At 45.0% G+C, this 548787-nt stretch overlaps 2 protein-coding genes across 2 annotated transcripts; one reads left to right on the top strand and one right to left on the bottom strand.

Moving 5' to 3' along the window:
• The first annotated feature begins 68954 nt into the window (after positions 1 to 68954).
• Positions 68955 to 321526, top strand: LOC147669119 (NEDD4-like E3 ubiquitin-protein ligase WWP2). Its single transcript, XM_086948211.1, has 19 exons — positions 68955 to 69013; positions 83669 to 83787; positions 84712 to 84919; positions 152728 to 152817; positions 156233 to 156407; positions 201158 to 201212; positions 208043 to 208124; positions 211197 to 211325; positions 211493 to 211571; positions 213645 to 213716; positions 215239 to 215327; positions 226318 to 226477; positions 236713 to 236846; positions 237548 to 237688; positions 242212 to 242332; positions 254942 to 255046; positions 282630 to 282726; positions 314080 to 314152; positions 314762 to 321526. Exons 1-19 carry the CDS (start codon positions 68955 to 68957, stop codon positions 314859 to 314861), a joined length of 2088 nt encoding a protein of 695 aa, XP_086804337.1. The 3' UTR covers positions 314862 to 321526.
• Positions 321527 to 450206: 128680 nt separating this feature from the next.
• Positions 450207 to 492569, bottom strand: PSMD7 (proteasome 26S subunit, non-ATPase 7). The gene is made up of 7 exons (XM_086948210.1): positions 492392 to 492569; positions 477202 to 477293; positions 474635 to 474727; positions 472050 to 472147; positions 468023 to 468103; positions 451092 to 451183; positions 450207 to 450994 (listed from the first exon to the last, which is right to left on the bottom strand). The coding sequence occupies exons 1-7, from the start codon at positions 492463 to 492465 to the stop codon at positions 450550 to 450552; spliced, it is 975 nt and encodes a 324-aa protein (XP_086804336.1). The 5' UTR covers positions 492466 to 492569; the 3' UTR covers positions 450207 to 450549.
• Between the last annotated feature and the right edge of the window lie 56218 nt (positions 492570 to 548787).

Here is a 548787-nt window from a genome sequence, read left to right as displayed (position 1 = left end):
ACCCAACAATAATCCAATGACAAGGAATACCCAATTAGGGCAATTTCTTCATGTTAATCTGTGCCTGCTCGTATTCAGTGTAGGAAAGGCACGCAAACAAAGTATTTCCCAGGCAGAGGAGGGATCCACTATGTTTGGTATTGATTTGTGAAAACGGGTGTACAGGTTTGCCTTGATTAGTCCCTACACTGCGAGGACACAGCTCCAAAATGACGCTAACTGGACACATCCGTCCTGAAAGGATTCATTATTCATGTGCAGAAACGAAGGGAAAATCTTGCCCGAAAAAAAGATGGCGGCATGCTCGCGCTCTGAGGTGCGGAAGTAACGTCACCTGCGGAGAAGATAGCGAACGGAAGAGGGGCGGGAGCCGGAAAGGGATGTTTGTTTTCAATCAAGATGGCGGCTGGGTTGTATCTGGAGCATTATCTGGACAGTAAGAGAATGAGACAATTTATAAGGAGTACCGATTTCAACGAGGTGGAATGGGGCGGCAGTGACGAAAAAGGGTTCAAGAGAGAGGCGGGACGGTGTAGATTGGAAGGGGAGGTGCCAATTGAGGCAGAAGTCGGCGGGGAGGAGTAAAATGCGAGCATTTGGTGGTAAATATGGTGATGTGCGTGCTGACAGTGAAAAGCAGTAATACGATGAAAGCGTATGTCCAGTGAAGGGTGACGTGCACTTTCCCTATGTCGGAGCTTTATTCAGTTTGTTTGTTTAAAAACTATTTTATTCCAATTAATTTAAAGCGAGCCAAGATTACAACTCCTGCAATGGAGTCAGCCAGTGAAAGCTTATGTCTCAAATATATGACTTGGCTCCACTGGTATTGCTAGGCACAGAAGGAGGGCAGAGCAAGCGTCCACCATCAACAATGCTGTCAGCGTCACAGGTTTGTGTCCTTGCTGAAAAGCCATGGAGCATATAACTATTTGGTGTGACTGTATTATTCTTATCTGTACGATATAGAATGGTGACTAAGTAGTGGAGGGTGAGCAGATTTCCAATACCAACAAGCTCTCGGCATTGCTGTGGCGAGGGTGGGGGCGGGGGAGCGCATTCCTTTGAAGTCTGGGGCGGGGGAGCGGCAGCCTTTGAAGTCTGATGGGGGGGGGGGGGGGGGGTGGCAGCCTTTGAAGTCTGATCCCAAGGCACAGAAAAATGGTGGTGTGTGACCTGTCTCATATGAACTGTGTCTAATCCACAGTTTTGGTAGAGTTTTCGGACCGGTTACTGGAATCTCGCCGCAATGCTTACATATTGCTCAGCGAGACCTAAAAATGCATGTTATATTTCTCACATGATTTTTACATAATACAAATCAAACAATATATGTCATACAGTATAAATGAATAATCCATATGTTTTTCAAGAGCAGCCCAATGCATTTTGGAACTGAACCGTCCGTTCCTCAGGGGAAAACCTATGAGAGAATTTTCTGAGGTTAGTCACTGGTGTATGCATAAATGCATTCAAACACATAAGTATGATTACATTACCCAGTAAGATCTATCCTCATTCTTTTAGTAAGTTCCAGGATATGTTGGCATGCATGATGCCCTGTGAAATAACTGAGTAGTAAATATTACAAACGTATGTGTGGTGTCACCCAAAAGTGTTCCCATGCAAAAACCAAAAGATTACAAACAAAAACGGTACCTTAATTTAAACACTGCACACACGATGGCGTAATGTGCCTAAATAAACAACAACAATTAACATCATATCCGCAACGGTGCCCGTAGGTCAATTTAAGAATAAGACTCCTCCTAAATTCATAAGGACTCACCCGCTATAGTTGGTAAAGCATGATGAAAATTCAAGTCGGGTACACTTTTCTGTTCAAAAATACTGCAAACCAGAAACAAACTTTTATAAACTTTCTGTAAAATCATGCTACAATAAGTCAAGATAACCTAATCTGTCACTGTTTTACCTCAAAAATCCTTCATGCTACGGTGGACGCGTATAGTCGTAACGGTAGTTTGAAAGTATGGAATCACGGTTCCCTGCATCAAAGAAAACACAAACTTGTGTCCAAATCCCCGGATGTTACTAACGCAGGCATAGTCAAAGAGAACTTCACACTGCCCAACCTTGGCTTCTGGGAAAAATGACACGACAAAGATATTGTTTGCAACTTTGAATCCATAAGACATGTTAAAACACTTGCTAAACGTCCTCCCCCGAAGACAGTCAAAACATAAAACTGTGCATAAATGAAATGTATCCCCGTCAACCCTGGAACTTAACAAGCTGTTTCTCATTTCATGCACCTTCAGCAGGCTCCTCACTGCCGCTGTCACGTAAGGCACACCTTTGAGAGCAAATAATTAGAAGAAACTGTGGGTTTAAGATTGAAGTTATCTGTGCACTCGCAGGTCACAGATTCTCAAGAGCCTATCTCCCTTTCTCATAATGAGCACAATTGTTTGCAGATTTCAGATTAAGATGACCTACACGCCTCAAATAACAAGCGCGGCCGCGAATGAAAGTGAAAGCGCGAAAGTGAAAGCTCAAGGATGTCGAGCCGGAAAGGCGACTGCGAGCAGGCTAATGTAAATAAGCGCATGCGTGTCCCTAATTACAAACAGATGGCCCCTGCACGCGCCAGTGCTTACTCCCGCAAGGTGTATGCCGCAACATGCATGAATGAGTGTGTGGAAAAGAGCTGAACAATTTCTAAAGGTCATCTCCTAGAGCAGCGCATGCGCGCTGCCTAGGCTAGACCTAAAAATCTCACAAATCGTCATTTAGTCTCTGAACAGAACAGGAGCATATGCGGCTTGTATCTTGTGAGTGGAGCGTCGCTGGTAGCTTCCAGTCTCACATTACTAGGGAAATATCTTCTTTATTGCCTGATATAGAGCTACTAGCTGCTGAGTGAGTCAATGTTGTTGTGGTACAGGCCTCCGAGGTCATCATTTGCCTGAAGGTGTGCAAGAACGTAGAGAGTGGAGAGCAGTCCTTGAAATGGAAAATAGAGTAGTGCCGGTACTCTCCCTCTCAAAATAAACAAGCACTGGCGTTGCCAATAGGTCTCGCAGTAGGAAAGTTGGAGCTATTGGTTTTGTAAATGACAAAGCCCTTTATGTTTTTAAAATGAAAACAAAAATAAAAGGCATTGTTATTTGCAATTGTAATAGCTCAAACTCTTGTGAATGCGAGACCTATTGCATTGCAAATGCTTGTTTGTTTTTTGTTTTAATGCCTGCCGAGATGTCACATTGTGCAATTTTTCTATGTTGTTAATTATCCCCGAGCTGTCAGCTGGGCGCTTGTACAATAGATGAAAAGTATCTACTTTGACTTTCCATGCATTTTGCAAATTCTGCTGCCATTACAGGTAGAAACACTTTGGGCTTTAGAATAGTCCTAATTTTCATTTATCTCTCGCACTGTGAAATCCTATCACACTGAGAGACACTCCGATGCCAAATTAATTATTTTCCTGGTATGTGCAGTTGACTGTTGTACCAAACATATTTGAAATATGCTTTATTTTGTAAACTGGTGGCAGATCTCTCGCTGATGAAGGAACTTCACAGCGCGATTAATGCATTCTTAAATAATAAACTGAAGGGAGAGATTTGCGTACCTGTGAAAGTCTGTATGTAGTTGAATTTGAACAAACTCTCACAGCTTCCATAGGCGAAAAGAGCCTACTCTTCTGATGTGCTCTTTCTTGGCAAGCGTCATCCCTCATTAAAGTGAACATATTGTATTTGCAACAAAGCCCCCATTGATATTATTTTACCAGGGAACTAATTTGTGCATCAGAATATTCTGTTCCTTGATAAGCCACACATTTTTCGAACATTAGATAACTATTTCCATAGTGGTAGCAATGCATTTCTACCGGGTTCTGGCGCACATGAAGCCTTGCATTCTACGTCCATCCTCCGCAGAGTGTGCTGGGGGAGGGGGCCCAAACAGAGACCATTGTTTCACAAGTGTTTCTCATTTCATAATGTTAATATTAACACGTGGGTTTTCCACAGGCTCCGGGTTGTTTATTGCGCATGTGCGGTGGTGCTATGGCACGTGACCAGCAGGGAACTCTGACTATCAAGATTTTTAAAGTCCTCACACATATGCACTCGTGATAAACGGGTGATATTTAAAATAAATAACGTAACTATTCAGCTGAGCACAGCGGGTGACAGATTACCACAATTCTGTGGTTTTAGGACAAAGGAGAGTCGCGCCATTTTTTGTAAATAATCCCCCATGAGTTTTAGGCTAACAAATCCTGAATTTAAACAAAATTCATGAGTACTACATCACCTGGCTTTCCCAAATAGAGGCGTGGGCATGGTTATGTTAAGTAAACAATCACTCAAACATGGTGTCAAAAAAGCAAATGCCAGTAGGATTGAAAACGGCCGAGTATCCAATACTCTGCATTGGGATAAAGGTTGCACGCATAGGTGTGCATTCTAGTCTGAAGGTGGGTAGTTCTCATTGCTTATCCAGTGCGTCTAATCTAGAGCCTGACGGGGCATGCCACTGGCAGAGCGGTGGGATGAGAAACATCATCAGACTCTATCAGAAGGCAGGCATGAAGCAGTCTGCTGACAGTGGAGTAAGTTCACCATCGTAAGACTGCTTCCTCGAGTATTCTTTCGCAGCACTGGGCCTTTACACGGAAGAGATTTTCCATTTAAGCAAAAGCCTCTCTGGGTGGTCACAAAGAGCCGAAATGGAAATATTTCTCTTAATGCCATAGGTCGGAGGCTCTCCAGGCTGATGTGACTGGCAGCTGTATCTTGTTATGAATAGTTTCTCAGAAATTACTCATGCTACAAGTGGAATGTTTGACTCATCACGCAAACTGGAATGTGAGGATTCTCACATCTGTCTCGAAGTGTTTTCAAGAAATGTAATTTAAGCTCAAGAAACTGAAAGCCTTTGGGGGTGTGGGTAGGGGGTGAGGGCTGGTGTGGGAGAGCCTTTGAAAACCAGCGCCAAACACGACAGGCAGCACACGCTCGCCCCTTCCTACAATCCATCGATTTTTCCGGGATCCATTCTCGCCTCCGTTCCTAAACACATCCTCTTGTCAGCGGGGTGCAGTAAAACTCTTATTTTTTGAAGGGGGAAAACATGGAGTGTCCAGAAGCCCCCAAAGTGAGGCATATCGCCATGCAATGCCGATATTTAAAAAATAATCTTCCAATCGCATGCAATTGTGCAAAATATCAAGAAGAATATTGATGCTCCCCCTCAACTTTACAGAAAGGTTAATGCTCGTAAAATGCATGAAACGAACCCACCACCAAGCAGAAAAAGAACAGAGGGCGCCTTTTCCCATTAAAACAGATATGCTTGCAAGGAGAAACCCCGGTTATTATGCATAAAAACTGCAAGGACGCGGGTTGGCGAGATTGTGTCAAGAACGGGGAAAAAATATACATTACTGCAAAGCACACGCTAATTAGGCAGGAATTCGTGTATCTGCCGTGCGCCTCTTACCTCCGACCCTGTACATGTTGGCAGCCATGTCTGCTGTGCTGGGACATTTGTGGCACTGCCCCCCGGGCCTCCTTCCTCCTGCTCCAGGCTCCCTGTTTCTCTACTGCCCTCTCCGTTTCCCCTTTTCGTAGTTTTTTTCGCCTCCAGGTTACACAAAACAAGGTGGTGGGGGAGGGGGGTGAGCACTCCGGGTCTTTTGCTTTTGGGTTAAAAAAAATATGGTCGGTCGATAGCGAGGAGGAGGAGAAATGCATTTAAAGGGGCCGTTCCGAATGCAGGGTGCTTGTTTTTGGAGGAAGATGAAGACGAGCAGGAAGAAACAGCAGGGAAAATGTGGACAGAGGTGGGAGACTAGAGGTGAAAACAAGAGTGGAAGGGTTGAGGAGAGCGAAAGTGAGCAAAGCAGAAGCCATGTGACGGAGCTGGGTTGTGTTGTTGGGACAGGCTCGGCAGTGCGGCAAGGCTGGTGTGGGAGGTGCTGGTGTGGGAGGGGGAGGCTGTGATTGCGTGGAGAGAGAGGGGAGGTGCTGGTGTTGGAGGGGGGAGGTGCTGGTGTGGGAGGGGGAGGCTGTGATTGCGTGGAGAGAGAGGGGAGGTGTTGGTGTGGGAGGGGGGAGGTGCTGGTTTGGGAGGGGGAGGCTGTGATTGCGTGGAGAGAGAGGGGAGGTGCTGGTGTGGGAGGGGGGAGTTGCTGGTGTGGGAGGAGTGCTGCTAGGGGAGGAGAAGCCTGATGCCGGATGGGGGCGGGAGAGGCTGGGCTTGCATGCGATGCGCGTGCATGTACACGGGAACTGCATGAAAACCGCGGGGCTGAAAGCCCTTTGGTTTCAGGATGTTTTCGCCACTTGAATTCTCGCTCCGCTCGATGCGCTTGCGCACATCGATAGGTCGCGAGACCTAAAAACTGCTGGTACTCCGTACCGGGCAGTGCCAGCCCATTTAAAGCACCTGTGAAGAGGGTGTAAGAGCAGCTGGGTAGAGAGCAGCCATCAGTAGCAGTGCAAGTGCATTAAGTGTCACAATGGAAAGTGCAGGGCAAAATAACTGCAGAGAATATTTCGAGAACCCCATATAATAATCCCTTCCATGAGTTTATCCATTTGATTCACTGGTCTGATTCTACTGCGTTGTGGACATCTGGCAAACGCTCCAGGTTTTTTTTCACAATGACAGAGGAGAATGAAATGATGACCAAAGGTCTTGCTGGACGTAAATGGACCAAAGAAGAGATATGTTAATTCTAGAGCGGATTGCAGTACTGTGCCTTAAGGGGGGCTTGACTATGACCGCATAGACGTGTACTGTAAATATCCAGACAGTAACCATTGTCTTCACATTTTGCTAAAAAGAAATCCCCCTGAACACGGACCCCACCTCTCCCCACAGTGGAACCCCATCCGCCGCTCCCCATGCCCATAGCCTGTACAATTGCGGAGTCTGATGCGCATGCGCCCAGTATTATAAAACTCTGGCCATGAATAGCACAACACACAATATAAGGGAAACCTAGAGTCCCGAAGAAGCTCACCACGCACAGCTTTTAATTATTATTATTATTATTATTATTATTAAAAAAGATTTGGTACCGCGCACATTCACCAATTGGTTTCTTGGCGCTCAAGACCAGGCGGGAGAAGAACATTCAACACTTAATTAGTGGCATTGTTCTTCACACTTGCTGCAGCACCAATGTTATATTAATTATGTACGTAAGCCAACATTGTTGATCCGTAGTTGAAGTGCAAAGTGAAGTATGCAAGGATCGACTTTAACGCAGACGGAGCACACTGCAGTAAAATGCGCTATATAAAATGTATTATTATATTTCTCCCCCCACGGAGAAGCTCCTACCTGCAGCAGGACAGCTGGAGCCCTCACCTATGCGGTGCAGCTTGAATTCCATTAACAAACGTGGCGCCTACGGACACGAAGTGCAACAGTAGCGCCTCTATTGAATTATATGTTAGAAATAATATACGACATGTGCAAATAAGAAAACCGCATAAAGCGCTTGCACGCACTGCGGTGTGTTCACTCTGATAACACAAGGCTGTCAACCATCGGTGTACATGCAGTCTGCTCAGCTGTTCGTCCCTTTCTAGGAAGTGGCTGAGGAGGGATCGGTCTAGATCGGAGTTAAATATGATAGTGGGATTAACATATTTAAATATAGCGCTTCAAAGTCGTTGCTAAACGTTGTAAACAACAAGTTTTACTAATCCAATTTAACAGTACAAGAATAAAGGGCAGGAATAAATATTAATTTGCACAGTACTAAATGTTTTCTTTAACATGCATTGCGCAAACATGGTTTGTGTAATGAACTGTATATGTTGCTAGGGGGGGAACAAGAAATTCTGCAGGTGAATTAAAAGTAGCATTGGAACCTGCAAAGCACCATTAGCTAGGGCTAATATGCGAGTGCACACATCTGAAAAATTATCCGCAGTAAACGGCAGAACCCCATATACTAGCAAAAGGGTCCTTGCATCCATTTACAACTGGTCAAGTGGAATCTCAACGAGGAAAATAATACATGTAACTATAGAATTACAGCTGAGGCATTCTTGAAAGAGCTCCATAATGCAGATAAACTCACTCAAATGGGGGTTGAAATAGTGTGCGTGAGCCTTAGTGCGCAGTATATTTACTTCACAGCACTCAGTTGGGAAAAACGGTCTAAATACTACAGGTAACGTGCCGCCGGGAACCGAAATAAGCATGCGCTATTCCATCGCCACCGAGCCCTCTTGGCGCGTTACTAAACATCTGGGTAAACTTCTTTCCCGAATCAACGCAGGGCCTGGCTCGTCTTCAGAAACCCTGTGTGCTGTAAACTCGGGCAGGAACTCCGCCTGCCTCTCGACACAAAAACGGGAACAACAGACATGTGCTGGGTAATGGTATTGTTGCAGGGATTCTTCTTGTGCACAGAACTAGTGGCAGGAAACCAGGACCTCAGTATATTGCGGTGTACCTCAGTACCTAGAACCCCAATCCGACCAGCATTAGTGTCTCATTCATTCTCCATACAACAGCGAAGCTACCAATGATTAGACAACCTAGAACATGCGACTTAGTAAACTCTCAGGAATAATGGGAATCAAGAACACTCTTTCGCTCTAACACTCATACTAGTCCACAATGTGAGTAATCAGAGAAACGATATCGTTTCAAATGTTTACTATCTTTGGTTTGCACTGAAGCATCTGGGACGGAGCCTTTAACCACAGCACTTGAAGCCCTCATCCCTTCCTACTTCTTGCGGAACCCGCTCCGCGGGTCCCGCTGCGTGTGGGGTGACCTTACCGGCGTTCGAAGAACTTTCACCGGGAGCAACAGCAGGCGAGTGACAGGCGGGGCTGCGAGCGAGTGCAGGCGCTGCGCAGGGACTACGGTTCCCAGGAGCGCCTGCCAGACCCAATTGTGAACACCTGGGCCGCTCTCCCTGTCTGCTCCTCCCCCTCCCCAGCGTTCAAGACTCGTGTGCTGGAGGCAGCATTTGGGACACTATCTTTGGTTTGCACTGAAGCATCTGGGACGGAGCCTTTAACCACAGCACTTGAAGCCCTCATCCCTTCCTACTTCTTGCGGAACCCGCTCCGCGGGTCCCGCTGCGTGTGGGGTGACCTTACCGGCGTTCGAAGAACTTTCACCGGGAGCAACAGCAGGCGAGTGACAGGCGGGGCTGCGAGTGAGTGCAGGCGCTGCGCAGGGACTACGGTTCCCAGGAGCGCCTGCCAGACCCAATTGTGAACACCTGGGCCGCTCTCCCTGTCTGCTCCTTCCCCTCCCCTACAGTCAGATAAAGCGACACTGCTATTACCGCAGCGCGGTAGCGCCGGGAGAAGCCCGGGACAAGGGCGGGACCGTTTGAGGCCGTTCGAGGACTAAGAGGACTGGCCTGGCCCACCCCCCTTGGTTCTTCCCACCGTTATCGTGCCTGGACTTTGAGTCTAGTGAGTACCACACAGAAACCGTAACTGTCACACACCATGTGTACCCGGGGGAGTCGCAGTAAGACCGCGCTGGGTTTAACCAAGCCTAAAGGCACCTTGGACGATTTCCTTGTAAAAACAAATTTGGCAATAGATGCTGAAATCACAAAAATGCAGAAGAGGGTTTCAATCGAATTAGATGCTGCACGCAGGCTTTCCCAAACATTTGCTAACTCTAAAAAATCTTCCTTGGGAAATATTGCGTCTGCTGCATCTCCCCAACAGGTGGAACGCCCGCCTCCTTTGTTGATCCTCGCTGACGTTCATCACTCCCCCCCTCCTTCCTCCCCACCAGCATTAGACTCCTCATTTATTTTCTCCCCCATGACCGTCCAACCTAATGAGGGTGACCAACCTACCGAGCAGGGAAATTCCACCATCTTGCCGGTTATAACTGTCCCCTCCTTCTCTGTAGAAAAAAGTACAAACCCAGGTCGCCAAACCTTGAAGAAGAAAAACAATGTAAAATCTGCCTATGCTCGTAAGAAAGCCAAAGTTGCAAGGCAGCAGTTTTTCAACCATAGAAGACCTCTACCCAACGCAGGGGATCCTAAACAAACACCACCCCCAGCTATCCACCAAATAGGGGGTGATAGTAACCTCACTACTGCCCCCGCGGTAGAGAATCCTATTACCCTTGTAGATAACCCAACACTGGGAGGGCTAAACGAGACAGGGAGGGACAAGGATAAAGCGGGTGATGATGAAGACTTTCTCCAGACAGTCTGGGTCACTTTAAAACAACTATTGACACCTTTTGAACTCAGACTGTCACGTATTGAGAATCATCTACTTGAAATGGATAAAACGTTAGTATCCCTGGCCACGCTTAGCCTAAAACAGCTGGAAGTAACACATCCCCATATTAATGAGAGTCCACCTCTGGCTAGAAAGGCTGGTATCCAAGCTGCTCCAGCCTCTAACATTGGCACCAAAGCAGCTACAGCGCCTAAGGAAGTTCCTCCCGCCCCCTCAATTCTGCCTGCACCTTTACCCCCCTCGTTATCCAAACCTACTCCGATCCCCAAACCTAGGACACTTGTAAATGTCGCTGCCAACCCCCCAAAAACAGAGGAAAAACCCCCTAAAAAACATCTCCAGCCCAAACCCCCTTCTAGAGCCGACCAGAAGGCGAATAATCCCATCACTCCTCTCTTAGAGCGCACACTAAATTTATACCCGAATCACCAGAACTTTCGCGGAGGCTACATTGATCTCCCCCCTGAGGCTGGGCCCTACGTGGTTATCTTGGCAGGGGTACCTCCGCTTGCCCCTGATATTGTTGAAACCCAGTGGTCCTTAAAAAATAAAGTGATCCACTGGTTAAATACCAATAGGCAGATTCCTCACACCAACAGGAGTAGGGTACTAATGGTCAGGAGAGTCCCTTGGGTGGGCCGTACCTACAAATCGATACCAGGAGACTGTATCGTGGTGTCATTCGCAGACCCTCATACAGCCCATCTCATCACCACATGGGACCCATATGTGACCGAACAAACCATTGTCACCAAACCCCTAACCTTTTTCTACCCTCCAAAACAGCTAGCAGAGCATCCTGGGGCTTGGACCACAATCCATAACCACAGATGGAAGGGTCAGGGGCAGGGATGGCAACCCATCAATAATGGGTGGGAAGGTGCACCCACCATGAATAGGTTTGGATGCTTAGATCAGGTGGATTGACTGGGAACAGTCGATCAAACACCCCGATCAAGTGATCAAAACCACGCCATGATTGCCAGTAATAGCAATACATCGCCACCCATTGTTAAAAACTCGACCCATTTGATGGTGGTTCCACCCTCCTCTGCCCAGCACCCGCTCCCTGTGCGAGCCATACAACACCTAGACAGGGCACATCTCCAAGATCAGGTAGAGGTAATAGAGAGTGAGGGCCATACACATCAGGTAGATAGCGAACCGAAACACTCATTATTATCCTGGAATGTAGCAGGACTGGGCAATAATATCAAGCATACACCCTGGTTGGAGACCGTCCAGAAGCATGGCATACTTTGCCTGCAAGAAACTTGGCTGGTAGAAGAAAGGCACATTATGGGGTATCGAACATTCCATACACCCGCTGCTCCCGCCACCCAGGGCCGCAATAAAGGGGGTCTGTGTATATACGTCTCGAATGTGGGGGATATAAAAGTGTATAATTTCCACTCTGACCAATATTTTCAAATCCTTTCGTTTAAATGGGGCACCACACAAAAGGTCATACTGGTGAACTTCTATAACAATATGCCACTAAATGAAATGGAACCCATTTTAAATAAAATGTTAAACCGTATCCATAAAGTGAGGGATCAAAACGCGGGAGACCATACAGTTATTTGGGTGGGAGACTTTAATTGTGCAGTCTGCCCACTTTCTGAGTTAGGTTTGTGCGGCCTTGCAGATCGTGAGGAGGACGGCCCTTTTCACTTCTCACACACCAAGCTGGGGTCTCTCCTTAACAGTATTATGTTCACTTTTGACCTCACCTTCGTTAATCAGGCATGCTCTCCCCCAGTTCCCTTTGCCCCAACATACAATGGAAGAGGTTGTGAAACCACAATTGACTTTGCACTGATATCCCCCACTCCGCCCGACTTTATAACCTCTTGGGAGATAGGGGATGATCCAATGAGTGACCATTACCCTATTACCTTTGGGGTTAGGCTCCCAGTGGAGAAACCAAAGGAATCTAGCGGCCCACTGTATCCATTGGAGGTCACCTTAACAAAGATAAACGGCTATGTGCTTAAGTGGGAGAAATTGAACCCCACAATCTTCTTCCACAATTTAATATCATCCTGCTTTGCAGACATATCTGTCTGCTTAGAAGAAGATGTGGAACCTAAGGCGATTATGGCAGCTTTCGCCAACATACAGGGGTACATAAAAGGCGTTTTAACTAAGAGCAACAAAAAGAAGGGGAAACGTGCATCCGGGTGGTTTGATTCTAGGTGCACAGCTGCCTTAAAGAACTTGAAGAAAGTTTTAAACGCCTCCCCGAAAAATAGGGCCCAAATCTCTGAGGCTAGACGAGAGTACAAGAGAGAAATTAACCTCCGGAAAGCAACCATGAAAAAGGAGGCCTGGGAAGCACTGGGAGAAGCTGCCAGGAATAAGGACACCAACCTCTTCTGGAAAGTGATAAGATCAGTATACAACGCAAAACATACTGATAATTGCATAGATGTAGCAATTACAGCAGAGCTATGGGTTGAACACTACGGGAAACTCTACTCCAACAGACAGGGGAACAACATGAATCAACAAAAGGCACTTTCATCCTCGAACAATTTCATGCGAGATCATCAGCCAAGCGATCCCCCAGTTTCGCCGTATCCAATTGACTTGGTCTTTACCACCCTAGAAGTCGAAAATGCAATTAAGGAAAGTCCCTCAGGGAAAGCTCCTGGTCCGGACCACACACCAGTGGACGCCTATAAAACAAACTTGGAATTTTGGGCTCCGTTATTAACGAACGTTTTGAATATGGGAAACAAATGCGGCTTAATTAAGACCTGGTCAGATGCCATTGTGGTCCCCATCTTCAAAAAGGGAAACAGGGACGATCCGGCTTGCTACCGTCCCATATCTTTACTAGACGGCCTCATGAAAATAGCAGGAAGGATCGTCCTAAAGAGGATTCAGCACTGGGAGACAGAAAATAAGGTTATTTCGGAACTCCAATATGGATTTCGAAAGGGACTGGGTACCCAGGAGCAATGTTTAAATCTGTCCTTATTAATGTCCAAATATATTGAGGCCAAAAAAGGAGATCTTTTTGTTACATTTGTTGACCTTAGCTCAGCATTTGATTGTGTGGATCATCTGCAGCTCTGGTCAACATTGGAGCTCATTGGGGTGGATCCCACCATAGTGGTATTTATCAAAGAACTTTATAGAGATGCTGGTGCCAGGGTGAGGTTCGGGACTCAGGGCCAATGCACACAGAAATTTCCCATAAATAGAGGGGTTAGGCAAGGTTGTATACTCGCGCCCCTTCTATTTACTTTTTATATTAATTCTGTTGTAGACCATCTAACAAATTTCCAGAATGACTATCCAGCTGTCAATGGTAGGCCTGTACCCATCCTATTATACGCCGATGATGCGGCCATTATGTCTAGGACTAGGGTAGGGTTGCAGAGAGCGGTCAGAGAATTCTCGTCCTACATGGGGAAAAGAAATTTGAAAGTGAACACCTTAAAAACTTTCTCCATGCCGTGCACCCAAAAGAGCAAAAGGCCACAATGTTCGATATACCTTGACGAGCAAAGAATTGAGACCACAGACACTTTTTGTTATCTGGGTGTTGTCTTTGAGAGAAAAGGAGCCTGGAAACATGCAGTATCGGCTAGGAGGCTTGCCTTTACCCGTGCTATTGGTGCCCTGAGAACTTTTGCAGCGAAAATTGGGGGCAAACCGACTGCTGAGATGATACAGATTTACCAAGCAAAGTGTGTAGCGACAGTCACTTATGGAGCAGGCCTATGGGGCTTTGAAGACGTGTCCTCACTCCAAATTTGTGAGAATCTTTTTATTCGTTACTTATTGGGGGTGAGCAAATCTACTTCAACTTTTATCACTCACATTGAGATTGGCCTCAAATACCTTAGCGACTCTATAAAGCTGTCACCGTGTTTGCTCTGGCACAAAATTTGGACTACCAGGGAATGCCAACTTAACAGAGAACTCATCACGGATTGCATGAACTTGGATGCAGCATCGAAAATAAAATGGCTGCGACATGTCCGGTTGATGTTCGCCAAGATTGGTTGTCCTGAATACTATGATGACCCAGAGTCCCTAGAAAACCTGTCTAGGTCGTCTCTCAAAAAACTTTTAATTACCCACCTGGAAGGCGTTAGATGGGATGCAGAGAAACTCAAAAATACCACCTTGAGCTACCAAAGAATTACTCCCACTGAAGGTTTGCAATTGTACCTCAGGACCGAAACTGCACCTTATCCTCGTATGCTTCTCACCAGGCTGCGCCTAGGCACCTTTTTCCGTATGGTCACTCTCCCAAAACAAAATGACTGGACTGCCCCGAACCTAATTTGCCCATGCGAGGATCACTCATCACAAAGTAACATTCATATTATGTTCTTTTGCAATCTGTATTCTGCCCCAAGGAAATTGTACCTATTACCTCTCCTAAAACACTGGGGCATAAGAACATGCAAAGACGCTTACGATAATTACTTTTGTTAGATGAGGTGTACGCTATCTTTGTCGTTTCTCGTTTTTTAATGTCAGTGATGAAATATAGAAATTCCATGATGTAACCCTTACACGTTTTAACTTTTTCATACGTTTTTACATGAGGTCAACTGCCGTAATTTCATCATTGACTTTTATGACTTTTTTGGAAAACTGTTTTATAGAGTCTCATAAATGTTTCGTTGGGGATAATTTCTTAAACTTGTTGTATAAAATGTACTTGTATGCTTTTATGATTTTACCAAACAAATCGAATAAAGCTAAATTTGAATTTGAAAATGTTTATTTCAACTAACGTGCTCTAAGATGCATTATTCGCGCCAATACTAGCAAAAAGATGCATAAGAATAATACAATCAGCATTGTTACAATTCCATAAAGTACAAAAGGTGAAATCATAATGACAGTGGAAACAGGACTACAGCGCCTTTACCACCCTCCCCGTGCTGGGAGCTAGTATATTATAATAATGGAAGACCTCTAGGCTGTGACGGGGGACCCCATACCTCCAAGATCAGATGCAGTGAATCACATCCCAGGACAATCACAGCTCTTTGTAGTTGGAAAGGTTTTCTCCAAGTGCTTCTTCATGCCTGCAATGCCATATTAAAAGCATCCGAGTTTCAGTTTGGGGAGCTGTGCCTTCTGTTATGTCTATGTGCACGGGACTGATCAACGTGAATTAACAGCCTACATTGTTATTCGACCTTGGACACGCTGTGCAGACCTAGAGCACGCCTAGATATGTGAAAAACGGAGAGTTCTCAAGTGAAGAAGTGCAAGCGGTGTATTTACGTGAACAGAGCCATGTAGTGTTGTGTGCAAAAGCGGCAAAATTGTGGCTAATCATATATTTCACTTAAGCTAACATAGCAATGTCTGAATTTAACCCCTTATCCTCACTACAGTATGTGCACATATGACTAACCGCTGCAACTGCTAGACATAAATAAAAGGTATTGTTTGTTTTCTCCGGATCTCTAGCTGCACTAAAAGCTCCGCGGTACATAAATGCATTTTTTTTAAACAGGTAGACTGAAAATGAAAACCGTCTTCTATAATGTCGATGAAATGCATTTTTTTTTTTTTTTAGAAAATAGGACAATTTTAACTGGTGTGTGGTACACATTTTTGAAAATAGCGCTGAACCAGGGGCCTGAAATAAAGTAACCTCTTCAATTAGATGGCTGGGGAACAGGACATTTGATGTAACGCAACACCCCATATCTATCTATCTCTCTCTCTCTTTTTTTTTTCTCTCTCTCTTTCTTTCTCTCTTTCTCTCTCTTTCTCTCTCTCTCTTTCTCTCTTTCTCTCTCTTTCTCTCTCTTTCTCTCTCTTTCTCTCTTTCTCTCTGTTTCTTTCTCTCTCTCTCTCTTTCTTTCTTTCCCATTCTCTCTCGCTTTCTTTCTCTCTCTCTCTCTCTTTCTTTCTCTCTCTCTCTCTCTTTCTTTCTCTCTCTCTCTCTCTCCTTTTCTGCAACCCCCTTTCTCAGTTTGCCACTATTCTACCACATTGAAAGGCTAAGGAGCACCAGGGTGTCCTTTGCAAAATATTTTAAATGGTGCACTTTGATTGGTACACTTTCCATTCTGTGTATCAAGCAAACATGTATTCCTGAGTCAGACTGCATGACCCAGTGTGTATTAATTGTATAGCTGTTCAATCCCTGGTGGCACAGCACCTCGGCTAGTGTGCTGCATGGCTAAACATTTACAAGGTTCCAAAGGCGAGACCTATTGGCTATGCCAATGCTTTTTGCTTATGTTCTGATATTCTGGACAAGGTTATAGATCTGTATTTTGACAGCCAAATGGTTTTTTCCTTCACCATAGAAAGCACTGCAGTGTAAAACCCATGTGGTAACAGCTACATAACGGATCGTGTTTCATTACGCAGCATTAAGGCTTCCCTTTTATCACCCATTTCAAGTATTTGATGTAAGGCATGTGTCTAAACCTAAATCAGAATGTATCCAACAGTTATAGCATTCATCCTAAAGAAAACCCTCTACAGGTACCTCTACAGCATCTCAAGACAATATCTTAAAAATAAATTCTACTGGCTCATTTCTCACGGTGTCTTCCTATTCTCTGCAACAAGGAGCCTGTATTAGAACTAAACAGGAGAATGATAAAATTCGAACAGCCTTGCACACAAAAATATATAATCGAGCCTTGAGAACTTCTCGCAGACTTCTTCTACAACAAAATTGCCACCATCTACGAACACTTCGATCCACAACCAACCGACAACTTCGACAAACTCCTCAACAGCAGCGACTTCACCTCAAACCCTATAATCACTATTTGGGATCAACTAACCACGCACATCACTGCTACCATCATGAGCTCCATCTACTCTGCAGTACATAGAGACACCTGCTCCCATCACATGTTGAACCTGGGAGCATCTCCATCAGTAAGGAATTCACCACCATCCTCAACTCATCCATCACCTCTGCCTGCTTCCCAGGAGGATGGAAACATGCAGAAGTAAATACTCTGCTAAAAGTAACCTACAGCTGACCCAGAAGAACTCAAGAACTACCGGCCCATCTCCCTGCTCCCGTTCCTGGCTAAAGGCCTGGAGAAAGCAATAAACAGCCAACTCTCCAACCACCTCGCGATCAATAACCTCCTGGATCCATCCCAATCGGGATTCTGTGCTAATCACAGTACAGAAGCCGCCCAAATTGCAGCCACAGATGACATCCATTCTCTCCTAAACCATGGAGCAACCGCAGCCCTGATCCTCCTCTACCGCTCTCCAGCCTTTGACACTGTGTCACGCTACACCTCCCTACATGGGCTCCATCAGATGGGGATCCAAAGAAATGCAGTTAAATGGATCCGCCTATCGCCTTACACCTCAGGCTTAAAGAACATAATCTGCGGCATTCCCCAAGGGTCCCCACTAAGTCCAACCCTGTTCAACACATTCATGGCCCCCCCCCCGCCACAATGGTCAAATCCTAATGTATGACCATCATATCATACCCTGACAACACTCAGATCATCATCTCCCTATCCTCAAACCCCACTAACACCAAAACCAGTTTCCACAGGTGTATGACCACTGTAGCCGTCTGAATGCAAAACAAATGCCTCAAACTCGACACTGACAAAACAGAGGTACTCCTCTTCGGGACCAACACCTCTCCATGGGACGACTCCTGGTGGCCAGCGGAACTGGGCTCCTCGCCCACTCCCACATACCATGCCAGTTACCTCAGCACTATACTCGACAACAAACTCACTATAAAGAAACTGATAAATATTGTCTCCTCAGCTTGCTTCCTCACCCTCCGCTTGCTTTGGAAAATATTCAAATGGCCCACCATCAACACCAGACGGACTGTCGCCCAGGCCCTCATCACCAGATGCCTGGACTATGGAAACTCCCTCTACGTGGGCATCACCTCACAACTACAGAGTTGACTGTAAACCATCCAATCCGCTGCAGCCAGGCTCCTCCTCGACCTCCAGAGAAGAGCCCACATCCCTCCCCCCCCCTCCCCCCCAACCACCACTTCATAGTGCTCCACTGGCTCCCCGTCCAAAAAAGGTGTCAGTTAAAACTACTGACCCATGCCTACAAGGCCCTGAACAGCAAAAGACCAGCCAACTTAACCACAGACTGGAACTTCCACCAAACTGGTAGACAACTACACACCAACCTCCCTCTCCCTCACGCCCTGCTTCCATAAAAGCAGAAGCTTCGGCTGCACCTTCTCCTACCTGGCCACCAAGACCTGGAATGGACTCTTATTCCACCTCTGGACTGCACCCACCCTACAGAAGTTCAGAGACGGCCTAAAAACCTGGATGTTCGACTGACAACTCCAAGCAGCAGTCCCCAACCGTGCCTGGAAACCCTTATGGGTGATGAGCGACGCTCTTAACTTGTTGATTGATGAATGTCTCTAGGATGTTAGTAAATATCTTCCTTAGAAAACAATCAAATTATTCCCGGATAATGTAAAAAGGAAAGGCTTTTACTCTGGGTATGTGTTGGTCTTCCACATACCAGGGAGCATCAACCCAACCTTGTATGGTTACGCTCTAAACCAGTTCTACCTATTGAAACCCTCCACAGTGTGAGTTGGGCACCTATTTGTAAGCTTTCACAGTGGATAGCCTCTTTGTTTTTTTCCTAGATACTTGAATCAAGGAAGAATATTGGAAGAATCTGAAATTGACTTCAGAATATCCACAATACCAGTAAAAGTGGCTGCACGTTTGGCCTTAACCTCACTCCTTGAGTATTTACAAAGATTCTACATTGCAGCATATCTTTCTTGATTTGTCGACCTTTCTTTATTTGTAGGGAGTACATACGCGTTGCCTAGATGGACAATTCAGGAGTCATCTTCTAGGCAAACAATTTTAACCTCCATGTAATACTGGTTATGTCTGGCTGCTGGTTTCTTTTGCCTTAATAAAGGTACATATTCTTCAATAGCTCTCAGCTTTCATATGGTTTGTCAGAAAAGCTTCAAGTGAAAAACAACGCAATTTCTGTTCAGTTTCAGTTCTCTATTATTGTAGGCATTGGACTCTACCCTACTAAACAGCTCCCCTTTACTAAATTCCAACACCTGAAATTGAAGTCACAACAAACTCCACTTTGTGTGGCTGCAGAGCGCTGTTCTCTCCATAAAACTGACAAGCTATAATCCTTTTTTTTTTTACCTTTTGGCCCACATGCCTACACCGAAACACGAGGCCATATTTTTGAGCATCCTATCCTTCCTTCCAATGCTAGAGGTGTAAATTGCACATAGCATGACAGTCAAAACAATGTATGTGTTTTGAATGAAACCGTAGCGAGGAGCATGGTCTTGTACGTTTTGCCGGGTGACACCATAACTAAGGGATTGGTTGCTTGAAAGCAACAGTCCTCTTGTAGTGTCCTATCTGGGAGGAAAGAAAAATGTGGAGGCAGAAACTGTCAGATGTACTCTGCATGATCACCTTGAGAGATCAATCAGAAGATAATTGTGACTGTTTCTGACACAGAGTTCCCAGATGTATTTTTTGGCTGAGCCTCTATTTTGTCTGGGAACGAGGAAATGCTCAGCAGGGATGCTGCTTTCTTACACTAGATAGAGACTTGTGTTTGTCTTTCATCCAGTTCTCCTCATCTGACCTTCCTTCTAGGACTTCAGCAGATTTAAGCACTCAATGCATTTTTACTGGCTTTGATTTGCTGTTTTACTTTCTACTTTGCAGAATTCTTACTACATTTGAAGAACATTTTTCTGGTACATCTTGATGTTCGGCATCTTATCTAGTAACAGGGTCTACTTCTTCACCATTCCTAACCAATGCTGAACTCCAGAACCTGGTTTACATCTTGCCACCTCTGAAGACAAGATTGGATTGTGTGCCCCTAGAAAGGAATCTACCAGAGCACAATATAGGAGCAAGTGATTAAGGTTCTCCTATTGAGCCCTTGATAAAAATGAATCCTTTTCTAATACCACATAATCATTTTTTTTAATTATCTTTATTGCATTTTTTATCATTTTCATGAGACAAGCAAATCAAGCATAGGTACATGTTGCACATCCTACAAAAAATAACATTGATCGCTACGTCATTGCGTACATCTTTCCAGGTGTTACCACTTAGTAACCATAGCGCTATATGTATCTGCGTTGCAGGAGTTGGCGTGCTTTAGCACACTAGTATGGGTATATAAAACCCTAGTGTACCATCGCCTCTGTTTTAGGGGCAGGACCTGTCCATCACATGTGACTTCTCCCAGTAGTAATTAATCAGATGCAAACATGCCGGTCATTACAATGGTGCAAGGCCCATATGCAATACGATTGTAGGATAACAATAGACAATGAAGCATGGGTGATAGGAATTGAACATCACCATCTGTTGCAAGATATCTTCATTTTTTTAACAGTTGAACCACAACTAGTAATTATAAAATAAAAGCAACAGAAAAGTAGATATCCAATACATAAAGGAACATGTATCTAGCGTTGTATATGCCGTTCAAATGAGGTCATGTCGAGGGTCGTGTGCATTTACTGGAAGGGAGTTGTTTTTCCTGGCGGTTGCACGGACACTAAGGTATCTGGCATCTACAGTTGTGTCTATGGAATGTCATGAGGGGATGTGGGGTTATTTTTCTAATACCACATAATCATGCTGGGGTGTTATCTCCTGCTTGTCTTTTACAGGTATTTATTGGTTTGTTTGTTGGTTATAGCATTTCGAAGAGAAATGCTGTACCTAAGAACATTGGTCCTACATAGGGGATGGGATATTGTTGACATAAACTACAATGTGAGTGGTAGTATGAGTATGTAACAAAATGCTAATATATATTGATGAGCAGCCACGACGTCCAAATGACCACATATATAAGTCTACAGTGATATACAATCAACAGTATACATATTTACAGTGGGGGAATGCAGAATACCTTATTGATTACTCTTTACTTTGAATAGCAGGAAGAGACTCCTCAAAAATTTCAGAAGTGAGCTGTAAGAGCAGAAGTCTGGGGAAGTGTATTCCGGCCAAGGAGTCATAGGAAGAAGAATGGTCAAACTCTTGATGCAGCACATGTAGGTTTGCTTGGAGTTAGGATATTTTGATTAGCTGAACTTACTTTGCTGGTGGGAGTGTAGTATGCACTGACAGAAGTGCGTTCACTGGAATAATTGGGGTACAGATTGGAATACCACTAATAACAAATTGTAGAGATCCAGTTAACTTGATGGGGATAAGTTTAGGTGGGCATGTGTGTAGGGAAGTTGTGCAGGATTCTAGTGTCAAAGATTGATGTCCAGAGGAAGGAAGGAGTTCTGGGTGGAACTCACTATTAATATGTTGATTAATGCTTTAGCTGTGTGAAATAGAACAAATGACTGATCTCACATATGTTCAAGACTGGGTCAAGAGCTGTAGAAGTGATGAAGACGTCCATGTTCTTTATAGGTTGAATAGAAGGCCAAGGTTTCTGGCAGAGGTTAGAAAGTCAGATTGGAAATGTGTTCAGTTGGGTAAGGGTATCCGTGTGGATGAAGACTCAAAATACAATGCCTCAGTTTTTGGGGAGTTGAGCAAGAAGGGCCTTGGTGCCATCCAATGGTGTATAACATTAGGACACCACATAGATTTGTTTCAAGAAGTAAATTAATGAGAAAAGTAATTGGATGTTATCAGTGTATAAATAGTGAGATGAGCCAACTGAGGGGCTAGGATCAACAAGAAGAATGGTGAAAAGGGGATAAAAGAGAGGACGTAGGCCTTATCAAAAGTGGGATTCCAACAGGTGGATGCGGGGTTGTAAAAAGTTTCATGCTATCACAAAATATTGATAAGAGTGAGAACCACTACATGGCTGAAATGGTAATACCTAGTGTATTGGGGGAGGTAAGTAAGATAGAATAATGTACAAATATATTATTTAAAATGTTACCCACCCTCCCTATCTATTCAGAAAAAGATCCCATTTTAGGTCTGGTTTTAGCCAAGACCTTTTGAATTGACTAAACCTCTTTATTTTCTAATTACTTTTAGGGACATTCAGCCAGTGCTCTTCATTCATAGGGCTGGTATTGTGTCATTCACATTTTTCTTCCACCCACTACAGGATACAGCACGAGGCAGTGGGTCAGTCCACTTCAGCCGATGTCTAAGTTCGCTGTGAGCAATGGCATTCTGTCCTTTCACAAGGCGCACATCCACACACAAGCTTGTTCCCTTTAGTGCCAGTGGCCTCTATAGCAAGGCACTCTTTTTGAGACCAAAAGTTATATTTTTGCTATTGCTAGTGTTATTTTATTTTGATTCAAGAGGTCACAGTAGCATCCACAACAATAAGGTTTTCCAAAAACCATGACATAAGAAAACATGCATTGACAAAGCCAAACCCTGTGCTAAATTTGAGCTGGTGGTTTCTCGTACTCAGCACCAGCACATAATTGTCAACACCGGCACTTATAATAGTCTGCCACATGGTGGCACTGTTTGTCTAATTTAGAGCCGAGTACAAGAACAGTTGTTTGATAATTCAGTATACCGTAACACCTTAGCTGCGTGTAAACATCCCTCCCCAGTGCTGCGCTGTCCATTGGAACCCGTGCTGAATGGACGTCCAATGGTCGTGCGCAGCACTGGGGAGGTAGCGCTGCTGACGACCGTTGGCCGTCAGCAGCACTTAAGGGGTTAAAAATGACTAATGCCTACCTTCCCATCCATTGTTAAAACGTTGGGGTTTCAAATAGTCTGAATTTACCACATTTGGAGGAGTTTAATGCTTAGTAGTTGTGTTGCTACTGTCATTGACAGTGCTGGCAGGGACAATGAGTGGTACTTGCTGAAAAAAGCCTCCTGACAAGGCCCCTGGAACTTATTTTTTCACAAATTAAGTACTGTAGCAAACCCACATTGGCTTTGCCTTATCTATTTGTAAAACAAACTGCTAAAAGCAAAAATATTTTTTGCCTCAAAAAGTACACACTTCCATAGTAGTCCCTGGCACTTAAGGCAAATACTTTGTGTGTGTGTATATCCTCATTGTGAAATGGAAGAATGCAGTTCTCACAGTGAAGTGAGCCAGTGGCTGAAGAGAGCTGATCAATTTCTCCATGCCTAGAATGCTTCAGTGGGTGGTAAAAAAAAAGGTGAATGACAGAATAACAGACCAATGGATAATTTGAGCTGGTTGAAGGCTCCTATAAATACATTATAAATATATTTTTAGTCTTGGCTAATAGACCCTATGGGGTCCTTGAAGGACACTGTAGAAAATATGGACTGACTCAACAAGCCATTCGCAAAGGCTATACATTGAAAACGTGCTGTGGACTACCCATTTACCAATCCTGGGTACAGTCTGTTGCCCCATTCAATAATTTGCTACAATTAAATTGATGTAAGATGCTAACATTTGATCTCTAACTTATCTTCTGCTGTTACATGCATAGGCATGTTCATCTAAGACAAGAATCATTTTGGCTAACCACACAGTGTACATTGTAATTAAACCTCAGGGTGAACTCCGCTCCGTTTGCGGAGTTTGCAGTTTTTTTCGCACTCCGCGAAGCAGGCAGAGTTCTTAAAGGAGTGGAGTTGTTCCCATGCTCGTGCAAGCAAGGAAAATCCAACGGTAGATCACCTCCCAGCAAAATTTTTCAATGCAGGCGTTCGTAGATAGTCACTTCCGCTTGTGTTGAGAAACTTTCTGTTCGCGTTGAGGAAGCTGCCACTCGAGTAGAACTTCTACTCGAGCTGCAGAAAGAAGTGCACTCTTGCGCTGCACGTGGTGCCATTTGTGCTTATCTTTTGCTGTTATATGCATAGGCATGTTCATTTAAGACGAGATAAAAGAATCCTTTTGGCTAACCACACAGTGTGCATTGTAATTAGGCCTCGGGTGAACTCCGCTCCATTCGCGGAACTTTCCGCACTCTGCGAAGCACGCAGAGTTCCGAAAGGAGTGGAGTTTTTCCTTGCTCGTGCAAACAAGAAAAATCCAACGCTAGACCACCTCCCAGCAAGATATTTCAACGCAGACGGTCGTGGATGGTCACTTCCGCTTGTGTTGAGAAACCTTCTGTTCGCATTGAGGAAGCTGCCGCTCAAGTAGAACTTCTACTCGAGCGGCAGAAAGAAGTGCCCTCTTGCGCTGCCCGCGGTGCCACTCGTGCTGATTTTACAGCACGGGACAAACACCTGGTGCTAAAAATCAGTGCCAAAGACGTCACCTAATGGACTCTGTCGCTTGCGGAACTCCACGTAGTGCAGTGGAGTTTTTGGGTGACTTTGCTGAGTTCTGCATAGCGGAACTCCGCGAACTCCACCCAGGACTGATTGAAATTCAGTACTCTTTCAGCCAGGCACTCCTCATGGTGAAGCTTGCTACCCAGCCGCGGTGAAGCTTGCTAACCAGCCGCTTATGTGCTTTGACACCTTGTTAAGGGTAGAAATCCCTATATAAATGCAAGTACAATAGTCTTGTTCTAGCAGTTTGGTGTGTGTTAGAGGGTAGCTGCACTCTCCTGACTGTGTTAATTTGGTTTTGTGCATGTGGTGGAAGCTTACTCTACTGCTGTACATTTTCGGAGTTCTAGGGAAGCTTAGTACTGTTGCTGTGTGCACTCTCCCTATTGCCTTTGTGTGAGTGAAATTTGCACTGAATACTGTACCTGTTAAGCATGGCCTAAGAAAAACTTTATTAACCCCTTCCACACAGGCTCATTCCCCCGCGGAGCGGGGGGGGGGGGCGCGTGGGGCGCTGCGGTACTCGTGACGAGCCCAGCTTGTCATGCTGCACAGTGGAGCTGTGCTTATGATGAGCTGAGCTCGTCACGACTCCGCCCACTCCTATAGAACGCCCGCACAGGCGGGGAATTAGCCCCGCGTGGGCTGTCGGCAGCAGTTATGACGAGCTCAGCTTATCATGAACACAGCTCCACTGTGCCTCATGACGAGCTCAGCTCGTCATAAGCATGCAAGGGGTTAAATGTATTTGGCTAAGTCACCTCCAATTGCACCCTTCTAAATCTAAGTGGCCTGGGCCCAGCTCACCTGTACCAAAAGCTGGCCCTGGTTGACGGAAGGTTGCAGTACTGCAGCCTGGGCTATGTGTGAGGGATGGTTGTCCTGGTGGTTAATATGCGGCACCTGTGCCTTGTATGCTAGTGGTGTGGTAAAACAACTACACTACTCAAAGTCAAACTGCCAGAGATTGTTTGTCAGTTTCTGTGGTATAGGGATAATACAGAAAAGGATGCAATGCAAAGCCAATCACATACGCATTACAAAGCCCATGCAAAGTTGCAGGCCAGACCCATCGCCCAAAGGAGCTGTCATTTCCAACACTGGAACACAGGTATATCATGTATAACTTTACTGCACATTGAAGCCACCTTACTGTGGTCGAAAGCACTATTGAAACACAACTTTACAGGAAAGGACCAGCCACATGCAAATCAATCGTAACCATAAGTGCCAGCACACCCCTGGCGCAATATCGACTTCTTCCGCCATCACTTTTTGTAGCCAAGTGAGGCAATGGCCAATATGTATGTGAACGTGGCTAAACCCGAGTGGTGTCGGCAGCTTTATCACTACCAACCAAGGGCAAGCCCTTCCTGGGCCAAGGGAACTGTGCATTTTCTGAATGCCAGGGAGACAAAGTTCCACCCCCTCTCCTAAAAATCCGCCAACCGAGATTCAGAGTGAGAGAGGATGTGAATTGTGGTTCATTAATCCCACCGTTTGTCTTCCCTTTCGGGCATGTGTCTCCATAGCAGGCTCGCCAGCTGAAATCACAGCACAGTTACTTAGCAGTGACCTGTGACCTTCATTCTTCCGGACCCATCTGTGTGCCCTCGAGGCTACCACGTGCTCGCGCGCGCGGGCCTTTCTCAATCTCAAACCCGAGGCGCACGTGCCAGGCGCGCTATCAGCCACGCCAGATAAAAACTGTCCGCAGCTTGGAACATGACTCGCAGTAAATGAATTCGTGGAGAGTGATACAACGATATGTGTTTAGAGCACGAGAGAAGTGAGTGGAAATATAGATTCACGAATGATATCTCTTAGAAATCGTCGAGTTTCTGACGTCCCCGTTCGTTGCTTTGAGGTGAACGGCGTTTCCTCCATCCACCCCCAGGCACCCATTCACCACTCCTGTGACGTCGAAAGGCTGCCCTCCCGGCTTCTGCTCGGTGGAATGCAGGCAGTTTTCGGGGAAAGGGTGAAATCCAAAGCGAGGCTGCCGAAATACATTTCTCTAGCAAACCACAGATTCTTTGCGACCCATTAGCTTGAGAGATGTAATACCCCACAACAGCATTAGACCGACCGACTGCCCACACAGGCGCGCGCGCCCCTGACGCATATGTTCTGTCACAAGATAGTTTGAAAAAGATGGATTAATCAGATTCCTTTTCACCTCTACTGGTTTTATAAGATATGTGAGTGATATTTTTGTGAAACTTATAATGCCGATTAAGAAACGAGACAATGCAAATTTATTGATTCAATGCAAATATGTTGATTCGACTTCATAATACAGCCCACTTCAAATGTACTCCATTGGGCGAGGCTGTGTCCTAATGTCTAGTATAGCTCTTCAGTAAACGAATATATTTTTCTTTTATTGTGTAAATACCATATATTTTACATCGTTAACCATTTGAATCCTCTGTAGCTGTCCACAGTTAAGATGTTCAGGTGAGGCTGGTGAGCTAATTGTGCCACACTGGGTCTTGTTCATAGCCTACTGACATTTTGACATTCCTCCCCCTGAACAGGCTTTACCGGCAGACAGAGTGCTTGCACTACTGTTGAGGACTCCTTTCCTCAAGGTACTTACACAAGCTCCAAGCTGCTACTGACGTTGCAGTGGCTATAGAATTTCACTCGTACTGTATAGCGCTACTGAATAATGCATAGAATTGCCATATGGCTTCGTGTCACCAGGGCATCATGTTTCTCCTCCTGCGCTTTCTTTCCACACACCAACACATTCTGAGTGTTGTAGCCTTGTTTAATAATGGGCTACAAGAACTAGAACACCACAGAGCATTGAAGGAAAGACCAGAACGGAAAATATGGGATATGCCAAAGAATCACATAACTTACGAGTGCCAGACAAACCATCCACAAAAAGCACAATGAACTCACTACAGTGACGGTTGAGCTGTTACTCCTTAGCCTGCTAATACCAAACCCAAGGGATGCCCTACCCAAAGGTCAGGGTACCAGAACTCAGTCATAGTCAGTTTTATTGTTATTAATATACCAAGGGTACTAGAGTGCTTTATTTACTAGGTACAATTAGTGTTCATGATAAACTGTTTCTTCCTTTTCTGCTACCTCTGGCAGTTTTTCCGTTGCTATTGAAGTGTTTTTTCACATGCATGTTTTTCTGTAGCGATTGTGGTGCTGTGGTTTGTTGGACCACATGTTCCATATGTGGATTCACCCTTATTGTTACTGAAAATATAATTCTTGTGGTAGCACTCTGGTGTGTCTGACTGATATATATTTTCAGGCAGGGGGGCACTGCGATGTACACTAGTTCGTGGGGCATATGTCGACTGAGGTGTGTTGAGTTGCACTTGAATTTGTCTTTGTGTACTGTGTTGGCCACGGAGAGAAGAGATGGCAGAGAGTGTCCTTGTGCACAGTGTCCTGGGATCTCTGTGGACTTGTTGTGCAGCACAGATTGGGAGGAGCGATTAACGATTTTGCAATGTGGCTGTTGTTTTGGGACATGGTGGGAGCGATTGGGTGTTACTGGTGGAAGATGTGTTGTTGCTTTGCCCAGGAAGGGTGTTGTGCTTGCTTGAATGCATATAGTCTGGTTTGGGATTAAACCGTCATTGTTGTGGGTTGCTAAGGGATACATACTAGTATTCTCTTACCAGTAGGACAAGGGCATATTGGGCGATTTCCCTTTTAGTATTCACAAAACATTTAGACTGTAAATAAAGGAGCTGCACTCTTAAAAGCACTATTACATTATTGTACTCATTTGTGGGCAATGGAGTAGCTACAATTCATTATCCTCAAGGCTAGATGAACTACAACGCCTCCCAAACATTCCCAAAAGTGCGAAATCTCGGAATTGCTATGGATTCTGTACTTTTCATGATTGCTCAAGTTGGCAAACTGTCTAAATCAACTTTCTACTCCATAAACACACTTTGCCATAGTTTTCCACTTCATGAATTTCATCAAAAGGTCCAAGCGCAAACATCACTCATCCTCTCAAATTTGGGATATGCAAATGGACTCGCATCCCAGCATCCCACTCTCAAGCATGAGAAGGATCCAGAGAATTAAAAACATGGTCACAAGGCTACACTTTCTTGTAAAGATACAAACTTACATCTCAGCTGTTCTGATGGCTCTTCATTGGATGCCATTTGCAAGAAGATCTTCATTCAAGCAATCAAGCATTCCTCACAGGATGATAAATGGTAAAGGCTCGGTATTTCTTTGTGTAAAAACCTATGTATAAAATACTAAGGGAGCGACCCCACTAGCCAAGAGACAGGGTACCACAGATAAAGGAAAGAGAAGACTCTCTTGGAATTAATATTAATCAACAATACGCTCAAGATATTCAAACACCCACAGTAAACATCCAGACAGTTTCAAGGCTTACGTATATACTTCTCAATGAACCCAAACACCTGTTTTACCCATAAGGGGCAGGGAACTCAGAAATCCACATTAAAAATAATTCATTTATTAGTATATTTCCTATGGTGCAATTTAAAACAGAATAAAAACGTAATTCATACAGTACATCAAATAAAAAAATAACAGATAAAAAGCTTTGAGAGACAGAAAAAGTGCAAGACAATCAAAACATCAAAAGTGACATTGCTTCGATAATGAATCACTTAATAATAATAATTTCATCAGTCCACCTAACAGTTTATGCCAGTCCTGTATATCACGCCTGCCAACTCAGTGTCTGAGAATATACACCTTCTGCCGTCATTGTATCGCGTACGGATGTCACCCCACATATCCTTTGCTTCAGATCCGATCTGAAGCAAAGGATACAACGTTAAATACAGGAACGGCATAAACTATTAGGTCACGATCCACATAGATATATCACTACATCACGAATAAGGGATTACCCTGCACACCTTGGGCAACTACATTGTAACTACTAAACACAGCAAGGGTCCTACATAGATGGAAGGACAGTTAACGTATCCACACAGATTATTGTTAAAGAGAATGTGCACTTTTATAACAGCATTTTCCTGGTATCCACGAAAGGACCCAGACACGGATTTACAATCAAGTGCATTTTTTGTTGTGCTCATCCATAGGATTTTTGAATCACATCATCTATAAGGGAGACAAATATCTTTAATGTCCTGATGAAGATGGTGTTCTAATAATTCATCGCCACCGAAACGCGTCGACGCCACTTATGGTACATGGTTGCATTCAAGGAACCTCCTCATGTCCAATAACATTACAATATAATGGACTGATGAAATTATTATTATCATTATTAAGTGATTCCTTTTTGAAGCAACGCCACTTTTGATGGTTTGATTATCTTGCACTTTTTCTGTCTCTCAAAGCTTTTTATCTGTTATTTTTTAATTAGATGTACTATTTGAATTACGTTTTTATTCTGTTTTTAATTGCACTATAAGAAATATACTAATAAATGAATGATTTTTAATATGGATTTACGAGTTCCCTGCCCCTTATGTGTATTACAGTTGTTTGGGTTCATTGAGCAGTATATATGTAAGTCTTGAAACTGGATGTTGACTGTGGGCGTTTGAATATCTTGAGCTTATTGTTGATTAATATTAATTCCAAGAGTCTTCTCTTTCCTTTGTGTGTAAAAACCGCCAACCCAGAAACTTACATTCTTGCTAGCACCATAGCCTGTACTTTGAGCATACAAAAAGAAAACAGTTGTTGACACTACTTCTCTGTAAATTCTGCCAAATTATGGAATTTTCCCTAGCACAGGGAAGAGCTGTGCTGAGAGCCATTAGAATTCCGAAGGATAGGAAGGCCTAAAGAACCCATCAACCTCATCGGCGAACAATCCTGTCTTCCATATGACAGAATAGAACATGATAAAAGGGACTGTAAGCTTGAAACAGTATCCACTCCCTTGTCATCTTACTTGCTTAAAGATCCCACCACCACCCAACTGCTCAATCTAGCATTTCGCCCTTTGAGGACACCAATGATGAATCTGAGAAGTAAGGGTAAGAGCTAATCTACTCCTAAGTGGATCACCAAGGTCAATATAAATATAAAGCATCTTCCTGCATGAAATATAGTTGTTCATTCTGAATACTGTAATCTACAGTGGGTTCGGTTGGGTGAAACAATTGATTAGTAAACACAAATAAACATTTTGGAAGAAGTAGCAGTAGCTAACCTGAATGACACTCCATGTCAAAAAGAAGTCTAGTAATTATTTTAGACAGAAATGAAAGCCAAAACACACCACAAAACCAAAAGTTCGTTTTCACAAAATGTATATATTATTTATATTAGTTACCTTCGTATATGGCTGTCACATGCACAAATGGCAAAACAAACAACATAGAGAATGTGACTTTGGTGAACCATGTGACAAAAATGTGCGCACATGCTATGGAAAATAACCCAATTTCAATACACACATTTACAGTGTAGGTGCATCCCTTTTTAAATACATAAAGTTCTATAAACACCTTTTGGACTGCCTTCTTAGTAAACGGGTGAAGAGACTAGGGACATGAGCAGATCAGTGAAGCGTCGACGTTTCGACCCAGAAGGTATGTGTTTAATAAATGAACGTCACTGCGGGTCTTCCTCAGAACGGGTGTATGGAATGTAGACAGCCAAATCAAAGTGACTCCTCCAGTCCTGGATGGAGTCAGAGTTTATGTAAAAGAGAAGAATCCTGAATCATCTCTCTTGAAAGGAATGAGGTATCCTGTAACAATGGGGCGTGGGGGGCAAACTGCCCCAATCAGCTATCTTGATAGAAAAGCTGGAATTACTGAAATTTAATTGTTTGCTTGAAAAATCACAAGTAAAATTCTTAGTGTGCGCTATTGGGCAAAACGTCCCTAATTTGTTACAAAGGAGAATTCCACCGTCCGGTTGGAATCTCTGTGAGAAATCAGCAATAAATACCTGAGTTTTTTGGAAAATCAGCTTGCCTTTTTTCAATCATAAGATAACCTTTCCCTATCCTCCTATCACTTTTTTTTTACACTTTTTAATCCACCCCTGCTAAGAAGTATGCCTTATTCTCTTTTGGCTATACATGCATTCCCCCTCCTTAAAACAATAATCCTCTAATTTCTTCCCAATCCACCTGCAGATTACAAATCAATCACATGAACTAAAAGTCCACCTATTATCAGTGACATTCTATCTAATTCAGCTTAATTAATCACTTACTTTTAATTTACTTTTACTGATTGAAGCAATCCAAACTTAATTAACTTCCATCACCAAGAGCCCTCGATTTGAATATGAAATGGGTCATTTTTATGCGCAAGACTAACCCCATTAATTTCTACGCACACATTCTAGACTACTGCATGGTGTGTTTTCATCTTAAAAGCACCAGTCTAGAACAACTTTATTAATTAACTAATAACTACTAACATTTGATTTTGAACAGGGCCGGCTCTAGGGTGGTGCGACCGGTGCCACCGCACCAGGTGCTAACTTTGCATGGGTCGCCTGTTTGGTAGTTTATATTGTGTTAAAAGCACCCGCTGCAGCGTTACTGCCCTCCAGCAATTTTTAGTCAACAAAAAAAATGTCAAGCCTACTCCGGTGATTGATGCTGTTCCTGGAGAGAGAACAACGTTTTGTCTGATGAAAGTTTTGAGTGGGGGATGTTTTGATTCATCTTAACGTAGTGCAGAGGGCTAATATGCCTGCTGCACAGAATGTGTACCATGCAAATGATGGAGTGAACATAACGTAAATCTTTTGTCAGAGACTTCCTTTTGGTACTTGCAGTTTATAAGTTAAAATGCTAAATAAAAAAACAGTGAGCTATTAACTGTCATCAAAGAACTGAAATGTAGGCGTCAAGTATAGATTAGAGTGTATTGATCCCCCCCCCCCCAGATTTTCAATATCCTAATGTTGTACAAAGTGTTGATTTGGTTAGAAATCAATTCAAATTATTAAAGATAATCCCCAACCATGGTCTCACATTTTAATTTCTGAGCTTGTGCTTCTCCAGACCAAGCCCCCTAAACTATACTGCCTACCAGCATGGATGACATATAAATCCTACCACTCTGTCTCATGTAACTATTTCCTATGCATTCATTTACACACATATAAGATTGAGTAATGTGTTTGCAATGTAAAGTGTTCGGACACCCTTCCCTTTTATGAGTGACACTATAAAACTAATTAAATGCACCTGAGGGAGAGTGGTTATAAAGACTGTTAGCGGGTGGTGGAGTGTGGGAATTCATTGTGCATGTGGTCATGGGGGCGGCGCCAAAAAACATTGTGGCACTGGGCGCCACCAGTGTAGTATGCTACTTGCTGTAAGGTGTTTCAATGCCTCGTTATGGGTGGTGCACACTATATAAAGGCATTTACAATATAATAGAATTGGCTAAGCCAAGCAATAAGACCTGGTGCATTTGCTTGTTTCCTAGTTTTAGCATATATTTGAATTTTATCTTGCTGCTTTTTTGCGCTGATAAAGAATCAACATGTACAGTTGTGGTTTGTAATTTGATTTTGGGGTGAAAACTGAAGGGGCTTGTATGGTTTGTGATCGTTTATGGGAAATGTTTTCTTTTTGCCCCACAGCTACAGTGTGTTTATTCACGCTTTAATCTATGTAATGTTTAAGGTGTTTAGTTTTCTCTTCCCTCTTAATTACAGTACGAGTGAGATTGCTCGAGGAAACTATTTGAGTAGGCGATAGAGAATGTATATTCTTTGGGCTGATTCATGACCAAGGTGTTTCTGGCTGGATCAAAGTTCTTTTTTGGGACTTATCTTAGATCATACTATCACGTAGAAGTCATGGCAGTGTGTGCCATAGAACTAGGGTGCGCATGTTATTGTGATAGATGTTGTATCCTGGCGAGAGAACGCTCAGCTAATTTTGAAGGCATCTGACTCCACTGTATGTCTTCGCGCTTACATGTATTTAAATGTCTAGATGCTTTATCTTCACTGTCGGCAATGAGAGCTTAGTATGTCTTGCTATTTTGCCAGTCGATGTGAAATTCTGCAGTCGGCTGTGGAGACCAAACAGAATGTGTCTGCTCATTCCAATCTGTAGGGCTGAGGTCTTGTATGGCTGACCTGAGAGGAGTTCAGAGAGTGATAGATATATAAATAGGTTGGGGTTTGAATCAGTGTAAAAGTTTGTGGGAATAGGTGATGTACTGACTATGATATTGTTGTAGGTCCGTGATATTGGCCTCAATATAGTATAATACAAACGCCTTAAAGGGTCTCTTTCTATTTCTTGTAAGCCAATAGTCATTGCACTGCTGAGCACAGAAACACTGTAAATATCTACATGTATGCACCTGACCACATTATAGATAAGTGCTTGGATTTACTCATCGTCAGTAGAGGCACAATGGCTACAACTACTACCCACAGCCACAGTGGTAAACCGGTTGGATGTAAAGCACCCCATCCCATCACTTATTACAGTTTCGCATCGCTCTTCTGTTACTTTTGTGCATAAGTTGAATTTGAAATGTTATTGCTGTTACTGATAAAGAAATAAATATTGTGAATGTGCATAAGACATAGTCCCCAATCGGTTTCTGGGTGCCAGGTCCATCATCTGGAATACGAACCCTCACCACTTGTGGATTGAAAACATCGTTAAAAAAACTCAGTAGCATATTAAAGATCCAATTTGCCCCTCAAGGGCAGTTCTCAGTGCCTCTGTCGGGGCATTAACTTTATGCAGTCTATACGTCTATGAGAGATGGAGCAAGGCCACATGGATGACGGTGGAGGGTTATCAGAAAAGGAAACTACGAAAGAACTGCAACCTCTTCCCAATTACAAAGTACAAAGAAGGGATGATAGACCTTCAGAATTAGGGGGTGCAAAAATGTATGTTTTGTTGACTCTAACGATAAGCAAGAATGCAGATCACAAGAACCAAGAGTGCCTGCTACCTGCTTTTCAAAGAAAATACAACTAATATTTAATTAACTTTAGCTGGTGTTAAAGTAAGTTCCCTTTGAGAAATCGGTGTTCATCTTAGGATGCCCTGGAACAAATAGGCCACAGGTTATCTACAGACATGTTTCTCTGTCCATATCACCTAGTGGCTGCTGTTATATTTAGAGGTCTACTCATGCCCGTCTAGGCTTCTTCCAAAAACATTTAAGCCGTTTATAGGTCTCGCCTATTCTATCCCGCAAGGATAAATAGGCGAGATTTTAGTAAGCGGAAAAGAAAGTCTACCTAGCTGCGGATCGCATACAGTTCATGTGAGCAATGCGCGTGCACACCATTGCCAGCCACATCACACACCACCATTTGTCTGTGCCTCGGCATCAGACTTCAAAGGCTGCCGCTCCCCCGCCCCCCCGCATGCACATCGCACACCACCATTTGTCTGAGCCTTGGCATCAGACTTCAAAGGAATGCTCTTCCCCCCCCCCCCCCCCCCCCATATGCACATCGCACAAAACCATTTGTCTGAGCCTTGGCATCAGACTTTAAAGGAATGCGCTCCCCTGCCCCAGCAATGCCGAAAGCTTGTTTTTTTTCATCCATTTCGCGGGGAAGCCGTGTTTTGTTCGGCGTTCTCTGCACCTTTCTCGTTTTTTTTTCTGGACGAAAGTGAAAGCCTACTGTGCCTACCTAGCCTTGCTTCTCAAATGCTGTTGCTGTGTTGCCGTCTCTCTAGAAACACTCAGCTTGAAAACACTTGCCTTGCTAGCTGCAATGCTACATCCGCTATGCTTTGCCTCTAGACGCGTTGATCCCTCGCAGACTGTGCTGACTCTGCCCCTCCTGATTCTGAAACTGACCAACGCAGTCACCATGCAGTCTCTTCTCTCTGTCTTATGTTGTCTGCCCTGCCTCCATTTACTTCGGACCCTCACTCACCCTCACACCCTCACCCACCCTCACTCACCCTCACACCCTCTCACCCTTACCCTCCCTCACACCCTTTACCCTCACAACCCTCTCACCCTCACACTCCCACACACTCACACCCCCTCACCCTCCCTCACATCCCCTCACCCACCCCCTCGCCCTCCCCCTCTCACCCACCCTCACCCACCCTCTCACCCTCACCCACCCTCACCCACCCTCTCACCCTCACCCACCCTCACCCACCCTCTCACCCTCACCCGCCCTATCACCCTCACCCACCCTCTCTCCCTCACACACCCTCTCACCCTCACACACCCTCTCACCCTTACCCTCCCTCCCTCTCACCCCCCCTCACCCACCCTCACCCTCACATCCCTCACCCTCGCACACCAACACCCCCACACACCCTCAGACCCCCACACCCCCTCACCCACCTCCTCACACCACCTCACTCTCACACCACCTCACCCTCACACCCCCTCACCCACCCTCTCACCCTCACACACGCTCTCACCCTCATACCCCCTCTCACCCTCACACCCCCTCTCACCCTCACACCCCCTCTTACCCTCACACCCCTCACCCCCACAACCCCTCAACCCTCACCATCACACCCCCTCACTCACCCTCACACACCCTCTCACCCTCTCACCCTCACACACCCTTTCACCCTCTCAACCCCTTCACCCTCACACCCATTCACCCTCACACCCCCTCACCCACCCTCACCCTCTCACCCTCACACCCCTCACCCTCACACCCCCTCACCCTCACACCCCCTCACAACCCCACACCCTCACCATCACAACCCCACACCCTCCCCCTCACACACCCTCACCCTCATACCCCCTCACCCTCACACCCCATCACCCCCCTCACCCACCTTCACCCCTAACCCCCCTCACCCTCACACACCCCCTCACCCTCACACCCCCTCACTCACCCTCACCCCCCACACACCCTCACCCCCCACACACCCTCGCCCTCACACCCCCTCTCACCCTCACACCCCCTCACACCCTCACCCACTCACACCCACTCACACCCCCTCACTCACACACCCTCACATCCTTCACATCCTTCACCCTCACATCCCCTCACTCACACTCCCTCACCCTCACACCCCTCACCCACCCTCACCCCCACACCCCCTCGCCCTCACACACCCCCTCACCCTCACTCACACCCCCTCACCCTCACACCCCCTCACCCACCCTCACCCCCTCACACCCCCTCTCACCCTCACACACCCTCTCACCCCCTCACCCTCACACCCCCTCACCCACCCTCACTCACACACCCACACCAGCATAGCATAGCAACACATAGCATAGCATAACAAAACACCGCATAGCATAGCATAACAAAAAAAAGCATAGGATAGCAAAACATAGCATAGCATAACAAAACAAAGCATAGGATAGCAAAACAAAACAAAACATAGCATAACAAAACACAACAAAACATAGCATAACAAAACATAACATAACAAAACATAACATAGCATAACAAAGCAAAGCATAGCAGAACATAAAGCATAGCAAAACAAAACATAGCATGGTATTACAAAACATAGCATAGCATAGCAAAACACAACAAAACATAGCAGAACAAAACATAGCATTACATAAAACATAACTTAACATAAAACAAAGCATAGCATAGCAAAACATAGCATTACAAAACATAGCAAAACACAACAAAACATAGCATACATAACAAAACATAGCATTGCAAAGCATAGCAAAACATAGCATAGCATAACAAAACACAACAAAACATAGCATAGCATAAACAAACAAACCTTAGCATAGCATAAAAACATGGCATAACAAAATAGCATAGCAAAACAAAGCATAGCATAATAAAACACAATACATAGCATAGCATAACAAAACATAACATAGCATAACAAAGCATAGCATAGCAAAACACAACAAAACATAGCATAGCATAACAAAACATAGCATAGCATAACAAAACATAGCATAGCATAACAAAACAGAGCATAGGATAGCAAAACAAAACACCATAGCATAGCAAAACAAAACATAGCATAGCATAACAAAACATAGCATAACAACAAAACATAGCATAACAAAACACAACAACACATAGCAAAACAACAAAACATAGCATAGCTTAACAAAACACAACACAACATAGCATAGCAAAACAAAACATATAATAGCATAGCAAAACATAGTATACCAAACACAACAAAACGTAGCATAGCGTAGCATAACAAAACATAGCATAGCATAAAAAACATAGCATAGCATAACAAAGCATAGCATAACAAAGCATAGCATAGCAAAACATAGCATAGCATAACAAAACACAGCATAGCATAACAAATCAAAGCATAGGATAGCAAAATATAGCATAGCATAGCAAAACAAAACATAGGATAGCAAAACATAGCATAGCATACAGCATCACTCCACACCACCACAGCATCACTCAGGGGCACCACAACATCACTATGCACTACCACAGCATCACTGAACACCAAACCATCACTCGTTCGCCATCACATCACTCAGCGCCACCACAGCATCAATCTGTGCAACCATTCAACAACACCTGGTTCAAATATGTTCTCTCAATGTTTCAAGCTTTATTACAAATGTAACAAAAAGATGTTAATATTTCACTCCTGTTCTTGGATTTTAGTCACAATAAAATACACTGAACATAATCTTCAAAAAAGTTATTTACAAAACTTTAAGCTATTGCCATTATAAATTACAATAACTTTTATTTAAGTATTAATTATTGAAAAAAAATTAAAAGCCATTGTTATTTGTAATATCAATACATGTAAGTCACGTAAATACAACACAAATTGCATTACAAATGCTATAGGTGTCATTTGCGAAAGTTATAACTATTGGCATTGTAAATGACAAAGCTATTAATTTCGCTATTTTCAAAAACAAAACTTAAATAAAAAAACTGCCATTTACAATACCAATAGCTCAAACTTTCCTAAAGCAAGACCTATTGCATTGCAAATGCTTGTTTCTGGTGGTGGGATGGCTCCTCACTTCATCGTTTGATATGTTCAGTATTTTCTAAGTTTAAAAAAGTGGTAAAACCAAGGCTGAAAAAGCGTGGGGTAAGGCTGCCTGGTGTTGCTATACAGGCTAGAAAAGAAGCACACCAAGATAGATGTGCAAATATTAGAATCCATTCTCCAGGTTTCCAGTGACAGAAAATGTTGTGAAAATGTTCCCTCTATAGTCATGCCTTGCTTTGTCAGCTTGACTGAGTATAGTTTCCTAGTTGTGCATTAATGGCAATTCCTTTACTAGTGTAATGGACAATTTGTACACAGCTATGCAGAGCACTTTGTCATCTTCTTGCCACTTGCTACTGTTACTTCAGATTCTCTTTCTTTTATTATGTATTGTAGTATTCTTAGTAATGGTAATTCTGTTGGTGTCTTTTATGTAACTGTACATCACTGTGGTGAATTCTCAATAGTAGGAATGAGTCCTGTTTTCGACTTCAATGTATGGATTCAGAAAATGACATGCATGCTGCAGAGACCTGTATAACCTGCTGGCCACAGGCTCTGAAAGCAATAATACATTGACAGAGTGGAAAGCTTGACTCTGGCATTAACCACTGAGAATTCTGATGTGTAGGGTTTCGTTGCATGTTTTTTAGCTTATCTTTGGTGTTAAGTGAAGGGGCCACCTACATGCATTTGATTAGATAACAATCTGCTTTATCCAGGCTATTGACCTCCGACCAGACAGCTCGTGGAAAGACTCAAAGCCCTTTACCATACCCTTTTAGGAGAAGTAAAGGCAGAAGTGGGGTGTGTCATGTCGGCAATCTTCATTCGGCTTGAAGAAAAAAGCGATATAAGTAGAATTTATAAACAGACAATAAAATCAGCATTAAAACAATCATTTCACTACAGTTAAAATTCCTAGGGACAGAGACATATTAGTACCTCTTACACATAAGTGTGCGAGCATAAAAAACAATAAAAGTGTCCTGAGAAGAACATCAAACATTGAGTTAATTACTAGTAAAAGCTTGAAAGACTATATCACTCCAGCACCAATTCTTAAAGCATGACATAAATAAGATTAAGACCTTTAAAACTGTATAGCTTCATCTCCTATTGCGCATAGAGTAGTGGTCTCCCATGGGTTCCTTAATTTTTATAGAGTGACATAAATAGGATTTACAGAGGCACATATTAGGGAGATAGCAATTGTTGCAGGAAAAATAGGGCCAGCGTGCTAAATCACATGTTGTGCTGTTTTAAAATGGGTCTCAGAAATAACAACCTGGAGCCTTATAAAACTCAAAAAACAGTGTGAAATGTGGCATACGTTGAGGGGAGTGGTGTCACAGGGTCATTTGGTCAACATGTTTGACCAGTCATTCAGATGTGGAAAGGTAGCAATACGATACACCATATTGATCCTGAAACATATTAAAAAGTATCGAACCCCAAGTGTTCAGAATTAATGATACATAAGGTTGAAGCCCCCTCTCTGGTGTTCGCTCACAATGGGCTTTAAACCCCGTTTTGTGTCTGATGCTTGGTAGTCTCTCATGCTCAAAAAACTGTAAACACATATGTTTGAGCGCAGCCTAACTAACATCCAGGATTGATTCAGGATAATCCAGGACGCGTAGCCATTTTATCCTGTGACAAACTCTTTATGTTTTTTAACTAAGGAATTTCTAATGCCTGCTTAAGTAATAAACAATCCGCCATTACTCTCTTGTTTAGCTTCACCACTGGTTTAGTCTGTGCCATAGGAGTGAAAGTTTTCCTCTAGTGAGATATTTTGTATGTGGCAGCCCTAATTCAGAGTGGCATAAGAAGATAGAGTTGAATCTTGGGTCAGTAAATAAGAAATAAATGGCGCCCCGATCATTCCACTGGCGCGTGCATGCATTCTGGCGCATGCGCATTTCTGGAATGTTCGGCTGCCATTTTCTTTTCCTTTCTGTTTGACGGTACTGCACAGTGGTTTTTTAAATGCAGTACCACATTGCCAAAAAAAGGAGGCAAAGCCAATAAAGTCCCCAACGCAGGACCTGTTGACTTTACCATTGCTTTTTTAATTTTTATTTTTTTTCAGTCCGCACTTCCTGAGTTTGCAGGTTTTGTTGCTGTTGCTCCCCTCTTCCTTGTGTGCTGCTTCTGGCCCCTTCCATGCTCTGAGCTACTCTCCCAAACCCCAGCTCGCTTATTGCTTTCCACATCTTTTCCATGTGTCTCAACTGTTTGTTTTTAATTCCTCCATGCCGCAGGAGCTCCCCCACCCCTCTCTGCTTCATTGATGTTGGCAGAGGCATTCACTTCCTTCACCGCCCACTTTTCCGTTATTCCTCCGCCCCGCATATCCTTTGTTTTCTAATGAAATATATGTGTATAGGAAGAGTTTGGCAGCCGCATTTTGTTACCTTGACACTTTATCATACACATACTTTCGCTCAACTTGTATTTATTAGTGTCTGCCAAAATGTTTGCCGTGTTATGACATATATGTGTGCTGGCGTGGTGTTGCATAGACGTTCACACGTCATCATGCGTGGACCGCTTTAGCATCAGGGATCATATGTGTCATGGGGGAGGTAATGGGCTGACCTAAGGGCATGTAACTGGAGGCATAGCAGTTGGGACCTACACCTAGACGGACACACTAAAACATCGCCACACACCAGTGTTGGTCTGTGCTGTCAGCCATGAGAGCTGACGTCATGTTTATTATGTACTCCCTGGTCAGCGCCCGGTCCAGGGAGTTGAAGTGGCTACATTGTTGGGTACGAGCCGGGTGGCTCACTACATTCCTTCCCACCAACATGTGGTCAAACAAATAACTAAAACAATAAAGGCAACAGAACAAACTAACATAACAAAACCCACGAATGATGTTGCAGAGTCTCTTTTATCAGTTCTTCAACACACATAGTCTTTCAGCCTCTGACTAGGCTTTGAATTGTCTCTCAACCTGTATGGGTGACCCCTCCTAGGTCTGGCCTCCTCTGGTGTTATGGAGTTCCCAGCTCACAGTTGTTCCTGTTCACTGTTTTCTTCCCTTTCCTCTGCCAATTTGTCTCTGGCTTGCACCTCGGTATCATTAACCACTTCCTGCGTGTGTGGGAGGCTCCTCTGTTCTTCCACTCTTTCTGTTTTCTTCATTGGTGACATGACCTTCTTGAACCAGGATGCCTTTCTTGCTATCTGTCGTTCCCCTCTTCTTGCCTTGACCATGGTTCCTTGCACCTGGACTATTTCCCAAGGCTCTCTCTCAAAGGGCGTCGTGAATTTCCACCCGGTGTCTATCCTTCACCACCACGTAGTCTCCGCTCTGGATGGCTTTGTCTCTGGCTCTCCTTTTGTTGCTGGCCTTCTTATTGTTATATTTTCGTTTGACCTGTGCCCTCGCACTGTTCAACTTTCCAGGCACCCACTCTTCACTCACAGGCATGACATCTCGAGCCGCTCTCTGAATTAGCACGTCACTTGGGACGCATCCCGTCGTGCTGTGGGCTTTTGTTGATACGCCCTCAAGTATCTGTGCAGGCACCTCTCCAGGTCTTCTCGTTGGTCAACCCCAACCCGCAATGCTTTATTGATGGTTCGCATGAACCTCTCAACGTCGCCATTAGCCTGGGGCCATTGAGGCATTATCTTCCAGTGCCGTATGTTGTAGTGTTCTATATATTTGTGAAATTCCTGTCCTTGGAAGGGTGGTCCATTATCTGTGTGTATTTCGTCTGGCACACCCAATAAGGCGAATGTCTTCTGGCTTAATGGTTTCAAATGACGTAGAACTCACCAGCTCGACCACAGGGAACTTCGAGTAGCTGTCCACCATTACCAGTGTGTGTATCCCGTCCGGAAACTTCCAAAGTTCATGCTAATGGTCGTCCATGGCTTTCTGCTGGGCAGTTCTGTGATCACAGGTGTAACTGGGGGATCCACTCCGGTAATCAGACATGCGTGGCAGCCCCTTACATTCTCCGCCACCATTCGATCAATCCCTGGGAACCATACCTTCGATCTGATGCGAGCTTTAGTCTTCTCGATTCCTTGGTGCCCTTGGTGAGCTAGGTCTACCGTCTTCTTACACAATTTGGAGGGCACCACTATTTTCGTGTCCCGTAGGTTCACACCTTCACAACTCTCACTCAGTTCATCTCTGCACTTCCACATCCGCAAACGTGCTTCTCATTCATCGTCCGTGAGGCGGCTGGAGCCGTCTAGGAAAGTCTTCCATTGGTGGTTATGAAGAGTCTCTTTGACGGCCAGCAGGCAGGCATCTTCTCCCGTTGCCGTTACAATTTCCTCCAGTGATATGGCTTTTGGGCAGGCAGTGTTGACAATCTGCTTGATGAACGACTCGGCATCCTCATCTACCTCAGTATTGACTTCAGGATTTAGGGCCATTGGATGCCGCAACAGATAGCCCGCCAGATTATTCACTTCCGGTCTGTACTCAAAGTTATAATGCTGAATCTGCACCGCCCATCGTTCTATGCATGGTGGCCCACTCCGTGCCGTTCCTCCAAACAGTGGGACAAGTGGTTTACGGTCGGTAACCACCTCAAACTTGTGTTCACAGAGATAAATATTGAAGTGTTGACAGGCCCATCGGATGGCCAACACCTCTCTTTCAATCTTGGCAGACCGGGTTTCCACAGCTGTGAGGACTCGGCTGGCTCACTCCTCGCTACCATCCTACCGTAAGAGTACCACCCTCCGCTCCACCGGGCTGGTATTGACCACTAGCTCTGTCAGATTCCCAGGTTTGAAATACGCCACAGCCGCCCCCTTCAAGAGCGCACTTTTCATTTCCATGAATGCATTGGCTTCTGCGCTGGACCGCTGCCACTTCATATCCTTCTTCGTGAGTGCTCTCAGCAGCTCTGAGATGGTGGCCAAATGCGTGATAAAGCGGCCGCAGTAGTTCACCATCCCCAGGAAGCTTCGCACTTCAGTTGGATTTTGGGGTGTCGCCACCGCACGGATAGCTTCCACTTTCGCTGGATCCACTTGCAATCCATGTGTTGAAAACCTGTATCCGAAAAACTCGACTTCATTAGTGTAGAATGCGCATTTCTCTTTGTGCAAGGAAAGGCCTTGATCCACAAGCCTCTTCAAGGTATCTCTCAGGCGTACACAGTGTTCCTTCAGAGACTTTGAGAAGATTAGCACGTTGTGACTGAAGTTAATTACACCACTAAGACCCAACAGGACTTCCCTAATGGCATCCTGGAATACCTCCGTCGCCGGGAACCATATATCAAGTGACTTTATAATTCAATTTTATTTAGATAAATCAAGTTAACCTAATAACAACTAACTTTATCTGGTTTGTTAAATCCGATGTCAACATAACCTTTGCTCTTGGGCAAATCACAGCGTTGTAGTGATTTAGACACGCTTTGGGTTAGGGTCTATTGAGCACTTTTCGTTTTTTTTTCTAACATTGAGTGTTGGTGGCTTTGAGCTGTCTCTATATATAGAGCTTGGATACTGCTTTATTTAATAAGGTATCTTATGTTACATTAGTGTCTGTGATACAATTATGTACTGTGTTTATATATTGTTTATTTGGGTTTGCAGCCCTGAAAAAGTCGGATTGCTTGATACAGCAAGATGAAACACGTGCACACTGCATTGGCTGCTGTGGAATTTGTTTATATTGGATGAACACGTACACACTGCATTGTTTATTTTAACGTACGGACCAGAGAACTGTACCGATTGGAGAATATTATTACACAGAAGAATAGTAAACTGATGGACGTTGAGTCATATAATTGTGAATTGAGTGCTCGGGGAGGGTATTTTGAATTTATCATCTGCTTTTGCGGCTTGAGGTGGGGTTGTGAGGTAACCAACTCTTCTTCCCTTTAGAGCACCGGTAGAGATCAATATTGTTTTAGTACTTGACCCAGATATCAGTAGAGCGCCCTATTTGTTTACCTGGTTACCTAGTATTCAGTGATCTTTTAGACAGCCCAGGCCTCTGAACAGATCTGGAAACTCCGCCATGATATTTTCGGCATGTGACTGGTGAATTTGTTTCGCATACATGAACAAACCCAGATCTTCCGCCAATTGGCAGCCCAACAGAGCCCAGCACTGTCCTTGGTCACGTGGAATCGTGTGACTGCCAACGTGTTCTAGTGGGTGACCTTGACTTCTATCTCATGGAATGTGGGAGTCTCCTCCATAGGTGAAGATTTGTGCGTTCGTGCTGAGAAGAGGTGGTTTGGGGATGAGTTGCTCATATTGTTCTGCATCTAAAATATTCACTGAAGCCCCAGTGTCGATTAACGCCATGATTTTATTCTCTCCGATGCTGATTTGGCACATTGATGGTGGTCTCTTTCTCGTATTCACTCTCCCCGTGTATGATATTACTAGGCTGTCCGGTTTCAGGTTTAAACCTATAATAACCGATAAAACCCCACCGGAAGGGAAATAGCCCTCACCAGTGTAAACATATAAACACTGAAAAAAAAACCTGCATTACCAAAACTAAATGCTGTTCAAAGAAAGGGAAAGCATAGTGAAAGAGTCGTTTTTATTTTTTCCTGAATGGGCCAATCCAGTGTTACTTTGTTATATGTGGTAGCAGTAAGAAAGACTGGGCTAACATTACTCTGCTTGAGTTTTGTTGTCTAGGGTTGTCACTAAAATATTGTTTCTTCATCCTTTTTTCAGTTTTGCGGTCTTTGGTCTAAAGATACAGGGGTTAGAAGCATGTTTTAAGTGTTGTTTATTTATTTTATAAACTGTAGAGAATCAGGAAATATCTAAATCATATTTGATTTGTTGGCTATGTTTGAGTCTTTCACTGATAGGAAAAATTTAGGTTTCATAAGAATATTTCCCATTATGTACCATCACATTTACCCACCGAGAATGGATAAAAACCCTTGATACGTCAGCCCCCTTTTCTAGTGAGTCAGTATTGATAGTAGGAGGATTGCCAAACAACCCGGCTTTAAATATTCAATGCAAGGTATAGTGACCGATATATGTGAAAAGAGTGCAGTCGCAGAGCATCTGGGATACTGGTGAATACATGACACTAGACTTTTGGAAAACAGGGAATGCAGCGTCACTTGGAATGCTGCTGCAAAAGGTTCTTACCAAGTTCAACAAAGATTCGAGTGATATTGCTTGTATTTGCAGTGATTTGGCTACGTATATGAAAAAGTCGTGTGATGACCTGTCAAAATCGATACCTGAGCTGAAGTGCTTCCCGGTAAGAGATCCTTGCCATTTGTTAGATGGCAATCTGAAAGTATCTTTACCATCTTCAGAGTTAATGAAGAACGCTATTGACTTTTTAGTCCATTCTGGTGCCCTGTTTTGTTATGCTTGGGAACTAAAACACAAATATTTCTAATTGTTTGCTTTGTGTGGCATCAAAGAAAGATTCATCCCAACTGTGTCACTTAGCCAGTGGTTCTCAGTCCTAGAGGCCGTGAATGCTAGATTATCCATGTGGTAACCGTTTACAGAACTTTTGCTGAGTGATGATGCAAACTGCAAGAAATGTGAGGATCTTTGTTCACATATTGATGGCGATTTAAAAAAAAGTACACTCTACTGCATTCTTATTTTTACAGGAAAGCATGACTGCAGTAGTGGACATAATACAAAAAACTAAGGTCTGTAAACACCCTTGTCTGCCAAGTGTTCAGCATAATTTGTGTAGATGTGAAACATCTCCTTGAGAGTAAGCTGGGTGACACTTTTAGTGACTTTTGCACTGCAACACGTTTGATGTTAGAGTGTCTGCCACTCGGAAAGCAATGAAATGTTGAGTAGCAATTCAAGAACTTTTATTTTACAATGTATGAGAAATAGCCCTTCACCAATCATGGCATTGGCAGTCAATGAAGCCTCACTGTGGTACTCTGCACAAGTTATAGATCCCTTCCGTAAAGGGAAATTTTCTCCAGAGTGTCAAAAGTGCTGCCTCATTTTTGATTGCTTCAATACATCAGAGGACATATGCGCACAGTTCAACACATAGAATCACAATCTTCAGATGCACCAGTATCGGCATGGAAAGCTATGCCAGTGGCCAGAGAAAGCAAATTGTGTACTGGCTATTTTGGCTTGCCTGTTGCAAGTGCCAATTTTGAGAGGGCCTTTTCACAGATAAAAGTTGACATGAGAAGGAAAGAGCGAGCGTGCATGACGAAAGACTCACTGTAGAAGTGTTGTATGGTGTACTATGATAAGTTTTATTTGTAAAAATGCATTTGGACCTCCTATATGCTTTACGTACACTGTCTATATACCACGCAATATCAGTGCAGAAAGCAAGCAATAATAAAAGCAAAAAGTTCCATAAACACCAGAAGAACACTGTTTCTGTTGTTTTTAATGGCGCGAAAATGTGTAAACACTGATAACCACTGTTTTTTTAGATATCGAAATCACTGGATAACACTGAAAAAACCCCACCAGAATTTACCAAAAATAGAAACTGAAAACAGGAAAGACTAGATATTACCAACACGTCATCCTCTTCGTCATCTTCTATTACGTTCATCCTCTGACACATGCTCTCCACCACTTCTGTTGCCTCCGTAGCATGCACCACGTGTTTGTTGGGCCCCTGCTTTTTCTTTCTGCTGCCTCGAGCTGGCGACCGTGTCGTGCTCATGCATACCTTTGCATAGTGTCCGAACTTGCCACACCTCAAACACGGCTTGCCTTGCGCCGGACATCCCCTTGGTGGATGGCTATCCAGGCCACAGTTGCCACATCCTTTACTGCTTGCTCGTCCACTCGTGCCTTCCCGTCCTTGGCCTTCTCCTTTTCTTATGACCTTTTACTCTCTCTTCTTTGACTGCCCCTGGAAGTGACACGTGATGCCCTTCTGATCTTTGTGCTGACTCCATTTCCCCCGCTCTGGCATCCACAAACTCATGGGATCTCCCCAGTACTAAGATGTCATCTTCGAGATACCTGGCTGACGCAAAATCAGTTTGCGTAAAACAGAGGACTTGCAGCCTTGGATCAGTTGCGGCCTAATCTCGAGTTGCTTGTCAATTCCTGTAGAGGAGCTCGCTAGTTTCCTTAGGCACGCGAAAAAACTATCTACAGACTCTTATTCTTTTTGCTTTGCCTGCCTCGATTTAAAATGTTCGAAATAAGGGTTGACCTGCGGGTCAAAATAGCGATCTAAAGCTCTTACAGCTTTGTCATAATCATTTCTGTCCCCTGTGTCCGGTAGATCTAGGAATAGTTCGTACAAATCATCTCCTCCCATGTGTAAAATCGTAGAGCGTTTAACTGCGCCATCAGTTTCGCGCATAGCAATAAAATAATTTTCTAGCTGGCCAATCCATTTGCGCCATCGTGGCGCTGCCATCTCTGGATCAACCAGTTGGCTAAACGGTGGTTGTGTACTGAGGGATGTGCGTGAGCTCGAGTCTCAGGGTCCTTGATCACCACCCTCTGCCTGCACCTACAGTCTTCTGTGCACTGTGACCCGCTGTGGTTCCAAGAAGGGTGCTCCTGACTCCTCTACTTCCCACAGTGAGTCAGCTCCTCCTTCTCTTCCCTGTGTTCACACCCTAATGCTGCAGTGACGTTGTGCTGTAATCTTGCTGGATATATGTCCTCTCCTTTGTGTGTCTATATGCCCACTTGTGTGGTGTCTTTTCTTCTTTTTTTTGCGTTTTTGTTGGTTTAATATCGACTGCAACCAGCTGTATCCTTCTGTACTAATGCCAGCACTGCTCCGGTATTCACCCGGCTTCACTGCCTCGCGCATGTCCTGCGACTCCTCCTAGGGCCGCGCACTTCAGCCTCCGTCTCTTCACCGCGCGCAGACCCACTGGAGCGCACAGCGCGACACGTGTTCGGGCCCTGCTCCCTCCAGTGGGGGCCTTGCGGCAAGCCCCTGCCACCTCCTGTTCTCAGCGCGTTTGCGAGGCCGCACGCGCACTCACCGGGGCTGCCTCTTCAGCGCGCCTCGCTCCACACGCTGCGCCGCACCGCCAGTGTGCAGGTCACACGCCACCAGACTTTTATTCTTTGGCTGCTCCCCACAACCGCCTCGCCGAATGCCGTCTTCCGCGCCACCACCCAACTCACGGATGTGACTGCCGTCAACGCCGAGCCTACGTTGCGATGGCACATCGCGATGTCCTCCGCCTCGTCGCCAGTGTCATGGAGGATGTAATGGGCTAACCTAGGGGCATATAACTGGGGGCATGGCAGTTGGGGACTGCACATAGACGGACACACTAAGACATCTCCACACACCAGTCTCGGCCTGTGCCGTCAGCCACAAGTGCTGACATTACGTTTTATTATATACTCCCCGGTCCGCGCCCAGCCCAGGGAGTTGAAGTGGATACATTGTTGGGTACGAGCCGGGTGGCTCACTACATTATGTGCTCATGCCTGGGGTGACCCATGCGCCCCATCAATCTTGCTCATGATTTTCAGAATCGGCATTAATCAGCACACAAATCATTGCAAAACTAGACATTTAACAAATCTCCACTAATCTTACACAACCAACCGTACTTAACCGATCTTTTGAAATTCCATAGCTTTCTGAAAAGGGTACCCAGATTAAGAAAGCGCTACCTTTCTGATATTACAAGGCGCTGTACAAATGCTAATATTATAACGTGCATATCTATCATCTGCCCCCTCCCCCATGAAGAGAACATCCAGTCCTCACTGCCAGGCTGTGTACCCTCTGAGAGGGAGGACACCCAACCCCAGATGTGTTTGTACTGCTCGGGCCACCCACAGCCAGCGCGGACACGCATTTGGACACATCTCTCCGATTTAGACTCACTGCGTCCACTTCAGTCGTAAACACAGGGAACTTCTTTCAATGATGTTCCATACCGTCAAAGGTCCAACTCTGTCTTTCATCCTTCTGGGGTGGAGAAAAAAAAAGTCAGTTAATAGTTATATTTAGTATATGAGCCCTGAAAGATACTACAGTTGGTGGATAGATGCTGTACACATGGTTAATTTTTTTTTATTTGGAGTGTTTAGGCTTGGCATTTAAGAGTAAAGGATGATGTTGGACCTGTTTTTGTGGTGCCATGTAAGTCTCCAGTTCGGTACTGCATTCCCTGCAGACCGCTGGATTAGATTCCACCACAGCCTCCGCCATCTGTAACGTGTTTGTCGCTGGTGGTCTGCACTGCTTCTGGTTTGCACTAGGCTTCTGAACCCACGCACTGCTCACCGTTTCAGCTTTGCTTTGCTATAATTTTCTTCCACGTTTTGTTTGCTTTTTCTTTGCCTCATTCAAATCACCCAGTTCCCCAAGGCATCCGTTGATAACGCACGTAGATATTTATTCAAAATAACGAGACGGGCAGACGTGCAAAGCTGGACCAGGGCGCAGAGAGGTTACCCAAGGTCGCTGTAACCAGACGCTAATTTTAACTACCCTGTCGAGACTGCGCTGCCTGCAGAAGGAATTGGTTCTTTCGTCCAGCTCCCCTGCTTTTCTTAAATCCTTTCTTCCTCCTGCTACATTCTGGGCCTCGCCTCGCGCCCTCCTTTCCCTGCTGCCACCCTACCCCCGCCCTGCCGTTCACACCCTTTCTCACAAGAACCAGAGGAATTTTACATCTGTGCGCCCGAGACGAAGACTTTGTTTGAATACCCACCTCCCGCTGGTGACAGGCGGAGTTTGTCCGAGTAAATTACGCCATTGTCTTGGCGCTAGCTTTGGTCAGTCTTGACATCCCTCCTGATTCATGTATAGCTAGCAGCCCCCCCCCTCCAGCTGTCTCTTTACTGTTAAGAGTTGCTCACATTTCTACAATTTTCTTGCAGTCAGTGACCTTTGAACTCTCCTGTGAATGCTGGCAGTGTCTCTGCTGAACACGTAGGCCCGCAGTACTATATATTCCATTAATTGGTGGACAAAGCCTTACAAGTAGACTCAGCCCGAGCTGCTCATCCTTCTGAGGTTGGTAAATTGAGTACCATTGAATTAGATCAAAGCTTCGCAAACATTATGGAAATGTTTGCGACCCCGTCTGACTTTTAATAGACATGAGGCAGGCTTGATGTTTTTTTACTGTATTACATCAGCAGTTGTTTGTAAACGTCACACCCTTCATCATCATCAATCCCTTGCATAGGGACTGTGGCCAGGAAATTGATCATATCTAAAAGATCCCAGGGATGCTAAAGTAATTAAAAGGGAGGGAAGGCTGCGTTGCCGACCTCCCTTAGCCATTAATTTCCCCTGCTCGTTTGGCGGGAACATTTTTTAATCTTATGGGAATTGTGTCCAGTTCCAATATGGGGCACCAGCACCTATAATTGTGACTATGCACATCCCGGCCCCATTGGCGGGCTTTTTATGAACCTCAAGAACGCAGCACCCATTTGGGGACTACAAATCCCAATATGCCACGAGGAACTGCTCATTAGAAGGCAACTGATTGAATAAAGGAGTGGCTTAAAATGTTGTGAACTTTGTACCGAGTCTTTGAGGAAGGAAGTTATTTTCGAAACGCGTCGGAGAGGATGATCGAGATGTGATATTGGCTGTTCGATGTACACTGCTGCCTGTGTGCGCCCCAACCTTGAGGACAAATTGGAGTGTTATATATATATATATATAACACTCCAATTTGTCCTCAATATATATATATATTCAGGCTCCAAGTACACCGAAATCGTGGGTCACTCTTGGTGTCGGGTGCCGTAAAACGCAGCGGTGTACCGCGTTATTAAATTCCAGCTCCAGCAAACACGTTTCGGGACAGCGTCCCTTCGTCAGTGGTTGAACCACTGACGAAGGGACGCTGTCCAGAAACGAGTTTGCTTGAAAAATAAAAAACTTTGCTGCATTACCTGAGCCCGTGAGTGCTGTGTCTTTGTTCCCGGCCCGGCTGGGTATGGGTAAGGAGGACTGGAGCTGGAATATATATATATATATATATATATATATATATATATATATATATATTTATCATGTGATCAAGGCAGGGAGCTGCCGAAACGCGTCGTGAGGGTTTTGGTGGCGTCTAAAAAATAAAATCAAAGCGCCAAACTGGGTCTGCCTTGTCTTCTATGTGAATCCGGCAGGAAGTTGCAGTTGGAGCAAGCGTTTTTGAAGATATATATATATATCAAATCTTCCTCCAAAAGAACGAAGCAGGAGCCCAAGGGGAACAGGTAAGACAAGCTTTATTGGAAACAAGGCAGTCCCAGTGGCGGCAGATGCATTTCGGCATGACGCCTTCTTCAGCGCCCAACACCGGAAGCCCTCATCAGTGTAAGTTCATTCCTGCTATTTAAAGTATGTTGCTGGCGTAATCCGCTCCTCCCCCTGGCAATTAGGCACACCTGTTGTAGTCCGTTTGAGTTTCAGGACTGCAATATATATATATAACAACCTCCAGTACGCGCGGACAGCGAAGTAGGAGACGGACCACAGGATCTGGCAAAAATGATGTTATTTATTCGGGTAAAATCAGCAATGGCGTATTTCGGGCCCACGAGCCCTTGTTCACATACGGGTCACATAAACCATGTTGCATTTTTAAATGTATGAAAGTGCACGCCCCCAACCATCACATTACCGCTCATGTGACCATTGACACTGAAAAAATACTGTCTTTTTTCACATTAAAACTTTCTTCATATGGAAAACTTATGCAATAAAGAGTTTAAAATACATGAATGTATAAAAACACTACAATTACATATCATAGAGAAAATATTTTTAGAAAAAATATTTTTTTGAAATAGCAGCTCAAATGCAATGTGCCTCACTTTCCAAACATATGCCTATCCGTATAAATACAGGAAATAGAGCTCATATTAAGGATAAATCCCACAAAAATGGAGGAAACTAACCATGTCTTACATAGGTTATCAATAGCATAAAGTTCTCTTGCTAATCGAATAGACAGTATCAGATGGTAGGTATTATTTCATTAAATTGCAATTATCTAATCCTAACCAAGCAGCATTCATGGTTCTTGTGCAAAACTGTGCAAAAATAGTGCAAAACATTATATAAAGTGCAAACCGTATGATAAAAAATTGCTGTATAAATATTGTTAACAATAAAATTAACCATTGCTGGATCATATTGTTAAAATCATATAAATAACATATTTTTAGGAATTCATCATAACAGTTCTTAGTGCAAAGATCAGAGGTGAAAAAATATATAAAAAGTTTCTGTATTTTCATATATACAAGCGGCCATTGGAGTTATTCATGGTATTCCTAATAATAGGGAACCTATTTATTAAGACTAAAATATGGTCAAAAACCAAATTAACTATAGCTTCAAAACAAGATAATGTTATGTACGTAGGTAAGATGGCCAGATAAGATGCGTGGAACAATAGAATTGGGGAACAATATTCTAACTATTCTCTAACGTTAATTTATAAGAAATTGTACATGCCTTCTGTATTGTTCAACCCATTAGGCCACTTACTGTCGAATTCTAAAATCATAGTGGTTTCAAGCTGCCTCAACTGATGTTCTCTGTTGCCTCCTCTAAGGGATTTCAGAATGGATCCCACCACATAATATTTCAAACAAGCTACGTCATTATTATGGGTTCTTTAGAAATGACACGCTACCGGGTAGGCTGGATCGCTATGTAGAATAGCTCTATGATGCTGTAGAATCCTGACACGCACCTGTAGCTTTGTGCTACCAATGTAGTTTTGGCCACAGGTGCATGTCAGGACATAAACAGCAAATTCTGACTTACAATTGAAGCTGCCGGAAATGGCTATCTCTTGGGAACTGAAAGGTGTCTGATAATGAGTTTTGTTGGTTCCAAATTTACATGCTCTACAAGTAGAACATTTTCGAAACCATTGCGCTGGTTGGAGCCACATAGTGTTTTGTCTGATTTCTGGGCTGCTTTTGTCAAGAACAGATCCCATACTTTTAGCTCTTCTAAATGTAATCATTGGAGTACTAGGTAATTTAGAGCCTAAAACTACATCAGTTAACACTATGGGCCAATTTTTCTTTATAATAGTCCTGATTTTACTTTCTTCATTGCTAAATGCAGTGATTAACCGAGGACATTCTCTAATCTCGTTGTTGTCATTAGTGACTGGATTTATATCCGAAATTTCAGTGCCATTTAGCTTGGAAGGAAATAAGCTTTCTCTAGGCCGCAAATTGGCCTTAGCTATAGCTTGATTGAGAGTGGTGTCTGAATATCCAATCACCTTTAATCTTACCATCATATCTTTCAAACATATTTCAAAATCAATAGTTGAACAGCATATTCTCTTCAGTCTCAAAATCTCTCCATAAGAAATACTAGCTATGTTGTGCTTAGGATGCAGACTAGTAGCGTGTAGCGTGGTATTCTCGGCAGTCAGTTTTCTGAACAGGGTAGTCTATATACTGGCATTCTTAATGTAAATTCTCACATCTAGAAATTCTATTTCACCCTTGTTGATATGAGATGTGAAATTGAGATTGAGGGAAATAGGATTTATCTCTTCAGCAAAAAGTAAAGCTTCCTCCTCATCTTCGAACTAGATAGCTTCTGGGAGTGGTAGTCTCCGATACTAGATCATGTGACAGAGACTGAATTATTTAAAAGGGGCCAGCTGTACTCCATCGACATAGGAGGAGCCAAGAAGGTTAACATCAAGGTGTTTCCCTTTTTTCAAGTTGGTAATGGCATCTGAAGAAGACTTTTGTTGAAATGCATTATGCCACAATTTTCAGCAATAAATGAGCCTTCTGCCTTGATCCCCGTTGTGTCCTTTGTGGTGTCTCGAAAGGAGTTGCCGTTGTGGAGTATATATATATATATATATATATATATATCTATAACGTTTAATTTGAGCCATACGTTGTCATTATGAACTCCTTATGTGACACTCTACACTGTATGATTTGCTCGATTTATTATTGAAATTGAATTCGAAGTTTCTTTTTAGTTTTCAATATTGTATAGAAAGTGTAAATGCCTCTGCTCGTATTGTAGATCTGCGGGTAGTTCAGTTGGTTAAAATGTGTGTCTATAGTCTGTTTTCTAGCTCTAGACACTTGGTATTCACTTTTTTACACTATTAGTGCACCTTTTGTGTATTAAGTGCTTCCCACTCGAAGGCGCGTCATGTGATCAAGCTTGCATACAGCGAGCGAAACGCGTCAGTGGCGGGCACTGAGCCAGAGTATTCCTTGATGTATTCGGTTTTGCTGAAAATAAAAACCTGCACTGCATACTGCAATCCTGCTGTGGCATGTGTCTATTCCTTCGGAGATTACAAAGAGCCAGACTATCCCCGTGAGAGTATTTGAGCCGGGCTGGAACTTTGTTCGTGATATATGTGTGTGTGTATATATATATATATATATATCAGCAGCAGCTCTGGCCATTAGGCCACATGCATATTTTTCAATTTATGTTTGAAAATAGTGAGCATATTCTTTGCTGTAATGCACCAACAAAAACTGGAAGGTTCACCCGGAGTCTTGCTTGGGAACACTTGCAATTGTTAGTTTTAAAACTGGACTTATGACACCGTTCAGACCCTTTGCACTGGTGTGCAAACAGAACTAATCATTATCAATATTACTTACATATAGACTAGGACATTCTTGATCCATCAACAATTGGCTTGTAACCCACCAGTGGGTCCCCGACCCAAAGTTTGGGAAACACTGAGTTAGGTAATAGCATTCAACATTTGTCTGCATTGTACCAGAGCCAGTTTCTGTTAAAAAACAAACTCATATTCCTAATTTTCTCATCCTTTGATAAAGCTCTCAGCACCCTTTGATGGGCTTCCTCATGCAATACGGTTACTGTGGCTCTCTTCTTGCTCCACACATCATTTCCCCTTTTAGGTCTAGGTTGTGACAGCAGAGCTATCAAACACACCTGTTACTACCTATATAGTTCAGATGGGCTTTAGGCCCACCCCTACTTCTGTTGTCTTTCAGCTATTGGCTCGAGACATTGTCAATCTCATCTTGACTCAGCTCAGTAGAGTATTCATCTCTCACCTAATGCTATTGGCTGTTTAAATGTATTCTTCTTCCTGTACTACAGTACTTGCATTGAACTTCATGAGAAACTCATTTAGAACTTTAGTCCTTTCTGGCCACTTCTGCTGGCTCCCTCTCACTTTAATGTCCTAACACTGTATTGTGTTAGCATATTAAATCCAGACCTATTTTATTTTCCAATACTTGTTACACACTGCACAATGCAAACACTTTTATTAGTGCTCATGTAATTGTGTTCCCACCACTCTTTTTGTCAAATGTGTGGTGATAACTGAGTCCATCACAGTTAACTTTCATTATATTGCTGCTGCCGTTGGAAACAGCAGCAGCTCCTCCGCTATGGTAGAGGAGTGTCACTCTCACTGCCAATAGCGTAAAAAACAAAAGAAAACAATAATAAACTATAGTTTATTATCATTTTATTTTATTTTCCGCCAAGTCTTTGGGGCATGGCCGGGGGATGACAGGCACCAACGGGGAGTGGTATGCACTGAAGCTGTCTCCAACCCAAGCTGCATTGCCAGGTTGGAGACAGCAAGCACAGGCTCCCAGTCTCCCTGGGAACGCAAATCGTGGGCGCCTAGGCCAATCTGTAAGCTGCTGTCATGCATGAGAGCAGCTGCAGGATTGGCCGCAGGGGATTCTGGGAGTCTGAGCCTGCAGTACAGCCAAGAGGAGCAGAAGACCGGTGATGCGGTGCGCTGCAGGTAAGTTCTTTTTTGTTTCCTTTTTAGGTCTCGTCTGAGACAGTGCATGCTGTCTCTTCTTCGAGACATTTAGTAAGTGGCTTTTAAAAGTGCCACCAGAGGCTTTTGCTGGCCTACAGCTTGTGTGCTCGTGCACGTGCACAGCTGCCATCTGTGTTTTTATTGCTGTAATCGGGCTCCTCTGCTCGCCCTCCCCCCTCCCTCTTCATCAGTTTCATTTGTGTCTTCTATCGCTGTGAATGCTCCTCTGCTCGCACTCCCCCCTTCCTTCTCCCCCTCCCTCTTCGACAGTTTCATTTGTGTCTTCTATTGCTGTGAATGCTCCTGCTTCCGCCAGGCACACACACCACCAGCCGTCAGTGCACGCTTCCACCAGGCACACACACCACCAGCCGTCAGTGCACGCTTCCACCAGGCACACACACCACCAGCCGTCAGTGCACGCTTCCGCCAGGCACACGCACCACCAGCCGTCAGTGCACGCTTCCGCCAGGCACACACACCACCAGCCGTCAGTGCACGCTTCCACCAGGCACACACACCACCAGCTGTCAGTGCACGCTTCCACCAGGCACACACACCACCAGCTGTCAGTGCACGCTTCCACCAGGCACACACACCACCAGCAGTCATTGCACGCTTCCACCAGGCACACACACCACCAGCAACAGTGCACGCTTTTCCACCAGGCACACACACCACCACCCGTCTGTGCACGCTTCCACCAGGCACACACACCACCAGCTATCAGTGCACGCTTTTCCACCAGGCACAAACACCACCAGCCGTCAGCGCACACTTTTCCACCAGGCACACACACCACCAGCTATCAGTGCATGCTTTTCCACCAGGCACACACACCACCAGCCGTCGGTGCACGCTTCTCCACCAGGCACACACACCACCAGCCATCAGTGCACGCTTCCAACAGGCACACACACCACCAGCCATCTGTGCACACTTCCAACAGGCACACACACCACCAGCCGTCGGTGCACGCTTTTCCACCAGGCACACACACCACCCGCCGTCAGTGCACGCTTTTCCACCAGGCACACACACCACCCAGCTGTCAGTGCATGCTTTTCCACCAGGCACACACACCACCAGCTGTCAGTGCACGCTTCCACCAGGCACACACACCACCAGCTGTCAGTGCACCCTTCCACCAGGCACACACACCACCAGCCGTCAGTGCACGCTTTCCCACCAGGCACACACACCACCAGCCGTCAGTGCATGCTTCCACCAGGCACACACACTACCAGCCGTCAGTGCACGTTTCCACCAGGCAAACACACCACCAGCCGCCAGTTCCCGCTTCCACCAGGCACACACCACCAGCCGTCAATGCATGCTTCCACCAGGCACACACACCCTCAGCCTTCAGTGCCCGCTTTCACCAGGCACACATACCACCAGTTGTCAGTGCACGCTTCCACCAGGCACACACACCACCAGCCTTCAGTGCACAGTTTCCACCAGACACACACACCACCAGCCGTCAGTGCAAAGTTTCTCCGGGAACACACACCACCTGCCATCACTGCACGCTTTCACTGGGCACACACACCACCAGCCGTCAGTGCACGCTTTCACCAGGCACACACACCACCAGCTGTCAATGCACGCTTTCACCAGTCACACACACCACCAGCTGTCAGTGAACGCTTTTACCAGGCAAACACACCACCAGCCCGTCAGTGCAGGAGGGAAGGCTCATCTCGGAGTTTCTTGGTAAATATGTGGTTGATGCCTGGGATGGAGTGGGTCGAGTTTCTTTAAACCATGCTGAGTATGCAGGTGCAGTGCATGAACTCCTGTGTGAGCGAGTCATGCAGGTTTTTTCTGATTTGCAGAGTTCGGCGCATGGGCAGCCCCCACACCCCCGGGAACGACTGCTTCCTACAACCAGAATGGAAACAACATTCAGACAATGAAAACAAGTTCATTTGAATCAAAGAACTGTTAACAAAGCATTGGCATAGCCAAAAGGTCTCGCTTTTTGGACCCTATAAGTATTTAGTTATGCAGCAGAATATCCTTGGTACAACAACACCAACTGTTGCATGGCTAAACACTTATAAGGTCCCAAATGCGAGACCTATTGGCTATGCCAATGCTTGTTTTCATTGTCGTCGTCTCCTCCTACCTCCTGGACCTGCCACTATCCTCTGACACTGACCGCTACTGTTTGGACATGCCTGATAAGGATTAAACATCACATCATTCAAGCCTGTCCACACATCTGCAGTGCAGGCAGTGTAATGACCACATAAACAGTTTTACCCATGATCTCATGCTCTGATTTGAAAATCAACAACCTGAAATGGCAATATATATTATATCTTCAGTTACCCACTGCTTCACACAGCTTTGCTAGGGTACCAAATTTCTCATTTGAGGCAATTTTTGCCTATTCTGGCTGTGAATCCGAACTACAATGTTTATTCACCGGCACACTCATTTTCTAGCATACCAGCAAAATATTACTACCCACTGCCATTTTATTTAATTAATCTGAAAATAGTGCTCTCCAAAATTCCCATATCCTTCCTGTGAATTTCAAATCATCAAACTGCGACTGGATCACCCAATCAAATACGTTCAAGTTCTCCAGAACACACACTCCATCTCTCTTTCATACATAAAGAGCTTGGACCCCTTTCCTGTTTCCTTACATAAAAGATAGGGAGAGACGTCACACTCATACTCAAGGAATCCCTCAAATGCAAAGTGTCTAACTCAGATTTCTCCAACGAGTAATTCAGGTGGAACTACTAGCTCTCCAGCTACCTGTGAGTAGCTCCCCATGTGTTGACAACCTATGAATTAAAAGCTTTTGTTAAGTTTAATTAGGTATGTAAAAAAATTAAAAGGGTGTATTTAAAAGTAAAATGTGTGTGTTTTCAGAACTGATGAAATGATGTTTAGAGAAAAAAATGTATTTAAGGCTGATATTTAAATGGTTATTCATGCTGTGTTTGGGGATCTTATTACTGATGTTATTTTGTAGGTGCCATGGGGCATGCATATATGTCTTCTATGACATGTAGAAGCATGAAAATGTAAAGTAATAAAGGTTTTTCATACATTATTGCTGATGACCTTGTCTTATGCACTGAAATGGTACTGCTAGTAATCTTACGTGCAGTGGTCACTAATGAAATGTTGTCTGAAGTGGTCAATGTTGTAACACAGATACTTTGTGTTAGTAGCCTGGGATTATTTTATTAAATATAAGCAGCTCCTATTATAGAAAATGATGGAGAGTTCTGGTTTAACTCCATAAACTCCTCCCTTTTCCATTGCTTGAAAGTTTCGATCACAAACACAGCATCGAAACCTATTAGAGCGAACATCCACAACTGCACACCTGGAAGCAAAAACTATTTTATTGAATAAAGCCCAGTCCAACTCATCTATTGGATTGACCACAATTTCTTGGGAGACTTCAACTTCCACTGGTAAAATCGCATTGACACTCAGTCATCTATTCTGAAATCTTCCTAACTTAATAACCTATTGCAACATTGATTGTTCCATGCTTATAAAAAAGGTGCTACCTTGGACTTGATTTTCACTAAGAAGGCCATACTTCACAGTTCCCAACACCCTTTGAAGTGGAATGGTCGGATCACCTCCTCATCTCCTTCAAAGTGGTTGCCTGTCCACGCCCTCTACACACAACACCAGAAACCAGAGTGGTAAACTGTAGAGCAGTGTTTCCCGAGCTGTGAGTCCGAGCTGACTTTTGGTGGGTCACAAAAGTCCAACCAATAAATAAAAATTCCTTTAAATTCTTTGTTTTTCTTGTCACATATGCTGTTGTTCAAAGCCAGAATTCAAATGTCAGGCTGTGTCTTCTGCCAATTTGAGGCTAATGTTTTTTTCACATTGGATAGGCACTTACAAACTCCTCTTACTTTGCAGTCAGAGAAAGTACATTTTGTGACAATCTTGCTGGGTACAGAGAGAGTTAAAAGGAAAGGCTTTCATTTTTTTTAACACAACAAAATGTGAATACCTCTAAATGAGCAGTATACATTCAGCAGTTAGAAAAGCAACAACATAATAATAATAAGCGTGTTTAATAGCTCAAAAGAAATCAAGATACTTAATTTGGTAATGCATAAATGCTAAATATTTACTGAAACCAGATTACAAAAATTATAATTTGTGTGCATTATAGTTTTAGAAGTAAAGCTGGTATGTCTGTGCATATTTGAGAGGAAAATATACTGTCTGTATATGTCAGTGCATTAGCACACGATTCTGTAGTTACATAAAAAAAAATTGCCAGCCTCATGTCCATTAAAGCTGATGGGTCAGAAAAGATTGTCGTTCTAAAAAGTGGGTTGTGGTTCTAAAAAGTTTGAAAGTACTGCTCTAGAGACCTCTAACACATTGGAAAAAAAGCTGTAGACTCCCTGATTCCATCAAACTATTAGCAAAAATATTGCTACCAACCCTGTTATGCTAGTGGAGCAATATGACGAGGAATTTCTTGTTATCATGGACAAATTGGCTTTATTTCCATGAACGCCAAAAAGTCTACGATAATCTCAAACATAAAATACATCCATAATGTGAATAAGATGTGGAAAAACCTAAGAACCCATTAAAGGAGGTTGAGAGATTCTCCTACTTGTGCCCATCTTCTCATATTCAAAATAGACAGAACATTTTGAAAATGGATCATATACATACTACAGAGAAGCCTTCCAGATCACACAGCATCAAGCTACAACGGATGCATCAAATCCTCATTCCAGATGTAAAGAACTAGTTAACCCCAGCTTTAATAAAATCATGAAAGTTAGGGAGAATCCAGCCAAAGATGCAACTATATCGGACACCAAAAACACAAGTTTCCAAGGTAATGGTTCCAGTGTAATGGCAGTGGAATGTTTCACTCCCATTTCTCTGGATATGCTGGAAATTGCTATTGCAAACATGAAGCCGTCAAAGTTTCTTTGAGATCCGAAAGTAACTTTCACTAGTCTAAGGTCACTACAACACACCTTCTCCCTTCACTGGCTGCAAATCATGAACTTGTCACCGAACCAGGGCTGTTTCATAGATTCCCTTATGATAGAGCACGACGTACCCCTACTTAAAAAGTTATATGCCGGTTCGGGTGTGTAAAAAGAACTACCAGCCCCTCATTTTTCTCATGAATCTTCAGAGGATGTGTAGCTGGCTTCGGCGGTTTCCAGTCTGGCTATTTTGTAGGTTATAGCCCTGAAACCTCGATCATCTATATAGTGGATACAGCTCTGTGTCCCTTTGCAGTAGCAATAATTGCCTCCTACATTTACTTGGCCTATCAAAGCCTTTGATACTATTTTTTTTAACTTGTTTTTATTGGCATATGCAATATTAGCAGTACAACAACAGCAGTGGGAAGGGGGGAAGCCGGAGGTAACAGAGGGCATGGGTTGCAGAGGACAATGGAAATAACTATCAAGGTACACCCCACGGTTACATAATTTTAATCAAAAAAGCATGTACAATAAGCCGCTCATAATGTCCAAGAAAAGCATTTCACATGGCACAGGTCCGGGTTATAGGTGCAAGAGAGAAGAGGCACAAAATAGGGATTACACGGTTATAATGTAAGTGGGGTATTTGGAACGCAGAGAAAGACCTCAAAACAAGACATTAACGGTTGACAAGTGGCACACTGCGATGCAACGAACAATACGGTAAGGCAATCGACAGTCACACAACCCCATCTGATTGCACTCCATCCTCGGATGTAACCACCTCAGGGGTACTGTAGTCTCTGGTACGAAGAAAAGCTGCAAAATGCACCCATATATCCCTGGATGGTCGGAAGCGCAGTGGCATGCATTCCCATAAGTTCGACAATTGTTCCTGGCATTATGCCACATCATTCAACCATGCTTTGCGAGAGCTAATCCTTCGACCCCTTGGTACTCGGACCAGCTTAAATGCCAGAAATTGCCTGCAAAAAACTTGAACGGGCCTAGAGGAGAAGCTATGGTACTGCTGATAAAGTGAATTATAAATTCAGTCTAAAACTTATAAAGACTTACTGCTGAAAACAAAGAAGAATTTTTTTTCTAGTGAAATCCTCCAAGCCAAGTCTAACCCCAAAGAACTCTTTAAAACTGTGAAAAGGTTAACTTCTCCACACATCACTAAAAATATCAGCAATCCTGAACTATGTGACAATTTGGCCACCTTTTTTCAACAAAAGGTGGAGGCTATATTTTCCACATTTACTCCTCAGTTGAAAGGGTCTGATTTTCACTCAGGGAGTCTTAATCAGGTGGATCCTATCTCAGGTTCAGTTCTTGATCACTTTACCCCTCTTGGGCGGGATGAAACTGCCAAATTGTTGTCTTCTGCTCGCTCTGGCTCCCCCACTGACCCCTGTCCGGTCCCGATACTTAAATCCATTTCGGATGTGATTTGTTCGGTCTTGAACCCCTTGATTAACAACATCTTCACTTCTGGGACTTTTCCAACAGCCTGGAAGAAGGCTTCAATACTCCTGCTTTTAAAGAAGCCCACTCTGGATCCCACAGACCCTGGGAATTATCGGCCAATTTCACGACTTCCCCTGCCTGCAAAAATCACTGAAAAGGCCATGAATGTTCAGCTCAGTAGCTTTTTTCACCGCAATAATGTACTCAATCCCACCCAATATGGCTTCGGAGCTGACCATAGCAGTGAATCGGGTTTTATCAAATCCTGTGAGGAGGTAAGGGAGGCTTTGGACTGTGATGGGAAGGCTACACTCGTAATGTTAGATCTCTCAGCAGCCTTCGACACAGTCCATCATAAAGTTTTGATGGACTGGATGTCGGGGGCGGTGGTACGAGGGGCTGCTTGGAAAATCCTTCACTCCTTTTTATCAGAGAGAACTCAAACGGTCGATTAGACAACAACAAATCTCAGCCCTTCAGCCTTCCGTGCGGGGTGCCGCAGGGATCGTCACCGAGCCCTTCGCTCTTCAATATCTATGTGACACCCCTGGCCGCCCTGATTAGATTGTTTGGTTTTCAGTTACCTCTTACGCCGACGACACTCAGATTGTACTATCCTTCAAAGAAGGTCAGGTAAAAGAAACAGGAGTTCGCTTCCATGACTACATGAAGGCTATTGCAAGTTGGATGTCGGCGAACTGTCTAAAACTGAATTCCAACAAAACGGAGGTGATTGTATTTGGAAACAGCCCTCATGTATGGACCCCAGATTGGTGGCCAACAGATATGGGAAACCATCCTACCCCAGCTCTTAAAGTGAAAAATCTAGGAGTAATAGTGGACAATAAATTGACTTTCTGTGACCACATTAGTTCAGTTGTATCCTCTTTTTTGGGGGATTTTGCGAGTTTTAAGGAAAATAAAACTGTATCTCTCGGACGGCAATTTTAGGACGGCAGTCACAGTCCTTGTAATGGCACGCCTTGATTATTGTAATAGCATCAAAATGCTGCGTCCAGACTATTGTCCGGTATACCCAAATTTGTTTCAGTCCGAGGAGAACTCACTCGGTTGCACTGGCTCCCGGTGAGACAAAGGGTTAGTTTTAAGGCCCTTTGTACAGCCTTCAAAGCCCTTAATGGCACTGACCCTGAACATCTGAGGCAAAGGTTTAAATGGTATACCCCCAGTAGGACGTTACGATCCTTGGGTGCTAAATTTGTCCCATCACCTATCTTAAAAAAACGGCTGGGGAGGGAGGAGTTTTGTCACCTGCACATCCAAGGCGTGGAACGAGTTGCCGTTCCACCTGAGGAATGCAGACAATTTTCTCTCCTTCAGAAGGGGCCTGAAGACCTAGCTGTTCTCTCTTTGATCGCATCGACTAACGTTTAGGTTTAGCTCAGCGCCAGGACACCCTAGGGTATTTGCGAGCTTTCCTATAAATTCCAATAACATAACATAACCTAGTTTGGAAGAGGGGACAGGCTTCTTGCCCCAGTAGCTGTTACTGTTTACATTTTTGGGACCCAGAAGCATGTCCTGACAATAATCTTTGAAATGTTTGTGTCATCATCTTATCCCACCCTAGCCCTTTAAAAATACACCTCAGTCCAGACCCTGAGTACCCACAGGCTCTGTTGTGGACCCTCAAGCTGCTGTGGCAATGTCCTGACAATAATCTTTGATACATTTGTGTCATCATCTTATCCCACCCTAGCACTTTAAAAATACACCTTAGTCCAGACCCTGAGTACCCATAGGCTCTATTGTGGACCCTCAAGCTGCTATGGCAATGCACACTACATCGTTGATCGTATTTGATTGCCTGGTGCAAGTCACCAATTCATGTGTTTTAGGCTAAGAGCCAGCATGCTCGGACACTGCATTTATGTAAGAACCTGTAGCACAATTATCAGACAGACCATCGCCCATTGAGTGTGGTAATGTCACCAAATATTGCTTATTATTGCTTCAGAACCCCTGGGAACAGGTTGTAGAATGTCCGAGTGGCGGAGTGTGATATCCTGGGGCTCGAAAAGAGGCCCTAGTGTTTGGAAGATTTACTCGTAGGGCCACCTTTGGAGGAAGCCGTTAACTTGGAGCCTAATCCAGCGGAAGGTTGAAGCGGCCTCCTCCACCAGGAGTACAGTAGATGGGTTCAAGAACAGGGGTGGCAGTGCTTGGTTTGTTTTAAAAAATATTAGGCAACTGGTGGTTCAGTGTGCAGACTCACACCTCTACGTAAAACACATTGATTAATAGGACTCACTCCTGGTCTTTATGAATAGGTGGGATGGGACAAAGTTTACGTTTGAAGTTTTAATGTGTTTTACTTCTCTTTTTTGCGACATATAATATGCAATTAAAATACTCCTCATTCCATATCACTACTTCTGTATCAGATGCACATAAAACAAAACTTGCAACTGATGGTAGTGCTTATACAGAGTTGAAATTCTCTGCTGTCTAGCATTGGGCGATAGCCGTTACTGGCCTGGCCATTCTCAAGGACATTTTATTTTTTTAATGTCTTTGTTGGATTTTGCATGTTCAATAGTAGGTCGCGTGGAAGACAGTGATGGAGCGGACATGCAGTTAACATCCCCACATGCAGCAAAGCTTACATATCGAGCCCTACTATGTGCTATTCATGCAGGTTTTTTTATCACTTAGTCTGTGGAACGTTCACCACTCATCACGTAGAGCCAGTTTAAGTTAATAATACTCAGTGTCCTTGGCTAGAGGTGTAAAACCTCATAGTTTCAAATTGAGGAACAAGCCATTGCAATCTAAAACACTTCAGTTATCCACCGTACCATTCACGCATTTTGAATCAACTTCACCACTCCGGACAATCAATTATAAGCCCCTTACCAACCCTGTATTAACATCTGCACCATACACTTAACCGTGCAGTTGCTGCATCTTCATATTGACTTTAGTGTTCCTCTAGCAGCAGAACAGAGTATGCACACTAAGAGGTAGTCCCTTGTTGGAAGAAGTGACTTGGAGATTATCCCTGAATATAGTAACACATTAATGTAGCCCATTATGGGCTAGATGTACAAACATTAGGAATACAGATGTCCTATTTGCGATTCTCCTGGAATCGCAATTTGGAAGTGAGTATTCCTAATGTATGAACTCTTTCACATTTCACTAGTGATTCCTAGTGGGTCGCAAATAGACCTACCTCATAAATATTAATGAGGAAGGTCGCAATTTGAAACCATTTAGGAATCACAGCATTCACAGGGATGGTGGCCTGCTGAGGTCAGCAGACCAAAATGTCTGTGATTGGCTTTTAATAAAGCAATCGTTTTTTTTCTGTAATTGCTGGACGTTTTCCTTAAAGGAAAAAAGGCGGCATTTCAAAGGGAGTTTTATTTTTTATAGTCCGTGGGACGACTGCCTGCTCTTAAAAATATTTGTATTTACATACTCAAAGGGGAAGCGGACCCTCTGGGACTCCTTCCCGTTTGTGAATGGGTTACCACCTACTTGAATAGGTGGTAAAATGCGAATGTTTTGAGACCGCATTTCGGTTGCAAAACATTCTTCATACCACTGCGATTCATTTTGGGGAATGGACTCCCTAAGCACACCCCTTGCTAATGCCGAATCAGTATGTATTTTGCAATCTCAAACTGCGATTTCGTAACCTCTTACCAAATCGTAATTTGGGTTTGAAACATACGAAAATGCTTTTTTCCAGTCGCAAACAACCCGATGCTGCAAATCTGTCCATTTACGACCTGAAAAATGCTTGATGCATCTAGCACTATATTTTTTTTTTCCGAAACCGAGTTTGCCCACAGAGGTCAAGACTATAGTAAAGTCATCAGATGAGTGGGATTCTCTGAACCATCTCCCACCAAAGAATGTCAGACCACGGCACAACAATAGCAGGTTAAAACAGCGGGGAAACTTTCACCCATTACAGCACCAAGAGGAGATCCAGTAGATGTGTCTGCTTGAGGAGTCACCCTGCCTCACTAGACTTTACCCAGAAGCGGCCACAGTTAAGGAACAGTTAGTGCCACCTACATTTAAGCAGATTGCTGATACTTGAGAGTAGCTGTAAAATAGAAATCCTAAAGTCAAAGCTTGTTTTGCGTTTTCACCATATCAGCCTGTGGAGCTGTCATGTGCTTGCCTGCCTTGATTGCCATTCAGCCACTCTAATTGTAGGCTAATATTTGTTAGGTGTAGGGAATCTGGTTGGCAGACGATGAGCTGTGACCAAGTTCTCACACTACGTGATCAAATGGACCCACAAAGATAAACTACTTTCCAGTGTAGCCTTGATTCACTCCTGCTAGCTTTGGCTGAGCCAGAAAGCTAAACTACAGAGCATGTTTATGTGGTCAGCAACCAATCAAACGCACCCAATAATGACATAAAGAATTTAACGAAATAGCTCTTTTTGTAATAATAAGAATAAAATAATTCCTAACTGGCACTAGAATTAAGAAAACATATGAATGGTAAAATAGAAAAAAATCCCTGGATTGAGCCCCTTTAGGTAGAATGAGTTAAATATAAAATGGAAATGTTCAAAGTCACAGAGAGTAGTCTCTCTCGGCTAAAGATTCCATAACATTTACTTAGTGATTGAATGAGAAGAGAGAACAATTTAGCACCAATGGAAAAGTCTTTTATGAAAAGTGTTTGCTAGAGGTTTACTGTGCGCCAAGAATATTCCCTACAGGACCCCACGGTGCTATGTATGTTCATGGAGGCCAGTGGGCCTAGTGTGGTGTTGCCTTGGTTGATGTATAGATTTGTATTTGCGGTCATAATTGTAGGGGCTGTAACCAGGCTACTTGATGGTTTCATGCAATTCTTCAGGACTGGTGACAACAAAGTCAGTCCACTTTAACACAGTGACTAAGTACTTCCAGCCCTCGGGTATCAAGTAAGCTAGAGACATTTTTCATACAGTATCGACAGCTTGTTTGTTCAAAATATTTCAGCTTCCTTTTACTTCGGAGCTAAAAAGGTAGGTTCCATGGCAGAATTCAGGTCAAAGGCAGCACATTATTTTCAGGCTTCTTGTAGCAAGTTCTTATAGACCAAGACTGAAGCACAGGCCAGTATGGCTCTCGTTGTTCTTCATCAGCAAGCGAAGCTGGTCTCCTCCGTCCCTTGTTTCAAACTTAACATGAGGGTGTGTAGGTTCAGCATAAGGCTTGAAAGCAGGCAGGGTAGGATGTCACTAGTAGGTACCCCTGAAGAATGATGGTATGTAGAGCATTTGAGGCTTATAGTTAGGGAAATCTCATAGGACAAATCCTGTCCAAACAAAGGTGCCAAAGGTTTCACACCCTACAGCAATCCCTTTCCTTGGCTAGTAAATCCTCTGTGTGGACTTCAAAGAAATTCCACACCATCCTGGGAAGACATCGGGCAAGAAAAGCTTTTGGCTAATGGGGCCACTGTATCCAGCAAAGACCAGAGTGGACTGAAGAAATATGCAAAGTTCACTTAACACCTTCTTGACAGGTTCTGTGGAGATCCCAGGAATTTAGTTTGAGGAACATTCCAAAGTATCAAAAAAACGTTTCAGTTGTGGGTGAGGCACAAAAGGCCACATGCAAATGTTGGGACTCCGTGTTGTGCCCACATCTGGCCCATTACCAAAGTGCACTTATGACTTGCTTTCCTTTAGAAAGGGACTTAAGACCTGGCTTTTTACTCTGTAACTGGTTTTTGTTTCTTCTTTTCGTGTCTGTTGTGCTATGTTCGCCTATCCCTTAGGCTCTTTGCCAAAGCGCCGGGACACTCCTAGGAGTAGCCGTGCGCTATAAAAGAGCATTTTTAACATAACATAACATATATGATTGGACCCGGCATGATGCTACCGTCAGCTTCTGATGTACTGGTTATTAATATTCGACACTTCTCTGTGTCAGCCTAGAGCAGTGCTTTCCAAAGTGTGTGTCGCGACACAGCACTGTGTCGCCTCCCATGCGTGGGTGTGTCGCGCGACAATGGGGGCTGCTTAGGGTGAATGCTCTCTTGGGCTTCTGCCTTCAGTGACGCGCACGAAGAAGAAGCCGTTATGCGAGCATGAGCTGTGCGCACAGCCTTGTTCCCATTGCGATGCAGTGACCACGGAGCCGCCTCTGCTCCCCAGACGCACAGGTATGGTACATTTTCGATATTTTAAAACTTTCCGTAGAGTGAGGACAATTACACACTCTATGGTTTTAGTTATGTGCGATTGTGACAGTAATCATATCGCGGAGGTTACTAATGTACTGGCTCCATCAGACTCGCATGTATTGTACGAACACAGGGTTTGACGCATAAGAGGTTCTGATGACGGGATGTAATTCTGTCTGTACATACGCTCCTTTGTGCAGGTGAGGGGTGTTCGTTTGTGTGTGTTTGTGTGTGTGTCTGAGTGGATGCCATGATGTTAGAGAGCGTGGCGTGAGTGCAGGATGCCTTATGTGGCAGTTACAAAAGTGTTGCAGCAGAAGTGCATGCTCGGCAGCCCCAGGTAAGAGGTCAAGGGGCATAGTATGGCTGCCGTTATGTGGGGGTGGTACAATGCTGCCATTGCCTTAACAAAGGCCTTGGGGGTCACCGGAGGCATTATTACCTCTGAAGGGTTTTACATGCCAGTGATCTGTGCAGCAAGCAAAGGACATTTGGCGGGGCCAGATCTTCACAGATTGCCATTACTTGTGCATTTCATTTGGTGTTGTGCAAACATTTTACTAGAAAATAGCATCGATTTAGGTTAGCCATTTAATTTATTTATTAGAGCATTTATTTCTTCAACAATGCACACACCCTTTTACATACGTCTGCCCCCTGCCCTCAGCACACCCATCCTCCCAAACGCACACAGATATCTTTTCCGCATCATCACCATGCTTTTTATCTGCCCTCTCACTTAAGCCATCCATCGAGGCAGCCCTACCCCTTTCATCCAAGTATCCATGTATCTATTCAGCCCCGCCCGTGCATCCATCCTGTACGATCCTACTTCTGTTAATAGTGACTCAATGTGTACTGACATACGTGTTGTCTGTGTGTATTTGTGTTTTGTTTTCTGCGAATGCATAGACATCTGCATATGCTGTTACACCTGTTGGCCTGTGTGCATAGTTGTCTGTGTTGATTTGTGTGTGCAAGGTTTTCTGTGGGTATTGCCCGATGTGTGTGTGCCTTCTGTGTGCATTTGCCCCTATTCTGTGTCTTAGTGCAATGCACTAATTTTTAGTAGTAGTAAACTTTGTTTAGTCAATAAAACCCGCAACAACTGTGTGCAAATGGCAAATAAATATGCATTCGATATAAAGAAATAGAATTGGCTTTGTCCCATTTTCCTTCCCTGACCTGACCCACGGGCTTTGTCCCATTTTCATTCCCTGACCTGACCCACTGCGTTTGTTAATGTGCTCTGTTTGCTGGAGTTTAAAGTTTGGCTTTTTCAGTGAGCGCTTCTACCCCGTGTGCAGACGACCACAAACTGTCCAGCAGTCATTGCGCTGACTTTTTGCAGCAGGCCTGCTTACTGTCTGTGTATTATAGAATGCAAGTTTGTTCTGTGTGTAGCAGTGGGCACCACAGAGTCTGCAGCAATGTGATGCTGTATGCGTGCAGGAAGCTTGAGTCTATGAGAACTGTGTGGCTGTGCGCAATGCTGTGTGCGTGCAGGAGGCTTGTGTCCTTGTGCACAGTGTAGCTGTGCGCAATGCTGTATGCAGGAAGGAGGCTTGTGTCTGTGTCCATGGATGCGGTACAAAAGGGGATGGTGATGGATGGAGCATCTGAATCAATCAAACACTCACACCCAGTCAAAAGATCTGGGTTTAATCCATCACCGTTCTTTAGCCCAATCTGCCACCCCAGTTCAGACATGGCTATATGCAAATCAGTCTGGCCCTGTGCCTCATGGGAACAGTCCAGCCCGAACTGCCAAACCATGCCTTCCCTGGTCCGGAAACAAGCTTCCGAGGACCGGTTTCTGGCATTCCAGCTGTCTTCAGCCCGGCTTGCTTGAATCCAGTGGCAAAGTGAGCAAGGGACTCACGTCTGAGCAGACCCTGCCACACTTATGGCGGCCAAAAGCGGTACTATGGATAGCATGCCTCAGGCTTCATCTCTCAGACTCTGCATACATGAGGATGGATGTTTGTGTGTAGCAGGCTTTCCGTCAGCATACAGTGGGCCCAGGCCTCAAACTCTGTGTTCAGCACGCCTCAGATTTGGCATTATTAACCCCATGGCTCAGACTCTACGCTACGTGCACAAGACCCCTGCCTCGGACTGTTTGCTCAAGTTTAAGGCTTTCGCTGCTCAGCAGGCCTCCTGCTATCTAGTGCAGCAGGTATCATGGTTTTCAAGTTCAGCCTTCTGAGGTTCGGTCTCTAAGTTACACGTTTTTAGAATTACAAATAACTATACAGAGAAGAAAACAAGGAGGGAGAAAGAAAAAAACATGTGCAAGGGGATATTACAGTCCTCCAATAATGTCACTACTGTGGCATTACACAGAATCAGCCATCTATAGTACACAGCATCTTAGAGCTGTCTCCTAGGTCATGTTGCCATCCAGTTGTAACCTTGGACCTCTCTTTTTGTACGGTGTGCTCCTGGGACCATGTCTGGTTACATTCATGTTTAGGCTTTTCAACCTGCATTTATTTGCCTTCCTGTTTTTTTTGTTTCCGAAGATTTTTCTTTGTGTGCAAGTTGTTGAGTGTGTTTGTATGCCGGTGAGGGTTTCTGCATTTGTTTTGCGTGTTTTTTCACAGCTGTGAGCTAGTTTAAAGCCAGTTGTATTTGAAACATCTAGCAGGGCAGACATGGTTTCAGTTACTTGTGGGTGTACTGTTAAAAGTGCAGGTGCTTCCGGTTTTGTTTTGGGGTGCTCCTGGAGAGTTTGTCATGTTTCAGCATTGTGTGTTTGTTAGTCAATTGCCCTTTGTGTCTAGGAGAGTGCAAGCTTTTGTGTATGCGCGTGTCTGATAATTTGGCTTTACAATGCCTTCGCTTCTTTGGGTTATCTGTGTGTGTGTGTGTGTGTGTGTGTGTGTGAGCGTGCGTGTGTGTATGTGTGTGAGACAGTGAGTGCTTGAGTCTGGCAATGTCACATATTTCTATGCATGTGATTGTATGTTTGTTTTTGAACATGTGTCTGTCATCCTTTGTCTGTATATTTCTGCATGTTTGTGGCAGAGTATCAGGGGGTGGTATGGGAGACATTTACATACTCCAGCACTGTAAACCGAGTATGAGCGGGAGATGGCACGGTATGCATGAAAATATTTCAACTGGGCTACAGGTGAAACATGTTTTCTAAGATTGACTTTTTCATGTTAAATATATTTTTTTATTGTGGCGATTCGAAGGGGTGCAGGTGGCAAGAGGTAACTCATATTCAGCAAGGCAGCAGGCGGACTTTGTGCATGGTTGAAAGTGTGGGCAGTGCGTCCACCCGCCCTTTTAGTGCTGTAAATCACTGGGGCATGTGTCAATGTGTGCATGATTATATTCTTGTTTCAGGCACAAACCTAACCTTGCTTACACCCAGTTTTGCCAGTCACTGTCTTTGTTAGAACAGATTCACAATTGCTTTATTAACCTTCCTGCTTTCTCAGATTTGCTTGAAAATCCACCATTTGCCCACTATTTTTTCAAAATTTCCCCCCGAACCCCCTTTATGTGGTTTGGGCTCGCGAGCTGCGCTTGCTCGCGTTACCGTGTCGCAAGATGAAGATTGACTAAAATTGTGTCACCAACATGAAAAGTTTGGAAAGCTATGGCCTAGAGAGCTACCAAAGTGCTGTACCACTTCCAAGCTAACAGGGGCTTCACTGAGAGAAAATGGAAGACTTTTTAGAGATGTATTAGGACTGATGCCAAATAGTAGGTCTTAGGCCAGGCAAAAGTTAAAAGAATCCATAGTATCCAAAAGCAAACGGTTGGGGGATACAGCAAGGGCAGAGGGGATTTTCTGCAATGGAAATCAGATTGACAACCTACTTCCAAATTGGTGGAGAGAACTGTGATATTTCACTTCTTGTGATTTGCTTACTTTAACGCTTGCCACTGTTGTCCAGGAGTCTAAACCCACTTTTCAGCCGTGTAAAACTCTCTCTGTGCCCTTGTTTCATTGGCTCCATGTTGCATTACACAGTTCGTAAGCTGGAGGGTTTGATGACGCTTTCATTCAAGAAGCCATTATTTTCACTGAACCCAGAAGTGATAAATTTGTGACACTTGAATGTATTGAAGAGGGATGTTTCCTATGGAAATCTTTTCCACGTGTTTACAGGACTTGTCAGCAGCCATGCTCTTTTACAAGATGCTTCCCCCTCATATAAAGTAGAAGAGTCATGCAATGTCATGGCATTATGTGTTGAGCCCCCGGGGAGTCAAGAGCAATATTATGCGAGCAGAATGAAATTACAGGACCGCTTTTGTGCTGATGGAACATCTGATTTGTTCAGCCTTTGGTGGCAGCATCCGTTCACGTGTGTAGTCAAGCGCAGCCGCTATGCCAGAGAACACAGCCTCCTGCATTGACTATTTTCATCTACGGTCTACCTGTAGAAGTTAGTGTGGGCTAATATCAAAGCGAAACCACAGATACCAGCTGCAGAATGTTCCCTTGAGAGCCTTGCCCTTAAATGATATTAACAGAAGTTCAAGACTGCCAGCCTTTTTTATCAGTGGCAATGTAGCTGGGGAGATGTTTTGGATGGCTTATGGTGTTGACCTCCTTGAAGGGTTGTTTGAAGAGTTGAAGAGCTTTTTACTGGTCGATGTATTCAAGCCCCACAACTGCTAGATCACCTGACCTGCTAAGTGTCACCTGAATTCACTTTGGGCCTCGAATTCCTTTTCCTCTGAGCTTCTCCTGTTTGTTTTCCTCCCCCCGCTCTGAAAAGCCATGGTGTGCTTTCCAGGATATACATAAGTTCCTGGATGCTAAGAGATGTCCAGACGCCTAACCTTACCAGTGCTAGCTGCTCTGCAGCACAGGTGCAGCCGTGTTTTAATATTGGGTTTATGACTTGTTATTGTGCCCACATTCTCTTTTCACTTGCAGACTCATCCAGCAGAGAGAGAATTGAGTAGAGGCCTCTTTCAGATGCCACAGCGGTTGAATGCTTAGGTCAGAACACTGATCAATGATTGGGGATTTTGTTTGTCTTACGTCTGTGCTCAGTCGATTGACTGTCCTGGGATTTCGATCCTGCATTTTGACTGCGCTGCCTGAATAGGCCTGTGTACAACTTTGTTTAAACGAATTTAATTTTCATTTCTTTTCCATAGGATAGTGAATTACTTAATGGATGCGACTCAAAATGTTTCCTTCTCTGCTCGTCTTAGGGTTTTTTTCAGGTATACTATTTTAGGTTTGCAGCTGGTTAGTGAAGTGCGGTCACTTACCTAGGCAATTAAGCTGGCGTTTTCTTCTGTGCTGTTATTATTATAAACCAGTGTTTGGTAAGGAAGCTTGTGAGACAAGCAGACTGACTGGGGAGAGTGTAAGAGCCACCTGCAAACAGCAAAATGTCCTCTGCCTGTCTTGGAGGCCATATTATGAGAGTTCTGTGCTATGGTGGGAACTTATCCAGCACATTAGTGCAGTGAGCGCACAAGGGTGAGTGACAATATGGATTGCCAGTTCTACAGAAACAGAGGCCTGCGGCTCTGTGATTGGCGGCATCACCCTCCTCTCAGGCTCGGCGACATTATGTGCATTCTGGACACCACAGGGTCTACCCCAGTGCTCCCACAGTATAGGAGTCAGGATTTGTATGACAAGTAAAGTAGCTTTCATATGCATATGTAGCACCCTTTGTTCCTGAATCATTCACTGTGTTTTGCACACACTAGTTTGTTTTGTTATTTGTGCTCGGTCTTTTTTCATTCTTTTGTTTTTGTGTGATTACATTTTTCAAGGCTTTGATGCTCCTCTTTGCTCCTTTCCTTCCTTTCGCTATACTTTTTCTTGTCTGTTTTTTTTTTCTTGTGTCTGTGACTTTGTATTACTTTCTCTCTTTTATTTTTCTTAGTTTCTCTGTCCATGGTATGTCTTTCTATTTGGTTTTACTCTACTCACTACGTCCATCTTTTATCGCTTGGTTTCCTTTCTTCCTTCTCTGTAGTCGTTCATTTCCATCGCCTCCTCCTTCCATCACAACTTTCTCTACGCTCCCCTTTTCCGCCTCCCCCTTTTCTCCATATTTGGATAAATACACGTTTGTATAAAACCTCAGGTTTCGTTGCCGGGCCTCTCTCTATTTAAAACCAAAGCTGCCTGCGAGTTCGAGAAGAAATACACTGTTTGCCAATTGCTGAGAGCGCCCACCCCCATCTCTTGCAAACTCAGCATGGTGAACCCTCTAGGCAGCTCGTGCAGAAATACTCCCGAAAGAGCTTTCCGTTTGTCGCGTCAGAAGAATACTTTATTAGAATCCTTTGCACCGTTTCTAAACTTGTGTTCCGTCATTGACAAATGAAGCCGAATCAAGTGACGGCTCTCGTTTCCCTTGACTGTATATATAGTAATAATGTATTGTTGTCTGGAGCATGGTACTTCATTTGTCTCAAGAATTGACGTGAAAGCAGTTTGGCTTTCATGTCTTGGTGGGAATACCGCCCGGCTCCAGAACACTGGGGCATTTTAGGGTTCCGACATACCTTACCAAATTATCTTTGGTTGGTGTAAAAGTAGAGACCAGTGCATTCACAAGGAAATATTTTCTTTGTACATCAGGAGTGAGTGGAATCCACATTCACCTGTCTTATCTTGCTTTGTTAAATCCGTAATTTCCGGGATCTGGATTTACACACTGGGAAAATCACAGACATAGTCCTGCTGCACGGCATACAATGCTTATGTGGGAGGCCCATTTTGCCACTGCTCTAAACCAGATGGATTTAACTCAGATCTGTGACTAGGGATGAATTTTTGCATTGTTCAGCATTCCGTCTATCATCTATTCTTTTTCATTTGTCGCCCTAGGTGGGACGGGTATGCCCAGATGTGGGTCCCATGCTCGCTACACCGCCACATTCTAGCGAACCTTTCTCATGAGGGGTGATACCCTGAAACCAGGCCCAGAATGCCTGTTTCTGGTCCAGGGAGGACCTGACTTGGCAGTTCCGGCTGGACTGTTTCCATGGGTTGCAGGGTCAAGACGGATTTGCATATGGCTGGGTCTGAACTGGAATTACGTGATGTGCAAAAAAAAAAATGGATTTAACCCAGATCTAGCACTGGGGGTGAATGTTTGATTTGTTCAGCATTCATTGTCCATCCCCTGTTCTTTTTGCATTTGCTCTACACACATGCAACACATTTGCCGCCTTCATAACGTTCAAAGCCAGTCCAGCCTAATAGGCCTTTTGGGTAAATTTTCATTGGTACTGAATAGTTGAAATAACCTTGGGCCAGATGTACGACGAGAATTAGCATGCGCAAACGGGTTTGTGACCCGTTTGCGCATGCTTATTCTGAGAGGGCCATGTCCAAACACTAATTTGCATGTCGCAAAGTAGTGTTTTGCGACTCGCTATTAGGAAGAGGTGTTCCCTTCCTAGTAGCCAGTCACTTGTCATGTACCAATGTTTTGTGCCCGCAATTGCGGGCACAAAACACTCGCAAATTACCACCCTCTTCAAGGGGGTGGTAATGGGAAAGGGTACCCAGTGGACACCTTCTCCTTTGTGACTGGCTCTGAAATATTTTTTAAGGGCAGGTAGTGGGCCTAGGGACCACTGCCTGCCCTTAAAAAAATTAAACAAAAATGTTTTTTTTTTATTTTTTTTAATGCATCCCGTTTTCCTTTAAGGAAAATGGGCTGCATAAAAAAAAAAGAAAAACTGCTTTATTGACAAGCAGTCCCAGACTTTGAGGTCTGCTGAGCCCAGTAGGCCACCATCCCTGGGAGGGCCAGCTATTTATGAGCTGTTCATGAGCCTCGCATTTTGCGACCCCATTGGGAATCGCAATCAGTGTTTCTGACACTGTAGTATGTTGTAAATTGCGACTCGCAATTGAGTACAAGTTGCGATGCGCAATTTACAAGGGTCGTACATCTGGCCCATTGTGTCTTAGCCAATTCGACAGTCTTCCAATTCAATCCAATTAGCCTTCTTATTCAAACCATTTTAATTGTTAGTTTTGGGAGTGGAACATTCCACACCTTTCTGAGCCATCTTTGCAGTCCTGGAAGATTCACCATGCCAATGGGTGACTTACGCAGGCGGGATATGTTCAGATTCCGATGACACAAAATCACACTATGCAAATACTTGAACTTCTTACTGCCAGAAAAACTCGTGAAAATTAAGGTTTCTGCTTATTTCACATTTGCCCTGAATTTCTCAGGCATGCATAATCATAAATCGTGGACATATATTGTATTGAAAGCTCACAGTTCTAAGATGAGGAGTTGTATTTTTTGGCCACTCCTCTTCAAACCCTTTATTGTTTTTTGTTATTCTGGTTCCATGCATGGGAAGTCTGCATGTCCCTGTTGCCAGAAATTAATTTGTGAAGATGGACATCTCAATTTTTAGAAGATTGGTGCAGGTGATGGAAAATCAACATGTGCAATAGATGATTGGTGGAGATGGTTGCATGGGTAGTAGGGGATGGTGTTTGATGGGTGGTAGCAATGTGAGATGTGGGAGGTGGTGGAAGGTTGCCACAGGCGGTACAGCTTGGGTGCAGGTTTCAAAGGGTTGGTGCAGTCTTTGTAAGATACTTGAGGCACAATGTATCAGCCATGTAAAAAGGAACCTTCCATTATTCAGAGGTAAACGGATCCTCTGATACGCTGTTCAAGGTAAGCCAGTGCACCCAGTGAGCTGTATGTTTCAGGACTTTGCACAAAGACCAGTGCCACAAGATGGTTAAGGATGTGCGCTACACAAAATACTATTAATCGTTGTACATAGAGTAGCAGTGTATGAATGAAGGAAGATACAAAATACCTTTACTCCTGGGGCTGAACTGAGGACTTTCATATGATGGGACTCGTGAAGAATCAGTATTACATTTCGTCAAGACTAGAGTGCCTCATATACGGTATAATAATGGATCTCCCATAGTGATGGTCGGCTGTGCCCTGTTGATGTAGTCCTGCATCTGTGTGTTGTGTTGTGAAACCTGGAACCAGGGCTTTAAATGGGCTGGGTCTCACTGGTGCTGAGCACCAGCAGTTCTTTAAAGGGGGCCTCGAAACAGGTCTCTATCGGGCTCTGTTTTGTGCCCTGGCACAGGCTGTCTGTTTTTTTCCAGACTGCAGTGACAGCAGGCACATCGATATGCACGTGGTCATACTGCTCACTTCTCGCCAGTGGAGAAGTTACGGTATGACGTCATGCCCGGTGAATGTTGTAGGGGAAGGGAAATCCTTTAAGGAAAGTCATTTTCTCTCTGTATTTCCCTTCTCTTTTTTTAACTCAGGAGCAGCAACGTTGTTTAAAAGGAAGCTTTTTCAATATTCTATACAAGCCATAGTTGCTGCTTATTTATTTTATGTAACTAACAACTGTTGACAAAGCCAATAGTCTTGACTTTTATTTATTTATTTATGCGTTTTTATATAGCGCGGACCTTACCCGAAGGCGTCAGAGCGCTTCACAATAGGAACAGAAAATTACAAGTGAACAAATTACAAAAGCAGACGATAAGTTACATGAGGTAAAAGTGACAATTGTGAGCAAACAAAATACATGAGGTAGCAAACAGTGCATTACAGGAGGAAAGAGTGACAAGTGTGCAGGTTATAAGAGAAAACAAAGTACAATTAGAGGTAATATACTGCAATATATGCTAGACACTCAGGCACAAGAACAATCGTTACGTAGGCAATGGTGGCACTAGTGCAAGTATCAAAAGCAAACAAAATGTGAGAGGTAGCAAACATTGTGTTACAAGAGAAAAGTGGCGTGTGCATGTTACAAAAGAGTACCAAACACAGGTACAAGGATAATACTGCAATAAATGGCATACACTCCAACCACAAGAACACACTGGGAAGGCATTTCCATAGTCATGGAGAATAGAGTTTTCAGTAATCGGAGGTCGTCCTTCAGATAATAGAGAGGGCGTGAATTACTTTTGAAGGTGTCTTTGGAGGAGGAGAACTTTGAGGTCCGTTTTGAAGACCTGGGAGGAGGTGGTAGTCCGGAGCTGAGGCGGAAGTGATTTCCAGATTCTCACCACGTTGCCTGAAAAGGATTGGGCCATTGATCTTTCCTTCTTGAAGGTGAGAGGTCCAAGCAGTAGATTTTCCGCATTACGTGATGGTCTAGAGCCTCCAGAGAGTTTCAGTTTATTCTCCAGGTAGTGAGGAAAGGAGGAGTGCAAGGCTTTGTGGGTGATACAGGCAGTCTTCTAGATAGCTCTAGCCTCTATGGGAAGCCAGCGGAGGGTGGATAACATCGGTGTGATGTGGTCGCTTCTTCAGGCCCCATAAATGAAACGAGCTGCTGAATGGAGAACAGATCTAAGGGGGGACAAGTGGGATTTGGGGAGGCCAGTAAGAAGAGAATTGCAGTGGTCCAGTCTGGAGAGGACCAGCGATTGCACCAGGATTTTAGGGTCCTGCTCCGGGAAAAAGCGACTAATTCCCCAAAGAAGGCGCAGTTGGTATCGAGCAGACTTTGCAATGGAATTGATGTGGGAGATTAGATTGAGTTTTTTGTCGAGTATGACGCCAAGGGATTTTGCGCTGTCGACAATGATAGGTTTATTGTTAAGTAGATTCATCTGATCCATCCATGATTGAACCAGGGGAGGAGAGAGTGAGGAGGAAAGGAGGAGGAATTCAGTTTTGGAGGGATTCAGAATCAGTTGATGAGTTGACATCCAGTTTTGAATGGAGTCGAGAGTAGAGCTTAGGATGGAGAGATCGTGAGTGGAGGCAACCTTGAGGTAGAGTTGAGTGTCGTCTGCTTAGAGATGATAGTGGATCCCGGATTTACTTAGGAGATTTCCCAGTGATTCTAAATAGAGATTGAACAATGTGGGTGCAAGTATAGAGCCTTGAGGAACACCTTGACCTACCGCCACAGGAGATGAAAGACTGTTCGCTATTTTGATCATTTGGGATCTATCTGACAGGAAGGAGGCAAACCATTTAAGCACAGTGCCCTCCATGCCCATTCTCTGTTGAAGAGTGTTGAGGAGGGTGTTGTGATTGACAGTGTCAAAGGCTGCTGAAAGGTCTAGGAGAATTAGAAGACAGGACCCCCCCCCCAAATCGAGTATCCTCAGCACGTCATCAACCTCTTGCAGTAGGGCTGTTTCAGTGCTGCAGTTTTGGATGAAGCCGGACTGACAATTGTCAAGAAGATCATTGTCCTTGATGTGACGAGAGAGTTGTTTCGCTACACATCTTTTTGTGATCTTCGCAAGAAAGGGTAGATTAGTGATGGGGCGGAAGTTGTTGAGGTCATTCGCATCAGCAGTGGTTTTTTTAAGCAGAGGGGTGACCTGCCCAATTTTGAAGGAGACAGGAAGGGAGCCTTGACAGAGGGAGAGGTTGACCAGAGTGGTCCAATAGGAAAGGGAATGGGTATAGAAGTAAATGGCAATGGCACTGGGGATGGGGTCCAGAGAAAGGTTGGAGGGCTTTGTTTCGCGGATGCACTTGAGGAGGTCATCTTCAGATATGGGGTCAAAGTTCTGCCAAATGGTTGAGGATTTGCGCTCCTCTGGAGGGGTGGGATGAGCGACCTGATCCACACGTGATTTCACTTTTTCATCGAAGAATATAGCGAAATCTGCTGCTTTCTTTGTAGAATCCTCCAACTTGGAGGTTGGGGGAGAGCAGTTAGGAATCTTGATGAGATCGAATAGTTTTTTTGGTCTATTTTTGGCTGAGTCAAGAAGGGTTTTGAAGTGCAATGCTTTCCCAAGGAAGATGTGCTTGTGGTACTTGGATCTTGGTGAACGAAGTTTGGCCAAATTATCGGTTGAGGGCACTTGGCTCCATTGTTTCTCCAGGAATCTTAGCTGCTTCCTTTCTTCATGGAGGGATTTGTTGAACCAAGGTGCTGAGGGAGTGGGCCTTATCTTTTTTCTTTTGAGTGGAGCAACGTAATTGATTTCGGCTGCATGGACTGTGAGGCATTGGGAGGTGAGTTTGTCAACATCTAGGTTCGGGTCTAGCCTTGGAAGTGATAACAAAGCTGATTCACAGAGGGGACCGACATCAATATTTTTAGCATCACGGAACCAGGAGGTAGCCCTCTTAGGTTGGCCAAGAGTTATAGAGTGTGATAGGTGAAGAGAGAATGGGATGAGGAAGGGGTCGGACCAGTCTACATGAATAGGGGTAGTGATAGAGAGCATGCCTGCTTTAGAAATAACAAGGTCCAGGATTGAGCCCTTAGAGTGTGTTGATTCTGTGCAGTTTTGGATAAGATCGTTTGCAGAGAGGAAGGTGGCCAGCGAGTTCGCAGAAGAGTCATGCGGTACGCCCCAATGGAGATTAAAGTCACCCACGAAGGTCTGATTGTCCCTTTGCGAGTATTGGTCGCTGATGAAGTCAGTGAGTTCCTCCATAAACGAAGGGCCACTACCAGGCGGGCGGTAAATGACATGGAATCTGAGGGGGGAGGAATAGGAGAGGAGGTCACAGGGGAGGGGGAGGGGGAGGGTAGAGGGCCGGCCTGTGCTTCTCAAGAGTGCAGCCAATTGGAATTAAGGGGGGTCAGGGGAGGAGAAAGGGAGTAATGGGTGGAGCTAGAAGGAGAGTCAGGGGAAAACCCGGTCACAGAGGAGGGGAGTAGGGAGGGTAAGAGGTGGTCAAAGAGCGAGAGACAGGTGTCTTTGCCTTGGATCATGACAGTACCATTGTTAAAGAGTGAGATAGTGAAGTAGCCGTTGAAACACGCTGAGGGGGACATTTTTAGTTGTTTCTCATGAGGGATAGAGGAGGAGGAGGTGACGTTAAGGGAATTGTATAAGCTGGTGGACCAAGAGGGGGTGTCGGGAGTGAAGAAAATTAAATCGTTTTTGAGCCTCCCAAAGCGACCATTGTAAAATTGATCAAAAAAGAGGGAATCCGGGAAACATTCAATAGTGTTATGCTTCAATCGTTTTATTGCAGCTTTAGTCTGGTTGGGAGGATAGTTGATTTTGTAGCAATTAATTCCAGCCTTAACTCGAGTGGTGGCCATGTTGGGAAAGTGAGGCGGAGGAAGGTGGGGGGATATGAGAAGGGTGTTACTGGGAAAGCGGTGGTGAGGAGAAGTAAAACGGCATAAAGGGGGCACATATTCCAGACGTTGGATGAAGATATCAGAACTAATGTGCTGTCCGAGAAGTAAGGTGAGTATTTGTTGGGCCCTTCATCTAGGAATACATGATGCCACCTGGCACTAGATAATATTTACAAGGGAATTGTTTACATATGATAGGACCTACTTGACCACTTTCAGAACCTTCACAAAGCAAATATAGTCGAAGTAGAACAGAATATAAACGACACCCAATGACCATTGGTCAACACTATATTTAACACCAGCCTGTTAACAGAACCACATTCGGCACCAACTGCATTGTATGCCCATGATCTCAACAGACTACTATTGGACCCTAAGATCCTGAGAATCACTAACTTTAGGGGCAAAGAGCATAGGGTGGAGCAAAATCTGACTAGCAAAATCTAAATATGCACAACAACCTTGTCATCTTAAGATCACCTGTAGAGGTACTCAGAACAGTGTGCGGAAATCATATTACATGAAAAACATTTCCTAGCACCACATATACGTACAAGGGCCTGGTGCCCTACAAACCTCGCAGTCTCCCTGGCCAACTGGACATCTAGGAGGGGGACTCAAATGCCCTGAATCCATAGTGTCAATGGTGCTGCCAATGCAGCGGGAGTCCTAACTCAATCAGAACTGTCCCCACGGATAAAGTTGCCTAAATGGTGCAGCTGGTACTACTTGCTGCCCAGCTGTAAAAGGCCTAAACGGTGCAGCTGGCACTACTTGCTGCGCAGCTGTAAAAGGCCTTAATGGTGCAGCTAGCACTACTTGCTGCGCAGCTGTATGATGTTACTTGTTGTATCATATATCTGAATGCAATGACAAACACCAAAATACACGTCGGGCGGTACACTGTACTCAGCACAGATTTTTAGCTTGTGTTTTAAGCCACGCCCTTAATTGCATTGGCCACACCCCTCTGAGAGACCCCTCCAGTTTTTTCATCCCACTTAAAGCCCTGTCTGGAACATCTCCCTTGCAGCAGACACCGCAGTAAGTCACATTGATTACTAACCCCAAAAGACTGGGACCTGGATAACTAAAGGCTTGTGGTATCCGATGTACAAGCGCAGCAGTATACTAACATGTCGCAACTCAGGAATGAGGTTGCTACGTAGGTGGGCTTGAATTCTGAATGCCCAACAGAGAGAGAACTTGCATCATACTCTTCTGAATAGGATATTTCACAGGACACACACTACAGGGTCAGACACTACATGCTTGCCATTGTCTTAGTTGTACTGTAAGAGGAGCCACATACAGCAGTTGCTGTTTCAAGGATAGATTGTACACTGTAATTAAGACGCCACGTTCTGGATCTTCAAGCCAGTCGACAATTTCATCATATCTTTCTCTGTATTTTGCTTCTCAGAAACAATGGTACAGTGAGGACAGCTTATGTACATTGGAGGTATGCTAGACATGTTTGAAATGGAAACCTATATAGCCCTGCACTAACATCATACCTCCAAAGCCAGTACCCATTGGAGGAACTTATCTTGCCAAATTATTTCAACATTACTTAATTTTCTTACAAAGTATTTTAAACATCTCCTAAAATAATTAAATTCCAAAAGACACCAGAAACAGATCTAATACTGAATACATAATCATTGGCACCACAGTATTGTACCGTTTTTATCCTCCATGTGTCCCTATTACTCTGTATAAAACCAATCACAATCCGAGTTGTTTAGCTGTACTTGAGTAAGATTGTAAACAGAGCTGTACAGATGAGTTCCTGTCTCTCTGACTTCCTTTTGTCTGCAGCTGCTAACCTATACAAAGCATACCTCATCTTTAGCTCTTTTCTAGATGCTCTTCTGCGCTCTGTAGTGCCTGATGAGGGAGGCTTAGTCGAGCTCATGTTTTATATGTCTTGTGTCTCCAGTACACACACTGAGGTACATGAGAAACGAGAAGAGAATGCTGAGCAGAATCCAAGACCCAGCAGCCAGGACCGGCATCAAGTCAAGAGTCTGAAGCGTCATGAACCCGCAACCGACTCTGGTAAATACAGCAGGAAGAGCTCCTCCCACCTTCTCTCCTCTTGCTCTGTTTTCCTTAATGGTCGTCTCCAAATGTAACACTTTACTTATAATGTCGGGTGATACTTCAGGTGTATGCTTCAATTTCAGGGGCTTTGATAACAAATATGCAGGCCTCTATGTTCACCGCTCTCACCCCCACTGCACCCTTAACATTGGTGCTCTGTGCAGAGGGGCTGTCATTGCAAACCATTGAACTTTTGATGCCCCAGCTTAGATTCAAGCCAATGTCTTTATTTCTTTCTACTTCCTCTCAGAGTTGGGAGACTGTTAAAGGTCCCACATCTCTTCTCGCTTTTTCCATTGGTTGATTTTATGTGCTCACTTCACGATTACCATTCGATACACAATCCGTGATGGGTGACTTACAGGAGGCATGATTCAATTTTCTTCTTTTGACCTACTCTATGGATCCTGCTCACTTACAAGTACGGGAAGTGCCTTATGGCAGACCCGCCCTTTCTTCATGCCCAACCCTGGGAATAACCCCAATACCTACCACACTTTTTAGTCCAAAGAGACAATCCAAGTGATCCTCTCAGTTTGTTTATTTGATAACTCCCTCCCTCGATGATAAAGAATTTTGCAGACCAATTTCTGTAGTCTGTGATGGAGGGATTCTAGCTGCATCCTTGATTTTTGCCACATATTACTCTGTATTATAGGCCTTACCACTTCATTGCTACTCCTATCCTTTCAGAGACCCTGATTTGCATATTCCTCCAAATCGACCACTTTGTTCGTAGGAATGCCACTGCGCCTCAGCCACTCCCATTTGTTAGGAGCTGGGACATTCTCCAGACACCTCTTGTCGCTTTGTTGGAATTTAGTAACCTATGCAAGATGGCTGCCCTAACAATACATAACATATCCTCTTTTTTTACAGTAAGCAGACTCTCTGGCCCTCCTGTGGACAGTCAAGAAGCAACCTCCATGACCAGTGATCTGCCAACGCCCACGGCACCGAAAGCAAGCACAGGCACTGAGGCCTCCCCTGCACCCAATGCCCCAGCCACAGGGGCAGATCCAGGCACCGTGCCCACCACCCAGCCTCATCCCACAGAGACACATGCCTTGGGTGCCCTTCCTCCTGGGTAAGTGGTTAAGAATAGACCTGGTTACGTTTCCAAGCTGACAGAAAACTAAGGTCCATTCAGTAGCACGGGAACAAGGTGCTTATTTATCCTAAAGTGCCCAGTCCACTGGGGAGCGGGATGCCTGCCATCAGGAAAGAGTCAAATGGGCTGCGGGAGGGAGGAGGGAAGCAGGGAGGCTCAGGTGGGGAGAGTGATGGGCAGCGGGACCTCGATGTGAGGGAGCTTTCTGTACACAGAGGTTACCAGGAATTTTTATAGTCTGGGCGTGATGAATGCTTCATTATCCGGCGCCTTTAAAGAAACAAGGGCGTCATGAATGCTAACTTTCTCCCGAAACAGAGGCAGCTTTTAGTTTTGCAAGAAAACTCTGGCTTTTGAAGGTTCTGAAAAACAACATTTGAACATTTGCTTATCCAGCTGTTTATTAAAAAGCAGAAGCGTATCGTGACTGCCTTTGGCAGTTTAGTTTCTCACTTCTAAAGGTAATTGTTTTCAAGCTGCTTTTAGGCGGTGTTTAATGTGGGAAAAAATAAAAAAAACACCAGCTTTTTTTGATGCGTTTCGGTTTTATAAAATAGCTTAATTTCACTACATTTCCAGGTATAGAGCTTCATAATTGTGCATGAAACTACAGGTTATAACCAAGGCGGGGAGTATAGAACGGTAACTCCATGCTAGAAAATGTGGAATTGTAACCATGTCAAGAGGGCTACAACTGTAAACCTATTGATTGGTGTCTAAAACTAGGACTGCGTCAGGTGGTGAACCGTAACCATGTCGGGAGTGCGAATCATAACAGTATCTGAAGGCCCTAGCCATGTAACCATATCAGGAGATGTTTAAAACCAGGACTACGTAAAAGACTGTGCATAGGATTGTAACTTCTCCAGAAAATGTTAAGTCATAAATATTTAAGTGCTAGCATCAAAACCACATCAGGACATGTTGACTCATGCCCATGTAATGCAGACTACATTCAAGGTGAAGTCAAGAAATGTCAAATTCACGTCTTTATTAAAGGTGTTCAAATTAGAACCACAGTCACCACGTCAGGAACTGAATAATATTGTGTGGAGGTCAAAAACTATAAAAGCGTCAGGAGATTTTTCATCATATCAAAGTCAAGAGGTCTAAAATCAGAAACACATCAGGAGATCTTAAAATTGTAAACTTACAAAAAGGTATGGACTGGAAGAGGCATACACCTACAACCACGTCCAAACATTTAGATTCATAACCATATGAAGATCTCTAAACTATAATAACCATGTTAGGAGATGTATCCTGTAGAGAGGCAAAAATATATATAATTCTGTTAAAGAGTGTTAAAATGTTCCCATGTTAGAAATTCTGAAATCAGGACTATGTCATGCGATGTTAAATTAAAGGTGCATCAGGTAGACTAAACATATATCCGTATATGGAGAGGTCATAGCATAATACTCTAAGAAGATCTGAAACTATAAACTTGTCAGAAGTTTTACAATTATTACCACATCAGGGTGTAGAATGACAATTACATTATGGGTCTAGAACTGCAGTTATGTCAGGTAGCCTAGACTTACAGCAAAGTCAGAAGGACTGAAATGAGAGTGCATTTGGAGATCTAAAACTATAAAGCTGTGCGAAGGTCTCAGCATGTAGCCGTATCAGCGGGTCAAAAATAAAATGTCAGGAGATGTTAAATTATAAACTATTGTGTATAAAACTATGTCACAAGATATTAAACCACAAACACATTAGAAAATACATATTGGTAAATGAGTCCGGCGATAGTAAATCAAACAAGCATTGGCATAGCCAATAGGTTTAGCCTGTGGGACCTTATAAATATTTAGCCATGCAACACTTGATGTTGTTGCACAAAGGATATTGTACTGGATAACTAAACACTTATAAGGTCCCAAAGGCGAAACCTATTGGCTATGCCAGTGCTTGTTTCAGATGGCATAGCTGCATGGCACAGCCTGGCACAATTTTAGAAAAGGTGATGGACAGAGTTTCTGAATGATGCAGAATACTCCTACCCAGTCAAGAGATCAGGGCTTGATCCATCACCATTTTTTAGCTCACTGCACCATCCCAGCTCAGAACCTGGCTACATGCAAATTAGTCTGTTCCTGTCCCAGTGCATGATGGGAACAGGGCAGACCAAACTACCAAGCCAATTCTTCACCAGAAAGGAGACATGCTACCGGGGACCGGTTTCTGGCATTTCAGCCGTCATCGGCCCGGCTTGCTTGAATCCTGATGGTGCAATGAGCTAGGGACTCACGTCTGAGTATACCCTCCCACACTTAGTGTGGATAAAATCAATTTTGGAAAAGGTGATGGACAGAGTTTCTGAATGATGCAGAATACTCCTACCCAGTCAAGAGATCAGGGCTTGATCCATCACCGTTTTTTAGCTCACTGCACCATCCCAGCTCAGAACCTGGCTACATGCAAATTAGTCTGTTCCTGTCCCAGTGCATGATGGGAACAGGGCAGACCAAACTACCAAGCCAATTCTTCACCAGAAAGGAGACAAGCTATCGGGGACCGGTTTCTGGCATTTCAGCCGTCATCGGCCCGGCTTGCTTGAATCCTGATGGTGCAATGAGCTAGGGACTCACGTCTGAGTATACCCTCCCACACTTAGTGTGGATAAAATCAATTTTGGAAAAGGTGATGGACAGAGTTTCTGAATGATGCAGAATACTCCTACCCAGTCAAGAGATCAGGGCTTGATCCATCACCGTTTTTTAGCTCACTGCACCATCCCAGCTCAGAACCTGGCTACATGCAAATTAGTCTGTTCTGTAGTAGGGGATCTCTGTGTATAGTCATAATCTAGTGAATAGTCCCGCCCATGTGCGCGGACCCCGGAGCAATCAAAAATAATCTCTTAAGCTGTCAAAACATGCAGACCTGCATAGACACTTAAGAGAGAATTTAAAGACAGATAATGCAGCCTATATCCACAGGCTACACTGTCCAATACTTCAACTGGAAATTCCACCAAAAACCACAACAGCACAGCCTGTCCAAGGTTTTCCACAGAGAAAAACCTTGCTTTGAACAGCAAAACCCTCTGGAATGATAGAGAGGAAGGAGTGGACAGACAAGCCCCATAGGCTGCCATTATGTGGCTCAAAACAGGATACTGTGCCTTTAAGAGAACTTCCCAGAAGCCTCACAGTATCCCAGAATGCAGTGCAGGTCCCTTTCACCTTCAGTTCTTTTTTCCGGCTCCTGCTAGCAGGACCCTGGAGCATTAGCTCTTCTTTTCTGAGCTTTTTCTATACTATTTTTGTGATATTTTTGGAATTTTGTAGCTTCACTCGACGTCTTTGGCCTTTATCTGCATTCTGCTGTGGTTTTTTGGCAGAATTTCTGCAGTCTTTTTGTCTCTAGACTATTTCTAGTCTGACATGTGCTTTGTCTGCAGCTGAACTGAAGGCCAAAGCTGACGCTCACAGGGTTTGTACTCTGTGCTTGCCTGTGTCTTTGGACACCTGTCTTCTCTGTACCTTCTTTTCTAGGGGGCTTCGGCTTCCAGGTTTCAAACCGAGGAGTTTGAAGGCATCTTCAGCCTCTGGGTGAGGTGAGGGTAGGTCCTCTACCGAGTCCCATGCTGTAATCTCTGGGGTTATCCCCAGTAAGGGCACGTCTGAGCTATGACGCGGTTCCAGTCGGCACGTGGAGTGCCTGGACGTCATGGAGTGCCTCGACGTCGACGTCATGGAGTGCCTCGACGTCGACGTCATGGAGTGCCTCGACGTCGACGTCATGGAGTGCCTCGACGTCGACGTCATGGAGTGCCTCGACGTCGACGTCATGGAGGGCCTCGACGTCGACGTCATGGAGGGCCTCGACGTCGACGTCATGGAGTGCCTCGACTTCGACGTCATGGAGTGCCTCGACGTCGACGTCATGGAGTGCCTCGACGTCGGCGTCATGGAGTGCCTCGACGTCGGCGTCATGGAGTGCCTCGACGTCGGCGTCATGGAGTGCCTCGGCGTCGGCGTCATGGAGTGCCTCGACGTCGACGTCATGGAGTACCTTGACGTCGACGTCATGGAGTACCTGGACGTCGACGTCATGGATTACCTCGACGTCGACGTCATGGAGTACCTCGACGTCGACGTCATGGAGTACCTCGACGTCGACGTCATGGAGTACCTCGACGTCGACGTCATGGAGTACCTCGACGTCGACGTCACGGAGTACCTCGACGTCGACGCCACGAAGTGCTTCGACGTCGACGCCATGAGGTGCCTCGACGTCATGAGGTGCCTCGACGTCATGAAGGGCCTCGAGCATGGAGTGTATCGACGTCGACGTCATGGAGTGTCTCGACGTCGACGTCATGGAGTGTCTCGACGTCGACGTCATGGAGTGTCTTGACGTCGACGTCATGGAGTGTCTCGACGTCGACGTCATGGAGTGTCTCGACGTCGACGTCATGGAGTGTCTCGACGTCGACGTCATGGAGTGTCTCTATGTCATGGAGTACCTCGACGTCATGGGGTTCCCCGACGTCATGGGGTGCCTCGACGTCATGGAGCAGTGTTGCTCGACGTCATGGAGCGGTGATGCTCGACGTCATGGAGCGGTGATGCTCGACGTCATGGGACAGTGAGGCTAGACGTCATGGAGCGGTGAGGCTCAACGTCATGGAGCAGTGATGCTCCTTTTGGGGCATTGGTCACTTGGGCTCTGCCCTCTTCCGTTGGGTCAGGACGTCACCGTTAGGGATGGCTCGGCGTCTCCTTGGTTGACATCTAGTGACATTTTGACGCCTGAGTGTTGGTTGTCATAGACAGTCACTGTCTTAGTGATGGTGACGTCGTAGTGGGGTCGGCGTCATGGGTTACAGCCGCAGAGTACTGCCGGCTCTTGACGCCTGGGTCTGGTTCCAGGCCTCGCTCCTTGGTGAGCCTCCCGTCGTAGGGGGACTTTGTGTTCCCGGCACCTTCCACTCACGACGCAGAGCAGTTGATCAGCGTCGAGGAACCCTTCTGATGGGGAGTTTGCGGTTACTCACCACGTGTACACGAGGGACGTTTGTCCTTTTGCTTAGTGTTGAGTGCTTGCATGCCTGCACGGCTGCTAGGTCGCCTCCTGCTCAACCACTACTGGTGAGACCACCGGGGATGTTTCAGAATCCCCTCGGTTCCCTCTTCCGTACACCACCCCAGGGGCCTTTTGCCCCTCAGTCTGCGAACCTCCGTGCCTTGATGCCAGGGATGCGTCTGCCATGAGTACGGGGAGTCCCTCTCCGACTCTTTACTGGTTGGCGGGACTTACCTTTCGTCCACTACCGCCTGGCAGGAGGTTCTGGCTCCGACCGTGCTCCTGACTTGGTCGCAGGGGTGGCGGAATGTAGGCCTCGCGCTGTGGCCCGCGGTTGTTGGACCGTTGTTGTGAGATCCCTCTGTGGGGGGGGGGGGTTTCTTCACCGATTTGTGGTTCCTCTGCCGTGAGACAGGAGGGAAGCCTTACAAGAGGTGGTCTAATGGGCCTGATAGTTTCGGACCTAGGCATCGGTGTCGGAGCGAAGTTTTTCTCTCCTGCCGACCCCCAGGTATTGTGGGTTTGTCCTACATTGCCATACTTCTATTTGCCTGACGTCTCTGCAGCCTGCGGCTCAGCAGTGTGCTTCTACTCTCCCGTTCTTTGGGCAACCCTTGGGTTGCCATGAGAGTAGCGAGTGGCCCGCATGAAGTCTGAATCGGAGACTTTTGGACGGCTGTAGGTTTGGGGCATGGAGAACGGCCTGAGGCCTTCTGCCCTTTCTAGCGGCGTTTTTCCTCCCAGGATTTGCCGGTGGTCCCGGGCCGCCATTTAATGCTTTACAAGTATATTGTGCGCATACGCGGGAGAGCTTGTGGCTCCTAGGCGAACAAAGGCCGGCTGGGTCTAAGTCAGTCTTCGGTTCATCGGCCCTCCTCCAGCACTTCCTCCGGTCGGCTCGCGGTTTCAGCGGTGCGAGCTCTAAGCAAAGGCCAATATCCTGTCTAGGTCAAGGGCGATAGAGGACGTACCTCTGTCTCAAAAGATGAGAGGTCTGTACTCCCGGTTCTTCTGGTTCATGAGAAGGACAGGAACGAGTTCCGGCCCATTCTGGATTTGCGACAAGCAAACAAGTGGATTCGCAGCAGAGGAGTTGCGCATGCTGTCGTTGCATCAGGTTTATGCTCTGCTGCAACAGGGAGATCGGCTTGGTGCCATAGATCTACGGGATGCATACTCCCATGTGCTCATTGCACACAGGAAGTTCCTGCGACTCCAGGTCTGCGCCCATCATTATCAGTACACAGTACTGCCAGTCGGGCTGAAGTCTGCGCCCAGACTATTCTCGAGGTGCATGGCAGTGGTAGCTGCACGCCTGTGGAAAAACGAGGTGGCTTCTCTAACCGTGCCTGGACGATTGGTTGATCAGGGCCTCCTCCTTCTCGGAAGCTCAGGCGCACTTCAGGAGGACGTGCGTTCTCTGGAACGAGCTGGGGTTGCACATCAACATGTCCGAGTCTGTCCCCATTCCGGTCCAGTGCATACAGTACTTGGGAGCCTCCGTCAATACGCTGTCAGCAAGCGTGTCTCCTTCGGTAGAGAGTCGATTATCTCCCCTTGGGAAGGCTCAGGCTCTTGTGACCGCACCATCTACGGTAGTGGAGACGGTGTCTTCTCTACTGGGGTCGGTGGCCTCTTGTATGTTCCTCACGCCACACGCACGGCTGCTCATGAGACCTTTGCAGGAGTGCTTGGAGGATCAGTGGGATTAGAGGAAAGGATCCTTGGGCGACAAGATACGACTGTCTCTGCGTGCTCTTCAGTCTCTGAAGTGGTAGTGTTCAGCGGAGAATCTCCTAAGAAGGGTTCCCTTTCACAAGGACATTTCCACACAGACTGTCGTGACGGATGCGTCTCCCCACGGCTGGGGGGCGCTTTCCGGAGACTTGCAGATACAAGGAACGTGGTCCCCGATGGAGTCCACGTATCACATCAATTTCTGGGAACTCAGAGCTGTTCCCTTGGCATTGAAGGCGTTTCTTCCGTCCTTCCAGACCAACTCTCTGCTTGTACAGGCGGACAATTTGACCACAATGTATTACCTCAACAAGCAGAGGGGTTCGAGATCGCGCACTCTGTCGCAGGAGGCGCGGGCGATCTGGCGACTGACTCCAACGGCTACCCGTCTGCCAGGTGTGCAGAATGCTCGGGCAGACGTGCTGAGCAGACTGATTCAGGAAAGCCATGAGTGGGTCATAAACGACGAAGTACTAGGAGAAGTCTTCGGCGAATGCCGAGACTTCGCCTCCAGGTACTGCCTATGGGGAAGCTGGGGAATGCGTTCTGGATTAACTGGTCGAACAGCTTTCTGTACGCTTTTCCACCCTTTCCCTTGATTCCGGCGGTGTTCATCAAGCTGTCCCAGTCCAGGGCGCGGATGATCCTGATTGCCCCGGAGTGGCCCAGACAGTGGTGGTTCACGGACCTGCTTCACCGGTCTCTCCGTCCTCTCATACGGAGGCCTTGCAGACCGGACCTTCTCGCAAAGTCCAGGGGGCAGACGTTGCACCCCAACCTCTCGTCTTTGAGTTTGGCTGCATGGCTCCTGAGATAGTGTGATATGGCCATTTGAATCTGCCGGAAGTTTGTATGGACATACTGAAGGAGGCTAAGCATCCTTCCACTAGGACTTCTTCTGCTTAATAGTGAAAGAAGTTTTTGCATCTGGTGCAAGTCCAAGGACCATGCCCTGTCGACGTGTAAGGAAGATGTCTTCCTTCTGTATCTTCTACGCCTGGCGCAGTCGGGCCTTAATGTCTACTCCATTACGGTTCATATTGCTGCGCTGACTGCCTACAGGAAATGCCCTTCAGACTTCCTTCTTCCAGATCCCTGTGATCAAAGATTTTTTGGAAGGCTGGAAGAAAGCATTCCCTCCTGTCTGGCTTCCTTCGCCTTCATGGGAATTGAATGTGGTGCTGTCCAGATTGATGTAGGAGCCTTTTGAACCTATTCATAGGGCTTCGTTGCAGCATCTGTCCTGGACGGCGGCGTTCCTCGTGGCCATCACATCGGCCCGCAGGGGGAGTGGTATTCAGGCGTTGTGTTGCCAAGGACCTTATACTGTATTTCATGCTGCTGAGGTTGTTACGCATACTCACCCTAAATGTCTTCCTAAGGTTCTTTCTGGTTTTCATGTCAATCAGACAATAACTTTGCCTGCGTTTGTTCAGAATCCGGCATCTCCAGCGGGAAGGTCCCTACATTCCCTGGATGTTAGGAGGGTGTTGGAATTTTATCTGGCTAAAACCAGAGATATTCGTGGTTCAGATCAATTGTTTGACAATTATGAATCAGTCTGGACCGGTTTTGCTACCTCAAAAGAGTCCATCTCTAGGTGGATTGTGTCCTGTACACTATTGTGTTACCGACAGACTAATACGACCTTAGGAGGTAAACCTAAGGCTCATTCCACCAGGGGCAAAGCTGCCGCGACTGCTTTGCTGCTTAATGTTCCGATTGCAGAAATCTGCATGGCCGCCACTTGAAAGACGGTCCATACCTTGGCTTAGCATTACTGTCTGGACACTGATACCAGGGCAGATGCTCAGGTTGGGCAGGCTTCGCTGCGAAATTTGTTCGCACAATAGTGGTGTTATTTCTCATTTCTCCACCGCCGCTTTGGTGTGGGGATGGGCTTGCCATTCTATTCACTAGATTATGACTATACACAGAGATCCCCTACTACAGAAGGAGTAGTTTCTGTCCTGTAACTCCAGTTCTGTAGTAGGGGTATCTCTGTTATAGTCATAAGCGCCCGCCCTCCTCCCCGGTGGAGAGAGATATTCATGTAAGGAATGCTACAGGTCTGGCGTGTTACGCCTTCAAAAAGAACTGAAGGTGAAAGGGACCTGCACTGCATTCTGGGATACTGTGAGGCTTCTGGGAAGTTCTCTTAAAGGCACAGTATCCTGTTTTGAGCCACATAATGGCAGCCTATGGGGCTTGTCTGCCACTCCTTCCTCTCTATCATTCCAGAGGGTTTTGCTGTTCAAAGCAAGGTTTTTCTCTGTGGAAAACCTTGGACAGGCTGTGCTGTTGTGGTTTTTGGTGGAATTTCCAGTTGAAGTATTGGACAGTGTAGCCTGTGGATATAGGCTGCATTATCTGTCTTTAAATTCTCTCTTAAGTGTCTATGCAGGTCTGCATGTTTTGACAGCTTAAGAGATTATTTTTGATTGCTCCGGGGTCCGCGCACATGGGCGGGACTATTCACTAGATTATGACTATAACAGAGATACCCCTACTACAGAACTGGAGTTACAGGACAGAAACTACTCCTTCCTGTCCCAGTGCATGATGGGAACAGGGCAGACCAAACTACCAAGCCAATTCTTCACCAGAAAGGAGACAAGCTACCGGGGACCGGTTTCTGGCATTTCAGCCGTCATCAGCCCGGCTTGCTTGAATCCTGATGGTGCAATGAGCTAGGGACTCACGTCTGAGTATACCCTCCCACACTTAGTGTGGATAAAATCAATTTTGGAAAAGGTGATGGACAGAGTTTCTGAATGATGCAGAATACTCCTACCCAGTCAAGAGATCAGGGCTTGATCCATCACGTTTTTTAGCTCACTGCACCATCCCAAATCAGAACCTGGCTACATGCAAATTAGTCTGTTCCTGTCCCAGTGCATGATGGGAACAGGGCAGACCAAACTACCAAGCCAATTCTTCACCAGAAAGGAGACAAGCTACCGGGGACCGGTTTCTGGCATTTCAGCCGTCATCGGCCCGGCTTGCTTGAATCCTGATGGTGCAATGAGCTAGGGACTCACGTCTGAGTATACCCTCCCACACTTAGTGTGGATAAAATCAATTTTGGAAAAGGTGATGGACAGAGTTTCTGAATGATGCAGAATACTCCTACCCAGTCAAGAGATCAGGGCTTGATCCATCACCGTTTTATAGCTCACTGCACCATCCCAGCTCAGAACCTGGCTACATGCAAATTAGTCTGTTCCTGTCCCAGTGCATGATGGGAACAGGCCAGACCAAACTACCAAGCCAATTCTTCACCAGAAAGGAGTCAAGCTACCGGGGACCGGTTTCTGGCATTTCAGCCGTCATCGACCCGGCTTGCTTGAATCCTGATGGTGCAATGAGCTAGGGACTCACGTCTGAGTATACCCTCCCACACTTAGTGTGGATAAAATCAATTTTGGAAAAGGTGATGGACAGAGTTTCTGAATGATGCAGAATACTCCTACCCAGTCAAGAGATCAGGGCTTGATCCATAACCGTTTTTTAGCTCACTGCACCATCCCAGCTCAGAACCTGGCTACATGCAAATTAGTCTGTTCCTGTCCCAGTGCATGATGGGAACAGGGCAGACCAAACTACCAAGCCAATTCTTCACCAGAAAGGAGACAAGCTACCGGGGACCGGTTTCTGGCATTTCAGCCATCATCGGCCCGGCTTGCTTGAATCCTGATGGTGCAATGAGCTAGGGACTCACGTCTGAGTATACCCTCCAGCCTGGCACAACACATAGGTTTCTGAAAGTTGTTTGGGCTACTAGGGGCCATAAGCTAAACTTGAATCGATACATATCAGAATGCCTTCCATCCCTATGCTCACCTTCAACAAAAAATGTGCACGGTTTCTAGAACAAATAGCATGTTTTAGATTTGATAAAAATGGGTTCCTTTTTGTCAAATATTAGGTAGCCTAAAAAGATTACTTAAAATAGAATTTGAGTATTGCCTGGACCTCAAACACAGTCACTACTAAGTGTATACTTTGATGTCTTTAAGTACGAATATGGATCAAGAAAGTAAGAATTTTGGCAGCACTCGACTTGTAGAAACACTAGGGTTATTGGCAGTGCACTTCCAAAAATGTTATTTCCTTCGGATAGGTGATTAGCCCGCAGTATTTATAGCACTGCCCACTGACCGTGTGTGAAAGGGAGGGGTCGGTGGGCTGCTCTGTGAGAGCTGAAAATTATGGAAGGGCTTATTCCATCATGGTGTCTACTGCTGTAGGAGCACATTATATTTTACAGCCACTCAAGAAAGAGAAGGGATAAAGCTATCAACAAAAAGAACATGAGAAGAAAGACCTGGAAGAGGAGAAGACAGAACAGAACAAGTGGAAAGAGAGAATGAGACAGAAGAGGGCAAAACTGAAAACAGCGATAGAGAGAACTACATAGAAGAGGAAACAGTAGTACAAGATTTAGGAAGAAGCACAAGAAAACTGCATGGACGATAGAAAGATGTAAAAGAGAGGCAGCAACCAACTTTGTAAAAGGAACGAGAGGACCAGATGAAAGAGTGAAGTCTGGAAAGAGTGACATAGATGTGGGGTAGGCCAAAGACAAAAAGAAACACCGGTTAGAAGAGAGAAAAACTTGAGTAAGATAGACAGGAAACAGCAATTAAGAGGTGAAGCAAGGAGTACATTTTAGAGGAAGACAGAATATCACAAAGAAGGGGGAAGACTAGATGCAGTACTTTGTAAACAAAAAACTAAAGAGCAGGAGTGCCAAGCTTTTCTTAAGATCGCCAGGGCAGTCGAGTACAAATCTTTCCTGGTTGTTTCCAATTCAGTCAATTTTCATTTACCCTCAACACTTCTTGTGTCTTTATTTCATATCTGCAAGTTGTTTTTCATCCGAATGCTCTCCCTTTATCACAGTTTTCCTATTTTTCTTTTCCTCCTTAATCCATTTCTACATTCCTCTTTCACTTGGTCCGCAGCAAAGTCTCCAAAAAATAAGTCCATATGCTCACCACCTGCACAAATTGAGAACGGATTACATACTCCAATGGGTAGTGCTTTTAATGGGCCATTGCGGTCAGGTACTGAGTACTTGCACTTCTTTATCTTGAGAGGGAGAGTACCGGCAGAGATGCAATACTTTTAACTGGAGAGCATCAGCACTTCTCAGAAGCAAGAAGGTACTCTGGTACAGGGTACCTGCACTGCACTCCTTCAAGCACTTCCTCAAAGCTCTAGCAACGAGCAAAAGAAACAACGTGAAATATATGAAAATTATGTGAGAGACGCAAAAGAAAGTAATGCAAAACAGGAGGTTAAAATGGCTTAGAAAAGTGAAAGAAAAAATCTGAAAAAAGAGTGGAAAAGGAAAGAACTGGATAGAGTGAGAGAAAGAACCACATAAAAGAAGAGAAGCGGCCCACACCAAGAGGTCAGGGAAAGGTGAATCACAGAGCGACCTACTAATTGAAAGCAAGAAGCAAAAGAGACAATATGAGAGCTGGGAAGAAAAACGAAATGAAAGACTTAAAAGGGGTATGACAGGGAAAAAGAAGAGAGTTAAAGAAAGAGAGGGAAAGCGTGACCAATTTGTAAGAGGGAGGAAGAACTAAACAAGAGAAGAAGTGGCAAAAGGCAAGAGAGCAATCTAGACCAGAAGAGGAGACAAGTTAAGAAGACCTGAAGGGAGAAACCAGGAAGAAAAGAGTAAGAGGAAGTAAAGAGTAGGGAATGAGGTGGATCTGGGAGGGAGGAGGGGAGAAAGGTGGGAAGTGGAGGAATAAGTTGAAGAAAGAGCCGGATCCGAGAGGGAGTCGGACGGGCGCGAGGCTTGCTGTGAGCAGGCAGCTATCCGCCGAAGCAGGCTCGCACCGCGAGTCCCGGGCTCTAATCCGCCCGCGCGCTCTAATCCGACTCCTTCCAAATGATAAAACAGAACAAAAAATGTTTTCCTATCAGAAGTACCTGTTTCCTTCTGTGCCGGGAGCGACGCTCCTGTGTTTGTCTGCGCACCAAGACATAAACAGTGATCTGTAATTAAACGGGCCAGTGACTCCGGAGGGCTCGCGGGGGAATTGTCTGTGTGTGCCGGATGAAGGTTTGACTGCTAATTAAAGGGTGTAAAATTAATTAGGAATTAAATAAATTATGTAGCACTGGAAACAGCTGCTCGCGGTGGTGCAGCCTCGGAGCAGAAAGAACGAACGAGTGAATGAGAGCGCGAGGGAGAGAGGAAAAGGAGGCGAGGTGTGGGAGGGGGGAGAGGGCGCCAAGGAGTGGGAGGGTAGAAAGAGCCCGGTGGAAGGGGACAGGGTGATTCAAGAAAATCAAGAAGTAGATCGAGAGAAAGAAGCATGGGGGCAGGAAAGAAAGAGTGAGTGAGTGTGAAAGAGGGAGAGATAAGGAAAGAGAAAGTGCTGAGTGGTGCAGGAAGGACAAGGTGATGGATGAATAGTGGGGAGGGAGGAATGAATTTGAGAATGAACCGGAGGAGCGAACGAGATGGGGAAGCCAGAGAAACGAGGCCAATGGGTGACAGAGAAAGGGTGGCATGACAGGACAAGGGAAGCCATCGCCTCCTCCTGACAGGAGACTGCTTTGAAGGTCAGAAAAACCAAACAGAACAAACCGCCGCCCGGAGCAGCTGTTTTGAAGCACACTCGTGCTTGCGTCAGTACTCTCCTTGGAGCGCGCATCAGAGAGAGAGGGGGGGGGGGAGCAGGAGGTGAGCCCGGGAGTGGTGCGCGCGCAGTCTGCTCTTTTTGGAAGCAAATACTCGTGCTTGTGGCGCGCCCCTGCTCGCTCCTGCAAGGTGGATGCCTCCACAAGCACGAGTGTGTGCTTCCAAAAAGAGCAGAGCGATGGCTAAAGTTCCTCCTATGTAGCGCATGCGTGGTGCGTAGGCGAGACCTAAAAAAGTCAAGAGATTTAAAAATAATTGTATCAGAAGGTCTAGAATCATAAACGGGTTATGCCAAGACATTTCACGTCCTCTAGTGGGAAAGGCTTGTGCATGCGCTGTGTATAGAGGCGAAAAGAAAGCCTTTATGCTCACAAACCAGTCTGGTTAAATCTGATCAAAAGGGTGTAGTCCTCTGCCTTGAACCAGACTTCAGCTTTTAACCTTCCCTATGAACCAGCTTCCAGCCATGAGCTCTCCATAAGAACCAGCTTTCACTTGTGAGCCTTCCATAGGAATTAGCTTTCAACCTAGAGCTACTTGTGATATCTGGAATTTCGGTCTAACCTATCAATGGAATCCAGCAGTCATGCATGTAGTATATTTATGTTCGAACTCTCAAAGCATCAGGCATCCATCCCTGAACCCTTAAAAAGAACCACTATTCAACCATGAAACCTGTAGAAAGACCAATGTTCAGTCATGTACACTTCAAAACAGCGAGCATCCATCCCTGAGCCCTTAACAAGAACCAGCATTCAAACATGACTCCTGTAGAAGGACTAATGTTCAGTCATGTACACTTCAAAGCAAAGACATTCAGCTCTGAATCTCACCCATACCTGATCGTTCTGCTTTGTCCAACATTCAAACACTCACCTTCACACTCACCACTCTTCAAACCCGCTGCTCTTGTAACTGCAGATTCTGGTGTCTGTTTCCAAAAAGAAATGAATAGTTGGGTCCTCCGTATGAGCCAGAGCTGCAATTGTGCTAGGTGTTTATTTCAGATAGGATGTTGCTCAAAGCCTAACCCCTGGTACTTCGACCATCTGAAGTCTATGTGGAATTGCACAAATGGGCTTTTTCCTCAGCTGTATCTTGGCTGCTTTAATCATGTACTCTGGTAGATATGTACATTGCCATACCTTAGGACACTGGGTTACTACAAGTATGCTTATGCCTCAAAGAGACCAGTAAAGAAAACAGTGATTTTTGCTATTATTTATCTGCAAATCCAATCTTAAAGACAAAAAACGGCAGCAGACCAGGAGGCCTGCTCTTAACCTGTGTTCCCAAAGATACAGTTCTCAAGGATATTTTAAAATGTGTGCATTCACCACAAGCTTCTTCTGCCAAGGTGTATTTCCCAAAGGTTTTAAATAGCAAGAAAGAAACGTAGCAGTGCATCACATCAAATAACAAAAAATAAATAAGAAGAGAGTAACACCCCAATCAAACAAATAAGCTTTGTGTGGTTTTTAATTTTATTTTATTTTATTTTTCTTAAAAAGTAGCACATATAAGTGACGAAGACAGCCAGCATGTTTTGTCTATAACAATGGACTTCTTCAGGGCGAGAATAGTCACTGTAGGTATTCAGCCAAATGTACTGTGTCGCAAAGTGTGCTTCAATGTGTCCATGAAAATAAGCCTCCAAAATATTCACTGGCCGTCTGTATCACGGGTAGTATCTTTCCTATTGGTCCTGGTTATCACTACTGGACTTGATATATCTTCCCCATCCATACGCCTCATTCGGGTGCAGCGACGTGCGCACAAATAGTAGTGCCGACAGTGTTTAGTGTCCCGACCTTTCGTCGTTTTATTCCCCTATTCTGGGTTATACTGTTGCTTGATATATCAAGTCGAATAGTGAGGGTTGAGCATCCAGCTCAGCGTTGAAGATGCATGAGGACCAGCAACTTGAACAATGTAGTGGCTTGTTTCAGCCGTCCGTTGCGACACAGATTGGATTTCTCTACACAGATTCGACTGTACATACATAATATCTGAAAGTGAGGGGTTAGAGAAGAAGTGTTGACATCCATTGTCCAACTATTGCATGTTGTACCGGTTTGATCGTTTCACGTAGAGCAATGCGATTAACAATATGGATGTTAATTGTTTTGGTGTTTTGCTACTCTCGTACATAAGATGATGTCTCTTTGGAGGTTACTTTGTAGTGTAGTTCCTATATTCCCAATAGGCTCTGTGCATTGGAATAATATACACTATAGATTTGACATAGGTCAGTATGTCTCTATCGAGTATATTAAACTTAATTGTGTGTGCCGACTAACTCGGAGGTCACTAGAAACTTTCTCAAATAAACAAGAAAGGATTCGTTTCTGACAACCGCATAAACATGACAACTTTGTTTCCCTAGGACTGGAACACATATCTTCAGAGTCGTGGAAACAATAGATAACTATTTTACTCAGTCAATCGTGCATGCTTCGTTTCTACAGAGTTTGCAGAGAAATAGTGAGACAGGCGTTTTCCAGGCGTTTTCAATAAAAGGTTTATTGAACAGTCTTCTTTCTCATGCAAGAGAGGTGAACTGCTACAATCGTTAGACAGAATGCAAAGTATAATGCTTACAGCGAGAACAGTAATATAAAATCATACTGTAATAGCATTGTCTGCTGCTATGATATATATAAAAATACATACATAAATAACACATGCTAAAATACTCAACTGGTGCTTCTAAAATACGCCTACCCCAATGTACCTCACCTAGGTCTAGTACCATGGAAGAAGTAAGTGCTGCTTAGCATAAGTTTTAGTTCTGCCAAGATTTGCCAAAGGTTTCTCTAGGTTCTAATCAGCTCCATACCTTTAGAATGAACGAGGTTGGTATCTCTGTCTCGGGATTCGATTTCGCAACACCCCGCAAGGGGAGTCAGAAACACTGGAGCTGGATTCTCAGCAGGAGGATGTCAGCTTCTTTGTCAGTGCAACAGCTGGAGAGTCGGCTTCCTTCGGCACTTGCTGTAGCGAGCTGCGTCGGGCAAGTAGGTAGTCGAACTGCACCGAACCACACCGTGCTTTGCTATAGCAAGTGAAGGCATATTTATACCTTGAAGCTGTTTAGGAATGCCAGCTTTGACGTAAAGTCAGGCATATGAACTTCATAGATGAACCCCTTAGGAATAGTTGTTCATGCATAATAATGAGTTGGAGAAATCAATATCCAGGCTAGGGGAAGTTCCTAACAGCTTAAGAGTCTGGTTTTCCAAGAAATCGTTGTGACGTAGATGAACGGAATGAAGTAGCCATGCCTGTATTTGGGTAGCATGGGCTATGCCTAAATAAGGACTGGATTTCTATGCCTATATAAGAGCAATGTGATTTATACCTATACAAGGGCAAGAATCGGGAAAAATGCATACAGAATCTAAATCGATACACAACTACTTATGCTGCACAAAGAACTTTTATTAATGTAATAACTGCACTTTCACAATTGCTTATTAATGTTCTTGCGTCTCAAATTTGCTTGAAAATGCACAATTTAACCCCCCACCCCCATTTAGATGTTTGGGCTACCTCGCTGCACTCGCCACGGTGCACTCCGACAAAGTTTCCGCTTCACCACTTTCAAATGTCACCAGCCACCACTGCATACATTACAACACCCCGGTCTACCTGGCAAATAAGCTTGAAACTTCGGACCTAGGCCGGAACCTAAGAAGTACGTCCACCCTACTTTTGAAACCGACCAAATTCAAAAAGAAAAGATCTTACAATCGTGCTTTCACTGGTCTTGCTCCAAGAATCTGGAACGCCCTGCCTCCCGAGATCAGATCCAATCCTACCACTTCATCTTTCAAGAAACTTGTCAAACGGCTATTCTTGAATGAACTTTAACAGCATTAACTTGTTCTCATGCTCATGCTTTGTCTACAAATTTGATTCTTAATGTACTCCGTTGGTGCGATTTATTGTATGCTTGTCTGTTAAATTGTTATCGTGCTCTAGGGCACTTCTGATACAGTTCCGTTGGAGCCAACCCCCCAACCCATGGCCGGGTCTGTCCCCGCCCCCCCCCTTTGTTGTTCATTGTTTGACTTAGCTACACCCCTGTATCATTGTGTTTTGGTTACTCATGCTTTCGCCAAATCTGTACAGCGCTCTAATACCTGTAAGGGTCTTGTTAGTTTTTTATAAAACTTTTCAAATAAAAATAAATACATTTTAATGAGAAGACCTGCTTGACTAGGCAATTCCAGGTTTAGGCTGATGTGCAAATTCATTTATTAAATATGCCTTTAAATGTAGAGCATTTGTTCGGCTCATAGATTGATCAAATACTTAAGAATATTTAAAAGGGACAGATACAGCAAAAAACATGGGGGCCCTTCAGACTCCGGCCAGCAGGGGGGCCTTTTCGGATAGGTCAGTATAGGACTTGGAAAAAGACAACACCACAGGCTCCATCCACATCTTGTCAGAGGCGACACCTACAATACCAGTCCTATAAGCAGTATAGCACTTGGGGATGTTTGGACAAAGCATTGAATTAAAAATATCATGATACATAAATGTTGTCAAGAATATCGGGATGTCAGAAATATTGACTGGAATATCGCAGGTAAGAATATCGTTTTTATTGTAAAACATAGATTTAGAAAATATTGTATGTAATATTGTTTGTGTTATTTTTTATGCACTTTGTTGTAGTGTGTATGATAATATATGTTTAATATTTTTTTTCTTTTTAGGAAGATAATTTAATAATTATGAAATTGTTGTAATTTGTATTTTTAGTTGTTTTAATGTTTAAAAATGATGGATTTGTATTTTTTTAGCAGCACAATATTGGGTTTTTAGGGAATAAGGGTGGCGAGATTATTAAAAAGTGGATGATTGAATTTGAATGTAATGTTAATTATTTTAATGATATACAAATTAGTATAGTACAATGTTAAAATGTATTTTGTTATATTCATAATTTTAATAAATAATAGTTTAGCATTTGGACTATACATATATTAAAATTTAGAGTATATTTAATTGTACATTTTAAAATAGAATTTTAAAACAATAATGAAAAATAAAAATATATCAAAAATCTATTTAATAATGTTTAATGTTTTTAAATACAATTTATAATTATTTTCTAAAAAAATAGAAAAGTTGATCACGTTTAAAATATTTTTAAAAAAGTATGTTGATTATAATGTAAATGTAAAAATGTATTGTGAGAAATTTTATTTTTGTTTACATTTATTTGAAATGTTTAATTATAATATGAAAATAATATCAATATGTATTAATTTTGATGAATACATACATTTTTTATTGTATGTGTATATTGGATTCTTTATGAAAAATTTGTTAACAAAAAATCAAATCTGATTTTTATTGTGTTAAATATTTGAATACATTCTGTTGTTGAAAATATATTTTCTAAAATGTATTACATTTAGTAAAAAAAAAATCTTTACAAAATATATTTTATAGTTAAAACATTGTGAGTATGGAGTATTGATTGTGTATATTAATGTTTTTGTGTGTAGCCCTTGCATAAAATGTTAGATTTTAGCGCAAAACGTAAATATTTCCCCTTTAGTTTCCATAACATTCCCTAAATTGGTTTAGATTCGAGTGGTAATAGTAGCTGTCACCCTTTTAGTGTCCAACACCTGCCCCAAACTGATATTTATTGGAGTGGGAATAGTAAATGTCACCCCTTTAGTGTCCAACACCTGCCCCAAATTAGTATAGATTGGTATGAGAATAGTATATGTCACCCTTTTAGTATCCAATAGCTACCTCAGATTGGTTTTGATTGGAGTGGGAATAGCAAATGTCACCCCTTCTTTAGTTAGTGTCCAACACCTTTACCAAATTGCTTAAGATTGGAGTGGGAATAGTCAATGTCATCCATTTAGTTTTCAAAACCATCCTCAAATTGGTTGTGAGAAATGCCTCTTTTTGCATGGTTAGCCCCCAATTTTTGCCTGGTTTTGATGTGGTTTCAATTGTAGTGCACAAGGTCCATGCCAACCAGGTTCACTGTGCCTTCCCTAAAAACAAATCCCCAGTTGGTACTTCTACCCCCTGTAAGTCCCTACTAAATGGTACCCTGGGTACCTTGGGCCTGGGAGCTGAAGAGTGTACACTGGGACCCCCTCACTGGGACCATGCCACTGCCCTTGCAGCTTGCATGCCCCTGTGAGAGAGAAAACGACAATGTTGACATGGCACCCTGCCTGGGTGCCATGCCAGGCAGCACTGCCTGAAGGCATAGACATGCCGCCCCTCTAGCAGGCCTCACAGTCCTAAGTCAGGGTGCACTCTAACACAGGAGAAGGCATATCGGCATGAGCAGATACGGCCCTAAAATATTGGGTCCAGACCTTAATGTTGTAAGTGCCAGGGAAGCCATAGTGAGTACATGGGCTGGAAACTCGGCAACTCGAGTTCCTCAGCAACATGATGGCTTACTGAACGCAGGAATGTTTCGTGGCAAACTACTCTTTTCAATAAATCCACACTGGTGCCAGTGTGGGATTTATTATATTTTGTACCCAGAGGGCACCTCGGAGTTGCCCGCTGAAAAGCTACCCACTCTGGTGTGGTCTCTGATCAGCTTTAGGCAGCCAGTCACCACCAGACATGTTTCTGGATACCTGGGTAGAGAGCCTCTGCTCTCTGGGACCAGAAATAATGCTCATCTTGGGCAGAGGTGTCATACCTCATCCCCCAGGATGGGCCAGTGCTCGAAGAGGGACACTTCAAAGGCTTGCTGCCTTTGTAATGCGACCCCTAGCCTAGCTGGAATCCCGATCCCTGCCCACTCTGCACCACGGCCCGAGTCTGAGTAACTCACTTGTGCAGTGAAGTCTTCCCAGCGATCCTGACCTTGTGTCTAGCGTTGACTGACCTCTCCCAATCTCCACGGCGGTGCCTGCAGTGTGAATCCAGAGGCTCCCCCCTCCGAACGGCAAGAAGACTCAGACGTCGAAAGGCACCCCTGCACCCGATGCCCCTAGGCCTTGATGAGCTGAACTGACGGTGCTCCTATGACCCACTATATCTCTACTTACCTCTGCTGTCATTGGTCTCCCTCCTACAGCCTCTGGTGCAACGCCTGCAGCCTGTTTGCCAAAAGAAGAATTCCCCATTGAAAAGCATTGGGCACCCGACGTTAGAGTTGCACTCTACACCCGGCCGCTCCTGTGCCACTGGTGGTGTATGTTTGGTGCTGCTTTGTGGCCCCCGTGCTTAACCGAACACCCAAAGCTTGGCCCCTGCAACTGATTTACCTACCTGCAAGCAGTGTGGCTCCAGGCACCCCCAGTCTCCATTGAAAAGCATTTGAGCCGAACTCCGATTTTGACCTCTGCACCCAGCCGCCCCTGTGCCACTGGTATGCAGTTTTGTAACTCACCTGACCCTTGCCCCTTGCCAACTTTTGGTCCCGAAGACTGGAATTGTAAGTGCATGACTTACCTGTTTAACCGCAATACTGTTTTCCCCCATAGAATAACATTGAACTGTGCTGAAAAGTTTCTAAGTGTCAATTTTTCAGAGTGATAAGTATTTTTATTTAAAACTTGACTTACCTTATTGCGAAGATCTTGGTCTCAAAAAAAAAAAAAAAAAAGTATAATTTTCTAAAATTGGTCTGGGTCTCCTTTTGAGTTGTGTGCCCATTATTGGTCAATGTTGTGCAATACATTCCTCTGTGTTAGGCCTAAGGCTGCTCCCCCACACTACCACTAATAGAGCACTTTGGGTTTTACATTGAGCCCTGTATACTTTTGGGGAACCCCTGGACTTTGTGCACAGTATAACCACTTAGTGGTAACACCAAAAACAGGGTCAGTGTCCTACAGTTGTATAGGTTGGAGTGGGAATAGTAAATGTCACTCTTTATAGGCCTAAATACAACTTTAGAGCAGGTGCGCCGGCTCTCCGCCAAAACACCTGAGGACCGCCCGCCCTATAATTACTTTTATAGTCCTTGGCAGGCATTTGCTTTGCTGTTCCCACGGCGGTGCCTGTAAAATAGGCAACGCAATGGGAACGTCAAAGGAAGTGCCAGTACGGCATGGACTGAAAAGTCCATGCTGTGCTGGAACATCTGTGCATACACACAGCTCGGCACATGTTGTGCGCCCCATGTGCCTCCACAAGGCGTGAGGCACAAGGGGGCCTCGCAGGCCCCCTTTCTTTCCTCATCGCCAATGTTTTCATGGAGAAAAGACCTCCTTGAAATCCACGGTGGTAATGACTCATTATATGCTTGGCGGTACCTCAGCGGTCCTGCCAAGCAGATAGATACCTCTGGACTGCCGCACCACAACCAGGGAATGGCGGTTCCCTGGCAGAGTAGGCTGTCCCAACGCGACACAACCAGTAGGTTCGTAATGTGGCGGTTGCAAGACCGCCACTGCCGCACCTGCACGAGTCTGGTGGTCCTCAGACCACTAGATTATTAATCGGGCCCTTAGTGTCCAACACCTTTCCCAAAATGGTTTAGATAGGAGCGGGAATAGTAAAGGTAACCCCCTTTAGTGTCCAACACCTTTTCCAAATTGGTATAGCTGGGATTGGTAATGGTAATTGCCACCCCTTTAGTCTCCAACACTTTCTTAAAAATGGTTTGTATTAGAGTGTGATTATTACATTTTATAATTAGCAAGTTGTATGTTTGTAATGCATATTATTAATGACATATTTTTTATAGAATAGAGATTTCACACATTTTTCTAACTTTTTATATGTTCAAGTTTTTTTTAAGGTATAATTTAAAAAAATGTAAACCTATATATTTGAGCTTGAGAACCTTATTTATAGATAAATAGAACATTTCCAATACATTTTTATTATTATGTAAAAAATGTAAATCTTATTTAAATAGCATTTTAAGTTGTACATTTTCCACTTTTTTTCTATTGTTTTCCAATATTTAAATATTTTTAAAATTGTTTTATATACATATTTTCAAAATGCGTTTTTTCAGTATGTAATAAACTATTGTATATATTTTATACTATTATGTAATTTATCATTTGCAATTTTTAAAAATTATGGATGTTTTACATGTTTAATAATTTTTTTATACATTTATTCAACATTTTTAAATGATTTCCCACTCATTTCTATGTGAAGGTAGTCTTTTTTTGTTTTTGTTTTGATTAGCAGCCTCTATTTTGTAGTTTAGTTTTGTCATTTTTAGTATGTTTTCTAGGACCATAGTTGCGTTAAAGTGCTGCTGTTTGTTGGAACATGTGGTAAGCTGTTTTTAAAGGTGCTCGGCGAGCCCCTGCAGGTGCGACCGACCTCTTTGGCGGGGCCAGTTTTCGGCCGATTTTGTTACAGGGCCGATTTTGCAGCTAAGCTGCAAAAACGGCCCTGTAACAAAAACGGCCCCCAGGTTCCAAAACCGGCCCCCACCCTTGCGGCGCACCGGGGGATTGCCAGGTGCCCGCAACGGACAGTCCGGGCCTGATTGTTGTTTGTGTTTTTTTTGTACATTTAGTTGCATTAATAGTAGTGTTCTTCACTAGTGTGTAGGCTTGGGTTTTCATACACTGCTTTAGCAATATATCATTACGCTATGTTATATTCTGTCATGTTACTTATTTTATGATGTTAAAAGGCGTTATTACGAGTTTGGTGGTCCGACTGCCGAAGGAGCAAGTATGCCCCCCAACAGCAGACAGTGCTGTTGGTCCAAAGACTGCCGTATTATAAATTGACCACAGGGCCGGCTGTGTGGAGGCCAGGGTCTTGCAGCAATGGTGAGTATTTTTCACAAATATATCGATGCCTGTGTGCATTTCGACTGCAGATGCATCGAATGCACACGTATGCATATCATAAGTGCAAAAATACCATATACCCATTACCGGGGTTCAGCCCATTTGTGAGCAGTCCTGGCAATGGGTATATGATTTGAAAAAGATTCATCTGAAGATCGCCGCAAACCGGGTTGTAATCCTCAAGGTGAAAATCCTGCTTTGAAGGGGGGATCTGAAGAAAGGGATTCAGGTTGGAATCTGACTGGAAGAAGAAAGGGGTGAGTAACACTCCCCAAATCCTTTGTCACCGCCGCAGTCCGCTTGTGGCTCTGGCAACTTGTAATACAGACGGTGGTTTAGTTCCCCTGTGCCGCCCTATGGTGGCTGCCTTTCCCCAACCGCAAATCTGGCGGTCTGCTGGCGGTGTTGGTGGTCTAGTGGCGGCCTTCGCAAAGCTGATCTGCCCAACTCTTAATACGGTGGTCGGACTGTCAAACTCATCACACTCGTACAGCCACCGCTGATACTGTGGTCCATGGGACCACCAAACTTGTAAAAAGGCCCTAGGTTTAATGTATAAGTATTTTTGGGAATGTAATATGTTTTGCAGGTGGGTTTACTTGTTTACTTTGAAAGATTTTTTCTACAAATGTGTCCTATGGGCATTGGGAGTTACCTTTTTTTTGTTATGGAAATTACTTTTGGTTAATAATAAACCAATATTATTACCTTTGATTTTCTTTTTTTCTTGCTTTCAGGAGTGTTTATGTTTTTCAAACAGTTTGGTTGTTTTTATGCTTCCTAGATACTTTGGATTGTTTTGAGGCATCTCTATTGGATTTGTTATATTTTGGCTTTTTTATGGGGCTTTTTGGAAAACTTTTTGCAGTTTTTGGTGGATTATTAATTTTGACTGCATGGATACAGAGGAAGATCTGCAGCTACAGAACAGTAAGTCATATTTATTTTACTTATTTTGGGTGGGCAATGTTATATTTTATTGTTTGGGAAAATATGATGTGATTGTTATTTGGGAATGAGTGGTTTATGTGTTGTATTCATTTTACATGACAGATTGAGTTTGCCCTTTGAGCTTTTTGGTTAGGGGGGTTTAGATTTTTCATGTAAATAATGTATATATTATTGTCTCAGTCTTATGTAACATTGGAGACTTATATAATGTTTAGTCTGATGTATAAATGAAAAATTACTTGTATAAATCATAAAAGAGCGGCACAACCGCTAATACACGTACAATTCGCGATTAAGTGTACCGATTTGTTGGTTGATTTAACTTTCATTAAAATTTATAATAAAAAACAAGTTAAAACAGTGTGCAATTGATTCCTACAGTCTAGTTAGTTGCCAGCCATGCTATAAAAAACATACTTCTTGAGAGGTTATACTTGGGCTATGCACGGCCAAGCTAGGTACGGGGTCTCTCAAGGGCCCTAGGGCAATTAGCAAATATTGTGGCAATGTTCTTAAAAAAAGAAATATATGATTCTAAGAGACTGTGTCTTTGTGTAATGTAATGTAATGTAATGTAAAAGAAATGTATAAAGCGCAACTAACACCCAGCGGTTTCTTGGCGCTAAGCATGAGGAGACAGACATTCCGCGGGGCGAAGAGTGTTAATTGTAGGCATTAGAGAACAAGTGAGTTTTAAGAAGGGACCTAAAACAGGTATAAGAAGAGGCAAGTCTTAAACCTAGAGGGAGTGCGTTCCAAAGAAGGGGGGCAAGGCATGAGAACCTCAGTCCTCCCTGTTTCTTGCGTTTAAAGGTCGGAACCTTAAGTAAGGCCAGATGAGAAGAACGGAGATTGCGGGAGGGAACGTATGGGTGCAATAGTGAAGAAATAAAAGAAGGGCCCATACTAGCCAGGGACTTAAAGATAATGCAACCTAGCTTGAATTTGCAGCGCTCAGAGACAGGGAGCCAGTGGAGGGATTTTAACAAAGGACGGACGTGTTGATGTAGGCTGATGATAAATGAGACGTGCGGCCTGATTCTGGACAAGTTGCAGCCTCTTCAGTTGGTATGCCGGTATACCAACATAAAGGGAGTTGGCGTAGTCTATCCTAGAGATGACTAAAGCCAACAGGACCAGGGTAAGGGCCTCAGTGGTCAGGAAGCGAGCAATCTTTCGGATTTTCCTTAACTGAAAAAAACTGGAGGAAACTACCGAGTTGATCTGGGGCTTCATCGTAAGGTCGTTACTGATGATAACCCAAAGACTTTTTACTGAATTGACAGGACTGGGGGGAGGACCCAACCTCACGGGCCAAAAGGTGGATTTCCATGGATTGGCAGCACCCCCGACAAGCACCAACTCTGTCTTGTCGGGGTTGAGTTTCAGGTGATTCACCCCCATCCAGTCACTGCTGATGTGACAGAGGGTAGACTGAAAATTGTCAATGAACTGGTCCGAGGGGTTAATATCGAAGATCAGCTGGATGTCGTCCGCGTAATTGAACGCGGTGATACCGCTACCTCGCAAGGATCGAATAAGGGGGGTCAGGTACAGATTAAAAAGAAGAGGGGATAGGGAGGAGCCCTGCGGGACGCCGCACGTCAGCGCGACCCCGTCAGCAGAAAACTGAGAGAGCCGGACCGCCTGGCGGCGGTTGCTCAGAAAGGAGCAAACCCAGTCAAGGGCGGTGCCCCGGATGACGGCCTCCCCGACACGGCCGACCAAGATATCATGGTCGACCGTGTCGAAGGCGGCCGACAAATCCAGGAGCACCTTTATGTTTATGTTTCCTTTATGAACTCTTTTAAGTTCAACTTGGTGATCTAAGATAAGGTGCAGATACCGTTGATGATTTCCTGTTATTTCTCCGAGGTAAAGTGCATCGTGCTGTAAACAAGTAGACTGTGGAGTGTTCAATTGCGCTTTATCACCTTGCATGCCCACCCGTTCGAGTTGTCTGTCGCTCTTTTCTAGTTCATTTGCCGCAAGGCTCAGAAACTTAATTGCCTTATATGCCATTTGGACTGTCGAGCCTCCTAAGCATTTTATTATAGCAGATCTACAATTCCTTATTTGTTCTCTTTTCATTGTTGGTCGTAGGAGTTCATTCCGTGTGGATGATAGTGCCGGACAAATGCATAGTAGGTGGGCCATGATTAATCTCCTTGTCCACAAAGACGGCAATTCATTGAGGTCCCGGTCAGTTTTCATTTTGGGATAAGATCTTTCGATGGATTAACTCCCAGTCTCAATAAAATCAGTTTCCGCTTTTTGTTATTTGCAAAATGTTCCGACAGGTATGGTTGAGGATTTAGCGTTTTATATATTGGCAACACCATCCATGCGTTGGTTTATGAGGTCAATGATTTTATTTGACCATCCCCCATTTTTATTTGTACCCATGTTTTTAAGTAGAGGTTAATTATTGCTTCCAATATTAGTCTGATGTAATAAAATATTATGTTTATGATTTATATAAAAAATGATTTGTTATGTTGGTTTTGAATTTGTGACAGTTTTAGGGGACATTTGTAGGTTACTATTTATTCTATAATATGCTTTTGGCTATTATTTCTAAGTAATCTATTCTTTGTTGTTTATGAATATTTTGACTTTAAAACGTAGCATGTCGTCCATTCTTTTGGTTTGTTTGCTAACTTAAGGTGCAAACGGGTAACGGATTGCTCTATTTATAGTTGTTGGTAGATTTGCTTTTTTTGTAACGCTTCTATACATTTATACAGTGTAGGTTGGGTTTTACCTAGTTTGGATTAGAAGGCTTTGTGCTATCCTTCCACTGTGTTGTTTGTTTTGGCTTCCTGTGCCCAGGCGCTGTCATAGATATTCCACCATGTTATTTGGAATTTGTGTTGGCGTCTCTGTCTGTAGCGTTGCAGTCTGCCAACCCAAGTGTATCCAAAATAATCCACTAGGGGGCTTAGTTTGTCTTCATTTTGTTGGTAAAAAGGGCTTTCTATTAGTAAATTGTAGTGGTTAGCAACCTCTGTGACAGGAGCCTAGGCTAGTGCTATCATTTTTTTTATTAGAAAGGCAAATTAGCTGTTTGTAGCATATTCTACACTTGGGGTGATTACAATGTCGGACAGACATCACGACGCAAAAACGGTACCGACTGACCTCAGGTCGGCAGTCCTGACTGCCTAATCACAATGCAACTGAACACTGTTCAGTCGCATACTCCCATTCCTCTATGGGAGCTGGTGCTACAGCCGTAAACCTGCCATAGCACAAGCTCCCATGGAGGAATGGAAGTCTGTGTTCATCCCTGCACCGTGTGGCAGGCACCTCAGGGAGCCTCCCTCATTGTGCAGGGATGAAAAATAGGGGCCCCCTCGGCTCTCAACCTCCGACAGGCTTTCCATGTCGGAAAGCCTGACATAGAAAGCCTGCCGGAGACCAAGTATCGTAATCCCAATGGTGGAAAGGCCGCCCTGTGGGATTACGAGCCGGCCTCCGACTGGCCAATGGGCTCCTTAAGCCCATCGGAAGCCAGCTGTAATGAACGGCCGGTTTAATTTCCGACCGCCAGCATTGTAATGCGGCGATCTGAAATTAAACTGAGATGCGGGCCGGAAAGCTCCGACCAAAGGTCAGAGCCTTTCAGGGCTGGATCGTAATCTGCCCCCTAGCGCAGATTGTTGGAGGTTTCTCCATATGCTTTGATTGAAATGGCAGTAACAGCCTTGTATGGTTTGTGTGGGGGTATATTTTTAAAATGGTTTGAATCATGGCTTGTTCGAAGTCCATGAGATATTTGTGTTTTGATATTCACCATGTATGGGGTATATCTGAGTGAATGGTTTGGGACTCCTTATGAGGGTTTTATCCATCATCCAGGTTTGACAATGACTTAGTTTTAGTAAGTTATCCGCTGTAGAAAATATTAGGATCTGTTTATCGTTGCTTAGGCAGTCCTATAACAAGAATGGTTCCTCATTATGTGTCATTTTTAAATGTTCAGAAATGTTTGTCTTGGTATCTTCTAGGGGCAGAAGGAGTATCGCTGGTGGCATTTTTCATTTGTGCAATTAAACGTGTTAAAGTAGGTATAGGTGGTAGTTGGCCTGTGATGTGTTCTGGGACTTTAGGCAGTATATCTTTTATGATTTGGTTGTGGGTTCCTGGGAGCTATTAACTGCCTCTTGTACATCCTGCAATACTTCCCTTTCTATCATATATGATCAAATATTATATTTGGGTGCGGGGGTTGTGTTCCCTTATATTAATTGCAACATCACCTTTTGTAGTGGCCCTCCAATAGCATGCATTAGAATAATATTTGGTATATTTCCAATTCAAATTTTTTGTCGATGTACTTTTTTGGTTGTAGGTGTTGTAGCTGATGTGACTTATAAAGGTAGTGTAATAGTATAAATAAATAAAAAACAATTCGGTTTATACATTAGTTATTTACGTATAAAATCATGCAACTACGTCTATTATTTATACTTACATGTATGTTCTTTTTAGATGTTTCCCACTGTTTTGTAGCTTTTCTGTTGGGGGGGTTTGTAATGTGGAGAAGGTGATTTATTTTCTGGTGAATAAAATATATGTATGTTATATGTATGTGGGTATGTGTATATATGTTAATATTCATGTTGTATAAATGTCTGTAGTTAATGCAAATCATTTTTGGGTTACATATTTTATTGAGGTGAATTAGAAACATTTTAGTGATGCAATATATTTATTTTTAATTTAAGCATGTTTATACAATGTTTCATGTTTATTTTAAATAATTGTTTTATGTAAAAAGTGATTTTCTATTTGTATTAATGATAATGTAACTATTTTGGCGATATTATTGTAGTCCATATTGTTTGAATCAATATTTTAACATATTGCATGTTTATTTAAAGCTGACGATATTTTTGTTTCCGATAATTGTGTTTTTGATAGAAGTAAAAATCCTTATTTTTAACAACTATATTTGCGTTCTCGATATTTGTGCTTTTATTAGTTAAGTACAGGAAGGTAATATTTTTGTTAATATTTATTTTCCTATATTTTTGTGTTTTGATATTGCATCTATTTAAATTTTTCAGTGGTCGGAACGCGGAGTTACACCCGATGCACATACAGGGGAAAGGCAAAACAGGGGCAGTGGTAAATAAAGTGCTACAATAGGGGTCCCCTTCCAAAAGCACTGACTCACCATTTCTTCCTCCAGACTCCTGTTGGGGGAAGACTCTAGGATTTTTTGTCTCAATAGCAGGAAATCACATCAGATGCATGGCTACTAGACATCATTACAAAGGCTATTGCCTAGCACTGCATAGATCACCTCCCACCATCCCCACCATGCATACATTCACTCAGAAAGACCATCCTGCCCTTCTCAAGGAAAAGGTCAAAGCTCTGCTTCAATAAGTGGCTATACATTACCTTATCATCTGCAAGGCAAGGGGATTTACTCCCTGTATTTCCTTGTACCCAAAAAGGATGTCTTACTTACCCCGATTCTCGACCTTGGACCATTAAACAAATACACCCTCTCTGCACATTCCCACATGGTCACACTACAGGACGTGAATTCATTACTGTAAGCGGGTTACATGTCAGCGTTAGACCTGAAGGATGCCTACTTTCATATCCCAATATATCAGGCCAACAGATGTTCCCTGCAGTTTGTGTTAAATGACCAACACTATCAATTCAAAGTTCTCTCATTTGGGGTCACTACTGCACCAAGGGTTTTCACCAAATGTTTATCGATGGTAGCAGCCCATCTAAGAAGGCCATTCATGTCTTCCCATATCTAGATGATTGGTTGCTCAAGAACCTGAGCAGCAGTGTATAGCAGACACAAGCAGAATGGTGACTCTTCTCTACAAGTTTACCATAAATGCGGCCAAATTCCATCTGCAACCCATATAAATTCAATCATTCTGAGGGGCAATAGTAGACTCGACAGCAAGAAAAGCATAATCGTAGCCAACAGAAACTAGCAGTGTTTTTAGCAACTGCCACCGCTCCTCACACCACAACTCATTACAGTGTAAACAATAATTCGTTGTCTAGGTATGATGGAGTCATGTATTGCAATAGTGCCACAAGCCCGAATACTTATGCACTCTCTTTTCACAATAAAGTCTGTCTTTTCTAAACTCAGTTCTGCAAGTTACCATAACCACAGACACATGTCTGGTCGGATGAGGGGCACTTCTAGAACAAAATGCACTTCAGGGGATATAGACTCCTCAACAGAGGAAACATTACAACAATTACCTGGAGCTTCTAGCCATTCAATTGGCTCTTTAAGACTTCATTTCACTCATCCACAGCAGACTAGTCCTAATCAAAACAGACAATATGACAGCCATGTATTGCGTGCAGAAGCAAGGGGGTGCACCCTTGTTACGTTCTTGCTCTTAGCACAAACAATCTGGCATTGGGCACTTCTCCACCAAATACACCTTATGGCCGAGTACCTACCGGGGTAGACAACCATCTGCCAGACCTACTCAGTTGCATACATCAGCAAGTTCACGGGTTGGAGTTGAATCCATAAGTCCTGCACCACTATTTTCAATGTTGGGAACACCACAGATAGACCGATTCGCTACCCACGAAAACACAAAATCCCAGTGTTTTGCCTCCAGGTACGCACAGCCCCAGCCCATGGGCAATGCCCTATGGATGAACTGGTCTCAAACATTTGCTTACACTTTGATACCTCTCCCACTCCTTCTGTTACTCCTCAGGAACACGAGGCAGACTTGCCTAACTCTCATGCTAGTAGTACCCACATGAGCATGACCACCAAGGTACTCCACACTAATAGAGATGTCAAACAGTCCAAACGAGAAACTCCCCAACAGGCAGTACCTTCCCACGAGGGACCATGGTAAAACTCAGGTATCTAGATCCCAAACAGCTCAATCTTGCAATCTGGCACCTGAGGTATTAGAGTTTGGTTACTTAAATCTGCCACAAGAATGTATGTAAGTCCTAAAACAATCCTGTAAACCAACCACATGTGCATGTCGCGCTGCTAAGTAAAAACTATTTGGGCATTATTGTATCTCTAAAAAAATGGATCCACTCCAGCCAGCTGTGCAAGATATTATTCGCTTATTGCCAAACTTTCAACAAGCAGATCTAGATTACACTTCTATACATATGCACCTAGGGGTAATAGCTGTATACATGCAAATCGGAGATCATACTTCTCTTTTCTGTATACCGGTTGTAAAAGAATTCATGGACGGGTTTAAAATAATTATTCTATTTAAAGTTCCAACTGCACTAGTTTGAATTTCAACATAGTTCTCACAAGAATATTTACACCCCCATTTGAACCTCTACATTCATGTCCACTCCAGTATCTGTTGAGGAAAGTAGCTTTTTTAGTAGCATTTATTTCAATATGTTACACTTTTGAGCTCAAACCCCTTTCCATGCAGGAATCATTGATACATGTACACAGCAATAGCTTTGTACTTAGGACTAACCCTAAATTCCTCTGTAAAGTGGTTTCCCCATTCCATATGAATAGGACTATAGAACTGCCAGTCCTCTTCCCTGAACAAGATTCAGTGGCAGAAAGGGTGTTATATACTTTAGATTTCAAGTGGGCCCTTGTGTATTATATTGATAGGACCAAGCCTTTTAGGAAAACTGATCAATTGTGTGTGGCCTTCGCAAAACCACAATGGGTAAACCAATATCCAAAGCAGAAAATACTAGATGGATAGTTAAATGCATTCAAACTTGTTATCATAAGGCTAATAGAGTACTCTCTGTAACACCCAGAGTGCACTCTACACGTAACAAGCATTTACAAAGCTAATAGGTCTCGCCAATGCAAGATCTATTGGCTTGATCAGTGTTCTTTTATCCGTGGTGTACAGCATGGCAAAAACTCGGCAGCTGCGCTGAAAGTAAAAAAAAAAAAAGCAAATTGCCGCAGCCAGTGATGGGTGTCATACCGTAAAAAAAAAAAGAATTCAGCCATGTTGCTGTCTGTAGTGCCCAAAAGAATGGACAGCTCACAAGCTGATCTTTGTGGCGCTAGAACTCACCACCAGCAGCACTTTTGTCTATAGCACCAAGAAGTAGGGAACGCTCACAAGCTGGCCTGTGTGGCACTAGGCAACATCAGCAGCAGCACTTCTGGCTGTAGTACCCAGAAGCATGGACAGCTCATGATATGGCCTGTGTAGTACTAGGGAATACCAGCATCAGCACTGCTGCTGTATGAAGCACCCAGAAGTAGTAACAGCTCACACGGTGGCCTGTGGGGTGCTATGATCCACCACTGCACTGCTGTTTGTGGCTCTAAGAAGAATAGGGCCCTTTGGGAAGGCCTATGTGGTGCTAGCCTGCTGTTTGTAGTGGCCAGAATCACGGATAGCTCATGAGAAGGCCTGTGAGGCGCTAGGACGCACCAACAGGGTAGACCGGTGTTAAATCAGGGCAGTAGAAAACACCTCTGGGGAGGTGAGCCACGCACATCGTACCTACCGCGAATGCAGTACCCCCGAGTGGTGACCCTGATGCAGAAGTCTAGCCCGGGACCAGGGTTCAATTCCCCGCCTCGGCGGGTCTTGGCCTCAAAATTCCACGGACCTGATAATTCTCGCCTCGGTGCCTATTTCAATCATGGAGTCCCACTCTGCAACTCTGGGCAATAGCTTGCTTAATCTCCACAACGGCCCCCACAACGCTAAGGATTCCTGGCCTCCACCTTGGGGGTGCCCAGGAGTGGACGCCTCACAGGGAAAGCCAGGATGGGTTCCACAGCGGTATTCGTACAAGCGCCTTGAGACCCTTGCGGGTGAGTAGTGCGCTATACAAGTATCAATTTACAATTTACATTTCTGGTAACCTGTAAATTGGAAGTCAAGGTGGGGCAGCAAGGGGCTGGCAGGGTGGGAGGGATGTCACCTGTTTCAGAAAATGTTTACACTGTTCATAAGCTATTGACATCTTTCAGCACGCAACGGAAAAAAAGCAACATGGTCAAAACAACAACATGAGCAAAACAAGAACACGGACAAAACAGTAAAAACAATTTAACACCTTAGATGCGGCGCAAATATCCCTCCCCAGTGCTGCGCTGTCCATTGGAACTAGTGCTGAATGGACGTCCAATGGTCATGCGCAGCACTGGGGAGGTAGTGCTGCCGTCGGCCAACGCCCCGACGCAGCACTTAAGAGGTTAAAAAAACCTCCATCACAGTACCAGTACGAGCAGTGGACAGACGACGAGGGGCAGAAACATGGAGAAGTGGAGGGTGGGAGGGGATAAAAGCATCACTGGCTAAATTGCTAAAATATTTCCTGAATCAAAGCGCAAGCAGCAGAGAGACACTAATTAAGAAGAATCAATCTGTGTGTGCTCCATGCGCTGGAGAAGAAACAGGAAGTAACGCCTGGCCTGCAGTGTCCAATTAGGAGGCAGCAAAGAAGAAGTGACACTGCAGCCAACGAACGGTAAGCAATGGGCAGCAGGTTCCAAACCCTTTTTGTAAACAATAGTGTTTCACAAGAGAGATGGATGCACTAGAGCATGCTCTTGCCGGCTTGACCCTATAAACACAGCAACAGTGGCCTTCCTTGGTAATATCCCTCTTTCACATATTTATAAGGAAGCCTCTTGGTCAACCCCACACACCTTTACCAAACACTACTGTGTGGATATACTTGCTAGACATATCACATACTAAACCCTAGTAATTGCTAGGGAAGGGAACAAGAGGCTACGGGGTATTCAGGGTGAGCTGACCTCCAAGTAAGACAAGTATACACAAAAAGAAGCTACCCTGAATAAATGTCTGATTCTAAGATTGAAAAAGGCGCACTACACCTCCTTCTGTGGGGTGCTGGGCATATCAAAAATACGAAGGACTGTCCTAACACACCACCAGGTGTCATGCATCATCAGTCGCAGTCCTCGCTCTCTAAAAAACGTGTTTGATAGAGAGCGGGCCTTCACCTGGAGACAGGGAGGCACTTCTAAAAGTTAAGTGGGGGGCCAGTGAGAGAAGTGAGTGATTTAAAAATTAATGCAGCCGCCAAATTTATTTATTTGTAAGGTGATTGCTTAGTATTAAAACTAAAGTCTGGGGACCAGGGGGTTTAGTACCCCATCTCCATCAATGCTGTCAACATGTTTCTGCCAAAATGGGCTGGAGGGTCCGTGGCATTCATCAGGAGAGATGTAAGGGCTCCTATCTAGTCTCTTAGGACTGCGATATATCCACCAGGTAGGTTGACCTTTGTCAAACTCTACTAAGATAACTTGAAACCTGTAAAATAGAGGTTAACAAAGTGTGAAGAAGGTTATAACTCCAGTGAAAGAGAAGAATCAGACTGGCACTATGCAGTTCAACACTGTTATGCATGTGGATGTGAATACCTATGTCACTGCAAATGGGTGCACATGAAAACAAATACTGTGAGTCCAGCTCACAATCTTACCCCATGTTGGGATGTCCCATGGGAAGGGTGGGAATGAGGGACCCTTGTAGTCACACTCTGGATCCAGAGTAAGGAAGACATTTTTGTCAAAAAGCAAAGTTGTATGCATTGAGGGCCATGCATTGTTGCTCACACACATACACGAAAAAAACTCTAAAAACAAGTTCTACTGTCTGAGAGACTCCTTTTTCAAGCATACATCTCAATCATACCCTTACTGCCTCATGGTGCATCCCTCGTAGTACTCCACTCCTACAAACCGTCCTCGCCTCTTCCCCGCTGGTAACGGAATGAGCGTTGGCGTTAGGTTCATATAGTTGCCCAGCTGTGGAAAACTAATTAATTAGGTGAGAGTGGACATAGGCTATGTTCATTAAGGATCGTTCGATTCTGTGTCTGAAAAGTTGCCTGGACGATGCGCGGCGCTTAATTATGTCGTTCCGCATCCGGTGTCCGAAAGACTGCCTGGTTTATGCGTCAACTTGAGTCCACTGTGTGGAAGACGTGATCAGGTGTTGATCGCAGCAGACACGCAGCGTTAATGAAGGTGGATCAGAGGCACCTCGATCGGACAGGGGTGTGGTGTAGTGCGCGCTTGAGCAAAACTTTTTCCGAAGGAAATGTATTTTGCAGACTGTAACAAACCGAATGTCGGTCAGGCGTAATAGGGTACGCGCATGCGCGTAGTATTTTGCAAAGGAATTATATTTCCCTCAAACTGGAGCTGAATGAGTGCCACCATATCAGACAGAATGGATCTGGTCTAGGATGCTACGGGGTGGTTTGTAGCTAAGAGACTCAAATGATTTTTAAAGTGCAACACACTAAGGGGGTCATTAGGATCCGCCCGCCATCCCGACGTAAAAAGGGACTGACCGCTATAAGAGCGGGGGTCCCGTGGGGGCCATTAGGATGCGGCGGCCGCAATGCTAAAAATGCACGTCATGCATTTCAATGTACAACGTGACAGGCACCGCACAGTGCCTGCCACATTGTACATTGAAATGACCCCCATGTGCACCCCCCAGAATCCCTTGGGGCCCGCAACGGGCCCCCGCAAGAGATTCCCACATGCCTTTCCGTGGTGGCGTTGCCACCACGGAAAGGCATATGTCCGCCCCATCATAATATGGATGGCGGTGTCTAGCAGACACCGCCACCATATTAAACTCTTTTCCGCCCGGTCGACTTGTCGACCGGGTGGAAAAGCAGCGGACAGTCTTTCCGTCTGCCATGGTCCCCCCGCCATAGTAATATGGCGGGGGAAATGGATGGCGGGCGGGGACGGATGGCGAGCGAATCACCACCGACATACGGGCGGTGGTGATCTGCCCGACATCCTAAAGGGGCCCTCAGTGCCTTATTGCCGGATGGAATAAATCCGGGTGGGGCGCTACGGGAAGATGCGTAGCTTTAAAGCTCAGATTTTAGAAGCTGAATAGCATATAAAGTGTTTTTTGTGAAACCACAACATGGGGGGGGTGGATGTCCCCCATTGTCCTCAGAAGGTCATGGGGAGTTAGTGTGAACAAAGAAAAAACAGATATTGGGGGTGAATTAAAGATGTAACATATTCTAGAAGGACATGCATATATATACCCCGCTCTGATATCTGTAAGGGTCTTGTTTTCGCTTTGTAAAACTTTTTAAATAAAAATAAATAATTCTACAAGTATGGTAGGTCTCATTAGCGTTCTGATTGAACAGAGCCTTCTATTGTGTGGGGAGATGCCGCACGCATCTTATCTGTGTGTACAGAGTTTTATACTGGGGGCTGAATGGGAGAATCGCCTGATGGAAAGATAAACATGGATCACAGGGGAATTTGGCGCGCCAAAAGCACACAAGGAAGATAGCAACATAGAACGCTGGCGTTGGTGTTTGGTGAGGAAGTAGACGCACATGAGTGAAAGAGCTGATAACGCATACACTTTCATGGAATGCTTAACCAAAAAGAAGAAAATAGTTCACTAAAATTGAGCAGTTGCAGAAAACAAGTCAGACAATTAAGGTTTAAATCTTTTTATTGTTATTGTCATTGTGTTACAAATAATATATTGCAAAACTAATAAGACACAACCCAACATGTTCTGATGTATAGCGTTTTAGAACCCTAGTGTAATTTTCCCAATTCATGCCCTTATATAGGTATAAATCACCATATCCTTATATAGGCATAGAAATCATATCCCTATTTAGACATAGCTCATGCAGTCCAAATACGGCATGGCTACTTCCACTAGTTCCGAAAATCCACAACGATTTCTTGGAAAACTCGGCTTCAGCAGTTAGGGACTTCCCCTTGCTTGAATATTGATTTGTCCAAGAACTCATGGAGTTTTCAAAGAACGGAGACTCTTTGATGACGTTATTATGTCCAACTTTACGTCAAACTCTTCACCTTCAAGGTATAAATATGCCCACATTTGCCCTAGCAATCACACGGTGGTTTGGAGCAGATCGACTATTTACTTGCCCGACGCATCTCGCTGCAGAAAGTGCCGAAGGAAGCCGACCCTCCAGCAGACGCACTGAGAGAGACACTATCTTTTCTCTTGCAGAGAAATCCAGCTCCAGTGTTTCCAAGCTCCCCTTGCGGGGTGTTGGGAAATCGAGTCCTGAAACAGAGAAATACCAGACCTCCTTCATTCTAAACCAAGGTACGGAGCTGATTAACCCTAAGAGAAATCTTGGATAGATTCTTGGCAAAAAGAAACTAAACGTATGCTACACCACGCTTACTTCTTCCCTCGTCCTAGACTTAGGTTAGGTACATTGGGGTAGGCGTATTTTAGAAGCATCAGTTGAGTACTTTTAGTCGTTATTTATTAATGTATGTATTTTATAGTTTAGAAACCATACCATGATTTGACAGTATTATTTTGTAATACTCTTCTTGCTGTACGCATTATACTTTGCAACCAGTATTACGATTGTAGCAGTTCACTTTACTTGCAAGAGAAAGAAGACTGTTCAATAAATACTTTTATTGAAAAAGCCCGTCTCTATGCTTCTCTGCACCTCTGATGAAACGAAGCATGCACGATTGACTGACTAAAATATCTATCTATTTCCATAACTCTGAAGATACGTTTTTATCTTCGGGAAACAAAGTTGTCATGTTTATGTGGTTGTCAGAAACTAATCCCTTCTTGTTTATTCGAAAAAGTTTCTAGTGACCTCTGAGCTTGCTGGCACTCACAATTAAGTCTAATATATTCGATAGAGACCTAGTAGACATAAGTCCTACGTCACATCTATAGGATATATTATTCCAATGCGCAGAGCCTATTGGGAATATAGGAACTACACTACAGTTCAAGATAAGAAAAGCAAATGCAACAAACCCACATCCCCTCTGCTCTCCCTCGCCCCCATTCTCCTCCCAAAAACTCACCCAATGTACTGCAGCCACCCTGCCCTTCCCACCCCTCAAGGTCAATATGATCTAGCATTGTCATGGTCGAGCTAAGGCCTGCCGGTCCTATGATCATTTGACATAGACAGGATGGATTCTTGTTGGATCTCTAGGAGCCTCAGTTGGCGCAAATATTTGGGGCACGTGAGCTCCCCCATCTCTGTTCCAAGTAATGATATAAACGGATGCCTCAAATCTGAGAATGAGGCCCCATCTCTGTCCAGCGAAAGGGTTATGCGTTCCATTCCCAGTACATACCACAGCTTATGCAACCCCCCTTGGTGCTTGAGTGTCTTATCAGTGCTCCAGTGTGACAGTACATTTTGCAAAGCCGCCCCTAGAGCTATTCCAATTTGCCTCCCCTTCCTCGATTTAAGGGGAAACATGAGCTTGTTAGGCAAACCCAATACAACAAATGCCGGGAAACGCAGTATCTGTGTGTCGAAATGGGTATCTATATTTGATAGTACTTGTTCCCAGTATGAGGCGAGAGCTGGGCTGTCCCGTAATATGTGCATCAAGCTGCCCTCCATGCCATAGCCCTCCAGCAGCCCAAGGCTCGGTTATGGTTATCCAGAAACACAGTGACCTAGTCCACAAGGCAATAGTTTTTATGTAAATCTGTGGGTACATATGGATATGTCAAAAGATCATTCCAAACACACCTCTGAATTTAACAGTAGGTGTCTGTCTCCAGATGCTTGCCAAAAAATTATAAAAGTAGCCAATCTCTGATACATCTAACATTAGACACCACAGGACAAACATTCAGTAGAGAGACGACATCTGAAAAAATGTGTGAGTAGCTAGAAGACACCTCATGGGCGCACCACCATTGGGGCCCCTGGTTGGTACTCACCAGGGTGGCCCTGTTCTCATCATTGGTATCAACTAGCTTAACGTAAACGTGTCCGACTCCCAAAAGTAAAAGACAGTGAATGGTGCAGTGTACACAAACTTATATGTGACAAGGACTAACAACGTTCAACATATAACAAAACAAATACTGGGCACACAAGAATAGGAACCTTTTATTTGTATTCTCCTGTCTGCCAACAGTAAACACATATATAAAACAAAGAGAGAAGCGAATACTACCTATCGATTCGCTTTCAACTCGCTGCCGACATGTTTCATTGCCATGGTAAAGATTCAGGCAATTTCTTCAGGGCAAAAGTGTTTATAGAAAGCCACTGCCAGCAAAGTACTGTGTTTGGGGTGCTGTAAATCAAAGAGAGGAGGAAAGCATGTATGAGGAGCTATCTGTGATTGCACTGTGTGCTGTGTATTGTTACTATCCGACCACACTGTAGGAATGTAAATTACCTGGCTTACAGCTTCAACTTTCATACCATTGTAGTCACGTTTTTTTTGTAAATACATGGCTGGGGGTAATTGTTAATGATTGCCACATAAAACAATATCGCGTTTGTGTTGACATTTAGATAGGTATCCCCTCTAAGCATTGTCACGCCAACCTTTTGAAGGCTAGGGCCAATCAGAATTGAGATACCACGGCAAGCGAAACCTTGAACCAATCAGATTCTCGTTTCGTATTTGGCCGGGTGACATGCATACCATGTGACGCTACGAGCCAATGAGAACCTGGTACTAAAAATAAATACCACACGCCCCAAACGCTCGGTGATCCGGTGCTGAGAAGACGCCGGTGAATCATTCTCCACTGGTATTTACCTTGCTGTAAACGAAGCGTTTGGAAACGGAACACCCGGTGAGACTAGATTAGCTACTTCTAATGTCCGCCCACGCGGGGCTTTTCTCTTGTTCCCTCTGATAGATAAACTTTTATGGGAGAATAGACTACACTTACCGAGTGGGAGTGGGTCCCTGACTTTTCAAAAAAACGTGACTACAATGGTATGAAAGTTGAAGCTGTAAGCCAGGTAATTTACATTCCTACAGTGTGGTCGGATAGTAACAATACACAGCACACAGTGCAATCACAGATAGCTCCTCATACATGCTTTCCTCCTCTCTTTGATTTACAGCACCCCAAACACAGTACTTTGCTGGCAGTGGCTTTCTATAAACACTTTTGCCCTGAAGAAATTGCCTGAATCTTTACCATGGCAATGAAACATGTCGGCAGCGAGTTGAAAGCGAATCGATAGGTAGTATTCGCTTCTCTCTTTGTTTTATATATGTGTTTACTGTTGGCAGACAGGAGAATACAAATAAAAGGTTCCTATTCTTGTGTGCCCAGTATTTGTTTTGTTATATGTTGAACGTTGTTAGTCCTTGTCACATATAAGTTTGTGTACACTGCACCATTCACTGTCTTTTACTTTTGGGAGTCGGACAAGTTTACGTTAAGCTAGTTGATACCAATGATGAGAACAGGGCCACCCTGGTGAGTACCAACCAGGGGCCCCAATGGTGGTGCGCCCATGAGGTGTCTTCTAGCTACTCACACATTTTTTCAGATGTCGTCTCTCTACTGAATGTTTGTCCTGTGGTGTCTAATGTTAGATGTATCAGAGATTGGCTACTTTTATAATTTTTTGGCAAGCATCTGGAGACAGACACCTACTGTTAAATTCAGAGGTGTGTTTGGAATGATCTTTTGACATATCCATATGTACCCTCAGATTTACATAAAAACTGTTGCCTTGTGGACTAGGTCACTGTGTTTCTGGATTGTATGAGTGGAGGGCGACCTAGTCCTATAAATCCCTCTGTACTCCTAGTATATGAACGCAATCGGTTATGGTTATACCTGTGTTTCCTGGGGGGTGTAAGGTACCAGTATGAGATTATCTTGGTTGCAGTTTCGATACTGGAGACATTCCTTACAGTATGACGCGCGTGGTAAAAAATGTCACTCCACTCCCTCTGCATCAATGCCTGCCCCAATACTGTTTCCCAACGCCTTTGTCCTGCCGTAAGGATCCCTACCTCAGAAGGGCGTAGCTGGTGGTTGAGTTAGATAATGATATGTGCATTGGATGTCTTGGTGGGCAACCATTTCTCATGAGTAGTTAGTGGCCTCTGAGCCCCCCGTCTCACCGAGGGGTGCATGACCAAGTGTCGAAGCTGATGGAACTGGCATCTCTCCGATTCTGACTGAGCGACCGTGGAACGGAGATCCTCAAAAGTCAAGGAGCCCTCCATATCAAAGAGGTGCCCAATAGATCTGCAGCTCTCTCTATCCCAAGATTGGAAAGCCCTCTGATCTAGGTCTGGGGTGAACTCCACATTCATAACTATCGGAGTAAGGTGTGACGTAAAGATAGTCAGTCCTTATTTTCTCGCAGTGGAGTCCCAGGCTTTCAAAGTTGTGCTAATGATCGGTGAGCCATATATTCCGGCTGGTGCCAGGCCTTCTGAAGAAAGGGGATTCCCCAAAGCGCCTGACCTGCAATCGCTCTCGCCATAAAAAGCCAATGCTTTTCTGACTCCCCTCGCGACCATTCCGGTACAACAAATAGCTGAGTTGCTTGGAAATATCAGGCTATGTTGGGGACCCCCAGCCCTCCCTCCCGGGGAGATCTATAACTTACCTGTTTGCTGGTTCTAGGTTTTTTGTTAACCCACACAAATGAGCAAAATTCCTGTTGGAGCGATTTAATGATCCTGAAGCGGGGGTGGGCTCCAAGAGGAGTGTTTGAAAAAGATATATAATTTTGGGTAAGGCATTCATCTTAAGTGCTGCAGCCCGTCTAAGCCAGGAAAGGCTGTAGGGCCTCCAGCTGTTCAAATCTTTTCGAATTTGGGAGAGGAGAGTCTGGTAATTTATGGTGGCTATAGCGAGTGTAGAAGTAGTCAACTTGATCCCTAGATACAGAATCGACCCAATGGAGTGGGATTGTGCATATGAGAGCCTCTTTGGTCTGTGGCTTTAGGTAGACCTCTAGGGCCTGCGATTTTCCAATGTTAGCCTGGAAACCGAGGCCTCTGCAAATTTCCCAAGTTCAGAGAAAAATGCAGGGACAGAAGCACGAGGGTCCTCCAGCGTGATGGCCACATCGTCCGCATATAAATTGATAGTATTAATATCTCCCCGAAGCGGACTCCCGAGATCAATGGGCTCTCCCGCACCTTCTGGGCCATGGGTTCCATATAGATTGCGAACAGAAGTGGGGAATGTGTACAGCCCTGTTTTGTCCCCCGGGTTATTGGAAAGGGATCAGAAGAATTGCCGTTCCCCCGGACAGTGGCCACGGGTCAGCCTTAGCTGCTAAAAATCAATTTATGAAATCGGTCTCCTACCCCAAACTGTACAAGAGTAGCCTCTAGGTACTTCATGTGTACTCAGTCGAATGCTTTCTCAGCATCGACCGATATCACCACCCTCTCCACCTTTTGGCATTGTGCTTTGTCGAGGAGGTGGAGTAGCCTTTTCGTATTATCACTGCACTGTATAGAGACCACAAAGCCCGACTGGTCCAGGTCCACCAACCCCGGCCTCATAGGTCCCAACCTTGCTGCCAGTATCCCCATGAAAAGCTTCAGGTCAATTTTCAGACGGGATATCGACCTGTAAGAGGTGCAATGCCGGGCTTCTTTACCAGGCTTCGGAATCACCACAATTGAGGCAATTAGCATCGTAGTAGGGATATCAGAGACTTCACCTATCTCATTGAAGAGTCTAGTAAGGGCAGGTGCCAAGGTGGTAAAGAATGTCTTATAAAGATCCCGGAGAAGCCATCTGGGCCGGGGGACTTAAGATGCTTTAGGCGAGCAATTGTCGATATCACCTCCTCTATGTGAATTGGGCTGTCAAGACTGTCAACCTGATCTGCCGTCAATTTCGGGAGAGTGGCCCCCTGGATGTATGCAAGAGAGTTTTATTTCTGAGAGGTGTAGGGCTGTGTACAGATTAGTGTAGAAGTCCTGAAAAGCTTGCTTTACGTCTGAGTCAGCAAAACACTTGCCACCTGTTTCAATGTAGATCATGTGGACAGAGGCCGCTTGGCGCTGAATGCAAAGTTTATTCGCCAGTAGGGGCCCGCACCTATCGCCTCTCACGTAAAAGGTATGGCGTAACCGCAGGGTGGCGCATTCTGCCTTACTTAGATGTAGAACGGCAAAATGCTGGCGCACCGTTTGTAATTTTCGCCACACGCCAGGGCCACCCGTCCTCTTATGGATGCGCTCCAGCTCCAGCACCTGCTTTGTAAGGTCTCCCCTTTTGTCCCTCTTAAGTTTATTGTCCTCTACAGAAGTTGCAAGAAATCCCCCCAATCAAATGCTTTAAGCGTCTCCCAAAGTGTAACGGTGGAAACGTCAGGGGTATCATTGAGGGACAGGAATTCTTTAAATGCGGTGTTGAGCCGTTTTTATCACCTCCGGGTGATCGAGAAGCATATCGTTCAGTCACCATGTATATGCTGGTCGGCCTGGGGAGGGAAGTGCCAAAGTGAGGGTCAGCGCAGCATCATCGAAGTGGGAGTGAGGTTCGTTGTCTGATGCTTTTATGTTTGGAAGCAGCAAACGAGACCCTATAAAATAATTAATCCTGGCGTATATTTTATGTGCGTGGGAGTAAAATGTGTAGTCAGTGCAGTGTGGATGTAATGTGTGCCAAAAATCAACGAACCCCAGGTCCCTCAACCACTCCCGCCCAGCCTGTGTAAGTGTGCCTTTTTGCCCATAACGCTGCCACTACCGGTCTAGCTGAATATCAAAGACCATATTGATGTCTCCTCCCATTATAAGTTGACGGTCTGGTGAGGATGTCCGAGCCATCACCGCCCGCTTCAGGAACATCTCTTGCCCCTCATTCTGTGCATATATGGACCCAATAGTGTCGGAGTGGGTATTAGTAGTGAGCGAGTAGGCCAGAAATCTCCCTTTGATTTCGGCTCGCCTCTCACACACCTTACCCCTGAATGTGCACGAGACGAGAATTGCGACCCCAGCCGATTTGGTGGTATGTGAGGAGAAATATTGTGGCAAGAAAGCCCTCGATCTAAGTCTGTGTATGTCTCCTTGTCATGAGATGAGTCTCCTGTAGGAGAGATATTTGGGCTCCCAATTGCTCTAAATATGATAACACTGCCCTTCGCTTGATTGGGTTATTCAACCCCTTTACATTTAATGTAAGGATTTTAATGTTGGCCGTCGTCATAATGTAATCTATTTCTAAATCTAGATAAGGGCCAACCGTCCCCCAGGATCCCGACTTTCACAGGTTCACCCAGAGAGCCCAGACGGCCCACCCAGTAGGAGGCAGCACCTGCAGCTATTACTACGGACTTATGGAGCCTGGGAGAGAGAACGAACAAAACAAAAAAAAGAAACCCCCAAAATTTACATTTACGTGGCAAAAGTCCAACATTGTGGTGTAAACAATTGTCCTGGGCGAAGCTCCAAGGGAACAAACAGTGAACAGGTACCAGTGGCCAGTATCTCCCCACGCCCGCTCAAACCAAACCCCGCAACTTATGATAGGAAAGTATACGAAGATCCTCGCTGAGCATCTGCTATGACCTCCCCGCGCTCTGCATTTATTCACTAGGAGGGTCCTTTGCGAGAGTCGCTAACAAAGCTTGTTGTTCTTTCGCCATGTTGTCTTGGTCAGGGCGCGACAAGCTCGCTGGAGGTTTAATCGTCGTCCACCCATGGCCGCAGTGTCGCCTTCGGTTTGGTTTGCTTTGTTGCGGGTCGTCCTCAGAAGGGACCTCTAAATTCAAAAGTCTACAAGCCTCCACCACCGAGCGGAGCTGTCCAAGCACTCCATTATGGGAGAAGATTAATTGACCACCGAGCGGAGCTGTCCAAGCACTCCATTATGGGAGAAGATAAATTAAAAAGGGTGGCCCCATAAATAGGAGATGCCAGTTGACCTTAGGTGAGTGGCAACTGGTCAGAATGCCTTGCGTTTCAGCAGAGTTGTGGCAGCCAAATCTTGATATAAGGTTGGTCAATGATCCAGTCTTCCTCTCCTCCCCCTCCAGTAAGTCTGCTAGCCCTGGAAGTCTCCTTTGGCGCCAGATGCCTCAACCTATGCACCTCTCATCTACGGTGGCCCTCCGTGGGACCGCACTTCCTCTGGGCCTCTTTTGCCTGATCGCTTTGCCTGGTGGTTCACTCCCCCCGGCTATCGCTGCACTCACCCGCTGGCTTGCTGTAGGCTGGGCTCAGAGTAGCTGCAAGACCGCCCGATTTCCAGGGGTCTCAATCATAGGTCCCTCTATTTCCACCTACTGCCACAGGGCCCAGAGGCCACGCCTCAATCACCAACTCGCAGGCCGGAGGGTTCCGACCAGCCCCCAAAGGCCTGCACCGCTCTCTCAGCCAGTCTCTAGGAGAGTGTCACGGTCCCTCGGCTACACGCTGCAACGTCCCGGGAAGTATCTGGTGCCACGTGTCGTATCGCCAGCCCCTTTGTATGTTCTCCAAGGGCGCCGCTTACTCAGCCAAAACGGCCGCCCACGCCTTCGCTCTGCTCCGGGACTGATTCGGCAGCTAATAATTCCACGGCTGTTCTCTGCCGATTTGCACCCCTATCTCCGGCTGACCCCTCCGCTGGCTGCTCCTCTGGCAGGGGTAGATTTCCCTGCAGGAATTTGCTTCCTCGGACCTCCGATCCGCTGCTGTGGACAAGGGCCTAGTTGAACGGGAGCGGTGAGCCAAAGGAGCACGTCCTACTGCTCCGCCATCTTGGCACACCCCAAGTCAGACAATTAAAAGGTAGTAAAGAGTCAGTGCTCCAGGAAAAACCAGGAAGCGGAAGACAAGCCATTGAATAAGAAGCAAGCACATTTAAGTGACAATGTATCTAACCAGTAGTAAGCAATGAGTGGGCTGTAAGACCACTAGGTTATTAGTAAGACCACAAACGTTCTTTCGCAACCACACAGTTTGTGCTGTCTGGTAAACGAGACCTAAAAGTAACCACTGCACCAGCTTCCCGAGATCGGACCTTTTCACTTTGCCAATAAATGTTTCAAACTTTGCAACAAATGCCAGCAGAGACTCGAAAAGATAGAATCGAGTCCACAGTCGAGAAAAGACAGATGCAGTAGGCTGGCGAGCCAAATTGACAAAACCTGAAGAGAGTGTGCAAGACGCATATGCATCCATACCCCTCGCACATTTCCATCCTATGCAACCCTCATTAACTCACCTCTCGCACACAAAAGCCTCACAGATCCCTTCTGTCCCTTCCACATTCACATCCTTCACAGATCACAACCCCCTCCTCACACCGTGGAACCCTCCGGTGCCAGCATGCTAGCACATGGCCATTGAGCGGGGGCAGGAGGGGGAGAGGCGGTGCTGGGCATTGCAGTAAAGGAAGCTGTATATTTTGCTTGGTGAGGTCAGGGTCTGAATGCGGTACAGTCTCAGGCTCAGTGCCTCTATCTGCGGTGTACATGTGTGTGTGGTTTACTGTTGTCAGGACCGAGCACTTCCTGACGTCTGGAAACTCCAGCTTCATCTGTTAAGACTCTCTTTATATTCAGCCGGCCACAGCGTGCTGCACAGAAAGTAACGCCGTTTACTCAGATTGCTTTACCGGAGAGGCCTTTGTGCGCTAGCATTTCAGGAGGGCTTCTATGCCCTTGCAATATCTACGTGAGAAAAGTTTTACACGTTTTCTTCTTTAAACGCTTTTTGCACTGAAGGCTCTTTGCTGGATGCATGCTTTGGAAGCCATTTCTTGGGCGTCTGCTTCCAACCTATGCCCATGGTCTGCTTTCCGCCCGCTCCTGAATGGACCATTTAGAGCCTTTATTCTAGGGGTCTGTGCACGTGTGCTCCTGAGTTGCTCCTCAGTAGGCCCTCGAGACCATTGGCTGCATACAATGCGCCCCAAGGCAGGGGATCATACACAGCCTTCGATGGTCCCTTCACTTAGAAAGCAAAGCAGATCAGTGGGTCAGTACTTTGGCCTCAGTACATACCACAGTCAAACGTATTACAGACTTTCAGCAGAGTTAGTAAAGGACTCTGGTAAAACTCCATGCTCCAGCTCAAAACACAATTACATCGTGAGCAAAGACTCTATATCAAATAAATGAAGAGAAACAAGTTCGATGTTAAATTATTAAAGCATTTAAACCATTGCCTCCTTCTAGGAATTCATAGGTACAGACATTGACATAATATCTGACAGATATAAATATTTAAATTCAAGCCGTAAGATTGTATTATTTGGTAAAAAAAAAAAAAAGTTCCAGTTTTCCAAATAGTAAAGGCGAGATGTTAGGAATTTTTAGAATTTAATAATATAGAAGCCATACCATAAAACAATATATGAACTTCATTGAGGCATGTGCATTGTAAGGAAATGCATCTTTTTGCATGATCACGCCCCAAAGGTCTGGACTGATGCTGTCTGTTTATCGATTCTGAGAATGCACTGAGGCCTGCTAACTAGACCTAAGTGTTCTAACCCTTTGCAAAGTGTATGTTAAATTGCCTACCCCCAATGGGCATGTCAACTTACTTATAAGTCCCTAGTAAATGGTACCAAGGGTGGGTAGCCTGGGCCTGTAAGTTAAAGTGTGGACCACTAATTGTGCCATCCTGCATGTGATGCAGTACAACATGGCTTACAGCCTGCAGTGCAGACTGGAAGAGTAGTTTTAAACTGCTAGTTCAACTTTGCCCTTTAAACCCAATGGCAAAGCCCACAATTCCTTTACTAATAATATATGTCTTCCCTAAGAAAGGCCTATTGACCCTAATGCAGGGAGCTGTATATTATTAAGTAGGACTTATATTTTAATATTTCCTAACAGTAAAATCCCCACACTGTTGCTTTTATTGTGTAAAACTCAGAGGCCCCATTGGCAGGTGCAGGGTTGCACACTGACCCCTCGGTTGTGCTAACTTCTGAATGAGGCCACCGAAATGGGTACTTCAAGCTATCACATTAATTAAGACATTAAATGCGACTTGATGCCCAAGTCAAATTTAATGCCACTTTTAAGGAAAAGCAACTTTAAGAAAGCTGCCATGCTGTTGCCAAATTTTTTCAGTGACCATATACAGCTGCTGATCATCAGACAGCCTTCTGCCCTCCTGGGGAGGCATGTGAACGACTCCCAAGCACAGAAATAAGAGAGGTTTGCTGCAGAGGGAGGTGTTACCACCACCTTTAGAAGGCCACACGGGGTGTTGGACCAAAAGGTAAGTTTCAAAGAAGAAACTGCATTTGAAAGACAAATGGCAACCATTCTCGAGAGGGGCTGCTCATTTGTTCAGGTAGATGGGCTGGCGGTGGGAAGAGAGGGAAAACTAGTTGCCAAACCTGTTTTTCCATGGGCATGTGTCCTATAGGTAGTCATTCCTCTAGGGTGGGCTACAAAGCTCCCCACACCATGTGAAGGGTTCAGAATTCTTGGGAGTCTGCAGAACAGTGCACTCTGGGATAGCTAGATGCCACTCATAGCCAGTAAATGTCATAAGGCATAAAGGACACTGGTAACCCATTGGCTAGTGACCACTTCATCCCTCCACTGCACTTTCAGGGCATAGATATGGCACCCCAAGCACCCAGAAACTCTGATCACATCTGGACTGTTGAGAGTACTGAAGAAGGACTGCCCTGTTGGCTCCTGGACCTGGCAAGAGAGGCTGCACCAACCGCTTGATTGCACCTGCTGCTTCTTGGGCTAGCAAAGAGAGGACTGTGCCTGTGGTTGTGGTGCCTGGCTCATGGAAAAGTTGCTCCGGAGCCCAGTCAGTCGGCTGACTCTCTGTTCCAGCACCAGGGCCATAAAAGCTGAAGTAGCTCATCTGGCTTTTCAGTAGCCGCTTTCATCGAATCACCACTGACCGCCAGCATGCAGCCAAGAACCACTACTGAATGCTCAACAGTTGCACCAAGCCTTACGGACCCAGGGGAGTTATCAGAAGGCAGTTTGTTCACCAGAGATGACCTTCACCAACGGATACTGCTGGACCTGCAGTGACTGAAGACCAGTAGCCCAATCATCACTGGAATTCTGCTGGACCAAAAAGGACTTAGTGGGACAACAACACCTGTGTCCAACATCGCTTCAGCTAGACTGTAGACCGAGGAACAATCTAAGAAATAGATTCATCGCACCACACAGCACCCAGAGCACCTTTCAGCATCCTGTATTCCCAGCATCAGGACCACTCCATTGAAGTCTATGGTGGTCTTTTCATAAAGTGTGACACTGGATTACCTTGGTGACCAGGTAACTGTCCAAATACTCCCTATAGGCTCCCCTGGCCTTCTCCTTTTCGGAATTGGTCACCCAATAGTCAAACACAACTCTTTAAATGTTTTGAAGTTTCCACACTTTACAGTTACAAATGCTAGTCTGCACTTTGGACTAAAAAGCTGAGATTGATGTTTTACTTAAACAAATCTATATCTCCGTACCCCTCCGGTGGATTTTGTCCATTTTGGTGTCTACAAATTAATAAACATATAATCTAGTTTAATAAAGTGGTGTTAGGTTTATTTTGTGTTTTGTGACTTACTTATTCTATTGTTTGGTGTGTCTAAATGCTTTACACTAGTTCTTTTGTTTAAGCCTTGTTGTCAAAAGCCACTTCTACCCAGAATTGAGCAAGAGGTTTTAGAAATAAGCCGGACTGGACCCAAGATGGTTCCATGGGTGTATTACTCTGTGAGGTCTCACAATCACACCATATAATACTCTACAATCCTTACATGCATGGATTTCTTTAGTGATGATTTAATTACACGTCCGAGGTTCAGAGCTAAATATCAATCAACATGTACAAATATCATCTGAGATACTGAAGCTCTCCTGAAGGTCAATTGCAAGCCATAGAAAGAGGCAAAAAAGCAATTATATTTGTTTGGGGATCGGACGCCCCTGGGTCAAATGATTTAGAATCAAAACCAAATTTTAGGCTACATTATTGTTAACAGTTTTCAAATCCTGCATGGGAAAACATGTGTTTCCAGAAAATTCACAAGGTTTGGTACTGCATTGCGTATTCAAAAAGGTGATTAAAAAACGATTGTTTTATAGGTTTTTTTTAGACAGTGGAGCCAAATTGTATGCAAAGCTGTTGATGTTTGAATTAGTGGAATGAGCTGATAATAAAAAGCTATGGTCCAGTACTGAAACTGGCTGCTGCAAAAACTGCAAACCTTTGGTCAACACCAGGGAAGTAGGTATGGTTGGAGCAAAAGCATTGCCAGTCTGACTGGAACTGTATGTTTGCATTTATGGATGGGGTTAGGGGGATATTGTGGCCTTGTTTAATTGCATAAATAGAAATTTACTTTGGTACAAACTTAAATATTCGGGGTTATCAGTCACTCGATAAGTGATTTGATTATTATACTCCAACACCTAGGTACAGGTAAAGATAGGCGATGGATCTAAAGTGACAAATATGATTATGACAAATCAAAGTTCAATTAAAGTTGTGTATGGGCGCCTTTCCTATTCAGTTTATTTGTAACTGACTTAAAAAACTCTCTAGGAAAGGTAAATGCATTTTTACTACAACTATAGAGACTGTCAACACCCAGCCTCCAGTATGCATATGATACAGAGCTTTTTGACTAAACCCATTTGGGACTAGGACATTCACTAGATGCCCTATAGTTATACAATGGTAAAAATGACTCTTTAGTGAATACGAGTAAAATCTAATTTGTAGTCTTCAGAAAAAAGATCTTTTCAATGGAAATTAGTTGACTTTAGATTAGACACTATTTTCTTATAATTATTTAGGTGTTGGTCTCAATGCCATGTCACAGTGCTTACTTACATTGCTTGGATGGGAAGGCTATGTCACTTGCATATGCCTTTAAAAAGTTGTATACAAATGTAATGTCACATTCTGAGTCCCTGTTGTTTAAAGTAATCAACCCAAGATGTGGTCCTTCTTTGTTTTATAGGCTAGTTATCCTTTGAGAGAAAGTGGGCCAAGGACTGATGAAACATTTTGGACTTTCTATGAAATCAAACAGTTCCATTTCTAAGTCAACTTCTCATCAAACTATTAAAGCTAGAGTTTCATTATAACCAAGCATTCCCTTGCTCTGGACGTGCACAACCTAAATTATTGTTGCAGGATCAGCAAGGCAGAATCAGGTTAATTGAAAAATCATATCTTAGCAAGGATCCATGATTAAAAAAAACCCTGCTGGCTTGTTTTCAAGTTATTCCTTCGTCAATATTACTGAAAGTATCACCGGACACTTTTTAATATTTCCCAAACCGTAAAAATGTAAAGACATCTCATTACAAACATATGTGGACTCACATAAGCAACTTCCAGTAGCAAAATATGTGATCTCTTTTGATGCAGATTTTAGATGGATACCGTATTTTCTGGCGTATAAGACAACTGGGTGTATAAGACGACCCCCTACTTTTCTTGATAAAATGTAGGTTTCGTGCTATACTCGCCGTATAAGACTACCCCTCTTCCAACACAGTCCTGCATAGCCATTTTGAGAATTTATTTTGGGCTTATTAGTGATTCTAGCCCTCCTCCGTGACATGAAGTGTAAAGAACTGTCCTGTTCCTATATATTTTGAATATGGGCAGAGTCCTGTTGGTGCCCCATCTTGGTGTCTATAGTTTACCCGTTACCATATATTCTGTAGAATGGAACAGTCAAAGTGGAGGTACTGTTGGTAGTGGGATTGCTCTCATACGGGACAATGGATGTCAGTGTTAAGCATTTATTGTACACACTCAAAGACTGAACTCAAACCAATTGTTTAGTCACAAATGTATTTTAAGGACCAAATAAAAAACTGTCACTTATAAACATAAGGCTGTTTGTCATCAAACGTACGGTAAACATAAAACAGTGCAAGTGGATTAAACTTTTCTTAACTCCAAGCTATTTTTACAGGATTTGCTGGTGTGACAGTTTCTCTTTAAAACCCTTCAAAATCCTTCTCTTCGTCATCTGACATCATAAGTAAATCAATGAGATCTTGTGGTACATTTGTAAGGCAGTCATCGTATGGGTCTAATTCAGTATCAGATGTTGTGGTCTCGGCTTCGGCTTCCTCTTCATCTTGCCATAAGTAGTCGTCCTCCATACCATCTAATGAATTTGATATGCCACACTTCTTGAAAGACTTGATGACTGTTTCTGCATCAATATCTTTCCAGGCTTTTATGACAAACTGGCACAAAACATCCAACTGTGGAGCACGCATGTTTCCTTCTTTTGTGATTGACTTTTCGCCGCTAACCATCCACTCATTCCACTGTTCTCGAATGCGATCTTTAAATGGCTTGTTTAGGCACACATCCAGTGGCTGCACCAACAATGTCAATCCTCCAGGAATAACTGCAGCATCTGTTTTTATTCTTGCCAGCCTTTGCTTGGTGCTGGGAGTTAAATGAGCCCTGAACATATTCCACACCAGTAGACTATGTTTTTGAATAAGTCCACCTAGTCGCCTGCTCCATACATTATCAAACCATAGCTTTACCCCTTCTTCATCCATCCAGCCTTTTTCATTCACATGTACAAAACAACCAACAGGAAACTTGAGTTTCGGCATTGTTTTTCTTTTAAAAATAATCATTGGGCTCAGTTTGGCGCCATCAGCTGTGCATGCTAGTACCACTGTAAAACTGGACTTCTCATGTCCTGTTGTTTTTATTACAATTGTTTTTTCACCTTTTGGATGGACAGTTTTATTTGCAACCATATCAAAATTCATTGGAGCTTCATCCATATTTACGATAGTACTTAACGCATAGCCATGTTTATTGCGCTGCTGTATTACGTAGTGATGGAAACTATGTATTTTGGCATCAAGATTTGCAGGTAATTTTTTGTGCAATTTTCGTCTTTTGCCTCAATACCAGATTATGCCTTCCCAAGAATCTAGTACACCAGGATACAGTGGCCTTAAATCTGTTGCTGAGATCTGGGTTAGATTTGGCCCACTGAAGTGCAAACAAACGTATTTTATTTCGTGTCACTACATAACCGCTTTGGCGATGCTCATTCACCATGTCTGCTACATGTTTTTCGAGTTCTGGCCAATGTGGGGTGCCTCTTCTTAATGCACACTCACCCCTTGGCATACTCCTTAATGCTTTTTCATTTGCTTTCCAGTCCCTAACCATCTTTTCTGTTACTCCATATTGTCTTGTAGCAGCACAGCTATTATGTTCCATGGCAAAGTTTACAACTTTAAGTTTGTAACTGGCTTCATATTTCTTTCTTCTTGCTGCTGCTGGAGCCATGATGGGTTCTTGACTGTTAGCCATTTGCATACTGTACTGTATATACTGGTGCTGTACTGTATGAACAGGTACAGATACTGGTGCTGTACTGTCTTCACCACCACCACATGTATCTGCTCACCAGATTGACTGCCTTTCCTGTTTACAACAACCAGCCAATCATGGCAAGCGATGTACTGGTACTGGTACTGGTATCGGTATTTCATGTGCACACTGCATACAAACTCCGCTTGGATTTGGAGGTTTGTTGTTCCTCTCATGTTCTAAAACGTATTGTTAGTGTCATCTTTACTATGTGCTCACACTACAGGCCCTCTCCAATCATCTACCTTCATTATTAAACAGCCATGTAGAACAGTATAGTGCATTTCAGGTATTATGCGTGTGAAGAAAAGAAAGTATGTAAGGATTCAACATCCGACCTTAAAAAGAAATGCAGTGTATTTGTGATTCATCAGGAATGTTTCGTAATCACCCTTCTGAAATAACTGCAGCAAAACATTATGTACCATACTGTATTGCTGGCGGGAAAATTCTACAGTCCCCTTTCTATGGCCATGAACTGAAGATATCACATACTGACGCTCCTCTCCTTCCGATGAACGCGAGATTTATGGCCACATCGGAAGGAGAGAGAGACGCCAGATCAGCAGTGTGGATTGATTCCCGGGTACCGTATCTTTCAGCTCTAGTGATCTTTCCACAGTTACCGGCTTACATATGAGATTGAGAATGGAAAGTCCAACTATATATAGATAATCTCAAACAATGAAATATTCTCATTTGATTTTATTGGTATATATTATATATATTTATCAATTCTTTTAAGTAAATCTCAATCTCATATGTAAGCTATATCAACCATGATCTCCATGTAAACATATTTTGATTATGTCACTTGGCTACAGACCTTCCTTAACTTAGTTTGTTCCCTATGTATAGCAGGTGCAACAGTAATATATAGGGGTCCCCTTTTTTCAAAATATGGGGTTATGAATCTTCTTTTATATTTGGGATTCCATTAGGATGCAGCCGTTGAAGCACAGGCTCTGATGTTTGATGATTTCTGCTCCAATTTCAAAGTCGGCGGAGCGTTGTTTCCACTCCCAAAAATTTGGTACCCTGGTATAAGATGACCCCGACTTTCGATTACATTTTAAAGGGTTAAAAAGTTGTCTTATACGCTAGAAAATATGGTACTTTTAACTGCAGATTCCTCCCCTTAGAATACTCCACTGGTACCAGACTGTATCTAGAAAACGTTCTCCACATCAGTGTTTCCGTGCACCACTAGGTGGCCCCATTCGACGCTACGCTGATTCCACACCTCCCTTGAAGTGACAGAGTGGAGCCCATATTATCACCAGCCCTGTGCGCTGATGTCAGTCACTTTCTTTCTGCGCCTTCGAATGAGAATCTGTAGCTCCGCTCCCAACTTTGTCAGTTTTCCAACAACTTCTAAACAATGTCCCTAGTGTGCAGAAAGCAGATGTGAGTCATGGACCCGCACAAGGTGTGTCTTTGGTGTCTGGACTCAAAATTTACTCTGAGACTTGCGATAAGTGTATTCCCATGCACTCAGAGTTGATCCAAGATCAGGATAAGTTTTATGTCATCAAACACAAAACTCCTAGGTCCTGCTCATGCGCCAAGTCGCAGGCACGGTCCTAAGGCAGTGTCTGTGACCACTCAACGTTATGTTTGAAGACCTCTGGTAAGGTGAAGTGCAAGCATAAGAAGGCAAATTGGGTCTAAACCCTGTTGCAAATATGTTCTGTCCATTTAGGCCTCCAGGATTTTATCACCTGGTTTGTGGTCCTTCACTGTGGGTGAGTCTCAGTAGATGAATCTCATCTCCGGTAATTTCACGGATATTGGATTAAGTGCTTTTACCTTCAGTGTTTACCTTTTAGGACAAGGCCACAGCAGCACAGCACAGCTAAGGGAAGGACACTAGACTGATTACATGTGAACACATCTGAAGCTTGCACATGTGAGACCACTGCTGTGTGCAGCCCGGTAATTGTGCACAGGGGGATTGGTGCAGAAGGACTCTGCTAGGAAAGGTACTGGCCTGGGGTAAGCCTTATAATATTAGTAAGCATTACCGAAGGTAAGTAACTTGTTCTTTAAACCTACAAATTATTTTATTCAGACTCTAAATAAAAAGATAAGTACAAATTTTGTACATTTTTTACTTCTGCATTTACTTTGTGGCTAAACTCAAAGAGATTGAAATATTGTCACCTTCACTTGCTCATGTTGTAGATTGTTTGGAAATCACAATGAAGATATCGCACATTTGTTATGTATTTACGAGGGACTTCTTCATACCTGCAAATTCTGGCTACAGATGCTTTTCTTGGACTTGGTATTAGAACTGTTGAGGAGGCCCAGCACATCCAGGTTTTGGGTTCGCTGTCTGCACTCGAGAAAGGGTACCACCATACTACTTCAGCTTGCATGAAGACAGGTCAACACAATAAAACCCTCCGGTTTCAGACTGCAGAGACGTACAAAGGGTACATTTGGTACAGTCCTTCCTTTCTTGAGGCCAATTTGGACGCAGACAGCACCGTCTGTGGCTTCTCTCAGACCTTCTGGACTAACTCTATAAAGGCTTCATAGAATGGCAGTATTTTATCGAAGACCTGCTCCTGTGCTGACACGCGGAAGTGAAGCGGCTCATGTAACAATTCCCCCTTATAGTATATCTTTAAATGAAGATATTGTCTTTGCATAACTGTCAGAAAGGATGTGTGCAATGTGACGGCTTGAGCTCTGGCTCTCAATTTTATTGCATCCACTAATTGAAGGTATTGTCTGTGCTTTTTAAGTAAGTGTGCCCTGCGCTTGCTTATTTCCAATTTGACATCTGCAAAGGCCCGAATTAAATTTTTTAGCTGTTGTCTCTGCTTTTATTTAATCTCATAAGAGCTTGTTTTTCTCGTCATACATTTATTTATTTAGTGTTTTATAGATCGCGAATCAGACCCGTGAGGGTGTCAGATCGCTTTACAGTAGAATCAGGTGGAATATATAACAAAGGGGGGGGAGAGTCCAGGGATAAGGGAACAAATAGAAACAGTATATGGTAAAAGAAAACAATCATAATAATCGACTACTCTAAGGGATAGGAGCAAAATCGATGCAATAAACTAGAAAAGCAGTCTCATCACCCAGAAGGATTGTTCGAAGTACAGAGTGGGTAACACACAATCTCTCTTCAATGTCTCACATTTCTGCAGCCTGCCATTCTTGGCTCTGAAACCTCCCTTTGTTGTTTTTAGGTGATTCCTTTGCACCCTGCACTCTTACGTTACTTAAGTTGTATAGCTTCAGTACTCTAGTCGGGGTACCAAAAGGGTGGACGGCGTCCCCCCACTTATTTTACCAGGAGCTCGATTACTGGAGAAAATGGAGCATTTTCATTCTTTGGCCTCTCTGGGGTGAGATCGGAGCTCATTCAGAACGCTGCTCACGCGATGGCTTCTCTGATGCCATCGCATCTAAGGGGAGAGCGAGGCGAGGCAATGAGTCTGATGGTGCAAGCCACCTTTCGTGACATCACTTCCTGTCGTGTCGTCAGCGTCCCCCCCACTTCTTTTTTAGGTCTCGCCTTTACCATTCCGCAGGAATGGGAAATGGGGAGAATTCAAGTTGGCTATTTTCTCTTCAAACCAAAGGGCTTTCAGCCGCGGTTTTCTTGCAGTGCCCGTGAACCACGTGATAACATGCACGCGCATTCAGGGCCAGCCAGCCCAGCACATCAAAGGGCTTCTCCTCCCCTAATTATTCATGGCCGGCCGCAGGCCGGCCGTACTTTCAGTTTCCCCAGAACGGCTAATTAGGGGAGGAGAAGCCCTTTGATGTGCTTCACACCAATGCGCCTCAGTCATTCCTCTTCTTGTGCACAAGACGCTTTACACATTACACTCATCTGCCTGAAGTGGGAGTTTTAAACAAGCAAAGCTGGTCCTTCTGTACTTGCAGTTTCACTTCTAATGTGTGTTGTTATTTATCATGATTTTTAGCTGAGGTGTATCACGCTTGTTCATGAGTTTGATCTCTTCATACTGTCAAATGTTTTCTAAGTTGTTTTTGATTGTCTTACCACTGGAGGTCTCCCTGTGCTACATTTAGCCTCTGACACATGCAACGCCACTCAACCACGCAACGCCACTCAACCACGCAACACCACTCAACCACGCAACGCCACTCAACCACGCAACGCCACTTAACTACGCAACGCCACGCAACTACGCAACGCCACGCAACTACGCAACGCCACGCAACTACGCAACGCCACGCAACTACGCAACACCGCGCAACTACGCAACGCCGCAATGCCACGCAACTACGCAACGCCACGCAACAACGCATCGCCACTCACACATGCAACGCCACGCAACTACGCAACGCCACGCAACTACGCAACGCCACGCAACTACGCAACGCCACTCAACTACGCAACGCCACTCAACTACGCAACGCCACTCAACTACGCAACGCCACTCAACTACGCAACGCCGCTCAACTACGCAACGCTGCGCAACTACGCAACGCCGCAACGCCACGCAACTACGCAACGCCACGCAACTACGCAACGCCACTCACACATGCAACGCCACGCAACTACGCAACGCCACGCAACTACGCAACGCCACGCAACTACGCAACGCCACGCAACTACGCAACGCCACGCAACAACGCAACGCCACGCAACAACGCAACGCCACTCAACTACGCAACGCCACTCAACTACGCAACGCCACTCAACTACGCAACGCCACTCAACTACGCAACGCCAATCAACTACGCAACGCCAATCAACTACGCCACGCCACTCAACTACGCAACGCCGCGCAACTACGCAACGCCGCAATGCCACGCAACTACGCAACGCCACGCAACAACGCAACACCACTCACACATGCAACACCACTCAACTACGCAACGCCACTCAACTACGCAACGCCACTCAACTACGCAACGCCGCTTAACTACGCAACGCCGCTCAACTACGCAACGCCGCTCAACTACGCAACGCCGCTCAACTACGCAACGCCGCTCAACTACGCAACGCCGCTCAACTACGCAACGCCGCTCAACTACGCAACGCCGCGCAACTACGCAACGCCGCAAAACTACGCAACGCCGCAATGCCACGCAACTACGCAACGCCACGCAACAACGCAACGCCACTCAAACATGCAACTCCACTCACACATGCAACGCCACTCACACATGCAACGCCACTCAACTACGCAACGCCACTCAACTACGCAACGCCACTCAACTACGCAACGCCACGCAACTATGCAACGCCACGCAACAACGCAACGCCACGCAACTACGCAACGCCACGCAACTACGCAACGCCACGCAACTACACAACGCCACGCAACTACACGCAACGCCGCTCAACTACGCAACGCCACTCAACTACGCAACGCCACTCAACTACGCAACGCCACTCAACTACGCAACGCTGCGCAACTACGCAACGCCGCAACGCCACGCAACTACGCAACGCCACGCAACTACGCAACGCCACGCAACTACGCAACGCCACGCAACTACGCAACGCCACGCAACTACGCAACGCCACGCAACTACGCAACGCCACGCAACTACGCAACGCCACGCAACAACGCAACGCCACGCAACAACGCAACGCCACTCAACTACGCAACGCCACTCAACTACGCAACGCCACTCAACTACGCAACGCCACTCAACTACGCAACGCCACTCAACTACGCAACGCCACTCAACTACGCAACGCCACTCAACTACGCAACGCCAATCAACTACGCCACGCCACTCAACTACGCAACGCCGCGCAACTACGCAACGCCGCAATGCCACGCAACTACGCAACGCCACGCAACAACGCAACGCCACTCACACATGCAACACCACTCAACTACGCAACGCCACTCAACTACGCAACGCCACTCAACTACGCAACGCCGCTCAACTACGCAACGCCGCTCAACTACGCAACGCCGCTCAACTATGCAACGCCGCTCAACTACGCAACACCGCTCAACTACGCAACGCCACTCAACTACGCAACGCCGCTCAACTACGCAACGCCGCTCAACTACGCAACGCCGCTCAACTACGCAACGCCGCTCAACTACGCAACGCCGCTCAACTACGCAACGCCGCTCAACTACGCAACGCCGCGCAACTACGCAACGCCGCAATGCCACGCAACTACGCAACGCCACTCAACAACGCAACGCCACTCACACATGCAACGCCACTCACACATGCAACGCCACTCACACATGCAACGCCACTCACACATGCAACGCCACTCACACATGCAACGCCACTCACACATGCAACGCCACTCACACATGCAACGCCACTCACACATGCAACGCCACGCAACTACGCAACGCCACGCAACTACGCAACGCCACGCAACTACGCAACGCCACGCAACTACGCAACGCCACGCAACTACGCAACGCCACGCAACTACACAACGCCATGCAACTACACAACGCCATGCAACTACACGCAACGCCGCTCAACTACGCAACGCCACGCAACTACGCAACACCACGCAACAACGCAACACCACGCAACAACGCAACGCCACTCAACTACGCAACGCCACTCAACTACGCAACGCCACTCAACTACGCAACGCCACTCAACTACGCAACGCCACTCAACTACGCAACGCCACTCAACTACGCACACATGCAACGCCACTCACACATGCAACGCCACTCACACATGCAACGCCACTCACACACGCAACGCCACTCACACACGCAACGCCACTCACACACGCAACGCCACTCACACACGCAACGCCACTCACACACGCAACGCCACTCACACACGCAACGCCACTCACACACGCAACGCCACTCACACACGCAACGCCACTCACACACGCAACGCCACTCACACACGCAACGCCACTCACACACGCAACGCCACTCACACACGCAACGCCACTCACACACGCAACGCCACTCACACACGCAACGCCACTCACACACACAACGCCACTCACACACACAACGCCACTCACACACACAACGCCACTCACACACGAAAAACCACTCACGTTGCCAATAGGTCTCGCAGTACGACAGTTGGAGCCATTACAATTGCAAATAACAATGCCTTTCACTTTGGTTATCATTTTAAATACATAAAGGGCTTTGTCATTTACAAAACCAATAGCTCCAACTTTCCTACTGCGAGACCTATTGGCAACGCCAGTGCTTGTTTAGGACTTGTCGTGTATAGCTTCCCTGGAGTAAATCATGGCACTGCTTCCGCAAATGATGAGAGTAGATAACTAGATGCTATGGGCTATCCAGACAGAGTGCCATCCAAAATGGGGGTGCATGAGCAGTGCCAAGCTCCGTCTTGCAAGGACATATTGACTCTTTATACCTCCATCATCTCTCTTTCCTGTCCTCAAGGCTCACACAGAGATCCCATGTTCTTTACTTTGCTCAGGGCTGTCTCTGCAAACTTCTGCAGCAGATGTGAGAACAAAGGGGCATCTCTTGTGGTTGTCGTTCTGTTTTGGGACATACAGGACGGAGGATGACTCATAAATAAACATAGAAGCCGGTGGAGAACAAGGATAGGCTTGTTTTTACTGCTTGATCACCTTTTTTTTTTTTTTTTTTAGAACAAAAGCCAATAATTGGGCAGGAATTCTGTGCCCCTGACTTTGCTTTGTCCTACTACTTTCTCAGTGAAGGGGGAAGGAAAGTGAGGCAGCTCGTCCGCCACATGTTTCCCATCACAGGTTAAACATAAGAGAAGTAATACATGGCTCATTAACATTCCATGCATACATAGCACTGAGAGCATGTGGAATAGATTTTTCTGTCTTGTTCTTATAGTACATTATTTGTGATATCAAAAATGTTATGCATGCTACTGTCCGCAAAGTGCTTTAACACCTCGCCAGTAGTAGTATGCACTATATAAATACAATTTGCAATTGCATTTTTTTTACTGTTTATTGTAATATTTTTGTACGCTCTCCTTCTTTACCCATAACAAGATGCTTTGTGTTCCCAAGGTTTAGCGCACACGGTTTCAATCTGCTGTTTTCTTGCTCCTTTGGTGGGAATAAAAGGAAAGAGTTATTGTGAAGGACTGGTAGCTTTTCTTAATTTACTTGCATGCTTTGAAGTATCCTTCACAGAAAACAAATTCAACACAGTAACATATCCACCTCCTTGTTTGAGCCTTTCTATTGTGGCTAGTGAGGTGAATAGTCTTAAGCCAAGCACAAATATGCCTTACCATTTAGAAATGTAGAGTGCATGTGAATAACATCAACCTCTGACATACAGATACAGGAAAGAAACCTTTTCCTCTCCAATATCTGGTCATTAAGAGCTTCACATCCTTTCAATTAGTATAGCAAGCTTTAAGAAGGACAGAGGGTGTCACTCGCCTCAGTGTAAGAGCCTCTGCACCATCACCTGTCCCACAGTTGCTTTCCTCATAGAGTGAAGCAATACAAAAGGGGATGATGGACGGAGCGTTTGAGCAAATCAAACACTCGCCCCCAGTCAACTGATCTGGGTTTAATCCATCACCATTCTTTAGCTCACTCAGCCACCCCAGTTCAGACATGGCCATATGCAAATCAGTCTGACCCTGTACCTCATGGGAACAGTCCAGCCCGAACTGCCAAGCCATGTATTCCATGGACCGGAAACAAGCATCCTGGGACCGGTTTCGGATTCATAATCCTCATCAGCCAGGCTATCTTGAATCCAGTGGCCAAGTGAGCAAGGGACTCACGTCTGAGCATACCCTGCCAACTTAGGCCGAACAAAGCGATACAAAAGGGGATGATGGACGGAGCGTTTGAGCAAATCAAACACTCACCCCCAGTCAACTGATCTGGGTTTAATCCATCACCATTCTTTAGCTCACTCAGCCACCCCAGTTCAGACATGGCCATATGCAAATCAGTCTGACCCTGTGCCACATGGGAACTGTCCAGACCGAACTGCCAAGCCATGTATTCCATGGACCGGAAACAAGCATCCTGGGACCGGTTTCGGATTCATAATCCTCATCAGCCAGGCTATCTTGAATCCAGTGGCCAAGTGAGCAAGGGACTCACGTCTGAGCATACCCTGCCAACTTAGGGCGAACAAAGCGATACAAAAGGGGATGATGGACGGAGCGTTTGAGCAAATCAAACACTCACCCCCAGTCAACTGATCTGGGTTTAATCCATCACCATTCTTTAGCTCACTCAGCCACCCCAGTTCAGACATGGCCATATGCAAATCAGTCTGACCCTGTGCCACATGGGAACAGTCCAGACCGAACTGCCAAGCCATGTATTCCATGGACCGGAAACAAGCATCCTGGGACCGGTTTCGGATTCATAATCCTCATCAGCCAGGCTATCTTGAATCCAGTGGCCAAGTGAGCAAGGGACTCACGTCTGAGCATACCCTGCCAATTTAGGGCGAACAAAGCGATACAAAAGGGGATGATGGCCGGAGCGTTTGAGCAAATCAAACACTCACCCCCAGTCAACTGATCTGGGTTTAATCCATCACCATTCTTTAGCTCACTCAGCCACCCCAGTTCAGACATGGCCATATGCAAATCAGTCTGACCCTGTGCCACATGGGAACAGTCCAGACCGAACTGCCAAGCCATGTATTGCATGGACCGGAAACAAGCATCCTGGGACCGGTTTCGGATTCATAATTCTCATCAGCCAAGCTATCTTGAATCCAGTGGCCAACTGGACATCCCAGCAGTATTTCTTCATGAAAGTGTATCTTATTTTCAAATAGGTAGAATTATGTCTCCTCCCCTGAAATGCAGTTCTGTGGTTGCGCCCATTCCACAGCTGGAATGCACAGAAATTCTTCCTGGCTCTCTCATGTTGCCTTTCTTCTGGAAAAAAGCAATACACAAAGAGACCCTTCTGGTTGTGCCCTGTTCTGGTAAGAATAGTCCACGAGAAGATTATCCAAAGGTTACAAAAATGCTGTTTTCGAAAATGCTTGCTTTGTGTTTAGTGACCTCTCCAATGGCGAAGATGGCTGTTCAAAGAATGTAGATAAACTCACCACTTAGTTAGAATGGAAATTTGTGTTTTTTAATACAAATCTTGGGTGAATCCTACGAACAACCTTGACTCTAAAGAATCTAGTGTACAACTCTTTGTTGGAAAACACTTTTCATTTGTAGATTCATTTGACAGAAGTAGTTGCAGTAATGCTTGGTTTGCTCTATATGGGAGCAGGGGATTCTTGGTTGTAACGTGACCTCTTGCTTTAAACCTTCATAGGAACTATTATGGTAGCTCTTTTCTTTGGAATTGAACAAGGACTCTGGATTTGCCTGCCTGCGTCATCCTTCCAAAATAAGGTGACAGAATGCCTAGGCCATCTCCAGGACTCTTCAGACCATGTCCTGCTGCTTGTAGAAGGATTCCTCTGATAATAAATAGAAACTAGGGGAAAGGTAAACTGTGTTGTGTCCCATCTAAATGTATGAACTTAATTCAGATTAGAATGGTTCACTGATTATTATACATATAGGCTTTATTGACCCAGGTGTATTATTGGGTTATTGATTTGCCCTCTTGTATGTGTGTATATATATATATATATATATATATATATATATATATATATAATATAACCTATATTTCGAAAGCAGTTTCTTCAATTTGTGGAAGACCTATTTGTGTCAGACTCTTACCCTGTTCAAATGCCACAGTGGGTGTGGTACACTGGCAATGAGAGTGAGGCGCAAATTTACGTTTTGCTTTTAGATATTAGAACACAACTTTTAATAGAATTACAGGACTTCAATGAGATGATTACTTATTCTAAGATGGAGTTCCTGACTTTTAGAAGGCTCAGCCTGAGCAGAGCAGGGCCAAGTTTCCACTGTAATAAAAAAGAGCAGCAGGCAGAATGGCCAGAGACTCCTGGCACTAGATTGCAGAAAAAGGGTTGGTCTGTTAGCAGCCACCTGGCAGGGAAGGAGCACCAGAAAGTGGACTTTACATGCAGATTGTGTCAGACAAACAGGAGTGTGGTGGGCAGCTGACTGACTGATGATGCATCGAGGCCATAGGACCACCTCTCTCTTCCTGTCATCAGCCCTCCTTGAAATGCAAATATCCCTACCTCGGTGAGAGGTGTATTGCTCCAGCCTGCACAATGGTGAGGTAACATTACCTCCATCATGTCATCAATCAGTTGCTGCCGCCTCAGTCTTCACATCATCAGCCTGCTTATATTATAGCCCAACAACCTGCCCACTGAAATTAATGAGCTGAGAAGGTGCCATTTAAAGGCTTCCCTATCAAAATGCTATGCCCAATAACACAAAAACGTGTATGGCTTTTGACCGTAACCCCTAGATCTGCTCCCTCGCCCATTTCTCCGAAAATGACACTCTCCTACCAGGTGGATGCAAAAAGAGGATGCTGTAAAAATGAATAACTGGTATTTGGCACAGGCAAGGGACTAGGAGACAATATACACAGGTTGAAGAAACACCAGCTTTGTAATCCATCTTTCTACAGATGGCTCTTTCAAAGGTCGGTGAATATTAATTTGAAGAGAACAATGCTGTGCTAGAAGTCCATGACTGTAGAATTTATGGGACCCATGCATTGCGAATAGTCCTTTTTGTGATTTGAAGAGGGCCATGCTTAACTGCAAATCTGAAGTGCTTTTCTGAGTCCTTTTCTAGACATCTGAACAACATAGTTTGTTGCCAAACGTCATCGTCTCGAGATTAGGAGAATGGCAGACTTTGGTAGAATGCCTTCTCTAAAGATTTCAAGAGACTCATGCCTAACATCTGAAAAAACACATTTTTGTGGGGCTTTTGTCAATAGGTTTGAGGAGACCAGTGTTCTGCTAAATGTGCTTGGGTAGAGATTTGAACTGTGCTATTCTTTGCAAGAGGTGCTTGCCTGAAGATCAGAAGAAAGACTAGTCTATGATTTAAATAGGCTGATTCTAGATGTTGTCGCCTGTGTCTCGATAGTGCCTTTTCCTCAGACGTTGGTGAGATTTATATTTTGTTAGAATTGCCTTCTCTTTTAGTGTTTGTTAGGGGCCACATCACACAAATATGCTAACACCGTAATAGAACTTTTGACATATTTTCAAAAGTGACCCTTAGTTCTGCTCATTCTGATGGCCCAGCACTAAGTTAGGAGGATTTAAGAAATTAGGTGGAGATTCCACCTCTACAAAACATAAAATCTGTCAGTTTGGTGTTTATTAGCCAATTTTATTTTTTGAGCCTGGAAAGGGCAGCATGAGGAGAAATGTTGGGGCATGTGTTTCTTGTCTTTGGTACTTTTCTTTTTATTATTCATGATTATTGTTGATTATTCATGATTATCTGGTCTTGATAAAAACAGTATTATGCCCATTTATATTGCTTCTGCTGGAATTTGGGAGCTAATTGGATTGTTTTTTTTTTGCAGAGTTTTGTTTAGCGCGAACTTGACCCGAATCGGGTAACCGAGCACTTTACATAGCACCAGTTACGTTACATGAGGACACGCATTCATTTTGGTTAGGCACGGGAGATTAAGTGATTTGCCCAGAATCACATGATGTTCAGCGTCATTGCCGAGACTCGAACCCAGTTCCCCAGATTCGAGGCTGACCGCCCTAGCCATTAGTCCAACACCTCTTGGAGGTCCTCTGTCAAGCTGATGTCAACTGTTGTCACACTGTATTGAAATAGAAATCAAGGTGCAAATAATATCCTACAATAGTGGTCCTAAAATATGTGACAAACTCGCGCATGGTGGAACAATAGACTGTCGTAGGGAGTGCGAGGCTCTGGTAAAATGGCGGCAGACAAGGGCTGCCACAGAAACTTCACAATTGTTTCTTAAAACTCATTATATTTTCCAATGTACATATACGTTTAAAGGAATACATAAACATCACCCTAATTACCTTCTGGATTCCTGATACAGATAAAGGGCACCCCTACGCCGGTTGTGCAATAGACAACTAATCACCCAATGTATAAAAATAATGCCCACCCCTACACTTAAAACTCTCTACTAATCTCCCAAGCGAAACACAATTTTCCTTCACTCTAATCTACACAACCTACTCTACTAATCTCACACAAACGCCAGCAAACATCAGACTTGTTTGATATGTTTCTCTTTTCCACAATAAAGGGCACCAAGGTACGTAATGCATTGAGTGCCATGAAAATGGCCATTAACCATATATAAATGAGAACAACATAACAAATTGTAAATATGTTAATATGAGGAGGTAATAGTTAACAGTAAACACCATGTTTGTCTGCGTTTCTTGAACTATGTGTACCCTGTGACCCTTCAAATCGTTTAGACATTCCAGTGACTATATTTATTGTAAATCAACAGACACTTGGTTGTTAGTTTTCCTTTCATTCTTTCACTCTTTCCCCTTCTCTGCGATCTCACTTGAATGTTTAACTTGCTTGCAACATTTTGCACTATAGATGGTTGAAGAGTTCTCTGGAACTTCGGCTTTTATTCACATCTCATTAAAATCTTTTAGCTTGTTCGCAGTATTTGACGTATCTGAAAGAGACTGTAGTTATCTTCCTTACCTTTAGAATTACCCCCCGGCGTCAGACTGGATATGGAGATTTTTTCTTTAGCAGTACTCCTGCGCGTCAGTAGTTGGCGTCAGTCGACTCCGCGTTCGTCGTGGTCGCCGGAATGACGTCGCATTGTCTACTTAGATGCTGTCCCTGCGCGCTGACATCAGTTCTTTGTTTTTCCGTGCCAGCCTAGAGCAGATCCAGAGAGAGCTTGCCCCTCAGTCACTTTTTGACTAACCTTTTTTGACATTTTATTGACGCCTTTTTTGAGCTTTCGACATCCGGTGCATGTGTGATGTCCCTTCACCGCACTGGATTCGAGCCTTGTGACAAGCTGATGTCCGTCACGGATCCGCATCTCGTGTGCCTCTGGTGCCTGGAGCGCAACCACGACCCAAAGTCGTTCTCCAACTGTCGAGCCATGAACCTTGTAGTCTTTGCGGGAGCGGTCCTGAAAGCTTCTGGAGGCAGTCATGTTGCTGAAGTGGAAATGTTGAGGTTTGTAGTGTGATGAGATGATGGAGATCTATTTATGTATTTTATAGCGGTGCCTACCAGCGTATAAATGAAAGAATTGCAATTTGGAGCACTGATCTTTCATGGTCAGACAAGCTTATAGGACCACTTCATAAGTGCAGTGCAGTACGGTATAGTGTAACTGATACAGATGTTAGGTGTTCAAACTGAAAGAATGATGGAAATTTCTTTTTAAAAAAAAAATATGTCCTCTGTGACTGCTGTACTCCATGTCAGGAACTTTGAAGACCTCTTTTGTGAACTGAAGTATTTGAATGCTCCTCATAGAAAAGTGAATACAACATATATGAGTATAAAATAAAGTATATTTCCTTTTGTTTTGGGTGCTGTATTAATTAAACAGGGTCTGCATATTCCATAACCTACTTTTACAAGGTCTACATAGGCTTATTGCTTATTTTCGATGTAGGTGGGAACAGCGTGAGCTGACTAACAGGAGGGTGTACTACGTGGACCACAATACAAAGACCACAACATGGGAAAGGCCTCTTCCTCCGGGGTAAGTTACATTGCAATTCTGCTGAGACAACTGTTTGAGGATCTAGTTTTAATCAAGTGTGTCAATCCATTGTGATACATCATTGCTTCAAATTCTGATACCCGAGAGAAATTGATTTTGGTGACAAAAAATATGCACAATTGGAGGTGGTCTGTAGTTTTGCTGTAGCGCGCAAATCTTTGGATAACCTGGCATCACCTAGACTCTTGTTTCTCATCTGTTCTCCTGTTTACAACTTTTCATTCTTTGACACTCTAGGGCCTTAGTCGCACTAAAACCACTTTAAGCAGCTACACTAAATTGTGGGTTTGGGTATATTATCAAATACAGCTAGGTGTTGCATTGGAAGGATGTCTTACCGTTGACTGTTCCGGTCTATGAGTATGCCCTAGTTTTATGGTTGATGTATGGGTCATCTTACTGATAGTGGGTTCTTTATATTGGGTGGGGTGAGCGCCATTCCAGAGATCTGCATGAATTTTAATATTATGATCATCAATGTTCTCTTTATTCCTGACAGTGTATTCCAGAAATGTAGTTCATAAATCCTTTGGGACTCAAGTTTAATGTCAGTTAGTTCAAAAATATACAAAATACTTCATGCCTGATTACATACTTAAATTCTGTTTTTAAGAGATGTGTGTTTATTTGTTTTGTTGGTACGTCTCCCGGTTCCCTTTGGCTTTTAAGGACACACACACATATCTTTGTGACATGTTATCACTTGGGCTTAAGGGATCAGGGAGAAATTAAGTAAACTAATAGAACATTCCTGTCTGATATCTGTTTTGGTAGTCCACCATCTCAAAAATCTGATTGACAAATGACTACAGAAGAAATAACATTCAAATTATTTCCATTCATTGCACTAGGAGTGGTTTAAAATTAACATCAATAGACCAAAAATGTTACCATGGGGTGTACAAAGTTTTTAGATGGCTAGACGTTTATTGATCCCTGCTTAAAATCTTCAGTTATGCTTCATCTGTAGGAGTGAATATCAGGGTTACAACGCAGGTTTCAGCCGATAAATGCACAGAAACTGACCTTTGAGTATTGCTCGAGATGATGATGAACAGCCATCTCTCTGGAGATGTGGGAAGAGAGGAATTATTCCCTGTACCCTGCTCCCACTGCATGGGAAAGGAACCCAATAGGAGCAATTTAAGAGGTGTTTAAGGCAAAAGACCCAATGATTTGGTCCAAAACAATACACTGATTGTGTAATAAGGTTTCCTTTGTACACCAGGCAAGTGGAAAATAGAGACCTAAGATGACCAATCAATATGTACCCTATGCTGTCTTATAGAAAATGTAAAAGAGGGGTTCTGTCTGCAATCCTGTTTTTTTAAACCGAATGCGTAATGAAGCAGTTTCTCTTAACGCCACTAGGTGTTGGCAAATTCAGTAACTAGAAGTGGGAGACAGCCAAAGGTGAGGGTAACAGACTGATGACAGATGTCCATCATTCACTACAACTCCTAAGTGCAACAATGTTAAAGGTGAATACTGAGCTGTCTGCTCTAGCTGATTAATATCTCTTAGTCACACCAAGAAATAGTCTTAACTCTGTACCCAAATAACCTACCAGTGTTTATTAAGGATCCCTTATTTGCTGGTGTGATTGCGCAAATGTTGCTTTCCTGTACTTTGTAGTGACTCCGACTGGGCACTGATGTGCCTCCGTCCCATATGACGGAGGCGCGTATAAACCTACTCCTCTTTTGCCCCCATATGTTGTCTACACTGGAGAACAGAGCCTGACTTAATACTAATTAGTCCTACTTATTTGTAAAGAGGGCTAACAATTGAAAGGCATATGTTACCTTTAATGACATTTCTAAAATGAGTTCTATTGTATTTTTACTAGGGTAAAATATAACTGTATTCATTGAGCTCGAACACATGGTGACTTGTATAAATTTGGCTTGAATACAGGTAAGTTAATGGATGTACCTGGGACTGCCTTTGTAGATTTCTCACTTGGCCCTGCCTTGGAATAACCATTACTTTGTTGTTTAACTAAGTAGAGAATTATTTGTCAGCATCTGGGTCCAAGCAGCCCTAAAGGCTCCAGGGCTAGCCTGTGTTCCCAGTTCTCAATAGTAGATAGAAGGGGTAAACACAGATCCTTAGAGGTTTTCCCACCAGACTGAGGCTGTGGCTCTTTAGACAGTACAAGAAGTAGCCTGTGAGATTTGGCTTGCTCGAAACCAACACTCTCAGAAGTTTAGGATGTCACACTGTAGGACAAAAAGGTGCAGATCAGCTAAGGGAGAGCTTGTGATGGGCACCTTTTCAGTCCAGTATTGGCCCCTCAATAGGGTTGGAGCGTTTTTCTACAATAGCTAAGCCAGGTGCATTGACCTTCCACAGAATTGAAGAATAAAGACTTGTAACTTCCCCGCTGATAAATTGTAAAATGCAGTTCTCATTTATTGCTGGTCCTTGCTGAATTAACAACTTGATACCAGACAAGGAAGCCAGGCAGTTCTTAGACTTCCCAGCTAATGCATATCCTTTTTACCTGTTGTTTGAGGCCCAGGTATTTCTGTGGTCTGTGAGACAGGGGACCTACAAGAGCCCCTAAAGCAAAGATGTGAGTCCTTAAACCTGACACTAAAGCTAGTTTAGGAGGAACTGTGGACCTACCTGCAAACACTCTAGCATTCCACACACACTGTACCCTGGGTGTACTGTATTTAGTCACCAAGGTTTATGAAAATTCATTTAGGTTGTGTGCCTTTTATTGTCCAAGCATGGGTGAGTGGTAAACTACAGCCAAGAAAAAAAGAATTGTTCTGTGAATTTTTGATAGATTCATCATTCATCTAAGAAAGATAAGATCTCCTTTCACTGAAGAAGTCCCTTGCCCTTCTCACATAAAGTCTGAATCCACAAAGACCTTCCATTAAGTGAAGTCACAAAATACAAATTGTCCCTAAAAGGGTCCACTGTGACCCAGTCTCCTCTCATGAACCCGTACCTTTGCTGGCAGTTTTTCTCTTCTGTCTCTTCTTTTCCACTGGCTGTTGCCAAGACTATTAGAACTCTGAAGACATTTTGACGTTGCTTGTACCTTTTGCTAGCTTGACTGATTTTTGCTTCCTAACAAGACTGAGTCACAAGGTAAACTTCTTTTCTGGTCACAGCCAACTTCTTTAGCTGCCCTTATTCACTTAAGGGTCAGACTACCTGCCTAATCCCTCTGAAGCTAAGCCATTGCCTCCATTCACATGATTATTTCATTACTCTGCTCCCAACAACCACTTGAGTCGTGCATCTGATGATTTGGTGCCCTCTCCTTTTCACAATATAGGTAGCTGTGTCTGCTTGCCGTTGGTGTACTATAAAAGAATGATTTTGAAAAATGCATGCTCGGCTCTCTTAAGTTCACTTTTGTTACATTTTCTAGATGGGAGAAAAGGGTGGACCCTCGTGGCAGATATTACTATGTTGATCACATTACAAAAACTACCACCTGGCAGAGACCAACAGCGGCGTATGTGAGAAACTATGAGCAGTGGCAATCTCAGCGCAGCCAGCTGCAAGGTGCCATGGAGCATTTCAGCCAAAGATTCCTATACCAGGTAAGAGGATTTTAGGTGGGAGACAGGTTACTGGGCACGAGAAGTGTGTGCAAGGCGACAACGGATGATATAAAATAAGCAAAGGCACACATTGACAGGTGTTAAGAGCATCAGGGACAATAGAGAACCAAAGAACATATTTCTGTGATGCGTTCTGGGCATATGAGAAATCGGGCAAGTTGAGAACTGGGTGGAGGGAACACAGTGCCAAAGACTGGCCGCAATGGTGGCAGCAGTGCAGGCAAGAGGAGTTCTGGACAGAGGGGGAGAGCACAGACCAGAGACAAGTACAGAGAGGTTGGAAAGGAACAGGCTGTAGAAGACTATTGTTGCTGGGTTGAGCCTAGGCCAGAAATAGTATGCATAGGTTGGAACAATATAGGCCAGAGACTGGTTTTGGGAGGAGCACAGATTAGAGTTGTGTTTCTATGGGTTAGAGTAGATCTTGCTGGAGACAAATACTGAGATATAAAAGAAACATACCATGGAGACTAGGGGAAAGTAGAGCCTAGACCACAGGTAAATAAAGATTTGTGAGAGACTTAAAACCCTTGGAAGAGTTATAAGGTGCTGTTAAAATGTTTGGGATGAAACACTAAAAGCTTCTCACGGGAATGCTGGCAACATGGTGTTTGCACATAGGTACTCTTTTTCTCAAGGTCATCTAAGGAAAAGTTTGTAATCAGAAAGAACCATTGGCATACGTCAATGATGAATGCATATTCTAATTTTGTGCTGTGCCGGATTTCTCTTCTTGTCTGCTGGGCATAGGGCCAGAAATGTTTTTCAACCATACATAACCTACTCAAATGGAAGCTCTGTTTGAAGGCTCAATATACACACTTAGCCTATCTAAGTTAATCCCGTGGCTTGTCACTCTTGAGTCCTATCACTCAGTGGAGTTGAATACTTCTATGCAAAGCTCCTTCACTCCTCTTCATGATTAAGATTTCTTATTTATTTTCTGTGGATTTTCTTTCTTTTTGACCCTTAGTCTTAATAAGGTCGTTAGCTTCATTGTGCAGGTCTTCGTTCCTGATTATGGCCAAACGATGACTTTAAAAAATTCCTTCACCGTGTAGGGCCATTGGGAGTTTTTGGGCAAAAGAAGAAAATATAAACAGGTGGGCCTTCATTTTCACCAGTCCCTACAGGGTGATGACATCTTCCTTGATAAATTGTTCTGTGAATTGGGGACGGACTCTTGTGTAAACTGTGGACTGGTCTGTACAGATCACTCTGATGGGCTATATGTCTAATATCAAAGTCCACTCCAAAGATGCCTTGATCGTGTTCTGAGGCATTCCTAGAGCTGCTGGGTGTGGCCTGCAGTACCTTTTAAAATCAAGGCCAGATCAGTTACAAGGTAACTGAAGAATGTATTACTGGTTGTGTTGTTGTGGTACTTTACAAACCTAAAGCCATTGTTGGACAGACTATGTACATTATTGATTTATAGATCATTTGTATGCAAAGATGTATTGGAATTCTATCATAGCTTGTGTAGGAACATTAGGCACTGCAGCACAAAAGATTGTAGAGTCAGAACCTCACTCACATCGATGATGCTACTCAAGTACACCATGATGCCATGAGCCACGCGAGATGCAGCATAGCCCAGTCATCATTGTTGGCACTGCAAGACTTCAATACCGAGATTATTATTGGCCTCAACCTTTCTTGTTCTATTTGTTGGATCCCTAAAGCAAGCTCCTTCAAGGTTATCAAAGGTCAAGGAAAGTGCAAAGTCAAACTTCATACAGCTGCTGCTCCCAATTTCTAGTTTCAGAAGGGAACCCATAGGGTTCTGAACTAGTTCTGCAATCCATACTAAAATGCACCCCCCCCCCCCATCTTTCTTTTCCGAAGTAGGATCCAGTCTATTTAGAACTACTCCGCTGTAACACTATGTGAAGTGCTCCTTCAGTGTAAAAGAGATCCTTCCAACATAAATGTCACTTCTTCCTCACCATACATCCAATAAAAAATTAAGCCATGGATATTTTAAAGTGTATTCTGTTTGCTTTGTACAATGGCATGGCACGGGCTTCCTAAATATGCTGGATGTGTTCCTGCTGGCCTTGAGGTTAGATTCTTTATACTGAACCCTCTTCCACCATCTTCCAAAGATCTGCAAATACTTCATCATGGATCTTCACTAATAGCGATGTATACTTGAATAGCTCTGCCTGTGTGAGGGCCGCTGGAGCACCGTTAACGCACATAAATATAAAATCGTATTTGTAAAAACATCATTTAGAAATCAAACACTTTTGCATTCTATGTATCGCCTACATTGTCCATTGTCTGAATTGCAGCTTTTTATAAGAAAATAAACCAAGTAAAACTAAATGTCATTAGTGAAAAACTAGCTTATGACTACAATCATTCACAAAACATTTTAAAGGGAAAGAACATGCTAACAATTGCTCCTCCTGGTGATTTCCACATTAATGGACAGTCCGATCAGAAGGGTTTCTGTTCCATTAGTGTAGCTGCGCATTTACTTCATTTGAGAGGTTTGAAGCACAGGAGCACTCTGGGACACCCATGGGAAGTAACCCTTGTCGTGCAGTACTTTTCATTCAAGCTGAATGTCCTCCCAGATTCACAAATACTTTATAAAGCTCAACTAGATGCTGATAAGGGACTGCATTATGTTGCTGTGCGTAGGGGTCACAAGTTTCATCCGAATTCCCCAAAGGCTTTGAACATTTCTGATCGACTTTTCAGTATTTAGATTGTTTTAGTCCAAGCGAATAAGCCTCTATATGCATTTGTTCTTGGTGTTTTATGTATTGTGGATTGGAAAGGCGATTCAAAGTGCCTTTAGTGGTTTTTCGCATCGTGTATCTTCAGTCTTTACTTATAAGGTTCCAGGTCAGCTACTTCTTATATATTATCTGGACACCATGCTTTAGAGCAGTGGTTCGTAACCTGTTTCCGCGAACCCTCGAGAGATCCACTTTGCAAACTCACAGGGAATGCGACTGGTTAGGAAAGAAACCAACATCAACAGATTACTAAAGTATATTCAACCAAAAAAATTAAAATAGAAAATGTTAAAAAGCTTTGTACATGTTTAGGAATTTAAAATGGGTGGCTAAACGTTAAGTTGATATCCTTAGCTGGATTCCTGGGAGCAGCACAAATACGGTAATAGGAATCTAATATGTACGATTGTGGCCTCAATTGTAGCATTGATAGGTGTCGATTAAAAGAGAGCATGCACTATGCGCAAAAGTGATAGTGATATGCTGCAGACTAGAATATTTCTTCATTTTCTAGAACTAGAGCTAAATGTTGAAATTCTCCACCATCCCATTAAAATTAAAAGAAAATTATAATTTTTGTGTGTGAATTAAATAAAATATTTCATAATTTGTGTATTTGTTGTATACTTGTTCCTGTATTTTGATATTGTTTTGAAGCTCAAACTGAGAAAATTGTTTGGGCCTGAATCCTCGGCTTCCATGGAGAAGCAGGGCACAGAAGTCAAGAGGTTAAGAACTGCTTTATACAGTTTGTCCAAGACAGTTTGAATTAAATCCTAATTTTAAATTGTCTTTTAGTTTCCCAATTGGTAATGAGGGCCTTATGTACAAAACGTTTTAATGGTTGCAAACCGTCAGATTCTTTAAGTGTGAGGGTTTCCAACTGCTAAAACACCTTATAAGTTATACTAAACCCATTAAAAGATTCAGAAAAGGTTTTTCAAATCATGAAATGATTTAGGGAACATCAACCAATCGCTATTTGGAAGATGCGTTGTAAGTGAGATCCTTTCAAATCCAAATTCCTTAAGGTATGGATTAATGTTTTGCAAATTAAATCAGGTCGCAAAATATTAGCATTATACCACCAACTCAAAGGATGTGGTAACCCATTTACAAACAAAAAGGGGCCCCCAACAGACCCCTTCCCATTGGCTTCCCCTTCCCTTCTGTGAATAGTGAAAACATATTTTTTAGGTATAGGCAGTGGTCCCAAATTTCTAAACATTCCCATTTTTTTAAACTTCCCCCTTTTTCCTTTTAGGAAAATAGGCTGCCGTTTAAAAATAATAATAACGCTTGAGTTAAAAGCCATCACAGAGACTGCTGAGGTTTCGTAGTTTGTGGACAACTTACAGAGACTAGAACCCGGTTCCTGCAACTTAGTTATGGAAAAACGATCATTTTTCAGAACTTCACAATGCAAGCTTTGTAGATGCTCCCAAGTGGCAGCAATGCATACTTCATTACAGAGCCCAGGCACAGCACTAGCAGCTACACTGCATGGACGCAACTAGCAAGCTGGAACAGCACCGGGCTTACAGCTGTGGTTCAAACTGTGGTGCAGAAGCCTCCACTTCCTCTGAGTGCCCAGCTCTGCAGTTTCTCTTGTAGAACATGAAATCTACTGTCATAAGAGTGTGTGCTTTGAGGGGTGAGGGAGCCATTACTTGACTGCTGGAATATCAAAGGGCCCTTCACCATATTTTCCAGGGATGTCCAATTATTTTCAGTTCGGTCTAGGTGTCATTATGCCAATGTATTTTCCAGTGCAATATGTGTCTTGAGAGTCGCACAGCATAACCGAGTTCATTACGTTACACTGGCCATTGCATTATCATGTTACACTGGCCACCCACAAATGGCTTAAAAGTAAAAAAAAATCCATGTTAGATACATGTAGTATATTTTGAATGAATCGTGTGCCGTGCAGCACGGGAGAAAAAAACAATCACAAGAACACTGTCATAGTGCCCGATTCAGGGATTTTGCTGTGTGTGGTTGTAACTTACTCTTGTAATTCTTCTGGTTTACAATTCATAGAAGAAACCAGAAGTACCCGAGGAGTAGGTCATTGCAAATTCTTTGTGAATCAGGCCACTTTTCCAGCAAGGTACTGGAATTGCACATGCAGAGTGGGCATAAGTGGACACGTTCCAGCAGTGATCTCATCCCGTTCTTTGCGCTGTGCTGACGCAGAAGTGTCTGCATGTTTCCTTTTCCCGTCTTCAGGACAGACATTAACTCTAAAAATCTTCAAGTTAGTGCATGGGCTGCAGACAGCAGAGCTCGGAAGAATAGGCTAGTAACTTTGGGGGTCATTAGGATGGCGGGCGGATTGTCCCCGCCAGGCTGGCGGTAGCCACTGCCGGCCTGGCGGGGGCAATCCGCCCACCATCTTCACCTAAATGACCCCCGCCATATTAAGATGGCAGGGGACCGCGACGGACGAAAAGACCATCCGCCGCTTTTCTGCCCCGGTCGCAAGGCGACCGGTCGGAAAAGGTTTAATATGGTGGCGGTGTCTATCAGACACCGCCATCCATATTAACATGGGCTTCTTTAGATGCCTTTCTGTGGCGGCGATGCCGCCACGGAAAGGCATGCGGTCTTCACTTTGGGGGCCCCCTGTGGGCCCCCAGAGTGAAGGAGAGGTGGGGGGTGCACACGAGGGGTACCTGTGGTACCCCCCTGCATTTGCATAAACAAAGCGTCAGGCACCGCGCGGTGCCTGCCGCTTTGTGTATGCAAATGCATACGTGCATTTTTAGCATTGTGCCGGGCGGTGCTGAGAGCACTGCCCGCCACAATGCTAAAAATGCAGGATGCCCCCTACGGGACCCCCGCCCTTATGGCGGGCGGTCCCAATCACCGATAGGATGGCGGGCGGACTAAGTCCGCCCACCATCCTAATGACCCCCTTTGTTTTTTCAAGTGCTACTGTCAACAAAACATGCTTCAACTCTGAGATTTTTAAGGTTAGTGTTTACGCTGTATATTGGACGAGGAAGAGCAGACACACCTCCTGCAGCCTTGCCAAGTACCATGCATCAGGCGTTAGTTAAACAAATTTCGGCGTGGTAGTACGCATTGCTGCAGTGAAATGCATTATAGCGCTGCTCAGCTGTCAATCAGAGCGCTGCTATAATGCACTATTGTGACTGAACTGCAGTAGCGCGGTGCACGCTGCTCCCGGAAGGATAAGGGGGCTAACTCAAGATCTGCTCAGCTCGCAGCTCTGCGAGTACTGCTCTCTCTGCTACAATGTCGAAAATAAGGAGGGAGTTACCCTTTTTACCAGGAAAAGGATTGGGTCAACAATCAGAAAAACACGAATTTCCTTCTCCTGCACTATGCACAATTTTTATGCTCCTAATAAGCCTCTATCCTCAAAGGGATGCGCACAAATAATGGATCTAGTCTATGCGTGAGTTACCAAATTTACAGGCTAATATACAATAAAATGATCAACATCAGTATATTCAAAGACATGAAACTAAAATAATTTTCTTCCATTTATTAGACATATTGTTTAAAAAAACAGCAGACTGCTGAATATAGAATATATATCATATTGCAAACAAATCAATATACAATGAATAAAAAATTGTAAAAAAAATGTGTCTAAAAGCTTTGCACCTATACACAATATTCCTTGAATTTATTCAACATAAATCAATTTTCGTTAAAAAATGAGAACAAACTGTTGACGCGGCGTTTCGGTGCCTAACACAATCTTGCACCTTCTTCAGGACGTTGTGCATAACATCGATATCTAATTTATCTTGCTCCAACCTCCTGGATTCTTTGTTCAGAAGATGGTGAATGTGTTACAAATAGGACCGCTAGGATTTCTAATCTTTCCTGGCAGTCTCTTTATATTTTGTGGAGCTATTGGTCTCCACAGTTTTTTCAGTTACAAAGTATATTTGTGTTTTCTTCTTAGATGCTTATGTATGGATATTCAATGAACTTCCTTAAAATTTGTTTAAAAAAGGGAAGGACCACTACAGTACCAATCCTCCTTAATTCTCTCTTGCCGGTTTCGGGGGACGCCTCTTCTTTATTCAACTTTCCACTTTTCTAAGTGTTCATCTTAGAAATAATTGGAGAAAGACCTTCCAACTGCGCAGTAAAGGACTCGGAGAGGGAGGACGCCACGCACATTCCAAAATACTAACCAATTGGAAATACATTTTAAACTAGTGGCCCTTAACTCAAAAACAGAAGGAAAGGAGTGAGTCACACAATTGGAAGGTCTTTCTCCAATTATTTCTAAGATGAACACTTAGAAAAGTGGAAAGTTGAATAAACAAGAGGCGTCCCCCGAAACCAGCAAGAGAGAATTAAGGAGGATTGGTACTGTAGTGGTCCTTCCCTTTTTTAAACAAATTTTAAGGAAGTTCATTGAATATCCATACATAAGCATCTAAGAAGAAAACACAAATATACTTTGTAAGTGAAAAATCTGTGGAGACCAATAGCTCCAGAAAATATAAAGAGACTGCCAGGAAAGATTAGAAATCCTAGTGGTCCTATTTGTAACACATTCAACATCTTCTGAACAAAGAATCCAGGAGGTTGGAGCCAGATAAATTAGATATCAATGTTATGAACAAAGTCCTGAAGAAGGTGCAAGATTTTGTTAGGCACCGAAACGCCGCGTCGACAGTTTGTTTGTTCTCATTTTTTAACGAAAATTGATTTATGTTGAATAAATTCAAGGAATATTGTGTATAGGTGCAAAGCTTTTAGACAAAAAACATTTTTACAATTTTTTATTCATTGTATATTGATTTTTTTGCAATATGATATATATTCTATACTCAGCAGTCTGCTGCTCTTTTAAACAATATGTCTAATAAATGGAAGAAAATTATTTTAGTTTCATGTCTTTGAATATACTGATGTTGATCATTTTTTTGTATATTAGCCTGTAAATTTGGTAACTCACGCATAGACTAGATCCATTATTTGTGCGCATCCCTTTGAGGATAGAGGCTTATTAGGAGCATAAAAATTGCGTATAGTGCAGGAAAAGGAAATTCATGTTTTTCTGATCTCTCTGCTACAATTGACATAAGTTGAAGACCCCACCCCAAGGGCACAACACACAAGCATAATGACGTCCCAGTCAGTGCCCAATCATGGGTTGAATAGTAAATCTGACTGAGTGAGAGACACAGGTATAGGCTAAGGTCAGGTGGGGGGTGAGTCACGGGTCCGTCCTGCTCAGCTGCTGTCCCCGGTGCGAACGGGCGGAATATGTTTTGGCTGCACTTTTAAGTTTGGGCAAAGTCAGAATGTGTGCCACAGCTCCTCAACCATGGCGGGGTGATGTTGGGGATGATGGAATCAATGGTCGTCTGGTGACCAGGCCCGGACTGGGAACCAAAACTTGCCCTGGCAAAGTGCTTGGCTGGCCTCCCGGGGGCTTAGGGGTACGGCTGAGCAGTTTGTCAGGGCCGGTTTTGGACGATTTTGTTACAGGGGCCGATTTTGCAGCTATGCTGCAAAAAATAGCCCTGTAACTAAAACGGTCCCCCAGGGGCCCAAAACTGGCCCTCACCCTGGCGGCCCACCGTGGGAATGCCCGGCGCCCGCTACGGCCAGTCCGGCCCTGCTGGTGGCGTGCGGTGCTGGGCTGCTGCTTACCGCCACCATTGCCAGCGGTAATCGACAATATGCCGGATGAAATCCTGCCTGGGCAACTTGGCCCCAGGCCCATCAGCAACGGGCTCAGCTGCCATGACTAGTCTGCATGTTGCATGCTAACTGCCTGAGAGAGTAAGTACAGGTATTTGTCTTAATAAAAATAAACATCATGCCGCAATTTTTATTGCTTGGACTTGCCGTGCAATTTACACTCAACCTCAGGTTTATATTAAATAGTGGGCGGTGGCCCTCGCCAGAACCCGGTGCGGTGCTGTCCTTAGCTAATCGGTTTTTATTATACTGCTCAGTGTGTCTTTTTTAAATAAATTACAGCCCATGGCTGGGCTGTAACCCCTAGGCTTTGTGTGTGCCCTTCCATTTCTGGTGCTTTGCAGCAGTTTAAGATCTTCTTAGAGTTTCTTGTTGCTCAAATGGTTGTCATTTCAGATATTTATATGTTTCCCTCGTCTTCATTGTTTCATTTTGCTCGCAAGAAAGTGTCACTCGTAGTTGTTGAAATGTCACTCATAATGAAAGTGAAATTATGAAAATGTCACACATAGCAGCAATGTGAAACCTTTGGCAGCTATGCTCCTGCGTTGGTGCAGTGCAAACACTGGGATCCGAAAAGGCACCCGAACAAGTGCAGTCGAGTCTGCGTGTGCCTGCATTAGCGCATGAAACATGGACATTGATGAAACCGTAGGTGCACACGAGTCATAATAACCCTGCTAAATATTCGCTCCAGAAACAGCAACGAGAACACGGCTTACTTCCACCAGATCTCAAGGAGACAGTCTAGCACTCCTTTAAAAGGAAATATTGTTTTAGCTAAGTACCCCGGCTTGCTTTACATAAACGATGTTAGTTCCGCAACAGTGGAAGGCTGGCCCAGAGATTTTTGAAGTCGGCCATGTGACACGAGACTGAAATTGTTTTATGCAACTTCACGTTATCTTGGCTCCATGGTAACACATTTGTCGAGTGTTCTGTTTTCAAATGCTCATTTTTTTGGGTGAAAGTTTCCGCCCTGCCAGTGGTGGGATCTCACATTAGTGGAAACGGGGGGAAACCTTGCGGGCACCAAACCCCAGAAATTTGGCACGAGTTCACATGAACGTTTTTCTTTAAGAACGGTATCTCGTAAACGTCAACACAATTACCACAAGGTGATAGGACATAGTAAGGTGGATTCGGCCACGCTTGGCATCCGAACCACGTGTAGCATCCAGATAGGGCCTCTTCGAACCCCGTCCCGCGTGCAGAGGCGCTGCCCCTCGCGCCAGGTCTGTGGAGGCTAGAGGCGTACAGTAGCCGGAGCACTGGAGGGGGCTGGGCGCGCGGCCGCTGCGCCGAGCACACGTCCATGAATAGGGGTCTGTTCCAGATGGCAGGCAGGCTGAAACTGACACCTGGAGGAAGAGACGGCAGGCGCTTTGCAGCGCGGCGCCTTGGCACCGGCTCCCCGTCTGCGCCCTCCATTGTGTACCTCCCCCCTCGCTGCAGTCCCCACCCTGAGCGTGAAATGTCCGCGCAGTTCAGTGGCGCGCGCAGGGGTCGTGGTGCCGGTGAGATCACGCGGCGCATACAGTGTTTTGGCTGTTTCTCAGGTTGGCACAGCCCCCAAAGCGTTTTACTTTCCTCTTCCTCCTCGCACCTTATTGATTTAGGAGAAGTATCACTTCCAAAGATAGTAGGCGGTGGCCCTGAGGTCGCGAGGATGTGGCGCAACGGCCAGAGCTGCCGATTTAGGAGCAGGGGAACCAGGCTCGAGCCTCGGCACTGGCTCAACATCCTGTGATTCCGGGCAAATCACTCTATCTCCCCGTGCCTACCAAAAATGAATGTGCCCTTGTGCAACTAACTGGTGCTCATGCATAGCAGCCAACATTTGAAAAAAAATGTCCTGGGACACTTTGCAGCAAAGGGCCACTGCAGATGGAAAGTTCTTGTTTGAGACCTGTGTGTAATAAAGAGGAACAGTTTTTGCAACAAGATTACCGGCGGGGACAGTCTTCAATTTACCAGGACTGGCCCTGCAAAAACGGGACAGTTGGCAATTATGCCCATGTAAAATGCTCCAATACCTTTGGGTCGAGTTTGTGCTATATAAAACTAGGGGGGAAAATTCAGACAGTCATAGATCTAACTTTTCTAGGGTCCAAAATGCTCAAGTCCATGGAAGGAAGACCAGGGGCGTTACGCAGGCCCCTGCGGCGCAGTGAGGCCCTCGACCCTTCATGGGCCCCTCAACCGTACAGGAGGGTGCCCTTTAGCCCAAGACAAATCAATGAATTAATATCTGTGAGATATGGGAGATTAAGGGACCCCTCTTCAGATTCTGCATCGGTCCCCACCATTATGCGTTACGCGACTAAGGAAGACCAAACAGGCATTTGTTTTTATCGAGTGTCTCTTCATGCAAGAGTAAAAGTGCCCAGAAGCACTTATGGTCTCGGACATGAGCCAAATACCACCTTCTGCTGCCATGCACTGAGCCCTGCAGAATGTTTTGTAAAGGGCAAGCCGAATTAGTGTTGATGGAATGATTTTCAGAGTGGGGTTTCTGGCCATCATAGCACTTCTCTATAAGGCAAAGGGGTTGTAACATGTAACTCATGCATAAAGAGCGAGTGTACCAGAGGGTTCAAACGCATTTATTTTAGAGGTTGGGAGAGAAACAGCGCATTTCACACCACATTTTTATAGCTATACAGCTAAACGTGGTGTGATGTTGTAATGTCATTCCTAGATTGCACATGCTTCCTCAAACTCAGTTTACAATGATACTAAATCACTAGAAACAACCACTGTACCCAGCAACTCAGTTGTGACGAAGGCCTAAATCAATTTCAAAACTTATGACAAGGGTCTGTTTAAAGGCAAAGCTGGGGAGCCGTGGTCTTTCAACCTGAATGGGCATTGTGCTACGAGCTTCTTCCCACCTCAAACCGAACAGAGTCTATCAAAACCACCGGCTGCAGTTGGTCAGTGTAGGTATGTGAAATTAATCTGACGGCCCTAGTCTGACTCTTGGTAGGCGGGCTTTGACTGTTAGGAAATTGGTGCATTCCATTACCAAACCTCTCCACCTGGGGCGCTGTTACGCATAGTGCCCCTGGGTGGGGAGGGGGCGCAAAGGGATTGTGCGCCCTCTTTTTGCACCCACAAGGTACTATGGTATTACAGAAGAAGCTGCTTGCATGGGGGCGTGACCCCGTGTAAATGACGGAATCGCTTTGCCTCTGCTCCCACGTCCATTTAAGGATGGGGCCCTGAGACATACAAACTCTTAGGAGGCGCACTGACAGAGCGCTACAAAGAGATGACACACTGTCAATGTGCACCCTGAGAGCAGCCCTTTGTAGAGGAGAAAGGGGGTCCCATGGACGCGTCAGATATCCCCGTGCAGGCTGCTGCAACAATTCACTGCAAGTGCCTGCAGGGGGTCTCTGTCCCCTCTTTAATGTGCAGGTGACCGCCACCTGCCCTGTGCAAAACAGAGTGATTTGTAAGCAGCTGCTTCGTCTTTCGCTGAATGCGCTGGCACCAAGGTGAGTGCCGGCAGGTTTATCACTGCCTTGGTGGCAGAGCAATTTTTTGATAATGGTGCGTATCTGCAGCAGGCGCACCTTTTGAAAGTGCCTCGAGACCCCTAGGGGGGAATTGCAGCACTATATAAATGTGTGATTGATTGCCATGGCACAAAGTGCATCCTATGCATAATTCAGGCCCAGTATGGCACAATCAGAAAACTAAATGATTGTGCCTCGGAGGAAAGGTTCGTGAGCACTGAGACTGGCACAAGGGTTTCTTTATTTTATTTTTTTTAATTTAAGGAGTAGGGTCCCTTGTTACTGCTAAAGGTACTGTGGAAAAATAAATTACGTCATTCTTTTTGGGTAGGTGTAATCATTCAGTCCTCACTGTCGGCTCCTTCAGACACAAACAGTTTACCTAAACTGCAAAAAGACATCTTACAGTAACCTCAAGATGTCACCGAATACTGCATCATTCTGAACCATGCCCGAATCCATTATTCCTCTATAGCTCCAAAAACGTTTTATGTCCATTAGAAGTATTTTGGGTCCGGTTTGTGTAATTTAATGTAATTTCAGAAGTTGTCTGTCTGAGACACTCTGCCACAGTAGAAATATTGTCAAAACAAGCATTTACAATGCAACGGTTTCGCCTTCGGAAAAGTTTGAGCCATTGGCATTGTAAATGGCAAACTTTTTATTTATGTGTTGGTTTTGAAAACAGATAAATAAATGGCATTCTCATTTACAATGCCAATAGCTTACTCTGTCGCAAATGCAAGACGTATTGCATTTGCACACACACACCCACACAAGAGCCCCCCACACACTCACACACACAAGAGCCCCCCACACACACCACACAAGAGCACCCCACACACACACACAAGAGCCCCCCACACACACCACACAAGAGCCCCCCACACACACCACACAAGAGCCCCCCACACACACCACACAAGAGCCCCCCACACACACGCAAGAGCCCCCCACACACACACGCAAGAGCCCCCCACACACATACGCAAGAGCCCCCACACACACGCAAGAGCCCCCCCCACACACACACACGCAAAGAGCCCCACACACACGCAAAGAGCCCCAAACACACGCAAAGAGCCCCACACACACGCAAAGAGCCCCACACACACGCAAAGAGCCCCACACACACGCAAAGAGCCCCACACACACGCAAAGAGCCCCACACACATGCAAAGAGCCCCACACACATGCAAAGAGCCCCACACAGAGGTCAGGGGTGGCACAGAAGCAGAGTTTCACCAGCTGAGGCTCGCATGAAGCCTCTAGCATGAAATAGAGGGAGGGTAAGGGAGAAGTGATGAAAGAGAGGAGGTAAACAATGAAGGGAGAGCTCCATACGTGGGGCGGGGGGTCGAACTTGGCCAGAGGTGGAGGAGGTGTACCCCAGATTCGAGTGACTGCCCCTTCCAGCAATCTCGGAAGCTCTTTTCATGAGAATTTGTTTGAAAAAGCAGGTGGAGCAAGTTGTTCCAAGGGGAATAGCTGTTTTTATTATTACTGCTGATAAGTTATCTGTGCCGCCTGCTCTTGTAAGTTTTAGCATCTCATCCTACTCAAATTGTAAGAGTCACACGTTCTGCTGTTTTGCTTAAAAATTGTGGATGTTGAATAAAAGGAGCGGTTGTGAGTACCAAACCATTCAGAAGGAGTTAACAGAGAAAAAGACGCTTGTTTATGATAGTGAGAGAAGTAGTTGTATTACATGGGATGTAGGTGTAGAGGTAAAAGACTTTACTTCTGGCAGTGTTACCACACATTCCATGTATCAGCCTGATATTCAAATTCCTGAATGTGTCACTGTAAATTATATGAATTCATCTCAAACTCACACAGAGTCAAGTTACCAGGAAGCGAGTGATGAGGTTGAAGAATCAGTGATCTTAACACTAATGTTTCTAATTCTTCTACTTCTGATTCCACTGGCAATGGTACTAGAAGGATAACTGTGTTGCCTGTAAAATACAATTATTATTTGTATTAGGTGATACTGTGTATTCTCCTTTTTCACTGTATCGCTTTTGTTTTTACAGCTTTGTTTGAACATTTCTTATCTTATGGTGTATGTATTCTCACTCTCTTGTTTTGTTAAGAAAGGGAGATATATTGGGGCTTTGTATTATTCATATGCAGGTGTTCCTTATGTGCACGTGTCTTCTTACATGTTTACTTTTGGATGTGGATTCTGTTGCCCTGGTTGCTGCTGTTGGTCCATCTGACATCCCAACTTGATGATAGGCCAGGACAGCAGCGTTTCGAGAGGCTCCTGTCTGCTCTTCGTGGGCGTTATTATTGGACAACTCTCGACCACACAAATAAACCTTGGCAAAGCAACGTGCGGGTCCGAGTCCTGGAAAGGCAGAGGCATTGCAGCTCAGGAGTGGGTATCTCAGCAGAGCAGTGTGTGGGTCCCAGTACTGGAGCAGTCGCGGCGCTTGGGCTGGTCTGAGAGGCACTAACAGAGCTGTTCGGGACACATTACTTCGCCAGCAAAGGGTGGTGCAAGGAAACAGCAATGTGCGGGTCCTACTCCTTTGACAAGGTCAGGACTGAGGTGGTTCACTTGTTTAGAGTTTTCTAAACATGTTGAAAAATGATTGACCCAACAGGTACAGCCACATCTTACAGCCAGTGGCCCGAAAACTCAAATGTGCACCCTAGCATCATCCTAGTGTCAGGGCTGATTATACTAGTTGAACAGTCAAGTTGTTTCTTCCGCCGAAGGAGGCCGCAGATAGCAGTAGCATGTTTCCACCACAGGAAGAGGCATATCAAGTTGTGTCTTATTTAGGCATCAAACACTCCTCTATGAAAGTCTGCTATTTGAAGGGGGCAGACAAACGCTATATTTTGAAGGAGTGGTTTGATTGCGGCAATTAAGGAATCTGGAATTTAATGAGAAGGAATAACACCACAGGCCTCACACATTCTACCATCTCCAGAGCAGCCGCAGCAGGCAAGAGCAGTGGAGCCAGCTGGGGGGATTTCGAGAGAGGACTACAAGGGGAAATTAAATAAATAATTAATTTTCCCTCTTGGTCGTCTCTCCAAATCCCTCCCCTACCCCCCTTCCCCCTCTTACCTGCAGCGGCTGCTTCAGAGACTCAACTATTTCTGGATGTTCAGCAACACACATCAAAATTCCTAAAAACTCTATTATGTCGCAGCAGATAGGTTTTTAACCAGCAGTTTGTATTTATTTATTTTATAGGAATAAAAATGCAGTACGGAGGCATGGTATTGCTTTAAACATGGTGCAGTGGACGCCACTGGGAATAGACATGATGTGTTGGAGAGAGGGTGAGACTAGACACAGCAATGCATACCTACTACTTTACAAGTGGTCAGAATTTTAAGGCTGACCTTGAATTCACATGGAACCTGTTGTATGAAGTACACCCAGCACCGACAAAGACCCAACCAATGGAAGCACTGTTAAAAAGCCAGGATGTAAATATCATGTGTGGTCTACCCAGAAGAAAGAGCCACACAATCCTAGGAGGTATTATTAACCTGATGAAAAGTGCTGGTACTATCCCATTAAATGTACTACTGGCCACCATAGATAAACAGAGGCATTCGATCACTGTCTAACAGAGTGGTGAGGCCAGCTGAGGTGCATGAGAGGGGTGGCAGAGTGACCCACACTGAAGGACGACAGTCAGGGTCCCTTGTTTACTAGTGTGCTTACCGCGTGGCTCATGCTGGGCGAGTCGGGCTTCCCTCCTCACAGAGGCATTCCGAGGGAGGTGATGGCAGGGGGAGGACAGCGCACAGTCCGCCATAGATAAACAGTTGAGGGCCATGTGGGGTTTGGGGCGCCAACCTCACAGGCCGCAGCAATTGAAGGGGAGAGGGTGAGAGCAGCAGACTCTGCGCCTCCTCCGAGCAGGACGTGGCAACTGTGGCCCACTGATTGCGACCGGCCCTCTTTGGGCTATAAACAACAACGCAGCCAGAAGACCTGCAGAAAAAGTACAACCGAAAGTATGGTAGGAGGGGGGTGGGAATAAAGACAACATGGACAAAGGGAGGCGGCAGGAGCATGGTGAACACAGACAACGGGAGGGGAGCGAAGTAAAACAAAACAAATTCAGCAAGTACAACAAAAGGTGGATCCCTGCAGGCCGAATTCGATCACTGTCTAACAGAGTGGTGAGGCCAGCTGAGGTGCATGAGAGGGGTGGCAGAGTGACCCACACTGAAGGACGACAGTCAGGGTCCCTTGTTTACTAGTGTGCTTACCGCGTGGCTCATGCTGGGCGAGTCTGGCTTCCCTCCTCCGCTCTCGGCTAGAAGCAACTCAAGCACGCACCCCGATCCGCCGCCAATGCTGCTGGAGGAGCCCGGGAGGAGGCGCGGCTTCTCCCCCTCCCATGGAGTCCCGATGGCTGAGCCTGGCCGCCATACTTCTTGTGGGCCGCCGTCTTCCTTCTTCCCCCGGGCGGCGGGGGGGGGGGGGGGGGGGCACTTCCGGCCGGCCGCGCTAGGATTGGCCGGCCGGCTGAAGAAACCCTCGAGCAGGCCCTGGGTCCTAGTGCCTCCCACCGGGCTCGTGGCTCAAATAATGGTTACCTGTTGTCCTTCATGCGGCCCTGGGTCCTAGTGCCTCCCACAGGGCTCGTGGCTCATGCTGGGCGAGTCGGGCTTCCCTCCTCCGCTCTCGGGGGCGGGCGGGAGAGGACGAGGGGGGCGGGAAAGGACACGGACGTCGGGAGGAAGGCGGGAAACGTGGGGACGGCGGGAGGAGGGACACAAGGCAGGACAGCAGCAAGCACGGCCCGGCCGGACCAGACTCGGGGGCGTTCCCGGCGTCGCGTGACGTCGGCAAAAGCCAAAGAATCTCGGGAACGCCCCCGTGTCTGGTCCGGCATTGATGGACAGGCCCCTCGTCCAATGGCTAGGCTCCATTTATGGAGCTAGCCAATGGGACGGGGGGGGCGTGTTCCATAGTGCTTACTGTACTCAATAGATTTCTCTGGAGGAGGAGCCTAACGGCTCCGTCCCCTAGCGAAACCTAAAAAGTAGCACCCACCAACACTGTTTTGTTATTAATCAATTAAAGCCTGATTGTCCCAGATAAATACTGCCATCAGAAATATTGTCTACCCACTTAAAATAACGTCCCCCAGGGCTGCTCTGCAGCAGGATAATAACTCTTATACTGTATGATGAATTTGTGTTTCTCGGAATATTGGGCCAAGGGTAAATAAATATACACTATACTGGACCAGAGGCAGGTTCCAGTGAAGCTGTGTTTGCTGCATTAGGTCATATGATGCCTCCTGCCTACGGTTGTCAGATTGCTCGGTCTCTGTAGAATGACACATTTCCATTTTTAAAAAAAACTTTTATAGCTCATTTGCAAGTGGTGAGGGGGTTCTTTTTGCATGCTTTGATTCAGTTTTACCACGTCACTGTGAACACCTCTTACAAGTGCTTTTACAGTTTAACTCCTAGTACACGTAAATTGTACCAATAGTAAAATAAGATATATTGTATCAAAGCACAGATTGTGTCGCAAGTGCCAATATGTTTGATAAAAAATTGAAATGGCATCGTATGTCAATATTGCATTGTACTTGCTTAATATATCAAGCACTTGTATGTGGATTTGCAACCGTTTTGATTCTAAATTAAAACAAGACTTAAAAAGAACATTTTAAAACAGGCCGATTTTAACCTTGTATGCATCGCAGAAAGTAGAGCCAATGTTTAAAACTTTTCTGGCATAGTTGGAAATGCCTGTAAAGTTTAGTTGGTAACGAAAACAAGTGTTATGTTCATACAAGTATTTAAACATCGTTGTTATGTTGTAGTTGCCTGTTTCTTTCACAAACTTCTATCCCAATCACAGTGTCGGTAGATCAGTTAGAAAATGCCCTCACTTAAAAGTCCTAGACAGGAAACTATAACATATCCCTCCATGTTAGAATAGTGAGTACCATTTTGTCAGAAGATGTTGCCTGGCATTTAATAGTCTGTCTTTGAAAAGAAAGCAAATTCTGCTGAAAGTAAAACAGTTTCAGTAGTTTCTTTATTTGCTAAATCCCCATTTAAACTCTTTCAATATTGTCGTGAGGTGCCACAGCCTTACTTACAGCGTCTCTGCGCCCAGTCAGGTCTGTATCCATGGTTCATGGGAATTCATATCTTTCCTTAAACCTTGAGCTGTCTCATTAGCTACCAACCAAGATTTGAATATTAGGAGTTTAGCCAGTGACTCATTTATTTGGAATGATCCTACATCAGGTAAGCTTGCTAGCTGAGGTAACCGGGGCTGAATGATCTAATATGCTGTATGATTACAATTACAGTGTGTCTTTGGCATGCCTGGCTGAAACAGGGGAAATCTGACCTCTTAATCTGGTTCCCTGGTGAGAAATACGTGTAATGGTGCTGAACTGTGAACTCAGCCAGTCTTGTGGTTTATCGCTTTACGGATAATATATATGCTAATGTTGGCGCTCTCAGCCTCTTCTGTTTCCTCCAACAAATCAGGACCCGAAAGCTGCAATCCATTCATTGGTTCTTTTTTCCTTTTTAAATTTTTTTTTGTAGTACATCAGTCTCTTTTTGTGGTTTGTTTCTTTTTATATTATTTTTAGGTATGGACTAGAAATCGCGTTAGTTGTCTTGCCAGCCTCATGTAATAAAAGTAAAAATAAGCATTGGCAAAGCCAAGGTCTGGCTTTGGCAAGCCTGTATCTTTTTTTTTATTTTTTGCAAACTTATGCAATAGGAATTTAACGTGTAAATATATTATAAAGTAAAAATGCTGCTGCCTAAAGGGGGCATGCCTACGCGTGCAAAAAATAAGTTACAAATGAAAGCTGAAATGAACATACGAATGGACCTCGCGTCCCTGGCCTTGAAGTAGACTACTTTTTAAGTAGATGTGCTGGAGCAAATGCTCTAAATCTCAGTAACGCGAGCCATTGGCTGAAGTAGGCTGATTCATTTTCTATGGCGGATGAAAACAAAACATGAATGGCACTTGAACAATCCAAGGATTGAAGTGGGCTCACCATAAGACTCTGTGTGTGACATAGATATATTCACTGAAAAAACAAGCATTGGAAATGCAATAGGTCTCGCATTAGGAACGTTTTAGCTATTGGTATTGTAAATGACACTTTTTGTATTTATGTGTTGGTTTTGAAAGTAGCAAAATTAATAGCTTTGTCAGTTACAATGTCAATAGTTTTAACTTTTGCAAATGTGACACCTATAGCATTTGTAATGCAATGTGTGTTGTATTTACGTGACTTAGATGTCTTGATATTACAAATAACAATGGCTTTTAATTTTGTAAATAATTAATACTTAAATAAAAGTTATTGTAATTTATAATGGCAATAGCTTAAACGTTTGTAAATAACTTTTGTGAAGATTATGTTCAGTGTATTTTATTGTGACGAAAATCCAAGAAAATTGCATTTGCACCTACACACACACAGAGCCACACACATATAGATGTGGTGGTGGATCTGGGGGATATGGTGGTGGTGGATGGGGTGGTGGTGGTAATGGTGGATGTGGTGGTGGATGTGGTGGTGGATGTGGTGGTGGTGGTGGATGGGGTGGAGGTGGTGGATGGGGTGGTGATGTGGTGGTGGTGGATGTGGTGGTTGTGGATGTGGTGAAAGTGGTGGTGGATGTGGTGGTGGAAGTGATGGTGGTGGGTGTGGTGGATGTGGTGGTGGTGGATGCGGTGGTTGATGAGGTGGTGGATGAGGTGGCGGATGAGGTGGTGGATGTGCTGGTGGATGTGGTGGTGGATGCGGTGGTGGATGTGGTGGTGGTGGATGTGGTGGTGGTGGATGCGGTGGAAGTGGTGGTGGATGTGGTGGTGGTGGATGTGGTGGTAGTGGATGTGGTGGTGGTGGTGGATGTGGTGGTGGATGTGGTGGTGGTGGTGGATGTGATGGTGGATGTGGTGGATGTGATGGTGGATGTGGTGGTGATGGTGGATGCGGTGGTGGTGGAAGTGATGGTGGTGGATGTGGTGGATGTAGTGGTGGTGGATGCGGTGGTGGATGAGGTGGTGGATGAGGTGGTGGATGTGGTGGTGGATGTGGTGGTGGTGGATGTGGTGGATGCGGTGGAAGTGGTGGATGTGGTGGTGGATGTGGTGGTGGATGTGGTGGTGGATGTGGTGGTTGATGTGGTGGTGGTGGTGGTGGATGTGATGGTGGATGTGATGGTGGTGGTGATGGTGGATGTGGTGGTGGATGTGGTGGTGGATGTGGTGGTGGATGCGGTGGTGGATGCGGTGGTGGTGGTGGATGCGGTGGTGGTGGTTGTAGTGGATGTGGTGGTGGTGGTTGTAGTGGATGTGGTGGTGGTGGTGGTTGTAGTGGATGTGGTGGTGGTGGTTGTAGTGGATGTGGTGGTGGATGTAGTGGTGGTGGGTGTGCATGCGGTGGTGGTAGATGCGGTGGTGGTGGATGTGGCGGTGGATGTCATGGTGGATGTGGAGGTGATGGTGGATGTGATGGTGGATGTGGTGGTGGTGGGGGTGGTGGATGTGGTGGTGATGGTGGATGTGGTGGTGATGTGGTGGATGTGGTGGATGTGGTGGTGATGTGGTGGATGTGGTGAAAGTGGTGGTGGATGTGGTGGTGATGTGGTGGATGTGGTGAAAGTGGTGGTGGATGTGGTGGTGGAAGTGATGGTGGTGGGTGTGGTGGATGTGGTTGTGGTGGTGGATGCGGTGGTGGATGAGGTGGTGGATGTGGTGGTGGTGGATGCGGTGGTGGATGTGGTGGTGGTGGATGTGGTGGTGGTGGATGTAGTGGTGGATGTGGTGGTGGATGTGGTGGTGGATGCGGTGGTGGTGGATGTGGTGGTGGTGGATGTGGCGGTGGTGGATGTGGCGGTGGTGGATGCGGTGGTGGATGTGGCAGTGGATGTCATGGTGGATGTGGATGTGATGGTGGATGTGGTGGTGGTGGATGCGGTGGTGGATGTGGTGGTGGATGTGGTGGTGATGGTGGATGTGGTGGTGGATGTGGTGGTGGATGCGGTGGATGTGGTGGTGGTGGATGTGGTGGTGGTGGTGGAGGATGCGGTGGATGTGGTGGATGCGGTGGTGGTGGTGGATGCGGTGGTGGTGGATGGGGTGGTGGTTGTAGTGGATGTGGTGGTGGATGTGGTGGTGGTGGATGCGGTGGTGGATGCGGTGGTGGATGCGGTGGTGGATGCGGTGGTGGATGCGGTGGTGGATGCGGTGGTGGTGGATGCGGTGGTGGTGGATGTGGTTGTGGATGTGGTGGTGGATGTGGTGGTGGTGGTGGTGGTGGTGGTGGTGGTGGATGTGGTGGTGGTGGATGTGGTGGTGGTGGATGTGGTGCTGGTGGTGGATGTGGTGGTGGATGTGGTGGTGGTGGAAGTGGTGGTGGATGTGGTGGTGGTGGATGTGGTGGTGGTGGATGTGGTGGTGGTGGATGTGGTGGTGGATGTGGTGGTGGATTTCATGGTGGATGTGGATGTGGTGGTGGATGTGGTGGTGGTGGTGGATGTGATGGTGGATGTGGTGGTGATGGTGGATGCGGTGGTGGTGGAAGTGATGGTGGTGGGTGTGGTGGATGTAGTGGTGGTGGATGCGGTGGTGGATGAGGTGGTGGATGAGGTGGTGGATGAGGTGGTGGTGGATGTGGTGGTGGATGCGGTGGTGGATGTGGTGGTGGTGGTGGTGGATGTGGTGGTGGTGGATGCGGTGGAAGTGGTGGTGGAAGTGGTGGTGGATGTGGTGGTGGATGCGGTGGATGTGGTGGTGGTGGTGGATGTGATGGTGGATGTGGTGGTGATGGTGGATGTGGTGGTGGATGTGGTGGTGGATGTGGTGGTGGATGCGGTGGTGGATGTGGTGGTGATGGTGGATGTGGTGGTGGTTGTAGTGGATGTGGTGGTGGATGTAGTGGTGGTGGGTGTGGTGGTGGTGGTGCATGCGGTGGTGGTAGATGCGGTGGTGGTGGATGTGGTGGATGTGGTGGATGTGGCGGTGGATGTCATGGTGGATGTGGAGGTGATGGTGGATGTGGTGGTGGTGGGGGTGGTGGATGTGATGGTGGATGTGGTGGTGATGGTGGATGTGGTGGTGATGTGGTGGTGGATGTGGGGAAAGTGGTGGTGGATGTGGTGGTGGAAGTGATGGTGGTGGGGTGGAGGAAGTGATGGTGGTGGGTGTGGTGGATGTGGTGGTGGTGGATGAGGTGGTGGATGAGGTGGTGGATGAGGGGGTGGATGTGGTGGTGGATGTGGTGGTGGATGTGGTGGTGGTGGATGTGGTGGTGGTGGATGCGGTGGTGGATGTGGTGGTGGTGGATGCGGTGGATGTGGTGGTGGATGAGGCGTGGATGAGGCGGTGGATGTGGTGGTGGATGTGGCGGTGGTGGAGGATGTGGCGGTGGAGGATGTGGCGGTGGTGGATGTGGCGGTGGTGGATGTGGTGGTGGTGGATGTGGCGGTGGATGTGGATGTGATGGTGGATGTGGTGGTGGTGGATGTGGTGGTGGATGTGGTGGTGGATGTGGTGGTGATGGTGGATGTGGTGGTGGATGCGGTGGATGTGGTGGTGGTGAATGCGGTGGATGTGGTGGATGCGGTGGTGGTGGATGGGGTGGTGGTTGTAGTGGATGTGGTGGTGGGTGTGGTGGATGCGGTGGTGGTGGATGCAGTGGTGGATGCGGTGGTGGATGAGGTGGTGGATGTGGTGGTGGATGTGGTGGTGGATGTGGTGGTGGATGTGGTGATGGATGTGGTGGTGATGGTGGATGTGGTGGTGGATGCGGTGGATGTGGTGGTGGTGGATGCGGTGGATGTGGTGGTGGTGGATGTGGTGGATGCGGTGGTGGTGGATGGGGTGGTGGTTGTAGTGGATGTGGTGGTGGGTGTGGTGGTGGGTGTGGTGGATGCGTTGGTGGTGGATGTGGTGGTGGATGCGGTGGTGGATGAGGTGGTGGATGAGGTGGTGGATGTGGTGGTGGATGTGGTGGTGGATGTGGTGGTGGTGGATGCGGTGGATGTGGTGGTGGATGCGGTGGATGTGGTGGTGGATGCGGTGGATGTGGTGGTGGATGTGGTGGTGGATGTGGTGGTGGATTCGGTGGATGTGGTGATGGTGGATGCGGTGGTGGTGGTGATGGTGGATGCGGTGGTGGTGGATGGGGTGGTGGTGGTGGTGGATGTAGTGGTGGTGGTGGATACGGTGGTGGTGGATGTGGTGGTGGTGGATGTGGTGGTGGATGTTGCGGTGGATGTCATGGTGGATGTGGAGGTGATGGTGGATGTGGTGGTGGTGGTGGTGGATGTGTTGTTGATGGTGGATGTGGTGGGTTGGAGTGCCTGATCATAAAGAAATACTGGTACGGTATGCATACAATACAGAGGGAGTGTAGTCCAGAAGCCAGCTGAAACGTCTTTTAAGTTCACACTCTTGGGCCTGATGGATGATTAGGCAGGGTGCAGAGCATCCGGAACCATGGGGAGGAAGGGCTTCATTATTGCCAAACGGATATCACTAATATCTGAAGATCCAAAGTTGCGCCTTTGGTTACGGAATGGAAAAAAGGGAAAGCGATTTGTGACTAGGCAGAGGAGGTAGCTTAGATGAGCAGAAAATGTCCACAAAATCATAAGACAATCTGACGACCTTGGAACGTTTATTCTGATGGTACCACAAATCTAGGAGTTGGCTGGGAGATCGAAATGTAACTCATAGTGAAATAGGTCTTGTTTCAAAACTGTTTTGAATTTACATCAAGTAGCTGTACATGAAAATGCCCTTGTACGTTTAGCATGCATGAGAAAATCCATAAACAGACTTATATTAAAAAACTGAAAATAAATCCTTCGAATGTAGGATACATTTAATAAAGCGTGAGATGAAACATGAACTTTCAGGGGCTTCCTTCCAGGAAGCCCCTGGCTGGAAACATTACATTTTCTGCAAGCCTAAAACAACAAGCTGTTTTAAGACAGGAGAAAAAGGCTTTTGAGGGAAGTCCGGTGCAGGGGGGCACCAGGAGAACTTATGGATGGTGGTGGGGCAGTTTTGGGGAAGAGCAAAAGAAGAGATAGTACGTGATGATCGAAAGAGCACGAAAATACATTTTTAAACCAAGGTAACTTGTAATTCTTTTCCTTCAACTTAATTAGTTGAAGGGTACTCTTATAATGAATTTGTCAGTGAAGTCAATCTACAATTGTTTCATATGATCTAGATTATATTATTATTTAAAGTTTTTGCTGTAACACGTCTTAATTTTACTGATGATCAGTTGGTGTGGATTTAATTTACAACGTGCACCCAAAAAAAAGTGCTTATTATAACTGTGTTTCAGGATAAAAATAATACCGACATCGGCGCAGAATCACTGATTCTGCATCTTATTTCCCAAAGCCTTTTCGTTATCCCCAATCCCTAGATTTATTAGGACTCCAGTTAAAGGCAATTCTGGCGGAGAGAAATAACAGGGTTTTTAACTGCCAATTTGTAATGAGGGCCACATCAGCTTCTTGGCACTAAAAACTACTAGTTTAGCGTAAGAGAAATTGAGGCGATTTGAACAAAAACTACCTAAAGAGTAAAGTCCTAAGGTTTTTCCAAAAAGGCAGATTTTCTTTTTGTAATCTGCTGCAGAGTCAGCAGAAGCTGATTTCATATTTTGGGAAACAGAATGCTGAAAAAACAACCCCCCCCCCCCCCAACCCATATAGTAAGTATATTAATCATGGGCTGCTACAAGAGCAATAGTGTTCCCAATGTCAAGGGATGGTGCTGTTTCCAGTGATGCACATGCCCATATTACGCAAATACACAGAAAAGGAGCAAAGGTAGCGTTTTGCAGGCTTTACTTAGTTCAGCCAGAGCAGCAGAGAGATATGCTCTCTGCTCAGGCGGGCTGGAGCCTGTCGGAGATCTCCATGCCTTCAAAGCAGCAACCATCTCGGCAGCATGTGTTGAGGCACTGAAGCTTAGATGTTCACATTATCTTTTTGAAAACACAATTTCGAAGTATGGTATACAACCAATAAAACGCTTCTAATTTAGAAAGCGGAGCTGCACACAGGCGAGTTACTTACAGGAAGCGGAAGAGCTACTCGTTGGAGAAGCCTGATCTAGAACCATCCAATGTAGCATTGAATACCAAAGGAATATGTTGTGCTCTAAAAATGCAATAAACAAACAGTTCTGGCATCAATCCTGGATAAATTGTGCGTTTCAAAAGGAAACGTTACATCACGCATTAATTCAGAGGCAACTCATCACTTGTTTCCAGGCTACAGTTCTAAAGGGGCTGTATTTTAGAAATTCAAGATCCGCAAACGTGTATGCTACTTGTTTTGATCCAATTTGTATAGGTTAATTCTTCAAATGATTTGTTTCTTTCACTCAATATGAACAGATCTTTTGGTTTTGTGTGCAAGTGCAGACAGCCCACTGGGAGTTCTGACCCGGACTTCGACAGGATTCATGAAAACTGTACTTGGATTTCATGCAGGATTTTTTAAATCTGGAGAATAAAAGCTTGGAATGCGAACAAAATACTGCAAATAACTGTGATTAAGTGTTTCGATACGGTCCGGTAGTAGCCCGATTACCTCCTTCAGTAACAATGTGTGACTAGATGTGCACTGTCATATTTATGCACAATCATATATATTACAGAGATTATTTAGTATGAGACCTGTAAAGGTTGAAAATTATTACAATGTCAGTACTTGTAATTGTCCTTTTAAAGCCGTACTACTATCCCCAGTTTCCAATGTAATTTCTCTCGAGACGTTTTAAACAGAAAATGGTTTTCAAGACGGATTGAAGGCAGAGAAGGGGGGGCGGGGAGAAATGCGACACGGCGGGCAGGGGAGGAGGCGGAGCGGGGAGAGGGTGTGAAAGCAGCAGGGGCCTTTGAAGTGAAGCTAAGCTTCACTTCAAAGGTGTGGGAGGAGTGCGGCTGAGGGAACAGACAGCGATTTGGTGATGTGCACGCGCATTTTAGGTCAATGCGCTTGCGCATTGACCTAAAAGCCACGGGCACAGCACCAAATCGCCCAGTTAGGTAAAGTCTGTTTAAGACGCTATATATCGAGCTCCCGCTCAATGCCCATGGGCATTGAGATAGGTCGCTTGACCTAAAAACCTGTAAATATTGTGTGGTTCCAGCTCAAACTCCCCAAACCACTGACATTCACCAGTTATGGGGGGCAACATACACTCTAATGCTTGCTGTCCCCCATGTTGTTCTCCTGATACCTCTTTTGGTTTCTTTGCTGATGACAAATTGGTATTTTTTTTTAAAGTTATTTTTATAATTTTTGTTTGATAGCATCAGTTTTATGATAAAAATGCGTAGTTCTTCAATACAAATATCTAATAACAGGTATGCCAACAAATAAATTGATTAAACTAATTTCATGTCCCAATGTCTTTTGGAATTCAACTGCAAATTGGTATTTTGAGGATTGTAGATGGCGGTAGTTATTGTGTGCAATGGATGCATTGCTTATCATAACTGGTGAATTTCAGTGGTTTTGGGTGTTTGAACCAGATTCATGCCTCCGTTCTTACTGTATTTTTTAAATTAATTTAGTGGTTATTGTTATGATGTAATTAATCACCAACCTCCATTGTGCACTGCCCAGCCACAAACTCGCTGCATCTTGCCAACCCTGACAGCATACAGCAGGGCAGGTTTTTTTAATGGGAGAACTATTTTCCAATATCTTCTATTTTTTTCATTTTTTTAGGTGAAAATAGCTATTTTAATGTAAAATCTCAATGTAACAAATAAAATAAAACATTTAAAAAAAGAATCTCTTATGAACAACAATGGCAAACTAGACAAAAATTCTCAAAATACAAGGCTTTCAATTTTTAACAATAATTTGTATACTTGATTGGCCCCACAAAAAATGTTGACGCGTTTCAAACCCCTTCGCAGACAGGGTTCTCTTCAGGACCCAAAAGCTTATTCTGAACTGCGAGATCAGCTGATCCTGCTATGTTCTTAACCCCTTCCATGCTGCTGTCGGCCATTGGCCGACGGCAGCACTACCTCGCTGGTGCTGCCGTCGGCCAATGGCCGACGCTGCCCCGCCCGTTTTACAGAAGTGCTGCACTTCCGCAAAATTGCAGCCGCATGGAAGGTGTTAAAACCCAGTCACTCGTAGGCTTGTTTTAATTGGCAGACTGTAAAAAGCCAGGTCAAAACAAAAACGTGATGCACATCCAGACGTGATTCCTTAATGGCTCTGTATTTTTGATAGTATTTTGGCCCAGGGTTTTTTCTTCAGATTCATTTTTTGAGCGGCTCGCTGCACGTTTATCTTTCATGACAGGCCTGGGCTGCCGAACTGTTAATCTTCCCGGGCCGCCAGGGAGCTTAGCGATCAAGGTAAGAATTGCTTACCGGTATTGGCTTCTCTGTCGTTTTTGCTGTGAATATACTGGTCATAGATCTTTGCATACAGTTTTCATCCTCTCCCACTTCTATGGTATGTGGTGAGAAAACTGCAGCAAACATCCCTCATCCTCATCCCTATGGCGCCCATGGGTGCCACACAATCACAGTTGTCAACCCTTCTATAGATGCCCCTTGTTCAGTACGAGAAGCTCCCCAACAGGCCAGACCTTCTCACACAGAGCCAAGGCATTTCAGACGTTTGGACCCCAAACTAGCAAACTGGCTCCCGAGGTCCTAGTTTGGTTATGTTAAATTTGCCTCAAGAGTGTATGGACATACTGGAGGAAGCCAGTAGGCCCACTATATTCACTTACTATGATGCTAAGTGGAAGAGTTGCATGCACTACTGCTCCTTAAACTAGATTAACTCTCTTACAACCGCAGTCGAAGACATCATTTATTATCCTCTGCATTTGCAGAAGTCAGGATTACTCCGGATTACTCTCTACCTCGATTTGGCTACACCTAGCCTCTATCGCTGCATATATGCAAAACATGAAACCTGCTTTGATGACGGTCATTAAATCATAAAAGGCCTTAAACGGGTCATTCCACCCAGAGTGCAACCAGCCCCTGTCTGGAACTTCAACATTGCCCTCTGCAGAATTATGAACACTGCTTTTAAATCACTAAACTCTGACCCCTTACAGTTTCTGTTCTAGGACGTAGCCTTCGTAGGAGACATAATACCTGAAATGTGTCATTGAGCTATAGGCCCTCAGAATTCAAAAGTCTTATTTTTCCAAGCCCACAGTGTGAGGGTTGTCCTTAGAACCAACCACACATTTCTACCTAAGGTGGTCTGTCCCTTTTACCATAACTATACAATTGAGCTCCTAGTCTTCTTCCCACAGCCTGACTCGGTAGCAGACAGAGCACTACACACACTTGACATGCATGCTCTTGTGTACTACATAGCTAGGACGAAGTCCTTCTGTAAAACACAACAGCTTTTAATTGCCCTTGCACAGCCTCATAAAGGTCACTCCATCTCAAAAGCAGGTTTAGTCAGGTGGATCATCAAAGGCATCCAAACCTGCTACCTTAAAGCTAAAAAGACCCTACCTGCCCTCCCCAGACCTTGCTCCACCTGCGAACAGAGTGCCACTATGGCCTTCCTTGGGAACATACCTATAGCTGACATCTGTAAAGCTGCCACAGGGTTAGCTCCACACACCTTCACAAAAAAACTATTGTGTAGACATTCTTGCAAGGCAATAGGCTAGAAATAGTCGAACAGTTTCAGACCTCTGTACCATCCACTGGCTAGCCACCACTTAGGGGAGTACTGCTTTACAGTCGATTAAGAGCATGTGTGTGCTACAACCGGATTAAGTTATTACCTGTAAGCATCTTTTTGTCTCATGTAGTGCTGTCAATTTGCATGCATCCACCTGCCTCCACGGAAGTCAGTGTTTGCTCTAGATGTAGAAAACACAACACAGAATTTGACATTACTGGAAAAGCAAGGAAGCACTATAATGTCTAGAGAAAAGGGAATCTATTAGCAACAAGCCTGACATAAGGAACGGAAGAGTGATACATTGAAAAGATGAATGGTAGCCAGTTGCAACTTGACCTCCTTGTCAGAAGGCCAGTATTTCATGTAGGAGAATAAGGGCCTGGTTTAGATCTTGGCGGATGGGATACCCTGTCACAAATTTGACAGATATCCCATCCACCTTATTACAAGTGCGATAAGATATAATGCACTTGTAATACTGCAGATGAGATATCCGTCCCGTTTGTGACAGAGTATACGATACGCCAAAACCTAAATCAGGCCCTAAGTCGGGAACAGAATTTCAGGTTATCATCTTCTCAAGGCTGCTTCTAAGATGCATGTTCTGGTGATGAACTCCCTAAAGCTTCCACCAAAAATCTCAGCACATACAGACACATCACCTCAACATTTCAAGACTTGATGTATTTTGGGATAGCAGGAGCAAGATTTTTGGCAATTTGCTTAGTGAGTAAAGGGTTGTGTTGGTGACCAGTGACTGTCCCTCTAATAAAAGAGAGAGGGACCCCAAGACCAAAGGGATAGGGTTCCACAATTGACACAAGTCAAGAAGTTTATTCCCTTTGGGCGAATTAGCATCTATACCAGAGTACTTAACAACGACAAACAAACAACTCAATAATACGAAAATGTAACAAGGAAGCAATGATAAAAATGAGAAATTCAAAACACGTGAAAACACTATATTAAAATAAATCTCAGTACAATTTATTAACATACATTATGTTGATTAAAAATTGGGAAACACTCACAGGACAAGACAATAATGAATAAAAACATTCCAAGTAAAAAGGAGCTACGGAAAAGGACTAAACTCAAAAATAACAATTATTCTGAATTTTCCTTAATTTCTTGATCCAGATTTACTCCTTGAGCGACGCGTTTCGGCGGTTTTAAACAAAATATAACCACCTTCTTCAGGAATTATGTATCACTGTTTCCCAATATTTCTCAGGATTTAAAATTAATTTTTCAATGCGTCAAAGGGGTGTAATTCCTCCTTCTCCTTTGTTTCAGATATTCGTCCAGCGAATTATCCTCTTACAGTTTATAGAATTCTGATTAAAAACATATAGTAGAGGCGTGGTCTTAAATCCACAGTCGATAGTGTCACCAGCTATATAGCTGTATAATAGGTTTTTTAATATAGTGGACCCAGTACGCGGTAATGCGCATGAAATCTGTTGCGCTCAGAAGCCCATGTCAGGGGGGGTTTTGTAATCCTTAAATCTTTATATGGTTCTAATTTGGCAAGTTACAGCCATGAACCAAAAAGTATTTTTTCCTTGTCTTTCCTCCTCCGTGAAGCATGAAAACGTCCCGCGTACAACGTCTAATCTCTCTGGCGTCCAACCCTGACGCATTGAAAAATTAATTTTAAATCCTGAGAAATATTGGGAAACAGTGATACATAATTCCTGAAGAAGGTGGTTATATTTTGTTTAAAACCGCCGAAACGCGTCGCTCAAGGAGTAAATCTGGATCAAGAAATTAAGGAAAATTCAGAATAATTGTTATTTTTGAGTTTAGTCCTTTTCCGTAGCTCCTTTTTACTTGGAATGTTTTTATTCATTATTGTCTCGTCCTGTGAGTGTTTCCCAATTTTTAATCAACATAATGTATGTTAATAAATTGTACTGAGATTTATTTTAATATAGTGTTTTCACGTGTTTTGAATTTCTCATTTTTATCATTGCTTCCTTGTTACATTTTCGTATTATTGAGTTGTTTGTTTGTCGTTGTTAAGTACTCTGGTATTGATGCTAATTCGCCCAAAGGGAATTAACTTCTTGACTTGGACCAGTGACTGTCCACCTGATATCCCAGTTGTTGAAACTGTGCATAGCACCATCAGATTGCGTTTGCCCTCTTAGCAACTGAAACTAATAGTTGTTGGATCACTCTAAAATCTGTTAGGAGCATGATGTTCCAGGCTACAGTTATTGCCACACACCATTTTTAGGTCTCGTGACCTATCAATGCGCATGCGCATTGAGCGGAGCGAGACTATAGGGCTTTAAACAGACTTTAACTAACTGGCGATTTGGTGCTGTGCCCGTGCGCTTTTAGGTCGATGCGCAAGCGCATTGACCTAAAATGCGTGTGCACATCATCAAATCGTCATCTGTTCCCTCAGCCGCACTCCTCCCACACCTTTGAAGTGAAGCTTAGCTTCACTTCAAAGGCCCCTGCTGCTTCACACCCTCATCACCGCTTCCCCGCTCCGCCCCCTCCCCTGCCCGCTGTGTCACATTTCTCCTCCCCCCTCCCCACAGCAATGCCCTCCGTCTTGTTTGCGTTTTGCTTCGTACTAGTGGGTGACCTGTATATTAATGTATGCTGGCATGTGGTGGCATGGTGGACATCTGTGAAATGCCCCAGCCTCTGTATAGGGTGTTCTGGCTGCATGTGCACTTGCACCTGGCTAAGAATCCTTCTTGTGCATTGATCGGGGATTCATGCGTTCATTCGCTGCTTAAACTGCTGGAGATCTGTCTGCTTCACATTGAGTTCGCCCCCCGCCCAAACCACCATACACGAATTGAGAGGCTGTCGGACGCTAGCTAGACCTCTTTAAATACATTGCTGTGTCTGGACAGTGCATGCACAGAGACTTCACACTGTAGGAGTTTCCCCCCTCTTCACCTCCTAAACCCTGATTTTATTGCTGCACTGCCCTAGTTTATTTATTTATTTAATCAGTTGCACAAGCGTGGTCTGCTTTGGCCGTGTTTGTATATTTATTTATTTAATTAGTTGCACAAGCGCTGTCCGCTTCGGCTGCACTTGCTTATTTCTTTTTCTCATTAGTTGTGTTTGTGCCTACAAGAGTTCTGCAGCATGCGGCTGTAATGAAGAGATCTACTCTTTAAATACATTGCTGTGTCTGGACAGTGCATGCACAGAGACTTCACACTGTAGGAGTTTCACCCCTCTTCATCCTCCTAAACACTGATTTTATTGCTGCACAAAATTGGTTTGCTTGGATTGACATTCTGAAGGCTAGTACTGATAAAATCTTTTTTAAAGGATTTAAAGGAACAGCGTGCCGTCCGTCACTGGCCCCCACTTTCATATTGTTTGTTGCTGTGAACACCATGTAATGAAGTACAGTACCAGGGGAATTGAAAAGGTACTATATTTGTAGGATTCGCACAGACTTTTACTACATCGCCCTGCCAGGGCTGCAGCTGCTCGACATGGTGTGCCCGTGCAGACTCAACCCACCACACCCCGAGCTCTGGCTTTTCATGCTAGTTTGCAGGAGAAACTCGCTTCTTGGTCTCCCTCTCCCCATCTCCCCCTTTGCCTGCTCTCCTCTCTCTCTCCCTCTCTCCCTCCCCTCTCTCTCCCCTCCGTCCTTCGCTCTCGTCCTCCCCCTCTCTTCTTCCCCTCCCTCTCTCCCTCTACCCTCTCTCCTTTTCCCTCTCTCCCTTTCCCTCACTTCCCTCTCCTCTCTCCCCGTCTCCGTCTCTCTCTCCTCTCTCCCCCTCTCCTCTCTCCCCCTCTCTCTCCTCTCTCCCCCCTCTCTCTCCTCTCTCCCCCTCTCTCTCCTCTCTCCCTCTCTTTACCCTCTCCCTCTCCCTGCTCTCTCCCTCTCCCTGCTCTCCTTTTTCTCCCTCTCCCCATCTCCCCCTCTGCCTGCTCTCCTTTCTCTCTCCCTCCCCCTCTCTCCCTCCCCTCTCTCTCCCCTCCGTCCTTCGCTCTCGTCCTCCCCCTCTCTTCTTCCCCCTCTCTTCTTCCCCTCCCTCTCTCCCTCTACCCTCTCTCCTTTTCCTCTCTCCCTTTCCCTCACTTCCCTCTCACTCTCCCCCTTTCCCTCTCTTCCCTCTCCTCTCTCTCCCCCTCTCTCTCCTCTCTCTTTACCCTCTCCCTCTCCCTGCTCTCTCCCTCTCCCTGCTCTCTCCCTCTCCCTCCTCTTTCTCCCTCTCCCCATCTCCCCCTCTCCCCATCTCCCCCTCTGCCTGCTCTCCTCTCTCTCTCCCTCTCTCCCTCGCCTCTCTCTCCCCTCCGCCCTTCGCTCTCGTCCTCCCCCTCTCTTCTTCCCTTCTCTCTCTCCCTCTACCCTCTCTCCTTTTCCCTCTCTCCCTTTCCTTCACTTCCCTCTCCTCTCTCCCCGTCTCCGTCTCTCTCCCCCTCTCTCTCTCCTCTCTCCCCCTCTCTCTCTCCTCTCTCCATCTCTTTACCCTCTCCCTGCTCTCCTTTTTCTCCCTCTCCCCATCTCCCCCTCTGCCTGCTCTCCTCTCTCTCTCCCTCTCTCCCTCCCCTCCGTCCTTCGCTCTCTTCCTCCTCCTCTCTTCTTCCCCTCCCTCTCTCCTCTACCCTCTCTCCTTTTCCCTCTCTCCCTTTCCCTCACTTCCCTCTCTCCCTTTCCCTCTCTTCCCTCTCCTCTCTCCCCGTCTCCGTCTCTCTCTCCCCCTCTCTCTCTCCTCTCTCCCCCTCTCTCTCTCCTCTCTCCCCCTCTCTCTCTCCTCTCTCCCCCTCTCTCTCTCCCCCTCTCTCCATCTCTTTACCCTCTCTCTCTCTCCCTGCTCTCCTTTTTTCCCTTTCCCCATCTCCCACTCTGCACCACCACAGCACCACTCTGCACCACCACAGCACCACTCTGCACCACCACAGCACCACTCTGCACCACCACAGCACCACTCTGCACCACCACAGCACCACTCAGCACCACCACAGCATCACTCAGCGCAACCACAGCATCACTCAGCGCAACCACAGCATCACTCAGCGCAACCACAGCATCACTCAGCGCAACCACAGCATCACTCAGCGCAACCACAGCATCACTCAGCGCAACCACAGCATCACTCAGCGCAAACCACAGCATCACTCAGCGCAAACCACAGCATCACTCAGCGCAACCACAGCATCACTGGTTCAAATATGTTCTCTCAATGTTTCAAGCTTTATTACAAATGTCAAAAAAGATGTTAATATTTCACTTCTGTTCTTGGATTTTCGTCACAATAAAATACACTGAACATAATCTTCACTAAAGTTATTTACAAAAGTTTAAGCTATTGCCATTATAAATTACAATCACTTTTATTTAAGTAATAATTATTTAAAAAAGTTAAAAGCCATTGTTATTTGTAATATCAATACATCTAAGTCACGTAAATACAAAACATGTTGCATTACAAATGCTATAGGTGTCACATTTGCAAAAGTTATAACTATTGGCATTGTAAATGACAAAGCTATTAATTTAGATATTTTAAAAAACAACACATAAATTTAAAAAAGTCATTTATAAGACCAATAGCTCAAACTTTCCTAATGCGAGACCTTTTGCATTTCCAATGCTTGTTTATAGGTAGGTTGGTGACTCCACTTGTTGTCTTGATAAGAGCTGACGACTCCCTTGATGAGACTTGGCTTCAAGCCTCTTGATATCTGTTAGACTGTGTTGGTCCTTGTGCAAGTATTTCCATTGATCCACACTGTAGTCCCTAATTCTAGGGATGTAACTTTTCCTTTCTCACCTGCTCTGGATAAAGGGTAAATGGGATCAGGGCCTTCCATGCAGGGCGGGGGTGGAGGGAGAAAGGCTTGGAGAGTAGGGAAAGGAAGATTTAATCTGGCACAGGGAGCATTGCATATCCCTGACTTGTCAAAGAAAAAGCTCAGCTGGGCTGGAAGATGAGGCTTGGCTGCTGTTGCAGCTAAGGCCTCGTGTGATTTTAGCTTCTGGAATTTCCAGTCGGTAAAATCTGTCCAGATGTTCCCGCACTGGAAAAACTTGGTGCAAAATACTGGGCCATTTGTGGTCAGGTCAAGTGGTATCCTCGGATGCCTGTCTCATAACCAGAGCCTTAGTTTAAAATGAGAAAATTGCTATTGCTCCTTAAATTGCTCTCCTGAAAAGCAAAAAGAAGACAGGTGCAGCAACTCTAAATTAGAAAAGTAAAGGTGAGACATTGACAGAAGTGATATTCAAAGAAGCAGACCCAAGGTGAAACTTTGTGAACTGTACCCGGACTTAATGTAAAAACGAAATGATATGCATTCCCTCACTTCAGAAATCGATTATAGTGTCATATCACTGAAGCCTCGCAGTACTAGAGACGTAACCAATAGAATCCCTAAAACATTTATATACCACACAATAAGTTCTATTAAGATGGCATGACTAACATATTAGTGAAATTTAATACATTGACTAATTCTCTTATTTCACGGGGGTTCCTTCCACAGTAGCTAATATTTCATTACAAGTGACCGTCCTTTCAGTGAGGAGCACTTGAATCTCATGGAATTTGACAAAAAGTTGATGTTAGATAGAAGTTTTCAACTTTGTTCTACCATGGGACCTGGGTATTAAGATGTTTCACTGTTAATACCTAACATTGAATTTGTTGTCTTTTGGTACCCAAGGTAGCCAGGCCAACACCATTAACATATGCTGGAATTTTCTAGTTCTACTTGCCATCTGAGTGTCTGCTCAGCAAGAACTACAGCTTGTCAACCAGGCAGCATTAATACCTTCCTACATAACACTACAGTTGTTAGGCATGGCTGAAAGAAGGATAGTGACCACAGCTTTGCAATCTAAGTTTGGCAAAGTTATTTTCATTCTTTAATGTCCAGCTAGAGCACAGCATAGAATTCAACAACAATGGAATGAAGATAAGTTTCCATTGTCAGTACTGACTCCACAATGTTCAAAGAATATGTATTTTCTTTAGCGCTGGTGCATTAGCCAGGGAGCATAATATGTGGAAAGCGGTTCCAAAGAAACAAATACTCTCCCTCAAGATCCAATGGTCATAAATATATTTTTTAAATAATGTTCAATTTGAGTCGAAATCCATAAAACCAATAAAAGCAAACTCTGAGACCGATTTGCATGAAGTGAGCCTTTTGCTCCTGACAAAGGAAGTACACTCCGAGATGAAACCCTGTGAATAGGACTCCACCTTAATTCCCAAATACACAAAACTATAAATGTGGAACTCAAGCGAAGCAGACCTCAAGGTGTAACTAATGATGACGACAACTCTAGCTGTTTGTGAGATATTTTCTGAGACTGCTCCTGATGTCACCAGTGGAGAGGATGTAAGAAACTGTCCTGTCAATCGGACTAGATCCAGGGAAGGGAGTACCTCGTTAGAACCATGAGTCGTTGCACACTGCAATCCAATTGGGTTATGTAATGCAAGGAATAATTTCAAAAGAAGTAAATCCAGGAAGAAATGAATGTATTTACTCATAAAAGGGAGGCCTGTAAAGCAGGACACTATTCCTGGAGTAGTGGAGGACTGTATGTTTATAGACACAACGTAGAATAACAGTACAGTCAAAAAAGATAGATTACTACTTTATTAGATACTTTTTATAAAGATAGGTTTCTGAAGATTTGTGGATGGTCATGAGGGAAGGAGAGAGCATAAGATCTTCCGGCAAGGAATTCTAAAGGTCTAGTGCGTAATTGAAGATCACTTGATTAGCTGTTTTCATTTTATGGATTACAAAAATCAGGCAGGTTTTGATTATGACAGTTTGGTTACCCCAAGCAATAACCAGTTTCTCATGGCGATAGGTGGGTTGATGGACATCTGTGTATATAAGGCTTGTTAATAAAAGGAAGGGAGCACAAGCAGAAGAAACCCTGGTGGCTGGGTAAAGGCTTACCACCAACTAGAAAATCTGAAGACTTCATCAATGGTGGCAATGCAGGAATTATTTTCCTCACAGAAGAATCCATGCTATTTAAAATCAATGAAGTCGACAGCTGGTGACAGGCGCTCACTGGTCTGAGAACAAGGACCGGGAAATGCCTGGATTTGAAGAGATTTAACAACGAACTCTTGATTTAATAATAGTGCTCCCATGTTATTTGCTGTTCATCTTCAACAGCTAATGTTTCTAAAGCACTAATGTTGTTTAAAACTATTTTATATTGTAAATTAAGCTGGAATACAACTGAGTGCTCTATATAGATAATGGGGGAGTGGGAGGTGGAGCGGGAATTCAAGGTTTGTACATGGTATGGGGGCAGGTGTTCTGTCTTCAAATATGTCCTAGGACATAAGGTGAATCAGAGATTCCTTAACTATTGTGAAGTAAAGTACTGTTTGAAGAGATGCACTGTTAACTTATTTTTGAAGTAGAACAAGGGGGCTAGTTTCATGTGGGCTAAGATATTGGAGGTTTTTTTCTTCTAGTTACCCCCACAGAATAATTTTAAACGTAAACATGCTTGGAAACATATGGCTTCAAAGTGGTCAATGCTCTCCACCCTTTGGAGCTGGTTGAAAGGCACATTACATATACAATCTTATTTTTATGACCTTCACTAGCAAGCCTTATTGCTCATCATCATGAGTGGAATAGAAACTATTCTTTAATGTAACCACCAATGGGTGTTGACTGTTCCGGCCCGCCCATGCCTAACAGGGAAAAGTGATGAATCTGGATGACGTTACTTCACTGATGGAAATTCAAATGTGTATAAAACAGTCTTTTCCCCTTGATCACTCTTACTCTGCTCAGCATGTTCGCAAATTTCACATTCACATTTCCTATGTGTTGTGCCTTTTGGAATCCGACAGAGCAAGCTTCGCATTGAACATTGTAATGTTATCTAGGTTTCAGAATTCTTATTGCTCTACGAAGAATTCAGAATCCCTAGTATATCAAGTAGTAATGATCTTGATCAACCATTACATTAATTAGATTTTATAGCTTGATGTATATTGGTACAGGAAACCTATATCCTCATCCTTGACATTTGTTGAGAACAATACATATTTGAAAGCAACAAAACTGAAAAATAATAGAAGAGCCCAAAACACGGTACTCTTAATGCTAAGGAGCCCAGAGATATGTGACATCAACTACGGCATCCACTCAATATTTAGAATTGGATACATCATAACATTTTTTTTTAACTGAGACTTTATGTAAAGTTTAAGTATTCAGAGTTCAATTCTGGCCACGACTCTAAATAAACAGGAGAAAAAAGAAAAAATGTATTTATGGCAGAAGGAGTACCGTTCTTAATTTTCATTTTTTATTTACGCAAATAAGTTGTTTTGCTAGTGCTTTGGCTGCTAGGTTAGGTGTTTGTGATTGTAGTATTGCCTCTTGTTGATTTTGCAGTAATCCATTATTTATGCCAGCGTGTGATGGCTTGGGCCAGAGCCATGCTTGACTCTCCATGAAGAAATAAAGTAATATTTTACTTTTACAGGGAGAAATCAATTAATTATTCACTGTACTGCCACCACACAACTTATTTGTGAATACCGCTATGAATGTAACCAGAGCTGCATGTAGTTTTAAGCCACAGTTGACATGACCGTGTTTTTTGTTGCATTACCTACCCAAAATAATACCTTTGATAAAAATCCTATTTTACACGTTCTTCTTTTGTAAAAACTTCTTCCTAAAATAGAATCAAAAACATCAACAAAGTTCGTCGCTTTCATTATACAAAACAAAATGTAAAACAATTAAAGCATGAGGAATAAAACCACTTGACAGCTGACATGTATTAATCAACTAGTTTTCAAGTACATTCCGCATTTTTTATAGTTTTTTCATTTAAACTAATTTCCGCTGTGGGGTATTTTAATATTTGATAGAAAGTGGAACAAGAAAGAAAGTGCAAGGGAGACTGCCTGTTGCAAGGGGCATAACGGCTAGTTTTCTTATAGTTATCTATTTTTTGGAATGTAGTATTGGATTTAGAGCAAAGGTGGTCTTAATTGAAGTTAATAAATGTTTATTAAAACGAATTTTTATGTTTTGTACCTTCAAAAAAAATTCAGTGCGTTTACGTTTTAATGCCTTTGTGCAATTTCATGTTTATTAATTACCTGTTTGCAATGATTCATAGTGCCAATAGAATATATGACATTTGGCGTTTTTTTTCCTCATAGCGATCAAATGTGACACATCATCTGGCGACTCCCAGCTATTGTAATTTTAGAGAATCTCTGGTATTTTGGTCAAAAGCTTTAGAGCTAGCCTTAACTAAGTTAATTTAATGTGATAAATCTCCAAATGTTCACCACTCGCTCAAATTATATTAAATTACATTCCTGAGTGCTTTTCTTTAAATATACCACCACCAATTACCATCGCAAGACACTGTGATTGGGAAACCAGGTCTGGTGGAGGGGTGGCAGTAATTCACAAGACCGTTAGTCGTTGTAAGCAGGAGCAAGTGACTGCTACTGTTCTTTTTACTACTTCCTGTTGGAGATCAAAAACCTAAATGCACCTTTCAATTGTCTAAATGCGATGACAACACAACACTACTTTTATCAAGCAAAGCATGGAGCACTTTACAAACCAACTAATTCTTTGTGATTCACACAGCATCATAAGGGACTTTAACTTTCACTTGGGTGACTCCCATGATACTTTTATCAAAATGTTCACTTTGGTCATGATAGATCTTGCAGAACACTGCTGCAAGCCTGCCTACATTAACAGGGAGTGCTACGATCATTTCAATGCACCCTTCTCGTTGGCCTTCCGGCTGAGCAAAACCTTGGGTAAACCCAAAAAGAATATTACTTTGTTTTGCAGCACCAAAAACATTGACCTTAACACTCTAGTACATACTGTTGACTTTGATTGAGGTGCCGACCTACTAAATACAATGAATGCTTTGCTGAGTTCCTTGCCGAGTTAGCAAGAAAAGATCCTCTGCTCCCAGGGCCGGACTGGGAACAGAAACCGGCCCTGGCAAACTGCTCAGCAACCCCCCCCCCCTCCCCTCTCCCCTCTCCCTCCCCCTTCCCCTTCCCCCCTCTCCCCCCTGGGGTAGGAGGGAGTGCAGCTGAGTAGTTTGCAAGAAATGGTTTCGGCCAATTTTGTTACCGGGGGCCGATATTGCCGACCCCCGGTAACAAAAACGGCCCCCAGGGGTCCAAAACCGGCCCCCACCCTAGCGGCCTGCCGGGGAAATGCCCGGTGCCCGCTATGGCCAGTCCGGCCCTGTCTGCTCCATGTTTATTTAGAGAACCTTTTGAAGTAAGTAAATAGTTAAGAGAGATAGAGAGTCCTTGGAGACAGTCACCCTTTCCAGCCTAGATAATTTTAAGGGTGCAAGGAGACAATACAAAGGACATATATTTAATGCAAAGGTCATCCACTTTAAATTTCTTATTAATTCTGCCAAGAACCATCCTAAACATTGTTTGAAGTAATCATGTTACCCAAAAATCAACTTAGCAGTTAAGGATCCTGTTGCTAAATCTGAAGCAGTCACCCACTGATTTGATGAGAAGGTAAAGTGCATTGAACTCTCATTGTCCCAACTATCTGACTCTGAAAAACCTGAACTTTAATTGTAGACCAAGGATCAGGTGGCTACATTTCAGAGAAATGGCAGAAGGTATTGCATACAAAACTATTGCTAAGGTGAAATCTTTTAACCTTATCATGGATTGTTCTGGGAACATCGCTAAATACCTGACTTAGCAACTTATCCCTTTGGACAAAATAAAGTGAATTTTCCTCTTATTCAAGGAGTGTTGCCAAACTACGTAAAATTGTGCAAGTCTCTCCCCTATTCAAGAAACTCTCTGCCATTCTTGGAGATTATACTACTATCTGTGCTGGCTTTGATTACCTACTGCCTTCAACGTAGTCAATCATGCAACGTCTATTAATATTCTAAGAGCGTATGGGCACGGATGGTTTACTCCTTACCCAGTCTGTTTCACATTTCACTAATTGAGCTCAGTAGATCGAATCAGTAATTATTTTTCTAGTTCTCTTAACTTGCCACAGAGAGTATTTTGACTTCAAAACCTGCCTGTATTTACTTTGAAATTCTCTGTGTTAACTTAAAGAATATGGAATCCAGTAGTAAAGTGTGCTGATGATACATGCCTCTATTTTAAGATCAGGCCACCTAATGATGTTTCGTTCCTTATCCAAGCCTTACTGATCATCCAAGAGTGGATGACATCCTTTACTTGAAACTCGACCAATTGAAAACGGAGTTCCTCCTTTTTTCACTTACGCTTGCTATCATTCCTGTCCCAATCATCGTTAGATTCCTGCAGTATGCTCAGCTGCAATACTGAAATTATTGGTAGTGCAAAATCATTCACCCTTATTCTTAACAAATACCTAGGGCCTTAGAGTTTGACAGCTGGGGAACTGTGTCACAGACGTGGTGAATGTGCCAGCCTGACGTATTACTTGTGCACTTGTAATAAGGCAGACAGGATATCTAAATAGTTTAGATGGACTGTCTTGTTGTGCAAACTCTGAATACCTCCCTAAACCTCTAATCACAAATAAATACAATGTCTAAGGATGCACGCATACAACTGTGATTGTTGGGGGATGGGGGTTCAGCCAGGACTTCGTTATGACAACTGCCTCTTTACCGGTTTACCAAAAGTGAGTTTGATGGCTATTTTTGTCACTTGAAGCAAAACATTTGACCAACGCACTCCTATCTTAGGCACAGTGGTTTCCCAAGTGAAGTGAGACCACTTTACAAGGCAGCCTCAATCTCTCATAAGGCGCTTTTCGTTACCTGACCAATACGACTAAAGAGTCTGGAGGCCAGTGATTTCTACACTGTGTTAAATCTTTTTTTCTTGGACTCCATCTTTAAAAAAAAAATAAGCCCACAATGACCCAGTCCTTTTCAGCAAATGGGACCAGAATTCGACTTCACCCCATCTCACTCTATGCAAACCACTTCTCTTGCAGCATTCAGGATGGATCTGAAACATATTAATTCCCCAAAACCCTTTCCAATCTAGCTCCACGGAACTGGATTTTTGTTTTTTTCTTTCTCTCCAACCCTTTTTTCATGGAACCCTTTTTTCACGGTTATACCCCATTCTCTTTCTGTCATTAACATTGTTGCTTTCTTTTTCCCCCTTTTGGCCATTTCGCCGTCCTTTTCTAGCTTGTCCTACAGCCTTAACTTACTCATGTAACCTTGACTTTACTTGTTGGTGGGTATCTCTTCTTCTCCACTGCCTATTTCTTTCTTTCAGGCTCTCAGACCAGAGAATAACCATTGTATATTGGATCTTAATCTACCTGATTTGGTTTCTACCTCTCCATTGTGTTTTAAAGTTATGTTTTGGGCTGATGTTAAGACGACACATGCATGGTGGTGGCTGTCTTTCCACTAGGCAATTCTGTATAGTGTAAGAGTATTCAAAATGTTGGCATCAGACAATTTCATATTATGTTATGTTACAGGTATGTGCCATTTTTATGGATCATACTATTGGAAACTTGGTTCTTTCCATCATATTTCTGAGGTTTTTATCACAGACAGTTGCCTGATTCGGCTTTTGATTGTACTATTTATATTGTGTTCTGGTCCATTTCTATGTTAGATGTTTTTGCTGCTTCTTACTGTAGGGACCAACATGTCACCTGACTCTAGGCCTTTTAGTGCCGTTCTGGATGCAGACGATAAGGTCTATCTAGTATGTTCTGTTGGATGTTAATTTGTTTTGTGGGAGTAATATGAATAGTGCACAAAAATGCATTGCTTGGCTCAGATGACTAGCAATAGGTTACCTAATGCAGCGATTATTAACCTTTTTGACTTCTGGGGCTCCTCACTGAATCATTACTGGACCTCCACTGTCATTATCCTCTTCACTGCAGCGGTTATTCCGCCACAGTGCTAGACATTCCATTCGCAGGCATGGTCATGACGGCCGGGAGCCGTCATGAGCATGGAAGAGGTTATTGGACCCCGTTGTAAGCAATCTCTACGATTTGGACCACAGAACAATGCACAAAAACAAATACGCATAACCAAACAATTAAATAGAAATATTTTGTATAATTCACAATCCAATGTAGAAAAAGTTTTTTTACATTTTCAATGTTGCGTCCTTATTTGCATATATGTTATTGATTTTATTTGATTAATATGTATACTATTTATTGTTGTAAAACAGTCGAGGACCCATCGAGTAGGCCCTGCGGACCCCGGGGTCCTCGGATCACACGTTAAGAACCACTGACCTAGAACGTAAATAATGACCCGTCTTGAGTTTGGCTAGCACATTTTGTTTTGGTTAAACTGATAAAACGCTTAACCTTTCTCAGCATGCACTGCATTACAACCACATGTTCTCTGATACGTATGGGAATGTACCAAATTTGCACCCTTTGTAGTGCCTCTAGATTGCTTCTAGGAGGCTTTGTATATTACCCCAATCAAGCAAATGCCACTGGTCGTATGAGGCTTATAATGCTGAGGTATCTTTGCCAACACTATCTAGTTCTCCTGGAGTTCCCACAGGTCCGAGCCTATTATTTGTAAAATAAAAATGTGTATTTTTTTCTACTTTTTTTTGTCTGGCAAAACAATACAGGCCTAGATTTATCAAAGGATTGCATTGCTCTTGCGTCAAGCAGGGTGACCCTGGGGCAACGCAATCCCTAAGTCAGATTTACCTAGCAAAGCTAACATGCGTGGCCCTGCCTGGCCTGGTAAATCTGGAATAATGCAAGGCACCTGAAGTCTCTGCCTTGCATTAATATGCACTGAGAAGGAATTACGTAGGTGGAGGGTGGGGGTTCCCACACATCCACCCATGTATTTTGGCGCATTCTGAGATTTACTAAGACAGTTTTTTCATTGTTGACTTGCATCAGCACAGTATCGTTTCTGGAGAGATTAAACTGCAAGATCATTAAAGTGTTAAAAAAAAAAATTAAAAAGTCACTCTTTCAGAAGTGGAAGATCTACCCATCCTGGTCCAGACCAAAACCATCACTTGCAGTTTGATCAGTTTTGTCATTGCGTGGAACAGTTTTATTATTTACCGTGGCAAAGAAGTAGGAAATATGTGTTTAAGTGAAAAAAAGAAAACTATTTCTGTACAGAGAGAGCGTGCAGCTCGTGCGTTTCCAAGTCTGGTGACTCCCTGTGGGACTTTAGTAGAGGCAGGGAGGAGGCTCGAGGGCAGGATAGAGCTGTCTCACACTACCACCTGCTTGGGATGCTGTTCCCTTCAGTGAAAATGAAGCACAGAAATATCCTTTCGTGTAATAATAAGATCTTAGAAAGCCAGTCCCCAAATCGGGAAATAGACGTGTAGAAAAGAAACACGTAGATTGTAATTTCTCCACTGAAAAAAAGCCTAAGGTGTTTTTGTTTTCTGGGTGAATGGGTTCACTGTGGTGCATTTTGGTAAATACTTACAAATGTGGTACGTGTTGGGAACCTGCTGCCCAGACCCCTCCCGGCGTTAAGGTAGCCCCCCTCGGGTGGGGCGCTCTCTAGGGGGCATTGAGATCTACTGGGCATTTTACGAGGTGTATAATGCAGAATTGAGTTGAAAGGGGCTTTGTATGGTGAATTCAGACATTATTTGAGGTAGAAGGTGTTGGAGGCAACCCCCCTTCTGTCTGCCCGGCTCATGAATGCCCCCTCAGTCCGTAGCCTGGGAAGGGGCAGGTGGGTGTGCCGGGGCCGTACTCCGGAAGCTCGGGGCGGGGACACGGGGCGGCCAGGAGCTCTTCCACGGGGGGAGGGCTGCCATATCTCCCCGCCTCGGCACAGGGCTCGCAGCACTGGAGGGATGTCTGGCCGGACTATGAGCCACTTTCTTTTCGCGGTCTCAGTCCCCCGCGTGCCTTACCTTGTCCTGGACCGGGGCTCTCCTCAGCGCATCACCCCCACTTGGACCAGTCGCAGCTCAGTTTTTAACCTGTCTTTTCTTTTGTGTGTGTGTGTTTTTTGTGCTGTGTTTGGTGCACGTCCCACCCGGGGCTCTTCCTTCAGCCCGCTGGCGCCTCGCAGGAGAATGACCCGCTCGGACCGCTGCCGTCCGGCTGGGGTAAGTGCAGCGGCTGCGCGCGCGCGATCCGTTTGTCCCCGCGCCCGGCGCGCGCTCTGCTCCCTGCGCCCTTCATCCCCGCGTCCGCACCGCGCGCGCTCTTGGCACCCGCAAACGCATGCACCAACCCTGCTCACCTAGCATGTTGTACCCTATTAGCCCTAGTCAAGCGCACGCTGGCAGTTTGCCTCTTCAGAGTAGGCATCACTGTTAGTGTCCAGTGGTTCCCAATCATTTCCCATTCCTAAACCAGCTCGATTCGTTAGAAAATTAGACCGCGGTGCTTTTTCCAACCCCATAACCTTCCCTTCTTCTAAGGAATCGAGTCCTCAAATGGTAGTTTCAAACCTAATAGCTCTTATTTATATATTTATTTTTTGCATCTTTATGTAGCGTTGACATTACCCACAGGTGTTATTAGAGTGCTTTTCAGTAGAACTACTTTACTAGAACACCACAAGATTATCATAATTTACATCAGTCATAAATACACAGCACAAGAGCTGAACAAGTACAAGTCTAGGCGTGTATCTCGTGGTTTTGAGGCAGAGTGATCCACTGGGCAGGTCCTGGGGTTCTCGAAGCAGCCTCAGCATTGCATGAAGCCTTACACTTTTCTGGAGCTCCTACGTTTTGTTTTGGCGATTCCTTTCACTCAAATGTTATCCGTACTTCGTTTTGTAACTGGTATTTTATCCCATGGCAGTTGTCTGAGGGAGAGTTACACAACCGTCTTCGTCCTTGAACCCCCCCCCCTTCCAGGGTTTGCTTTCTATGTAGTTTCAGCTTCCTAGAGTTACTGCTGGGATGTCTCTCTGGCCTCTCTTGGGCTGTCCTGATTTTGCAGGATTCTCTGAAGTCCTGTATCCTTGCTTGAGGTTCATGGGGTACTTGAGGAGTATCTGGATGGGATCCAGCTCTGGTGCCTCTCTTACACGCTCGATGTACCAGAGGGTTGAATGCCCCTTCTCTATCTCTCCTCTCTCTTTCTTCCAAGGATTGTGTCCCTTCTCAAAAAATGTTGGGTCTTGAACAACTTCATGGATTGAAGTATGTGCTACCAATGTTGCTTGAATTATTTCAGGGCCTGATTCAAGAACAGATTCTCACTGCTCTCTGATGCCACGTGCACTGCTCCTCAATACTCATTAATTAGTGAAACCTGAGCAGAAACAGTTAAACCTGTAAAGCGAGGTTTACTCCCTGTGCACAAATGTGCCTGTAGGCACGTTAAACTAGGGCCTGGATCATAATATACCTAACCGTCATCTCTTAGGGATTGCTGCTGATGCCCTGGAGGTTTTTGGAAGTTTTCCATCTCTACCTTCTCACTTGTGATTTACTGTCGTGTTAATAAGCTGCCTTCTTTTTATTTTCCACCCCTTCTTGGGGGATGGTATTTTTCAACAATGGGCCTGGACTGTTGTCATCTCTCCCTCTGGTTGTACTAGGTATTGTTCCAGGTATTATTGACCTCTCTCGCTTGGGGTTTTATGGTGTGCCCAAGATTTGTCCCTATCTTTCCATTTTCTCTCACCTCATGTATTGCAGTTCCACTCACATACTAAGGTGCAGTTTCTAGCCCTTTCTCAAGGATTGTGCATATGTGCACAGATTTTCTTTGTATTTGCTTTTTTCTGCATCCCTTCATACCACAAGTGTGATTATGCTTACCATGTCTTGTTATTTCCTTCCTTTTCTGTTGTCGAGAAGTTTGCTTTCCTCATCTCCCTCACTTTCAAACCTCTTAGGGGACCAGACGTATTTTTGTGAAACAGGATTCTGTGCCTGCAACATTGCGATAGATGAATGAGAACAATTACATTTGACTTAAGGCCTGATTAACATGTATTCTAAAAATACCTTAAGTATAGTTTTCAAAATTGGTAGGTGTGCTGGATCATAATCAACTCTAGGAATACAAGTTGGGAGCTGGTGGCTACATAGATCATCTGGTGCCAGCTTTGTCTTATTTACCCAGGACTGTTTCGGCTTTTCAAGGGCTCATGCATGGGTTGGATCTCTGTAGACCATCTCTTCACCCGCAGGGCCTATCAGCCAGGGAGCCTGCCTACATACTGAGGCAAGAGTGTTCCTTTGCGAGGGATACTTCTTTATCTGCCATCCAAACCCCATTTCCTTTTAGCTGTTTGCTCTTGTTCCCTATGTTCTTTTCAGCACCAATTTCTTTTATAGATATGTGTAAGGAAGAGGACCTTTCTAATTTCTGAGTGAAAGTGGCATAGCAGGTGGTGGCTGGAGCCTGGAGAATATTTGTCTGCTGGTTAGTTATTAAAGATGATTTGGCTGGCACCAATTGTTTTTAAAATGGTGTTTTCCTTGATATAATTTGGTGTATTTTATGATTTTGCGCAATGCTGTGTTATAGCATTTGATACAGTTGTGTCAATTACAGATTTGTTTACCAGATTTGATATTAGTACACAAGAGATCAGTTGGTCTTACTCAAGACTTTGAGTTGATTTCTGAAGGCACATTTATGTTGACATTTGGTTGATTGTCGTCAGGTTATAGGGTCTCCACAATGTTTGATGCATGTGAGGCCAATAGAGTTATTTGTCAGGCTTCTGTGAGGTTATTGAATTTATCTGGTATATTTGATGGGTTGGTGTGAGAATGTAGCAATCATATGGCAGTGCCTTATGAGTTTGACTGAGAATAGATATGCAATGTCGCTTTACTAGTTGGGTTTGTGAGTGCGTACTCCTTATCCTTCAGGATGAGAAGGACCTGTGTTGGAGCACAAGGTTCAATCTTGGCAGTATATGATGCTCAAATACTACCTTTAATTGAACCAGCCCAAAACGGATGTTTAGATGGCACAGTATATATGCACTTAAAGTTCCACAGACTTCTTTGTTTGTGGTTATTGTCTTCTTTGGAGTCTTTTGGACTTGAAAATCTGTATTACATTGTTCGTGTATGCTATGCTATCAAAGCAGACACTGGTTATCCTAGTAAAAGGTTTCAGTGGAGCATCTGTATTTTTAGATTGGGTGCGCCCAGCACCAGATCTTGCCACGGTTTTTGAAGTTGTGAATTTTGTTACTTTAAATTGTTGAAATGGATTTTTGAAGGGTCAGTAGGTTTCTGTAAATCATGGTGGTAATCCGACATTATTTTAGTATTTACGGCCTGTGTGATTTGTTTTCTGCCTTTTAATGATGTGGTTGTGGAGTTTGCCTGGCATTATTTATATGAATTGTTAGTTTGTGGCGTTTATAAGGCTGTACGTTTTTGTAGATTGTGGGTGCTATTTGGTGACATTTGAAGAGGTTAAGGGTGTTATTAGGTTTGCCGCATTTATTATGTCAATGGAGTAAATGTTTCCGGATTTGATGTTGTGTTTTTTTTTTAACTTGCATTCCCTGCTGGATTTTGTCTGGCGGCAATAAGTAAATTTATGGGCATAGAAGATGGCTACGATCATTTTTGGGTGTGTATTTGGTGATCTTTTATTTTTTGACCTTCTTTAATTATAACGCATGATGGCTACACTCGTAGAGCCTCTGTGCACTTTGTTGTTCAGCAATTTTGACCACACACGAGTTCCATCTGGATGTAATTTGCATTGGTCCAATTAGAAGCGTTCCACCTCTACAGATTCTGTTTCCTTTTCACACAGTAGATCTAAATAATACATTTCCTTCCTGCTCATAAATGTAAGTTTGTGGAATACGAGCCTCAGTAGACCAGGGTACACACACAGTGCTCTGTCAGCATGTGGACTACGAAATAATTGTTCAACGAGCTGAAAGGTTGCAACAGTCACCGAGTTCCCAAACAATTCTCCCAGTTCACCGGACGATAAGCAAGCCCTCCTGACTTGGCGCCAAGTCCAAATAGGGGCAAGCTGAAATTTGGCAAAGACGCACTGAAAAAGTACAGTTTCCTTAACTCTCCGTCGGACCGGATCTAATAGATGTGGTCATATTTTCTTTTCTGTGTGCTGTAAGGACGCCTTGATGCAGTTGAGAGTTCAGTTTCTTTCAGCCAGTGAACGGGCAGATCTTGCTCCATTGGAAGGAGACAAGAATGGAAGAGGCTCGGCTGGCTATTCTCATGAATGGATGTAGGTTATTCTTGACCTGCCTGAGTCGGACATTCCAAATGCTAATCTTAGGCCTCTGATTACTTGTATAGTCTCAAGCAGTCTCCTTTCTCCGACGATTAACTCAACAAGTCACAGAAAGGAGGAGATGCAGTCGAGTGAATAAATCGCCAGGAATGTATATAAGAAACGTATATTTTAAACCTGGTTTTCCCATGTGTCCACTTTGTGTCATTCTGGACAAAACACAGTTGGTTTCTCTCCTCCATTCTAAACAGGTGATCCTGGCAGCCAAGAAGCTGTCTTATGTAGGCGATGGTATTGGAAGCAATAAGAATAACTGGACATTCACATTTTGAAATAATACATTTATTGCTTTTGGAAGGTGCCACATTTTGCACATTTTCTCCACAGCAGGGCAAGATTTTTCACACTTTTGACATGTATGCGCCAGGCATCCTCAGCTGGGTGAGACAGTGGTCCAGACTTGACTTCTCTGTTTATTGACAAGAATGATGTACCCTGTTTGACTGCTGTGGTTGTGGGTTTATACCTCGGCTGCTCTCTTTTGAGAGATGTACTTGTTTCTGGCCATTCTTCCGTCTGTTTCTCTTCTTTATCCCAGACTTCATTTGATAATTCTTCGAAGTTTCGGCTAGTGTTAAAAAATTAAAATGCAATAGGCTTAGGAAAAACAACTTCCGTCTCAGAATTTTAGAAGAATTAAATAAAAAAAACAAATGTATCCTTTTTCTTTAGAAACTAATTTTAAAACTTGTCAATCCCTGAGCCATTATGGAGTGCTATTAAACTCTTTAACACAAATATATACTGCAGCCTTACCTGGTAGAAAGCACCTCTTTGAACTTAAAAAGATTGCCAGATGCCGTTTTGGTCAGTTTGACATCAGTGAGATACATTTACAGTGGAAAAATCAGAGACCATTGGGTAGCTGTAGATTTTGTCATCACTGACCAGAAAGTTGGCTTATGTTCTTTTTTGTTGTTTCAGCCTTCTTGGTGAAAGATCTCTATTTATTCCCAGCTTTTCGATGATTGGGTATCTGAAAATGGGCTGTAGCATCAAAAGAATGCTTTAACACTGTTGACATACGACTGGTCAATAGTTTGAGAAGGTTGCTCAAGTTAGCTCAGAAAAAATTGAACTTGTAAACTTAGGAATCATTCGCTTTTTCCCAAAGACTGTGGTTTATAAAGCTGAGTGTCTAAACGTGGAAGCGGGAAGATTGTGTGAAACACTTTGAAAATAATCTGTGTTGTTAGTCACACGTACTATGCAGTGTGCTGTAAATGTAGTGGTCCACTGCTCATACATGTAAGGTTGGTAATATCTTGGTTACTTCGTAGTCCTGGGTGTAGTAGTCTTGTATCCCTTGTCTTGTAGTCGGAGCAGAAAAGAATGTGCAGTACAGGTTTAAATGCCATTCAAGTCTTTCAACCACCTCTCTCCCCCAAAAGAAAGATGGCCACAAGTCTGGCGGCTTCCTGGGTGGTACTGTGGACAAAGATGGCTTTGGATTCTTTGCATAAACGAATTGCGGTTAGGGTCGTACAGTCATAGTTGCTTTCTGTTACTGACTTTGTGGTTTTAATAAGACAGCTGTGGATAATAAAAGTCAAACGTACTTTCTGGTCAAAGAAATATGTGCGCACTTCTTAAAAGTGCTCAAAGTTGAACAGTGCAAGCATAGTTTACTGTCCGACCAGAGGAGGCACCCTTTCACCTCAGGTCTGTCCTTCTGCATAGGTGCTTCACCAAAGGAAGATGCAGTGGTATTCAGCTGTGCAAGGGAAGAAATTATCTGATTATTTAAGGAGGTCAGACCTTAAACTGCTGTCCTTCGTGTTTCTTGTTAACAAAAATGCAGTTTTGTGAATAAGGAAGTAAAATGTATTGATATTTAATAAACAGTGTCTTTTAATCAATTTCAGCTTTCTTTTACCATAGAAATCATTCTCCAACAGCTTTCGGTTCTCTGATAAAATCTACACCATATCACTCCTGATGCGGCTAGCTGAACACAGCAATCTCTCCCTTTGCTTGTTTATGGCTGCTTCCTCTTTTTCCCCACATTCAGGTAGCACAGAAATTGACTGCCCAATCAATGGTGTAATCATGACAGTTTCCTATGTCCTGCTTTCAACATTTTCCCATAATATCTTTGCTCAGGCCAAGTTTCTTCTCGAGATGCTTGATGGTTTTGCATACTGAGTGACCGACAAGTCCTTCTCAAAAGGGACAGTCTTTTGTTACAACCTGCCATTATTTCTCAACCTGTCTTTTTCCAAGATGAATCCTGTTGGTCCCTCTTGCTGTGTGTTCATGATTTTGTGACTTCCACAGTCCCCAGTGTATCAATAGAGTGCTTACCCAGTAAGTCCTTTATTTTCCAAGTTGAATTAGAACCTAGTAAATTTGAGGATCTCTTGTGCTCTACGACATGTCCTTTTTTTTTTAACAGGGAATATTGTATAGCGAATGCAAGCATCCTCTTCACACTTAAATACATTTCCAGAACAGAATTCTACCCGACCGGTCATTGCTCCAGATTTCACATACTCCCTGTCCAGGTCATCCTCTTCCCCCTCCACTTCCACGCCTGCACACTAAAGTATGCTGAGATTTCACTCTCGCAATCCGCAAGTCATTCTTCCGTCACTGCCACCCCGTTGCTCGCTTGCGGACTTGTCGATAAGGCAGGGATTCTTTCACCATGTTCGTTTTCTTTCCCTTTTAGAAAAGAGACAGGACAATGGACGAGTTTATTACGTGAATCACAACACACGAACGACCCAATGGGAGGATCCCAGGACTCAGGGGTAAGATATCTTCTGTCAATCCTAAGGACAGCTTTCTTCAAGGAAGGCTAGCGACTCCTGAAAGAATCCAGTAATAAGGGTCCAGATGCTGTTTGCTTAGACTCATGCCAGACTCACCTGCCTCCTCGAAGTGGGAATTCTGGAAATGTAGTCCCTTGCCTACCTCCTGGAACTGATAGTACTGGCAATGTCCCCACAGCCATAGCTGCAGTGTATCCAATATAGCAAGACAGTGTATCAACTGTAGTGTATTACAAACACAGCACAGGAAATGCTGCACATTAAACCACCAAGGAGCCACTGCTTTGCATTACAAATACATCACAGCCACTAGAATGCATTTCAAATTCAGAGCAGCCCCTCCAGTGCAAACACACATAGTGCATCCAATGTAGTGCATTAAGAATTTAGGGCCTGATTTAGACAACGGCGGACGGGTTACTCCATCACAACAGGGACGGATATTTTGGACAGCTGAAATATAATAATAATATAAGTCCTATCATACTATGGGATTTAAATTTCGGCATACAGAAGATCTAGCACAGCTGTTACAACGCATTAAAAGCAGGGCAGCCAGTACAATGCATAAGAGCACAGTGCAGGTTCTACATTACACAACAACAATAGCACCATCCATATACTGCATTTAAACCATACAGCACATTGCAAAAACTCTGCAACAACCCATAACAAAAACTGTACTGCCACTCCCAAACATGCCAACGGGTCACCCTAGTTGGTTAACAGTTTGTCCTATATAAAGTTAAATTCAGGTCAATTCAATAAGTGCAGGTCCTCCAGAACGGTGCAGTAAGAACTCATTGCTGCACCTCGAGTGCATCACTAATATAGTGCAACCAGGATAACAGGACAAACTACGTGCAGCTGCTAAGGATACTTACAAAATGTGTTTCCAGCCTAGCACAAATCAGCGCAGCCCCCACAGAGTATTATAAAAACAAAGTACAAGCAGTGCAGTCACTAAAGCTTGTAATACGCACACAGCACAGCTACAACAGTGTATAACAAACACAGCACAAGTGTCGCAAACGCAGCATGGCAAACAGCGGGTTACAGACCGCATAGACACTCCAGTTCAGTGGCAAACGTAACTGCTATCTGAGGCTTGAGCACGTTTCGACTGAGCAGTGTCATAAGTGAACATGGTTTTGGGAAGGGCAGAGCATCCTCTTAAGGGGTGAGACACACATTTCTTGGCACAGACCAGCCTTGAGAAAAGTCTAGGGATATGCGAAGGCAGTTGGGCAGGCAGCTATATATACATCTAGGGTACCACAGTGATGTTGTGGGATGGGCAGAGAAGAATATTGTTACTGGAAACAGGGCAGCGCCAGGTACATTAAAAGCAGGGTTAAGGATAGACGAATTGATGGTATAGATATCGTGATGAAGGAAGCAAAGCAACATTTGAGCACGGCAGAAGAGTCACAAGTTGTGCAGGTCAGAGCAGCACGAATGATGGCGCGGGTCAGACTCTGGTCTTTGAAGGCATATGCCTCATGGGCGTGCAGGAAGCCACACTCTGCCCATAGTAGAATTTGTCAGGGCCGCCTTTTCTGCTCTACTAAAAAACATTTCTGTCTACCAATGAGAACCATCGCAAAAGCAGAGTTGCCAACTATAGCTCATAAAATATAGTAAGATATTAAAAAGGTGTTTAGACACAGTATTAAGCTACGATAAAATGATAAATATCTTTGTGTTGAAGAAACACCATCTATGTAATACAGTCTGATGCAAATCTCCTAACCTCCTTTAGTGATCAACTTTCTGTAGACTGGAGCAGCAAGCCTGAAGCTTTATTAAGTGCCCGATAGAGAATATTTTTGTTCCTCGCTGAAATACTGAGACACAAATCTGTGTTACACTGTCCTCAGTATGTTTTCCCTCGCTTACTAAGTATACTACTTTTCTGTACGCCGAAACTGAAGTTTCTCGATCGTCCATGCATATGAAGACAAATTGTGCTTATTTAGGTATCCCTGCTGTTGCTCATATCAAGGATACATTGCCAAAAAAGGGTTTCACCTTTTGTAAAACTTAGCTGATAAAAACTCCAAACTTTCTAAATTGTTACATCCTTGTCAGGGCTGTTTGACACCTGTTAACACCCGCAGAACTGAATTAACTGGTGTTCCAACTTCTACAAGTTGGTAACTGCTGCAGCTAATGGTGTAGTCTGCAGCTTATATGTATGTTTATCTGTATATATACACACAAAACACACACACTCTCTCTCTTTCTGTCTCTCTCTTTCTCTTTGTCTCTCTTTCTTTGTTTCTCTTTCTCTGCCACTCTTTGTCTGTCTCTTTCTCTGTCTTTCTTTCCCTTTCTCTCTCTCTTTCTTTCTCTCTCTCTCTCTCGCTCTCTTTCGCTCTCTCTCTCCATATTACCATTGTTGGCTGGGGGTGGCAATGATTCACGAAAGGCGAAACCTCGAGTGGGTTGCAATGCTACTCCAATCGCTTAATAATGATAGTAAGGAGCATCGTGCACTCTGTACATCTGCTTATATGGTTTATGCCATGGTGTTTTTGTGTATTTTTCATGTTTTTGTAAGTTATTTAAAACCAGGCTATAAGGGCTTTATTTCTTGCAGTTAGGCAGTTACACATTGGATAGAAGGACTGCTGACCACTAGGAGAGTTATTTCCTTGTGCGATGGCATTGTATCCCGCAATCTGTGAGGCAGTAAATAGGGTTTTTCTCATGTCAGTTTGGCTGTACTGTGTTAATAACATGGATTTTCACCTGTGCTTAGTAGGATTACAGGAACGCATGTGAAAATTAATGTATTAGGCAATTAATTTAAATGCTATGTGTTGTTGGCCAACATTTCATTTCACTGGAATGTAAATATATATCTAGTGTTTCTTGCTTCAACTGCAAGCCTTGCACCTCTTTATAAAGAACAACATTCTAAGACAGTGAATTGGTTAGCTAGTTGTTGGATGGCTTAACCAGTCTTAACAAATGTGCTTTTGAGGAGGCTGTCTCATGGGCATGTGCAGCATTACTCACTCGACATTTGATGTGCTTTAATGACAGAATGATTCAGGAGCCTGCTCTCCCTCCTGGGTGGGAGATGAAATACACCAGCGAGGGTGTCCGATACTTCGTAGATCACAACACGCGAACCACCACCTTCAAGGATCCCCGTCCAGGGTTTGAATCTAGGTAAGTCCTCCTTGCATACTTGGATTTGGGGATGTAAGTGCACACATATTTGCCTGCTCTAATGATTCTGCACGGAAAAGGGTTAGTGGTATGGTTGCAGACATATGCTTCATAGGAGGCGTTGCTAGTTGTGCATTCATTTACTTGATTGGTGGTTTGACTTTCAGCAGCAAGCCGGGAGGATCGCCTGCAGCATACGATAGGAGCTTCCGCTGGAAGTACCAACAGTTTCGTTTTCTTTGTCACGTGAGTATTGCTTTGCTTTGCATTGCCCTTCAGCAGTCGTGAGTACTTCTGTCAACACTATTAGCAGAACTGTATCACATGTGCCCATTCATTACAGCGAGTTACTCTCACACACGAGCCATAATCTTTCCCACTCTTACCTCTTGGGGCTATTTACGGGAGAATATAGTGTTTATCTGCTACGGTTATAAGACCTAAAATGCATGACTGAAATCAGGCTGTGTAGCTCACAGTCCTCATACATTCAAATGCAGGGATTATTTGAAATCCAGGAGAATATTATCAAGTATGGGGCCTGAGTTTTTTCTACGGAGATGAAATGCATGCCGGCAGCCCTACAGGCGCTTTTCATTGGAAGAACTAACATTGCAGACATACATGGGAGTTGATTTTCTGTCCTTTCTATTTTGTTGCATGCCAAGCTGTTCAAAAGTGTGCCTCAGAGTGAGTTTTGGAGGAAGGGGTTGAGGGGTGTTTGGTAATTGTGTCCTATTTGTCCCCTCCCCAGTTCTAATCTACAGGGTGACCCACCCAGGGAGACAAGGACCTAAAAGCCCTAACATGAATCATTTTTCAAGTTCCCCGCCTTCCAGAAGGGGAGGCATATGACAGACCCCTTATTATGAAGAGGGTACATGAAGAAATATCCATTTCTTCATCCCTGTACTTGATAAACCACCCACTTGATCCCGGCCATGGAATAGGAAGACAAACACTTTTAAACTTGTAACATTTCTGCACCCCATTCCCCATTCACACAGCTTGCAAGAATATTTCAGGCACAGAAAGTGGAAAACAGCAGAAATGCACAAGTTCCATATCACTGTGCCCTCTTGGGCGTGCATGAACCGAATGCTGTATAAATGCTGCTGGTGGAAGTGGGGACTGGCTGGAATTCAACTTGCTTCTTTAGTGCTACAAGGTTGGGTGTAAAGTTCCTATCTTGTCATCCATTTGTTCCTTGTTTGAGTTTGTGACCTTTTTAATTGAGACCTTTTCAAAAAATCTGAACAGAGATGTACTGTTTACAAAGATTGGGTGGTGCAAATGGAAACATAGGATAGTGTAGTCGAACGTTACCAACACTAAAGCAATCTCTTCTGCGCCCAGTCAAAGCTCAGATTGAACAAATACCTTACCCACTATTACTAAACCATTACTGATTTGAACATATCATACTAAGCCCAGTCGTGAAGAACTCTGGAAGTATGTCCCCATTCCGAAGCTTTTTATAGCTGCACTACCATGTAGGTTTCTGGGGGTTTAAGCTTATTTCCTCTACCTGTTTCTCAGTTTGGGTGAAGGAGAAGCTTACCTAAATGGTGCAGTGAAGTATGGTCAGAAACGAGCCTTACAGCATCCTATATCTTTGTTGTGAGATGGGCTGCTAGCAGTTCCGAAGAGGACTTAAATCCCAATTATTCCACTCATCATTTGTCCAACCATCTCCAGGTCTCTGCATGCATCTTGTATTGTCACAAGGGAGCATCTTATCTGAGCATCTGATCTGCAATCTGTGCTCTCAACCAGCTACCTAAGATTGTCTCATTCACCTTCGCTTGTGGCGTTATCTATTGCACCCCACTTTGCACCATTTACAGCAAACTTTCCTTTACTAAACCTGTGCACCAAAGAGCCTACGGCAAAAAACCTTGCCTCTGCATCCAAGGATATGATGAATGTAATGCACTCTCGGGCAACTGGTAGCATCTTGTATTGTACAGCCTCAATTCATTTATTTATACTTGCTTAGAAATAACTCTGACTCCCAGATGTCATCAAGTGAATCATATAAAATAGCTATTATTCCGCCATGCTCTTTGATGCTGGAATCCTTCAGCTCGGAAGTGATTCTGTCTTTGTTTCTAAAACACTTTGATGCTGCTGTAAAAGTCATTCATAGAATAGATGAAAGGTGCCTTTCTAATTCCAAACGCTCATTTGGATATGCTGGAAGGAATCCTGCTACATACAGCCTTCTTTGATTTGAGGGTTGTTGAGGTAGAAGTGTATGTTTTCATTGTAGATGCTTCTAATCATTGTTTTCTTTTTTTTTTTTTTTTTTTTTTACAGTCCAATGCACTCCCCAGCCATGTCAAGATCAGCGTGTCGCGGACCACTCTTTTCGAGGACTCTTTCCAGCTGGTAAAGAGACATGAAATGCAGCAGTAGAAATAGCCTGGACCGTGGTGTCATCCACTCCTCCATTTTCCCTTCTAATTCCTTGTTGTTACCCATAATGTTTCCTCTTCTTGACCTTTTCCCAAGTTGTGTTGCAAAATCTACATCCTTTAAAGTCTAGCTTACTAAGCTGCCCTCTAGCCTTACTCCTAATCAGTTTTCTTGTGAAACCTACTTGGCTTGCATGACATTTTGGGAATTTTCTCCTATTTTTTTGAGATGCCCTCCTATACTCCTCTTTACTCGAGATTCTCACACGCTCTCCAAATGTAGTGGGTTGTGTGCTCCCTCTCTCATTTTAACGTGCCTCTTACTAAGTAGGTATACATTTCAAGGATGCCTCAAATATCTCTAGTATATATAGAGTTGTGGCTTGGAAGTGCTCAATAAAAGGATATCATTTTCAACTCTGGATTCCCGTGGATGTTACAGACACTGAGGACATACGTCGTCTATGATGTCACTTGGAACCCTCGGGTGAAAAGCATCTTCTTTTCTGGCATCTACCCCTTTACAGTTTTATAACAAATTAATATATATACACATATAAACAAAATAAAAATAATAGTGCAAACACTATTCACAAAATAGTGAACAATTTAAAACTAAAAGAGAGCACTACTTACAAACGTGTGTGTGTATATACACACACACACACACACACACTTAAGTTGTAGGAAGTGCTCTTTTAGTTTTAAATCGTTTACAATCTGTTGATTAGTGTTTGTACTATTATTTTTATTTTGTTTGCAGTTTAATACCATTTTTTCATATGAAAAGCTTTAGAGTTACTGTGTCAGAGCTGTGTGTGTGTGTTTTGCTCTTAATTGTTGGCTAAATTCCATGTTTTCCTTTATGTGCCTGTGCCCTTTTTTTAGGTGTGGTAAAAATGTTCTTATTTTCATAAGCAAAACATAGTTGGAGTGATAAAATGTATGGTAAAACAGATGTAAATGCAGAACATGTCTTTTTTTCTGTCAGTAAAAGCTGTACTCCATCACCTAACTAGAATCGTGTGAAAGAGCACCGTAGTTTTCTGCTGGGTGGCTTGCTTACAGAATTTGTAGGCCAAGGGGTAGTTTATGGAGGTATCAACACGTGTACAAAGCGAGAGAAAGGAGCTTTGCCCAAGGAGTGTGCCTCTGAGCCCATTTGCTGTCCATAACCATGTCAAGAAGAGTATGACTAATCCCGTCCTCTCCAAGGGTACTCTGCCTCCACAGTTGGGACTGGCTGAATAACCTAATGGTCTGCAAAAAAGCAGAAAAATGGCACTGGCCATGTCTTAACGCTCATCCACACCCTCTGTAGTCGTTGAACTACAAAGTTCTGTTTCAAAGACTCTAAACTGCTTCATTTGCCCTCCAATTCTGGTTGGGAAATGCCGTCATTTTATATTAATTAGTTTGCTGGCTCTGAAATTGGAAATTGTGTTACATTATAGTTTCCAGACTGAAAGGTGACTTTATTTCAAATTTCCCTCCAGATTATGAGCATGAAGCCCTACGACTTGCGAAGACGTCTGTACATAATTATGAGGGGTGAGGAGGGGCTCGACTACGGAGGTATTGCCCGGTGAGTAAAGACACCTTCCATTTTCCCCTGAGGGTATCACTGATGCCTGTTATAAATAAGTTTGGAGAGGTGCATGAAACCGAATTGTAGACAGAAACCCACAATTTGCCTTATTCCTAATAAAACGCTGTTATGCAGTTCTGTGGAGTGTCCTTCTAAAATGCACCTATGTATTATTGAAAATATAAACAACAAATTAAGCACGCACCTTTGCGTAATAGCTCACACGGAGGCCATTACAGGGTCCCCTTTGCAGACTGCACTGGGGAATGTATTGTCTTGTTCATGGACAGAATGCTCTCTGCTACTTCAGCCATGTTCAACTCATTTCTTAACCATTGTGAAGACTGTCTCTGATCCCATGTGTGCTAACCAGTGGATACCAAAGGATTCCTGTGCTCAGCCCACTGACCTTTGGTTGTCCTATCCTTTGGGTCATGCGGTGGATTCTTTCTGAGCTGCTCTTGTTGTCTGACGAAAATTGATTATTGAAACAGGATTATCATCATCAGTGCTTTTTTTCGTATTTCAACTGTGGACACAGCCAAAGATTTCATCCATTGTCATATGGTGGCCCAATGTTGACGCTTCAGAGTTTTCAAGAGAAGGACCTCCCTGTGTTGGCACTGGAGGGACCTCTGTTCAATAACGTCTGGTACATGGTAGGTGCCTCTTATCTCTGCCACTAATTCATAAAATTCTTTTGAGGACTTAGGTACAGATTTGGAGATGGGGAAACAGTAGGAGAACTCTATGTGGCAAAGGGTGTGGGCCCTTAATAAATGCCTGTGCTGAAGTCCACCGCAATGGATTTTCAAGGCATGTAGCGTCAGGTGCAACAGTGTCCGACAATCTCTGTCTTTCTACTGCAGTTTGAAATGTACTTTTGTTGGAGTAGTTGTACTTTTGTAAACACTGTTCTTAGCTCTTGAGCATATGGCGGCTTTCTAAAGGGGCTGGCCTCGGGTTTTCCTCCCACTTCCGCTGGGATTACCTCTGCTGTTGCCTTCCTGTCTCTTTGTGCTACTGTGTGATTTTATTAGTTGCACTGTAGATGTTTTTCTTTACCTCTGTGGTGATTTTCCGGTTTGTGGGCTCCCTGTGTGCTTCTTCTACCTAATACTCTGTGTCCAGCCAGTGGTTTTACCCTATGGTAGGTTACGTCATGCTGTTCTACCACAGGGTAGAACCACGGACAGGATACCGGGCTCTCTCTGCATCCGAAGTATCCAGATATCACTAGATTGAACAGCTGAGGAACCACAAGAAATCAGAAGACAGCCACTAAAGAAAAGAGCATTGTCTGAAGAGAATATTCCTACACAGCGACCCGAACCAACTGGATATGAATGTGCATGATGCGCTCTCAGTCAGAAGCAACGATGTATATTTATAAATGTTTGCGATTTCTTAAACTATAAGTAAAGCATTGTTTATTTAAGATTCAAATGTCGTTGTAGAGCAAGATTAAATTTTAAAGCTCCAGCAAGATCTCTCTCTCATGCACCACTATTGAATTGGAGTCATTGCAAAAAACACTGTACAAAGCCGCCTTTCTAGAAGCCCTACAAGCTGAACTCCCTACTCTGGTAGTGAATACAAGTGTTCTTTGACTACTCTGACACTGATGGGCTTCTTGGGTAGTACTTGAGGTTTTCTATTCATTCAGTCTTGGCCCTTGGCAGAAACTTTTAAGACTCTTGAAATACAGACAACATGTGCTTGGCTTCATCATAAATAGAAAGGGCCTGATTCAGAAAGGTAAACTTAACACTTTTGTGTAAGTTTATGGGTTTTTTGGTATTCACAAACTACAAGTTAATAGTAAGTTAATGACTGCTTAGACTCCACATTCAGGAGGGGAACTCAGTGCATACAAAGATAGACCTGTCCTATCTCCCCAGTTGGAAACATACTGTAAACTCATTTGTCAATACCAACAAATAAAACAAAAGCCATAAACCTACACAAAAGTGTAAGGTTACCTTTGTGAATCAGTCTCAAAGTGTTGCACAATGTTTCATGCAAGAAAGACATGCAACGATCTTCCGATTAAAGATGGTCCGAGTGCCTCCAGTGAGCCCAGTTTTGATCATGCTCCCTAATATTTACACCAGATGCTCTCTGTGTGCGGAAGGGCTGATGTGTGTAGTTTTGTGGGGCCAGATAATTCAAGCATCACCACAACTGGGTGAGTGCATTGTAGAGCTAGTGTAGCAGATATGAACTAATGAGCTCTGAACGTGGCTGTTGTGTGAACATGAACACATTTTTATACTGTTAGAAATTATATTTCAAGAATAACTGTTATGATGGGTGAAATGTTTCTGATATGCTCAACTTATTAATACATATGTTCTTAAAATGTGGATTTGAAATGGATATGAAAATGTAGTGATTTCATGAGCTCTAATGCACAGCTATGTAATGAAGCGAGCCCTCTCAGACTTCATAAGTAAATGTCATGTAGTCAGCACGACTCCCGTCAGTGGCAAATTGAAATGCTTCGCTGAGTTCTTGGTCCCTTTGTCAAAACTTAATAAACAACTGAAAATTGCACATTTTTCTTTCAATAAAATGTATGCAGAATTTTCTTCTTATGGCAAAGTGTTATCATTTACTCTTGTGTAAGTGTATTCCTCAGAACATTATATTTAATTTGAAGCCAAATACTGTGCAACTTAAAATATTACTACTAGTTTCCTGAACGCAGCAAAGATATGGAATTTCATTTGGACCCATCACTTTTCTTAATTGGCTTTTGAGACCCAATGTCAAACTCAAAATACAATTTGGGAAACCTTCAGCACACTGAGATTGTTATGTATGCTAAATAAGCAAAACACAACCACTTTCATGAATAATGTTTATACAAATGTAAATGCTGTAGTAGCTCAGGGATGTTTCACCTCATATTCCATGCTACTTTTGTTTGGGGAAGGGAGTAGATAAATAAAAAGTATTTGAAGTATAACTTCCATGTTTTAATGCCTATTTTTTATCCAAATATCCTTTTGAGCATTATGATCACCGAATTCCCTTTTCTCTTAAATTCATCCCCTTCTCCATATGGAAAAATGTCAGGCCTTATATCCTTATTCTGCACAGCATAGGGATTATTTTGGTTTTTGAGAGGAAAGCATTGCTTCCCACTAGTTGGCTATTGGGACCACTCTGAAAATTCAAAGTGTGTTTGTCTCTGGGATCGCTATGAAATTGATATCGATGTCAGGCCTGCTGGGCAGGTTGGCAGTATTTATCTTTTCCTAGGTCTTCTGAATACCTGAATGTGTGTGTATAGGGGGCTTGACGCCCACCTATACACAGCCATTACCTCCTGGCCCTATTGTTTTTGATCCTCAGTAAACCAACAAAATGAATCTTACAGAAGAGTTACATTTCTGATTCTGCACACTTCCACCCCCTTCTTGGCTCACCCTCTCTGGCTTTACTTTTCCTCTCGGTGTGTCTTGGACCTGCACTTTTGTGTTTTTGCTCTCCGTTTCCTATGATTTTACGTTCTATCCCCTCTGTGCCATTAATCTCCCTCCTTACTGGATCTTTTAGCTTCTTTCCCTCTTTGTATTTACTCTCCATCCCCCTCTCAGCTTTTGCTCACTCACTTTCATATCTCACGAGTGCCTTTGCTCTTTCTGTCCTTTGTGCCTACTATACCTCCATCTGATGCATTTTCCTGGCTATTCCCTTCCTCTTTCTCCTCTGCAGTTTTACCCACTGTTTTCACACGTCTCTGATATACATCCTTTCAGGGCCTTTACTCTGACACTCTTTTGTTCCTTCCTCTGATCCCCTCCTCTCTGTGCCGTATTTCCCTCTCCTGTCTGTGATCTCACAGAGTACCTCTGTGCTCTCTGGATACCCCCCTCATAGTTCTCTCCTTCCTTCCTCACCATGCTTGTAAGCACCTGCAGTTGGCACTCCACAGCAAGCACAGTGTTGCTAAAACACATTTAAAAACATTTACAAGCACCCAGTAAGCAGACATCTCTGTCATCTCTGCTTGAGTGGTTGTCGTTGCCTTTCCCAATGGTGATGTTCTTAATTGCCTGTACCCAGAAAGCATGCATATTTGTTATTTTCTCATGATCACATGGTACTGTCGGGGCCAGTTAGCACATATTGCTAGTCTGTGTGCACCATTGTCCATTTCCAGTTATCCCAAAGGGGCTGGTTCCCAGTAAGCAAGTATACAAAACAGTGATGGACGGAATGTTTGAAATAATCTCAGCGACTGGTAATCACTCGGCCGCATCTCAATCCATTGTTATTTTGCACACCATGCCACCTCGGTTTGGATCCAGCAATATGAAAATCAGTCTTGGCCCTGCTCCAATAGGAAGAGTCCAGCCTGAACTGCCAAGACAAGTCCTCCCTGCACCCAAACACAAGGGGTTTCCCCCAAGTTATTCGCTCATCAGCCAGCTACAGCTTGGTTCGAGTGACAGACAGTGTGCACCAGACCTATGTCTGAGCATACCCGTCCACTTAGGACAAAAAAATAAGTATGCAAACAGTGATGTCTGGAATGCTTTAATTTATCTCAGCTACTGGTAATCACTTGGGCCGCATCCCAATCCACTGTTATTTTGCACACCATGCCACTTCAGTTTGGACCCAGCTATATGCAAATCAGACGTGACCATGCTCCAATAGGAACACTCTAGCCTGAACTGCAAAGCCAAGTTCTCCCTGAATAGGAACACAAGCAACCCAGGATTGGTTTCGCCCTGGTCAGAAGTAAGCAGACATCTTTGTCGGAAACCATTTAGCAGCAGACACCTGCTTGTACCCGGTACCCACAATAATTATTGCTCGAATTCTAGGTATCTAGTGAGATGAAGGTCCACGGCGCCTAATCTCAACACTTTTCACTTCATGAGCTGGCCAACAACGCTTACTTCTGGCCCAGCTATATATTTATTCCACTGATATGGTTACTGATATCATTTCCAGGTGTCGGGAGCTAGGAATGGTATTCCTATAAACTTTTAAGCCCTGAAGGAAAGGAGAGACAAGGAGGGGCTGGTGGCTAGAATCAATTATTTTGGCCATTCCTCTTTTCTCCCTATGGCAATCACATTTCTTGCTGGAATGTGAAGGATCTTGGTTGGCAGAGATGGCTGAGATTGGAGCAGAATATACCTCCTGGTGCCGTAATAGAACATTCATATACATCCTTCCACAGGAAATATTCTTGTTGACCACCTCAGCAGGACCTCCTCACACTGCAGCTAACACCATGCAGAAAGAGAGATGCTCAGCTTTGAGGAGCAGATTTCAGACCAGCTGCAATTTTATATCATTTCCAAGAAGTTTATGGACAAGGTTACTAGCCCTCTACCACAGTTTTCTCCTCCTATAGCTCAGCCTCCACCACAGCCAACATCATTTCCTCCATCACTGTAGCAGACTACACACTCACTTCACACAGACTCAGACCAATAGAGTCCTTGTGACACACAAGATCCGTTTTTAGAGCCTCCACCAACCAGGGATGAGACGACCCTTGAGAGTATTATCACGCCAACCACCAGGATGATGCTGATTTAGAGTCTATCCTGTCAAAGCCCCCAAATTGCACAATGGGGTATTGTTCTGTTAGCCAGAGGGCAGTAGTACACCATAAAACAGAAAATGAGGCTTCACATGGATGAAGATGACTTTCTGGTGGAGACGGTCTCCAAGACGACAGAATGGTCTCTACAGTATTTACCAGTGCTCAGAGGTATGGCAACGTGTACTGCTAAGAATGTCAAAGACCCAGAAAAGGAAGGTATGTGTTGTCACACTAAGAGTTGAAAGGAAACATAAGCCTGCCCGATGACCTTGCGCACACAGGCAACTGGAGATGCCCCATACAAGCGAGTTGCTGTGAGGGCTGCCAACCAGTGGAGGATTTATAGCTTAATCGAGTTGCTCTACAAATGATAGATACCACTGTAAGTTTATGGTGCAGTTGGTATAACATCTGCCGGAGACGTATTGTAAATGGACACAAAACCTAGTGGCAGAGGCGATGGTCATCTCTAATGCCAATATCTGATGCACCCTGGTTGTCAGTCACACTGCTTCCAGAGAGATGAACACAAGCATCATACTCTGCTGCCATGCATAGCTTATGGTGTATGGATACAAACCAGAGGTACTATAGCACCTTATAAATGTTCGATCTGACAGGCAGCATCTATTTGGAATATATGCTTTAAAAAAGCAGAAGAGAGATAGGCGCTACTAAAGCCATGGGTGCTCTGCAAAACCAGACACCCAAGGTTGCTTTCCACAAAAAACAGGTAAGAGCATGTGCTAAGATTGCAACCCTTCATAAAAAAAAGGAATATTAGCCCTTTCTAGTAGGCCATACTTCTAAATCTTATAGAAGGGGTGGTTACTGTGGTAATGGCAGTGGCAAAGGTAAATGTAGCTCTGGGAGTGGCACCTCTACCTCTAACCAGGTGCTCACCTTCCATCCCCTGATCATACACTTATGTGGGGGTGAATAATCTTATTCCTTACGTAGTAGGAGGAAATAACCTGAGACTGACGGGTGCTCTCGGTATTTCTCCTCGCAGCGAGTCAGAAACACACAAGATTGTAATAAAAGGAAGTACTAGCACTTCTCAGCAAAGGTGCTATCAAACCAGTATCCTCTCAAACGTGGGTCCAATGGGTGTATTCCCTGTATTTCCTCAGTACCAAAAGGGATGGAATCTTGGGGCCTATTTTAGAACTCAGGCCTATAAACCTCAATGTCCTCTACAGGACATCATTCCGCTGCTCTGCACAAGGGGCTATAGGCGCTCATCTACCTCAAGAATATCTGCTTCTACATATCCATCCATTCAGCACATCATCAATGCCTGCGCTTTCTAGTAAGTGGACAGCTCTACCCGGTTTAGGTTCTCCCATTCCTGGTTACATCTGCGCTAAGAGTACTCACCAAGTAGCTTAGCAGTGGTGGTGGTGGAACACCTTAACCATAACACCATATGCTTCTTCCCACACTTAGAAGATTTACTTATAAAGAGCAACAGGGGTGCCTAGCACACACTCCAATGGCAGTTCCACTTTTACACAAGCTAAACAGTCTATGCGAAGAAGTTGCATCTTCAGCCTCTACAAATCCATTCCGAGGAGCTTTGTTAAACACTGTTGCAAGGAAAGCCTTTCCAAATCAAGAGAGGGTGAAGGCGTTTCAAAGGTTGTTGCCTCGTTCAGACAACACGTTTCATTACTTTGTGCATAGTAATAAAATTGTTGGGATAAGGGCTTCATGTGCAACAGTGGTGTGTTTTGCAAGATTGCATGTGTCCAATACAAGAGTGCTCAGCTTGACAATGGTCGCAAGCAAAGAGCCAATTGGTTGATCTTGTGATGGTGATGTCCAGTTTTCATCAAATCCTAACAATGCAATAAAAAAAAACTTGTTAGTGGGCAGGCCATTTCTTGACCCTGTGCGGAGGTCACTATTACAACACATGCATCTCATGTGTTGGGGGGCACACCTAAACCTGATAATGATTCAGGGTACCTGAATCAGGAACAACCGGTCTGGCACATCATCTATGTGGGGCTGACAACAATTCAGTTGACACTCATGGGATTTTACAATTCAATTTAGGGGAAACATTCTTAATAAAGAAGGGCAAGAACGCTGCTGTGTATGACATCACTTTACCCCAACTGCCAGTGCGCACCCAAATGATTTGGTATTGAGCCATTCATAGTCACATTCAGTTGCTAGCGGAGCAACTTCCTGGGATGGAAAACGACGTTGAGGCCACCTAAACAGGATGCGTTAGCAAGTCCACAAACAGGAGAAGAATTTCTAAGTACTTTCAAAAGTGGGGCACACCCAAATCTAACTGTTCACCACTGTCCAGTATGCAAAATCCAAAAACTTCACCTCCAGGTACTCAAAACCTCACCATCGATGGACAATGTACACACATGAACAGGTCAGGAATTGACCACAGTCCATGGGCAATGAACATGGATGAATAGGTTAGGAATTGCTGGGATTTTTGGTGATGCTTTTCTCCACTTTATCTGATCCCTCAAAGGGTGAGAAAACAGAGATAAGCATCCACAGCTCTTGTTCTGGTCGCTCCGAGTTTGCTGAGACCACTATGGCACTCGATGTTTCTGGAAATGTCAATCCACCCACACAAAAGACTGCCAGTGAGACCAGGCCTCCTCACTTAGCATTAGTGGCAGGTGAAGCATACGGATCTCAGTAAAATGAATCTAGCAATCTACCACCTGAGGTCTTAGAGTTTGATTAACTTAAACTCCCAGAAGAGTGTATGCACATTTTATAAATGGCACGCAAGCCCACCACATTAGCCTGTAATGCAGCTAAATGGAAAAGGTATGTCTATTATTGTCACCTGCAACTTAATTTCAGGATATTGTTAGTTAGTTACTTCATCCCCAAAAAGCGGGATTGGTATACACATAGCCGCAGTAGCAGCTTGCAAACAAAACAGACATTTCTCCCTGTTCAGAATAACTGGTAAAGGCGTTCTTGGAGTGCCATGAAAGGGGTTTCCTTCAAAAGCTGTTCCACCCCCAGCCTGACATCTGAATGTAGTATTAAGAAATCTAATGGGGCCTCTGTTTGAGCTACTACACTCTTGTGAAATGTACTTTTTACATTGGAAGGTGGCCTTCCTTCTGGCAATAACCTCACTGTACAGAGTCCGTGAATTGCCAGCATTCACACTATTGGAACCATTTATCCAGTTACACAAAGATAGAGTGGTTTTAGGAACAAAACACAGATTTTTTGCCTAAGGTTGTTTCTCCAGACAATTTCATTGCCCATTTTTCTTCCTACGCCAAGAGTCTGTGACAGAAAGGGCGTTACGCAAACTAGATGTCAAAAGAGCATTAATGTCTTACATTGACAGAGCAAACTCCATCTCCCAAAACCAATCAACTGTTAGTTGCTTTGAGGAAACCTCGTTAAGGAAAGCCCCATTTACAAAGTTAGCATTGCCAGTTGGATTGATAAATGTATACAAACTTGCTATCCTAAAACCACATGTACTCTACGTCACTGCCTAGAGCACATTCCACTCTTAAGAAGGGAGCATTCCAGTAACCAACATATGTAAGGCTGCTACATGGTTAATACTGCGCATGTTCACTCAGCATTAATGTATGGATATTCATACAGTCGGAATACTTCAGTTGACCAATAGTGTTGAGAACCTTGTTTCAGTCGCCTCCAAACATTAGCTTGCTAGCCGCAGCTTGTGGGATGCACTGCTTATAGTCTGCAGTGGATGTGTAGCTACATCAACACGTGCTTAATTCGGAAAAAGTTACATTCTAACCATCTGTTTGTTGCTGCAGTTTCAGAAGCGCACTCTGGCCACCTTGGAAGCAAATAATGATTCAGGCACTTATTATTCTTAACAGTTGCAAATAATTTCCCTTGGAGGTCTATTATTCTTAGTCACAATTCAGGTTTATTCTGTATTACTTCACTAACACTAATCACCAGCTGAGGAAAACCATCCGAGGTGGAGTGTTTGTCCTGGTGCATTGTGGACCATGGGAGGAATTTGAATATATCTTGAGACCATAGACTTCTTTGAACAAAAACAACTTGCAACACCTTTACCCAATGCTAGATGGCAGGAGTATGCAAAAGCATGTGAATCTACAGTAATCCAAGCTACAAAAGATAGTTTCTTTCTCGTATGAAATGCATTGAGACAAACGGGACAAAGAAAACAAATGCACTCAAACTTCAGACTTCTAAAAGGTGTTGATCCTTATAGATATGCAGCTTGTATTTCATTTGATTTTACAAATAATGAGAGTGGCTGGGTGTAGGGTTTTTAAGATGAGGGGCATTAGAGTGGATTTGGTGCTGGCAGGTTAATGTGTTGTAAAAGTGGATGGCGAGGTGAGAGTGGACATGTCCTGAAAGTGCAGCTATAGAGTGAGATTGTGGGTAAGGAGAAGAGATTGTGGATGTATGTGAAATAATATATAGGGGGGGAAATGGGGGTAGGGTGAGAGAGTTGAATGGTGGAGAGAGGGAGGAATAGGTGAGACAGGTGCTCAGAGCAATACACATTGGTCAGAGAGTTACAGAATTTGAAATGTTATTGAACAGACTATATGAATGCAACTAAAGTAGAGAATTGTTTGTTTTTATATGTGAAATTATTTAGCATTTTTGTGTGCAGGTATTTTTCTTTAATTTCTACTGTTCTGAAATTGGTGGGTTCTAAAATAATTTTAGATTGGTAGCTACAATTTTGACTTGGAGTCATTGGATCCTGCAGTGAAATGCTAGTCTGAAATTGTCCAGAATGCACTGGATAAAAGTAATTTTGGGTGGATTGTGAACATACGTTAACAGAGCAGAGGACTGGTGTAGGTAGCTGGCACTGTGCTGGTTGAATGCATATCAGGCATATCTTATGTCTTTTGTGAGGTTATTTTAGAGCCACGTGCTAGAGTAGAAATGAAGAGATGACTCTTGTGTTTGTTCTTTGGTTGCCTAAAATTCCTAAATTAGAAGTTGCAGTTGTTTCGGATTGAGAGGGAAGGCCTTCTCACCGATTCTTCTCTGGAGCAGGAGGGAAAACCCAAGTATAAATCTGCCGTAGATTGGGAGGGACGAGGCTTGCCTTAAGTCTGTTCATGTGGGTGATGAAATATGAATGTGTCTGCTTTAGAGTGGGTGGGATAGACTAGGCCATAGATGTGTTCTGCAGTGTAACTGAAAGGCTTAGCATTGTTTCCCTGGTGGTATGGAATGCCAGAGAAAAATAAGTGTATCATGATCCTTCTTAGGATCTAAGCAGAAGACTTTGCATCAAAATGTACACATTTGGGAATGTTTGTCAGTGACGTGACAAGGAATGCTCTGTTAACTCATCTGAAGTTGGATAAGTATGTGCCTGTAATGCAAAAGCTCATTTTCTTGTGTCTCCTTTTTTCTTAACAGAGAATGGTTCTTCCTTTTGTCACATGAAGTGCTCAATCCCATGTACTGTCTCTTTGAGTACGCGGGGAAGAATAACTATTGCCTGCAGATCAACCCTGCCTCTTCCATCAACCCAGATCACCTGACCTACTTCCGCTTCATTGGACGATTCATTGCCATGGTAAGACCATGATAGTACTATTTTTAGAATGTTCAAAAGCAGAATGTTTATGTAGAACTGGCCAATGCACATATTTGATTTTATTTTGTATGACTGTAGAGTACTGGACTGTTGTTGCAGTTACCCCCCTACTTTTGCCCCATTTTAGCTACTAGATTCAGATTTTCGACTCTGAGGCCTGCTAACCAGACTTTAGTGCCATTGCCCCTTCCCTAAAACAAGGTGTTGTCTAATTGTGCTACAGTTGGCAACAGACTTTAGCACCCCTGTATGTCCCTAGTAAATGGTACTCCAGGTATCTAGGGCAGGGGTACTAAAGAGAGTCCCGAAGGCCTTCCGTCTATCTTATGCCACCCTAAGGGACCCACATACAAATCCACACTGACTGCCATTGCAGGCCGTGTGACATGGTGCAAACCATGAGTAGAAACATGAATTGATACACTCCTGTGTGTCATGCCAACGTCACTGCATCTAATACGTATAAGTGACCCCGACAGCAGGCCTTTAAGTCCTAAGGCAGGGTGCATTATATTTGATATGAGGTCCTATCTGCATGAGCAGGTATGTCCCTGTGATGTCTAGTTCTATTACTAGATATTGATTGCAAGTGAGCAGGGAAGCCATCTTACGGTATGTTCTGGGCACTGGTCAAAACGAGTTCCCCAGCTACATAATGGCTTCACTGAAACATGGCGTTTGGTCACCCCGTATTAATTAACTCCACTGATCCTGTTTTGGATGTATTAATACATGCACCTCGAGGGCACCTTATAGGTGTGCTGACGGACTGGTCTTAGTCAGCCTGCTACTACAGACAAGCTTCTGACTCCCAGGGGTGATGTCCTTTGCTCTCAGTAGGTCAGGAACAAAGCTTGAATGGGGAGATGGTGCTTACACCCCCTCCCACAGGATGACCTGCAAGTTAGCACTCCATGGCTGGGGGTTCTAAGAGCCCACTGCTTTTGGTTTGCGAATCTGGCTTCCCTCACAAGAGAGGTTGCCAATCCCTCTTGTCCAGGGCCCAATCCCTCTTGTCCAGGGCCCATTTGGCTCCTTGTCAAGGCGGGAAAATTAGCTGTTCAGGACGCATGTTTCACTGCCAGGCTGGACACATCTCTAGGGTGACCAGCTGAAGGTGAATATGACTTTAGAGAGTCCACCATCTTGTGTGTTGTGGAATCAGGAATTCAGGGACAGGGTGATGTCCACTCCCCAAAGGAAGTAGTCATCTAGGGAGTGTAGTGACCCCCAGAAGTGAGTAGCCCATTGGCTACTTGCCCTCTCTCCTCTTAAAGCCCCTAAATTCAGTATTTAGGGTACCCGCTGATACCAGGGCTTACGATTTTAACGGATAAAGAGAAGGAATGGACAAAGAAGAGTCCTGCCATGAGAACTCAGGAGCAATTCCTTACTTGGTGCCAATCCTGCCAACCTGACTGCTGCTCCTAACAATCATAGAAATAGCAGACCTGTCCTGCCACTGTGCCGTCTCCAAGAAACCCTGAGGGCTGCCAGTGCTTCCCATTTGCCTTAAGAAACTTTATTGGAGTAGAAAAGCTGCTCCCCTACAGCTGCAGGCACCAATGACGCAAGGTGCCGTCCACAGAGTAGCCGCTTCCCGGCCAGCCCGATACAGCATCTTCCCCAGGAAGAGGACCCTGTGCTCCTCATGGTCAGATCTGTCCTCCCACCGAGTGAGAGAACACCAGGACCAGCTGCAGCTGCACTGGACCAATACCCGAGGTAGTGAACCCCTAGCAGCAGCCAAGGTTTGTTATATACAGTCCGGACACCAACGCCAAGAAAGACCGACCTGCACATCAAGGGAATTCAGGGATAGTGAAATTCACTTTGTCAGTGGCAAAGCTGCCCTGTTTGCCCTTCTTCTGCAAAACAAAGCCCAAGACGTGAGTCTGTGACCGACGCCTCAAAGCACCTATACACCAACGCTCCAGGGCCCGAGTCAAAGGGAGGTGACAGTGCCAACGGGGTGCCCAGACTCAGAAGAGCTAAGACTATGCTTGAATTTGTCCAGACTGGACTTCCAGTCGCTGCCTGCAGCCTCTTTCTACAGGCCCTCTCCAACTGCGAGAGACTCCAGCACCGGATCCAACGCCAAAAGACACCACTGCTCCCGAGCCTCACAGCCCGAGGAGAAGTGGACCAAGAGTGTCCCTGTGTGCCAGAGGGTCTAAAGGGTTCTGCCACCCTGTAGGTTGCCCCAGACTGGTCCCCCAGTCCCTGCTTGCAGCCTCTTTTGTACTGGACCTTTCTCCATTAAAGTGAAAGCGACACCTGACGTTGTGACATACCTCTGCACCCAGATGCCCCAGAGCTTCCTGATGTGTCTTGGTGTGGCCTTGGATGTTTCCCCATACTCACCTTGAGTCCTACAGAACAGTCCCTTAAGTAGCTGCTAAGTGCCATAATGCAATTCATGTTTTTCCTCCATAGGATAACGTTACAGATCCAGAAATTGCAGTGTCCATTTTTGAAAACTGTTAAAATTAATAACTGGAAAAGTACTAACCAAATTCCAATGATCTTGGTATCTAGATGTATTTAAAGTACTTGTTGTTTTTATAAATTGGTGTCGGATTTCATTATTGAGTGTGTGTCTCACTTACTGTCTTGGTGTGTGCAATTAATACTTAGTACTACCCTCTGCTAGGCCTAACTGCTCGCCCACACTACCACAAAAGAGAGCATTTGGTGTGTCATTTGTGCCTTTGTAATATCTTTGGGGTTTGCCTGGAGTCTGCACAGTGTACCTCATTTCGGTGCACTATATAAAGAGCCAGCTTCATACAAGGACCGAATATTATCTTTATTATAATTTGTTCCTTTTTTATTCTTAATCAAAAATGCAGCCCTGTAAAAATGCACATTGTTAAATACCTAAGTTCTGAGGTGGGCAAGGTCCATATTTGCAAAATACTGGCAGCCAAGGGTTTACCTCCCCATAATACCCAGAGTGTTAAGTAGGAATGGCCTTTCAGATGGCCTAAAGAAACATAACCTGTATCCTACTCACAGACATCTTAAATGTTTAGATGTCCCTACAGAAGTAAAATCTCAGCATGAAATTACAAGGAATAATCTATGACCAGAGCTCCAAGGTGAGGAGTCTTTCAAAATCTTTGGTGCAGAGGCAGTCACATTCCCATCATTGCAAAATAGAATGTCTCATGAGCATAAGATATATTTACTATGTGCTTATGAACCTATGGGCACATGAAGCAGGTAGAGCCTTACTGAAACAATGAGTCACAAAGAAGTAACGCATTGAGTCCCTTGATTTCTGCATGTAAAATCTGCGTAACTCCATAACTGGGCAGTGCTAAAGTACAACAGAGTTTTGTTTTTGGGAGAAGGGTGCTGTTGTATAATGCTAGGCAAATAAGAGGAAAGGATATGTATGATTTGCATACAGTGCATCATACTTGATAGATCACCTTCAGCCTGCTCCATAAAAGCAGGGAAGATCGAAGTTAGGTCCGATTAAATTAAATAGTTACAACAAAAGAGGTGTCCTCTGTCTGTGCCTTAATCGCTAGACCCAACGTTTGGAGTCTAAACCCTACTAAGATACAATAAAGCTCTTCATGCTATCAGAATTATTTAGTTATAAACCATATAAATTTCACAGAAGCATTCTACAGTTGGCAAAATGATGGCACGTTGGAAAGAAATTAGGGTAACAGAAAAGTTATTGAGATGTTTGAATAAAGTGGTTCTACTTGGATACGGTTATTCAGCTTAAGAGAAATCAAAGGTACCAAGCATGTTTTGACAATTTGACTTGTGAAAGAATGAGAATCAGTAAACAATGTCTGGAGCACTTGGACAGACCAAGATAGTTTGAAAATACGCGCAGAGAATATAGATTGTTGGGTGTATAGAAAAGAGACAACGGTATAAAGGTCACAGAGTAAACCCTTTTCAAAATTAAATGAAGGAAGTACAATTGAAATGATAAATGGCAGTGAGCCCCTCCAGTATGGAAGGCGTAGGAAGTTGAAAAATAAGGCAGGCCCCAGCATTTTCAAATGATGGTCAGTGCTATTAGAGGCAGGCAGGTGCATGGGTGGCTTGGTAGGGTGGAGCTTAAAGTGAAGGTGTTAGAACAGGTGCTCCTTTCATCTTGCCCTGGGTTTGATACAGTCCGTTACTGATGGTGCATGTGTTATCAGACTCGAGGTAAGGATCTGAGGCCAGAGGTTGAGGGAGCTGTGTGTGGTTTAACTGTGCATGTGTGATGTAGTGAGAAGGTGTAAGTATGTTGAGGCGTAATGTTTGAGAACCAGAGTTCTGTTCTGATTGAGGAGCGATGAGGTCTGCTTGGAGGAAGGTAAACTCTCATGCGAAGGATGAGCAAGCAGTGCAGAGGATAGTTGTGTGTGTTCAGATATGTGAAGGTGGAGATAGACGTAGGTGTTCTTATGTGAGGACCGGAAACGTGCTTAGATTGTGAGCTTGTGAGAGGAGGGGAATTGTATCCCTCTATTATTTGGTTAGATTATCCATAATCTCTCAGAGGATTGTGGCACTTTGGTAAGCTAAGGTGTTTTGAGAGTTTTATTAAAGACTACAAGATCATTAATATTTCTGATGAGGCGCAGAAGAGAGTTCCACTGCTTTGGAAAAATTCCATCCTTTAAATTGTGATCTATTGAACTTTGGGTAATGTTTGAGAACCAGAGAAATTTGAGGGGATCTGTGTGCAAAGATGAGTTTTTGATTTGAGTCTGCATCTGGGCTGATATTTCTCAAATGTGTGCAGCGTAGGAAGGTCCACTATGCATTGCACATTGAATGTGCAGAAACTCCTTGAAGGTTGATCACAGTGCAGACTGGTATGGTCCCATGGCTGATGATGTAGAAGGACCTTGCTGCAATGTCCGTAAACCATCTGAGGGGCTCTAAAAGATATTAGGGGGCATCAAAGTAGATCATATTAGCATAATCCTGATGAGATAGAACCAGGGTAATTGTTGTCTTAACCTCATGAAAGAAACCAAGGAAAGAAAATGTTCTCCTGATGATTCTCAGACGAGGGAGAAGGTCTTGGCAGCCATGTGGAGCTGAGCTCTGAACGCACGGCCATCTGTATGACCCCTAGCAAGTTCATATATAAAGATGTAGTGGTGGTAAGCTCCAATGTTTTCTCAGCACCTGGGAAAGGAAACGAAGATGACAGCCCTTCATGTTACTGCTGCTCTTTGACTATAAGTGTTGACTACCTTTGGGCTACTGATCTGCCCGTCGTGGCTCGAAAATCTGATAATGTCATAGGATCTAAGGAATGTTTTCTTTTGTTTACCCTTTCTGAGTGGATTTGAAATTTATTCCTCGTTCCCAGCCCTCAACATTTGTGAAAGGACCTTGTTTTCCCCTCGACTCCCCACTCTCTGAGCGGCAGTAGTTGCTGTAGAGCTCTCTGTGTTTTCATTGTGTGCAGGGATTTTGCTCTATTTGACCCTCTGCATCTGAATTAATGAATCCTCTGGTTCTGTAGAACACAAAAATTATTAGATAAGTAAATGAAGGCACAAAACTACAAGCAAAGATAAATCACTGCATGCATCTTTCATAATCCTTGTCCCAGTCTTTGCTATGAATGACAGAAATGGTTCATTTCTAGGTAGAGAAAGGCATTACAAAAGCCCGGGTATGCCAACCATTCCTTCCTGTACCAGCGTAAGGCGGTTGGGGCACGTCCAGCTCTGTCCCCGACATGCTGTGAAAAGTTAGGCAGGACTAATGTCTGTAGCCTTCTGGTAGGCATTCATCTGTGGAGGTTCGCTGGGAACATGCCTTTAGGTTGCCATTGGTCACTTGAACACGCTGTGGGCTTTCTTCAACTCAAGACATGGACAGCTTCCTTAGGTACTCAGCCTCGTGAAGAAAGGTTTGCATATGGGGAGGGATAGCAGAGAAACAGTCCACCACACACAGGCTACCTAGATGTCCAGGGAACCTCTGCTCGCAGCTGGTCCTAAGTTATGCCTTTCATCAAATGTTAAGGTTACCACTTTTAATGGTATCGTTAATATGGAGAGCTATGAAATGTTGTGAATGCCTATGAGGATTGTCGGGTTGTTTCAGTCATGGGGACCCTTAAGCACTGTGCATCCGGCCTCTCCAATGTTTCCGTATTTAAAAATCCAGACTAACACAACTGCATAATTATGGGTGTAGCCCCATATTATAATTCAGGTAACTTTTCAATGCTATGGGTCTATGAAAATGACTAGGTTTCTGAGCTGAAGTAAATTGTTGCATTCTGGCTGTTCTAAAGAGTCCTAGCTAGTGTCTGCGTTGATGTTCTGAAAAATAATATAGTTCTTGTACCTTGAAACATAGCCACGTTGAAAACATCTTTGAAAGTTAGGCAGATATAATTGATACAGGGAGGAACCGATATCGGCACAGGAGCCTCTGGCCTTAGGGTGAACATGTTCTGTTTGGCAAAACCTTAGGCTCGGGCTACTAAGACACGTGGAATGACTTTACTATGTTCCTGAGCACACACCGTACATCTTGCACCATCGAGTAAATGTACACCCATGGCATGGAACATTAAAGGCCCATGTAGTTAATGCTTTGCTTGCAGTCCATCGCCCTGTGCATAGACTAAAACCACAACAGGGTGGTGAACCTTGGAACAAACACGAGCCGAACAGCGTGAACCCCAAATCTGGCATCTGATGCAGTTGTCCGGGAGCAGTGTATGTAGTGTAGTTTTGAGGTTTAAAAATACTTGCTACATAGACTGATGTTGAATCTGGGGATGTTTTACTTGGGTTTGAAATGTCAGTGACAACATAGCCTTTTTCTAGCCTTTAAAAGGATGGTTATGGTTATATTCTGGCAACGTACCACCTGCTATTACATGACGTGCACGTGTTTCTATTGTCATTTAAGCACAACGTGTTATGGTACCTACCAAATGTCTTTCTTCTATCTGTATCCGAACAGAAACAAACCGTGATCGTCAGATGCGGCCATGGGCATTGCTATGTCGCATCTGCTCCAGGAATGTTGCAGGCAGATTTATCAGTTTAGTGGAGATAGTGCCTACTTTTCAGCTGAGGATGACTGCCTGCTTCCTCTTCACCTCGTCCCCACTTAGAACTTGAGCAATTGAAACCTGTAGACTCCTGTAAAGTTCCAGCGAAACCAATAGGCGATAATGAACCCTCAGCAGCTGCATTTGTCTGACCAGAAATCACCAGGTCATCTTTGAGGTCAGAGCTGTTAGTTCGTGTGCCTCCTTGTGTGACCAACCGCGCCCGGCCTGTGCTCAATTGCTGGGGTGGTCAGCAGGCAGTGCATAAGAAGCTTAGGAAGGGATTGCTTACGGAAACAGAAAGAGGCTTGGCATTTGGTCTACCTACAGCAGGGGTCTCCAACCCGGTCCTGGAGGGCCGGATCCATGCCAGATGCTTTGGATATCCCCATTGAGATACATGTAGTTATTTTAAAAATCTGGCATGGATCTGGCCTTCCAGGACCGGTTTGGAGACCACTGACCTACAGCCTTAAATAAAAGCCTACTAGTGAATCTTTCTAGGCATTGTACTGCAACGGGGTGACCACTGTGATTGGCTCTTTTCCTCTGTGCCCTTCGTCTGTTAACCTCAGTACAGCCAGTGCACCTTCTCAGGCCCACTGATGGAAAGGGGAGTTGCCTTTCTGCTCCCCAGGCCTCTCAGCATGGCCCTGCCTCTTTTGCTAAGTATGACAAGGCAGCAATAAAACTTCAGACTGTTACTCACCCAGGCTCTCTTTTAGACGCTGTCTGCGTTTATCTTGGCTGCTCTCAATCTCTGACTCAGTGACGTCTCCCTCCAGCCCTGGCACTCACTGAAAGCCCAATGTTGTCAGAAGCGCGGGCGACTGCTTTAAATAGCGTAAATGGAAACAGGCTCCGAGAAAATGCAATTCATAATGGAGGGTTTGTAATTGGCCCGTGACTCGGAACTTGAAATCCGCCTGCTCACACAGTAATCTGAATGCAACTAGAGAATCGTTTTGTTTTATGTCGAAAGTCCCCTATCATAGCTGTTACTCTAGAGCAGTGGTTCCCAAACTTTTGACTCCTGAGGACCCCCATTGAGTCACCACTGGAAGCCGGGGACCCCCATGCAATTTGTATGAGTTAAATTTCAAATATAAAGACAGTAATTCGAAAAAAATACACACGTGTGCACACCAAAAAAATACTCAAAGTACTGAGAATTTTGGGGCCAGATGTACGACCATTTCATTTAGCACCTCGCAATTGGCGACACATGGAAAGTGGCAAATTGCGAGTCGCTAAATTAAATGTACAACAGTGTGTTTAACACTGTTTGAGATTCCCAATGGGGTCGCAAATTGCGAGGTTTATTATTATTAATGAGCCTCTCGCAATTTGCGAGACCATTGGGAATGCCAGCCCTCCAAGGTATGGTGGCCTGCTGGGCTCTGCAGGCCACCATGTCTGGGACTGCTTTTAAATAAAGCAGTTTTAAAAAGAAAATGTAGCCCAATTACAATGCATTTAAAGAAAAAGGAATTTAAAAATTTTTGTTTCAATTTCTAAGGGCAGGCAGAGGTCCCTGGGACCCCCAAATGCAGCCCTTTTTCCTTGAAGAAAAATAGGATGCCTTTAAAAAAAAAAAAAAAATATATATATATATATATATATATATATATATATATATATATATATATATATATATATATATATATATATATATATATATATGTATATATATATATATGTATGTATATATATATATGTATGTATATATATATATATATATATATGTATGTATATATATATATATATATGTATGTATGTATATATATATATATATGTATATATGTATATATATATATATATGTATATATGTATATATATATATATATATATATATATATATATATATATATATATATATATATATATATATATATATATATATATATATATATATTTATTTATTTATTTATTTATTTTTTCCCGTGGGACCACTGCCTGCCCTTAAAAAAGGTTTTTACAAACATTCTCCAAGGTGAATGTGTTCCTTGGGGAGCCTTCCCATTTGTGAATGGGATACCACCTACTTGAAGTAGGTGGTAAAATGCGGATGTTTTGCGACCGCATTTCGGTCTCATATCATTCACACATACCACTGCAATCTGGTATTCGGAAGGGACGCCCTAAACTCGCCCCTTCCTAATACTGAATCACTAACCCAATTTGGGATTCAGTAACGGGTTACCGAATTGCAAAAAGGGCTTTGGAAATGTGAAAGAAGAAAGCCTTTTTGCATTTGCAAAATAACCCATTTGCGACCAGAGAAAGTTTTTGTACATGTGGCCCAGTATTTGCACTCATAACCTGTCCAAAGTTAGTGTCCCTTATACATTTTAACTGGTCCCTGAAGGAGTGGAGTTTGTGTGGGACTTGACCTGTAGAGGCGGCAGACCCGGAAGCTGAGATCGGCCAGGGACCAGGGTTCGATTCCCAACGCGGCAGGGTCTTGGGTCAAAATGTCCGCGGGCTTGCTAATTCTCGCCTCAGTGCCTACTCTAACCTTGGGCTCCACTCTGCAACTCTGGGAAATAGCTTGCTTAATCTTCACAACGGCCCCTTCAACGCCGGGGATGCCTGGTCTCACCTTGGGGGTGCCCAGAAGGGACCATCTCACAGGGAAAGCCAGGACGGGTTCCCCAGCGGTATACAGCGCCGGGACGCCCGCGGTGTGGGCAGCTGTGCGCTTTACAAGTATACAACATTTACATTTACATTTTCCAGCAAGGGTTGTCTTATTGGGACTCGTTGTGCTGAGTTACTGCTTGAGTAATGCCAAGACCTTTTTTGTGGTTATTGCAGTGTCACCTGATACACATTTGATGTTCAGGCTTGCTATCAATAATTATAAGTGATGGACTTTCTTTATTCTACATGATGACACCGCTTTGAAAATCATTTTAGTTGTCTAGTAGAGGGCCCGGAATAGTTTTCCATTGCTGTAAAGTGCATGACGCTTTGCTTTCATTGATCAAGTTGATCCTGTGTGTGTCATACATAGGGGGTGCTGAGGTGGATGCCCAATTTAGTGCATTGGTGTTGATGATGAATATATCTTGCAATGTGTTGCACATGTGGTGTGGACGTTGTCCTTTGGAGATTACCTAGATGGTTTCTCACTCCACTACTCTACCTATTTTCACAGGCCTTGTATCATATGAAGTTCATAGACACTGGCTTCACGCTGCCCTTCTACAAAAGGATGCTCAACAAGAAACCCACACTCAAGGACTTGGAATCCATCGACCCAGAATTTTACAACTCCATTGTCTGGATCAAGTGAGTGAAACCGGAGCTACCAAATGAGCACCCTTGGCATATTTATATATTTTCTCGAGCACCAAGCCTATATTCCGAATGTTGGAAATGAAAAGTAATCTGTCTAGGGTGCATTAGAGAACTCACAAATTGAAGGATGAGATTTTAGAAGCAAAAAACAGGCCCCCTGATGACTTAACAACCTAACGTTGAAGGTGGGGGCTACAAATGCAATAGTTACCTTTCAAAGAGGGAAACATGGGCTTCAAAGCTATAGGTTCTTCACTTTAATTATCTGACATGGTTCTATATTGTGTCCTTTGCCACAGATCATCTATTCTTCACAGATACATTTTATATATCTAGATGTCAAATCAGTTGTTTCTTGTGTTTGATCCTTTATTTTGGGTTGTCCACGATGAGTCCTCAATGCAGCCAGGTCTTAGTTTTCTGGTCTAATCCAGTCTGTTTTGTTATCGGCTTGCCACCCACATTGGCAATGACCATGATTAATGTCTTTCATTAGGCAGGGCCTCTCACATACACTTTAATTGATAACTTGTCTTCCTTAATCTTTTCCCTGTAGTTAGTTTTATGGGTCCTTATGCGCAGTTCTCCCTAGCAGTGTGTCTTGTGAAGCTGTTACTTACTTCTTGATGGTTGGTATGATTTCAAGCTGAAGTCTTTCTACCCAGGAATCTTACTGTTCTGTCTTTGTTCAGGGAGAATAACCTGGAGGAATGTGAGCTGGAGCTATACTTCATACAGGATATGGAGATTCTTGGCAAAGTGACGACCTATGAGCTTAAGGAAGGGGGCGAAAGTATAAGAGTGACCGAGGAGAACAAGGAGGAGTATATCATGTAAGTATGTTTTAGCTCTACTTGAGTTAGGATTGCATGCAGGAGTTATGAAAGGAAGACGGCACAAGTATGGCCTCCCTTGGCCTCCTTTACTCCTCAGCTGCTGTTGACACCATGCAAATCAGGGTCCTACTACAGATGCTGGCAGACCACGCAGTCTTGCTGGAGATGCACTAAACTGTATGAGATCCTTTCTTTTTGCATGATGTGACCCAGATAATAATTCTATGAACAATGTTGATCCAAACAGTTCAATCTGCCCCCCTGGATGTCTAAAGTATCCAGGAGCTGCTCGATCCATGCTACATTTTCAGGATGTCTTTTTAAACAACAACGGGTAACCCAAATAAAGTCAGCCAGGGACCTTGGGAATCAATTATTTAACACAACAGTGGTCCCTAGTGGATAATAGAAATGAACCAAAAGCAATAAATACAGACCCAATCAGTGCTGTATTAGTTAAACTTGTCCAGACGGATTACTTCCATGAGGCGAAACTACTGCGTAACAAACTGACCAGCAGAGGGTACCCGCGTAGACTCATACGTAATGCCATGAAAAGAGCATGGTCCTGCCCACGCGAAGTCCTTTTGGAAGTCAAAACCAAACCATCTAAAAATCGCCTGGTTTGTGTTGCAACCTTCTCCCCAGTTTCCAACACTGTATGCAAATCTATGTTAAAAAAACTGGAATGGCCTTAATGCAGGCACTCTGATCTCGAACGCCCCATGTTTGCATTTAAGAAAATCAAAAACATCAAAGACCACCTTTTGTGCGCAGCCCTACCCACAAAAACACAACCTATCACCCTGAATGACCACTGGGGACTACCTCTCCTCACGGGCCATGCCAAATGTGGCAATTGTAGCATTTGGGATCTCACGATTGAAGGCAAAGAGTTCTGTTTTGAAAATATACAAGTAGAACGAAAGACATTCACTAACTGTAACACGTGCAATGTCGTATATGCTATTTTATGCCCCTCCAGTAGAGTGTATATCGGCCAAACCACCCAGAAAATACAAATGCGCATATGCCAGCACCGTAGCAGAATAAGATGCAGGACACCAAATGCTCCGCTGGTTCACCACTACACAGCGACTGGGCATTCTGAAGATGACATACGTTGGACCATCATAACATGTGGTCAAACTCCCACCTAGGGGCGGCCACTTATCCAAACTACTAAACAAGGAGGAATTAAAATGGAATTTGAAAACTAATAGCCTGCCCACTGGATAGAATCGCCTTGAAGATTTGACAGTTCTTATTTAACTCGAGACACAGTATTTCAACTGTAACTTTTGCCCTCTTAAACCTGCTTTCATGCGAGCACGGTTCGCCTTGAGACTATAGACACTGTTTAACAATAACAAATGTTGCCCTCTAATAACCTGTTTTTCTGTAACCTTGTATGTATTGCCTCTTATTGCACACAATGCACCATCGTTTTTTAACTTCCCATTCACCCATCCTTTTGGTGCGAAACACACACTAATCCTTGTACTTAGATCCACCTTATGTATTCTCTCTATTCATTGCCTCACTCTGCTCCAATGTGGCCCCGAGTCAAACTATTTCAGCTCCTCATCTCTTTTACTGAAACCTTTCCCGATCACGTGACTCCGCTCCGACCTATCCCTGCGCGCTATACATTACTAGAGTCCCCGGGAGGCTGCCTTCCGTCTCCGCATTCCCGGAAGCAGACCCCGCTGCAACACACCATATTCCCGGCTCAAGGTAAGTCCAGCCACTAGTATCCTGAGAGCCTTCACGTATTCTGCCCTCCGTTGCCCAGTCTGACCCCTTGCACTTATGTCCCGCAGGCAATCATGCCGAATAGAACACACGGCTGTGGCTCTTCCCATGGGACGATTACTGCTCGCCCCTGCTCCTGCTTATCCTTAAGTGAGTTCCCTACTAATGCGCTGCCTGCCTGGCCCTCGCTCCTCTTTCGTGCTTCATTCCTTGCCCCTTTTCCTGGCAACCTTAATTGGAACGGGCTAAACCAGCCCTCGAGGCCATTTGCCCTCACTTACTGGAACTTGTCATCGTAGTCTACACTTATGGGCAGCACTGGCCTCCAACAGTGCCCTACTGACTGCAGCCATTGTAACTACCTACACTGCTGGTAAGCATGCTTGTGCTATTTAAGAATCACATCAATCCCTCTAAACCCGTAGCAGAGGTTCACATCGGTCTCTTTTCTCCTATTCAGGACGTACTTTCCTCACTCCCCATGCAGGGGTGTTCCCCGCACGAACCAGATAGGACCTTTCTATCCAAGTAAGGCTTGCCTCATTGTCTACGCATGGCCTTTCACCAGCCACCACGCGTGCCCTGAACCAGCACTAGACACTCCCGATATCGGGTTCTGCATCCACTTAACCCCATTCGCACCAGGCACAGGCTGATAACATTAAGCATCACGCTATTACCATTCACAATCTCACCCCGCCCAAGTCACTGCATCGTTCCTTTACATAACAAAACAGTCTGCCCAACTGATTCATACATCAAGTCACTGCGCCGTTTTTTACATGCCATATCACTATGTCACTGCGCCGCAAACCCCCTTTTTAAAATCTGAAACACTTTGACACTGCTCCAATTTTATTCTTTATGTGCTAGGTTACATCGCAAATTTTCTGTCCATGTGTAAGGTGACTTCACCTTATTAGCATGTGCTCGACTAAAACTATCACCATATTAGCATTTGCTCAACTAAACACTGCTACTGTACTTGACCAGCTAACTAAGTATTGGAGGTTACGTCCGCATACATTCCTCTAACTCTCCCTTTAATGTTTTTCTCCCCCCCTCTTCTCCTACTGTAATTATATTTTGTGACTGTGATTCATTATTGTACCATATTTAAGCACGTATTAAGAGGCATGCTTATCTAATGTCCTGAAGAGGATCCTTGCATTGTTCTCTCGGATCGAAACGTCGTCAACACCCAAAACATTTCATACATACACTTTGATGTTACTATTTTTTTATGTAGAGTCGTTCCTTGCGATTTGTTTGTTTAATTGATTATCTGTCTTGAAAACAAACCGTGAGCAGTGCCTGAGCCTCCCCTAAATGTTTCCCTAACTGTATGTCTTAATGTCTCTGTAGTAGGACACAGGCTTTGCCACTTTCAGTATCCTTGTGTGCTGAATCCTCAATAATTTTCGCCTAATTAAATATTGAACCTCTGTCCGGCTGGACAAGTTTAACTAATACAGCACTGATTAGGTCTGTATTTATTGCTTTCAGTTCATATCTGTTTTCCACTAGGGACCACTGTTGTGTTAAATAATAACATTTGTAGGATGAGCATTGACTATCTATATTCATTCCATTAGATTAAACATATGTATATTTATATCCTATCATATTTATGCTGAAAAATCTAACATGGATTCCTACTGCATGGACCTGCCTTGGACACCCTTGCTGTAAGCACTGTATGGAGCGCTCATGTTAGCTTTTATTTGCAACACCTGCAAGGGCCCTCCTTCCCCAATTTAGCTTGTCCCTTCTAGTATCCACTGCACCCAACGGTGCTTCATTGGTTGCCCATTGTATCACGAGTATAATAAAAAAAAATGCGTGCATCAAGAGGAACACATGCACTCTCAACAACAGTTTATCTCAGAAACAGCAGCCTATCTCACAGACTCCACAAAAAGCACCCAGCAAGACATACAAACTTCACCACCATTGGATCATTTGTAAATTCTTATGTTTTATTTCCTGTTGGCATACATGTAATCCAGCTGACGACTGAGAATAATTCAAGCATGTGAATCTATGGAAAACATCAAATCAGAAAAACTATTTACAGATAAAAAAAAAAATTTGACCTGAAATCTATTCTAGAATCACATGCTTTGCACAATTTGGTAAATACACTTTTCTTAGTACAAGTTTCAGTCCCCAAACATATGCTGACTTCAATGATTGCTGTTTCAGAGCAGCATCCACCAGCCTGTGTAACTCTTTTTTAAGTTCATGTCAAGTTGACATCCTTTATACTGACGCTAATCCGATTGTTCCTCTGTGTACATCTGCTATGTTTTTAAGTGCGTAAAATACTATTTGTGACACCACTCGCGCATTATTTACTGCTGCATAGGCCTAAATTAATTATGGTCTAAGGGAGCTCACATGAATGTACATATACTCTTTTTTTCCCAACAGTAACCAACACATTGCCACCCCTTCCTGCTTCTGAGTGTCTATACTTCCTTAATCCTTCTGTCAGTGGGAGTATTAAAAAGCCATTTCTTGTCAAGTTTCTTGAATCTCCACACTGACCTTCTTCCCAGCAAAACTCATATATCTGTTTGAGAGACAATTTCCTAACAACGCTAATTAGAAAGCAATACTTTTCATTTTCATCTTCAGTGTGGGCGTTCGCTGATTATCTCAAGGCACTGATTTATGTTGGCAATTTCTCTTACATACCATCCTTTTTTCGCATGAGGTAGAGAGATGGGTCTTGTGTGTCATTTTGTGCATTTTGGTTTCAGGCTTCTAACTGATTGGAGGTTCACCAGAGGAGTAGAGGAGCAGACCAAGGCCTTTTTAGATGGCTTCAATGAGGTGGCACCTCTCGAGTGGCTGCGGTACTTTGATGAGAAAGAGTTGGAGGTGAGAACTGGGCAATGAGTTTATATGCTAGGAACTCTGTTGAACCTATTTTGTTTCTACTACTGCCTGTCCTACCCCCCAGTCTGTGTACTTTGCAGAGTCAAATAGATCAGTTGCAAAGCTACCTGGTTCCACTTTGGTTTGCCACTTGTAGTATAGTTGGTGCCGTGGCTTATTGTCCGTTGCGTCCCTCAGCTGCCTGAGCTTTGGGCTGACATGTGGTACCTTTACCACAGCTCGTAATATTTCCAGGGGCATAATCGCCCCGGCCGGGTACCCCTGACACTCTAGGGGCCCCCAATTCTTTAAAGGGGGCCGCATTCATCCTATGGCCAATGAATATCTGTGAGATATGGGTGTCTCTGGGGCTCCTCGTCACATTCTGCAGGGGTGTGCCATCATTTTGCATAACGTCACTGAATGTTTCCTTGAGAGTCTGAAATTTTCCACACCAGGTGAATGAAGCATTTTTTCCTGTTCTGAAAACCACTGCCTTGCTTGTTGTGAATTCAGTAGTGCAGGAATTGAACATAGAATTTCTTTGAATTACAAAATGTTTTCAGAGTTTGAGTATGCCTAGCCAATGGTTCATGATTTTCATACATGGTGTAGATAGGCAGTGCCCACTCTGATGTAAAAGGATGCTTAACAGATTCTCTAGATTTTTAAAGCTAGTTCTGATAGGTGATGGCTACGCTAATCTGGTACTCGAGGGCAACTCCCTAATAAGCTGTTATCCCAGAAAAACAATATGATTCTGGATGGTTTACTCTAAGAATCGACCCTCATGGGAGTATGGGGCAGTCACAAGGAGAACAACATATTAAATCTATTTCTTCCAACTGTATGTTGGGCACCTAATAAGGGAGTCTGTTATGCAGTGAAGAGGGTGATTTTTCTTGGTCCACATATGATACGCACGGCAAAGTGCTGCACACTGCCATTTTGGTGGACCTTTTAGCAAGATGGCTTTGAGCCAACTCCCATGTTACCCACTAAAGGATCCCTTAGAGAAAAGCAAGATTTCATTAGAATGGTTGGTGAACACATCTTACAAAGGTTATACATTCACACGTATATAAGTATTTATGTGGCAGATTTGTTTATAACCACATTTCTCGTTTACACACAGTGTTCAAGAACTTTTGATTCAAGTATCGCAGGAAGTTGAACTAGCTAAAATCCAAACGGACAGTGGAGATTTTCCCTGTTTCACCATGAGTATTGGTGTGTTTTACATTAAGAAACTGTCTTGAACAGCAGAAAATCAGACATTTAAATGCAGGTACACAGTGACTTTGAGGAGTGGATCTAGATTCCCTGGGGTCGTATACACTACTGGATAAACAGATTAAGTGAGTTTTTAGATGTTTTCAGGATTACTTTAAGTGGGTTCACCTCCTAGGTCTGCTAGAAGGGAGTTCAGTAAAGTTTTGCTGTCCCTGAGAAGGTTTAGTTCAGTGTTTGGGAGGTCTTGCATCTGGGTGATTCCATTATTAAGAGTTTTTACCTCAGAGGCCTCTTTGATCACCTTAAATGAAGATTATCCAGTATTTGGGTGTCTTTCATAGATTCACATGCCTGAATCATTCCCCGTCGCCGAGACGGGAGCCTCCGGTACATAAAAAAGTAATGTCCTAAGGACATACATAGAGAATATAGGCCGAAGGGCCTCCCCTTTGGGGCCTTTCCACGTCCTTATGTAAAAAAGGACCGAACTCTCATCGTTAGCCAATCAGCTCCGACCTCCCTCTAGAACCTTCCCGGGAGGAGCCTCAGTCCCTCAGATTTTCTACCGCACGTTGTGCTAGGGAGTCTCCAACCTGAGCTCTTCAGGTTTTCCTGACTTCGAAGTCTCGAACTTCGCTGAAGTACACTTTGTACGGAAAAGTTATATATCCTATCTTCGACTACATGTCGGAATCTGATAAGAAAGCTTCGTCCATGGCGGACTCGCAGAAGAAAGCCCTCCTAAGGGCCTGTTCCTCCTGCGGCAAGCAACGGATTCAAGCGGAGGACAAGCACGACCTGTGCTTATATTGCCTGTACCCTGACCACGTCACTGACAAGTGTAGGGTGTGTAGAGCCTTCCCAAAGAAGACTGTTAAGGAAAGGGAAACTCGCCTCCGCGAATGGCTCGACAGGCTTAAGGTCCGAGACACTCTGGAATCTTCCGAGGGTAGTGTCTCCGCGACCTCTAAAGTCTCCAAGAAGAGACCCAGGGTGCAGTCCCCTGGAGAGACAGACACTCCTCCTAAGAAGGCGCACAGGAAACAGGGGGGAACAGGAGGTTCACGAGGAACACCAGGACGTCCACGAGATCCGGGACGAACTTATATATCAGGGGCGCTCCCGGAACGTCGACACGGTGAACACCCCGATGATCTGTTTACCGCTGTCCCTGGTCAACGATTTGAAATCCCTGGTGCAGGACTATAAACAACGGTTCCCGGACGCCGACAGCGGCACCCACGTGCCAGTCACCCAGGCGCAACCATCGGCCTCGCAACCTTCCGCTCCCCAGGCCCGTCCTCGGAACCAACCCCAACCTCGCACTCGACCGCAAACTCAGGCGGAGGACTCGTCGGAAAGCGAGGAGGAGGAGACGGACTTAGAGGAAGGCGAGGTGCAAGACGCCGCCTCGGACCACAGAGACGACGATGCCGATGCTGAGTCATCACACCATTCGTCTGCCCCGGCATCCCCGCGACCGCGCCACTCTGAGGCGGCGGACGTGGGAGGTTTTCACAAACTGGTGGACAGAGCTGCAAAGAGGTTTCACATGGCAGTGGAATCCGCGGAAACGGAATGCTTCCTCCATGATTTCAAGGAACACAGCCAGAAATTGGCCAAGTCTATTCCACTTATAGACTTTCTGTGGGAACAGGGCAAGAAGCTGATGCTCACGCCTGCTTCGGTGCCTGCGGTGGTTCCGCGCCTAGACAAGAAATATAAGGCCCCGAACACCGCACCTGCCTGCCTGACCGGCCACCCCAAACCGGACTCGGTTGTGACGCAGGCGGCCCAAAAACAATCCCGCAACCCTTCCTCGCCGCTGTCCGCGCCCCCTGACAAGGAAGGAAGGAAGCTGGACACCATAGGCAAGCGGTTCTCTACCACGTCCGCCATGACCATCAAGGTAGCGAATTCCATCGCCCTCCTTGGCCGCTACAACCGCCAGCTATGGGAAGACATAGCTCCTTATCTACAAAGTCTGCCAGCCGCGGTCCAGGACGAGGTGAAAGCTCTTCTAGCGGAAGGACAAAACTCTGCGGCAGAACTTATCGACTGCGCCATCGACGCAGCCATGACGGGATTCCGCCAGTTGGCCGGGGCTGCCGTGCTCCGCCGCCAAGGCTGGCTCAAAGCAACGTCCTTTCGGCAGGAGGTCCAATCTAAGGTGCTGGACATGCCGTTCGACGGTCAATTCCTCTTTGGAGAGAAGATAGACGAAGCACTCCAGGCCATCAAGAAGGACACCGATACGGCGAGAGCTCTGGGCTCCCTACAGTCCCGGAACCAATCCTTTCGGGGGGGCCGCTCCAGAGGTCAGTACTCCTACAGGGGTTCCTACCAAAATCGATCGTCCTATTCCTACAACAACAGGAACCAGCCCCAGCACAAACAACAGTCCCGTCAGTCGTCCTATGGGAGGCCGTCCTTCAGAGGCAAATCCGCCAAGAAGGGCGCTGGCGGCCGCCAGTGACCATTTACTCCAGCCAGTCCCACCACCGTCTCAATCCTTTCGAATTGGGGGAAAACTGTCCCACTTCCTCAAAAATTGGCAAAAAATCACTACGGATCGGTGGGTGCTGCAAATAATTCAATTTGGACATTCCCTCGAACTGGTCAACACCCCTCCCAACACTCCGCCGCTGAAGCGTGCTCACAAACACCTGCACCTCCTTCTCCAGGAAGTATCCGCCATGTTGGTCAAAGGAGCCATCGAAAGAGTCCCAAAGTCCCAGAAGGGGAAGGGTTTTTATTCCCACTTCTTCCTAGTCCAACAGAAAGGGGACAAGTGGAGGCCGATCTTAGACCTTCGGGCGCTCAACGCCTTCCTGCGGAGTCAATCCTTCCGGATGGTCACAATCCAGGAGATCCTGGGAGCACTGGAAAGAGGAGACTCGATGGTCTCCCTGGACTTACAGGATGCCTACTACCATATCCCCATCCTTGTAAGGCACAGGAAGTACCTACGGTTCGAAATAGCAGGCAGACATTACCAGTTCAAGGTTTTGCCTTTCGGCCTCAAATCCGCACCACGTATCTTCACGAAGTGCTTAGCGCCAGTGGCGGCCTTCCTGCGGCAAAGGGGTCACCAGGTCTTCCCCTACCTGGACGACTGGCTAGTGAAGGCGCCTTCCCCGGAAGGCACGACGGCTTCATCCAACGCCTGCAGCGCTCTTTTTCAACAGCTGGGTCTGACGATCAACCTCAAGAAATCCTGCACTACCCCTTCAACGAGGATCACCTTCCTAGGGGCTACCCTGGACACGAAGCGCGCGAAGGCTTTCCCCTCAGAGGACAGGACCAACAAACTACTGTCCCTGGCCGCGGCGGTGGCCAAGAAGCCTCGCATCAAGGTACGGACATTCACCTCCTTGCTAGGGATGATGTCTTCATGCATTCTCCTCATACCACACTGCAGGCTCCGCATGCGGCCCCTGCAGGAGGCGCTGGCGAGGCAATGGAAACAGAGTTCCGGATCCTTCGAGGACATTATCACGATCACACCGGCCATCACAAAGGCCCTTCTGTGGTGGAGAAACAGAACTCACCTGACGGCCGGATTGCAGTTCCTCCTGCCACCGGCACCACTGGTCATCACGACAGACGCCTCACTGGAAGGCTGGGGAGCAGTCCTGTTGGACCTTCGCGTCAGCGGAAAATGGGACGCCCAGGAGAAACAACTACACATCAACCTGCTGGAACTGAGAGCGGTGTATCTGGCTCTGCAGGCCTTCCTGCCACGTATCGGCACTTCCCCGGTGCTCGTCAAAACAGACAACACCACGACGATGCACTACCTGAACAAACAGGGGGGAACGCGATCTCTCTCTCTCTCACGAGAATCGCAGAACATCTGGAACTGGTTGGTGGCGCACGGACTCTCCCTCAAAGCGGAGTACGTTCCCGGGAAGGACAACACTATCGCGGACGCCCTCAGCAGACAGACCTCTCTCTCCCACGAATGGGAGCTGGACGGCGACACGGTAGCCCACGTCTTCTCGCAATGGGGGACTCCGAGGATCGATCTCTTCGCGACGGCAGGGAACGCCAAATGCCAAAGCTACGCAAGCTGGCATCCCCAACGGGGGTCACTGGGAAATGCTTTTTCCATCGGCTGGTCCAGCGTGTTTGCGTACGCTTTTCCTCCGTTCCCGCTGATACCGAGGCTCCTCCGGAAGATGAAGACGGAACCGTGCACCCTGATACTGATTGCTCCGTACTGGCCGAGACAACATTGGTTCTCGGACCTGCTTCGCCTGTCCATCAGGCCCCCGATTCACCTGCAACAACACCCGAACCTCTTAACGATGTCCGGAGGCCAGGTACACCACCCGAACCTCCGTTCGCTCAACTTATCGGCCTGGCTCCTGAGCACCGAGAGTTCGGAGACCTAGAGATCCCGCAGGACTGCAGGGCAGTACTAGCCAAGGCGAGGGCGGGCAGCACGAACAAAACCTACTCGCTGAAGTGGAAAAGGTTCTGCCTGTGGTGTTCGGAACACGACTTACACCCCCTCCGGGTCACCCCGGTGCAGCTGCTACCGTACCTCCTCCACCTGGCTCAATCGGGGCTGGCTCACGCCTCCATTAAGGTTCATCTGGCTGCGATTTCAAGATTCACCAGGACCCCATCTGGACCCTCCCTATGGTCCAGTCGACTGATAAAGCAATTTCTGAAAGGGCTCTACAGATCCTTTCCGAGGCCTCGGAAAGTCCCTCCAACCTGGCAGTTGAACTTGGTGCTCAACCAACTCATGAAACACCCATTCGAGCCCATACACCGGGCCTCACTCAAACACCTTTCCTGGAAAACGGCACTCCTGCTAGCCCTGACGTCAGCCAGACGAGTCAGCGAACTTCAGGCGCTGTCTATTCAGGAACCGTATCTCCAATTCAGGCACGACCGGGTGGTGCTCAGGCCCAACCCTAAATTCATCCCTAAGGTGCCGTCGGACTTTCACCTGAACGAACCAATTGTCCTCAAGTCGTTCTTTGCGAACCCTTCCACAGCAGCGGAAAGAGCGCTGCATTCCTTGGACCTTAAAAGGTGTCTCAAATTCTACTTGGACAGGACCAAAGACGTCAGAAAGTCTTCTCAACTCTTTGTAGCCTACAGCAACCCACGCATGGGGTTGCCCTTGACGAAACAGAGCATCTCCCGCTGGATTTCTTCAGCGATTGCTTTCTGCCATGATCAGGCCGGACGGCCTTTGACGGACCGAATGGCTGCCCACTCTACCAGAGCGATGTCAACGTCAGCGGCGCTCTTCGCTGGAGTGACGATCCTGGACATCTGCAGAGCGGCGACCTGGAAGTCCCCGCACACCTTCTCCAGACACTACTGCCTGGACATCGAACTGCAGAAGGACGCTGCAGTGGGACAAGCGGTGCTGCGCCATCTCTTCCAATAAGGTGAGCCTTACCTCGTCCCGCCATCCAGGTATGCACATTCTTCATGGTCTTTGTTTATCTCTGCTGTATGCATGACTGTATAGTACCATGTTTCTCTCACATTGTCTGTGATTTATACAGGCCTGCTGATTGTAGGAATGTGCTTTACCACTATGCATGTGTAACTGCTAACTACTCTGATTCAGGCATGTGAATCTATGAAAGACACCCAAATACTGGATAAGAAATGCGTTACTTACCTGTAACAGCAGTTATCCAGTATTGGTGTCTTTCATAGATTCACATGCACCCCTCCCGCCTCCCCGGTAAGGACTCACGTACCTCTATGTCTACAGTGCGACACCCTAGCTGGGTGCGTACGAAAATCTGAGGGACTGAGGCTCCTCCCGGGAAGGTTCTAGAGGGAGGTCGGAGCTGATTGGCTAACGATGAGAGTTCGGTCCTTTTTTACATAAGGACGTGGAAAGGCCCCAAAGGGGAGGCCCTTCGGCCTATATTCTCTATGTATGTCCTTAGGACATTACTTTTTTATGTACCGGAGGCTCCCGTCTCGGCGACGGGGAATGATTCAGGCATGTGAATCTATGAAAGACACCAATACTGGATAACTGCTGTTACAGGTAAGTAACGCATTTCTTTTTCAGATAAGTAGGTCTTTTGAGGTGGATCACTTTTGAAGTGAGGCAGCATATCTTAATTTCATTCTCGCTTTAGTGGGAAATCAGCCTAGTACCTTCATAACACATGAGATATGGTCACATTTTCTTGTGGAGGACAGAAGTCAGACATTAAATTTAGGATCATTTTGATAGGTGCTTGTGAAGTTTGAGGACTCCAGAAAGCATAGCATTGACAAAAAGCTAAACAGGAGAGGTGTAATCTAAGTCACATTATCTTAGTGTATAGAAGCGACTGTAGGCGACAATTGGCTCGCTAAGTGATTCTGTTGATATGTTGGATAAATGGCAATGTGAATCTAGTGTGAATATTTTGTTAGAGGTAATTAGTTGGAGGCATTTGTACAAGGCACATTTTTCAATAGGTATGCTTAGCAACACTAATGTAGATCCAAGTCTGAGTCACATTCTGCTTAGTATTATGTTTAGGCCAATTCTTCAGTTATTCAAGTCTATTACATTCATTTGCTGTGAGGTGTGGATGATTGTTCTTGTCGTTCGATGGATGAGACCAGAGGCCTGTACCAAATTAATTGTGCATCTTCTAGCTGGAAGCCATGCTCATTGCCCGGCACACTGGTATGCTAAAGGGAAAGTGATGGTAGCTAGTGCTCTGGCAGAATCATCAGAGTTAATTAACTGAATATTTAGGCAAAGTTGAATATGTTTTAAAAGGTCTGTCTGATGTGCTGTAGAAGGTAAGTGTGAAGTGCGTCATCAGGGTAGTAGTACTGTTCGGATCAAAATCATATCCAGGTATGTGGTATATCTGGGTTTTGTTGGATGTATAAAAACATGTACTGTCTAACATGTTAAATTGAATGTTTCCTGATGGTGCTTCTTATTAGTGCTGTTGGATCCTACATGTTAGCAGACTATGTATTCCCTGCATTCTCTGTGTGAACTATGAAAACAGCTTAAACAATACAAACCTTATGTTACTTATAGATACATGGATCATGTAGCTATTTAGCTACGATACAGCATTAAATCAAATAAGTGAATATATTGGCTTCTTTGCATGAAAACAGAGCAGCAGAGGCAAGCCTATGGTCCTGTTGTTAGGGTCACATGACTGTTCTCAACCATCGCCGTATGCAAGACCCTGTTTACTTCGCATCGTGAGATGATAGAGTTGACATACAATCTGCAGGTGGAGTCGCTGCCTGCAACAAACTTGAAATGGATGCCTAGTGTAGGGAAGGCCTGCATGGGGATGTCAAGAGGGTAGAAGGCAATACTTTTTCGGATCCTTTTGAGAGGAGGAGGTGAAGGCATAGATATAAAACATTGTGAAGATTGTAGAAGCCACTAGCACAATCCATTTTGTCCCAAAAACCCCAATGCATATGCATGCATTAACAGCCATTTCTGCGTCCCACCCGGGTGAAAGCCCAAATTTCTGACCCACCTGCACACCACGACATAGAGAACAGAAGTGTACCCTCAGTAGCCAAATAACCTACTAACATTGATAAGAGACAAGGTTACTCTTTCAGGCTGCACAAGTTGTATAGGATCAGACTTTGCACAGCATAACTATCCTTTGGGTGACGTGGAAGGTACAACTCGGACCTCCGCTCTCATCGCAAAGCCTCAGCCACAAAAGCCATATTTCAGTTTAGAATCTTACACTATGGATGCACAGTACACATGCCACAGTTTCTGGCTTCAGACCACACACTCCAAGACAGTATTCAGATTTTATGTAAACAGATTAAACAGAGTAGGGATAAAGTTGCAGCTCTAAAGGATGCAGTTGTGTACTGGAAAATGGTTTGTCAACCACCAGAGGTTCTTTTCCGAGGCCGAAATCTAGGTGTACTAGTTGGCGTTTCCCCAACCCCGAGCAATCCACTGGATAGATATTCACTTTTTATAAATTGGTGTCAGCGAGACCTTTTTGGGATGGCTGCTCGCCCATCCCACCCTGAGAGAATCAAGTGTTGGAAGTGATTCTCCCAAGTTTGGGGCACCAATAGTAAACAACAGTACCCACAAAGGATACTGCTGCATTACTTCTGAATGCCCCAGGACCCAAAGAAAATGTCTCACTGAAACCAATTTATAAAAGTGGTGAATATCTATTCAGTAGATTGCTCGGGGTTGGGGAAACTCCAACTGGTACACCTAAATAGGTGCCTCGGAAAAGAACCTCAGGTGGTCGCCAAACCATTTTCCAGTAAACAATTGTATCCTTTAGGGCTGTAACTTTATCCCTTGTTGTTCTCACTGCATTATAGAATCAAAGTAAAATTAGCTGCATACAGTTTTTGGGCATTTTTTGATCTCTATTTAATGAGCATCCAATGCTAAAAGTGTACAAAAAGCAATTGAATACATGTATTAACTAATTAAATCCTTGGCCAACATTTTAAGACACTGCACGTGTTCAAAAACTTGTGAATTCGAGAAAGCTGTTCTAAAACTGGTGATCAAAAGCGTGAATGTTAAGAGCAACATAATGTGTTGGAATTCTCTCTGGAAATAGACATTTAACCTTAACCATACTGATATACCAAGTAGTTTAACAGAGAGGCACAGTGCTAAGATTTACAGATGGAGATTTAGATCTAGAGTTAGGTTTATGAAGATTAGTATATAGTATAGCCAGGATGGATAACATATATCACTTTAGATGTAATATAGAGTAATTGATGGAGATATGTGTATATCTAGATTAAATAGATCATATAAATATATATATAAATATATGATCTTTATATATATATATATATATATATATATATCCAAACTTAATTGTCTGCGAAAACATTGACCTCTTCCAGGGCGGTCTTGGCGCTGGGGGCAGACAACCTCCATGTAATCCAACAAATCTTCATTTCTACCGAAAAGAAGTACGCCTGACCAGACTTCAGGAAACATCTTGCACCTTTATTTCACATGGAAACAGCTGTTTCCATGTGAAATAAAGGTGCAAGATGTTTCCTGAAGTCTGGTCAGGCGTACTTCTTTTCGGTAGAAATGAAGATTTGTTGAATATATATATATATATATATATATATATATATATATATATATATATATATATATATATATATATATATATATATATATATATATATATTTATATATTGCGCCACTCCACTCCCACGAGCAGTCGCTTGCGCTTTTCCTTCAGGAAAAAAACGGGGAGCACAGACCCAAGTAAGTGCTTAAGACCTTCTTTATTTAGCTGTTTAGCATGCCGGCCATAATAATATATATATATATATATATATATATATATATATATATATATATATATATATATATATATATATATATATATATATATATTCTAGATATACACATATATCCATCACACATATCTACATCGATTAATATGAACTAATTAATGTAGATATACACATATCTCCATCAATTAATCTCTATTACATCTCAAGTAATGTGTTTTTTATATATATATATATACACATATATGCACAGAGTGTGAAGTGCTATTTAGCGCTATAGTTGAGTATTGGGAGGAGCTATGTTTGACAAGAGGCGAAGCTTCGACATGGTGCCCCTCCCGTGTTCTCCACCAGTAATGGTAAAAAATAGCTCCCTACTCTCCGTAGATCAGCTTGTATGGTTTAGGGCATTCTGTTTTCATTCCGGCGCAGTAGTTTAAATATTGTACCACAGACATAGAACAAAGAGTTAAATGGAGTGTACTGAGATAAAACGACAATAACTAAGCTTTGTGATCGTGGCTCCAGGTTTTTCCTTATGTAAACTTATCCTAGAACAGAAACTGCGAGACAAAAGGCATTGGTTTCTCAGCTCAAGTTAAGATGCACTGTGGCAATATCAATTTTGCACTATAGTAATGAATGAGTTTATCAGTGCACATTTCTTTTCATTGGTAAGGCATATGAAAAAAAACAGTAAAGTCAAATATTTACTGTAACACCTTCCTCTAAAAAAGTTCTTAGAAATTATTAGTTGCAAAAGATTTTCAAATCCATAGCCAAGATTTTGTTAACAACAAGTGTCGTTGTAAGCTCGACTTATTCTCGAATATCTCTGCTGGCAGCCATAATTCACTCTACTGTTCCAGCAGCGTTCTAGTTTATATTCTTCAATTCGAATCACAACAAAATGCCTTTTCTTCTGTTATTCAACAGGAACAGTCCTCTATGCTGCAGGCAAACACCCACTGAATCTGAAACCTCTCCAGCAATCGAGGGGCCTTTGCTTGATTTTTTTAGGGAGTTACCTAAACTCCTAGAACAACCTTTTGATCAAAACCAAGCTTACAAGTAATACTGCTTCATTCAGGAAAAATAAAGGTCTAGATCTTTTAGAATTAATTCCGCTGATCTGCCTTTGTGGATGCCTATCATGAAGGAATTGGGGCTTTGTAATTATTTATTGTCGGTGTTCTGTAGAGCGCTAAGTGTCACCCTTCTGTCACTTTAGAGGCTTAGTCCACCACTCAGTTGTTGAGCAAATGAAAAAATGTGATGATGGAGCCCATGCTCTTACAGATGGGTGGGTGTTCCTCTTGGGGTCATTTAGGGAGTAAAAGGCTATGTCTCTGTTCTCTATACAGCCAAAATGAAGACCTACATATTAACAGAATTCTCATGTGCTGCTTCTGCATCATACCTGCTCTTGAGGGTGAATAGAAAGTTGAATTGTGACTTAGGCTGGTCCACAATGTCATGCACCCCCCACCCAAACCCTCCCACCCCCACTTGTATTACCTGTAGCCCAAGGTGGCTTGTGAATGCAGGGGTTCTGTGGAGAGGTTTGTTGCATGCGATTAAGGAGAAAGATAACTTGTAGGAGGTTTAGAATCCTTCTGGAGACCCTATAGGGGTGTCTCGCCCTTCTTAGGCTGAGATAATGTTCCTGGCAAATTATTTGAATAGTTGAGTCCTAATTGCCTACTCTTCACTATGCTGAAGTTGTCCTATTCCGATAAGAGGACAGCAGTGCCAAAACCAACCGCATAGAGGTAGTGAAGTTTGTTTACTTATATATTTGTTGTTTTCACTAACATTAAATAGGCTCACACAGTTAACAACTATTGGAAGTGAGTGAATAGCTGATGTAGGGATGTTGTTTTGAGTGTCTGAATAAACCCACTCGGTTACAGCCCTGTACAAGTCATATTTGCTTACTTGCATAAGATAATGCAGCTGTCTAGGTTGTTGCGCTAGCATACATTTATTGAAAGCATCTGTTTTCACTCATTTTCATTTCAGCAGCCGTTGTCATTAGTATGTTAACCAGTGGTGTGTAAAATCCTGCTGATGTTTTCTCTTGTTCCATAGCTAATGCTTTGTGGCATGCAGGAAATTGACATGACTGACTGGCAAAAACACACAATCTACCGGCACTACACAAAGAACAGCAAGCAGATACAGTGGTTCTGGCAGGTGAGTGTGTCGTACAATCTGTCCACTCACCTACACGCACGACACAGTTCTTGTTTACTCATCGGCTTTGCAAGTTATTTTTGCCCAAATTACCTTTGAATGTAACAGAGCGTATATTAAATTGCCAATTGAAATTATTTTTCCGAAAATGCATAAAAATGACTGCCAATGACAGTCATTTAGGTAATTGTGTTTAAGGCCTTGAATCACAAGCTAACAAAATCACAATTATTTTCAAATAATCACCGCAGTTCTTTTGAACCATTAACAATCTCCGTGGCTCTTCAAGACGCAGCAAGCATCTTACTATCGAAATGAGTACCATTTAGATTTGCTATAATTATTTGTTGTATATGTTATTTTATATTTTACATGGGTATCCTGAAAATCTGACTTGGATCTGACCCTCCTCGGCATACAGAGGAGACCTCTAGGTGAACTATTATTTATGGTGGCATGATGCATAGACTGTGACTCTAGATTAGCCTTAAGCTTCAAGAATTTAATTTAAACCCCACACTCATATAGTGGCTGAAAGCAAAGTGATATCAAAAAGGGGGGGAGTTAAGGTAGTTGATCAATGGATCAACGGACACGGTTTACCACACAGGGTGGTGGAAGGTCCAGTTACAGCTTGTGTCCGAATCTTGCACTAGGAAAACAAAAGGGAGGTTGCTGCACTGTTCCTATGGAGAGTGAGGGAAGAGTTAACTGGCATGACCACAGATGTTAGAGTAACATCCTGGGGCATCCATTTTGTTGGATGTAATTGCCTCACACACCCCGAAGGATGTCATGCTTCATCATCGGCGGTTGCTCCTCGTCGGGGAGGCGGTGCAATCCCCGACGGGCTCACCTCAAAGAGGGGCTCTTTGGCGGAGATCTTTTTTCCAACAGCCTTATGGTGAGGTGGGGGTGTGTGGGCTGGGCTAGGTGTAATGGTGTGAGGGATATTGAAATGTAGCAAGGGGTACCAGAATTCAGTTTATTCTGGGGGTCCCCTGGCTGCAGTTAAAAAAGTGGGGTTAGCTCACTAGGTGTCAGCAGGTTAGGTTGGGTGACCCTAGATGAGACTAAAGGTGATGCTGGTCGACATGTTTCTCGCTGTGGGTCTAGTCACCCGCGATTCATCAGGACCTTAATAAAGTGCAAGGGAAAACATGCTAGTGTCATGTGTGTCAATCGTTACCTCTGTGGGTACTCCTATGCCTAGACATAGAACAAAAAAGAGGAGGGCAATCGTTAATTACAAATCTGCATGTCAACAACTCAAGTCAATGCCAGGGTGTATACACAGTGTGGCATGCTGTTGGTGCTTGGGAGTAATGTACAACAACCAATGCATGCCTTGCAAATTGTGTGTGCAAAGTGCGCAGTGAGGAGCACACACAATTGTTGAGTCCGTGAGGAGGTTTGTGGTAGAGTGCTGGCTAAAATCAAAGGTTTAAATTAGATTTAAGAAAGATTAAAAAATGCAGCAGTTTAAGAGGACTGAACTGCTCATTTAGTGTAGAATTTGAGCAGGTATAGTTTTAGAGGCACCGTTTGTAACTACATAAACAACACTCACACACTGTGACCCAAAGGGGTATATATAGATTGCGAAGTCTCACGTGCCCCACTTACCTAATGGTTAAGGATTAAATGCCACATGAGGGGTCGGCGAGACTGAACATCAGGGATGAGCCCAGGGTTTTAGCTGGAGGTAAAATATAACATAGCGCCTGTAGTTGGGTAGTTGCTAAAGCTAATGTTAATATATCTCCATGCAGAGTTGGGCTGAAAGGTCTAAGACCTCCACGCTGTCTCCCTCCGTTAAATCCCTGTCTGGTAGACTCACCTCCATACTCCTGTGTCCGCGCAGTCAGACCTACCCTTCTCCGCCGAGCTCGAGTAGATGTGTGAGCTCGGCGGCCGGGGCAATTTAAACCGCGTTGACAGGTCGGCGTGTGACGGCGCGTCTCCGCCTCCTCTGTCAGATCACGTGGTTTGGGAGCTTTTTGTGGCGGCCATTTTACAGCGGTGTGTTGGGGCGCATAACACTGAATGAACTGCATTCTTAGTGTCTAATCTTGAACATATTATTGTGCCAGTTGGGGAAATAAAGGGGGTTAAAATCGCCCCATATTACCGATGATTAATCCCCGCTGGTATGTGTGAGGAGCAGTTTGTTCGGAAGTCACTCGCTCTCATATATGAAATACAGCGGCCATGTTGTGATGGGCACAGAATATGTCCAGGGCATACACTGACAAGTATGGTTATGAGAACGTAGCGGTATGCTGTAGTTTGGTGAGCCTACTAACTAAGAATCATGAATGGCATTTGGAACACGTTACATAGTGTGTGGTGTCGCGTTACATAGTGTGTAGTGTCAGCAACGGGGACTGATGTTAAAACTATTAGGGTGGATCACTGTCAAAGATGTGACCAGTGTGTAGGGCAATTGGTTACACGAGGGAATGGAAAAGGAACTGGATATCCTAAAGTGAGTGCCACGGAATATCCTCGTTAAGACCCTGTTTGTCTGTAGACAATCGATGGATCCATCTCTGCTCTTTCCGGAACAGGGCATTGCTTGGGCAGTTAGGGCTGGCTTCAAGCACCACCCATCTCATGGAGTCTTCATCGTGGTTTTGTTCAACAAAATGTTTGCACATCTTGGTATGGGTCTTTTTGCAACGAAAGTTGCTACGGTGTTCAATAATTCTCGTTTTAACGGGACGGGTGGTCATCCCGATGTAAAGTAGGTCACAAGGGCACTTGAGCATATATATACAATGTGATGTATTACAATTAGTGTGGTGTCTGATCTCCCATTTGAAGGCCTCAGAGAGCTGGATGGTCTTAAGTGTCATGGTGTACCTACAAACACCACACATTCCGCAAGGATAGTGGCCCGTTACTGGGGGTAGGTGCCATAAAGTTTGTTGGGTTTCTTTCCTGGTACACTTAGGTCTAGTGCTGATAAGGATGTCCTTCAGGTTTTGGGATCTCTTGAAGGCGAACCTTGGTTCTTCTAGGGATAAGTCCCCAGTGTTGAGGATCCCCCAATGGCGTCTGATGGTGCCCCTAATCTTGGTGGACAGAGGGGTGTATGTTGTTACACATGTGATTGGTTGATTCTCAACCGGGATTCTCTCTTGCCTCTCTAGAAGCGCTTCTCTGTTATTGTTCCTAGCGCGTTTCCTGGCCTTTAGGACATCGCGTCTGGGGTAGCCCCTATCAAGTAGATTCCTTGAGAGGATTTCGGACTCCTTTTTATAGTCAGATACCTTACTACAGTTGCGTCTTATTCGTAGAAATTGTCCGAAGGGCAGATTGGTACGTAAGGCCCTCGGATAGTGACTCTTAAAGTGTAAAAGACTATTGCGGTCAGTGGGTTTGCGGTACATGGTGGTGCAGATGGACCCATCTTCTAGTTTTATAGTTAGATCCAGGAAGGCAAATTCCTTGGGTGAGGAGGCCATCGTGAAATGTAAGTGAGGGTTTAAAGAGTTGACCCAGACTAGGAAAGCTTCATGTGACATGGGTGGGCCTTTCCACAAAATCAGAATGTCATCAATGAAGCGCTTCCACATCTTGATGTTGTCCTTGAAAGGATTGGTCTCGTGGTGTATATGCAGCCCTTCAAACTTAGCCATGTACAGACAGGCCACCGAAGGGGCAAAGGTGCTGCCCATGGATGTCCCTTGGGTCTGGTGGTAGTATTTGCCTCTGTATTCGAAGTAATTTTCAGTCAGGGCTAGGGTGGCACACTCCATAATAAAGGCCTGTGGAGTGTTTGAGTTCCAAGTTTCCTGGCTAAGTCTTTCCTCAATCACCTCTAGAGTGGCCCTCTGAGGAATGTTTGTGTAGAGGGCCTCTACATCTAGGGTGACTAGGAGATCAATCTCTCCTGTGTTCTGGATGTTGTCCAGAATGCGTAGTACGTCTGTGGTGTCCTGGACGTAAGAGGGAATGCTTTTGACAAGGGGTTGGAGGAAGTGATCGCAAAATTGCGAAAGGGGCTCCAAGACTGAGTCTATCCCTGACACAATGGGTCTCCCTGGTACTGGTCTTGTTGCTTTATGTATCTTGGGTAAGATATAAAAATATGGTACCCTTGGGTCTTTTTTAACCAGGAAGTCTGCCTCTTTCCTAGTGATCCACTGCTCGCACTCTGCGCTTGTGGCCAAGCTTGTAATCGTGGTTTGTAGGCGCGTGGTAGGGTCACTGGCAATGGGCGTATAGTATCTATTGTCACTCAGTTGTCTGATACATTCCAACTCGTAGTCTTTAGTATTCATGAGCACTGTGGCACCCCCTTTGTCCGCCTGTTTGATGGTTATGAGCGGGTCATCCGCCAAAGATTTCAATATGGCCATCTCATTCCCAGAGATGTTACAGTGCGGTGTTTTCAAGTTCAGTTTGGAGATGTCTTTGAGCACAGCTTGTTCAAAAGTGAGTACTTCATTCGGAACCAATCCGTTGTGTGGTGTGAAGGTTGAAGGATTATGTAATCCAGAGTCAGCAATGGGTTCACAGGGCCTCCCTTCAAAGAAGGTTTTCAATCTTATTTTCCTGAAAAAGGACTTCAGTTCCCTAGTTTGTTCGAATGGGTCAATCTTAGGTGTGGGGACAAACCCCAGACCTTTCTGTAGGACATCTTCCTCACCTTGTGTGAGGAGACGGTCAGATAGATTAACCACCAAGCTTACTGTGGTCCTGACCGGCTCGTGCTCCTCGTGTCCATCCCTTGGGGGCGTGTATCCTCCCATTGTACTCTCTTTTCTGGTACGTTCCCTCTCTTTCGCCCGCGCCCTCTGCCCCAACCTCTGCCTAAAAAAGGAGGGTGTGTAGGGTTTGTTGGGGGATAGAATGGAGGGTATTGTGGACCAAACGGGGGCTGGAAATGGGGAAATTGAGGATACTGCCAAAACGGGGTACCTGCTGGTTGTCCCTGATTAGGGTAACCGTTGAAATTGTTTTGTCCACGTCCTCTTCCTCTTTTTGCCCTCGGGGGCATCTGTGCAGGAGTATTATCCCCACTGCTGTCGGAGCCGCTGTTGGAACCCCTTCTAGAGGAATTCGTGCTCGAATCTGAATTGTAGTTGGTGCCTGCGGGGACATAGTCGTCCCTTAGGTACGGATAGACTTTCTCCTTAGAGAATTTTTTAATGTCCTTTTGCAGCTTGGCTATCTTCTGGTTCAAGAGATATTCTTTGTGTTCAGCCATTTCTTTATTAATCTCAGCCAGTTTAGTTTTAAAGCCTGGATTTTGTACCGCGCTTTTCAGGGCGGCCTCGGCTGCTTGGATTTTCACTAGAAGAGCGTCTGCTAGTCTTTTCGCTGTGTTTACAATGAGAATAAGAAGATCATGGGTACACTTCCATGATACCTGTGACCACTCCACTTTGAATTGGCCATCCTCCCAGAATATTCTGGGGAAGTTCTTAACGATCAATCCATTCGGTGCTATTTTGGCCTTGAAGTACTGGGCCATCATAGTCCCATGGATCGTTATCCTTATCCATTCCCGTTTCAAGTCCGACAGGGATTGCCACTCAGTGGTGTTGCTCCCTGTTGCTGGTTCACTATCAATGCCAAAGAGGGATGGTGTCCTCATAATTGCTGCAGCCTCCTCCTCGCCAAAACTCAGTCCTTGACCCTCCATAGTAGTGAAGTCAAGGGGGGCCGGTCTCGGTGGGGTGGAGTTCTCCACAAGGGGTGGAAAGGTTTTAGAAAAAAGGGGTACGAGAATTCCAAAAAAGGGGAAGGTTCCAAGGCCAAAAGTTGGTTATGGACCCAGTGAGACCCAATCCGATTTGGTGGAGTCGGTTAAATGGGGGATATGAACAAACTTACCCGCCAAGAGGGTACTCCCACGGTCGAAACCGTGCTCAAATCTATATCAAAAACGGGGGGAGTTAAGGTAGTTGATCAATGGATCAACGGACACGGTTTACCACACAGGGAGGTGGAAGGTCCAGTTACAGCTTGTGTCCGAATCTTGCACTAGGAAAACAGAAGGGAGGTTGCTGCACTGTTCCTATGGAGAGTGAGGGAAGAGTTAACTGGCATGACCACAGATGTTAGAGTAACATCCTGGGGCATCCATTTTGTTGGATGTAATTGCCTCACACACCCCGAAGGATGTCATGCTTCATCATCGGCGGTTGCTCCTCGTCGGGGAGGCGGTGCAATCCCCGACGGGCTCACCTCAAAGAGGGGCTCTTTGGCGGAGATCTTTTTTCCAACAGCCTTATGGTGAGGTGGGGGTGTGTGGGCTGGGCTAGGTGTAATGGTGTGAGGGATATTAAAATGTAGCAAGGGGTACCGGAATTCAGTTTATTCTGGGGGTCCCCTGGCTGCAGTTAAAAAAGTGGGGTTAGCTCACTAGGTGTCAGCAGGTTAGGTCGGGTGACCCTAGATGAGACTAAAGGTGATGCTGGTCGACATGTTTCTCGCTGTGGGTCTAGTCACCCGCGATTCATCAGGACCTTAATAAAGTGCAAGGGAAAACATGCTAGTGTCATGTGTGTCAATCGTTACCTCTGTGGGTACTCCTATGCCTAGACATAGAACAAAAAAGAGGAGGACAATCGTTAATTACAAATCTGCATGTCAACAACTCAAGTCAATGCCAGGGTGTATACACAGTGTGGCATGCTGTTGGTGCTTGGGAGTAATGTACAACAACCAATGCATGCCTTGCAAATTGTGTGTGCAAAGTGCGCAGTGAGGAGCACACACAATTGTTGAGTCCGTGAGGAGGTTTGTGGTAGAGTGCTGGCTAAAATCCAAGGTTTAAATTAGATTTAAGAAAGATTAAAAAATGCAGCAGTTTAAGAGGACTGAACTGCTCATTTAGTGTAGAATTTGAGCAGGTATAGTTTTAGAGGCACCGTTTGTAACTACATAAACAACACTCACACACTGTGACCCAAAGGGGTATATATAGATTGAGAAGTCTCACGTGCCCCACTTACCTAATGGTTAAGGATTAAATGCCACATGAGGGGTCGGCGGGACTGAACATCAGGGATGAGCCCAGGGTTTTAGCTGGAGGTAAAATATAACATAGCGCCTGTTGTTGGGTAGTTGCTAAAGCTAATGTTAATATATCTCCATGCAGAGTTGGGCTGAAAGGTCTAAGACCTCCACGCTGTCTCCCTCCGTTAAATCCCTGTCTGGTAGACTCACCTCCATACTCCTGTGTCCGCGCAGTCAGACCTACCCTTCTCCGCCGAGCTCGAGTAGATGTGTGAGCTCGGCGGCCGGGGCAATTTAAACCGCGTTGACAGGTCGGCGTGTGACGGCGCGTCTCCGCCTCCTCTGTCAGATCACGTGGTTTGGGAGCTTTTTGTGGCGGCCATTTTACAGCGGTGTGTTGGGGCGCATAACACTGAATGAACTGCATTCTTAGTGTCTAATCTTGAACATATTATTGTGCCAGTTGGGGAAATAAAGGGGGTTAAAATCGCCCCATATTACCGATGATTAATCCCCGCTGGTATGTGTGAGGAGCAGTTTGTTCGGAAGTCACTCGCTCTCATATATGAAATACAGCGGCCATGTTGTGATGGGCACAGAATATGTCCAGGGCATACACTGACAAGTATGGTTATGAGAACGTAGCGGTATGCTGTAGTTTGGTGAGCCTACTAACTAAGAATCATGAATGGCATTTGGAACACGTTACATAGTGTGTGGTGTCGCGTTACATAGTGTGTAGTGTCAGCAACGGGGACTGATGTTAAAACTATTAGGGTGGATCACTGTCAAAGATGTGACCAGTGTGTAGGGCAATTGGTTACACGAGGGAATGGAAAAGGAACTGGATATCCTAAAGTGAGTGCCACGGAATATCCTCGTTAAGACCCTGTTTGTCTGTAGACAATCGATGGATCCATCTCTGCTCTTTCCGGAACAGGGCATTGCTTGGGCAGTTAGGGCTGGCTTCAAGCACCACCCATCTCATGGAGTCTTCATCGTGGTTTTGTTCAACAAAATGTTTGCACATCTTGGTATGGGTCTTTTTGCAACGAAAGTTGCTACGGTGTTCAATAATTCTCGTTTTAACGGGACGGGTGGTCATCCCGATGTAAAGTAGGTCACAAGGGCACTTGAGCATATATATACAATGTGATGTATTACAATTAGTGTGGTGTCTGATCTCCCATTTGAAGGCCTCAGAGAGCTGGATGGTCTTAAGTGTCATGGTGTACCTACAAACACCACACATTCCGCAAGGATAGTGGCCCGTTACTGGGGGTAGGTGCCATAAAGTTTGTTGGGTTTCTTTCCTGGTACACTTAGGTCTAGTGCTGATAAGGATGTCCTTCAGGTTTTGGGATCTCTTGAAGGCGAACCTTGGTTCTTCTAGGGATAAGTCCCCAGTGTTGAGGATCCCCCAATGGCGTCTGATGGTGCCCCTAATCTTGGTGGACAGAGGGGTGTATGTTGTTACACATGTGATTGGTTGATTCTCAACCGGGATTCTCTCTTGCCTCTCTAGAAGCGCTTCTCTGTTATTGTTCCTAGCGCGTTTCCTGGCCTTTAGGACATCGCGTCTGGGGTAGCCCCTATCAAGTAGATTCCTTGAGAGGATTTCGGACCCCTTTTTTTATAGTCAGATACCTTACTACAGTTGCGTCTTATTCGTAGAAATTGTCCGAAGGGCAGATTGGTACGTAAGGCCCTCGGATGGTGACTCTTAAAGTGTAAAAGACTATTGCGGTCAGTGGGTTTGCGGTACATGGTGGTGCAGATGGACCCATCTTCTAGTTTTATAGTTAGATCCAGGAAGGCAATTTCCTTGGGTGAAGAGGCCATCGTGAAATGTAAGTGAGGGTTTAAAGAGTTGACCCAGACTAGGAAGGCTTCATGTGACATGGGTGGGCCTTTCCACAAAATCAGAATGTCATCAATGAAGCGCTTCCACATCTTGATGTTGTCCTTGAAAGGATTGGTCTCGTGGTGTATATGCAGCCCTTCAAACTTAGCCATGTACAGACAGGCCACCGAAGGGGCAAAGGTGCTGCCCATGGATGTCCCTTGGGTCTGGTGGTAGTATTTGCCTCTGTATTCGAAGTAATTTTCAGTCAGGGCTAGGGTGGCACACTCCATAATAAAGGTCTGTGGAGTGTTTGAGTTCCAAGTTTCCTGGCTAAGTCTTTCCTCAATCACCTCTAGAGTGGCCCTCTGAGGAATGTTTGTGTAGAGGGCCTCTACATCTAGGGTGACTAGGAGATCAATCTCTCCTGTGTTCTGGATGTTGTCCAGAATGCGTAGTACGTCTGTGGTGTCCTGGACGTAAGAGGGAATGCTTTTGACAAGGGGTTGGAGGAAGTGATCGTAAAATTGCGAAAGGGGCTCCAAGACTGAGTCTATCCCTGACACAATGGGTCTCCCTGGTACTGGTCTTGTTGCTTTATGTATCTTGGGTAAGATATAAAAATATGGTACCCTTGGGTCTTTTTTAACCAGGAAGTCTGCCTCTTTCCTAGTGATCCACTGCTCGCACTCTGCGCTTGTGACCAAGCTTGTAATCGTGGTTTGTAGGCGCGTGGTAGGGTCACTGGCAATGGGCGTATAGTATCTATTGTCACTCAGTTGTCTGATACATTCCAACTCGTAGTCTTTAGTATTCATGAGCACTGTGGCACCCCCTTTGTCCGCCTGTTTGATGGTTATGAGCGGGTCATCCGCCAAAGATTTCAATATGGCCATCTCATTCCCAGAGATGTTACAGTGCGGTGTTTTCAAGTTCAGTTTGGAGATGTCTTTGAGCACAGCTTGTTCAAAAGTGAGTACTTCATTCGGAACCAATCCGTTGTGTGGTGTGAAGGTTGAAGGATTATGTAATCCAGAGTCAGCAATGGGTTCACAAGCCCCCAAGGGATGGACACGAGGAGCACGAGCCGGTCAGGACCACAGTAAGCTTGGTGGTTAATCTATCTGACCGTCTCCTCACACAAGGTGAGGAAGATGTCCTACAGAAAGGTCTGGGGTTTGTCCCCACACCTAAGATTGACCCATTCGAACAAACTAGGGAACTGAAGTCCTTTTTCAGGAAAATAAGATTGAAAACCTTCTTTGAAGGGAGGCCCTGTGAACCCATTGCTGACTCTGGATTACATAATCCTTCAACCTTCACACCACACAACGGATTGGTTCCGAATGAAGTACTCACTTTTGAACAAGCTGTGCTCAAAGACATCTCCAAACTGAACTTGAAAACACCGCACTGTAACATCTCTGGGAATGAGATGGCCATATTGAAATCTTTGGCGGATGACCCGCTCATAACCATCAAACAGGCGGACAAAGGGGGTGCCACAGTGCTCATGAATACTAAAGACTACGAGTTGGAATGTATCAGACAACTGAGTGACAATAGATACTATACGCCCATTGCCAGTGACCCTACCACGCGCCTACAAACCACGATTACAAGCTTGGTCACAAGCGCAGAGTGCGAGCAGTGGATCACTAGGAAAGAGGCAGACTTCCTGGTTAAAAAAGACCCAAGGGTACCATATTTTTATATCTTACCCAAGATACATAAAGCAACAAGACCAGTACCAGGGAGACCCATTGTGTCAGGGATAGACTCAGTCTTGGAGCCCCTTTCGCAATTTTGCGATCACTTCCTCCAACCCCTTGTCAAAAGCATTCCCTCTTACGTCCAGGACACCACAGACGTACTACGCATTCTGGACAACATCCAAACACAGGAGAGATTGATCTCCTAGTCACCCTAGATGTAGAGGCCCTCTACACAAACATTCCTCAGAGGGCCACTCTAGAGGTGATTGAGGAAAGACTTAGCCAGGAAACTTGGAACTCAAACACTCCACAGACCTTTATTATGGAGTGTCCCACCCTAGCCCTGACTGAAAATTACTTCGAATACAGAGGCAAATACTACCACCAGACCCAAGGGACATCCATGGGCAGCACCTTTGCCCCTTCGGTGGCCTGTCTGTACATGGCTAAGTTTGAAGGGCTGCATATACACCACGAGACCAATCCTTTCAAGGACAACATCAAGATGTGGAAGCGCTTCATTGATGACATTCTGATTTTGTGGAAAGGCCCACCCATGTCACATGAAGCCTTCCTAGTCTGGGTCAACTCTTTAAACCCTCACTTACATTTCACGATGGCCTCCTCACCCAAGGAAATTGCCTTCCTGGATCTAACTATAAAACTAGAAGATGGGTCCATCTGCACCACCATGTACCGCAAACCCACTGACCGCAATAGTCTTTTACACTTTAAGAGTCACCATCCGAGGGCCTTACGTACCAATCTGCCCTTCGGACAATTTCTACGAATAAGACGCAACTGTAGTAAGGTATCTGACTATAAAAAAAGGGGTCCGAAATCCTCTCAAGGAATCTACTTGATAGGGGCTACCCCAGACGCGATGTCCTAAAGGCCAGGAAACGCGCTAGGAACAATAACAGAGAAGCGCTTCTAGAGAGGCAAGAGAGAATCCCGGTTGAGAATCAACCAATCACATGTGTAACAACATACACCCCTCTGTCCACCAAGATTAGGGGCACCATCAGACGCCATTGGGGGATCCTCAACACTGGGGACTTATCCCTAGAAGAACCAAGGTTCGCCTTCAAGAGATCCCAAAACCTGAAGGACATCCTTATCAGCACTAGACCTAAGTGTACCAGGAAAGAAACCCAACAAACTTTATGGCACCTACCCCCAGTAACGGGCCACTATCCTTGCGGAATGTGTGGTGTTTGTAGGTACACCATGACACTTAAGACCATCCAGCTCTCTGAGGCCTTCAAATGGGAGATCAGACACCACACTAATTGTAATACATCACATTGTATATATATGCTCAAGTGCCCTTGTGACCTACTTTACATCGGGATGACCACCCGTCCCGTTAAAACGAGAATTATTGAACACCGTAGCAACTTTTGTTGCAAAAAGACCCATACCAAGATGTGCAAACATTTTGTTGAACAAAACCACGATGAAGACTCCATGAGATGGGTGGTGCTTGAAGCCAGCCCTAACTGCCCAAGCAATGCCCTGTTCCGGAAAGAGCAGAGATGGATCCATCGATTGTCTACAGACAAACAGGGTCTTAACGAGGATATTCCGTGGCACTCACTTTAGGATATCCAGTTCCTTTTCCATTCCCTCGTGTAACCAATTGCCCTACACACTGGTCACATCTTTGACAGTGATCCACCCTAATAGTTTTAACATCAGTCCCCGTTGCTGACACTACACACTATGTAACGCGACACCACACACTATGTAACGTGTTCCAAATGCCATTCATGATTCTTAGTTAGTAGGCTCACCAAACTACAGCATACCGCTACGTTCTCATAACCATACTTGTCAGTGTATGCCCTGGACATATTCTGTGCCCATCACAACATGGCCGCTGTATTTCATATATGAGAGCGAGTGACTTCCGAACAAACTGCTCCTCACACATACCAGCGGGGATTAATCATCGGTAATATGGGGCGATTTTAACCCCCTTTATTTCCCCAACTGGCACAATAATATGTTCAAGATTAGACACTAAGAATGCAGTTCATTCAGTGTTATGCGCCCCAACACACCGCTGTAAAATGGCCGCCACAAAAAGCTCCCAAACCACGTGATCTGACAGAGGAGGCGGAGACGCGCCGTCACACGCCGACCTGTCAACGCGGTTTAAATTGCCCCGGCCGCCGAGCTCACACATCTACTCGAGCTCGGCGGAGAAGGGTAGGTCTGACTGCGCGGACACAGGAGTATGGAGGTGAGTCTACCAGACAGGGATTTAACGGAGGGAGACAGCGTGGAGGTCTTAGACCTTTCAGCCCAACTCTGCATGGAGATATATTAACATTAGCTTTAGCAACTACCCAACTACAGGCGCTATGTTATATTTTACCTCCAGCTAAAACCCTGGGCTCATCCCTGATGTTCAGTCCCGCCGACCCCTCATGTGGCATTTAATCCTTAACCATTAGGTAAGTGGGGCACGTGAGACTTCTCAATCTATATATACCCCTTTGGGTCACAGTGTGTGAGTGTTGTTTATGTAGTTACAAACGGTGCCTCTAAAACTATACCTGCTCAAATTCTACACTAAATGAGCAGTTCAGTCCTCTTAAACTGCTGCATTTTTTAATCTTTCTTAAATCTAATTTAAACCTTGGATTTTAGCCAGCACTCTACCACAAACCTCCTCACGGACTCAACAATTGTGTGTGCTCCTCACTGCGCACTTTGCACACACAATTTGCAAGGCATGCATTGGTTGTTGTACATTACTCCCAAGCACCAACAGCATGCCACACTGTGTATACACCCTGGCATTGACTTGAGTTGTTGACATGCAGATTTGTAATTAACGATTGTCCTCCTCTTTTTTGTTCTATGTCTAGGCATAGGAGTACCCACAGAGGTAACGATTGACACACATGACACTAGCATGTTTTCCCTTGCACTTTATTAAGGTCCTGATGAATCGCGGGTGACTAGACCCACAGCGAGAAACATGTCGACCAGCATCACCTTTAGTCTCATCTAGGGTCACCCGACCTAACCTGCTGACACCTAGTGAGCTAACCCCACTTTTTTAACTGCAGCCAGGGGACCCCCAGAATAAACTGAATTCCGGTACCCCTTGCTACATTTTAATATCCCTCACACCATTACACCTAGCCCAGCCCACACACCCCCACCTCACCATAAGGCTGTTGGAAAAAAGATCTCCGCCAAAGAGCCCCTCTTTGAGGTGAGCCCGTCGGGGATTGCACCGCCTCCCCGACGAGGAGCAACCGCCGATGATGAAGCATGACATCCTTCGGGGTGTGTGAGGCAATTACATCCAACAAAATGGATGCCCCAGGATGTTACTCTAACATCTGTGGTCATGCCAGTTAACTCTTCCCTCACTCTCCATAGGAACAGTGCAGCAACCTCCCTTTTGTTTTCCTGAAAGCAAAGTGACCCATTCAGAATGAATTTGCTACCACAGCAAATGACTTTGTGGTGCAACAACACTTATGTACAGCGGATTTCATGCCTGCGGATGGGAAATATTTAAAAATGTGTGAATCTCCTAGTAATAGCTGTCGTAAGAGATAAATATTCATGAGAAACTTCCTCAAGGAAGTGGCATGCCGAAAAGAAATGCACAGGTGTACTTTCAGCAAGTAGATGGCCTAAACTTAGTACTATCGTAGGCCACATATTCATGTATATCCTTTGAAAATGATCTTTGAATGAACAAAAGTATCCTAAAAGATGTCTGGCTAACCCTGTGTACTGGCAGTGGTTAAAGCAGCAATGGAAGAGGCTGCTGGACCTGGCTGGAGCTAGTAGGACAGTGAAAAAATGGAGCAAAAAAAAGGAAGATCTAGAGCACATTGGCAAGGATCATAAGGATGGGAACAAGAGAGCTTTGAGTACTGGTGGTAATAAAGTTTTAAAGAGTGGCGAGAGTTACCTTGTACATATTTCTGATATCATGGTTGGGTTCTGCTTTCAGACATGCTCAGAATGGCTTTAGCAGAGAGTGGGATAGGATAAAACTCACCTGTGAATATGGGCAGTGGGGACATATTAAGTTCCCATTTATAATTGATCATGTGATGGGGCAGGAGCTCTTGGAAACATTGACAAGAAGGAGCTGTGATTGATGCTAATCAATGAAATCTGTGAGGCATTAAGAAGGCTCCTTATTTGTGAATAAAATCTCCATATAATGCTGGCACCTGTCCATCAAGATGAAAATTCTCCTTTGGAAGGCCCACTACATATTCTAACTGTTCTGCCACTGATTAAATATGTATCTCATATCCACGAAAGCCCGATCTGCCTCATGTTATTTTGATCAGCCATTTGGACTAAAGGGACTGAAGTTGAGAGGACCTTGTGATGCACATGCCAATATCCAATGTGGATCTCGCCTGAAATATCAGAACAATCTAAGGATAGGGAAATCCTTTTATGAACTGAACCCAGATTTTTGTGTGGCTGGATAGCACAACTCGGAAATCTAACCAAAAAAGGACGTTGGTCATTGTAGGGTAATGTTTGTGCACAATAGACTCTTAGAGTAGTGCATCAGGCCCATCAGGGGTTGCTGCCAAAAACAGAAAAAAAGCTGGTAAAGTATTCTATTTGCAGGCCTAATGTGCCCTATATCAGGAAGCAAAGTTAACAAGCATTTACAATGCAATGGTTTCGCCTTTGGAAAAGTTAGAGCTATTGGCATTGTAAATGACACATTTTGTATTTATGTGTTGGTTTTGAAAACAGATAAATAAATGGCATTGTCATTTACATTGCCATTAGCTTAATCTCTCTCAAATGTGAGACCTATTGTACCCTACGGAAGAGCTCAGCAGACAGCAATTACTACCACACACACACACACCCAGAGCCACACACACACACCCAGAGCCACACACACAAACGCACCCACCTCCTCTGAGTTTTCCCCCAGCATTGCTTATAAGCAGTATAACTTGCCTCGCTGTACTCGGCTTTTACATCCTTGGGGGGTCTCTGGCACCCAGCTGCCCCTCTTTCCTCGACTGGCTTTGATGCTCTGAGACTTGCTTCCTCGCCCTGCAGTGTTTTGCGGCTGACCCTCAACTCCCCTCACTACACTGGGCTCGGTTCTACGTTTCTGGTGGTATTTCCTGTTGGGGTGAAGGGACTGCTTCCTTGCACTGGTCAGGCCGCTTCTGCAGCCTTGGACAGTAGCACAATGGCGCACTCTCCCCACCCCCACACATTTCCTGAACGCTGTCTGGGTCGACAGAAGCGTCACATCTGGTCCCACGTGGGGTTAGAGGTGGAGGGTACTGACAGAGGAACAATGCATCGGAAACACGTAGGAAGTTACTATACAACAAAAACAGGTAAATGTTAGTCTGTGCCAAAAACGTTATAGAAGTTTGCCTAATAATTAGCCCTGTAATGTCATTTTCAAGTAGTCCTTCTGTCAGTGGGGGAGACATTTGCGTCGAGGGTGGGGGTTGTTGCCAGTGTTCAATCCTGTCTCACGGTCTGGTAGTAAACAGTGAAAGTACACAAAGATATGGAACTGAAAGCACCCATCGCCCCACCCCCACCATCCTGTCTGTCACCATTCTATGCACACTAAATGTGCACACTGTTCCCGGCTGGGCACCTCTCTCCCCACTGTACCCGCCCGTCTGCTGGTTTGACTCATGTCCTGCGCGCATCTTGCCCCATAGACAGATTACGGCTAGCGAGCGAGACCTCTGTAAAAAAAAAAATTTCAAGACAGTTTATAAATCAAAAAAGCTATTAATACAAAACAACAAAATCGACCGATCGGCCAATTGATTCAACCTGAAAAAATGCACCGGCAATAAGAAGTCCCAAAAAAACGAGTGGATCGTCACATTATTTGTTTACAGAGGCAAATTGATAAAAAAAAATAACAAGGATGCACCATGGGCAGAATACAAGCAAGAGTAGTGAATCTCCCACCTGTGGTTTGATACTAAAAGATAATCCTAACGGAGTGCAGTCAGCCCCTCCTCCTCATACCCTGGGCACTGGTATCACTGCACTTGTTGCACTAATGATAGACATGCTCCTGGCCGTGCTTTCAAGGGGACTCCCTGCTGAGCACATAACACCGTGCCCAAGATATGGATATTATGACATGTCGAATTCATTCACAGTCTTGACTCATCAGATAAGCCAAAGGGATGCGAATGGCACTGAACACATCAATGCCGAGTGTTACAACCTGCAGCCAGGCTTCCTTTTGTAACAGACCTCTCTGTGCTTTCCCGGTTCAGGACGACCTGTTGGTTCCAAGTTTGTGTTCCCACAGCACAGTGCAGAATGATGGAGTATAAAGGCCACCTTCTTAAAGACATAAAGGATACAACCACTCGAGGACACCTTTCCACTTCAGGACCTTGAACAAAAGGTGCCCTCTGCTCCTGGAGAGGAGGGGGTTCTCGTCTCCCCACCTGTCAGGATGTACATCTGAAAGCTTCTTTGCCATTGGTCACTTGGGTATGACATACCAGAGTTTTGAATAAACATTACTGAAAACGCTAAGCTGCCTTTACCCACAATGCAGCGGTCACGCATATTTGCTGCTATTGAATTCAGAGCTCAAGAGCGATGTGGGTCATACCACCTCCCACCACTGGGCTTTCTGCCACTGCTGGGTAGTTGGATTCAGGAGCCAGCCCTGAATACCAGGCGCTGGGCCTGTGGTGCTGTGTGACGAGTGGCTCAGCCGCTCAGCATTGCTCACAGACTATGGCCCAGCCTAGAAAGGAAAGGTAAGGTTCACAGTTGGTTGGTTTAAGGGTAACTGCTAGTCTCCTTTTATATACAACTGCGGAGGGCACTTGCAGTGTACGGGCACTTGCAGCTCAGCAGTATCCCATCCCCACACGCGCACACCTTCTCTTTCTTTTTCATTCCTCAGTCTCTATCTTTTCATTCTCTTGCTTTGTTTATCGCTCCCTTTCTCTCACTCACTACTACTCAACACAGAATCCTTCAAGCTCAGCTAACTCTTTTCTTACAATTTGTCAAAATTCAGAGTAGTTTTTGTGCTTTTGCATAGTATACACCAAGCGTCTCCGGCTCTGTGAGATATACACGACTGACCCTGAAGTAATTTCGTACTTGTACTGGAGATGCCTTTCCTCTATGCACGTGCAACAGTTAACTCGCGCATGCTCCGTCCAGGTATTTAAAAGGGCATGCCTGTCTGCCCATTCAACCAAAATGAAAGAATAATCGCGGCACCCGCACTGTAGCGTCTGAGGAATTCCCGAAGCGCATCTGCGCACCCACCACCCAGACTGGCGGAGACCCTTGTGGAGATGGTCTTTGAGTGCTGGCTCGGGAATACACAAAGTACACACTGTCCCATGTCTGCGTGCATGTACGAAGTTGTCAACAAACACATGATCAGGTCTGCATCGTGCGCGCGGCGCTACGGCTCACTGGATGATATGTTTATGCCTCGGGGCCACGAAAATACGTTTAATCTACGTTCTGTTCCAAAAGGTGACAGAATATGTTGCCAGCACTGCTGTTAATTTCGCAGCAACGTATTTTGATTTTGCTTCATGCACTAATGGGTTTCTCCAAACCCCGTTTCATCAGCCTTATTTACCAACAAATAACAAACATTTCTGAGCTGTCCCGTCTACGCCTTCTAAAAGAGCGCCGTTTACCAAAGCAGCAAGCCGCCCCTAACAATCACCAACCCGATTCTACCCTTCTCTCACCGCTCTGGATCCGCAGCCCTCCTAGGCTGGCCTCGCCGTTGCTCAGCTCCAAGCTCCGGGGAGGAAAGCCCAGCAGGATGCGCTGGCGCTCGGTAGGGACTCCGGTGAGGGTTCGGACCCTTTCTTGCAGTTCCTTCACCGAAGAGGCGGCGCTCAGGCCCTGCAGCTGTGCCGTGCCCAGACGGGACTTACACCGAAGCCTCAGCATTCTCTGAGTTGGGGAACGGAAACACAGAGCCAGCGGCCTAGAGCCACGGCAACAAGGTGGCAACTTGCCGGTCAGCTGCTAGGAAACCTTGCGAGAAATCGTGAAAACGTGTACTCAGCGACGCCATGGTAATGTGATAGCGTCACTAGAATGGTCCATCGGTGTGTCGACAAAATAAAAGTAGGGCTAAACAGTACGATGTTTTGTTTGCACACTGGCAACGGCCACAGAATGCTGCCAACCCCAGCAACAAGCATTAAGCACCGACAGCGGGAGGGGGAGGGCGGCGGGAACAGGCAAACGGACAGCGGGAGGGAGGGCGGGTTAACGGGCACACGGACAGCGGGAGGGGGCGGGACGGTGCATCCCGGGATCTTCGCATGCGTGGACGGGGAGCGGGACAGGGGCTGAAATCACTCTCCACCGGGCGCCATCTTAAAAGAAATGACCAAAACAAACGTGTTCCAAAAAAAAAAAACACCCGCCCACAGCCGCATGACGTACCGAAAAGCCTAAAAATCGTCGGAACGCCCACGAATCTGCTCGCAGAATGACGAGCAGATCTCTCTTCCAATGGCTAGCCTCCATTTATGGAGCTAGCCAATGGAAAGAGAGGGCGGGACAACACACACATACTGTAAACATTAGATTTCGCCTGCGCCGAAAAGCTGTGCGGTGCGCAGCTTTCGACTGGCGAAACCTAAAAAGGACCCCATCAATCTCTCAGTAGATAGGTATGGGTGATTCAGATAAATACCTGTTCTACCCATGCACTTATTAGACATAGCAGATGATCTAGCGGCTGCCCTGAATTGAGAGACAGAAGACTACCTCAAATGGTAGACACTGTTCAAGAATAGGACACCACTGTGGTGTGTAGCATGCTTAGCTGGTTCAACTTATGTCTCTTCAGGAGCCAAGCAGACTTTATTATTCCCACAGCTACTAATTTTGATGCAAGGACAGATCCTACACCACAGCCCAGTGCGTATAATTGTGAGAGCATGGCTCCTAAACTGCTAATATCTGGATTGCATGGATAACTTTTCAACCAGATAAACATTCTCCAGGAATCAAAAGGATTATGTAAGTGGTATAAAGAAAGGGCTCTTCGTCAGCTCACATATTCTAAATTAGCCGTTGCCCCACATACTGCATCTGCCTCTATCAAGTCTCAGGCTGCTTTCTGAGCAAGTACCTGGTCGCAATTTCTGGATACAGGTGACTTCCTGTGGGGTGTGGGATGTGGCGGGCCGGAATAACAGGCGGGGAGGCCAGATATAGTGCGCTATGTCTAGCGAGGTTTATTGTAGATACAAGTATGGAAGGCTTATAAGTCTCTGAACACAGGCTGATCGATGGAGTTTTTCCTGGGAACGTCAGAGGTAGAGATGTCTTCCGGTCGGTAGGAAAAAGGGGGGGCTCCGTCCGCTCCTGACGTCCTCCGGGTAGGGTGAGGTTTCCCTCTCGGTACTGTCGTGGGTCTTTGACTTCTGTAGGTGAGCCTCGGAGGTTTGGGGCGAGAGAAAAGATAAGAGAGGTCCGTTAGTCTAGCACTCCTCTCGGTCTGTACAACCACTACCGACACCGGGAGGTGGGGACACAGAAAGTGGAAAGTGAGGGGCGGGTAGTACGGGGAGGTGAAAGAGGCCGAAGAATAGGAGGGAAGACCAAGGGTTGACAGGGTGTTCGAGGTGTAGGAAGGTGGGGACCTATCTATCAATATATATACAGTGCTCTCGTGCTCTAGTAGGTGCAAGGCTATAGTATTTACACTTAATTACAACTATCTACAAACGGCACACGGAGATGGATGACGGTTACTCACGTGGCCCGCCGCAACTCCCTGGTGAGTTGCGGCCGCTCTCCAGCAACCTCCTGAGGACTCCACCAGTCCTCAGACCACACGTCGCCGTCGGCGTCCTCCTCCACGTCTTTCGGTTGGAGCTCCGGCTCCTCGTCTCTCGCTCTCAGCTCCGGTTCCTTCCTTGCTGCCTCCTGCCACAAGTCCGCGGGTTGGAACGCCCTTGGTTGAGGTTCGTTGGTTTTTATACCTTCCGGGAGGTAGCCGGGGGCGGGACTTCCGGGTTCAGGTTGAACTGCATCCGGGTGTCGATCTTCCGGTTTCTGGTTTCGGCAACCCTGCAGTGGGAGAGATAGAGAAGAAGTCCTATGGAGAGGGAACAAGGCATCATCCATGTTAGACGGACCCCTCCCCGCGCGAAGATGTCGCTTAGCTACGGCAGGTACAGTGTCCTTTCCACATCCCCTTTCCCTAGCTGTCTTTCTTGTAGGGGGGAAAGCACAGGGAAAGCGAGAGAGGTAATCCGCATTCCCCTGTTCCGCCCCTTTCCTATGTTCGGTTGTGAACCTATAGGGCTGAAGGGAAAGGAACCATCTAAGGACCCTGTCGTTATGGCCTCGGTTGCGGGCCATCCACGCCAGAGGGGCATGGTCTGTGTAGAGCACGAATTCCCTCCCCTCTAGATAATAACGGAGACTGTCCACTGCCCACTTTATGGCTAGGGCCTCCTTCTCTACGCAGGCATAGTTCATTTCTCTGGGGTAGAGCTTCCTGCTTATATACAGAATGGGCCTTTCGTTCCCACTGGAGTCTCTCTGGGACAGGACGGCCCCCAACCCCTGATCGGAGGCGTCTGTTTGGAGGATGAAAGGTTGGCTATAGTCAGGGCTTACAAGGACTGGTCTAGATACTAAGGCCTGTTTTAAGGATTCAAAGGCCTGCAGTAGGTGTATTGAGGGATGTCTCAAGGCCTCATCTGTCTTGGTACTTTTCTTCAGCAGATCGGTTAGGGGGACAGCTGTTTGGGAAAAGTTTGGTATGAACCTTCTGTAATACCCCAGGAGCCCCAGAAAGGCCCGGAGTTCGGTTTTAGACTGAGGGAAGGGTATGGAACGGATGGCCTCTATCTTGTTGTCTTGGGGTCGGATGAGACCCTCCCCCAAAAGATACCCCAGATATTTGACGCTTTGGGCGGCCAAGGTAGTTTTGGCCGGGTTTATAGTAAACCCACTGTTGCCCAGAGCGGCCACCACCGCCCGGAGGTGCCCCAAATGTTGGTCCCAGGTGTTGCTGTGGATCACTATATCGTCCAGATAAGCCCCAGCATAGAGGGAGTGAGGTTGTAGGACCCGGTTCATGGCCCTCTGAAACGTGGCGGGGGCGCCATGTAGGCCAAAGGGCATCACTCTGAACTGAAATAAGCCCTCAGGGGTAGAGAAGGCAGTCTTTCGTTTGTCGTCCTCTTTCAGGGGTATCTGCCAATACCCCTTGCATAAGTCGAGCGTGCTGATGTATTTTGCGGCTCCTATTCTTTCCACCATCTCATCCACTCGTGGAAGGGGGTAGGAATCGAATCGCGAGACTTTGTTTACTGCTCGAAAGTCTATACAGAACCGCACCGAGCCGTCGGGTTTGGGGACTAGTACTATCGGTGAGTTCCAGCTGCTAACCGACGGCTCGATAATGCCCATCTGCAACATCTGCTCTGTTTCTTTCTTTATGATATTTCTGCGTGCTTCCGGGACCCGATAGGGCCGTTGTCGTACAGTTACCCCGGGATCAGTGTGGATGGCGTGTTCCACTAGGGTTGTACGTCCTGGCAGGGAGGAGAAGACCTTCTGTACCGGAGACAACATGGATTTCAGTTCTTCTGTCAAGGACGGGGGTAGATCCGGGTCTATGCAACCCTCAAAGGACAGGGGGGTATGCACTGGTTCACCAGATAAGGCAGGTCGGGGCCCCTCCCATTTTTTTAAGAGATTGATGTGGTAGATTTGCCTAACTCCTCTGGTAGGCTCGGTCTCTATTTCGTATGTGACAGGGGTCACCTGACGAAGGACGGTGAATGGACCCTGCCATTGCCCTAGAAGCTTGTGGTCAGAGGAGGGCAATAGCAACAACACTAAATCGCCAACAGCCAAGACCCTCTTCTTGGCTCCTTTATCGTATTGTTGTTTTTGGGATGTTTGGGCCTTTTCCATGTGTTGCCGTACAATGTCCCGGACTTGAGTGAGGTGGGTCTTTAGATTTTCCACGTATTCGGGGAGGGGCCGGGTTCGATCCGGTTCCGCCTCCCACGCCTCGCGGGCCATATCTAGGAGGGTTCTGGGAGGTCTTCCATACAATAGTTCATATGGAGAATATCCGGTGCTACTTTGGGTTTTGCACCGAATAGCGAACAGTGCCAGGGGCAACATCTCTTCCCACCGCTTGCTTTCCAATTCCAATAGCTTCTTCAGAGTAGCTTTCAGTGTGGCGTTGTAGCGTTCCACTAGCCCATCCGTCTGTGGGTGGTACGCTGAGGTTCTTAGCTGTTTGATACCTAGCTGGGAGCATACCTGACGCATCAAGGCGGACACGAACGGGGTTCCTTGGTCCGTTAAAATTTCTCGTGGAAAGCCTACCCGAGAAAAGATAGACACCAGGGCTTTCGCTATGTTCTGGGTGGTGGGATGTTTCAGAGCGACAGCTTCCGGGAAGCGGGTGGCATAGTCCACCACCACCAAAGCATACCTGCAACCGCTCCTGGAGGGCAACATGGGCCCGATAAGGTCCATTCCTACCCTGCTAAAGGGTATGTCGATGAGAGGGAGGGGCCGGAGAGGTACTCTTGGGGGTCTGTACCGGCTATTCCTCTGACAGATGGCACACTCCTTACAGTATTGCTTGATTTGGCTATATACGCCTGGCCAGTAGAATTTTTCAAGTATTGCCTGTCCTGTCTTCTCTTCCCCGAAGTGGCCACCCAGGAGATGACTGTGGGCAAGGAATAACACCTTGTCCCGGAAGGGAACCGGAATAACCAACTGTGAAGGTTTCTGTGGGTCTGTTTTTCGATACAATAGGCCCCTAGAACGGAAGAAATAGGGACCTACATGTAACGGGTCCTCGTTGTCAAGCGCCTGCCCCCAGGCGTTTTGCAGGATGGGATCTTCTTGCTGTGCCGCTCTAAATTCACGGTCCGTTTCCCAGGGATGCAGTGCCTCTTGGACTGGATAGGCTTCTGTGTACCTCCTTCTTTCCTTTTTCTTTTGGCTTTTGGTTTTAGTCTGTTTCTCGGAGGAGGGACCAAAGGGGTGGTTTTGGGAAAAAGGCGCTTCCTTCCACCATTTTTCCAAGGAGTCGGTAGTGTCTTTGAGGAGAAGGGGAAGACCACTATAATCACTACCCAGAATGGCTTGTTCTGGCAAGTTAGGGATCAATCCTACATTCAGGGTTCTTCCATGGTCAGTACTGGTTTGCACCGTGACTCGGGCTGTGGGATAGCTTTTGGTGTCCCCATGTACGCACTTGATAGCTACTGATCCCGTGAAAGGGCCGACGGGGTTCTGCATGTCTTGAGGTCGCACTACACTGTGTCTACATCCAGTGTCGGCCAGCGCCATAAGGGGTTGGTTGTTGATTTTCACAGGACACCTAAACGGCGGGGGTGAGGTTCCCGCGGTGAGACATACATAGTTCCGAGTCACCCCGATTTCCATAGGCTCCTCCTTCTGGGGGCAGTGACGGGCAATGTGTCCAAAACCACCGCAGTGGTAACATTGGGGTCCAGGTGGGTTTGGTCGAGGCATCACAGGATAGGGTACGAAAGGAGTAGGTTCTACTTTTCGGGGAACGGGTGGTCGAGGAGGCCGGATGTGACTTCCATGCGAGCTCCGAGGGAGGTGTTCTTCTTTGCTCTTCTGTACTTCTTGGGCTTTGCTGTAGGCACTGGCTATCTCGACTGCTCGTTCGAGTGTCAGGTGAGCATGTTGTCGCACCCACTTTTGGGTGCTCGGATGGAGGGAGGCGAGGAATTGTTCCAGGTTGATTTTAGCGACTATTTCCTCCTTGGTTGACGTGGTAGTTTTCAGCCACCGGGACGTCAGGTCCTGAATGCGATATGAGAGGGCTCGAGGAGTTTCTTGGGGCCCCTCTCGTACTTGCCGTAAGCGGATCCTGTAGGATTCATCGTCTATCCCCAGACGCTCGAGGATACATTTCTTTATGTCGGCATAGGGCGTCTGCCCCTGTATATTGGCCTGTTGATAGGCCGATTGTAGCTCCTCGGTCAACAACGGTCCCAAGTAATGACCCCAGCGGTCTTCAGGCCAGTTGGCGGCTTGAGCCAGTCTTTCGAAATTCGTAAAGAAAAAGTCGGGGTCTTCCCCCGGGACATATTTCTGGAGGACGACCGATGGTAATGGAGCCAGAGGCCTCTGTTGTCCCATCGCCTCCGTGAGCTTCCCTAGAGCCTGGTCCTGTGCAGTCCCTTGCCCTTTTAGGACGTCGTGGAGTTGGCCCCGGTCGTCCTCGGCGGTCTTCAGGAAGCGTTCCATCATTTGTCCGAGCTGCTCCTGGCTTTCGGCCAGCTTCTTGACTGCGGCCTCCATGCCTCCGGGAAATCCCACTTCTGACACCACTTGTGGGGTGTGGGATGTGGCGGGCCGGAATAACAGGCGGGGAGGCCAGATATAGTGCGCTATGTCTAGCGAGGTTTATTGTAGATACAAGTATGGAAGGCTTATAAGTCTCTGAACACAGGCTGATCGATGGAGTTTTTCCTGGGAACGTCAGAGGTAGAGATGTCTTCCGGTCGGTAGGAAAAAGGGGGGGCTCCGTCCGCTCCTGACGTCCTCCGGGTAGGGTGAGGTTTCCCTCTCGGTACTGTCGTGGGTCTTTGACTTCTGTAGGTGAGCCTCGGAGGTTTGGGGCGAGAGAAAAGATAAGAGAGGTCCGTTAGTCTAGCACTCCTCTCGGTCTGTACAACCACTACCGACACCGGGAGGTGGGGACACAGAAAGTGGAAAGTGAGGGGCGGGTAGTACGGGGAGGTGAAAGAGGCCGAAGAATAGGAGGGAAGACCAAGGGTTGACAGGGTGTTCGAGGTGTAGGAAGGTGGGGACCTATCTATCAATATATATACAGTGCTCTCGTGCTCTAGTAGGTGCAAGGCTATAGTATTTACACTTAATTACAACTATCTACAAACGGCACACGGAGATGGATGACGGTTACTCACGTGGCCCGCCGCAACTCCCTGGTGAGTTGCGGCCGCTCTCCAGCAACCTCCTGAGGACTCCACCAGTCCTCAGACCACACGTCGCCGTCGGCGTCCTCCTCCACGTCTTTCGGTTGGAGCTCCGGCTCCTCGTCTCTCGCTCTCAGCTCCGGTTCCTTCCTTGCTGCCTCCTGCCACAAGTCCGCGGGTTGGAACGCCCTTGGTTGAGGTTCGTTGGTTTTTATACCTTCCGGGAGGTAGCCGGGGGCGGGACTTCCGGGTTCAGGTTGAACTGCATCCGGGTGTCGATCTTCCGGTTTCTGGTTTCGGCAACCCTGCAGTGGGAGAGATAGAGAAGAAGTCCTATGGAGAGGGAACAAGGCATCATCCATGTTAGACGGACCCCTCCCCGCGCGAAGATGTCGCTTAGCTACGGCAGGTACAGTGTCCTTTCCACACTTCCCTTTACTGACAACTCATAAAAAGATTTCTGATCCATCAGGGTGGCCTTAACACAGCCTAAAACCAACACAAGTACTCTACAGACTGAGGGATCAAACATTAAAACCAGTCCTTAGGGTGGGTGGAGAACTACATTTGTTGTCGCAAATTTATCTTCTGAGTATCCTGCAAGTTCAAGACACTGTCATTCTACAACCCTATATCACATTCCTAAAGAACGAACCTGTACTTAATACAAGTGTAGCATGTTCTAAAGGACCTTCTTAGCTCCATGTGGCCTAAATTATTACCCCACCTATATTCTTTCTGAAACCCACTTCTTCTCATCAAAACGTTTCTGCACATGCTGAACGCAAAAAGAGGCGTTCACTATTATACAGACAAAAGGTATACAGATATAAGGTAAGATTTTTGGGATACTGGTCAACTATTGCGGTTGAACAAGCATATATAGGGTAAGAGCTTTACAAATAGGTCTCGTTCAGGAGATGACTTTGTACATTGCATTTTGCCATGGCAAGGCACATTGACAACTGCAGGAAAAGGTGAAAGCACACTCAACAAGAGGAATGACCATCACCACATCTTTTTTGCAGGAGTTCCAATACTTGACATTTGCATCGCTGCTATGTTGTACTCAACAATGTTTTAACCAAGTACTAGTGCATAGATGTCAGTCCAGTAGAAGCCGACGTATGGTTGTGGCTGTGAAGAGTTGGCTGTGTAAATATGAGCATCACTTGCTCCTTCTCTTCCATTATGTACTGCCATCTATTCTGATTAAAGGCATGTAAATGTATTAATGATTTAAAGCATGTAAATCTTCCAGTATCTAAAGTTGGAGGAGAAAATAAATGTTTTACCTGTAAATAAATTTCCCAGTGTTGGTATCTTAAATAGTTTCTAACCCACCATTCTTCCTGATGAGGCATAATGTTTATAGGTTTAACCTTAGACACTGAAGATATCCTGCAACTAGTATGACTTAGTGCCTGTTTTCCCCTTTGACCACTGGTAAATCACACAAAAACTAGGTATAGATTTCGGAATTCTTCTATTTGAAATGTACCGAAGACGTTCAGTGTGATGATGAGCATTGATTAAATGCATGTGAATCTACGACGTTGAGTAATGCAGAAAGAGAGCATGTTGCTCGGAGTGTGTGGGTATAAAATATGTAATACTGTTGTCCCCTTCATGTTCTCCTTTCTCTCACACTCATATTCTCGTGTCTTTCACTCTTGCCCCATTTCCCTTGTACGTTCATCTTTTTTTCTCAGAGAGTAAATAATTAAGGCATATTCTACCCTGACTTCACAAGAATCGTAGGTGTTTTAGTACATAAGTGTAACCGGCAGAAGCTTCTACTATAGACAGATATTTGTTCCTTACAATGAATTTGTAGTTTTTGCTGCTTCATCGTCTTCTATTGTATTCCTTTTTAGGTAGTTCTTTCCATTTACCTTGCAAGGCCTAAAGTATTTATCCAAGAGTCTACATCTCCAACCTGCAAGCAAACTGCAAACTATTAGCAATTACCACAGGATGTGTGTCAGGGATAGCTTTTGCATCAGGAATAGGAGTTGAGGGCAAGGGATCATACCTTCATGTATGTTTGACATGTTTTTTAGGTTGTAAAAGAAATGGATAATGAGAAGCGGATCCGTTTACTGCAGTTCGTTACTGGAACTTGTCGTCTCCCTGTAGGAGGATTTGCTGAGCTCATAGGTATGTATCTTTGTATTTGACTTTGTAGTCAACTTGATGTACCATGCCTGTCGCCAATTATAGTCATGGTTCAAGCCAACATTCCATTGAAATGGCTTTAAGTTATTTTCCTATTACTTTGGTTCGCATGTACAGATCTGTACAAAATGTGGCACTCTCTTACTGTTTGTAGCCACAGTCTGACATAACAATTTTCTTGCGGCAGCACGCTACGGAAAAAGAGTAGGGAAAAGCATTAAAATAATACGATTTCCCATTTTAGCTACCATATGACATTTTGCTCACTGCTGTAGCAAAAAACACAAAGGATTTACGCCAAAATTGCCATGAATGTAGAACTTTACTCTGAAAGTATGCATTGCATGGTTTGATGTCAATCTTTTAATAATTATTAATTATTGAGAACCTTCAGTTCAATTTGGGAGAGCTTGAAAGAGTCAACACTTTTGTATATCTTGACCTCTTATTCTATGGACATTCCATGAACCCATGTTTAAAAAATAAAGAAGCCCCTCCCTTCGCAAGGGAGATTTTTTGCTCCCATTGTCCATGTCGTGTCAATGAACTCAAACCTGGATCAGAGAACTCGTAGGTTCAGATGGATTGCCTCAGGGCTTTAAGTGGGATGAAAAAACTGGGGGCGGGGGGGCGGTGTCTCTCAAAGGGGCGTGGCCGCTGTAATTAAGGGTGTGACTTAAAAACACGTAAGCTGAAAATCTTTGCTTAGCATAGTGTACCACCACTCCCCCGCCCCACATCATGGAGTGGTTAAGGAAAACATATATAGTAGTTCCCTTAAAGTAAGCACGGGAAGTATAAAAGTCAGCCAAGCCAAAGGATGATAAAGGGGCTATGCTCCTGAGGAAGGACAAGCGCAAGGTGGATAAGGAAAGCTATTGAATATTAAGCAAAGAAATGAGTGACAGTTAAGTCAACCAATGGTAAGCAATGGTAGGGATGCAAGTCCACTGTAAGTTCTTTTTTCTTTAAACATCTCCTTATTAACAGAAATAAAAGCTTTCCATGTAATGGGTCAGCCAAACAGTTATAGAACAGTATTCATCATGTGCAATACCCTTAGTTCGCTAATAATCTGTGGCCCTTCCAGTTAATCCCTGAACCCCTCCGGCACCCTTGTGAACCATACCCCTCAGTAAGTCTTGATGATCCCACAATAAGTCTTTTCCAACCTACAGCTTCCGCTGCCTGTTAGGCAAAACCTAAAAAGTGCAGTTTTTGTCACAGGCTTTATGAATCTACAACCTGATTTACAGACCCCAAGAAACATTTAGAGTTTTCAAACTAGTCCCAAGACTTGTACACCCGGAGAAAATAATAAAATAGATGTATTGAAAAAAGAGAACAGGCTGTCTATTTGTAGGTAGTTGGTTGCAGAGAATGACCAAAGGCCAGACCCTACAGCTAACCTTTGCTTAGTGAAAGTTGGGCACACGTCCTGGCCAGAGAGCAGACGCTGTGGTCTCCGAGATAAGCACAGCCAAAGGCCTTGCGCATCTTAAAACTAGCCATCTGCAGGTGTTGGCCACAGACCAGCCTAAGGTTATCCACAGCACGGAATGGGTAAAAAGCAGGTGAATACAGTACATCATTTAACAACAAAAAAATACAGTTAGGATTAGTTATGGTTCAGCTAACACAAAACTGAAAAAAACCACAGAAATTTCCCAGTTTTGGTATGCAACGCACAATACACATCATAACTCCCAACACTGCCATGTTCAGTAAACCTCCATGCCGAGTCCCTGTGATACAAAACGCTGTCTACCAAGAGGAAAGCATGTTGAGGGCGTGAATTATGGTGAGCATTGCATCCCATAATTGGTTTTTTTCAGGTCTTTTACGGATTTGGGTTTTCTAAACCATAAATAGCTTTAAAATGTGTTTTTGCGTGGATATCTTTTTACAGTTGTATGATTATAGGTAGTTACAGCTCATTGGCAGTCATCTGTTTTGAAAATGTGGGAGCTCGATATCCGCTGTCAAGTAGTTCCAATTCAAAACAAAACTTTGTTTAGTTTGGGTTTATGCAGACTAACCCGGCATTGTTAATTTGACGTTCCTAAAACGAAGAAAAAAATATTTAAACCAACATGCTTAAACAGTGTTGATGCTGGCACTACTTCGCTGATAGCTGTGGAGTATTTTAAGAAATGTTCATATAATGACTTATGAGGCCATGTATCGGCAGGGGCCTTCCAATTTACTAGATTTTGGATACTTTACTTAACCTCTTGACTGCTGGGTTTTTGCACATGCCAGAGCAAGATCTCTGTTTTATATATATGTATGTGTGTGTTTTTACTTACGGTGGAGTTTGTATTTTATACAGCTCTATTTTCTTCAGAAAGGTTTTTGTGAAGGATGCAGTATGGGATGGAATCAGATTATCCAAATCTGTCCTTTCTTTCCTTTTCAACATGTGACTACAGCAGTACCTAGTGGTAGGCTGTAAATTGTTTCTGTAACTGTTTATTTGTAGTATTGCCTAGTGTCATGCACATAGATGTACGTCAAACACAGGCTTGACCTCTTACCAGACATACTTGCACAATCTTTCCTTGATCTGTATGGTCACATGGACATTTTCCCCTAGTAACCAACACGTTCTCACCCGGGTTCAATAATGATCTCAGGATCAGATACTAAGTGTCTGGGATGCGAGGAGTGTTTGGGGACCAAACACTGAAGTAATGTAGAGTCTGGTACATTTTCTGATAGAGTAAAGCTTTTTTCCTGGACCATGTTAGTTCCGAGCTAGCGTTACATTTCTGTTTCTGGGTGCAAGCCTGCTTCCCTCCCTGAGATTGAGCAGGCTTCTGAGTCTGTAAAGAAGTGACCTAATTTCAAGAGGCAGCCAAGGTGGCGTTGTTCACCCAGTGTTTGGGTGGGGGGTCTAAAACACAACCGTGACAAGAAGTAGTGTAGGTCACTGCTTGATCCATCTCTTGGAGGAAGTGTGGTTGGAATCAGCTCTGGCACCAATGGACCAGTGGTCTATAACAATGCACTCCTTCCACCCACATCTGATTCTAGAGGTACAGGAGAAGCAGTATGCATTGAATCTTGGAATCGGGATCCCAGGGTTTAACGCATGTGCCATTATTCTGTCTCCAAAGTACTTTCTCGCTTCTCCCATTAGCTATTCTTCTCTCTGGGTTTCATGGCAAGAAGTTCTGACAGCTCTGACCCTTTACATCAGAAACAAGTGGATCTTGAGCTCAAACTGCTTGTTCATCTCCTCTCAAATCTAAGCTCAGGGACTGCAAACATTCTGTTGACCCTTCTTAACTAAGACTTATTTCTGGATGCCTGTAGTACCAAAGTGAAGGCTATCTTGCTCTAGTGCCTTCGGAACTGTGCTTTCATGGTCATGATGGAATCAAAATTCTCCTGGCACTAGAGACCCTGGTCCCCCAGTGCTTCCTATCCATTGTCTGTCCATCTGGCAGCTTCACCTTATTTCATCTGGCACAGCCCTTTCTATTCCAGTTGCCTCTTTTGGCTGTGCTTGTTGATAACTTAGCAGGATCATGAAGTAACGGAAAAGGCTTCTGAAGATCCATCTTTCTAGAGGCTAGAGGTAGTGGCTGGTGGATCCCACACATATTCCAAAACTGCTGGCACTGATCACTAGAATTTGCACAAAGCAAGCTCTCAAGATGTATTAATTAGAATTGGTGAAGACAGTTAATGGTGTTCGAGGCATATGAGCTGCAGATCTTACACTGTGCATTAGATCGCCACCTGGTTTTGGGCTTGGATGATTGCATGTTGTTGTCGTCTTGTAAGAAGTCTTTGTAGTCACAAGATAGGTGACTCCTCCCTTGGACAATAGTGCGCATGGGCATAGACTCCATCCTTAGATTGTTTTTTTTCCGCCTCTGGTTTCGGATGAAACTTTTCCGCTCCGGTTCGAAATCTACTTTTCAAGTACTAAGACGCAAAAAACAATTCTTCAAACTTCACCAAACAAATTTCAATATCGATAAACATTGACTCGACTTCATCAGCTCGATTCTGGTCTTCGACGCGGGCCTTTGGGCCTGCCCACACAGTGAGGCCTACACCTCATGGAAAGGACGCCATTCAAAAGATGCCCTGAGTGTGGAGCAACATTTCCTCACAGTGACCATCACGAGGTCTGTAACCTGTGCTTATCGCCAGAACACGACAAATCCAGCTGCACAGCCTGTGCATCCTTTCGATCGAAAAAGACCATTCGAGATCGCAGGACCCGTCGACGCGATATGCAGAGATCAGCTCTGGAACCGATGGATATCTTCGACGAAGGTCCATGCGTCCCAGAAGAAGATTCCGATGATCTCCTGATCGTATCTGAGGCAGATGACTCCATACCTTCGGGTTAAGGCGTGAGTACCACTGCCCCTACCCCAGTTCAAACACAAAATTCAAAGGCAAAGGTCAACACCTAGTCCAACACCTAGTCAAGACCGAAAACACACTTCGAAAGCCCTGCCATCGAGCCCGGCTCCGAAGAAAATAATGAAGCCTTTTGGGAGCTCCACACCGAGCAAACTGCATGTGCCGATACCACCTGTTCCCTCGGCACCGAAACAAAAAGAAGTCCCGGTTCCGAAAGACACTCTGAAACCGTTGACTCCGAGAGACAAAGCGGCTCCGAAAACAACAAAGCCTGTTTCCGATGCGCCGAAACAGCTTCCACTCCGAAGCCGATACCCTCGATGCCGAAACAGACAAAGCCTGCATCCGATGCTTCCAAGTCCACGAAACAGGCTTTGGCTCCAAAGACAATATCTTCAGTGCCGAAATCTACCCCAAAACACTCAGCATCAGCTTCTAAGGCTAAAGACAAGCAACAAACTGGTTTGGAACCGAAAAAATCGGCGCCGACAGCTGTGCATCAAGAAGAGGAGCTTTTTTCAACCAGATCCTTTACAAAAAAGGATCTACATTGACCCAGAAACAGGACACAGGAAGAGGAAGTCAGATACAGCACCTACACCTCCAGTGCCTGTCAAGAAGAAGGACTCTGCCACATCTCCTATGCACCCTTCTTCTCCTGCATCTCCTTCTCCTCTTCCTTTAAACATCTCACCTCAAAATCCTCCTCTTCATTCTCCACCACATACACCACCTCAGGATGTTGATGATGATGAGTATAGCATGGGGGGAGGGAGAGACCCAGATGACCCTTTTCCCTACCCAACAGATTCACCAGACTGGGAGAATCCAAACTCATAGGATGTACCAGATATTCCTGACCCACATACATATCCATCTAAACCTTCTGATCCTGAAGACAATATTGGGTTTGGACACTTATTTAATAGGGCTGCCATCTATCACAATGTCACCATGCTTTCAGATGAGGCAGAGGAAGATTTTTTATTAGACACTTGGAACACTCCCAAAAAACTGTGCAAATACTGCCAATGATTAAAGGAGTCATTAAGCATGCACCAGAAGTGTTTAAAGATCCTGTACGAGCTAGGATCATAAACCCAAGGATAGAGAAAAAGTACAGAGCGGCTCCTGGGGACCCTGACTACATTTAAGGACAGCTACCCTTAGACTCCCTAGTAGTTTCAAACACTAGGAAAAGAGCAAATTCCAAAACATCAGGCTAAGCACCACCTCCTGATTAAGAAGCAAAGATCATAGATGCTTCAGGGAAAAGAATAGCTGCCCAAGCTAGCAATACATGGCGCATCGCTAACACACAGGCCCTCTTCGCAAGATATGCCCGGGCTCACTATGATCAGTTGGAGAAGCTCTTACAACATCTACCTGACCAATATAAGACTCAAGCAAATTACCTCATACAAGAAGGTAAGCTTATATCAAATGACTCCCTTAAATGCGCACTTGATGTAGCAGACACTGCATCTAGAGCAATAAACACCAGTGTCCTCCCTAGACGTCACACGTGGCTACGCCTTTCAGGATTTAAGCAAGAATTGCAAACAACTATCTTAAATCAACCATTCAACCAACAATTGTTTGGTCCAGAGGTAGACACAGCACTTGAAAAAATTAAGAAAGACACCAACACAGCAAAGTCTATGGGAGCTCTGCAGTCCACCCAAGCACGAGGCTCTTTTTGTCGCTCCTTCTACAGAGGAGGATCCAAACAAGCTGGAGCAGACAATTCAGCTTCCTTTAAAACCAACACACAAACATCCTCCAATAGAGGATACTGTAGAGGAGGCTACAGAGGCAACAACATCAAGGGAAGAGGTCGAGGAAATAACAATAATCGACCCTCTCCCAACACAAAACAGTGACTTCCTTCTGCTCCCCCAACAGCATTCCACTCCTATAGGGGGAAGACTAACACAGTTCCTTCCTGTCTGGAATTCCATCACAACAGACAAGAGGGTAAGACAAATTATCCAGTATGGTTACTGCCTAAAGCTTACAGCTACCCCTCCACATATACCACCCAGACAGCGTCCAATGTCCACAGAACATCTAACGCTGCTCCAACAAGAGGTTCTCTCATTGCTGCCAAAAGATGCAATAGAGCTAGTTCCGTTGCAACATCAAGGAACAGGGGTTTACTCACTCTATTTCCTAATACCCAAAAAGGATGGAGCACTAAGACGAATTCTAGACCTAAGGCCTCTCAATCTGTATATACACTCAGATCATTTTCACATGATCACTTTACGACAAGTGCTCCCATTGTTGCAACAAGGCGATTTCCTAACCACACTAGACCTCAAGGACGCCTACTTCCACATTCCCATACATCCTTCTCACAGGAAGTATCTCAGATTTGTACTAGAAGGACAACACTATCAGTTCAAAGTCCTTCCATTCGGGGTCACAACTGCACCAGAAGTGTTTACAAAGTGCCTAGCAGTAGTAGCAGCACATCTCAGAAGACAACATATCCACGTCTTACCATACTTAGACGATTGGCTCATAAAAGCCAAGTCATTCAATCAGTGTGTCCAACACACATCTCAAACAATTCAAACACTGCACGACTTGGGGTTTACAATCAACTACACCAAGTCCCATCTCCAGCCCTCTCATGTATATCAATACCTAGGGGCTATGATAAGAACCAATACAGCTCTAGCTTATCCCAGTCCAGCCAGGATACAGAGCATTCAAGCCTTAGTCACAAAGTTTTAAAACCAGCACACGCTCCCAGCCAGAGTGTCATGCAACTAATAGGCATGATGGCATCTTCCATTTTTATTGTACCATATGCAAAACTGCAAATGTGCCCATTGCAGAATGCCTAGCACATCAGTGGAATCCGGCTCAAAGACAACTTACAGACCTGGTGTTGGTGGACAGCCGCACACATCGTTCTCTGCAGTGGTGGAACACCAAAAACTTGTCCAGAGGGCGGCCGTTCCTCGAACCTGTCCCACAGATAGTACTGACAACAGACGCATCCCTCACAGGATGGGGAGCTCATCTGTTCCACCATACAACTCAGGGAAAATAGACCGCTCAACAAAAGGTGCTTCACATCAATCACCTAGAGCACTTAAAACCTTCCAAGTACATGTACAGAACAAAGCTGTCTTGATCCAGACAAACAACATGGCAGCCATGTACTATATTCAAAAACAGGGAGGCACACATTCCCTTCAACTGTCCCAGCTCACACAGAACATTTGGAGATGGGCCATTCCACAAAAGATATATCTGCTTGCAGAACACCTTCCAGGAGTTCACAATCAGATCGCAGATCTGTTAAGTCGGCAGACACAACAGATTCAAGAATGGGAACTACATCTGCAAGTTCTTCTACCATTCTTTCACAAGTGGGGTCATCCAGACATAGATCTGTTTACCACACATGAAAATGCAAAATATTTCTGCATATCTACAAAATAGACAACATATGTCGTTATTTAGAGTTCCTGCAATCAAAGCTTTCATGGAAGGATTACAACGAATCATTCCTCCTAGGTTACCACCGTCTCCAGTGAGGAACCTAAACATTGTTCTTACCAGGCTCATGGGCCCCCCTTTGAACCTTTACATAAGTCTGAACTGCAATTCTATACATGGAAAACAGCCTTCTTTATTGCTATTACCTCTCTTAGGAGAGTTAGTGAGATTCAAGCTTTCACTATCCAAGAACCATTCTTACAATTACACCGTAACAAGGTGGTTCTACGAACTAATCCCAAATTCCTTCCTAAAGTAATTACTCCCTTTCATCTAAATCAATCAGTAGAGTTGCCAGTGTTTTTTTCAAAACCCAGACTCTGTAGCAGAAAGAGCTCTACACACACTAGATGTAAAAATAGCTCTTCTCTATTACATTGATAGGACCAAATCCTTCATTAAAACAAAGCAACAGTTTGTAGCTTTCTCTCCACCACATAAAGGCAACCCCATCTCTAAAGCTGGAATTGCAAGGTGGATTGTAAAATGTATACAAATATGCTATCACAAAGCAAAATGCACATTAACAGTTCCTCCTAGAGCGCACTCCACACGCAAACTCGGAGCCTCCATGGCTTTCTTAGCGAACATTCCCCTAGAAGACAACTGCAAGGCAGCAACATGGTCTACAACACACACCTTCACTAAACACTACTGTGTTGATGTACAAGCCAAGCAGCAAGCTGCAGTAGGCCAAGCTGTCCTCAAAACTCTCTTTCAAACTACTGCAATAGATACAGGTGACCACCGCTAGGGGAGACACTGCTGTACAATCGATGCACGGTGTGAGATCTGCAGCTCATATGCCTCGAGCGGAAAATGTTTCTTACCAGTATGCATCTGTTCTTTTCATGTAGAGCTGAAGAGTCTCACACGCCCACCGCCTCCCCGGGGCCTGTATCTGTTCCAGTTCTATCTTAATTAGATACACACACATGGACATCCCTTTTTCTATTTCTACTAACTCCATCATTTCCCATCATGGCGAAAAACAATCTACGGATGTAGTCGATGCCCATGCGTACTATCGTCCAATGGAGGAGTCACCTATCTCGTGATTACAAAGACTTCTTCCAAGACGACAACAACATGCAATCATCCGAGCCCAACACCAGGTGCCGATCTAATGCACAGTGTGAGACTGCAGCTCTACATGCCAATAACAGATGCATACTGGTAAGTAGCATTTTCCTTTTCCATCTAGTCAACGTTACCAGAGAATGAGAAAATCTATGCAGTAGTGGTGACTACTCATGAAAAGCCATCCCTCCCCTCGTCACAAACCTACATGTCAACTGTCAGACTCAGGAGACGCAGAAGAAGCCACCTACATTGAAGGCTACAACCAACAAATGCTAGGTATCCACAGACAGAAAACATTGTGCTCAGTCTATTGTGGTGAGGGCCCTGAATTGTAAACTATTGTCCTGTCTCAAGGACACAGAGGCAAAATGTATCCATCCCCATCACAAAAGACTGTACTAGTATAACATTATTTTGTGCATGCAGGCTAACTCTTACACAATCATGTCATGTTACTGGATAGGCGGGATCACAGCTCCCTGTGGGATGATCTGGAGAATGTTGTCTGTGTTTCGCCTTTAACCCCTTTGATTCGGAGAGCCAATTTGCCTGTTGGGTAATTCTAATGCAGCCTTGTGTATAGAAAGGCGTAAAAGTATTTTAAGGAAAATCTATCCCAAATTGGCAGTTTTAGGCAACAGAGTTTTGGGGTGCAAAGTGCAGAAATGTTGTTTAGTGAAGAATTTGTCTTGGACATATCAAGATACATAGGCACATTCAATTCTTTGCACAAGGTGCAGAAGGACAGTGATTATCTAAACGTCACTTGTCTCTTAGCGCGAGCCATCCCTCACACCCCGACCTCAGGGCTCCTGGCTCTTGCACAAAGTTAATATGTACCGCAGTGACAGCACGCGGTCGGGAGACCGGTTAGCACCTCCTTTAAATCTAAACCAACCTTCATCCACCTCAGTTGAATTCCTCTAACTCTCTGACGCTCGCCACAATAACCACTGTCACTTAAACTAAATAATAACCCAAACCCCTCGTAAAACATTTATTTTTTCTTCTTTAAAAAAAAAACACTACAAACTATTCCCTGCTAAAAATTAGAGCCTCCATCCCAGGCCCCAACCCACAAACCAAATCGATCTCCTTCAAAGTAAATCCCCTTTATTTCACCATATCATACTTCTATTCTCTCATACACTGTTAAGAACAAAAGAAATTTACTTATCTGTGTATGAGCAGCAACAAAAGGAGGAAGATGACTGCATGCTCTGAGATTATAAGCATGTTCTGAATGTTCTAGAGTATTGTTAGTATTCTAATTCTATTTCTTTTGTTGCTGCTGTGTATGAGGCAATACAATATTATGCATAATATTAGCCTCCGTGCCTTTGATAAAATCATGATTTTCTTCCCATTAAAACTGTGGAAAATCTGCATTCTTACCACCAGATAAAACAAGCATTGCAGTGCAATAGGTCTTGCATTAGGAAAGTTTGAGCTATTGTAAATGACAAAAATTGTTATTTATGTGTTGGTTTTGAAAATAGCGAAATTAATAGCTTTGTCATTTACAATGCCAATAGTTTTAACTTTCGCAAATGTGACACCTATAGCATTTGTAATGCAATATGTATTGTAATGACGTGACTTAGATGTATTGATATTACAAATAAAAATGGCTTTAATTTATTTTTAATAATTAATACTTAAATAAAAGTTATTGTAATTTATAATGGCAATAGCTTAAACTTTGGTAAATAAGTTTTGTGAAGATAATGGTCAGTGTATGTTATTGTGACTAAAATCCAAGAACAGAAGTGAAATATTAACATCTTTTTGTGACATTTGTAATAAAGCTTGAAACATTGAGAGAACATATCTGAACCAGTTGTTGTTGAATGGTTGCACAGATTGATGCTGTGGTGGCGCTGAGTGATGTGGTTGCGACGAGTGATGCTGTGGTAGCGCATAGTAGTGATGCGGTGCCCCTGAGTGATGCTGTGGTGGTGCTGAGTGATGCTGTGGTGGTGCTGAGTGATGCTGTAGGGAGGGCGATAGATAGATAGATAGATAGATAGTGTTGGCGATAGAGTGAGTGCGATGGATAGACAGATAGTGAGTTAATAATTTTCTGCTGTGGGCAGCGTGCTCCTCAGAAGCATTCCCCAGGTAAAGGGAGGCTTTGTGTGAGCCGCATTCCAGGCAATTTATAGTGACGGTATGACGAGAGAGGCAGAGAATGTGATGAGAATTGCCGACCCGCAGGCCTACATGTTTGCTGATGCGCATGAATCTCTGTAATTAGTCTGCACACAAAGTGATAAATGTATCCCCCTTAGCCGTAGCCGTTGAACCACTGGCTCTGTGTGTTGCATGCATGCATTAATGTGGCAGTCTATTTTGTCCAGCAGGCGCACTCACAACACAATGAAAATGAACTACTATTACCCAATGTAACGGTACTCAATTCATCCACCTTAGAAGTGGAAGTGTGAGTTGGTCCTGCCAGGATGTGAATTGATGACCTTCATTACATAACTGCAGATGTATGCAGCGAGTATTTAAAACACAGAAAAATATTGCTGTGAATGTGGGTGTGGGTGTGTGCGTATGTGTGTGTGCGTGCCTGCATGTGTGTGAAAGAATTAGCACTAAATAGCACGTGTGTGAGTTGGTCTTGCCAGGATGTGAACTGATGACCTTTATTACATAACTGAAGATGTCAGCAGCGAGTGTTTAAAACACTGAAAAATCTTGCTGTGAATGTGTGTGTGCGTTTGTGTGTGTGTGCATGTGTGTGAAAGAATTAGCACTAAATAGCACGTGTGTGAGTTGGTCCTGCCAGGATGTGAACTGAAGACCTTTATTACATAACTGAAGATGTCAGCAGCGAACGTTTAAAACAGAAAAATCTTGCTGTGTGCATGTGTGTGTGCGTGAAAGAATTAGCACTAAATAGCACATGTGTGAGTTGGTCCTGCCAGGATGTGAACTGATGACCTTTATTACATAACTGAAGATGTCAGCAGCGAGTGTTTAAACTACAGAAAAATCTTGCTGTGCGTGCGTTCATGTGTGTGAACTGATGACCTTTATTACATAACTGAAGATGTCAGCATCGAGCGTTGAAAACACAGCAAAATCTTGCTGTGTGTGTGTGTGCGCGTGTTATGTTATGTTATGTTATTAAAAATTTATAAAGCGCGCGAACGCCCAGGGGCTTCTTGGCGCTGGTAAGATAAAAAACATAACAAGAGGTGAGTCTGCCGGAAGAGTTATTTCGGGTAAGCTTTTATGAAGAGGTGAGTTTTAAAAGCCTTTCTAAAGGCAAGGAGGTCTTTACTCTGTCTGAGGGCTAATGGTAAAGAGTTCCATAGGGTGGCTGCCAGGAAGTGGAAGCTGCTGCCGCCTTGTCGTTTTTTCTTGAAACGAGGAACTTCTAAGAGGTCTTTGTGGGCAGATCTTAGGTTCCGTGAGGGGACATATCTACCGATCAGCTGTCTGATAAATAGGGGTCCCTTGCCTTGCAGAGCCTTAAAGATAATGCACCCGGCTTTGAATTCGGCTCTTTGAGCCACGGGTAGCCAGTGCAAACTCTCCAGGCCTGGTTTGATAGGTTCCCATTTGGGTACTTTGCAGATCAGCCTAGCGGCCTGATTCTGCAGGTACTGTAGTCTTTTGAGTTGTCCTGCGGGTAGGCCTAGGTATAGGCTATTAGAAAAGTCAATGTGGGAGAGGACTAGGGCCATGACTACCTGGATTAAGGTGGAGGGAGTGAGGAAATGGGCGATTTTCCTGATTTTCCTTAGTTGGAAAAATCCAGAGGAGACCACGGTACCAATTTGGGATTTTAGCGAGAGGTCCCCGTTGATGGTTATCCCCAGGCTTTTTACAGTGGAAGATTTCTTAGGGGGAAGACCCATGTCCGACGGCCAGAAGTTAGGGCTCCAACTGATTTCGCTCTTGCCGGGCAGAATCAACTCAGTTTTCCCCGGGTTTAACTTGAGGTGATTTGAGGACATCCAGCTCTGGATTAGGGTCATGGTGGCTTGGAAGTCCTCCACCGCGTTAGGGGAATTGAGAACAAAGATAAGCTGTAAGTCATCTGCATAGTTATATACAGTGACTTTGTGCTTACTCAGGGCAAAGAGGAGGGGCCGCATGTACAGATTGAACAACAGGGGGGATAGTGAGGAGCCCTGGGGCACCCCACAGAAAGACTTGACCTTGGCGGCAGAAAAAGAGCCTAAGCGAACCGATTGGGTGCGTTCGGAGATGAACGATTTTAACCAGGCTAGGGCAGAGTCTCTAAGACCCGCCTGTTCGACACGGTTGACCAGAATGGAATAGTCAACCGTGTCGAATGCCGCGGACAAGTCGAGAAGTACTAAGGCTTGATGAAGGTTGTTATCAGCGTTGGACCTCAAGGTGTTCTGGACTGCCAATATTACTGCCTCAGTGGAGTGACCAGGTCGAAAGCCTGCTTGGTTGGGTTGGAGATATTCTGTTTCCTCCACGAAGTTAGAGAGGCAGTTGGTGACGTGCGCCTCCAGCATTTTCGATAGAAAAGGTAGCAAAGATATGGGCCGATAGTTCGTAAGGTCGAGCGGGTCGATGCCAGGCTTCTTGGTGAGGGGAATCAGTAAGGCCTGTTTGAAGCTGCTAGGTACTGTCCCTGACGTGAGAGAGTCGTTGAGTAGGGATATCATGCTGTTGGGCATAGCTCGACCAATTTCTTTCATGATATGGGGGGGGCAGACATCCATAGGGGATCCTGATTTGACTCTAGACAATAATGTCAAGAAAGTTTTCAAATCAATAAGGGGATAGGAATGTAAAGTTGAGGGATTGAAATAGATGTCATCCACTGGGGCGGATGATGGGAGTGTGGAGATGTTCTGCTTAATCGTTAAGATCTTATCACGGAAAAAGTCGTTCAGGGAGTTGCATAACGCTTGTGAGGGAACTACCGGGGGGGGAAGTTCTATCGTCGTTGCAAAGGTCGTTCACAATCCTGAAAATTTCTTTTGACTTGTTGGTGGAGTTGAGGACTTTAGATGAATAGTAGGTTGTTTTATGGTTCTGTAGAGTTTTTTGGTATGTCTTCCTGGCTGAGCAGTATGCGGCCTTAGCCAGTGGACAGTACTGGGAGCGCCAGGTTCTTTCCTTTTGCCTCACTTCTAATCTCAGTGTTTTTAGTTCGGGTGTAAACCATTTATGTGCATCCGGGCTCCTTGAGCAGCTGAGATGCGTGAGGGGACCATAGATGTTAATCGCTTCAGTGAGCCATTCATTGAGCCGGCTATCGGCCTCATCCACATTGTTGCTGTCGAGGGGGGGGGAGTTACCCAAAAAGTTTAGAAAGGCTGGCATATCCATGGAGGACCATTTCCTGATGGTTTTGCTGGATTGTAGTTTAAAGTGGGTTGTCTTATCTAGCTGGAAAGAGAAACTGATGCTGTGGTGATCGGACCAGCAACAGGGTTTTATGTCTAATACAGATAGGGGCAGGTTCAGAGACCAGATTTGGTCGAGGCTGTGGCCCTTCTGGTGGGTCTCGGTGTGGATGTGTTGTGTCAGGTTAAGATCACAGAAGAGTTCGCTCATCTCTGCAGCTTGGGGGTCCAACGATAGGTTGTCGAACCAGAAATTTAGATCTCCAACCAGGAGTAGTTTAGGATGGTTAGTAACCAATGGTGCCAGTAGCTGAGCTAGAATGGAAGGGAATGTAGCCATGGTTTGGGGAGGGCGATATAATAGGACCAATATAAGTGAGCCATTGGGGGTGTCTATTTTGGCGACTATGTTTTCAGTATTAGGTAAAGGCAGAGAGGGGAGCTGTCTGAGTTGGAACTTTTTATTGACGATTATTGCTGCTCCTCCCCCAGTTTTTCCGCCTGGGCGGAGTGCTGATAGAATATAGTAGTCTGCAGGTAGGGCAGCTAAAATATCCGGTAGTGAGTCCGGAGTGAGCCAGGTCTCCGTCAGTAGCAGCATGTCAGGCTGTTTGTCCATGAGTAGCAGAAATATATCAGATTGGTGCTTAATCATGGAGCGGGTGTTAAGATAGATACACCTGAACGTGTAGGTGGAGCAGGGTGTGGTCGTGCGCATAGAGTACTCAGGAGCAGGGGCGTTCGTGAGGGAGGCAGAGTTGCCTATACCTAAGTGAGAAATGCGTTAAGCTGCGTGATGGGGGACAGGTGGACACGTCGTGGCGGTTGGGCGCAATACCTGTAGTTCAGCAGACGTATAAGTGTAGTGGCTCGCAGGGTCCTTGGCCCCTGGTCCCGGACGCTCGCGGACGAGCGCAGACGAGCTTGCCTTATGCGCGCCTTCGGCGCGCATTCGTCGCGCCCGCTGCGCTCGTCCGCTGCGCTTCCTGTATAGGCACATGATTTATAGCTGGCAGGGGGGATGAGATGTGGGCGTGGCCTGACCGGGTGGGCGTGGCCTATGTCCTGGGCAATGGCGGCAGGGAAACCAAAACAAACCCTCGCCAATGGAAGCTTGTATCTCAGCTGTCAGAGGGCTCGTGAAAGCGCGAAGTGCTCGGTGCAGGTGAGTGCAAGTTTTTAAAAGACCAAAGAAATTCTGTCACTTTCTATTTAAAATATGCAAAATCGCTCTACTCCCGGCTCAAGCCTCAGGAGGTTCCGTTTTTTAAGATGCAGCGCTTGTAGTCAGCGCTCTCTATATAGCGCGGGAAGGTAGGGGTGGGCGTGGCCTGACCGGGTGGGCGTGGCCTATGTCCTGGGCAATGGCGGCAGGGAAACCAAGACAAACCCTCGCCAATGGAAGCTTGTATCTCAGCTGTCAGAGGGCTCGTGAAAGCGCGAAGTGCTCGGTGCAGGTGAGTGCAAGTTTTTAAAAGACCAAAGAAATTCTGTCACTTTCTATTTAAAATATGCAAAATCGCTCTACTCCCGGCTCAAGCCTCAGGAGGTTCCGTTTTTTAAGATGCAGCGCTTGTAGTCAGCGCTCTCTATATAGCGCGGGAAGGTAGGGGTGGGCGTGGCCTGACCGGGTGGGCGTGGCCTATGTCCTGGGCAATGGCGGCAGGGAAACCAAGACAAACCCTCGCCAATGGAAGCTTGTATCTCAGCTGTCAGAGGGCTCGTGAAAGCGCGAAGTGCTCGGTGCAGGTGAGTGCAAGTTTTTAAAAGACCAAAGAAATTCTGTCACTTTCTATTTAAAATATGCAAAATCGCTCTACTCCCGGCTCAAGCCTCAGGAGGTTCCGTTTTTTAAGATGCAGCGCTTGTAGTCAGCGCTCTCTATATAGCGCGGGAAGGTAGGGGTGGGCGTGGCCTGACCGGGTGGGCGTGGCCTATGTCCTGGGCAATGGCGGCAGGGAAACCAAGACAAACCCTCGCCAATGGAAGCTTGTATCTCAGCTGTCAGAGGGCTCGTGAAAGCGCGAAGTGCTCGGTGCAGGTGAGTGCAAGTTTTTAAAAGACCAAAGAAATTCTGTCACTTTCTATTTAAAATATGCAAAATCGCTCTACTCCCGGCTCAAGCCTCAGGAGGTTCCGTTTTTTAAAGAATGTGTGTGAAAGAATTAGCACTAAATAGCACGTGTGTGAGTTGGTCCTGCCAGGATGTGAACTGATGACCTTTATTACATAACTGAAGATGTAAGCAGCGAGCGTTTAAAACACAGAAAAATCTTGCTGTGAATGTGTGTGTGCGTGCGTGCATGTGTGTGAATGAATTAGCACTAAATAGCACGTGTGTGAGTCGGTCCTGCCAGGATGTGAACTGAAGACCTTTATTACATAACTGAAGATGTCAGTAGCGAGCGTTTAAAACACAGAAAAATCTTGCTGTGTGTGCGTGCGTGCGTGCATGTGTGTGAAAGAATTAGTACTAAATAGCCCGTGTGTGAGTTGGTCCTGCCAGGATGTGAACTGATGACCTTTATTACATAACTGAAGATGTCAGCAGCGAGCATTTAAAACACAGAAAAATCTTGCTGTGAGTGTGTGTGTGCGTGCGTGCATGTGTGTGAAAGAATTAGCACTAAATAGCACATGTTAGAGTTGGTCCTGCCAGGATGTGAACTCATGACCTTTATTACATAACTGAAGATGTCAGCAGCGAGCGTTTAAACACAGAAAAATCTTGCTGTGTGTGTGTGTGTTTTCCTGGTCGTGGTGTGCGAGGCTTCCTTTCAAGTCGGGTGGGGGAGCAGGGGAGCCAGTAAGTGGGAGGGAATAGCTCTGCATTGCTGGGTGGGCGGGGAAGCAGCAGCCTGAGGTGTGAGAGACAAATGTTGGGGTGAGGAGGAGGGAGGGGGGAGAGAGTGCACTGCAGAGGAAGAGGCTGAAGGTGGGAGGGCGGGGGAGATAGCAAAAGGTTGAGAGAAGAGGCATAGGGCAGGGGAGAGCATTCCTTTGAAGTGTGAAGCTCTCGGCATTGCTGTGGCGGGTCTGATGCGATAATGGAGGCGGCTCGGGAAGCAAACGGCAAGTTCGTGCACAGGCACATGCCCTCAGCGTAATCCGCCTGGTTCAGCTTTCCTGTTTTCACCTCTATATGTCTCGACCTCTGCAATGCGCAAACGTATTGGCAGAGGTTGAGCCCAAAAAATATATAAAGCGGGGGACAAGACTGGTAAACTGTGGGGGCAACAAAGCACGATCCATGTGGTACTATTTTGTAAATATTATCACACAGAGAGACAAAGATGGTTAAAGCCATTACTAACAAGCATTTACAATGCAATAGGTCTTGCAGCATTAAAGTTTGAGTTATTGGCATTGTGTATGACAATGCGTTGCATAACATTTTTAGCAACCTTTGAATTAGTGAGCAGTGAGAGTGTGTGCAAGATTATGCTGTTTTTGAAAGCAGTCTGGTAGAGAGTGCAGGAATTTGGGTAACCTGAGCAATGTGGATGATGCACCTCACGCACGGGGCTGACGCAGTTATTATTCACACAGCTCTGATGATGCACCTCAGGCACGGGCTCACAGCTGTTATTAATCACACAGCTCTGATGATGCACCTCAGGCACGGGGCTGACACCGTTATTATTCACACAGCTCTGATGATGCACCTCAGGCACGGGCTGACGCAGTTATTATTCACACAGCTCTGATGATGCACCTCAGGCACGGGCTGACGCAGTTATTATTCACACAGCTCTGATGATGCACCTCGGGCACGGGCTGACGCAGTTATTATTCACACAGCTCTGATGATGCACCTCAGGCATGGGCTCACAGCTGTTATTATTCACAAAGCTCTGATGATGCACCTCAGGCACGGGGCTGACACAGTTATTATTCACACAGCTCTGATGATGCACCTCCAGCACGGGGCTGACGCAGTTATTATTCACACAGCTCTGATGATGCACCTCAGGCATGGGCTGACGCAGTTATTATTCACACAACTCTGATGATGCACCTCACGAACGGCATGGAGCTACACACCTTCCTAGCAAATCCCATCACACACACTTGATCAAGAACCCTACACTAAATACGTCAAAACATAAATATGGGCAGATGCTAGAGTACAGGACTATATAGATCATATCAAAAGCAAGTTGTTTCTAGGTGTCAATGCCGTGCCGGGAGATCCCCGCCGCTCGACATGCGTGGCCGATAACTCCGGCCAGATGCCAACCCACAGGCACCCCAAGGCTCGGACCTTAAGCCCTCTGGTATGCTCTCCTGCACCTCCACTGGATGTCCCTAGGTGCTGCTGCTATGCCAGTTGAAGTAGAGCCAAAGCGGGATGCAGGGCAGAGAACAGGACCCCCCGAAACACGAAAAGGAGCGAGGGGCCACGGACAGATCGGTGGCACCGGGAACCCCCCTGCACCCCCAGCCATCGGTAGAAAGTGCACCCACCTCCACGGAGTCTCGGTGGGGCTGGGCAATAGGAGGTCAGCAGCCGCCTCCAGTTCCAGTCCAGGCCAACCCCGCGGGGAAACAGTGCATCCGGAGATAAGGGGGCCCCAGCAGTGACTTGGCAGGTCCCCGGATGCCAGTGAAATGGGGGACACCCCTGCAGTCCCGCAGCGGCCAGGCCTCAGAGTGAAAAACAGGTCCAGAGGCCCTCAAAGGGGTGTCTAGCCTGATTAATGAAGCGCGTGTTCATGTGCGTGAGGGAGTCACTAAGAACAAAACTGAAAGTAAAGGAAACTGAAAGTCGGAAAGGGAAAAAAAAACCGATGCCGTTAAAAGTTCACTGTGTCTGTAAGCACGCATTGCAATGCAATTGTAGCCTGTTCAATGGAGCGTGTGTTCTCGTGCGCGTGACCCGTTCAAATCGCTTTCTTGGAGAAGAGATGCTCGCGGCCAGGTCCTGTCTCCTGGAAAGCTGAGTCGCTCACTATAGGTCTCTGGCGAGACAGCGCTTCACGCTGTAAACGCCACGAAAGCTAAAAAGGGGAGGATGGAGACAATGTCTGCCTGCCTTCATCTACCTGCAGATGTTGGATAGTTTTTATTGTATCAGCTCTATGGCAGGGTTTTTAAAGAACGTGATGAAAAATAGGAGAGTAAATAATCATTGAATTTTGCGGACTGGGTGTTTGTTAGCTTGATCCAAAAGATGAGAAGTAAAGTCTGAAACTGGTATTGTGATAAAGTAGACTGATGTATATCGTTGTATTTTAGATCAACTGTTTTTATATGTAATGCTTTCATGATTTTTACTACCTAAAATCGAATAAAGCTCGTTTGATATGATATATGAACTTTGGGGGTGGAGGCTGTGGGGGCCTCTATGTGCGAATACTTGGGGACACATGTCACTCTAGACCTGATATGTAGTTGGGAACCTATTAAGGAGCTTCGCTCCCACCTTGATTCTTAGGAAAAACTCCCGCTTTCGATAATAGGCTACGGTGCCCTTTTTAAAAATGTTCTCTGGGAGGCGCTAGGGGGCGCACAGCGTAATGGCTGCCTGAGCTGCAGCTCCGCCGGGCGATCGGCAAATATGTGATCTCTTGCCGTTCTCGCCCCCGTTACCCGCTCTCCAAGCTCATCGGCAGGTGTGGGAAGATGTACTGCTACATCCGAGATATGAAACGCGCTCCAAAGACCGAGTTTTGAGGAGTTTTTCTTCGTGCAGAGCTTTGGCGCGTTGACTGCCTGACAAGATGGCCGCCGCCGGAGGACAAACGCACGATCAGTGAGGGGCCGACAATACAGAATCACCCTCCTACACCAGCGATACCGCCTCAGGGGTAAGGACCTGTTCCCTGTCCCTTCCGGTGTCCGCATCTCGCCCCTTGTCACTGCGGAGGGCCATGTACTGCTGCAAATGCGCCGGACTGGATGCCTGACAAGATGGCGGCGGCCGGTACCGACGTGAGGGGACTATCGCCTTCTCACCGGTAGACACGCAGCCGTCCCAGGATTGCTGACTTACCGGCATAACCACTGCGCTCTCAGAGGCCTGTAGCGCTGCTGACCTGGAACGCTTGGGGTACCTGCGGGACAGGCTGTGCTGTGGCGGCTGGTCAGCGCGAAGAGGTGAGGACACGCAACGACTGCCCATGACCCTAGAGACAGTGAGGCCCGGGCCATAACCAGCTCACCAGCATTCCACAGTCTGTCGCTGAACCTGCCCTGGCGCAAAACGGGTCGCTGACTACACTGCACTGCGCGGCTGCGTGTGAGGACTGCAGGCGATCTCCCCCATAAACGCGTGGTCGGGTGGCTGGAAGTGGTGCCCCCTTCCCAACCTGGAGGAAGTACCGAGTGCGTCTGCAACATGCCCTGTGCGATACACCACGGCGACCACAGCTAGAGTCACGAGGGCATCTGGGCCCGCAAGCAAGAAGACAGCATCTCCAACCGGCACCATGGTTAAGCCAGATAAGCAACAGCCGAAAATTTCATTTGAGAACAGAAAGCCGGCGAAACCCACGGACGATGTGGTGGAAGATAGCGATAATGCTGGGCCTGCGACCAACAACAACATAGAGAAGATCCTGTTAGCGATACAGTCCAACTTGCAGGATATAAATGGCAAGCTGGACAATCTAACTTGCAGAATGGACGGCATGGCAGCTCGGCAGGAGAAGCATGGCGAGCGTCTGGATGAGGCCGAAACCAGAATATCCGTGGTTGAGGACGAAGCACGGGCCTCCACTTCCAAGTGCGCAGGTATGGAACGTCTCCTGGAGGTGATCAAAGCGAAGGAGGAGGACTTGGAAGCGCGCTCGAGGCGCAATAACATACGTATTACAGGCCTGCCGGAGACTACCAACATGGGGCGAATGGAGAATTACGTTGAAAATCTGTGCAAAGATCTATTTGGTGCGGAGGCCTTATCGCCACTTTTCATCGTGGAGCGTGCACATAGATCACTGGCCCCGAAACCGCCACCAGGCGCCACTCCGAGACCGATAGTGGCGCGGATCCTCAACTACCGCGACAGAGACACGATTCTTCGACTTGCGAGGGAAAAGGGGAAAATTCAACATCAAGGTAACTCCTTGGAGTTCTATCCAGACCACACGGTTGCGGTCCAACAGGCCCGGAAGGAATACACCACCGTGAAGGCCAAACTGCGTGACCTGAACATTGTGTACTCAATGTTGTATCCAGCACGACTCCGGGTGGTGTGGCAGGAGAAAGCGATTGTACTGGCGACACCGAAGGCGGCACAGGACTTTATTAAAAAGGTGCAACGCGAGATGAAAGACAGGTCGCAAAATGAACAACGTCGAGACTCGGACTGAAGCCACTCTCTTGATCCCAAGCCGACCAGTGGTGAGTTGTGTTATGCTGCTCGATTGTGTCAGTTATTACTTGGCCGCTGGTGTCTGCACTGGTTGGCGAACATGGCGCCGACCTCCTGCGTACAGTGCTGTGGAGCTGGTGCCGCACTGACTGGATAACTGGGTGGTAGGCGTATGGTGGGGCAGCCGGGACTGAGACTTATCTGTATAGTGTTAATATTGACTACGGCTTATGGCTGCCCCACGCTGCCATGCCCCCCCTCACACTAAGCTGGTTGATGGTGGCGGGTCGTTCTGGCGCCATTTTATTGGCTCGTTACAGGCGGACCAGTTCCCATCCTCCGCATTCACTGCTGTGGCTTTTTCTCGTAAGCGTTAAGATGAGGTGGCCATGTGGCCTCGATGCACTATGGGTTACTGGACCTGGTGAAATGTAGGATGACAACTATGCACCAGCGGATAATCAGGAGGTAGGGAGGAGGATAGAGGGTCCATTCATTACCCCAGTAACTATGCACCAGCTTCTGCACGCCTCAATAACTACTAAGACTGAAGTTTGCACATTTACTATATGGAGCGCCTGGAATACTGGGCATGCTTGTACTGTTTGCTTGCATGCGTTATAGCATGGCCGCTGTTGTCTGCACTGGTGGGACCAACATGGCGCTGATCTCCTGACAAAAGAGTCGAGGTGCCGGTGCAGCACTGACTGCATATCTGGATGGAAGGGACCTGCTGGGGCAATGTGACTGCTGTTCGGCTGTGAAGGGTTAACATTAACTATGGATTGTGGCTGCCCCGCAATACCAGCCCCCTCCCTCGTGCTGTACTGGCTGATAGTGGCGGGCAGCAATGGCGCCATTGGGCGGTTTGAACTGTGAGGGCCGGCTCACACCCTGTGGGCCGCTGGACCATGTGAAATGTAAGCTGCCTACTATACACCCGCTTTTACACGCCTCGATCAAATGCTACCTTTGATGTTTCAGATATACTATATGAGGCGGTCAGCACACTGGGAGGGCTGAGGGATATGTTATTTGCTGTTTGAATAATGGAGTTAAGGTGAGATAGTGCTGCCCCAGGCATGTTATTATTTTTGCAACGCTGTTGATGTGTTATTGGGGGGCGGTGGGGGTGGCGGTGGATGATCACTTAAATTGCGTGCTATACAGTTTATCTAGCATCGCCCGCACCCATCTATCGGGTGGAGAGTTGTGCTCCTGGCGGACCTCCGTGAGGGTATAACCCACTAAGAGTTTCGATTTGGGCACTGTAGTTATGGTTATGAGTTCAAGGGTATGGTGCACTGAAAGGGTAAGGCTTCGGCAGGTTGGGGTTGCTGGAGTGGGTGGGATAAGGGGTGGCGGGCTGTTTAAGTGTATGCATAGACCGACAGAGTACGATATATCTCTCCTTTTTTGTTCCCCGTTGGTTCTGACTGCCGTTGTACAGTTTGGGCTTCCTGCTGGGGAGAAGCTGGCAATTCCTACACAGTTGACATGGGTAACACTGTCATGTATTGTATTAATCAAGTTTGATGGGTTCGAGGGATACGGGTAGGAGAAGCTTGAACATTCTTACTTGGAACATTAGAGGGTTCTCACAACCTCGTAAAATCAGACAGATCTTTGCCAGCCTGGCGAGATGGAATGTAGACATAGCATTCCTACAGGAATCACACCTAGCGCCGCACACACACGCTCACTTGGGGTCGAGGTGGGCGGAGGCAGTCTACAGGGCCTCATATTCTTCCTACTCTAGAGGGGTGATCATATTGATAAAGCGGGGGGTGGGCTTTGAGACTCACCATGTTACACAAGACCCATCTGGTAGGTTTGTGTTGGTATCGGGTACACTGAGAGGCCAACGAGTGACGTTGTTGAATGTATATGGTCCCAACACAGACGCTCCTGACTTCTTTCGAGAAGTCTGGGACCACTTGCAAAAACATAATAGCACACACATATTATGTGGAGGTGACTGGAACATGACCCTGCGTGACGGCTTGGACCGCTCAGCTAATTCCTTGGAACAACACAAGCAATCGCGCCTAATGGTGGGTCACATGATGAAAGACCTGGGTTTGGCGGATCTCTGAAGGCTGAAACACACTGACGCATCTGGGGCCATGCACATAACCGCTTCACACAACAGCTGGTCCAGGCTGGATTACTGGCTAGGCACTAAGGACCTGGCGCTGTGGGTTCGTCACCTGCAGGTGCTGCCCCGCACACTTTCAGACCACAACCCCGTCCTGCTGCAATTGGAAATCCCACGATACACACCCCCTCCTTTTCAATGGCGCTTTAATTCGCGTGCCCTCACTGACACGGTATATGCAGACACCATTAAAAAAGCGATAAGGGACTATTTTGAAATCAATGCTCCGACGACTGACGACTCGTGCCTCCTTTGGGAGGCATTCAAAGCCACGATCAGAGGGGTCTGCATTAGCACCACTATAGGGGTCCTTAAGGATATTAGGGGCCAAATCCGCAGATGCGAGCAGCAGATGAGGGACCTGGAGACCCTGTATGAGGCCACTCAGGATGTCTCCCATCTGTCTAAGCTGCGCGAAGTACACACTGAACACGCGGACTTTATTGAATCCGAAATGAAGTACCTGAATCGCACACATGTGGCTAGAGCCTTTGGAGAGGGGGGTAGGCCTGGGGCTGTATTGGCTACGAAGATCTGTGAGGGCCGTGGTCCGACAGCAATACTCAGGGTGAAGTCCAGGGAGGGTGTACCGCAAACACATGCTGCGGACATATTGAAATGCTTTGTGGATTCCTTTGGGTCACTCTACCAGTCACAACCCACAGCCCCAGCAGCCGACACGTATGACTACTTACACGATGTGGCAATTGGCTGGCTGTCAGATGCGCATAGGGAGTACTTGGCTAGGCCCATCACGGCGGAGGAGGTGACTGAGGTAATAGGTTCGCTGCCGAATGGTAAGGCACCAGGCCCTGATGGGTTTACCTCGGAATTTTATAAACAGTATGCGGACATTATCGCACCGCATTTGGTGGACATGTACGGCACCTCATTTGAAAAAGCGTTGCTCCCCCCCACGTTACGCGAAGCCATGATAATCGCTCTCCTTAAACCGTCTAAAGATCCGGAGGAGTGTGACTCGTACCGACCACTGTCATTGATAAATGTAGACTCAAAAATCCTTGCGAAACTTATAGCGAAGCGGCTGTCTCCCCTGATGACCAGTCTGGTCCTGCCGGACCAGTCCGGCTTCGTGCCCTCTAGATCAACCACGCATAACACTAGATCCCTGTTTTCACTCTCACACTACCTTCAACCCTCGGTCAAAGCGGTGGCGGTCATGCTCGACGCTGCAAAAGCGTTCGACTCCATTGAGTGGCGATATATGATCACCGTCCTGAATAGAATGGGGTTTCCTAAACGGTTTGTGCAGTGGGTCTCCTTGCTTTATACAAAGCCGTGTGCCAGGATCAGAATCAATGGCTATGTTTCGGATCAATTTGCAATTGAGCGAGGGACGAGGCAAGGCTGCCCGCTCTCGCCTCTATTATTCGCGCTGGCACTGGAGCCACTGGCCTGTCTGGTACGGCAGAACTACAAAGACTCGGCGTTACATTTTATAGCCAGGCCGCTTCACATATCGTTATATGCGGACGATATGTTACTCTATGTCCGTGACCCTGAGACTCACCTAAACTCACTACTCAGGGAATACATCAGATTCGGAGGACACTCAGGACTGGCTATCAATTGGGCCAAATCCTCTATAATATCCCTCACTGACACCACCTCCCCCTTTGCTGTGGATTTCCCGCTGGAGTGGCAACAAGATCCGATCAGATACCTGGGGGTCATGTACCATAGAGATCCTGAGGAGGTACTGCGAGCGAACTACGGTGTGGTACTCTCGAAGCTGGAGGACAGCATCCAGCGCTGGATACATTTGCCCCTGTCGTTAGCCGACAGGATAGCTATTGTTCAAATGAACGTGTTGCCCAAATTGTTATACCTGTTTAACAACATCCCAATCACGCCGCCACAGGCTATATTCCGTCGCATTAACTCCCTGGTGAGGACCCTGATATGGGCTGGCAAACAGGCCCGTGTAGATTTGCAGACTCTTACACTCCCATTTGCGCAGGGTGGTTTCAGTGTGCCTGATTTCCTCCTATACTACCTTTGCGCGCAGGCGCAATACGCGGCATATTGGTACCATGCGGTCCCATACCTCACACATGCGGCTATAGAGGAGAGTGATGCGCATCCTGTTCCCCTCTCAGCGATAATTTTGCATACACGACCCCCACTACATGCTAGGGATATTAACATGGTGGATACCACGGTCAAAGCTTGGCACAGGCTGGGGCAGCTGGCTCATAAAACCCCACTGTATGCACCGGCCATGTCATTACGCCATCATCAGGAGCTGTCAGTCACTGGGGAGAGTGTCGGAATGTCCCTGCTGAGTAGAGCTGGTATTGCCAGGATGGGGGATGTGTTTCAAGGGGGCACATTCGTAAGCCTAGACCAGTTGGGTTATATCCAGAACCAAACTCCCATGTTTCGCTTTACATATTACAGACTCACTAGAGCTTTGAGGGAACATTACCCGACGTTCCCATCGGAACCAGAATGCCTTGCACCACTACAATTATTGATCACAACTAACGATTTATCACACCTGGTATCTAGACTTTATTCAGCTGCACAATCAGAATTAGCGGGACACGCGCTGAAGGCCAAGGGGCGGTGGGATACACTATTAGACACACCATTGACAGACGAAGAATGGACTAGCACTTGTGCCCTGACACACATACTGACACCCAACGGCAATTTGAGAATTATTCATTTTAAATTCCTTCACCAAATTTATTACACGCCAACAAAACTGCTTAGATTCGGGTTGCAAGAGGAAGATAGGTGCAAAAGGTGTAATAGGGAGGGAGCGGGCTTTGCACATCTGGCCTGGGACTGCGCCAAGATAGCGAGTTACTGGGTGGAGGTCACTGCCACCTTGTCTGTCATTTTGGAAGAAGAGGTGCAATGTACACCCAAAGTCTGCCTGCTGGGAATAGTTCAGGGCATTGAAGCGCAAGTTCTGTGCAATAGCCTTATTGTTAGCGAAGAGGCAAGTGGCGCAATGCTGGCACAGCCGAAAGGTGCCGAAGATGAAAACATGGTTGCATGACATGTCCACCTGCCGTGACAAGCTACAAACTTATGAGGAGCAATTGCCGGCGAAGTCCAGGCCCAAAAATATTTGGGGTTATTTGGAGGAATACCTCGCTTCAATACAGGATGATGAGGAGAACCGACCCCTGGATTGAATCGATTGGGAACATGTGTAGGTAACCGCACGTGCATGTGCCAAGTGGCGGCGGGAACTTGGGGGGAACTGGAACTATCATTGCAGCTGAAGTGTAGCGAGTGAGGGTTGCACTGTACGGTCTAAGTTGGGGAATGTTGTTTTTTTTGTTCTTCGTTATGAAATGTGAAAATGTAAGACTCATTTCAGTTGCCAGCTAGTAGCCATACGTGAGGCATGCGGGGGGACTCCGCCTCACAATACAGAGATGTTTATGTGCAACGACCATATCCAATGATGGTTGCAGATATTAACGTAGCGAGCCGGCCCCAGGGTTGTAGGCTCATGCTGTGTCAAATGCTTTGTGTTAATAAAGGTCTTACGCAAAAAAAAAAAAAAATGTTCTCTCTGCCCCAATAGTTGTATCTCCTCCAGAACTAGCCAAATGCCATTCCTTTGGGCATCCTCACCTCGCTACAAGCTTCTATTACCAACTACATTTGGTGTGGGAGGATCTTGAGAGTGGCTTTTAACAAATCTATGCAAACCTCTTTTGATGTTGGGCGGGGACTGGTGAACGTCCAAAGATATTATCCTGCCTCACAGCTATTAACGACTGGCTGTACGCAGATAGGACGGATTCCGCCATCAGACTGGCGGTGACTTGGGCAAGTGTGCTTGCACTCATCGCACAGTTATATGATTACAGGGTGTCCTGAGATCTGCCTGAGGCTATTCAGAAAACTATTGCTTGTTGGCGCAGAGCACTGCAAAATATTAAATGTTATGTGACACTCACTAAGCAAAAGAGTCTTTCACAAGGAACATGGATGCCGGAGGTTCTTCAGGTAGGCAGATTCGCTGTGTGGGAAACCAATGGGATTTCCACAATAGAAGACATATACAAGTCGTCACATATCAAATCTTTATAAAAAAAAATTGATACTTGTATAGCGCACTACTCACCCGCAAGGGTCTCAAGGCGCTTGTACGAATACCGCTGTGGAACCCGTCCTGGCTTTTCCTGTGAGGTGTCCACTCCTGGGCACCCCCAGGGTGAAGGCCAGGCATCCTTGGCATTGTGGGGCCCGTTGTGGAGATTAAGCAAGCTATTGCCCAGAGTTGCAGAGTGGGACTTTATGAATAGAATAGGCATTGAGGCGAGAATTATCAGGTCCATGGAATTTTGAGCCCAAAACCCGCCGAGGCGGGGAATTGAACCCTGGTCCTGGGCTAGACCTCTGCATCAGGGTCTGCCGCTCTAACCATTGAGCCACAGCTAGTTACAGAAAGAATATGTCCAACATAAGATGCAGTTCTTTCAATACCTCCTGGTTCGGCACGCTCTGGATAAGTCAGGCAGGCATCTGCAGGAATTCTTTTAATTTAGCCCATTGGAACCTAAACTGGTGGTGGAATGGCAAAGAAAGGCGGCCATTTCCTCTATCAACAGGGTGCTAATAGTTAATATGCCATTTCCGATGCTTCGGGAGCGATGGGAGAGGGACATAGGACCATTGGATGAGGAGGACAGGGTGGAGGTGAAAATGGCCGCAAGGGAGATGATGATACCGGCGAGGCTTTGCCTCATCCAGTTCAGTTTATCTACATAGACTATACTTTACACCCACGCGTCTATACAAAATGAACCAGATGCGGGGAACCCGAGAGTACATTTCTGCACATGGTATGGGAGTTCCCAGAGATATCCAGATATTGGACAAGAATATACGCACGACTAGCCAAAGTTGTGGGTATATCTATTGAGGTCACCCCTTGAATGGTTTTATTCGAGATAATCTAGGGTTGGGAGGGGAACTGGGCTGGGAAGAAATCAGTTTCGCTTTGATTGATGATTGCAAAATCGGAGATAGCATAGAACTAGAGGTCGGTAGCTGTCCCATGCATGCATGGTAGAATGGACTCAGGCTATGGACTTCTACACATCTGCAGAAGAGTGCCTGTCGAAACACAAGAAAATGTGGTCTCCATGGTTGAATATAACGGGATAGCTGATGAATGGAAAAAGGACAATTGATGGACAGATTGCAGAAAAATGTCATACATTCACCCTAGTACAGAGATCTGGGCCCAAATCCATCGTTTTTTTGCTCACCATGCCATTCCAGTTTGGACCCAGCCATATGCAAATCAGTCTTGACCCTGCGCCCAAAGAGAACAGTAATGGTATAGCTGATGAATGGGATAGCCAAAGTGGGAAGAGGGGGTAGAGTATGGTGGGTCAAGGAAGACAGATATCCTATGTACATCAGTGACTGTGTGGGGATAAAAAGGTTTCCGGGGGTAAGCTGCAATGTAGGTTTCCCCATGCTGTTGTACATGCAATGTTTTTCTGGGGAAAATGTAATAAAAAGTTTTTTTCAACTAAAAAATAAATAAAAGGCCTGTGGAATCCTTTTTCACTTCCAACAAAGCCGTCAAGCAAAATGTATTGGCCCTGTACCAGTCTCAACACCTTTTTGAATAGTTGTTCTGCTTGTTGGTATCTAAATCTGTCCGGACAGGACAAGTGCAAAAGTCCTTCAATTCCACCATCTGCAATTTGAAAATCATCTGATGGAATATTCTTTGCTTCATTCCAGTGGTAGTTTTGGATAATGTCTGAATAAAGATGTGTTTCTTCCAACCTAAATTTGAAGTATTTATTCTTCCGGACAGTGGAAACACTGAACAACCTTGATGTGCTGTATTTCTTTTTATCGAGCTAGAACTAGAGCTTTGCGTTCTGCAGGCAAGATCTTTGTAACTTTTAGAGGTATTGATGCCGGCTGAACGCCTGTTACATCAGCCTTTACTACTGCATCCTGCATGTTCAACGACTTTGCTGAACCTAGTGTCCAAACTCACTCTACCAGAGTTAATGAAGCTGCATGTAACCATCAGTTAATTTTCCCTTCTAGGATTTTTCCCAAAGCAATAAGCAATTTGGTTAAGAGACTCTGAGAAACCTTTTTGCTAATTCTGCCCATGGATACCTTTGCTTCCACTCTTTATTTTCTTTTTACTTTGGATGTTACCCTCAAATTTAGAATAGGAGGATCCTGGAGTAAGATAAAGTTACTTTAATGATAGTACTGTTACTTCTAATCTATATGCTCGTTCCCCCTTATCATTGTCTGCATTCTATTTTTTAAATTGGGAACTAGTGACTGTGCACATTGTGCATGAGAATGGTGTGCACCTGCAAATTAATTAGACCTAACTGTTAAGTACTAGGCTACGTAAACTTGTAATTGAAGAGCTACAGCTTTTGATACTTCTCCTGCCAGTTTCCGGCGCCTCAGCCGCAGGTTCATAATAGTAGAGAGCCTGATGTCTGGAGTTGTGACGTCACTTTAAAGGTAAGTTTATTCCTTCTAACGTTACTTGATCCTTTTATCAAGTGAATAGATAACTGTTTGTCTTATTATTGGTGTAAAGTAGCTTAGTCATTTCTAAAGACATTATTTTTTAAATTGCTATTTGTAGGGTGATAAACTTTACTGATTTGGTATGAACGCTGGGTTACTATGAGTGGATAAACATGGAAAACACCACCTTCAGTTCAGCCACTAGCTCTAGACAAAGCCAGAGAAAGACAGGGGAACAGAGGAGTTTTAATGAAATTAAACCTCCATTAAGAGAAGAATTATTTGAAGACATCCCAACATATGAATTGTGCAACTTCAGGGCTCCAAGCATGGCCCACATAGTTATCCAGCAGCCTTGGTTTAAGTAATAAACCTGCTGACACGAGGGCACTCATGGTGCTGAGTTTCCCAAAATATCTGCTTTGGGAAGACTGAAGCAATGCCATATCATTCTTCATTACGGTCTATGTCAAAAAAGGTTGTTTGATGATGTCAGCAGCACCAAAAAGTCATTTTCTATTGGCCTTAACACATGCGTAAGAAATTGTGTTTGTACTCTTGTGTTCATTTTGACAGTCCAGTGAAAGATACCCCTTAGTAAAATCTACATCTTGCATATTAACCCCTTCGATGCTGATGACGAGCTCAGCTCGTCATCACCCACGGGTGGCGTGTGCTGATGACGAGCTGAGCTCGTCATTTATCGCGGTAATTTTAAAATTGCCGCACAGCGCAAAAATCGATGCAGCAGCGATGCAGTTAAAATATGTTTCTATTCATTTTGGTGGTCCAGTAAAATGTATCTCTAAGTACAATCTATATTTTGCATATTAAATATGTTGATATAATCTTTCCTTTTGATAGTAATATTAAAAAAAGCTTAATCATTGTGCAGTTGCTTGCCAAGTGTCATTTTGCAATAATACTATCTGTTGTGTAGGACAAATGCAGTTTTTAGCAGTGCTTTTTTTGTTTCAATTAATCAATTTCTTCTCAATGCTTCCTCGTAGGCAGCAACGGGCCACAGAAGTTCTGCATTGATAAAGTTGGCAAGGAAACCTGGCTACCCAGGAGTCACACTTGGTAAGTATCTATTTGTTTGATCCATAAGGGTACGAGAGCTTGGATACCCTCCCGGTTGAGTAGCAGCACATGACAAATCCAGTTTCAGAGAAAGAGAAATCATGTTTTTACTCACAGGAAAGTGTGAGACCTAAGGTGGTTGGACTTAACTTTGAGTAATGTTGCAATGTGGGTAGTGTGGTTAGTGGCTTGTAAAGTTGGTGATGTTGCTGATCTTCATTGTGCTGGGCAGGAGAGGTTGTAATGAATCTGATAATCAAAGTTTGGGAAAATATTTATAGAATATACAATGAGGGTAGAGGATGTACCTAGTTTCATAATGCGGCCAGCCCAGAATGTATATAACAATTTCAGTATGTCCGCTTATTAGATAATTGCGGCGTATTAGTTAGCCTTCTAGGGCAATTAAGAATGATTCAAAGATCATTTTAGAAAAAGTTAACCCAGTGATGCAGTTATTTTTTTTAGTTTCAACTACAAATCAGCATCAGTTACTTGATTACTTGTAGGAAGGAAATCCTCAAGTTAGGATAAAATTAAAGCTGTTCAAGATAGAAAGATTCTCAAGCAATGTGACTTTTAAACTGATATACTGTTTTCTCTCTCTAGCTTTAATCGATTGGACCTGCCTCCTTACAAGACTTTCGAGCAGCTGAAAGAAAAGCTAATGTTTGCCATTGAGGAAACAGAGGGTTTTGGGCAAGAGTGAAGTTTTGGACTTTGTACATGTGGGAACTTAAACGTGCTGTGTACAGGTTCAGGGGGGAGGCTGGAGAATGCCTTCCATGACGGCCCTTCACTTGGTGTCTCCCTGCACCTTTTTGAACCATTGATGTAGACATCTATTCCTGGAGAAATTGGGCTTATTTGTGTTATTCATTCAGCTTCTATACAAAGCAGGGCCCTGGTAAGACCTGCAATGCATTTATAATACAAGCTGCAGCTTGTAGTGAAGGGTGGAATGGACTATCAACCCTGAAGTAGGAGAAGATGCTCCATTCTGCTCTGTTTAGTTCTTTACAACCCACAAGTTGACTAACATGCAGGAGGGCGACTGTGTGAACATTTACAGGGCAGATCAGATCAGAACACCCTCTATAGTGTGCAGCAAGCGCACTCTGTGATGACCACATTTCTGCTCACCTAAAAGCGAGATCAGCTGTAAAACATCAGTCTGCATGTTCCTGTGCTTTTGATGCATCTTTCTGAAAGGGCCTAGGTTTTCATAACCTATCCGGATCCTTGCCGAGTGGCTGTAGCAATCTGTTTTCTCGAATATGCTTGCCACTTATTTGTCCAGACACCTAGTTCGGCACACATATGTTGCTATGATGGAGCAATGTTGAGTGAAGTCGAACATTGGTAGCTAGGACTGAATTTTGGATTATGGAGTATCAGTTCCACCATGAACTAGCTGACATTTTAGCATGTGGTAGTACAATGGGTAGTTGTAGCTGCCACAATACCTGTGTGCAGCTGTTTAATGGTAATATCTCAGAACTATTGGGTAACAATACCACCTCTGATTAGTTAATGATCGTTCTTGGCTTGTGACGAGTAATAATTTCTTCCACTGCCACAAAAGTATGCTGTAGGCAGAGTGTAGTCCCAACTAAAAGACTAAGGATTCATGTGTTTGCACACCTTCTTCTCAAAACATAAAGACTTTTATGTTACCATAGCAGAACAGTTCCCTCGAGTCTACGGTCAAGAAGATTCCAGATCCCACTTTCTGTTCCTTTTTTACTGGAGAAGAGCTACCAGTAGAGTAATACCTCACTGCTTTCTTTCTCTGCATATTTTACCTCCATGTTTTCCTTACTTTAATGCTCTTGGGTCACAGATCTCCTTTTGGAAGTAATAATGATATCTGTATTGATATAGATGGGATTTTTTAAACCCTGAAACGTGTTTTTCTCCAAAAAATATGTTTATCGTGTTTTCAATGGGAGGATTAGGTGCAGTATAGCCTGAATGCAAGGGGAGAGATTTTCGACTCATTGCAGGGTTGCAGAAGGAAGAATTGCCTGCATAGAATATGTTGCAGAGATAGTGTTTGAACAGGTGTCTTTTCAGTTTGTATTTTCAGTGTTTTACTTGGGTCCCCATGAAGAGTGTTTGAATCTTTGTACTTCTGGAGAGAAATTCGCCTATTCAGACCGGTACGAAAATTTGATAATGTGGACCATAGGGTTGCCATTTGCATCCTTTTTGGCTTCCAAACCATGGAGTCAAATGAACAAGATTCCTAAATCACATAAATCTTAATCCCTGTAATACCAAGACTATTCTGGTTGCTAATCCCTATTCCCCTGTCACCTGGCCTAGTCCCATGGCAGAGACCAATAACTATAATTTAAAATCTTGGTATCCGGATGGTTTAAGACTTGTTAATAGCAACACAGGCATGTAAAGTAGAGAGTTCTGTTATTTTATCATTTAAGATTATTGCAGAAAATGTTATGCTACCTCATCTTCCCGTAAAAGGGGCAAATTGGCAGTTGTTTTATCCAAATTGACTTTTTAAATCTTACTTTTTAAGGAATTACTAATACTTTGCTTTTGATATTACAGAAGTTGCAAAACGCAGTGGTTAGGCTGCTGGATGGAATGGGCGGGGTTGATCATGTTGTTGCTGCAAGACAAGCAAGAATTCAAGTTGTCCTTAAGGATCACCTTCTCAGCAGTAAACCAAAAATACCTCGATTATTAAGATCATGTTTCAAAAAGTATAGACCCATGAGAAACTTGAGATAAGCGAATAATTTACTTCTCTCAGTTTTCAAATTCAAGGAGGTTAAACGATGTAGCCATTCCTTTTCTGTATTGGTTGCTAACTTGTGAAATTCCCTGCCCCTACACTAAGGTAGATTGATGACAGTAAATGTTTATGCTATACAAACCCCCAAAAAGAAAAGCATTAATGATGATGCTGGCTTCAATTAGTCTCTTCTTGCTGGTTGGTACTGTACCTCAGCACACGGCGTAATACCAGGTAGTTCTCCTGGTCCCTCAAGTCTGTCTCTACCTAACATAATATTATCATGCCAGCAAACCATCGCCATCCAGGGCACTGACATCCACACTAACTAATACTTAATCCTTGTTCCAGAAGCCTAGAAACCCAAACTACCAATTGCTCCTCCATCTCAATGCTGAGTTTTGTTTGTACCAAGACCTCAGATGCTTATGCTCCATCCCCTGAAAGAAGAGACCATGCTTTTTGAATCCTCCAATTCTTGGGGCTTACCCAGGAGGATTCGTTTTTCAAATGCCCAAACCAGGTTTTTCTGTGCCCTCAGCACCTATTGTGTTGCAGGGGACCGTTTACCATGTTGGTCATGGGTTCTGGGAATGTCTTATGCCTCAAGCCCATTTGTTCCAATACTACAACAGGAAATGGTCCCTGTTTCTACCCAGAGATAACACCTTTGCCCTTCTTGCTCTATTTCTGTTCAGTAGTTTCATCACCTACCCTTTAGTAAAAACTGGCAACATTCTTCCAGCTGTGTAGAAAGAAGGAAGTAGGATTATATCCCTGAATGAGGAGACAGATACAGTGTTATCTGGTTATTCAGAGCCTTGGAAGTATGAGTTGATTAGAGTTTCTCCGTTGTGTCGCAAATGGATGATTTAATTGTATAAATTGGTCTGGGGGGGATTTAAAATAGCACCTTGGATACTCTTAGTTTTTCACCATATTCAGAAAAGCGCAAATGCAGGTCTGATGATGGGTGATCATCAGCTTCACAAGATCAGCCTGATTGATGAGTTGATTAGTTGGTGAACAATCTCTGTGAAATCTCTCATGCAGAGGCCTACATTGATGTATGACTCCAGCTGTGTTTAGTGTCCTACTGTGTGCTTCGTTACTTACTACAGTCCCTGGGGCACTATGTTACCAGCTGTAAGAGAACGAATGCAGCTGTCTGCAGATGTTCTATGGATGGGACAACTTGTCAAGGAATGGGGTTATAGGCAGACAATAATGAACAGTTGTGTACCTGAGCTTCTATGATTACTGATAGTCGCTCCACTGAGATTAAAGATTATTTTCTTTTTTTAATATGCCTGGAGTGTAGTGGGGGAACTTTAGGGGGCATGCCCCTATGTTTTCCCATCAATTAGAGTCATCAATCAAGCAGTTCATTTATTTGTGAAGACACATATGGCTGAGGCTATGATGGATAGATCCTGGCAGCCAGCAGCACATAAAAGCTTCCTCTTTCATGGGAACCAATTTTATGCCAGCTGAGCATAGTTTTCTCATTGCAAAAAGTAATACTTCGAGAAATAGAAGACATTTTGTAATCCAGCCTTCTCTTACCTATAAAGTAAACCTTTGGAGAAGAAGGTTCAGTAGATATGTCAAAGAGCAAGGGATCCTTTTTACACCCACTGATAAGAAAGGTGTTTAAGTTAAATGTCATAGATAACACATTAGTAAGGTATCCTAACTGGTCGAAGCCACCAAAGTGCCCCACCCAACTGGCACAAGACTTGTCCATTAGTGCCCTTCACAGGAAAGATGTGTTGTGGTTGATAACTTGTCAACTTCCACAGCCAGGAGATCTGAGTCTTAGAAGTAGTTTCCTAACCTGACCAAATTGTTTTATCTTGGTAGATCAAAATCTTTCTTTGTACCTCAGGTCCCTTTTTAGCCATCTCTCTAAATGCATCAAATTGATTTAATGCCTTTATTAATTACTATTTAATAAGCTAGGTATTTACATCTCATTGGTTGTCCGGCAAGAAGGAGTTGCAGGTAGACCTTCTGTTCAATCCAAGTTTCATGCTTCGCAAGCAATCGGATCGCACTTAGTGACAGGGCATTCCCTCATCTGTTCCATGAGTGAGATTACGAATCTGAGTCCTTGGACAATCATTGTTGTAACTTGAAATTAACCTAGTCATACCTTGCTGTCATTCGGCGTTTGAGATAGCTTTTTATGATTGGGCAACCAATATCTCACTCAGAATGAATGATGTTTATATCAGGTTCTTAATGGCTTCCGTTAATACTTTGTTTTTATTAGGGGAAGATATTATGTAGCTCTGATTCTGTAAGTGTTGAGTGGCAGTGATAGTAGCATCTGACTGAGGTTGCCCTAAGTAACATACTGGCTAATGACTCAACTTGACGATATCTTGTAGGTTAACATTTCTTACTGTGGTCCTGTACCAACATTTCTTTTGATAATACGATCAAGATAATCCTGAGTGAAAGTGGTAAAGATGTGATTATCTCTTACTCAAATTTAATACAGTGGATTCTGTAGATTGGATTATGAGGACACCTAATATTGATAAAGTATTGATTGCGCCTGGACACGTTAATGGTACTATTATGCTTATATTGTGTCGTACCACGGTGCTGTGATTATGTAATAATAATACCTAGCCATGCTTAGGTAGTATGCATATGCCTCAGTCCTCAAAGTAAGACCGAGCCTCTGAATGTTGAATTTCTTCACCCTGGGTCAAAACCACGCAACCTATAAACGAATCAAGGGTTCGATGAGAATTGTGCGCATCTGGCAATGCCAATGTTGGTGTCATGGCACCATGGTAATCCTGACCTTGATGCTGTTCCATACTGTCAGGATACTCATTTTCAGAGGAATTACTTTCGACAGGAGGAGTGAGGAGGAGACCCAAGTAAAGTTGGTATCTGCATATGAATCTAATGCTCAGTAGAAGGGAAATGTCTCCAGGAGTCGGCATTTTCCGGTGAATGTATGAGTTTTGCTGCCAGTAGCCCTGGTCTTTAAGTTGTCTGTTTTGACTTTTGCACATTTGGAAGCTTTTGTGGGTCATGTAAATAGCTGCACCCCTCAAAAGCCCATACTATGACACAGCTGATGCTTAGGCTCTGGGTATTCCTTGTCAGTCTTAATCATGCGTATTCATTGAAAATGCTATATGCAAATTTTTATATTTACACCTGCCTTGTACTGGGAAAAAACCTATACAGAAAGTATACTTCAGGTTGTTGTCCATCAGTTTTGACCATGCGCAGGCTGAAGCATTACCTCTATCAGAGGCAGGGGTTGCTTTAATGGAACTTGGAGATGTGTTAATGCCCACATATCCCCGGGAAGGGAAATAACATACTAGTAAGGTGTGTGTACACCCCCTTTTCACGCTGTGATTTGCGTCTGGAAAGTACACTGCTTTTACTAATCATCCATTGGTAATAAGGGACAGACTGAAACCACTGGTGCTGTTTGTTGTGGCTGACCCGTGCCATTTGACGTGAAGGTGCCTAAAGTTTGAGCACTCCAAACTACTTACCTTATGCTGGGAGTCAGTGTAGGTGTTGCAAATGCGTAAACCGAAAAAGTGTACAAGTGGAACATCCTTCAAAGCACTTACAGCTACACATTTGCTACAGAATATTATCTTCATTCACAGTGATTGCTTAGTGGTAGTACCCGATTCAAACTGGGTACCCCTAATGCCTAGGTTTAATTTTAGGAAAGAAATGCTCAACGCTGATCTGTGGAACCGGCATCCCGCTCCAATTTATTAAAATTAGTAATTGCCTTCCACTGTGTAGAAATGAAGACTGTTTGTTAATGTGAATTATTTGGGGGCATTCCTCTTATAATTTCTTACGTTTTCTGGGCATCTGTTTGCAAGGACTCAGCCCCTCACAGCCAAAGGGAGCTGTGTGGTATAAAGAACAGAGGGTGTTAAGGAAGTAGCTGCGACCTGAAGTAATACATGCTTTGCTGAGTTGTTAAAGAATCCATGACCGCAGATTTTTGCTTCCTGCTTTAATTGTGAATTGAATTTCATATACCGCAGCCCGCTGGTCTTTATGCTATATTATGCCTGAGCAGTGAGCCTATGTGACGTGTATATTGGCTGATTTCATCTATGTACTTCACAGAAATACTGACGACTTCTCGTATGTATAGAAATGCTTCTTGGGCAAGGGAAGTCCACTTTTGTTAAACCTTCTTGAAACAAGCAGGATTGTGTCTAAGTGGAAGTGTTTTTAACGTGATGATACCAGCCTCCCCATTCGTCCACAGGGGAGAAGCTGCTCTGGCTTTTCTCAAGCGAACAATGCTCCTGAAAACTGGTCTTCGGAACAGAGGTATGCCTCTTCATGACTCCTCCACCAATTCTTACATTAATACTAAGATGAATGTCCTCCCTACCCCACCTTGCTGAACCCTCAACAGAGTTTGTGATGCTGCAGGGGTGGCATGTTTTGGAGTGACTCCCGTGCTCACTGTTCTGTGTACATATGTGTAAATTAGATAAATGTATGTATAATAAAAGCAAAATTAATTCACCAGCATTTGGAATGTAACATTGAAAGTTCTGGATTGTGCAATAAATGACCAAAAATCTGTGTGCCAATTTGTGTTCCAGTGTGAAACCAAAATCTTGCGATGGGACTGAAAATCGTATTTTCTTCTCCATAATTTCTCTTGTATTGAAGGTTTCAATTCGGTTTTATTCAGTTCATGTTTTTATTTTATTTAGCATTTAATCCATATAACATTTTAACATTAAAAACAATACTGTTCTCAATGTTCCATTCAGACACAAACTTTCCTTCACAAAATGCATAAAACTAACTTAAGACGAACCTCACCCTCACATTTTGTTTCAATTTTCATCATTATTCAGCAATTTCTTCAGTGTACATAGATAGACATTCTCACTTTTCATCGATAAGATCCAATGTCATTCCACCATTATTTCTGGGGGGACCGTTGTTTGTCACTTTCCCCATTTGCATCGAAAGTAATTTGTGACCTTCGTCTTGTGCACAGTGGGCAAATTGGTATTGCAATAGTTTTCAACTGTCATTCGATGACCAGTCACTTTATCGCACTGCACATATAAGGACCTCATTCCAAACTGTTATAGAAATATTCTTAATGCAGGAACAAAAACTCTCCTTAAATACATTTCCTTGATCAGACTGTCTGTTGTTGCCAGAGCGCCCATAAAGTTATCTTTGATTGTATGTGTTGCATCATTAGGTCAAAAGAGCGCAGTATCCGTGTTTCTTGTACTTCTACTATAAAAAAACACAGTGCTTTTATTGGAAAATACCTGGGATTTAGTAGGTTTATATGCCTTACACTTCTATTTAAAGTTATTAATCTTCCTTGAAAGCCTAGATTCCAAACTAGCGACAATCTCACAAAGGCAATTGTTTCTTTACGAAAGAACATTAGGCCCCTGTACATGTGAACGATTTAATCTGGGCCTGAATATCTTTTGCCACCAGCCCTAGTTTCTGGATACAAAAAGATTGGGTTTCTACTATAGATAGTCTTCTATCATTTTCCCTCCTGCTTTCCAAATATTGGGTGAAATGCTCCTACACCCTTCCTCCAACCTGCAGGAATGGACAAATGGATTGGGAGCAAGGACTCCGCATGCTTGTGGAGTGGTGTGGCTCACTGGTTAGAGGCGGCAGACCCGGGAGCAGAGGACGGCCTGGGACCAGGGTTCAATTCCCAACGCGGCAGGGTCGTGGACCAGGGTCAGCGGACTCAATAATTCTCACCTCGGGCCTACTCTAACCAGGGATAACACTCTGCAACTCTGGGTATTAGCTTGCCTCATCTCCACAACGGCCCCCCACATACGCCGGGGATGCCTGGTTTCACCTTGGAGATACCCAGTGGGGACCATCTCACAGGGAAAGCCAGGACGGGTTCCCCAGCGGTCTACTGCGAGAGATACTCCTTCGGGAGTCGATTCTAGCGCATTACAAACCTACAATTAATTAATTAATTATACTGTAGGGCCAGTTGTTTCCTATACTGACCACACCGATCATGACGGATTGATTCCAGTTTACTGACTCAGAAGCGAAGATCAGGGCAGGGGCAATCTCAGTATTTTTAGTTAATCCTATAGAATCTGTGACTGCATATTTTGTTCCGCCTTTTAGAATGGTATTGAGTATTCCGTCTGGACCTGCTCCCCTTCTTATTTTAAGTGTTAGTATTATTTTTCCATTCACTTTTTGGGTGTCTCACTGCAACCCAGGACCTCAGTTTATATTTGGCTATCTTAATTCTTACAGATTGTGTTTGCAGCTCAGATTTTTTTTACTTATCATGGGCCAGTGACATGTTTACTTTAAGCGGTTGTCTATGTTAGGTAGGTATAAACCAGGCAATATTTTCACAGGTTGATTCATATAATTCACGTGCATCAGAGTCTTTCCCTTTTTTAATCCCTCTTTATGCGTCTGTCTTTAGAATGAATTATCTGGCATATCCCGTCTTGTATTTCTGTGCACCTTGGAAGTGCATTTATATCCAAGCGTTTCAGGTCTAAGGGCCAGATGTATCAAGTTGCACTTTTGCGATTCTCAAATAGCGATTTTTAAGGAATCGCTATTTGAGAATTGCAATATGGTATGTATGTAGAAAATCACAATTTTTTAGCGATTTCTTAAAATTCCTTAATTGCGATTACCAAATTGCTAATCGCAATTAAGGAATAATTTCCCATTAATTTCTATGGGCCAGGAGGCCCATAGTAATGAATGTGAAATTATTCTCAATTTGCGATTCGCAATTTGCTAATCGCAAATGCATCACATAGCACTTTTAAAAATGCAAAAATGACCATTTTTCAAGAAATTCGCAAATTACCACCAACTTGAAGTTGGTGGTAATTTGCGATTCCTTAAGGACAATTAGCAAATTTTTTTTGCTTCATACATTGCATTTAAGGAATCGCAAATTTTGAGATTCCTTAAATGCAATCGCAAAATAAGGAATCGCAAATTTGCGATTCCTTATTTTGCACTGAAATTTGCTACATACATACCATTTTGCTCAAATGAGTTCGCAAACGCCGAATTTCGGCGTTTGCGAACCCATTTCAGCTTTATACATCTGGCCCTTAATCTCTATTCTGATCGTTACTTAAGGATTCAAGCGTTAAATTCATCAGAACTGATTTGACCCTGCTGGTGTATTGGCGCAGCCAGATTAATTTTATTTCGAGGTATTCTGACTGCTATACCATTGTGTGTCATTAAAATGTCAAGGACTGGGCACTGAGCAGTTCTATTGAGTTGCCTTCTTGATTGCTCAAGGAAAGAGCAACTCCTCCCGTATCCATAGTGGCGCCCTGCACAGAATAGAACACGTGATAGATGACAAGTGTCTCCTTAAGAGTCAGTTAGGAAGAAAAGCACAGAAGCGTGAAAAACCTCTTTGTTGCTCTAGATTGAAGATTAAGACTGTTGAGCAGAATAACAGCAAGGCACCAAACCCCTGACATCAGGAAGGAACAAAGAGGTGAGCAACACTTCCATGTGAAGAGTTTCAGTATATAGACAGAAGGCTAGGGCGAAAACTCTGGGACAAAAAGAGAAGTAAAGGGACGAAGAATACAATAAAAACAAACATTTAAAATGCAATAGGTCTCGCCTTTGATTAAGTTAAAGCCATTTGCTTTGCTAATGGTATTGTATAGCAAAGCAAATTACTTTAACTAAATAAAAGTCGAGACCTATTTCATTTTAATGCTTGTTTCTCTTGATGAGGACCCAGACTGGGCCCCACGTTTGTCCATTAAGCCACACAGTTCCAGACCAAATTCCACATCTCTCATGATTCCACGCCCCACAATTCCATGCCACACAATTCTACTCTATGCCACATAATTCCACTCTGCACCACATAATTCCACTCTGCGCCACATAATTCCACTCTGTGCCACACAATTCAACTCCATGCCACATAAATCCACTCCACGCCACACAGTTTTCTACAGTAATTCCACTCCATGTGGCATAATTCCACTCCTCTCAAGGCAACACAGTTCCACGCCACACCACAGAATTCCACTGCATGCTACATAATTCCACTCCATGTTGTGATGTTCTCTCCTTTCCCCTTTAAGACTCATGAGCCTTTCTCTGTTTTTTTAGTTTTCAGAATGTATTCCTCACAACAATTCTGTAAAGTGTCAGTTGCTCCTGGCTGTTCTTGGATGAGGTTTAATAAACCCACCTTGCTTCTCTAAACGACCTATATCTTCATTTTATTGTATTTTTAACAACTTTATAATGGCGACGATCGGAAACGACCTCAACAGAACAACATAGCAAGAAATCTGACCTTGTCTCTCCTCCTGCGGCTGTTCATTTATATTTCAAGCGAAGCGTAGACTTCACAGCGGCTGTAATCGGACTAACATGGTGGTGAGGAGAGCGGGAGGAATATTTAAAGTTAAAAGATACTGGGAATATTAAAAAATAGCGTATTTTTAATTAAAGAAGGGACTTTTGACTCGGTGCGTAAAATTAACGTTCCTTTCTTGCTCGCGCTATGTTTCTGGCTGTGTGACGTCACTTACGCTGCGTTTCAAGCTGAAAAATATGCGTTCCAAGCAGAACAACAAACGTACTACGCGCTGACGTCCTACTTTCATAACGCTGCGCTTCAAAGAAACCTGCACTGCGTTCCAGTAGAACGCTCTCGCTGACGTCATCCTTCTATTACTCAGCGAAGGCTGCGCTTCGTCTAAATAGAACGTCTCTATTCTTCAATTGTTCTTCACGGAGAAGATTTTCTCTGTGTTCATTAGAACCTTGGTCTATTGGCATTTGTTCTCACCATTCTATTGCATTTCTAATGCTATTCAACAAAGGACAATGCACAATAAGTGAACCAGAAGTATTTCTTTAAAGAAAAGAAGGAGAAAATAATTCTTTTTATAAAATCAAGAAGAATTCACCTTATAAAAAAAAAAGGGAAATTAATGCTGAATACAAGCATTTTTATTTAAAAAGAACAATAATATTTAAAAAAATGTTTTTTACTTTACTTACCTATAAAAAAAAATGCAAAATGTAACTCAGCCTGCATTTTTTCTTACGAGTCCAGGGGAACCAAATGGAAAATGGAAAAAATGGAAAAAAATATTTGCAAATTACGCAAGAGTTTGTGGAACGAATTTGAGTGCGGAAAGAAAACATTCACTTCTGCTACATTGTCTTGGGGGTGAAGGCCAAGATGTTCTTGAACATTTACCAGATTTATCGGCTGCTGAGCAAAGAAACTTAAATGAATATGAAATAGCCATTCTACAACTTGATAGGCATTACTTACCTAGACTCAGTACTATTATGGAAAGATACCATTTTGGTTTGAGAGAACAGAAGAAAGATGAAACAGTAGAGGAATATGTATCTTCTTTGAGGAAACTCGCATCATCTTGTAACTTTGGTCAAACACTTGATGAAAGGATACGAGATCAATTTGTTTTAAGATGTGCACATGATGATATAAGAAAAGAACTGTGGTTGAAGGATGAGCCTCCTTTCGAAGAAGTTCTGACAATAGCAAAACAAGTTGAACATATGACAAGATGCGTTGGTGAACTTAAAAAAGAGAAAGAGAAACCATCTACTTCTGAGTCAAAGGATGAAGTAAAAGTAGATGAGACTGTTTATCAATTGAAGAAATTAGAAGGTGTTAGCTCTGAAGAGAAACAAATTAGGTCATCAAATCCTTCTTTCTCTACATCAAATAGCAAATGTTCTTGTTTTAGGTGTGGTCAAGTTAGTCATTTGGCTAATTCACCTGTTTGTTCTGCTTTAAAGGTAACGTGTAACTTGTGTAATAAAAAAGGCCATTATGCAAAATGTTGCAGGACAAAAACATACAACGGTGATAACTCAAGGAGAAGATGGTCTCAATCTCAAGTAAGATCAATTTGTTTTGAGGTGAATGATGAAAAATCAGATCATCCATCTCACTTAGTCAAAGTAGAAGATCCAATGGTAAATTTTAAATTTGATTCTTGCTCTAAGATAACTATAATTGATGAAAAACTGTATAATTATTTTTTTTCAAAAAAAGTGAAAATGTTCAAATGTGATATCTTTCCATTAGGTTATAGTGAAAAACCAATTATTATGCTGGGATATTTCATGGCTGAGATAGAACTTGGTTCTCATATTATTGTGGGAAAAGTTTATGTGTCAAAAAAAGGTGATGCACTATTAGGATGGTTACATCAACGTCAATTAGGTGTAAAACTTGATCCTAATGCCTCTCCCCAGGTTCAGATTCAGGAAGTGTCTAACTCAGTATGTAACAAGAGTGATGATAACTTGTCTTTGACTTTGGCAAAACAATTTCCCAATGTTTTTAAAGAGGACTTGGGATGTTTGCGTGGTTACAAACATCACATAAAGTTGAAGGAAAATGCTCTTCCTGTTGTGGCAAAAGTTAGGAGGATTCCTCTTATAGAGCAGGTGAAGGTTCAGGAAGAGCTAGATAAACTGATAAAAAAATAACATAATCGAACCGGTTGAGGCAACTGAGTGGCTTGCTCCAGTAGTTATTGCAAAAAAACCTACAGGTGAGATTCGCCTTTGCATTGATTTAAGGTCTCTAAATAAAGAAGTTGTGGTTAACAGGTTTCCTTTTCCCAACATAGATGAGATGGTTAGTACTTTAGAAGGTGCAAAATACTTTACCACTCTTGACTTAGCTTCCGCTTACCATCAGGTAGAGCTAGGTATTTCTTCTCAAGATCTGACTGCCTTCATTACACCTATGGGCACGTTTAAATTTAAGAGAATGCCTTTTGGTCTCGTTTCTGCGGCCTCTGTTTTTCAACAAATTATGTCAAAAATCTTAAAAGGATTAACTGGAGTTAAGTGCTATCCGGAGGATTTATTAATTTATGGTGGCAACATTCTTGAGCATGATAGTCGGGTGTCTGCTGTATTGAAACGTTTGGATGGGGCTGGTATGACTTTAAAAAGGTCTAAATGCAAATTCAGAGTACAAGAAGTTAATTATTTAGGACACCGTATCACCGGTAATGGGGTTTTTCCAAAGAAAGAATTAGTTGAGTCTATTGACAAAGTGAAAGAACCAACTTGCAAAGATGAACTTCTCTCATTTTTGGGTATGGTTGAGTTTTATGGTAAATTCATTCCTAATTTTACAGACAATACCCACAATTTAAGAAAATTGACTGCGAAAAATGTTGTTTTTGACTGGTCAAGTGAATGTAAGACTGAATTCATATGCATCAAGAAGGAGTTAAATAAAGCTCCTTCTCTTCATGCATTTGTTCCTGGGCTTCCCACTGTTCTGTTTACAGATGCAAGTGATAAAGGCCTAGGTGCTGTTTTGGTTCAGAAGAGAAATGGAAAGGATTGTTTGATTTGTTGTTCTTCTCGTTGCCTCAGAGGATCAGAGTATAATCACTCTGTTATAGAAAAAGAGTCGCTTGCAATTTTCTGGGCTTTGAGGAAGTTCAAAAATCTCATTTGGGGCACGAAAGTGTGTGTTTTGTCTGATCATAAGCCTTTGAGAGAGGTCTTTTCAAAAAAAGGACTTGATGCCATATCTTCAAGAATTAGGAAATGGATTGTTTCATTGCAAGAATTTGAGTTTGAGGTTCAATATATTCCTTGGGTAGCTAACAGGTCAGCTGATTGTTTATCAAGATTGGTTGACAGTGGTAATTCTGAGATGGATGATTCATGTGAGCTTGATGAATTTACGAATGTGTGTGAAGTGACTGATGGTGCCATTGATGAATCTGAATGGAGATTGGAGTTGGAGAAGGATGAAGAAATCTCTAAGGTCATTCTTTCCTTAAAGAGTAATACTCGTTTGAGTAAGCCTTGGTCATTGGTTTCAGATGAACTCTCTGTTAATAATGGTCTATTGACTCGTGGTACAAAACTTGTTCCTCCCCGTGCTCTAAGGGAGAAATTGTTGTCTCATGACCATTGTGGTCATTTGGGCATTGTGAAAACTAAAGAGTTTCTGTGCATGCAATTTTGGCATGGATCTAGAAATTGAGAGGATGGTCAGGGAATGTGCTGATTGTTGTTCTAGTGACAAGATTTTGAAAACAAAACAAATGCCTATGGTCAAGAGGGCTTTACCAAGTCATCCATGGGATGAGGTTGCTATCGACATTCTGGGTCCATTGTCTGGGGTTTCTGATACTTCTTACCTTATTGTACTAATTGATCTTTACTCTAGATGGATTGAAGTTTCTGCGGTCAGGGAAATTACCTCTGATTCCATCATTAAGTTTTTGGAGCCTTTATTTTATAAGGGAGGTTTTCCAAATAGCTTGTTATCTGACAATGGTCCTCAATTCTGTTCCTCTGTGTTTGTTGATTTTCTAAAAAGATGTGGGGTGGTTCATAAAAGGTGTTCCCTATACCATCCTGAAACCAATGGTGCTGTAGAGAGGGTTAATAAGACACTGAAAGAGTCAATTCAGCTTGTACGTTCTTCTGGTCTAAATTGGAAAAGCACTCTCCAGGACAGGATTAATACTTATCGTTTTGTCCCTCATTCCACTACTGGGAGGTCCCCATTTGAGTTGTTCAAAGGGAGGGTTCCAAATACTTTGTTGTGTCCTGGGTGGATGTGCTTGAATAAAGGTCTTATTAATAATGACATTAGTGATTGGAGAACTAAAGAGTTACTGAAGCAAAATTCTCGGAAAACATATTTCGACAAAAAGAAAAGTGTGTGTTTTCAGGAGGTCAAAGTGGGTGATTTTGTTAAAATAAAGACTCCTGTAGGACGAAAACCGTGGTCCAAGTATAAAAAGACTATGTGTGAACTTGTTCTTTCTTGCAATTGTATCTCATAGACTTCTTTGTGTTTTTCTTCTGTTTACTTTGTTTTAGTTTGTATCTATTTCATATAATGCTTTTCTTTCTTTCTTTCACTTGTTTAAATGAAAGGAAGGGAGATGTGTGATGTTCTCTCCTTTCCCCTTTAAGGCTCATGAGCCTTTCTCTGTGTTCTTAGTTCTCAGAATGTATTCCTCACAACAATTCTGTAAAGTGTCAGTTGCTCCTGGCTGTTCTTGGATGAGGTTTAATAAACCCACCTTGCTTCTCTAAACGACCTATATCTTCATTTTATTGTATTTTTAACAACTTTATACATGTGACATAATTCCACTCCAATTTGCAAAATTTCACGCCATTCAATTCCATGCCACATAAGTCAAATCCATGCCACATGATTCCACGCCACGCCACACCACATAAATCCGCCCCAATCCACACCACGTACTTCCACTCAACCCAACACAATTCCATGCCACAAAATTCTACTCTACACCACATAATTCCACTTCATGCCACATAATACCCCTTCACTTCACAACAATTTCACTCCATGCCATATAATTCCACTCTGTTCAGTGCAACATAAATGCATGGCAAACCACATAATTAAACTTCACATAATACCATCCTATGCCACATAATTCTATTCCATGCCACATAATTCCACGCCACATAATTCCACTCCAAGTCACATAATTCCATTCCACGCCATATAATTTCACTCCACTCTATGCCACACAATTCCATTCCAGTCCACCCCTCATTATTCCACTCAACCCAATTTCACGCCTCATAATTTCAGTTTACGGCGCCTAATTCCATACCATATAAATCCACTCCGACACACAATTCCACTCGATAATGCAATAATTCCATTCTGCTCCACTTAATTCCACTCCACAACTCCACACCTCACAGTTCCACACTACATAACTCCATTCCATCCCACCTAGTTCCACTCCATGCCACATAATTAATCTCCACACAATTGCAATCCACACCTTACAGTTCCACTCCACACCACACAATTCCATGCCACACATTTCCATGGCACATAATCCAACTCCAGGCCACGTAATTTCACTCCACATTTTTCCCTCCGTGCCACACAATGCCACTCCACCCCTCCAGGTGAAACTCCACGCCACAGAATGCCAAAGTTACCTTCCAATAATGTTCACACTTCAATGCTTTTTTTGCAGTTAGTTTACATCTGCCGTGACAAAACTGATTTATTTTGACACTTTGATAGAAGTTAGGTAACCTGCCTATTAGGTAATAGTGTTAAGATTTTTCAGGGCCTGCTCTCTTCTAAGTTCACCCATTGTGGGTAGTGACTATCCATTTCAGGGGTTCTACTGTGGTTTCATAGCCTGTTGGAGCTTTTTATGTCTTAAAAATGTGTAATTTGTGATAGTTATTGCTTGGTTTTATCCATGATAGTCACTCAGTGTCACTAATTATTATTATTCCTTTAGATATACTTGGAACACAAAGATCTCTGCAGTAGGTTCCATAAAATCATAAGATGATATACATTTCAGACCGTGCAACCAATTAAGTAGAACACATTTACTGCCACATTTCACCTTGCTGCAAATTTCTTTGTGGCAGAATAAAAAATAAATGTATAAATTGAAGCCCAGATTTTGTGTCCGGGTTCGTCACTTTTTGGCTCAATCCCAACGCAAAATCTCACTTGTTGAATCTGGTAATGCACTGAAATGTGCTCTTGCTAGAGATGCTAAACATATGTCTAATGTGTAAAGATCTGATGTCACTTTCAGGTCATGGTTTGTGATGCCATTTCCTGTGATGACAGTGCAATGTCATGCGCCATGTCACTTGCATACTGCGTAACTTGGTTTGTTGTTCCCCCATCTTTTTTTAAGACGTGTGCCCTGACAGTATGATTAACTAAAAACTGTCCATAGTAATTCATAAATGTAATACATAATTATTTTGAAGCCTGGAGAAAAATGTATGTGGAATAATTTATCAAAACGTAGAACATACAACAATAAAATGGGTCTTGAATCACGCAGGATTTCCTCTGTGGAAAAAAATATACACTGTTTATGCCGTGCGGAACCCCCTCGTTTCACATAGCCCAGTTCTCATAATAAACTCTAATTAAGAACCAGAACTGCCCCAATTTTCTTTATTTCTCTGCTGAAGCCAACTGTTTTCCTTCTCCATCCATATTTTACATTGTTAACCCTCTTAAAGTCCCCGAATTACGACGCTCTCCTAGACACACACCTAGTCACTCTAGTCTAAACAAATTAGCGGCCTCGTTTTTGTTCCACCCCTTCGTTGCCCATAGTTATCTTCTGTTTTCTCATGGGCACCCTTTGCCGAAAAAACTCACGTCTGCTTCCCTGACACCTCTATACCATTAATGTCCGTTCATTGATACCACCGTACCCACTCAGTCTTAGAGACCCTCAGACATCCCCTATGGGATCCACCCTCAGACATACCCTTTGGGATCCACCCTTAGACATACCCTATGGGATCCACCCTCAGACATACCCTATGGGATCCACCCTCAGACATACCCTATGGGATGCACCCTCATACATACCTTATGGGATCCACCCTCAGACATACCCTATGGGAACCCCAGCCCCTACCCCTTCAGTTTTCAGATAATCTTGTAAAGTTAGCTCTCACCCGCAGGGTTACGTCGCACAGCTTGCCCTGCCTCCGGATCTCCTCCATCACCCCATAGCCGCGGTTTGGCAGCTCTTCCACTGTGAAGTGCACTAACTCCTCCAGCTCCTCTTTCATACTCCTAGGTGCTCTGTACCGTCCTCTGCCTTTGTTTGCTGGCTTTGCCTACTGTAACAGGCACGTGTCATTAAAACAAAAAAGGAACTGCTGCGTAGATCTGGGAATGTGACCGTAGTAAAATGGTGGTTACGTTTCAGTTTTTCCAGTCATTGAAACATAAGTTCATTTGAGAGCACTCTTTCCTCTCGGTTGCCACCATGATGTCTTAAAAGCAGTCATTATATTACCTACAGACCCATTTGCATTGGGCGCTTTCGGCTACCCCTTCCAAAGACGATTAAAAACAAGACAAGCGCTCGCCAGGCAGCCGGCACAAGCGCTTTACTTTTAACATTAAAAGTAAAAAGCGGGTGCCGTGATTATAGGAAAAGTAAAGAAATAGATATTTTTTCCGTTTCTTTACTTTTGGTATAATCGCGACACCAGCTCTTTACTTATAACATTAAAAGTAAAGAGCGGGTGCCGCGAATATGCCAAAAGTAAGTATTAGAAAAAACATCTATTTATTTACTTTTGGTATAATCACGGCACCCCCAAAAGAAGTGGGGGAATGCTGACGTCATGACAGGAAGTGAAGTCACGAAAGGAAGTGACGTCGCGAAAGGTGGCTTGAGTACATTTCATATATGCCAGCTCGTTGGAGTTGGGTCAGACCCATTGCCTCCCCTCGCTCACCCCTTAGATGCGATTGCATCAGAGAAGCCAGCGCGTGAGTAGCCTTCTGAATGAGCTCTGATCTCGCCCCAGATAGGCCAAAGAGTGAATATGTGGCTCCATTTGCTTCAGTTATCGAACTCCCGGTAAAATAAGTGGGGGGACGGCGTCCACCTGCGTGGTACCCTGACTCGAGCCCTGGGTGTAACCCTTTTCCCTTTGCAAATGTTGTTCTTGCTTGTTTTTCTAAACATAGCCACAGTTGACATCCCTCTCTCCATTGGTTTCCAAATGGGATCATTGACTTCTGGTATCTGATACTATGATACCAGCCTTCCACCTACCCCAACGGGCCTCCTATTGTAATACAGGCATTTAAGTCCCCCACTTATTTATTTTTTTGCAGAGTTTTATATAGCACAAATTTGCCCCGAATCTGGTATCAGAACGCTTACATATAACAAGTTATCGTTACATGAGGACACATTCATTTTTGTCAGGCACAGGGAGATTAAGTGACTTGCCCAGAATCAAAGGATGTTTAGAGACTTGAACTCAGATCCCCAGGTCTGAGGTTGTGCGCCCTAGCCGGTAGGCCAACTCCTCTCCCCACTTATACTGTGGGGTTCCTGGGATACTTAGATTGGAACAATAAGAAGGATGGCTCCAAGGATTTCAATAAGCTTTTGGCCCTCCTTGGTAGATGGACATTGGTTACCCTAGGGAAGGTCTTTTGAGAGGGCTCAATAGAAGGGATATTATGATTTTTTTGGTTTCATGTGACACCCAAGTCCCAACACTAGAATTTGCTCATGGCCAGAAGCGTGGTGGCATAGGGAGCTACTAAGGGATTCCAGTCAATGGTGTGTGCAATGCGCTATTATTTTGGGACATCACCAATGTTTTATTTGGAGGTGGTTGTTACTGGAGACACATGCACTTAATTTTCGGGACCGAGAAGTATTTTTCCATCATCAGATTGTGACACAGAACAAGAGAGAGACAGTGAGGAAAGGGGAAAAGAAGGAAAAGACATGGAAAAAATGAGACAAAAGGAGACTGAAGGGAACAAAAAGAAACGTCCAGGGTGGGATAAAGAGTCATGAAGTGTGGGGTGATGGAGAAAATAAGCAGTAGGTGAATCCAGGACAAGAAAGCATTTGTATTTATCAACCTTGGCATTGAGCAGTTGTGGGCTCCTAATAAAACCCTATTTTTATTATTATTATGTTTACAAATTAAGCTTGAACTGGACATCACGATTTGCCTCTGGAATTACTTTCTTTGACCAAGCATAGTTCTGAGATTATGAATAAGCGAAATGTAGCTTTCTCGATGGTGGTGTCAAAATCTTTGCCTACAGTAGCACTTTCTGCTTAGGAAGCATCTAATCACAGCGAGTGAAGGCTTTGCTGCTGAGATCGAGCTAGGGCTAATTTGGACTTGTATCCAGGATGATAAAATGTAAACAAATACAGAAATGATCAAGTGGAACCCTTCTACTACTTTCTGTTTCAAAGATTTTACTTTTATGATTCAGTCTAAATTTGCCATACGTTTTGTTGTAGTTTCAGAAGGTGAACTTAACTGTTAATTCTGGGAGCTGCTGTGACGTCACTTTATGCATAAGGCCTGTACTTTGGTAGTTGTAAATCTGAGCCGTAGTTGTTCATTTTTTTGGTCTCGCCTAGCAGCGCGCATGCGCTGCTCTGCAAGACTTATTGTAAGGGCTTCAAAAAGCTCTCCACTCACACGTTCATGCGTGTGTAGCCTATTGCTTGCGGTTACCCGCACAGCACCAAATGTTTTGAATTATCGTTTCCAGATATGGGCAAGATAATTCAAAACATATGGCCTGGTGCTCGCTCTCGTGCGCACCACTCGCGGGATGCTGCATTCCTTGTTTATAGAGGTGTCCGTCTCTGCAGGACTCGGAAGCTTTGTGTTTTTCCCTGGGGGAGCTCCGGTTTTAGGCTGTACCGAGTCCGGGCACACAAGGCACGCTCAAGGGTGAGTTTCAGTGGCCCCAGTAAATCATATGTTCTGGTAAACGCTGATTCGGCATCTGGCAGACTGATTTACCTGCTCTGTGTTGTGCTTCCTCTGGGTGGAAGCATGTGCCTGTGTGTACGTCAAAGGGCCGGGGACTAAGGCTGACCAGGCGCCTCGTTCGCCCTCCCCATGATTAGAAAGTGGGAGGAGGGAGGCGTTGTTGGGATGACCTCAGCACAGTCAGCCTTGCTTTAGGACCTCGAACGCCTGAGAAGAGTTTTATTGCACCGGGTAGTTGTTTCACCTTTCTTCTCCCATGTGAAACGTGCACATTAAGGCTACGTGGGATAGGCAGGATTTCTTTTTAGTGGAGCCTCTTCAAAGTCATGGTTGGCTTCATTTATTTAAGAGTGCCTGCACAACTTGCCCCACTGAACTGGGCTTTTTTCTGATGAGCCCTTCACAAAACTGAACTGTTCCAGATATCTGAATACAAAGGGTTTGCTCTCCTTTTGATAAACTCATACCAAAGCAGCGAGGCTTGCAGCACCCAAAAGTTGTTGGTGATAAATGCAGCTTTCAGTGACCAGATGCAACTGGTAGGTACAATGTTATTTGACTCTGTTAAGTGCGCAGTCTGCATGGCTTGTTGAAAGAGACACAACCTTAATTATAGATAGAATTTTGTGAGATCATTAGCTCAGTGAGTCATGTGCCGTCTGCAGGTCAGGAGTAGTAGAGCTGGCCCCGGATTCCATCCTCCTGAGGCCGGCAGTGTAAGTTCTGGTTTGTGGGGTGAGAGTAACATCCGTTATGTACAGCTCTCAGAAACTGCAAAAGTGTAGTAGGAAGTGCTATGTATAAAAAACAAGTTATTAATGTAGACAACATGAGAGCCTGCAGTCCATTTTATAAAGCCCGTCTCTAATTACCTTATTACTGGCAATTTGTGGCGTCCCTAGTCTGTAATAAAGAAATTAAGTTGTCACTTACCTTTAATAACTTGTTACAGTCGAGTTCTGAAGTCACTGTGTGTGCTGAAGGGAAAGGCACATCCGAAGCATTCTTAAAGCATTGGCAATTCCAGTAGGTCTGGCTTAAAGGAATGTTGTGTGGTCATGTGAAGCATTATAAGTATCTAGCATGAGACGGGGATGTATTTTGTGGAAGCACTGTTGAATAATATTGGTCTAAGTGAAAAGGTCAGGTGAATGTTGCACTGCCAGTCCAGACCTAAAAACCCATGTAGGTTCATGACTGCGCTCCTCCCATCTGTGCTGCTGACAGAGAAAAGCATCATACATTATTTAGTTATCTAAGGTATTTTAATAGCATTACAATGTTGTGTGTGCCCCTGAAAGTTCAAGCTCAGGCAACTGGATAAATAACAAAATAATCACAGCTCTCTGAAGTGCAAGCGCTTTTTTTGTGGAAGCACACGACTTCTGCCCAATAAAACAAGCATTGGCATAGCCAAAAGGTCTTGCCTTTGCGACCTTATAAGTGTTTAGTTATCCAGCACAATATCCTTGGTGCAACAACATCAGCTGTTGCATGGCTAAACACTTGCAAGGTCCCAAAGCCGAGACCTATCGGCTATGCCAATGCTTGACTTAACTTTGGGTCCTCACAATCATCCAGTGCCAAGTAGAGAAGTGTGTCAGGAGAGTTGTCCTTTTTTACCAAATCAATCTAAAGGTAATTTCAACCTGGAAAAATGTTTCATGTTAGGATGGAGTGTTAGCACAGACAACCGGCAGGAGCCCGCAAGGGAGGCACAGAGGGTGACGAAAGAGAGTTTACAGGATACTTAACCAGCATTTAACTGGTGCCCCGGAATATATAAAGATGTTGCATGTTGCCTATATATCCATTTGTCTTCCAGAGGCTAGAAAGAACGTAGAAGACTAAAGAGGGGTGAGTAAAAATGAAAGAGTTTATACTCTGAAGGCCTGAACTGGGTACATTTCAGTTACATGTTTGGTTTTCTTTGTGTGAGATGGCATAAGTGGTCTCCATGCTTATGCACACCTCATCACAAGTTTTAGAAGTGGGATTGTCTATCCCCCGGTCAAGTACCATTACCTCGATGACACCACATCAATGCTTGCTACGGAGATAAGCATTAAAGCGAATACCACTACATCGATTTAGGTAAGTAAAATACCATTTAATTAAATTTCAATGTACTGTCAATTAATTAGGGGTTAATGGTTACTTTAACAATAAGGATAGATGCATACTTTGAATATTTAAAAAAGGTTATAGGGTTAGTATTGTGGTTAAAGGACAATTATTCAAATTTAGTTACATTTAAATAAAGGTGATAATTAATATTAGGGCTAGATTAAGGATAATTATTTCTTTTAATGTATTAAAGGTTAAATAGGGGTTAGGTTTAGGGGAAATATTGGGTCTAGGTAGAGGATAATTTAATTTAAGGAAGGGTTAGAAATGCAGTAAGCATTATACCAAAAGTTATTTCAAAGGTTTTGGATACCAAGTATGAAGCACCTAAAGATGAACTCTTTCATTGTTGTTAGCAATTTCCTGACAGACTGGTGTTGTCAGAGCAGAGCGCAGAAAAAGACGAGACCCTCTTCCAACTCTAGTTTGATAAGACATTGAAGGTATAATAATCCCAAGGGGAAAAACATTAAAAGTATGCATTAATCTCCTTAGAACAGATCAGTGCAGCCGTTGGTAGGGCATCCCTCAAAATTCAACATTGGGACAATTTAGACTAATCTGCAGAACATCTCGTTTAGCATCTGATCCATTGTTTTGATGTCAAGAACTTCTTTTGGGATAATCCTTAGAGAGGCCCTGGGTAACCTGCTCAATTAAAGATCAAGCCAGGGGCTACCTCTGTGTCTGCATTATCTGGGTTGCCTGCATCAAAACTGTGGATCCCTTCTTCTACCCTTTCTCTTGCAACTACTAACTCCTACTGTCTCTGCCTCCAACTACTAACCGACAAGCATTCTATTCACTTCAGCACCATCCCCATATTCTAATGTTGTGCATCACACCTTTGTCTTTCTAACAAATGCCAGTCATAAAGATAAATACATCACAAAACCCCCCAGGAAAATGCCTCTCCTAATCGTGCACAAAAAAAATTTTGCTTTGATTTCTATTTAGACTAAATGGCATTGCTGGTCCTCTAAATGATGCGTCAGCATTTACCCCGCTAAAATAGCCATTCCTAAGCAAGCACTTGAATTGAAGTTCTTTGTCCAGACTATCGCAATCATAGGATCTCGTCAGGTCATGCCAGACATCTTCATATCATCCACCCAGATCCCCATGCCACCATTTTGTGCTTCAATCCAAAGCCCTGCTGTTGTGTTGTATTTAGTCACAGGGAGGAATGCAGAGTCACGCTCTTGACCATAATGTAATTCAACGCTGATACTGTTACCTTCCAAATAGCATATTTCCAAATTCTAATTGTGTCCCGTCATGATTGGAATGAAAATGTGGAGACATGCTCCATGCAAGTAAAGGATCATGTGTAGCTACCATCTGCAGGAGCAAGTGTTTTCCATAAAGGGACCTTTCACAACATAGAGGTCTTTTCAGATGATTCCTCCTGGCTGGGGGCAGGAAGGAAATGTTCTCCTGAACTGGGTGCAGGTGTTTCTTTATGTCTCTCATATTGTGAGCTCCAATAATTTCTGGATGATTCCCATGTCTCCTTTTCTGGCCAGTTTTGGTTTTCTCCTTCTCCACCAGGACATCCTCATTCTTCCTTAGATAACAAATCTGTAGGCTCATCTAGGAGGGTTGCCTCTTACCTTACATTTCTGAGCTTGTGGGCCTTGTTTCTGAAATAACATGTGCATTTGGATAGCTGTTAAGATAACATTGCTGTCCCTGCAAGCATTACCTGTTGGAACTTGATGCTTATCCGACCACTCCCAAGGATACATTTTGTTTAACCCCTTCGACGCTCATGACGAGCTCAGCTCGTCATGGGGTACACCTCTCGTACACTCATGACGAGCTGAGCTCGAACCGCGGGTTTTTTAAATCTTCAGCGCACCGCGGAAATCTGCACCGCGTTGATGCGGTTAAAGAAACAAAGCTGCATCATTTCACTGTGATTGGCCTGAACATTGAGATCCTCACTTTAGAGCTCAGACTCCTCAGAGGAACCTGCATTTAGTATTAGCATCTCTGATGCACAAATCCTAGTTTATGGTTCCATATGACATTGATTTATTCACGCTTCAGTGGCATTTACCCCTGCCAAAAGAATTTGGGAGCTTCAAGCTTTCCTCAAAGGAGCCTTATATCGTCTTCCAAAGGGACAACGCTGTCCTTTATTCCATTAGTTCATTGATTACCAAGCGTCTCTTGGAATTTCACTTCACTCAGGAAATAATTGTACCTTTTTTTCCGACCACAAACCCTTGCTTTCCTCGCTGTGGAAACATTGCACAATCTTGATGTTTACACACCTCTGAAATTCAACCTGAAGAGGAAGCCCACGTTCCAGAGGCTCTGAACATCTGTTCATAACATAGGGTGGACTTTGCAATAAAGCAGCTAGAGCAAAGCGGATAGGCTTGTATAGCTTAACAGCAGGACTTGGGCCAATCTCTGCACCTTATGCAAGCATTACTTACTTGAGGCATCACTTGGAAGTGGTGCACCTTTCCACTACGAAGTTCTGAAAAATGTTATTTGCTTGAAGCTTGGTTACAAGCCCACCCTGTCTTCTTCATCCCCATGTTTTAGGTTGCTGAATTCATTTTAAAACATTGTGTGATGATGCAAAAGATGTATGAAGGAGTAAATAATTATTTCACGATGATTCTGGTACTCTTAGTTCTTGATCTCGTTTACAATACCCATTCAGACCTCTCCTTGAGGTGTTCTTCAATCTTCCGTATCTCGAATTCATGCAGTGACTGATAGTGTAAGGGTAGGACAGAGAAGGCAAATGCAATAACTTCTGGCAGCACTGCTAAAGAGGAATGAAGCTTAACCAACGCCAACAATGACGACCTATAGCATACAGGGCCGGCTTTAGGGCAGTGCGACCGGTGCAGCCACCCTGGGTGCTGACCTCAGGGGTTGGGGGCGCTGTTTTGAGCAATTAATTATGATTTGAGAGATTAGGGGCACTTTTGGTGGTAGTGAGAGAATCCAAGGAAGCGGTCATGGGGTGTGGGGGTGTCAAAAATGATTGGTGCACCGGCCGCCATCACCAGCGCTAAAGCAGGCCCTGATAGCATATGTCCAGGGTGTATGTGCATTTTGTTTTTAAATAAAGAGTTCTTGATGGATTTTATTAAGAAATCTAAATTCTGACTATCAAACAGTCACTTGATCTACTTCGAACAAACTGTTGAACATAACTCTGTGTGTTTATTTTTGGAGAACACACATGCAACATTAGCACTGGTCATGTCATCTTGGCTTGCCTGACTACCTGCTTCACTGATTTTTAGGACTGCAGAATGATGCATGCCAGTTGTACCTTCTTGGAAACATAATATACTTTGCAGGCACTTGTTGATGTGGCCATCAGTTTGGAAGTAAATGGTATGGGCATGGATGCATCATATAGAGCTTAGTATGTCCTACTTCACCCATTACTGTGTTAGAAATGTCATTATTACACCCCTTTACAGAATATCGTCGCTTCCGCCCTTCTGGGTTACTGTCCTAGGCTCAGAAAAAGGAGGGCAATAGAATCTTTATTGTCTAGGCCAGTGGTCTTCAAACTATTTAGCGCTGCGCCCCCTCCGGTGTAACAATAAAATTAATAATTGGGCCCCCCACCCGAATGAAAAAAAATTCTCCCAATAATTCTATAACATTGATGATCTTTAGGCATTGTAGATATCTATTTTAGAAATGCAATCAAATGCACGATTGCCAACATTCTATTCTGGTCAGCCAGGTCTTACTAAAGTTTAAAAGCATCCGCTGACTTCCACCCCCAGCCAACATTTAAATGACAAAATATGTTAGTAATGGACCATGACACAATGACCTTCTGCCCCTCTGTTTTCTTTCAGTAAAAACAAAGCACTTATCAGCATGATGATTCTCTTGTACAGTGCCTGACGCCCCCAGCTCGAAGACCTCTGGTCTAGGCAGGACCCTAGACCAGAGAGGACCCCTTTCTGCCATTCGCCATCCAGCCTCTCCAGAGACACCTCTCCATTAGAAGGAATTTGAAGACCTTTGTCTTCCTAGTATAATGCAATCGCCCTGATGGATATTACTCTGTGCTTCAAAGTCTAAATCAGGCCCTTAGATGGAGTTATACTCAGCCTATACTAAGACACATAGGGAACATACTTTACAAATACACCTTGTACACATACTTCTAACACATACACACATCTTTCACACACTACATTTGATAAACACTCGTCACTCTACTTTAACCCCTTCACTGCTGCGGCTATTCCGCCGCAGTGCTAAGGGGGAGGCGGGGGCGCGCGGCGGTCCCGTGCTCGTGATGGAACCGCTCCGTCACGGCACGCGGGTGAGCTGTGCTTGTGACGGAACGGTTCCATCACGGGCCCGCCCGCTCAATAGAACGTGCCGCGCAGGCTCGGAATTCGCGCCGCGCAGCCGCGGCGAGCGGGCCGTGATGCAACCGTTCCGTCACCAGCACAGCCCACCCGAGGCTCGTGACGGAACGGTTCCATCACGAGCATGGGAGGGGTTAATACACGCTCTTCAATGGCTAATACATACACATTATACGTGATATGCATGTGCAACAATGATGCATGGGTGTACTCTACAGTACTTGAACTACACACTGCCAGGGGCACACCTACAGTCCACGCAGTGCAGACATTTGTAAACACTTTTAAGAGACACACTCAAAAAAGACACACACTCACCGGACTCTGTATGCGCTCAGGCTGTTATCCTTGACAGTTGCACATATTCTACGACACCTGATACAACTGCATGGCACCTGCATTATATCTCTGCATTATAGGCAGCTTTGCTGTTTTTGCCCCATTATATGTCTCTAATATCTCCTTCTCGTGAACTCTCTAAAAATGGGTTAACCTGGTGTGGGTAAAGGTAACAGAGGTAACCTAACTCAGTTGTAGCCATAAAAGGCTACTGGTAATATACTCCGGGCTTCTAGATTTCTGTGAACTTTTTCTGCATAATTATGGATTTACAGCACTTGTGCTTAATGCCCCATTTGTTTACAGAGTCTAACAAAAAATGTGTTTCTAGCAAACATGGATAAAAAGTTACAAGTACAGATCACCACATATGGTGCTGCACAGTTACAAAAAATAAAAATATTTACGCTAGTACTAATAATGTGAGATTATTTTTATTGAAGCACTTTGAAATGATAAAATAGTGAAAGTGTCCTGCACAAAATATTCTCAAATATGCCGTGTAATTTGCCTTTTTTTGCTGCATAGTTTAGTCAATGCTGCAGCATAACTTGGACATTTGTTGCTGAATAGTTCCAGCTGTGAGGGGCATAATGTTGAAAAATATTATTATAAACCCCAAGAACATTATAATTTCCAGAACATGCACAAGGGACACGTGCGCGCCACTCAATACACACAACCAACACACAGTCTACGTGGTACATGAGCCCAGCAGCTGACTCCATACACCTGATTCTGCACACTCCTGAAAGCCACTCTCGACAAACATATGTATAACTCTATTTATACTCAAATTGATAACACACACTCCTGCTAAACATAAAGAACATACTGTGCAGCCAAAGATATGCTAGCTCACTAAATCCTCTGAGTCAAGTGAAGATTTCAGTCGTATCCGAGACCTCTGCTGCCGTGTCAGTATTGGCCTATGCCTTCTAATTCCAACACACAGCAGACAGTGTCTCAAATTGTAAGTTTTCCTCTTACATCTAAGAAAAATCTAGGAGAGGTGATTCCTGTCCAAGAAATGCCAAACAGCAGAAAAAGTTGCATTTCTTGGCAGCCCTCCCAGCAGATACATCACCCAAGTGAGGCAGCTCATGTCAGAATGGCACATCTATCCTTGCCCCTTCTCACAAAGACAGGCTCTGGAAGGCATCAAATGTCGAAAACTTTCAGGGACTTACAGTAAAGAGGCAAAGTCAATCGGGTGAAATCTATTCCAGATTCACTCAAGTATATTCGAAGTTAGACTTCGTCACAGTGGTAAGACAGAATAAGAACATAGAGTGTTCTTTGGCGACAAGGATAAGACAATTCATGACCAATGACCGACTGCACAGTTAGAGAACACCAGGTCTTACTTGTCGTCTTCTCATCTTGCAACATCCTCACACCTGAGTTTGAGTTCTGGTCAGTCAAGTAAATCTGGCCAATGGTATGCTATTTCAAAACCTAAATTCAGATACGTCAGTCACTAAGAATGTTTCCCTGAGTGGACTGGGGGCACACGTTCGAACAATGAAAGATGTATATACTACCCAGTTAGACTCTGTGGGTAACAGAATTTTGATGCCTCGGTACCTGTACCATTTTACGATTCTGTCCTTTATAAAACATCTATTCCTCTGAGATTGGCACCCGTTGTATTCCAAACCGATTCGTCTGTTCAAAGTCATATCCTTCGCCCTGCCAGAGTTCCCTCAATGTTGACCAAGGAGGTTGAAGCAGTTTCTTGCTTCTGATTTAGAGACCCCCCTTTTTGTACTATCCTTATTGAAACATTTCTTGAAGGGCTTGTTGGGAAATGTTCTGTTGCTAACGAACCCTACTCCCAACTGGGAGTCCAACATAAATGTTCTAAAGAGTGACGGGAAAATGTTTCAACCTGTATACTGATGTGAATTAACCTTAGGCTTATCGTGTCAATTATATCAGCCAGAAAAGTAAGGAAGAGGGGGTAATCCTCAGAAGACAATCAAAGTTTATGTCAAAAGTGCTCCCGGTTTTCTTTCTGAACAAGACCGTATCTGTAAAATCATTTTATCAGATATGTCATCGACAGGGCGAAAAACATTCAAAGATCCACGTTGAGAGGACAAAACTCTTTAAACTGTCAGTTGAGTTCTTTGTGCTGTATAAAAATACCAATAAAGAACAAGCAATCTCAAATAAGGTGTGGGCAGATGAACAATGGAGCACATGAAATTATTTTGCTTTCTGGCTAACAGACCATTACTGGGCAGATTCAGAACCCATTCAGCAAGAGAAGCAGCTGCTACGATAGCCCCTTCACAAATATGCTTCCCCAAGAGATCCGTACAGCAGCATCATGGAGGGAAGAAGATATATTCAAAAGACATAATCACTGTATAGACTTGGATGCATGCTCCGATCTGCATGTTGGGAAGCAGTGATCATAAACCACTTCAGGTGAAGAAACAGCCTTCTGCCAAACTTCTGTAACATACTAAGCTAAGTGATTCTTTAAAAAAGCATGTGAATCTATGAAAGATTAACATCTTGAGAAGAAGCATTTACTCAAGTAGGAAATCTGCATGTCTGAGGTGTATCTGAATGCATTGTTGGTGAAAATAGTAATAAAACATTTACAAAATCATTTCTAGGAGTTGCAAGCTTGGGAGTGAGTGACTGTTCAATAAAGGAAATGAATCTACTCAGAACTTCAATAATTGAGGACTATCCTTCACAGGAAGTAATTATTTCCTGCGTTACTTATCTGGAGATTCTTCTTTCATTTCAGAAGGGAATTTACTTTCCATCATTCTTCCCATATATTATACTCATGCAGTCCTGACAAAGGACCATGCTACATGCAATTGATGTAGTGACTTGTAGCCTTGTACGGTACTACTCAGTGTCTGTCAGTCACCAATTACTTTTTTGTGTGCTTTGGAAACTGATTAGGAGCCATCTATATTGTCCTTGATGGTTTCTTTCAGACGGTGGGACCTCGAATACTACTTGTGTCACTCCAGAGCTACACGAGTTCAGGAATCAGGATGCTGCTTATGACATTCACAGATGTGACCCACCTTCCCATCTCAAATGGAGAAAGTGCTTGAACGTACAAATGCCCTTGGATCTCACGTTATCTCTGCATTTCTAGGCAGCCTTGTTGTTTGTGCCCCAATATATGTCTCTAATATCTCCTTCCCGAGAACCCTCTAAAAATGGGTTAACCAAGTGCGGTTAAAGGTAACAGAGGTGACGTAACTCAGTTGTAGCCATAAAAGGCTACTGGTAATAGACACACAAGATGATGGACGGAATGTTGCACTTTAGCAAAACATTCTCCTGATCTGGGTTTAATCCATCGTTATTTTGCTCACCACGCCACCCCAGTTCAGACATGGCCATATGCAAATCAGTCTGGACCCTGTACCTCATGGGTACATTCCAGCCCGAACTGCTAAGCCATGTCTTCCCTGGACCGGAATCACTCATCCTAGGACCGGTTTCTGGCTATCCGCCGTCATCAGCCAGGATATCTTGACTCCAGTGGCGTAGTGAGCACGGGACCCATGTCTGGGCATACCCTTCCCACATAGGGCGAACAGCAAAACACACAAGATTATGGACGGAATGTTGCACATTGGCAAAACATTCACCCCCAGTCACAGATCTGGGTTTAATTTATCGTTATTTTGCTCCCCACGCCACCCCAGTTCAGACATGGCCATATGCAAATCAGTCTTGACCCTGTGCCTCATGGGAACAGTCCAGCCCGACCTGCCAAGCCATGTCTTCCCTGGACCGGAATCAATCATCCTAGGACCAGTTTCTGGCTATCAGCCGTCATCAGCCAGGATCTCTTGACTCCAGTGGCGTAGTGAGCACGGGACCCATGTCTGGGCATACCCTTCCCACATAGGGCGAACAGCAAAACACACAAGATGATGGACGGAATGTTGCACATTGGCAAAACATTCACCCCAGTCACAGATCTGTGTTTAATCCATCCTTATTTTGCTCGCCACGCCACCCCAGTTCAGACATTGCCATATGCAAATCAGTCTTGGCTATCAGCCGTCATCAGCCAGGATAGCTTGACTCCAGTGGCGTAGTGAGCAGGGGACCCACGTCTGGGTATATACTGGTAATATACTCCAGGCTTCTAGATTTCTCTGAATCTCCTACTTTTTCTGCATACTTATGGATTTACAGCACTTGTGCTTAATGCCCCGTTTGTTTACAGAGTCTAGAAAAATGTGTTTCTAGCAAACATGGATAAAAAAGTTTCAAGTACAGATCACCACATATGGTGCTGCACAGTTACAAACCATATTCTAAGGTTAAGTGGTCACTTTTTAGCTGCTGATTACATATATATAATAATGTGAGATTATGTTTATTGAAGCACTTTGAAATGATAAAATAGTGAAAGTGTCCTACACAAAATATTCTCAAATATGCTGTGTAATTTGCCTTTTTTTGCTGCATAGTTTGGTCAATGCTGCAGCATAACTTGGACATTTGTTGCTGAATAGTTCCAGCTGTGAGGGGTATAATGTTGAAAAATATTATTAAAAGCCCCAGGAACATTATAATCTCCAGAACATGCACAAGGGACACATGCTTTATTTTATTTTGCCTGGCAGACCCTGTTAAACTATCCTACTTTTTCATAGACAGAGATCAAACACTGGCACAGCAACAACGCAGTCTGTGTTAACACAGCCTCCAGTAACACAACCCACACAAAGTGCACCAATGACTCCTGTGTACCGTGAAGCAGGGAAAGATGCTAAAAACACATATTGACACATGTAAAAGAAAGCTGTATGAACACAGGCATTTTAAAACTGGGCCTCATCTCTGCTACCCTATGTGCTCAGCGGATGAGTTTGAACACGTGTAAAAACATCACACCACACATTTTTGAGATGCATCTAAAGCAATGACACATTATTGTCTCCTCTGCTTCAGACATCCAATGCCTCAGACACTACCTGCACATCATCCAGACTTTAATGTCCAGCGCCTACCTGAGCTCAACCCAACCAAGACAGAATTCCTGTTATTTGCCTAGAACAAAAAACAAGAAACAGTACAACCCTGGTTCAATGACATGTATCTTGTCAGTGCTACTTTCACCAAAGGCCAAGTCACAGGGATTTACCCTGAACACCAGCCTCAACCTCAAGGGACATAGACTCAGCCTCAAGGAACACATTGCTAAAAGAAAAACAGCCAGTATGGTACCAGCTCTCTCTTCTAAAAAAAGTGTAGGAAAGTGGAATGTTATGTGGTATGGCTGGGTAACCTCACCATGCACTATTATCACAATATCTCAAAGATGATCCTTGGATTCACTACAATACATCCTTAGCTCAGCCCTGCAGTGTAGCAAAGAGCAGTCAGACTTTATTGGAAGAACATGTGTTAAGTATTTTACAGTACCATTATGGTTTATAAGTAACTGAGATGACTCAATAGAAATCCAACACTAATTTATAATAGTTTATTTTTATATAATTTTAGACACCAAAATGAACATTTTAGTGTACAAATATCCAGAGTTATGGATTTTCAAAGCAATGGAAAATAAGTGCATTAAATACAGCTGTCTCAGAACCAGGCCACAATAGCCAGTTCAATTTTACCTGGTCCATTGAGCCCGGGTGCAGTGGTTGTACTGACAGTCAGTGGTCCTAAACAGGACTGGCGGTAAGCTTCTTTTTCTACAGACAATCTGCTGCCTGAAAGGGAATGCACAATCACAAGATCGGGGTCGTTGCTGATGTTGGTAACAGGTGTTTTGGAGTGCCCTCTTAATATAGCATTGAGTTAAGGGGTCGGTTACTGGACTGGTGACCAACAAATCTTGGCAACAGTAACTTAAAGGAACTTGGACATCTGGTGTTCCAGGAGAGTGTGGTAGCGGCTTGAATCTTCAGTAAAAGACTACAACTCCCTAAATGCACTACACCATTTAACCTGGGACCCCCTTGGAGGGCCGATGGCCGGTGATTTTTTGGATCCCGAGTGTTGTGTTACCTGCACTTTGCAAGGAACTGGTCCCACCTATCCAGGGGAGTCTAAGGGTGCATCTGGCTTCCACAAAGGTCCCTCTCTTATGGAGTGTTGAGTTTTAGCCATGGGGGAGAGTTGTTCACTCCGTTCCAAATCTGTTGCCTCAGGGACACAATATCCCTCTTTTGTTTTGCGCTAGTGGGCAAAGTACTGTTGTCTGTGACACAGATTTCCTCTTGGTCCTTCTTTGAAATAAGTTGTTCAGAACTGAGGGTCTGGTGTTGAGGGGGGCTTAAATCCTGGATTTAAGCGAGCTAGGGGTGCGGGAGCTAGAAGCCAGTGGGCAGCTAGTCCCTTACAGCTAATCTGCTCCTGAGGTGACCACAACCGGTGGTGTAGGTCATTTTTTCTACCCAGAGCTCGCTATTGCTGCCCTCCTAAAAATGGCAGAAATCATCTTCTGGTGTACAAATGAGGCTGCTCACCCTGGAGGTGTGGATAGCCTTCCTGGAGGTGCACACCTCCTGCATACCTAATTTCCCACTTTGCCAGGGTCAAAGCGTGCATTGGGAGGGCTGTGTCCACCTCAGGTGGACAGCCAGATGCATGTCGGAGGCGGTGCAGTCCTTGAAGCTCACCTCTCTGTGGTGTCACTTTACAAGCCCACTTAGAAGGAGAGACGTGTGACGTCTTCCTGCCTAAGACTTTGTTCTGGCTCCTGGAAGTTCTCACCCTGCCTGGCAGGAGGTTAAAAGCCTGTCTTGGCAGCTGCTGGGGCGGTAAAATCCGGGCTTGCCAGCCAAAGCACGTCAGCTATGGTAACCAGGTGGGCAACCACTAGGTAGTCAACTGGATGAATGTCAGCCTTCACTTGACACCAGATTTGTGTGGGGGGAGAGAAGGCATGTTCTTTGATACCAAACTTGACATATTTAGGTGGTGCTATGATGGAGCTAGCAATCCGGGTCTGCCTGGGCGCATGCCTCACTTTATCCAATGGACCGCCTATCATTTATAGTGCATTTTAATGGTAAAGCCTCTATTACTTATGCACGTGGTTTAGGGAAGACCACGCTTCCGGGGTTGCATGCAAATAGACTTAAAACAGGATAAAAGTTAACAAAAGAAAGAATGAAATCAGTGTGCACTCTGTCACACCTTTTTTTTGAAGTATTACTGACTGCCCTCTGACGAGTTGCACCCATCGACTACAGCAAAGAACAAACAAACATGACATTGTCACATGGGAGACAATCGAAAGAACATTTTCCCAAAAGTGAACCCCTTAAACTACTTTGTTTAAACATATGGTGGATTACGATTTAATTTCTGTTTTATGCATGTTTAGATAGTTAGCATGTTAGCATGCACATTATTAACTAGCACAGAATACTGTTGTGTTCAGCTTTAGGCTGAAATACGAAACATAGGACATCGTATAATTGACATCATCAATGTCATCCAAGGGTGGGCGGGGAATTTAAGGTTGATGCCTAGGAAGATTGAATGGATAGTGTTTGGGGTAGAGTTAATAACGTAGTTTGGTAGAAATTATATTGAGGCATTTTATGAAGGCAAACGCAGTGTAGTGTGGGATCTGTAGTACATCAGGTTTTGGTAATTACTGTGAATGGGGGATTATGAGAGGTAAGGCCTCATTTAATGTAATGTGGCCAGTGAGTGACTGATGGAGGTGACGCTCAGGTTGAGAAGGGGTCAACACTTAGATGAATAATAGGTTATGGTTAAAGCATATAGAAAGCAATGTGACTGCCTAAGCAGTCCGCAATTTGGATGTATAGGGTTAAGAATTTACAATAGTTAATTAGAGGTGGAGGGTGGAGACAGAGCATAGGTGTTTAAATTGCAGAATAAGGTGAGAACGCAGTGTGTGGATGGTTGTGAATGAGTCGGGAGCGATTTACAAAAACATCTTGAAGGTAATGGTTTGGGTAGATAAGTTTTGCTATTTGGTAACATCTAATTTGTAGAAGGGTTTCATGTATGTTTACGGGAACGGACATACGTGGATCTAAAATGGTGGTTTTAAATAAGAGAGAAATGAGGGAGGTTGAGAGAGGTGGATTTGGGCATTGATTTAGTGGTAGCATTTTGGTTACGTTTAGCGGGAAGACGTTGATTATGGTGAAAAGTTATAAAGCAAGGATTTGCAAAATTTTGTGTAGTTATTAACATGTTGAATCGGTTTAAATACATGGTCTCACAATAATGTTTTTCAATTGTAAAGCACCCCTGATGAAGGGCCAGGAATAGGCCCAAAATGCATTGGGTTAACAGGATTAACTAATGAGGATTACTTATGTGCAATCCGTGATACAGTATAAGGCCTGGATTGGCATTTCTGCAACTTTTAGGATACAGTGGAAAACGTAAGGCACCTCTCATGTGACAAGAGGACAAACTATGGATAATATGGAACGTTGGATGAAATTGAAATAAATAATGATGAAATTGGATGAATTTATGGCATTAGTGTTCTGCTTCAATCAACGCAGTGCGTCTGGTATTGGGGTGAGATGTCGCCCCATCTTCTCAAAGCCTCTATAAAGACATTTAAGCTTGCACTTGCATATCTTCTCTCTTAATATACTGCATCCTGTTTCCTGGGCACAAGAGATCTTCTCTAGGGGTGACTGAAATGTACTTAAAAGTAGTGCTGTGACACTGTCAGACATGGTGAGGACTAAGTCGAAATGGAGCAATGAACACTGTTCCTGCAGTCTGTGATTGCAGACCTGCTGTCATCTCTTTACCTGGGTCACTCAGGATGGCACAACCAGTGCTGCAGGCCCTGAGTACCCCTTTACCTCCCATGCCCTTGGTAACACAGTACCACTTACCAGGGATTTACAAGGGAGGTATGGTCTCTGTCAATTGGGGGATGCCAATTAGACATGTCATTTTTAGGGAGAGAGCACTGGCACTGGAGCCTGGTTAGCAGACTTCGGTGCACTGGCAGAGTCAAAAACCTGCATCTAGTAGTCAAAACGGGGGCAAAAAATGGGGGGACATTGCAAAAATAAAAGCTGTCGAAGATGCAAACCAGAAAAAAGCCTTCTCTCTGCGTCCTGCTGATGTCATGGGCTCAGCAGCATGTAGTGGTTGATCGCGTTGAATGTTGCTGATAGACCTAGCAAATGAAGGGTGCATGGATTAACTTGATCTCGGGCAGTAGGTTGCTGTTCCCTTATTCTCAGTTGTGTTGTTTTGCCTTCCACTACCTTCAGAGCCTGGAAGTCCTTTAGTATGCCACACTATTGAAAGTGAAATGAGAGTCTACTTGTATCATCCTCTCTTGCCCCCTCGCAGCTCAAGATAAGCTTGAAATTTGTTTCTATGTTCAAAGTATCCTCATTTCTGTCTGATTGCATGGACAGAGCATGGAGAGTCAGGCTTAAATTTACCAGTGATCAACAGGAGAGATGTTTTTTCATAAAAAATAAAATGTATTGTCCTAGAATTAAGAGGATGAACCTCTCTTATGCCGCTTTGCACAAGTCTTTGAGACAGTCACCTGTAATCATTTTGCTCACTGACGGCTTATTCCTCTTAACAGTAAAACATTTGTTGCATTCCATATTAGTGCAACGGGCCCTCCCACAGGGACATTAAATTAACCCCACACTCCAAACAACCTAGAATTGATGGTATCAGTTGTGGAGCACTACCCATGCCACATTGCAACATTTCAAGGGACTCCTGTGCTCACCCCTACTCTCCCTCAGCACCTCCTACTTCAAAAATTGCTGCAAATAACACTGGCCGACTGCTGATTGCACACTGCTTCTCCTCAGCCAACGTGACCATGTAAACAACTCAATGTAACTCACCAGCCACCCACCCACGCCCCATTACATTGCAAGATTCTCCTCAAGCCCTCTACTACCTCCTGTTAGGAGAAGACATTACACAAAACTGGCTTCCATCACAAGAGATCAGCTGTGCTTCATCCTATTGATCACATTTCAAATGAAATAAGTGACACCCCAAAAGTAAAGATAAAGTACAAACTGAGCTCCAACTTGGGAGCAAAAAAAACTGTTAAATAGATGGGTGTCTAAAGAATACACATTCTGGTAACAAACACGCTGAACTATTACAAGAAAGTAAAATTGAAAGAACATGTCCTCTGATCTGCTCAAGATGGTATTTCTCAGTCTCTCTAAAAAGACAGACAAATAGATATGTTAGCATTAGCCATGCACTCTAGCAAATTTAAAGAGAGTAAGACGTCACATGTCTACTTATAGAAGTTTGCATTTCGAATCTTACAAAAAGTTTTGGGGAATTTGATTTCTTATGGAGACTTGATATTAGGATTGGTTTTGCTTTTGCAATAAACATTAAATATGATCCAGGCATTCTGGAATTCCTGATGTCCCCTAAATTATACAGGAATATTGAGGTGATCTGTATGGCTCTCAGAAGGAGGCTCAGGCCCACAGATGCAGATTCCTGCATCTAATGTTCCCTGCACTTTGTCAATACTTACAAAACTCCCTGGGAAAAAATGTACCTATCAATGGTTAGGTCGTTGTTTCATGGTTTAACGTTATGGGGTGAAATAATTACACTGTGACATGAAGCGCTACTCTCTCAGGTGTATTTCTGCATTCTCGTGTTGCAGTGAATTGTATCGTATTGTATGAAGTACTTATATAGTGTGGCTGCCACCCAACGGGTATCCTGGCGCTGGGATTACCAGCACTGAATTCCTGACAAATTAGAATGCTACCTTGGGTGCCATTAGTCAAGATGGCGGGCAAGTGAGCCTTCCTGAGCCCGTCCACACCACTTATTATTCCTACACGTAAACATCCTGCATCCTCGAGTTCTTCTTGCTTTCTACTTTCTTACAGTGTCTTTAAACTACCCTCTGGTCCAGTTTTCCCTCCATACACCGACTTTTCGCCCACATCCTATGTATTATCCACATAATTACATCTTGCCGATTAGATCCTATGAAATCATTGCTGTACGAAATTGGGTTGCTGGTTGAGGGGGTAAAATCCCTACTCAAGTAGAAACCACAATACTTGTCAGGGTGAAGTCACAAGCAAACCACAAATTAACCTGTGCCCAAGACCCTGGTAGATTGGCACAGAAAAATCTGGCTTAAATTAAAGGCAATGTGTAAAGTATTTATGCAGCACTTCAAACAGTAACACAGTGAAAACACACCACAAAGGGATCCTACACCAGATTTAGAAAAATAGATTATTCTTTAATATATCAAAAAAGACCAAAATGACACAAATCCAATCAGTAGGACTGCAGATATGCAGGTTTAAAGATTTCAGTAAATATAGCACCAATAATCACAAAGCCCAATCTGGTCGCGCTGGACAAGGTCAGAGTCACAAGTTCAGGTCAACTGCAATGGAACGCGGGCTGGCTACTTAGACCCAGTGAGGTCCGGTGAACAAGAGTACCTTAAATCCTGGTTTGTGGATCGTTGAGAGGTCCTGCAATAAAGAGGCATTGCGCAGCCGAGGAGATGCATCGGTTCCGAGAAGCTGTGAAGTTGTGATGCGAGGCTGGCATCATGGATCTTATCAATAAGAGCTTGTGATGCAAAGTCCAGTGTCTGGGATGTGTTGCGCCGTTGATGCAATATGTCAGTGCTTAAGAGCTGTGGAGTTGCAATGCGAAAACCTGCATTATCGTCAAGGCTGTCGTTGACAAGAGATTTGCAATGCAAGGTCCTGCGGTGGGAAAGCTTTGCATAGGCAGTGGTTTCGATGCGGGCTGCAAAGTTGATGCAGAGTCCTCTGTAATGGGAGAACCCTTGCAGCAGAGGTGATGTGTCAGTTCTGCTCGGGTTTGTGCCACACAGCAGAGGAGATTCCTTCAGGCCCTCTTCCAAGGCTTCAGGACTGGGGTGGCACCACTTGGCAGTGTAAGACTCGCAGATGGCAGAGTTCAGGATCTGGCCTCAAGGTGGTTGGAGTCTTCTGTCCCTGAGGCTCTAGTGAGAAGGCCAGTCAAGTAGACCTTGGAGCCACTTTGGGGTCCAGGGTTCAACAGATGCAGGTCCAGTCCTTCTCACCCAGGCAAGAGGGCAGAAGGCAGCAGGTCAGCACATTAGGGCAGCAGTCCCTTCAGGGCAACAGTCCAGCGGTGGCAGTTCTTTCAGCAGCATAGCAGTCCTTCTCCCTGGCAGAGTATCCACAGGTCCAGAAGTGTACTGCAGAAGTGATGTCTGAGGTTTAATGTGTAAAACTGGTGCACTTCCTCTGGAAGGTGGGAGAAGCTTTTAGAAATTCTCTTTGAAATGCAGAGGCTCTTTACCTTTCCTGCCCTGGCTCCAGACTAACTACAGTGGGTATGCAGCCCTTTGTGTGAAGGCAGGACACAGCCTATTCAAGTGTAAGTAGAGCTGTGCCCAGCTCTGTCCTCCCATCCTGCCAGTAATGGCCCATATAGGCACACATAGCTCTCTATTGTGTGTGGCTGGCTAGGAGGAATTCACAAAGCCCAACTGTCAGCTACACCCACTTATGTGGCCCAGAGACAGGCTAAAGGCACTAAATGGCCACTGCAGAAAAATACTGACTTTCTAAAAGTGGCATTTTCAAAATAGTAATTTAAAATCAGACTTTACCATAAGAGAAGATTTTTTATTACAGTTCAAAAGACACTAAATATGAACTGGTTAACTGTTCCCATTTGGACGTTTCAGCTTATTACTTGTAATAAGGTAACTCCAATGTTATGGGGGAGGAAGATCTTGCAATAGTAAAAAAACTAATTTATGAGTTTTCACTACCAGGACATGTGAAACTTGAAAGTGCATGTCCAAAGTTTTTAATATACTGCACCCTGCCCTCTGGGCTGTCCATGGCCTACCTTAGGGTTGACTTATGTGTATTAAAAAGGAAGGTTTTGGCCTGACTAAAGTCGAAACGGCAGTTTAAAACTGCACTCACGGGCTGCAATAGCAGACCTGAGACATCCTTAAGGGATACTTATGTGAGTGGCACAATCAGTGCTCCAGACCCACAAGTACCATTTAATGTACAGGCCCTGGGTACATATAGTACCATTTTACGAAGGGCTTACACATAAATTAAATACGCCAGTTGGGAATAAATGAATGTTACCATGTTTTAAGGAGTGAGCACATGCACTTTAGCACTGGTTAGCAGTGGTAAAGTGCACAGAGTCCTAATGCCAGCAAAACCGAGATCAGCAAAAATAAGGGGAGGAAGGCTAAAACGTTTGAGGGAAGACCACCCTAAGACTAATCGGTCTAAGAAATACAATAATCCTTCCATTCTGTATTTAAATCATTGCTTTCTGTACTTTTTGTTTACCAATTTCTATGGGTCTTCGATAAAGGAAAGAGCCTGATTCAGTCCTAAAGTTGGAAATCCACAGCAGTAGGTTTTCAGCCTAGATTAGGAATCAAAGTAAAACCTGGAAAACTTCTGTGAATTCCATTTTCTTTTGCGAGAATTATTCATGGCTATATTTTTGCACGAGAAACCTGTTGCTTAAGTGAAAATACTAACCCTTATTTTCTCTCTCCACAGGAAAAGTGTTTTTCCCCAGGAGAAATCTCTTAACCTACACCACTAATAATTTTGGCAATGACCTCCCCCTTTCATATCAAGGGAATAAATGTTTTCCTGCTGTCGACAGGAGTAAATCTTGCCCTTCTTTCCAGGTGATCAAAGACAAGTTTGTGACTGCTTAAAATGTGTATGTTCATGCTATCACAAACTAACAGGGCATTTTCCAGACTTAGTTGCATATGTATCATCCGTTTTTTTAATCACAAATGCTGTGATTCTCAAAAAAGCAGCATTTGCGACTAAAAATTTGGAAAATGCAATGTATGATTAAAATTGCATCGCAAGGGAGAGGAGCTACGACACCAACCAAGATGGCCGCATAGTCTCCCGGCTCCGCTGACCTCCGTCCTTCGCTCTATTATCCTGTTGCTTATCCTGATTACCTGCACCGGATCCGTGTGTGTGATCCTACCCGCATTCCAGGGGTGCAATCCCGGAGTTTCTCCGCCGTTGTGGAGCGGAGCTACGTCGAGTGTCGCATTGAGGCCTAACCCAGGCCTAACCCAGCAGGGAAGCCGGGGTCTCGAGTGCTGGCTCTGCCGGGTCCGAGTTGAATAACAACGGACGGCTGAATGTGGTTGGGTCCGGTCTCTGGAGCACTCGGACTTTTTTGATTGTTCTGCTACCATCAGCTGCCTGGTGCCCTACAATAGGTGAGGTGACGAGTGACGCACGGTGCTGTGTCGCGGGGGTCCCTGACCGGGGGTTCGGCATTCACATCGCCGATTCCCCCGGGTCGGTGCCTCGCTGCGTACTACTGCTCGCTAACCGTCAGTCCCTCATGGCTTACTCCTGCTCCGCCTAATTTTTGCCCCGGAGAAGGCGCCTCTCCGTGGGGACCACCATGTTGGAGGACGAAAGGCATCTAGCGGAGCAGGCTCGAACTGGCCCGTCATTGCGAACGGTGCTGGAGGCACTCATGGCACTTAAGGGGACTATTGAAGTCCAGTCTTGCAGTTTGTTGTCTGCGACGGATGGCCTCATAGGCCTGAGACCGGATCCTGTCTCGACACCCGCGACCCGGCGGCCAGCCCGCTTTTCAATAGATGTTTCGGAGACGTATTTTGACCCGGTGCTGGAAGCCGGGTTTGCCCCTATTGTAATGAATCTACCTGACTGTACTGTGCCTGGTCACCCAATGGAACCGTTGGAACCCCCGATTGTGTATCCCTCGGAACATTTACATGTCGTCCCTATTTTGAAACTTTCTACTTTCTATCTTTTGCTGTTTCGGACCGTGTCGACTCACCTCCCCTGTCGGTCCTTCAAGATGGCGGATGGTGTAAAGCTTGGCTTCGAAGGCAGGGAGGGGCAACATTGGTACCAGCCATCTACATTGGGACCTGCCGTTCTTTTCTCATCTGTGTACTCCTGTTCTGCAGACTTTTGCAGTATTTTGTGGAAAGGGCTTTCCTTAATTGACGACTTCAGTGAATTTGATCGACGGGGCCAGGGTTGAGATTTTTATCTGGGTCTCTCATTGTGGCACTATGTTTAACGGGATTGTTTTATTGACCTAACGGAGTCCGGGGCTGGGCTGGCTACGACGGGGGAAGGAGACCGGGAGTCCGTAGAAATATGCCCTCCTCCGATTTCCCTCATTGAGTGGGGTTCTTTGCCTTTTCCTTTCTTTCCCTTTCTTCTATATTTCGGGATCTGGTTACTGGGCGACAGGCACGCTGCGAGGGGGGTGGCCGTAGTCATCAGCAGGGGTGCAGGGTGGGGGGGTGTGGGGATGGGTGTTCGTTTTTATTTTTGTTCTATGGCCTCTTTTCTTCCTTCTCTTCTCTTGTCTTTTCTTCTTTTTCCTTTTCCGGGTTAATGTAGTGGGTTCGGCTTTCTTACATCCTTGTTTCTACATCTGTACCTTGACTTTTCTGAGGTTGTGGTGCTATGGGGCAGACAATAATGATGGCGTAGACGAATAATAATGTGCTAGTTTATCCTGATGCCGTATGTCTTAACGCCGTAGACTTACATTATAGCGAGTTTATTTTGGACACGTTGTTCTTTTGCTCGCCCCCCTTTGTGATCCGAGACACTGTACGACACCTGATCCTTTTTACTTACTATTGTAAAATTAAAACCTCCCATCCTGTTTCCGAATTGAACTGCCTTTGCAACCAATGTGCTTTGTGGATGGAGATCCTATGCTCCCCAGGGAGGCGGGTTTGAAGTTGGACTGTAATACCGTACTGAAACGCTTTGCGGCCAGCCCTGGGGGTTGTAGGCCCTTGTCTGTATTTGATTGCAAATGTTAAATAAAGGTTTAAAAAAAAAAAATGCATCGCAAAATTGCATCAGCATTTAAGGAATCGCAAATTGTGATTCCTTAAATGCTATGTATGAAGCACCCAAGTTGTGCGATTTCACATTAAGAAATCGCAAATTACCACCAACTTGAAGTTGGTGGTAATTTGCGATTTCTTTCACAATGCACTTTTTGGCATTTGTAAAGGTGCCATGTGGCACACATACATGCCCCTAGGGCATGTATGTGTACCATATGCACACACATGTTCATTTCCAGGGTGCATCAGGGTGTTCTTATGACACCCTTGCACCCTTGAAATTATTCTCAATTTGCGAATCGCAAATTGAGAATGACTTCACATTCATTCCTATGGGCCTCCTGGCCCATAGAAATGAATGGGAAAGTATTCCTTAATTGCGATTTCGCAATTTGCTAATGGCAATTAAGGAATACTAAGAATTCGCAAAAAAATTGTGATTTCTTTAATACATCCAGTTTTGCAATGCTCAAATAGCAATTTCTAAAAAATCGCTATTTGGGAATCGCAAATGAGGATGTTGATACATACGGCCCTATATTACCTACTCTCCGCCTACCCCATGTAGATTTTATGCTCATTAAACTATTTTTCAGCAAATCCATTTAGGAGTGTGAACTGAACTTCTGTGTATTAGAAAGGTAGTTCTGAACTCGTAAATCCAGCCAATTACACATGTAAGGATGACTAACACTCACACATAGCTTTGCGAATCGGATCCATTCTCTCCAGCATGAGCCTTAGTATCATTTTGTGTTTGTTTTTGGATCCCTGCAAAATCCAAGCCATGACAAGGTGCTTCAGAAATGTCAGGTATGTGAGTGGAAATACCAGAGCTCCAAGGAGACCCACTCTCAGGCAAAGCTGAAACCTCACAGTTCCCTATAAAACAACAAAAGGTGATGGGTGGAATACTTTGAAAAATCTCAGCCAATTGCTCAAGCCGCATTCCAGTTCATCGTTTTTTTGCTGACTGTGCCACTCCAAACAGGGATCAACAGTATGTAAATCAGTCTTGGTTCTGCTCCAACAAGAACAGTTCTGCTTGATCTGGCTGCCCAGCTTCCCATTGAGCAGGAAAACAAATGACCCCAGTTTTCAGTCTTGTTGCGCCTCATCAGTGGGGTGTAGCCAGTGCTTAATTTGAGCCGGTGGCTTCTGGTGCTCGGCACTGGCACCTAATTGCCAGCACCTGGGCTCATGGGAGTCTGCCACATGGTGGTGCTGTCTGGCTAATTTAAGTATGAGCACAACAACAGCTGTTTATTAGTTCAATATATATTTACAATGACTAATAGCTGCTTCCCACACCGTTATTTTAGGTTTGGGGGCCTGGAATAGTGTAAATTACCACACTTGTTAGAATGTGATGGTTAGTAGCTATGTTTGTACTGTCATTGGCAGCTGGCAGGGGCAAAGTGTGGTGCAAGCTGCAGTGGGCTCCAGACGAGAGCCCTGGCACTTATTTGTTTACTGGGGGCAGCTTGCATTATATGTCACAGGAAAACACTTTCCAATTCCCTGAAATCCAGGGCAGTGTTCGATTCAAATTCTGCTCTGTTTTATTTTCTATGTGTTATTCACTATACATTTTTTTGTAACGTATTTGCTTAAGTAGTTTTTAAATTGCTTGAATAAGAACCCTGGACTAAGTTGCACATTTTAGACCCCTGTTAACTGCTTGAAGCGCTTTATGACAATTGGCGCAATAGGTGCAGCATTTTCTTGCATGCCTGCAGCTAGTGCAGCACCTTGTGTGTGAGGGGCGCTTTACTGCTGCCCCCCACACTATACCTTGTGTGCTGCCACCCACACTATACCTTGTGATCAGTGCTTTAAGTGTGCCGGATCTGAGCAAAAGCAGTGCCAAAAAAGCACAAGTGTTCAGAAGGGTCCCTGCCAGGCATCCACTCCTAATAAAAACTGGAATCTGGCTTCAAGAAAGTCCACAAAACCGGGGTGAGCGGCTTGGGTGCCGGGCGCCTCATTACTGCAGGGGATGCATTTCTCATCATTAGCACCTCTAACACTGACCGCTGTCCAAAAGCTGCTTTAGCAGCCTATTTGATGCCTCTCAGCAGGCTGTATGACATTATAATGCATGCTTTTACCATGCATGCTTTTACAACGCAAGTATTACAACGCAAACCTTTACAACGCATAGCGCTTTGGGGTGCTGGATAGTGAATAGTTTAATTTACTATTCCAACTCCAATCCCTGTGGACACTAGGGAAGGTGTTGGATAGTAAATTAAATCTATTCCCTATCCTAGAGCGCCCCCCAGCGCAATGCGTTGTAATGGTTTGCGTTGTAATAGTTGCGTCGTAAAGGCACTGCGTGGTAAAAGTTGCGTTGTAAAGGATGTTCCCCCTCTCAGCTGCATCTCTGCCTAGTTTTGGTTAACAGCTGTCCTGGGTGAAAAAGGGACTTCTGTGCACCCCAGTCTGTCCAGGGGTGTAGCTGTCAATAGTGCATCATGTGTAGTGGCACCAGATCCCATGGGTGTGAAGGGCCTACTGCAACCCTGGTACGGCTGCATTTTATTACCTAACAATAAAACTATCTGACAGTAAAATGGGTCTAATTTCCTTGCTTGCATTAGAGGCCATGGCACCCTTGCTAGGCCACCAAGTCTGCGCCTGCCGGACAGTCGTACCTGCCTGATTTCAGGGGGAGGGGGGCATGTTAGGAGGTAAGAAGCAGGGCGTGTTATAGAGGACGAGCAAGGTGAACAGCGAGACCCAGGAGGAAGGAAAGGAGGACCTTGTGGAACCTTACAAACGATGCAGATACTGCTGTACCATTTGTAAGGACCAATGCATTCTGGGTGATTTAGTCCTGTTTTGCATCCATTGAACTAATCAGCCTACCAAAGCTGAAATCAATGATTTAGAGGTGGGGAGTTGAGGAATGGAGACAGTGTGTGTAATGACCTGGTGTGAGGTGGCCCCCTTACTTGTACCCCTCCTGCCTGTGCTGTACCTCTGATGTACGTCAGGGACGTCTGCATTGGTGCTACCCTTGTTACACTTATTCCATTTGTGAGATACGCTTGCAGTGCTCCTGCCTGTTTTATACATAAACTGCAACTGTTGCAGAATGCGGCCGCTAGACTGCTTACCTGCACATCAAAATTTGCACTGATCTCAAGTGAAATCAAGACTTGATTGGTAACCCATTGAAAAGCGGGTGTAATTCAAATCCCTTTGTTGGGTCTTTAGGGCCCTGCAAGGCATAGGTCCTGATCACTTGAAACAGCAATTTCAGTGGTACGTGCCCAAAAGATCACTTTGCTCCCTCGGAGCAAAGCTAGTGATCGTACCACCTACAAGAAAGCTAGGTTGGGAGGCAGAAGATTTACTGGTGGTGCGGCAAAGGCTTGCAATGACCTCCCTTTCCATCTGAGAAATACTACCGATCTATTGGCTTTTAGAAAGGCCCTAAAAACGTGGCTGTTAGATTCATAAACTGGTTGCAAATTATGTATCACTTGGAGGACTGTAGCTAGCGCCAGGACACCCCATGGTAACTGCTGCACTTTACAAATTTCTCTAACGTAACATAACGTATGTAAAGGAAGATAGTGCCGCTGCTATCTATGCTGGGATGTATGCACTGCTATCGTCCGCTCTCCTGTGTGTGAGTAAAGCTTCCCTGACAGCTTCTAGTAACACATGTTCATCTCAAATACCTGTTCTCAATGATGGTATACATTTAAAAATTCAACCAAGCAATCACTTCTAGTTTAGTAGGCTGGGCTGCACACAGGAGAGTCTTAAAAACATATGGAAGTCCAGAGGTGGTAAGTTCCAAGAAGCTTTATTGCAGTAATGTTACAGAGGTAAAATGATGTAGCCAGGATGGTAGGTAGGCCTGTAAGTAACTCTGTAAGTTCGCCCCACCAGGAGCTGCCCTCCTGGCTGCTCAGCCTTCAGTCACCAACTGATTCAGTTCACCCATCCAACATTCCATGACATATACAACGTTCCACACACACAGGCTGAAGAGCAGGTGAAGAAAGAGAACAGAGAAGGAGAGAAACATTCACCTTACTATAGAGAGCTGCAGACGAGTAGCAGGAGATCTACCAGTACTTCACAAGCATCCTGAGCCTGTTGCCTCAGAGAGCTCACAATGCTGAAGAGTAAAATCCCCAAAGATCATGACCAGTGAGTATGGTGCGAGAAGATGCTTTGTAAACAATATCAGAAAAAAGGTCTAGGAAAAGTGCGGTGACTATGAATGGCCTTCAAATAGTGCATATCTAATCTACAATACTATTTTACATGCCTTTGGTGTTGTTGTAATGAGTTGGTTGAAGAAAGTCCCACAAAGTGAACACAGAATTAACCCAACACCGAGCACCAGGAGACAGGTCGTTAGTGGTAGCTGGTGTGTGCAGATTAAAAGATGGGCATCTTTAATTATAAGAAGTGTGCATATTTTGGTTTAGATTTTGTTTAGTGAAACATTAGTACTATTAAGTAGCACCAGCATAGAGCACAATCTGCCACTAAGGGGGGCACTACAGCACCTTTTGGTAGTCAAGGGTATGACTTTCTAGACATTTTTCATTCCATTTCTAGACTTTTTGATTCTTAATTCAGTTATGTGCAGGTGTGCAATTATTATGGGTATGCATGACAGTTTTAAGAAATTGTGAGTTTGTGGGTGATTGTGGCTGGTCGGCTGAACTAAATTGCATACTTACTTTGCATATTTTTATGTAAAGACATTAAGTTTAATTTAAGTGGGAGGAAGAAAGGACAGTGCTTATAAAATGGCTTCCTGTTGCCGTGCCAAACAACGTTGCGGAATTTGATTCTGAATCTGCCGAGCCTATTGAATTGTCAACCAGGTGGTTTTGATACCTATGTCTGTTCAAATATCATACAAGCTGTACAATGATGCCCCAAAACGAGCCATAACTTTTCCTTTTCATTGCAAAATAGGCTGTATTTTCCTTTCCTTACTGCAACTGCCAGTTTTTCCTACCGCATAATTGTAGTGGCTTCGACTATGCATAAGAAGTCAGACTTCGCTCCTACCTTACCTTATGAATTCTAAAGCTGGAGCTGGCTTTTAGTCAGGGCCACTGGAATTATGTGTTTGTGTGGCTGCTGCGTTTTTTGCATGATTATAGATTTGCCACATTTGCCACGTAATCCATCATCTGCTGCATAATCTGCAGATTATAACCCAAAAAAAGGTATAGAGCTCAAAAGGCTCAAAAGTTACAAAAATGCAGTAAGATGCGTTGTGGTGCAGCGGAAGGCTCTTTGCAAAGGTTAACTGGTCTCTTTTCTCTTGTTTATTTGTTTATTTGGGTGTTAAACTAATACTAATGTGTGCAACCAATGCCCAGACAGTGTTAACAAGTGTGTGTAAAAATGACTAAACAACGAATAAATGCTATGACAAAAGGTGCTGCATTACGCCGCATAATTTGCCTTTTCTGCAACCTTACCGCATAATTTGGCCCTCCCCTGCCGCATAATTCCAGTGGCCCTGCTTTTGGTGTAATGCGAGAAGGAGGATGCGTAGAATGACTTGAGTCATAGGCAGCCCTCATGGGGCAGCTTTGCAGCCTGTGATGCACTTGTTTGAGGCAGGGCACATCCCAGTGGTGTTGTGAGGCACCACCTAAATCACACAAACCCCAGAGGATGGGATGCAGAAGAGGGGTTGAAAGGTAATTATTTTTCTTTTCTCTAATTTCCTGCTGCTGCTATTGTTTTGGTAAAAAGATAATTTTAGCAAGCTGATATTCTAGGGAGTGATATCGGTAGCCAATTAACAGGCGATACTGGCATCTGAAACGCCTCTCTGTCCTCTCACCCACTTGGCTGTATAACCCTTGATTTCCTAGAAGAAAAGAGGCAGAAAGCCAGGAACTAAATGTTATTTTGCATTTGTACAATTCTGCACTTTGGCACTAAAACATAGGATGTGGTACAAAAGGGGTGGTAATGGACGGAGCATCTGAACCAATCAAACACTCACACCCAGTCAAAAGATATGGGTTTAATCCATCACCGTTCTTTAGCCCACTCTGCCACCCCAGTTCAAACATGGCTATATGCAAATCAGTCTGACCCTGTGCCTCATGGGAACAGTCCAGCCCGATCGGCCAAGCCATCCCTGGACCGGAAACAAGCTTCCGAGGACCGGTTTCTGGCATTCCAGCCGTCTTCAGCCCGGCTTGCTTGAATCCAGTGGCAAAGTGAGCAAGGGACTCACGTCTGAGCATACCCTGCTACAATTATGGCGGCCAAAAAGCGGTACAAAAGGGGGTGGTAATGGACGGAGCATCTGAACCAATCAAACACTCACACCCAGTCAAAAGATCTGGGTTTAATCCATCACCGTTCTTTAGCCCATTCTGCCACCCCAGTTCAGACATGGCCATATGCAAATCAGTCTGACCCTGTGCCTCATGGGAACAGTCCAGCCCGAACTGCCAAAAACATAGGATGCCACCATCATTTTTTTCCCTCCCACAGCATGTTACATTGTGGGGCTTGCAGTTTTGCTTTTGACAGTTTGATTACTGCATCAAAATCACCAGCGTGCAAAGTGCTGTTGGCTAAAATGCCAAAACTGGCTGGTGGTATCCTTTAAAACTTTACAAAGTCACCTACCGCCATTTAAAAAAAACATGCTTGTTTCACTAATAAAACCGAAACTAAACTCTGCTCGCATATTTCACGTGGGTTCACTTTTACACCCAGATCATGCATTTAAAAAAGCATTGGCAATGTAGATCGTTTTGCTCTTATGTGGAGTTGAAAGTTTTATAACGAGCTTCACAACACAATAAAGTTAGAACATGGACAACAGCAGTTCAATCTTCCCTGACACAAATCACACATACAGAACAGGCACAACACAGGTGGCTGACACACTAAAGAGTGAGTGAGAGGCATTGTATAATTTTTGTAAACATACAGGAAGTGCAACACTCCTGCAAGAAATAGGCAAATCTCTTTTAGATTTATTACATATTCCTATACTCCTATAGGGTGCGCCCTCACCTAACTCATGTAGTATCCTTAATCTGTGTGTTCCATGTCTTGCACTGGGATGCATTCGAAAGAAACTACTGGTTGTACAGCCTCTTCATTATTGGGTTCCCTAGTTTAGGTGAGATTATGTCACTTATATTGACATTTATTTTTTCCCGTTGTTAAACTGTTAAACCTACATTAAAATTATAGGTAGGTGAGCGAAAAATGTTTTTTACTGGGGTCTCCCTGCCACAAGATTAACAGGGGGGCAATGCAAAGGAATCCTATTTTTTTTATCAACTTGTTTCATTGCTTAAATACTGCCCCTGTGGGGTCAGGGGTCTTCCTCAGGAATCTCATTTCAAATATTGTAAAACAATCCCTGCTTTATAGGCAATGGTGACAAATCACAGAAAGGGCAAAGGAGGAGGGGCGATGGAGCAGGCCTCGGAACAGGCTATTGGCGAAGTTGCCAGTATGCAGCACGCATCCCCAGGCGAGACATTGTGGGGCAGGTTTTTGTTGACAAGGTAGAGACAGTCTATAAAACCTTTTTAAATAGCAATCCTCCTTCTAACAAATCTCTTAATTCGGGGACCGAGCACTATACAACACATTTCAGTTTCTCCTTCTCTTCCCCTTCGAGGGAACAGAGCATCCAAACAGTAAAGGAAACCAAATCTGGGGCCCCAATAGATCCTTGCCCCCCAAAAATGTTCACCTATTTCCTGAAACACTCAGTGAACAATTACGTTTATTGTTCTCTGAGATAATACATTCTGGACAGTTTCCTGAGGTTTGGAAGTCAGCCTCAGTGCTACCTTTGTTGAAAAAACCTCTCTTGGATCCAGATGATCCTAATAATTATCGGCCAATCTCTAGAATACCATTTCCATCGAAGGTACTGGAGAATCTGCTTAATATCCAGCTTACCTCCTATATTTCTTCGAATACCCTTTTAGACCACTCGCAATATGGTTTCAGAGAGGGCCACGGAACAGAAACCGCTCTTGATCACAGCGACTGAGGAACTCAGAAGATTACTGGATGAAGGAGGGAAGGCCGCCCTGATTCTGTTAGATCTATCGGCAACCTTCGACACTCTCAATCATAAAATACTAATTGACAGATTGACTGAGCTGGGCATGCAGGAATCTGCTACTACCCTACTGACTTCATATCTCACAGAGAGATCCTTTTTAGTAGAAATGGGCGGATACAGCTCCCAAGCCTTCAATTTGCCGTGCGGGGTGCCTCAGGGCTCGTTCCTGAGCCGTACGCTATTGAGCGTTTATGTGGCCCCCTTGGCCGCAATGATTAGACAGTATGGCTTTTCCGTAATCTCCTATGCGGACGACACGCAGGTGGTCGTGTCAATAACCAACAACGAGGATGAGACAGACGATCATTTTAACAATTGTATGTCCCATGTTAACATCTTTATGCAGTCCAATTGTTTAAAACTGAACGGGGAAAAAATTGAAATCCTGCTTCTAGGCTCCAGTCCCCCAGTTTGGTCATCAAAATGGTGGCCGACTGACCTGGGTGAATGTCCAGCACCAGTCTCCAAGGCAAAAACTTGGGGGAGATTTTTGACAATAAGCTGACTTTTGACAGCCAGATCAGTAGTCTCTCGGACAGTTTTTTGGGCATTTCAAAAATTATTAGGAAGATTCGCTCCTTTATTCCGCCTGATGCTCTAAAAAAAAAAATAAGTAACCACCCTTGTGCTATCCAGACTGGATTATTGCAACGCCCTTTACGTGGGGATTCAGACCCAACATCTGATAAAACTACAACGCCTGCAGAATGCAGCAACCAGAATGATATTGGACATTCCCAAATACGAACCAGTCTCACACCAATTAGCAGCGCTTCACTGGCTGCCAGTAATAAAATGAATAATTTTTAAATCACTATGTACTGCGTAAAAAGTCCTCCAAGGCAGAGGCCCTCTGTATCTGACATCACTTATGAAATACTGTGTGCCTTCTAGAAACCTGAGATCTGCTCAGTCAAAACTGCTTCAAATCCCCAGGTACAGACAGGTACGTTGGGGAGGCAGAAGTTTTTTGCTAGGAACTGCAAAAATCTGGAACCACCTGCCACTGACGATCAAAAACAGCACATCACTCAGACTCTTTAGAAAATCATTAAAAATATGGTTATTTTTAACTGACCTATAAGACCTGCTAACAAGCGCATTCATTTTACATACGTCCGGCCAAGTCCTCAGCGCCAAGACGCCCTCTGGCATTAGCTGCGCTTTTTAAATTTAAAAATCAAATCATCCGGCACTATGGAAGAAACATGACCATACTGCCAAGCGACACTCACAACTGACTGGGTATGGGCAGTGGGAATGCATAGACCAGGAGACCACAAACTATACACTCCACACCAAAGCATCTCATGCCTCGCTGCTAGCACCAATCAGGGCTGGACTGGCAGTAGCGGGCACCGGGTGTTTCCCCGGAGGGCTGCCAAGGTGGGGGCCGGTTTTGTTACCGGGGACTGCAATTTCGGCCCGCGTAAACAATATCGGCCGAAAGCGGCCCTTGCAAACAGCTCGGCCACACCCCCCCCCCCCCCCCCCCCCCCAGCCCTCCAGGGGGCTGGCTGAGCAGTTTGCCAGGGCTGGTTTCGGGTCCCAGTCCAGCCCTGGCACAAATAGGGCTGTGGTAGTGAGGCGTTGCCTGCTGGATCCCATATTTCTCTGCAGCCCAATCTGTGTTAAATCCTGTCTGAAAAGCAGTGCCATGGAGGCTTTAGGGAACAGCACTTGGCTCAGCCTGGACCTCACTCTCTTCTGCAATTGTTGGTGACTGGCACTTTATGTAAAGCTGAGGTGCAAACATTTTTCATAATAAAGTGTCTTTTGTATTGCTTCCTCTTAGCACCTTAGAACATATATTTTAAAAACAATTAGTGAACAAAAGGCTTTAGCTGGAATCGAGCCAACTGGCTTACCTCTTGAATCATTAAAAAAATTGTCGCAGCAGAATTTTAATGATTCAAGAGGAAAGCCAGTTGGCTCAATTCCAGCTAAAGTTTTTTGTTTGTATAGTTGGAGCAACATTATAGTTTATTAAACCGTACACAAGAGAGGCTGTTGTACAGTGTGCTTCCTGAATTATTTTAAGGGGCTCCCAAAAGTGGTGATCTTGCGTCACGCTGTTTGGTTACACTTGAAACTGATACTGAAACCAGGTTTCACCGATTAGACATGGTGGAATTCAAGTCCTTGATGAATATCATATCCTTTCCCCCTTCTGCCCAAATGGAAATGGTAATGGTATTAGTGACCCAAGAGGCAAGTCGGCTGTCTCATGCATCTTCTACAAGATTTTTACTGTTGTCATAGATGGAGCAACATTATAGATTATGAAACCATATGCAAGAGAGGGTTTTGTCCAGTGCACATGCTAAACTGAATTATTTCAAGTTACTCTCAAATGTGAAGATCTTTTAAAAGAAAGCTGAGAGAAGGATACTAATTGCCCTGGGTCACACTGTTTGGTCAAGCTGGGAAGCTGTGATTGAAACTAATCAATGTATGTAGTTCAGGACCTCATAACTAGTTTGGCCCTGGGTTAAAAAAAAGCTTCTGACTGGCCTGGGAATGTTGAGCAAGGGCATTCAAATTAAGCTTTGTTTTTTAATAAGATGTGGAAACACCCCTGTTCCTACAACAGATACACTTGGGCTGAAATAGTGCAGCTTCACAGGACAGGTACAGCTAGGGCAGCATCCGCACAAACAGGTAGAAATCTGCAACAGCAGTGCAAGCTTGTGTTCCTCACAGGATAGGTTCAAGTTCAAGAATTTATATAACGCACTACTCACCCAGAGGGTCTCAAGGCGCTTGGGCATGGGTTCATTATTTATCGAATAGCCAGGTTTTAAGTTCTTTTCTGAAGGAGATGTGGTTTTGTGTAAGGCGGAGGTGGGTGGGGAGTGAGTTCCAGGTCTTGGCCGCCAATAGCAAAGCAAGCTTCACTCTCTCAAAAAAGGTAATAAGTGCAATCTTCCATTTCTTCAGATCAGATCCAGCATCGCAGAGTTGTACAAACTTGAACTGCTCACAGATTACGAACAGCTGGTGCATGAGTGCCATGCAGGTGACAGTTAGACGTCTGGAACAGGTGCTTAACTCGCTGAGAGGAATGCATAGGTGGATGAGTGAGTGAATATGCGAGTTCTGACACCGTTGTCACTTAGGTGACAGTCCATCCACATCATCTCCCTGAAAATCCCACTGCTGTCACTCTGAAACCTATTTTTATTTAGTCTTTTTTCCACGTATTGAGAAATTGAGCAGCCCGTTGTTATTCGGAGCGCCCCTGCCACCGTCTAAATAACTATGGTCCAGACAGGCACAGAGCTGCGACCTCTTCGAGAATGTTTTAAGTGCGCGTGCGCCATGAGCTGTGCAGTCCCAGCCTCGATCCTGCACGTGTTCAGGATGTGGAGGGTCGCCAGTGAGAAGACAAGACCCATGCTCATTGCACAACATCTCGGGAATCAGTGTAAGAAATTCAAAATACTATTGTTAAACTGTGAAAAATATACGCCAACAATTCACCCTACTTCAGGGGAACCTGTTCAAAAGTCGAAGTAAGTTTTATTGTTTGGTCAATTAAAACCTTAACAATATAAAAAGAAATTAAAAATGTCATTCATTTGTGCTAGTTTTTAACACTTTACATCAGTATGAAGCTCATAAAATATTATACATAATTTAATAAATTATTATTCCAGATTCTTGACCTTTTGCTCTGCCAAACTTCTAATCCTTAACGAACTTGGGGCCAGATGTAGGTAGGCATTTACCGGTCGGTAACGGCCGAATTCGGCCGTTACCGACCGGTAAATGCAATTTGAGATGTAGGGCCCTGTATTTTACAGAATCTGTAAATTTACCGATCGGTAAATTTACCGATTCTGTAAAATACCGAATCGGTATTTTTACCGATTCGGTAAAATTGATATGTAGGTGGGACTCTTCTGAGTCCCACAACCCTTACCGAATCGGTATTTTACCATCAAGGGCCATATGTAGGTGGGAAAATACCGGTCGGTAACGGCCGATTTCGGCCGTTACCGACTGGTATTCGTAATTCCAGATGTAGGGGGCCTGAAAATTACCGATTCTGTACATTTACCGAATCGGTACTTTACCGATTCGGTAAAATTACCGATTCGGTAAATATACAGAAATCGGTAAAGTACCGATTCGGTAAATGTACAGAATCGGAATTTTGGGATGTAGGTGGCACTGGAAACAGTGCCACAGGCCCTTAGAAATTCGTTATTTACCATGAAATACAATGGCATGGTAAATAACGAATTTCTGTGTACATGCACATCTGTGCATGTACACCTGTGCCATGTGGCACACATACATGCCCTAAGGGCATGTATGTGTGTCACATTGCACACAAGCCAAAATCAGGGGTGCTACAGGGTGTCAAAGTGACACCCTGTCCCCCTTGACAAATCGGTAAAATTACCGAATCGGTATTTACCGATTTGGTAATTGCCATTGATTCCTATGGGCCTTGAGGCCCATAGGAATCAATGGCAATTACCGAATCGGTAAATACCGATTCGGTAATTACCGCATATTACCGATTCGGTAATATTTACAGAATAATTACCTACATGGCATTTACCGAATTGTAAATACCGAATCGGTAAAATTCGGTATTTACGATTCGGTAAATGCCATTTACCTACATATGGCCCCAAATATATTTGATGGTAAAATACAGATTCCGGTGTGCATGCACATGTGTGCATGCACACCTGTGCCATATGACAGGCAGACCTGCCCTTAGGGCAGGTATGCCTGCCACATGGCCCCCGAACCTTTTTTGGGGGTGCTAGAGGGTGTCAAAGTGACACCCCCTGCACCCTTGTCAAAAATCGGTATTTACCGATTCGGTAAATACCGACCGGTAATGCCCCATTCATTCCTATGGGCTTCAAAGCCCATAGGAATGAATAGAGCATTACCGGTCGGTATTTACCGAATCGGTAAATACAGATAATTACCGATTCGGTAAATGGAACATCTGGATGTTCCTACATACCCCCCTTCTTATTTACCGATTCTTAATTACCGAATCGGTAAAATTCGGTAATTAGGGATCGGTAAATAAGTTCTACCTACATCTGGCCCTTGATTATTTAATTTTAGTAAAGGTTTGAGTCACTGTACTTTGAAGGAGTCAAACGTAGCCACCTTCGAAGTGGCTTTTTTAAGATCAGTTTTCCGGGCCTGGTCAAAGACATTAAGAAATTTGATCAATTTACAGTTCAATTGTGGGTCAGATGGATTTAGGCCCAAAATGATTGCAGCTCTGCAGGTCCTGATACCTCTGGCATTAAAAAGAAATCTAAGTAAAGTGACTCGTGCATTGTAAAGTTTTTTGCATATACAGATTATATGGATACAATCCTCTCTGTTGAAAAGGACCTTTTTAAAAACGAGTTTTAAATATGAGTTGGTTTTTTCGGGAGTACTTTGAATATTTTCGGTCGTCTGTACTCTGTTTATTTTTTTATAATCATCTTAGAAGGCAACAGGTATTTATGGCTTTTAGGGCGGATCTTATAGATGTATTTAATCACAGAATCAACATAATGTGTATTTAAGAGTGTCTGTATTTATTTGCCTATCCCTCTTTATTTCCATAACTAGTAATCATGAAGTTAAACTTTTGCAGTAGACCTGATTTCAAAGAGGAGTCTTGACTCTTGGGTGTTAAATCGGTGTGACAGATTAAAAACTCACAATTTCTGGCGGAAAATCTTTTAAGTAGTACTTTAAAAGGTCACCATTCCTATTCCAAGAAAGGAGTGAGTTAATCAGCGAAAACAAGCCTTTGATCACAGAAGCATTTGGCGTGAAAGCCGCCTGTGGGGGCCACTCCGCTTTTTCAGGCAAGCAAACTGAGAAGCAGGGCCTTTCTCTGGTTTTATGGCGACGCCTAGTGGTAGATAAGGTTATAGGCCTTATCGAGAATGTATCACAATAGCAGGCTAAGCTTTTTGTGATATAAGTATATTTGGCAGTGGCAGTGTAGCCGGGGGCAAATAGACCTGACTGCTCCCCCTTGTGACCCTGGGGTACACTTATAGCTAATTCGAGAGGATTACTTTGGGTATGTATCTATTGATTGATAATTCCTACTAGTAGTACTGCGAAGACCGCTGGACGACACCGGAGAGTGGACCTGCTCTGTACCCTCTTTCTCTGCAGGATATGTGTTTTAAACCTTAAAACACGCCTGACGTGCCTGCCAACACCGCCTACGTTGATTGGGCTTGTGTTACAAACACTAAAAAATTGAATTATATTACATTCAGCGTGTCCCGTTGGCAAAGCAAAGGAGCCGGCATATTATTTGGAAGTGTCTGATTTACAAGACAGTGGTCAGGACCCTGCCCATCCCGTGGCCTGGCGACCACAGTTGCTATGTTTGTGCCCATTGGGTGTTCGTGAGACACGCGTCGCTAGACGACATGCATGATGGATGGGTCTGATCATACACTAATCAAGGTTCTGCCTTTTTGTCGCAAATGTAGGCTTGCCTTGGTTACAGTGCTGGCGCATGCATGGTACTGTCAAGGAATGGGCAGAGCGAGGGAATTGGGGATGCAGGTCTTTGGTTTTATCCTGCATGGCATCATTGATTATGCCTGGCAGATTTGCTTTGGCAGGTTGCTGCACAGGGAAGAAGGGACTCAGTGTTAAATGCGCTGAACACCAAACATACCAGGCCTTGATTCTTTCTTTCACTGCCTCTCTGTCTCCTTCTTGCAAGGTCTTGTTCATCCCTAAATGTTCCCCTAGTCACTGTTTGGTGTCTTTCTCTTCCTCAAAGTTGGAAGATGAGAAATAAGTCATGGCCTGGACCCCATTATAGAGTGCTGGTGCGCAACACCTACACCCACCGGTACAAATTAAGCACTGGGCCCATTGAAAATCAGAGAAGATCGAGTATGTCTCAGGAAGTATTTTAGGCGAAAGCACTTGGGCTCTGACCTTACAATGCACTTCCCCACAGGCACAAACCAGGTTAAACCCTTTGATACATCAGGCCATTAGTGCCACGAGTTATCTGGCTCTGTCTGAAACAAACAAATAGGGTCACTGTAATGCAAGAGTCAAGCCACTCCTTTCTTTTAAAATTGAAGTGATATCCCAGATGTGCACTGGAATCTTTTCTTTTGGGAAGTGTGCCAAAAAACTGTTCCAAGATTCAGCGCTGCAATTTGAGCAACCATACTTTGTGATATAATTGTAAGTACTAGAATACAATGTAATCCTGGGAATCAGAAAACATGGTGTCTGGCGCCATCTTGTGGTCCATTCACATAAGATACTTTATTATTATAGATGGCAAGCTTGTTTGCAGTCAAAAATCTACAAATCACAGCTACTTCTGTAGAGAAAGCCCTGGAATCTGTGGAGTTTGGGGCACGATGCACTCCCTGCCTCCCTCCTTGTAATGGCCTTGAAGCTTAAGCAAACAACAATTGCTAAATACAAGCCTAATATGTAAGAAAAAGTGAAGATAGCAATTGATATATGTATCTAACCAAAATGTAGTCTGCCATGTATTATGTTTTTTACTTCACTGAGGAATCGTGGCATAAAGGGGCACAAAGCCTATTTGATGGTAGTGAATTAACACGTTTTGATGACTATCCTTCATAAATATTCCCAAAAGCAAGTTGCATGGTAAATAAGATTTATAGATTCATAAAAGCAAAAGCATAAAAGAAAGTAGAAAAAAATCCATGATTAACGTAGAAGCTTGAAATGAATTTTTATTGAAATGACAACCTTGTGAACAACTTGATCACACCGAAATTACTAATGTAAAGGGAAATGTTTTAGCATATCACTGTTACCACATAGCACGTCTTGTGTGGATGTTAATATTACGACTGTGCTTTATGCTCTATGGGTAACCCTCGGGAACTCCATGCATATTGTTTGTATGTCAATGCTGTTGACCATATACTGACAATATCATTCCCTTCTGTATAAACACCCCCCAGCCCTGCTATCGAGTCCCAGTTTACAGAGACGAGAGTGTAAACTACAAGTTACCCCTCTCACCAAACTGCAACTTGGGGTACATTCAATTCATATGAGTCAAACACAGCCAGCGCCATAGGAATTATGGTTGCTGCATAATTATCTCACCCCCCACAAACACCACCATATGCTTCATAATTTGAAGTTTTCAACTATCATTTTATTTTGTTTGTAGCTCGGACTGATCAGATTTCACTAAATAAAAGCACAACACGCGCTGACACCTAGTGGCTGACCATTTGTAAAGGTTAATTGTTCACCTTTCAGTTGCTGATTACTGTGCTCAGGTTGATCCATACTAATATAATAAAGAGAGAGCCCGAACCTTTGAGGCGGGTAATCTCAGGAACCACAGCACCAATCACAACATCCAATCCAGCGTTGGAAAAGGCAGTTGCAGCAGAAGGACATAGGCTATGCAGACGCCCACCATATACATTTAAAAGGTAAAAGAACCGTGCCAGCAAAGTAGTCCCTCGTGGGTGTGTCTGCGTTGTGCTGAGGGCGTGTGCTGTGGGCGTGTGCTGGGGGCGTGTGCTGGGGGCGTGACAAACGCTGGGGGCGTGTGGTACGTTCCGCCCTTCATGCCATGTCTCATATGGTGTGCTTATCCCACCCTGCTCCCTTTAAATACCCCTGCACCCCATAATCATAACCCACCCGTACTCCTTAAAATACCCCAACACCCTTAAACACTAACTCATCTTAACCCTATAAATATACCCTGTACCGCAAAACCCAAACCTGTCCCTAAACCCTAAAAATACCTCTGTACCCCAAAACCCAAACCTAGCCCTGAACCCTATAAATACCCCTGTACCTCAAAACCCAAACCTACCCCTGAACCCTAAAAACACTCCTGTACCCCAAAACCCAAACCTAGCCCTGAACCCTAAAAATACCACTGTACCCCAAAACCCAAACCTACCCCTGAACCCTAAAATACCCCTGTACCCCAAAACCCAAACCTAGCCCTGAACCCTTAAAATACCCCTGTACCTCCAAACCTACCCCTGAACTCTAAAAATACCCCTGTACCCCAAAACCCAAAACTAGCCCTGAATCCTAAAAATAACCCTGAACTCCAAAACCCAAACCTAACCCTGAACCTTAAAATACCCCTGTACCCCAAAACCCAAACCTAGCCCTGAACCCTTAAAATACCCCTGTACCCCAAAACCCAAACCTAGCCCTGAACCCTAAAAACACCCCTGTACCCCAAAACCCATATCTATCCCTAAACCCTAAAACTACCCGTGTACCCCATAACCCAAAACCCAAAACTATATCTGAACCCTTAAAATACCCAAACACCCCAAAACATATACCTCACTACACCCCTACACCCATACCTTATCCAAACATTTAAAAAAAACATGCTTTTACCATTCATGCATTTACAACGAATTTCGTTGTAAATGTATGCGAGGTAAAAGCATATAAAATGTAATGCCATGCGTTATAATGGCATTGCGGAGTCATGTTACTTTCGTAATGAAAGTATGCAGAGTGATGGTATACGGAAAGAAAGTTGCAGAATAATGGGTGTTTACCCTCCCCCGGTAAGTACATTGGTGGCACGGCGGTCCACATCTCTAGCAACATACTCATATTTTTTCACCACCCATTTGAAAAATGCACAGGTCTCTCTCATTGATAGCCAGCACCGACATACACTTTTAGACACACCTCCCGCCACAAGTTCTAGAATTGCGAACTTTAGAGCTGGGGAACTACGTTCGAATCTCGGCATCAGCTAAACATCCTGTAATTCCAGGCAAATCGCTTTGTCTCCCCGTGCCTACCACAAATGAATGTGTTCTTCTGCAATGTAAATTGTGCTCATGCCATGTTGTTGAGTTTGCGCTATATAATATTGCAAGGAAAAATAAAGTAGGGAAATTCGAGTTCACACACTACTGAACACGCACTCTTAAGTGCATCAGCTGTGCACTGTGAATCGGAGCGTTTCATAGGCCTGTTGCAGATAAGAAATGCTATCAAAACGAAATCCTACAAAACAATATACTACTGGCCGGCAGCAATTCATACCTGGACAACGTCGGGCCGGGCTGCTAGTTTATAATAAAGAGATTTAACATTTGCCAACATGCTATTAACATGTGTAAAAATTACAAAATGTAGAAGCAATAGTTACAAGGAATGTGACGCTTTATGGTACATAATTTGTCTTTTCTGGCTGTATACTTTTTTCAGCCCTGCCTCATAATTGTTTCTTCAGTGCCACATAATTCCAGAGGCCTTGAACTTTTCTTGCTTAACTGTCGACTGCTGACAGTGCCACTGAACTTTTCCGTTCAACTTCCTGAAGCAGAGAGTTTGCTACTCTTCTAGTTTCCCTGAGATTATTCTCAGGGCAGGGTGGCAGCGTTGATATTCGACAGGGCTATGCAGGAGTGTCCAGAGATCTGGCAGTGTGTGTCAAGGTCATTGAGCAAAGCGTCATGGATCGATGTTACTGGGATGCACTGAATAAGTACCAGGCCTCTCGTCAAGAGGCCACTGCAGCTTACAGCACGCATTGCCACTGCCAATCTGTCAATCATAGCAGCAACTCATTTACTAACTATCACACACCTACAACTGTGACAATTCAGACTATTCCAGGCTCCCACAGCTATAACAATGACTTGGGCGGCAAGTAATAGTAATTTTTCATGTATATTGAATTAAAAATTGACTGTTGTTGTAATGATCTCTAAATAGCCAGACAGCGCCACCTTGTGGCAGACTGTAACAAGCACCAGTGTTTACAATTAAGTGCTGGTGTTGAGCACTGGAAACCGATGGCTCAAATTATGCACTGCTGGATGTCAAATTTTTGTAAGCAGAAAATTGCAACACCCCTGTAACTTTCATTTTGAATTAGACTTCTTTAAACACATTGGTCACAAGCAGTCAGATGATTTTAGTGCAACAAGAATGAAAGCACCATGCATGCTTCTGCCGGCATCAACTGTGTTTCGATATGAAATATATGGTTTTGGAATATAAACCATTTTTTAGTCCAGTACTGTCAAGGCATGCCGCATTTAGTTCTGCCAAAACCTTCCCATTCCCCTGTTTCACTGCCCTTTGAGGGACTAGTCTTTCTAAGTTTCCAAGAGGGGCCTAACACAGGCCCCCGCATCCCCTGTGGTACGGAGGACCCCCGAGCTGCAGGAGGGCCCCACAGGACAGTACTCTGGCCTGAGCTCTCAGGATTACATCTGGAGCGGGGGCCCCTCTGTGTACATTTCAGGGGGGCCTCTTAAACTTTGGTTACACCACTGGTTTCCAGTTACCAGTTTCAGTTGGAATCTTTACATTTTCAGTGTTTGGACTTAGACCCAAACCCATATCAGACCTGCATCAGAATGAACATTTCAGGTCAGATTTATCAAAACTTTGTGCCAGTGCAAAGTTACAAAACGTGAAAAATCAGTGCAAAGGGATGATTTGTCATTCACTACCCAGCCCAAAACTTGTTTTGCGTTGGAATGTTGTATACAAGTAACGCAGAGTAGCTACTTGTGCTGCTTTGTGTTACTTTGCTTGTGGGAGGGCTCACGTGTGGTGCATAAGTGTTCCTAAGATACCGCTTTTGAATAAAATCCCTATCTTTTAATAATAGCACACAGGGCTTTGCGCTGGAAAATGATACCTCATCGAGGCAGGTGTAAAGTGGGAGAATTCTTTTTATTTCTCCCAACTTTTTGAGCTCTGCATGTGTGCTGCACTGCACGCATACAAAGTGGGAAAAGTTGTAAAGTTAGTCTAAGCATTGTGTTTTGAACTGGAAAGGTACCCTTCCAATACATAACCTATGCTAGACATCACATACATTCTCTTGCACTGTGGTTCAAAGCTGACTGCAGGGTGTTTGGCAGCCAGAAAGAATGTCAGCTCTTGGGAAGGGCAGCAATGCCACATCTTTATAGATACGGCTCTGTCCTGCTCTCTCATTTTTACGCAATGCAGCGCATCAACGTTGATTGCTGCCCTGTGTGAAATAATAGCAATTTTGCCCCTACGTTTCTAACCTATCCATTTCAAACCGGCTCAGGGCATTCTTTCTTTGCACCATTATGCACATTCCATATCAGTGGCGGTTCTTCCATGGGGGGGTTTGAGCGCCGCCGCCCCCTGCTTTCTTGCAGTGCGAAAAGAAGGCAGAAACAAATGGTAGTTATTTATTTATAACTACCATTTGTTTCTGCCTGCCCTTCTCGCACGGCGAGAAAGCAGTCAGCAGAACTTCCTGGTTACTCGAGCCTCAGGGCAGGGGGGAGTGGCTTGGGGGAGTGGCTTGCCCACTGTTGTTAATACTGACTGTTTGGACAGCCTGAGAGGCTGTCCAAACAGACAGTATTAGCAACAGTGGTCAAGCCGCTCCCCCAAGCCACCTCCCACTCTCCGTTCTGCAGGATGCAGACTAGGAGAAATGACGCGGTTAGGGCAGCCGGCCGAACCAATCAGCGCCGGCTGCCATGGAGGGAAGGGAGGCTGCCCGCAGCCTTCAGTGACGATAGCCCACACCACGTCAGACGCAGCGGCGGCATTCAAAATCCAGGCCGGCGGGGGTCTGCAGTCTCAGGACTCGAGTCGGGAGTCAGCGCGGGAAGCCAAGGTAAGTTTTTTATATTTATTTTATTATTCTGTGTCTGTTATGCTTGTACCCCTGCTTTATGTACTGTCTTTTCCATGTGTAAGTGTGTGGGATGAGGCTAATGGATTCGGAAACACCACGAGCGCAGAGGTGTTCTCAGCTCCTAGGAACATATCTCCAAACATCTAACGCTTACGCTTCTCTATGTGCTTCGGCGCAACTAGCAGTCGAGGTGACACCTTTGCAGCACTACCAAGCCTCTTGCCCAATGCCAGACAGACTCTTCCTACAAAGGGCCGCTCTATGAACCCTCAACAGGCCAAACAGCACAGTATACTTAGCACACTTCTCCTCCTTCAGCACTACAAATGCTTTCTAGTCTCTCCATGGGTATGAGGCGCTATGAAAATTATATAATGCAAACTATTCGTTTTCTACAAATCCCAGTTGCAGGCAGCCTTCACCTTTGCCCAAGATATGAAAAACCTGGGTACATGTGCCTGTAGGATTCCTAGGATATGCCTGGCTCATTACAGGGCATTTTTTCCAGTGCCGGGCCTCTGACCTTCGGGTCATAATGAACAAGCATTTTATTCTGCACTACAAAATAATGACATGAAACGATGGCTCTTTAAAACGTGTGTTGGTATTACAGCACCTCACCACAAGTTAACGCAGCCAGCGATGGCAGCAGTGAACCCCACAAAGCCACTATAAACGCTTTTCATTTGTGTCAGTCCTGAGACATAACCGAGAGGCTGCCAACGCCCAGGTTCTTTGCTAGGCAACTGGGTGGACGCTTCTGAGTTCACAAAGACTGGCTGTGAGCGATCACCGTTTGACCGAGCTCTTCACAGTTAAACTAAGCTTTGACAGGGCAGAGACTTTGGTCGAGTTGTGCAATTGCTGCGTGCTCCAGGCAGCCCCGACCTGTGTGACGTGCATTTTTAGATCAGGCTGCGATGGCTCAGCTGGACAGGAAGAAAGTGTGACTCAGACAGCTGTTGTCACGTCTTTCAGATGATTGCAGGGGTGGTGCACGTCACTCTCAGGAAGGAACAGTGCTGGTGTTTGCTTGTGCATGTGAAGTGGAGGAAGACGAAGCATACACTGTGAATCTGGCACTTTTTAATGCCTCTATTCACCTGTTTAACCCCCCCGAAACCCCCATAGGTGTTTTGAGCTCGCTCGCTACGCTCACTTGCAACATTGCAGTACGATTATTGTGTTACGCCTCAACACTTTCAAATGTCACCAGCCGCCACTATTCCAGATTCCATTCCTGCCTGCCCTAACCTGTAGGAGCCTGGAATGTCCCATGAGTCTGATGCTGCATTTGATAATTGAACTCTTTGGACCCCCATATACTACATAGTATGCAGAAGGAAAAACATAGTGACCTCATAAACAAGACCTTGCCCCAAGCAGCCAGCCTTCCTCCTAATCCGCCATCTTGTTCTAGGTTATACAGCACAATTGATGTCAGCTCCCATGTATTCCTGGCATTTTAAGCTGCGTTTCCTGCTTCCCCCCTCAACCCCTCATGGTTGCAGTATCCACTTATCCTTTTCTGTTTCATAAAGCAGCCAAAGTATGCCGAAATAAAATGTTGAAATGTCAAGAAGCATGCCAAGCCAACCATGACTCAAACGCAAATAACAGACTTGCAGTCGTGAGACTTCTAACTCAGAATCCACAAAGTCCAGTGCCAGATGGATTCTGGCAGCGCAAGCTGGCATCTCATCCAATGGATGTAATTCCAGCCGCTCTGGCTCTCTTTGTAGCTCATTCACAGCAGCAAACCTACAGTGTAAAAGACACTCTGGGGCAAAGAGTTAGAAGCCCTCTTCCCCGTCAAACCTTAATTGGAAACACCCATCTCTATCACAAGACTTGTATAGCTGAAGGTAAGTTGTGCTTTCAATGATAGTTCAAGGTGCACAATGCATTGATGGCTTTGGATAAGCAGTACTTGTAAGGAGGCTGTCCCTCATATTGCAGAAGCTGAAAGGCCTGAACTACGTGGGGTCAGATATCAGTCAGATATATCCAATATGTTCACTACGTAAATGTAGTATACTTGTAAAGCACACAGCTGCGCCAGCAACAGGGCGTCCCGGCGCTGTATAATGCTGTGGAACCCTTCCTGTGAGATGCCCCTCCTGGGCACCCCCAAGGTGAAGCCAGGCATCCCAGTGTTGTTGGGGCCGTTGTGGGGATTAAGCAACCTATTGCCCAGAGTTGCATCGTGGGACCCATGATTAGAAAAGGCACTGAGGCGAGAATTATCGAGTCCGGGAAATTGAGCCCAAGACCCTGCCGCGTCAGGACTTGAACCCTGTTCCCGGGCCTGATCTCTGCTTCAGAGTCTGCCGCTCTAACCAGTGAGCCACACGTCTCCACTCCATAACATATTTGTGTTATGCTATGTTATAATATGCTCTGCAGATTTGTAGAGCGCACTATCAACCGGGAGGGTTTCCTGGCACTGAGCAAGTATAAAACTAACCAAACCTAGGGCCAAGTGAGATTAGTTAAAAAGCCAGGTCTTCAATCATAAAAACCACCTGCGATTAGGGCATGGGAAAATGGAATGGATTTCTGTATTGGCCTAGGGTATCTCGGTCTTCCAGGCCGGCGGCTGCCCACAGAAACATTCTAAAATATGGCAAAGGTGGTCGAACTATCATGGGCTGGTCCTGCAGCACTGGTGGAGCTGACTGATGTGATAGACTCTGAAATCGGATCTTATGATGCACAGAACAGACATATTCCATGAAAAGAATTGCTAGGAATCATGAAGCATATCTATCTGTTATATGTATAATGACCATATACAATTGCATTGAAGTTATTTTATTAAGTTGTGTTTATATCAAATATGTAAAATGGATATTAACTATTTATATTCTCACAATAAGCTGTTGCGAAATGATTGCAGTCATACATGATAATATGCCAGTAAAAACTGTTATTTTAAAAAAAGCCAGGTCTTCAGCTTCTTGCAGAGTTCAGGAAGTAAGGAGGAGGTTGTTATGTGTAGCGGCAGGTCACTCCATGCCTTAGGAGCGATGCAGGAGAAGGCTCCACCGCCAGATCCGTTTTTTTTACATGTGTGGAATTTGTGCAAGTAGGAGTCCAGATGAGTAGCGGTGTCTGGAAGGTTTGTGGAAGCAGATGCGATTATTGAGGTGTGCTGTACCAGTGTAATGCAGTGCCTTGAAAGTGTAGGTGCAAAATTTGAGTACTCATTTGTGTACCAGCCGGTGGAGCTCCTATAGGTGTGTGCAACGTGAGATGTTGAAACTCATTCTGGCTTTTGAGTTCTGAATGGTCTGCAGACTTCTTTTTTTTCACAACAAATTTTATTGATTGATTAGGTAAAAGCATATATACAGCTCTCCACAGTCAGGAGATCACTGCCAAATAACAAGACATGTCTCAGAATTATTACAAACCCAATCAATAAAAAAGAACAACCCCCCAGTCTCCCCCCACCTCCCCTAGCTACCCAACATCCCCGCAACCCACCCCTTATCCCACCCTAACCCGGTGCACGTGATCACAATAAGACTTCATCACCTGATCGTATTGTATTAGGCATCATGCGCCTCTCTAGGCCTGAAGTTCCTCATCCATATGTAGCCCATCTTCCGGTTCTGCTGGAGGCTCCAGAGTCAAACCCCTATAGTCTGCCCACCTTTTCCATATTTTGTAATGTTTTCGGGGGCATCCTCTGGCCTCAAACACCGGGCGCTCCAACCCCATGAAGTAATCTAGTCCGGCCTTCCAGGCGCCCAGTGGGGGAGCTCGCTCACCGTTCAATGCCTGTGCCAGATCCCGCTTGGCGACCACCAGACCCAATAACAAGAGGTGACGCTTGTAGATGTTCCCACCCACGCCCTCTAAGACATGGAGAAGTCCCAAACGGGGGGAGCGGGGAGATCCCATCCCAGTACCTCCAACAGACAGCTCCAAACACCATTCCAGAACCGAGTCAGGCCAACACAAGACCATACTGTATGCAACAGCGTACCCCTCTCAGTTCCACAGCGCAGGCACTCCGGGGACACAATCAGGCCCGCCTTCCACAACCGCTCCCGGGTATAGTAAGCCCTGTGCAGATATTTGAACTGGATCAATCGGAGTCGCACCGCAATAGCCGCCCCACGCGGGGACTCCAAGGCCTCCCTCCAATCATATTCGTCCATGGGTCCAATGTCCTTCTCCCAGGTATCCTTTAGTGGAAGCAAGGAGGAGGAGCAGTGAGTGACTAGTGTTTGATAGATTGGGGACACCTTCTTCTTATCCCCAAGGTCCCCCATGAAAACTTTTGCTTTCACTGGGCTGAACTCCGGCAGCGACTCCAGGCCAGCTAGGCTAGGGGCGAGCACGTGGCGAAACTGCAGGTACTTGAAGAATTGGATCTTAGGCATATGGAACTCGGTCCTAAGCTCCTGGAAGGACTTGAGAGTTACCCCGGTCAGAACGTGCCCAAGCGAAGAAATCCCAATAGAATCCCGCCAGCGAGGCCAGTGCAGGGAGCCGCCCGTTCTTCCACAACGGGGTCTCTGCTGTCAGTCTACCCCACCAGCCCATGCGACGCAGCACTTGTCGCCAAATCACAAAGACCACCTGAGTGGCACATGGCAACTTCCTCCGCAGCCTGGCCGAGTACAGGAGCGTGTGCAGCGTGTTGTCGCCCATCAGCGAACGCTCGAGGGCGTACGCCGGGTCTCCTCTATTGCCATACCACCATTCCTTTAGTACTAGCAGATGGGAGGCCTGATAATAGGACAGGAGATCCATTGTGGCAAGACCACCACAATACGTGGACAGAAAGCATGTCCGCAGCGCCACCCTGGCGGCACCTCCAGCCCACAAGAAGCAGCCCAGAACCGAGTTGACCTGCCCAAACCACCGGGGTGCGATCTGGTGTGGGTAATTCTGCAGTTGGTATAACAGGCGCGGAAGTGCGACCATTTTAAAGATCGCAGACCTACCGAATATGGTTAGAGGCATTCGGGACCATGTTTTAATGTCCGTCTGGACCCTCTCCCACACCGGTATCACGTTGCGCTCCCATGCAATGTCTGCGGACTCGGACAGGAACACTCCCAGGTACTCCAGTTCCCCGGCCGCCACCTGCAAGGCCGACGCCCAGGAGTACGCACTTGCCCCGTCACCCAGTACCCATAGGGTGGACTTACGCGGGTTAAGACAAAGGCCCAACACCTCGCCAAATATACGCATGATTTCCAAGACTCGGGGGCCCGATCGATTTAAATCCGTAAGGAAGAAGAGGTCATCGTCCGCATAGAGTGCGATCCTGTCGGTGAGTCCCCCGCCCCACACAAAGCCCCGCAGCTGCGCGTCGATACGTACACAAGAGGCAAGCGGCTCCATGGCCAGCGCAAAGAGATATGGGGACAGTGAGCATCCCTGACGGGTCCCCCGACCGACTGGAAACCTCTACGAGACTGCCCCGGATACACGCACGGACGCATTGATATCCGTATTTAGCAGTTTGATGTATGAAATAAACACCGGGCCCAGATTAAGATGTGGCAGGAGTGCGAACAAATATGTCCAACTTACAGAGTCAAAGGCTCTATCTATATCTGCTAACAATAAGGCCGCCCTCTCTCCAGTGGCCCCCATGGCATCGACACCTCCCTGCGCCCGTCTGATGTTGTGCCGCGTCGCCCTATGTGGCATGAAGCCAGCCTGGTCCGGGTGAACCAGATCGGCCACGTATGGGAGAAGGCGATTCGCCAATGCCTTAGCCAGCAGTTTAGCCTCGATATTGAGCAGGGATATGGGGCGATACGATTCATCCCGGTCCGGGGGTCTACCTGGCTTCTGGAACACTACAACCTCGGCGTGTCGCCAGTCAGCTGGCAGTCTACCCCGTTCCCGCGCTTCCTCCAGCGCGGTCCTATAGTGGGACCCCAATTGGAGTTGGAATTTCTTATAGAATTCACATGGAAAGCCACTCGGCCCGGGTGCCTTCCCTGTGTTGAGCTGCCCTAATGCGTCTCCCAATTCTTCCGCCGTTAGAGGAAGGTCTAGAGCTGTTTTCCTCTCATCGGAGATTGCCCTCGGGGGCAGGTCTGCAATGAATTTATCGATCGCATCCGCCGGAAGACAGTCCTGTGGTGCATATTGCTCCATATAATAACGGGCAAAACTCGCTGCTAGTTCAGCTGGGTCTGTTATAGCTACGCCTTCCCCAACTGTGAGACCTGGTAGTGTAATCGGTTGCATGGTATGTTGACATAGCCTATGGAGCATAGTACAGGACTTATCTCCTCACTGATATACTCTACTCCGCGTGGCCAGCCATGCTTGTCGAGCCTCATCAATTAATACAGATGCATAAGACTGCTGCGCCTGCAGGAGCAACCGCACCGCCACATCATCTCCCCTTCTCTGACACCGCTGTTCTAGAATTTCTACCTGCGCCGCAGCCGCAACGATGGCCTCTCAACGTCGGCGACGGGCAGCCGCGCACCATGCTATGTCTATTCCCCTCAAAGTGGTCTTCATGGCTTCCCAGACCACCACTGCATCTATGTTCCCTACCAGGTTTTCCTGCCAATAGTGGGCGATTGCACCCCGCATGTGTTGGATATAGTCAGCCTGCTGGAGGTGCCACGAGGACATCCTCCATCGGAACGGTTGACGTTTCCTATGCAATTCAATCCTGACGGCCACTGGGGAGTGGTCAGACAATCCTCTAGGCAAGATCCCCGCCTCCCTCACCCTATTCAGAAACGCACTGGGCACAAAAACATAATCTAGCCGCGAAAAGGAGCCATGTACAGCAGAAACATAGGTGTACTCTCGCACTTTAGCATGCATATGTCTCCAAACATCCTCCCAGCCCAATCCCTCCACCATCGCATTCAGTCGGGTAGGGGCGGCCGCCACCAGTGTCCCCTGCAATCTCCTGCGGTCCATACCACATCCATTACGTCATTCCAATCACCTCCCAGAACAGCCAAGGACTCCGGGATGTCCGCCCACACCGCAAACAGCCTCTCAGCCAGGGACCACTGTAGCGGGGGAGGGGCATATACACTCCCAAACACCACTGGTTCAGTACCCACCATCCCCTTGATAAAAACGTATCGGCCCTGTGGGTCAAACCAATGTCGCTCATAAATGTAGGCCAACCTACGATGGACCAAAATGGCTACCCCTCTAGAGCCCCTGGAAAACCCCGCATGAAAGACCTGTTGGTAGCCAAATCTTTGCAGGCTAAGCACTTTCGTTCCCATCATGTGTGTTTCTTGTAGCAGTAATACATCAGCAGCCTCCCTCTTTCCCCATCGCAAGATCGCCCCCCTCTTGATTTTGTCCAGCATCCCCCTGACATTCCAACTTAGTACACGCATGGACTCTCTGGGGAGCCTTGGAATCGGTGCATCAGCCATAGTCAAAGTGGACGAAACATAGAGGGCCCCAGCGCCAGGCCCAGGCGCACCGCACAGTCAGTGACAAGGCATTAGAGATCACGTGCAAACCCCACCAAACACCCCTGGCCCCCCCACCCTCACCCCCCCAAAACATTCCCCTCAACTTCCCATCCCCCATCCCCTGCCACCCACCCCTATACCTCATAGAACACTGAAGTATCTGTCGCGGCATGGGCAACCTCGGGCCCAAAATAGAGCGCCCAAGGCCAACCATGCCAATGGATCCCAACTACCCACTCCAACTAGCGAACCCCCCACCTCGGGGCCAACGCCCACCCGTGGAGGAATCAGGCAGCCCCTACATGACAGCTCCCCGAACCCCACTCCGCCCCCACTCACTATCATAGAGATGCAAAGCAAGCGGCTGCCCTATACTCTATGTTCAATCCCCAGCCCAATAAAGCACAGCTATAACCTGTAATGCGGACGGTCATCCGACGCTCAATGTTCTGCAGTCCGGGCAGTAGAGCGCCATTCTCCCTTTACCCCCCAGCAGGGCCAGCGACGCCAGCAGACAGTTTCACACCCCAGAGTCTTTCAATGTTCTTTTCCGGATTGATCGGATTCGGCCGGTGTCCCATCTCGCGGGCCCCGGCGAGAGGAGGAACGTCTCCGTGATCTAGATTTCCTGTGCCGCTTACTCCTGGCCGCGGGGTCGCCCCGCTCCTGTGACGATCCACGCGACGGGCCAGAACCCAGGCCCGGTTGGGCATTCGGCCGGACCCTGATCGTCTCATTGGTCCACCTGAAGACCTCCTCTGGGGTATCGAAGAAATGAGTCCGCGACTGAAAGACCACACGAAGGGGGACCGGATAAAGCAGGGAATACTGTATCTTTAGCCCACGCAGCTTAGCCTTGGCAGCAATGAAGGAGTGGCGTTGTTGTTGCACTAATTTAGTGTAGTCCGGAAAAATCATGATCTTTTGATTCTCGAACGTGAGTGAATCCTTGGCCCTCGCTTCCCGTAGGATAGTGTCCCTGTCGTGGAAGTTCAGTAATCTAGCGATCACCGGCCGAGGTCGCTCTTCAACGGGCGGCTTCTGCATCAGGGCTCTGTGTGCACGTTCTATTACAAAACACTGTGACAGGACATCCGGGGGGAGCCAGCCCTCAAGCCATTGAGTTAAGAATCGTTCCATGGTCCCTTTCTCGCAGCCCTCCGGAAAGCCCACAAAGCGAAGGTTATTTCTGCGCGCCCGCCCTTCTGCATCCTCCACCCGGAGCGCAAGGCCTTTCTGAATTTTCTCCATCGCAGTCACCTTCTGCTTTAATGTCCCCACATCACCTTCCACGCACGAGATTCTAGATTCTGCCTCTGTGATGCGAGTCACTGCGTTACGAAGATCTTGTTGCAGAAAGGTTACATCAGCCCCCACCGCTCCTATTTTAGCATCCAGCATGTCCCTCGATTGAGCGATTGCCGCCATTAGTGCCGCGTTATCAGGTCCTGCGCCCTGGCTACCTCCAGACGCCCCGGGCCCCCCACTCGGTCCGGTAAATTTATCAATGGGCCCCTGTTTGGCGGACCCACTGCCCCCTCCGCCTCTGGTCATGTCGGAGTTGTATAGGGAGACATCCCCCCACAGCTGGTCCACAGGGCTCCTCAGGTCGAGCTTCTGCGCAACCAGGATCTACCAGGGCTACTTCTCCCTATGAGTTCCACTGCCCAAGGTGCACGGGTCCGCCACGTGGTCCTCCACCAATGCCCAGGGACGCCTTAGGGCTTTACGCAGCTCCGGTTGTGTGTCTAGGAATATGGCGTGATTCCATGCCTCCCCGCTCATGCGGCTCCAGTCTTGACCATCAACTGCCAGCCACTCGCCTCAGGCCATCGGGGCGTCCCCCACACCTCCATCCATTGCTCCGGGGTGGCCACCGGTACACCTGCAGCGGGCCTCAGCTCCTCTGCCCCTCAGCCATTCACTTGGGGCCCCTAGGGACGCTTAGTGTGCTCACCTCGCCTCCGCCACCTCAGTCAATGGGCGCGCAGGATCCCCGGCACCACCTCCAGGGAGATCTCAAGGGGTCCACCGGCCAGGAGTCCAGGCAAACACAACAGCTCCAGGTCTCGGAGAGCGAGCAGGATCTCGCCCCGGGGGCCACAGCGCCGTCTGTCCTGCCGCTATTCCGCCCAGGCTTCCATCACGCACCCCCCTCAGGCAGCCGGGGATCGCCGAACTCGAGGCCCCTGCCTCTGGGTCTCGGCGCAGGCCGCAGTCCTCCTCCAGTGCTCCCCCAGTGCCTGCAATCACACCATTATTGTAGGGCACAGCCTCGCTCCCGCTTTCACTCCGCTGCCGGTCTAGACCCCAAAGCGCGGGCCCGCCGCCCCCACAGCCAGCCAACTCCGGGAGCTCCCGGCCGGGGATCACCAAAATCGAGGCCCTGGTTGTCCACGCCGTGACTAGGCCCCGGATCGCCGCCACTGCTCTCTCCGCCACCGAAGGTCCGGGAGCCCAGATTTCTGCACCGGAGGGCACCCCCGCCAATCGCCACCTCAGCTGCAAGTGTGAGTTAGGATGCGGGTCCGGGGGCCAGGATAAGTAGTCGGATTAGGATCGGGCTGGTGGGAGCTCTAGCAAGCTGCGTCCACCATCTTCGCCCTCGAAGCCACGCCCGGTCTGCAGACTTCTGGTGAGCTTTTTGCTGATGTTACCATAGTCCAGCTTGCTTGTGACGAGGGCATGAATGATGGTTTTCCAGGTGCTGATAGTGATCCATTTGAAAATCTTACTATCGTAGTTTTATTAAACTTCTCTTGGCTTCACTTGGTGCATAAATATTAGCTATTCTGTATATGGAACTCCCTGACTTGGTTATTAAAGCCACTGCTTGGCTAAAGCCATCAAATACCACATTTGGTACCTCACGTGAACTTCCATGAGCTATCAGAACCCCCAAGTGCTACATATTAGCTACTCAGGGTGGCCCCCGGCCGTCCTGAGCACACGCCCAGCGTGATATAGGACGGCCGGGGGCCATCCTGAGCAGACAAGTGTTAAAAAAAACAGAAGTATCGGCCAACAAGTTGCCAACACAGTGGGCCAACAAAAAAAACCAGCGACGCTTTGCACTATGTTAAAACTTCCACCTGTGCAAGTGCATCATAAATATGGAACATGCTCAGTTTGTAATTCAACTACAGAAGGATGCACCTTCACTGACGACAAAAGAGACTGGCGGCACAATGAGTTTACAAATTGCAAATCCAAAAATGTAGTCTACGCTGTGATATGTCCATGTAAAAAGATATATATTGGAAAAACATCCCAAGAAGTGCGAAATCATATTGTGCAACATCGTTCACAATTGAAAAATAAGATCCTCACTGCCATCAATGGTTGAACACTTTACAACTCTAAACCATAGATTTTATGATTTTACATGGACTGCATTATCAGTGATAATTAAGAACAACCAAAGAGATTAAGTATGGGTGAATTTTGCGGATCTGCGGATAGCGAATTTGCAAAAAAATCTGCAAATTTGTGTATTTTCCCACAAAATCGCGGATTTTTTTGAGATTTGCACTGGAGTACTTTCTACTGGCTAATCTAGTAAGTGCTACCTCGTTGGGTAAATGTATAGTGCTTTTCCTACACTGCAGCTGCGTTAAGGGCCAGAAGATTTATCTTCACTGACCAAATGTGCCTGTAACTTTGCCACCGCGTCAAAAGGAGCAGAGGTCCCTTGAGTGAGCTGTCCATCATAGTTGGGAAAGGGCGGGAATACGTTTGATACGGCTAGTGTGTGGTGCGGGGCCAAACGAGCGGGGCTTCTATGCGTGTCAACATGCCTCTTGTGTATAAAGGGTCAGAGAGCGAGCAGGGCAGCAGGTGAGGAGAAAGCAGCCTCCTGGTCACAGGAACTACATGGGGTTGCGCTCGAGAAACTCAGGGATTCAAAGACCTCCTTCGAGTATTACCGCTAATTTTCGACGGCAGAGACGGGGATAAAGCACACTTGCCCAGCTTTGACCGTGCTCACTAATGTTTTGGGCTGATTAAAACGTTACTGAATTTGAGCTTCAACTCGGGCACCTGCTATATCTGTAAGTGCTTCCTGTTGAGGTTTAATTTTTGTGACAGGAGCCTCGTGCCAGAATGAATCCTGCCCTGCATAGTTATCCACGAAGATGCCACCGTTTTGTGCAATACCTCTTCTCAACTGGAGTACTTTCTACTGGCTAATCCAGTAAGAGCATTCTCGTTGGGTAAATGTAAAGTGCTTTTCCTACACTGCAGCTGCGTAAAGGGCTAGAAGATTTGTCTCCACTGACCATGTGTGCCTGTAACTTTGCCACCGCGCCAAAAGTCGCCGAGGTCCCTTGAGTGAGCTGTCCATCATAGTTGGGAAAGGGCGGGAAGACGTTTGATACCGCTAGTGTGTGGTGCGGGGCCAAACGGGCGGGGCTTCTATGCGTGTCAACATGCCTCTTGTGTAAAGGGTCAGAGAGCGAGCAGGGCAGCAGGTGAGGAGAAAGCAGCCTCCTAGTCACAGGAACTACACGGGGGTTGCACGCGAGAAACTCATGGATTCAAAGACCCGGGGCTTCTATGCGTGTTGTTCACATGTCTCTTGTGTTTAAAGGGTCAGAGAGCGAGCAGGGCAGCAGGTGAGGAGAAATCAGCCCCCTGGTCACAGGAACTACACAGGGGTTGCGCTTGAGAAACTCGGGGGTTCAAAGACCTCCCTCGAGTATTACAGCTAATTTTCGACGGCAGATATGGGGTTAAAGCACACTTGCCCAGCCTCGACCGTGCTCACTAATGTTTTGGGCTGATTAAAACGTTACTGAATTTGAGCTTCAACTCGGGCGCCTGCTATATCTGTAAGTGCTTCCTGTTGAGGTTTAATTTTTGTGACAGGAGCCTCGTGCCAGAATGAATCCTGCCCTGCATAGTTATCCACGAAGATGCCACCGTTTTGTGCAATACCTCTACTCAACTGGAGTACTTTCTACAGGCTAATTCAGTAAGTGCTACCTCGTTGGGTAAATGTAAAGTGCTTTTCCTACACTGCAGCTGCGTAAAGGGCCAGAAGATTTGTGTCCACTGACCATGTGTGCCTGTAACTTTGCCAACGCGCCAAAAGGCGCCGAGGTCTCTTGAGTGAGCTGTCCATCATAGTTGGGAAAGGGCCGGAAGACGTTTGATACCGCTAGTGCGTGGTGCGGGGCTTCTATGCGTGTCAACATGCCTCTTGTGTATAAAGGGTCAGAGAGCGAGCAGGGCAGCATGTGAGGAGAAAGCAGCCTCCTGGTCACTGGAACTACACGGGGGTTGCGCTCGAGAAACTCAGGGATTTAAAGACCTCCCTCGAGTATTACAGCTAATTTTCAATGGCAGATATGGGGTTAAAGCGCACTTGCCCAGCCTCGACCGTGCTTACTAATGTTTTCGGCTGATTAAAACGTTACTGAATAGGAGCTTCAACTCGGGCACCTGCTATATCTGTAAGTGGTTCCTGTTTAATTTTTGTGACAGGAGCCCAGTACCATAATGAATCCTGCCCTCAACTCACAAAAGTAGATTGCAGAAAGTTCAGTCCAGTCCTTTCACTGCCCAAGACAGAAACAGCCACTGCCGGCCAACACAGCAAAGCACACAGCAAAGTGGTAGTTCTTCCTCACAGCTTCTCCAGCTCTTCTTTTTGATCCAAAAGAGTTCTAAAGCTCAGGAGTCAGGGCCCTAATATTTATATCCAAAAATCCTTTTATCACTTAGGCAGAGAGTGTCTGTGCCCACCCAGAACCAGTTCTGCCTTCTCTTGTGTGACTTCCTGGCAGGAGGTGGAGACGGCATGGTCAAAGGCAGACCAGGCCCTTTGAGGTGCAAGGAAAGCTCTTCCCCAATTGCAGCCCAGGTCTATACAGCCCTTTCCTGACCCACCTAGACTATCTGGAGCCACTCCTGCTCCCCAGCCTTCTGTCATCCAAAACCCAGACAGGCAATCCACATTCCGAGAGAGGCACACAGGATGACTGAGCAAGAAAATACCTACTTTCTAAAAGTGGAATTTTCAAACACAGAATGTAAAAATCACCTTCACTAAAAGATCCATCTTTAGATTCTGAGTTAAGGCATACTAAACTTTATTTTCCTAACTAATTCCCTGGGCCAGTTATGTTTATAAGATGTTATGAACAAACTCCCCATTCTGTCCTATGGGGAACAGATAGCCTTGCAATAATGAAAAACAGAATTGGCCGAAATTCTCTATCAGGTAATGCCACACACACCAGGGCATGTCCTACCTTTCACATACACTGCACCCGGCCCACAGGGGTACCTTGGGCCTACCTTAGGGGGGCTAACATGTAAGAAAAGGGAAGGTGAGGGACTGGCAAGTGTGTGCACTGGCCAAGTCAACATGGCAGTTACAAACTGCACACAGACTACGCAATGGCGGGTTTCACTTACCTTTTCAGGGCTACTTATGTGGGTGGCATAATTAGTGCAGCAGGCCCACTAGTAGCATTTCATTCACAGGCCCTGGGACACTCAGCGCACTTTACTAGGGACTAACAAGTAAATCAAATATCCAATGATGGAAACAACAATCCATAACACAATTTACCACAGGAGCACTTGCACTTTACCACTGATCAGCAGTGAGAAAAGTGTGCAGAAACACTACGCCAGCAAAAACAGAGTCAAAACTGGGACGTCAGAAAGCAAAAACTCAGGTGAAACGCCCAAAAATATGCCAAGTCTAACAATTATACACAAACACTGGATGTTGCTCCTTGGCAAACCGATTGGTACTCACCCCACCATGATCGAACGAAAAGCCTGACCTTACCTATTGAATGGCAGCACACCATATAATGACCTGGAATGTACAGGGCTTACGCACCCCGTCTCACCGATATACAGTATAGGCATATCTCAAAAGGCATAACACACAAATATCCCTCATCCAAAAATCTCATTTAACACACACAGAAACAAAGTATTGTTATGAGTCCGCCTGAACACCCCCCTTCTAGTGGAAGACATGGTCACAGACCCTAGGGGTAGATATGTATTTTTAAAGGTAAACTAGATGGGAGATGCCTGGTGATAGGCAATATATATATGCACCCAACACAGACCAAGGACCCTTCTGGACTTTGTTATCAACAGTGCTTTCCAGTTGATGCGATATACCCTGGATAATAGGAGGAGATTTTAATAACGTGCTGGGCATGACTCTAGACCGCTTATTCCCACTGTTGCGTGGCACAAATGCATCTACAGGGACTCAGATGTTGTAAGCATGGGCAAGAAGCTGGGGAATGACTGATGCATGGAGGCATCATACCCCAACACTAGGGTAAACTCTTACTACTCAGCTTTGCATACCTTGCCTGTTGGTTTGGACGGGTTCCAAGTACACTCCACCTATTACCCTACGTGAAACAAACTGAATATTTAGGATGTACACACTGGGACCCACACTATCAACGCTGGCATGGGACACACGGCACCCTCCAATTCCTATGTGGCGCCTTCAACCTGCCTTGCTTGAAGACCCACTGTTCTGAGAATCTATTCACACAGTAATTGAGAACTACTTCACTCATAACGCAGGCATGGCATCACCACCAGTGGTAGAATGGGGCGCTCTTAAAGTTACGATATGGAGAAGCTGTTTGGGGCTAGGATGCGGGATGAGTAGGCAGACGGAGGTAGAGCTTCCGGAAGTAGAACATGAACTGCTGACATTAGAGGCGTGAGAATCCACTGAAATAACAAGCTTTAGAGGGTGGGAAATGGCGAGAGTGAAACAAGCAAAGGTGATCAAGCGGCTGTGGTGCCTAAACTACGCAGAACACTCAGTCAAGACGCATATGAAAGAAGACCGCTCAGGCACCCTACTTGCATGGATGATACGGCAAGATCATTCTTCTAGAGTAGCCGTGCGCTTTATAAATTAAATATAACATAACATAATATGCCCATAACAGCGCTACAGTCATCAGATGGGAGGATGAAATATACTCAGCATGAAATACATGAAGAGTTGGTAACACATTTCACCTCGCTGTATCAAAAAACTATCCCAGCCTCAGACCTGGAGCAAAGTAGCTTTCTGGCTGACCTCCCGTTTCGGACGCTGACACCTGAGCAGCTCCCGAAACTCGATACAACTCTCATGCCCAGCGAGATACCTGGAGCAATTAGATCACTGGCCTCGGGGAAAGCACCGGGACTGGACGGTATTCCACCTGAGTTCTACAAGGCTTACCAAGATATCTTAGCTCCGAAACTACAGAACGCATTTAATGAGGCATTACAGCTGTCATATTGGCCAAATTCCATGAATGAAGCTACCCTGGATACTATACCAAAACCAGACAGAGACTCAACCCAACTCTGAGCTTATCATCCACTGGCACTGCTAAATGTGGGTTACAAAATACTTTGGATCCGAATTGATACATATCGATCAAAACGTGTTTGTGCCGAATCGGTCAACGTCCTTTAATTCATGCAGGCTTTCAAATAGATTTGTAGGTTAGGCCTGTGCACTCCTATGTGTGGGTGTTGTCTTTGTGATACTTCAAACGTCTATGGTAAGTGCTAAAATGTAGTCCTGTTTCTAAGTCTATGAATGCCCTGGTTTTTGGTTCTGAAAGTCTGCTGGTTTGAACTGGTGCTTGAGTGCACCAAGAGTAGGATGATCAAAGCGGGTATATGTGTTCTTTCACTGCTTGGGTACAAGGAGCTACGGCGGCTGGCCCCCATCCATACAGAGCACTAGAAAGTGGACTTGCCAAGCACATCACATAATATAAAAGTGGCCTTTTATATTATGTACTGCCTATATTCTACAAGAGAGCAGCTCTACTGCACTCTGCATTCAATCATTGTTGTCAAGTTGTATTTGAGTCATTAGCTTGCATTGTATCATTTGTTTCCTGTGAGAAATAGTATGTACTTCTGCATGTCACACATTTTTGTTTCACTACGTACGTTAATAAGAACACTCTGTACGCAATGTAATATCCACCCCTTTAACCCCTTCCATGCTGATGACGGCCCCGTCCATCATGCATCACGGTGGGCATGTGCTGATGACGGCTGGGGGCCGACATGAACCCGCCCACTCATTAAAACGGCTGCACAGGCACAGAATCGCGGCCGCGCCCAAGGGGTTAACCAACCACTTCCCACTCACTCCAAAATTGTTTAATCTAGTTAACTTTTTTTTTGTAACAAATACTCTCAACTTCTATATTAAATGTTCCACATAGACATGTACATACCATTTTTTAAATTTTTGCATAGAATTTTTGAAGCAAAAAAGCGAGTCTTTGCTCATAAAAACGTGAACAGTGAAACTGCTTCGACTTGTGCCACCATTCTATAGTGCACTGATACTCAAAGTACGGCCCGGGTGCTGCATGCGGCCCCCTGGTCAACAACAGCACTGGGCTGCTGATTACTTGACTCAGCACTTATATTAAAAAGATGTTAACAAAACAGGCGAGCATTTATTTAAAGGGTAAGTGAAGTTAAAGAAAGGAAGCAACTAGGGTGTCCTGCACTGCTTAATTTTAGAAACACTTTCATTTTTAAACACATCTTACAGCAAAAGTGTACACATTTTATAAAGTCTCTTTGAAATTCAAAAAGTGCATTTCATTAACATGCAGAACTGTTTCTCCTTAGTACATCAGATTATATTAGTACGTTGAGAAGTATTTTTTTGTTAATAGTGATAGCTTTCAAACATGAATTTAAAAACATTAATTCTCCCCCACCACGCTGAGAACAATACCAATAGTGAGTTAAGTCTTTTGTTATCTGCATCCTTGGACATGAGCAACATTTGTATTTATTACATAAAATACAGGAGAGGATTTTGTAAAGTGCGCATCTTGAAGTCCTATATTTCGAGGTCTTATATGTGATAATTAAGAAAAAGGAGGGAAAGTGAAAACAATTGCCTAGGATCACACAATTTGGTAAAGTGGGGAAGCCGGGATTAATCCCCGGTTTTCTGGTTTCACATGTGCAATTTAGTCACTAGATGTATGTGCTTTGCTTCCCCTATACCCACCATATCACAAACACCGCCGCCAAACCTCCTGCCCCGACCACCGCCCTGCTGGCATCAATGTGGCCCTCAGTCATATCACAGACCAAACATTTTGGCCCCTGGGAAAATGTTTGCGAATACCAAGTCTGTAGCGGAATGGTGTACAGGGCGAAAGGTGAGTTGTTGTACAGGGCTGGACCTGCCATCCGAGGCACAGGAAAAGCCCCTCGAAGGTGCAGGACAACGGGATGCTTCCAGGGCTGGATAGACTGACCTCCACTGAGTATAATGCTCCTGGCACTGGGCCAGAGCCTGATGTTTTTGGAGTGTCGGTGTGTCTTTAGAACTGCCTCCACAACATAAATGCTTAAATGTGTTTGAAAGGTTGACCTGTAAATGTGTTCGTTTAATAGGATAAAAGGAAAGCAATTCTTGTTGGTTCTCGTTTAATAAGATTAGTGGAAAGTAATTCTTGTGGGGTTTTGCCTGCACTGTTTTCCTGCGAGGACACTCTCTGCCCTGAAGGACGTCCCGAGGACTTGCCGTTCCCTGGAGGGAACCAACGCCTGCCATCCTCTGTGTTGCCGCCAGCGGGGGCCGGGACGGGACTGCGAGACCCAGCATTCTTAGCGCGGTTTCCATCGCAGCGCAGCTGGTGTCTCTTCCCGCCCCCAGCACTCCCGCAGGCTAAAAGCAGCCCGTAGTCCCTACCTTACGGGTTTTGCCTGCACTGTTTTCCTGCGAGGACACTCTCTGCCCTGAAGGACATCCCGAGGACTTGCCGTTCCCTGGAGGGAACCAACACCTGCCATCCTCTGTGTTGCCGCCTGCGGGGACCGGGACGGGACTGCGAGACCCAGCATTCTTAGCGCGGTTTCCATCGCAGCGCAGCTGGTGTCTCTTCCCGCCCCCAGCACTCCCGCAGGCTAAAAGCAGCCCGTAGTCCCTACCTTACGGGTTTTGCCTGCACTGTTTTCCTGCGAGGACACTCTCTGCCCTGAAGGACATCCCGAGGACTTGCCGTTCCCTGGAGGGAACCAACGCCTGCCATCCTCTGTGTTGCCGCCTGCGGGGACCGGGACGGGACTGCGAGACCCAGCATTCTTAGCGCGGTTTCCATCGCAGCGCAGCTGGTGTCTCTTCCCGCCCCCAACACTCCCTACTTAACCCCGCCCCCTTCCCGCGGATCGCGGGACGCGGGCGAAGACCGGGCAAAGAGCGGGCCCTCCGTGGCCCTCAGAGGCTGGAAGAGGCCGGGCTGGGCCAGAACCTCTGGTCGGACATCAGCCCGTGTAGGACTATCGGAGTAAGTCCACTGGGGTGTTATTTATTTGCTTAATATGTCTATCGAAATCCTAACTCCGGAACTTGTTGGTTCAGATAAGCCAGTGAGCCTGATCAATGGGACATTAGACAACTATTTTAAGAAAACTGTTATGGACACCCCCAGTATTCCTACCCTGGCGGAACGACGGGCTGAGCGTCGACGCTCGGTGGAAAGCCTGAAAAATAGGTCACTAGCTGACTCACCTGTATTGATCGTCTCCACTTTGGAGGGGACTTTAATTGAGGATGCTTGTACTTTCTCTCAGGATAGTGTTCCATTAATATTTAGAGAGTGTACGCCCATGAATGATACTGGTTCCCAGGATATTGTGAATGCCCCCATTAATCCTATTAATCCCAGTGTAACTAAGGCCACAATTACAACTGAGGCACTGATAACCCCTATCCCTAGGCAAAGTAAACCCGCAAGGAACAGGGCTAAGAAAGTTATGCCTACTAAAATTTATGGCCCCCCACCTAATAAAAAAAGGCGGAAAAGGGCCGACTTATCGAAGCGGAAAATAAATCATGCTGATTTTGGGATTAAAGCCAATGCTAATACAGGGGGAGAGCGGGTACTAGCATCGGATCAGGGAACCATGGCTACATCACTTATACATACAAGCCCCACGTCTAAAGTAGTGGAGGCCAGCTCTGATAATTCATCCGCTGTTGTGGCACCACAGGAATCCCCAAGCCATGTCTTACTCGATAGTATAGAGTCCATAATAAGGACATACATTCTTGCTATCGTAGAAAGACTTAATAAAATGGATGATAGGCTCGGGAAGATAGAGTGCGATATGGGTAGCAAGTTAGCAACCACTAAGGTACTTTCTAACCCTGTTTTACAAACTACCATCATACCAACCCCTTCAAGTACCCCAGTTATAACCTCTACATCTGTCCCTGCTCAGACTATGGTCATGTCACAAGCATCACATACTCCTAGAGAAATTATACCCAAAGCTACCTCTGTACTGTCAAAAAGTAAACTCACATTGCCCCCTGCTGTATCTGCTAGTGGGCCAACGAAGAGCATAGGACAAGCCCCTGGGAATCAGAAGAGGGATAGGGGGAGTGGGAGGCCTACACGGGGTAACTACAGTAAGGGCCCCCTTCCAGAACTTCCACCGGAAGCAGTGCCTTTCGTGGTGGTCCTTACCGGGGTGCCAGAGCTAGAGGCGAACAAACGCGAGGGTTTTGCCCAACTGAAGAATAAAATAATGCATTGGCTGAGCATGTATAGACCCATTGCAAATAACATCAATGGCGAAATCGTCCATGTTCGTCGCCTCCCCTGGTTGGGGGGAAGACCCAAGGACATTGAGGGCGACGTGGTGGTCATAAATTTCAGAGACCAGAATGCTGTTCATTTCATACTTAACTGGTCCTCTGATCACGTTAGTAATCATATCACCCCTCGCCCTCTTACATACTTCTATCCACGTTCAGGGGTGTTCCCGCCCCACCACCAATTCCCGCCAGCCCCTCCTCCACCTTTACCCAGGCAAATGTATTCAAACCCATACTGCCCACCCGTGTACAATAATGGGCACCCATTAATTGGTCATTATTCTGCAGTGACAGCTGACCCATATGGGTGGAATATTGTGGCCCCAAGGCATAATTCCTCCACCCACAGGAGAATGGACCATCTCAAACCTTTCACGCCCCTGGAGACCACCAATAGGTTTGACCTGTTTAGCGGCCTGGAGGATTGTGATTGAAGCCAGCTGGCCACTGGGGAGGTGGGTGAGGGAACACGTGGAGACGGTGGGGGGGATGTGGACAGAGGTATGGTGGAGAGAGGTTCTATTACGGATAATTTGTCTACTGGGTATAATGCTGCCCGTACCACCAGCTGTAATGAAGATAGTATTGGGCAGTCACAATGTAACCTGGATCCCTTTACTTTGGCAGATGTCATTACAACCCCTATGGTCTCACCGACGAGTGGTATTATCCCCCGGTTATCGGATGACCCCCTGATCAGGGACGTATCCCCCCCCTACATGGGCCCTCCGTCCAAGGAGGCTGCAAGACCATCAGTGGGAGGGTATAAGCTGGGGAGTTGGAATATTGCCGGGTGTAATAATAAGGCGGATCGTTTAGGGTGGCTAGAATTCTTAACCCAATTCGATATTTTATGTCTCCAGGAGACCTGGGCAACTGAAGATGTTCGCCTTGATGGTTACGTTGCCTATAATTGCCCAGCCCAGCCCTCCAATATGGGTAGAGCTAGTGGTGGGTTGGTGACACTGCTGTCTGTAAGGCTGACGGTGCGAGTGAAAACTCATCTGACCGTTGGCCTGCACTCGCAGTTGTTATGGTTGCAAAATAGGGATGGGCGGAATGTTCTGGTAATCAATCATTATAACAATGTTTTTAACCATTCAAATAATGTTATAGTTGATGAACTTGATGTGGAGGTTGATAAGTTGTGTGGTCGAAATAGGGTGTCCTTTGAAATTTTGTGGGGAGGCGATTTTAACATTCATATGTGTCCCTTTGCTGGCATGAGGGTGTGTGGTTACGGTGGGGAGCCAAATGGCCCCAGAATCAAATGGGGTAGGCACAATGAGGAACGCCTATTAAGTACCATAGTGTCAGCTTGTCTAGATGAGGTAGAGTACTGTTTTGAACCTGATACAGGTAGTGCTGGCATATTAGCTAGCTTTGACACCATCAATAAAAATATTGCTAAAATTTTAACTGGTACAAAGCCCAAGGGCACCAGGACCACCTGTGGGTGGTTCAATAGGGAATGTACTAAATCCCTACAAAAATTAAAAGCTGCTCTCAATTGTAAACCTAGGGATAGGGAAGCAGTCAGGGCCCTAAGGAGGAACTATACAACTCACCTGAAGGCCAGAAAACAGGAATTAAGGGAAGAAGCCTGGGACAACCTGACTAAGGCCCTGGATCTTAGGGATACTAAGTTATTCTGGTCCACGGTCAATAGTCCATTTCCTCAGAAGGATGAATTTCCCGGTATTGTCTGCCCAGGTGAGCGAGGAACAGTGGGTGGCTCATTTTTCTAGCATCTTTAACCCCGATGGATTAGATGCAGGGAGCGATAAGGATGCTGTGGCTGACATCCCCCTACCTCTTAATATCACAGTCACCGAGGTGGACGTGGCCATTCGGTGTAGTAAGGGGGGGGGGAAGGCACCGGGCCCGACGGGGTACCCGTGGACCTTTATAAAGCTGAGGTATTCGTTTGGAGCCCATTGCTGACCAAGGTGTTTAATGCAGCAGCAACGACCTCGGCCCCACAGGTCTGGGGGGAGTCCATTATTATCCCTATCTACAAAAAAGGAGAGAGAGGAGAGGCAAAAAACTATCGCCCTATCTCACTCCTTACTGCCTCCCTCAAAATCATGAGTAGGGTGTTATTGAGCCGTCTGGAGGACTGGGTTGAAGAAAAGGGTGTCCTTGCGGACTCCCAGTTTGGAATCCGCAAGGGGTTAGGCACAATTGAACAGTGCATAAACCTGGACCTCATCATAGGCAAATATACACGCGCTAAGCAAGGCTCACTGTTCCTTTGTTTTGCGGACCTCTCCAGTGCCTTCGATTTGGTCGATCATGGTCTTCTGTGGACAACTCTACTGGATATGTGCGCCCCACGGGAAATCATTTATTTTTTGGCACAATTGTATAGGAAGCTATCGGCAAAGATACGTTATGGGCAACAGGGTGAGTGTTTTCCTAATATCCCTGTAGGCTCTGGTATTAGGCAGGGATGTGTCCTTGCCCCCCTTCTTTTCTCCCTTTTTAACAATGCCATTGAGTCCGAACTACGTGCTGTCAGTGCTGATGCACCGATTGCTGACGGCATATCCATTCCGGTACTGCTTTATGCTGACGACACGGTCCTACTCTCCAGAACCCCCGTCGGGCTGCAGAGACTCATGGATAAATTTGTGGATTTTATCAATGGGAGAAAATTAAAAATTAACAATTCAAAAACTTTTATTATGGTCTGTGGCAAGAAAGTCAAAAAATTAAGACCTTTTACAGTTATGGATCAAATAATACAAGTGGTTGACAAATTTTGTTACTTAGGTATTACTTTTAATAGTGGGGGCATATGGGCGTCCGAAGTGACTAATGTAAGAGCTAAAATGGGCAAGTGTGCTTTTGGCATTTTTAAGTTTGCCTCCAAGCTAGGCTCCAGGCGGATATCCGATATGTTGTATTTATATCGTCATAAATGTGTTGCCTTGGCCCTCTATGGTTCAGGGGTATGGGGCCACTGTAATCATAATATGCTCCAGGTGGAGGAAAATAAATTTGTTAAAAAGCTTCTTAGCTTACCACCCTATGCCTCAACCAAACTGATCCACCAGGAGGTTGGTCTGGAACATCTTTCTGATCTGATAAGTCTTAGACCACTTCTGGTGTGGAGATCTATTTGGGTCAAGGAGCAAACAGGGTTTACAAAAAAGATTATCCTAGATTGTCTCCACATGGATAAATGTTCCCGTATCCCCTGGCTCAATTACATTATCTGTGTATTTAAGGATGTCTTCAAATTGCATGTTTGTGATAACCCACCTAGTGTTATAGACATCCCTAAGAAAGAACTTAAACATGTCTTTATGAGGGCTAGGATCCTAAAGCGTAATGTTGCCACTTCTCAGTACCCTACACTTGTTTTTTATGATAAGTATAACATGTTGGAACCGGGTTTCGCAGGATACCTTAAAATGGTTACCATTCGCTCTCACCAATATGTACTGACAAGACTGCGGATGGGGACCGTTCATATGCTTGTCGCGTGCCCGCATATTAAGACTCACACTATTGCCCCTTGCCCATGCGATGGGACTTCAAAGCAAAGCTCGGAGCATTTTTTATTGATATGCCCATTTTATCTTCATCTTCGTAAAACCTATCTGAAACCACTTTTTAAAAAATATAATGTATCCACTACTAAATCTGCCATGAGGCTTTTATTTGGACTTGATTCGCAGGACATTTGTTTTTTCACCGCTGTATTTATTTTAAAGTCGGTACACTTGAGGAAAAATATGTCCTTTGTTACATGAGTATTTATAAATCAGCCGCATTTTATATGTATTTTATCGTATCATGTATGTATGTACTTTTATGATTATTGTTAACAAATGATCGAATAAAGTTTTTGAATTGAATTGAATTCTTGTGGGTGGAACCCACTCATCACTATCTTCATGGATATTTCAGGGTTGTGTTTAATTCCCAGTTCTATACTAGCGGTGTACTTAATGGATATTTGTTTCTCTATTTACAATGCAAAACTTAGTAAAGTGTGCCACCTGGTGGGAGACAGTAGAGCTGCAATGCTTCAGTGCTTTGAATGGTCACTATCTAAAAAGTATGTGGCAAGAAATCACGTGTGAGGTGATTTTTCTCAATAAATATCGAATAACACAACATAAGAGTTGTGACCCAGTGACTGAGCATTTGGGCTCAAAGGCGGGGATGAGAGTCGCGCGTCTTTGAAAAAGTCTTTAATTAAGTACACCCTTCTCACACAGAGTACAAGTGGCATGAGCAAGGCAAACGTGAATCCTTTCTGATACCTATCGCGCCCTTCTTTGAAAATAATACAATAGGCAAGGCACGTGCAGAATATTTTTGTCTTCACAAATAGACATGTCATAGCAGACAGAGCAACAGCCACCTTCATGACCTTCGGCCCGATCATGCCCTTGTCACTGTTCGCCCCGACTGCCCTTAGGTGCCACATCCTAGCGGCACATGGGGACTGTGCCCCATCAACAACCCACGGCGGGGCATTATTATTTCCGATCTGACCGGTCAGTGACTGTGGGAGGAAGTGGAATGCTCCCCTGTGAAGGTGTTCAACAGGTTGAATAATATGGATAGAAGTTCCTAGGGAGATCTGTATCTGGCGCAAATAAAAGCCTTCTCACAGTCTTAGTGGGTGCGGCAGGTCCTCTGGCACCTGCTCGATTCTGATACACATGCCTTTAAAAAATAAAATGACTCCCTTTCACAGAACCAGTAGCACACTCGATAGCAAGATACAAAGCGAAAACCCGGGGGCATAGTCACGAGCCCCTTTGAGTCGCTCCTGCACCACACAAATTTACAAGCATTGGCATAGCCAATAGGTCTCGCCTTTGGGACCTTATAAGTGTTCAGTTATCCAGCACAATATCCTTGGTGCAACAACATCAGCTGTTGCATGGATAAACACTTGTAAGGTCCCAAAAGGGGGGGGGGGGGGCTATTGGCTATGCCAATGCTTGTTTTGCCACTTGAAAGTTACTACACAGTGCATCACATCATTTTGGCAGACTGCCTCTACCCATGTGCCTGCAGTAGTTGCGCGCGCCATGATGGCTGTGGCTTTGAACAAATGGCTCTGCGCGCGCTTGCAGGTATTTGAAAACCAGAAACTCGCGCTGGTCCAGGCTAGGCATTCAGAGGGTCACAGAAACAAACACACAAGCTGCTTGCTGATTCAAGGTATCCGAACGAGGACGGGCTCACAACTCCTTATCATGGATCCAAAACTGTTAGAAGTGATTGACAGCTGCAACGTTTGTGCCACATGCTAAATTGCACGCCTGAATACCAGAGACCTACCACATCACTCCACACAGTGCGACACACAGTTAATTGTAGTTCATGTAATTGAAAGGGGACACTAGTTTCATTTAATTCAACTTTTTTGGAATAGCTACATATACACAGTTCTCCGGTGGTTTTCAACATCAGTGAGAATAAATACAGCTCATTCCAACCACTGCAACTCTTGATGCAAAACGTCAAGTAACTCCTGGCCACAAATATTGCCGCAAAGTTTTCTTGTGAGAACATCTATTTTCTATTCAGAAAAACATTGCTAGGAACTGCACACACCCCTACATGAAGCCTGTTCCGTTGCTTAGCTTTTGGCTCCCCCAAAAATGGATTGTTTTGTTTCTTTGTGTGAGTTGTGATTCACCCTGGCGTGCATAGGTGTCTTTCGGTCGTTGATCAGGCTCTGTATAAATTGTTGGCCTGAGCATGACTTAAAGGAACCTTGGCACGAGCCTCCCTGTGTGCAAGTGAAATGGAAGGTTCTGTGATGCGTATTCCATAAGTTTGCCCGAACTCACCAATGTCTGTCTAGTGACATTTTGTGCCAGTGGTCGATCGTCTGCTCACTCACATAGAACAATTAATCTGCCCTCCCTTGGAATATTGTGGTGTCTGTGTGACATTTAGCAAGGACGTGCTCCATGGCTTCCTCCACGTGTTTCGTAAACCTGTCAAATAATCTAGCTTCCTTCCGAATCTGGTTGCTGCGTGTGATGTACTGCTACCATGGCAGTTTGTATAACCAGTTGAGCTGCAGGAGGCAGGAGTGTGTTTGGGTCTCGCCTGACCCAGCGCATGCGCTGGCCTGGTGAGACTTTTAGTGAGGGCTTCAAAAAATGCTGCCTAGAGCTTGAGTGCATGTGCGCTGGCACGTGCTTTGCGTGCCTCTCTCCGCGCTTCAATTCCCTCCCCCACCACAGATCTCGACACTCTGCTGGCCTCATTAAGTGCATCGCGATCGCGATCACTTTCACTTTCGCACACAACTCCCGGGCTTCTCTTGCGTTTCTTCGTGCATGGTGAGTACTTGTACTGACACACACAGCTTAATAATACTAAGTACAACTGAATCTTGGTTTGGAAAGATTACTGTGGTCACATTCATATGAGGCACATGGGATCAGTGAATCTGATAGGCAGACTCTTATACTGAGGTTCAGGCTCAGTGATGGCACTTTAGCATCTTGAGTTGCCTCCAGCCCAGCAATATGGCGTGCTCCGGCCTTGTATAGCACACACAGGCCAAATAACAGTATGCCTTGATCTCAGCACTATCCTTTTTGGCTGCATATAAACTGTCTTTGATCCACATGCAAGCCTTGTGGTTTTCTTTTGTAAAATTTGTGTGAAACTTTTTATCATATTTCAGCTGCATGTCCGTGTTTGATCATCCATGTGATTGAGAGCCTATGACTATAATGTGCTTTAAACCAGGTAGTCGCACAAAAACACCCCTTTGTTCCACAGGCCAAACCATTTTCTGTGTTCTTAGATAAGGTTGCTACCGAAATGCGGAAGTACTTTTATTTGTGACTTGTATTTAATCATTAAATACTCATTGAGGCAGAAATTAATTTAAAGCTACATCATTGCAGAACAGAGCCCCAGGTTTAGACGTTCTTAACTTATCAGCTAGCACCTAGTCTTTTCACTGTTGGTTTTTCCGATACTTGTTCTCTGAGTGAGCACATTTTCTGGACTTAGTTTAGGAATCTCTATTGTTGCTTTTCTTACTGTAGGGTTCTTACAACTCTTTGCAAACTGCTTTTTGAGGTGTATACTGTCTCCAAGTGCTGCGTCACGTCATGTAGATTTGACCCGTATTAGAAATTAGAACAAACTTATTTGCCACTATTTTTTCATTATACTTAGTACTGGGAATTTATGAATGAAATGAAAATGTAAGCTCCCGGGCAAAAATCCAGAAAAGAGATTGAGGTAACAATTGGAAAAACTATGTGAAAAAACGATTTCTTAGAAATCATTTACGTTGTGATCAAGCAAAACACGTTTGTGCGTGAAAGAAACTAATGGTACAAACGGATTTTGCCATACTACTACATAGGAAATAGATCAAAAAGCTTTCACCTTTGTATCAAACGTGAGAGGAATGAATTTGCTCCATTTCTAATATAAACAGCCAAAATAGTGTCAAATTACTTTTGGACACCTTTTGCAGTACAGTTTCAGTTAGGACTCACGTTTCGCATGCAGCAAAAATGTTGCAAAATGTACTTGCTCTATGTGTTTTCGCTGGTGAGAAATATTTAGTATTATTGCGCCCAGAGGCTGGACAGCAGACCGGGAGTAGCAGTTTTGAGGTGTTGTTTAGGTTTCTCAGAATATATTTTCACATTTACTTTAGGAAACTTGGAAATGTATAAATATATATATATATATATATATAAATATATATATATATATATAAAAACCAAATAATCTTGAAAAAGTAATACCTTTTATTGGGCTTTGGGATCTTTGCGGTTTCTAGCTATCAGGCCCCCATACTTGCTACCCTGAGACATGGGCCTCCCAACTGTTCCTGAAAGTAAGCACTCAAACAACATTCCTTACCCTTTTGAAGACCTTCAGGGTAGAATATTGGTATTTTGTGTTTAACGTAAAAAGATGCGTGTGCACACGCGCAGTTACATATTTCATGTCATAGTTTTCTCCCTATTTGGAAAAAAAAACTATTTCTACGGAATTGAAATGTGTGAAATTTCGCATCTGTGCTGTGCCGTTTTCCTTAGTGTTTTCTTAAGAGTCCACAGTCTCAGTTGAATGCGTAAGGGTCCTGCAAATAACAGCTGTGAAGGATGGGGAGACATCTACTGTTTAAACAACTGTGCTTGGGTGACAGAACATACTGTTATTCTAGCCTAGAAAGGAGGCCATGTGTTACACCTAACTGTAAACTCTCCTCTCTGCCCTCTTCTTCTCTCTTACTGCAGCCCAGAGGAGAAATGTAAAGGAGGGAAAGCTGCAAACCAACCCCCCTTGCCGGACCTCCTGATAGGAAGCTTTAAATTGTATTCATCTGAATAGTTTGCGGGTAAGGGCACTTCGAAACACGAGCTGTTTGGTTCTTTTTGTCTGCCTCTGAAATGTTCTATGTAAGAGCGACCTCATAAAAAAGAAACCAGCGCAGTTGCGAAGGTCAGGGCGCCCGTGCCGGGGAAATGAGTACAAGTAACCTGATACTGGAATGCAGCCTTCCGTGCAGCTGGCACACTAGGGGACATTTAAAGATAAGGCAGGACATACCCGAGCCTTTGGCCATTTGTGTGCTTTCTTTTGTGAAAGCCATACGCAATGGCCAATCAAATACGTGACCGTAAAAAACGAAAACATGAGGAAAAGCTCGAGGGGTTGGAACTCCTTACAATAAGCCTTGCAGAGCAGCGCATGCGCGCTGGCTCAAGTGAGACCTAAAAATGAGATTTACTAAGCAACGAAAGGCCACCTTGCATGGCCCTGAGTGGCTTCTTGAAACTCGAGTAATGCTGCATTACATTACTCTGCACCATGAACGCGTTTCCATGGGCAATGCGTGGGTGTTCCAATGCAACATCCATGGATTTTGACGCATTTACCAGAAGTGGTAAAAATGGGAATGCGCCAAAAACCTATGCCTCCCCAGGAAAGGCGTAACAAGGAGAAATATGTTAATTTATTCTTGTTTGTTCCTCTTTCTATGCATACTGCAGAGGAAAACGCCTCAGGGGATTATTTTTGTGCAGGATGGTGTCCCTTCATGCATAAAAACAATCCTTACAACGCAGGCACCATTGCACCATGATGCAAGAGTGCCTGCATTGGCTCTAGGCAGCCAAAAGGGCACCAGCACAGGGGAAAAAGCATGAAGGTGACTTACCGCGCGACTTGGTCATAAATATAGCCGTAGGTGCTTATTGCTGCAGTTGATCAGTGCTTAGTTTTTGGAGGTAACCATAATATGACATATTGTAATTACTCCTTCCCCAGTCAGTAGATGTCAAAGAAGCCTTGCTTGGTGGGTGGATGCTGCCGGTGAAAGCCCCTTGAACCATCGGTACATCCCTATTTCGCATTTTAAAAGTGACGCACTGGTGGCACAAGTGACTTGTAAATAAGTCCTGGTATGTCACTCTGCTCTGAGTTAGGATAAAGGAAGGCAGCTCAAAAATACTTCATAAGTACGTTCTTTTTGTATTTTATGAGGCAGATTTACAAGCCCCTTGCACCACTTTTGCGTCACTTTTAACATGGGAAAAGTGACACAAAATTGGCGCAAGGGGCTTGCAAATCTGCCCCAATGTTTTTAAGTTTATGTATCAAAGAAACACAATACCAACTGTTGCTGTTTTGCTCATTATTCCCGGCCTTTACTTAAAAATTCTGACCATACGGGTGAACTACCCAGAGGTAGTTGCTTTGGCTGAACACAGGACTAGCTTGACCAGCCCCCAACACTGGCACCACTATCTGCTTTCTTACTGTATACTTGTACTGCTATTAAAAATAATGATTAGCCCACAGGACGCAGGGAAGCTTGGGAGGGAAGTTACAGAAAATAGGTTAAAAGTTGTTAAATTCACACACATTCTTTTGAAGTATACTGAGACACTCCAAAACAAACTGGTATAACGACGAATCAAATATATAGCTTTCACTTGACAATACACCACTCGTGAGACGTCACCACCTGTATGTTGAGGAGTGCAGACCCAACTTTATGTTGGTAAGTGTAAAAGTATATTTCTCAGAATGCAACGTTTTGGACATTATTGGCTGAACGCCACCCATCAAACGAAATATTTTTTAAGAAATGCATGAACATATTTAGAAGAATCTATCATGTGGAGTTCTGTGGGGGATTTAGCGAGTTTTAACTTTTTCAGTATAGATTCTCTGAAGTGTGTTGGTGAGACTAGTAAGAGAGAAGGAACAGTTCACGCAAGCACCTCCCAAGGCACTGAAAGAGGAGCATAACTGCGCTAGCCAATGAGGAAATAAGTATTGGTGTTCTCAACCGGTATCCACTTCGACTGATGACTCGGACATGAAACCGGAAGCTTGTTATTTAGGACAAGGAAGGAAGACAAGAGACTAGAGTAGAACGCCTGTGTGGCTCTGCTATTGCACAGCAGAGGCACCCCCCATATGGTCGCACCACCCGAATCCCAATAAATTCAGACCACACAAATTTCTGTTTTATGGAAGAATTGAGGCCACAGTTTATTAGGCATTTCCAACTTACAAGCTATCCTTTACACACCATAATTGTTTGTCCGACGAGCCTGTTTCCTTACCCCATCTGCACTGTGCCCTACATTCAGTGCAGCTCTCTTTATCAAGGTGACCTATCCGGGGATGCAACCCTTCCCTTTCACTCCGGGTAAGCTTTTTGCTTCCAGCCCGACCAGGTAACCTTTTACTTCTGGTTTCCACACACTCTGATTAAGAGTCTGCTTTAACCCAACCAGATGACCCTTTTGCTTCCGGTGTCCACACACTCCAGGGTAACCAGCCGGTTCCCACCCGGCCTTTTGTGGCCACTGCGCCAGTGTACCTTAATAATACTTGGCACACTGGGCGCGCGCTGTGTAACTTAACACAGGGCGTGACTCATAACCGGCGCAGCCTGTTTGAGCAGCACAGTCGAGATGCCGGCGCTGAAGAGGAAGGCCACGTTTGTTGCTGCTCCTGCTAAGAGGTCTCGCTATGGAGGACGAGCCAGATCTTACCGAGGCGCAGTGGGAGGAACTAGAGTTAGGGTGCTTAGCACTTATCAGCTTACTGTGGGAGCTGCTGGCTCGGTTTTTGCCGTTCAATTCAAACCGAAAGACCTTGTTCCTGTGAGTTTCGCGACGATAATGGCAACTTACAACAAAGTCAGGCTTGACTATGCTGTTATTGAGATTGATCAGGTTCCGTACAACGCTAATGCCTTGCAAACCTATGGCACATATGGTTTGAGCTTTACAGACAACGATGTCAGCAGAATCAGTACATTTGCTGATGCTACAAATGCTGACTCTTCAATGAGAATTGTTGGCTCAAATGGACTGAACCAGACCCTTGGCAGTGTCAAGAAGATATTCAAGCCTACCATCCAGGAGGATAAGGGGTTTTTCCCTGGCAGTGAGATCTTTGGTGCTACACCTAAGGAGTATGGTAACATTCTCCCCTGCTGTCTTCTCCACTTGCTATTGGTGGATCTTTTAATGGCAAAGTGGGGATGCGGTTCACAGTTCAGAAGTGAAAACAAAAATACAGTTTTATAAAACTGCCCTTATGTTCCTTGGAATAGTTTGGGTCAGTTGTTTATTTTTTTAATTTATTGTTTTAAAGACCCTTTTAAGGGCCGCATGAAACCTATAAGTGCTCGGGCTTGCCCGGGCGCGTTTGTGTTTCGCTTCATGTCATGTGACATGTGTGGAATGCGCCGTGGGGCTTCCGCATTCCATTTGTGGGTGGGGCTCATTTGCATTTATGCAGTACCTTTTGTGGCCACTGCGCCAGTGTGCCTTAATATTACTTGGCACACTGGCGCGCGCTGTGTAACTTAACACAGGGCGTGACTCATAACCGGCGCAGCCTGTTTGAGCAGCACAGTCGAGATGCCGGCGCTGAAGAGGAAGTTTGTTGCTGCTCCTGTTAAGAGGTCTCGCTAAGGAGGACGAGCCAGATCTTGCTGAGGCGCAGTGGGAGGAACTAGAGTTAGGGTGCTTAGCACTTATCAGCTTACTGTGGGAGCTGCTGGCTCGGTTTTTGCCGTTCAATTCAAACCGAAGGACCTTGTTCCTGCGAGTTTCGCGACGATAATGGCAACTTACAACAAAGTCAGGCTTGACTATGCTGTTATTGAGATTGATCAAGTTCAGTACAACGCTAATGCCTTGCAAACCTATGGCACATATGGTTTGAGCTTTACAGACAACGATGTCAGCAGTATCAGTACATTTGCTGATGCTACAAATGATGACTCTTCAATGAGAATTGTTGGCTCAAATGGACTGAACCAGACCCTTGGCAGTGACAAGAAGATATTCAAGCCTACCATCCAGGAGGATAAGGGGTTTTTCCCTAAAAGTGAGATCTTTGGTGCTACACCTAAGGTGTATGGTAACTGTAGGTTTCTTCTCGTGCCTATATATGTGACTGGTAGGCACATGCAGAGTTTGCCAAAGTATGGGGCTAGCTTTGCGCAGAGGCCTAAGGCCCGCAGCATAAATGAGGGGACACCGACACAGGGGAGCTCTGGTCGGACCGGAAGTCTCGAGCGACCTCCGACCATTTATTTATAGCCTTCAGGCCACGCCTGGCCTGAAGGTGCAACAATGTGTGGAAGTGGTTCCGGGGCTCAGCCGAGACCCTCGTACCACTAGAACGTTACATCCCTTCCCAAGTTAGTTCTTGTTTCTCAAACTTCAGAGTTGCTCACGAATAGCACACAAAGTCCGCCAGTTTCTGACTGGGCTTGTGGTTTGGCCTGAGATGGTACATGTTCCTTCCTCTCGCTGGGGTCACTACTCGCATCGGGGATTGCGCTGGTGATACTGCAGCCGACGGAGTCGTTTCCCCTTCATGTTGTGCCTCCTGGGTGTGATCCTCGCATCGATCAGTAGGCCTAATGTCCGTGTGGTTTTCGAGGCCTCCTTTAGCTGCTGCTGATTCGGCGGGGATCCGTTTAAACCAGGACACATTGCAAGTTACCTCTTCTTCATTCCTCTGCGCGGTGATTGCGGTGCCTTTTGTGGTTTTGATGACCCATGGGTCGGGCTCATATGGTGTTCTGAACTTGCCACCCGGTCGTCGGGTTCTCAGCAACACAGTGTCTCCTGGTGCTAGGATTCGACTACATGTTCTCCTCTTCTTGTTCGCTCTGTCGTTATTCACTCTCCTCCTCCTTTGGGTCTCCTCGGGCTTGTACGGCTCTGCTGTCCAACCATCAGTCATCGGGAGACTGTCTTGTCGTTTCCTGCAAACATCAGTGACCACGGTGTTCTTTGTGTTGTGCTGTGGGGCGTACTTCTGTATTCCCCAAGGAAATGTTGCAACGCTTTCTCTGGGTCACTTTCCTCTATTCCGGCTATTCTCAGCACTTTGTTAATGGTCCGCATGAACCTCTCGGCTTCACCATTCGCCTGCGGCCACTGCGGTGTTATGCGATGATGTTTGATTCCTAGGCTATTCAAAAAGTCATGAAATTCGCCTCCCTGAAATGGGGGCCCATTGTCTGTTTTGAGTATCTGGGGGCGACCAAACATGGCGAACACTTTGTCTAAAATGGGCTGGACATTCCTGAAGCTGGTGGATTCCGCTAGCTCCACAATAGGATACTTAGAAAATGAGTCTATGAGCACAACTGTTATACGCCCATCAGGGAAACTCCCAAAATCCATGCTAACCCAGGACCAAGGTGTTGGGGCATGTTCCTCGGTGACGATGGGTGCTGGAGTTTCATGATTGCTGGTGAGTTGGCATGCTCTGCAATTTTTTACTAATGTGTCGATACTGACGTCCATCTCTGGGAACCACACCTTTTCCCTCATTCGACTTTTCATCCGTCGTATCCCTTGGTGCCCCGCATGCGCCAATGTGGTGGCGTGCTCTTGCAGACTTAGGGGTATTACTATTCGGCGTCCTCTGAGGACCAGTCCATTTTCAGCCATACTGAGTTCGTTGTGGATTTTCCATATGTGTCCTATTCTGGTGCGATCTACTTCTGACCAGTCATGGTTGTCTTTCAAAAATCCCTGCCATGTTCCAGTCTGGATGGTATTTGTCACTTTCTGTAGCACCTTGTCTTGACGATAATGTTCTAATATCAATGGGATCGACATGGCTTGAGGGCACGTACTCTGTGCCAGAAGGTTGATTTCTTCCTCAAACAGAGCTTCTTCTTCCTCTGACTCCACGTTTTCTGCTGCCGGATGACGGGATAGGAAGTCTGCTGGATTCTTTTCGCCTAGCCGGTAGATAAGGTCCATGTGGTACGGTTGTATTTGAATTGCCCACCTCTCAATTCTGGGAGGTGGATGTGGAGCTGTTCCTCTGAATAGGGGTATCAGTGGCTGATGGTCGGTGACTAGTCGGAATGGGCACCCTGCTACATATAAGTGGAAATGGTTGCAGGCCCATTTTACTGCTAGTGCCTCTCTCTCGATTTGTGAGTATCGAGCTTCGGTGGCTGTTAGCGCTTTGCTGGCAAATGCCAAGGGTGTCCATACTCCCGGCTCTGCTTCTTGTGTGAGTAGTGCTCCAAGCCCCACCGGGCTGGCATCGACTAGGATCTCAGTTTTTCTGGCTGTGTCAAAATATGCAAGAGTCGTGGTGTCTAACAGCGCTGCCTTGATCTTTGCAAATGCTTGCTCCTCTTCAGAACCCCATTTCCACTGTGCATCCTTTTTTGTTAGGGCACGGAGTGGCTCTGCGATTGTTGCCAGGCCAGGAATGAAACGTGCACAGTACTGCGCCATCTCTAGGAAGCTCCTCACCTCTGTCGCCGTTAACGGGGCTGGCGCATGCTTGATGGCATGTGACTTGCGTGGATCTACCTTCACTCCATTGCTATCTAAGATGTAACCAAAGAATTCCACCGTCTTTTGGAAAAATTTGCACTTTTCTCGGTGGAGTGTGACACCATGCTCCGAGAGTCGCTTCAGTGTTGCACGTAGCCTCTGGTGGTGTTCCTCACTGATTTTTGAATGAATGAGGATGTCGTCGCTGACATTTAGTACCCCTTGTAATCCGGATAGCACTTCTTTGATCGTGTTCTGAAAAATGTCAGCAGCTGACGAGATGCCAAAATTCAAACGCTTGTATCTTCGCAGGCCAAGGTGCGTGGAGAATGTTGTTATATACCTGCTTTCCTCCGCTAGCCGGAGTTGGTGGTATCCGGCGTTGAGATCGAGTTTAGAGAACCACTGTGCTCCGTTGAGGTCCGCTAAGATGTCATCCACTGTCGGTGTGAGGTGTCGTTCTCGTTTGATTGCCTTGTTGGGCATGCGGATGTCTATGCAGATGCGGATTTTTCCCGGTTGACGGGGTTTTTCGGTGAAACCCATGGGGTGGGGCCAGTGACTTTCTCTATCACGTCTTGCTGTTCTAGCTTCCCTAGCTTGTCTTCCACTGCCGTTCTGAGGTGGAACGGTATTCTTCTGTGCCGGAGAGCAATGGGCTGTATTGTTTTGTCGATGTGTAATTTTATTGGCGGCCTCTTGATGATGCCTAGCCCTTGGAATAGGGTTGGGAATTGTAGCAGTAGTTCGTCCACCTGGATGCTCTTGACAGCGTTGGCGAATGCGATTAGTTGTAAGTCTTCTGCCGTGTGGCTGCCGACGAGGAGGTCTGCTTCTCTGTCCACCACGTGGAACGTCGTGGTGACCTCGTGTTCTTCTTCCTTTACTTGAACCACCATTTTGCCTCGCAGTGGAAGGGGCTCTTTCCCACCATATGTGAATATACAGACCTTGGATGGAACCAATTTTGGCTTTGGATTTAGACTCTTGTAGTGCTGAATCCCCATGACGTGTACTCTTGCACCGGTGTCAATCACTCCGACGGCTGGGGATCCATCTATTAGGATGTTACACTTGGGTTGTGGTCTTCGCCGTCGTTTTAAGTCACTCGTGAATGAGACAAAGTAACACTCGTCATCTTCGTCCTCGGATGAATCATCGAGTCTGTCGTATCGTCGGTGTGGTGATCTCATGTTTCGCGGTGACTGTCCCTCTTCGATTTCTAGTTGTCGGACTGCTCCGGACAGTGATTTCTTTCCGAACGATCCTCGTCCTCTGGCTCTCCCTCGGCACACGCTGGAAAAGTGATTCGGAATCCCGCAGTTTGAGCAGATCTTTCCACGTGCAGGACAGCTTTCCGCGTCATGTGCTTCCCGTCCACAGTAGCCACACTGCAATTTCCTCTGTGTCCGGGTCGGCCATCTGCCTCTTCCGCCTCGTGAGGACGCGCTGATCGCGTCGACTCTCTCCGTCTTGATCGTCGTTCCAGAGTTTGTGTTGGCGTTTAGTGCTGCTTCCATTGCTGATGATCGCACATCTGACAGCTCGTGTGATCTTGCTAATAGGAGGATTTCTTCTAACGTGATCTTGGGTTGACGGAGGATCAGCGTTCTCAGTGGTTTGTTCCTGCATCCTTGAATCAGTTGGGCGGTGACTTCCTTGTTCTGGTCGTCTTCTGTGCACGTGCTGACGAGCTAACGCAGGTGGGCGTGGAATACATCCATGGTTTCGCCCTCTCGTTGTCGGGACTGCCTAAACTTGAACCTTTCGTAATGTGGATTTAGTTGAGGATCAAAATGTGCATTGAGTGCTTGGACTGCTGCGTCATAGTCATCGGATTCTCCTGTGTTCGGGAGGTGTTTGAATACTTTGTATATCTCTTCACCCCCAAAATGAAGTAGCAGGGATCGTTTCACCTCGTTATCCTTCTCCCTCGTGGCTATGAAATAGTTGTTTAATCTCCCTAGCCATACAGCCCACCTGGGCGCGGCAGTTGAAGGGTCTGCTAGTCCACTGAAGGGTGGCAATGCCTGCACTTGTGCGTGTGCGGAGTGTTGAACATGCGCTCCTACTAGTGGTGCTGGTGCTGCTACTTGTTGCTGGGGTGGAGGCTGCGCTGCTGCAGCTTGTTGTGGCACTGCATTGTTATCCTGTATGTTGGACATTTGATTGACAGTGTGCAGTGTTGTACACTATATTGAAGTACCACCTGTTTAGGCTTTGCCAATGCTTGTTGGCTTGATGGGGTTTGAGCTTTTCTTCGCGTTGTTCCCTGTACTGTTGTGCTTTGCCCCTGCTTGCTGACTTGTATGCGTCTGATCGTGTCTTTGTGCTGTCCCCTGTATCGTTGGGTTTTGCCAATGCTTGTTTTTTTCTTTTTCTTCGCTGATTATCCCCTGCTAGGGCCTGGTATGTGGATGCGACTTTTCTTACTTGCTGGGCAGGCGCTGGGACTCTCACGCGGCCTCCGCGTGTGCTCGGCTTTCGGAGGCGTCGGCCTGCGTGTGCGCATGCGCGGGGCTCTGCCGCGGCCTCCGCAGCGTTCTTGGGCCTCGCGCTTGCCTGCTCCTTCCTCCCGGTTCCTGATGCAGCTCTGGCCCCCGCTGCTTACCGGACCTGGAGCTTCTGGTCGCGTGGCCTGATGGTGTCGCTTCCTGCGCGGTCCCCCGACGGGGACAGTTCCGGCGCTGGTCCCGGGAAGGACACGTGTGCTGCTTGTTGCTCCGCTCCCGAGCCTGCTACAGACGTCGCGTTCAGGTAGGGACAGGGCTATCCCACTCTCGTCGCCAGTGTAGGTTTCTTCTCGTGCCTATATATGTGACTGGTAGGCACATGCAGAGTTTGCCAAAGTATGGGGCTAGCTTTGCACAGAGGCCTAAGGCGCCGCAGCATAAATGAGGGGACACCGACACAGGGGAGCACTGGTCGGACCGGAAGTCTCGAGCGACCTCCGACCATTTATTTATAGCCTTCAGGCCACGCCTGGCCTGAAGGTGCAACAATGTGTGGAAGTGGTTCCGGGGCTCAGCCGAGACCCTCGGACCACTAGAACGTTACAGTAACATTCTCCACTGCCTGTCTTCTCGACTTGCTATTGGTGGATGTTTTTATGGCAAAGTGGGGATGCGGTTCACAGTTCAGGCTTGAACTTGAAGTGGAAAAAAGTTTTTTTTTAAAATACAGTTTTATAAAACTGCCCTTATGTTCCTTGGAATAGTTTGGGTCAGTTTTTAATTTTTTTAATTTATTGTTTTAAAGGCCCTTTTAAGGGCCGCATAAGACGTATAAGTGCTCGGGCTTGCCCGGGCACGTTTGTGTTTCGCTTCATGTCACCTGAAATGTGTGGAATGCGCCTTGGGACTTCCGCATTCCATTTGTGGGTTGGGCTCATTTGCATTTATGCAGTACCTTTTGTGTGCCTGGATTGATTATCTCAATACATCAGGCAAGGATGTCTGCAGTAATGTCAAAATGGCTTTATCAATTTAGAATGCATCAGGATAAGACATGACATCTAACAGCTGCAAAACCCCTGGCCCTTAGGTAATCATTTTAGCTATGTTTCCTCAATGCCTCTTGATTTGCCACTCAAATATCAGCTTTAAATAGATTTTGAAAATCCAGCCATTTGCCTATAAACATCAGCTAAACGTATGGTTCTGAAAATATACACATTTTTGTCTTGGATACACAATTTTTCAATTTTGGGATACATCTATTAAATCAACTAAGCAAAAGCTTCTACTTTGGCTGGCTGGGCTGCACACAGGAGCGCTACTTACAGGAAGCTGGAGAGCTACCAATAGCTGACGAGCTACTCCTTAGGGAAGCCTGAACTCGATGCTAGGGATTTGTTTTAAACAAAATATTTGTCAATGACAGCAAGTGGGAGGTAACCTGGTCTCTCATTTTATTTTGTGATGTTGCTATGTGTGCCCTAAGTGGTTATGGGTATGCCCAGACGTGGGTCCCCGGCTTGCTGCACCACTGGATTCAAGCTAGCCCGGCTGATGAGGGGCGATACCATGAAACCGGTAGCAAAATGCTTGTTTACAGTCCAGGGAGGACCTGGCCTGGCAGTTCGGGTTGGACTGTTTTCATGGGAAGCAGGGTCTAGACTGATTTGCAGATGACTGGGTCGACGTGGCAAGCAAAATAACGATGGATTAAACCCAAGTCTGTGACTGGTGTGAGTGAAAAGTTTTTAATACTCCACCCATCATTTTATTTTTTGATGTTACAATGCCTTCCTCCCACCCGTCGAAAGGCCCCTAAATAATGTATGTTGGTTCCCTTCAGGGAGATCAGTGTATTCTTCCCCTGGGGCAGTTGATATAACTGCTAGAAACCAAATATTGTGAAATGGGATGAAAATATGTTGGTGATAGCAGGTTGGAGAAGAGCAGTCCCATAGCCATTCTTCCACCTGCAGATGAGCCCCTAACTGTTGTATTTCAAGTACCCTAGAGCAGAGATTCTTAAACTGTATCCAAGGGGTTTGCAGCACCTACTCAGGGGGTCCGTGACTGCTCAGAAAATTAAAGATTATTATCAGATTAACTCCTTTGCCGCGGCCGTGATTTCGCGGCAGTGCGGCACTTCCGCAAAATGGGCGGTGCCCAGTCGGCCGTTGACCGACGGCAGCACTAGCGAGGTAGTGCTCCCGTTGCCCAACGCCAGCACGCAAGGGGTTAATGAAGTGTAAATAAATATAGAAGCAAAATGTAAAACTGCTAATTTTAAAACGTTCTGTAAATAAATGTGAAGGAATTTAATATCTGAGGCTACAAATTAAGTTGGTATCCTCAGATTCTTTTATGGGAGTAGTGCAATGCATCAAACAGAATATATATGGATGAGAAGTGGTATCACATGAATTTAGAAAAGCTCCAGCCTTCCCATTACATTTAAAATTTTCATTTGTTACATTTGTAATTGAAATAAAATATTTCAACATTTTTGTATTTCTGTGATGAATGTTTGGATATTATTTTGCTGTTCTTTGAAATTGCTATGGGAGAGTCCCCGGCTTCCAGTAATGGCTCAGTCGGGAGTCTCCAGATTCCAATAATGATTCAGTGGGGGTACACAGAAGTCTAAAGGTTAAGAACCACTGCCTACAAGAAAGTTAGTATTCTCTGCCCCCTGGGAAGGCAAAATCACCACACCAGGGATTTTGAAAAGGCCATATTCAGTTTAATGACAGCATGTGGGAGGGCCCCTCTCAAACAGCCTTCCTTCCTTCCATCTGCGGACAACACCCAAATGTTTTTTTTATGGTCCCTGCAGCACAGCGGTGTGATCTGCCCCTGGGAAGTTGAAATAGCCACTAAAGAACAGGGATTTACAAACTTGGGGGCATATTACCAAGGTGGGCGATAGGCAATTATCGCCGATTTAGCGGCCGTTTTCGGCCGCTAAGCGGCGATAATTCTATTGCCCTATTAGTAAGCTGTAGCTAACTGATGTTAGCGACAGCTTTTAGGCGATAGCGAGCGGTTTGGGGCCCGCTTTGCATGTCAGCTATGTTTATCGCTAATGACATGCAAAGTGGGCGTACCTAACCAGTTAGCGACTGAAAGCAGTCGCTAACGTCGCTATCGCCTATTAGCAAGGCCGGCGTAGCGTTGGAAATATTTGCTCTAAGCGCGAATATCTCCAAATACTAACACCTGCCCAGACCAGTTCTTAGCCATGTTATCCAATGGGAGGTGGATAACATGGCTAAGAGCATTTCGTCGCTAATGCGTGAATATCGCTGTATTCTCTGCGATATACACGCATTTCGCCGCTATCGCTGGATATTTTAGCACAATGGAGAAAAACGTTGCTAATAGCATGTTTTCTCCGCTAACATATCCAGCGATAGGCAGCGATAAAAAAAATCGTCGCTAAGCCTATTTAGCGATAAATATCGCTACTTGTTGGTAATATGCCCCTGCATTATTTGCTTGGTAATGGCAGATGGTGGGTCCCCCCGGTTAAAAATCCTTATTCCCACCAGCCAGTTGCTCAATAAAGGTTTTATTTCAACTTCCATGAGGGCAGAGTGGCATGATCTTTTCCCCTCCGCATCCCCGGTGAGGTCGAATTAACCAAAAGACACAAAGGATGTTGGCATGGTGCAATTCTTTTGTGACAGCAGGCTGGAGGGAAGGCCCTGGTCACATAGCTTTAGTCCCCCCGACCAATTGACTCAAATGCTTTCTTAGCATTCCCTGCCACCTGGGATTTAAAATAACTAGCAGACACAAGAGATGCTAAAAATGGAACGTTTTAATTCTGCGGGCTGCGCTTCAGAGAGGCCTCTACCTAAATGGCCTTATTCCCACCTGCAATCAATGTTGCAAGTATATCATTTTGGCTTCCTTGGGGGCGATTGGTGTGGTTCGCGTCCCCAATCTGTTTCCAGAGGAGTTGAAATGGCTTTTGCAGCATGGAGACTGAGCCATTCCCACAGGCCTTGCTCCTACCTGCTGAGGGGACATTGTTCGTTTTGACACCTTTGTTGCCATGTCAGCAGGATTAGCCCAGATCAGGAAACTGCCACCAGACGCCAGGGATTTTGCTGTGGGACAAAGCCTAGTCTTTTGGTTCTGTAGAATACAGCATCCATTGCAATAATTGGGGTCTGTCCTCTTGGCTATAGGTTCGAATTCTCGCAAGTCCACCTAGCCCTCCATTCTTCCAAGAGCAATACAATGACAGTCATTGAGTTGGTGAACAATAATTGCGTGTTTTGCTAAATCAAAATGCCCATGGGCTCAATGTGTGCTTTACAAATACCCGTGGTAAGTGGTTTGTTATAGTCAAAACATTGTTTAGGGCTGGCTTGACAGGACAGATGTCAATTATCTTGTGTGACCAACAGACAGGAGCTTTACAGGCACTATTGACAGAGACGCTTTGGCTTTGCCCATATATGGATTGCTTTGAGTTCAGCATTCAATCTAGAGCGACAAGCCCATGATGTAGGGTATAGACCACACTGGCTTGTTCTTGTTGATCTGTTTATTATGGAACTTTCACTTTATGGGTGGATTTGTATTATGTTGTAATGATTTAAGTAGCTGCTGTTGCATGTCTGTTCTATCTCCATGGTAGCGTCTCGTATGAGACAGTTATTCCAGGAGAACCGACAGGGCAGCAGCTGGAGTTGGTGGCTGTACACAAGCAGAGAATAAAGCTACTTTTACTTACCAGTGTGTCTCTTCGTGACATATTACACTATTTTAAGGCACGGCATCTAACAGATTGCTACCAGAGGCAAGGTTCTCACTGTGAGAATATGTGTTGGGCCCTTTTGGGGGCGTGCATTACTTTGCTGTAATTGTGTATGTTTGTCATTTTAGTAATGTTTTTCATATATTTGCCTTGTGGGAAACCGTAAGCTCATTAAAGGTATGCCTGAAAAGGTTATTTGGCACGCTAATGTTATAGGTTATCAGCCTGGGTTGGCGCATTGGCAAAATTTGTCAGAGGCCAAAGACTTGGTCTGTTTATTATGAAAAGTTACAATAAAGTTAACAGGCCTGGGTAATTGACTATAAAAAGCATTTGTTAAAGCAACAAGACCTTTAAGGGTGGATTTTTATTACACCATGTTATACAGTGTGCGCGTGCATTTTGTTACAAGGAATCTTCCAGACTAGCTTTGCACGCTAGTATTTTGGTGTTGGGTGCTCCCTTTGACAGATGCTGAGGTCAGAAGATTTGCACTAAGCTAATTCTAGCTAGATCTTCATAGGAGTGCCTGACTGGTTCAGTGGTCCACCAGGCTTTTGCAATCAAATAAATTCATAAAACTAACACATGCTTATAATCCACATACATAGAGGGGTTTTGGGTCACCCCACTGGTCAGTTCAAGTGTCATTCACATTCTGCTTCCACCCATGCCATGGGGCAATGAGTCACACCCACTTCGGTCATTGGTTCATTTGCCCTATGAGTGCTGATATTTTGCCTGATAATGTGCACATCTACCTGAAAATGAGAGAACTTCATTGTAAGACTTGTGGGCTCATCCTTTAGTTTTGTATTTACTGCTTTTTTAAGATCTGCCTTTTTAGTTATTCTGCAGCTCCATTCGACAGTGCTACCAGGCCTCTCGCTTGCTGCTTATTTCACCTGCAGTATGCTGCAGCACGTGAGGCTACAGCTTCTAAGCCGGGCAGCCATTTTGGAATGGTACTGTGCACAGTGTGTTAATGATTTACCATACCAGGATGACAAAAATGATGCTTCTAAACATGGTGGCCACGTTGAAACTTTAAACCATTGCAAGGCATCCACCATGCTGCTATGCTTCGTATTTGCAATTGCTACCAGCCTATTTATGCCACATATAGCTGATGTTTGCATTTTCCACTTTTAATTTATATTGCATGTCTGTGAAGTTTGTATGTGTGTTTTATTATGGATAGGTGTGTGAATGCACAAATTAGTGGGTGGATGTAGGAGCGCAAGGATGAGTGTCCGGGTGAATGTAGAATGACTTATTGAGTGCCGCAACTCACGAGTGACTGAAGAGACATTTTCAGATATAAGCCAAATCTATTTGCTTTGCCAAAGCTTATTTTGATAGTTGCAGGCGGAAGACACAAACCCACACACTCCACCCCCAGACCTTATTTTCACAGCCATAGGGGAGGGGCAATAGAGGTTTCATGTTTGCTGAAGCCGTCCCTTTGGAATCTCTTGGTGGTACATTGGTATGATTTACATGATGCAGCAAATTGATGGCATTTATTATGTGAACGGCATTTATTTCTTCACTCCGTTTAATTTTGTGCTCCTTATTGAGTGCAGTGTAAGTTTATGAATTTGTTTTTTTCCTGTCTGTGCAATGTGAAATGTTTGAAAATGATGGTTTGTGTTATTTGTCGCAGGTAGGAAAATGCTACTTACCCAGTGTGAATCTGTTCTGGGCATGTACAGCTGTAGAGTCTCATGCTTAACATAGCCCTCCACCTGGTGTTGGGTCCAGATGTTTGCACTTTGTGTTTGTTCGAATAAGTCTTTCCCTGTCACAAGGTAGAGGACTCCTCCTTTCAGTGATAGTGCGCATGGGCATCGGCTCCATTGTTAGATTGTTTGCCGCAGAGGGTGATAATGGAGTTAGTAAGAGATGTTTCTGTATGTATCTTAGTAAGATATTACGGCAACAGGTATAGGTATCCTGGGAGGCAGGTGGGCGCATGCGACTCTACAGCTCTACATGAGAAGAACAGATGCATACTGAGTAGGATAATGTTACTTACCCAGTAAGCATCTGTTCTTGGCATGTAGAGCTGTAAATTTACATGCTGTGCATAGCTTGCCATCTAGTGTTGGGTCCGGATGCTTGCACTTTGTTTTTCTTCGAAGAAGACTTTCCAGTCACAAGGTAGGTGACTCCTCCTTTCGGTGATAGTGCGCATGGGCATCGACTCCATTGTTAGATTGTTTGCTGCAGTTGGTGAGAATGGAGTAGTAGTAAAGAATAGAGATGTCCATGCGTATGTATGTAAATTAAATAGAGAACTGTAGCATATACAGGTATCTGGGGAGGTGGGTGGCGCATGTGAATCTACAGCTCTACATGCCAAGAACAGATGCTTACTGGGTAAGTAACATTATCTGTTCGAGGCATGTGAGTTGTAGATCACATGCTGTGCACAGACTATATAGCAGTATCCTTCCAAAGAGGTGGCTAAGCTGTTGGAGTTGTCTGAAATAGTGCATTAAGTACTCCTTGACCCACATTGGCTTGTTGTCTTGCTAACACATCTACACAATAGTGTTTAGTGAATGTGTGTGGTGCAGACCATGTTGCAAAAGCAACAAAGAGTTATTTTGTTTTACGAAAAGATTTTGTCCTTTCAGTGTAGTACACGAATGCTCTTCAAACATCTACAGTGTGTAAAGCTAGTTCTGCCACTGAATCACGTTGGGGGTAGAATACGGGTAATTCTACCAACCGATTTAAGGGAAATACAGTTACTACCTCATGTAAGAATTTAGGATTAGTTTGAAGAACCACTTTGTCTCTGTGTAGTTGGAAAAACGGTTCTTGTATGGTTAATGCCTGTAATTCACTCTCTCCTTAATGAAGTGATTGCAATGAGGAAAGCGGTTTTCAAGGAGAGGAACTGTGGTTCGCATTTATGCATGGGCTGAAAAGGTGGGCCCATTAATCTTTGAGGACTGTGTTTAGATTCCACACTGGAGGAGGTTGAAGTTTAGGTGGTATGACTCTTTTTAGTCCTTCCATGAAGGCTTGGATCTCTGGTACTCTAAACAACGACAAATGCTGTCTATTTTGTAGATATGCAGTTATTGACACTAGGTGTTGTCTGATGAAGGTGTAAACCAACGCTGACTATTTCAAGTGTAACAGATAGCAGATGATGTTTTGTATGGCAGCATCAAGAAGGTTGATATGATTGTTACCCCAATAAATAACAAATCGCTTCCACTTAGCTGCGTAGCAGGTCTTCTAGTCTCCTTAATGCTAGTCACACATTCTGGTGGAAGGTTCAAGTATCCAAACTCTTAAGATTTCAGGAGCCAGATCACGACGTTCAGCTATTTGGGATCTCGGTGTCTGATTTCTCCATGGTTCTGTGTGAGGAGACTAGAGGTTAAATGCAGCTTTGGATGCAGAACCAGAGATCGCTCCAACAGGGTTGTGAAACAAAATTGACATGCCACCCATGGGCGCTATTAGGATCAGTGTGAGAGATGTTTGCCTGAGCTTTTGAACCACTAATGGAATAAGTGGGAGAGGCGGAAAAGCATAGGCAAATATCCCTGACCAGTTCATCCATAGTGCATTGCCCTTGGATTGCGGGTGTGGGTACCTGGAGGCGAAGCTTCAGCATTTTGCGTTTTGGCATGTATCGAACAGGTCTATGTGAGGGACTCCTCAACTTTGAAAGTATGGGAGGAGAACCGGTGGGTGGAGTTCCCATTTGTGTATTTGCTGGTTGTTCACTCCTGGGAGGTGATCCGCTAAGAGATACATTTTGTAGTGAATAGCCCACCTCCAGATGTCTTGGGCTAAGTGGGACAGTTGGAGAGAGTGTGTCCCCCCCTGTTTTTGTCTGTAATACAAAGCGGTCATGTTGTCTGTACAAACCAAGACAGCTTTTCCCTCAAGGTGAGTCTGAAACGCCTTGAGGGCTCGAAAGATTGCAAGCAGCTCTAGATGATTGATGTGGAGCAACGTCTGCTGTTGACTCCACAGGCCTTGCACTGTGTGCTGTTGTAGATGCGCTCCCCAGCCAGTGAGGGACGCGCCCGCTGTCAGCACTATCTGTGTAACCGGGTCTAAAAAATGGCTGCCCTTTTGAGAAATTTTGTGTGTTCCAGCCCTGCAGAGAGCGATGCGTGCGGCCTCTTACGAACACTAGATCAGTCAATAGACCCTGTGACTGGTTCCACTGACTGGCTAAGCATTCTTGAAGTGGACGCATGTGCAGCCTGGTATGGGGGACAATTATGATGCAAGATGCCATCATTCCCAGCAGTTGCATATAAACCTGAGCTGGAATCCAATGATTGGGTTGAAACTGGAGAACTAAAGCCTGAATATTTCGAATTCTGGCTGCGCTGGGGAAGGTCAGAACTTTTTGAGTATCTAGCATGGCTCCTAGGTAGTCCTGAGTATTGGCTGGTTGGTGATGTGATTTTGTCACATTGATTGTGCACCCTAGTTGATATAGTAATTGAATAGTTCTGAAAGCATGTTGAAGACATTGCTGGCTTTGATGAGCCAGTCATCCAAGTATGGGAAGACATGGATGCTTTGTCTTCTTAGGTGAGCAGCTACCACCGCCAGACACTTTGTGAAGACTCTGAGGGCCGTGGTGACTCCGAATGGGAGTACCTTGAACTGGAAGTGTTGACCCGCTACCACAAACCTGAGGAATTTGTGATCAGCGGGGTGGATTGGAAAATGAAAATTTTAGATCTAGAGTAGACAGAAAATCACCTTTCTGCAGCAGAGGAAGTATTTGTTGAAGTGTTACCAAGTGGAAATGATCTGACTGAATGTAAAGATGGAGTCCTCTGAGATCTAATATTGGTCTGAGAGAACCATTTTTTTGGGTATTACGAAGTAAATGGAGTACACGCCCAACCCACGATATTGGGGTGGTACGGGATCTATAGCCCCTTTTAGAAGTAGAGACTGAACCTCTTGTTTGAGGAGGTGTAGGTGATCTGGGGAAAGTTTGTGTGACTTTGGTGGAATGTTTGGAGGAGTGTTGATGAACTCCAAGCAGTAACCAGAATAGATAATTTGTAGTACCCAATTGTCTGTTATGGACTGCCAGATTCGTAGCATATCTGACAGTCTTCCCCAACAGTTGTTAAGTGGTTGGGGGAAGTGGAGGCATGTCACTGCTTTGTATTGGCGGGGGGATCACGTGTTTGAACCCTTGCCCCTGCCTTTGCCGTTGTTACCTCTGTAACCCCCTCTGAAGTAACCCCTAGATGGAGAGGGTTGGTTATTGCCCTTATAGGGGGAAGTGGTCTTCGAGAAGTTATTTTTGGAACCTCTGCTGTAAAAAGAGCACCGAAAGGAACCACGGCTTTGTGTTGACTGAAGTGCTCCCATGGACTTGGCCACTTCAATGTCCTTCATTTTCTCTACAGAAGAATCTACCACTGGTCCAAATAGATGTTTTTATCAAAGGGTGTATTTAATATGAAGGTTTGAACCCAGGTATGCGAAGCCAGGCATGCCTCCTTAAGAGGACACTGGTGATTATAGCTCCAGCAGCAGTGTCTGTGGCATCTAGGAAACATCTTATTGTGTTGTTAGAAATAAGTTGTCCTTCACGCACCAGGTCTTGTGCTTTAGATCTGTGTTCCTGGGGGCAATTATTGGATCAACTGCTCCATTTCTTCTCAGTGCGCATGGTCGTAATGTGCTAGCAATGCCCGTGTGTTGGAGACACACCAGAAGTTCGCTGCCTGAGAGGCTACTCTTTTCCCCGAAGCATCAATACGTTTGGATTCTGTATCTGGGTGGAGCATCTCCTGCCGTTTGGGAGTTGGCTCTTTTCCTTGCATTAGACACAGCCAGGGAGTCTAGTGGTAACTGGGCCCTTATATATACTGGGTCAGATGGTGCTGGCTTGTACTTCTTGTCTACTCTAGGGGTAAGAATACGAGCTCTTACCGCGACATTAAAGATGCCATCTACATGCCTGATCATCCCTTAGAGCCTGGGTAGTGTGTGTGATGACTTCTGCTTGGTACTGAGGGTTTCAAAGAGGAAATCCTCTTCTAAGGATTCTTTATGTAGCTGCACCCCATGGTAGTTGGCAGCTCTACCTAGTAATTTAATGTAGCCTACACTGTCATCTGGTGGAGCGGTTTTGTTAAGGTACAACTCGGGATCATTGCCTGTGGGTGAATTGGTGTTGTAATGGTCCCATGGGTCTTGCAGTGGCCGATTACCATCCCCATCATTCCGGTTGTCAGCTGTATGTGGTGGTGAATGTTCAGGTGAAATTGAAACATCCAGCGGATCGATTCAATAGTTATTGCAGTATATAGCAAATCGCTTCCAATTTGCTGCATTGCATGCTCTTGTGGTAGGACGTCTAGCCTCTTTGATGATGTTCATGAAGTCTGACAGCAGATTGAGGTAACCAAACTAATATTTCAGGTGCCAGATCGCAAGATTGAGATGACTGGGATCTGGATGTCTGAACTCTCCATAGCTCTGAGGGAGAAGAGTGAGGTGTAGTTTTTGGCGAGGAACTACTGAGAGCTCCAACAGTATTTTGAACCAGGGTTGCCGAGCCATGGTGGAGCAACTAGGATTAGTGTCAGGGACGCCTGTCTGAGCTTCCGAACCACTAATGGATTAGGTGGGAGCGGTGGAAAAGCATAGGCAAATATCCCTGACCAATTAATCCAAAGTGCATTGCCTTTGGACAATGGGTGCAGATGCCTGGATGCGAAGCTTGGACATTTTGCGATTAGGTTTGTGGCGAGCAGATCTAGGTCAGGAAAACCCCACATTTGAAAGAATGGGAGAAGAACTTTAGGGTGGAGTTCCCATTTGTGAATCTGTTGTCTTTGATGACTGAGCAGATCTGCAATCTGATTGTTTACTCCTGGAAGGTGTACTGCAAAGAGATATATTTTGTGACGTATAGCCCATCTCCAGATGCAATGTGCTAGTTGTGACAGCTGGAGACAGTGTGTCCCCCTGTATTTGTATGTAGTACATTGCTGTCATGTTGTCTGTACAGATCAGGACAGCTTTGCCTTCTAGATGAACTTGAAATGCTTTGAGCGCTAGAAAAATCGCTAGCAGCTCGAGATGATGTATGTGAAGCTACATTTGCTGCAAGCTCCACATGCCCTGAATTGTAGGCGTCGGGAGATAGACTCCCCAACCAGTGAGCGATGAGTCTGCTGTTAGCACTATCTGTGGAACCGGGTCGATGAAGGGCCGCCCTTCTGAAAGGTTTTGTATATTCCACCACTGCAGAGAGCGATGTGTGCTGCCATCTACCAACACTAGATCTGATTATAGACCCCAAGCCTGGTTGCACTGCAGTGCTAAGCACTCCTGAAGGGGACAAATCTGGAGTCTCACATAAGGAACTATTAGAATACAAGAAAACATCATCCCTAGTAACTGCATGAACACTCGAGCTGGCAAGGAATGTTGAGGCTGAAACTGACAGTGTAAAGTTTGCATGTTATGGATTCTGGCCGAATTGGGTTAGGCTAAAGACTTTTGTAGATCTATTGTGGCTCCCAGATACACCTGTGTGTTGGATGGTTGTAGATTGGGTTTGGACAGATTTACTGTCAATCAGGATCGTAGTGGAGCGACTGCACTGTTTTGTGAGTGTGACGTAGACAGCTTTTTTGCAAGCTGGCTTTTATGAGCCAGTCGTCCAAATATGTGGAGACGTGAATGTGTTTTTGTAGACGAGCTGAGATTACTTCCAGGCACTTGATCAAAACTCTGTGCAATAGTTATTCCAAACGGGAGCACCTTGAACTGATTGTGCTGGCCTGCTACTACGACCGGAGGTACTTGCAGTGAGCAAGGTGTATTGGGATATGGAAATAAGTGTCCTTTAAGTCCAAAGTGGAGAGAAAGTTGCCTTGTTTAATGAGCGTGAGCACTTGCTGGAGCTTGACCATGTGAAAGTGGTCCGACTGAATGATCAGAATTAGTTCTCGGAGGTCTAGTATATGCCTGATAAAGCTGTCCTTCTTGGTAATTAAGAAGTACAGGGAGTATACCCGGCCCCTTTATATTTTAATGGGACTGGTTCAGTAGCTCCTTTCTCTAACAGCAAGAGAACTTCTAGCTTTAGAAGGGCAAGATGTTCCTGTGACATTGCGCATGATCTTAGAGAAATGTTTAGGGGAGTGTCTAAGTTCCAGGCAGTTACCATATTGGATAATTTGGAAAACCCAATTGTCTGAGGTGATTGCGTTCCAGACAGGTAAAATTGGAAGAGACGTCCCACGACAGAAGTGGAATGATCCGGGGTAGCGGAAGGAAGTCACTGCGTGTTGTTTTCAAGGAGGGTGTTTGGAGAAGCCTCTGCCTCTTCCCTTACCATTGTTTCCTCTAAAACAGCCTCTGAAATAGCCTGTTGGTGAGGGCAATTGGTTGTTGCTCTTGTAAGAAGAGGAGGGAATTTCTGTGGAAATATTTTTGGAGCAACCACTGTAAAAGGAGCACCAAAAGGAACCCCTATTCGCAGGAAACTGCAAAGCCCCCATGGACTTTGTGACCTCAGTGTCTTTCTTCATCTTTTCCAGGGAGGTGTCAACTGCTGGACCAAAAAGGTGTTCCTTGTCAAATGGCTGGTTGAGAACGGATGCCTATACCTCAGGTCTGAACCCTGAAATTCTCAACCATGCATGTCTGCGTAGCAGTACGCTGGTGTTTACTGCGCGCGCTGCTGTGTCTAGGGCGCACTTGATGGAGGAATTGGTGATAAGTTTGCCCTCCTGGATAAGACCATTTGCCTTCGATTTTTGCTGATGGGGCAGAAATTGCACACGTTTTTATAACTTATCCGAATGAGCCCTATCGTATCTGGCTAACAAAGCCTGAGCATTGCAATGCACCAGTGATTAGCTGCTTGTGAGGCTACTTTTTTTCCAGAAGCATCAATTAACTTGGACTTTGAGTTAAATTATCAGGAGGCCGGGCCTCAACTGTGGTCTGTGAATTAGCTCTCTTGCGAGCATTAGAAACCACAGGAGTCTCTAAGGGCAGCTGACCCTTGATGTAGGAAGGTTCAGTAGGTGCGGGTTTATATTTCTTTATAACCCATGGTAAAGAGCAGCCCTGTTAAGAAGCTCAATGTCGCCATATTGTCGTCAGGTGGTCATGGCCTGGACGGGTATAAGTCAGGGTCAGTATCTGTGTGTGGGTCAGTAATCCTCCAATGGTCAACATCTTGTAGTCTATCCTCATCCCCTTCATCCTGTGGGTCAGGTGATAGTAGTGGTGGTGAATTAGTGGGTATGATAATTAAGTGAGGATTAGTAGGTGTAGGAGGTGAAACATAAGGGGGTGATGGGTTAGTACCCATATTCCTTTTCTTCAGGGGCATTTGGTGCTCATCCTGTTGGCTCAGTTTCCTTTTTTCAGGAAGTTTGGCATGAATATGTCAAGTATCTGGGTTAATAACCAGTTCTTTCTGTTTCGGATCCGAAGGTAGAACATCGGACCGAGGCTCTTTTGTTGGAGTCTTTTTATCTTTACTTGTCATTTTCGGTGTCAAATGTTTTGGCTCTGAACTCTTCAGTACCAAAGATTTAGTCTTCGACAAAGATGGAACGTGGACCTGGACATGCTTGGATTACGGCACCGGCATGGGGCTGACTCGGTCCCGAGCAAGAAGGCTTTTCTTTGTGTTTCGGCCACGGGCGGTGTGCTCTAAACATTTTCTCGGTGCCGACCTTGGCCCGCAGGCAGGGGAAGGACCGGAGCCTTTTTGGTCTTGTGTTGTTGGGGCAAGGGGGCTTCTCTACTCACACTACGCTGACCTGGTGTAACTTGCTCCTCTTCTTCCATGTCTGAGTCGGCCTCGGAGATGTGTTCTTCCTTGGCTCCTTGAGCTTGTGTTTCTTCTCTGTCAGAATCTTCGAAGATGTCCAGTAAAGAGCCGCCTTGGTGTGGCATCTCGTGAAGCTGAGCCAGACGGTCACGGAGTGTCTTCTTTGATCGAAACGATCGGCACACGTCGCAGTCTTTCTCGTCGTGTTCCGGAGATAAACAGAGGTTGCACACAGGTCTATGTGCGGAAACTTAGCACGACACACGGGAAAGAGTTTGAATGGAGTCAGTTCCATTGACTGCTAGCGAGCCTAGCGCTGGTAGGACCAATGGCCGTCAATGGGTTTTTGGATCTAAGATCTTTCAGTCGAAACGATACGCGGAGAATGGGAAATGCGATCAAGAAACAATACTGTCGAGGGTACTGGATTGCACGACAAAGGGACCCCGAGAAACGGTGCTGAACGGGAGCGCAGCAATTCACATCCAAACCAGATGGGGGGAAAAACGATCTAACAATGGAGCCGATGCCCATGCACACTATCACCGAAAGGAGTCGCCGCCTACCTCGTGACTAGAAAAGACTTCTTCGAACAAAAACAAAGTGCAAACATCCGGACCCAAAACTAGATGGCAGGCTATGCAAAACGTGATATACAGCTCACATGCCTCAAACAGAGATGTTTTGAACTTCTTAAGAGGTATGTTTTTATCAATTTGGACATGTCATACTTCAACTTGCTTTTGCATAATAGTGTGCATGATCACAAACATTGCTTATCAGTACTGAACGGATTGGGGTGTGGAGCTCCAGTTTCATTACCTGTTTAGACAGATGTTTACTGAGAGTGGAAGCATGAGTGGTTGTTAGAGAAACATGGGTGAGATTTGTATTGTACGAGGCACTAAGTGGATTTGACGGCTGTGTGTAGTACTTCAGAAGACAAGATGGTTGAGTTTGCGTGTTGGCAGACTTATTGTTCTTGCTGCATTTGTTACATTGTGTATTCTGAGGCTATGTTTTTTTATTAATATAACTTTTTGTGCATTATTTCTTATATCACAGATTCCTTAGAGTAGCAGTACACTGCTATATTTTCATCATTTGCAGATGGTAGGATTTTTTGTAAGGGCTATAGTTGAGTTTGTGTGTTTGCGCTTGTGCAGCAATACTGTTGCTTGAGAATGGTATTGTTATTGGAAGGTTTTTCTAAATTTTTTGGGCAAACTTTACTGCATATTTTAGTTTTTTATTTAAATGTTTTCATCTTAATTTCTACTATTTGTTCCATGTTTGTTTTTCGACACATCCCAGTTTATCTACTGTTTAGACTACACTACGATAGTCGCTGATGTGGCCAGCATGCTTTAGAATCCGCCATACTCGGGAGCCACTTATACTGGTATATTTTAAATTGGACTAGAGACACTGTCATCTGTAGAAGTGGAGAAGGGAACAGGTCTTCCTCCCTCCTGAAACACCCTGAGTACTTAACCAACTCATTCAGCAAAGCTAAGCTTTTTACTGGTCTGTGTTTTATTCTGAAAAGCAAGATAGACAGACCTTTGTTCATACGCCCAACACAAAACAGAAAAGCTGGGCAGTAACATAACAGTGACAGCACACACTTTTTCTAGTGCTTCAGCTGTTGCGTGCACATCTAGCCGGAAAAGGAAAAACAAGAACATATCCAAAACAACACAGATATTCAACTTAGGGAGGCATCAATATGCCCACAGTACTAGATTGGCAAGCAAATGATGCCAACTATTTTTCCACATAACTTATTAAACAGATCACTAAAAGCACATCCAATACAGCAAACATCCATAATTAAGCACCACCAATCACACAACCCTATGCACTAATACATACTTCTCCTAAGATACAATCCATGAAGACAGAACTCTGAGAACACATGCAGCACTGCCCAATATGGAACTATTTGGTCACTAGGGCACCTAACAGCTAATGCCTGAATTAGCCATCTACTACAAACATATGCTGAGAAAAGAGCCGACAAAGTGAATGCAAATATATCTAAATTACTTTTTTACAGTACCAGCCTCACCCTGCCAAACCACCACCCACTAAGAATGACAAACTGCATTAACAAAGGCACATTCTTACCCCACTGAGGCATCCCCACAAACCAACCCCAAAAATTGGTCAAATATATGTAGAAGGAAAAGTAAAGCCCCTGCATATATTAAACAAGCAATGGAAATGCAATAGGTCTCCATTTTGTTGGAGATAGAGCTATAGGGATTATAAACAGCAATGTTTATATCTTTACAATAGATATGCCCTCCTGACCGTAGCTATTTTTTATTTATGTAGTACACCTACATTGCTGCCCTAGCGCCAGGTGTGAAAATTGTAGCTCTGACTCCATTTGAAAACAAGCAGTGTCGTGAGGGTGCAGTACTAGGTATCCCTTGGGACCCCTTTTGGCCATATATGGTACTACACCCTGTAACATGGCTAGGCAAAGGATATGGTGCAGCGGTGAGAGCTGCCGACTGGTGAGCTAAGGATCAGTGCTCGAGTTTGCCGTCAGACACAACATCCTGTGATAATGGGCTGATTGTTTAATTTCCCTCCGAGCCCATGGCTAGGTGTGCTATATAAATAAAAGCATTTGTGAAGTAACAAACAAACTGCAGTGGCCTCGGAGGGGATGTGGGGGCCTGCAAGCAGTGTTGTGGGAGGGGGAAGGCACTTGGAGATTAAGGGATATGAAGAAACCAAAGCAGTGTTGTGGTGAGGGGGAGCCTGGGAAATAAAGCGACAGCAAGCAAATGATGCGATTGAAGTTTCACTGCACAAGTAAAACTAACAGTTACCTGAGGCGGCAATTCCGGTGCGGCAGTTTAAAAGAGTGGGCGGGCCGCACCGGCCAATGAACGTGCGCAGCACTACGAAGGTAGTGCTCGCAACGGGTGTTGGCCGACGCACACATGGAAGGGGTTAACGAGCAAAGAAGCAGGGCAACTAAAAAAATAAATAAAAAAATGTTCTGTCAAAGTATAAATAACCTGAACAGTAGGCATACACGGGAGGGTACAAAATTCCAATAGGAGGAACTAATAAGTGCTTTCACCAATGAAAAGACAGCATTTCTAAAAGACAGCAAGATGGACTTTTTTTCAAGCCCATATCCTAGATACAGCACGTCTCAAAGAGACCACGCAATCGCTGCCTAGGTGACACCTAAAAAAAATAATCAGTAATGCTAAAGACCACCCGATAATCATGCCCTCTGAATGAAAAAAGGAGAAGGCTCCAGACAATGGTTGAGGACTCTGCTCTTGGCTGCTAACATGATTATTAGATGGTTGAGATGCCAGGATCAGGAATACATCTCAACAAGCATTTACAATGCAATGGTCTTGGCATTATTAAAGGTAGAGCTATTGGCATTGCTCATGACATTTTTTTTAAAACATAAATAAATGGTATTGTCATTTACAATGGCAATGGGTGAGCATTAGAGAGTACTAGAGATTATTCGCGGGCACAGAGCCACACACACAAAAAGCCACACACACAGAGGCACCCACACACACACAGAGCCACCCAAACACACACAGAGCCCTACCCACACACAGAGCACTACCCACACACACAGAGCCCTACCCACACACACAGAGCCCTACCCACACACACAGAGCCCTACCCACACACACAGAGCCCTACCCACACACACAGAGCCCTACCCACACACACAAAGCCCCCCCCACACACACAGAGACACAACAATGCACCCACGGATTCCTCAGGGGCAGAATGCCAATAGTTTCAAAACAAATCCTTTTCGTCCCTGCCCAACCTCGAGAATTATCTCCCTGCAAGTAACAAGCACCAGTGTATTAAATAATTGCAGTCACATGTGAAAATGTAACAGTCCGCGTGAAAGGCAAAAGAAAAAAAAAGTCTGCTACTGGTTATTGCAGCTGGAGCAATGTTAAAACTGTGAGGGGGTGCAACCACATCAAGTATGAACTGCAAACACAAACTCTGAACAACCACGAGCATGAAGGTGGCTGGATAACGTAGAGCAAGCTCAACTGCAGTCACCGACTATTTATTCAGTGACTGAGCCTTGTAGTGCTTCAGAGTCCTGTCAGCAAGCGAGGGAGGACAGGGGATTTGGCGCAAAAATTGGAGCTGCTGGTATAGACGGGGAGACCACAGACGGATGTAGGGAAAACATACACACTGGGGCACAAAGTAAAGGTGCTCACAGAATGTGAAAGTTGCGGCAAGGGGCCCCTAAAAAGCATGGACATGGGTTGCAACAATTGTTTTAGCAGATAACTGTGCAGAGGGCATTGAAGCAGCGTTTACATGCAGCTGGCACACACTAGGGGTGTAACGAGCAGGTGAACAAAGACACAGGGGTGGACTAAAGGGTTATAGGGAAAGGCAGGGCCCGGGGAGAATCAATGGCTGCGGGAGCGACCTGGGAGATCAGTGGCTGCATGAGGATCTGGATTTCCTCACTCAAAAGCGGAAGGAATGGGTGGCAGCGCCGGAGTTTGAAAGCTGCTGCTGCCAAAATGTGGTGAGCCTGGCCAGTCGGGTAAAGATTCCATAATGGCGAAAGATGAAGTGGCTTTGGTCCCTGGGTCACGAGCCTCCATAGCGGACATCTTCATGGCAGCGGGAGGGGGGGGGGGGGGGGGTGGTGGGGGTGGGAGGGACAGAAAGACCTCCGCAATACTGGGGTCTCAGAGGGACAAAGAAACAAGCACAAAAGACGAGACCGAATCTGCAGTAAGTTTTTTTAGGTTTAAAGCTAAAAAAAATCGTTACTCGTGAACTTTGAACTGTTTACTCACAATTAAAGTAATGGTTCTGATTCTTTAAAATAGTACATATGTAATTGTGACATTGACAATCGTTCTTGTAATCACATCTGTAGCGTGTCTATGCTTTTTCATAACTACTGACATTCCTCCCACACACTGAGTGAGGGAGTCTTCCTGCACTAGAGCCGGTCAATAGCGACTCTTACTTTTCTCCAGCCCCTATTTGGGAAGAAGTTAATTCAGGAATTCACCCTGCGAACCTTTGCAGAAGGCAGGGAAGTGGCTTTCATTGCGCAGCAGGAGCAGTTGCGCCGGTGCCAAGAGGCCTCAGGGGCACACTGAGCCCTGATAATTACTATGGGCTCATTCCGATCCTTGAACTAGGGCTACGCTACTGACAGCAGACCCCACCCTTGCATCTTGAGTCCTGGCTAAAATGTAATAAAAAAAAAAAAAAAAAAAAAGTACGCAGTGAAACAAGCAAAATAAAAATAATTTTAACTAAGTTTGTTCTCTGCGTACCAAGAACAGGCATAAATGAACAAGTAGGGGTGGACAGGCCACCTTCTCTTTCTTGCGTCCAGGCCCCTTGCTGCTCTGTAGCGCCTCTGCTTTGGCCATATCGTGTATCTGCTTAGGTTCTGTACCCTGTGATGAAACTCACCATCCCATCAGGAGTGTCCCCAGCCTGCTGTGGGACCACAACTTCTATCATTTTTTGGGAATTTTCACCAAAGGTTTCTGTAGTTAGAACCAAAACTAGGCCATGCGGATGTGGTTCCCAAAAAGCAGGCTCTGGGACCCTTTGCACTAACTACAAAACATCTACAGTTATGTCTCTGCGATGTAGATAGCATTGTGCAAGGGGATGGTGTGTGGGCTGCGCACTTCATGACTGCACGTTTAGGTGGATTAATATTTTCTGCTCACTTTTATTGCATGTATGCTTATTGGGGCAGGAGTTTATACAGTTACTTTCACATGAATAGACAGAACTTTCTCATAGTTTCGGTGCAAATGCACCATGTAAGGACACAGGACTTTAGGTTCAAATCAGTTTTACAATCACTACCTCAAACATTGGAATCGAAATTGGCTGTACGATATTTCCTTGCTAGGACTCTGAAACAGTATTAAATGCTAGAATCTCACTGCACAAGGGTACATCATTATGTGTATGCTGTTGGCTGCGAGTGCAAAATTTAAGGAGCAGGACTTCACAAACAAAGTACCCCACTGCTTGTGCTCATAGTGTAAAGCAGACAAACGAATGTAATCCAAATTACGTGCACCACTCAGCAGTCTTTCATTAAGACGTGGTAAATCTCTCTGTGCATAAAAATGCGCAAAGCATTAAATGACAGCAAACGCCGAACGGCGTACATAACAAATAATCCAACAGCCCATAGGAATTCTCCAGCACCCAACCCAGCCACACACACACGCCCAAGTATTTACTCACCGCTCTTGGGTTTAGTTTCCCCCGCGAGCCCGGTCGAGCCGGCCCTGGGCTGGGCTTTGCTGATGGTGCTGCGGTCCATGTCGGCTGCGCCGGCTGGGCTCAGCGGCATGGACGGGGGTGCCGGAGGGGGGAGCGGAACACGGGAGGTGCTGGAGGACACCGAGGCTCATGGCGTTTGGGCACTGCGGGAGGGACCACACCTCAACATCATGGAGACATCCTCAGGGGCTGCCGAAGCCAAACAAGAGACAAACATGCTGCCTTCCGTGAAGCCGGCCAGGAACAGAGCAGTCATCGGCGCGCGGCGGAGACGCTGGTGCCGTGAGCGCTACCAAATCCGTGCGTGGATGGAGGCGAGCTGGGAGTGAGAGTGCAGGGAAGTGGGAGGTTACAGGGCAGATTGCGCGCAGGACAAGAAGCACCGAGAGGGAGCCTGCCGGAGCATGGAGCTACGGACTGGGAGGACGGGTGAGAGCGAAAGGGAGTAGGGAGGTGGGAGTCTGCAGGGGTTGAGAGGGAGGCTGCAAGGTGACTGAAGAGGCGACCTCACAGGGGACGGGTTGGGGAAAAATGGCCGACTCAAGCTTTGGATATTTTTCGGACTTGGGGGCGTGGTTTTGCTGTTCTGAGTGACGGATGACGTCACTGTCTAAAGAACAGCAAAAATGACGCCCCCAAATCCGAAAAAGACGGGGCTTGTTTGGAATGACTCACTTCTCTTCCAATGGCTGGCCTCTGTTTAGGAAGCCAGCCAATCGAAGCGAACGGAGCTGAGAGGCGGGTCTAAACTGCCCTACTACACAGCATAAGATCTCTTTACATCCGGTTTTGCCTTCGGCAAAACCGGATATACCTCGACCTAAAAATCATGAAGCAGCCATCTTGTGACTTACTTTGCATAACAAAGAAAGAGAAGAGATGCACAGCGATGTCCACAAGCAACTGGTGATGAATTTATTGAACTGGGAGCCCTTACTCCATTTCAAGCTTTTGTTTGCTTTACTTAACTAGAACTTGAGTAGGTGGATAGTAACCAGTATGAAATTAGGAATAAAGCACATACAGAAATCTCTATTTGAATAGGCCACTTTGTGAAAGATTACACCTCTGTGTCGGGGCACATACACTAATAGTGTTGAAAGGAATATGCTCTAGTTAATTCAGTACTTGCTTATGATGAAAGGTGAAATAGAACATCGGTATGTTGAGAGCTCCAATGAAGAAAGTGGAGCAACAGCGATCTATATAAACGGTTATAGGACCGCTGCTCTCAGCATTAGAAAGTCCTAATACATAGCCTATGCATCTCGAAAGTATACAGATTGAGCAGGGTAAGCAAAAGGCAGAGCCTATGCAGAAGGAGCCTTCCTCCCGTAGCTCAGTCCCACTGGAGCCTCAGAAGGAGGGGGGGAATGTTGTTTATCTCCTGGGTTCCCTGGCTTGGCTGTAGGAGGGAAAGCACTTTAGCCAAGGAAGAACCAGGGGCTGGTTTCCACCTCCTTTCACAACTATTACTGTGAATGTTCAACAGCTAACAGCCGTGGCCCTGCACATGCTGTTATCCATTGAAGAATCACAGCTGTGAAATGAAGACTTCAGAGCTTCATGATGTTTTAACACACTTGGACTACGGAAGGCCCTTGTTCTTTTTAAGTAGAACAAGCTGCTCTCATGAGGCGTAATGTTCTAATATTCTAATCAAATGTGGGGGGAGGTGGAATGTTGATCCATTCACTTTCCAAGTAGGTATATGCTAATCAAAGGAGAAGGATCACTTGTCCTGCTCAACCTTAGGTATGCAGGACTCACAAAGGGTGTCCCAGTAAAAAGACCCTCATGCACGTGATGGGTATGGTGGTTTTGGAGCGGTATATCTTGGTTCTCCGCTTATAAATCACGTGTGTGCATAATCATTAGGTCTATTTGGTTATGCAGCCTCCACCCGGAGGTTTTTACCCAAGGTTGGTGCAGTAGTGAGCCAGAGATAAAAATGGTTAAAAAACCCAAAAGTCAGAGATTCACAACTTTATTCTGTCTGGTTTTGGGTCTGGTAAACTCTATTATAGTGCATCTTGTGAACTGGATAATGAATTGGTCGACATGTTTCTGCCTCTGTTGCCTGAATTCTAGGGCTTCCGGTTCGGTAGGAGCAGAACAGCGCACACACAGGGAAGCTGAGGACTGGACGCAATAGCTCAGTCCAAAAGCTCTACCAACTGAAGGGAGTGTGCAAAACACTTGCGCGAGGTACCATAGGACCTCCATAACAAAGGAACAGGTTAATAACCTTTTTCTTCCAACAAAACAATGTGGACAGTGGACCACTTTTACACCCTAAAAGCACCAATCCATATGTCACCAATATCTATGTTTAGTTTTCTTTCAAATTGCGTGCAATTTTCAAATACTCCCTGTCCAAAGAGTATATCCCAAAAACTTTGGGAAGAATCAATATTGAAACAAATTTTGAAATGCACCGCTCGGGAAATTGAATCTACACCATATATAAGTGATTAAGTTTGTGATCAGAAATATTCCAAATGAGAAAACGCTGAGTCCGTAATTGCAAAAAAGTGTTCAGAGTTCTTTTAATATTCCAATTGAGAAACCAGCCAACGCGTTTCGTTCCGTCAAGCGGAACTTCTTCAGGGCTGTAAATCATAAAGTGAAACATACAAAAACCTGTGTAAGTTCCCTCAGACCAAATAGAGTTCAATGTACATGAAAAAACAAACAAAAACATTAATTACACCAAGTTAAGTCAAAGTTAAAAACATCCTACAGTTTAAAAATGCAGCATTCACATCACATCAAAGCATTGTATTGTCTATTTCAATGGGTTCTTATGCTGCATTGAGAATTTAAAACAGATCTCAATTTACACCCGCAAGCAAAGCCTGGGGGTTAAGCTGATATTGTCAAACAGAAAAACATTTAATTGTACACATGGTGTTTTTACAAGATAAGTTTGCATACAATATTAATTTCAAAATTGCAGTTACCAGAAACAGCGTTGTCATTATTATCATTTGCATCTAAGTGTATGACTGAAAACATAATTTCGCACCAAACATTTGCTCGACCATTCAGGTTGTGTCATTATCCGAGATCAGAGATACTTGTTTCCAAGTTTAATGTTAACAGCAATATTATGAAGGGTATGGTCTCAAAAGAGGAGGTTATATTTATACAAATGGATCCTATGGGACATACTACATGGCCCCAGAATACAAACCTCAATTTCATCTCTGTTATCATACTTCAGTATTAAAAAAGAACACTTGCTTGCTTTTAAGAGATGGGCCCATTATCTGAGTACGTCTATTTCATGGACGTTTCTTTCGTCCCCATCATCAACCAAACAGGTCCAAGCTACACATAGAGCGACAGCATAAAATCTCCATAGTTATCTCTATATCTACACGATAGCGGTCCTACAAAAAATTATTATTATTCATGCATAGCACATATATAGTTCCTACCGTAATGGTAGTTGACAGTCGTGGATATTTTCTGTGCCGGGATAGCGGGATGAAGTAAAAATCTATTCCCTCTATGTGGGTGGTGACGAATACAGTGGATTTCGCGATGTGCGTTGGAGATATGGTATTCACCTGGAAATATATATAGCAAACGTATGTGTCCGGGAAAGATTGATTCCCAAGATTTTCATCTATATACGTGTGGAATAACCACAATTGCATTCCGACCCTATAAAGTATAGACCAGAGGTCTTCAAACTTTTTTGCTCTGAGCCCCCCCTCAGCAAAATCTTTTGAAGTGAGGCCCCCCTCCAAAACTATATTGCAAAGATTTGGATAGTAGGAGGAGGGATGATCGAAGATGGCAGCGTTCATGAGATCATTGTTGGGGTGCTCGTCTGCAGTTTGTAATCCACACTAGATGTAAGCTTATGAAAAAGCAACAGCATCAAACAAGAACAGAATTGACCAAAAACACTACTGCCCATAATTGCCGTGTTGTGGGGCCCAATGTACTCCACCTGCTGCGCTAATGATGGTGGGGTACTGAGAAGCAGGCTATCTCCTCTTCTTTCACTCATTCCCCACCATGTGTGACCATCATTTCAATCTCCAAACAAGGCTGGTTTGTTTCTGGACGAAAATGAGCTGCTGCACACTGCTCCCCCACCCATTTTTTAGTGCCAAGGGCGCCATCTGCCCTAATGCTCTGAAGGAAAATAAACCCCCATGCCCACTTAGTATTGCAAAACATTCATAATTATGATTGAGTGGGCCCCTGTGTAAAAGTGTCACTATGCCTGTTTCACTAATTATAGGTACTGCCTTACTGATGCCTCTTATGTTTACTAACATGGGCTCCCATCTCACACCATCCCTTTCTCTCCCATGTCTCATCACCCATCTCCCTCTCTGATGCCCAAATCAAGGTGTCTCCTCTGCTTAATTTTCCCCTCCCTTGGGCCATTATTTTACGGCTCAAAGAAACACTGGCCCAGCAAGTACTCCCTGCAACTGCAGCACCAATAACTCCCACAGCTCTCTGAAACAGGCCATCTTCTCTGCCTAATAAACAGGGCTTTTACTTTTAGGCCAGATGCCCAACGCAGGCTTTCTGCTTCCTTGTGTGATAAAAACAATGAAAAAAAGCACATTTGACTCCCTCTGCCCCCCTGTTGCTTAGGCCCTGTTCCGTGCGTGCACAACACTGGTGACTTGGGCCCTAATGCTAACAAGGAACATGCACCCATGTTCTTTTTCATAGGAAGACTGCCATGACTGGTGTCTGGTGCCCACTCCACTCACAGATGGTGTGGAGGGCTCCCGTGCTAAGAAACATGTAATAGAGAACTAAAGAAGAAACATGCCTTCTCACCAAGGTGCCTGCTACCTGAAAGAAATGTGTGCAACAGTTAACCACCACATTTAAAGGCTGCTTTGGAGTCAGTGTAGCTTTTAATGCAGTCACTCAGCTTAGTGGTGGCAAATATTTATTCTGAGATGTAATATGTGTGTTTGTTAAAAGGAGTGCACTCTTTAACCCCTTCGAGGCTAATGACGAGCTGGGCTCGTCATGGCGCTTACCTGCCGTGCGCTGATGACAAGGCCAGCTCGTCATGAAATAAAGTAAAACAACAATTTGCAGCGCAGAACGGGAAAACGCCTAGCAGCCATGTGGTTAAATCGACACTTGTTAAAATATTTTCACTAGACATAATCTGAATGCTTATTGCTAAAAGGTGTATTCTTAAAGCACTTATTATATATAGGGGTCCCCTCTGCAAACTACAAGCAGCCCCCCCCCCCCCCCAACGTTCCAGACCCAGTCCGGAGCTCTCAGGCCACGGGCCTGCCAAGTGCCGGTGGGGGATCTCGAAGCTAGGGCCCCCCGCACCGACATGGTTGCAAGGGCTTGTTTACGCCACTGGTACTCACAGCTTTGCTAGTTCTTGACTGTCCTTGCATTTGATACGATTAAATAAAAAGTCTGACAGCCAGACACATATTTGTAATTAACCTTCTACATATACAGCACTCTCTTACACATACATGCATGCACACACACAAACACCTCCCCTCGCACACAGTAAATAACACTTACAATTATGTAGCTTTTTCTGAGACACGCATAAGCAGGCACAGATTTTAAATAACCCTGCTACATACATAGCTCTTTCATACACACCAACACCTGCAAACACAATGAAACAGAACCAGAATACATAACTTTCAACAGTAAAGTGCAAGTAAAATTCGAAGAAAAAAACACACACTTCCTTCAAAGGAATACAGAGGAGAACAATCCAACCCTTAAAAGAGAAATTAATAATTCCTTAGCGCAGTTTAAAGATTTTATCAATGGGCAGGCACAAAGGAGGAGAAAACACTCTCATATGGGTGCAATCAGATTTTTAAATACTGGTCCTAGAACCTGTGAGAAAAGCAATCTTCCATTATGTAATTCAATTGCTATCGATGTTTACCTTAGAGCGTCATGCAGTCAATTTAAAAATGCTGCGCCAAAGCAACTAACACTTTCCAGGCATATACTAAGCATGTCCTAATTAATGATGTGCTCCTCAAGTAAGATGAAAACTCTGCAATGCTCCATCTTTGCCTCTATTTTACCGGAAACAGCCCTCTTCGTAAAACAGAAAACAACAATAACTCGTCACCGCTTTGCAATCTGACCCTGTAAGGCAGAGGTCTTCAAACTGTGGGGCGCTTCATTTACATGTAATTGCAGGCCCATTTGCGCCCCCCTGGGAACACATCCACGCCCCCCCAGGGGGGCGCGCCCCACAGTTTGAAGACCTCTGGTATAGACACATGTAGTCAATATGTACCTTATAACTTCAAAAAGGATATATTTCTTGAGAAGACGCTCATACTTCTTCATCCAAGTTACTGATATGTTGCATAATTCATTGAAGGGTATTGACCTGAAATAATATTCAAACTGTAACTATTCCAGTTACAAGGATATATATAATTTACATTGGTAGTGTTTTATTTGTGTGAGAGTCTAAATCTCGCATTAAGTATGAAATATTCGAGTAGCATACCTTTAATGATATGATGTGCACATTTTGCACCGTCACGTAATCAAACTCGTAGATCCTTAGTCGGCTCCAAAGACGCAGTTACTTTAAGGAAGTTACCTAAAAACCAAAGTAAATATAACCATTCATACGCTATATGGAAAACATGGTTCATAAGACAGATCCAGACGCTATACATTCCAAGATAAACCCTTAAGTGCACGAGGTGTCGAGTTATCGGAAAACCACCCGTGTCGTCCTATTTTTACACACTGAAAAAAGACTATTATCCCTCTCTTTGATAGTACAAGTCACGGCACAGTTACGTCAGGTATTGGCGGGCAGGTCGCGATAGTCCTGACCAAGTAGCGAAAAAATGTATATACATCCGCCAATGTCACAAACATATGTAAACTTTAAATGCTTGGTAACGGCGACAATATAGGAGGAAATGCCGGAAAAGATGCCCCTATTGTAAATAATAATTGCGTTCTATACTTATCGGCATAGGAAGTGTAATCAGACGCGTTACAAAGGAAATGGTCCCATTAGGATCCTACCTGTCAGGGTCCAATTCGATACCCCCCTCTACAGTCCGCGCGCCAAATCTTCTCCGGCAAGTATTGCAAGGCATCTTCTCTGGGGTTGGTTTAAAAAGGCCACTCCCTCTCCACGTGTTGATGGTAAATAGAACGCCCGACCTTTACCACTACTTCTAGGTCAAAAGCGGCCGCCATTTTGAGCTAGTAAATAAAAGCTCAACCTCATGATATTAACTGGGTGGGCCAGAGTCCATGTCATAGTCGAATTGAATCTTGTGCAGCATAACACATACAAGATTTTTCTCTAACTTTATATCCTTCAATTACAGGATTTGACTACTTCTTATTAACAAATTCTATCAACAAATAAATTCGAACGAGCTGCAACTTATCATGGACGTATCGGGGTTATATCGAAAAAGTATTATATACCCAAATGGTTTTCAAATTATCGGTGCAGATAGACCCCTTGTTCGACCAATTATGGTCTGTTATGCATGACTATAGACCAGTAAATCGAAGGAATGAAATAACGTCAATAGGGAGAAAGTATTGCTGGCGCTCCACGTAAGCCCGGACCGGCATTATGACGACAGGGAAGATCCGCCCTCATTATGAGCAGACAAAACCTACCAAGTTACATTCTGAAAAAAGGCAAAAACCATACTATCTGTTGAATCTAATTGAGACGTCATAAAGTATACAAGATCCTACGAAATTCATCAGATTGGTAATACTCTTAGGTGGATGAGGAGTGCAGTAGTGATATTAATGGTGGAATACAGAAATCCAAAAAAGGGGGGGGGGGGGGCACAGAGACAGGCGAGCCAAATATCAAACATACATACTCCAATTTTGGTTAGCCTTAATATTTGCAATATTTACAAATATATCTTAGTCGCACTGACATTAGTATCCTAGCTTAAATAATAGTGCATCTCATCCTCTGTGTTATGTCCCCTTTCCACACATCATAAGCGACATATCCAAGCTGCTTCCCTTTTCCTTAGGGTGAGTTCACGATTTCCCCCCCTCGGATGTGGTGGTATGTAGTCAATACCCTGGAACCATATTACCTTATTATCTTTATGATGTTCTTGCATGTGATAAGTCAATGGGTACTTTAAATCATAATTTTTTATGGCTCGGGTATGTTCTTGGATCCTTAATTTCAATGGCCGCATTGTACTACCAACATATATCATGTTGCATCCACAGCCAATAACGTAAATCACATGGCTCGTGTTGCAATTGACGTAATGCCTTATCTCGTATTCTCTGTCAATGTTGTATCTGTTGTATCTGTTTCTTACCAAGCATTTAAAGTTTACATATGTTTGTGACATTGGCAGATGTATATACATTTTTTCGCTACTTGGTCTCAGGACTATCGCGACCTGCCCGCCAATACCTGATGTAACTGTGCCGTGACTTGTACTATCAAAGAGAGGGATAATAGAGTCTTTTTCAGTGTGTAAAAATAGGACGACACGGGTGTTTTTTTTCCGATAACTCGACACCTCGTGCACTTAAGGGGTTATCTTGGAATGTATAGCGTCTGGATCTGTCTTATGAACCATGTTTTCCATATAGCGTATGAATGGTTATATTTACTTTGGTTTTTAGGTAACTACCTTAAAGTAACTGCGTCTTTGGAGCCGACTAAGGATCTACGAGTTTGATTACGTGACGGTGCAAAATGTGCACATCATATCATTAAAAGGTATGCTACTCGAATATTTCATACTTAATGCGAGATTTAGACTCTCACACAAATAAAACACTACCAATGTAAATTATATATATCCTTGTAACTGGAATAGTTACAGTTTGAATATTATTTCAGGTCAATACCCTTCAATGAATTATGCAACATATCAGTAACTTGGATGAAGAAGTATGAGCGTCTTCTCAAGAAATGTATCCTTTTTGAAGTTATAAGGTACATATTGACTACATGTGTCTATACTTTATAGGGTCGGAATGCAATCGTGGTTATTCCACACGTATATAGATGAAAATCTTGGGAATCAATCTTTCCCGGACACATACGTTTGCTATATATATTTCCAGGTGAATACCATATCTCCAACGCACATCGCGAAATCCACTGTATTCGTCACCACCCACATAGAGGGAATAGATTTTTACTTCATCCCGCTATCCCGGCTCAGAAAATATCCACGACTGTCAACTACCATTACGGTAGGAACTATATATATATATATGTGCTATGCATGAAAAATAATAATTTTTTGTAGGACCGCTATCGTGTAGATATAGAGAGAACTATGGAGATTTTATGCTGTCGCTCTATGTGTAGCTTGGACCTGTTTGGTTGATGGGGACGAAAGAAACGTCCATGAAATAGACGTACTCAGATAATGGGCCCATCTCTTAAAAGAAAGCAAGTGTTCTTTTTTAATACTGAAGTATGATAACAGATGAAATTGAGGTTTGTATTCTGGGGCCATGTAGTATGTCCCATAGGATCCATTTGTATAAATATAACCTCCTCTTTTGAGACCATACCCTTCATAATATTGCTGTTAACATTAAACTTGGAAACAAGTATCTCTGATCTCGGATAATGACACAACCTGAATGTGTCGAGCAAATGTTTGGTGCGGAATTATGTTTTCAGTCATACACTTAGATGCAAATGATAATAATGACAACGCTGTTTCTGGTAACTGTAATTTTGAAATTAATATTATATGCAAACTTATCTTGTAAAAACACCATGTGTACAATTAAATGTTTTTCTGTTTGACAATATCAGCTTAACCCCCAGGCTTTGCTTGCGGGTGTAAATTGAGATCTGTTTTAAATTCTCTATGCAGCATAAGAACCCATTGAAATAGACAATACAATGCTTTGATGTGATGTGAATGCTGCATTTTTAAACTGTAGGATGTTTTTAACTTTGACTTAACTTGGTGTAATTAATGTTTTTGTTTGTTTTTTCATGTACATTGCACTCAATTTGGTCTGAAGGAACTTACACAGGTTTTTGTATGTTTCACTTTATGATTTACAGCCCTGAAGAAGTTCCGCTTGACGGAACGAAACGCGTTGGCTGGTTTCTCAATTGGAATATTAAAAGAACTCTGAACACTTTTTTGCAATTACGGACTCAGCGTTTTCTCATTTGGAATATTTCTGATCACAGACTTTATCACTTATATATGGTGTAGATTCAATTTCCCGAGCGGTGCATTTCAAAATTTGTTTCAACCTTTTTCTTTCACTTTTTGAGCACTTTATTTATATATCCCACCACGTTATTTCACCAACGGTCCTGATGAATGCCCGTAAGCCCTAGAATTCAGGCAACAGAGGCAGAAACATGTCGACCAATTTTTAACAACCCCCCCTATTTTTCCATTTTCGTTACTCTAAGTGCAACTACTACTCATTATCCAGTTCACAAGATGCACTATAATAGAGTTTACCAGACCCAAAACCAGGCAGAATAAAGTTGTGAATCTCTGACTTTTGGGTTTTTTAAACAATTTTTATCTCTGGCTCACTACTGCACCAACCTTGGGTAAAAACCTCCGGGTGGAGGCTGCATAACCAAATAGACCTAATGATTATGCACACACGTGATTTATAAGCGGAGAACCAAGATATACCGCTCCAAAACCACCACGTGCATGAGGGTCTTTTTACTGGGACACCCTTTGTGAGTCCTGCATACCTAAGGTTGAGCAGGACAAGTGATCCTTCCCCTTTGATTAGCATGTAATGTTCTAATAGTCTTAATAACCATATAGCCTGCCGTAGCAGGCTATACTGTCAATTAAAGACTTGCTGAATAGTCTACGAGTCGGTTTTTAAGTGTTCAGAATTTTGGCGCTCAACTTCTCACGGTAAAGTATTGGTTTGTCCTGGTATCAATGTAGGTGCTTCTTGGCCAGAGGAGAACCTTAACCTCTGTAAAGAAAGGGGGGCAGAGACCTCCATTTTGTTCTGTTTGGGCAGGGATCCAGAGCACACTATATGTATCTGTAGAATATTTCCTTGTTAGAGTATCGTTCATTCGGGATAGATCAAACCAAACGTGAATTTTCAAAAGTTTTATTCATCAGCAGTGTTCACCATTTGGGAATCACTGAACATGTCACTCAAGCCTACACGTGTTTCATCACAGCATGTGGCTGTGACTCTTCAGGGCTGATCTTAATGATCAAGGCGCGTGGTCGGGGAACCGGTGATATTTCCAACCTGGTCCTTATCGGGTGGTTTTTAGTTTCAAGATAGCGGCACCAGTCAGTCAGTCAGGTTGCCGAAAACAATTCGTTTGTTTGGGGAATTCGTTTACATAGACAGATTCAGTAGAGCAAAGGCCGTGTTGAGCCTGTATTTTCGCCTCGATGAGCGTCGGTCTCCAAGTGCGGGAACCTAAAGACTTGCTCCCTTGTTAAAGGCACTTGTCTCTGGTTTAGGCCTTTAACGCTGGAGCAAGCCTTTAATGGCTGGTATAGCCCACTAAGCCAGGCTATAAGGCTATGTTAGAACTCTGTTGCTCCATTGTAGACAATATAGAATTGCAGGGACAATACTGGTGGGTACAGACTTTCGGCTCCAACTTCCTACGGTTTGTCTTTCTGTATCTCCCTTTTTAAGTTTAAACATTCCACTCTAAGTGGGTTAAAAGTTTGAATATATTTTTTGTGACTCTACTATAGTGGATGTTGAAAGCTATCATCCTCACATAACTCGGCTTCAGGGCCTTTAACAACTGTTCCTGACCTTGGAAATAGGCTAAAATGCTTAAATCAGGTTACTATGTTTTCCAAAGCAGCAACTGCTCTAAAATACACCTGAAGACGCTTAGCTAAACATCTTGTCCTTCAGACTAGCGACAGTGGTAAAGATTAAACTACTTGCAGTGTAGGTTTTACACTTCAGTCATGACAAACTCCTAGGCCCAAAAACAGTGATTCAATATCTGCAGCCCTAAGAACACAGAAGGAGTCAGTCACTAGCATTCAAGCCGTGGCAACAGTTTGGTGACCTAAATGAAAGAAGCTAGTAGTTTTGGTCTGGCAGCAAAAACATTAGCTTTCCAGTGTACAAAGCCAGTAGTCAGCAGTTCAAGATATATTATAAAACACAAAATGAACTTGGATACAGTTATATTATGCCCTCAGCCTACAAATATCTTCAATATAGAACATGAATCCTAAGAAAAAGCTTTTGAATCACTTAGAAAAAAGTGGGGACAAACTACATTTCAGTTCAGAATGCCACACACACACACACTGTGCACTGGAAGGCATATCATTTCTACTTTCAGGCACCCTTTAATTTGATTTTTTTCTGTCTCTACAGAGATAATCCCTGAAAGCTGAAGGTCATGCACCTATTCAAATTCAATGCACTACAAGCATTCTTCTTACCTACGACAATGACCTAGCAGTTAACTCTTACAATATACACAACACTCCATACAAGTCATGCCAGACAATACTGAGTTGTACAGCAAAGTGCTGCTCTATTGAGAAGCCTGCAAACCATTTATGGAAGAAAATGTGTGAGCAGAGATAGTCCAAATGAGTCCCAGAAAATAAATTTGCACCAGGGAGTAAAAAAAAGCTAAAGAAAAGAAATTCATAGTGACTTATGCGAAAAAGGAGCTGGCATACGGAACAGCATCAATTACTTCAATAAGTTTACAATCACTGTATTTTATTATCCAGATGTATAAGAATAAAGATGTACTATAGCTGAGTGAATAATATGAATGGTCTGAATCCACTTCAAGGCCAAAAGAGAGCCGTAATAGGCACCAATCGTGTGATACGTGCAGATTACCCCTAGGAGTTTGCATCCATGAACTTAAAATGCTACAACACCAGAATGATAGGCGAGAACATAAGGCCAGTTACTCAGGGGCACCTTAACAAAATGGTTAATTTTTAAATACATTGTTTAATACCATTGCAGAGCAAGGACGAAAACTTCCACATCCCAGTATGAACCCCTTTTTCTATAAAGAGCACCAATAAAACTCTTAAAAGCACTGTTGTGCAGTCGCTTTGTGAGAAAAGCAACTCCCAGACAACAGTTACAAGACATGTTTTCATGAACCTAAATCGCACTTGAAGACACTCGCAGATTTTGTATACATTGGTGCATTCAGCAGTGCTTTATTTACGGCTATAAGCCGAATCAATCAGCAGTCAATTATCTCTGCACAACCTAGGTAATTAAAAAAAAAAAAAACGACTCGTCTTCCTTAAGATTCTACATTTTCCCTACCTTCTCAATTTCATACTGCCAGCCATTCAGTAGCAGGAGTATATGAGCAACAAGAAGGATGGTGCTGACTTTTAAACCCATCTTTAAGGAAAATACCACATTTCCCACCAGCCTTTGAAACCATTAAACTGCAAAGAACCCTGTAGCAGCAAACTTTGTTCACCATGTTTTTAATTTACAAATAAAAAAATCTACACTGTTCATTTTTTCTCTTTCTTTTCATCTTTCTTGACATCACTTTTCTCTTTTTCCTTCTCCTTCTCCTTCTCGTCTTTTCTTTCTTTCTTGCTGTCCTCCTTCTCTTGGCCTTCTTTCTTTTCAGCATCTCGGTTGGCTATCTTATTATTGATCAGGTTATGGAGAGCAACAACAGAGCGAATGAGTGATGCCAGGTACACTACCACCATCTGGTCATTGGTTTTCAGGTAGAAGGCCTTGACAAACTCCTGCAGGTTGACATCTGGTAACAGATTGAAGACATCTTGCAATTGGTATATTATCTGATGGTTGATGGGTAGTTTACCCATCGCCACTTTTTCCAGGTAACTCCTGATGTCCAACAGCTTAGAGTTCAGCCCCTTCAGGCCGTGCACCTGGTTTGTGATGCGCTGAGAGAGAGTTCCCACTGTGGTATCCTTGATATCTCTGTAACCAAAGCAGCAAATATGAAAATGCATTGTCCAACTTTACTTTAGCAAACAAAAGCAGCAATACTAATGCAAAGAATAAAATCAATATTTACCGCAACAGGTGTTCAACTCCAACTTCCTCAGCTTCTTCTGCTCCGATCTCACTGGTTACATGTTCGAATGTCTTGGAGGTAGGAGTGCCATCCTGGAGATAAAAAGAAATAATAATATGAATTTTGAAGGATCCTTAGATATAATATGAAATTTAAAGGATCTTTAGATTCTGCACAAGAACAATCTGTGAGAATATCTTTAGTGTTATCTGGTACAAAGTTGCAGCACTTGCAAGAATGCAACTAAATTAAATATATCCATGTGGACAGCCGAAAGGGTGGAATAAAATAAGATGACTTGTAATTGGAGAACAGGCATTAAAGGCTGATGTCATAAGGGAACCAAAAAACAGGGAAAGTCTTGGAGCAAAGGCACACAAGTAATTTACAGCAAGCCATAAGGTCAGAATGGGTGGAACAATATGAGCCACGGTTTACTTCTTCACACTTTCACTCTTTATTTGGTTTCATGGCAGCCTTCCTTCTCTTGATTCAACTCTCCAACCTCAATAATTGCCTGCTTCATCTTTTGCCAATTTTCTCCTTCCTCATCTACTGCATTCTTTGCCTTTTTCAACTCTGCTTTTTATGTTTTTTAGACTCTCCATTTTTGTTCCCTTTTATTCTACATTTGGCATATTTCCTGTCTTTACCTCTGTAAATACTGTGTCCCATTTGTTCTATCCTTATTTTTCTTGCATTTCTAATTTGAATCCAATTTCTCACTACTACTTTTCCCTTCCTTTATTTTCAAGTTCTATTTACTGTCGCGTCGATGTGTAACCCCATATTGTGTTTATTATAGAATGTTCATGGGAATGTTTTTTGTGTGTGAAATTTTTTTATTGGCATTTTGAAAAAAGAAGGAATTACTTATAGTACTCAAACATTGATGCATAGGGTAGAACCCTAGATTAAAGAGCAGCATGAAAGTAATAATGATAACGGTACCCTTTTCCCCCTCTTGGGGGATCCGGGGGTATGTATTCAGTTTTTAGGCACAAGAGGGGAGGATGCCAGGATATATTTGAGGGGGAGGGGTCTTCCATATCACATCCTCAAACATTCACAACTTCGCGTTTTCTGCCCTGGTGAGTTCATGGGAATGTTAGGATTGTTGAAATTGAATGTGGGTGGGCATTTTGAACTGTTGGGAGTTTAGCTGAATCAGTGTAGCCTGAGAGGTGGACGCTTCCCTTTAGGCTACCATCTGTAAAATAAAGGTTTAACTAAAATATTGACATAATCAACACTTCCCTTTCCTAGGACTGGCCCAGAGAGCTTCAGGTGTCTGGGCACCCTCATGTAATCCCCAAAAAATCATAAGAACAAATCCATACATACAGGAGCTCTGGATCATTTCTCTACATCCACTGATCTGCTCAAGTGTCATTCACATTTTGCTCTCGCCCTCTTCAGTACATAGCATGGACCAAAGGCTCAGCCCGCTTTAGCTACATGATTTCTTGTACTTTGAGTGACATAATTTTGTTCCTTTAGTGTCGGAGTGAATCTTCAAGTACTCTTTCATCCACTACAGCACTATGTTGCACACTAAAGACCTTGTGTGTTGCACAGGCAGTGAGAAGACAGCTAGTGGCCCAGCACTGCAGTTATGGTCCTCATATTTCAGAAAGCCTTTTACCACCACCCACTTCGAAACACAGCAAACCGCACCCTTCCACTAAGAGGTTAAAGTGCACACCTCAAAAGCAAACCAACACCTCTTCCTCCTAAAACAACTCCGTACAGTATAAACCAGCTGATCTCCCCTTCCCTGCTTTGTAGCGAATAGATCACTTACAAGTATACCAAGTATAGGGATAACACGGTTTAAGCACAGCCGAGCGGAACTCTTCAATATTTATGTGAAGATAGATGGACTCATCATAAATAAATTAAAAGCAGGTGATCTTGAAAACAGTGTGCTAAATGGGTGTTCATACTTACTCAATTGTTTCTTACATATACAAATAACAGCTAAAAACAAGCATTGGCATAGCCAATAGGTCTCGCCTTTAGGACCTTATAAGTGTTTAGCCATGCAACACTTGATGTTGCACCAAGGATATTGTACTGGATAACTAAACACTTATAAGGTCCCAAAGGGGAGACCTATTGGCTACGCAAATGCTTTTTTTTTTTTTAAGGACAAGCAGTGCTATCAGGCTCCGGCTGCCACTTAGTCCAATGCATCCCACGTAGCCGCTGCGGCAATTTTTGAATGGTTTTAAAGCCAATTTAAAAGCAGTTGCCAGTGTATGTGAATCCCTATCTCAACTGTGAGACTGTTCTCCTGCTTCCCAAATCTATTAAATACAAATTATGTAAAAAGAACATCTCTTTCGGAGCTGCATGGCTCATCCTACCCACGTTTCACATGCAGATTTGAAATACTGATGGGTTGGGTTTCCTGGAATTCAACTGGTTGAGAGGTAGAGTGGTTGAGAGAGGTAGAGTGGTTGAGAGAGGTAGAGTGGTTGAGAGAGGTAGAGTGGTTGAGAGAGGTAGAGTGGTTGAGAGAGGTAGAGTGGTTGAGAGAGGGAGAGTGGTTGAGAGAGGGAGAGTGGTTGAGAGAGGGAGAGGTTGAGAGAGGTAGAGTGGTTGAGAGAGGGAGAGGTAGAGAGAGGGAGAGGTAGAGAGAGGGAGAGGTAGAGAGAGGGAGAGGTAGAGAGAGGGAGAGGTAGAGAGAGGGAGAGGTAGAGAGGGAGAGGTAGAGAGGGAGAGGTAGAGAGGGAGAGGTGGAGAGGTAGAGAGGGAGAGGTAGAGAGGGAGAGGTAGAGAGGGAGAGAGAGAGGGCGAGGTAGAGAGGTAGAGGTAGAGGTGGAGAGGGAGAGGTGGAATGGGAGAGGTGGGGAGGGAGAGGTAAAGAGGTGGAGAGGTAAGTAGAGGTAGAGAGAGAGGTAGAGAGAGGGGTATAGAGAGAGAGAGGTAGCGGTAGAAAGGTAGAGGTAGAGAGAGGTAGAGCGGTAGAGAGAGGTAGAGAGGTAGAGAGCAGTGGCGTAAAGAAACTTGAGGGGGCCCCCTGCAAAGAACATGGCTGGCCCCCCCCAGGCGGCGAGGCGCACCATGTACCATTTTGCTCAACCACCCAGAAATCTAGCATATTTTGATTTGAAACATCCAACATTTAAATGAAATGCCTCTATATTGTCTTTCTGTAAGTTCTAGTGAGAAAGTTTGAAACACTCTCAACATACACGCTATGCCATTTGCAAAAATACTGTCAAAAACAGATTATTTAACTGAGGCAGCAATCAGAACAATGCCAAGGAGTGATCCTATTGTCTCAGGAACTGCCTATGGCTGAAGAACAAAGAACAACTATGAAGGGTCTGATATAGAATTGACAATACCTTGAAACTTTGAAAGAGAAACCCAAACCTGCAATTCCTTAAAAACTCGACTGACAATATACACGAGAAGTACACAAGCTATAACACAGTCTGTCACAAAGAGTTGCTACCATTCAATCGGGAGAGTCAAATTCAACACCTGTCACAGTTAAAGAATACACAAAGTTCACAGCCTCTTCCATTCAACCGGAGATGAGTGGAGACGGACAGCGTAAGCACTAAGAGGCAATGAAGATACACACCTGTTGCAAAGGAGACATCATAATAACACCTTCCCCTTACAGCATACATGCAAACCCTCCCAATTTGGGAGACTACCGATTTGAAGGCTAGTTCCAACCTACCGATTCCTATATGCAAAAACTTGAATCCTCATAGGGCTTCAGTCGACAACAGGGAGATGGTTTTGAACAACATGGTGTAAGCATTGCCATTAACCTGCTCCTGCGAGCGAGTGCACAACAGGTTTGTCACGCTCTTTGTCTGCCCTAGAGCTTTGTCCGTGCTCCTGACAGGTAGGGAAAAACATATATTTGCATTTCTCATATCCGATCCTGCAGCAGCACATTTATAAGTGTCATACATGCCAATAGACGGTAGACTGACCAGATTCAGGCCTCAATAGAAGTCAATGGGAGAAATACAAATTTCCCAGTTTGCTCTTCGAAAATGTAGGTATGTATGTCACAGCCTACACCTGCTTGCCACCACAAGAGAAGAAACGCTATCCCCCTCCACTGCCTACTCTTTGGGGACCTAACCTGGGCAGGGACTGGGAAAATTATCACTACAGTGGATCCAATAGTGTAGCATCAAGGATGACATGGCAGGGCCCTTTTGCAGACAAAAAAAATTACCCCTTTTGGCTGCTGCTGGGGATAGTAAAATATAGCAAATTTTCGGCTTCAGTGCACGCTGCTGGTGCCATTTGCACCTGCTGCACCAAATGGTATCTTCGCCCCTGCCCCCTGATTGGATTGCAGCAGCATTAAGAGAGTAGTGGTGGGCTGGTTTCACACTGCATGATGACTCGTCACTTTATTTATGCGTTTTTGAGCGCGGACTTTACCGTAAATTCAGCGTTCAAAAATGCATAAATAAATAAAGAGACGAGTCATCATGCAGTGTAAGGCGAGCGCTTCACATTCTCACAATAGGAACAAAACTGTTACATGAGCGTGCGTTACAGTTACGTTTGAAGTGAGTTGGAGAACGCACTCACCTGATCTGAGAGGGCTGGGGGCCTACTGGGCCTGTCGTCGCAAGGAGAGCTGGAGCGGATGGGCAGAAGCCTGAAGGATGGCAGGGCTGCAGGGCAGCTGATTGGGGGGGTGGGGGGGTGGGGGGTGGGGGGGCGGGGGCAGCGCAAGCCTCAAGGCTATAAGCCAGGTGGTAGTAGGGGCCGGGACCGGGCAATTTAAATGATGGCAATTTGGAATTTGCAAATAAAGGCCCCGCCGGTGAGGAGTCCTGACCTGAGCGTCAACGGTCAGCGTGGCTTCCTTTGTCTTCTGCTGCGCTCCCCTGCCTGATGCCACATCTTACTGAGTGTAACGCACTTATTGAGTGTGTCTCATGATGGCCCCGCACCATTCCACTGATTGAAGAATTTGAAGTGCTTAAGACAGTCAGAGGCACTGAGGCAGAGAGCAGAGCCCGCCGCTCAGCCTGCCAGCCTCACGTCACGGGCCCCGGCACCATTAATTTCCTGCAACCACTGCCATTCTGCCAGTGCAGTGCTGCAGCTACTGCTGCCAGCCTCGGCCGGGGCCCCGCACCATTCCTACAGTGCTGCGGCTGCCAGTCAGTACTCACGGGCCGCGGACGGGGCCCCGCACCATTCCAGCAGCTGCAGAAGTACTGCCAGTCAGTCGGGGGCAGTGCCAGCAGCCAGCCTCACTCACGGGGCCCCGCACCATTCCTGCAGTGCTGTGCTGCTGCCAGCCAGGCCCAGCCTCACTCACCGGCCCCTGCCGGGGCCCCGGACCATTCTCAGTGCACACCAGTAGCCACTAGCTCAACTCGGCGCTCAGCCGCTCACGGGGGCCCCGCTGCCCGCACCGCACCATTCCTGCCTGCAGTGTCAGAGCCGCTCAGCCTCAGCCACACGGCCCAGGCCGGGGCCCGCACCATTCCTGCTGCCAGCCACAGGCCCCACACCATTCCTGCAGTGGCGTAACGAAACTTGAGGGGGCCCCCCTGCAGAATATATAGAGGGGGCCCCCCACGGTCCAGACTCAGTCAGGAGCTCTCAAGCCAGAGACCTGCTGCTTGTGCACAGAGCCGACTAGAGCTTGGGCCCCCCACATATATATGTTGATAGGTTTCGGCATTGTCTCCAACCAAAAAGGGTAAAAGGAATTTGTCAGGACTTGGAGCACTGGATATTGTTAATCTGACCAGCAATAAGTCATGGTAGTCCTTTACATCTTAGATAGTGTTTCCTTTCTGCCTGGTCAGTCTATTTGTGTCAAGTACGAATGTCTGGAAATAAGTCACTCCATTTATCGGAATCAACAGTTTGCCTAAATGTGTCTGGCTTGACCTTTGTCAGAATAAGAGAAGTTTGGTTTGTGCCTGTTGGCAAAATACTAACGTTTTCCTTTAGTTCTCCCGTTCACTGGATGTCTGAAATGAATACATGTTCATGGGTGAGTTCAGCACAACCAAGACAATAACCTAAACCACCCAAGGGATCAGCACCCCCAAAAGTATAATTTAATATATACCCAGAGCCTCAATTGAATCTACTTTTAAAACACAATATTGGGTTCCACACATGTACTGACAATGCACAGGTCGCTCTCTAAATAGTAAGAGACCCAACAAAAGAATCAGACACTCTTGATGGTGATCTTTTGATCCCCAAACATTTAATGGGTGCCGATTGGTATAGTCTCAGTGGTGACTAATATTGTTACCAGACCACCCTTACAAAACTCACAAAAGTGTAGTCCCACATAATCTTACACAGCAGCACCAATCGTGGTTCTTAAAACGCCATGGGAACTCTCAAAATCCTTACTAAAAAGAAGCCAAACAAGAGGAAGCATAATACAGCAGTGTACCCAACACAACCACAAACCATCTCCACTGGAAACTGCAAGCTTTAGAATAAAGATAGCGGAAGCCAAACGTCTGTGGGTAATCATTTGGCAAATGATAAATCGTGAAAACATTCTTTACATGGCATGCCAAAAAAAAAAAAAATAATCATTCCGAATACCACTAGGAGCTCTAAATTTGCTCATACCACTCCAATTCTTATGAAGGTCATCTGGCTAAAGATGAATCAAATAAAAAACATGTTGTTATCAAGATTCAGAAGAGCCTATACTATTTCAAAAAATGTCCAAAAATGTGAAAATACATTCTACTACAACACATGACAAAAATATCACGCTAGCAGTCCAAAACACAGGGAAGTCTATATAATGTGATTGAGAAGCAATATGTGGAAAAATGCTCTGTACACCGATACAGGGTTTGATTCCCCAACCCTTTTTGCATACATTTAATGTAAATAGCTTTTTTACAAGTGTAAAAATATGTTTCCTATTCAAGTCATTTTTGCACTCATAAAGGGATTCATTCACAGTTTCCTTGTGTGTAAGTGCATAGCTGCCAAGGTTTCAGATTGCTTATGTGTGACATTTTCATAATATTAGTGTAATTATGAGTGACATTCAAAGGCTATGAGTGTCACTTTCTCGAGAGCAAAATCAAGCAATGAAGACCGAGGGAAACATATAAATATCAGAAATAACATCTTTTTGAGCAACAAGAAACTCTAAGAGGATCTTAAAACTGTTGCAAAGCACCACAAATAGAGGGCACTGTGGGCCCCAACTGTCCCAAACATGATGCGAGAGGCCCCAGCACTGATAATCTCAGATGCCGGATAAATTGGATAATAAATTAACATAATTACTCAGTCACTACAGTCAGTTGACTTGCGGACTCTGAGCGCTGTCCAGCTCGTCGCAGTACCAGGCAAGCCTCAGGAAAGTGAGAGGCTGAGGCACATAGGCTGTACTTTTTTCAAAAGACTTTAGCTTACCTGCTAGCTCTCCAAAATTATCAGTTTTACTTTAAGCAATAGGCCTAATCCATTTATTATGAGAAGCTTTGAAAAAGTGACTAGGGATATAATCAAGGCCACTGGAATTATACGTCAGAAGAGGGCCAAATTATGTGGCATAATGTGGCACATTTTGTAATAGTATTACTTCATTATTTCATCATTTTAAACTTGGTAACACTGTATGGTCTTTGATTGCATCTCATTAGTATCATTTTAACACCCAAATATAGCAATATTCAGTTATAATCAGTTTTGCAAAGGGCCTTTCACTGCGCAGCAACGCATGATGCTGCATTTTAGCACTTTTTTAATCGTTTCAGCTAGAAATAAAAAATGTTTTTGTTAAAATCTGCAGATTATGTGGCAAATCAATAATTATGCTAAAATCGCTGCAGCTGCACAATCGCATAATTCCAGTGGCCCTGGATATAACGTAAAATTTCTATTACACTGCAATAAACCCCGCAGAGAGGTATTTTGTTACTCAGAATCTATCATATTACCACAGTACACTCATACTGCCTCTAGTGATCGGCTTTTGCAATAAAGGTGGTGTCAAAGAAATGAAGAATGTAATTGGTGTGGTCTTTTAACTATAGCTTTTATAAAAGGGACCTGCAATTAAAGGTCACGTTTTTCTCCATAACAAAAACATGTCACTTAAAAATCCATACATAGGGTCAGTGTTTGTTTGTTTTTATTAGTTAACTCCTGTCACTGTGATTTCATTGATGTAAAGTTTGCCTGGCAATTTGGCGCGGTGGTAGAGTTAACAAGAGCCGCAGGGGGTGCTTGTGCCGTTCTCCCTTCCTTGGGCTTGGCAGTATCTCCGCTGTGCTGCTGCCCCAGGCCTTCTCCTTTCCCGTGGCGACGCCCTGCTGTTCAGAAATGGAGTCGGCGCTTGAAATGAAAAGTTACCAGTTTCTGAGGAGGACCAGTTTTTTTTACTTAGTGGTAGGTGCTGGGTGGGTAGAGGCCCGTGCAACTCGTTAAAAATAGCGCGAGGATGCACACCAGACCCCGGGCAGTGTGCATCTATTTTTTAAATTACACTGCTTAACTTGCCCTGTTGGAAAAGCGTGAAGCTACCACAGGGGTTGGAGTTTAAAGAAATACTTTATTTTAGCAGATGTTTGATATTTTTGTGTAAACCGAGTGTCGCCTTTGAGAGAGTAACGCAAATTTCCCTGGGTTGTCAGTATCTGCGCGCAAAGACCGAGCAGCTGCCTGAAATACGGACTACCGAGATATCTATTGCTATTATGTGTAGGCAGTGATTTTTCAGGTCCGAGCTTTCGTATGTGCTGCGCTACTGGCTCAACTGAAGGAACAGCTTAAATTAGCTTTTGTGTCTGGTGCGCAAATATTTATTGATTTTCCAGTCACACTTGCAACTAAATAATTTGGAGTGTAAATTTGAATTGAAACTTACAGTTCTAATTAAATGTAAAGGCCGTTGCTTATAACGTTGAGTTAGGAAAATGATACCAATACCCTTAAAGTTAAACACAGGCTACATCACTCGGCATGTCGGTTATTTCCGATATTTGTTTCCCTGGTCTTCATTACTTGATGTCAATCATAGTTGTTGAAATGTCACTCATAACTACACTGAAATTTTGAAAATGTCACACATGACAATCTGAAATCTTGGCAGCTATGGGGGTATTCACAGGGTCCTTTCTGATCCATTCGCACATTAGAAACAGTTGGAGATACGCTCCTCCAGGCTGTCAAGCACACTGTAGGCCCCGCCGATGACGGACTTACTTCCGAGTTCGGACAGTCCAGAGTGTGGGCGGGCGGGCCTGGATTTGTCTTCGTTCTTCTCTGTCTTCTTGACTATGGCTATGCGCGCCCCTGGTGTGTGGGCGGGCGGGCCTGGATTTGTCTTCGTTCTTCTCTGTCTTTTTGACTATGGCTATGCGCGCCCCTGGTGATACCACACGCCACACCTTACTCAAACGTGTGAGCTGATTGCACGCACCGCCGCCGGCGTTTGCGCATGTGTTGTACCCCTGGGGCTGCCTGGCATTGGTCACCACTCACCACTCACCAGACAGCCTGCCCCCGCCCCCACGCGCAAACGCGGCGGCGGAAAGTGAAAGTCAGGACTCTCAGTCTCTCGGGAGTAAACAAGTGTGTGCGCGCTGCGCTCACGCGCATTCACTCTGGCCACGGCGCCGCCATTTCATAGATTCGAGTTGACTGTTGATAATAACTGCTCACACAAAAGTGCCTCACTCAGACACTCACACGGGTGACGGTCCCGGCCGGGGCCGTCACCATTTGGGACTTGACTCTCGGGGCCCTCCGCACCATTTCGAAGACTCTGGCCCCGGCCGGGGCCCGCATCATTTCAAAGACTCCCAGGGGCCCCAGCCGGGGCCCCCGCACCATTTCAAAGACTCGCAGGGCCCCGGCTGGGCCCCCGCACCATTTCAAAGACTCCCGCAGGGGCCCAGCCGGGGCCCGTGCTGCGCACCATTTTAGAGCCTACAGTGCATCACATGTGTATTTATTACGTGAGGAGGGGCCCGGCCGGGGCCCCCTGGAGCGCGAGGCCCCCCGCAATGCAGGGGCTGCGGGGGCTTGTGTTACGCCCCTGCATTCCTGCTGTGCTGCTGCCAGTGCCAGCCTCACGGGACCGTCCATAATTTTAAAATCATCTGATTCATGATACATACGTCTTCATCAATGTACAGTCAGTGAGGGGCCCCGGTGGGGCCCCTGGAGCGTGGGCCCCCCCGCAACTCAGGGGTTGCGGGGGCTTGTGTTACGCCTGTGGTAGAGAGAGAGAGCGGTAGAGAGATAGAGAGGTGGAGAAAGAGGTAGAGAGAGAGGTAAAGAGAGAGAGGTAGAGATAGAGAGGTAGAGATAGAGAGGTAGAGATGGAGATACACAGCCCCCTCCTTGCCTTCCAATACAACAGGTTTAGGGGGAGATACAAACACTACGGAAACTGAAACCCTTCCTACCACAATGACTTCAAGCAAGCAGTACAATCTCTAATTATTCCTAGAGTAGAATATGGATGTGTCGCTCTATGTGGCTTACCCAAAGCTTCACAGCTCCATTACGAGCCTCAATCAATGCAGCAGCAAGACTCATAACTGGTTCCAATTGAAGATCCCCCATCTCCCCGGACCTACAATCCTTGAATTGGCTACCCCTGGAAGCCAGAATTCATTTGAAAATAGCCTGCATGACGCACAAAGCCATGCATCATAATGCACCCAACTATTTGGCACAGAAGCTGACGATCTCGGGTGGGATCTGATCCGCAAGAAATGCAGAAAAACTACTACTGAAACCACCAAAATTCAGAAAGAAATAAACATATAATCGAACCTTCTCTGGGATGGCACCTAGAATTTGGAATTCCTTACTCCCAGAAACCAGACTCAGCCCCTCCACTGGTTCGTTTAAAAAGGAAGTAAAAGCTATCCTCATGACCAAATTCACATGAGTATGGCTCATAGAAATCCTCAAACCTGAATGGGACAAAGACCCTATTAAGCAACCGTTGCATTATATCGTCCCTCAATCTCACACTACGAGACAGACTGTTTATCGCTTCTTACTCTGTTGCTTTTACAATACGCTCCTGTACATATGTTTCGTTTAGTTCTTTTTTTTATGTATATGTAACATTTATTGACTGTACAGCGCTCTGATATCCGCCAGGATCTGGTTCGAGCTCTATAAAACTTTCAAAATAAATACAAAATTAAAATAAATCTTCACAGATAGCGGAAGTCAAATCAAATCAAATCAAAATAAGCTTTATTCGGTCTTTAAGTTTAAAACCATAAAAGCAACAAAAAGAAATACATACAGGTATATAGGATTCAACAGTTCATTACAATGTTAAGAAAAAAACGGATATTTTAAAGCAAACTAAAATCAATCTAGTGCGAAATAAAAACGCATGGTAGACAGAGTCCCCTTTCACCAAGTGTTATAATTCAATACTTTGGGGCCGGGGTAAAAGTCAAACAAGTCCCAAGTAAAAATAGGGCCATCTCCAATTTTGGGCTGAGAAAATCTTAAAAAGGGGACAATGTTCCTGTGTTTGAATTTAATTAATATCAGGTCTCCCGGAATGTCTTTGGGCAACATACCTAGCCACCCCACCCTCCTGACGCTCAGGATTCCGCCATCTAGGTCAGGTGGCAGCGGTCTATTGTTATGGAGCCAGAAGATGGCTTTATTCAGCAGATCTTGGCTTGTTTCGAGTTTTCCCTGACTAAGTTCAGGGACCCCGGAGAGAACAGTCACGTAGGGGGCGGCTTCAGGGGGTAAATTAATTCGATGCCTTCTTTCTTGAGGGAACCTAGGAGCTTTGAAAGGGACACGAGTGGGCTTAGAAGTAACATTACGGCCACTTGGGATGGGTGGGCTGAGAGAGGAATCAATTGTTCGTTCTTTCCGGTGTTCGATGGACTTAGGCTTCTCAAGGTTGGTAGAGAGCGTAGAACATGAGGGAATAGCAGTATTTACAGTTGATGGTTGAATCCTTTGTACTATTTTTTCAACACCGGACAACCCATCTCCCAGTTCCTTAATTTTTGTGAGCAGGGGTGATAGAGCCGCATTCAACAATCGCTCAATGTGGTCCAGTAGGGTTGATTGGAGGGGGGAAACAGAGTCATTTGATGTAGTCCCCGCCTTATACGGCGTTGATACACTTGGGTTGGCGGGGGAAAATGAGGAGCTACAGCACATTCGGTCGGCATTTGATGGAATCACCTCGTTGTTCCTTTTGCTGGTTGATTCCCGGGGCAGTGTATTAGCTTGAAGCAGGATTATTTCAGGGGCCTGGGGAGTGCAGTTTATGTGGTCAGTATCTCTGCCCACTGTAGAGGGAGTTGATATGTCAGGGGCGTAGTTTGTGCCACACAAGGCATTCAGTTCTTCCCAGATAGACATAGTAAATGAACTACAAAGGCCCCAAAACGTCACTAGGCAGTTCAAACACAATAGAAAAGGGTAAAGTGTCTCTGTACCTCTTCCTTTGATGGGGCCAAGTGGAATGGCCCGTCCCATCCTCCTCAGGTCCTCTGAGGGCCACAGAGGGCCCGCCCTTTGCCCGGGCTTAGCCCGGCGTCCCGCGGAGCGGAGCAGAGTGCAGCTTTCAGGCGCCACCTGGCGCTCCCGTGCGGTCATGATGCAGCGCCGCCGCTGAGGCTGCCGGGAGCTGTAGTCCCGGGGCGGCGGCGCTGTGGGCAACAAGAAGAAACTGACTCCTGGCGGTGGCGGCTGCCGTGGGGGCCTCCTCGCCTCCCCCCTTCACTCAGGTATGTGTCCCCCCGCTCCGCCGAGCAGAGCGCAGCTTTCAGGCGCCTCCTGGCGCTCCCGTGCGGTCACGATGCAGCGCCGTCGCTGAGGCTGCCGGGAGCTGTAGTCCCGGGGCGGCGGCGCTGTGGGCAACAAGAAGAAACTGACTCCTGGCGGTGGCGGCTGCCGTGGGGGCCTCCTCGCCTCCCCCCTTCACTCAGGTATGTGTCCCCCGCCGATAGCGGAAGTCATCCGTGGCCACTTCCACAGTGCAGTACACTGGGAGACGCAGGACCTGGCCCCGGAGCACGAACAACATCGACGTGCTCCAGTTTATGGCATAGCTGGAGTATTTCCCAAAGTTTGTGAAAATATTTAGCACCCCATGAATAGGTCTATAGGAGGAGGCGAAGTAGAGTAAGATGTCATTGGCGTAGCAAGATATTCGGTCTTCCTGACCCTCCGCCCATTTCAAGCCCTTTACCATAAACTGAATGTGGACATGCACCCCAGGCTTTACGCCACAGGGACCCCCTCCATTTCCAGCACCACTCATGCTAACCCGTTAACGACCTGGGCAGAAGCTATGAGTGTTTGCACAGATTAGTGTCCTACCCTTTAGCAAACCGAATATTTTCGGAGATCCGTGACTCAGATGGGAACATCCATCGCTCTCCCAAAGCAATGGCTCAAAACCTTCGCAAACTATTACTCAGGCCTGTACTCTGTGCAGAAACCAGAGCTCTCCCTTATAGTACTGATCGCTCTCGCATACCTTCATCTCCCCAAACTCACAGCACCAGAGTCAGATGGACTAGAAAACCCGATCACAAATGAAGAGATACAAGCTGCCCTTTCGCTCGGCTCAGCCGGTAACACCGGCCCAGACGGCTAACTGCAAGAATATTATTCCGCCTATCGTGACATACTTCTCCCGCACCTTGCGGCCCTCTACGAGGAGGCCATGGAAACAGGCTCCTTCCATCCAGAGACTGATCCGGCCACAATAGCCATTATCCTCAAAACGCAACCTGTCTGTGCGGACTATCGTCCCATTTCCTTGATTAATACCGAAGTCAAAATATACGCCACGATTCTAGTTCAGCACCTAAAACTGTATCTTAGCAAGTTGATCCATCCTGACCAGTGGCTGAGGCACGGCACGGAGTACCAGACAGTGCCTGAGGCATCTACATCGGGCCTTGGCCAACCGGAAGGCATCGACCCTGTACTTAGCACTACTTCTAGTCGACTTTGAGAAAGCATTTGACTCATTCGACTGGGGCTACCTACAGGACGGCCTGTTGGCTACGGGTATGGGCCTTAAATTCTGCCGTATGGTTCACATCCTATACTCCAAGCCCACTGCAAGAGTGCTGGTTAACAGAGTGCGCTCAAACACCTTTCCAATCAGAAGAGGGACGAGACAGGGTTGCCCCCTCTCGCACCCTCCAATGGAGCCTCTGGCAATCACATGACGTCCAAATTGCTTTGCACGCAGAGGATGTTCGGCTCTTTCTTGCAGACCTGGCTCGATTGGGTCCTAGCTGCCTGCATATACTATGGTCCTTTGAGCGGACTTTGGGACAGCGCCTGAAATTGGCCACGTTAACCTTTGTTCCCTTGCATCGCTCAAGCGAATATTTTGATTGGCAATCCACTATCCCCATCAGATGGCAATCCTTCAAATATTTGGGTATATGGGTCGCCCTACTTCCTGACCTAGCTTGGGCACTTAACATGACTCCTCTGGTCGCCAAAACCAAACTCGACCTGCAGAAATGGCAAAAATTACCGCTCAACCCACTGGGGAGAATGGCACTATTCAAAATGAAGATCCTTCCCAGATTCCGCAAAAGTCATTCAGAACACTCCAATCCATATTTCCCGTGCCTGGTTCAGAGGAATAGCCAGTCTAGTTATAAGTTTTCTCTAGAATGGCATATGGCCGCGTATGGCGATCCCGCTCTGACAGATCCCACCCTTTGACGGAGGCATGGGTCTAACGAATCTGGTCTTATATTAACTTGCAACCCGCCTGCTGGTAATACACGATTGGTTTAATGGGGGCGGGGGTGGTCAGATCCTGTTTACAGAACCGAGCTCAGGGACTTGGGGCTCTCCTGGGTCCAGGCTCTGATGTATGGATCACCCATTCGCCAGGGACCTCCCCACGATGACCCAAGCAGTGCTTCTAGCCTGGTGTGCCGCTCTGCGACACCAATTGAAGGACAGACTGACTCAGCAGACACCCGTTTGGCAGGGCACATGGTTGCGGGAGGTGGGTCGGCCTGGAAGGTTTTGGGAGCTGGGATCTCATTGGCATTTCACAGCTTGGAGGTGTGGGTGGGTAACCAAATCCGCGCCTTGCTGATCTGCAAGCCAGACATTCGCTTCACCCGTCCCAGTTTAACAGATGCTTAAAGCTCCCCCACACCCTAGGTACACACATACAGCCTGGCACAACTCTGCCCGATAACAGTCCCCTTGAAGCCCAAGTCATGATGTTTGGCCTCAGAAGGGGTGGAGTCTCAAGTATTTTTCGCTCTCCAACTAATAACAGCCTGACTTCCCTTGACCCACTGAGAACTAAATGGGAGACATGGTTGGGCCCTCTAGGAGGAGGAGGATTGGAGAGGCGCTTTGATGGTTCCCAAGACTATCACGGTCTCAACTTAATTGCGCCTAGTCCAGCTTTACTACCTGCATGCCTCCTACCTTACCCCTGCCCGCCTATACAGAGCAGGCCTAATTCTATGCACAAGATGCAATGCTGAGTCTGCAGATTTCTTTCACAATGTATGGTCCTGTCCACGTGTAGCCTCTTCCTGGGTCGCCCTGGGGACAGAACTCACAGGAGTGCTGGGGTGGGAGGTCCCATACTGACCCTTAAATATTTTGCTGGGTGTCACAGGCGGGTTAGATGGCTCGAGAGTCGATAAAGTGTTTCTGGGGGCTGCCCTTGTAGTGGCCAAACGAGATCTCGCAATGGCATGGAGGAATCCCACTCGCCCACTATAACTAAATGGCGCAAGGGAGTGGACTTGTGAGCCGCACAAGAGCTGCCGCTATAGGAGACTTGGTGCTGTCCGCCCAAACACAGGAGGATCTGAGATAATTGGTTGGGATTGCAAGACTAATCAGCTTCCTTGTCTTTCCAAGTCTCACTCTATATGTACCGCAGAAGCTGGAGAAGCAACAGTGTACACTGTAATAAATTGTTTTACTTGCCAAATGTCATATTTGCTGGCGCTATTGATCATGCTGTACTGTTTATGTTTATATCACCATCTTTTTACAAAATCAATAAAATTGATTACCAAAAAAAAGTGTGCTAAGGAATTTAGCCATCTCACTAACTGGCCATGGCCAGACCTATTGGCTTTGCCAAAGCTTGTTCTGCCTTGCTCACATGATTTGTCTTCTCTCGCTAATAACTATTTCTGTTGTTTCTCTACCAAACTCTTCATTTCTTCAGTATAGTGCTTTTTGGTTCTGGCAAAGTAGTCTCTACAAAATAGTGGAACACTCTGCTGTGAGAACGGAGGTCCTGAATTCATGAAGATGGTGCAGTCAACGTTGTGTTTTTCTGACAACACTGCATGCTAAAAACAGTTGCAGACAATGAAAATGCTGCCATTAAATGCAAAACATCTTGGTAAAGAGGTTGGGGCAGCATGCCTTCTCTTAGGGCAAATTAATTGAAATCAAAGGCAATCAAGAGGAGGTGTAGACAAGGAGTCCTGTAAATCTGGGCCAACGAGAGGGGCAAGTTAAAAGCATGGGCAAGAAAAGTTGGCATAGTGAAGGACAGGAAGCTAAGGGAACGTGTGTGGCAAAAGAGTAACAGTTCGGAGTAAAGGATGGAAAATCATCATGAGCAATTGGGGCAGAAAATGCGCTTAAATTAGACAGGGAATAAAAATAGACCAGACAGGACAGAGAGCACAAGTACGTTCGGGCAGAATAATTGAGCCAAAGGTATGTGAGAATAGCAAGTACACAGAAATAAAGATACCAGCAAGATTGCAGATGACAGGAACCATAACAGACATCGAGCCAACATAAGAGGGGCTGAAAAAGGATATGGAGCACAAGCTGAGGAATAGGGGGTATACCATCGCAAAAGCAGAAGGAGAGTCGTTATGAAATATGAAAAGAGAGAAAGACAGATAAGTAGTGTAGGAAGAGATGGATTAAAGCAAACTCACATCATGAACTTCTTCCACTGAGATATATGCCTCTGTAGGAAGTCCAAGATCCTTTGGCTTCACGTCAATAATCACAAGCACCTGAAAGAAAAAGTGATTTACGTCTTAGTGAACTACAGCTTTCCAAAGGGTTAAATGAAAAAAACAGTGCATAACTATAATCTACAAGAAGTTATTTAGTGTGCTCTCTTCACAAGGTTTTCAGATCAGAGCTGATGTAGAAAGCACATACACAAAAAGTAGTTGTTAAAAATGCAACAGGACACCGATTTTTTGGCAATACAGAAAGTAGAATTTTGGTAATCACAGTTGGAACACAATAGCAACTATTCATAGTGGAAGACCTGTCCAGTCACTGCACATAAAGCTGAAGAGAACAAAGACTAGGAGCCTTTAGAGGGCACATACAGCAGCATCACATTGCACTTCACATTGGAAGTGTTGTAGCTCAAACCCTGCAGTAGACTGGTCTTTCACCAGGTCACTACTGGCAAAGACTGAACTATCTTCAATGAAAAATCTACAAGACTTTCATGATCACCAGGACGGCCAATAGAAGGGGCTGAACATAGGAGGAGCTTACTATGCCATTAAATGTATACATGCAACCTGAAAATAACATTTTTCATGTCAATAAATCAAAATGTATACTATCTATGAACACAAGAAAATAAACATGGCTTCCCTTTGTGGAATAAAGTTTTTCTTTTTTGAACATTTTTCAATCTCCAAGCATCCTGTCAGGCAAAAAAACAAGCATTGGAAATGCAATAGGTCTCGCATTAGGAAAGTTTGAGCTATTGGTCTTATAAATGATTTTTTTAAATTTATGTGTTGGTTTTTAAAATAGCTAAGTTAATAGCTTTGTCATTTACAATGCCAATAGTTATAACTTTCGCAAATGTGACACCTATAGCATTTGTAATGCAACATGTTTTGTATTTACGTGACTTAGATGTATTGATATTACAATTAACAATGGCTTTTAATTTTTTTAAATAATACTTAAATAATGTATTTAATTTGTAATGTCAATAGCTTAAACTTTTGTAAATAACTTTAGTGAAGATTATGTTCAGTGTTTTTTATTGTGACGAAAATCCAAGAACAGAAGTGAAATATTAACATATTTTTGTGATTTGTAATAAAGCTTGAAAGCTTGAAAACAGCTTGAAACATTGAAAGAACATATTTGAACCAGTGATGCTGTGGTGGTGCTGATTGATGCTCTAGTTGCGCTGAGTGATGCTGTGGTTGCGCGTGATGCTGTGGTTTTCTGTTCATCGCAGTGACCACATCCTTGGACACAGAATATGTCAAGGCACTGCTTCTTTGCAGACCACTGGTTATCCTGTGCAAACTGGTATGATACAGTTAGGCGAGTACAACTAGTCTGTTAAAATGAAGATTTAGTTGATCAAAGCCAGATACACAAAAACATGGATAACTATGTCCTGTTGAGCATGGGGAGATAAGAGATACGCTGAAGGGGGGAGGGGGTGTGGGAAACAGCTACCTGAAAGCCTATAATGGCAACCCACCTGTTTGGGGGGGTTCGCATATACATAGAGAACGCCAGTTCTACAGACACACATCTGCCCCCTACACTATAGGGGAATTTGTGAGTACCATATATGACAAACTACACAGACGTGCCATCTGTGTAAATCCATTGGCAGCTTTCACAAGCTAAGGGTGTAGGTAAAAAAAAAAAAAGCTTATGCTCCACAGCCAACAATCACCTGCCACCAACCTTTAGTTGTATCCTGGCATATAAATATTTGTAACATATGGTAAACTGAGTTTTCCTGGTCCAGTGCTCAACTGGTAAAACATTTAGAGCAACCGGCAGGACAGTAGTCTCATGTGCAAGGTAAAATACCTCAGTAAATCAAATGTTAAAATGAGTAGGCGGATTTTAAACTGCTACTGAGCCAGAGACTCTCGCCGTTCCACTGGTCTAAGTACTACTGTTATGCAATAGTCTCTCCTCATCTGGACATCTTAAAGACTTCCAGACCCCATTTCTCATAAGAAACCAATGCAACACTAACTTCCAGTGTAATGTGTAAATGTGCAGGAAGCATGCAAATACAGAAGTATAAACGTACATGATCATCAATTGATAGTGTAGCAGAGCACAGCGGACGTTATGATGAGGAGGGAGAGGGATGAGTTCACGTAATCATACAAGGACATTCAGCAAGTGAAAAGGCTAAATGTAAAACGAAAATACATGCCATGCCGAGGGTCACACAGAACCGAGCCAAAACTGCATCTAGAAAACCAGTGTTCAACAGCTAAATCTCCGTTCTACATAAGAGTTAAGTTCCATAATAAGAACATCTCAAAGTCAGTCCAAACCTGGAATTTACAGGAAGGGCCTCCTGCTGGACTTAAAGAAACCACAAAAACAACTATGACAAAAAGGAATACTTGAATTAAACTTAACTATGGCCATTACTCTGACCGCAGGAGTGTAGTGATTTGGAAAGGTAACGTGAGAAATAAACTGAAAGAAATCTCAATTTGGAGAAAGGTGTAACGAACCCAAGAAAGAACGATTTGAGTTTTTCTTTTTGAGGACATCGGAACCACGTGAAATCCGTATTTAGGATGTAGGGAGTGCTGCATTATGTCAGATCAAACAGAGAGCAGAACGGAGCCCACACTATTTATTTACCAGGCAAAAAGTGTTCACTATGAACAGGGACGCCAATCAAAAACTAGGACTGTAATCTTTTTGCAAATATCAACAGAAGGCCCAAACAATATTGTTCTGCAAGTGCCACACTACCACTGCCTTGCTGCTAAACACAAAGGTTAACAGTGGCAAGAGGCCGCACCGCTTTTATGAAGTGCCATTAAAGGACTACAAACGAAATGGGGCTGCGCCTGACAGCCGTGAGGAGCGCGCAGGAAGAAGTACTGCCTCAAAGGGATGAGGACGCACGAGCCAGGCTCATGGCCGCTCTTCGCAGTCCATTCCACTCGAGTAATCTGTGGCGAGCACAACTGTAGCACAATCACCTCCAGTGCCGGTACGTGTCTGCCAATCAACAGAGCGGAGGACTGTTAGGTATGGGGTAGGGCTGGTTGTGTACCGAGGCTGAACTAGTCGAAGCACAATACACCAATGGGACACACCGCGGGCATATTAAAATACCTTGGAGACCTAAACAGACAACAGACACATGCCCAGCAACATAAAACGGTCTTCAACCAGGAACCTTGGAGAAAGCTACAATTCAAACGCCGCAAGCCCCCTGGGCTGTGACGGCTAGTAATTGCTGCACAATGCGGGCCTTGTTCTCTGGGACTACACTCAATGCAAATGAGACCCAATAGCACCCCTCCCCCATCGCACGTTGTGGGGCAGGCTGCCAGTGGGACGACCGAAAACATTGGGCCAGCAGCAGAGGCCGGCCGATTCCTCCCACTGACACCGTTGCAAAGCATCGACTCAACCACACGAGGTCTGTATACTGTAGGCACAAGTTCAAGGTATTTAAAAAGCTAAATTAGAATAACCCTAAAACAGAATATAGCATGTGAGGGGGGAAAACAAAAGTTACAATGAGGAAAGGTTAAAACAGCCAGGATCTACTTGGTAGGTAAACAAAAAAAACCAAGCAAAAAATAAATAAAACGAGACACGGCCTGCCGGCCGTGAAAGTGAAAGTACGGCCGGCAGGCCTTGAATAATTAGGGGAGGAGCAGCCAGGAGAGAGCAGGAGCGGAGGCGCCAAGCTGGGAAACAGATGGCTGGCGATTTGATGATGTGCACGCGCATTTTAGCTCAATGAGCTTGCGCATTGACCTATAAGCGCACGGGCACAGCATCAAATCTCCAGTCTAGTTAAAGTCTGTTTAAGCCCCTATAGTCTCGCAAGCGCAATGCGCATGCGCATTGACAGGCGAGACCTAAAAACATCTGGATTGGTTATACCTATGAAACATAGGATAGCAGCTCACACACACAAGTACAAGTCATTGAGTGCAAGTGACAAAGCAGAACAGTACTCACGGAGTTTGGACAGTATCTTTTCATGAGCTCGTTGATGGCAATGTCATTCTTGTGTAATTTGGGTCCTGTATGGTACCAGCCCACTATCCGTTCTCTGGCTGTAAATAAGAACAGTTAAAGTTTTAGAAGAATGTAAGCTTCCCTTGCTTGTTGTTTTTAAGAACAGAAGTATCTTGCAGAATATAGATTAGATTTGCGGTTTTCAGTTTTTCTGTGGGAATTCTGGTTGGTTTTTTTAGGGTTCATACTGGAGATTTCAGAAAGCAAAGCTCCTTCCAAGTCTCTGTGAAGGAGGATGGCATCAAGGCTGTAGTTCTTACCCTGGACCGAGACCCTGCTCGTAGTTCCATTGCAAACCTGCTAACCACTACACAGCAATGTACAGTGAACAGCGAGCTGAAACAATCGGTGAGCCATGTGTCCAAAGCAAGTGGATGTAGGTCTATGGAGCGAGGGACTCTGTGAAAGTCAAACAGAGATATTATGAGGCTTACATGGCGAGGGTGGAACATAGTGGAGCAGCCATCCCATTAAAGCACTGCGAGGTAGAGGTTGTATTTCTACTACTTTGACATCAGAGGGCTTCAAAGTAGTAAATATGCAGCAAACTCCAGTTTGTTCCAGTTTCTACTGAAAATAAAATATTCTTTTCATTAGTGTTTAATTGGTTATAATCTATTTTAACTGAAAACCGGAAACCTTGATTATAAAACATTTTTCATATTCTACCATGTCACAATATCTTCCTCAAAAACTTGTTCTGTAAAGAGAGCATAAGGGGGAATCGAACTGGGTTGCAGTTATGGACGCAAGGTTACGTCACCAATCAAAGACAGAGGCTCAGGTGGCATCAAGCCCTGAAACACGAACTAGAGAAAAGTCCTTATAAAATTCACTAGGAAAATACATTCCAGGTACACATAATCAACCTACTTCTACCTAAGGGACATAAATAAAAATACTCAAAAACTTTTAAGAAGGTGCACTCCACCAACATCCCAAATAGTTTGTAGAATATACCCGAGGCCATCTAGTACTAATACTTAGACAGTAAAATAAAGCCTTGAAAAGAATACCCCATTTGATTCATGTCAACACATGTTGATTACTTCACGCGCAAGTGGGCATGTGTTGCAAGAATAAGCTATGCACACTTTATAACTAGTGATTGATTCAAGAACAGAAAGAAATCCTGTTGGCATCAGTAAATGATAATTGAAGTACGTCCGGTCGCAGTGACAACTCTCGAAACAGTAGTCTGATTTTCTGATTGTTTCATCTGAACAAAACATCTGCATCCCCAACAGCAACATATCACCTTTTTGAGAGGTTGCCTTGATCCGGTCTATATCACTTTAACCACTATTTATATAGTCCCATACATATGCCACATACTGGCACCTGTACTGGAAACTGCGCCTTGACCTTTGGTGCACATCTTTGGATTGACATAGGCGATTTACATCTTAGCTGCCCTGAAGAAGTTCAATGTTTAAATGGACGAAACATGTTGGCTGATGGTTTTTTATGAATGGAATATACCAGAATAAAGGAAGAAACCAAAACATCTGGACAATATAGATACTATTATTTAAAAGAAAGTGTCATATTAGATTGGGATACTGTTTCAATTCAGATGTGCGCTCTATTGTGGTGCAGCTCCCATTGCGTTTTGTTGTTCTGTACTCCCTTGGGAAGGGTGGCATCCTCATGTGGAGGATTGCACACAAGGACATACTATTGCACCACAAATAGTATAGGTAAATAATGGTTTGGGTGTTGATTTGTGTTTTGGTCCACTGCCTACAATCTGAGTATTCAAGTAGTCTTATGAGTGTAACACCACATAATTACACAGGGCCACGCTAAGCACCGTTGTAGTACCACGGAACAGTGATTTTTATTTTAGACACCAGGGGACTGTCTAAATAAGCTCTTCTGTGGTTTTTTTTATTGTTCACCAAGGCCTCAAATAATATAGCTGCACAATAGGAAAGGAGAGGATAATCTGGGATGACTTTAGAGGGACGTAAAAAACAACCTATATTAAAAGCAGGTGATCAACTAGGAAATTTAGTAGGAGACTACTGTGATAGTCTTGTTTGCAGTGTTGTTATTCATGGCAAAGAAGAACTTTGAGCATGTTTTTTAACCCCTTCAGCGCGGCGCGAATTTTCGCGCTGTGCTGAAGGTTCTAATGAGCCTCTCGGCTCATAACAGAACGGTTCCGTCATGAGCACAGCTCAACCGACGCTCATGACGGAACCGTTCCGTCATGAGCATGGAAGGGGTTAAAGGATTTTCATTGGAAAACAGAGGAACAGCAACAAGGATTCTTATTACTTTCAAGTACAGGAAGAGAAATATTTAAAGTTTGGTGCATGGTCTACATTACAGAAAGTTTTTACCAATGTAGCACTATAAATCCCTTAAACTCATGACAGCTGGTATTTTGGGAGCTTTAAATTAAAGATCACTAAAACTCAGGCGCGTAGACATTATCAAGTGCTAACTCCCACAAAGTTTTGCCAATATTCACTTACGAAACCTTTGTCCAGCTCCCATCAAAAGTGATCAGCACTCACCATTTACTTTCTTGAACATCCCATACATATTTTCCAGGTAGTCGTGGTCAAGGAACCACACAGAATCATCCTTCTCATCCTCGTCAAAAGGTACTGAAAAGGAACAAGGGAAACTATTTTAGTAAGCAGAAATAGAATGAAATCTGATGTAAGCAACCAGTGGGTGCATGGATAAGCTTGATAAAGCAAGATCAATAGGAACAATCAACACACAGCAACACTAAAAAAAATTGAGGGTTTGTAGGTGGGTCTTTGGTTTAAATTAATCTAGCTATTTCTTAATAGCAGCAAAACAACAATCCGTTCCTAAATACTGGGAATCGTTCAGTGCAAACAAAATCTAATTCCAAAATGGCCGAAAACTGCTAAAAAAAAGACTCATTAAGTAATTAAAAATAATAAGATCATGTATTGTGCAGATTTTGACTCTTCAGTACTGCAAATTACAGGTGTAACCATTATTAATTTCAGAGGTACTCAGCAAGACAGTAAAAAGCATAAACACAGTGACATGTTCCCATCTGTGGTGAGCAGTGAACTTCATTCATCTCAAGTACCAATTTTCTCTTATTTTTCAATACCATTTCCAGCCAATCAGGTTGTGATGATAGACTACTATCTGAAGATAAGCCTTGGGTTTTTCAAATGAACACCAACACAAAGAGTTACACACAAATGCATTTAAGTAGATTTAAGTACAACACAGATAATGCTCCACAGACAATTACCGTGAGAAATAATACCCATCAACAGTAGCCGGTCATGAGAAATCAGCTAAACAGAAATAGTGTTTCTCAAAGATTATGCAGGAGGACTGAGGCCGTTAAGAAACTAGTTAAAGGGGATGATGTTCACTTAGCTGAGCCATCAATCAGGGGGTGGCATACATACTGCACGGCTGAAGAGGGTGCTGCCTGCACAACCCAAATCCACAATTAATAAAGAATAACATACCTTGCTGTGAATTATTAAGAGTATAGCCCAGGTGAGGTGTTTTGCTCACCATTCATATAGATAAAAAGGGACCACAACTCAATTCATAGCAAAATCAGGTTTCATCAAACAAATACTAGCATTACATTAAGCCTGTTGGTTGGTAGGCAAGGGGGGCAGGAGATAGATTCTGTGTGTGTGCGCATGTCTGGAAAATAAGTGCTCATAGTGTAGGACAGTAAATTGAGCCAGAGCAAACTTACTACAATTACCCACAGATAACCTCACAATTGCCTGTAATCAAGAACTTGTGTGTTTGTCTAATTCTGAGCAAAAGCATTCAGCATTGCTTTGTGCTGACATAGCAAGTTTCAAGCCAGAAATTATGTGTAGATGGATATACATGAACAGTGTACATGGCACCCAGTTCCTCAAATACGACAGGGTGATTAATAACGGTATGGGCCTCATCATTGGCTTGACATGATAATGGATCTATGCCAAACCCCTGGACATTATGAATGCAGGCCTCGAAAAATCATAATAATGTAACAATACCTGCAAGTCTAGTGACTTAAATAATCTACTCGACCAATTTGTAATGCTCTTGACCCATAAACTGGTTTCAAATGATGTGATCATTGGCAAATATTTGAATTCATTGAGCAGCTATTTTCTTCATGATCACATATGAGAGCACCTCCAAATGTGCCAGTTCAGCGTATTTGCATTACAAAAAACTATTTTATTTGATCTAACAGACTAAAATTCCATATAATAACAAATCTAGCCAAATATAGGATACACATGAGCCCTGGTTTGCCTCTTAGTTCACTAACAGCATTGTCATCAGGGCAGGGCAGGAATGTTTCTCAAATCATGTTTAAAGGCTACCACTTTGAATCAATACATAACTAAAGCATGAAGTGGTAACACACGGTCATTTGTAATTAGCAGCCTTTACATTGAAATGGCAACAAACGTGACATTCAGCTTTACTGATAAAACTCTATAGTGTACAAACAATAATGTTTGGAAATATAGTTTCTTCAAATTTGTCATTTGCACATCACCAAGTAAAGTGTTGTGGTTTGTTTTACTCCCGTTTGCATCACACTTAAATACAAAAAGGGGGTTTGCAATTCCTGATATTATGAAATATTGTAATATTAATGTACAGGCTATTTATTTAAATGTCATGCGTTAGAGAAAAATAACTGACATCTTCAGACAGCTCACTTGACAAAAACCTCAAACTCTAGTAAGAGAAAAATAAACCTCATTTTCCAAGCAGCAATTAGTTAAAAGACAAGCTGACATTTGACCTCTTTTCTTGAACAGACAGCAAATGTGTCAAGATAAAAACAAAATGTAATGGCATCTTTATTGCTCATTCGCTTTCTAAATGAACAGAGCACTTTTTCCTTTCCAGCCTAAGTTTACTCACCAGATGCGACTAGGGGTGCTAAAAATAGCTCGACCTGATCAACTTTTACTTGCATTTGTGAGTGGGTGAGTAGATTTTCGAGGCCTGGGATGGGTACCCTTTCCTATTGAGTAGCATTCAAACAGAAGAGAATACAGCACAGATGCAATGGGCTGTTGACTGATCTCTTGAAGCACGTTAAACTCACCTGCAAAACTGTTGGATACATCTAATATTTTCTTGTGCCATGAGCCAAGCAGCACTCCAACAACTCGCTTCTGGTTCCCAACTTTCCCAATTCTAAAGAGATTCAAGTACAAACACATTATCACTGCACAAGACTGAAGAAGACATGTATGTGTGTGCCAAAAATGAAACAACTGGCAATACCACAGGAATGTTAAATTTAAGACTTTTTACCGAGTGCCTTTAAATATCTGGGTGCAGGACATTTAAAAATAGAATCAATTACTTGATTCTTTTGCACACATCTTCACAAACAGGGAACCCCTGTCTCAAGAGTAAGTACATAACTACTGAAAATTGTGTCCAAGCTTGGAAATGAAACCTTGTGATTTCAAATAACCATGCTGGAAAATCGGTGTTGGCTAAGTCAGCTCTCTGACCAAAAGGAAGATTAAAGTAGAACATGAACTATTAAGTGTATTCTAACCATGAATACTTCGCAGTAAACGTTTGTAACAGTGACATAGCTAGAATCACATGGAGAAAGCTTCAACATACAAGCTAATATGGAGCACTCTGTTGGGAGAATCAACAAAATTAATGTACAATTCATTTTAAATTGGGATTTGTAACAATGAAGACCAATTGTTTTTTTTGGGTTAGTAGAAACGGCTGAAAAAGAATATATACTGTGTTATGTGAAGCTGTAAATTGTCAAATGATTTTAAAAATTGGTTTACACTGGCTTCTTAAAAGTTTTTGCAACCTGGATGTAGCCGTTATGGATTCCTAGTTATCAGCTATTTTCAGAAGATGAACCTTTTCAAAGTCATACACATGTTAAGAAACTTCAATAGTTAACAATGCATGACAGTTAACAAGCCCAGATCTGAATTCTACAAAGTCTAACATGCATGTATTCTCTCTTTCTGAACCTTATCCTATGACCACTGAAAGCCACTGCCTGGGCCTGAATGTCTTCTCGAATATCCAATGTGTGTGTCCCATTCCAACATCGAACATACATAGCATGAATCATAAAAAATATTTGTCCACCCAAGTTTAAAGCAGTGTGCCAATAAATACCAAATTTGAATTCTGAATTTCAGAATCAAAATGCTGAATTTTACATTGCCAATGGCTTTTGCTAATGCCGCCAGCAGAGGGAAATGTCTGCCTTTGCAAATTGGGAAGCAAATAGAACTTTTGTGGGCGTTCTAAGGAGGCACTAAATTAAAAATAAGTAACCGCCCACAAACCCATATGTTAGTGGCTAGTCACATTCCTCTTTGCAGGCAGGTTCCAGAGTGGAGAGACACAAAAGTACTATTGTCATGGACATGAGTAATTGCTTTTAATGGTTAATATAACAAGCATTTTCAATGCAATGGGTCTCGATTTTGCAAGCGCTTACGCTATTGGCATTGTAAATTTTATGTACAACACATATATAAAAGGCATTGTTATTTTTAATGGCAAGAGCTCAAACTACCGCAAATGCAAAACCACTTTAATGGTGGCCACCCCCCCACGTTTTTTAGAAACAGCTCTCGTATTCAGATTACAGTAAGCAGCGTCTAAAGATAGGGGCGCAGCCAACATTAAAGTGAAAGCGCGTATGGGACGCCTTCACCCAAAGTGAAAAAAATGTATTACTTTCGCATGGTTCTGTAACACTGCAGCTAAAGTGAAAGCAGCACACACTGGTAATCTATACTACTATTATAAATAGAGAACAGAAACCTTTTGGCAAGGTAAACTCGAGAACCACAGCGCCAATCCACACACCAAATACATTGTTGTAATCCTCAGGGTGTGTAGATGGACATAGGCTGCATAAAATTTTAAAAAATCGTAAATTAAAATTTAAAAACATAGTAGTCCCCTAAAAGTAGCGCCAGCTGCGACCTAGCGATGTCTGCAACGTGCGTGATGACGACAGGAGGGGAGGAGCGGTGACGAGCGGGGAGGAGCAGCGAGGAGTGGCGGTGAAGTCCGGAGCGCGGGGAAGAGCGGCGGCTCAGGTAAGGCAAGAGGCGGGAGGCAGGAGGCGGTCTGGGCAATGTCGGGGCGGGCGGGGTAAGGCAAAGGCGAGGCGGGAGGCGGGCAGTCTGGGCTATTTCGGGGCGGGCAGGGGCCGGGGCGGGAGTGCACCCAAGCCTGAAATGTTGCCCCCAGCCCCCTTCTGCCCTGGGCAACGCTGCCGGAATCGGGAAATGCTGCCCCTGATGCCCCAGGCAACGCTGGGGCGGGCTGCTAGCTAAATAAATAAGTGTGGCGCTCAAGTGGAACTGTGGCGCTCAAGTGAAAGCGCTGCTCAAGCTCAACCTAAAAACGCAACACAGCCAAGTGGAGGTTCTGAAACAAGGTATTATCCCTTGAAAAAAATAAAATAAACATAAAGTAGCAACACATGTACCATGCTCGTTTGCATTAAATTTCCGAATGTGGCACTGTCCACTTAATAAACATTCTTTATGCATAAACGTTACGCCTAGAAGTACTCCTGGGAAAACAATGACTGTGCCAATTTACATAGAGTGCCTTTGGAATTGATTTAGCATTCCACGAAAGTGGAAAATACATTCGAAACATAGGACAATTCCCAGTGGAGTAAGATCCGGGCTTTTCCACTCTGACCTTTATGAATCACCCGATATAAACAATGTAAAACTAGATTACAGGCCGAATTGACATTTAAGCAATCCTTCACACCAGAACATACATTAACTTATTTACAGATGCAAAAGCATTTCTAAAGCTACCACAGTTTATTATGACTACATCTACAGTCCTGCCAGTAAACGTTAGTTCCAAAGTGAACCTTGATGAACAAAATATGTATGGCCAAAGCCAACAGGTCTAGCTTTTGAGCCTAGTGGTTTTGCTATTGCAGTGTTAAGATGTTGTGCAGCATCAACAAAATCCTAAAACGCTTTTTGGCCATACTGGCCAGCATCAGCCATCAGTACCCAAAAAAATAAATCAATAATAAGTGATGGCATGAACACTGTCGCCAGTCACATAATTTTGTGAGTGCATGCAAACAGAATGATGGGGCTCAATTTTCTAATTGTGTTCTTAATTGCTGATACAAGATGGTGGACACCACATGGATCAGTAAATACAAAATATGAGATTTTTTGTGAAAAATAAAAATACAAATGGACTGCAGCATGGGGTTGCAACAGAAGAGCAGGTGAAAAACAAGACGGTTGGGCAACAGCAATACAGAGGGGGAGAGTTTGACAAGTGCACGAGAGAGATGCACACAAGGAACAGTGCAACACAAAGGAGTTGGGAGGAAGAGCAAGAGGTGCACAAGGGAGATAACATGGAAGAAGGGAGCGTGGGGCCAGAAGCATACAAGAGAGAGTACAGAGCCGAAGGGCATGCATTTGGTGGGGGAGAGGCACACAACGGATAGACGTAGAAAAACAAACACACTCCCTCATAAAATGCTTAAACAAAAAGAAACAATTGTTCTCTAAAAGTGAGCAGTGTAAGAATAAAAAGCAGCCAATCAAAACAATTGCAAGAGGATATGCTTCAGAAAGGGACAAACACAAAAAGAGGAAAAGCAAGCTATTGAATAAGAAGTAAGTTAATGTTATGTCAATGTGTAAAGCGTACTTATCACCAGTGAGGGTATCCAGGCACCTTGAGCATATGTGTAGGCACGTGGTCCCTCTAGAGCAGCGGTCTTCAATCTGTGGGGCGCGACCCCCAGGGGGGTCGTGGAGGGCTGGGAAGGGGGTCGCAGATTCTGCAGAGTGCAGTTCCTGGCATTGGGCTGATCGAGGGTGCTCACGGCAGAGGCCTAATTCACACCGAGGTGTGAAAAACATCAACGCCTCATTAAGAAGTAAAAGGTCTTTTAAAGACCTGTCAAGTACTTGGGTGTGACTGTGTGTGTCCCTGAAGCTGTTACAGCCGGGTTCACATACACGAGCTGGGGAAGGGGGCTGGGGGGTGGGGTCTGGGGGGAGCGGGCTGTAGTGTATCCCTTTGAGTTCAATGGATGTTGCGCACCTGGAGCTGTGGGTCCCGTGACACGTCCCCCGCCCCCAGAAGGGAGGCCCAGAGATGCCCTCCCATGAGTGGGAAAAAAGAATGAAGACGACGCAGAGAGATACCACCCCCCCCCCCCCCCCCATGAGAGAGGCACAGAAAAGGTGGGTGGATGAATGATGGGTGGATGAAAGGCTGAAGGATGGATGGATGGATGTGTGAAAGGGTGGATGGATGAATGATGGATGTATGGATGGAAGGATGAAAGGGTAGATGGATGAAGGATAGATTGGTGAAGGATAGATGTATGGATGGAAGAATGAAAGGGTGGACGGAAGAATGGATGGATTAAAGGGTGGATGAATGATGGATGGATGTGTAAAAAGATGGGTAGATGAATGAAGGGAGAATGGATGGATGAAAGGGTGGATGGATGAATGATGGATGTATGGATGGAAGGATGAAAGGGTGGATGGATGAAGGATAGATTGGTGAAGGATAGATGTATGGATGGAAGAATGAAAGGGTGGACGGATGAAGGATGGATGGATGAAAGTGGATGGATAAATGATGGATGGATGGGAGGATGAAAGGGTGGATGGATGAAAGGGTGGATGGATGAAGGATGGATGTATGTATGGATCGGAGGATGAAAGGGTGGATGGATGGATGGATGTATGTATGGATGGGAGGATGAAAGGGTGGCTGGATGTATGGATGGATAAAAGGCTGCATGGATGAATGATGCATGGATGGATGTGTGAAAAGGTGGGGGATGAATGATGGGTGGATGGATGAAAGGGTGGGTGGATGGATGTATGGATGAAAGGGTGGATGGATGTATGGATGGGAGGATGAAAGGGTGGATGGGTGAAGGATGGATGGATGTATGGATGGGAGGATGAAAGGGTGGATGAAGGATGGGAAGATGAAAGGGTGGATGGATGTATGAATGGATAAAAGGTTGCATGGATGAATGATGGATGGATGTGTGAAAAGGTGGGTGGATGAATTATGGGTGGATGGAAGGAAGGGTGGATGGGTAAAGGATGGATGTATGGATGGGAGGATGAAAGGGTGGATGGATGTATGAATTGATAAAAGGTTGCATTGATGCATGATAGATGGATGTGTGAAAAGGTGGGTGGATGAATGATGGGTGGATGGAAGGAAGGGTGGATGGGTAAAGGATGGGTGAATGGATGGATGATGGATGTATGGATGGATGATGGATGTATGGATGGATGATGGATGTATGGATGGATGATGGATGTATGGATGGATGTGTGAAAAGGTTGGTGGATGAATGATGAGTGGATGGATGAATGAAAGGGTGGATGGATGAATGATAGATGTATGGATGGAAGGATGAAAGGGTGGATGGATGAAGGATAGATTGGTGAAGGATAGATGTATGGATGGAAGAATGAAAGGGTGGACAGATAAGGATGGATGGATGAAAGGATGGATGGATGGATGAATGATGGATGGATGGATGTGTGAAAAGGTGGGGGGATGAATGATGGGTGGAAGGATGAAATGGTGGGTGGATGGATGGATGAAAGGGTGGATAGGTGAAGGATGGGAAGATGAAAGGATGGATGTATGAATGGATAAAAGGTTGCATGGATGAATGATGGATGGATGTGTGAAAAGGTGGGTGGATGAATGATGGGTGGATGGATGGAAGGAAGGGTGGATGGGTAAGGGATGGATGTATGGATGGATGGAAGGATGAAAGATTGGATGGATGAAGGATGGATGTATGGATGGAAGGATGAAAGGGTGGATGGTTGGATGTGTGAAACTGGGTGGATGAATGATGGAGGGATGTGATGAGGTCTAACAGGCGCATTTATGGTTGTCAAAAGTTGATGATGAGGAGTACCAGTTTCTAGAAACTTTTGTCGGAAGGGGGTCCTTACGCCTAAAAAGGTTTTACAAGGGGGTCTCGGCATCAAAAAGTTTGAAGACCTCTGCTCTAGAGTTATTGAAAGAGCTAGGTCTTCAGCTTCTTGGAGAACTACTGAAGTGAGGAGGAACCTATGATGAGAGTGATAACAAAGCCAACCAATGGTAAGCAGTGGGGTGGAATTTAAGCTCACAATAGGGCTTTCTTAACCAAAGAGCTGGCGCTAAAAAGGTCACAAACTAGAAGTTTGTTTCAAAAACTTCTGTCTGATTGGGAGCTAGTAACATTCACATGATGCCATGTGGTCTACACAATGCCTTATTTTTAGCGAAGAATCTGTCTAACCTTGATCCTACACTGACCCCTTTCAAGTCTTCACAACAGACCAATGACAAATTCACCACATGGCTTTGACAAGAACTGCACAGAAATCGAAAATGGAAGAAAGCATGCTGGACAAATCTGCAAATTATTTAAAGACAAAGAAAACCCTTTCTCCTTTGGAAGTGGTCCACCCACTCTGAACGCCCTCTCAGGGCAGCTTTAGACAGCTCTGACAGCCCATCTTAGAGGATCAAGTCTTGACTGTTCTTCAGGGCCAGTGACAATTATAAGAAATCTCACACTCCAACTGTTTTCTAGTTAGTACCTGCAGGGGCATTTGTCCTCACTGGTTCTTAAGCCTTTCGAAAGGTTCAAAAACTCTCTGCATGTTGGTAGCGTCACTGCCACACCAAAACAGAGTAAACACACCATTAAAGAGTGTTTTTCTCATTTCCAAACAAGCAGCTAAAAGTACGCCTCTGGCCACACTCATGTCCAATATCTGAGCACTCACAGATTAAGACTCATTAAAGGTTCTTTCAGCGGGCTCGGACATCAACCACAAAACTTCCCTGGGATGCCTACTAGCTGAAACCATGGTTTAGGGTATTTCACATGGGTAAAAAAAATCATGTCCCTAACCAAGAAGTGAATTAACCTGGAGTCCTTCGGATGTGACTCCAGTAAAATTGTGTGAAATACTGTAGGATTTTCTGCAGCTCTTTTATTACTATAATAATGTCAATCATGCGAGTTGTGGGGATCCCCAAGGTGGCTTTGTTCGAATAAAAACTGGCTGATTGATCTCCTTACTTTTTAGGTCGAGAAATATAATTGCAGCAGTGTCTACATGATGCAAAGTTTATATCCTACCAGACATCTGCCCAGAACAGGGGACTTTGGACATCAGACATTGACTTAACACAGTTCAGGTCTTTCTGGAAAGTTAATACTGCAGGCCAAAAATACAAAGCCCCAGCTGCTATTGTACTGAATTACTTGCCATGGTATGCCAGCCAACAACACAACGCTCGCATTCACAATAAACTACTTGCCTATTTGCCAGCTGAGCCTAGACAGGTTGTATAAGCGGACATGCGACTGGAATCAATTTGGTAAAAGAGTATTTTATGACAAAGAAATAAAAATAAATAACGGGATGAGGATTTCTGAAAGGGGAAAAACAGAGACCCTCGACGGCTTTATGAATGGATGTGTAACAGCACTAGGGCCAAATCACAGTTCTCAAACCATGCACATATAATTTGCAAGGAAAATATTTACTGCCTTCACTTCTACCTTACGGGTTACTCTGATTTTCACTGCTTCTGCAACACACCAGAAGCAAACTTAACCTGTGACTCAAAAGTGAATACTTAAAATATTGCTCAGTCTAAATCTTCTTTCAGAAGCAACAACGGTGTAATAAATGTTCCTTGTTACGCTTGTTAATGACTCCATACAGGTACAAATGACACTTTGGTTCATGTCAAACTAACTATGAGCCCCGGCCTAAACACTGGTCTGTTCGAGTAGAAACTACACTGAATCCAGCCAGTCACAAGAACATCTGATAGAATAATGCACAAGTATGTAATATGATGGACAATCAAGTAGAATCCAGTAGAAGATGTTTCCAAGATGTTTATTAGGTAATTAAGAATATAAATTACGAACCCCACCAGGAGCAGCCTGTATCATGCTCAGCCCCTTCAGCAACTGCCCTAACTCTCTCACTAACGTTCTGAATACTAACATTCTAAACTACAATCACAATGCTGAGCATCATATTACAACATCTCCCTCCTTAACAAAGAAAAGGGAGAAATTAATAAGGCAAGTTATAATGCAACATACTACAACATTTCCCTCCTATAAATTGAAAAGAGAAAACATGCTAGGCAAGGTACAATGAAAATTGGAAACAAGTGAAAGCGTCAAAAGATTAATAGTGAAACATTAAAAAAAATTTGAATGACAATAGAGAAAATAGAACAAGCAGACAAAGCACAAAAGACAATACAGTCTCGCATCAACTATCTCACACAAAAGAGTACACACACTCCCTCACTTCAACAACAAAAAACTAGATACACAGTCCATGAAAACTGGCCAGGCTGACACGAATAGTGTAAAAAGTGCAGAAAGAAGAGAAAAATTAACAACAAATAAGGTACTGAGATTTTGAGAGAAAAAAAAGTGTGCTAAAAGACACATGACACAGTGTACGACATGAGACTGAACAGATGTGTACATAGATGTCCACACAAATGTGGGACAACTCACATGCAACAGTAATAGATGTGGAGAAAGACCACATAGATGTGGAGAATGACCACATAAAACAGTAAAACTGTGAAGTGGAGAAAGACCACTTGGGTGTGGAGAACGACCACGTAAAACAGTAAAACTGTGAAGTGGAGAAAGACCACTTGGGTGTGGAGAACGACCACACGAAACATTAAGGTTTTCCTCAAACATGTTGGAAAGAAAACAGTGAACAAATGTGGAGAATGACCACATGGAAGAGTAAAAGCAGTGAAATGCCCCCTAATATATATATAAAATACATATACTTTTTAAAATATGACAAATAAAACAATTCAAATTACAGTAGGAAGAAAACATGCAAGAATAATTATGACTCTAAAGCTAATTACATCTGCATAATGTAAAACATAAGCTGATGGAGCAAGAATAAACACTTGTTAAAATCATGGGTATGAAAATCTGCATTTTAAGTCACTATCATTCCTTATTGAAGTGAAACGATTAACATAACCATTAGATGTTGCAGATAGCACAGTTGTCAAAAATGTCATAAGTTCCAAGGAGACAGATTAAGATGAGCTTTATGTGAGGAGTCATCCAAATTCAAACCACAAAGGAAATAAGTAAATAAGTACCTGCGAAAGATCCAATAAATCAATGCGAGGTCCTTGAGTCAAAATCAAAATATAGGTACAGCGGAGAACAGTGGAAAATGTGCCTAGCATTGTAAAAAATAAGACTGAATTGTGATAGGCAAACATAAGGTAAAGCGTGCCCATCGCGGTTGGAAAACTGTTGTGAAATAAACAACTGAAAAATAAAGCATGCCTATTGCTTTGATGAAAATGCTAAAATGCATTTTGAAAAGACAAAAACAAAGCGTGCCTATCGCTGTAGAAATTGCTGATGTGAAATAGGCAAATCCAAAATAAAGCGTGCCTATCGCTGTAATGAGGATGTTAAAATGACGTACGGAGACGGAACAAAGAAGATTTCACATGATGTGAAGTGCCAAACTAAAATGGCTGCACGTCGACGCGATAGATGCCGGAAGGCTCCCGTCAACTACGTGCTTCCAAATGTCACTGTTCCCGTCAAAAGCGTGCTTCCAAGTGTCACTGAGGCAGACTCACGTCATAGTGAAAGATGACGAAGACACGGTGGCACGGAAACAGGTGAGGTGGCATGAGCTGAGTGCGTTCGCTGTGAAGCTCGAGCGCGTTTTGAACTTGGTAAAGCGGTTTAACTGTCAGGTAGTGGGATGGTATAGAAAGAATTAAAAAATGAATAAAAATGAAATAAAATGACACGCTATGTGCCGGACCACAAAGGGTGAAACAGTACGGAACATAAAGCACTCTGGTAAACGCAGCAAATAAGATGGGCTCACCTGTCGTGCAGTTCATCTAGGGGCTGCACCCTACCTTTAAGTCCGAAACTAGACTTGTGCGCTGTAGGTTGTCAGCAATGTGGGAAGTGTACTTAGGCTGCCGGTAACTCAAGAAATGAAGTTTTGAAAACATTGAAGAGCAGGCAAGGCGGCTGAAACGCGATGTAGCTGAGAGATCTGCAGTGCAGATGAAGACGAACGATAACAGGTCACGTACTTCACTTGTAGAACTGCTAACACTTGTACTTCGGTTAAAGGTCGTCCATTCGCCTTTCCTTCCCCGAACTGGTTAAGTGTGGGCGACTGATGTGTAATCTGCTCTGCAACAGGAACGTGTCACACTCACCGGTCAGCAGCAGTCAAAGGTAGAAAGAAAACAAACAGCAACTGGCACATAAAAGTAGTAGGCGACCGATGGACGGTCACTAGTGGGGCTCTCGGTGCCAAAATACTTGAACTTAGTGAAAGGATTTCTTCTCCGTATAGATTCTTATCTTTTAAGTTTCTTTTTTTTCGTTTCGTTTTCCCTTTAGAAAGTCTTTAAAATTAACGTGGAGGTCTGCCCCACTCCTGGTACCAAATGTAATATGATGGACAATCAAGTAGAATCCAGTAGAAGATGTTTCCAAGATGTTTATTAGGTAATTAAGAATATAAATTACGAACCCCACCAGGAGCAGCCTGTATCATGCTCAGCCCCTTCAGCAACTGCCGTAACTCTCTCACTAACGTTCTGAATACTAACATTCTAAACTACAATCACAATGCTGAGCATCATATTACAACATCTCCCTCCTTAACAAAGAAAAGGGAGAAATTAATAAGGCAAGTTATAATGCAACATACTGCAAAGTAAATGCACAAGTAAAAATGACAATGAGTACTGTACTCTGCTTTGGAAGGACATACTATCTCTGCGGGCCATGCTGCCCAGAAGGTCACTACTCATCAAGGTTTGACCTGGTCTTAATTTGATTGCCAGCTGGGATTTTTCCTTTTTACTACTCACTTGAATAGAATACGCGCTGGCCTCTGTGCACTATTGGAGGTTTCGCCGATTTGAGATTGAGAAAAGGGGTGTTGACTCTTACCTCGGCTCATCAGATTAGAACATATTTGGCACATTACTCATCAGTTAAGGGTATCGGCAACTGTACTGCTTATTTCAGCACCGGATTTCGCCTTTTGGGGTACTATTATACAGGGCTCGAAAAATCAAAAAATTATACTAGTCCTGCAGGACTATTACCTTAAAAAATGTCCTCGACCTAACTGCAACCCACTTGACCTCGGTCTGTGAAAGCGGAGCAAATGTGACAAGATAACAAGATTTAAAGGCATCTTTATTTGCCATCAACTTTGTGAGCAATAAAAATGCTTTTAAATCTTGTCATCTTGTAAACATTTGCTCCGTTTTCACAGACAGAGGACAAAAGTTGGTTTGTTTTCCTACTCGCCAGAAAGGGCGAGTAGGACCTAAAAACAGTTTGACCTTGTTGAATTTAGCTCGACTATGCGAGCGCTCGAGTGGAATTTTCGAGCCCTGATTATAGTATGTGAGTTCAGGAAAACACTATCACTTTGGGAGCTTGTGAGGCCGCAGTTACAAGGTGGTGACCTTTCACTTTTATTGTAGGTGTGACCAGGCTTGCTCCCTACACATTCCTGATATCTGTGACATACACCTTTCTTATGCTTTGAAAAAGTCTTCATGATAAGACGAAATACATATCGGCAAGTCGCGTGCTGGGAGCTTTTAATGAATAAAAGTGATTTTTTGGAATAAAGACTATCAAATAGCAAGATTACTATATGTCCTGGGCTCTTATATTTTGGATTAATGTTGTTGACAATGTCTTTACATTTGAGCTAAATTGGGTTATTCATACCCATGGATGTGATACACATGTTAATGACTAGGGAGTAATACGTGGTGTGCTGTTAAAGCCCTTTTTTCTTTTCTTGTATTTATAAATAGTACAACACAGAAATCCAAAGTAGGACTGTCACCCAACCCAGTTTAAGCACTAGATATAAAAATAAATGAAAGTCCACACACCTGTAACTATCTTAAACACCTCACTGCTAACACTGTAAAGAAAATCTCAAGCTTTAAACTACAAATCCACAACAGAAAGAAGGCCCCCCACCTTCCTTCACTAAATCTCAATATACCTTAATTTGTTTCTAAACATTGCTGGCCATTGTCCATTTACTATATATCACAATAAAGTATCTCACTATACATTAAATCCAAACCACTATTTGCTTTAGAATAAGGACGTGCCTCCTTTTCCTTACATGAAGCCCCACTCTTTTAGCATAAAAAAGGAACCCAGAGACTCACAATAGCAACACTTAAATGTTCAGTGTTTATTACAGGACACTTTTCCTTCACTGTGTATGAGAACCTTCAGTCACAATGCCATATTCTAGCCCCTTTTCTCTTCAACATACTTTAAATCTCACCAAGCCTCCTTTTAGTATACAAAACTTTCGGCAATCACTCAGCATGCGTAGATACTGTTGCTAAATCCAACACAGGCCTAAAAAATGCAGGCTACCTCCACTTTGATTTGATGTGCCCCTATTTGCAAATCCTGAGTTTCTGACATACTTATGGTTCAGCTAACAAATCATAACAGACAGCCACAATGTAGCAGCAAGTAATGAAAAAAATGATTAAATAAATGTTTTCTGCTCAGATTGAAATGTGAGCAATCACTGGACAGCCGAGGTGTGACCTGAAAAAAGCTGACAGAAATGGACCAGTTTGGAAAAGAGATTAAATGCATGAACATATCCTGAAATCCATTTAACCATCTACAAACATCATGCACTCTACAGCACCTATACTGAGGTTAAGTCCACTTTTAAGGTCTACTAACTTGAGTTTTGCAAGATCAGATAATTAAGTTAAAAGGAAATACTATGACTAATACACACATCTCCTAGATCCATAGCTAGGAAATTGGCACAGACCAATGTCTGCATAATGTGGTAGCATGGGGCAATGTCAATGTTTAATGAGGTTTTCATAGGCTTATATCCTTTCAAGGCTACTCAATTTAACATTACGATGGGATCATGAGTTATGTATGGTTTATGCAGCATTCTTTAAAGAGGTGAGATTTTGACTCTTTCCTGATTGCAGCTGTCCGGATAGATTAGTGGACTGTTGTTCCAGATCGTAGGTGCATAGATGTAAGAGTTCTGCTTCCTTGTTTTTTTCTTCTTTTCTATAATTCTTTGTCTGCGCCTGATGAGTATGGTCTTGCAAGGGGGTGCTGGCCATGGCTGTGTAAATGATGCAACTGGTTTTGAAGATGGTGCAGACTAGCAAGGGGAACTAATGGAGTTCCAACAGGATGTGGGCGATGTGATTATACTTCTTCAGTCTCTGGGTGAGACGTACTGCAACATTTAGTGTACCCCTCACCAGTACGAGTATGGAGCCTGTATTTGATAGCGTAGCAATTTGAGAAAGGTATGCAAACCGGAACAGCCCACCAATCGGAGTTCTCGGGAAATGCCCTCTCATGGCTTGAATCTTTCCTTCAGGAAAGGTATTTTAAGGTATTTGAGGGAGATTGCCATTCATCGCCGATACCCTTGCAGTGTGGGGTTCCACAGGGCTCCTCCCTTAGCCCCATACTTTTTAATGTGTATATGTCTCCCTTAGCTGAGATAGTGGCCCCCTACGGAATTTAATCAATCAACTATGCTGATGACACGCAGCTCGTGGTCTCTCTGAACCAGGCTGATCTGCCCCATACGAGTTTCAGTGACTGCCTTGAGGAGGTAGCAAAATGGATGGGCCAGTCTCAGCTCAAACTCAACAACGAGAAGACCGAACTGATGTTACTGGGCAAGAAGGCATAATTCCCCCACCTTATGGCCCCCGTCTAGGGGCGCTGGTCCTACCCCAAGAAACGCGATCAAGAGTTTAGGTTTCTGGTTAGATGAGGATCTCTCATTTAAAGTACAAGCCAGGAAAACTGCGGCCACTTGTTTCGGCCTGCTAAGATCCATATGCAAGATCCTGCCTCAACTGCCTGATAGAGCCAAAAAGATCCTAGTTCAGGCCTTGATTTTATCCAGGCTTGACTATGGTAACGCGCTCTCTGTGATCGGCAAACTCCAGGTAGTCCAAAACTCAGCAGCTAGACTGCTGACGAGCACCAACCACCGCTCCTCAGCCAAACCAGCGCTAAGATCACTCCATTGGCTACCAATAAAAGAACGGATACACTTCAAGGCCCTTTTTATTGCTCATAAAAATCTCCAAGGCAAAGGCCCCCGATCCTTACTAACCTGATTAAACCATACAAAATGCCCAGGAACCTGTGTTCCAATGATCTCAATCTGGCAGAAGTCAACAGAATCTACAAGGCCCGCTCTGGTGGTCGCCTTTTCTCCTATAATACCTCAAAGTTATGGAATTCTCTGCCCCTTTCCCTTCATCAGGAACCCAATCTCCTCACATTTCGCAAGAAAATAAAAACTTGGCTTTTTCCCGGAAACTAACTAAACAATCAGATCCCATCTCTCACTCTTAGACCCTCTGTCGCCGCGGCTTCAATCGCTGGGATGCTTCCGGGTAGCCATGTGCTATAAAAGAACCATTTTCATTTCATTTCATTTCATCTCACCCATCAAAAACTCATAATTATTAAAATGTACATATTGATGCTACTGACTGCACACCTCCACAAAACTGAGTAACATTGGGTTTGCAATGTGGGATATCAAAAGATGGTGTAATGCTACTCTAACTATATAGTGCGGTCTCATCAACATTACCTTTATCTGCCTACAGTGGAATGGACATATCACATATGTTTTACTGAAAGAGAACACTGAGCGGGCACATTAACAGTATACATATACCAACAGCACAATACACCGAGTGCTCGTTACACCAGGCCCACTACCAACACAGTACTTCAAAAACTGCAGTGTACTGTTATTGTTAATTAAAACTTGAAGGGCGCGCAATCTGCCATTCCGTGGAGCCAAGGACAGAGCAGGCAAGATTATGTGTTTAGTGTCTCGCCACAAAAGGAGGAATAGCCAAATGAATTAACTCCTTACATCGGGAGAGCGCGCATGACATGTCAAAGTCTTCTAGGCTCACTTCCTCTTAAAAGGGTTTCCTTGCAGTGAAATAGTCTCCCTTTGCTCTGCACCTCTTTCCTGACAACTCGACCCCTTGTCAGTTTGCCGTATTGCTCTGCCTGCTTGTCTCCCTAGTATTGAGGGCTGCCATGAGTCAGCGCTGAGCCAGGATATGCCGGGCCTCACCTGTTAAAGTGGTCCACAACGCTTAGGAGCACCAGAGGATGAACCACCACCCTTTCCACGGCGAGCTCCGGCATGCTGACCGTCGGAACGATGCGCTTAAGGGGTAAAGGAAAGCAAATACGACCAGAGTATTCTACCGGCACCACACTGCCAGTAATCAAAAGTCACTTCCGGAGTCACAAAACCCACGCCGGAAGCGCTTCCCCAACCATGGGCGGGACCAATGTAGCGAACAAAACAGAAGACGCCCGAACTGCTAAGCAATCCTGTGTGGCCATATTGTAATGGTGGATTTCAATGTATCTGGGCCCTTCCACCAACAATTGTGTGAAAAATGAAACAATTTGGAAATGCAAATTTGAATTTCATCAAATAGTACGTACGAGTAAATTAAAAGTCCGAAATAATAATACATTTTGAGATTGCGTTACATATTCCAAACTTCATTTGGTATTAGTATAAAATATAACTTAATAAATGTATACGGTACACCGTAAACATGCGAAGTGGCGGGTTTGCATTCGTGTGGGCAACAATAGCGGCTGTTGCACCTCTCATTGCGCTGTCTGGGTCACATTACTATTGCAAAACGACATCTTCTTTTAGTGTTCTGCGCAATTCTTATTAGAGGAATGCCCCTAGCAACGGCGAAACAGTACGTCAACATAGACCCTTATTTATGTTCGTCATGGTTTGAGGTACGCTTAGCAGTGGTGTGTTCGAGTGATGTTCGGGCGAGAGTTTGTCCGAAGGATACAGTGCAGGGTCTTGAAAGAGTGACCTGCAGCCGCTAACATAAGCTCAGATTCGTGTTACCGCTTTTTTAAAGGTAACCAGTAACTCGATGCTGCATATACCACATGCATTAATACAATTATCCACACAAGCTTTTTCTCAAGTAAATCAGTTTTAAGAGAAATTAGAGACCCGAAATGTATTGGTTCCTTGTAATTGGTGGGCAAGGTCTTCGTACAAGAGCCCCGAGCCACTCAGGTAGGAGGTGACTTATTTATTCCATGTTAGGACCTCAGGCTACTGAACTGAAATTGGTTCCTGTCGGTGCTCTGTCCACCCTTCAATTCTCCCTGTCACCTAGCTTTCACTACAGGCCAAACTTCAACATTGTATCACATCGTATATTCTCTGCATTCCGCTGTCAGTATCCCAGATACATGCCTGCATTCCAGAGCAGGAAAGCCCTGGAGTGATGGATGCCCCCCCTCCCCCGACATCATTTGAAGCAGAGACAATTTCAGGTGGGGAAACAACTAAAAGCCATTTTCTCCCGCCTTAATCAGGTCTATTAGCATGTATTCAGGCACCAACTCAGGCACACTGGGAATGAGAACCTGCAGGATACTACAGTTGCTGTAAGATAAGTCTTATCGATTTATTTAATTACACCACTTTTTGCATCTTAATAAATCATCATACAGTGTTATAAAATACTGTCAGAATATGAGGCTTAATAACAGAAACTTAAGGATTTGTTAATTTTGAGTAACCCTGACAAGTAACAGTATAGCCAGATTGTGCAGCATTGATTTCAATAGTTATGTCATCTGCTCAAGTCAACAATAACTATTTCAGTTCGAAGAACCATGAAAAGATTAACAACGGCAGAAAATATACAATACTTGAGACATCCACAGTAAAAAGTTTAAGAGCAATTAGTAAAATTCCAGCTATATCATATATTTTTTTTAAGTCAATTTAAGCAGAAAACTGGGGTGCCGCTCGTGTGGAGTATTTGCCCTGCTGACCTGCTCGCCACTGTCCTGGCTGGGAGCCAACGAGTGCTTGCCTGGGGAGACACCGCCTGAGAGTCCGGCCGCAGTGGAGGTGAGAGGCGCAGGCGAGCGGGACTGCGAGGACCAGCATTCCATTGGTCATCGTCAGCTGGTTCCTCTTCCCGCCGCGCCGCGCCCCCTCCCAGTGCCGTGCCCCCCTGCCTGAGCCATTACTTAACTCCTCGCGGCCCCCGCTCCGCGGGTGCCGCTCGTGTGGAGTATTTGCCCTGCTGACCTGCTCGCCACTGTCCTGGCTGGGAGCCAACGAGTGCTTGCCTGGGGAGACACCGCCTGAGAGTCCGGCCGCAGTGGAGGTGAGAGGCGCAGGCGAGCGGGACTGCGAGGACCAGCATTCCATTGGTCATCGTCAGCTGGTTCCTCTTCCCGCCGCGCCGCGCCCCCTCCCAGTGCCGCGCCCCCCCGCCTGAGCCATTACTTAACTCCTCGCGGCCCCCGCTCCGCGGGAGCCGCTCGTGTGGAGTATTTGCCCTGCTGACCTGCTCGCCACTGTCCTGGCTGGGAGCCAACGAGTGCTTGCCTGGGGAGACACCGCCTGAGAGTCCGGCCGCAGTGGAGGTGAGAGGCGCAGGCGAGCGGGACTGCGAGGACCAGCATTCCATTGGTCATCGTCAGCTGGTTCCTCTTCCCGCTGCGCCGCGCCCCCTCCCAGTGCCGCGCCCCCCCGCCTGAGCCATTACTTAACTCCTCGCGGCCCCCGCTCCGCGGGTGCCGCTCGTGTGGAGTATTTGCCCTGCTGACCTGCTCGCCACTGTCCTGGCTGGGAGCCAACGAGTGCTTGCCTGGGGAGACACCGCCTGAGAGTCCGGCCGCAGTGGAGGTGAGAGGCGCAGGCGAGCGGGACTGCGAGGACCAGCATTCCATTGGTCATCGTCAGCTGGTTCCTCTTCCCGCCGCGCCGCGCCCCCTCCCAGTGCCGCGCCCCCCCGCCTGAGCCATTACTTAACTCCTCGCGGCCCCCGCTCCGCGGGAGCCGCTCGTGTGGAGTATTTGCCCTGCTGACCTGCTCGCCACTGTCCTGGCTGGGAGCCAACGAGTGCTTGCCTGGGGAGACACCGCCTGAGAGTCCGGCCGCAGTGGAGGTGAGAGGCGCAGGCGAGCGGGACTGCGAGGACCAGCATTCCATTGGTCATCGTCAGCTGGTTCCTCTTCCCGCCGCGCCGCGCCCCCTCCCAGTGCCACGCCCCCTTGTCATACCTAGGTGAACCTGCCCACGCGCATCGCGGGACGCGCGCGGGGCGGCCACCGGGGCAAAGAGCGGGCCGTTCTAGGCCGTTAGAGGCCGGCTGAGACCGGACCGGGCCCACCCCTCTGACGCCCCGGGCCTTGTAGCTCCCCTTACATACTCCATCATGGCGACCAGAACTTCACGAAGTAAGTCTGCTCAACAAGGCACAAGCACTCTGGAAATTTTTTTCCCAAAGACGAGTAACCTAGCTAGTAAATGCTCGTCAATCCCTGAGGCGCACCTCGAGATGGGCCCGGAAAGTGTGTTTCTGGATCAGGGGGATACCTTTTCCACAGACGCTAGTACACCGATCACACTGGATGCCACCCACATGTCATTAATGGACAGCATTGATCAGACGATCGAGTCGGTCCTTCAGCAGTTAAGAACTCCTTTGACGCAGAGGGACAGGAACTCCTCCCGGCTATCTGGGATCTCTGACCATACTACCATTCCGGAAAGCAGGGGAACAGTCCTGCAAGACCCAGGCCAGGCCGACTTGCCCATAGACGATGTAGGCAGCATAGTAGAACACCCCCCCAAAAGGAAAAGGTCCAGGAAAGCAAAGAAGGCAAAGAGGGCCAAAGTCGACACAATAGAGCCAAATCAGACTGACAGCATAGACATTTCTGCTTCTCCTGACCTCAACCTATCAGGGTCCAGGTCGAATCGCATGGGCTCTCCAGCTCCTGCTTCCCTACCCTTGCACACGGGCCCTTTTATTTTTGGTGGGGCAACTTCCACTTCCACTAGCACTGACTCATTAGTCAACACACTCACTGACATTATGAGGAGCTTGTTAACCCCCATTGCAGCTAAACTGGACGCCATAGAGTCCAGACTGAAGGCCTTGGAAAGCAGTCATCTAAGGAAAAGCCCTGTGATAGTCACAAATGTGACTAACCCCCCTCCAGTCCCCCGGGCCTCCCTGGTGAATAGCCGGCGGTCCGCTGCACCGTCACAGGGCGCTAATGCGGTGCTGCTAGGCACGGACGGTGCGCCTGTTCCTCAGGCGCCCCCTTTGTTGCCCTCGGCTCCCAGGCCCCCTGTTCCGGCCCCAAGGAGATCAAAGCAACTTCCAGCGCCACAGACTGGGGGAGAAGTGATCCCTACAAATGGCGCTACTGATGGTCCCGCTCCCCACTGTGATAGGCGCAGGGTGGTTAACCTGCCCCCAGAAGCTGTCCCATACACGGTAATCATGGTGGGAGTACCTGAGTTAACTGGTGATATGAGGGAGCCCCAAGACTCGTTACGAAACAAGGTGATAAGCTGGCTTAGCATCAACAGGCCGCTGCCTCCTAGCCTGAAAGGCGAGGTCCTGATGGCTAGGAGGATCCCTTGGATTGGTCACACCCCAAAGAATAGGGCTGGGGACTGCATCATCATAAGTTTTAAAAGCCCCCACGTAGCCAACTACATCTCTAATTGGCTTGCAAGGCCTGACAAGTCCAACATAGAATTAGTCCCCCTTTCGTACTTCTACCCAAATGCAAGTAGCACAGAGGCAAGGGGGGAGAAGGGGTGGACTAGAGTGGGCTTTGCTGTGGATGGCTCACGCTATAGACCAAGGCACCACCTTCCACATGCACAGGTAAACTTCATACATCACAACAGATTCTCCTGCCTAGATCAGGTCGACTGACTACAAATCAGTGAGACCTCATCTGGCTCGGGAAAGATGGTAGATGAGGTTCTTAGGCGGGTGGGAGAGAGCAGAGCCCCTGCAACTGAACTTGGTCCCCAGGTTAAGGCTAAAGTCAAGGCGCAAAGTCGGGTGGGAATGACTGTAGCCCCTGCAATTGAATACGCCCCGCAGGTTAACGCCAGAGATCGACCACCTAACAGCGGTGACAGTCTGGGCTTACAGGGGACTTCTCACAACATCGGGACTGGCCACATACGGCAACCCGGGGGGGACGAGCTGTCTGGTCCATCTACCATCGTGCCAGGAACTCCTCCACCCATAGTCCCTACGCAATCCCCCACTGTGGGTCAAGGCCCTCTACCTACAGATCAGGGCCTGAGAATTGTTTCGTGGAATGTAGCGGGTATTGCAAACAAGGAGGGCACACCGGAGTGGGACCATCTAGTGGCCAGTAGTGACATCCTCCTCCTTCAAGAAACGTGGGCGCGGGACACTGTAACCAGGAATGGGTTTGATGTATTTGAAATTCCTGCCAAATGGGGTGGGAGGGGGAGGCCGTCAGGCGGGCTGGCAATCTGGATTGCGAGTCACACCGGATGCCAGGCGGAACAGGTACATACGTCCTCGCAGGACATCCAGTGTGTTCGGCTCACATGGCCTGGTAAACCATCTTGGGCCCTTGTGAATGTCTACTCTCGACCAGTTGCCTCGCCAAACGAATCCCCAACCCTAAACGACCTCTCCTCCTTCCTGGGGCAGCTCCCGGGAGACCTCAAGGTGGTGCTTGGAGGAGACTTCAACTGCCACTTTGAACCCCTTGAGGGCATGTCGGAGGGTGCCCTCACGGCTGAGGATGACTACTGGGGAGTCCCACCCTCGTCCTCCCCATATCCCAAAGCCTGGTCCCCCCTTGCAATACAACTTATGTCCCTTACCCTGAACTACGCACTGAGGGCTTGTAATGGGCGTACCCTTTCCGATACTCCCTCAGTGTGCACTTTTAATAGGAGGGGTCACGAGTCGAGGATAGATTACATCATGGTGGACATTACACTCTGGCCTAAAGTCCTCGACTTCAGGGTAATAAACAGGTCAGATAGCGATCATAATGCCCTGTGTTTAAATATCCAGTGGCCTCCCCATGTAGTGGGAAAAGTGGTAGAAAACCCAGGGGGAGATGAGGGGGATTTGGTTCTCGCAACCAGCAGGCGACGGGTTAAGTGGGGAAAACTTGTGAGCTCAGAAGAGGCCATTAGCAAACTATACGGGTTGGCACTCCCAAGGTTTATGGAGGTGGATGCACTGCTAAACGCACCAAGAACCCCGGAATACAAGGAGAAACTGGGTGATATCCACCAGGGTCTTGTAAGAGATTTGGCTGAGGTATTCCACCCGCTGGTGCCAAATAGAAAGAAAAAGACCCATGTTCCCACCTGGTATACCTCCTCTTGTAGGGCAGCAAAGTCTGAGCTCATTGCTGCAATAAAAGAGGGGTCTAATAAGGCCAAGGTGCGTGCCCATAGGAAACACTATAAAGCAGTGATGGCGTCTGCCAGGACCGAGTGGGACTGGAATCATTGGCATGATCTTCATGATGCCCTAAAAGTTAGGGACTCCCGTAAATTCTGGGCCCTTGTTAATAATGGCATAGGGGAACTCAAAAATGCAGTAGAACCCAATATTGCCCCCGAGGTTTGGGAGGCCCATTTTGGGGAACTTTATCAAGATACCAATCCTTGTCCTGCCACAGCTCTGGTTGCGCCCTGTGGCACACAGGACTGTGAATTGGAACTATCCCTGGGGGAAGTGGAGGCAGCCCTGAAGCAACTACCAGCGGGGAAGGCGCCGGGTCTAGATAGGCTACCTGGGGATTTGTTTAGGCACCACCTGGACATCTGGGGCCCATACCTTCTTATTCTTTTTAATGCCATCCTAGGAGGTATGTCAATCCCCGGGTCGTGGCTGGGGGCAGAGATTGTTCCGATCCATAAGAAGGGATCTACTCTGCTCCCCGCCAACTACAGGCCCATTAGCCTAATAGATGTACCCCAAAAGCTCTTTGCGCGCCTCATCCTTAATCACCTCCTGGACTGGGTGGAGGAAAATGACATCATGACCCCCCTTCAGGCTGGCTTCAGAAAGAACACGTCGACCATGGACCAGATCTTCCGCCTTCTTCTCCTATATTGGAAGACGGTTACCATAGAGGGTGGAAGACTGTACATGGTCTTCGTGGATCTGAGGTCAGCCTTTGACCTAGTCCCTAGAGGGAAACTTTGGGAGGTTTTGCAGGAGCTGGGAGTGCCCCCACACCTTCTTAGTACTATCATCAGGCTCCACGAGAACAACTATGCCCAAGTAAGGTGTGGGAGGGATGGTAAGCTCTCGGGCAAATTCCCTGTCCTTAGAGGAGTCAGACAGGGCTGTGTCTTAGCGCCAACCCTCTTCTGCCTCTTCATTAACAGTGTCATTCAACATCTTGACACTGTCGAGGACAATGATGCCCCGGTTTTGGCAGGCAGGAGGGTTCCGGCAATCATGTTTGCTGATGATACCCTCCTGCTTTCCAAATCCCCTATGGGGATCCAGAGGATTGTGAATGGTTTTGGCCTTTTTTGTCGGCAACACGGGTTGGAGGTCAACACAGAAAAGACTAAGTTTATGATCTTTAATCCCCCTGCCAGAACCAGACCCAACCCAAAACTGGGGGAAGTTAGTCTTGAGAGGGTCTCGACCTTTGTCTATCTGGGGGTAACATTACAAGAAAACCTGGCCTGGGACTGTCAGATAGCGAGATCAAGGCTGAAACTATCCCAGCTAGCGGGCGCACTCCTGAAGGTGGCAAATAAATCCACCTTTAAGCCTGTAAGTCCGGCCCTTGAAACCTATAGATCCCAAGCGAAGGCAGCAGCCATGTATGGCAGCGAGCTGTGGGGTTACAAAGCAGGGAAGGCATTGTTAGCGGTGGAAAATACATTCTTGAGACGCCTACTTGCTCTCCCGCAGGGAACGCCACTCCTCCCCCTAAGATTGGATTTGGGCCTACACTCCATCGCTGAAGATCTTTTGTCCAAACCCGTGAAGTTCTGGCACCGGATATGGTCCACTGAGGAACTGCACCACTACAGACAGGACCTTATCCATGTTCTGAGGTTGAATGGCAGTAACAAAATCCCCTGGCTGGCTTTTATTAAATCAGAATTGTCCAGTTTAAACTTGCCAGACCTCTGGGATGATCCAGTTCAGGGCTGTCAAAGGATCACACGCAAAACACTTGCCCAGCTGTACAAAAACAAAAACTTGGCTGACATGGACAATGCTCATAGCACCGGCACCTTGACGAGTCGTTTTATGGACTCCAAAAATTCTTACCTTTTTGAACCTTTTATGGATTTTATTTTTCCTCTTTTGGCGAGGAAATTGTTTCTGCAATGGAGGTTTGGCACACTCCCCACTAAGGTATTTACCCACAAATGGCTCACTGGGGGAGACAAACTCTGTCCTTGTTGTAAAACCAAGAATGAAGATGATTTGCACATAATGTTTGTTTGCCACGCATACCAGAATCCCAGGAAGCGTTGGATTGCACCGCTGTGCCGAAACCTGGGTTTTCGGGATTACCTACAAGCATACAGGGTTATGAAAACCAACACCCTGGGACACATTGTTTTTGCGGTATCAAAATTCCTAATGGCAGCTTGGTTAATAAGGAAGAAAATGTTCCCCTGAATTGGTGCCACTGTGTTTCCTTACCTCATGCAGACCCTCTAGCCTTTTTATATGTAAATATTGTGTAATATATGCATTCCATTTTACTGTGTATATATGTACTGTATTTTACTGTATCTTTTATGGCCTATGCGGCCGAAATAAAGAATTTTTGGAATTGGAATTGGAATTGGTTACCCTAGTGATTTTATTCAATTTTACTCATTATGCTTTCTAATCGTGATAGAACCATATAGTTATCTACCCCAATGCAAATGTCAGCGGTTGCCAGTGTGCAAAACATTTAAACCATCAATTTACAAATAAGGGCGAATATTCCTTAATAATGGCAGGAGAAATCTGGTTCTCACCAATTTATAAAAACAATACAAAGTGCATGGTGCTTTGGTTGGAAGAATTATCGCATGGACAGGGCATAAGCCTGCCTGTCTACCCTCCTTTGTGAGGAAACGCCAGCAGAAAGTGCACAGTGGTAAGCTGAACCTTGGTAGATAAAATCTAAACTGAGAATTGATAGAAAAGGTGGAATAACATTATGGAGGGGCAGGAAACAAGTGGGGCACTCCCATATCGCCATGTTTCTGATGATCATGCATATTGCCCTTAATGCAACACACCTCTTTAATTTTGAGCTAGGCATTTAGAGGGATTCTTTCTGGATTTTCACAAAAGTGTCCCAGACCTAGCCCATAATATTTTCCCCTCACATAATGAAGTCAGGGTATCTTTAAGGCATTATCTCATTTTAAGCAATCTTTGATGACAACTCTTGAAACCATTCAGTAATCTGAAAGCCAAATCTTGGCCCATAAATATAGAGGGGTGCTGCCCTTTACGGTCTTCTATAAACTGTAGGCCCAACTAAGGTGGGAGTACTTCTCGGTATCATCAGCAATCTTTTGATAAATTAGTTTTCTATTACTAGCTGCTGGCTTTTATTGTAGCCCCAAACCAAACCCCATATGTGGCAACAGAGAGACATTTAGCCCTGTAAAGAGTAATTACTTCTTAATTATTGTTGCACCTTTATGGATACATTGCCTATCCAAATGAAGTTTGTGAACTGAACTGAGTAATTAATTCCTTCACAGGTTTGTGCCCCAATTTACAAACAAACTGAAATAATGCATCCACAGCCCTACTTGTTTGCTGCGCTCTAGGGATTAAAGTGGTTCCCATTTCAACTGGTTATTAAATAAATTGCCCATGTATGAAAAATTATTAACTTTTTCTTTGTTTCCTGGACAATAAAAGTGTTAGTTTTTGTGGTCATAGGGCCACATACCATTGTAAATGATTTGATCAAATTAACTTTTAGATCAAGAGAGGTCATGAAATCAGTAAAAGCATCAAGAGATTTCTGCAAGCTCATAGCTGTCCTTGCCAATAGAACTGCATCATCTGCATATGATAAAAGAGGAACAGGTTTATTACCAATTTTGGGGAAGTTAAGTTCCCTATATAATAAGAAAGCCTCCAGCCCTTTAGTATAAATTAAAAACAGAAAAGGGGTTAAGATACATCCTTGCCTAACCCCCTCCGTTGACATAATTGGGCACGTTTTTCTACCTTTGTTGCCATATCTTATAGTTACTGTGGTGTTGGAATGAAGCCTACGGTGGAGGGTGGGTTATTATTATTTTTTTTTTAATTTTTGAAAACCTTTTTTAAGAACAGAGCACACAGCTATTCAGCCTGACATCCCGGAGGCAAGGCAGCATGGGTCATAGGAGGGCATTAGTGCAAGAAGATTAACACATAATCATTGAAGGTTAATTTTGTTTTATATATGATGAACTAAACAAGGACGCCCTAGGGCGCGAAAAAGATGGCAATAGGGTCCAGTATGAGTCAGGGTGTCAGGGACAGGTATGGGCGGAAAGGCAGGGAAGCGGCCAATAAGGAGAGAAATCAGAATAGGAAGGAGGGGGGGGAAGACAACAGGAGAATACAGTACATCAAGTCACAGTTGGCGTCACAGGTCAGGGTGACACATGCTCGTCAAGAGAGATAGGTTCAGGTGGCAAGCACACATCTCCCCTATATGCGTTCCAGGCCCCCCACACTTTAGCCCAGGTACGAGGTCTCCCTCTCGACACATAGACTGTCTTTTCCCGGAACATACACCAATCCATATTGGCTTTCCATTGTACCACCAGGGGGGCCGCGGACGCACCCCATTTCTGAGCTATATCCCGTTTGGCCACCATGTTCCCCAGGGTCACCCACCTAGTCTGCGCCGTGTTGTGGTCGGACGGTTCCCAAATGTTAAGTAGGCACCGCCGAGCTTCCGCATGAGCGACCACACCCGTGACTTCATCCATAATTCGGTGCACCCTCCTCCAGTAGGAGGCTATTACGGGGCATTCCCACAGAATGTGGAGGAAGGTAGCCAGGGCTCCACAGCCTCTGCGGCAGAGCCTGTCAGGCGAGTACCCCATGCGCATCAATCGGGGGCCTGTTACATACACCCGGTGCAAGATCTTGAACTGCACTAGGCGGAGACGAGAGGAGATTGCAACCTCCTTAGGGGAGGAAACCGCGCCCTGCCAGTCCTCGTCATCAAGTTCTAGGCCATCCGCCACCCACTGGTCCCGCAAACCAAGGAGAAGATCTGTACGCACGTTTATCAGTTTCTTGTAAGAAAGGGAGATCGCGCTATCTGGCATATGCCCATCCAAGATCCTATCCTCCAGAGGGGAGCTCTCGGGGATGTCACCGTCCGGCGGTGTGGCCGAGAGCAGTGCATGTCTCAGCTGGGCGTAGCGGAAAAACTCCGTAGCACCCAACTGGTATTCGGTTTGCAGCTGGGGAAAGGTCTTAACAGCGCCCCTGGAAAGCATGTCCTCCACTCTGGTAGTGCCAATGAGGTCCCACTTGTCAAAACCCTTGGTGTGCCACAGTCTACCCAGGATGTCCGATTCAAAAAGAGGGGTGAGTCTGGTCAGTCTACCCTGCCAACCCTGCGCCTTGGTAACTGCCCGCCAAATATGGACCGCCGTACGTGTAGGGCCCGACAGCCGCCGATCGAAGGACCTCGAGTACAAGGCCCGGTAGTAGTTGCCGCCACCCAGAAGCCATCTATCCATGGCGTAGCCGGGGTTTTCCACAGGACCATAGAACCCGTGGTTGAGGGCAGCAAGTTGGGAGGACCAATAGTACCGACGCACATCCGGAAGAGCAATGCCGCCGTCGTACCATGGAAGCATGGACACGAGAGCGACCGTCCCAGAGGAGGGTCCGCAGGAGACCCTCAAGCTCACGAAAATAGCGGGCTGGAACCGGTTCTTGAGCGTTCTGCAAGGCGTATAAGAACCTGGGCAGGGACATCATCTTAAACAATGCCGCGCGGCCGAGGAGGGAGAGCGGGAGTTTACGCCATCTGTCCACATCCCGCTGTAGACGTTGGAGGGGAGGGAGCAAATTGTGGTCGTACCGCACCTTCGAATTTCCGGAGATGTAAATGCCCAGGTACTTGAAACCATGGCTGGCGATCTGGATATTGCAGCCCCTGGGGAGTCGCGGAGTATCCCCCTTAAGTACGTACAGGGACGACTTGGCCCAGTTTATAATCAGGCCTGAGTGACGTCCGAAATGTCGAAGTACGTCGCAGGCCACAATGAGGGACCTACAAGGGGAGGTCAGATAGAGCAGGATGTCGTCTGCGTACAGGGAGACCCTGTCTTCAAAGCCAGGGGCCCAAGTGATGCCGTGCAAGTCAGGGTGCGTACGCAGCAGGGCCGCGAGCGGTTCAAGGGCCAGAGCGAACAGTAGAGGCGACGGGGGACAACCCTGTCTAGTACCCCGATGTAGGGGGAATGGCGCCGATAGGCGGCCGTTGACCGTGACGTTAGCCAATGGCTCGGCATACAACAACTTCACCCAGCTCACAAAAATCGGCCCAAAGCCGAGTTTTGACAACACTGCCCAGAGATAAGGCCACTCGAGGGAGTCAAAGGCCATCGTGGCATCAAAGGACGCAAGGATCGCTGGCTCCTCGAGAGTGTGGGCTCTAGCCATAACGCCGTGGAGTCGGCGCAAGTTGAGGGCGGTATTCCGGTGGGGAATGAAGCCCGACTGGTCGGGATGTACTAGATCTCCAATGACTCCAATCAGTCGATTGGCGAGCAGTTTGGCGAGGACCTTGGGCTCAACGTTAAGGAGAGAGATGGGGCGGTACGATCGGCAGACGTCCCGCGGTTTACCCTCCTTATGGATGACCACGATGGTGGCCAACCTCTGATCAGGGGGAAGACGGCCTTTCTCAAATGACTCAAGGAACATTTTCCGGAGGTGCGGGGATATCGCATCCGGTCGAATCTTATAAAGTTCGACCGGAATACCATTAGGACCAGAGGCCATGCCGGTGCGCAGCGAGCGGATCGCCAATGCAATCTCGTCAGCGGTTATCTCTCTGTCTAAGTCTGCGCTTTCCTCATCAGAAAGGCGGGGAAGTTCCACACCCGACAGGAAAGCTGTCGAGTCAGCCTCGGAGAGATCCGAGGTAGAGGCGTAGACCCCCCGAAAGTAGCCAGCAAAGGAGTCGACAATGGCGCTCGGGTCCGTGAGGACAACCCCGTCATCACCCACAAGCTCAGGAACCACTCGGCTGGCCATCTCCTTTCTGTCTAACCAGGCCAGCAACTTCCCGGCCTTGTCGCCTACATCATAGATATGGCCCTGTTGTTCCTTAGCCAGAGTCAATGCAGCATTCGTTGCAAGGTTGTGGTATTCCGCTTGCTTAAGCGAGAGGGCATGCAGAACCGAGGGGTCCGGCTCGGGTCCCAATTGGGACTCAAGACTCAGGACCTCCTCCTCAATACTCAGTAAGTCGGCCTCCCTAGTCCTCCGAGCCTCTGCGATGAGAGCAAAGGCCTCACCTCTGAGCACAGTTTTAAAGGCCTCCCACAAGGTAACGGCTGAGCCGACCGAACCCACGTTTTCGGCAAAATAAAGGTCAATGGCCTTGGCCAGAAGGGAGCGAGTCTGAAAGTTGCGAAAATACCACGGGTTAATCGCCGCCGGTCGCCCCGACAAGGCCACACCAAAGTCAAAGGAGACCCACAAGGGAGAGTGATCAGAGATGCCCCGCGCTAAGAAGCGGGCCTCAGACACGGCCGATGCGTGCGCCGCCAGCGTAAGGACATAGTCAATACGGGAGAGACTCCCGTGTGCGCCCGAAAGAAAGGAAAAGTGACGGAGCGTCGGACGGAGAAGACGCCAACCATCCACCAGGCCCATAGATTCGAGGAAGGAAGGCAGCCACAGCTGTGAGCTACGGAGGTCACGAGGCGGTTGACGGTCAAGGGAACCAGAGCAAACCGAGTTAAAGTCACCCCCCACTATCAACAGACCAGCCGGCATAGACAAAATGGCACCACCAAGGTCCTGAAAGGTACTGGACTGCAGCCCCGGAGGGACATACACAGAGAACAACAAGAGAGAACGCCCTTCCCATCTTCCCGCCACAGCAGCATAACGCCCCCTGTCATCAATCACAGTGACATCTATCTCCAGGGGGAGGGCCGCGCGCACCAGGATATCCGCCCCCCGGGATCCGGAAGAGAACCCTGAATGGGCCACCATCTTGTAGCCTTTGCGGTTCAAAGCTTTACACGAGTTGCCCACCAAATGTGTCTCTTGGAGAAGAACTATATCAGGCATATGGCGTTTAATCAATTGTATCACCACCCCTCTCTTGACCCGATCACCCAACCCGTTAACGTTCCAACTGAGAACTCTTAACTTCTTACCCCCCATCACCCCGCAGCCCGCCCCACCCAGACCCAAAAGACACCAACATCGAATACGGTCCAACAAAATACACGACCCATTGCCAGGTAGAAAAAGGAAAGAAAAAACAAACAAACAAGAACACTCGTCCCAACTTACCCCCCACCCTGCACCCCTGCATCAGACTAAAAAGCCCACCCAACCAGCAGTGTGCCTGTCGCCCCATTAACTAATCTACGAAAAGACCCCAGAGGAGTAAGAATCACCGTGAACACGTCCCGCCACCCACCCTGTGAACACCAGGAGAGTCAAGTCTGATTACGGCTATCAGCACCGGCAGTCAGTCGAGGCGGGGGTGCCACAAGTCCACCACTCAGTGTCACTATCCCAAACCACCAGAGGCACCTCCATCTTGATCCGCTTGTTCGTCCCTCTGAGGAGAGACTGTGTCCAGCCATTCGCTGACGTTGTCCGGGAAATCAAAGAAAAGGGCTCGTCCCTTATGTTCAACGCGAAGTTTGGCGGGGAACATCATCGAATATTTGTAACCCATTTCCCTGAGTCGCCTCTTCACTCCCGCATAGCTCTGTCGTTGGCGCTGCACCGTCCTGGTGAAGTCAGGATAGAAATGCACCTCCGCATTTTGGTAGTGGAGTGGCCCATGCGATCTGGAAGCTTGTAGGACAACGTCCCGATCTCTAAAGTTGAGGAGGCGCGCCACAATAGGTCGCGGCGCCACTCCTGACTTCGGTGGGCCACCCGGCACCCGGTGGGCGCGTTCCACTGAGAAAAAGTTACTCAGTCCAGTGGGTGCTAGATGAGTTTGGATCAATTCCTCCACAAACAGGTCCGTAGCAGCCTCCTCGGAACCCTCCGGTACGCCAACTATGCGGACGTTCTGCCGCCTGGCTCGCCCCTCAAAATCCTCCAGTCGCCTCGAAAAAAGGTCCGTTGTCATCCGCAGGTTGCGGACCTCGGTTTGCAGTTCAGATACATCAGAGGTTAGACTGGAGGTTTTAATGTCCAGTGCCTTCACACGCTCGTTGGTCTTGCCCAAGTCGGCCCGTATAAGAGTGATGTCAACAGCCATCGAGTCTACCTTGTGATTCAGAGTCTCATGCTGTTGTTGCATGTCGGCCCGAAAACTCGTGATGGCACCCATGATGTCGCTAAGGGTAAGATCCGACCCCTCAGGCGAGCTCGATGAAGGAGGGCCCTTAGTCGTGGCCCCCGCTGCAGGCGGTGACTTTAAATTGACATAGCGCTCGATGCGGTTCAGTTGCGTCTGCGACTTGCCTCGGCCGCCTTTGTTCGATGTCCTGTCCGAGTCACCTCTGCTCGCCATGACGGGTACGCAGAGAACAAAGGCAAGGCGCCACCTAAGCTCGGGTCCGCAGCCAACGGGCAAGTAGGGCCGAAAGCAAGACCAAATGTAGAGAGCACGAACTGGAGATACTATCACTCCGCCAGTGGGGACAGCAGGCAGCCGCTACGCCTTCCAGGCGTGCGAAGTGGCGAAGTCCGGAGGGACAATGACAACGTCCCGGCGCGGAGTTAGCTCGACGTATCTCAGCTCTGGAACCACCGATTTGGAGGCGGAAGGCATCCCCGGTCTCAGCAGACCACCAGCAATAAGGTTCCACCAACGTGGATCAGGATTTCGAGCAGGATATTTGCGGCGGGTCGGACGGTCCACGGAGCTCCGAGCTTACGCGGCCATCTTGGTTGCCCGCGAAGCTCCTCCGGAGGGTGGGTTATTAATGCTTTTTCAATACCCATGCCTTCCGTCATGGCCCATAATTTATCCCGGTTGACAGTATCAAAGGCACTAGATAAGTCCATGAAGGCCAGGTGGCTAGAGCTCTTTCTGGACCTCACATGCTTACTGATAATTACGTATAGGTTAAGACAATGTTCAGATGTACCCAGCCCCCTCCTAAAACCGTATTGTGTACTAGACAGGAGCCCTATAGTGGTTGCCCAATCTTCCAAACGTGCACAAAGGACCCTGCCCAATACCTTTGCTGTGGCATCAATCAATGAAATGGGCCTATAACATGCCAGGTCACTTCTATTGATCTTTTCGAAGATAGGGATCACAATTGCTTCCTTCCATGATACAGGCAATGGGCCAATAATGGCTACTTTAAAAACATTCGTTAGCAGAAGTAAATGTAAATGTAGTATACTTGTAAAGCGCACAGCTGCCCCATCTCGGGACGTCCCAGCGCTGTATAACGCTGTGGAACCCTTCCTGGCTCTCCCCGTGAGATGCCCCTCTTGGGCACCCCCAAAGTGAAGCCAGGCATCCCAGTGTTGTTGGGGCGATTAAGCAAGCTATTGCCCAGAGTTGCAGCGTGGAACCCATGATTAGAGAAGGCGCCGAGGCGAGAGAATTATCGAGTCAGCGGACATTGAGCCCAAGACCCTGCCGCGTCGGGACTTGAACCATGGTCCCGGGCCTGATCTCTGCTTCAGGGTCTAGAGCTTCTAACCAGTGAGCCACACTTCTCCAAGTGCCTACAAATTAGAATTTCTTTTAAAATCTACTCATTTTATTTATACACATTTCCAAAAAACACACTAAAATGTTACAAATTTTCTTTGCGAGTTCTGCATTGTAAAATTAATTGCATCCACGGTCAGCTGTATCCCATATTTCAGAATATCTAGCTTAATACATTTACATACTTCCATCTAACCTGAGCGTATACATATTTTATGTCGGAAGTACTTGCTCTCTAAACCATAAAGTCTGCATTTTACCTCACATTGCTTCACCCCATTACAGTGTGTAGTATCCTCTCCAATGTTTAAGTGCCTGAACTTAAAAAGCCCCAACCACCAGGTTTTAAAGGAACAGTAAGAATTTCCCTGGGGTTTTGTTCACTATATTGATTGACTTTGCTTCATATTATACCTTGGTGTGTAGTTTCTTCTTTACTATGTTCAAACATGTACTTTCGATTCAGCAGTGGAGTGTTAATCACTCCCTAAACTGTAGTTTACTTTAACCATCTTTAAAGTACACAAATGTATATGCATGTTAAAGTCTACTGTTTTCTGGTCAAGCGTAACATTTATTTTTGGTAAAATATTCTGAGTTATATGATTATCCAAATTTTATTCACTAAATCTTTCAAGAAGGCACTGTTGGCAAATAGGTGTCCTATCAGGCAGAAGGGCAATCCCAAATGTATCGAACATGCCTGGCAAATTAGGCAATTAATGATGAAACAGTATAGGTGCTAATGCGCAGCCCTCTTTGAACTCTTTCAGTACTTAAGATATCTTAGAGACACTTCATTCTTTTCTATGACTCACCCATACCTACATGTTCTTGTTTAGGGCTTGTATCAAATTTTATAAATAAACCCGTTTTAGATACTTTTTTGGTCTTGGCAAGGCAGTGCTTGCGCTGTCTCTTCAAGACATGTTGTGTATACTTTGTGGCTTATAGTCCGCCCATAGCCTTCCCATTTTCTGGCTTCATCGTTGCTCTCCTATTCTTCCTCCCCATTTGTGCATGGCTTGCCCTTTTCATGCCTCTTGCCGTGTTTAGCCCTCCCTGAGAGAAGGATAAGTTATTATATAAATAAACTGGTCACTATTTTAACATATGTTCAGGAACTACTTTTTTCTTTCTTTAAAGTAATTGACATAATCATTCCTGTTTTCACTTGTTCAGAGCTGCTGCATTTCTGTAAACAGGCTTGTATATCTTGTTCTTATCTTTCTTCCTATCACCAGTCTCCAGTGACAACTGGGACTGCTGATAACGGCTGGCCTCAGCTAACAGCTGCGAGGCTGATGAGCCAGCCGACCAGGGCTGTGTGTTCCTGGCCCTTCTGCCCAAGCCTTCTTTCCAAACAAGTTTGTTCCTTACCAGGACTTCTTCGGTTTTCTCTCCAAGTTTGTGTAACGTGCTTGTTGTCATAGCCGTATCTGCTTTGCATGAGGTAAAAGAAGTTTGGAGTGGATTTTCTTTTTACAGCACTTCACTCTAGGCAGCGTGTCTACAGGTCCTGGCTTCTAAGCAGTAAACTCCTGCTCCAAAGTAAAAATTGTGTCGCAGAGGCTGGCCGCCTTCCATCATTTTCCTACAGCTTCTAGAAGACCCACCTCCAGGGCGATGCCGCTTGACAGTTGGCCGGTGGCAGGGATGAGATAACAGCTCAGTGGCCACACCTTGACTAAGTTAGTCAGCTCGTAACTCTGAGGAGATTAAGGTATGTTAGCTTTGCAAACAATGTAGTACATTCGGTTCACACAGCTCATACCTGTACGATATACTATAGTACAAGGACTTTTCGCACCGTGACTTTCTATGGCTGCTATAAACAACAAAACAAAGATGCCAGTGCTGATAAAAGTGAATAAAAACTGGGATAAATCCTCCACTAACCGAAAGTCAAATTCAGAAAAGGGAATGCTTTTTAATCGCAGCTTTATTGTGTATTCAATAATATTTTATAAAATGCATTTGTACATTTGGAAATGAAACATTAAAGGAAAAACAAGGATGCAAAGGGGACACATGAAAAAGCAATCAAGTTAGAGCGAACCACCATTCGTTCCTACAATCATATCACTTTCACCAAGCATTCAACAGCACACAAGCTAGTCTCACACATACCATATATACATTATCTACAACAGGAGAAACAAAAAACACTGGAGCTGCCTTAATGTAAACACACTATTTGTACTCCGTAGTGACAAATGGGACATTAACAAAGGTTTTAGCAATTTCGAACAGTTTTTCGCAAATCCGATAGAAATTAGAAAGTGTCCAACAAATAGCTAATGATCTATGTAAAGTTGTAACTCTTAGATCAATGGCAGACCAGTGTGAAGAAGGGCCTACGCGTTTCGAATCTCCTATAGTTCCTTGGAGATTCTCATCAGGGCCTCGGGCAACTGAACAAAAAAGAAAAGAAATGGAAAACATTTTTACAAAACATGAAGGATGGCGACTGACAAGCATAGCCAATACATAGCAGGTAAGAACATTAATGCGTCTCATGGAGAGGACACACACTTCAGAATCTCTTAAACTCAGTTAACCCCAGTCTTTAGACTGTTCCTGACTGGAGAAGAGGGCACAAGCAAAAGTGCTCAATGTTATGGTCAGTATGGACTGTTATAAAAAGAACTATCAAGAGGACCATTAACCCCCTAATAGTAGTTAATGGCAGGGATACAGTTGGGGGCGGACTTACCACCTAGTGTTGCAGGCGGTGGTCCGCGGCAGGGAAGTGTCGGGGGAGTGGACCCAACCCTCTGTGAACAAAAGAATTAGCAGTATGAATTTTAGTTCCTCCTCGGGGGTATCGATGGAAGAATCACGGGGCGCAAGCCCAGGGAAAAGGATTTTACCGCTCAGGTGAGCTGAAATGTCATAGCGCGTTGAAAGGGGTGGAAGGTCTGAACTGGCAGGGCTGTAAAGCGACGTATCTTATGCTGTATGCGTTGGGGCGTCCTATATGCCAAAAAGACAGAATTAAAAGGGATCAGGCCTCTAGACAGAGTAGCGCTGACACACTAAGTAGCGTCATAAAGATAAAAATCACCTTTGAATCCAGGGCGGTGCGCCTGTCGTTAATCGGGCATCCTCCGTGAGAGAGGAAAAACAGCGTCAGCACAAGCAGGCAAATGTCCGGTGTGCCAGCAGAACCTGAAACGCACGGTGACATGATTAAAGATACCAGCGCTAGGCGGAGGCTACTTAAAAATACAAGGACTGGGTGCTGGGGGCCTGGGGGGGCAGCAAGTACTTACCAGGTTCAAAGGAGATGGTCCTGGAAACCCGCACTCGGTCGGCGTCGGTGCTAGCGCTAATCACTCGCGCATGCGCATCGCCTGATCGCGGGAGGCTGCGTGTTATATAGGGAGGATCAGGGGCGGACCTTAGCGAGCGAGTGGCTTGCATGCTGCAAGATAGCATGGTATGCAGCCGAGTTTACAGATATAGCGGTAATATATACAATCTGACCTCCGAGGTGGCAGACAGTGAACCAGAGGCGTGGGGTGTCCACATAACTGTCCTAGGGGTTACAATTTGAAGATTTCAGAAAGCTCATTTAAACCAGACACCGCAGTGTCAAATTTGACAATTAGCATGGCTTCTCTTTTGGACAGCAGAACGCTCATATCGCCTCCTCGGGGGTTCTTTTCTATCTTGGATATCACTGTCCATTTAAAGTCATTTAGTCCATGTTGCTTCTTGTTCCAATGGTTTACTAACGGGGCATTTTCGACTTTTCTCTTCAGTCTCGATTTGTGTTGCGTTATGCGTTGGCGCACTTCCTGCTCTGTCTTTCCAATGTACAGACAGTTGCATGGGCATATGACTCCATAGACTACAAATTTCGATTTGCAGTTGCTGAAAACCTCATGTTTCCATGATATTCCCCTATGTTGGAAAACCGTGCCCTGTATGGTTGTTTCACAACAAAGGCAGGTGCCACATCTATGGTGACCTAATACGGGTGTCAAACCCATCATTTCACGTAGGGAAGGTTGGTTCTGGGTATGCATTGCGGCTCTTACCACATGGTTAGCCACACTGTTTTCTCGTTTGAAAGCAAAAAGTGGGGGATCTTTGAGGCTCTCATCCAGGTTGCGTACCAGGTGCCAGTTTTGACCGATGATGCGTTTTAACTGGTTTGCATTCGGGCAGAAGGTTGTTACGCAAACTTGTCGTCTCTGTTCGGGTTTCTTTTTGCGTTCCAATAAGGTTTCGCGGGGGGTCCACCTTGCTCGTTTCATACAGTCCCTCACTAATCTTTTAGGGTACCCTCTATCACAGAGTTTGGAGACAAGTTTCTCTGCATGGTGATAGAAATCATTTTCGTATGTGCAGTTTCTGCGTACACGCAGAAACTGCCCATAAGGTAAATTATCCCTGAGGCTTCTGGGGTGATTACTCTGATAGAGTAACGCTTTATTGCGATCTGTGGATTTGGTGAATAAAGTCGTAGCCAGCCTTCCTGCTTTCGGAAAAACCTCCACATCCAAAAAAGCGATTTTTGCTTCAGAGTGGGAAAGGCTAAATTGAATGTCTGGTGTCCTGTTGTTGAGCCATTGATGACATTGTATCAAGTTGTCAACTCCCCCTGTCCATATCATAAAGACATCGTCTATAAAACGATACCATTTACGAATGTATGTTCCATGCGGGTTGTTGTTATGTATATGAGTGTCTTCATACATAGACATAAACAACACAGCCAGCTCCGGTGCAAAAGGGCATCCCATTGCCACCCCCTTTACTTGATAGAAAAATTCTTTGTTAAAGCAAAAATAATTTTTCTTCAAGGCAAATGAGGCCAACTCTAGCAGGAATTCTGTGGGGACTTGCATGGGTCTCGGACGTGAGTCTTTCTTTCTAGACTCACGTCCTAGACCCATGCAAGTCCCCACAGAATTCCTGCTAGAGTTGGCCTCATTTGCCTTGAAGAAAAATTATTTTTGCTTTAACAAAGAATTTTTCTATCAAGTAAAGGGGGTGGCAATGGGATGCCCTTTTGCACCGGAGCTGGCTGTGTTGTTTATGTCTATGTATGAAGACACTCATATACATAACAACAACCCGCATGGAACATACATTCGTAAATGGTATCGTTTTATAGACGATGTCTTTATGATATGGACAGGGGGAGTTGACAACTTGATACAATTTCATCAATGGCTCAACAACAGGACACCAGACATTCAATTTAGCCTTTCCCACTCTGAAGCAAAAATCGCTTTTTTGGATGTGGAGGTTTTTCCGAAAGCAGGAAGGCTGGCTACGACTTTATTCACCAAATCCACAGATCGCAATAAAGCGTTACTCTATCAGAGTAATCACCCCAGAAGCCTCAGGGATAATTTACCTTATGGGCAGTTTCTGCGTGTACGCAGAAACTGCACATACGAAAATGATTTCTATCACAATGCAGAGAAACTTGTCTCCAAACTCTGTGATAGGGGGTACCCTAAAAGATTAGTGAGGGACTGTATGAAACGAGCAAGGTGGACCCCCCGCGAAACCTTATTGGAACGCAAAAAGAAACCCGAACAGAGACGACAAGTTTGCGTAACAACCTTCTGCCCGAATGCAAACCAGTTAAAACGCATCATCGGTCAAAACTGGCACCTGGTACGCAACCTGGATGAGAGCCTCAAAGATCCCCCACTTTTTGCTTTCAAACGAGAAAACAGTGTGGCTAACCATGTGGTAAGAGCCGCAATGCATACCCAGAACCAACCTTCCCTACGTGAAATGATGGGTTTGACACCCGTATTAGGTCACCATAGATGTGGCACCTGCCTTTGTTGTGAAACAACCATACAGGGCACGGTTTTCCAACATAGGGGAATATCATGGAAACATGAGGTTTTCAGCAACTGCAAATCGAAATTTGTAGTCTATGGAGTCATATGCCCATGCAACTGTCTGTACATTGGAAAGACAGAGCAGGAAGTGCGCCAACGCATAACGCAACACAAATCGAGACTGAAGAGAAAAGTCGAAAATGCCCCGTTAGTAAACCATTGGAACAAGAAGCAACATGGACTAAATGACTTTAAATGGACAGTGATATCCAAGATAGAAAAGAACCCCCGAGGAGGCGATATGAGCGTTCTGCTGTCCAAAAGAGAAGCCATGCTAATTGTCAAATTTGACACTGCGGTGTCTGGTTTAAATGAGCTTTCTGAAATCTTCAAATTGTAACCCCTAGGACAGTTATGTGGACACCCCACGCCTCTGGTTCACTGTCTGCCACCTCGGAGGTCAGATTGTATATATTACCGCTATATCTGTAAACTCTGCTGCATACCATGCTATCTTGCAGCATGCAAGCCACTCGCTCGCTAAGGTCCGCCCCTGATCCTCCCTATATAACACGCAGCCTCCCGCGATCAGGCGATGCGCATGCGCGAGTGATTAGCGCTAGCACCGACGCCGACCGAGTGCGGGTTTCCAGGACCATCTCCTTTGAACCTGGTAAGTACTTGCTGGCCCCCCAGCACCCAGTCCTTGTATTTTTAAGTAGCCTCCGCCTAGCGCTGGTATCTTTAATCATGTCACCGTGCGTTTCAGGTTCTGCTGGCACACCGGACATTTGCCTGCTTGTGCTGACGCTGTTTTTCCTCTCTCACGGAGTATGCCTGATTAACGACAGGCGCACCGCCCTGGATTCAAAGGTGATTTTTATCTTTATGACGCTACTTAGTGTGTCAGCGCTACTCTGTCTAGAGGCCTGATCCCTTTTAATTCTGTCTTTTTGGCATATAGGACGCCCCAACGCATACAGCATAAGATACGTCGCTTTACAGCCCTGCCAGTTCAGACCTTCCACCCCTTTCAACGCGCTATGACATTTCAGCTCACCTGAGCGGTAAGATCCTTTTCCCTGGGCTTGCGCCCCGTGATTCTTCCATCGATACCCCCGAGGAGGAACTAAAATTCATACTGCTAATTCTTTTGTTCACAGAGGGTTGGGTCCACTCCCCCGACACTTCCCTGCCGCGGACCACCGCCTGCAACACTAGGTGGTAAGTCCGCCCCCAACTGTATCCCTGCCATTAACTACTATTAGGGGGTTAATGGTCCTCTTGATAGTTCTTTTTATAACAGTCCATACTGACCATAACATTGAGCACTTTTGCTTGTGCCCTCTTCTCCAGTCAGGAACAGTCTAAAGACTGGGGTTAACTGAGTTTAAGAGATTCTGAAGTGTGTGTCCTCTCCATGAGACGCATTAATGTTCTTACCTGCTATGTATTGGCTATGCTTGTCAGTCGCCATCCTTCATGTTTTGTAAAAATGTTTTCCATTTCTTTTCTTTTTTGTTCAGTTGCCCGAGGCCCTGATGAGAATCTCCAAGGAACTATAGGAGATTCGAAACGCGTAGGCCCTTCTTCACACTGGTCTGCCATTGATCTAAGAGTTACAACTTTACATAGATCATTAGCTATTTGTTGGACACTTTCTAATTTCTATCGGATTTGCGAAAAACTGTTCGAAATTGCTAAAACCTTTGTTAATGTCCCATTTGTCACTACGGAGTACAAATAGTGTGTTTACATTAAGGCAGCTCCAGTGTTTTTTGTTTCTCCTGTTGTAGATAATGTATATATGGTATGTGTGAGACTAGCTTGTGTGCTGTTGAATGCTTGGTGAAAGTGATATGATTGTAGGAACGAATGGTGGTTCGCTCTAACTTGATTGCTTTTTCATGTGTCCCCTTTGCATCCTTGTTTTTCCTTTAATGTTTCATTTCCAAATGTACAAATGCATTTTATAAAATATTATTGAATACACAATAAAGCTGCGATTAAAAAGCATTCCCTTTTCTGAATTTGACTTTCGGTTAGTGGAGGATTTATCCCAGTTTTTAATCACTTTTATCAGCACTGGCATCTTTGTTTTGTTGTTTATGATATAGGCTCAGCCTTGCTGATTAGAGCCAGCCCTATTTTGTTTTTCAATTTCTATGGCTGCAGCATGCAAAGAAGTAGAAGGAAATAAAAAATGATAAAAAGCTACAATCAAGAACGTTTTACTCTGATAACTGAATTGGACCTTTCCTTGCACCTGTAATAAGAGTGACTGTATTGTGACTTAGATTACAGTTATGTATTTATCCACAAAAGTAAGGATGAGTTCGCTGAGTTTCAGTGAGTGTAGTAACCCCTCCCTCGACCCAGGACCCATCAGCAGTGTCATTCTTTTACAGAAAACCACAGTCTTGCAGAGCAATTATGCAAAAGGAGCACAATTTATGCATAGTTTGTACACCGCATTTGCTCTTCATTTGTGTTTTTTGTTTGCAGCTATTTAATTGCCCCTGAGAAAAAGAGAATGAATGCAGCAATAGCGTGGCCTAGCCGACACCTTTTGCAATCTTATGTAAATAAATGGTTACTGGGTTACAAATGGCACTGTCATAGCAGGTAATGTGCAACATCCTGAAATCCTGACCTCTCACCCTTCTAGTTTAATACTGTTTCTTTCAAACACATTCTAAATCCAGGAAATAGTCACAATGTCCTTGCCATATGTTTCTCTGTCTTTCCCACAAGGGTGCTGTTTGTCATTGACCACATTAATAACTACCACGCTATCATCAATTTGTATAGGTAGACGTTAAAATAGCAAATCTATACTTTCTTACATATGCTTACTGGTTTACAATATAGTGGTAGGCCATATTGTGACCTTGATGATTCTCTATCGCATTTAAAACGTTAAACCTCTTATTCTTAGGCAACCAGTCAACACATTTGTTGCGCAGTTGATCGCAGGTTTCCCTCTGGTCCTTCTTGAGGGTAGGTACACCTGCCAGCACCAAAACATAGGGACAGGCTGCCGCCGGTAGTCCCAGCTCATCGGTATTAGGCCTAGAATGGATCCTACTCAGTGGATCAGATGTAATACCATTAGATGTACCCAGATTCAGGTTGGTCGCCATCCAGTCTATTAACCCCTTCACTGCGGCGGCTATTCTGCCGCAGTGCTAAGGGGCGGGGGGGGGGCGCGCGGCGCGCCCATGCTGGTGACGGAACCGCTCCGTCACCAGCCGCGGTTGCGCTGTGCTCATGACGGAGCGGTTCCGTCACAGCCCCACCCGCTCAATAGAACGCTCAGCGCAGGCGCGGAATCCGTGCCGCACAGGCGTGCCGAGCGGGCCGTGACGAACCGCTCCGTCATCAGTACAGCGCGACCGCGGCTGATGACGGAGTGGTTCCGTCACCAGCAGGGGAGGGGTTAATGGGATCGGGTGTAAAGCCGGGGGGTACAAATAAGTCAGTCCCAACCGAAGTTAGTGGGCTGTTGTTAGAAGAAAGAGGTTTTTGCCTTGTATTAACGTTAGTGAGGAGTCACTCCCTTAATTGAGTGCATGTTTTATAGGAGGATACAACTAAGGGGTCAGCAGGTGAACACATAACAGAAAAGATGAACTGCCTTTTATTTTACACATTTGTTAAAGGGATAGACCCCCCTATTTCCCCCCACGGAACAACATTTGTATGTACTGTCTCTCCCAGGTGACTGAGTTTTTTGATTACAGTGTCCCAAGTGGTCCAAACGCTTTCACAGAGATGTACATTTTGTGTCTATCATATCAACAATCTGTGAGAATACAGTATTAATAAAAACATTCCCAAGGTCTGATATGATGGGTACGACTTCTGTCTGAGTGCAAATGGAATGGCTAGATTTCCCGCTCAGCACTGGTCCCGAAAGGCTGGCACTAGATGATTGCATCCAGGAGGACTAACTGCTGTGAGATGTACTAGTGCGTGGAGGTTGTTTCCTTTTGGTACAAACAGGCTTCCCGTCTTCCTTTTATGTTTTGTAGCCAGTACTGCTGCAGTTGTTGGGGTACCCATAGTTGTCTATATCTCGGGCATATCGTGCCCTAGGGCACCAGGAGTGCTCCCACTAGGAAACAACACGTTATTAGAGCCGACCTTCTGATGCAGGGGGTCACAAGGTATAACAGTAGGTGCTGGATGAACTGATGCCCCTCCAATTGCAGAGCCAGTCTGTACTACCTCATCTCCCAAGGACAATCTGCGCTCTGTTAACTCAATCTTATTCAACACAATGCTGACCACCTTCTCCAACATGCTGTCAAGAGTAACGGCGGGACGCGGAGGTGGTGGGCCAGTACGTTTCCCCATCACAGATATTTGGCCAAAATGTTACTAGTTCAGTTATTACGGATGAACACTCACCTAAAGCCTCTGAGCCGGCTCTCCTGTGTCACCTGAAAGAGAGTGGGCCCAACCCAGCCGCTGACGGGCGCTGCGGGAGCTCCCAGCTGCCTAAAGCGCCTCCTGGCGCAAAGTTTGCGGCGAAAACTGCTGTGCGCGCCCGCAACATGATGTGCACTATATGAATAATGTTTTATTGTAGTTGACTTATATATTGGTTTTATGATTTATGAATGTGTGCATTTTATGTGCTTTAATGAGAATTGTTCTTTTATGGATGTGTTCTTATCTGAATAAAGTAATTGAATTGAATTGCATTGTGACCTTGATGAAGGTGCAGGTCGATAATATTGTTCTCGATATTGTGACATACAACCCGCACACACATTCTGTTGGGATCAATCTTTTTCTCTTTCATCCACGGGCAGTTCATCTTCTCTCTGCCGTGTTCGATATCTACTTCGGAAGGGTTGTTCAGTGATCGGCGAGTTGGCAAATACATCATGAGGGAAGGAATGAGATCAGCATCGCCAAAGCGGCTCAATGGGTCCTCTTACGTGACTCTTAGTGTTTCATATCCTTCCAGTTTTTGAGTAGCTTGAAACAGTCCAAAGGTTAACTGTTAGATGGAATACGGCTGAACATGGCTAAAAGACATTGCCAATGTCAATACCTCTGGGATTGCTGAGACCAATTGACTTTGCCAATGCTTGTTCATTTTATTATATACTTTTTTTTAACTTTATTTTTGATTATGCAAAAAAACATTAAAAAAAACATAAACATTCCCCCCCCAATTGTGGCAATTTATTATATACTTGAGCTAACCAACTACATTTTCACGGGTATTGTACTATTAGTTACATAGCAAAATAGTGCAAACAGAAGCTCTGGTCCATGATCCTTACAGTTATAACAACGCGATCAACACCTTTTTTTGGACGTGAAGCTTTAGAGTTTTTTCACTTTTCTCATCAAATCTAGTATCTCTGTCACAGTTAGTCTCTGCTGCAATTGATTCGACCCAGTTGAAAACATGGTTTATCAGCACATCTTTTACATATCTACACAATACAGGTAATTGGTGTACTCTTCGCATTTAGTCTCCAACCAATCCACTCTGGCTTTGCCCTTGTTTTTTGATAGCACTTAGCAGCCACTGACAACAACTCCCTAGAAATTCCATTACTTTATCCCATTCCTTCAGTGTGAATTTGTTCTTGAAGCTATAATGGTTTTCTGATATTCTTCTGTCAGTTTAACAAAAGAAGTCTGATACTTGCAACTAAGTTGGTCACTGTGCATGACACGGCCAGCTAAAAGCACACTTTTCCACATCTGCACTCACTTGTATTTAAACCACTGTGATGATTGAATTTTACGTTAATTCTCTACCTTTCTCTAATACATTTATTATTTGCTTTAAAAAAGAAAACAGGACAGGCCATAGACATGCATAGAATTAAAACAATTGTACTCACTGATAACGAAGGAATTGAAATATACAGCTGGGAAGAAATAGCTCATAGAGGCGTGTGACACAAAATCTGGTCAAGAACACCAACATTTTCACTTAAGCTCACCTTTACAGAGTTAAACAGGGGCCTTAGTTTCAATGTGTCCTCCTAAGGCCCTGAGCTCTTCCACCTTCACCAAAGAAACGTCATCAGCCATGTTGCTTTACTAGCTTTATACACTGTAAACGCAGAGACTTCATTAGGTTGTCCTATATAACAAAATTGTTGCCAGGTTGTGTGTTTTCTTGAAAGGTGCTAATATTCTTTTGGATATTGTGTACCATTTGCTTGAAGCAACTATGTATTGTGCACTAGCACCTGGTTGCTGCACTATTTTTTTTACCCTCCTGCATTTATGCTGAGGAGGATAGGTACCTTGGAGTAAAACCGAGTATTGGTCTATCACCTCAGTTATTGAGAAGTCCAGTTTCATAGGCATTACTTTTGCTTTCCGGTCCTCTTTCAGTAAATACCTATCATGTGTAAATCGTTGTGTAGGTTTGTAACTACATCAATTAAGACACTAGCTATTATAAGAGAAGAATGTATGCATTACTAACCAGGAGCAACATGTTTGACCTAAACTGGCGAATGAAGATGCATATGTGCACAAAGAAGATAGTCTGTAGATTCTGCAATATTATTGTCAGTGTATGACACCTTCGTTGAACAGTGAGTTAATAACCAACAGCTGTCTCCACAGCTATGTGATTTAGTTCGCTTTCTTTCAAGAACCACATACCTGTTTAACAGAGTTGGTGCTACTCTCATATCATCTGGAGACAGATAATTTCAAATTATTTAAGTGTATGCTGATGTTTAAATCATTAGCAATTTTGGCAGCAGCTGCTGTACTCCAGGAAATAAGTGTGCATCTTTTCATATGTTTTTCAAGACTATCCCGCCATTCTTAGTAGCAGTAGATCTCCTAATTTGCAACTTAAGTTTCCTGTTTCTCACTACCTGATGTTGTTACATCCATACCATGATCTGAACTGAAAGTACCACGAGTTTACCAGAGACTGCTCAAGTCCAGATTTAGAACGCCATTCCACACACCTTCCATCAGTGCTTTGTCGGTTGCTATGTGCAATTTGACGGTGGATCATTATGGTGATGCTGCTCTTAAGTTTACCAGAAAAAGTTTCTCACAAGTTACAAGGGCAGTGGCGGGATTTGTGAATCCAGCATGGCATGCAGGATGTTTTAGTCTTGTTTTCTTCTTCATTGTCACACGTATGCATGCGTTCTGGGAAGGGGTGGGATCTAATCTTATAAACAGCCCTCTCCATGGCAGTGGTCAGTCCATTGCAGGGTGTTTGAGCTTTTCTACTTCCTGATGTCAGGAGTTTGATGTCTTGCTGATTATTTCGGTGCACTCTTATTAAGACAAGAACTACAAGATTGTCAAAGGAGTGTTATTTGACCCTTTTGTTTTTCCTTCCTGACTAGAACCCTGTTAAGCGTACACTTGCCGCTTTTCATGTATATTATTGTGGGAGAGATGGCACCAAGGCTACTGGGAGTAGTCACACTTACCTAGTGCAGTCAAGAAGGGTTCTAAATAGCCCTTCTCAGCATCCAATCCTTGACGGATTGTGATGCCATTGACTCCATGGGTTTGGGAAGCTATAACCTTCGGAGTACCTAGCAAAAGAGTTTCAACAACTTTCTTGAGAATGTGGCTCTTTCATATACCTTGGTGTCATGTCCATACACATCTTTGTAATTCTTTCAAGTGCCCCACATTATGCTAGGGATCCAGAAACTCAGCATTTTGGGATTTTCTCACAGTGCATTTTGCTTTTCACCCATCAAGATCAGGCCAAGTTGGGGTACCTGAGTGGTCCTCTTCTTGAATTGGAATTGGCTTTCGAAAAACCTTTTGTCACCAAGTGTGATACTTGTTTACAGTGTGTTAGAAGTGGGGGTCACTAATTGGCATTGGCTTGCACTCTGTCCAAGTAGGTACCTTCCTTCTAGCCAGGGTCAGGGGATTACACAGTTAAGATACCCCTGCTCACCCCCTTGGTAGGTAGGCACGAACAGTCAGGCTTATCTCAGAGACAATGTGTAAAGCATTTGCACAGAACACACAGAGTAACACAGTAAAAACACTACAAATGGACCCCAAAATAGTTTAGAAAAATAACCAATCTTTATCTGAATAAAACAAGGCCAAAATGACAAAAAGCCAATATACACAAGTAAAGGTATACATTTTGCAAGAATAAACAAAATACAGTTCCTTTAAGTCGATAGCGCTAACTGGAGCTATTGTGGCATGAAGAACCAAAGACAAACAGTTCAGTGATACAGCATCAGAAGGACCCACAAAATAGTACCTTTAGCAGTGGAGAGGCCTTGGGGACCTTGCAATGATATCTAGAGGTCAGACGTCAGTTCCGAAGGTCGGAATGGAGTAGTTGAGGCCTTGGCATATCACCTGTTGCAGATTGGTCTCCGTGATGTAAAGTTCAGGACAGCGGCGGGCATGGTCAGTGCATTGTGCTCTTCATGAGTGGCGACCACATCTTCAGTGCAGTCAGCAACGCAGCTTCGGTGCTGAAGCGCTGGCGTCGGCCGACCTGGGGCTATGATATGAAATGGGGCAATGCGTTGTACTCTTCATGAGCGGTGCTCTCAGCCACGGTGCAGGCAGTGGCACTGGAAACGAAGACAGAGTCGATAGCGCTGTCTTCGGTACACCAAAGGCTGCAATGTGGTGGAGGCAATGGGTCATGCTCTTCACGAGCTGTCCTCTCGGCCACGGTGCATGCACCGATGTCGGTGACTACATGAAGTGTCGACTGTGAGTTCAGTGTTTGCAATGTCGTCGCAGTCGATGCATTGTACTTCTCACGAGTAATGACCACAGCTTTGGTGCAAGCAGTGGTGTCAGGGGTTACTTTTCTTGGAGTTAAAGCACAACCACTCAGTTCCAAGGGCCCAGTACTGGTTTTGGCACCACTTGGCAACGCAGAACTCGCAGCAGAAGAGGCCCAGTGCTGGCAACAAGATGTGGATGAAATCTTTGATCTCCCTGAAACTTCAAACAGGAGGCAAACACACACAGGCCCTTGGAGAACCTTGGCAAGCAGGATGAAGAAAGCAAAGTCTAGTCCTTTCACTGTCCAAGACAGAAGCAGCAAGCAGCAGGCCAGCACAACACAGCAACAAGCAGAGTGGCAGTTCCCCTCCTACAGCTTCTCCAGCTCTTCTCTTTTTCTTGGCAGAATTTACTCCTAGTCCAAAAGTGTTCTAAAGTCTGGGGTTATATGTCCAATACTTATACCCCTTTTGACCTTTGAACTAGGCATACTTTGTAGTGCACAGATCCTGCCTTGCCTTGTTCTAGCTCCAGACATACTACCGGGGAGGTGAGGTGGAGACAGCATTGTGAGAGGCCAGACACAGCCCTATTCAGCGGCAACTTCTCCCACCACTCTGGCTCAGGAAGGTCCATCAGCCAAGTGATGGGCCATCAGGATATGCAGGGCACACCTGAGCTTCCTGTGTGTGACAGTCTAGAGTGAATGCACAAACAGTTCGATGTCAGGCTAAAACAGCTGTGGATTCAACAGGCAGGCAGTGGATTCCACAGGATAGTAGAGCAAGAAAAGGCCCACTTTCTAAAAATGGCAATTTCAAACACACAATGTAAAAACCAACTTCACTAAACAATGTATTTTTTAATCCTGAGTTCAGGGAACCCAAACTCCAAATCTCTATCTTTTCCCACTGAAAGTTACACTTGTAAGATGTTACAAGGCAGCTACATTGATAACCTAGGGGAGAGATAACACTTGCAATAGTGAAAAACTAAATTGGCAGTATTTCACTATCAGGACATGCAAAACACACCAGCACATGTCCTACCTTTCACATACACTGCACCCTGCCCATGGGGCTACCTCGAGCCTACCTTAGGGCGGCCTTATATGTAGTAAAAGGGACGGTTTGGGCCTGGCAAGTGGGTGCACTTGCCAGGTCGACGTGGCAGTTTAAAATTGCCCACAGAGACACTGCAGTGGCAGGTTTAAGACATGTTTACAGAGCTGCTCATGTGGATGGCACAATCAGTGCTGCAGGCCTACTAGATGTATCAAATAAAGGGAACCCAGTCACTTTTCATTTCTGCTTATTTTATTTGGAGCAGATACCACCCAACTTTTTTGGATTCGTGGGTGTTGTGATTTTATTTATTTATAACCACATTTGCAAGTTGCTTCACTTGGATCAACCTGTGTACTAGTCCGAGGTTTTTTTTTTGTCAAACACCAGAGGCTAGTGTTTATATACAATTTTTACAATAAACATTCAAACAAACAATTTAGACGACAACACTATACATTACTATACATGTTTACATATATTTACATATAATATACAACAAACTATTGTAACCCTACTAACAATTTTTACCACCAGGCCGTTACTATATAACTTCAATGTAATGAAGGACTGGTTGCGCCAGGGCATGACTTTTTCATGCACATTTTTGTGTGAATTCACAACATTCAACTAGTGGCCCTTAGCGCATTGAGCATTCAAGAGCAAATCAGGTATAAACAAGCCAAACATTCAAACAAACAATTTAGACGACAACACTATACATTACTATACATGTTTACATATATTTACATATAATATACAACAAACTATTGTTGAACCCTACTAACAATTTTTACCACCAGGCCGTTAATATATAACTTCAATGTAATGAAGGACTGGTTGTGCCAGGGCATGACTTTTTCATGCACATTTTTGTGTGAATTCACAACATTCAACTAGTGGCCCTTAGCGCATTGAACATTCTGACACGTTTCCAAGCCTGTGTGATGCTCGCCAGGCTTTTCTTCAGGGCTTTTGTTAGTTGGATACCTAAAAAAATTGGGGGGAGATCTTATTTAAAATGGGACCTTACATTTGCATCAATATTGTACTTTCAACCGTTTGCGTTGTGTATTACCTTTATGGGCTGTGGGTTGAATCTATCATGGTGGGAGCTCCAGGGCTTTCAGTAATTCTGTAGGGGTAAGAGGAGCTTATTATATCTATAGTCTATGTTTTTACAACCAGCTGTCACGATGATTAAACCAGAAAAAAGGACTTACGTTTGTGAAAACTCGTAATTGTATTATAGAAGGGAGTCTGTTTTCCTTTGTGCTTTTTTTCCGTTTTGCTCTCGTTTGTCAGGGCTGCTGCGGCAGGGTCTATGTTAATGAGACGTGAGGAGAACCCTTAGTAATCTGTTCATATGTTTTCAAATTATCAAGTGGCAGCTTTATATTACATTCGCTTACTTCGGGGTTTAGTCCACGGTACAACCGCCGCTTTTTTCTGATGCGTGGCGCCACACACAGAGAATGGCCCAACACCGCTCCAGAATAAAGCAGAAAGTGTTGACCGCACCAATGGTCCAACACTTCGTAGAGAAAAACCACACTGAAAAAGATTTACGTTGGTCTGTCCTATCCGGAATAAAAACTCCTCCGAGAGGAGGAGATGTGGAAACGCTGTTATTGAGAAGAGAAGCATACTTAATTGCGAAGTTCAACTGCGTGAATACAGGATTGAACGAACAATTTGAAATCTGAACGTACATTGATGTCCGCTGTAAAGACACTGATCCACAAACTTTTACTTAGGACTACATCTCCCATAATCCTTTGATCACATGACTAGACTTAAATAGAAGTGGTCATGTGACCAATAACAACTGAACACCAGTTCGTCACGGAAGCAGGCAGGAAAACTACGAGCGTCCAAGAGATTCAAAGGTGAGGGCAGTCATCCGTGGGGCAAATGAGGCGTTAACACGGTACAAATGCTAAATAAATCTTTTCATTCCATTCTTGCAGCCACATGCGAGCCTCATGAAAATAAAGCCATAGGTGGCGCCACGCATCAGAAAAAAGCGGCGGTTGTACCGCGGACTAAACCCCCAAGTAAGCGAGTGTAATATAAAGCTGCCACTTGATAATTTGAAAACATATGAACAGATTACTAAGGGTTCTCCTCACGTCTCATTAACATAGACCCTGCCGCAGCAGCCCTGACAAACGAGAGCAAAACGGAAAAAAAGCACAAAGGAAAACAGACTCCCTTCTATAATACAATTACGAGTTTTCACAAACGTAAGTCCTTTTTTCTGGTTTAATCATCGTGACAGCTGGTTGTAAAAACATAGACTATAGATATAATAAGCTCCTCTTACCCCTACAGAATTACTGAAAGCCCTGGAGCTCCCACCATGATAGATTCAACCCACAGCCCATAAAGGTAATACACAACGCAAACCGTTGAAAGTACAATATTGATGCAAATGTAAGGTCCCATTTTAAATAAGATCTCCCCCCAATTTTTTTAGGTACCCAACTAACAAAAGCCCTGAAGAAAAGCCTGGCGAGCATCACACAGGCTTGGAAACGTGTCAGCTTGTTTATACCTGATTTGCTCTTGAATGTTCAATGCGCTAAGGGCCACTAGTTGAATGTTGTGAATTCACACAAAAATGTGCATGAAAAAGTCATGCCCTGGCGCAACCAGTCCTTCATTACATTGAAGTTATATAGTAACGGCCTGGTGGTAAAAATTGTTAGTAGGGTTCAACAATAGTTTGTTGTATATTATATGTAAATATATGTAAACATGTATAGTAATGTATAGTGTTGTCATCTAAATTGTTTGTTTGAATGTTTGGCTTGTTTATACCTGATTTGCTCTTGAATGTTCAATGCGCTAAGGGCCACTAGTTGAATGTTGTGAATTCACACAAAAATGTGCATGAAAAAGTCATGCCCTGGCACAACCAGTCCTTCATTACATTGAAGTTATATAGTAACGGCCTGGTGGTAAAAATTGTTAGTAGGGTTCAACAATAGTTTGTTGTATATTATATGTAAATATATGTAAACATGTATAGTAATGTATAGTGTTGTCGTCTAAATTGTTTGTTTGAATGTTTATTGTAAAAATTGTATATAAACACTAGCCTCTGCTGTTTGACAAAAAAAAAACCCTCGGACTAGTACACTGGTTGATCCAAGTGAAGCAACTTGCAAATGTGGTTATAAATAAATACATCACAACACCCACGAATCCAAAAAAGTTGGGTGGTATCTGCTCCAAATAAAATAAGCAGAAATGAAAAGTGACTGGGTTCCCTTTATTTGATACATGTGATTACGTTGTCCTACCCAGCGCTCATTTGGACACAACCTCCCCTTGTCTTATATTCACTTCGTGCAGGCCTACTAGAAGCATTTGATTTATAGCTCCTGGGCACACGCATTGCACTTTACTAGGCACTTACTAGTAAATTAAATATGGCAGTCCTGGAAATACAATCACCAATACAATTTAGACAGAGAGCATATGCACTTTAGCACTGATTAGCAGTGGTAAAGTACTACGGGTCGGATGTAGAACCATTTGACATTGCCACTCGCAAATTGCGCTTGATTGTGAGTCGCATTTTGTAAGTCGTAATTTCGAATGTACAACAGTGTCTGAGACACTGATTGCAATTCCCAATAGGGTCACAAAATGCGAGCCTCATGAAATTTAATGAGGCACCCCATTGGGAATGGCTGGCCCTCCCAGGGATGGTGGGCTGCAGGGCTCAGCAGACCTCCATGTCTGGGACTGCTTTTAAATAAAGCAGTTTTTTTAAAGCAGCCTATTTTCCTTAAAAGAAAACGGGATGCATTAAAAAAACCGTTTTTGTTTAATTTTTTAAGGGCAGTTAGTGGTCCCTGGGACCATTGCCAGGCCCTACAAAGTATTTTCCCCTTCATTTGCAAAGGGGAAGGGGTCCCTTGGGGACTCCTTCCCTTTTGCAATTTAGTTACCACCCTCTTGAAGATGGCGGTAAATTGCGACTGTTTTGCAACTGCAATTGCGGTCGCAAAACATTTGTGCATGGCTTGTGAGTCACTATTAAGAAGGGAACGCCGCCTCCTAATAGCGAGTTGCAAAACACTATTTTGCGAGTCGCAAAATAGTGTTAGTACATTGCCCAGAGGAAAACTGCATGCGCAAACTGGTCGCAAACCTGTTTGTGCATGCAATTTTCCATCCTACATCTGGCCCAGAGAGTACTAAAGCCAACAAAAATAGGTCAGAAATAGTAGGAGGAAAAAGAAAGGCAAACGTTTGGGTATAACCCTGCAAAAAGAGCTGGGTCCAACACAGTCTTACTGTGTCTTCTTATCAGACTTTAGGAAGACTTTCAAACACCCTGATTTGAAGTATTCCACTAAGCTTTGTGTGATATTCAACAAAGAGGGACTGATGTGTTTTATTTAATTGACTTGTTTTCATCATTTAGCAGCTGAAACTACCTGGTTTGAAAGACCTCAGAAGACATAGTTTTGATGTGGCGTGAAGTGGGCCGTAAAGGACAAATTGGTTACATTGGAGCATCCCACTTTTTTCTAAACTTACTGATTTAGCACTCATGATTAAAACAAAGTAACAACAAGTGACAAAGGGAAAGAAGAAAGTTCTGAAAACATTATTCACATTTTTAGGTCGAGCCAACTAGCCCGTGCATCTGTTGTGAGACATATTGCGGGTTTACCAAGAACATACATGGCCCTGGAACTCACCTATTGCATGAATTTGATTGGGTTTCCTGTCACTCTCATTTACCTGCTTATTTGTGTCCCAATTTGTCTATCTTGTGTGTCCCTCCTATCGAATATATTCATTTTGCCATCCCTTTTTCTTGGTAGGCTTCTGTGCTTTCACTGCTTGCTTTTCAAGCAGTACTTTTTTCCTTTGGGTTACGCACTTCATAGGAGTGCATGTGTTTTTTCAACTGTCTCCCTCGTGTACTTCTCCACACGCATTCCATATTGCTTTGGGCCATCTGTATACTTCCCCCGTGCCCATCCATGTTGTGCTCACTCTTATTTTCTTAATCCCATTGCTCTCTCGCCCATGTGTTTCGCCGTCTGCTCCACATTGCTCTCTCACCTTTTGCTTCTCTTTGCATCCCCTGCTCTCCTTGTTGCTTACAACACCCACAACTTTAGTTTTTTAATCCTTTGGAAGATTACTCATCAAGAGCACTCTTGGGAAATTGCTTCTTCATTCATGCTACTTTACTGGTTCACCTTTTTTTCACCAGCCCTCTGATAAACCCAGAGCTTTAGGAGGGGGCTTGCTGTTACATCCATATTAATATCCTTGCTGAAGGAAGTGCCACGAGCTTACCAGAGACTAATTGAGTCCAGAGGGAGAAGAAGTGCTCAACACGCTTTCCATCAGTGTCTTGTCAGAGGCCGCACTCAGTCTATAGCTGATCATCCTCGCCACCTGGATAATTTTTATGCTTCTGCGCTTACAGTAACTGGAGGCTGTTTTTTCGCGAGTTGCATAAACGGCAATGGCGGGAGTGCACAATCTGTAGTGGCATGTATGATGTTAAACCTGGACTCCTTTTTAGTTGTCAAAACAAAGCCATGACTCCCTTGAAAGAAGCTATCGGGACACTAAAGTCCCTTGCATGGTGATGGATGTGCACCTCTGTCCCAACTGTACTGATGTCTGGATCCCTAATACAGATTTTTCTAGTCATAGGCAAACACAGATCATGCTTGTGTGCCATGACATAGACCTGTCTCAAGGATTTCGGTCTTGTTGGACTGGGAGGAGCAACCAAAGCGCTAGCCTCATAGTGGTGAAAGTCTACTGCCTTTACCAGGAGTTAAGCAGCACAAGTGCAGTGGTGTCAGCATATTGTGGAGTGAACAGTGTCACTGGAGTAATGTCTAAAGACTCACTTAACCCGTTGGCTGCGTCGAACGTTCAGCTCCAGTGCTGAACGTTCGAAAAACGGGTTGGGCACGTGGCCAACGGACGTGCGCAGCACTACCAAGGTAGTGCACGCGACGACCATTGGCCGACCGCAGCAGCCAACGGGTTATTAAAGTTCTGCTGCTGTGTGCTTAACTCAACCTTGCCCTGTTTTGGTTTGGTTTATAGTGCTGCATAGTGCATGTGTAGTATTGATGTGCTAGGTGTATTTGTGTCTGTGAAAAGTACAATACAGGGATAATGTAGTACTGTGCAATGCGTGTATATTGTCTCCATGTGCTGGATGTATGTGTGTTTGTGACTGGTACAATACATAAAGGAAGTAGTGCTGTCAGTGCGTGTATGCTATATCCACGTGCTGGATGTATGTATGCCTGTAAATAGTACAATTTATTGGACACTCTAGTTTCCATTTTGAGAGACACATGGCTGGATGGAGAAACATGAGGAGAAGAGGTAGAAGAATCTCCGCAGACAGATTTGTGTATTGCTGCATTCCTGTAAGCTGAGTGGGACACACTGGAGGTAGGAAGAGCCACATTCTCCAGTACATTTCAAAGAGTGCTCTTTGATTCAGAGAGGGATTGCAAGGAAGGGGCTTAATCACATCTCAGTAAGGAGATGGGGCTGATAAGAAAATTCTAATGAGTTGGGCTGAGGCCCCGGGATAACATTTTGATACACATATTACTGGGCTTGACATCCAGGTGTGAACCTCTAGTCACTCCCACAGCCTGTGTTGTAGGACTCTCAGATTTGGAGTTGCTTCTACCATGACAGTCTGCTTTCTCAAGGAAGAAAGAACAGAGGCATGGGAACTTCAAAATACACCCCAACATAAACCTCAAACACCCAGACTCAAAATCACATTTGGTGTCTGGAAGTGCATTATAAGAACGGGAGCTTGAGACCCCAAAAATAGTCAGCGATCAAGCAGTAAGGCAACCGGGACAAGGAGGATAAGCTCTGCAAGATGTCTGCTTGTTACCAGGACTGGGGGTCAATGCCTGCTAGTCTCCCACCTGGGTGAAAGGACTTTATCCAAGAAATCCTGACCACCTGCCCTGGAGCAACAGCACATACCTGCTTGCCTAGACCAGTGTTCCCTGTGAGTAAGAGGAGAGCGTTGGAGGGAATGAGGTCTAGAGGGGAATCCTGGTGAGTGAATCCCTTTGGAGAGGTGTGAAGAGACAGCAATTGCACCAATCACGTCATTGCCCGTGTGCTGGGAAAGTTGGTGATCCCCGTTTGCCAAGGGAGGGCTGCCACATAGTGAGCTGTGATCGTTTCTGTGCTGTACCGGTTATCGCCCGTGCAGTGTAAAGTCAGAGACCCTGTATGTGGGGCCACTGTGCCGAGTGGGCTGTAGCCTTGGGCGGTGTTAATTCTGCGAACCCATATGCCAGAGGGTGGAGGGGGTAGCGCCGCGAAGACTACTACTGTGTCGTCTGGACCAGAGCCCATGTGCAGTGAATGGACTATGACCCCCATGGGTCCGAGGGGGCCATCGGGATCGTCATTGGATAGAGGCCGTCGTGGTGATCCTAGTGGGCCTGAGCCATCTCAGGACCAGTGCCAGGATCATTGTGAAAACCCCGACGGCTGGTGCAGGAATACATGTGGGGGAACACTAGGACAGCCAACACAGCCCGGCTGGGCCGCTTGAGAAAGACTTATTAGAGATAGCGGCTGTAGCTCCAGGGCACGTAGAGGGCGCACACTCAGAGAATTTAGTCACTCAAATCCTGTTGGTGTGGGTGAGACTGATAACAAATGTATACATGAATACTTTGGGAACTATTAAACATATGCGCAAGCAGATAAAGAAATGAATAGAGAACCCAGATCAAGATCTATATCAAAATCAACGTAATAGTATCAAAAATACAGATAGTTCATGAGACATAATCAAAGTACATTAAATAAATACATAATCCAAAGTGCATTATTCATGATTATACATATTTTAAAAGAGTGATGTGTATCTCCATCTAAGAAATGATGAAACAAGCCTAAATGTTCACTCACACTCCCACATTCATACTTCTAGAATAGATGCACTCGGGTATATAGATTTATATGGGAACCAGACCTATACACTATATAGATACATCTTCATTCTATTACGTGGCAGTGAAATGTGCCAATTTGTTTTTTTAGGTCTCGCCTTTTCCATTCCGAAGGAATGGGAAATGGCGAGAATTCAAGTGCTCAAAATGCTCGTCAAACCAAGGGCTTTTTGGTGCGGTTTTCTTTGAGTTCACGTGAGTCACGTGACCAAACAAGCACGCGCATCAGCCTCCCTCCCTCCCTCCTAATTGCATTTTTTCGCGGCCGCCACCACATCAAAGGGCTTCTCCCAGCGTGCGGTCTGCGGCTTCTCCTCCCCTAATTATTCATGGCTGGTTTCTCCTTGAAGTGTTCACTAGCGTGCTCCTGCGCGGGCTTTTCGAGCCGATGAACTGTGGTGGTTAGCTAGGATGGAATTCGCTTTGTCAGTTTTTTCGTATTCGCTTAAGTTGCCTCTCACTGCAATGTTTTTGTATCCTTGATTTGTGGTTAAACCTGCAATCTGTTTTGGATGTTAAAATTGTGTGAATTCAAATACCGAAGACCACACTTTTCACCACTCTGCCAGCTATTCTCTTGTGCCTATAATGGTATTTATTTTATGAGCGCACATCTGCTAGCTGATTGCAACGTTTCCCAGCATTGCATAACGTACTTCCGAAATTTGCAAACATAAAACCCATGCGCAAAGCCCGCCCCTTTCTTTGCATTTCCTCCGAGTTGACAGAAATATGTTTTCTATTGAAACGTGCGGCTGCGGGTTTGTTTTACCTGCTTCAAGCGTAGTGTTCACTAGCGTGCTCCTGCGCGGGCTTTTCGAGCCGATGAACCGTGGTGGTTAGCTAGGATGGAATTCGCTTTGTCAGTGTTTTCGTATTCGCTTAAGTTGCCTCTCACTGCGATGTTTTTGTATCCTTGATTTGTGGTTAAACCTGCAATCTGTTTTGGATGTTAAAATTGTGTGAATTCAAATACCGAAGACCACATTTTTCACCACTCTGCCAGCTATTCTCCTGTGCCTATAATGGTATTTATTTTATGAGCGCACATCTGCTATCTGATTGCAACATTTCACAGCATTGCATAACGTACTTCCGAAATTTCCAAACATAAAACCCATGCGCAAAGCCCGCCCCTTTCTTTGCATTTCCTCCGAGTTGACAGAAATATGTTTTCTATTGAAACGTGTGGCTGCGGGTTTGTTTTACCTGCTTCAAGCGTGCTGTTTTGACATTACTGCTTCTCGTTTTAATGCGGCCAGCCTGCTGAGAAGACACGTTGGCCCGGGCGGTGTTTGCTTCTCGTGGCTCCTTCCCCTCCCCCAGCCGCATACCCCACATTCCTGCAGAACAAAGGTTCCCTTGTTGCTATAGTGTTTAAGATCAACAGGCGCCCTAGGTGAGTTTCTCTGTGTGTTAGCGCGCGTCCATGTACGTGTGTGATAGTGTTCTACGTACTTCCGAAATTTGCAAACATAAAACCCATGCGCAAAGCCCGCCCCTTTCTTTATATTTCCTCCGAGTTGACAGAAATATGTGTTCTATTGAAACGTGCGGCTGAGGGTTTGTTTTAGCTGCTTCAAGCGTGCTGTTTTGACATTACTGGTTCTCGTTTTAATGCGGCCAGCCTGCTGAGAAGACACGTTGGCCCGGGCGGTGTTTGCTTCTCGTGGCACCTTCCCCTCCCCCAGCCGCATACCCCACATTCCTGCAGAACAAAAGTTCCCTTGTTGCTATAGTGTTTAAGATCAACAGGCGCCCTAGGTGAGTTTCTCTGTGTGTTAGCGCGCGTCCATGTACGTGTGTGAAAGTGTTCTACGTACTTCCGAAATTTGCAAACATAAAACCCATGCGCAAAGCCCGCCCCTTTCTTTGCATTTCCTCCGAGTTGACAGAAATATGTTTGATATTGAAACGTGCGGCTGCGGGTTTGTTTTAACTGCTTCAAGCGTGCTGTTTTGACATTACTGGTTCTCGTTTTAATGCAGCCAGCCTGCTGAGAAGAAACGTTGGCCCGGGCAGTGTTTGCTTCTCGTGGCTCCTTCCCCTCCCCCAGCCGCATACCCCACATTCCTGCAGAACAAAAGTTCCCTTGTTGCTATAGTGTTTAAGATCAACAGGCGCCCTAGGTGAGTTTCTCTGTGTGTTAGCGCGCGTCCATGTACGTGTGTGATAGTGTTCTAACTATGCAAGATAAACCTTTCTCAGAAATTTGCCTGCTTCGAGCTCCTGATTGGAAAAAAAATGCATTTGTTTTGTGTGAAAAACAAGCCCAGTTTTAGCAGGACAACAGTGTTTGGTATTTTGGTATCACCGTTTATGTATTCGAGTTTGAACAAAAAAGTATATGTGTATATATATATATATATATATATGTATATATATATATATTAAACAAAGCTTAAAGTAACGTTATACATTGGTGAAAATTTAAATGGCAATGTAACATTTTAAACAAAAAAAACTCTGATATCCACCCGTTAAAGTTATCTCAAGTACTATATCTCGTGCCCTAAGGCAACTAACTATAAATCACACACTCCACACAGTTTGTCATTTTGTTGGCTTTTCAAATGTTGAAGTGATGTTGTCAATTATGTCATCTAATATGTGGGGTAAATTGGCAGTGAATGGCGAGGGTGTGAGTTCTAGTTACCTTAGGGCGGAAGTTATAGTTACTTGAGAACTATTATTGGTGAATTTCAGTGGTTTATTTTAGTTAAAAACTTTACATTGTCACTGACATTTTTACCTAACTATAACATCACTTTAACCTTTTTTTAGGTCTCGCCTTTTCCATTCCGCAGGAATGGAAAATGGAGAGAATTCTAGTGCTCAAAATACTCGTCAAACTAAGGCTTTTTTCTGTGCGGTTTTCTTGCAATAGGTCTCGCATTCACGAGAGTTTGAGCTATTAAAATTGCAAATAACAATGCCTTTTATTTTTGTTTTCATTTTAAAAACATAAAGGGCTTTGTCATTTACAAAACCAATAGCTCCAACTTTCCTACTGCGAGACCTATTGGCAACGCCAGTGCCTGTAATACATAGTGATATGATGGCTGTGAGAAGTTGGCCTGATATGCAGTGCTCACTATTCTAGTGAACACTATGTATCAGTCCAGACAACCCTTATTGATGATTGGTTGTAAGTCAACCTTATGGACCAGCTATCCTAGTAGCGTGGATACGAGCAGTCTAAGGCTAAAGACTCGAGAGGGCGTGTTAAGCCAGCTGTTATACCATCACATATACCCCTTGAACACCAAGTGAAAGGACACCACACAAGTGTTATGAAAATAAACAGTGTATTTATTAGAATCACAACAGCCCTGTACTCTTTATGAGGACAGGGTACTAAGCACAAAACAAAACTCTTACGAAAATACTTAAGTTAGCACAGTATATACAAATGCCCGAGGGGCACGAAAAACCATATACTCTGAAAGTGGAATGCGAAATTACTAGCAGGTAAGTACAGTACTAATAGGCTTTGGAATCGCTAGGACTTGACTATAGAATCTTTAGATTACTTCTAGGAGGCCCAGGGGACTCGGGTGCAGAGTTTGCACTCTCACGCGTGATGCGGGACAAAGTCTATGGTAGCTAGTAAAGACAAAGTTAGTGTTCTCGGGCGAACCCGACCTGGTAGGAGGAAAACGAAAGTGGATTCTGACCCTTGGATAGTGAGGCTATGCTGGGGCACCAAAATGCCGAAGTTACCTAGCCCAGGGGCTGCAGCTGCATAGGTCTTAAAAGACGTCGGGAATCCTCGTAGACGGACCAGGAGCCTGGAAGAAAGATGCTGGCAGGCGACCAGTGAAGAGAGTTCGAAGTGATCCAAGCCTGGATCTTGAAGATGGATGACACCTGAAAGCAGAGGGGACCAAGTTCGTGACTACTAGCCAGTAGTCAGGTGGCACCAGGAGGGCACCGGATGGTAGTCACCTCGACTAGGTGAGTGGGCGACGCTGTGCTCTGCAGATCTCATGGACCAGGAGGCGTTGTCGGCGACCAGGATGGAGGAGCGAGCTGTCCCACGATGGATGAAGCTGTCGGCGTCGCTGGACCCAGGATTGGGCAACAAAGCCTTGGCTAACTCAAGCCCACGCGGTGGACCTAAAATGGCGTCTTGAGTGGACCAGGAGGGTCCGGGGTGCTCCTCTTTTGGAAGGGAGCAAGGGCCAGTCTGGTGCAACCAGACCAGCAGCAGTGATGTCGTCGGGCGTCGTTAGAAAGGCCACAAGCCAGCGGGCTAGTAGCCAAACAACGCGGTGAGCAGCAAAAAGCAGAAGGGCCCCACGCAGATCGTGGAGATGCTGGGAGGCTGTACTTCGGTGCTGGAGCTGCTCAGGGTCGGGGCTTCTCGGACCCCAAAGCACTCACCAGAGGATCCCTCGGCGGTCGTGCTGGAAAGAAGTCGTGCAGTCTTGAAGATGGCCGGTCCCTCGAGGTCTCGTCGCACTCACGGTTCTCAGCTTTGCTGTAGAGATGAGTAGAGGTCGGAGGTGCCAGGGAAGCCGGTTCTCGTCGAGCTGGGCAGTCGGATTCCGGAGGAAGGACTTGCAGCAGACCGCAGTGTTCTTAAGATGGTGCCTGCGGATGCAGGGTGACTACTCCTTAGTCACAAGGGAGAATCTTGAAGAAGAAATCTTGAAGTCCTTTCGCAGAAAGTCGTGTCTTGATTCCAAAGATGATCTAATTTGAACAGGGGGCCCGCTCCTATCTTTATACTAGGAAAAGGGGCTGACCCGGTGACTAGGTCCTGCCTATGGGTGGGACTAGGAGGGGGTGGTTACACCCCTCTCCCATGCCGGACTTCCCCCAGGCCAGGGGCTGGTGTGCCCCTGGAACTGGTTCTGACCGGCCTATGCGTAGTGAGCACCGGGGTGCCACTCAGCAGTCACCTTCCTGTAAAGCCCTGCCTACCCAGGATACACAAAACCCTGTCTGGGATGGTGCTAGCACCGCCTCGGACAGGAAACCCTTTGTCCAGGCTCTCCTCGCTGGAAGGACTCCCAGCAGCAGGAGGTCAGACTCGTGTCTGTGGTGGCAGCATCCATTTTGTGGAGCTGAGGCTTCGTTTAACTTTAACCGGGGTTCACAGTGACCTACATGTCGTGTCCCTCTAGAAGGGTGGAATGCTAACCCCGTCGCCAGAATTGGCGAGGGGTTAGTATGTAATGTAATGTAATGTAATGTATGTGGTCTTGTAAAGCGCACTGCTGCCCTGAGGCGTCGTGGCGCTGTAGACCGCTGGGGAACCCGTCCTGGCTATCCCTGTGAGATGGTCCCTACTGGGTATCTCCAAGGTGAAACCAGGCATCCCCGGCGAATGTGGGGGGCCGTTGTAGAGATGAGGCAAGCTAATGCCCAGAGTTGCCGAGTGTGATCCCTGGTTAGAGTAGGCACCAAAGCGAGAATTATCGAGTCCGCTGACCCTGGTCCACGACCCTGCCGCGTCGGGAATTGAACCCTGGTCCCGGGCCGTTCTCTGCTTTCGGGTCTGCCGCCTCTAACCAGTGAGCCACACCACTCTACTGTATTCCAATTCGTATGACACCTTACTCGACATGTTTTGATAAAGCAATACCAAAGATAGCATTTAACCGCGAGGATTATAATGCACTTAAGAGTATATGGTATGCGTTATCATGGAACAGCTATTAGGACTTGGTTCCGCCAGCTGCAAACGGGCTCAGCTCATGCCAGAGCACCATTTCACACGATTCCATGCACTCTGCCTTCAGGATTGTTAAGGCCTGCCATAGGAGTGACTGATAGGAATCTGAGTGTCCATTTTTAGGGTTAGATATAGGTATACTATATCTACAGCAAAGGGTGATTACACGACTTTGCCCCAGCTGTCATGCAGCCAGTTGTGTCAGATTTAGGAGGCCAGCCAGGGGTGGCATAATACATGCTTCAGCCCCTGGTAGGCCCTGGGTACACCTATGCCCTGAGTTACAGGGTCTGATAAGGTGGCCCAGTACCAATTGGTAATGTACCTAAGGTACATGGAATCCATTTTACAGAGAGAGCAGTAGGCCTGGGGTCCTGATTGGCAGGGTCCCAGGTCGACTATGTCAAAAACCAGCTAAAACACAGGGCAAAAAGTTGGGGGCAACCATAGTCAGGATTTACCTTCCTACACAACCCCCCCCCCCCAAACGAAAGGAGATAAGGCTATCCTTGTCCAGGTAAGCCTTTATTACCTAAGTGGCCATATAAGGAAGGACCAGCTCTGGCTTGGTTTCCCCCTGTGTCATGGTCCACTAAGCAACCCCTCACCCTATGGGTATCTGAGGGTCTCCACCATAGGGAATCTCTGTCTTTGGTGTGTCTTGGGAAAGAAAAAGGCTGATGCTGGGATGGAGTGCTGAAGTGAGGCTCCTCTACCTTTGGGCTCAACTTCTTCCAATCACCATCCACCATGTGTGCCTTCCTTTCCTTAGCTGAGATGCACTGTGCTCTCAGGGTCAGCCTCTGGCTACCTAAAGCTGGAGGCTGAGTCCCTCTGTTTGGCTTACTGGAGGGACAGGTCAGGTTTGGGGGTTTTAGGCCCCATGTTTGGCTGTGCCCAACAGTGTCCAGCTGTGGGAGGTCCCTAACTACTTTTAAGGGGGATCCCTCAGGAGTCTGATTTATTTTCACTTGGCTAGGTTTACCAGCTTCAGTGATCCTAATCTGTTGATTAAGCAGTTCTGTGGGACAGGGGGTCCCTTGGGGTCCACCACTGGCCTCCCTGACCTCTTCAGCCCTGGGCTGACTGAGGCAGGGTAGAGAGGGGCAGGTTACCTGCTCCAGACTGGGTCCCACCTTGGAAGGGTCCACTGACATCAGGGGCTCTGCCAGGCTAGGCCTGACTACCTCTGGGGCAGTTCCTTCACAAGGGGTCAGATCAGTTCCCTGAGGATGCTGATCCTTTCTTAGAGTCTGGTGGGAGGGAGACTTCTCTTCCTCCTCAATGCTCTCTGTCTGAGTGGAGTGATCCATTGTTTCAGGCTTCACAACACTATCGGTTTGAGTGGAGGCTGAGACCATTACAGCCTTGCCAACCTTTTCAGGAGGGCACTCAGTTTGTGTTTGGGCTGTGACTGTCACAGCCCTCCTATCCTGTTCTGGGAAGTCTGTCTGAGCATGGGCAGTGGCTACCACTGCCCTTCCAACCTTTTCAGGGAGGACTGGTGCTTGGACTGGGGCTGCAGCTATTACTGCCCCACTAACCCTTCTGGATAGGCCTATCATCCTGGAGTGGGTTTCTTGCTCCACCTCAGCCCATGCTGAGAGTTCCAGGTCATTCCACAGTAAGCAATCTACAGGTAGGTTATCTGTCACTGCCACTCTCATGGGCCCTGTGACATTACCCCAGCTGAGCTTGACTACTGCCATGGGATGCCTTCTTTTCACTCCATGAATGTCTGTCACCTGATAAGTAAAACCAGGGGTCAGTTGAGCAGAGGGGACCAGATGGTCAATCACCATGGTGATGCTGGCCCCTGTGTCTCTGAATGCCTCAACTTTCTGACCATTGACTAGGAGCTCTTGTCTATACTTTCCCAAAATGTGGGGACCAGTAGTGAAGTTGGCAAACCCCATGCCAGTCTCACAGACAAGAGTGGTGTCAGGGGATCTGGCTAGGCCATAATCCACCTGATTGCCCAAAGTAATGCCCACCACATTCTTGGGGGCACTCCCACCACCTGGGGGATTACCACTAGTGGTAACAGGAGGTCTGGGAGTATTACCTGGGGGTATGTTTTCCTTATTGCTATTTTTAGGGCAACTGGCATCACTTTTGTAATGGCCCACCTGTTTACAGGTATGGCAATAAGGTTTCTTCTGTTCTGAAGGAGTGGTCTGGGACCCACCACCCTTGTTGGAGTTTTGGGGCCCTTGGGAAGTCTTCTCTGTGGATTTATCCCCACCCTTCTCTTGAGGCTTGGTTGATTCCTTCTTTTGGTCACCACCCTGGTTCTTAGGCCTGACCCTGGTTCTGACCCATTTGTCTGCCCTCTTACCCAATTCCTGTGGAGAGGTCAGATCAGAGTCTACCAGGTGCTGGTGTAATAACTGGTTCTGACAATTACTTAAGATTTGCTCCCTCATAATTAGATTGTACAATCCTTTAAAATCAGTAACCTTACTACCCAGTAGCCAGCCTTCAAAAGCCTTAGTGGCACAATCAACAAAGTCAGTCCAATCCTGAGACTGAGTTTTCTGGGTGTCTCTGAACATCATCCTGTACTGTTCAGTGGTTAAACCAAACCCATCAACCAGTGTATTCTTCAGGACTTGGTAATTGTTAGCATCCTCAGCTCTAGTAGTGAGGAGCTTATCTCTACCTTTGCCTTCAAAGGAGAGCCACAAGATAGCTGCCCACTGACTCTGGGGGACACACTGTAAAGTGCAAGCCCTCTCCAAAGCAGTCATCCATTTGTGGATATCATCCCCTTGCTTAAAGGGGGGCACTATCTTACTCAGGTGCCTTGTATCAAAACTCCTGTCCCTATTGCTTGGTATAATGCTGCCACCAGTGGGTTTTGACCCACTCAATTCTTGCTCTCTAGCAAAGGCAAGTCTTTCTTTGGCCAGGGCAAGTTCTTCCCTTTCAATCCTCAGATTGACTTCCCTTTCCTTGGCTTCATATACTCTCCTCTGAGGGGAGGTCATCCTCCTCAGAGCAGAGGCCTGAGAGCCATTGGTTTGAATGGATCTGTTAGAGCCTCTTGATAGAGACCTAACTCGTCCACTCCCAATGTTAAGCTGGCCTGAGAGGGGTCCCAGGGGTCTCCTAGTACCATTCTCATGCCTGCTTAAGTTGTCCCTAGTTAGCTGGCTAACTACTTCTGGACCTTTGTCTGCCTCATCATCAGATGGCTCCAGATCCTCATCCTCTTCACCTTCTGCAGAGAGATGGATAAGGTCTGGGTCACCTGAGGTTCCCTCTAGGGGAGGCATGTTCCCATCTGGATTAGAAGGGTCTGGGTTACCAGCCCTCCTGGCATCATAAGTCTCTAAGAGACCAATCAGAAAGGGAATTGTGGGTTTAGACCCCTGTTTTAGTTTCCTGGAGGTACACACTTGTCTCATCTCCTGGAAGCTAAGAGCAGCATATCTGGAAGTAGTGACCTGTGGAGGGTCCACTGACACAAGGGGAGACTCAGAGTTTCCTCCTTTGTCTGACATGCTGATTCTAGTGTGGTGTAAGTGATGCACCTACCTACACTATATGTTTGCCTACTGATCCCTTGCTAAGAGTTGTAGCCAAGGTGTGCTAAGCCTTGAGGAGCTACAACAGCTGGTTCAGTAGAACTCAGAGTATTCTAAGCTAAGTTATATGTACCTGAAGTAGTTATGTGATCTTTCACAAGATATTCTTAGGATACCTGTGGTAAAACAACAGCAAGCTCAAATCCCAAACGCTGCTCACCAATGTGAGAAGTTGGCCTGATATGCAGTGCTCACTATTCTAGTGAACACTATGTATCAGTCCAGACAACCCTTATTGATGATTGGTTGTAAGTCAACCTTATGGACCAGCTATCCTAGTAGCGTGGATACGAGCAGTCTAAGGCTAAAGACTCGAGAGGGTGTGTTAAGCCAGCTGTTATACCCCTTGAACACCAAGTGAAAGGACACCACACAAGTGTTATGAAAATAAACAGTGTATTTATTAGAATCACAACAGCCCTGTACTCTTTATGAGGACAGGGTACTAAGCACAAAACAAAACTCTTACGAAAATACTTAAGTTAGCACAGTATATACAAATGCCCGAGGGGCACGAAAAACCATATACTCTGAAAGTGGAATGCGAAATTACTAGCAGGTAAGTACAGTACTAATAGGCTTTGGAATCGCTAGGACTTGACTATAGAATCTCTAGATTACTTCTAGGAGGCCCAGGGGACTCGGGTGCAGAGTGTGCACTCTCACGCGTGATGCGGGACAAAGTCTATGGTAGCTAGTAAAGACAAAGTTAGTGTTCTCGGGCGAACCCGACCTGGTAGGAGGAAAACGAAAGTGGATTCTGACCCTTGGATAGTGAGGCTATGCTGGGGCACCGAAATGCCGAAGTTACCTAGCCCAGGGGCTGCAGCTGCATAGGTCTTAAAAGACGTCGGGAATCCTCGTAGACGGACCAGGAGCCTGGAAGAAAGATGCTGGCAGGCGACCAGTAAAGAGAGTTCGAAGTGATCCAAGCCTGGATCTTGAAGATGGATGACACCTGAAAGCAGAGGGGACCAAGTTCGTGACTACTAGCCAGTAGTCAGGTGGCACCAGGAGGGCACCGGATGGTAGTCACCTCGACTAGGTGAGTGGGCGACGCTGTGCTCTGCAGATCTCATGGACCAGGAGGCGTTGTCGGCGACCAGGATGGAGGAGCGAGTTGTCCCACGATGGATGAAGCTGTCGGCGTCGCTGGACCCAGGATTGGGCAACAAAGCCTTGGCTAACTCAAGCCCACGCGGTGGACCTAAAATGGCGTCTTGAGTGGACCAGGAGGGTCCGGGGTGCTCCTCTTTTGGAAGGGAGCAAGGGCCAGTCTGGAGCAACCAGACCAGCAGCAGTGATGTCGTCGGGCGTCGTTAGGAAGGCCACAAGCCAGCGGGCTAGTAGCCAAACAACGCGGTGAGCAGCAAAAAGCAGAAGGGCCCCACGCAGATCGTGGAGATGCTGGGAGGCTGTACTTCGGTGCTGGAGCTGCTCAGGGTCGGGGCTTCTCGGACCCCAAAGCACTCACCAGAGGATCCCTCGGCGGTCGTGCTGGAAAGAAGTCGTGCAGTCTTGAAGATGGCCGGTCCCTCGAGGTCTCGTCGCACTCACGGTTCTCAGCTTTGCTGTAGAGATGAGTAGAGGTCGGAGGTGCCAGGGAAGCCGGTTCTCGTCGAGCTGGGCAGTCGGATTCCGGAGGAAGGACTTGCAGCAGACCGCAGTGTTCTTAAGATGGTGCCTGCGGATGCAGGGTGACTACTCCTTAGTCACAAGGGAGAATCTTGAAGAAGAAATCTTGAAGTCCTTTCGCAGAAAGTCGTGTCTTGATTCCAAAGATGATCTAATTTGAACAGGGGGCCCGCTCCTATCTTTATACTAGGAAAAGGGGCTGACCCGGTGACTAGGTCCTGCCTATGGGTGGGACTAGGAGGGGGGTGGTTACACCCCTCTCCCATGCCGGACTTCCCCCAGGCCAGGGGCTGGTGTGCCCCTGGAACTGGTTCTGACCGGCCTATGCGTAGTGAGCACCGGGGTGCCACTCAGCAGTCACCTTCCTGTAAAGCCCTGCCTACCCAGGATACACAAAACCCTGTCTGGGATGGTGCTAGCACCGCCCCGGACAGGAAACCCTTTGTCCAGGCTCTCCTCGCTGGAAGGACTCCCAGCAGCAGGAGGTCAGACTCGTGTCTGTGGTGGCAGCATCCATTTTGTGGAGCTGAGGCTTCGTTTAACTTTAACCGGGGTTCACAGTTACCTACATGTCGTGTCCCTCTAGAAGGGTGGAATGCTAACCCCGTCGCCAGAATTGGCGAGGGGTTAGTATTCCAATTCGTATGACACCTTACTCGACATGTTTTGATAAAGCAATACCAAAGATAGCATTTAACCGCGAGGATTATAATGCACTTAAGAGTATATGGTATGCGTTATCATGGAACAGCTATTAGGACTTGGTTCCGCCAGCTGCAAACGGGCTCAGCTCATGCCAGAGCACCATTTCACACGATTCCATGCACTCTGCCTTCAGGATTGTTAAGGCCTGCCATAGGAGTGACTGATAGGAATCTGTGTGTCCATTTTTAGGGTTAGATATAGGTATACTATATCTACAGCAAAGGGTGATTACACGACTTTGCCCCAGCTGTCATGCAGCCAGTTGTGTCAGATTTAGGAGGCCAGCCAGGGGTGGCATAATACATGCTTCAGCCCCTGGTAGGCCCTGGGTACACCTATGCCCTGAGTTACAGGGTCTGATAAGGTGGCCCAGTACCAATTGGTAATGTACCTAAGGTACATGGAATCCATTTTACAGAGAGAGCAGTAGGCCTGGGGTCCTGATTGGCAGGGTCCCATGTCGACTATGTCAAAAACCAGCTAAAACACAGGGCAAAAAGTTGGGAGCAACCATAGTCAGGATTTACCTTCCTACAATGGTTCAGTACGAATTACAATTATTTCAATTTGCATCAATGGCCAAACATTCGAGGTCTTCATGGCTTTTCAGAGTAAGATGGAGAAAATTAAATTCAGCTCAGCTAATTACATAGAAGCATGTGCAATTACAACATGGCTAGAAGAGTTTGACCTATAGTGACCTACGTGCGTTTTGGCTCTACAGCCTTCATCAGGAGGCCATGATGAAAACCATCTACAAAATAATTAAAGAAACAGATCTGGGTTAGAATAACTGTGCCCTATATATGACAAAAGAATTAAGTTAAGTAAAATGGTCGGGCATACAGGTGTATAGAAAGCCGGAGGACCAGATCGAGGGTAATGTCCGGAGAGCCAATACTGGTCTCCGTAGCAGTGTGGGGTTTTGGACGTCTTTACCCCTATCCATTATGGGCAGAATTGCCATATCCAAGATGGTCATGCTCCCCCGCATGTTATATTACTTTGTTAACCTGCCAGTTATTCTCCCGCAACAGATATTTAATACGTTGAATACGATCCTGGTAACTCTTATCTGGGGGACGGGACGCAGGCGTATTAGTCTCCGAAAATTACAATTGGGGACCAAGAACGGAGGCCTTGGGGTGCCGGACCTTAGAGGATACTACTACGCCAGTCAACTCCAGTGGCTTGCGCGATGGGTAGCGGGTAGGTACCTACACGAAATTGACTTCACGGCAGACCGGTTGGCGCTGGGAGAATTACACTCCTTGTTGCTGCCTAAGAGCCGGCTCCCCCCGGATTGCCACCCCCGTTTGAGCATGGCCCTGTTGTGCTGGAGGAAGGAGCTGGCAAACACCTCAAACGCAGTGCCCTTTGCGGAGAACATTCCTCTGTTAGGTATCCCATCAACGCAGGGCAGACTTACACAGTATAAATTACGACCCTGGGCGGAGGCTGGAGTGGAGGATGTAGGAGTCTTCTTCGGGAACGACACCCTGCTGGATCATGACTCATTCCTGTGAGTCACGGGGCTCCCCAGCGACTGTACCTGCTACATGCTGCGGTGTCTCACTACATACGAGGAACCTGGGCTCCGCAGAGGCTCCAACCCACGAGACATGAACTGGTCCACTTGATATACCACATGGGGACGGGGGGGGCACCTGGTACGATGGTTATACTGGGGGATTAGGGAACACGCCGCGATCCCACTCGTTACACTCAGAGACACATGGACACAAGACACGGGAGAGGTAATGACAGATAAGGCCTGGCAGATAGTTCTTGAGCATCCCCGAAGGGTGTCGAGGAACGTTAATTTTAAATTTATACAGGCCGTGGTGCTACATAGAGCGTACCTCACCCCACAGAGGTTACATAGAATGTTTCCCGACTCCCCCACTGCTGTCCACGATGTAAAGGAGATGAGGCTGGCTTTCTCCATATGTTGTGGGCATGCCCGTCCCTGAATAACTACTGGGGGGGAATTTGTCAGATACTGAGTACGGTGACTGCCCTTCCGGACCCAGTGGATGCGTTATATTGTTTGGTGGGATCCCTCAAAAGATCTAAAAAACAAAAAGCTAAATTTAAATTCCTGGATCTGGCCCTGCTATTAGCGATAAGGGTTATTACGATGCGGTGGAAGTCACCCAGACCGCCTAGAATATCTGTATGGCAGTCTGAGATGTTGAAATGGGGCAGGGCGGAGAATGCAGCGCTGAGACGGGAGGAGGGGAGGGGACAAAGGAAGTATGCGGATGTAGGTCATGTTTTGTAGACAGTAGTTCTGCTTCATTTTAGGTCCTGAAGAATCGCATGTCAATGAACGTTTAGCGAGAAACATGTTGACCATATCTCTTACACCTTAGTACTGTCTCGTACGTGGAAACCTAAGTTCCAGCAAATACAGACTAATCTTGATTTTAGTTGAGGCAAAGGACCACCTGAATAAAGTTGTTTTCCGGTACCTCTTGCTTCATTTTACCTTCACTTACACCGTCTACACTGTCCTGGCCCCACACCACCACTTCACCCATAGGCAGTTGGATAAAAAGATCTCCGCCAAAGAGCCCCTCTTAGAGGTGTTGCCCGTTTGGAATTGCACCGCCTACCCAACGAGGAGCATTGCCTATGATGAAGCATGACACCCGCAAGGGTGTGTGAGGCCATTATATCCAACATAATGGATACCCTGGGGTAGTTCTCCACTGAGCACTCCCCCCTGCACCTTAGTTTCCGTTTGACCCTCGAGGAACAGCCCAGTCTTCTTTTGCTTGCGACAAAGGAAGTATCCCATAGCGCAGGACTGGGAGGCTATGATGCTAGTACTCGAGGAGATAGAGATGGCACCATCGCAGAGGGAGGGTGTGTAAATGGAAGAATAGTACAGAGTCTGAAGACACGTGCAAAATTGGCGTACTAAAGCCCGCTGGTGAACGGGTGTGGTTTATGTGAACTTCAATACAAGCTATGACAGTCTGGTTCACTGAGACGGAGTGTTATATTTTGGACTACACATGGGCAGGAGACGTATGGGGATAGGGTGGGTGTTATGGGGAGGGGGGAGGATCAGGGGTTGGATCCTTTTGTTTGTTGATTATTAAACTTGTTGATGCGACAATGTGTAAGGTACCAATGACCGTACAAGCACCTTCATGGAAATGTAGATGGGGGGGGGGGGGGGGGAGTATAAAATGTACTGTACTCATGTATTTATTCCATACGACATCTGAAACATGCTGGAATTGTACATAATTGCCTTGCTTGGTCGGGAAGAAAATGAGAAAAGACTGTACTGTGTGATAAGAATCAATGATATCATGATAATAATATACTGTGTAGTTGCGAATAAAGATTTAAAAAAAGAAAAAGTAAAATGGTCGATGTGTCACAAGATTAAAATAGAGTTAGGAGAGCTAATAAGAGTGTGCGTGGCCCACATGCATGAAACCCAAATATATGGTGCCATGCTACCTAACATTTTTAAGATGTAAATAATTCACATTTCTGTTCTTGAATTAATAAATGACAGTGTACCCTGCCCACATGACAGGTGGAAAGAATGGACAGAACCGCAGCCCTACCAAAAGTGAAAGCATCCAAGAGAATAAAAGAGTATAAAATATGACTATTTCTCAGAAAGAAGATCGATAATGTGTAAACCATAGAAACCACTTCTTGGTGAAAGAATGAAATGAGTCAGCAGCATGTACTATAAGTGGCTGTCTGCAAGGTGCCAGGTAAGAATGCATATTTGGCAAAATTTACCTTATTGCATAATTTGTTGTCACTAAGCGAATAAAGGTGTCAGCAACCTCTTTATCTGGCCGCGTTCCAAAAAAACCAGAGATAAGAATGCATGTGAGATTTGATGTGAGAAGTCAGATGGGTGATGGGTGACCTTCACCCTTACTCTAGATTGCCAGTAAAAGTATGGCCTATAGTTGTACTTACATATCCAAATTTTTCACACGGACCTGTCAAAGCAAGATATGTTTATGAGCTGAAAAAGGAACGTGGATAACAGCTATTAAGGGACTTGTTACATGATATCTAAGGGTCCCTAAATAATTGAAGATGATGCTTGGGCTTACCTTTGCTGTGAATATCTGCTGCCTCATCACACAACAGGGAGAGAAGGGTCATAGGGATAATTTTTAAGACCAGCCACAGTTCAAATCCCCACTATCACAATCACAATAACTATCTGAACTGGGGGTCTGATACCTCTAAAAGTCTACAAGTGCTTGGATATACTATAAACAAAAGGAGCCAGAACGGAAAGAATGGAAAAATGTTGAAAGTAAAGAAGCGGTAAGGAGAAATTGAGCGAGTCCTTAGATTCCCATCAATTATCAGTGTGATCAGTCTTATCATTTGGTTATCTAGACCAAAAGTATGGTATGTCCCTTGATCATCGGGACAAACTCCCCAGAAAGTTCCCTCAGTAAAAACCAGGAAAGGGAGTATGGAGACAGGTTATGCCCCCTTCATCTCCATGAC

The sequence above is a fragment of the Lissotriton vulgaris genome, unplaced genomic scaffold (assembly GCF_964263255.1).
Source record: "Lissotriton vulgaris unplaced genomic scaffold, aLisVul1.2 SCAFFOLD_1690, whole genome shotgun sequence".
Taxonomy (NCBI): Eukaryota; Metazoa; Chordata; class Amphibia; order Caudata; family Salamandridae; genus Lissotriton; species Lissotriton vulgaris.
This window is presented reverse-complemented; position numbering and strand designations above follow the sequence as displayed.

Bases quoted from the DNA above. Each gene is read 5' to 3' on its own strand.
- PSMD7 (XM_086948210.1), bottom strand. From the start codon at position 492,465: ATGCCGGAGCTCGCCGTGGAAAGGGTGGTGGTTCATCCTCTGGTGCTC. The intron at 474,728-477,201 runs GTGAGTTTAACG...GTTCCTTTTCAG, and splicing joins TGTATCCAACAGTTTTGCAG to TACCTTTTGACGAGGATGAG. The intron at 472,148-474,634 runs GTGAGTGCTGAT...TCTTATTTACAG, and splicing joins GATGTTCAAGAAAGTAAATG to CCAGAGAACGGATAGTGGGC.
- LOC147669119 (XM_086948211.1), top strand. From the start codon at position 68,955: ATGCCTTATGTGGCAGTTACAAAAGTGTTGCAGCAGAAGTGCATGCTC. The intron at 213,717-215,238 runs GTAAAGAGACAT...ATTTCCCTCCAG, and splicing joins TCGAGGACTCTTTCCAGCTG to ATTATGAGCATGAAGCCCTA. The intron at 282,727-314,079 runs GTATGTATCTTT...GCTTCCTCGTAG, and splicing joins AGGATTTGCTGAGCTCATAG to GCAGCAACGGGCCACAGAAG.